This window comes from Gopherus evgoodei, chromosome 6 (genome assembly GCF_007399415.2).
Source record: "Gopherus evgoodei ecotype Sinaloan lineage chromosome 6, rGopEvg1_v1.p, whole genome shotgun sequence".
In the NCBI taxonomy this organism is placed as follows: domain Eukaryota; kingdom Metazoa; phylum Chordata; order Testudines; family Testudinidae; genus Gopherus; species Gopherus evgoodei.
Window position 1 is genome coordinate 113,797,056 of NC_044327.1, and position 497,787 is coordinate 114,294,842.

General features: G+C 43.8%; 2 protein-coding genes and 1 long non-coding RNA gene across 10 annotated transcripts; 2 read left to right on the top strand and 1 right to left on the bottom strand.

The window, feature by feature from the left end:
* The first annotated feature begins 151,239 nt into the window (after nucleotides 1-151,239).
* Nucleotides 151,240-362,185, top strand: PDZD2 (PDZ domain containing 2). Of its 7 annotated transcripts, none has more exons than XM_030567196.1 (24): nucleotides 151,240-152,094; nucleotides 257,228-257,651; nucleotides 283,793-283,935; nucleotides 284,237-284,369; nucleotides 286,267-286,434; nucleotides 308,966-309,077; nucleotides 312,801-312,949; nucleotides 313,588-313,707; nucleotides 315,167-315,281; nucleotides 318,520-318,593; nucleotides 318,776-319,001; nucleotides 320,050-320,167; nucleotides 322,548-322,680; nucleotides 326,195-326,276; nucleotides 327,274-327,377; nucleotides 328,237-328,408; nucleotides 329,559-330,379; nucleotides 331,908-332,052; nucleotides 333,893-337,550; nucleotides 339,136-339,253; nucleotides 346,108-346,209; nucleotides 349,612-349,882; nucleotides 355,014-355,148; nucleotides 356,931-362,185. In XM_030567196.1, exons 1-24 carry the CDS (start codon nucleotides 151,616-151,618, stop codon nucleotides 357,095-357,097), a joined length of 8,169 nt encoding a protein of 2,722 aa, XP_030423056.1. In that variant the 5' UTR covers nucleotides 151,240-151,615; the 3' UTR covers nucleotides 357,098-362,185. The 7 variants fall into 7 exon arrangements, with proteins under 7 accessions (XP_030423056.1, XP_030423057.1, XP_030423058.1 ...); XM_030567197.1 differs by having other exon boundaries at nucleotides 328,240-328,408; XM_030567199.1 differs by lacking the exon at nucleotides 151,240-152,094 and adding an exon at nucleotides 187,776-188,007.
* A 17,903-nt stretch (nucleotides 362,186-380,088) lies between these two features.
* Nucleotides 380,089-384,771, bottom strand: PMAIP1 (phorbol-12-myristate-13-acetate-induced protein 1). Its single transcript, XM_030567767.1, has 2 exons — nucleotides 384,542-384,771; nucleotides 380,089-383,305 (listed from the first exon to the last, which is right to left on the bottom strand). Exons 1-2 carry the CDS (start codon nucleotides 384,594-384,596, stop codon nucleotides 383,193-383,195), a joined length of 168 nt encoding a protein of 55 aa, XP_030423627.1. The 5' UTR covers nucleotides 384,597-384,771; the 3' UTR covers nucleotides 380,089-383,192.
* A 4,461-nt stretch (nucleotides 384,772-389,232) lies between these two features.
* On the top strand, nucleotides 389,233-394,699 carry LOC115653521. 2 transcript variants are annotated; one of them, XR_004000943.1, is made up of 4 exons: nucleotides 389,233-390,208; nucleotides 392,464-392,594; nucleotides 393,152-393,876; nucleotides 394,558-394,699. It is a non-coding gene; the product is annotated as an uncharacterized LOC115653521 (long non-coding RNA). The 2 variants fall into 2 exon arrangements; XR_004000942.1 differs by having other exon boundaries at nucleotides 392,464-392,549.
* The last annotated feature ends 103,088 nt before the right edge of the window (nucleotides 394,700-497,787 follow it).

Here is a 497,787-nt window from a genome sequence, read left to right on the forward strand (position 1 = left end):
GTAATGATGTGTCCATACACAAGGCAACCAGCAAGGTGGTGATGAAAAATTGGTCAGCTGCATTTTATCGTCGTGTCTCATCTAAATGCTATAGGAATATCTCTGTGATACATCTGATACAATCAAAGTCCCAGGGATTTCCCCAAATCTGAGCTTTAATGAAGACATGGTGCTGCATTACAGGGCGGGCTTTTCAAACATTCTTGCCTTCCCCACTGTTTCCAAAAGATTTCTAGTTGGGGAAATTTAAAATATTCACCATGCGAAAAGAGATCATTTAGCTATTCTAGATAGCTTCTTACACTGCTCTCATCTTAAACTAGCAAGAACTCCAGCTCACTTAATGCCAAATTGGAGACCTGTTTTGAAACAGCTTTGGCTGCTGCATGTCCCCAGACTGGCTAGGACCTACCTGATGATCAACTTACTCTGAGGGCTGTAGTATTTCACATCACTAACACTGATAACTTCAGAGATGCTAAATAGCATTGAGTGTTCATTCTCTACAACAAACTTTCTGGTTACTTATGTGAAAAATAAATCTAGGTGATAAATTCAGACCTGATGTCTTCTCATCAGCTTTTGAAATTAAAGGTCTTGATGTTTATAGTCATGCACCATGTTTAGAATTTTTCTTTTCCCTCACATCTATGTATGTAGCTCAAACTACAGAATTCCCCTCATTTGTTAGCGAAGCCAGCATGTCATGTATACTGGACTGGACTGCTTCCAGGTGAAGGCAGCACAAATTCAGTCCCCAAAAGCGAGTGGCGGCTGAGTGCTCATGTTTTCACACCTATTTCTCCTGCAAAAAGGGTTTCTGACCCAATGTGTTTTCTGTGACCAGGACTGAATTTGGGACTCTAAATAAAAAAAGCACCCCTTTGCCCTTTACAAGCTGGAAACCTTCTTAGTGCGTATTACATGGGTTGATTTTTCTACATGAACTTTCAGTAGTTCACTGAATTCCAAGTATTTCCGTTAAGATGTCCCTGTCTACGCTGAGCAGGGAACAGGATTTAAAGAGCAATGTTAGAACTCACTTCCAGCTGAATTCATTTCCAACAGTTTGGCCAGTTAGATCGGATTACAGCTCATGTGTTGTAGCCTAAGTCCCTATCTGGCATGTGCGGACCCAGCGTGGCTCCAAAAAATGAGTTCATCTATGCTGTATCACTATGGTTCAGTACAGTAGTTTAAGTCATCAGGAAATTGGACACTTTCCAATTGTGTTAGCAATTTGGAAACAAGCAAATTTGCATTCTTTCCCATAGGCCCATAATGGATGGCTGTGCTGGACAGGAGGGGGAAATCTTTGAATGTAGGGGAAAGGCTACATCAGGACTCCAGCCTGCATAAGAACCAGAGTGGTCTTTGCCCCTGTGCTTGGGTCCCGACCTGTCCCATTGCCAAGGAATCAGCCAGGCCAAGTACTCTGCTGGATGAGGCTGGAGAGAAGGGAGGATTTCCCAGCAGAGTCCAGAGCCGAAGAAATAGCTGGCTTCATGGAACAGGTGAGTGAAAGGAGAAGGCTGGTATCTGGGTTGGTGGGGTGAAGAGCAGGCTCTCTTTGGAGAGGGAAGAAAGTGGTGAAATGGCAGTGGTGGTTGGCTTTGCTCCTTCATGCCATTTCCAGCCCTTTCGCTCTCTTTTTCCCTCACGCTTCCTATACCTTCATACTGCGCACAATCTGGCTCTTCTTTCCCCTTGCCTCCCAGATCTGACTTCCACTCCTGGCCATCTCCAGGTCTGCTCATTCTCATACCTATATTCTAAGCAACTTCAACTTACATGTTGACCTGCGTTGTCCTTCGTTGTTTTATAGCTCTAGGTTTTCTCATGTTCATGCTTTTGTGACCAGGCTCTTTCAATACTGTTCCCTCTCTGGTAAGCTCTACCTCAGTCTGCCCTGTCTGATGTGCACCACTTCCCTTTCAGTGTCTCATTCTCCTCTACCCACTTCCCATCACTCACTGCTCTGATTTCTTAGCCAATCAACCTCTGAGTTCTTTGCTGCTGTCAGCCACCTTCTCTCTTTCTTTTCTCTTGACACCGACCTTTTACTTCTTCAACTCTTCTCTCGCTCATCCTTGAGTACCCATTGGTTTGTCTCCTCCACCAGTCTCCAGCCTTGGTTCTCTTCTCAATTATCTCTAATCTTGTTCTGATTCTCCAACCATCCTTCCTCCCCTTCAGATCTTGCTTTAAAACCCCTTCTTTCACCTTGCTTTCTACTATCGACTTGCAACACAGTATTCTACCCAGTCCATTCCTCTTCCTCATTCTCTACTCAGCAACAGCAAACTTGTAAGATTAACTCATTATATAAGGACAGTTGGGGGGTTTTTAAACAGGATTTATCCTGTGTGTGTGTGTCCTCTACTCTCTTCTGTTTGTTTCTATCTTTATGGTCTGTGTCTATCCTACTTGTATGTGAGGCTTTTGGGGCAGGGATTATGGTGCTGTCTAAATGTTTAATAATTATAGTATGGAATGTGTGACAGAGCTGTGGGAAGCTCTGAGATGTCCAGAATGAGCTCACTTTTAGTGAGGACAATTATGCTTGTGTTACAGCCCTGGTGTGGGGTTCCCCCTAGTGGATGGCCACCAGTTTGCTGTATTGGGCCTAACCTTTTGGATCGCACGTTCTTCCAAGCCCACTGGGTCTGAGCAGAGTTCAGATGGTGTCTCTAGTTCTGGCCTCTCTGGTACACAGCCAAGGTACAGAATCCCTGTCTGGCATCCCTCCTTGGGATGTGGGATGTTGCAGTCTAGCTGCCACCCCAAGCCTCTCCTATAGTTTATACACTCTCTTGGGCACTCTGGTTTGTAGTTTAATCTTTTGGGGACATGGCTTTGCAAAGAAACTTCTTACACACTCTCTCTCTCTCTCTCTCTTAGATAGTAGAGGAGATGTACAGATCTGTGCAAAAACAACTACCACCTGAACACAATGCTTGGCTCAAAGTTCTCCCCACTCCTGAGAGCCTTTTAGGGAGTGGTCTGGGTTCTGGGGGAGAAGAGGTGGACTGATCCTTCTAGCCCATTCTCTTCCTGCTTAGCCTTCTGATTCTGAGGCTGGTCTGCCCTCTTTGCTAGAAAGCCTGTCCACAAGATGGAGGGGGTAGGTGTAACAGTCAAACAGGTAGATTCAGCCCAATCTCCTCTTGCTGCATCCCATCACCACATGATTTGACACTCACCATGTAACAGATTCATGGTGACCTCCCCCTCCTATTTGAGAATTTATATTAATGTCTAAACAAAAGCAGATCCAGTTTTTTTTTCTCCTTGAAAGTTTTGAGATCCCTGATGTAATTTAAGTTTCATGGACATTTCCAAAAAGATCTTATATAGAGGCTTGGAAGGATACGATTTTTATCAATAAATCTTGATGTTGCCGAACACACAGAAACCAATGAAAAAAAATATTTCCATCAATGCTACTTTGCCTGTCTGTAAATTTCAGTTGAGAAAAGTTCTGCTTGAGAACTTGTCAGAGTTTGAGTTAAGGCTATTTATTTTGTATATTTTGACATGTAGACACAATTTGTGTTAACTGTTATAAAGCATTAATTTTTTGAATCTCAGCATCTACTGTCATAAAATAATTGCCTGACCTCCCCATATCTTCCCACACCTATGAAAATTTAAATAGCTAAAAATAGAAAAAATGCTTAAAAATAGACATTGATATTATGCATCAAAATTACCAAAAATAAATAAATAAATAAATAAATAAATAAAATGCCACCAAACCTACTTATCCAGTAGTTTGCATTATATTTGTCTGTCTTTTCCCCCGAAGAAAGGGGAGTTGGCAGGAGATGGGTTAAGGACTGGTTCTTTCCCAGTCTAGTGTTGGTGCTGCTCTACTTCCTCATGAGAAGGCTGGGAGCCAAGAAACAACCCTAACTAGCATCTGCCTGGTGAATCCACCTCTCATCAACCAAGGAGAGGGGGAGACTTACTTACTCAAGCACAGGAATGAATGGAAGGAAAGGGGATATTGAGCTTCCCTGCTAACTAATACTTGTGCAGATTTGTTTGCATCTATATTCATGCAGGAGGTGACTTATTTAACTGCTTGTAAAAATTTCAATCATCTAAGAAAATCCCACATGACTTGGGTAATCAAGGGCACTTAAAGTAATAGAGCATATGAATAGTGTGTGTCCTGGGCGCACGGGCTGCCATTCGGTCAAATCAAACAGCCGTGATATAACTTGCAATAACACTCATGTTTGGAATAAAGTCTGTTTGTGGATCATTTGCAAACAGGAAATGTAGCTAAATTCACTTACTGAATGAATTGCATGCTGCAAGGTTTGCCTGACTTAATTAGCTGTTCCCATCTTCTCTTCTGCAAGCTACCCTAGGGTTACGTATGTTTTTCTCTGATCATACCTGTGGCGTTCAGTGAAGTAAATCTGGAGTCGCTTCTGTGGTCTCTGCTATGAGAGAGAGAACACATTATCTATGGTACTTACATGGGTGCCTTTGTAATAGCCTCCTACCCTCATACATTTTTTTTTTCCTGGAGGAGAAAGGAAAGGGCCCCTTCTGACCATATCAATCTGTCAATGTCGGTTTTTTCCTGCAATGCTCCAACCATTCAGAGCATAGAAGCCTTACTGTTAAGAAGTCGTTTGGCTGGTGGTCAGGAAAATGACAGCATTGCAAGGGAGATCTGTGAACTGCGAACAGCAAAGATGCTTGCAGCACATTTTCATCCACCTTATTCGTCAGTGGAGGAGTGAAGAGAGGGTGAAGGAACCAGGAGAGTGTTAAGTGGATCCAATGATTTCAGTCATAATTGAAGTTAATCTTCACGTGAGGGTGGCCCAGATAGAAACAGAAGAGAAGAGCAGGTTAGTGGCCATCCTACAGTCAGCAGTTCCTTCAGATGATGTTCATCAGCAGCACGGAAGAGAGTTCAGAAATGTGCTGAACATTTGCCCTTTGGATTTATGCTAATAAATGGAGTCTGAGCCTTTCCTGTGCGGCATTCTTTGTTGTACTGTCAAATGACTGCATGCACTCAGCCATGCTCTGCACATGCTCTCTCAGAACCACTCCGAACTTGCTTGGGCTGTGACTCCTAATTCAGTTGCTTCAGTGTCTTTTCCAGTGTGTCGGTGGATGAAATGGCAGAGAGAGAGCGAAACGTTCTGCTCTTAGCTTGTGTGCAAAGACGTTCCTTGGGTAGGGCAAATTGAGGCGACCACTCCAGGTCCCGCACTTTGGGGGGTCCCGTAGGCCGGTGCGATTGGCTGGCACAGTTGGTCCCGAAAGAGACAAATCCGTCACTTCCGCTCCAGGTCCCACACCCCTCTAGGGATGTGTGTATTGGAGCAGGAAGAACACTGTCCAGCAAAATGTTCTGTCCTGTTAGTAGTGGCCAGAATCATGCAACTAGAGAAAAATGGTTCAGTTGTTTCAAGGGGACGCTCCAGAAATTGAGTTGGGAGTTCAAATATTCAATCGCCAGCTGCACCGAAGGACCAGGGTGAGGCCATCATAGTTGTAAGGATGTGGGCCACATCTTGTGCAAGATAATATTATTAGCATATCAGGCATATTACATAATGTATCATAAGGCTCTTATCTGAATGCTGAGCCCCTAAACCGCATGCCACCCTTGCATATAATGTAGCGCTGTACTGCTCAAGACAGGTGCCAGATGAATGGTCAACAAGGGTGGTTATGGTGAGGTAGACACAAGTTCACTGAGAAGAAGACTAAGCCCACAAAACTCACCTCAGTTGAAAACCTGCTGCTGAAAAACTGACCAATGATGGCAACCTTTGGCCACCACCAGTGTGGGCTAGATTTGAACTGAAGATCTTAAGGTGGAAGAAGAGCCCTGTGTCCCATGACCAGTGCCCTGATAAGTTTGCTTCTTGCTACTCCTATAAACTTTTAGAGGCAAGGAGTTCCAGTCGTAGTGTTCTGTGACTGCCCTGCAGATTTGTTGACTGCATTAAACAAGGAAAAAGGAAAAATATGCTTTCCCAGCCACACAGAAACTTGCAGTATATTTCCTGGAAATAAAAGGCCTGCCAAATTTGCATATCATCTTTGACATTTTGAGTGAATTCTGCCACTCTCTGCAAGTGGGGGTTAGGCATATTTTTACCTCAGTAATGTATTTGCCTTCAAATGGAAAAGAAACAAGAAGTATGTGTCCATATTTAAGAATGAATGCATTGAGGATACCAGTGCCCCCACAATGCATTTTATTTCTCATCATGGCCTCTCTTCACTATAAAAAGCGACAAAGAGTCCCATGGCACCTTATAGACTAACAGAAGTATTGGAGGATAATCTTTCGTGGGTGAATACCCACTTGGTCAGATGCATGCATATTCCCCCACCAAAACTTATGCTCCAATACATCTGTTAGTCTATAAGGGGCCACAGGACTCTTTGTCTATTCACTATGTCAGTATGTCCAGTCATCTGTAGTTTTTAACATGCTCATCAATGCAGTGCTTCAGCACCTATGATTTTTCTATTAAATTTGTAACTACAGATTTCTTTTCTGGAAGCTTCTTACCTAAGCCTGGTAAACAAGGTGACCTACTCCTTTGGCCTTCCTCAGGAAGAGGACAAGGTTAACATTACACCAGAAGCGAACAGGCAGTGCTTCTGAAGAATAACCAGCTTTCAGTATCCCTCCACAAGTAGAAATATTAACAGCGATCATTTATAGTGAAGAAACAGAAAGGAAGTTAAACAAATCCTACTGCAAGCTCAGTTTGGTAAGCAGTCGGTTCCTAGCAGAAATTGTGGTTACCAAAATAAATAAATAAATAAATCAGTAAGACACATTACATTTACCATTTTATATCTGCTTGAGAATTAGAAATCCCTGTTTCCTCACCCTTGCCAGGAATCCACTTTGGTTGCGAGCATCCTTTGATAAAGAGCATCAAAATGCTCTAGCAAGAAAAGGAAAGTTTCAGGGCAATTTTTGCATATGAGTGTCACTGACATACAATTGCTATTAGAAAATGGGAGCTTTTAAAAAATAGCAGTGTGCATTTATAATTGTTGAGTTTGCCACACCAAAGCTGGAAGGGACCAGTGGGGAAGAACCTAAGGGTTGGAAGAGTAAAGTTAAAGCTTCAGGGTCTGAAATTAATAGGATAACACTAGCAGTCAAGTCACAGCAACGAGGGTGGCAGCTGGGGCTAGCTCATCAGGCTCCCAAGAGGCCTGTACAGTCTATGCTGCTGCCAGTCCCACTGCAGTTTCACTGCTGTTGCTTTTTGAGGTAGCTGGGTCAAAGCTAGCCCTAGTATGTCTACTCACGCTGCAGTCACACCTCACACTGCAGCATAGACACACCCTGAGTTGTGTTTTAGCCTAGATAAGTGGTTTCTAGTCAACTTTTGTCCCTGAACCACTGAGAGTTCCCCTCATAAAATGATGCTAATGCAGGGGTCAGCAACCTCTGGCACGCGGCTTGCCAGGGTAAGTACCCTGGCCGGCCAGGCCAGTTTGTTTACCTGCCACGTTGGCAGGTTCAGCGGACCACAACTCCCACTGGCCGTGGTTCACCGTCCCAGGACAATGAGGGGCGGCAGGAAGCTGCGGCCAGCACATCCCTCACTCATGGTGCTTCCCGACACCCCCATTGGCCTGGGACAACAAACCGCGGCCAATGGGAGCTGTGATCGGCTGAACCTGCCGACACGGCAGGTAAACAAACTGGCCTGGCCCGCCAGAGTGCGTACCCTGGCAAGCTGCGCGCCAGAGGTTGCCGACCCCTGTGCTCATGCATGGGGCACAATGCACTACTAGACATTCTCCATGGCTCATGGAGGGTCATTGGGATGTTATTTCCCGTCTGTAAACAAACCAGCACAAACTGAATGTTAATGCAGTTAGCTCAGGACCTTGCTTCAGAGTTTGTAAAGCAGCAGGTGGAAACAAATTACAGTTAGATAGCTATTATAGTAATGCACCCTGCACGCTTTGTGATGCTATAAAAATGAAAAATATTAATATAGCCACATCTGAAAGGGCCTCTACTTTCACTGGTATTTTTAAAGCCTGAGTAAATCTCTCATTCTCATTTCACAGAACATGCTTGTACTAATCAGTCTGCATTGGGGTAATTTATAAACATTTTCATTTTATTACAATAAGTAATGTGTTTATAAAAAAAATCTTGCTAGTAATTCTTTACTTGCACAAATCTAAAATACAAGAAATATAATTATTCCATGGAACTGTCTAACACCTGTTTCTGGCTTCATAGATTTAAGGTCAGAAGGGACCATTAAATTAAATAGTCTGACTTTCTGTATATCACAGGGCATTGAATTTTATTCAGTTACTCTGGTGTTGAGCTCAATAATTTGTGTTGGACTAAAACACATCTTCCAGACAGATATCAGAGGGTAGCCGTGTTAGTCTGGATCTGTAAAAGCAGCAAAGAATCCTGTGACTAACAGACGTTTTGGAGCATGAGCTTTCGTGGGTGAATACCCACTTCCTCAGATGCATGTAATGGAAATATCCAGGGGCAGGTATATATATGTGTGCTAGCAAGCAAGCTAGAGATAACGAGGTCAGGGAGGATGAGGCCCTGTTCTAGCAGTTGAGGTGTGAAAACCAAGAGAGGAGAAACTGGTTCTGTAATTGGCAAGCCATTCACAGTCTTTGTTCAATCCTGAGCTGATGGTGTCAAATTTGCAGATGAACTGAAGCTCAGCAGTTTCTCTTTGAAGTCTGGTCCTGAAGTTTTTTTGCTGCAGGATGGCCACCTTAAGGTCTGCTATAGTGTGGCCAGGAAGGTTGAAGTGCTCTCCTACAGGTTTTTGTATATTGCCATTCCTAATGTCTGATTTGTGTCCATTTATCCTTTTCCGTAGAGACTGTCTCATTAATAACCAAACTTCTATACAAACGGACTTCACTAGAATAAGACAGGAGATCTACGTTACTCACTTCACCTCTCTTCAAAGGAAAAAGGACTGTAAGCTGTCTAAACTCCTACCTGCCACATGGGGCCACAACAGTGGTACCCCTAACCCACCCAGCAATATCGTCAATCTATCCAACTACACACTCAGCCCAGAAGAAAAGTCTGTCCTATCTCGGGGACTCTCTTTCTGCCCTGCCACCCCCACCAACATGATACAGTTCTGTGGCGATCTGGAAGCCTACTTTCGCCGTCTCCGACTCAAAGAATACTTCCAGGACAACACTGAACAGTGCACTGATACACGGGTGCCCTCCCACCAACAGCACAAGAAAAAGAACTCCACATGGACTCCTCCTGAGGGTCGAAATGACAGCCTGGACCTATACATTGAATGCTTCCGCCGGCGTGCACAGGCAGAAATCGTGGAACAACAACATCGCTTGCCTCACAACCTAAGTCGTGCAGAACGCAATGCCATCCACAGCCTCAGAAACCACCCTGACATTATCATCAAAGAGGCTGATAAAGGAGGTGCCGCTGTCATCATGAACAGGTCTGACTATCAAAAGGAGGCAGCCAGACAACTCTCCAATACCAAATTCTACAGGCCACTTCCCTCAGATCCCACTGAGGAATACACTAAGAAACTACAGCATCTACTCAGGACACTCCCTACACTAACACCAGAAGAAATCAACATACCCCTAGAGCCCCGACCAGGGTTATTCTATCTACTACCCAAGATCCACAAACCCGGAAATCCTGGACGCCCCATCATCTCGGGCATTGGCACTCTCACTGAAGGACTGTCTGGATATATGGACTCTCTACTCAGACCCTATGCCACCAGCACTCCCAGCTATCTCTGTGACACCACTGATTTCCTGAGGAAACTACAATGCATTGGTGACCTCCCAGAAAACACCATCCTAGCCACCATGGATGTAGAGGCTCTCTACACAAACATCCCACACACAGATGGAATACAAGCTGTCAGGAACACTATCCCTGATGATGCCACAGCACAACTGGCTGCTGAGCTCTGTGCCTTTATACTTACACACAACTATTTCAAATTTGATGACAATATATATCTCCAGATCAGTGGCACTGCTATGGGCACCCGCATGGCCCCACAATATGCCAATATCTTCATGGCCGACCTGGAACAATGCTTCCTCAGCTCTCATCCACTCACACCCCTTCTCTATCTACGCTACATTGATGACATCTTCATCATCTGGACCCATGGGAAGGAGACTCTGGAAAAATTCCACCATGATTTCAACAGCTTCCACCCCACCATCAACCTCAGCCTGGACCAATCTACACGGGAGGTCCACTTTCTTGACACCACGGTGCAAATAAGTGATGGTCACATTAATACCACCCTATATCGAAAACCCACCGACCGCTATGCTTACCTTCATGCCTCCAGCTTCCATCCCGGGCACATCACACGATCCATTGTCTACAGCCAAGCACTGAGGTACAACCGCATCTGCTCTAACCCCTCAGACAGAGACCAACACCTACAAAATCTCCACCAAGCATTCTCAAAACTACAATACCCGCAGGAGGAAATAAGGAAACAGATCAACAGAGCCAGACGTGTACCCAGAAGCCTCCTACTGCAAGACAAACCCAAGAGAGAAACCAACTGGACTCCACTGGCCATCACATACAGCCCCCAGCTAAAACCCCTCCAACGCATCATCAAGGATCTACAACCCATCCTGGACAATGATCCCACACTTTCACAGGCCTTGGGTGGCAGGCCAATCCTTGCCCACAGACAACCTGCCAACCTGAAACATATTCTCACCAGTAACTGCACACCATACCATAATAACTCTAGCTCAGGAACCAATCCATGCAACAAACCTCGATGCCAACTCTGCCCACATATCTACACCAGCGACACCATCACAGGACCTAACCAGATCAGCCACACCATCACTGGTTCATTCACCTGCACATCCACCAATGTAATATACGCCATCATATGCCAGCAATGCCCCTCTGCTATGTACATCGGCCAAACCGGACAGTCTCTACGGAAAAGGATAAATGGACACAAATCAGACATTAGGAATGGCAATATACAAAAACCTGTAGGAGAGCACTTCAACCTCCCTGGCCACACTATAGCAGACCTTAAGGTGGCCATCCTGCAGCAAAAAAACTTCAGGACCAGACTTCAAAGAGAAACTGCTGAGCTTCAGTTCATCTGCAAATTTGACACCATCAGCTCAGGATTGAACAAAGACTGTGAATGGCTTGCCAGTTACAGAACCAGTTTCTCCTCTCTTGGTTTTCACACCTCAACTGCTAGAACCGGGCCTCATCCTCCCTGATTGAACTGACCTCGTTATCTCTAGCTGGCTTGCTAGCACACATATATATACCTGCCCCTGGATATTTCCATTACATGCATCTGAGGAAGTGGGTATTCACCCACGAAAGCTCATGCTCCAAAACGTCTGTTAGTCTATAAGGTGCCACAGGATTCTTTGCTGCTTTTATCTTCCAGACAGGCATCCAGTCCTGATCTGAAGACATCAAGCAATGGAGTATCCACCACTTCAGTTGGTAGTTTGTTCCAGAGGCTAATCACCCACACTCTTAACAATTTGTGCCCTAGTTCTAATTTCAGTTTCTGGCTTCAGCGTTCACCCTGGGTTCTTGGGTGTTTTTTGATTAGGGTTACAATAATCCACCCTGCATGCTTTGTGATGCTATAAAAATGATAAATAGATTAGATTAGGTTAGATTAGATTAAGAAGGGGGGAGGGATAGCTCAGTGGTTTGAGCATAGGCCTGCTAAACCCAAGGTTGTGAGCTCAAACCTTGAGGGGGCCCTTATAGGGTTCCAGGGCAAAAATCTGTCTGGAGATTGGTCCTGCTTTGAGCAGGGGGTTGGACTAGATGACCTGCTCAGGTCCCTTCCAACCCTGATCTCCTATGATTCTATAAGGAGCCCTTCAGCATTTTCTCCCCGTGAAGGTACTTATATAATGTAATTAAGTCACCTCTCCATCTTCTTGTTGATCAGGGTTCACTGATTGAGCTGTTTAAGGGGTTGTCTACAGAGGAAGTTATACCCCTGTCAGCTCAGGTGTGAAATTAAACCAGTAGTTCCACTGGTGTAACTCCCCCATAGACACTTTCATTCTGGAATAAGAAGGGCTTTTTTTTTTTTATTTAGCTTAAATTCCTTCCAAAGCAACATAAACTAAATGGCAAAAAAACCACTCTTGTCCCAGAATAAATGTGTCCACATGGGGAGTTATAATTATCAGTTTACATTCACACCTTGGCTGATAGCGATATAACTTTCCCATGTAGACAAGCTCTCAGGCTCTCACTGTAAACCATTTCTTCAGGCCTGAATAATTTTTGTTGCTCTTTTCTGCACTCTCCAATTTTTAAATACTATTTTAAAAATGTGGACACCAGAACTGGATGCAGTAATCTGGTATCAGTCTCACCAGTGCTATATATAGAGGTAAAAGTCACCTCTCAATCCCCACTCACTCCTCCCTGCTTAGACACCCTAGGTTTGCATTAGCTCTTTTATGCCACAGCATCGCACTGGGAGTTCATGCTCAGTGGCCTGTCCGCTATGACCCCTACATTCTTTTCAGAGTCACTGCTTTCCAGGATAGAGTCCTCAATTCTGTGAGCATGGCTTGAATTCATTGTTCCTAGATGTATGACCTTGCAACTGCCTGTATTCAAATGCATTTTGTTTGCATGGGCTCAGCTTGCCAAGAAATCCAGATTGCTCACTATAACTGCCCTGGCCTCAACATTATTTGCCATTCTGCTAGTCTGTATCATCTGCAAATGTTATCAATGACCAAAAAAACCCTGTGAATAGTGTCAGATCTAGTACTGGTCCCTGTGGAACCACACTAGCAACAACCCCATTTGACAATTCAACACTGAGAACTACTTTAAAAAAGAACTAGGTAAGTTAATGGATAAGTCCATTAATGGCTATTAGCCAGGATGGACTGGGATGTGTCCCTAGCCTCTGTTTGTCAGAAGCTGGGAATGGGCGACAGGATGGATCATTTGAGGGTTACCTGTTCTGTTCACTCCCTCTGGGGCACCTGGCATTGGCCACTGTCAGAAGACAGGATACTGGGCTAGGTGGACCTTTGGTCTGACACATTATGGCCGTTCTTATGTACTTTGTGAGATCTATCCATTAGTCAGTTCTTAATCTGTTTAATGTGTGAATTACTGATATTTTACAGTTGTAATTTTTATTGTGTTATACTTGACATTCAGTTTGGCAACACATTATATTGCCCTGAGAGAACTGGTTATGTTATGACCAGTTGGGAGGTCTTTCAAAGAAAGGCTAGCTTTGTGGTTATGGCTTAGGACTGGGGTTCAATCCCCAGCTCTGCTATATATTTCCTGTGAGATCTTCAGCGTTGTCAAATGTCCTCCTTCTGGCAGCCCTGTTGGAGTCTCAGTGCATCTGGCTGGGCTACATGGAGGGCCTGCTGCTGCTTCTCCTAGCCAAAGTGGGAGGAACCCAGTCTTCAGGCTGCCTGGTCGCCTCTCTGCCTTTCCTCTTGCCGCTGGACCTGAATGGCAGAGAAGGTGGCAGGAACAGCAGGTGAGGCATCTCAATATTGGCCCTAGCTATTCCCACCAGGTTGCTCACAAAAAAGTGCACCTTAGAACTCCCAGACACCTTCCAGCAATCACCTCAGCACCCCCAACACTACCCATTTTATTCTAATGGGGAACTCCTTACTGTCACAGCTCTTCCAGCCTCAGCTGCCACAGCTATATTCTTAGTTGTTGGGGGTAATTATTCTTAAATCCTGTCCTCCTGGTATCTTCTGAGATGATCCTTATGGATAAATTGGGTTTAGTCCTGGGACCCAACCATAGCCTGTACACCACTTCATTTACCTTAATCAGCCCTGTATAGGGTTCTGCCCAAGGTTTATTCAGCTTAGGGAGTTTATAGGATTGTGGGAACAGAGTGTGGTCCCCTCTTTTAAAAGCTTCCCCATGGGACCTTACATCATAGTCTTTTCATTTTATCTGAGGCTATGCTTAAATTTCCTCTACCATAGAGGTAAGCTTTTTTCAGTTTTGGATTGTAGGATTTCAACATAGTCCAAATTGTCTAATTTCTTTTCTTCCTCTTCAGGAACTCTATGCAAGAGGTTTGCTGGGATCCTTAACTGATGCTCAGACTTGAGGAGTTCTGGGGTACATTTTGTATTCTTTGACTGTTGTTCCATAAGCCAGCAGTAGGAAAGGGATATGCTGGTCCCAGTCCCTTAGGTGATGTTCTAAAAAGATAGACAGCTGAGTCCCTAGATTCTGATTGAACCTTTCCACCATCCCGTCAGATTGCAGGTGCGCAACAGTGAATTGTGTGGCTCTCTAGACGTGCACAAACCTCCAGAAATACTATGAATTCAAGGTTTCTCCTTTGACCTGTGCGCAGCTCACCCATGACCCCAAATCTGGTGAAGAATTGATTCACTAGAACCTCTGTTACTGTCCCAGCCTTTTGGGTTCTTGTCTTGTTAAGCCTCAGGCCATTTTATAAACCAGTCCATGGCTACCAACAAATATGATGGCCAGACTCTGTCTCAGGCAAAGGGCTGAGCCCTCTATCCCACCACGCTCCATTGGTGCCCCCACAAGACGGGCTCCCTCTGTTTTAGGGGGATGCTTCTTTACAATGCAAGTATCACATTTCCTACAATTGTGTACATCCTGCCTGCAGAAATAGAAATTCTCTCTCAGCTTTGCCAAGGTTTTTGTAATCCCCAAATGTCCAGCAGTTTTAAAATCATGGCATAAGCTCAGATTTTCAGGGAATCTGGTACAATCAGCTGATACCTCTAGTCATCACTCCTGGTGTTCCCTATCTCCTGTTCCATGTTTCATCTTTAAATGGGAAGCTTTCCCAAGATGACCAGAAGGAATACCTCCGTAAAAGCTATGGGGCCACTACAGTCCAGGATGGCTGCAACAGCCAATTGATTTTCCAATCACACATTAGTCGGATATTGAAATCCTGTCTCTGGCTCTGCAGTCCATTTGTGCAACGCCATCATATCCACTGTCCCAATGGATGAATGAGGAACATTTGCACTTCTGCAAATTATGGGACAAGAGCAGACAGCTGTCTCTTCCTGAGCACACTCATTCCCTTACACAACTGATTTCTTGCTCTCCTGCTTAGGACAGTGTTTGCAATTAATCCCCCAACAAGGCTGTCTGAATAGTGCATCAACATTCCTGTACTTGTTCCCAGAACTGTGTGTGACTGTGAAATAATAGCACTGCAGTTTCTCCAAGCACCTGACATGCTGTTCCTCAGGATTCCTGAATAGAAAAAGCCATCGCAAGGATGGCATGGTCTGTCCTGATCACAAACTTCTTCCCTACAGCTAGTGATGAAAAGTTTCTATAGATTTAACCACTGCCAGGAGTTCATTTTGGGAGGTGCAATAATTTCTCTGGAGAACTTAGACTTTTGCTATAATAATCTTCCTCCTCAAGTCCTTTTTGTTCTGGTTTCAATAGTACCTCCAAACATCAGCATAAGCATCTCTGTCCAGTATAAACGGGGTTTTGAAACATGGGTAGGCTTCGAAAGTCAAAAGACAATTCTCTTTAAAAAAAAATGTCTTGAGTTTGAGGCCAATCTCTTGATTCATGAGTTTTTAACTTTTGGGGTTGGGAGGTCTTCTATTTAATAGGTTTATTTGTTCTTTCTTCTTGCCAGAGACCACAAAATTCTCAGCTCAAAGCTTTTAACTTCTCTTCTGTGGATCCACACTATAGGCCATACACGCAGGACAAAATTATTAGCAGTAATTCCTTTAAATTACTATAATAAAGTTGTCATCAAGGGGTTAACAGGGTTAGTCGGAGTCTTATGGGTTGCAGCCATACTCCTTCACTGCCTTACTTCCTAACATAAGAACATAAGAATTGCCTTACTGGGTTAGACCAAAGGTCCACTCACGATTTTATAAACCTCTATCATATCCCCTCTTAGTCTCCTCTTTTCCAAGCTGAAAAGTCTGAGCCTCTTTAATCTCTCCTCATATGGGACCTGTTCCAATCCCCCTAATCATTTTAGTTGCCCTTCTCTGAACCTTTTGTAATGCCAGTATATCTTTTTTGAGATGAGGAGACCACATCTGTACACAGTATTCAAGATGTGGGCATACCATGGATTTATATAAGGGCAATAAGATATTCTCCATCTTATTCGCTAGCCCTTTTTTAATTATTCCTAACATCCATTAGTTAGTGGGCGTTTCCCTCTGACTGTTGTGTTGCAGTTAAATGAAGTAGCAAATTCCCAGGTTGCAGTCCTATGCGTATAAGTATTTTTGTTGCACTGAGTGCAAAGATTACTATAAGTGGGGGGAGGAGGGTGTAAACCAGCACTAGTTGGCCCCTCTTCAAAAGGGACCTGCTCAGCTGCAAAGGTGGTGAGGTGTCCCTGCCCCACTATTTCTGTCCCCTACTTATTTCTCCTCTCCCGTCTCCATTATCCCACGCTGGCAGCTTAAGAGTAACGGAGGAGAGACAGTCTCCTTGCCCTCAGTGTTACACTGGATCCTGATGTAAAGGAGGAGTCAATGCAAGGGAAACTGTGCTCAGTTTCTGTTGGGTGCACAGCAGGGATGTTAGCCGGAGCTGAAATTGGCCACTGGCATTTTCAGATTTTCAAAACTGTAAGCTAGGCAATTCAGTCCCCATGCAGCCATTGTCCCTAGTTGCACCAAAGTTTGAAGGAGTCGCTTTAAAATGTCTTAGACATGTCTTCAATCACATTTATATTTGATAGTTATTTTTAATTTAGAATAAAAGCTGTATGTTAGTTGACAGGGTTTTTTTTTATTAGTTACACAGTAAAGGAATCCTTTAAATGAAGACGTGAATGTTCCCCAGTGTCTCTCTTAGACTATAAGTAGATCAGAAGATGCTGAAGTGGTAAGTGAAGTAATACCCAAGCAAATCAAAAGCGACAACTGTGAACCCATATGTTAAAATTTTTCCTTCGTTCCTTACTCTGGCATTTCAGCCATAAAAAATTCAAGTGAGGCACTTAGCAGGGGAACTGGCTGTAAAGAATGGCTACTTCAGTGCAAAATTATTACACTGACATTAATAGGTATGTCACCTCATCATGGTGCACCAGGGACACAGAATGCAGGTAATGGGAATTAAGAGTAATGGGAATTATGAGGATAAATGTCTGTGAGAAGGCAGTCTCTAGCTTTTGCTCTTCTAGGAGAAAATCTTGCCAAAAGTGTCTAAAACCCAAACTTGCTTTTAAGAGAGACTAGATAAGCATAGATGCAAAGTAAAACAAAAACCCACACAACAACCAGCTGACATTGCTGAAACATGGCATCTGTGCTGACTACAATAGAGTTAGGGAGGCATCTGTTAATTAGATGGGACTTGTAATCTAAACAGGTCACGTAAACATACATATTTACAAAGTACTTATTTTTGCTTCTAATCACTTATAGCATTGCACTGAAATAGTACTGTCTTGCCTACTATCACTACATGAGTGTATGGGCTAGTGACTATGAACACAACCACTTCCGTTACTGAATGGAATGGCGTTTCCTTGAAAAAACTGATCCACCAAGAGGGATGCTATTGCAGCTAATTAAAGGGCTCCTTTAGCTCAAGTGGTAGGATCATGGACTCCTTGGTGCAGAAGATCTCAGGTTCCATAGCTGCTTATGCCTGTGAAGTGGGCAAAGTGAAGTGAATAAATAACCACATGTGTGAATTGAATTATATGTGCAGCCACATATAATTGTCACCTAATCACTAGATTTGAACTCCTACATATTACAGATGCTGGAGGAGTGTTGTGTTGTTGTAGCCATGTTGGGCCCAGGATATAAGAGATGCAAGGTGGGTGAGGTGGTATCTTTTATTGGACCAATTTCTATTGGTGAAAAAGGCAAGCTTTTGAGCTACACAGAGCTTTTGAGGAATATGTAAAACTAGTCAATAGCAGACCTTCCTTTGGTCCTTGCTATTAGCATTGGTGGGGTGTAGCGGGGTGGACACCCACTCCTGCCTGGGAGGGCTGGAAAGCAGCCCTGGAGAGGGCTGACTGGGGAAGCAGCCACAGCTGGGCCACGCCCCAATCAGGCCACAGCTGGCCTGTATAAAAAGGCTGGGAGCTGGGAGCCCAAACAGTTTCCCTCTGCCTGTGGAGGGAGAAGGGCCTGGCTGCAGGGAGGTGGAGACGGTACCACAGGGCCGGTGCAACCATTTAGGCAACCTAGGCGGTGGCCTAGGGTACTAGGATTTGGGGGGCGCCATTTTCTTTGGCAGCGACAGCGGCGGCCGGATCTTCGTCTGCCCCGGTCACCGCCAGCATTTAGGCAGAGGGAGCTGGGGCAGGGAAGCACGAGGAAGGCCGCCTGCAGCAAGTAATGGGGCGAGGTGGCATGCAGGGGAACTCCCCGCCCCAGATCATGGCTGCCCCGCCTCCTCCCCGAATGCAGCATGGCTGCTTCACTTCTCCCGCCTCCCAGGCTTGCGGGGCTTAAGCTGATTGGTGCTGCAAGCCTAGGAGGTGGGAGAAGTGAAGCAGTGACAGCATGCTCAGGGAGGAGGCGGGGCAGGAGTGAGCTGCTTCACTTCTCCTGCCTCCCTGGCTTGTGGTGCCAATTAGCTTAGGCGCCACAAGCCTGGGAGGTGGGAGAAGTGAAGCAGAGATGGCAGGCTCGGGGTGGAGGCAGAGCAGGGGTGACCTGGGGTGGGGGGGTGGTGCCTCAGGGTGGGGGTGGGGAGCTACTGCGGGGGGGGGTGCCTCAGGGCAGCGAGGTGGAGCTGCTGCTGGGGGCGTGCACATCAGGGCGGGGACTTGGGAACAAGGGAGGGCACAAGGTGGAAGTTTTGCCTAGGGCGCGAAACATCCTTGCACCAGCCTTGGGTATCTGAATGGAGCAGGGCTGGGGAAAGGCAGAGGAGCTGGGGAGCTCCAGCCTGGAAAGCCCCAGGCTGCGGCCTAGCACAAGGCCAACAGGTACTGGGGGTTGCAGAGGGCAGCCCAGGGGTAGGCAAAGGCAGCAGATCCAAACCCACCCTTGCCAGTGATGAGTAGGCTGATACTGCAGTCTGCCCCAGGGCGTGGGGGGCTAGATGATGACTGGCAGTAGCCTTATACTGAGTCGAGGTGGGGATAGTGGGTGGGGGATTCCCAGGGAGGGAACACCCTGAGAGAAAGGGGTTACGGCCAGGGGGCAGCACCCCAGCTAACAGGGCATTGGAGTCCAGGGAGGGACACGGGGCCCAAGCGGTAGTGGATCACCAGCCTGCAGAGGGTGCTCTGGGCTGAAAATCTTGCTAATTCCCTGAGAGATCAGCAGGAGGTGCCTCAGGGGTGAGTCTGTACCCTTACAGGGCAGTAGTGCACTCACTAGCCAATAATAAGCTCTGAAATGTTGCTGTGTTAGTGTTATCATTTTAATTTAAAAGAACAGCCTGCTTTTATGTTACCCAGGGATTCCTTATTCACACAAACATAGCAGAGTTTGGCACAGGTTTAGGACCCCGATTAGGTTTTAATATTTGGTTTTGCCACTAACTTCCTCTGGGACTTTGGGGAACTGACTTAATTTTTCTCTTAATCTTAGGCATGTAGGTGCTACTGTAATACAAATAAATATTAATTCTTAACTTCTTCATAACGTCGATTGACTGTTTCATGGATGGTAGCCAGGGAGTGAATTATTAAACATCAACATTTAAAGCACCATAAAATTGGTAGACAGGTTATATTAATATCACAGGAATGTATAATTGCTTGTATTTGCATAAGAGTTGTGTGTACTATCCTGGTAGCATGAGGGATGAGGGTAATTGTCTTATATTTTCCACTTCCGTTATATGGATGTTTTCCCACTAATATTTTTCAAGCCTCAAATCAAATATGCTGTGATGCAACATACAACTGCCTCTGAGCAAATACGGTGCCCCAAACTCAACCCAACACAGGCTAGTGTTTGCCCCTGTAACCGAAGGTATGAATGGTTAAAGCAGGGGTCGGCAATCTTCCAGAAGTGCTGTGCTGAGTCTTCATTTATTGACTCTAATTTAAGGTTTCGCGTGTCAATAATGCATTGTAATGTTTTTAGAAGGTTTCTTTCTAGAAGTCTATAATATATAACTAAACTATTGTTGTATGTAAAGTAAATAAGGTTTTTAAAATGTTTAAGAAGCTTCATTTAAAATTAAATTAAAATGCAGAGCCTCCAGACCAGTGGCCAGGACCCGGGCAGTGAGAGTGCCACTGAAAATCAGCTTGCATGCCGCCTTCGGCACGTATGCCATAGGTTGCCTACCCCTGGGTTAAAGCATAGGCCAGCTGAAGAGGAAATTGCTTCTCACTGTCAGAAGCTCTGTGTGAATAGCTTGAATTTGGAAGGAATTCCTTGGTAACAACAGAGAGTTTTTTCCTTTGACAGTCATTACTTGTCAGCTATGTTTCTAGAAGAACCTTGAAACTTTTGTAATAAAACTCTGTGTCACTGGTCTCCAGAAAAATAAATTATGAATTAAAATACAAAATGACCTCAGCTTATGGTCAGTGTTGTCACCACTTCTAGTAAATATACCAAGGATATAACCATGAAGATGTTGGGGTTCGAATCCCTGAAATACTGCTCAGCTCTTTTTGTATTTGCTGACAAAAGCACTAAATATTTCTTCACTGTATATAAACATATGTCTGAAATCCTTCAATAGCACATTTTTTCAGCTGAAAATCTAGTTTAGAAAAAGAAAAACAACAAACAAATCAACCCACAGTTGATGTTGAAGTAATCTCCGAATTCTAGACAACAGCATATCTAGCAGTCTATCTGAGATATTTATAGAGTATCCTTCTCTGCCAATTAACTTAATCTACTGAATCACCTATCTGTGGAAGTTTTTTTTGGCTGAACTCTGATAGATAGAACCAGTGATGTTTGCTTCTCCAAACCAAAGACATTATACCTATCTCATTACTCATCTCATGGAACAAAAATGTTATCCGTAGGTGGCGGCTGGCTAGGGCTAGAATAGGCTCACCCCCTCCCTCAAATCTCTCTCTGCCTAGTCCTTTTCTTACCTGCCCTGCTGCAACATATATGCCTAGCTCAGCAGGGGAAGCCTCATGTCTGGCAGTGCACAGGCCACAAAGGGGGATGGGACATTATGGGAGCAGGGACCTACCTGCATGCTGGAATCCTGGTAGGTAGAACTAGAGTCCTCGGTCCCAGCAGGGCATGCTGGCTCCTGAGCGGTGCTTTCTGGGAAAGTTGAAGTTTGGAAAGTGGCAGTTTTGGGAGACTCTGCCAGATGGGGAGGCTCAGGCACCACGTCTGGAACAGATCATGAGGAAGAGGAGCTATGGTGTCCAGGGGGCCCCAGCAGCTGAGTGGGAGAGACCTATCCAAGCGGAGATCCTGGGGATTCCCGAGGAAATGGGATTGGTGCAGAGCAGAGTCATAGAACCACAGAAGTGTAGGGTTGGAAGAGACCTCAGAAGGTCATCTAATCCTATCCCCTGCTCAAAGCAGGACCAACCCCAACTAAATCATCCCAGCCAGAGCTTTGTCAAGACGGGCCTTAAAAACCTCTAAGGATGGAGATTCCACCACCTCCTTAGGTAACCCATTCCAGTGCTTCACCACCCTCATAATGATATAGTTTTTCCTAATATCCAACCTAGACCTCCCCCACTGCAACTTGAGACCATTGCTCCTTGTTCTCTCATTTGCCACCACTGCGAACAGCCAAGCTCCATTCTCATTGGAACCCTCCTTCAGGTAATTGAAGGCTGCTATCAAATCCATCTTCACTCTTTTCTTCTGCAGACTAAATAAGCCCAGTTCTCTCAGCCTCTCCTCATAAGTCATGTGCCCCAGTACCATAATCATTTTCATTGTCCTCCTCTGGACTCTCTCAATTTTTCCACATCCTTTCTGTAGCTGGTGGGGGGCCCAAAACTGGACACAACACTCCAGATGTGGCCTCACCAGTGCTGAATAGAGGGGAATACTCTCTTCCCTCGATCTGCTGGCAGTGCTCCGACTAATGCAGCACAATATGCCCTTAGCTTTCTTGGCAACAAGGGCACACTATTGACTCCTATCCAGCTCCTTGTCCACTGTAATCCCCAGGTCCTTTTCCACAGAACTGCAGCTTAGCCAGTCGATCCCCAGCCTGTAGCAGTGCATGGGATTCTTCCATCCTAAGTGCAGGACTCTGCACTTGTTCTCGTTGAACCCCATCAGATTTCTTTTGACCCAGTCCTCCAATTTGTCTAGGTCATTCTGGACCCTATCTCTACCCGCTAGCATATCTACCTCGCCCCACAGCTAAGTGTCATCCATGAACTTACTAAAGGTGCAATCCATCCCATCATCCAGATCATTAGTGAAGAAGTTGAACAAAACCAGCCCCAAGACTGGCCCTTGGGGCATTCCACTTGATACCAGCTGCCAACTAGACACAGAGCCATTGATCACTACCTATTGAGCCCGATGATCTAGCCAGCTTTCTATCCACCTTATAGTCCATTCTTCCAGTCCATATGTCTTTAACTTGCTGGCAAGAATACTGTGGGAGACTGTATCAAAAACTTTGCTAAAGTCAAGATATATCACGTCCACCGCTTTCCCCATATCCACAGAGCCAGTTGTCTCCTCATAGAAGGCAATTAGGTTAGTCAGGCATGACTTGCCCTTGGTGAATCTATGCTGACTGTTTCTGATCACTTTCCTCTCCTCCAAGTGCTTCAAAATGGATTCCTTGAGTACCTGCTTCATGATTTTTCCAGGGACTGTGGTGATGCTGACCAGTCTGTAGTTCCTCGGATTTTCCTTCTTCCCTTTTTTAAAGATGGGCACTATATTTGCCTTTTTCCAATCACCTGGGACCCCCCCCAGTCACCATGAATTTTCAAAGTAATGGCCAATGGCTCTGCAATCACATCAGCCAACTCTCTCAGCACCCTCGCATGCATTGCATCTCGCCCCATGGACTTGTGTATGTCCAGCTTTTCTAAATATTCCTTAACCTGTTCTTTCACCACTGAGGGCTGCTCATCTCCTCCTCTTACTGTGCTGCCCAGTGCAGCAGTCTGGGTGCTGACCTTGTCTGTGAAGACTGAGACAAAAAAAGCAGTCAAGTCCCAATGTTGGGGATCGGGATGAGGGATGCTTGGGTGGAGAGAATCCTGGGGAAAACGGATCCTAAGGGGATTGGGTGGGGGAGAAGAAAAGTCCCAGAGGAATGGGGGTCGGTGAGAAGAAGGGTCCTTTGGGGAGTCTGAGGGGATTGGTGGGAATGAGAGTTCTAGTGGAAGTGTGGAGATTCTGAGGTGATGAAGCAGGGAAAAACCTGAGGCAATGGGAGGAATAAGAGTCCCAGCAGAAGTGGGGAGATCCTGAGGCCCCAGCATCCAATGGCACCAGGAAAGAGGAAATCCAGTCCCCAAGTATGTGCAGATGCATATGTCAAGTGATGCTGTGGTGGGGTCCTCCAACGCTTTAAGCAGCACGAGCCAATGGGCCAGAGCAGAGAGCAAGGAGCGGGCCCAGCTTTGTGGGATGAGCGCAGGGCAGGCTCAGTACCCATAAAGAATATTTTCACCAGCCACTTAGAATGTTATCCCTGATATGCACTATGTGTACTTGGATGGTTGAAAGCTGATTAAAATGACTGCTGACACTGACGAAAGAAATTTAAAATTTGAGTTTCTTTTCTGTACTCAGTGCCCTGTAAGGTACTAGCATACCAAATTTCACAATTGCAACTCATGAGCACATGGAAATTATTAATCAATCAGACAGCTGTGTACATTAGTTATCAACTAGAATATTGTCCACTGCCCCCCATGGGTGGAATGTCAGCCCAGTTCAGGAATGGGTGATCCACCAGTCATGCTGCCCACTGGTGTCCTGACCTACAGATGACAGAACTGCTCCTTCAGTGTTACTGCAGCTAGCAGAGACTCTTCTTTAATTCAGATGATGTGGGCCTGACTGCTAGGAGCAGAAAATCCTGAATTCTTGCCCCAATTCCAATTGACAAGTCCCTTGGCCATTCTGTATGGAACAGATTCTGGCTCTGAGGTCTTGTATATGTATCCATGATTATACAGAACAAATAGTGATTGTGAAATCCTTACAAAGAGAAGAGAATTAATGGAACATTTTATTGCTGGAGTTACATGTTACATTTGGGAAGCTTGTCCAAGATATATACTGTGCAAGTGCAAATTAATAAGTAAATAGGAACAAGAATATAAACATTGTAAGTACATGCGGTTGCCAAAGGCCTGAACTATTAGGTTAAGCAGGGTAAATCCAACTGCATATAATATGTCATGGAACACATAGTGCATTTTCAGTAAAAGATATTGTTCCTTTGGCTTAAGGGACCCCCTGTGGTTGGAGGGGAGGGGACAGGATTGACCCTGAGAGAGGAAGAGCTGAAATGTCTAACAGTGAATTCCACTTCAAGTTTCCAACCCCAAAAGCACCGTAGTATCTTCTTGCCGTTCGTGTTATTGTGTCTTTAATTGTATAAGCAGCCAGTCACCCTTCATTTCCCTTGTTCCTCCATTTTCTTTGGCCAGTTAGGTCTCTGTTATGGTACGTCCAGGTTCCTTTGGATAGGCACAGCCAGCGAAGACCTTGCTATCCCACATGCTGAGACTGTTCCAGTGTAAGCCACGGCCATTCAGACTCAGCTGAACTCTCATCTGTAATAATAATAATACATTACGAATAACACATCTACTCTTTGTATTGTAGTAGTGCCTACGAACCTCAGTCATGGTTCAGGACCTCACTGTGCTCAGGAACTGTACAAAAAACAGAACAAAAAGACAGTCCCTGCTCAAAAAGCTTACACTCTAAGTATAAATCTATCTAAGGATATAGACAAGCAGGGAAGCACAAGGAATCAATGAGACAATATTGGTCAGCATGATGAGCATAAGGACACCTCAGCACCCTTAATGGATAGCCAACAGGATGGCAGCCTAGACTTGATTTGGCTGGCAGGCTAGGTACTTACTTAATACACAAAACCAATAAAATGAGCAAGTATCATAACATCTTTACTGGATCAGATAACACTCAGCCTCAAAGGCCTGCACCACTGGTTTGAGAATTTCGACTGCTGCAGAAAGTTGGCCTGGAAAGAACAGATTGTTCAGCCCCAAAACAAGGGTGCACGTTGGATCGTGGAATGTGAGAATGCTGAATGAATGCTGCAAAGCCAGAATGTTAATAGGCTAACTCAAAATTAGCGCTACTGCCTTTTCCATAGGCATTCTTGATATTTGTGAGATACAATGCACTGGAAGTGGCAAACTTCCCATAAAGCGATATAAAAATAATGTACTTCGGAAGGACAGACAATGTCCATACAAAAGAAATTGCCTTCATACTATCAAAAAAACCTTCCTGTTCTTTGAAAAGCTACAGATGTGTCTCATCCAATATAATGAGCATTAAACTACAAGGGAAATATGGCCCTGTGTTGGAAATTTTTTGCTATTATTGTTTTTGCAGGATACCACCAGATATTAATTTAACCATAATTTCTTTATTAAATTCAAAGGCTGCATGGTATTTATACAGGTGCTTCAAACATGCCTAAGCGAACACCACACTCGTAATAACATAATACCAATCCGATACTTACAACAGGACTAGGCCCAGGGTGCTCAAATCCATGTTAGATGGCTCCAGCCTGGACAGGCAGATTATAATAATGAACCCTGTAAGCGCTCACATTTTAATACTCTTTAACAAATAGGTGATGTAATTGCCAATTGCTAACTTTAGATAAGAATCACTTTTGGACAGTTTGGGGTTGACCCATTGCCCAACCTTGAGTAGACAAGGTTTTACGACTGGGCCTCATTCATAAAGATAACATTGGTATGTTAAAGTTTCAACAAGTTTATCACATCACAAAATAACTTATCTTTGTCTGTTGGAACTGTTTATAACCACCTCCTATCATTTAGAAGTGCCTTTTCCTAGAAATTTTCTTTTTATCTCGTTAGCTATATTTCAGGCTTAGCATTCTCCCCAAAACTTGTCTTGCTAGATGCCACATTCCTTCTAACTTTTGAACGTTTTATTTTCAAGGCCTTATTACATTTTTTCTTATTTTTTCAAAACCTTTTCGTGGCTGCTAAAACTGCTTTATTTTACTTATACTACACAACATATATATTTTCCTTCATTCCTATACCTTGTGACTATAATAAAAGTCTATACACCCACAAAAGATGTAGAAGAGTGTTATAAACCAATTTTCACAGTTAACTTCAAGCAGAGATTCCCCAAACTCCATCTAAAGATTTTTTGCTCATAATGGAGGACTCTAATGTCAAGACTGGGAGTGATAACACGGACTGGGAGAACATCATGGGGAAAAAGGAAGAACAGGATTAAGAAATGAGTGAGGTGATAGATTGTGTCAGTTCTGCATTATCAACAATTTGTTTATAACAAACAACATTTCAACACAGGCAAGTCAATAAAGAAACATGGATTTCTAACAATGGTATTACAGAAAACATGACTGATCTTAGTAAGATAACATTGGAAAATAAGCATACTACTTGCATGGTCTACAGAAACCTAAATGAAGGCTCAGGCCATCTGGCAGTGATGATTACAGTTAGGATCAGACTTAATATTCTAAAATTTGGGCGGGGGGGGAAGGTGAAAGTCTATAGCGTCAAAGCTTTTAAAAACACAGAAACTTGGTGGTGACCTTTCAGAACACCATCAGTGGCCACTTTGTCCCTCTCTTATACCTAGAGGACACAACAGTGAAACAACTCTAGGCAGAGGGAAAGACATTCATGACATGAGCAAGGAGGCTTTAGGGTTATATCCAAAAAGGAAAGACTGGGTAACACCAGAGATCAAAAACATATCAAGAAGGAAAAAAAGGAAGCATATCAAGAATATCTGAAAGTTGAAGATTGCCCTAAGTGGAAAAACAAATACAGACAGCTCAATATGGACCTCAAAAGAATGGTTAAAAAGGCCAGGAAAGATTGGCCTGAGTGAGAAGGTGAAGAGCTTGAAGAACACTTTCAAAAGTAACGTGAGAAGGCCTTTTCAGAAAGTCACCTTACTACATAAGAAGTTAACATCTGTAACGAGTCAGCTACACCATCCTTGGGAACTATTGTGACGCTTCCTTAGGCACTCAATGTTGTGAGGCACCTTGCCACCACCTGCCCTTAGTGTGAGGGAGACTTGTTTGTGCCTGGTGCGGATCAGCTCCATGAAACACAAGTACTACCTTCCAGGCCTCCGCAGGTCTAGACAAGGCCAATCCTCATGTCCTCTGAGCATCCCCTGTAGTGACCAGCCCCTGTTGCACTGAACACTCACAGAATTATGCAGCCTTAGCTTACTGGTTATACCTTAGAACACAACTCTGATGAACACCCAGCACTTATATATTTTTGTGGTGAAAACAAGAATAAGTTTAACAAAGAAGCAAAATTCAAGTGACAGTGAGTAAGACTTTTGGAGGCAAATGGTTACATATAAAACAAAACCATGACACACTTTCTAGAGACTAACCTTAACTAACAAGACATTTCCTGTCTTCTACAAGAAAATTTTCCTCATGTTTTGCCCGGTGTTTTCAACCAGTTTTGTTGAGACATTTTCTCAGAAGATCAAGCCCACTGACAGCTTGTCCTCACAGAGTAAAGGAATACCGAGGGGTGCTTCTGCACCCCAGATATAGTTTCTATAATTCATTGTCTTATCCCTAAACAGGATAACTCCTGCTGTTTACTTCTTCCTGTTAATTTTTTCTCTTTGGAAGATTTCACAATCCTTCATTAGCATTCAGCTCAGACTTGTGAGTGGAGGCAAATGTGAACCATACAATACTTATGTGTAAACAGACAGCTAGACAAACATTTCTTGTCTGAACTCCCCCCCACCCCCCGCTTTTTACCTTTGTTGGTGACCAGTCCCTAGACACAGACCTTAAGAACATAATTTTCAGTGTATATGCATAACTTGTTACACAACATCTGTACATGTATCTGACAATGGTATTGATGACCAATGTGACACAGACTTTCAGTAGAGACCTGACATGACACTTTTTGGTGAACTAGAGTGTAAATACCAGACCCAAGGGATTACTGTAACCCTGATGCCCCCCCTTATGTCTGCTGCCAGTTGGCATCAAGAGATCAGTGGGTCACAGCAATGGTCAGTGGAACTATATAGTTACTGAAGTTCAAAAGTTTAAAAGATAGAAAGAATATTTGTATCAGCTGTTAAATGTGAATAGTCAAGTTGATCCATTTGTCCTTGAGGCTATCAACTGTGAAGGCAACGATGAAGAACATAGATTGGAAGCAGACACTGAAGCTGCAATCAGGTCTCTGAAAGACAAGACGACATGTGGTTCAGATGGTATACATCCTGAAGTGTTGAAAATGGCAAAAATGGCATGGGCATGGTATCTTGCAAAGTTTTACATTTAATTTGGATGACGAGTAAAGTACCTGAAGACTGGCCACAGTCAGTCATTGTACCACACTCTTTAAGAAAGGTGAGCCACAGACTGACAACTACAGAGGAATAAGGCCTATAATTCTTAGCAAGGCATTCTGTAGAGTGATGCTCAGCCAAATGAAAAGAGGAGCAGAGGAAATCTTTTCTGAGTCACAGGCAGACTTTAGACCTGGACATTCCACTATGGATCAGATACTGGGTTTTTTGGTCAAATCTTGGAGAGATAGAGAGTTCAACAAAGCCTGTTTTGCCAGTCTTTGACTTTAATGAAGCATTTGACTCCACTAACGAAAAGGCTCAGTGGAAAGTATTCAGGCAGTATGGCTTTAGCAGCAAGTTGATTCAAATACTGCAGAGTTTGTATAGATGAGAATGCAGTAAGAATCAATGGGGAGCTGGCAAAGTGGTTTAAAGAGAAAATTGGAGCCAAACAGGGATGCATATTCAGTCCAATACTTTTTGCTCTGTACTTAGAAGACATCTTGTCCAACCCCCTTAGAAACATTGGTGGAGGCTGCAGGATATTTGGGCAAATTATCAGTCAACTTCACTTTTCAGATGATATTGTCATGATAATGCCTATGGAGGAATATAACCAAGAAGTAGCAACTAACCTGTACACAAGAGTAAGAGGATGGTGATTAAAAATAAATGAACAAGTGACCAAACTAATGGTAACATCAAAAATCAAGACACAGGTTAAACTAGTCATTAATAGTGTGGACACTGAAGAAGAAGACAGTTTCTGCTACATGGGTTCCATCATAAGCTGTGACAACCACTATGAAGTTGACATTGACAAGCAGATAGCTACTGCCAGCAGCTGAATAAAAATGTTTGGAACCTTAAATCAATGTCCATGTCAGTTAAAACCAGGTTATATACAGTGCTTATTGTACCCACTGGCAAAATGTCTGGAGCAAAAACTGCTAATGTTTGAAATGACGTGCCTGTGCTGTATCCTAGGTATAACAAGGCTTGGTAGACTAAGAAGTGATGACATCTGTAAAAGACTGTAGTCACACAGTGAACTTTCAGTCTTCAAAAGGTGCCATCTACAATCGTTTGGCCATATTGCTAGAATGACCCCATACCAACTGTGTAAATTGTACTCTGTGATAGAGTGGACAGAGAGGGAGGCTATGGATGTCCAAGGAGACTGTGGTATAACACAGTCCATAAAATCATCCTGGTAACCTCCCCAACAGGCTTAAAAGGTGGCTCAGAACAGGCGGGTCTTAATTTCAACCCTATCTAGCCTTGATGTTGGAAAAAGGAGATGATGAAATTGATCTAAAGTGGTCTTAGCACACCAGGTGCCTCACTGTTTTCAAGTTTCTGTCAGCACCACAGCACAGGAGGGGTTTGAAGGCAGACAATGACCGGTGGCTTTGGAGACTTTTATGGGGAGTTCCTTCCAGGGCATGTGAAAAACAGCATGGCAAAAAGCACAAAGGTGCTTGTTGAAAAATATAACAAGTAGAGTAGCAAATAATCTACCACTACCATCATAAATGACTTCTGATCTTGCAGGGATAACAGGAGTCTCAGCAACCTGGACGATGTTATAGTGCCTGGTTCTGCTCAGCAACTGGTTTCCTGGTTATCAGGTTTCCTAATGCCTCCACTGACATGCCTGTACCCTTTGTGCAGACAAGTACCTGTCTGGTTTGGAAGAAAGAGACATTGCAGAATACAAACTGCCAGCACAAAGGACCCCACCATTCAGGGCTAATGCTGAATTATTTTTTACTGGCCACTTGTCTAGAAATTAAATTGTTTGTAGGCTGTCTAATATGCTTTCACCAACACTCTCCTCTGTCCACGGCTCACAAAAGCTGATGTGTGGGAGTGGACACTAGTCCAGAGTGACTGTACTGCACTGGCATACACAGTAGTGGCTTATGCTGCCCTGGCCGCTCTCTTGGGCAATCTTCTTTTGTAGCTTCTTGCAGGAATGAAGAAAAGTCAGCTTTTTGCATCCAGACACAACACAGCCAGAACTATGCTGTAGAGAAATGTGAAGTTTGGACTTGTAAACACCTATAGCCCTTTGTCTAAGGCCATCAGCTCAGATTCCTTACTGGCCATTAAGTACTAAAAAAGCTGATTCAGAAGTCAGCTTTAGGCATAACAGAGCCTCTTATTGCAAGATCTTCACTTAGACTCCTTTAATACTGGAATAGTTACTGATTTTCTGGTTCCTTTGTGCCAAGCAAATTAAACCAAAATCTGACTCGTTCCTTTATTAGAACGGACAGATTCACAGGCTGTCTGAAGACTTATTTGCCAGTCTCTGAATAATTATTAATAGAAACAACCTAACTCACTTCCACATGTGAATTCATCAGATTGTGTCACTGCTAATTTTGTCCATCAGCTGAATTGGTGGTACTTAAACCACATTTCAGTTTCTTCCATTGCTAGTGCTTGACTTAACAGATGTTCATTTTCTGCATTCTGACTCCTTAATGTCAACGTAGTGTTCAATGTAGCTGAACCACTTTAGTATTTTACATTTTCAGTTCCCAGAAGTTTTCAGTTATGTTATTTGCAAGGAGATGTTTTTCTGTTTTAAACTCTGGAGGCTTTAAGAGCAGTGAAAATGGTTTAATTTTCTGAGTCTCTCTCTCTCTTGGTTTCTCCACCAGGACTTCTACTGATTTATTTGATTCATCAGTGCATTGAATATTTTATTCTTCATACAATACACTTGTGTCTCAGCTACATAGAAAAGATTAGGACTACTGGTGGCACCTTAGAGACTAACAAATTCATTTCTTTAAGGTGCCGCAAGTACTCCTATTCTTTTTGCGGCTACAGACTAACACGGCTGCTACTCTGAAACTTGTCATAGAAAAGATTTTCATTAACAGCTCTTACTTTCAGTGTTTTGGATTTGACAAAAAAACACACAATTCCATATATAACTTTTTAATGAGCTGATTCATTTGGAGATCTATATGCCCCAGATATTTTGTGACCAGAAAATCACATCTTTTACTTAAACATAAAAATGGATCATGGTTCATTTGAAAATGGCTTATGGTATGTCTACATTGAAGGAAAAGCCAACAGCACTGAGTCTCAGAGCCCAGGTCTGTTGACTCAGGCTTGTGTGGCTCAGACTGCACGATTAAAAATAGCAGTGTAGCCCTGGAAACATGAGTCAAGTGATCCCGGCTGTGAGACTCAGCGTCACAGGTTTTTCTTTGTAGTGTAGACATACCTACAGGAGTATTGATGAGAGAATCCTCACTACATCACAAGTTGCTGTATCACGCACTCTGATGACTGAAAATTTGAGTTGTGCAGCTTTTTCCATTCCTCAGTTTGATTTTGTTGATCCCTGGATCTTTTTACAAGTGAATAAAATATGAGTCATAGAAAAGGAAATAACAAAAGCCTGAATAGGTTGGTAAAAGACACCTAAAGCTGGCATCCAGCAAAGTGCAGTGGAAATGTGAAAACAAAGTGATCGTGCTTCAGACTGATAAAAACAATCAGGTGTTTTTAAAATGTTCTCCTGCTGAATTGTGACTATTCAGACAGATCACTTTACATTTATAGTTCAGAGATGAACATGGACAACTACAGAAGAAGTGGTGCTCTGTGGAGAACCTTCAGATTTAAGTATGAACAGTTTCTCTACAATAACAAAGATGGATAAGCAGTATTACAAGAAGACTTTAAGGACCTAATCTGCAACAGTGCTAAGAAACCACAGTTTCTGTTTTTCCCCTTAATTGCAATATTTATACTCTGCCCTTCTGAATGACTGTACATCTGAGATCTCCAAGCACTTCAGAAACATTAGCCTCCCAATGTCCATGAGAGGTAGGAAGTATTAGCATTCTGACTGCTGACAGAGGTTGGAGAGCAAAGGCCTATGCTGAAGAAGAAACAGCCGAAATGTTCAATCAAGGTTTTTGTTTCTGCTCTAAAAACTGACACTGACTTGTAACCTATTGGGCAAACTTATTTGTGGTGTTTGAAAGACTGACACCTACTGGAGCCTGAGGATGGAGATAGAGTGACCTCTGGTACTCTTTTAGCATCCATGTGGGTCCTTTTATTGGTTTTTATAGGATTTCTCTGTAATCCTTTTACCCTAAGAAGCAATGCAATTTGTGGTGCAAAGGCTGGTTTGTGACTGGTGTATACTATTATAGCCCTTGGAGAGAGGTTAATCATAGGTTCTGGATCCTGGTCAGATCTGCTGGGGAAACCAGTGAGGTGCAGAGGGACTGGATGCCTAACCCTGGTCTGGAGGGAGAGAGACACAGGTCTCGGCTCAGGAAAGGTGATGGCTGGGAGCTGAAAACCTTAAGAGAGGGAGGCACTTAAGAAAGATCAGGAGAGGGGGTCAAAAGAGCAGCTAACCCTGAAACTGTGACAAATCCCTCAGGCTCCTGAAAAATTGTCAGCGTGGTCCTGTGTTGGAAGAAGATGAAACACCCATATTATAGAGCAGACATGGAATACAGATCAGTGCAGATGACTGTCCATTTATATTATAGCATTTCTTGAGAACTTATCTAATCCTCTTAAAAATATATGTATCTTCTTACAGCCCTTGTAAATTAATGAGATATTGATAAAGCAACCTGACAGCCTGACTTAGCAGCCTATGGTTATTTGTTTATTAAAGACATGTGCATTATCCAGAGATAGATTACTTCAGAAAGGAACATCCTTCAAGGACCATTTGATATTCATTGCAAAGAATTTATTTATAAATCTGTAATGCCAGTTCTGTGCAAGAATGTTTTCCTTTAGTGCTTTTCTTATATTCCTGCGGAGATGGCACATAGTGAATTCAGGAGTGATTATCAGCAAAATATGCTGGTCTTTCAAACATCTAACTATTTAATTTCCATATGCAGATTTTTTGCCTATTGTTTCCATATGCACATTGTTTGCAGATAAGGGGTTTTGTGCGTGCAGTAATGGTAGAAGCAAATTTAGAGGCTGTTTCTGAAAATTAAGCTACATCATGTTATAGGTTTATTTAATTAAAAAGCAACATTTAGTGGGGAAATTTGACTGATCATAAAAGGGAAGAAATAACTGAGTAAACAAACGAAGGGGGATGATAATATGAGCAGATACTCAGACTAATATCTTACCTGCATATAGCACCTTTCATTTAAAATGATCTCCAAACACTTCAGAAATCACTTCATCACTGAAGTGCAGCCATCTCTGGGGTAGAGGGTAGGAGCAAGTCTGATAACCATTGCAGAGCATACTATAGGAAACCGCATATTTGCTAGAGATACCAGAACAAACCTTACTCTTCTGGAAAATACCATAGGATCTTTAGGACCATATTTTTGTAAAATGAGGCTGAAGATCAATGCAAATTTTCATGCTTACTTACTATGAGCCCATATGCAATTATATTATATTCCATTTATTACATATAGGGTCAAATTCAACCGTGGAGTGGATTTGGTCCGTGATGGCTTTAAGCACTGAAATCCAAACAACCAATGACCTTACTTCAATATATGGAAGAGACTCATCAGAGAACAAAGTCTTGTATGAATTCCAAAGAAACCCCAGAGAGGTGTTTACCCTCAGGAACCTTGACGGCAAACATTTATGTCAAGTATTCATAGCTCCCTGTCCAAATCTGAAACACTTTGACAATGTTTATAAACTTATTTTGGTCTGTTGACAGTAATGTTTAGGTAGCATAGATAATTTAGAATCAGGCAGGAAATTAATAATTTAACAATCCAACTTCCAGTAAAAATATCCAAGTATCATATCAATTGACTTCAAAGTTTAGACCCTGAAGCAGTAGCATATTTGGACCTCTCAGTGTGTTTACACCAGATGGTGAATTATGCTTCCATGATTCATGCTAATTAAGACTAAGTGATCCTTAATGGTTATCCACTTTGGTGCTCTGTGAGAAATCCACTGCACCTGGGGAACTTTATATCATGCAAAAGGCCTGAAGTAAGTCCATGAAGACTCAGGAGGAAAGCTATGAAATTACAAATGGACAATACTCTACACTGATAGAACTGCTGTATTAGCTTATTTCCCTTCACTCCCATCCCAGAGAGTGATTACAGACTTTTTCCCTACATGCCCTTCTGCTGTAAGCTTCCTGCCTTTATAATCACAACCCAGCCCCTTCCTCTGATCTGGGATTCATCTCTAATTAAGGTAGGTTCTTCCCTCAGGTACAGCCAGGTATCATGGTTGGCCTCCCAGTCCACTGAGATAGACCCAGGCCAGTTGGGAACAGCAGAGTAGTAAAAGGGTGTAGAACTGATAAATGAAATTGTTTTTAATTGTTCACTTTATTAATGTAACTTCTGTTCACCATTCACTACACTTGCCTACACTGTAACTTCTGTTCCATATTGTAATTCAAACCCCATTTTAAAACACTCACTCCATTTTGTAAAAGCTTCCTCCAGCCTTCATTTTTGCAAACCCTGCTGTAATCTTATTAGTTTAGTTTAGATGTGTGAATGAGGTATGTATGAATGACGGAATCAACCTCCATCTGCAGCCTGTCCTGATGAGATAAAGTTCAAATACCAACTGCTGAAGACCTAGGCAACAGCCCTAAACAAAGTAAGAAGCATCCATCCTAAAAAGAAAAGGACAACAGAAGGAAGATCAAAGCCAGGTTCAAGGCTGAAAGTCACACCTGCAATTAATGGGTGATCAATCTAAACCCAGAGGCAGTGTGACACAGCAAGACCTATAGACTTTGAATCCAAACTAAAAGCCTATAAAAGAGAAGGGTGAGATCAGAGACTTTGGGCAACATTCTGCTGCTAACATGGAAGGACATCAGTGCCTGCCCAACAGAGATCCAGCTTGTCCTTGTGCCTGGCTTTCCTGGCCAGTTAGCCGCCACAAGCTACGAACCCAAGCTACAAAATCAAGCTATGAACTTTAGCTATCTTCAGGACTGGTAACTATGCAGCAGCTGCAGAACATCTGATGGATGTGTGTGTGTATAGGTATTAGATATAGTGTGTGTGTATAAGAATTAAGATATTAGTTATTAGTCATAAATCAAATTATCATAATAAATGTGGCATCTTTGTCTTGTCCCCTTTAATAAGATCCTGCTGGTTTTTACTGGTCTAATATAATTGGTATAACATTTTAATTGGAATAACAAGGGAGCTATGCTGGATAAGCAGTTTTCTGTTCCCTGAGTGACCAGAGCAGGGGCTGCTCCAGGCTAATGAAAACACCTGACTCCAGCTAACCTGCAAAGAGTCAGGTGAGGCTGTTAAGCACCTGACTCTAATTAAGGCCTCTCTGGTGCTATAAAAGGGCTCACTCCAGTCATGCCAAAGGGGTGGGTGTAAAAAAACTGGGAGCAAGAGGCATGTAAGATGCTGAGAGTGAGTAGGCATAGTGCTGGAGGACTGATAAGTACAAGTGTTATCAGACATCAGGAGGAAGGTCTAGTGGTGAGAACAAAGAAGATGTTGGGAGGAGGCCATGGAGAAGTAGCCCAGGGAGTTGTAGCTGTTGTGCAACTGTACCAGGAGGCACTCTAAATAGCTGCAGTCCACAGGGCCATGGGCTGGAACCTGGAGTAGAAGGTGGGCCTGGGTTCCCCTGAAACCTCCCAATTCCTGATCAAACACAAGAGGAATTGACCTGGACTGTGGCTTCTACCAGAGGGGAAGATCTCTGGGCTGTTTCCTGTCCCACAGAGTGAATCTGTGAGGTGAGCAAATCTGCCGATAAGTGCAGGACCCACCAATATAGAGGAGGAACTTTGTCACACCACATCAATCCATTTGTCACCTGTAAGGGTATACACCCCACCACACAGGGGGTTTGCAAACCTTGGTTGTGATTTATGTAGCTGTTAGGCTGGCTGGCCCTTTGAGCTCAGTCTTGTCTATGACCTAGCAGTTATCCCTCAGTTGAGCTCAGGCCTCTAGAAACTTAGTGGTAATTAGTGATCTCAAATGGGTATGAGGGAGCTTAATTAGAATGGCTGATCCTGTAGTGTCTGAGAGCAGAGTACTTAAGCACAGCTGACCTCACTCAGGAGAAGACTCCTGTGACAGGAATAAAGAGTTCCCTGTTTAGATAAAGCCTAGTATAGCCAGGCTGGATGATACCACTGGGAGCAGGTCAGGCAAGTTCATGTCAGGGGGAGTCCTGAGACAGGACTTCAGGGAGCTCTCTATTCCTTAGAAGTCAGCTGGAATCTCTGGGGAAGAGAGGCAGTAGGGGAAATTCTCTTGGGGAAGTATGATACAGAGGCCTGCTGGTGCCAAATGACAAAGGGTTCACTATGCTTAACTAGCAACTCCTGACAAACTCACAACACCTAATATGCTGCTTTTTATGATGTTTATCCATAAAGGATACTGAAAGCTTATAACTTATTGATATTCATAATCATGGTGAGATGTGTATGGGGAATATTTAAGGAATAATATAACCATGTTAAAATTTTGTCCTTATGGCCTTGAAGTGAAAGTGAGTCACCAGGGAATGATATCTCTTGGTGATGCCTCATTCAAGCAGTAGAGTTGTCGCCCCTCTGTGGCTAACCAATTATGTAATGTGTTGCTCAATTGTCCACCCTTGCAACAACTCGGAGAAGTCGATAGAAAATCATCAAGCCATAAATACTGAAATCACTTGGTGGTGAAAAGGAGCTATATCACCATGAGGGGATTGCCCTGCCTGTGAACAAAGAGAGATTCAGTATATCACAGCATAGGGGGAAAACACTCTGCATCAGTTCATTAAGGTGGTTCCTTGTAACAGCGGGGATGCTTGGTGAAAGATTGGGGCCTGGCTCGTTGGGGACTCATAAACACTGTAAAAGACTGGGGTGACAATCTGTCATTAGATAGAAAAGACAATTATTAATAAGTATAGGCCCTAGTTCATGTTTTTTCTTTTGTATATAATGATTTGTTTCTACTACACTCACTTGTTTCTGTTTGAACCTTTATTCTTAAATGCATTTGTTTGTTTTACCAGAATACTGCGTGTGTGATCCAGAAGCAGTGGTCTAAGGTAAAACTAGTAAACTGGGGTACACTGTTCCTTTGGGAACAGAGAATATGAGATTTCAAAGGGTAACCAGTGTTCAGGAGCTGGGTAACCTAGGGGGACACTTTGAAGGGACTTGGAGGCTGGGGTACATCTAATGTCAACTAGCAGGGCTGGTATAGCCCAGAGGAGTGTGCTTGAGTGGCTGACGGGCTGGTGGTGCTAGGGAGCTAACACCCAGCTGATACAGGCAAGACTCCTTTATGCTAGAGGAAGGTGGCAACAAGGTGGCTCAAAGCCCTGGGTGCCTGGAGAAGTATCACAGGGAGACACAACATAGAAGAAACTCTCCAGGGCCCGAGGAATAGGGGAAAAGCAGAATTCCTCTGCTTAGTAAGTTAAGTAATTATTTTGGAATGAAGTGACTTTATTCAGGAATAGAATATATACAGAGGGAGCTATTGTGGAATATCTTATTCTGCAGCAGCTATTCAAGTCAATTTCCCACTGTAGACAAGGCCATAGACTTGGGGACTTCACATTTATCCTCATTGTTTTCCTTGATCTAAGGTAAAAGACTTTAGACAGAAAGCACATGCTTTGCTCTTTGCGTAAGGAAAATATAACAGCCATTCATGTTTTGGTTTTGCAAGACCAGTGGTGATTTATAATGAGGTTCCATTTTGTCTCGTGTGTGTAAAAAATAAGCTTTCTGTTTTATACCAGCTCCACTACAAACATAGAGGGACACTTAGTAGAAGCCACCAGCAAGGCCTATCTGCTAAGGGCCACATTGTGGTTTTTAAACCATGGCCTAAAATGGAAGGGAATTGAGGAGAGGTGCATTTGAAAGAGTGCAGTGTGCGTTCCTCTCCAAGTCGGGCCAACTCTGCTGACAAATGAGGCCAGCCACAACTCGGCAGTTATTCCATGCCAGATCCTAGCTAGCATTTCTGTCAGCTAGTGCTGTTAGTGGTGATGGCAGTAGTAGTCACACAAAGGGCAGGGGACAGCTCCTCGCACTCTCTCTCCAGCCATTTGCATTCTTATGTAGGTCTAGGCACAATCTATCCCTAAAACATTGTATTATTTAGTTTTATATTTACTGTATTCTATATTATATAATATAATCAAATATATATTATAATATGTTTATTGTATTAGTTGGGGTGTGTGCTGCTTTGAACAGGGGGTTGGACTAGATGACCATCTGAGGTCCCTATGATTATTCTAAGGAAACTTAAAGGAGAAGTTCAATGGGCAAACAACTTTAAAATTCTTTGAGAGAGCTGGACAAATTTATGAGTATGATTGTACGATGGGGTTGCTTGTGATATTGGGGGGGGCTAAGCAGCCCAGGGGCTCACTTCCAGTTATCTTATGTTCCTATAGCTCATTCCTGAGGGTTTTAGCTAGCCTCCTGCAGGGGTCAGGAAGGGATTCCCCTCCCCCCCCTTGGTGTATTGTATGAGTTCTTTCTCTCCTTTCTCCAAAGCATCAGGGATGGAAGATGGGACATTGAATGGAGTGGACCAGGGCTTTGAAGTGACATGAAGCCTCTTTCCAGAGTTTGGCTGGCTGGTTCTTGCTCATGTGCTCAGGGTCTAATGTATCGGCATGAGTGGAGTTGGGAAGCAATTTCTACCAGGTCAGATTGGCAGTGACCTTAAGGGGCTTTAGCCTTCTTTTGCAGCATGTGGGTAACGTGTTGTTTGCCAGCATTATTTGGGACTATCTCAATCATTCCATGCCATTGCGGGTGCCTCAAGCACTGTTGCACTTCAGTCTCTCCTACTCTCGACCTCTGCACATAATAGTCTAGTCTCATGTGGGTCTCATTTACTTTGGTCTCATTTTCATTGTTGGGTTTAGTGTGCAGGTGTTGGTGACCTGTGATATAGAGGAGGTCAGACTAGATGATCTAATAGTCCCTTAAACTCCATAAATCTATGAACTGCTACATCCTGGGATCTTAATGAGCTGAGCTGAGGGTTCTTGATACCTCACAGAATTGGAGCCTAGAGTGCTGGACATTGTTCATATGGTTCCTGAATATAATATCAAGTAGAAAGTTGTCATGTTGGCAGCCTGGTAATGTAGGACAGTATACAGCAAATTCTGCTCTCATTGGAATGTGTGAGAACAAAACTTTCAAATTTACAGTTAAAACAGAGTAATTGACTAAAACTTGCATTATAACAGACAAATTATCCTAGGTCCTAGTTGAGATGAATGAATACTCTGGAATTTGGATTAATTTTATATTCCCATTGGGTGGGTTTTTTTGGAGGGCGGGGGAGAACATTTGAATCCCAGATTCTGAATAGTAGACTGCATTCCACTCCCATGCTTAACCTCATCTCCTCCCTACCCACTGGACCCCTCCACTTCCCTTGTGCCCCAGCACCCTTTCCTTCCTGCAGATCCCAAGACTCTTCTTTTCCTTCAATGTCCTCCCTTTATCTAGAACAAACTTAAATTAAGACCTTGGAATCTCTTTGGGAGATGAAGTTTGGAAATGAATCTAGTGCACTATAGAATGTACCTAATCTTCACCCTGCCAGTGTCTAACCCAAAACACAGCGCTGAACAGCTCCCATTGGCTATCTATCAGATTACAAACTGCAAAACTCACAGAATCCATGAACTGCTGGAGATGCTGCCATTTGCACTTTATTATAGGTGGAGAAATATAAGAGAGAACTTAAACATAGATGTGAAAGTAAGAGAATGTTAAATACTGCAGCTGCTAGAAGGTTGTGTTGATAACTGATTTCAGTTGGCAAAGATGACCCTTTAACAGGAAGCTGAAGAAAAAAACCCAACATTGCTACGTAGGGAATGGACGATTTCCAACACTTTACTGGGCCTGCTCTTTTTAAAAAAACAAAAAAACCCAATAATAGTTACACTTTGATTTTTAACTCTAGGAAACTCAAGAACACTCCCCTGAACGACAAAAGTTTTAACAAGGAAAAGCGCCAGTGTGGACAGCACTTTGTTGGCAGGAACCGCGCTCCCGGTGATGAAACTACTGCCCCTCATTGGAGGTGGTTTCATTTTATCGCTGGTAGAGCTCTTTCCCAGCCACACAGAGTGACTACACTGCACGCCTAACGATGCAGCTGGATCAGCGCAGCTGGGCTGTTGTAAGTGTGCAGTGTAGCCATAGCCTGAGTGTCCACAGATGCCCATGATACAACCTAGTGGAAGAGATTATTTATGACCATCGATTTTGCCATCAGTGGGTATAATTCTGCCAGGTGCTGAGTGCTCTCAACTCTAACTTAATCCAGTGAGAGGTAAAGGTGCTTATTATGCCTCAGAGGTATTCAGTGCCTCACAAGATCACAACCCTGAAGAAGCTTCCAAATATAAAGCACATAAGTATGTTTGGCAGAATTTGTTTTTTATATTTTTATAATTTTGACAGATCAGTTATTTTAAAGCTTTTTTTAATTGATGTAAATGTTCACAAGTTGTGGGAAATCATGGAAGGGGTCAAACAATAATTATTAAATGACAGCAGACCTTGACATTCAAAAAGTTAAAGATTTATAACTGTTAAAACAGAAATTGTTGGTCACATATCAAAATATAGTATAGTAAATATCCTTAGATCAAATTAATTTGCAAGCAGAAGTTTTCTTACTTTGCCTACCCGTAAATTTCTGTTCTTATCAATGGAAATATTTTATTTGTGTAAGGTGAAATTTATGTTTAACAACATTTACAGATAAATAAGTGATGGTCACATTAACACCACCCTATATCGAAAACCCACCGACCGCTATGCCTACCTTCATGCCTCCAGCTTCCATCCCGGGCACATCATACGATCCATTGTCTACAGCCAAGCACTGAGGTACAACCGCATCTGCTCTAACCCCTCAGAGACCAACACCTACAAAATCTCCTCCAAGCATTCTCAAAACTACAATACCCGCATGAGGAAATAAGGAAACAGATCAACAGAGCCAGACGTGTACCCAGAAGCCTCCTACTGCAAAACAAACCCAAGAGAGAAACCAACAGGACTCCACTGGCCATCACATACAGCCCCCAGCTAAAACCCCTCCAACGCATCATCAAGGATCTACAACCCATCCTGGACAATGATCCCACACTTTCACAGGCCTTGGGTGGCAGGCCAATCCTTGCCCACAGACAACCTGCCAACCTGAAACATATTCTCACCAGTAACTGCACACCACACCATAATAACTCTAGCTCAGGAACCAATCCATGCAACAAACCTCGATGCCAACTCTGCCCACATATCTACACCAGCGACACCATCACAGGACCTAACCAGATCAGCCACACCATCACTGGTTCATTCACCTGCCCATCCACCAATGTAATATACGCCATCATATGCCAACAATGCCCCTCTGCTATGTACATCGGCCAAACTGGACAGTCTCTACGGAAAAGGATAAATGGACACAAATCAGACATTAGGAGTGGCAATATACAAAAACCTGTAGGAGAGCACTTCAACCTCCCTGGCCACACTATAGCAGACCTTAAGGTGGCCATCCTGCAGCAAAAAAACTTCAGGACCAGACTTCAAAGAGAAACTGCTGAGCTTCAGTTCATCTGCAAATTTGACACCATCAGCTCAGGATTGAACAAAGACTGTGAATGGCTTGCCAGTTACAGAACCAGTTTCTCCTCTCTTGGTTTTCACACCTCAACTGCTAGAACAGGGCCTCATCCTCCCTGATTGAACTGACCTCATTATCTCTAGCTTGCTTGCTAGCACACATATATATACCTGCCCCTGGATATTTCCATTACATGCATCTGAGGAAGTGGGTATTCACTCACGAAAGCTCATGCTCCAAAACGTCTGTTAGTCTATAAGGTGCCACAGGATTCTTTGCTGCTTTAACATTTACAGACAATCTAATCATTCTAAGCCTACATATGATTAACTCCGCAGAGGTTTCAGTGATTGTTATTATGCAAGTATGGGCCCAATTCTCTTCTCAAACCAGTTTTACATCAGTGTTATTCAATAGAATGACTCCTGATTTTGAATGTGAATATATAATATATGCTCCTATGAGAGAGATGTGCAGGACAGTTTATTCGGAAACTGTAGACCTTTAAAAATGAAGGTAGATGATGGTCCAAAACTAATGCACATTTTTGTAAAACTGGCCCAGACTGTTCCTACTGAAGTTAATGGCCAAACTGGCATGACTTGCCTATCATTTCATGCCAATATCTAATTGAAATTGTGTGGAATCCTGTATTATTTTCACAGAAGTAGCGCAGGAGTAATTTGTGATTAGAATCATTACCAGAAGAATAATCCCCACGGCTATGGCTTTGTTAAGTTATGATTCTGCTTTAAAAAATATAATGGGCTTGAAAAGGACTGAATGGAAACTAAGTGCTAAAGCTGGGCTCTTTGCTGATCAGGCCTGGATTAAATAGAAAATTCTACTTGATACACTGTTGTGTTGGTTAATGTGATTTTATACTTTTAGATTATAGTAGGTCAACAAAGTGTGCACTAAGCCATTTCTGTTTAACACATGCTTTTCCTTTGGGATTTTAAATTAAGTGCAAACTGGTCAGAAGCAATTTAAGGGACTGAAGACAATCTGTTGCTTAATGGAGTTAATCCTTTAAGAAAGATGATGAAGAACCATGTTGAGCACTCCTGTGTGTGCATTCCTAAGAGGTTGCCTAAAAATGGATGGTATCTTGTAGGGGAGGTTGCCCCAAAAGGGTGGTGGTCTCTTGTATAGGTGTCATTGAATTAGAACTAGAGAGTAGTTGTATACAATGCAAGTGACATAGCCTGAACAGCAGAATTTGTGCAAAATGAATGTATATACTCAACAGATTTTGCTGTCCTTTTGCTGAATCATAAATGGGTTTTTTTGGTCTTTGATTTGTATGCATTCTTAAAATACTGAATTATTTAGATTAACTTTCTACCCTAGGTGAAATTGGAAGCAGTTTTGAGCTTTTGAGTTTACATTTTGAACTGGAGAACTTAAAGGTGCCTTTTTGTTAGTTCTTGACTTCTTATATTGATAACATTTCAGTGGTCTTTTAGTAGCATTATTATATATGATGGTACTTTGAAAAAGCTGTTTAGATTTGACATTTTTTCCTGTTCGGAAAAATATTTGAGTGAGCAGTGGATTTATTTCTCAGTAGACTGATACTTTTCCCCCATTGTTTTCCAGGAATGTGTTTCACTTACCATCGGAGTAGCAAACTTTTCAGATAAGGGTAGAGGCTTAATACCAGAGACTCATGCAAGCCTTTTGGTTCTGCCAGTTGCCAGACAATTTATAGGTTAAAATGCTGGACCTTACTTGTTAATCCTCAGATGAAGGAAGCAGATATTATAGTCATAAAGCTGGTCACCCTCATAGGATAGGTCGTACAAGCTCCAAAAAGAGAGAGAGACTCAAAAGTGACTAACATTTTTTGCTCTTGGTTAGGGTGGCACAACATTTTCTTTTTAATTTGAACATTCCTCTGCAGTGCTAGAAACATAAACACATCAGCATTGTATTAGTGCATGAGAATCAGGAAGTGAAATGGAGAAGAAATAAAACAAAGCCATTTCCCCTTTCCCAGTCTGAGCTGAGTTAGGAAGTGCAAAGAGCAAAAATCACATTATTAAAACAGAAAAATGTAAATGCTAATCCAAAATTACTAGTGATGCAGGGAAGGAAGACTATTTTTTCCTGATAAATTATTCTGAATCTTCTCTGGTCCTTTATGTTAGTTTAAATGACTAATACTTTTAATCTTCTCTAAACAGCCTGATCCGTATGGTGGGAGAATAGAAGATTAAGGAGACCCAAGCAGCATATTTGAAAGGATTTATACAAATCCAAGAATAACTGTGAAAATATGAAACCATGGCTCAGCGCAATGTGTGTGCCAGAACCTTGGAGGCGCTCTTTAGTAAATCTGTCTGACTGAGATGCAATCATTCAAATATGATTAGCATAAATCCTCATCCTTTTTATCACTCGGTGACAGTCCTTCAAAGCAGTCAGCTACAAGATGGGATAAACTCATGCATGGCCATAGCTTCGGGCTTGTCTCCACGTGGAATTGTTCCTGATTAATTCCATGTGTGGGTGGACACCCTTAGTCCAGAACAGAGGTTAGTTTAATGCAAGTTACTCCAGGCTTGTTTGATATTTGCAAGCCACGTTTCACGGTTTGTTCTTGCCTGTCAGGGTGGTTACACAGCTGCCAGTAGAGCAAACAGCTGTGGAATCTGGAGCGGCTGCTCTCGGGTTCGCATTCCCTTGCTGAAGACACCCCGGCAACCCCAGCCCCCTGCTGCCGGGCAGGGCAGGAAAACCTCCCTGCAGCAGAAGAGTTGCAGGGAATAGAGCTTGGCCTGTCAATCAACCAGGGGACTCCCCCCCACTCCGGAACTCGAAGGAACAATTCCCTTCTACTCACGTCACTCAGAAGGGAATCCCCGCCCCTCACCGCTCCTAGTTCCAGGGAAGGGAATTCCCGCCCCCAGCTGCGGTCCCTCCCGCGCCCCTCATGGGAGGGGGGGTTCAACAGGCTGCTGGGGCACTGGGGGTTGCAGAGAGCATTCCCCCCCACGTGGGGCTCAGTGGGGAGCAGCAGCAGGAGGTGCCCCCCCACGTGGGTAGTCACCCAGGAAAGCTCGTGAGCCAAAACGTCTGTTAGTCTATAAGGTGCCACAGGATTCTCTGCTGCTTTTACCTCCCCACCTGCTGTCTTTGCTTGGCTGCACGGGGAGCTGGCTGGGGGCTTGTAGGGGGCCCCGCTCGCTTGCTCCTGCCCCGGGGAGCCGCAGCCTGCCTGACCTGCCCCCCTGGGGAGCCCGGTGGCGGCGGTGCAAGGGCGAAAGAGCTCCCGGCTGCTCAAGGGGACGCCGACTTTGCCCTGCCCCCTGTTCGTGCCCTCTGGGCCCGGCGGGGCTTCTGCAGCCCTTGCCTGAGCCCAGCCGCTGGGCAGGGAATCCCTGACCCTGGTCCCGGCCCCGGCCGGGGCGCCCGCTGCACGGTCAGCTCCGCCCGCCTCAGCCTCCCCTGGGGGCCCGCGGCTTTTGGCCTGGCGCGGGGGAGCCGGCTCCGTAACTAGCCGCACAGGAGAGAACTTCAGCTGCTGGAACTTGTCAGCCCGGCCGGGGGGGGCCAGCCAAGGTCTGTCTACACGCTGCGGCCGCCGCGTCGACGCTGGGCCGGGAGCCGGTGTGACAGCGGCTGCCTGGGCTGCGGGGCGTCTCCAGAGCCGGAGCGAGCGAAGCCTCTGAGCCCAGCCCAGCCCAGCCCCCCAACTCGGGGACCTGCTGCGGGAGCGTCTCGCCAGCGCGGGGGAGGGGCCCTGCAACCCCGCCCCACCGGGAGAGCAGGTGGGGAGAGACCCCGCAGCCCTCCGGGGAGAGCGCCAGCTCCGACCGCAGCCCCGTCAGCCAGCCCAGCCCAGCCCGCCTGCCAGAGAGGAGCCGCCCCCAAACTTTGGGCCGGGAGTACTTTGCTCAGCCCGGATCCCCCGCTCCCTGGGACGGGCAGGGGGAGCCCAGCGCCATCGCCTGGGACTGGCCATGGGGCCGTCGGATCTAGTGGCTGGAGGTGAGTGGATCCCGTTTTGCTTTGATCTCCTCAAGCAGAGGATCTGTGCAGGAATAACAGCAAATGCTGGTTTAACAGAGGAAGGAGGCAGGGAGGGAAATCAAATGCATTTTTTATTGTGGCTGGTCAGGAAATGTAACAGTCCTGAGATCAGTGGTGGTAGAAATCAAGGAAATTAAGTGACTCCCTTCCCCATAGCTCTGTTCCTTTTCTCTATGCATCCAGTAACTTCGTGGTTCCGTGGACATTTCCTCCCCGCAATCTCTTCTTCATGTATCTATCTGTAGTTTGCATTACTGCTTCCTAAATATATTGGGTGTTTACTGTGGTCTGCAGCTTCCAGACCTTTGTGTGATTTCACCCTTTATAACTCCTAGAAAAATCACTGGTGGCAGTACTGTCTGTACTGCGAAAGCCTGGGAAAACCTTTCCACATCTAATAGAACAAAACTGAATAGGAGAGAAGCAATATGTGTAGCAGGGGAGCATTTAACAATGTGCACTTTAATTTGTTGGAAATCTTGAGTCCTTTAGGGTAGTGGAGATGCAGAGACCAGTGTCCTTCGCCCTCCTGTCTGGATACAAGTGCCTGGACTCTGAGTCACATGCTGTTGGAGTAGATCATTGATACACTCTCAGACGGTACCAAGCAACAACCCCTGCCTTGAGGATTTGAATTAATTCCTCCAGCATTGTGGATTTTAATTCATTTTAAAATTACCTTCATGGCTATCCTTCAGTGAAAGGGAATCTGGGGGATATTAGCAAGCAGGAAATCAGTTGTATTTTTTTAAAAGCAAGTAATTCCCTTTATGCAGCAATCTAATAAAATCATACTGCATGAAACATCTGGCAGGTTTTTTTGGTTTTTTTTTAGTGCCAGAAAGTAGTTTGTGTCATTAAATACATTTGTCTACACAAACCAGGCATTGATATATACAGTGGTGTAAGCAGCCCAGGAGGAATTTAAAAAACCATAACAGAAGGGGGAGGAAAATATGAAGGGCTGACCTTAAAACCTAGAGAAACAGAAACACGCAGAGTTAAATGCACTGCCTGTCTTTCAGGTGCAGAACTCTGTGCCTGTCTTATGATGGTACATTCTGTTGTTGAAAGCTCCTGTGTACCCTTAAAGATGCAGTAGAACAATTGTTCTCTACCTTTGGCTCAGGACCCATGTGTAAATCTTGATAGACCCAGTATATAGTTCATGTTAAAAAAAAAAAAAAAAGACTCACTAAATATTTCTTAGCCACAATATGTAATATACACATTAATGCAACAAGTACTAAATAAGTATATTGGGCATATCATAGTGGTGGCTCCTGTCCTACAGGAGTGGCTGTGCTCAGCTCTCCACTCCAGGCTCTGTGACCTCAGGTTTGAACTGGCCCCAGTTTGTGTTAAGGGTGTTGGGACCTGGCATGTGTGATCACAACACCACTCACTCAAATTTGGCCTGGCCAGCCCCCTTTCATCACAGCAGAGGGGCAGCTGGGCCAAACCTGATGGGTGCTGTGAGCCTGCGTGTCGGGTCACAACTCCCGGAGCAGGGTGCTGAGCCCAGCCAGCCCTTCAGGACCAGAGCCACTGTGTGTGGGATTAGCTTTCCATTTCCTCCTCCCACCTCCACCCCCCGAGGCCTCTCACCCTCACTTCTCAGGGCCAGATCCTGACCCCTACCCCAGGCCTTCTATACAACACTTTACACGTTATGGTGACCTAGTTTTAGGTCAGTGCTCTGTAGAATAAAGTGGGATCTCACTCCATCCTTAATTTCACCTATTCTGCCTATCTGTGCTGTTTCTATGGAATATAAGATCTCTTACTACTGTAAAACCCTTCCAATACATCAGTTTTCATGTATTTCCATGCATAAGCTGTCATCTATTGCATCTTTATTACCACTTATTTGCAGAGTGAGATTGTGTGCAGTGATTCTTGGACGTGCAGCACAGAGGGTTATAGCTCATGGAGAACTGGCCAAAAGCCACCTTTGCCTCCAATTTTGTTCCCTCCTGATTCTGGTCTCACTGGGAATTGAAATGATGCCTGACATCATTTAGTTGCTGTGTCATAAGATGCTTTAAGTTAGATCAGCACTGACTGGCTCCTAGGGATGGCTCTGGAACGTGGCATTGACAAGAGTATCCACTCCCACATGCTCCTCTCAGTCATATAATCTATTCTTGGCACTCCCCATATGATGGGGTTTATGAGGGGCCTGTGTAGGGCAGCTTATGGCTGTCCTACATCATTCCTGCACTGGAGGAATTCTCTTCCATCCTGTTAAGACCTATAGCCAATGGGAGAATTCCTCCCGAACTTTCACTACAGAAATAATCTCCTGAAAACCAGAATGCACAGTGTGTTTATAAGACATCTCTTAATGTATATATTTATTGGTCCAAGTTTTGTTGGTCCAAGTTTTGTTTGGTATTTAGTAAATATCACTGACAGTTTAAAAATCTTCTGAAAAGGTCGATTAAGGTGAGTTTTTCTAGATTAAAAGACTCAAAATGGCTCCTTTATGATTTTTTGCAAAGTGTCTACTTTTTGTGTCCCTTTACTTGCCCATCAAAATTGCAGTCCACCATAAAGTAGAGAAACACTGACTCATGCAAAAAGAAGCTTTTGAGAGCATCAGTAATGAATTGTTGCAAATAATGGCAATTTCTTGAAACAGACACAGTCTTCTGACTGTGAAGCTGATGGAGGAAAAAATAAAACTTATTGATGGAGAATACGAATGTTTACTGTCTACCTGTTAAACCAGCAACAGAAATGTTCAGAAGTTACCAAGGTCTGGGAATATTACTTGTCCTGCATTCTTCACCAGGATGCTGCATTTCCCTAAGGGAATGTGTACATATCCATTTTCCAAAAAGGGCAACTGAGGGACAGAGGTCAAGTGACTTTGTAAGGGGTATAAGGACGTATGGAAAGTTTTGCTCTCTGAGGTGGTAGAACTGTTTCCTCCTCACTAGACCACAGTATCCATCATCCAAACTGCTTCAAAGCTCTTTATTTAGCTAGACCAAGCTCCTGTCTTAGCTACTCAGCATGAAAGCAAAGGTGATCACTGGGGCCCAATTAAAAGGTACTGTACAGCTCAGTTTCATCTGAATGTTTGTGGTACTGCAGCCAGCATCTCACTAGCTCTCCCCCAGCCTTGCATAGTTGAGCAAGACGGTGACAAAATGGAACTGCTTAAGCTTCAGGGCAGGTGAGCAACTGCCCAGTATCGCTCCATGATCCTCTCTGAAAGAAAGAAATGGAGCAACTCAGACATAACTTAGTTCAGCCCTGCCAAGGTCTGCAGAATGCTTTTGAAATCTTAGGGTTTTTTTTTTTTTGTTTAGCTTTAAAAAGTAAACTTTTATCTTCAAAAATCAAAGTAAAATAACATCTGTGAATGAGTAATTTGGCTGTTGTTACTGTTTAAATTATTACTGATATCAAATGAATGTCACTTCTTTAAAGGTCAGTTGAATTGCAATGAATTAAAGGCTGTGAATATTAACCGTTCAGTGTAGAGAATAAAGTCTCATACTGGAGACATACTTCTAAAGCATTACTGTTGTCCAGTATAAGAGTGTTCTTTTGTTGCGTTTTCTGGTTACAGAAAATATATATATCATTCTCATCCCTAAGGCTTCCAAAGCCTTTCACAAACCCTATTGTATATTTAAAAATGACTTGTTAATGCATCATTAATGTTACACAGTTAAAATGGCAGAAGTCAGGAAATGCAAAAGGTGAGGTTCCAACAGCAATATTAACTTGGCTGTACTACACATCCTGTATGTTTTTTATAGCATAAATTTTATGATATAAACAGGAATAGGTGGACAGCTGAATGTAACTAGCAAAACAGTATATATGGGCAGTGTGGCTGAGTCCACATGTGATAGTTGGTTTTTATGTATAATCTGAAACATGAGACCTCCAACCGTGCAGTGCCCCCTAACACCATTCTGGAAAATATGTTCAGTAATGACTCAGAGGAATGTGTTACTTACTGGATTGCTGACAGTGGTTCCTGGAGCACAATGGGGTTTCTTATAAATTTGCTATTCTGGAACTGACCAGTCTCCAACCCTGTTCAGTTTGAGAGATCAGAAGGATCCTAACAAAAGGTTGTAACCACTTCATCTCCAATTACTCTCAGCTGCCAAGTAATATTACCCACTGACAGAGGTAGCAGTTCATTAGGCCAATTCTCAGTAGATTATATGCAAAAAAGATGATGGAAATGCTGTATTATAATTAGATAATCTGAAATAGACCATACCAACCTTATTAATAGTCTGTTATAATTTTAGAAAATAAAATGTTTTTTGAGCTTAACAGACTTTGTTGAATCTATGAATTACAGCATTTAAGGCCGGAAAGTAACATTAGACCATCTTGTCTAGCTCGTGTGTGTCACTGCCATTCAATTTCAGCCAATTATCCCTGTACTGAGCCCAGTGTTTGCATACAGACTATCATAACCCATTATGGAGTGTGTAATCTTTCAGCAGTAGCTCCTTGACCATAACAAGATTGACCAGTGTGCATGATGTTCATCTGTGATTACATTCTCTGGAACGAGATACCAAAATCAAATGAATGTTCACTTTTTGTTAAAAGCGGCATTTTATTTAACAAGAGCCTTATGCACTAACAAACTGACAAATCACATCAAACAACCTAATAGTTTTCTTTGACAGAGTAATGAGCCTTTTAGACAAGGGTAAGCAGTAGATGTGATATAGCTCAACTTTAGTAAGGCTTTTGATACTGTCTCGTGAACTTTTCATAAGCAAACTTGGGAAATATAGCCTAGATGAATTCTGCTAGAAAGTGGGTACACAACTGGTTGGAAAAACTTACTCAGACTAGTTGTCAATGGTTCACAGTCAAGCTGGAAGGGCCTATTGAGTGGGGTTCTGCAAAGATCTATCCTGGGTCTGATTCTGTTCGATATCCTCATAAATGATTTAGACAATGGCTTAGAGAGTACACTTATAAAGTTTATGGACAATGCCAAGCTGGAAGGGGTTGTAAGTGTGTTGGAGGAGAGGATTAGAATTCAAAATGATTTTGACAAACTGGAGAAATGGTCTAAAATAAACTTGGACGAAATTCAATAAAGGCAAATGCAAAGTACTATATGTAGGAAAGAATAATCAATTGCACAAATGCAAAATGAGAAGTGACTGCCTAGGAAGGAGTACTACAGAAAAGGATCTGGGGTTATAGTGGATCACACACTAGATATGAGTCAATAATGTAATACTTTTGCAAAAAAGCAGCAGGAGTGTTGTAAGCAAGATGTGAGAAGTAATTCTTCCACTCTACTCAGCACTGATAAGGCCTCCGCTGGAGTATTGTGTCCTGTTCTGGGCCCCACACTTTGGGAAAAATGTGGACAAATTGAAGAAAGTCTAGAGGAGAGCACCAGAAATGAGTAAAGGCCCAGAAAACATGACCTACAAGGAAAGACTGAAAAAAAATTGGTTTGTTTTCTGGGGAAGAGAAGATTGTTCTCATGTCCCCCATCAATCTTCAAGTATGTAAAAACTTGTTACAAAGAGGAAGGTGATAATTATTTCTCCTTATCCGCCGAGGACAGGACACGAAGTAGGAGACTTAAATTGCAGCAAGGGAAATTTAGGTTAGACAATAGGGGAAAAACTTCCTAACTGTAAGGGTAGTTAAGCACTAGAATAAATGATGTAGGGAGGTCTAAGGACCTGTTAGTCACTGGACAAACACCTGTCGGGGTGGTCTAGATAATACTTAGTCTGGCCTCCAGTGCAGGGGACTGGACCAAATGACCTATCAACCCCCCACCCCCAGTCCTACATTTCTATGATTACTAATTTTTAATTTTGAGTTATGAAGCTTCAAGGGGGAGTCTGAAGTAGCATAATTAGGGAAGAAAAGAGAGCTTTAACTCCCTGTCTAATTTTTTTTAATATATAAATGTCATCTTAAAGTGGCTTGCTTTTGGCACAACATCCCCAATAAAAGGTATGCTGCTTGAGAGCTGCTGTAAACTACACCATCAGCGTTTATTTTCATTATCTCTTGGTCCGGATGGCATCTTATTTTAACATTCTATGCTGTATTCTAAAACTTGTTAGGGGATTAATATTGTGGGTTTATTTTAGTCTTGTTTTGTGTGTTTTGGATAAATCCCACTTACGGCTGAAATGTATTTTTAAACTATTCTTGACAAAATTTTGAAATGACATTAAGATTCCTTTATACACTGAAAAAACAAATCAACTATCTAAAATATGGTTACTAAAATTGCTTAAGCATAACGTTATCTTTTAATAATCTAAACACTGGAGATGGAGTCAAACTCAAATACTGGCTCCAAATTCCTTGATCTCTGGGAAGGTCTGGATCTGATTCTTAGACTTGGGCCCATCTTTGCTAAGTAGGAAAATCAAGATAAAGGGACATACAATTTTCAATCTCATTATGGTGAAATGTTTAGTGTCCTCAATTATTTCACTGGAAGTTGGAGGCACCTTGCTGGATTGTGCTGTGAGAGCTCACAGACTGAGAAGGATTAAAAATTGGGAAATGGGTTTGACAATCAGCTCCCTAACTAGACATCTCTGAGCCTTCTGCCGTCTTGGTGAAAAGTGACTACGTTTTCCACACTGAGTCTCGGCTGTGAGGTTGTCAGTCAGTTTCCCTGTGGCAGGCACTGAACGACATTTGTTAAACCAGTCTTAAAAATGTGCTTTGTCTGTGCTGTTAATATCCAGACTTCTTTAAGCTCTTTCTATTCTGCTCCTCTTGCTTTGTTTTCTTCCCAAACTGAAATCTGAGTAATTGGCTGTGGCATTTTGAGAAACCCAGAATATCTTGCTGATGTTTCAGTGTGACATGCATTATTTGAAACTGGAGTGTAAGTATCCTAACACTTGTCATCTGGGAGAACGTCATATATATTATATGGACACATTGATGCTTAGGATCAAGATGTAAACTGAAATAGGTAATGAATCAGTCAAAGGCTCTGGGTGCAGTTATAATAAATTTAAATGCATTTTGCAGAGTAAATCTGAACTGACACTATGACAACTGCAGAACTAAGGAGAATATCATCACTGAACCTTTCCCTCTCCTTAAAATCCTGATTAAATAGTTAGACTTAGCATTGTGCTCTGAAGTTCAGCAGATCTGGGCTCTGTTGAACTGAGTCACTGGGAGCATTCCAGGGCTCAGCTGCCCTCTAGTGAATACCCTGTTCCACTAGCTCCAAGATGTTACAATTTAGGGAACAGCACCGCAAGCACTCAGCTCATCTTAACAGTAATGGTATAATTATCTTCTGATTAATTTCCTGCAATCCCTCTGCTTATGAACAATGATGACACACGGAAAAGAGCATCTAGGGGCCACCATACTGATTACCGAGAACAGATTAGTAAATCCCTATAGGTCAGCCATTGTGTGTTCCGTCACAGAAACAGACTTCCAGTGTATTTGTGATCCAGATGTACATGTTCATTCCCAGGGTGCACTATTAAAATGGGTCTTCTAACCTGTTGCGGGTGGTGGTGAAACCTTGATTCCAGCAGTGTGTAGATACTGATTGGGGCTTCTGAGTACAACCATAATGCAAACCAGTAATCATAATCTGGCAGTGAAAAGGATATAATACAGCCTTACTTCTCCAATCCTAGCCCACAAAATGAGTCTAGAGTGTGTTGAAAAGGTTCATCTTTAGGCATTGAGCTAGAAATCATGGTGGTTGGGATGGTCTTGAGCCAACCTAGATATATTATCTGTACAAACATTTATATCCTCCTTGTACCGTCAGCACTGAACCAATCAAGAACTCAGAGATCAAAAATGGATTCTAGGATGCAGCAGGGTGGCCAATATTTCTCCTCAAAGTCTTTTTCTTTAAGGACTCACAAAGGAGTGGTGGGTAGACTAGCCTATCCCCTCATTATTTTCTTCACCAATTAGGCCTGGTTTCTGACACACCAATTTTGGTTCAGTGGGTTCTGCGTCCCGCACTTCCATTGTTTACTAGCATGATCTTTAACACAGTCCTTGAGGCAGGAGGCCTTTTGGTTTGGACTAATTCAATTTTTGTCTCCCTTTTGTACCTTTTCCCACCATCATTTGTTATTATAGGTTATTGTGACCGCTGATGAACTTCTACTCATTTTTTTAGAGTTGTGCTCATAATTAGGGTAAATCTGTAGGCCCAATTATCACAACAAATCTCTATATTAAGAGAATCTCCATTTTAACTCCATTCTGGGACTTTTGTGAAAAGTGGACACTTTTAATCAAATCAGTTTTTTGAAGGGTCAGATTTAAGATGAGGTGCAAACAGCATAGTTATGTCACTTCCCTGATTTTCCCCCAGTTTATGCTGAGAATACCTGTCAGGTGATAGTAACGCTGCTGTAGTTACCTAGCACTACTGTCATCCAGTCAGTAAATTTGATGGCCACCAGACTTAACTTAAACACTGCAAGTCAAAGACTAAAGTCCCTGTCACTTGACATTATGCAGGCTGAGAGTTGAATCCAGACAAGTGGGACAGGTATTAAACATTAACCATTTGCTTTGCCTTAGTGCAAGCATAGAATTAATAATTTATCTCCTTTTCCCCCACCATGTTAGGGCTTGCTAGGCCCAGGCCCCTGAAAGTAACTTCACCAGCTATCCCTTCTTTCTATTCCCAACTCATTCTTACATTGCTCAACTCTGTTGGCCACTCTACGTAGTCGTCCAAGGGACATGGTGTGGAATTTTGATAATTTTCCAATCCAGCAGCAACCCATGTGCCCCTGAGACCACAGAGCAACCTAATCCTTCCTCCCTTTACCCATCTCCTTACATCACAGCAGAAAATACAGACACTTTACATTTAATTCACCTTCTACATCCGTTCTGGAACAAACATAAAAACATTGGAGGGGTCAGCCCTCCCTGACTGATATGGTGGTGCTGCTGTCAGGTGTGGGGCTGTGTTCAAACAGTTGCATTTGACTTATTTTGAGCGGCTTTCTTTGGTCCACGGCTCTGCCTTTCATTTTGTGATAGTGTGCGAGCCAGAGGATTTAACTCTGTGCATTGAACACCACCACGTCTTAAGTGCTGCAAGTCTTAGCCCCCTAGGGAACTGGGATGGAAAAGACCTGTTGAGTCATGCGGTCCATCTCCCCTGCCCTCTGTATTAGTAAATGGTCTCTTCTAATAAAACTATACATCTCTAATCCACTTTTCAGCTTTTCTAGGAATGGTTCTAGATAGTTGTTCTATTGTCAATAACATCATAGAAAGATGTGTAAAAGTCTGGTTATACAAGTGGCACATCTTGATACCTAGAACAATTGCTGTTAAAGAATAAATTATCTCATCAATGGGGACTCTGACTCCTGTTTGATGAATTAGGTGCATCCATCCAGAGAATCTACTGCTAAATTGTTCATTATTTTATACCTCCATTTGCTTCTCAGTCTATTTTAAGTGGATAATTGATTGCAGCAATAACTGAAATAAAGCAAAGAACCTTTACCTTTAGAGTAATTAGGCTAATTTTAGCAAGCTCCGTATGAAGGCAGATGGAATGCTCCAGTTTGTAACAGGACAAAGTTACTGCTTCATCAGTTTATGAAACTCTCCAAAGCATTTCATGTTAATCAAAAGGGAGAGGGGGGGAATCATGGTAATGACATGTCAGAATGAACTGGAGTTCAGAGTTTGCTCATAAGATGCATAATTCCTGTATGTTTCTGTGATGCTTCTGGAACTACGATTCAAAATGCAGTTTTCAGAAGTGGTACCTGATGTTCAGGGAAAATAGCTGCATAAAAACACTATTGAACTGGCATTCTGTGTCTGTTTCTTATTTCCAGTATTTTCATAGTAGACTCTCTTACACTCCATATGAAAAGTTTGAGGGTGAGAGAAGAAAACCTTGTATTGAAATACTGTATTCATTATTTATGGACCTTATTGAACCCTGTATATTGTAAAAAAGTGATAATCCTTCTCTACCTAACACAGGAAAGGAAGGCTGGGTTGTTTTTCTGGTGTTTTGAGATCCTCCATAGATATTCTCTAATAGTGCAAAGAACTTCTATTATTGGAATGGTATGACACAGCCTTAATATTTTTTATGCTTTCCCTTAATGCTTGGTTGGGTATATTCCTGCTTCAGCATATAGGCAGGGGAACTTAAATCCTATAATCACGAATGGAATTTATTTATCTGCACAAGGCAAAACTAATACCCTGTGTGTAGTAGTTGCATTAACATTTGAATCATGTAAGCCAGGGACTGACAACCTTTTGGCACGCGGCCCGCCAGGGAAATCTGTTGGCAGACCGGGATGATTTGTTTACCTGAAGTGTCTGCAGGTTCGACCGATTGCAACTCTGGTTCGCTGTTCCAGGCCAATGGGGGCTGCGGGAAGCGGCGGCCAGCAAATCCCTTGGCCCGCGCTGCTTCCTGCAGCCCTCATTGGCCTGGAATGGGGGACCGCAGCCAGTGGGAGCTGTGATCAGCCGAACCTGCAGACGCTGCAGGTAAACAAATCGTCCCGGTCTGCCAGTGGATTTCCCTGACGGGCCGTGTGCGAAAGGTTGCCGATCCCTGGTGTAAGCAAATGAAAAAATATGGGAAAAGTAAAGATTTGTTGTATTCTGGATTCTGTTTTGGAAATAGATACTGGAAGGTATTAATTCATCATTGTTATTTACTTTGTAATAACACTAATATATAGTACTCTGCATGTGTCTGATAGAGAACCTGCTTATTTAATGATCTTTAATTTGATTTTTTTGGGTGTAAAACTTCCTTTAAGAATTTTTGTAAGCTGCTGAGACCAATACAGTCAGTTCTTTGAAGTTGCTGGTTAAAGTATTGAATTAAATTGACAGGACACTTCACAGACTCTTAAGGAATTTGAAGGTGAATTATGTGAAACTTACATTTTTTTTAACGACTGAAATCAGGACATTGCTTTCTGAGGACAAATGGTGTAGTGTTTCAACTGATGATTTCTCCATAAATGTTTCTCTAACACTTTCCATTCTGCCAGGGTAGTATCATTAGATTCTGACTTTGTTAAATCGAGAGAGTTATGTTGCCATTTTTGTTACAAACCTCAGGCTCTTGTGAGAGCGCTCTGATGTTTGCTTTAAAAATGAGTGGTCCTGACTGGGCCTCAAATCGTCAGTGGTGTTCCCAGCTGCACAGGCTGTGGCAAGTTGCTAGAACATCAATTTATTGTCTCTCCAAAATTATGTTAGTAAGGACTCCTCCCCGGTGGCTATTATGGGAGTGGCACCTAAGAACCCCAGTCATGGACCAGGACCCCACTGTGTTAGATGCTGTACAGCAGAGAGTAAAAAACCCATCTCTACTCCAAAGAGCTTCTAACAGCCTCTTGGGAGAAGGCTGCAGTCCCTCCCTTTTGCTGCCATTGTCATCACTGGCTCAGTTTGTTCTTCCTCCACCATGAAAAGAACCTTTTTTAGCTGCTGAGGCACATGGTTGGCATTTATTCCTTCCCAGTATAAATAGTCAAACACACATTACAGTTTCAATTAAACAACGTTGTTTCTTCTCTCTTTCTCTCGTTAATGAATTTTGCAACAAAAGCAAGAAAAACAATGTAATGAAGAGTTTCCACCCTATTCATCTCAAGGTAAGGACTGGACAAAGACTCGCAAGAAATTGATGGGGATAAACTTTCATGACAGAGTTTCTTGAGGTTTCCTTTCTCCCTATGTTGTGGAAAGCTGGATGAGAGAGAGAGGATTCATCTCTTGTCCTTAAGTCTGTTGGCCAAATTCAGAGGTGATGTGTAAACTGGTATAACTAGATTAATGTAAATGTGCTAAGATCCTGCTAGACCTGTTTTGTTTTCACTTAACAGTGTGTAAGGGAGTCTAACTGGGAGCGCTGGGAGCCAGAAGAAGGCCCATGAAGACACACACTAGCTGCTCTTCTTGCTACTTTCTGCCCAACTCTCCTCTAGCCCCCGAGTGTGTGAGATATAAGGCCGATGTGGCAATGACATGCATGCAGTATCTTCAGGGACTGTATTCTGCATCTTGGGAAATAGTTACTGCGACTCCTCCAGGAACTAAAAACCCTGGGGGTAATTAATGCACAATCTCTAGGCTGGTGGTGCAGATGTCCAGCCTTTGAAGTGGTGCTTCAGGGAAAGAGGGGCGGTGACTGATTTTGCCTGTTTCAGGAAGCCTGCCTGGAACTAAGAATTTGGGGGTATAAAAGCTGAGTTTTACACAAACTTGAGTCCTTTCCTTTTCATTCAGCAAATAAACATGACCTTTTTGTACAAGGAATGATCCAACCCTATGGATGGGTTGGAAAGACTGGAACTTGCCAGGGTCGCTATAGGACTGATGGGGAGCTGTGTTTAGATCCAGGTTTTATTTTATGTGTTTTCTCTCTGTTTTTGTCTTTAAATAAATGTACTGTGCTTTGAAAGAGCTGTATGGTCAGCGGTACATTGGTACCTTTGTCTTTGGAGAGAAAGCAAAGAGCAGGGGCTAGACCTAGACCTGCTTGGGGATAATCACCGTGAAATGCAAGAAGGCTTCAGTCTAACCTCCCAGGGATGTGGATCCCTGCCCAGAGAGAGGTGACAGCAGAGACCTGAGACCGGCGAAGGCGTTCCTTGAGCAAACTATGGAGGAAGGTTAAAAGAGCAGTTCCCCTGAAATTGTGACGCACTTTTGAGGGAGATGTAAATTACACTGGTAATAGGTATAAGCGTAAGAAAATTGATTTGGCCTCCCTATGCTGTAATTTACAACATGCAGGCAGGCTGTTGTAACAGCACATGGTAAATTTGCAGGAGCAGGGCCCAAGTCAGTTTCAAAAACAGGAGTTAAATGTAGTTGCAGGCAGGGTGCCCTGCCACTGTAAAACCCCAGGGAAACTCAAACACATTTTTCCTTTTTTCCCCGTCTCCTTTGCTGTGTGTAAAACCAATTAAAATAGGGGAAACTGGCTATATAGAAGGTGCAGTGCACTTACTGTACCCAAAGTGCTGCCAAAAACACAAGAAGGGGGCAGAGGATGCAACCCAGAAAAAATGTTTCTCTCTCCTCTTGTTTGTGTCAATAGTAGATGGTAAAATTTTTGAGACAGAAGTGTGATTTTTCTTTTTTGGATGGTGTCCCTTAGAAAAACAAACACGTTAAAAATGTTTCCACAGACGTTTTGACCAAATCCAGCTCACAAACTAGTGTGTCTCCACTGAATACACTGGGCAGAATCTGGCACAAAGTAAAAGTAATTTAAAATTATAAGAAGCTTGGATTAGTATGAATTTTTAAGATAACAAAGGCTCCCGAAAGCCAGGAGAAATGACGGCATATTCACACTCTGTTTTCAACAGGAGTATTAATTTTTAAGTGGTACAGTTCCCAATCCCCCCATTCCCTTTCAATGTCTCTGTTCTTGAAGTTCACTTCGTTTTTGTCACTCCACTGTACTGTTGAGAGTACAGCACAATACAGACCTCAGCACATACAAACTGAACATTCACAGCCATGATGTCCTAAAATGAATGATCAGATTCTGTTATATGCACATGTATAATGACACACCTGCAAGAAGCACTAGGCTCTTCATTCTATCCCTGGTGAGACCATATGCATACTTATTAAAGCAAAGCTGCATTACATTTATGGTGCTCTGAAATGAAGTTGCCATTATATATAGAGCAGTTACTCTGGTTTGGCAGGATAGAGGCATGAAAAGGCCATGGTGATAAAAGAATAGGGAGAAGAAGAGGAGAAAGGGAAGATTATTTCTATTGTGATAGCACCTAGGGGACCAAATCGAATTGCACAAACTTATACAACAAACAAAAAGATGGTTTCTGCCCTGAAGACTTTACAATCAAAATGAAAAACAGGAGAAAACAGCTGTATACAGCAGACAGATGTGGAGAACCCATGGTAGCAATGCAACTACTCTTGTCACCATGATAAGCAGCGGTCACAGTAGACAAGCTGCCTGTTAAGTTTTCTGTAGGCATAACAGCAGAGGAGAGTTTAAGGAGGGATTTAAAGGGAGGCACTATATCGAGTTGCAGATGTTTATAGGGAGCGCTTCCCAAGCATAACAGTGTCATGGAAAAGAGTTCCATGGTGCTTCTTAGAAAACTTTGAAAAATGGTCAATTATAGCTGGTGTCACTGATGGAGTGGAAGCAAGGGTCTACAACTCAATAGCAGGGTCAGGCTGCAAAGGGCCTTGGTGAACACAAGTGGTTTGTGCTTGATGTGGTGGAGAAGAGAGAGCAAAGAGGGGATTGACATGACTGAATCCTTGAGCCAGCAAAATTATCTTTGCAGCAGCGTTTTGAATAGTTGTAAATCAGGCAATATGGCATTTGTCAAGGCCAGCGAGGAGGAGGAGGAGGAGGGTGCAGTAGTCAAGATGTGAGATGATCTGACCCTGGGAGGGAGTTTTAGCTGGGTGGATTGAGAGTAAAAGTTGAGTGGTGATCTGCAAGGGAGAAGCAGCATGGATTAGCGGAGGGGTTTTCACAACACATTTTTTGGTGGTCTCAGAGTGCAGCCACCAACTCTTGCTGGTGGCCACTATGAAAATTTTTCCTGAAATGCTTAACTGATTTGAGGAAAAACATATAAATATGCACATTTATGTGTCCAAATCATTGTAATTTATTTATGTAGGGGTTTGTCTTTTTTTGCAGACTCAAAAATAATGTGCAGTTGTCTCTCTATTCTTTACTGGACTAAACAGAATGGAAGCACGAATAAGGTGCTTTGCATGTTCTTGTCTTTTGTTGTTTTGCTTTTTTAGTTTTTATTTAGACTTTCTAGAGGGTAAGTCTGCTTCTGTGAAAAGTGATATTTGTATGTTTGTTAATATCACTTTTAACAGCAGCAGACTTGTTAGCTTGCTAGGAGGCAGTGAAAAGTGGTATTAATAAACATACAAATATCGCTTTTCACAGCAGACTTACTCAGCCCTGACAAGTAGGGGGACAAATTAAACCTGTGAGTAGGGAGGCAGTGCGGGCTAGGAGTGATGGGGTGGGTGGGAGAGGAGCCGGCAGAAACAGTAGGGACCAGGGGCAAAGAGGGGAGTGGTGATCCCAGAGCCCTGCGGCCAGGGAATGGAGCCCACTGCTGCACAGCCAAAGCCCAGATCCCTGCTGTCGGAGCATGTGGCTGGAGCCTGCCACCTGCCACTCCAGCGCTGAAGCCTGAGCCCCACTGCCCCTGGAAGGTGGGGAACTCACATCGGCTGTCTGTTTTGGCATTTGTTCTCCAGAGGGGGGACAGGGCCCAACCCCCTTTCCCCGTCACTGCCCAGGAGGCTGTTGCCGCAAGAAAAGCCCACGGTGGTCACATCTGAGAAATGCTGGTTTAGAAACAATGTTGGGGTGCTGGTTTACAGAAATGATAAAAATGGAATCTGTTTCCAAAGTTAGAGTAGATATCAGTGACTGCATTTTGGGGTCCTGGTGACAGCAAAATACATGAGTTTGCTAATGTGGTTTGTGCTGTGAACGGAACCTCCAATGAAATTATATCCCTGAACCTCTGAGGAGCCTGGATATGATTTGAGCAGCTCTTCTATTTGTGTTGTCTGCCAACATGAAGGTAAAGAAATTGGTAGCCGTCCTCATTTGACAGAAGTATTCCCCAAAGAAAGCTTAAACCCTTGATTTGGATTATTTAACACCAGTTATAATTTAAAGAAAATTTTATCTGATTTTCTGGGCGTTAATGACTCTGTTCTTACATCCTATCTTGATTTATGATGCAAATGTAATAGTGCTGAATGTGCAATTTTAAAAATCTGCTCATGTACCCCTTCCTATGTACAGTGTCTGCTCTTCATCAACGAGGAGCCTAATTTCTGTGTGTGTTTTCTTCACTGGTGTCCCAGATGAATGCTAAAGCCAGTCTTTAAATTTTTGCTTACGTTTTGTGGTTGGGATCTGTTTTTAACTTAAGCACAGGAGAGAGTCTGTAGAACAAGTACATAGGAAATCTTCAGCACTACAATTTTGGTAGGTAAATCATTAAGGCCCTTATCCTCCAAACATTTAAGCCTTGGCATAGAGTAGTTTCACTGAAGGCAAAATGTTTGATTCATTTTTTTTATTCCAGGGCAACAAATCTTGTTACATAGAAAATGCTAATTTTAATGTAACGTGTCCATTTCACAAAGCCCCTAAACAACAAATCAGACTTAAAATGAATGTGTGCAGGGTTGGGGGAATATTGAGCAATGTTAGTGATAGTAGTACATTTATTTTAAGGACGAGTTGTGATTTTTTTTTTAATAACGAGACAAATAGAAATTAAGGATTTTTAAACCTCCCATTGCCCCCAACTAAAGGCATCCGACATTTTGCCTTATCTTTCTTTTTCATTATCTCTCCATATACACATTGTAAGTTAACTTTTTATGTAGTGAAAAGTGAAAGCTGTCATAAATGATCTGCAAAAACTGAGTTCATGGTTTTTAAGCAGCTGGACAAAGTTACAACTGGAAACATTGGGAGTGTTTTAATGGTTCTTCAGACAGTGACTTGCTTATGGGAGCAGGTCTTAAGTGAATGTTTCTCTCTATATTTTATAATGTGAATGAGCACATTAATAAGTGCATATAAAGGAATGCTGCCAGCAGGCCACTTAATGTGATGATATGGATGGAGGTGGGGGGACAGAGAGACAGCTAGGATGAGAGGCTGTTAAGTTCTGTAGCGTGGGAACACAGGAGAGATAGGGAGCTAGGAAAGCAGCAGCGGGGAGCGGAGTCATTTTCCACCAAAATGCCAAGCTGCAGAGACCTTCATGATGCAAGATAAATCAATTCATGGTGAAGAAACCAAATAACTGTTCTTCTAAAAAAGTACGGGGCGAGGGGCTCTTCTGTAGTAAGATGCCCGTTGTGAAATTTTAGGAGTGTGACATTTGAGATTGCAAGTGTTGCTGCTGCTTGTGATTTTATTGCAAGTCTTGTTTAAAACTAAACACTGCCTTGGCTACAGAACTGCTGAAGTACCTCTAAATCAACAAAAGTCTGTGCAAGTAAAGTGACTACCAGCTGCTGTGGGAACCATCATTTTCAAATTTTCTGACGTGTGTGTCCCAGATTTTAATAATTCTGCATGAAAAAGGTTTTTTTGCACAGTGGCCAGGATTGTGCACACAGTTGTTAGTATACATGAGCTTGCATTTAACTGCAGATATGGCATACCCAGTTGTAGCATTATTTTAATATTGTATTTACATAACTTTGCCAACTTACAGAGAATAACAAGGAAAGGTTAGCCATGTGCAGGCCTCTTATGTCTTAAAATGTTCCCTCTCGCTGTCAGATGTAGGTTTTTTAGTAAGGAAGCATTTTGCTTCCCTCAAAGGTATGAACCTCTGCTTCTTGTCACTTGTATTTTCATGGTTTTTGGTATTTCTTACTGCTGTATATCAGTGGTGCTGATGTCTGTTCTTTAGAAATCTTGAAGTCTAGAATCTGTACAGTGTCACACTGACTGTTCCTTTTTTTAATCTCCCTTTCCCAGGATTAGAATGCTTAACATTCTGACTCAGGTTTAGTAACTGCAGGTAAAACAAAGAAATGTTTTTTTTTGTTTTGTTTGTTTTTTGTTTTTTCTTCTACTAAATACTAAGGGCTTGTCTACATCACAAAGTTGCAGCGCTGGTGAGGGGGTTACAGCGCTGCAATTTAGGAGGTGTACACATCTGCAGGGCATCACCAGCGCTGCAACTCCCTGTTTGCAGCGCTGGCCGTACTCCCGTTTTGTCTCGGGTGTAGAGGATCCAGCGCTGGTGATCCAGCGCTGGTAATCAAGTGTAGACACTTACCAGCGCTTTTCTTGACCTCCGTGGAATAAGCAGGTATCCCAGCATACCTGAGGAAGCCTCTGGTAATCAAGCCGGTCTCCTTCCCCGGTTTGCTCTCGCGTTCCCCGAACCCCGAGCAAGCAGGTCTCCTTCCCTGCGGTTTGCAGGGTGGTTCGGGGAACGCGAGAGCAAACCGCGGCGAAGCTGGTCTCCTTCCCCGGTTTGCTCTCGCGTTCCCCGAACAAGCAGGTCTCCTTCCCTGCGGTTTGCAGAGTGGTTCGGGGAACGCGAGAGCAAACCGCGGCGAAGCTGGTCTCCTTCCCCGGTTTGCTCTCGCGTTCCCCGAACCTCCGTGCAAGCAGGTTTCCTTCCCTGCGGTTTGCAGAGTGGTTCGGGGAACGCGAGAGCAAACCGCGGCGAAGCTGGTCTCCTTCCCCGGTTTGCTCTCGCGTTCCCCGAACCCCCCTTGAAGCCGCCCAACAGCGCTGCAATATGGCCACATCTAACACCACTTGCAGCGCTGGTTGCTGTAAGTGTGGCCACTCTGCAGCGCTGGCCCTATACAGCTGTACTAATACAGTTGTAACAACCAGCGCTGCAAAATTTTAGATGTAGACATACCCTAAGAGTACAATGTGCAGAAACTAGTGGGAGGACACTGTCAAATACTTAAGCTCCCAACCTGCTAATTAGCATAGCTAAAAAGGATTTTTTATTGTGTGTTCCTATAGTCTAGATCAGCGTTTCTCAAACTGGGGCCCCCGAGGGTACCCCAGGGGGTCTGCAGGTCCCGCTGATCAACTCCTCCCCCTTCCTCCCAGTGCCTCCTGCACACTAAAAGTTGGGTGGCATAAAGGCAGGCTTCCTACCTTCCCCGGCTCTGCACCGCTTGGAAGTGACCGGCATGTCCCTGAGGCCTAAGTGAGGAAGGGGGTCTCCACGTGCTGCCCCTGCCCCCAGTGCGGACTGTACAGCTCGTATTGGCTGGGAACTGCAGACAATGGGGGACAATGCCTGAGGGCAGGGGCAGCGCACGGAGACTTCCTAGGCCCCCTCCCCCGCCTAGGAGTTGCTGCCAGAGGGATGGGCTGGTCACTTTTGGGAGCCACCCGAGGTAAGCGCTGCCGAGCTGGAACCCTCACCCCCTCCCACATCCCAACCTCCTGCCCTAGCCCAGAGCCTGAACCTCGCACCCCGTCCTGCACCCAAACTCCCTCTGTCTTTGTCTTTCCTTCTTTCTTTCTTTTACTTTAGGACAACATCCTCCATATTTCTCCTATTGAGGTAGCTTATTATGTTCTCATCAGCAGGTAGCACTCATTATTAGAGGGAGGAAGAAGCTACTGCTTCATGTATTATAGTGAATAATTTTAATAAAGGGGGGAGAAGAAGCCCCTCTCCCAGCAAATCTAGCTAATAGCCTAAGGGAAGAAGACAATTCTAGTCTGTGGGGAATGAGTGACACTTTTAAAGTTTTTGGTATCTCAAACCACTAGGGCAAGTTAAAAATGAATGGTGTCTAGCATGCCATTCAAAAATCAGGATTTCCAGCTTTCAGAATGTTTAAAGCATTAATCTTTAATTGCAATATTCATGAGATTCTGGCTGCTAAAATGGAATTGAAGCTTATGGAGTTTGGGGAAAGCAAACTGGTAATTGGAATAATGTGGCTGTATGGACAGATATCACCTAAGCTGCCAGGGCTAAGAATGCTGTCTGAACTCTGACAAGTGGGGAGCCTGGCTGACCCATGGAGCATAGCATTCAGCTCTAGCCTTGGTGTTTGCAAGTTACCTGTCCTTGAACTCTCACTGGTTTCCAAGTACTTGCTCCCCTCCCAGGGCTGGCGCTTCCATTTAGGCGACCTAGGCAGTTGCCTAGGGCACCAGGATTTGGGAGGGCGGCATTGTGCTGCCTGTGGCGGCAATTCGGCAGTGGGGGGTCCTTCTGCGCTCTGGGTCATCGTCGGCAATTCGGGGGCGGGTCCTTCACTCGCTCCGGGACCCGCCGCCGAAGAGCCCCGAAGACCGGGAGCGCCGAAGGACCCCCTCCACCACAGAATTGCTGCCAACGACCGGGAGCGTGAAAGGACCCCTGCCTAGGGCGCCAAAAACCCTGGCGCCGCTCCTGTCCCCTCCCCTCTCCAACATGCTACCGTCTGAAATTGCAGCCGTTTTTCTCTCTGCAGAAGCAAGTGCTGCTTCCTTCTGATGACAAAAGGTCAAAGTTTACTCCCAGGGTGATTAACACAACACTCCTGTTGTCTTCTGGGGAAGCAAGGCTGGACCTATAAAAAGCAAGCTGAGCAAAGGCGGGGTAGAATTTCTGTGTAGAACAAAGAAGAAAATTAGATTGGGCCCCAAATGCATTAAACTGAAAATAGAATATCTTTTTTCAAAGGCCTGGTCTACACTGGTGGGGAGGATCGATCTAAGTTACACAACTGCAGCTTCGTGAAGAATGTAGCTGAAGTCGACTTACTTAGATCTACTCACTGCAGTGAAAGCAGCAAAGAGTTCTGTGGCACCTTATAGACTAACAGACGTTTTGGAGCATGAGCTTTCGTGGGTGAATACCCACTTCGTCAGATGCATGTAGTGGAAGTTTCCAGGGGCAGGTATATATATGCAAGCAAGCTAGAGATAATGAGGTAGTTCAATCAGGGAGGATGAGGCCCTGTTCTAGCAGTTGAGGTGTGAAAACCAAGAGAGGAGAAACTGGTTCTGTAATTGGCAAGCCATTCACAGTCTTTGTTTAATCCTGAGCTGATGGTGTCAACTTTGCAGATGAACTGAAGCTCAGCAGTTCAGGAAATTCCTAAACGTCTGTTAGTCTATAAGGTGCCACAGAACTCTTTGCTGCTTCTACATATCCAGACTAACACGGCTACTCCTCTGATACTTGACACTCACTGCAGAGAGTCGAGGGCTGACACTCCTCCGTCTGCACCTCTTGTGCTGGTTGAGTACAGGAGTCGATGGGAGAGCGCTCGGGGGTTGATTTATTGCGTCTAGACTAGACACTATAAATCGACCCCTGCTGGGTCGATCGCTGCCCACTGAGTGGGTAGGATAGACATACTCAAAGAGACCAGAGTTGGTCGATGACAGGTCATAACCGTCACTGTTCTATAAAAATGAGCTCATAGTCACTGACCATCCTAAAACTCTCAACCTTCTTCTCTTTAATCAGTTAATTCATTTAGGCAGATATCTTGAGGAAAGCTTCATTCTTGAAATTGAATGTGAGTTTGGTCTCTTTCCCATTTTCCCTTAATTGTTCACTGCAAACTGATACACTCGAACAGTTTGTTGTCACCAAAGACAGACTGGCCCGCAGTCAGTCATGATGTCTAATTTGTGCCAATTTATATCCCATTATATTGTTAGATTGAGCTCTTCATGTAGGGACTGAAATTGTGAGCATCCCTACTGGCAGGGCGCTGGGTAAAGCTGCTTGCGCTCATTCCTCCTCCTCCACCCCTGTGCACCGATATATGGGGCAGTAGCTTCCTGTCTCATTAATTTGTGTCTAACCAGTGTCTTTCTGCTTTCTTTGAATCCTCTTTGTGTGACCCACTATTCTGGATGCCCTGGAGACCGTTCCTCTGGCAGACAGCTCTGTTAAGGGGACTCTGGTGCTCAGTATCACTGTGAGAATGATTTATGTGAATCTAGCCTTTGTGAAATATACCAGAGTGACAGTTCTGGAGACTGAACTTCCCTATATTCCCACAGAACGTGTACAACACTGCAAGCTTCCAGCGCTGGATGGCTCTGTCAGTGTGACTCAAACCTGACCTAGGTCCAAGTGAAAGATTAGATCCAAGCTGTTTTACACCAGAACTGGCTAAGGGAGCAGGAACTGCTGCAGTGTTCTAAAAGTGCATCTGAGCCTGGGTGCCAAGAGAAATAAGATTGTAGCAGCAGTCTCAGGCAAATGCTTGACGATTGGGTTATGGCCATGTTGTTAACTCTTCTGTTGTGTCTTTTATTATTTGCTAAGGGCTGACAATGTACTGGCTGCTATTACACTATATTAAAAAAATGGAGATAGTCCCTTATATTGAGTGAGTTACAGTGGAAAAGATAGACACAGAATAGATAAGGATGCATCAGAGAGCCAGAACGGGGAACAACGTGGATTAGGATTTAATTGTTGTTGGCTTGTTTCTCATGAGGATTGTAGAAGTACATCTTTATGAGGGACTTGAAAGTAAAGAAGGTGTCAGTGTGAGGAATCCTAAGGGGATGTGTATAGTAGAGAACAAGGAGTATTTTGGCTGTGCTGCCTGTACAAATGGCAAAGGCAACTCATTATGGTCCTGATTCAGCGAGATACTTAAATGTGTGCTTAACTTGAACCATATGAGTAGTGTCACAGAAGTCAATGAAATTACTCATGAGCTTAAAGTTAGGCATGTGCTCAAATAGCTCGCTGAGCTAGGGCCTAGAAATCAGTGGAAGAACTTGCATTACTCAGTAGACTTGGATCAGGCCCTAAATCTGTTTAACCCTTAGAGTTACTGTATTGATATCAGCTTATCACAATACTGCAGTCTGGGAATAGAAAAAGTATTGGAACTTGTCACAATAAGGTTAAAATCACAATAAATCCTTCCTTTATAATGTAATCAATGTAGCCACTCTCTTCGGTCCCTAATACAATGCCTCACAATTGTCTTCTGCTTCTTTGTATCACTATTAGATCACTCATCTGCATTAAACACGTCTTGGTTTTGTTAAGAAAAATCTGTGTTTTCTCTCTGCATGTCAAGAGTGCCTTCTGGAGCTGACTGCAATTTCCAGTTAGCGTAAGGAAATGTGTTGGTGAGTGCAGAATTAATTAGTTTCAGACCTGCAGTTCTCTCACTGCCAACAATTTACTTGAGACAGTAGTTTGTGCGTCAGTTATACGTACCCAGTGACAGCTATGCAGAGCTATTGCTCCTCAAGAGAAAGTGACCTTTGAATCAGTGGGCAATCCTTGCTTTGCAGGGAAGATCTGGAAATTTAGTAATCTACTAGTAAAAAAAACCCACCACAACAAAGCAAATCCCCAAAATTTAAACTCACTTAATCAGCTCTAACGTTGCATACTTCAGACTACTGAATTGCCAGTAATCCACTTTAAAGAGTTGCAAATAAAAACACAAGCACGTCTAAAGTTACAAAAGAAATATAGGATCAAATTTCTCAACAAACTGCTGTGATCATGAGTTACCTATGCTCTGCTGTAGATCAAGCACTATTATGCATTTTTGTGGTCTAGATTAAAAGGATTAAAGGTTTAACCTTTGTACACTCTCTCAAATAATGGCTTTGTGTGTGTCTTATGCATTAGGAAACAAACAAGAATTTCTGAATTTGTTATATAAATAAGATCTAGTAGGCTGATTCCCTCATGTAAAATGAAGCCTTAGAATCTAAAACCATAATAGTCTAGTGCAGTGGGTGTCAACCTGTTCTGTGCTGGGACTTCTCTCTCATCTGCCTGGGAGCCCCATCTGAGCAACATGGGAAAGGCAGGGTGGTCATGATCCCCCAAATGACTGTTTGCAGTCCCACTCTAGGGATCATGATCTGCAAGATGAGAGCCCGTGATCTAACAGGAGATATGTATTAGCACTGAAAAGGAAAAAACTTGTCTGGGCTATTACTAGTGTGAGCTGGAACCCTACTCCATGTCAATCAAGCATAGGGCAGCCACTTGTAGCATTTTTAGCACCTTATGCCTTGGAACACTTCTCCTAAGTGCATCTCCTAGTTTCACAGTTCACAAAGTAACATGCCAACAAGCGAGTGGCAGCGGCAGTGGCTTTATTAGCAGTTTGGATGCTGAGTAACGCTTGCAAAAGCACTCAAGTGGCTTAGGAGCCCGTTTCTGATTTTCAAAAGCACCTAAGGCTATGTCTGCCCTATACCACTGTAGTGCAGACACTAGCTGCAGTGGCGGAAGGGAGTTTCCATTGCGGTAGTAAATGCACCTTTTGAAAGGCAGTAGCTAGGTGAATGGAAGAATTCTTCCATTGACCTAATGGATCAATACCAGGACTTAGGTTGGCTTAATTACATCTCTTGGGAGTATGAATTTTTCACGCCCCTAAGCGATGTAGCTAGACCAATCTTAAGTTTTAGGTGTAGACCAGGCCTAAGTCCTGTTAACTTTCAATTGTCCTATTGACTTACACTCCTAAAGGACTCACTCTTGAATGTTTTACCCACTCTATCTTTGACTGCACTGAAACTCCTTTGGGCCAGCTTCTCCGGTATGAAGCTCAGCTTTCAGAAGCTCTCAGTGTAGATATGCTCACATCTTTCCTACACTGTCTCACAGTTCAGACTACGAGAGTGTGAATAGCAATGCACACCAGCACCCTGAGTGGACACTGTGAATGCAAACTAAAAGGTTCCTATTTTTCATTAATAATATCCTCTTCCAAGAGCACTATATTAATGCAAAGTAGGAACCTTTTAGTTTGTGTCTGCAGTGTCCACACAGAGGAGTTACAGCACAGCACTTTGGTACACGCTGCTGTTCACAGCCCGGTAGTCTGAGCTGCAGGGGAGTGTAGACAAGACCTGTGTGTCTTGAGATGGGAATTCCAGGATCCGAGGAGTACCAAAAGGATTCTCTCTCATTGTCAGTTTCCTGCCTTCACTAGAAGAGAAGAAGGATGGATAACTCTGGTGAAACTGAGCATGGCAAAGAATAAAGAAGAGAATTCCTTTTTATACCACAAGCTAAGCTGCCAAAGCATGTCAATCGATAAAACTGTAAAAACTAGACCGAGGAAATGACATGTAACAATTTATTTGAATTTTACCTCTTTTTGTTGAAAAATGGTCTAAACATATCAAAACTTTCTCAAATGTATTTTTTTATTCTTTAAATTTCTGTGAATAATTCTTGATCTATAAATTGTTCATGAGCAGTTCAATACAAGTCTCTGATTCTCACACTATTTTGGCTGAACACTAGGTCACATGTCATGTTTCTGATCCCTGATTGGATGAACGAAACACTGGGAATCAGGTGGAAATACTCCCAATTACAAATCTGAAATTTGCTTTTTGGAAACATTCTGTAACATTTGCTGTTTGTGTGAGTACCATTAAATGTTCTTGCTAGACGATTTGGATAAATTCAACCCCAAAAGAGTGTAAACTCAGTCAATGAACTCATTTTAAAATCTGAGTGAATATTAATAAAAACACTTTTTTAATATATTTGCTCAACTTTCATATAAATGTGCAAGTGCAATTGATATAATATAAGGAGTTCATCTATAAATATGTGTGTGTCTGGGTGTATAAAATGTTACATATGTTAAAAACACCCTAATAAAATAGCTCACTATCAGACTAAGAACCAAACAAGCATTTTGTTTACCATTCTTTTTGTTAAAATGAATTATTGATGGGGTTTTTTCCATGTCCAGCAAGAGATTCAAAATTTGTTTGGATAAACAATCTCCTATTTCTTATGTGGGCATAACTGTCTCCATTGCCCATTACAGCAGAATTTAGATGTTGTACACATAATTACTATGCTCAGTTTCTGTCTGTAAGGAGTATTCTCTCCACCCAACCCTTGTTCCACTGTTTCCTGAAGTGAATATTTTCTTTGGATGCTTGTCTTTGAGAAGGGCAGTGAGGCCAGAAATCAGGACCAGGGTGTGTGTGACTTGCTTAATGGGTGGCCCCACAGACCACCTGGTAGAATCTCATGCCTGGCAAGTTTGTCTAAGGTGTGTCACTGATGATTTCTGAGGAATTTCCTCCATTTCCAGTGACTTGACTTCATTAGGTATTTTTGCCTGAGCAAGGATCCCAGGGTCAAATGCATAAAATATAATTGAGGGACAGGGATTATTTTACAGGGACAACTTTCTATTACAATGTGCCGTCTGATAGTGGTTTCCCCTAGCTGATTGCATTCACCTGTTCAAGTGCCAGTAAAATTTTAGTCCCCCAAGAGTTCCTCCATGTAGACTGCACTGGGTTACAGGGCACCTGTTGGAAATATCCGGGGTGGAGGGAGTGGGGCGTCCTTTGGCTGTTGTCAGGAGGCTTCACAGTTTCTGAAACATCTTGACTTTCCCAATATAAACCTTAAAATACATTATTGGCATAACAATGTTTCCAAAAGAAACTCTTCATCTACATAACCTACTAACACGAACCTGTATCAAACAGCACCTACGCCTCACTGCTAGATTTAAAGGTTGCTTATTTTAAATCAAAATAACAATCCAAGAGAGGGGAATTATAGCCTCCTCCTTTGAGTCGCCCACTCCTTGTGTATGTGTGAGATTTTTCACAACAACCTAAGTGAGTTAAGTGGACAAGTCCCATTGACTTTCAGTGAGACTTGAGCTCCTAACTCACTTAGGCTGTTCTGAAAATCACCCTCCTTAAATTGGATCCAGGACTCCCTTTAATTTTTGTCTTCTACACAGTGCTGAGCATATTGAGGTTTAACACTGGAGAGAAGCAGTTACATAAAATACATAGCGCTGGAGTGTATGCAGCTCTGTGCTCTTACATGCACTAATATTAACACATCAAATATTGTTTTTTTTTTAAAGGAAAAACAAACTTAAACCATTGTTTGGTGTAACCAAAAAATCCTTAGTAAATGAGTCCTCACTTAAAAAAAAAAAAATCTTTCCACTTTACTGCTTTGTAAGCATGGGGCTGTTGTACTGATTAGTGTTTGCCAGCAATCATATTGTTCTGTTTAACTCTTGTTATCCAGCGGAAGTCTGTCATGTAGCTTTAGTACCCATGAGAGAGAGATTTGCTATACTGAGAGAGTGTCTGAGAACTGTACAGTGAGCACATGTGTTCAGTTCGGGATGTTAATGTTCAGATGCAGGTGCGGTTCTGTGCACACTGAACTACCTTTCAGAGTAGCAGCTGTGTTAGTCTGTATCCGCAAAAAGAACGGGATTACTTATGTTACCTTAGAGATGAACAAATTTATTTCAGCATAAGCTTTCATGGGCTACAGTTCACTTCTTCCATTCTATGCATCCGAAGAAGTGAGCTGTAGCCCACGAAAGCTTATGCTGAAATAAATGTTAGTCTCTAAGGTGCCACAAGTACTCCTGTTCATTTTGAACTACCTTTGTTTATAAAGGTGATTTTATTCATTTATTTTTGATTGCTGAAAACAAATTTACAAAACACAGGAAGGAACTGCAAGGGGGTAGTGAAATAGATGTTGCCGAATGGCAGATGGTGGCATCTAACTTCTTTTCCATCCACCCTAAATTGCAGTAATTAAAGGGCAAAAATCTTTTTCCCCCTCCACCTTATCATGCTGGAGGAAGAGAGTACATTACCAAGCAGCAAGGTCCCCAGAAGGGGCAGCGTACAGCTGTAGGGGGTACACTTTTCTCATGAGTGAATGCCCTTCTATATAAACATGACAGGCATCTTTGGTTTATTTTTCTGGGATATGGAAAGAGGGAGTGGCCCTTCTAGTCTCCAATTTCAACAATCAACTGGAAAATATCTGCATGGAAGTTAATAATGCTGCAAGGATCAACCAGTTGCCCACAGAAATGGCTATCAGAGGGGAAGAGGGCCCTGGGCAGCTGCAATTGGAGAGTCAGTGAGCAGCACGGCCAGATTGATCCCTACAAGGAATGAATCAATGAAGAAGTTCATGAATTAAAAAGCCGAAACCAGAAGATCTTTTGCACTCCATCCTGCTGTACACAAGTCTTAGCCTCCCATGAATGTTTTTCAGGTGGAATTTCCTCAGTTTTAAAAATAATCCCGGTTGGGGCCTGAATGGTATGGAGGTTGCAGTCTCTCTCCACCCCCCTTCCTTCTGAGTTCAGGAAGTCTTCAGGAAGGGAACCTAATGTACACCTTCCACCATTCCTCGGAGTTGTAGCGCACCTCTTCTTCAGTTAAAGGCGCCAATCCCCCTGGTGAAGCTCGTCAGCCTGGCCCCACCCGTCTATAGACTTCAGAGGTTCATGACTTCCCTATGAAACCAAAACAATTTGTGTCTCTGCACCCTCAAATCAGTCTTAAGAGCCTATGGTGGGACTCCTGAAAATGGGCTTCCTGTTGCCAACCATTTATGAGACTTGTGAGGGGAGACCACCTACACCTCACAACTTACAGATTCTTGCAGGGATGGATGATCCTGTTTAGGCTCATTGGGATCTGCTGTGTGTCATAGGGCTCCCACTGGGGTAGGGGTGATTGTGAAGGACCTGTCTAACCTATCAAGGCTTGTGGAGAACCTTGTGGGGGTTGTGGTAGGGTGTTGGTATTAGAGGAGCCCAGGAGACTCTTAAAATTTGTGGGGTATGTTGACTCTCTGAAGTATGCAGGAGGGGTCGAATGCACCCGTTCTGCTCTCTCTCACTCAGCTGCCCTTTTTCTCCTTTCTTTAATACAGTCCTAAATTTTTCTTTTTCTTCTTTTCTTTTGAAATGTTTAGATGTATTTTACAGCTTGTTGGAGCAAGTTAATTCCTCTCTGTTTTAAGATCCAAGGAGTTTGGATCAGTGTAGCCTCTCAGGGTAACCCAGGGAGGGGGAAAGGAGGGGGGATGGTTTATTTCTCCTTGTTTTAAGACCCAAGGGGTTTTGGTCTTGGGTTCCCCAGGGAAGATTTTAGGGGAACAGAAAGTGTGCCAAGCACTATATTTTGGCTGGTGGCAGTGCTATCAGATCTACGCTAGGAATTAAGGTTAGAAGTATCCATGCAGGTCCCCACTTTTGGATGCTAAAGTTCAAACTGGGGGAAAAATATCTTGACAGGAGTAGTGTGGAGGCTCCGTAGAGGCCTCAAGGTTTGGGACTTGGCAGATTTGTGCAAGCTGTGAAATTGCAAAACCCCACTCTGTGAGAAGGCTGTCTAGTTATCTGGGTGATAACTAGACAGAAGGTCTCACTGAAGGTTTTCAAGCAGTTCCTCACTCCATCCCTCTCCTTTGGGTATCTGCGTGGGGAGAGGACATTTGTCCTAGGTCCAGAAGAGCGAGAGAGTTTGCTTTTCTAGTTTTTTATTGGAATCGGATTATCAATCTGGTCAGGTTAAAATCCTGGAAATTAAGTTTCCAAGGATGGTGTCTGTGATTGGGTTTCTCAGAGGGCTCCTGAGAGTGAGCCTGTCATTGAGCTAGGGCTACTGTTTCCTCAGCACAGGAGGAAGTAACTTGTCTTCCATGACATGGGATCCCATGCTTGTGTTTTCTTTGGAGAGTCAGTAAATCTAAGCTGCAGTTCTCCCTGAGGGTGAGTCACCCAGGTGTGGACTCTCCTCCTTTCCTGCTAAACCCAACATTGCTGCTTTGTGTTGCCAGAGGAATTCTGTAGAGGGACTGCCTTGACCCCTGCTGGCTGTGAATAGAGGGACTCGGTCCTGAAACTGGTGCAGAAGATTTTGTGAGGGTGGGCCAGAGGAGAGGATGTGGTGCAGGGGGAGGCTTGTGAATTTTAGCTTGCTTAGCCCTGGTGGAGGTTCCAATACAAGGCTGTACTTCCCAGGCTTGGCACAGAGAGGGGTGCATAAACGTCACCGTAAATGTCCAAAGCACAGCCACATGGAAAGTGGTGGATGCTTCAAGGCTGCTTGTGAAGGTCAGTTAGTTTTTTAGCCAATAACACCGTCCATCCATCCTCTCGCTTCTCACTTATCTTCTGAAAAAATTCAGCAGAGCTGCACTTAGCAGCAAAGGCTTTTCCCTGCTCTCTAGGCCCTTATCTAGTTTCCATATTTCCTGAAGAATGCAGAGCACTCATGAAAATTGGTACCAGTAGCACTGCTTGAGATAGAAATTGTGTGGGTAAGCACTCTGCAAGTTTTCCCACCCTGAGTATTTTTGTCTTGGCTCTCTAGCACAGAGCTTGCTAATGGGATTTGAGCTGTGCCAGAATGTCTGGTGGTTTTGTGATGTGTATGGGCAGGAACTGCAATAGACCACCAACCTCATTTTTTTTCTTGAGATCTCTCCAGGATTTAAGCCCAGCGATGAAGGCAAGTGCAGTAACCCTTCCCAACACACATGATATTCATCCTTTACATGTATTTATAGAAAAGCTGAGCCCTTTTCCTGCTGACATCATTTAAGATTTTAGAAGGAGGACAGGGAGATAAATAAAAGGCTGTGGAAGATAACTAAATGTCCTCTTTTTTCCCCACACTCTGAGTAGGTGTCCTTCTTCTGTTTTCAAGCAACTCTGCCCAGCGCAGATGGAGCCGTCATTTGCATCTGAGCTCTTTTGTATTTCATCTGATTTAGGCATTGATCCTAGAAACACGTACATAACGTTTTGCACAGAAATAAGTATTTGCAGGATTGGGGCCTCAGATTGTAAAATTGTTGGGCCGGGGTAGTGTGTGTGTTCAAAAAGATCATTATTCCAGCAGAGGTAAAGTGCTACTTCATTTAGAACTTGGTGCTTGAATAACTCCAGCAGAGCACATTCATGTGAACAAAGGGTTATAATTGCCTTCTAGACATGGAGTATATTATAATCATCTTTCTTACTGTTCTGACTAACAATTTGTTGGTTTGTCTCTGAATTTTTACTTCACTGGCAGTAGCTGTTTTGTTGGAGGCTGGGAATAGATTTTGTATGTTTTTGTGTTAACTTTTGTATTTGTACTTACTTACTGCAGTAGACTCCCAAAGACAATTTAATAGCCGATTTAAACAAGTTCAAACTATTTTATTGTATGTACCCTAAACTATATTTACAGAACATGAAGGGCGTAGCAGTCCATATTAAGGACCACCACAAAAGAAAGCATTTGTTCTGGAAAAAATAAGACCAGGGAATTACAGTAGGTATGCAAACTGCATATCTTTATCTGCCTTCTGTAATATAAACACAGAGCAGTATGTACATTTTAAAAAACCAAACTCCCCCTACTAACCGAAAACACTGCATTGTGCGCACAATTCTTCCCCTAGATAGAGGATAAGAGAGAGAGAACCAAAGGGAACAGATGTTATTTATGCCACTTACTGCGCTACTGGAAGAAGCTTAAACACGCCAGTGATGAGGGCAGTATAAGAATCTAGATAGAACAGATTAGATAGACAAAGCCAGGAAGTTCAAAGCTGAAAGGAAATGAATGATTGAGGCCCAAAATTTGACCTACCGTACCGTTATCCTTTCCCACTTCTTGTAATCTATTGATAAAGTCCATCCTACTGTTGTTCCTTGATCTTATTCTTTTCAGAACAAATGCTTTCTTTTTATCCTCCTAAACCCCCCCCCACTTTAAGCAACACAATGCTGTCATCCCTACGCTAGCCCCCACAGCAACAAAAGTGGGCACCTCTAGGGCAGAATGTTCTTGTTGAGAGAGCCAATCTTGGTTCAGATTTATAGGGAATTATTTTAAAGTTTTATAAAGAGTTTTAAAGGCTGACACTCAGTTATTTATGTGAAAAATATTAAATACACAGAAAAGAGCATGATAGGGACAGAAATGGTGCCTTAACTTCACATTGTGGCTACTTCTTGGAAATTCTCCAACACAAAGGATATTCTTCTTCCAGTCCAGGAGCACCCTAGTATGCTATAAGGAGGAGGGTGGCGCTCCCCTGGGAGTGCAAATGAGAGTTCAGAATCCTGAGAGGGAGGAGTCCAGAACCCAGCATCCAGAGTGGGAGCTCGAAATGAGAGCAGAGCAGGGATAAGCGCTTCAGGGAGGGGATGACCCTGAAGGAGGAAGCAGCAAGAGTTCCTTAATGAGCAGCCGAAACAGTGCTGAAGTCAGTCAGTGTCACCCACAAACTTCCCCAGGCCAGAGAGGCTGAAGACTGAGAGCAGCAGAGGGAGATGCCAGTTGGCTCTGAGCTGGAGAGCTGAATCAGGAAGGCCAGAGAAAGCTGAGGAATGATGGAGGGGTGAGACTGCCAACATCTCCAGGCAAGAACTCTAACCATATGGGGGAAGGAAGCAGGGCAGAGAATTACCCATCTTGAGGGGCTGAAGTGAGGTATGTAGAGAGATGCCAGAGCCATCCCCAGCAGCTGGGGTGTGGTGAGAGACGCTGGAGCCGTGCTTTCTGAACCTGGTTGTAGTTCTGGCCTTCACAACTTCCCCTGGTAATGATTTCCACAAGTTGACTGTACGCTGTCTGAAGAAGCACTTCCTTTTGTTTGTTTTAAACCTGCTGCCTATTAATTTCATTGAGTGACTCCTGGTCCCTGTTACATGAAGGGGTAAATAACAGTTCATTATTCACTTATCCAGACCATTCATGACTTTATAGGCCTCTGTCATATGTCCCCTCAATAGTCTCTTCTCCAAATTGAACTGTCAGCCTTTTTGATCTTGCCTCATATGGAAGGTCTTCCATGCCCTTAATAATTTTTATTGCCCTTCTCTGTACCTTTTCTACTTCTAAATATAACTTTTTTTTTGAGATGGGGTGACAAGAACTGCATGCAGTATTCAGGGCATGGGTGCACCATGGATTTATATAGTGGCATTATGATATTTACTGTCTTTCTTTTTATCTATCCCTTTCCTAATGGTTCCAAACATTTTGTTTGACTGCAGCTGCACATTGAGTGGATGTTTTCAGAGAACTATCCACAATGACTCCAATTTCTCTTTCTTGAGTGGTAACAGCTAAGTTAGACCCCCGTCATTTTGTATTTATAGTTTGATTATGTTTTCCAATGTGCATTACTTAGCATTTGTCAACACTGAATTTTCATCACCCAGTTTTGTGAGATCCCTTTGTAATGCTTCACAGTCTGCCTTGGACTTAACTATCTTGAGTAATTTTGTATCATCTGCAACCTTTGCCATCTCACTGTTAACCCTTTTTCCAGGTCATTTATGAATATGTTGAACAGCGCCGGTCCCAGTACAGATCCTTGTGGAACCCTGTTATTTATCCTGTCCATTTTTCTGTCCATATTTTCCTGGAAGAGGTCCAGGACCCTCAGCACAAACTCTTGGATAGCCTAAAACCAACCAGATCCAGTCGAATAGCATTTCCAGTTAATGAAGTTACAATGGAGTCGCATCATAGGCACACTTAACTTACGCGATTTTAACTATATGCGCTTGGCAAAACAAAAAACAAAAGAAAAGAGAAAAATAACAATTTAAATACTGTACCTGTAGCGTGGGTGATTTTGCCCGCCTTTCCACTCAATGAGCGTTTGACTATATGCGATTTTTGCTTTATGCGCTGACATCAGAACCTAACCCCTGTGTAAAATGCGACTCCCCTGTATTCTGGAGCCTGCAGTCTGGCATACACCAGCCATGTGCGCCTCTCTCCAAAAGAAGGCAGAGAAAAGCTGTTTTATTCCAGCCAAAAGAACGGAATTTCTCTTATGGAATTTCTCTTATCACCCTGCACCAAACTCTCCAATTGTACAGGCTGCCAGGGAGGGATCTAGATGACAACGTCCAAAATCCACTCCTCCTGACAAGTCTAAATGTCTAGACTTGTTGGCTTCAGGTGACATTGTTTCAGGAAATACTTCTATGTGATATTTTCAGGGCAGCTCTGTGGCATTCCAGCCATGTTCATGAGACACTATGCTCTAGTAGAGGACTTCTCCACTGTTGCATCCATTGGGACAGCGGTTCTCCTAAAGGCTCTGTCATCTGTATCGTTGCACTTTCCTCCTACTTGAGTCCTGCCTATCAGTCACCCACAATGGAATACCCATAGGGACCAGCACTCGAAGAAGAACAGAAAGTTACTTACCTCATGGTTACTGGAGACTCTTCGAGGTGTGTGATCCCTATCTATATTCCACTACCTGCCCTCCTTCACCTTTGTTTCAGGTCATAATTGGATTCATGGTAGAGAAGGAAGTGGAGAAGAGGTTGGTCTGCTCTGCCCTCATGCTTTTGGTTGGAAACATGAGTTGGGCAAGGGCGTGTGAGTGGGCCAAACGGACACTGTTTGCAAGAATTCTCCAACACAGGTGAATAGAGCACTGACCCTTCTCCCCCGCAGTAGACTATAGATAAGAATCTCACATCTTGAAGAATTTCCAGTTATTATAAGGTAAGTAACTTTTTTTTTCTCTTCTTAGATGTTCTCTAATGGAATGAGGTAAATCAAATTTTACATTTCACACACTCAAAGAGCCAAATTGATCATTAGTATAATTCCATTAAGGCAAAGTTATGCAGTCGATGGAATAATTTATGGGAAGGATTTGGCCCCAAACCATTTACAAAGTAACTAGCAAATTAGGTACTACTCATACAGTGACCGCACTGGGAACTAATCTAGTGCAGCCATCTTGATATAACAGATTGTACACAGCCTTGACAGTAGAATCTCCTTCACTGATGAAAGGAATATTAGTCAGAACTTCGGGTTTATTTTCCTGCTCTTTTTAGAAGTGTCACACATTCTGTCCTGGATACTCAGCCAACGCTTTGGACCTATATTAGTACAGCAACCACACTGATAGTGTCACTTTTCAGTGTCAGCAGAGAGTGCAAGTTGTGGTATGGAACGTTCACACACAGCCATCTGCTCCAATCTTACATTGTACTTACAATGTACCTACCTTGCCTTATGGATGGATTAATGAAATATGTTTCCCTGGATTACACAACGATATTTATGCATAATGACTCATTGCAGCACGTAGAACAAATGTTTTGAACTGGAAAGTGAAATAACAAGAATACAGAGGTAATAGAATTAGATGGTTTTTTCCTTCCTCACTACAATGGTGTAATTACTGGGTCCCTCCAGTCTGACAATTGTGTTTTGCTAGAGCTATCAAAGGAACTATCAACTACGGTGTACTAAATACAACATGGCAACTTTCCACAGCAGAGTGAAAAAGCAAATCTGATAAACAAGGAAATAATCATTAAGATGAACTCCTGGTTTCATTCTGTGTGTCTGCTTGCTGCTTGATGTGACATTAGTGAAAAACACCCACTCTAATTGGCCATGGTCCATACTCCGTAAATTTGAAATGTTTATTAAGCCTGATTCTATTACTAGTTGCATATTTTAGACTTAAAGGGAGCCTACGGTAGTTTCCAGAGATGAGTTTTCATGCAGTTGTTTGGATTTTTTTCTTTTCACGTGGGAGTGGATAACTGAAAAAATCTAAAGACTTTAAGATTAAAATATAATTTTCTGAGAACCATTCCATTATAGCAGAGCATCACATTCTTGTTAGTTTGATTCAGAGGTGCTTAGCACCCATTGGCTCTCATTAGAATTCTAATGCTTGGATTGTACGAAAATTGTGATTGAGTGAACTAGCTGATTAAGTGCTGCATAGTGTAAATTATTCTTGAAGTAATTTAAAAAACCAAAAGGCTTAATCATTTATCTGCATAAAGGGCTTTGCAAAAAGCACCATGTTAGAACATACAAATACAAAACCACAAAACTGGAGATGATCCAGTTAGGGTGCCAGTGTGCGTTCACCAAAGCATGTAGACAATTGCTCCTGTGCATGGTAAGTCATGCAAAATGGTAGCTCACCATTTTTCTTCTGCAAGGACATCTTGAGGCAAACCTGTTTAGACAAGTTTTCATCACATCAATTTCCACTGTAAAAGCATTTCGAAATTCACCAGTGTAAAAGGATTAACTGGGGATAATCAATTTTTGTGACTTCTGCTGATAAAAGCAGAGCTGATCAACTGTCTGCTGCCTTGCATCTGAAGGCGGTAACTGACAGCTTGCACTAGATGTGTCTGACTTTTTAGGACCCGAGGACAGCTTCTGCAAGCAGATAAAATTAAATTAAGCCTGACAAACCATCTTCCTGTTGAAAGGAGATGTTCTCCATATGTCTATTCCAGAGTTTAAATATAGGATTTTGGAGATAGACTAATGCAATAGTCTGTTGAACTATTTTCTTCATGAATAGTGCTAATCAAACTTACAACATACTTCTTAAAAGTTCTGTGCATGTAGGTGCTCAGTTACTTGAGAGGACATGTACACTATGGAGATTACAGTGGCATAGCAATGTTGCAGCCTACACCAATAAAAGTATTTTTTCTGTCCGAGTTGGAACACCACCTCCTCGAGAGACTGTAGCTAGGTCAATAGAGACTGCCTTCTGTTGATGTTGCAGCTGTACTGGGGGTTAGGTCAGCTATGTCAGTCCAGAGTGTTCGTACTGATGTAACTATGTTGACCTAATTTTTAAGTGTAGATCTGGCCTGAGTTTTCAGTAAAGAGAAGTAGGTATTGTATTGCTTGCTACCATATGAAGAAGCATAATTATTTATGCCATGTTACATGATGTTGGAGGTAAGGTTACATAATGACAGAGGAGACAAATTTAATTGATAAATGGAATACTATATTTAATTTCAATACATAGGTTGCTGCTGGTACATTGATACCACTGCAGACTATGCTGACTGATTTTGTCTCCCTGTTCACTTGTCATTCTCCCTCACTCTCTCTCAAGCTGTTGTCTGTTGTCTGTTGTCTTATGCTTAGATTGTAAGATCTCTGAGGCAGGGGCCATCTTTTTGTTTTGTGTTTTACAGCGCTTAGCGCAACAGGGTCTTGGAGCGTAACTGGGGCTCCTTTGCACTGTGGTAGTATAAATAATATTCTGTCCAATATACATAGGTGGATAGGCAGCCATGTTCCAAGCTTGGAAGAGAAGAAATGAGAACGTATCTTCGACTCCTGCACTCTTTCAAGAAATCTACTTGTAACTTTTGCTGCTTTGCAGAAGGCCTGTTTTGGCTGGATGACTTCTTAAGTAATTGGCCAAGCTTGTGAAGGTTTTACACTCAACCTGATGGCATTTCTGCGTTAGACTGGGGGAGATTGGAGGACCCGGGGAAGGGAGAATGGAGGGGCATGAGGGGAAACAAGAATGGTGGCACACACGGAGCCCCTTCAGGGTGTGTGTATGAGAATGCATGACCCTGGAATAGGGGGAGAGGGTGCTGAGGGGACAGAACCCCTAGTTGAGAGTAGATTGGGGGAAAGAGAATAGGGGGAACACAGAGCCCCTGCCTTGGGGGTAGGAAGGAGGAATAGAAGGCATGAGGGGAAGTGCGCATTGGGTCGCACTCAGAGCTATTGAAATGAGGGGAGAATGGGAGACCCTAGCATGGGAGGAGGAGGGACCATAGGACAAACAGAACCCCTGCTGGGGAGGAGACTAGGGGAGTTGCAGGGAGGGTGGCACACAGGGAGCTGGTGGGGAGAATGGAGGGATACAGGAGCCCCTGGAGTATGCAATGAGCTCGGCCTATGCAAGCCACGGAGTGCATGTGACCTAGTGCTACATTATGTGACTTTATACACAGCATATGGATGTTTTAAAAGCTGAGGATCCAAAGGCATTAACATTTTTATTGTATATGATGCTTTCAGTTGGAGAGTAAAGTGGAACTAATCAATCATAAAGAATAAAGATTATAGAGTCTGAGTATTTGTTAGAAAACTTGTCTGTCATATTTTTCACGGGGTTTGAATTGAGAGAAGTTCTTAACCTTCCTTCTGGCCTCTGCTTGATGCAAGTGTCCAAAAGTTTGGGGGGGTGGAGTAGGGGAGAGAGCATTACTCTGGAGAACTAACTCTTTTAGTCAGAGCTGAGATTTCCCCCCCACCCACCCCCTCAATCTGCCTGGCTCTAGACTTTCAAGTTGATGAAATCTATAAAATGATGTGACCTGAAGTGGCAAGCTCATCCTAAATTTATCTTAAAAAATATACAGACCTGCAAGTGGGTGAATCATTAGATGACACTTGATAAATCCTTTCAGCTGATCATATCAAACTGAGAACCAGTCAGGAAAAGTATAGCCTTTTACAAGAGGTGCAGACTAGAGATTTTGAGATTGAAAAATGGCTATGGGCAAATTAGTGTCCCTTTTCCCTTGCCTATTGCTTTGGTGACCTGTTTTCTTGGAAATGTGGTGTTGATTATTGCATATTATATATGGCCTATATAATTCTATAACCTTGTAGCTAGTGATAGATACTCATATATCTGCAAATAGGCCTGACGTATAGCTGAAATTCATCTTGAAGGCTTCGTTCTCCCCATCCCCTACCCTTAGGCTATAAATTCTTCTTGAGTACCACAGTGTGTGTTGAGTTACATTAGCGAAAGCTGGAATTGATTTGCAGGCTGACTTTATGCAGCTTTCATCAAAAACTTCTGGATATTGGAGAAATTGTAGACAAGGTTTAGGCTTTGATTGCTGAAGGTGTAGTTTATTAACTAATGTGTATCTTTCTTCTATTCCTTTTGTTGCTTTGAGTTTTTGGAAGAAACATGACCACAGGAGTGATTCAATGGGGGGGGGTCTGTAATTTGTATTTTGTTTCAAAGTATTGATCCAGCAAAAGGCTGCTGAACCGAGTGGAGTGTAACTTTTTAAGGAGAATATTGGGTCAACAAAAAGGATAATAATATCTGTCTTTATTTCAGTTCAACATTTATAGCTCAATTTAGTGCTTATAAAAGTGGCTTCAGTCACTTTCAAGGTTTCTCACGTGATGGGATGGATTAGTGTCTTCATCTCAGGGCTGAAAAGACTTCCTGCAACTACACAATTAATCAACAAACTCCCTGCAACCACACAATTAGATCCCACCAGCGTCAACTCATCCTTCCTAGGTAAATAAAACCAAGTTCCAAGCAGATAAAATCTGAAAAACCAAGGTTCTGTCTGGTCCTCGCAAACATGTAAGATCTCATGGCAGTTTCATCAGAATAGAGGGTTTAAAGATTGTTCACCTAACTCTGTGTTGAGCACAAATATTTGATTACCTCTATGAAGATCCTTTATGTATTTAAAGCCGTTTGTTGATTAATGGGTTAACATTCAGTAGGTTTTTGTCAGCAACTGGGACTTGGCTCTAGTATCTATGTATAGGCAGCAGGCTGGAAGGGCCTTTTTTGTTTGTCCTGTCTGCAGCCATCACATAAGGGGTGACATTACAGGGAATGGGGACAATTTAAAGTTCCTTTGTGAACTATAGTTTGGCAGTTGAAAATATATGCTTCACCAAGCGCAAGTTTTTGTTCTCCTGTATGATGTCGTTAAACAGATTTCAGATCAGTGGACGGAAGGAAAGGGAACCGAGTAAGTTACCTTCCACCACAGTTTGATGTTTCACAGCTAGCACATTCAGATGTATATTGAGAAGTCCTGAACCAGGATGAAGACATATGTATTATTGTAAGGATAATAGGCCATGATCCTTCATCCTTGCTTGAGCATGGAGTTCACTGCAGGAACAGAGCCATATTAAGTCCTTAGGAGTTTAAAGTGCTTTTCATCTGCAAGGGAAAAACCAGAACTAACTAATCTTCACGATGCTGCAGGGAGGTAGGTGTTAACTCCATTGTGAAGATGGAGAAACTGAGGCAAAATGGATCAGTCACTTGCCCAAGGCCAGAAAAGGTGTTGGTGTCAAAGCAAGGATTGGAATGCAGCTAAGGACAGCAGGATCAGGCCTGATATCCTTGAACTCCAGGCACATGTAAACAGAGGAGAGTATGCTGTCAATATAAGAATAAAACAATAATTGAAAAGTTCCCATAAATGAAACATAAACTCATCTGGCTCATCCATTTCAGGAATACACGTGACACATTCCCATCTGGAAACCACATTAGGCACAGCATCCATGCACTGAAGTATTACTTAATGGGAAGAAAATCTAAAAGGCTGAAAATCAAAACAGAGAAATAAGTATATCATCATAACAAACTCTGAGTGTAAATCAAGCCAGAGAATCCAGCCTGCACCTCAGAGCCACAGGCTACACAGAGGCATTGTAAACTTGTGTCTTTTAACTTTCTGTAAATTGACTGACTTCTATGGTGACCAGATGAAAGATGTGAAATATTGGGATGGGGGAGGTAGGTGATTGCCAATGGGGCACCAAAAACAAACAAACAAACCCAAGAGCCAGCGGCGGAGGAAAAAACAAAAGCAAACAAACCCCACGAGCCGCCGGAGCATAGGAAAAAGTGATGGGGGCTGAGCACCCACCGGCAGCTCCAAGCCCTGCCCCCGCGCACCAGCTCGCCTTCGCTCTGCCTCCACCTCCCCTGAGTGGGCTGCTGTGTCCAGCTTCTCCCCTCTCCCTCCAGTGCTTGCGCCACCATACAGCTGATTAGCACAAGCCTGAGAGGGAGGGGTGAGGAGGAGGAATGCGGCATGCTTGGGGAAGAGGTGGGGCCAGGACGGGGATTTGGGGAGGGATCCAATGCAGGAGGGAGAGGCAGAGTTGGGGCGGGCCTGGGATGGAGTTAGGGTGGAGGGCACGAGCCCCCTCCGCCTGCGCGCCAGAGGGCAAAATATCAGGGCAAGTCATGTCCCAACCGAAAATCGGTCGGGACACAGGACAAACAAGTAAAAATCGGGATGTCTGGTCACCCTACTGACTTCCCACAGCAGTCAGAATAATAACTCTTTGCTTTCAAATGTAGCTGCACCTTTCACGGAGCGGAGAGCTGTGAACTACAGCCTCACATTGTGCTACTGGCTTGCACTCTAAAATTATATTCCTTCTCTTCATTAGAGCAGAGCAAATGGCAATTCCTCACCTCCTTCAGCGATAAGGATTTCTTGGGTGCTGAACACAATTAACGTCTCTCTAACTGGTTTGTGGTGATGTAAGTGATGACAGCAACACAGCTTGCCTGGAGCCCCTCCTATAGTAGATACCAAGCTTAGTGGCTTTGATGCCCTTCCTTAACCCCCACAACTTCTAACTACGACAGTGCCCCAGTGTGTGCTAGGCATCCTTCCGACAATTGCAATCCAATCCACAATCCGCTTAGCCAAGCAACTTTCTTGAGTCTCCAGGTTTTCTCCTTTCTTGTTTTTTTTTTTTTTTTTTTTTTTTTTAAAGCTGACCTCAAATTTCTAAGGCCTGGTCTATACTACTGTAACTGGGGTCCCAGTAGGGGCCAGCTGTGGTCACTCAATTAGAGTGAACTGCAAAGAATGGGGCAGACAAACCCCAAAAAGCTGGTGGATATTCCAATACTTAGATTTATCAAGCCAGCATAAAACAACTTCTTTAGTACCTTACTGGTTATTCTTCCCTTAAAGCAACCCAGCCTCCGGCCTCCATCCAGGTACTCAAGTCAAATATGATGACTTCTGAAAATCTTATTTCATCATATAAAAGAAAAGGTTCTACCAATCCCAAAGGATCGGACACATTACTTCCCAGGTTACTGAATGTTCCATATCTTGCCAAATACACGCTACAGCCAATTCTTATTAATTAAACTAAAATTTATTAAAAAACGAAAGAGAGTATGGTTACAAGATCAATATATATACAGACATGAGCTCAATCCATCGAGGTTCAGATTCATAGCAGAGATGGTGAGATTTGTAGTTGCTTTGTAGTCCAATGACCAAATATCATATTCAGGGCATACCAGCATAGCTGGGACCTCAGTCTCCTAACTCAAACTTCCCCTGATGAAACTTAAGCAGATCTGAGATAACAGAATCAGGACCCAAGGATCTTTCATATAATTTCATGTCTTCTTTGACAAGTTGGCAGTTCCTCAGGGAACAAAAGATAGTGAGGATAACTTTGAAGGAGGTCCATCCCTGGTACTTAGCTATACCAGTTAACATAAGACAATTTGCTTGGTCCTCCACCATTCACAGATGACTTGCTGTACATTTCAAAGAGAGATGAATACAGAGATATCCAGTCTTTACAATTCATTTAAATGCCAGGATGTTCTTTTGATCTCTGAATTAACAGAATACAACATAGACAAGGACTGTTGATTACCTTGTTGACCCTACTCATATATGTAAGTACATGAAAACACAAACATTATCTTCCCACATGTCTTTTGAGGGTTATTTATTTTGCAAGATGTTTAACCCTTTCTGGCCATGCATCAAAACTACACAGGTTGATGTAAGGCAGTTTGTCAACCTAATTATGTCAGCGTACACACTACCGCCTTGTCCTACCTATGTATGTCCCATACAGCCCTGAAATAACTGCACCTCCACGAGAGGTATAGGGCTTATGTCCGTGTAGTTAGGATGACACAGTGTCTGCAGAGACACTGCATTACTTACATCGGCTGTTGGCTGTCTTATCAATGGAGAAGTGAAATTGACAAGAAAGCCAGGCAGCTAGAGCCTGTCTGTCCCCAAAGGCTTCCTGCTCTCAGCCGGGCTGCATCTGCCAGGCTCCTGTCCAGAAGCTCCCCGCTTAGGGAGTCGAGAAGCCCTGGGTGGCTCCGCTCCTGCCTGGGAGCAGGGAGATAAGTATGGAGGGGCAGCTGGGGTCCCTGTGGGGAGCTTAGAGCCCTGACTCTCAGCCTCCCACACTGCCCGCCTTCAGTCAGCGGAGGCGCTCCTCATGAAGACGCACACCACTGTTAGAAGGCGGTAGTATGGACATCAGCCACTGCAATAATTCCTTCAGGGGCTATAAGTTGCTAACGTATGTCGACTTAGGTTTGTAGTGCAGACATGCTCTAATTCTAAATCATTTGAGGGCATTAACAGTGGTGCCCTACCAATATTTAAGAAAAGGGCCTCACAAATTGCATCCCCTTCAGCACGTGACAGCCCTGTGTCCTGGGGTGTGCATGTGGTGGCTGAGCTGAGGGCTGAGTGAGTGGTGTTCTAGTTATTAGTTTTCCTAGTTAAATGAAAAAAAAAGTTTTCCCATACCCACAACCAGTGAGGAGGCAGCTCCGCTTGGCAAAATCACATGTATAGAAAGCTGCACTTTGCCGGAAATGTTTTTTCCCGTAGATCCTGAAAAACATTGAGTATATTAACAGTAAAGCACAGTGTTCGGTGTATTTAATTGGAAGTGTGGGTGGTGAAGACTTTGGGGGCAGTGCTAAATGGATTCTGCTTGTCTGGGAAATGTTGCTGAAAATACCTGCCATTTGGTGCAGTCTGGTCCTTCCTTGCCAAGCTTCAGCAACTTCTGTGAGCCCCAGGCATAAGCCAATCCTAGCAGGGATAAACTGGCAGGTGTTTTGTCTCTCAGCATTCCCCTGTATAACCTTGCTGGAAGCAGAGGCCACTTTAGCCATAGGTGAGCTGGGCAACTGCTGAGGTTGGCAGATTTGGCCTGACCACCTGTCTGTCATGGAGGGGGTGGCTTGGCCAAACTTGAGTGCACTGTGACCCCTATGTGCCACAGCACAATTTCACTTGTTCAGATTTGGCCCAAACACCTCTCCATGATGACAGTGAGGTAGCTGGGCCAAATTTGAGTGGCATGGGGGGTGGGGAGGTGACATACTGAAGAGTTGCCTAGCGTGTGTGGGGTGGCCTCTGGCTGGAAGGTTGCAATGGTGCACTACTTTTTAACTCCTAGAAGTCACAGTGATAACACACATGAACCCAAACTCAGACAGAGACAAACAGGCTGCTTCCTAAGGCAGCAAACCACAACACGCCCCATCTTGCTTTAAGCTGTCTCTTTTCAGACCGACTTGGTATCGCACACTTTGCTATAGAGACCCTAAGCATGCAAGCTGGACCAGGATAACATATCTCCCCCCACCCCCCCAGCTCGTCACGATAGCTTGCTGTTCCAACACAGTCCTCCACAGCAGTATCCAGACAGTGGGAGAACTCTGCTGGAGACCAGGAAATCATGCCAATCCTATGCTTTTGATTTGGTGGAAGAATTTTCAACAGTACATCATCAGTACTAACAGCATGCGCAATAGTTCAGTCTTCAGTGGGTGCAAAAGACATATGGCAGCATCATGCCTCTGCCTCCTGTGTAACAGGCTGGCCGCCCATTTTTTCCCCTTAGGCTCCTTTCAGCCAGTAATATCTGTTGGCTAGATCTGTACTGAAAGTTGGCATATTTGATGGTGAAGCACATCGGCCCTCCCTCGCTCTCAAACCTCCTGTCACGCAGCAGGGGTGGAAAATGACTGTCCACTTGTGCAAACAGGGGCATTTGTATTCAACAGCTGTTGAAATAAAGTGCTGCTGACTCTGTTTTGCTTCCATTGACTTCAATGAAGCTATACTGTTTTACACCAGCTGAGGCTTTGGCCCTCCATGTTTTTAAAAATTGTTCTTTTTCTTTCCAATATGTTATGAAAAGATGCAAAACCCACCAGCTTTAGGATAAAATTCTGCTCCTGGACTCCTGCAGCAGGTCTCAGGTCCCACATTCTGTTCTCCCTATGGGCACATCCCATCTCACTGATATCAGTCACAAGGGAAGAGAGGAGAATTTTGGACTCATAGGTTTCAATATGTTTCAAACAAAATATTTTGATGTAATTTAAGCATGCATCTTGGTGCTTTGTGTGTGTGTGTGTGTGTGTGAGCGTGCTTTGTGTGTGTGTGAGCGTGCAAAAGCAAATGGCAACATTTTCCCAAACATTATTATGCACTACATTTAAAATTGTAGTTGCTCGAGTCATCCTATTCAACAGAAACTGATGTTTATTTGGTATATAAAAAGCTCAATCTGAACCACATGGAAGGCTGTTTCCACTGTATGATGTGGTGTGGGGTATCCTGTCTTTAAGTTATACACGGCTGTAGTTAATTACAAGTTTAATACAGGGCTACAACCAGATTGATTGCTGCCTCAAGTCGTCTTTTTCTGGTTTCCCAGGCTACACCCTCTGAACATAAGAAATGTTGGCTTCCTGGTATGTAATGGTGCAAAGTCTATAGTAGGCAGCTGCTCATTTATGCTGTATTTTTCCCCAGCTGCCTGTGACTGATCACCATTCTTGGAAAGACAAATCCCAAGATCCACTACTCTGGTCTGGATTGTTTCCCTCAGATCTTTCTTTGCCTTCATAGAAGGTGGTGGTGGAGGTCAGTTAATACCGCCTCGCATTACAGTGGATTTTGTCAGTGTTGTCCATGTCTCCATCACCTCTGGGTTAGACTATTGCAGTGCGCTCTCCATGGGGCTACACTTAAAATCCTTTGGAGACTGAAGTTGGGACGGAAAGTAGCAGATAGCTATGGAGCAGTTCATGCTTCTGGGAGAACATGGCATCAGTGTTCTGAAGTCTGCAGTGGCTGCCTATTGGTCTTCTGGGTGAGTTTAAAGTGATGGTTATGACTAGAGCTGAGTAAATAAATGATTTTTTTAATCGGTGCTCAAACAAACAAAAATTGGTTAATTTTAAACCAACACTGAATTTTTAAAAAAAAATTTCCTGCCAAAATGTTTCATTTCACCTAAAACTTTTTTTTTTCAGTTTTTCATTTTAGTTCAGTTTTTGGGTGTTTTTAACCCTTTAAAAATTTTAAAAAATAAATCGACCTACATTTTTTAAATGAAAATGTCACTTGAGAACGGAACTGTCTTGAAAATGTCCAAAAAAATTGCATTTGGCTGAAAGTATTTGCCAAATTCAACCTGAATTTGCAGATAGTTTTGGTCACCTTCAAAACTAAATTTTTCGACAAATGTATTATTCAACTGAAAAAATTTGCCCAGCTCTACTCATGACCTCTAAAGCCCTAATTGGTCTCTGAAGTGCCTACCTGACATATTGCCATAGCTGCAGTCAGCAGATCCTCTCATCATAAAAAGAGGATGGGACATTCTTGGTCCTGGCTGTGGGTGTCTGGCCATGACTTCCCCCCATTCTGGTCATGTTGCAAAAGCTCTTTGTTTGGTAAGGTGTTTGGGGTCAGGATGTGGATGTGTTCTTGGGTGTGACTTGGGGTCAAGAGCCTTTTCTGGAGTTTTTACATTTTTGTTGTTAGCTGGCTGGGATAATCACTTGTCTCCTGGGATGAAATCTGACCATACGTGTCTGTATCAATTATGTATTTTGATTTATATCTCAAATGGTGATTTATGTGCTTGACTTCTAAGTTGGTGTGTTAGACTAACAAAGGGGATCAGACAGCTTCAGCACCTTCACCCACAGTGGGAGACAGCCATCAGGCTGATGAATACAATCCATTGAGACTGACTGACTGGGACTAACTGCCCAAGCATTGGAGTAGCCATCACTGGGGTATTCTCCTGGAGAAGGCCTGTTGGATTCTCTTGCAGACTGGAAGGAGGCGGTTTGAACAGGGTAGGCTCAGGCAGAGACAGCCAGATTGAGAGAGAGAGAGACAGAGGAGGATTTGGGTTTGGCTAAAAGAATGCATGGTTCTGTTCTCTTCCTGTAACTGAAGAGGAAAGCCTACCTGACTTGTGGCAGAGCATAAGATTAGATGAGCCTAAATATACACAGGCTGCTTGTTGTTTTAAAATCCATTTTTTTCTGTTTCGTTCCAACTGTTACATAAGTCCTGTTTAAGAAAGCTGTTAGTGACTGTCACAGGGTGACTGATCCTTTTGAGATGTAAGGGGCCAGCCCACCTGTGCCTCACTCAGCTCTCCTCCCCAGGTGGTGAAGGGTACTGCGGTCACATGACAGCAAGGTCATGTGGTTACATCAGTCCCAGACCTAGAGGTAAAAGAGAAGACTCCAGGGAGCCAAAAGGGGAGAGAGTGAGCAGCCAGCTTGAAAGAATCTGGCTGGCCTTAGAGCCCCGCAACCTGGCTGGAACCTGATGGGATCCAGCTACAAGTGTTGGATCCAGATCAGGTGGGAACCAGCTAGACCCACTCAGTCTGCTGCTCTCCCTTCCTGCTACGGGTTTGGTGCATCATAGTCTGTGTGCCCTGCTCCTGCCAGCTGTTACCACCTCACTATCCTGTGCATACTGCAGGAAAGCAACCGGACCCTCCTGGGTTCAGGTTGGCTCTCATCCTCCAGGCCAGGGGTCAGCGCAGGGGCCCTCCTGCCAGCAGCTGCCACCTCACAGCACTGTGTGTGTGCTGCCGAGGTCCCAGTGCCTCTCACTCTGCAGTGTGCACACGGTGCCGCAGGAGGCGGTGGCTGGCACAAGAGGGACAGCTGCTGGTGGGTTGATCCGACAGGATCAGGAGGAGGAGAGCTGAACCCATGGGCAGGAGGCAGCAGCGTCACTAACTCTGGTTCCCGGGTAGGGATGGACCGAGTTGGGCTGGAAAATGATTCTGCCTTCTCGGCTCAGGTCAGAGCTTGGGTCTGGTTCTGGTCTGAGTTGGACCTAAAAATTAGGCCCAAGTATACCTCTAGCCTGCCTGCCCAAGGGGAAAGGACAAGATTAAAGGAGCCAGCTGAGAAAAGCTGGTTGAGGACTGCAGCTGGCCTGAGTTACTGACTCAGGCTCCAGAAGGAGGGCTGTGGGGAACCAATCTGAAATAGCACTCAGGCCCAGAAGGGATGGCTGGGGGACTCCTAAACCAAGAAGAAGAAGGGTTTTGTACTGAGGGGCCAAAGGGTCTGTGTTCTGAAAAGATTTAATGAATAAAATCTCTTCTGGCATGTGAGCAAGCTATTGCAAGAAGCCGGAAGGAGCTGAGGGTGGGATGCTTCCGAAACCACGCTATGCCACAAGGGAGTGTGATCTGGGGAGGAGCCCCCTGTGATAGTGACTGTATCGTGGATCACAGGTGCCTGTAATCCCGTTGGACCTGCAGGGTGATTGGCAATTGATACACACAGGATAGTGTGCCTGGGTCTTGGTCTTGAACTCGGGTGGGGGCGCTTAGAGAGACTGGAAAGCAGGCAGAGGTGTAGGTAGACTTGTAACGGTGATATTTCCCTTTGATTTCAGACTAACTACAGATGTCAATATTTAGCCTGCTGAGAGATTGCTGCTGACAGGGTCGGCTCTAGGTATTTTGCCGCCCCAAGCACGGCAGGCAGGCTGCCTTCGGTGGCTTGCCTGCGGGAGGCCCCCGGTCCCGCAGATTCGGCAGCACGCTTGTGGGATGTCCCCGGTCCTGCGGATTCGGCGGCACACCTGTGGGAGCTCCGCCAAAGCCACGGGACCAGCAGACCCTCCACAGGCATGCCGCCGAAGGCAACCTGCCTGCCGCCCTCACGGTGACCAGCAGAGCGCCCCCCATGGCTTGCCACCCCAGGCACACGCTTGGTGTGCTGGTGCTTGGAGCCGCCCCTGGCCGCTGTTAGTGTAACAATTGTCAGGGTGCTCAGAGCTTTTGTATGAGCATTCCTTTTCCATCGGCTCCGAGGTTAAACCTAACAACACATCCAGAGTGCTAATAAAAGGGACACTGTAAACCCAAAGATCATTTACGTAGCTGGTCTACTCATGCCCCTTTAGAAATGTCAGACTGAAATCTCATTTCAAATCAGTTGTTTTCTTCAGTAGCTTATATCAGTAATGTTTGTGAAGCGAGAATTTGGCCCAGATTATCAGTGGACTCTCACCAATGTGAAATTTCCTCACACCCCTGCCTGCTTGTGCAAAATCCTGCCTTTCCTTATGTGCACAGGATGGGAGGTGCCTAAACACTGGGTGTGCATGTGGAGGTGAGGCATTTGAAGACCTTGGGATATTTCCAAAGGTGCATGGGGCAGTCCCAACTGCCCCTGTGCCTCTGGAAATCTTCCCCCTTCCTCAAGAGCCTTGGCTTTTTTGTTGCTTGGTATTTGCCAGTTTCTGTGTGAACCAGCTCAAATTCTGCTCTGGAAGTCTCGTTCTCTCGCTCTCCAAAGGAGGAGTGGCTGATAGAGTGGAACAGCTGCTGTGTATTCAGAGATGTGAAGAGACTAAATGAATTATGTCACTCCTAATTAATTCTTCCTGTTTCCTCTTGACTTCATGCTTAAATTTACACCCAGGCTGAACTTCCTACTCCCTTTCCCCTCACCAGCAATGGTTTCCTATTTCCACACCCAAACGCCAGGACTCTGTCTAGCTTTGTTCTCCTCAAAAAGTAACCCTTGTAACCCCATTCCAAACAACATTCTCCCCTTTCCCCTATTGGTCCTGACTGGTAACTTCTGCATGTCATTGATACCCCTCACCTACTGCCTCCTTTCCAGGCCCTGGCCAATTCCCCCTGGCCGCCCTCACATCCACTCCCTCAGTTTCCATGTCCAGTATAGATGCTGCAAACTGGTTCTTTCTTGATAGAATCAGGTTTCTGAGGGAAGGGAGACACCAGGGCTCACTAATAAAGCATTGTCTAAGTATAGATGACAGTCCAGATTCAGGCGCTCACCATGTCATCTTTGCATTCTGGTAGCACAAAATATACTTAAGGCTGCCCCAAATGGGCTGCTCAGGTTCCCTTTCATTAGGCAATCCTCAGTTGGTGTTGAGCCAGCCTAGCCTGTTCTCTGTCATCCTTGCTGATCCCCCGCCATAGAGACATGCAGTTGGAGGGTGGGGTGGATATTATGGGGCTGGTGAATGCTGCTGCCATTTAAAGCAGCACTGAGGTTACTCTAAGCTGTGCTGGGGGCCATATCCCACTCTGAAAACTAAAGGGCTCAGAAATATGGCAGAAAGCATCTGCTCTCCCTGCCCCCAAGAGCATAGCGTTCCAGTCCATCTGTGGGTTCAGTCCAACAATCTTTGAAGAACGAGTTTCCTAACTCGAGGGTATATTTTCCTTCAGTGTCCAGGCAGTTACCCATACAAATCCGGTTAACACTTTGATGTGAAGAGAATTAGCTAATTAACTTTGCACACAGCCTGGGTAATTACACTTGGAAAGTGAGAGGGCATCAAAAAACAACCCTGGCATCAAAAAACAATTACTGTCTGCTGACTTCAGTGCTATAGCTACTGCAGAATAATTACAAGGCATCACTTACCTTCCCAAATCTGATTCTTGCTTCTGTATAGGGTTCATCACATGGACTCCTGCTAGATCTGAAGTGTGCTTGTATACTTCTGTAACTGCAAACTCTCTGGGGCAAGAACTGCTTCTACCTCTGTCTGTACAGCACCGTGTACAGCAGCTGTCAGTGTGATTCCCAGCACAGGGAAGTAGACAGACATGGGTTAGATCTGCTTGAGCTAGTGGGTTAAAAGTAGCATGGCTGTCACAGTATGGGCTAACTGCCTGAATGGGTATGTAGGGGGATGGCGTGGGCTTGTATTCAGGCAGTTTGCCTGAGCTGCCATGGCCAGACTGCTATTTTTAAAGCACATTCGCTCAAGCAGAGCTGTCCTGTGTTTCTTCCCCTAAGCAGGGGTACCCTAGGGTACTTATATGGCTGTCTGTGTAGACATACCCTAAGGGTACTTATGTGGCTTCCCCTGCATAGCTGAATATCTCACTGTCATAAACAGATAGCTAAGGGTTAACGTCTCTTTCACCTGGAAAGAAGTAATCTGAACCACCTGACCAGAGGACCAATCAGGAAACAAGACTTTTTCAAATCTGGGTGGAGGGAACTTTGTGTGGGAATCCTTTGTTCTTGGGTCTTCTGACTGACTCTCTCTCGGCTATGAGGGTATTTCTATTTCCTGCTTCCTAATCTTCTGTTTCCAAGTTGTGAGTACAGAGATCATAAAAACAATAGGGGTTATTGTTTTTTTTCTTTTGTATTTACATGTCTATAGTTGCTGGAGTGCTTTGAATTGTATTCTTTTTGAATAAGACTGTTTATTCATATTTCTTTTAAGCAATTGACCCTGTATTTGTCACCTTAATACAGAGAGACCATTTTTATATATTTTTCTTTCTTTTTATATAAAGCTTTCTTTTTAAGACCTGTTGGAGTTTTTCTTTGGTGGGGAACTCCAGGGAGTTGAGTCTGTGCTCACCAGGGAATTGGTGGGAGGAAGAAGTCAGGGGGAAATCTGTGTGTGTTGGATTTGCTAGCTTGACTTTGCATTCCTTCTGGATGAAGAGGGAAGTGCTTGTGTTTCCAGGACTGGAAATAGGGAGGGTGGACTCCCTCTGTTTAGATTCATGGAGTTTGCTTCTGTGTATCTCTCCAGGAACACCTGGAGGGGGGAAGGGAAAAGGTTTATTTCCCTTTGTGTAAGACTCAAGGGATTTGGGTCTTGGGGTCCCCAGAGAAGGTTTTTTGGGGGAACCAGAGTGCCCCAAAACACTCTAAATTTTTGGGTGGTGGCAGCTTTACCAGGTCCAAGCTGGTAACTAAGCTTGGAGGTTTTCATGCTAACCCCCATATTTTGGACGCTAAGGTCCAAATCTGGGACTAGGTTTATAATACTCACAGTCTTTAACGTATATCCTTGTAACACCAATGTGAGATCAGGAAATGTTTTCCCTATTTTAAAGATGGGGAATGGAGGCACCGAGAAGCTAAGTGACTTGCTTAAGGTAGAGCAGGGACTTGAACTCATGCAGTCTTCGGCTAGTTCACTGGGCTATCCTTCCTCTCTAATACACACCACAAAAATATGCTCAGGTTGTGATTTTTTTCAAAGCTAAAGCATTAGGATGTCCAAACCCTATTCAGATTAATGGCATGTAGACATCCCAATGGTATAGACAACTTTGGAACTCTGAGTCGCCTTTTGTAAATGTGGGCTTGTCAGCAAGGCATTTGAATAGCCTGCCGACCTACTTGATGAGAGTCTGAGCTGAGCTATCTGCGTTGTGGGGTTTTGCCCCATTTGGACTCTGTGCTTGCTCTCTTGGAGCCCTGAGAAATAAATAAATAATAAACATCTGAATAGAGCAATATTTCAATCAGCCTTATTCACATCACTTTTCAAAAAAGATACAATCTAACCTCACACTGACCCTTGAGTATATATCAAGGAGAGCAGTTACATAACAGAGAGGAGACCAAAAATGCACTCAAGGTTTGCTTAGCCAACAGAACGTGAACCAAACTGACATCCCTCATACAGCAGAGCGTCACTCCTTCTAACAGGAAGGGAAGACTTAGAGCACATCTGTCTAGCAGGTGTGCCCTGTCATGCTTTCTCTTCCACTAAGCATCTTTCTAACTCTCACTTTATTATTAAAAATAAAATGTGTTTGCAGTTGCACCTTCTGGTGCTGCCTTTGGTAATCTCCTCTACAGATAATTAGTCTGTGCATAAAACGATTGGTCTTGAACTTCCAGTGTTGTTCTAGCTTCCATTTGTTGATTCAAAGCAGGTCATTAGCAATCAGAAACTCCTGGGAGCTGTTCCTGACTCTGTAACAGATTTATTAACCATGGAGAAGTCACTGAATCGCTTTGGACCCCTGTTTACTCCAGCATCCAGCACAATATGTATTTCGTGATGGTTGTGGAGATTTGACTACTATTGTATAAAACACCTTTGAGATTCCAAAAAGAGAAGCACTATTGTGCGTTACTACATGTAAAGAAAGGAACTGTCAGCCTGATAAGGTTCCAAAAGCAACACTAACTTGGCCGCAGTCCACACCCTGTATATTTCAGTATATGTTTTCTGGCATAGACACTTTTAACATATTACCAAAAAAACAAGGAACAGAAAAAACAGCATATGTGCAATAAGGCCAAGCCAATTTTGCTGCCATACCCTTAACTTTTGCATTTCCTGATTTCTCCTTTCATCCACTTTTTTTCTTAATTTTAGTTAGAGATAGGAAAAATAATTGTTTAATAATGTTAGAATCTAAGTGATCGGCACTGGGGTTTGAATTTCCCACCACTGAGGAGCCCTGGGATGGGGAAGGAGTGAGTTTTCATATATGCTGCTATTATGTTTCATTTGACAAGGTTTGGTTTGTGCAAGGTTGGGATAACAGTGCACCTGTTTACACTGTGGGACCTCCATCTTTACAAAGGAATTTTTTTAAAAAGAATACTTTGAGTTTGTATGGCAGCAATCTCTTAAAATTAAGTAATCAACTTTTTCATGCGATTTTTCTCCTATTCTTGGCGCTCAGATTGTTTTTTGTTTGTGTTTTGGAGAGTTTTAGTATGTATTTCAGCGGAACACTTAATCATCGTTATGAAATTTTGTTCTAGCAACAGCTCGAGGGCAGAGATTGTAGCTTTGCCTCTGACCAAACAGATGATGAGGCCAGTCATGTCACACAAGGGCGGGACTTCATTAGGATCTGCTAAAATCTCAATTTTCTCTATTCTTTTCTTCCCTCACCGCTCCAACATACAATGGCACTGGTACTCATTGAGGCCTATATTGTGCCGAATTTCAAATTCCAGCAGTTTTTGCTGTAGTCCTGTTTAAATGAACTGTGGTTATATTTTTTTCCTCCAAAACTAGAAAATGCCATTTTTCCCCCCAACTCACCTTCACCACAATGCAACAATAGTTGAAAGGATATTGTTCAAACTCCTCTTCCTCACCAAAGAAAAATCCACAGAGACCAAATATGAAAAGTGATGAGCATACAAAACCAGAGGATTATAATGCAAATCAATTTGCAACCTTGAATATAGTGCATGATGCCAGTTGCCAGCTGAAATAAAGTATTATTGTGTCCCTTCATTTTGAGTCTGTTGCCATGTCATGTGGCTTTAACCTTATCTGTATTCCTTAAAATTATATATGCTACAGTCTCTTGTCATCTCCTCCAGTGTAATCTTAGAAGCATTTAACAGGCTCTAACTAGATGCCCCAATCCAAAAAGCTTTTGATATCTGGGTTCAAATTTTGTGACTCAGGCCAATCTCTAATATTTTTATTCCATGTTTCTGTTTTGGGATTTAAAAAAATCAATAAAGCAGGTCTGATTTCCCTCTCTTCCCATCAGTCCCTTGGCTGTGCAGGTAAACAACCAGAAAACAAAACTTTACATATTCCTGCTGAGGTTGTTGATAGTGTAGCTCATGCACGAGGAAGTGCCATAAATTAAAGGTAACCATATTGACTTCTGCTCCATTTAATACATAGCAGGGGAAATGTTCAAAAGACTCCTATAACTGGAGGATAAGATATTCCCAGATATTAAAGCTGGCATTACAAATGGAGGAGATGGCAATGTGGAGGACCATAATGGAAATGCAGAATGATAGTGAAGAGACAAACTAAGAAGCCATAAAATAAGAAGTTATTTGGGTCATTGCTCGTAAGTTGCAGGCATGTTCAGTGAGCATCACGGTGAAATGCTGATTTTAAACTGCTGTGAAAGGTTTTAGATGAAAACTTCTTAACACAATTTGCGAGAGATAGTGATGCTTCTGTCTAGCCATGAGGGGAATTCAGATTAGAATTTAAAGAAGATTCTAAAATGAGATTAAAGGAAGAAACTGTTTTCGTGCAGTGGCAAAAGATACAAGGATCATTCTGTACCTGTATGGAATTTCTCATACAGTAGCATCCTGCATTTTCACTGAGCCTCAGGGGTACTTTGCAATGCATTAAGCCGGCAAAAATGTCATTGATGGGCCTGATGACCTTTCTGTGACCAAAATTTATTCTAAAAGCAATAGGTGCACTAGTGCCCTTTCAATATATTTGACATTTCCTCCCCTTTTCTTGGTTTTCGGAGATTGCTACACAAATGAGCATCTACAGTCTTAGGCTCAGATCCGGCAATATACAATGCACAGGCAAACTGCTGACCTTCATACAGGGCTCACCATGTGTGCAGCACTCCACCTACAGGTTGTTTAGATATAGAACTGGAGCAATAAAAGACACAACCCCCACGCTAGTACAGCAGCAGAAATATATAACCCTGTTTCAGAGCCCTGATTAGCTCAGGGGTTGGGCCAGTGTGTGATGTGGTAACCGTTGGCTAGTCAGTTGGGGGCATCATGTCATACACACTAGCCCTGCTCTTGAGAAATCGTCCTTTGCTTAAAACTTGTAATGCGCTGTGGTAACATTCTGGCCAAGGTGTATGTATCATCACTGCCAGCTAATGAATAGAATGTCAAACCTACCTGTGTGTATTGAGCCCTAATGCTGCTACAGCTAAAGAAGCTTCAAACACTTTTAGCTCAAGTTATAGAGGCCTGGAAGCAGAGGGATCTGACACTTGTCTTCACTTCTGACTATAAGGTGTTGGTGCTCATGGAACTGTTGAACTGGTTCTGTAGAACAACTCCTCTCTTGGCCTCGTCCTTTCACCATCTACCCTCACACCTAGATAGACTATTTCCAAACACTTAACTGACAGAAAGAGGCACTATGCAGTGTTGTTGTAGCTGTATCGGTCTCAGGACAGTAGAGAGACCAGGTGGGTGAGGTAATTGTGACACCCTAGCACATCAGTATTCACCACTGTCATGTAATTAGGATATGTTTTCTACAAAGTATGCCCTGTGAGGTATCATTCTAAAAGTCTTGATCTGCTAGACATTAATATCTCGTTGGATTGTGTGTGCTACCATCTTACGTGAAGTTATGAAGTTTGGCTATGTATGTGTTACTGAAACATGTTGTGAGGTTGCAAACACCCACAGGCAGCCTTTCAGGGTACAACAGTAAAAAAGCCAAACAGTGTTAATGACTTATTGAGGAAATGCACACAAATGCCAGGATTATCCTAGGACTTGTGTATAATAGAAACTTCTCAGTGATAGCACTACGCAATGGGGACTCTTTGGCCTGGGTCACAGCAAAAGAGCTTTCCAGGATGTGGGAAGAAGATACAAAAAGGGGACAATGACATCATGATGGTGTCTCACTCTCCCTACAACAACATATCTGGAAGCACCTGAGGGGCAAGGACTGAACTGTGGGAAGTGATGGACCCAGGTTAGAGGGATTTTTAGCTTGTGTATGAAAACCTGGGAAAGCCAAGGCAACTTAAGAATTTGCCTGCCTGTTTATCACTCAGGATGAGAATTTGCTAATTCATATCCTACCTATCTGTTTGCGGTTTTGTTTATTCACCAAGGTAATTTGCTTTGATAGACTGCTGCTGGAGGGGGGCAGGGAGGAATCCAGAATGGGGTGACGTTTCTGCTGGGGGGGAGCAGCTCAGACCCTCCTACTGCCACCACTGGTCTGGGTGGGGGGTGGCCTGTAGCCCTGCTGAAACTCCTGCTCTGGGTGAGGGGCAGTCAGGCCCCTGCTGCTGCCACCACTGCTGGCCCAGGCAGGGGGCGGAACGGGGTGACACCACCACTGCTGCTGGTCCTGGACTGTTGCTTCAGGGCAGTGCCAGGGACCAGCTGCCTGGGGCTGCCCGAGCAGTAACCAGTGCAGTTGGCCCCTGGGCTTCCCCAGCTGCTGAGGTGGTCGTGTGGTCAGCTGCACCAGCACTGCAAAATTGACGGAGATCATGGAAAGTCATGGAAGCCGTGATCTCCGTGAATGATTCACAACCTTACTTATAATCACTTAAAATCTATCTCTTTTGTAGTTAATAAATTTTGTTTTTGTTTGTCTACAGCCAGTGTGTGGAAATTTATAACATATTGCATATCTCTCTCCTAAGTGAGGGAGGGGGTGAATTTTATGAGCTTACTCTGTACAGTTCCCTGTGCAGCACAGGACAGTATCATTTTGGGTTTACACTCCAGAGAGGAGTGTGTGCCTTAGCAACTGGGAGGTGACTTAGCTGAGCCTTCCCATGAAGAGCTGATCTCAGCATCTGTTTGTGAAGCTGCAGCTGGGTCTGTCCCTACCTGTATGTGTGCTGGAGGGGGCTTGAGGGCCTGTCAGAGCAGTGTAATGTAAAGGGAGTCTAAGCTGTGGGTCAGGTGGGCTCAGGGTACCCCAGTTCCAGGTGGCACCCTGAGGGGAACCCGTCACAGTAATATCTTCTGCTGGTGACGGAGCTGAATTTTCGAGCTTATACAAAGATCTTCTTCAGGTCACTGGCATTTAATGGCACTTTGATCTGACTTTTAAAGTTGTAGCAAAAATGTACATTGTTACCTGTCAGACCTATAGACACTTTTACCTGTGAGTCTGTCTTAATATGGAGGGTGTCCTCCATTGGCTCTGATGTGCAGTCAGTCAGTGGGGTATCTTTCAGCCTTGAACGCTCAAAGCAGTATGTTCTGATCCTGTATTTACTGCTGGGCAGGACATGTGTCTACTGCTTCCATTGACTGCTGTTATGCTATTAAGATGCTAGCTGGCCTCCATACATACTATGTAATTCCATTCCATGAATGAATGAGCACTGTTTATTAGGACATCTGATAAATAGTATTTGTTAATTCATGCAAAACACAGTAATTATAAACACACAATAATTGAATAACTATGTGTAGTTAATGGGAGGGAGAAAGGAATAACATGATATATGGCGGAAGGGTTAAAATTTATGGGTGAATATTGCCATCCAACTGTTTATTAACTGAATTAGGAGTCTATTAAATCAGGTCTGTTCCTTGGCACAAGAGACACACACATATTGTTGGTGTTTATGGTGATTTTGGAAAGCTTTCCAAAAGGCAGTGCAAAAACACTTTGTGGCTGTAATCCAGCTTGTGTAGAATACATAATAAGATCAAGTCAATGGTGGTGTAGGAGATTAGGCAGCATATTGTTTTCTTAAGGAGTTTAACATACTTGTAGTAATTAAAATAACCCTGCTTAGGAAATAGCCTCTATTAAAGTAAAATCTTTGTAGCCTTATTCCCTCCACATTTTAAAACTGCTTTTCTTTTGGAGTTTAGGCAGTTTTTTTCCCCTTAGATTGTTCATTCCTGTTCTCTCTCTCTCTCTCTCTCTCTTTTTATTTATATATATATAATATTAACCCCCCTGTCACCCCTATGGGTGGTATGTGTCTTCCTCAAACTCGGGTCCTCTACCAGAGGCCTGGAAGTTTGAGGGTTCTGCGCAGTATCTTAGCTGTTCCTAGCACTGCACTCTTCTGGACAGAGAGCTCTGATGTTGTTCCTGGGATCTGTTGGAGCCACTCACCCAGCTTAGGAGTCACAGCCCCGAGTGCTCCTACCACCACTGGGACCACTTTGGCCTTCACTTTCCACATCCTCTCTAGTTCCTCTTTCAGGCCCTGGTACTTCTGCAGCTTCTCATACTCTTCTTCCTGATGTTTCTGTCACTTGGCACTGCTATATCTATCACCATCGCTGTCTTCTGGTCCTTATCTATTACCACAATGTCTGGTTGATTGGCCAGTACCTGCTTGTCCGTCTGGATCTGGAAGTCCCACAGAATCTTAGCCCTGCTATTCTCCACAACCTTCTGTGGAATCTCCCATCTGGTCTTGGGAGGATCTAGCCCATACGCTGTGCAGATGTTCCTGTACACAATGCCAGCCACTTGGTTGTGCCGTTCAGTATATGCTGTTCCTGCCTGCATCTTACATCCTGCCACTATGTGTTGGACTGTCTCTGAGGCCTCTCTGCACAGTCTGCACCTTGGGTCCTCTCTTATATGGTAGACCCCTGCTTCAATGGATCTGGTGCTCAGTGCCCGTTCCTGTGCTGCTATGATCAGTGCCTCAGTGCTGTCTTTTAGTCCAGCCCTTTCCAGCCACTGGTAGGATTTCCCAATGTCAGCCACCTCAGCTATCTGTCGATGGTACATCCCATGCAGGATCTTGTCTTGGCACTTCTTCTGCTTGGTCTTCCTCCCATGTCTGCTGCTGCCTCAGGCATTCTCTCAGCAGCTCATCTTTGGGGGCCATCTTACTGATGTACTCCTGGATGCTTCGGGTTTCGTCCAGGACAGTGGCTTTGACGCTCACCAAGCCCCGCCCACCTTCTTTCCTGCTGGTATACAGTCTCTGGGTATTGGACTTGGGGTGGAAACCTCCGTGCATTGTGAGGAGCTTCCGGGTCTTCACATCGGCAGCCTCCATGTCCTCCTTTGGCCAGCTCACTATACCAGCAGGGTATCTGATAATGGCGTGGATCTTGTTTTTCCCACTGAGCTGGCTCTTCAGGACCTGTCTTATCCTTTGATGATACTTGGATGTTGCTGTCTTCCTTGCCTCCTCATCGTGGTTTCCATGTGATTGTGGGATGCCAAGGTACTTGTAGCTGGTCTGTATGTCTGCTATGTGGCCCGCTGGTAGTTCCACCCCATCAGTCTTGACTATCTTCCCTCTCTTCACTACCATCCGGCCACACTTCTCCAGTCCGAATGACATCCCGATATCCTCACTGTAAATCCGTGTCAGGTGGATTAGTGAGTCGATGTCTAGTTCATTCTTAGCATACAGCTTGATGTCATCCATGTAGAGGAGGTGGCTGATTGTAGTTCCACTCCTAAACCCATACCCATATCCAGTCCTTGTAATTATCTGGCTAAGGGGGTTTAGGCCTATGCAGAACAGCAGTGGAGACAGTGCATCACCTTGGTCTATGCCGCACTTGATGGCCACTTGTGCAAGCTGCCTTGAGTTGATTTCCAGAGTCGTCTTCCATAGTCCCATTGAGTTCTTGAGGAAGGTCCTTAGTATCCTATTGACTTTGTATAGCAGCAGACATTCACAGATCCACGTGTGCGGCATTGAGTCGTAGGCTTTCCTGTAGTCAATCCAGGCTGTGCTCAGATTGGTCTGTCTAGACCTTGAGTCACTGTTCTATCTATGAGCAACTGGTGTTTTGAGCCTCTGGTGGTGTTCCCAATGCCCTTCTGAGTTGTGCTCATGTACTGGCCCATATGCTCCTGTAGCTTGGCGGCTATGATACGTGATAGGATTTTCCATGTTGTGGGGAGGCAGGTTATTGGCCGGTAGTTGGATTGTTCTATTCCCTTGCAGGGGTCTTTCATGATCAGCACTGTCCTTCCTTGTGTTAGCCAGTTTGGGTGGGAGCCTGCTGCCAGCAGCTGGTTCATCTGTGCTGCTAGGCGTTCATGCACTGCTGTTAGTTTCTTTAGCCAGTAGGTGTGGATCATGTCTGGTCCAGGTGCTGTCCAGCTCTTGACCCGCTGCTGGATGTCTTCTACTGTGATGATAACTGATTTCTGTTCTGGGAGATTGCTGTGCTCTGTTCTCAGGTCCTGCAGCCACTTTGCACTGGTGTTATGAGTCTTCTCTTTCTCCCATATGTTCTTCCAGTACTGTTCAGTTTCTGCTGCTGGTGGCTCTGCTGTTATTGTGTGTTGCACTGTAATTGGGAGTACACCTTAGATGGTTCTTTAGAGAACAGGGCATTTAATTTTTTGGCCTCTGCTTCTCTAGTGTATCTCCTTAACCTGGTAGCCAGTGCTGTGAGCCTTTGTTTAGCAGTCTCTAGGGCTTCAGATGGAGTCAGGCCCTTGTATTTTTTCAGTAGCCGAGTCTTATCCTTAATCTCTACACCCTTCTGTAGTTCCACCAGCTGACTAACTTCTCTCCGAGTCGTCTTGGTCTTATCCTCCAACCTCATTTTCCAGGGTGGGTATATACTGTTGTTCTTCTTGATCGTACAGCCAAGCATCTCCAGGATTACAGAGGCTGTAGCGTATACCAGTTCATTGGTTTGAGTGGTGGTAGAAGGGATTGTCATGAGGGCCCTATTGGTATCTTCTAACATACTATCTGATGGTACTTCTCCACTGAGCCTTGGTAATTGGTCTCAAGGATTGACTGTAGCTAGTTTCTCCATGATCTTATGCGTCATATCAGCTGCTGTGCTCTGCAATGGAGGGGGTGGCAGTGAAGTTTCAGCTTCAGGAGTGGGCTGCACATCCACTTGTTCTTCCAGGCCTTCTTGAGTCTGGGATGTAATGTGGAGTTGGTCTATCTCAAGCTGTGAGAGCAGCTTCCTCTTTACTATGTTGAAGCATTAGGTAACTAGCTGTTTCTCAGTAAGTGTGGATGTAGGTCTTTTGTCTATCCCTAGCCCCCTCATACATCCCCTCTCCTTAGGTCTACTGTTATAGTAGCATTCCATCAGTTCCAGGTTCTCTTGTCTCGTCCATGAATGGTTTGTTCCAGTAGCCCACTTATCGTCAGATTGTCCTGGTTCCTCGACATCTGGCGCGGACCTTGTTAATCCAGGCGACGTCCGAGCCGGTATGGCTCTCCTAGTTTGTGTTGCTCTCATATTTGAGGTAGGCAGGTGACGCGTTAGGGGTACCAACCGGGATTTGAACCCCGGTCTCCCGTATCAAAGGGCGGCACTCTTAACCACTACACTATGTCACCTGCATATCATATATATATCCAGACATTGTAAAAGGTCAGTTTTATAACAAAGTGCGTGAGACTGTCACTTCTGATTGCTTTTACAACATAGACAGAAATTTCCCCTATCCTTGCAATAGATCAAATTATCAAAAGACACACAAATATAAAGCTAAAGCGAAAATGTCAAATACCTTATTCCAACGTATTCCAAAGCAAGTGCCCATCACATATTAAAGATATAACCCCAGTAAAACATCAGCCCTAAGATATGAGATGTAAAAAGTCTAAAAATCAAGCCAGGTTCTGCCTTGGATTTTTATGTGAAACTCCCATTTATTCTACAGAGGTTTCCTGTCTGGATCAGTGGTAGCCCCAGTGTGGGTGAGGTGTGCTGGGAAATAAGGAAAGTCTATATTCTTAACCATTTCCACAGATAGGAGAGACCTAGGAGAAGCAGGATCTGCTCATGGTCTCTCCTGGATATTTTGGGCACGTAATCTCTTTATTTGGTTTTGTAATGTTTAAAATGACTTTTGGGCTGAACACCTCTGACAAGTTTTAACAGCTATTTCTGGGGGTATTTCACTGTCTCTTGGGGTAAACTGAAGTAAAAATCCTGCAAGGAGAGCTTTCTTGTTTCTAAATTCCGCAAATGTGTATCTCCCTGTTGTGTCTCTGTTCATCTCTCCTCTGTTTGTAGTCCCTTCCGGATACTGCTCTGCATCTGTGGAAGCAGACAGCTCACCGTGAAACTGCTGAATTTTTATCTGCAAAGTAACTCAAACTTTCTTCACCTTAGGTACCCAGTGAGAGCAGCTTGGGTTAATCAAACTGCTTATTACTGCAAACGAATCTGCTGATTGAGATTTATAGGTGTGATGCTGGCGGCAAAGAACTTCCGTCTTCTGCACATTCACATTATTACAACCCAAAAAGTCTCTAGGACATGCATTCAGCTGCAGCCCAAGACTCCCATAATTAGTTCTGTAGCTATTTCCCCTCCTGTTGCATATGTCGTAAGTCATCTGTAAAGTAAGGTGACCTGTGAGGACAAAAACAGAGAAGATGGCGTTTAGGGATACTCTGAGGGTGGTGGAAGTTTATTATAACATCCTATCAAATCCTTGCTCGTGCCACTCTGATAGGCCATTCTATCTTCCCTCAAGGCCTGTTAGAAGAATTTTGGTCTCTTCAGCTCTCAAGGATGGATCATCAAAACAGGTCCCCTGCCCCAGTAGGATAGTTGTGCCCCTTACAATCCAGGAGATAATGGCCACTCCATAATTTTCAACTGCCTAACTAACCTCCAGTCCCAACCCAAACACTTGGGATGAAATCCTGACTCCTTTAGAAGACAATGGCAAAACTCCCATTGTCTTCAGTGGGGCCAGGTCTGGCCCCCTGGATCAGGAGTGTCACCTGCTGTGTATCATCTGTATGATGGGATACAATGCAAGGGTAAAGCATTTCAAAGAATGAGTTCAAATGAGTGATGTTGCCCAACTCTGTCAGGTTATTTCGGGGCAGGAGGGCCACCAGAAAACTTGTGAGGAGAAAATATTGTACAAACTTTCAATTTCTCTTTAATACTTTGTTAAAACGACTTTCAGTTTTACAGAAAGAAGGCATGCAATTTAATTACTCTTTATACATGAGTAAGTACAACTCTTTTTTTGTACCAGCTACATCTCTGAATGAAAAGAAAATCTTGAAAGGATATCTGTGTGAAGAGAGAAAGGAATAGAAAATCTTTTCATAGCAGTACTCCTTGTTAAATGTAAATAAGAAATGGGACCTTATAGGGAACACCAGATCTGACACCTCTCCCCCAAACAGACTTTTGGGAAGTTCAGATCAGAGCTAATTCTCCATGGGTTGAAATTCACATGTGCAGAGTGGGACAGCCCTAATACTAAATCCTCACATTAAGGTCACGTGGAACTTAAGTGGTGCATAGGCCTTGTTCTGGTCCTCTACACAGGAGTGAACGTTGTGACTCCAACTTATTTCTGATAATAGATTAATTTAATAATAGGAGCAGTTTTGGGCCTTGATCCTGCAGTGAACTCCGTGCAGGCAGACCATTGTGCCCTTGTGGAGTTCACTGCAGGATCAGAGAATTAGTCTGGTGCAGGGGTTCCCTACCTTTTTGGAATCACACTCCCCCCCCACACACACACGTGTGTTGACTCCATGAGTGAATGAGAAGGCTCACTGCGCTGCCCCAGAAAGTCAGATGTACTCCTTGGTTGGGAATTTCTGGTCTAGTGCATATAACAGCCATGAAAACATCAGTGTTTAAAACCATAAGCTAGATAAGGTTTGTGATCAGCCATTGTGAATTTGTTCTGATGAGGTGGCACTTTTGTCTTTTGTTTCATTGGTGAGCATGTTGCCCCTCTGTATCTTGCATCAGGGTAGCATTTTGGAATAGTCAGAACTTCTGTACTCTCATCTTGCTTGTGTAGTAAAATGAATCTTTTTCAGTGGACTTCTGTTAGACTATTACTCCCAGCACAAGTTAGCCCTGTGACTATAAGTTACTTCAGAGAAACATTTCTGAGAACAAAGCTGGCTTTCTACCTTGCTCATTGTTATCCTAGAACTATTTGTGTTTAAATGGTAGAGAAAATTAAAATGGTGGATTAACTTTGACGTCTGTTACTGTCAAGAACTCGTTGCTCTGTCCCACTTCAGAACACCCCTCACAGCTGTTCAGAGAAGTACTTAGCCCCAAAACACCAGAGTTCTATCCCCCAGGGCTGGAGTAGAAAAAGCTGTGAATAATTTGACTTGAAGTCAAGATGGTGTTCAATGGAGCAGGAAATGAGGAATGCTATTTTTAAACGCTGAAGAACTTATTAAAGAGCAATAACAGTTTTCATTAGACAAAAAGGTTTGGGGTTTGTAGGATTGTGATTTGAGGTAGCGTCATTCATCATGCATGTGTTTTTCAAGGGTCTCAAAGTGAATATGTGGGGAGGAGTGTTTGTTTTTTGGGTATTTTTTTGTTTGTTTGAAGCATCTGTGGGTCTATGAGAAGAATTATGATGTGGATGAGCATTTAAATAACACAAATCTCAGCATACTGGTTTATGACCCAATAAAACTGATAATCTAGGTGTTGCCAAATGTTAGCATTGAAAAAAAGCAGCAGCAGCTTTTGTATTTGAGAGTAAAACTGTCCTTTTAGGAGTTAGCAAATGTTTCCTGAGCTCTGTATCTCTTGTTCCTGGCTCAGGATTGTTCCACTTCTGTGATCTTATAAAAATCCTGGAGTTGACTGAGAAAGAGGCTTAAATTGGGAGAAGATTGCATTTTACTCTGACCTAACTGGGAAGCCAGCCCTAGTTTGAAGGCAACTGTCGTAGTTTAAAATGGAGAAAACAGAAGAGCTAATTTCCACTTCTTCACCCAAGACTGAAAAACATGTTAGTGCAAAGAAGAGTTGACATTAAAAAGTTATGTGTATATGAATAGAAATGAGGTCAGCTGTCTCAGAATAAGATTCAGATCCCCAAGGCTGGAAGAAGTCACTTTGATTTTTTTCCAGATCAATGGGTTTCTTAACAGTGAGTATCTTGCCTAAGGGCTTCTTGGGAGGATGCTAAACCTAACGCCAGCAGGTCCAGTTATAGGGACTCAATTTTTATTTTCCTTCTGAATATAAGTCCAGCAAAATTGCTTGGAAAAAGAGCACTAGTCATTATATTGGCCCATCAGGCAGATCAAAATCTGAGTCCCCTAACTTATTAAAACGTTTTCATGATTAAGTTTTACTAAATTAAAGAGTTAATAGTTGCACAAAACCTAAAGAGAGATTAATATTTGTACCTTGAATGGGGTTTTGATTCTCCTTGATGTCAAAGAGGCCATTTCGGTATCACACTTCTGTTGACATTAAAATAATTGCCACTTTCATGTTCAGGAGAAGCTACTACTGCCCACTGAAGTGAAGTGGAGGATGTATTTGATTTTGGTATTTTCTCTAATTAACTGAGAAATCACCTCTCCTCATTTTGTAGGCGTGCATGTGCAATATGTAAAACTGCCTAAAGATTTTAGACACCCACATCTTATTAACATTAATCAGGATTTAGCATCCAAATCCCCTCAGTGGCTTTAAAGCTGCTGCTGCTGCTCAGACTTGTAGTACTCTTTGGGCACTGCTCCAGGACTTAATAAAACAAATTCCAGACTTTGGAACAGGGTAAGTTTTGATTCCTGCCTAGCTAACTTGACCACAACATCCAAAAATGGTGGTGGTGGTCTGAGGAGCTAGTGACATGGGTGGGTGGGAAGTTAGGAATTGTCCACCAGATAAAAGTGAATTCCACCCTGGGTATTACTTTGAAGGCATGTTTCCAGTTCTTGGCTTGCAGCTTGCTGTTGAAAAGGGCTGCTTCTCGGGAGTTCTGCCTGCTCTTTTAAAGTGCAGAATTATAGAGAGCTGAGCTTCAATGCTTTCAATGTAAAGTTTTGAGTTATCAGGCACAGTACCAAGTGTTTTCAGCATTGAAGGTCTCAGTTTCCACACTTTTGCTTCTCCCCAGCCTAGAACTATTGAGGCAGAACCCTCCAGGATGTTCTCTGTGCACCTCTGTGGAATCATGTGATGCAGGTGCTGATGTGTGTGGCATAGTAAGGGTTTTTGTGAACGTGTTTCCCCAGTTCCCAGAAGGGGTTCATTGTGCCATCTTGTCTAATGCATGGTTGAACCCACCAGGGCCGGCTTTAGGACATGCGGGGCCCAATTCGAAAGAGCTGCTGCCGAAATGCTGCCGAAGACGGCGGCAATCCGGCGGCAGTTCCATCGGTTGACATTGTTTCCAGCGGCACTTCGGAGGGTGCGGGGCCCCTCTTCCGGATGCTGCAGGGCCCTCTTAGGCGGGGGGCCCAATTCCCAGGAATCGGAAGAATCACCCTAAAGCTGGCCCTGGCACCCACAGTGCCTTGGGTTATGCATTAGCTTTTCTTCATAGCTAGCCTAGCTGAGTGTCTGGCTCGCCAATGCAAATGGATTTTTTGTCTCATCCTAATTCCTACTAGACACTTATCCACATGAAAAAACCACCATAGTTCTATGAGGCTGGTAATCTGCACATGAAATGAATTAATAAGAGTGGCTGCCCATCAGGATTGGGTTTACTTGGTTGGGCTGTGTGAAGCAGCTACATATAGTGCCTGCTCATACTGTGGCAGCTGAGATTAGTCGATCCTATTACATTTTCACTTTGAAAAGGCCCAAATTCATCCACACATAGCATCTCTCTTTTTCTCTCTCTCTTTCTCTCTCCCCATATCTCCTGCCACGCACCCCCATGTTAAAAGAACATTAACATTTCAAAGTCAAGCACTCAGAAGCTGGGAAATGCCAGAATTAAGGTTGTCAGTGCAGTGTGTGTGTAGGACACAAAAATGTGAGGCCTTCACCAAATCAGGTCCTTGGTGTCTCAAATTCCACCTCCATAAATTAGTGGAAACTTCTGAACGTAATCTCTCTGTGCCTCAGTTCCCATCTGTGCAAGAGGGATAATACCACTTCCTCATCTCATAAGGGTGTTGTGAAAATACATTCATTCATGTTTGTGAAGTACTCAGATACTAGGGATGATAGTTCTGAGTGCCAAGAAAACGAACAATTCTGTCTTCAGAGCAGAGTTTGACTAGTGTGCAGGAAATAATGCCTGGAGTCCCAGATTGTTCAATGAGGATAGAACAAAATATCAAATTGTTTCTTAAGTGAGCACTGTCCATGTTGTACGCTGCATAGGGCAGCGTTCTGTGGAAAAAATAGTCCATGATCATATAATTAAAGACTGTATCATAATGCATTATTTACAAGGCGGCTGAATTAAGATTGCATCGGCAATGTTAATTCTGGCATTTCTTAACTTTCGAGTTTTTGACTTTGCAACCTAAATAACGTTAACATAGTTTTTTGTGTGTGTCACACACACAAGTGCTTAGATTTCACACACGTGCGAATTTACAACCTACAATATATATGAGCATGCACACACATCTATATTATGTGTGCATGTGCGCACACACGCTAAATGTCATATTGAACCTAAGTTTTCTGGAAAGAAGCACATATAGCTGGTGCATAAAACATATTTTAAAACATTTAACAGATAATTTTTTCACCTTTGGGAGACCTGAGGGAACATGCAGATGTTGATCTTGATGCTAATATTCTAGAAAAACGTGCCACTTCAAAATTAGGACACATTCTTAAAATAGAGCATTTTAGTAATTTTTTTGGCTAGCTGGAAAAGAAAGCACTCATAATTGCAGGGAAAATCAGGGAATACAATGATGATTGCAGGAAAATAGCCAAAAAAACTCCCCCAAAACACAGCAAGTATCTGATTTTCCTTGTCTCTTAATGCTGCATTTATACTTGGCAAGCATGCTTGGCTTTATTTTTATCTTTCTCTCGATGCTTTAAAAACCTTGCTTGTGTCCTAATTTTTTGTGAGGTCTAGAGAAGTAAAATTAATATTGTAAAATGAACAGTTTTGAAATGTAAATGGACAAAAAGATTTTCACAGTGCAGCAGGAACTGTGGATATGGCCCTGAGCAATATCTGGGTCCTCAGAAGACTCTCCAGTGCTGGAGTAGTCTGCCAGAGTGTTAGAAGCCAGAAGGAGAGTTAGTGCAGGCATAACCCAGAAGGTTTTGTTTTGTTTTTTTAAATTAACTGGGATATTAAACATTTTTAAAAGAGTGGTCTAATAGTTCTCCCCAGGTTATAACTGTAAAACTTCTGGGGGGGGGGGGTTCCATAGAAAGTTTTTGATTTTGCTGAATTTTTTATCTTTATTCTGCAAAAAAAATTCAAGTAAAATATTTTATTTTGGGTCAGTTTGATATCAGACTATGGCCATCTGAGTTGCATGGTGCCTCACAGGAATTATAGTTTGGATGCCTCATGCCCCTGTCATCCACTATGGGCAAAACTTCTTGTGTAGACTGCATCTCCTGTGATGTATCATGCTCCCCCATCCGGTTGAATTGACATAGTGCATCATGGTAATCGCATAAGCATAGTGCATCATTTAAGATGTAGTGCACTCTCTCAGGGCACCGCCTGGTGTTAGTATGGGATGTTTCTGCTATCTTCAGCTTCAGGTTGCTGGCCACCTGCTCTGGCCCAAATCTTCTGTGGCTCACCCTCCAGCCAAGTCATGTAATTTCAGGCCCCTTCTGGGATATTGTAAACAAGTCAAAACGAAATTGAATAACGTCTTACTCTCCTGAGCTATTGAAGTCTTTCCTTCTTTATTTACAAACTGTTTCTTAGGACTTCCCTTGCAAGAGCATGTGCTGTCCGTCTAGCGTGCGGCTCCTGTTGTCTCTGTGTGCCCTAACCGTAGGCTTCTCTCAGCCGGAGAGACCTGTCTCCTCTGTCATCTCCCCATGCCACTGAGCTTCTTCAGTCTAATTGTTATTGATTAGCTCCAACCCCTCTGGTTGGGAGCCAATGAAACGAGAATCTCAGAGTTACTAACACCCCAGAAATGGAGGTTGTTCGTAACTCTGAACAAAATGCTACGGCTGATCTTTCAAAAGTTTACAACTGAATATTGACTTTATACAGCTTTGAAACTTTACTATGCAGAAGCAAACTGCTGCTTTTAACCATCTTAATTTAAATGAAACAGGCACAAAACCAGTTTCCTTATCTTGTCAATTTTTTTTTTACTTTCCCTTCATTTTTTTAGTAGTTTACATTTAATACAGTATTGTATTGCAGTGTTTTTTCACACCCCTGAGCGAGACAGTTGCAGCACTGTGAAATGCCAGTGTAGACAAGCCCTCTGTGAATCTTAAGTAACATAACGGACATCTGCTTTTTCGGTAGTATCACTGTGAACTCCAGGGGTCCATTCTCTGCTTAAGGATTACTCGGATCCCTGTGGGACAGGGAATGATCTGGACCCTTGAAGGTGGTAGATAACCTAGCATTCTTCAAGTGATGGCCTCTATGTGGATTCCAGACGTGGTGTGCATGATTGCGCCAGGCGCCGGAGCCGGAACTGTTTTGTAGTAGCGTCTGTTAACCCACATGTGCGTTGCCTGCATGTCTGCGTCCAAAGCTACAAGAGGTCGTGCAGGTTGATGCTGCTTGGCCAGAGTTGTATATAGTCGTCTTTGTAAAGTTCTTAGTTCATTAGCGTCCCCTGCTGGACTTCTTCCCCCAGTGCAGACACACACTCCCTTCTGGGAATTATGCCCTGAGCAAGCCCTCTTCAAAAACCATGCTTTATGCCTGTGCTCCTTTTCTGTGAGCAGTGAGCACCAGCGGTGTCTCGACTGCCTCAGCAAAGCCCATGTTGTCGCCCGCTGTTCCATGTGCCGCTTGTTCTCGCCTCAGACTAGGGAAGCAAGAGAATTTCATCTCCACAAGTTTCTGATGGAGGAGGCTATGCGCCCATGTGCGCAGTGAGATCTAGTACTGGCAATTCTGCCTATCACCACCAGTGAACGCCCTTCCGTCTTCCTCCTGAGTACCGGAACTCTCGGCGCTGCTGCAGCTGCCAAAGCATCACCAGGGGCATAAGAAGCATAGACAGAGGCTAAAGGACGGCTCCCTGACAGGGACTGCTCCTAAATGCAGTGTTGCCTCCCTGAGTTGGGCTAGGTGAGAAGTCGCACGTTGACGTGGCTTCTCCGGCTCCCAAGAAGCCCCAGATGGAGCATAAGGCAAGACACCACAGTTATCACCTTCCCCTGTGGTTACTGGTCTGTCACCATCTTCACTGCCAGCATCGTCAACACCACTGGGCCCTTCCGGACTGCCACGCCCGGTTCCCTCTGCGCCAGGACGCCTCATACCGCTGATGCCCATGGCCAAGCTGATGCTCCTGTACACTGGTTCCCTGCTGTGCTTCACCCCCCTAACCCCCTGATCCTTAGTTGCTTCCCTTTCCAGCAGATGATCCTCTCCCGCTCCTGCCAGAGCGGTGCACCTCTTCCACCCACACACTACCGGCACTGTCCGCTCTACCTTACTGAACCCATCCTCAGAGTCTGACTGTTTTTCTGAGCGAGACCCCTCTTCTTCACCTGCACGCTCTCACGGTCAAGATCCCAGGCAACGTACAGTCCTTCCACTGAGCCATGGTTCTGTTACTCAGCGATCCCCCGATGCCAGGTGATCCATATGCTTGACTCTGCCTGGCCTTCCTGGGACCTCTACCAGAACTGTGGGGTACCACTGCCATCTTACCAACCATCCCCTGCCTGCAACCCGCTCCCTTCTGGGTATGACGAACCAGAAGGCATCATCATGCAGCCAGCACCGTCGGTCCTTCTGATCCCCACCAGAGCCTCAGTGTCCCTGGATGAGGCATTAATTCTCCCTTCCTGCTTTCCTCTGGATGACCATAGACAGTACCATGACCTACTTCAGCAGATGACGAGGGCTCTTGACCTCGTGGTGGAAGAAGTCCAGGACCTGCAAAACCAGTTCCTGGATACTCTCCAGCTGCCAGGACCCTCCTGCTCTCCCTATCCACACAGCCATCCTACAGCCATCACAGTCACTCTGGCACACACTGACCTCCTGTGCCACTACTCCAAAGTGTGCTGGGTGGTGATACTTTGTCCCATCTCAGGGTATGGACGTCCTGTTTGCCCCCACCAACTCCCTTGTGGGGTATGTGGTGACCAAACACGCTCAGCAGCAACACTGTAAGGCCACCTCACATACATGGTGTCAAAGAAGCTGGACCTTTTAGGGGGAAAGGTTCATTCATCTGTGGGACTTCAATTCTGTATTGCCAACTACCAGGCCCTTTTGGTGAGTTACAAAGGCCTGACATACTCGAAGCTCGTGGTTTCAGACCTTTATCCTAGTGAACAAACAGCAGGATTTCGAGGCACTGCTGGATTAGGGCCAACTGGTCACCATGGTTGATGCTGTTGACACTGCATCCCACCCCCTAGCGACCGGCATTGTACTCCACTGAGACTCCTGCTCCAGTCCTCTGGATTTCCTAAGGTGGTCCAGACCACTCTGGAGGACCTTCCCTTTGACAATCAAAAACTCTTTAGCGACAAGACGGATGAATCCCTCCACTCCCTCAAGGATTCCCACACCATTCTGCTATCGCTCAGCATCTACACCTCTGCCCTGACCTGCAGGCAGCAAACATCCGTGTTTTCATCTCCGCCCCCACGCCACCTACCAGCCTTATTTTCAACAACTGCAGGAACCGTCTCGCCAATGTCCACGCATTCAATGATCCTGCTACCCAACTGTTACCAATTCTGCAATGTCAATCCAAACAGCTGTTTTGACTCTTCCATCGAGACCCACAAACCTCCTCCCATGGTGCCCCTGGTCATCTTTGGGGGGCATCTTACCCTGTTCGCCCACAAATGGAGCAAGATCACCACTAATCTTTGGGTGGTGGACATCATTCGCCTGGGGTACTTGATGGAGTTCCTCTCATTTCCCCCCTCATTGCCTACTCCAGGGTGGCTGTGGAGATCCTTACCACTGCACTTTTCTCTGAGAGGAAGTAGGCACCCTCCTCCACAAGGGTGCCAAAGAGCACACTTTAAGTTTCTCCCCAAGGTGGTCTCCCTGTTCCACCTCAACCAAAGCATCCACCTTCCAATCTTCTAACCCAAACCGCACAGCTCCCCAGAGCAAAAACGCTGCATTGTCTCAACGTTCACTGGGCACTGGCCTTTTACCTCCAACACACCCATGCCTTCCGTGCTTTGCCCAGGCTCTACTATTGCTATTGCAGAACGTTGCAGGGGCCAGGCCCTTTCCTGTAAATGAATCTCCTGTTGCAATGCAGAATGTTACACTCTCTGTCATATTCCTCTGCCCCCTGGAGTCATGTCTGCCTACTTCGCGAACATATCTTGGCAGGACATTTGCAAGGTAGCCACATGGACCTCTGTCCCCACCTTTACTGCTCCCTGCGCCATTGTCCTGGCAGTGGCGGCAGATGCAGCTGTCGTCTGAGCCATTCTATAGACTGTGATTTCTCCTGAGTCCACACACCCACCTCCATGCTGAGCACTGCTCACTGCTCACCCATGTCTGGAATCCATATAGGAACCATCATTCGAAGATGAGATTTGGATTCCAATATCCACCCTCCATCCCCTCTGCTGTGGACTCCATTGCTTACGGTAAGAGGGATAATGGAGCGGCATTGACCTGCACAGCCTTTTATAGCCACAGACACACAGACGACGTACATGCAGATCAAAAGACACTACTATAAAACAGTTTTGGCTCCAGTGCATGGCACACATGCCCACCTATGTCTGGAATCCAAATAGGGACTATACACATCTTGAAGAACCTCCAGTTACAGTAAGTAACTACTCTTCTGTGGGTGGCCTCACTGGTATTGATCTGCCCTGCCATACAGAAGACCAGGCTAAAACCCTAGGGCTGTTCCCCAGGGGGCCAGATTCTCCTCCTGAGGTCTCAAGGGACAGAAAGAGAGGACAGATCTGTGGTTCCTGAGTGGCTGATATTTCACTGTGTCCTCCCCTTTTGGATGCAGGGGAGGCAGCACACCATATCTAGGAGGAGGGGTGGCCAGCCCAAGATGCTACCAGGGAACCCCATGAATCCATGGCCTTCCATATGGCAGGACCTGGCTTCCAAGCCTTTTCCAGCTGCTCCTGCTCACCAATAGCTTTGCTATATGTTGTATGTAGACTACCATCCTTGTGGCTTAGGGCTTTGTCTACACTTACAGCGCTGTTTTGCTTAGTGAAGACACTACCGATGCAGACAGGAGAGCTGTTTCCATCTGTGTAGGTACTCCTCCTCCTCGAGAGGCAGTAGCTATGTTGATGGGAGAAGCCCATTGACGTAGTGCTGTCTACTCCAAGGGTTAGGTCAGTATAACGGTGTTGTTTAGGGATGTGTGACATAGTTATCCCAACATACATGCTAGTGTAGATCTGGCCTAAGGAAAAGAATCCCAAGGATCCCACCTGCTGACTTGACAAGCAATGGTGAAGGTATCTTATAAATAGGTTCCTGTGCAAATCAGATTTTTTTTTTAAAGAAAATTCACAACAGCATAAATGAGAAAGTATTGAATTTCACAGAGTATGCACAGAAAGAATTAGTCAATTTGAAGGATGGAATGAATTTCACTGTTTTATACCCTTTGTGAAATTGTGATTTACATAGGGCCCTAGTAATAAGAAATCCTAACAATAAACAAGGATGGTGGTGGTGATGTGGGGCTAATTAGGGAGTGAAAGGTATGCTGAATCAGAGATGGGTGTGGGTGAGGGATTCTCAAAGCCTATTCCAGAGCTGATAGGACACTCATTTGATTTCAGTGCTGAACAGTGTAGTTAGGTGCAGGGCCAGCGCTTCCATTTAGGCGACCTAGGCGGGATTTTGCGGCCCTCGGCGGCAATTTGGCGATGGGGGGTCCTTCCGCGCTCCATGTCTTCGGCGGCAATTCAGCGGCGGGGGGGTCCTTCCGCGCTCCGGGTCTTCGGCGGCAATTCTGCGGCGGGTCCTTCACTCATAGACTCATAGACTCTAGGACTGGAAGGGACCTCGAGAGGTCATCGAGTCCAGTCCCCTGCCCTCATGGCAGGACCAAATACTGTCTAGACCTTCCCTGATAGACATTTATCTAACCTATTCTTAAATATCTCCAGCGATGGAGATTCCACAACTTCCCTAGGCAATCTATTCCAGTGTTTAACTACCCTGACAGTTAGGAACTTTTTCCTAATGTCCAACCTAAATCTCCCTTGCTGCAGTTTAAGCCCATTGTTTCTTGTTCTATCATTGGAGGCTAAGGTGAACAAGTTTTCTCCCTCCTCCTGATGACACCCTTTTAGATACCTGAAAACTGCTATCAGGTCCCCTCTCAGTCTTCTCTTTTCCAAACTAAACAAACCCAATTCCTTCAGCCTTCCTTCATAGGTCATGTTCTCAAGACCTTTAATCATTCTTGTTGCTCTTCTCTGGACCCTCTCCAATTTCTCCACATCTTTCTTGAAATGCGGTGCCCAGAACTGGACACAATACTCCAGTTGAGGCCTAACCAGCGCAGAGTAAAGCGGAAGAATGACTTCTCGTGTCTTGTTTACAACACACCTGTTTATGCATCCCAGAATCATGTTTGCTTTTTTTGCAACAGTATCACACTGTTGACTCATATTAAGCTTGTGGTCCACTATGACCCCTAGATCTCTTTCTGCCATACTTCTTCCTAGACAGTCTCTTCCCATTCTGTATGTGTGAAACTGATTGTTCCTTCCTAAGTGGAGCACTTTGCATTTATCTTTATTGAACTTCATCCTGTTTACCTCAGACCATTTCTCCAACTTGTCCAGATCATTTTGAATTTTGACCCTGTCCTCCAGAGCAGTTGCAATCCCTCCCAGTTTGGTATCGTCCGCAAACTTAATAAGCGTACTTTCTATGCCAACATCTAAATCGTTGATGAAGATATTGAACAGAACCGGCCCCAAAACAGACCCCTGCGGAACCCCACTTGTTATACCTTTCCAGCAGGATTGGGAGCCATTAACAACTACTCTCTGAGTACGGTTATCCAGCCAGTTATGCACCCATCTTATAGTAGCCCCATCTAAATTGTTCTTTCCTAGCTTATCTATAAGAATATCATGCGAGACCGTATCAAATGCCTTACTAAAGTCTAGGTATATCACATCCACCGCTTCTCCCTTATCCACAAGGCTCGTTATCCTATCAAAGAACGCTATCAGATTAGTTTGACACGATTTGTTCTTTACAAATCCATGCTGGCTATTCCCTATTACCTTACCACCTTCCAAGTGTTTGCAGATGATGTCTTTGATTACCTGCTCCATTATCTTCCCTGGCACAGAAGTTAAACTAACTGGTCTGTAGTTTCCTGGGTTGTTTTTATTTCCCTTTTTATAGATGGGCACTATATTTGCCCCCTTCCAGTCTTCTGGAATCTCCCCCGTCTCCCATGATTTCCCAAAGATAATAGCTAGAGGCTCAGATACCTCTTCCATTAACTCCTTGAGTATTCTAGGATGCATTTCATCAGGCCCTGGTGACTTGCAGGCATCTAACTTTTCTAAGTGATTTTTTACTTGCTCTTTCGTTATTTTCTCTTCTAAACCTACCCTCTTCCCGTAAGCATTCACTATACTAGACATTCCTTCAGACTTCTCAGTGAAGACTGAAACAAAGAAGTCATTAAGCATCTCTGCCATTTCCAAGTCTCCCGTTACTGTTCCCCCCTCCTCATTGAGCAGTGGGCCTACCTTGTCCTTAGTCTTCCTCTTGCTTCTAATGTATTGATAAAAAGTCTTCTTGTTTCCCTTTATTCCCATAGCTAGTTTGAGCTCATTTTGTGCCTTTGCTTGTCTAATCTTGCCTCTGCATTCCTGTGTTATTTGCCTATATTCATCCTTCGTGATCTGACCTAGTTTCCATTTTTTATATGACGCCTTTTTATTTTGTAGGTCACGCAAGATCTCAAGGGTAAGCCAAGGTGGTCTTTTGCCACATTTTCTATCTTTCCTAACCATCGGAATAACTTGCTTTTGGGCCCTTAATAACGTCCCTTTGAAAAACTGCCAACTTTCCTCAGCTGTTTTTCCCCTCAGTCTTAATTCCCATGGGACCTTGCCTATCAGCTCTCTGAGCTTACCAAAATCCGCCTTTCTGAAATCCATGGTCTCTATTCTGCTGTACTCCCTTCTACCTTTCCTTAGAATTGCAAATTCTATGAGTTCATGATCACTTTCACCCAAGCTTCCTTCTACTTTCAAATTCTCAACAAGTTCCTCCCTATTAGTTAAAATCAAGTCTAGAACAGCTTCCCCCCTAGTAGCTTTTTCAACTTTCTGAAATAAAAAGTTGTCTGCAATGCAGTCCAGGAACTTATTGGATAGTCTGTGCCCCGCGGTGTTATTTTCCCAACATATGTCTGGGTAGTTGAAGTCCCCCATCACCACCAAATCTTGGGCTTTGGATGATTTTGTTAGTTGTTTGAAAAAAGCCTCATCCACCTCTTCCGCCTGATTAGGTGGCCTGTAGTAGACGCCCAGCACGACATCACCTGTGTTTTTTACCCCTTTTAGCCTAACCCAGAGACTCTCCACCCTTCTGTCTCCTATGTCCATCTCCACCTCAGACCAAGTGTGTACATTTTTAATATATAAGGCAACACCTCCTCCCTTTTTCCCCTGTCTATCCTTCCTGAGCAAACTATACCCATCCACACCAATATTCCAGTCGTGTGTATTATCCCACCAAGTTTCAGTAATGCCAATAATGTCATAGTTGTATTTATTTATTAGCACTTCCAGTTCTTCCTGCTTATTACCCATACTTCTTGCATTTGTATAAAGGCATCTAAGATACTGGTTTGATCTTGCCTCCCAGCTTTGCCCTGCCCCTCCTTCCTCTCTGCCATTATAGCCCGTGCTCCCTCCTGTTTCCAACCCATCTCCCAGGTCTTGTTCCCCACTTACCTGTGGGCTTTGCTCACCTGTCCCCGTCGAACCTAGTTTAAAGCCCTCCTTACTAGGTTAGCCAGTCTGTGCGCAAATAAGGCCTTTCCCCGCTTCGAAAGGTGAACGCCATCTGTTCCTAGCAGTCCTTCCTCAAATAGCATCCCGTGGTCGAGGAAGCCAAAGCCCTCCTGGCGACACCATCTTCGCAGCCAGGCATTCACCTCCACGATGCATCTGTTTCTGCCCGGACCCCTACCTTCAACAGGAAGAATCGAAGAGAATACCACCTGCGCTCCAAACTCCTTAACCCGTACTCCCAGAGCCCTGTAGTCACTCTTGATCTGCTCAGCATCACACCTCGCAGTATCATTTGTGCCTACATGGATGAGTAGCATGGGATAGTAGTCAGAAGGCCGGATAATCCTCGACAAAGCCTCTGTAACATCTCGGATACGGGCCCCTGGCAGACAGCATACCTCCCGGGATGAACGGTCAGGGCGACAGATGGGTGTCTCCGTCCCCCTCAGCAGAGAGTCTCCAACCACCACTACCCTACGTTTCTTAGCAGTGGTGGCAGCAGACCTCCCAGCCTTAGGGGTACGAGGCTTCACCCCCTTAACTACTGGGGGTGATTTCTTCTCTCCTGTATCAAGAAGAGCATAATGGTTATCTTTTACCACAACAGGAGGGTTTGCAGCAGCGGTGGAGCACTGCCTGCTGCTAGAAGTAACCAGCTGGCTGTGTCCGCCCTGAGCCTCCTCCTCCACTGGAGTGTGAAGCATCTCCTCCTCCACTGGAGTGTCAGTAGTCCTGTCAACTGGGACAGCACCATCAGCTGTCTCCACATGGATACTGTCCAGGAATTGCTCATGGACATGGATGTTCCTCAGCCTGGCCACCTCCTCCTGTAGCTCTCCCACCTGCTGCCTGAGAGATTCCACCAGCAGGCACCTTTCACATTGGATGCCACCCCCAGCCTGGATATCAGTAAGTGGAAATTGCAAATTACAGTCTTTGCAAGCCCACACCAGAATCTGGGTAAAAGCATCCATGCTTTGGTGCTCTGTCTGGCTACAGGCGCAGGTGGAGGAGACAGAAGCAGTGCTAGCACAAGTGTTGCGGGTCTTCCTCACCATTGTAAGCCTTCCTCTGTCAAACTCTCTCAAAGTCCTGTCTATAGCTCCCTATCCACTCCCCTCTGCTGTAAACAGAAAGGTTTTCGATGTGGCTCAGGTTATGAGTTCAGGGGACCAATGGGTCACAGATGAGACTGACAAGGGACCCCCCCTCCCTTCCTACTCCCCTTCCGAACTCCCTTGCAAAACTCCCTGTTAGCAGCTCCTGCTCGCTAAGCTCCCTGGTCGCTTGTGCGCAGCTTTATCAAGCCCTGGCCTGAGTGAATGCCCCGCCCACTGGTTAAGGTTCAGCCAATTACCAGAGGCTTCTAGCTTTCAAACCTTCCTAGTAGCTCCACCTCCAACTGCCAGCTACAGCACACGGTCCCCACAGATGCTGTATGTGCTCCTCCTTCACCTGGAGAACTCCCTTGCAAAACTCCCTGTTAGCAGCTCCTGCTCGCTAAGCTCCCTGGTCGCTTGTGCGCAGCTTTATCAAGCCCTGGCCTGAGTGAATGCCCCGCCCACTGGTTAAGGTTCAGCCAATTACCAGAGGCTTCTAGCTTTCAAACCTTCCTAGTAGCTCCACCTCCAACTGCCAGCTACAGCACACGGTCCCCACAGATGCTGTATGTGCTCCTCCTTCACCTGGAGAACTCCCTTGCAAAACTCCCTGTTAGCAGCTCCTGCTCGCTCCAGGACCCGCCGCTGAAATGCCCCGAAGACCGGGAGCGCGGAAGGACCCCCGCCTAGGGCACCAAAAACCCTGGCGCCGCTCCTGGTTAGGTGTGAGCTCCCTTCTACCATATAGAACAGTTTTTTAAATTTAAGAAGCCTGTGTATAAATTTGATAATATTTTGTGTTACAATGGTTGATCCAGTAACAGTTGTAAGTAGTTTGTAAATTAAGGGAAAGAGATTTGTACAAACCACTGCAGTGGAACTGAAAATGCAGTTACCTGAAAAAATCTTCTCTGAAAAACCTGGCCCTGCCAAGTGCTGTGTCACTGTTCACTCCGGGGAGTTATTGTGTAATAATAGCCTTTCATCTGCCTCTCAGCCATTCAGCCCTAGATGACTTGCTTACTTATGAATTGCAATATTGATCATTTGGTGTGTGTTCATCATTCCAGCCAAAACAAGTGGGTTATTTATTCTGAGCCATCTGGCACAGGTTAGACTTTTCATGCCAGTACCTAGATACATTGGTGATAGATGTATAGAGGTGTGTGTGTGTGTGTGTGTGTGTGTGTGTGTGTGTGTGTGTATGTGTCCCCGAGCCCCCCCCCTCCAAATGATGGACAGAATTAGCCTGTGTTGGAGTCCTGTGTTCAGTGATGGACATTTCACCTTCAGAAAAGCTGTAGACAGATTTGGGAGAGTTCAGTGAAGAACAGCCATTCTGATGAAAAGGTTTGGAAAACAAGACACCCGAGGAAAGGTTAAGGGAGCTGGGTATGCTCATTCTAGAGAAAACGAGCCTGAGAGGGTGTGTAGAGAACACACAAGGAATATTATAAAGAGGACAGAGATCAGCTATTCTGATTCATCCCAAATTACGAGACTGAGCTGCACTAGGGAATATTTAGGCTACATATTAGGAAGAATGTTAACTCTAAGAACAGTTAGAAGAAGAATCTGTCAGAGACGGCTGTGGAAGTGCCAGGACTGGATGTTCAAGCCTAGTCTAGACACCTATCTATTAGAAGTGTTTTAGGAATAATCAACTCAAGCTGACCTGGTGGAGCGGAATGGATTTGGCCTCCAGTTCTGTAAGGGGTAGAATATTTCCTTGAAGGCATATTCCATAACCTAACCACTCCTTATTCTTTAATGCACTGTTTATTCTTCCTCCTTTATCCTTCCACATCCAGGTGCATAGAACATCCACCAGTTCCTGCCATTTGTTTTGGTCTTGTGCTGGTCTGTTCATGCTTTCGAGTGTCACGTTGATGAATTTAGGTTCTTTCTCTATTCCATGTAATATTTCTCTATGTTGCCCTCTTTTTCTCCTTCCAGATGGTATCGATGTAGTCTCTTGATGTGGATGTTGTGTTGGTGGCATCCTTAAAGCATGTCCTAAATGTGTCCATCGTCGTCATCTTGCCATATGTCATGCTTTTTATTGGTTTGCTCTACTTAGAATTTCTGATGTTGTAATAAACTCCTTCCAGTGAACTCTGAAAATCTTCTGCAGGCATTTACTTTGGAATTAGTTGCACTTCTTATAAATTGCTCTTATAGATTTCTATGACTTTGCTCCACAGAGGAGGACAGACATGATGCCGATGTTAAAAACATATTTTTTGTATCACTGCCGATCTTGATACTTTCCCAAAACTTTCAACTTCATGAAAATTGTTTGCTGCTTTTGATATTCATTGCTTGACATCTAATGTGATGTCACTATCATTGCACATCTCATTCCCCAGATAAGTAAAATGGCTTACTTCTTCTAGTGTTTCTCCATCTACTATGCTGGTCGCTTTTGGAACATTGATAGCCATATAGTTTGTATTCCCTTTGCGGATGAACAAACCAACTTGTTTTGCTGGTCTGCCAAAAACTGGGTCTTTTCTTCCATTAAAGCTATGTGCTGGACTGAGCAGGACAATATCATTAGCAAAAACAAAGGTCATCCAATTGTATTTTATCATTTGTCCATAAAATTCCTTGGTTGCCTTCTGCTGTTACTTTCCTTGTGATACAGTCAATGATTAGTGCAAACAATAATGGGGACGTAATATTCCTTTGCCTTACTTCAGTTGTCTCCGCAAACCATTGACTGATGTTACATAATCTCTGACTGCATATTCAGCATTATCATATAGCTCTTTGATTATTTTAATTCTCTTGCTGGTATTCCAGAATATGCCATAAATTTCTGGAGAAAGTTTCTGTATCCACTATCAAAAGTCCTCAGGAAATCTATAAAATTTATCGGAAGAGATGCTTCTACTCTGCACTTTGTTCTGTGATATGTCTGACAACAACAGTATGGCCTACACATGATCTCAGTCGTATAAAACCTGCTTGCTCCTCTCTAAGTTGAAAATCTATTTATTTTTTGATATGTTCCTGGATGCTGTTGGATATGATTTTCCTAGGCACTGAGAATATTATGATTCTTCTCCAGTTATTGCAGTTGCTAAGGTCACACTTCTTTGGTAATATTGCTATAAGGCATTTCTTCCACTGGACTGGGTTCTTTGCCTCTTTCCATAGTCTAATCCACAAGGAAAGTCTGGAGAGCTGGTCTGTCACTTGCTTTAAGTATCTCCCCAGTAATATCCTCTCCAGCTGCTTTCTGATTTTGAGTTTACTGATGGCTTTTCTAACTTTTTCTCTTATAGTTGCCCTAAAACAATATCAAGCTGTGCTGGCAGGTCATCATATATTTCTAGTCATTTGCTTGGGTTTCATCTATTTAAAACAGCCTGACAGCGTTCATCTTATCTTTTCCTTTGTTGTTTTTCTGTGCTAAGAATCTTTACATTTACATCTTTGGTAGGGCCTCCAGTACTGTTAGTTTCCTGTTAGCTGTTTGATTGTCTTATACAAAGTTGTAAAAATCACCTCTTTAGCTAGCATCTTCAGCTCTTGACTTTCTGTCAATATAGATCTTTTCTAGCACTCCTTTTTACCTCTCTGTCTTGAATCTGTATTCTTCTTGCCATTTACTTATCTCTTCACATTGCTTAGCATTCATGAGTTTTTTGCTTTACACTTCTCTTTTCCACTGCTGCCCAGGTAGCATCATTAATCCATTCTTACCTTTTTGATTTAGTTATTAGGACTGCCTTGGCACTTGTAAATAGCACTCTCAGTGATATTTCCCACAGAGTATTGATGATTTGATTTTCTTCAGTTCACTCCATTAGAACACTGAACATGTTCTTCAGTTCAAACTGAAAAGTACTTCTTGCATTTGGGTTTTTTAATTGTGAGCTATTGATGTATGGTCTTTCTTTGACCACCTTCATTCTTTTTAACATGATCTCCAATTTAGTAACAAAAAGATTATGGTCCCTGCCCACATCTGCTCCTCTGTCCACACATACATCTGCCAATGAGCTATGAAATTCTCTAAATGAAGAAGTGAGCTATCTGATTTTTTGTAGTACCATGTGAGGAGTTGCATGTTGCATTATGGATTTCTTTGAGGGAACATTGTTCCACCTATCACTACGTTGTTCACACTGCAAATGTCTACTAATGAGTCAGCATTCTGATTTATGTCCAAACCGCTGCTGCACTTACCCATGACTTTATCCAACATGTCATTTTATTTCAAACCTTTATGTTCAAATCACCCGTAGTTGCTACAGTGTCATGTTTTGAAACCTTGGTTAGTGTGAGCACATCCTGTAACAAATCATAAAAAGCATCTTTTTCCTCATCTGGCTTTTTGTTGGTTGGTGTGTAGCATTGTATGACTTAGTTTAAAAAATCTGGTCTGAAAGTGAGCTCTAGTAATTCTTTCACTGACTGATTTCCACTCGGTCAATGCCTGTTCTGCGTCATTTGACATGAATATTGCTATGCCAGCTTTGTCTGTCGTCCAGATTCCTGGAGTAATGATCTTCTTCTTTGTTTCTCAAAAATTGTAGTTTGTTCAAACCTATTCCTCTTGCACTCACTGGTTCCAAGGACATCACAAGATAGTATCTATCCATTTCTTCAATTATTTAAAGTTTTAATAGTTTCATACATTTTTCTCATATTTCCAAAATATGATTTTGATCACTGATCTGGCATTGAACAATGGACTTCTCAAGACATGGACATCCTTACAGGTTTGACCAACTCCTGTCATATTCCTCACATAAAGATGATCACTTATTCAAGCCTGCTACATGCTGATAAGAATCCTGATGTTCGTTTCTGTAGTAATTTTTGTTTTATGTTTTATGTGATGAGGTTACTAGCCCTGTGCACAATCTTAGGTCCACAGCTTCTGATTCATTATTCAAAGCTGTCCACTGATTATTGTAGGACTGCTAATGAAAGCAGGGTTGTTGGCATTCAGAAGTTTGTCGTATTTTACTGAGAGAAAAACACATAGCAAATTGATATAGTGCAGTAGGTCAGATTGGGATTGCCTTGACATTTAAGGCTGTCTAAAAGAAGTGAAGAAATCTGCTGTAGAAAGGCTCTCTATACGGCAGGTTGGATAAAAAAAAATTATAAGTGTTTTATATTTATATGTTGCTAGTTCTATGATCTATGATTCTTCACTTTCTTCCTTTTTTAAGCTTTAAACAGCTAAAGTGGGTGTTTTAGACTTGTCTCTAATTTCATAATTGTTAATAGAATTTCAGATTTTTACATAGTTTTTTTTTTTTTACTGAGACCTTTCACACTTAAAATGCTTGTCTCTGCTGAATAAGACAAATCTAAGGCCTCATTAACATCCTTACTGCAAAAACAAAATACATTCAAACACAAAATTGGTAAGTAAATAACCCACGCTATGTTAGCAACCAGCACCACTTTCTGAGGTATTGAACTTCCACAAGTCAAGAAAGCTGGAATGCTTTGAGCAGGCTATACCTCCCCAACAGGGTCTGCAGTTTGAAATCAGTACTCCCTAAGAAACTAAGGCCATGTCTACATCTAAAACTTTACAGCGCTGGTTGTTATAGCTGTATTAGTACAGCTGTATAGGGCCAGCGCTGCAGAGTGTCCACACTTACTGCTAGCAGCGCTGCAAGTGCTGTTAGATGTGGCCACACTGCAGCGCTGTTGGGAGTGATGCATTGTGGGCGGCTATCCCACAGGGCACCTCGTCCCAAAGCGGCGCTGGGGCTTGTGGGAAGGGGAAGGAAGTGTGATTGTCCTTCTGCTTCCTGTTCCTGTTCCAACGGCCAGCGTTGCTTTGGTACACATGCGGAGCACTGTGGCAGCATTGTGACTCTAAAGCGGTTTTTCTGCATTATCTTTCAAGAATGGATCCTCAGGTACTGAATACCTTACTAATGACTATTGCCAGCACATCTCGCCTTACTGTTGATCTAATCCTTAGGCTGCTAAATGTGCGTGTGACTGACATTGAGGAGTGGAACGATGGTACTGAATCGCATCAATATGCAGACAGTACAATGCTAGTGGCAATAACAGACGTGCTCTGCTCCGTGGACCGGCGCGTTTGGGCTCGGGAAACCAGCACTGAGTGGTGGGATCACATCGTCCTGCAGTCATGGGATGACGAGCAGTGGCTGCAGAACTTTCGTATGAGGAAAGCCACTTTCATGGGACTTTGTGATGATCTCGCCCCCAACCTGCGGCGCATGAACACGAGATTTAGAGATGCCCTTTCTGTGGAGAAGCGGGTGGCTATTGCAATCTGGAAGCTGGCAACTCCAGACTGTTTCCGATCGGTGGCGAACCAGTTCGGAGTGGGAAAGTCCACCGTTGGAATGGTGCTGATGCAAGTTTGCAGGGCCATTAATCGAACACTGACAAGAAGAACCGTGACTCTTGGGAACGTGCAGGACATTTTAGATGGCTTTGCAGAAATGGGCTTCCCTAACTGTGGAGGGGCAGTAGATGGGACGCATATTCCTATTATCTCTCCACCCCACCTGGCATCGGAGTATATTAATCGCAAGGGGTACTTCTCTGTGGTTCTGCAAGCGCTTGTGGATCACCGTGGGCATTTCACTGACATTTACTCTGGATGGCCTGGAAAGGTGCACGATGCACGCATATTTAGGAACAGTGCCCTGTTCAGGAGGCTTAGGGCCGGGACCTTTTTCCCAGATCACAAGATAACAGTAGGGGAAGTGGAAATGCCCATCGTGATTCTGGGAGACCCCGCTTACCCATTAATGCCATGGCTCATGAAACCATATACGGGGAAGCTTGACAGGAGCAAGGAACGGTTCAACTACAGGTTGAGCCGCTGTAGAATGACTGTGGAGCGTGCTTTTGGCCGTTTGAAAGCTCGCTGGTGCAGTCTGTTCGGGAAGCTAGATTTGATGGAAAGCAGCATTACCGCTGTTATATCCGCGTGCTGCACCCTCCATAATATTTGTGAAGGGAAGGGTGAAAGGTTCAGTGAGGAATGGACCTCCGAGGTTAGACGTTTGGAGAATGAGTTTGCTCAGCCAGAGAGCAGGGCTAATAGGGAGGCCCAGGAAAGGGCTTCAAGGATTAGGGATGCTATAAGGGAGCAATTTGATGCTGAGAGCCAGCAGTAATGTTTGGTGCATGTGTTGTGCTTTGCTTTACCTTGCTGTGTATAATTAACCATAAAACATAGGGAAAGAAATACAAACCAAATCCTTTTATTTGTCATACAGTAAAAAACAGGAAAGGGGGTATGGGTAGTTCACAGTACATTCAGATGTTTTACTATTTCCTATTTTACTCAATTGTAACCGTCTGATGCAACTCACCATTACTTTGCTGCAGAATGATGGGGGTGGAGTGCACTGGGTAAGAATTAAACATATCTTGGTTACTAGGTGATCTTATAGGTGTTGGGGGCAGCTGATGATAATAAGGAACTGGGTGCTGCATAAAGCTATTTTGAGGATACACATGGGGACAAGGAACAGTGCTTTGGGAAGGCTGTGGGCTATCACGGTATATATTTGTCTGCATGGCTACAAGAGACTCAAAAGACTTGGTTTGGCGAGACAGGAGTCTCATCATCTGCCTGGCTATTCTTTTGGCAGACAATTCCTGTCTCCTGCTTTCAGTCAGCCTCCATTCCTGTAAACTTTTTCTCCACTCCTCAGTCTTCCTACTTTCCCTGTTGTAGTGGTTCAGAACGGTCTTGATCAGCTCCTCTTTTGATTTCCTAGGATTGCGCCTCAAATTCTGCAATCTACGTGAGGCCGGTGACACAGCTGCATTACTCGAGTTGCCTAGAAAAAATAGAGATAGAGACATGTAAAACACAGGGGCATCATTGTTTATTATCAACTTTTGAAGGACATTGGAAACTGTAGGTAGCATCCCTCTCACATACCTCACATAACACTGTAGAGTTCAAGAAAGCTAAGACATGTCTAGCAGTGGGGTGAGTACTTTTGCTTAAAATTCTCCCATGTTACTGGGATGCCTTGGTTCCTGCTTGGAGGGGGGGCCGGGTGAGGAAAAAGCACCCCGCAGGGCAGGTTTCGCGCTTGGAAGTGGGGGTGGGGGACGGACAGAGCACACGCAGGGCAGGTTTTGCGCTTGGAAGGGGGGGTGGGGGACGGACAGAGCACATAGCAGGGCAGGTTTTGCGCTTGGAAGGGGGGGTGGGGGACGGACAGAGCACATAGCAGGGCAGGTTTCACGCTTGGAAGGGGGGATCGGCGAGGAAGAAGCACCCCGCAGGACACGGTTCCCGCTTGGAAGGGGGAGTGGGGGACGGACAGAGCACACAGCAGGGCAGGTTTCACGCTTGGAAGGGGGGATCGGCGAGGAAGAAGCACCCCGCAGGACACGGTTCCCGCTTGGAAGGGGGGCTGGGGGACGGACAGAGCACACAGCAGGGCAGGTTTCGCGCTTGGAAGTGGGGGTGGGGGACGGACAGAGCACACCGCAGGGCAGGTTTCACGCTTGGAAGGGGGGGTGGGGGATGGACAGAGCACACAGCAGGGCAGGTTTCACGCTTGGAAGGGGGGATCGGCGAGGAAGAAGCACCCCGCAGGACACGGTTCCCGCTTGGAAGGGGGGGTGGGGGACAGGCAGAGCACACAGCAGGGCAGGTTTCACGCTTGGAAGGGGGGATCGGCGAGGAAGAAGCACCCCACAGGACACGGTTCCCGCTTGGAAGGGGGGGTGGGGGACGGACAGAGCACACAGCAGGGCAGGTTTCGCGCTTGGAAGTGGGGGTGGGGGACGGACAGAGCACACCGCAGGGCAGGTTTCGCGCTTGGAAGTGGGGGTGGGGGACGGACAGAGCACACCGCAGGGCAGGTTTCGCGCTTGGAAGGGGGGATCGGTGAGGAAGAAGCACCCCGCCTGGATGCCTACGTGCTGGGAAGGGCGGGGGGGGTGGATTGGGGCAGAGGAAACAGACCGCCTTGCGCTGGGGAGCCGTGCTTCTTGCTACCTGCCCTCAATTATCCCTAAACTATCCACAGGCTTTCATAATGCCAGACATATCACTGCTGCGTGTTACCAAGGAAGAGCGGGAGGGTCTTCTACAGGAATGCGGATACCGCCCTGGCCCCTATGCAGCTCGCCTGTGTGCGGCCATGGTCCCCCCACCCCTCGCTGCACAGTGGATCGGACGAGTTAGCCTGACCGGGACAGGGACCACGGTGGCTCTACCTATAAACTTGTTAAAGCACATTGCCCAAGATCTAGCTGCAACTTTTCAAGAGATTACTCAGGCAGATTACACAGATGTCATAGATCAAATCAATGGGCTATTCCACGTTTAGGCATGCATGCAGTCAGCCATAACGAGAATCCTGCTAGCACAAAGCATTGCAACCTACTTACCACGAGCACGATCCTCAGCTTCCTCATCAACGTCCGCTTCCAGCTGCTGGGACTGGCTAGTCTCCTCAGGGCTAGAGAAGAGCTCCTGGCTGCCTGTGTCCTGAGACTCCGGGTTGTCCCCCTCAACGCCAGTAGTATCACTGTATTCATCCTCTACACCATCCCCCACTTCTCCCTGCTCTGAACTCTCCATCGTGCTTCTAGGATTCACGGTGGGGTCACACCCAAGAATGGCATCCAGCTCCTTGTAAAACCTGCAGGTTGTGGGGGCTGCTCCTGAGCGTCGGTTTCCCTCACGGGCTTTGCAGTATGCACTCCTCATCTCCTTAATTTTTACTCTGCATTGCAAGGCGTCCCGTTCGTGGCCCCTTCTCATCATGGACTGCGATATCTGACCATAGGTATCGTAGTTTCTCCTTCTGGAGCGCAGCTGTGTTTGAACAGCCTCATCTCCCCACACACTAATTAGATCCTGCAGCTCTGCATTGGTCCATGCTGGGGCTCGTTTGTTGCGTGGAGGCATGGTCGCTGAATGATTAATTGCACTCCACGCCTGACTGAGCAAACAGGAAGGTGATTTTTGAAATTTCCCGGGGCATTTAAAGGAGGGGTCAGGTGAGCACAGGGCAGAGGAGTTTTCTTGATTACCAGAGAGGTATCCTCAGGTATGCTGGGATACCTGCTTATTCCACGGAGGTCAAGAAAAGCGCTGGTAAGTGTCTACATTGCATTACCAGCGCTGGATCACCAGCGCTGGATCCTCTACACCCGAGACAAAACGGGAGTACGGCCAGCGCTGCAAACAGGGAGTTGCAGCGCTGGTGATGCCCTGCAGATGTGTACACCTTCAAAGTTGCAGCGCTGTAACTCCCTCACCAGCGCTGCAACTTTCTGATGTAGACAAGCCCTAAGTGTTTTGAAAATCCCTCTCTTACAAGCCTGAATAGAAGTTTAGAGCCTAACTTTGGCTTGTATTTTTGGCCAGGGTATATAACAGAAACTTTGATAATGTATTGAAAGTCCAGGTAACTTTTAATCATTCACACTGAAGCAATTTGGAAGTGAGAAACATTTGTGCCATTAAGAGGAGAAAGGTTTGGTTTTGTTTTGTTTTTTTAAATCAATACTTATTTAGGAAATTTTAACAGGTTTACAAATCACTGCCATGTAAACATCAGAAATAAAATGTTAATCATTACAACTCTGAACTTCTCTTCTTGTTTAGAGAACCATTATGGAATAATGTTGTTGTTAAATCTCTCTGTTGAGAAGAGTATTACCAACTACAGTGACAGCCACTTTACACCACTCACGCCAAGTTGTTTCAGGGGATTTTATTAGATTGACTAAAACTGCTGAGTACTCTTATTGATAAACATGCCTGATTGATCAAACTTTATTCAAAAAAATTGTACAAGTAGGCTGGCTTTTCTGCACATGAAAGTACTTCGTCTGAGTATTGAATAAATGGTAACCAAATGTCTAAGACAGGCCTGCACAACTCGTAAAGTGGCAAGGGCCACATTACTCCAAAGAAAACAGCTAAGGGCCGAAACCCCCGGCCCTGCGGAACCCCCCCACCCGCAGGACCTCCCGGCCCAGCGGAAACACCCAGCCCCAGCACCACCCAGTCCTGCAGAAACAAATCCTCCTTCTCCAGCGCCACCACACCAAAACAGCTGTGGGCCAAAAAGGATGGTTGGGTGTGGGGAGGTGATACTTGATTTTAAATCAACCAGGGGCTCCCAGCTGAAAAGGTGGCTAGGAGTCAAATTAAAGAGCCCAGGGCTCCGGCAGCTGGGGGGAACCCGGAGCTTTGCAGGGCTGGGGCAGGGATTTAAAGGGCCCAGAGCTCCTGCTGCTGAGGGGAGCCCGAGCCCTTTAAATCCCAGCCCAAGCCCATCTGCTGGAGCCGCTGCTGAGATTCAAAGGGCTCTGGGCCGCCCGTGGCGGCAGGGAGCCCTCAGCCCTTTAAATCTCAGCCGCAGCTGGGAATCTCTGCGGGCAGCCCAGAGCCCTTTGATTCCCGGCCGCAGCTGAGATTTAAAGGGCTCAGGGCTCCCTGCAGCTGTGGGCAGCCCAGAGCCCTTTGAATCCCGGCCACGGCTGGCAGGGCCAGCTTTAGGAAGTGTGGGGTCCAATTTGAACATTTTCGGCAGGGCCCTGGCAGGGATGACTGAAAGAAAAAAAAACAACGTAAAAAAAAAAAAGCCTTTCATTTCTTAGCAACTGGTTCCCTATAAAAAGTTCTGCCACAGTATATATTTTTTGTACCAAGAAGGTTACCATACGTCCGTATTTTCCTCCTGGATGGCGATTTAAGAACCAAAAAGCCTGACATGTTCAGGAAAATACAGATGTATGTTAACCCTACCTAAAGTTCTTTTTTAAAAAGATGGGTCTGAACTAGAAATGAGCTCCGCCACTCCCTGAGGGTGTGCTAGGGTGCACATGTGTGGGTCTCAGCTGCTCCCTGCCCACCTCATTGAAGCAGGTGTGCAGGGTTACTTCCCTGTAAACTGCAGGGCACCAGTGGACATGGGGCTGGCTGGAGGTGGGGGGGAGGGGGCTGGAGGTAGGGTCTGGCTTCAGGCAGGGCCACGGGGAGGTGCGGCATGGGTTGGCAGGACTGGAGACAAAGGAGTGCGGGACTGGCTGGCTTCAGGCAGGGTGGTGCGGCAGGGGTTGGCTGGAGACAGGGAAGGTGGTGCAGGGCTGGCTGGAGACGGGGCTTGGTGCAGGGCTGGAGGCAAGGCAGGAGGCAAGGCAGGGGGTGCGGGGCTGGCTGGAGATGGGCTGGCTGCGGGCAGCAGGTGCAGGGCTGGCTGCAGACAGGAACTGGTGCAGGCAGGGCAGGAGGTGCGGGGATGGTGCGGGCAGGGGGTGCAGCAAGGGTTGGCTGCGGGCAGCTGGTGCAGGTACAGGGGGTACAGCCCATCCTGTATGGTGAGTGCCCCCTCCTCCTGCCTCCCCCACCAGGGTAGCAGCAGCAGCCCGGGGCTCAGGGGCCATTTAAAGGGCCTGGGGCTCCCCTGCTTCTACTGCCCCAGCCCTGTAAATAGCTGCGGGAGCCCTGGGGAAGCGATGTGGCTTCAGCGGCTATTTAAAGGACCAGGGCGGCAGAGGCAGCTGGAGCCCCAATCCTTTAAATACTCCCAGAACCCCCGCTATCCCAGGGCTCTGAGGGTATTTAAAGGGCCCAGGGCTCCCCTTCTTCTACCGCCCCAGCCCTTTAAATAGCCACGGGAACCCTGGGGAAGTGGTGGGGCTTCGATGGCTATTTAAAGGGCCGGGGCGGTAGAAGCAACGGGAACCCCGGACTTTTTAAATAGCCCCCAGAGCCCCACAGCCCTACCCCAGGGCTCCAGCAGTGGTGCTCTGGTGGCAATTTAAAGGGCCTGGGGCTCCAGCCCCTGCTGGGAGCCCCAGGCCTTTTAAACTGCCCCCTGGGGAAGCTGGGCCACCCCGGTACAGCACACTGGCTTTTGCCGGTACACTGTACTGGGGCTTGGACGTGGGACCCTCTTAGTGGCAGGCTGATTCAGGGGAATTTGTTGAATTGGCCTAATGCCTGCCCTGGTGGCTGAGATTTAAAGGGCTCTGGGCTCTCCGTGGCTGCCGGCAGCTCAGAGCCCTATGAATCCCTGCCACTGTGGGCAGCCCAGAGCCTTTTGAATCCCTGCCGCGGCTGGGATTTAAAGAGCTCTGAGCTCCTCGCCGCTGCGGGCAGCTCAAAGCCTTTTGAATCCTGCTATGGGCTGCACAGTGAGCCTCCGTGGGCCGCATGTTGTGCAGGCCTGGTCTAAGAGAAAAGTTTTGGATAAAATAATTTTGTCCTCTGATTCTACAAACTCTTATGCACATGCTTAGCTTTAAGGTGCACATAAGCAGTCTATTGACTTCAATGGAGCTATTCGTGTAAGTAAAATTATGTACCTGCCTTGTCTACAAGATCAAGCTTTAATTTCAATATTTTGTTGTTTGCCTATAGCAGGGTTTGATTTTTGTTTTTAAAAAAGCAGTTATAATGTAGTTTGTGATAAATTTTAATCTGTTTCAGTAATACAAATTTTTAAACAATATATTAAAAATCAAATGATTTAAATCCCCTTGATTTAATTTCACCCTGTTACAGGGAATAATTATTCATAGATTCCAAGTCTGACCTCCTGTGCTAGGCCATGGAACTTCCCCCAAATAATTCCTAGTGCATAGCTTTTAGAAAAACATCCAATCTTAATTTTAAAATTGTCAGCGATGGAGAATCTACCAGGACCTTTTCCAAATTGTTCAGATGGTTAATTACTCTCACCATTAAAAATTTGCATCTTATTTTGAGTCTGAATTTTCTAGCCTCATCTTCCAGCTATTGGATCGTGTTATACATTTCTCTGCTAAATTGAAGAGCCCATTAATAAATATTTGTTCTCCACGTAGATACGTATCCACTGTGGGCAAGTCAGCCCTAAACCCTCTCATAGTTCAGCTCAAGGAGCTCTACGTATTTAGCTTATTACTATAAGGCATGTTTTCTAATTCTTTAATCATTTCCCTGGCTCTTCTCTGGACCCTCTCTACTTTATCAACATCCTTTTTTAATTGTGGGCACCAGAACGGGACACACTATTCCAGCACCAGTTGTACCGGTGCCAAATAAAGAGGTAAAATAACTTCTCTACTTCAACTTGAGATTCCTTTTTACACATTCAAGGATCGCATTAGCCCTTTTGGCCACAGGGTCCCCCAGAGAGGTCATGTTGAGCTGATTATCCACCGCAACCCCCAAAACTTTTTCAGAGTCACTGCCTCCCAGGGTAGAGTCCCCCATCCTGTATGTATGACCTACAGTCTTTGTTCCCAGATGTATACATTTACATTTAGATGTATTAAAACTCACATTGTTTGCTTAGGCTCTGTGTAAAAAGCATTCCAGATCGCTCTGAATCAGTGACCTGTCCTTGACACAAAAATTGGGAGAGTGGTAAATAATGACATCTGTAAACTTTATCATTGATGATTTTATGTTTTCTTCCAGGTCACTGATAAAAATGCTAAATTAACATAGAGCTTAGAACGGATTCCTGTGGGACCCACCTGGAAACATACCCACTCAACAATTCCCCATTTACAGTTACATTTTGAGACCTAACCATTAGCCAGTTTTTAATGCATTTGATTTGTACCATGTTAATTTTATACTGTCCTAGTTTTTTTAAATCAAAATATCTTGTGGTACCAAGTCATACACTGTACAGAAATCTATTATGTCAACACTATTACCTTATCAACCAAACTTGTAATCTTATCCAAAAAAGACATCATTAGTTTGACAGATCTATTTTCCATAAATCCATGTTGATTTGCATTAATTACATTAACTTCCTTTAATTCTTTCTTAATCGAGTCCTATATCAGTCACTCCATTATCTTGCCTGGACCCATGTCAGGCTTACAGACCTATAATTAACCAGGTCATGTTGTTTACTATATTAAAAAATTGGCACAGCTTTGGCTTTCTTCCAATCTTCTGGAACGTCCCCAGTGCTCCAAGACTTACTGAAAATCAACATTAATTGTCCAGTGAGCTCCCCAGCCAGTTCTTTTAAAACTCTTGTGAAAGGCTCAGAGAGGGAACGAAACTTGCTGCCTCTTTCATATTTTCTTTTCCAGTGTCCCATAGATGGGACCTACATTACACATTTGAAATATCATATACTATCCTATACACATATATAGATTCTAAAATGGGGACATTCACATAGCATGCCTGTAAGTCCAATACCGGGAACAGAGTTATATGCATATGCATTCCAATAAGACCACAAATCAGGTCTTGAATATTTAAAATACCCAAAGGCCAGACTTCACTTTCAAGACTCTTCCTTTGGCCTTGGCTGAGGGTTGCTGAGGAAGACGGAATTCCCTCCATTGTGTGTGCAGCATGAATGGCAGGAGTACTGAGTCAGGATTAATAGACCCTTTTAAAAAAAGCAACAACCCCTCCTTCAAAGATTTTGGGTTTAGTTCACAAATATTTTAAAGGAATCCTAGAAACTACTACAACAGTAGAAGGATTGACTGGCATTCTGTAGTAGAAACTATGGTCTCAGACTATAAAAAGGTTGTCAGTGAAATAACATGTAGCTGACCAACATGACTGTTGGTAAGAGGAGTTCCTGAAGGACAGGAGATTTTGCCAAAAGGTTTTGGGCAAGTTCTAGGGGCATTGTGTTGATAAAGTCTTCACTCTCACATGCAGACGCCCAATAGGTAAGAATCCCAAAGCTGCAGTAATACCAGGTACTGTAGTTGTCACCGGTGGATCCCTGCAATTCTGGAATAAAGTATTAAATGTTGCTAGAAAGAAGTGTAAGCTAGCACTCCAATAAGCTAAACTCAGCTTCTACACTGCTATTTTATTAAAGCCATGTACAGATGTTGCACCAGCCAAAAAAAGCTGTGTAGAGGCTTTGGACCGAAGGCCATGACATTATACCCCACCCAGCTATTGCTGGAATGTGAGAACCATCCTTTATTTTTTCAAACTCAGAAGAAACCATAAAGTTTCCCAACCTCAGAAAGCAGGAGCTAGGAGTGTACGTTGCCCTGGATTTGCCAGAAGGGTCAGGGAAGGAATGTTCTGTTATCACATATGCTTTCCTGATGGGCTTTAGATTGTACAGATGTTTGAACAACAACAAAAATTAATTTAGTCATAACAAACAGAAAAGAGGGGGGTGTTTTTTAATTTTTTGAGATACTTGAAGACAGTTCGGCAGTACAGTTTGGTATTTTGTTTCCAAGAGGTGTTGTGCATTCCCACAGCATGCTCGTAATGGGTTTTATGTTTTATTTAGATGCAAGCAAATACAGAAATAAAACCTTCTCTGTTTCTTGAGTCTTTTTATCATTGTGCTATGAACTGTCAACATCCCGTATTCAGAACCTTACATTAATTGTGTTAACTCTCATCCCACTGAAGTATACACCTCCTAAATGGGAAGGAACGGAGGTAAAGGTCTTGTTCAGACCACTCTAACAAGCAGAAACTGCTGCCTCAAAAAGATGTTTTTTCCATGCTGCCCTTCCAAGGTTCAATAGCACAGAAGTGTAGTGAAGCTGTGTATTGCTAAGCCTTTCATTATGTTTATAAAATTTACTGCAGCACATTTATTTTTAAGTGAGGTACCTGTCTAGTTCAACCATGAGCTGCAGGGCTTGATGCAGGCATTACGGATGAGCTTCTATGGGCAATGTTACCCAAGAGATCAGACTAGATATATTCTGAGTTTACCGCTACAATGTAAAGTAGGATATGACTAGAATTAAATAGCAAAATACATTTTTATGAGGCAGTGATGCTCAGCTGCTGTAAATCATCATAGCTCTTTTGACTTCATGTGACTGTAATGCTTTACACCAGCTGAGGATCCGATCTGTTGTCTTTATTCACATACTTACTAAGGTCCCAGTTGTGCAACTGGCTCAAAACTAGTGGATGTTTGTACCCACGTAGACGCCTGTTGCAGTCAACCAGGCTGCATGGGGGAGGTAGCTGTGTGGGGCCCTTGTGGCATCAGGCCCTGTTTCATGTAGCTGAGTCATCTTCAACACCTTCCCCAGACATCAGTAAGAATGAGTGAGGTCCTACTGGGTGGCATAAAATTTGCATATAGCCATAACGAGGGCTTGTTCTCAAGAAACTAAAGATATCATTTAAAGCATGAAAATCCTCAGATTAAGAGGGAAATGCAACTTGAACTTAAAGATAAACTGACTAATAAGTAAGAGTTGATAGAGATGAGATTATAAACTAAGGTAAAATCTATCTCACAATATTGTCTTTCAAAATTCCTGCTTGGTACAGTTGCATTTGAACACTTGCAGTAGATAGCTAAAAGTAATTTATTAGCAATGTGATGATCAGATGAGATTGGAGGTGATTAGTTTAATAGATTTTGGAAATATTTATGTGGAAGTCCATCTTGTTACATCTGGCAATAATTTTCTTAGGCTTAATGATTCCAGAGGTTAGTGATTATAGAATGCAGCTTGTTTTTCTTTGTGACCCTTCCAATAACACTATAAAATTACATCAGGCTTCCAAGTATATTCAATTTGCAGTGCTGAATCTGCAAGTTTTCCTTTTTTGGTATGTATCATAAATACATTTTACAAATGTAAATGCATTTGCTCCTTTAAGCGTAGAATGTAAGCATTACAACTTCATATGCTTTAGTCTGTAATTCTGGTTTTCTTACCTTCTGAACCAATATGGACCCAATTTCACATGTTGCATTCATTGGCTTTTCTTGTTTTATGAACAACTATTGTCTGAGGTCTTTCCACAGGAAGGTTTTATGAAAAGTGGAAGCATTTAAAAGCATTTGCAGATGTGCTTTATAATATTTATATTTTTTTAAATGTCCCTTTGTGGAAGAACTACTGTAAACAGCAAATTCCTATAGGGGATTAGGGCATGTCTACATTGCAGCTGGCTGTGTGCTTCCCAATGCAGGCAAACAGATGTGCTAGCTCTGCTTGAGCTAGTGCACTAGAAATAGCAGTGTAGTGGGGGCAGCAACATAGGCTAGCTCCTTATGTAGTTCTTTTGGAAAAGGGCACCCACGGAAGGAAAAACTCTATTTGTCAGAAAAAGAAAGAGAAGTTTGTATGGAATCAGGATATCCAAATATGCAATGCAGCTCTTGTGATAAAGTCTAAGCCGCAGGTCATCTAAAGAAATATTGTTGTATTATTCTCCTCTCATATACGCCCACTTCTGGGGCCCATTCTTCCCACCACTCAGCTAGTCTGAGAGATCCAACTAAAAAACTAGTCACCAACACATGTGCCATTAACTCTTATTAGCCTCTGGAGCAAAAAAGACTGGAGACCCACAGAAACAAATGTGTTATCTCTACTGAGTTAAATGCCTCCTTAACTGAAGCTTTTAGCTGAAGGGAAAAACATCTTCAACTTAGGGTGTGTCTATACTTGGCACTAGGGGTATGATTCGCACATCCCCTAGACATACTCACGTAGAGCTAGGGCACTATAAATACTTGTGTAGCATGGGTAGATGTGAGAGGCAGCACAGGCTAGTAGCACTGAGTATGTACTTGCAGAGTCCAGGCAGGTTTGTACTCAACCGCTTAGCCTGTGCTACCCCTTGTTGCTGCCCATGCTACTGTGGCTATGCTATTATTTTAGCATGCTGCTCTACACAAGCTGGAAATCACATCCCCAGTTCCAAGTGTAGACATACCCACACACAATGGGGAGTTCTTACTAAGGGTGTCACTGTCAACTCAGTCTTGGAGAGAAAATTAAATATGAGAGTTGTAGGTGGAACATGGTGGAGACCAGGCTCTCAGTGGCTTCAGGACCTGTGGGCTAGATTTACTCTTCGATCTATGCTTTTGCAGTAGACCTCATCATAAAAATCTCCAGGGAGTGGAAGTGGTAGTAGCACAAAGGGCCCACAGCCTCTGTTGCGTAGAGAGAGGAGGTTCTTGGAGGACCATGGTATACAAATTGTGAGCAGTGCAGGCTGAGAAGGGGCCGTGACCTTGCCTGCAAACGCACTGATATCTGTGTCTGTCATAATATAATTCCCAATTCTGAACCTTAGCGTCCAGAATATGGGTACTAGCATGAATTCCCCTAAGCTTAATTACCAGCTTAGATCTGATAAGCTGCCACCAATCAGGAATTCCAGTGCCTGATACACTCTGGTCCCCCCAAAACCTTCTCTGGGGACCCCCAAGACCCAGACCCCCTGGATCTTAACACAAGTAAAGTAAACCCCTTTCCTCACTGTTGCCTTTCCTAGGATTTCCCTCCCTGGATTACCCTGGAAGATTACCGTGATTCAAACTCCTTGAATCTTAAAACGGGGAGGAATGTCCCTTCCCCGCCCCTTCTCCCTCACCCAGAGGCAAAACAGGTTCAAGCTCCGTGAATCTAAAACAAAGGAATTTCCCCTTCTCCCCTCCCTCCCTGTTAAGTACAGACTCAATTCCCTTGAGCCTCAACAAGGGAGAAAAATTAGGTCTTAAAAGCAAAACTTTTAATAAAAAGAAAGTAAAAAAAGGTAAAAGTTTATCTCTGCAATTTAGATGGTAAAAAGTTACAGGGTCTGTCAGCTTATAGAAACTAGAAAGAAGCCTCCCCTCCAGCAAGATACAATTTAAAATACTTCCAGCAAACTACACATTTGCAAATACAGAAACAATCAAAAGACTATAACCGTCTTTCTTACTAAATTACTCACTATTCTGAATATATAAGAGACTGTAGCAGGGAGATTGGCAAGAAACCTGGTTGCACATCCAGTCCCTTCCAGGACCCAGAGAGAACAAAGCCAAACCCAAAAAACACAAACAAAGGCTTCCCTCCACCGAGATTTGAAAGTATCTTGTCTCCTGATTGGTCCCCTGGTCATGTGTTTGGTTCCCTGTTTGTTAACCCTTTACAGGTAAAAGAGACATTAACGCTTAACTATTTGTTTATGACAGTGTCTCCCTTACAACAGCCTCCATCTGTGGAACCAATTAGGATTAAATCTGCATGTAGAACCACTAGGGACGGTGGTGATGGAAATGCTTCGAGCCAAACCTCAGAGCATCTGACTCATTAACTTCATTTTTGGAGAATAGTAATGGACAGAGCCTCTTCCTTATCTGTGTGGGTTTGCTGGCTGTACAGCTTTAGGGCTCCTTCAGGGAGGGTGTTTGGGGCTGTATGCTAGAGTAAAATGCAGCCTTCAAATCCAGGTAGCAGCACCATTTAACCTGTCTGTTAAAATGAGACTAATTTATACCATGCCATGTACAGTGTATGAAGTTTGGTAGCTTTCCCCCAGTGCCCATGCACAGGGGGCAGGGGGACACTGATAGTGCAACTTGGGAATTTAACTAATTCACTTTGTGCTTTTTTTAAAAAATGCAACAAAAATCCCTACCAAACCACATATGATTAGTTAGAGCCAGGTCGTGGTTTTAAACCACAGGCCAGAACAACTGGGCATGCTGCAAATGCCCCCAGAAGCATTCTCAGAGATGCAACCAGAATCTTAGGGGTTAATGATGCACAGTGGTGGGGGAGTGCTGTCATCCTGTTACAGGGTGCAGTGTGCTCTCCCCATTTCCCAGCTGTGCCAGGGCTAGGAGAAAAAAATAAGCCACAACATTTTGTGCACAAGTCGTGTACATGAGAGAGTAAAAATAGCTATTTGGGGAACGCATTGCATACAAAAGCAAACATAGCGTGATGATGGGAAAAAAAAGTTCTCCCAAAGAGGTCCCAAAATCCAGGGTAAAACTCCATTTTGGCTCAAAGCTCAGTTTGCCATTTTTCTCGGTGAGATCTTTCTTTTTCCAAAGAGAAATCTGCCACCCAGTTGGTCACCTTTCTATTTTTGCTAGTGTGTAGATTGGGCTGATTGTAACTGCTGTTCTCACCAGGCTGGGTGTGTTCAATTGATACATCGGACACTGACTTTGTTGGGTATAGAGGTGTGTGTGTGTGGGTGTGTGTGGGTGTGTTTTTAATCACATAGCTAATTATACAGTACCCTCATTTGATTTGCTTGGTGCCATCCACAGCCCCAAACCTACAATAAGCTCCATGTGGCTGGACACCTATTCTTGTGCAGACCCTCATAGCTTCCCCATTCTGCTGAGCTGTTTGCAGGATGGTGGCCCAAAGTAACATCTGGTGCCCGCTCCCCTGAGAACACTGTCAGCTCTAACCAAATGAGAACAAACGTTAGAAATTCATAGATTCAGGCCATGAGGAACCATGTTCAGGTGTGATGATGCAGGGGTTTTTTCAGTGTAGTGCTCCCTGTAGCCGTTCTGGTGCACAGTGATCTGTTGTTTCCTGTGGTCTAGTTCTCCAGCCAGGTCACTATTCAGTCCATTCCCCTTCCAGAGTATACAGAAAAGTCCCAAAATAGTAAACTCAAAATCTAATGGCCTTCGAGCCTGTCTCCCAATGTTTATCTGTAACTTTTAGTTTGTGGCCTTTTTTATTCTTTTAATGCCTGTGCACTCCCTTTTGTTCTGGCTGGGAACTAGGTTGGAGAACGCATGCTCACACTCTCTTCCAGGTTCTATCCCGGGGACCCAGTTTTGGGTGGATAAGGCATGTTTCTTTGATACCTCCGCCACATTCCTGAGTTGCTTCTAACTTCATCCCTCTTGTCAACATCTTCATCAGGTCTCTGGACTCTGCCAGCCCTGCCTGGATCTATGGTTCCTCACCATGTCTCCTTAGCCAGCTATGAAGGTGCTTTTTCAAAGACCACTCCCTGCCCTCCTCTGCAGCAGCTAGGTTATACTGCAAGCAGCACTCTGTCTCTTACCTTTTAGAGCAGTCGATAAGTGTCTCTTTCAAGCAGGAGTCCCCTCTTTCAGCCCTCTCTCTGGGCTGAGTTTGTGTCTCAGGCCTCTTGTCTTGGAATAGTCAAGCAGCGGCAGCCAGTCAGGCAGCGGCACAGTCAGCTGCAGCAGCACAGGAGCCAGCAAACAGAGGTGTAAACAGGGGAGTTTACAGGGGGAGGTTGCCGGGGAGACTAGGACAGAGGGACTGACAGGCTAGGTAAAGGAGTGGGTGGTGGTCTGATGCCTACTGGGAGTTGTGTTGTGTTGTGTTCCGTGGACTACCAGGCTTTAGGTGGGAAGGCTATGACTGATACAGAGGTAGCAGTGAAAGACACAATGAGGATGACTGGATGTGGAAGCTGCGGCATGTACATGATTCTGGAAGGGGTACCTGAAAAGAGTTTTGTCTGCATGAAGTGCCGCCTGATAGAGCTGATGGAAGAAAAGATCTGAGGACTGGAGATGCAGGTGGAAACTCTGGTTGAGTTTAGAAGAGGGTTTGAGCAGATGATGGAGCACAGACACAAGGGGGCTGAAGGGATAAGCTCAGACGTGCAGATGGAAGCAGGATCAAAGAATTCTGAGGGGAGACTGCTGGGAGAGGAAAGTGGACGGTGGAAGCATGTGACTAAGAGAACCAGGCAGAGGAAAAGACGGGCCAGTGAAGGAGAACAGGTTTGCAGAGGAACAGGTTTGCAGAGTTAGAAAATGAAGGGGCACAGCAGGTGGCGCTGAAGGAGAGAGGGCAAGGAAAAACAGAAGAGCTGATAGTCCTACAAGAGGAGGGGAGGAGTCAATGGTGGCAACACCAAATATAAGCCCCAGGAGGATTGCAAGAGTGAATAGGAATCAAGAGGACTTGCAGCCAGTGGGCGCGGGGGATAGACCGGAGAATCACACTGTCACCAGGAAAAGGCAGGTCTACATGATTGGAGACTCCTTACTGAGAAGAATAGACAGGCCTGTAACTAGAGCTGATCGGGAGAACAGAAGGGTGTGAGGTCTGCCGGGTGCTAAGATACAGGATGTGGACCTGAGGCTGAAAAGGATCCTGGCGGGAGCGGGAAAGAATCCGTTGATTGTCCTTCATGTAGGAATGAATGATACGGCTAGATACTCTCTGGAATGTATCAAGGGAGACTATGCCAGACTGGGGAAGACGCTTAAGGAAATCAAGGCTCAGGTGATCTTCAGTGGGATTCTGCTGGTTCCTAGAGAAGGGCAACAAAGGTGTAACAAGATTATGGCGATCAACAGATGGCTCAGGCAGTGGTGCTATAAGGAGGGCTTTGGGATGTACGGCTATTGGGAAGCATTTACGGACAGAAGACTGTTCTCTCGGGATGGACTTCACCTGAGTAAGGAGGGAAATAGACTTCTAGGATGGAGGCTTGCCGAACTTATTAAGAGAGCTTTAAACTAGGAATCTGGGGGAGATGGTTGGGAGATGTCCAGGAGATCTCCACGCCGGAATTTAACTTTGAGAGGGAAGTAAATGAAGTAAGAAGAATGGACTGAAATGGAATGAAATGGACAGAAGAATTGGCATAAGGAGGAAGGGTAGTGTAGATAGCAGTCTAACGAGTGTTGCTGGTGGTAGAATGTCCATGCCTAACAGGGTAAAGAATGTGAGTGAAGCCAAACGGCAAAAATTAAGATGTCTGTACACTAATGCGAGGAGCCTAGGGAACAAAATGGAGGAACTAGAGCTACTGGTGCAGGAAGTGAAACCAGATATTATAGGGATAACAGAAACATGGTGGAACAGTAGTCATGACTGGAGTACAGGTATTGAAGGCTATGTGCTGTTTAGGAAAGACAGAAATAAAGGCAAAGGAGGTGGAGTAGCATTGTATATTAATGAGGAGGTTAACTGTAAAGAAATAAGAAGTGATGGAATGGACAAGACAGAGTCTGTCTGGGCAAAAATCACACTGGGAAAGAAAGCTAATAGAGCCTCCCCTGAGATAGTGCTTGGGGTGTGCTACTGACCACCGGGATCTGATTTGGATATGGAAAGAGACCGCTTTAATGTTTTTAATGAAGTAAAAACTAATGGGAAATGTGTGATCATGGGAGACTTTAACTTCCCAGATATAGACTGGAAGACAAGTGCTAGCAAGAATAATAGGGCTCAGATTTTTCTGGATGTGATAGCAGATGGATTTCTTCACCAAGTAGTTGAAGAACCAACAAGAGGGGATGCCATTTTAGATTTGGTTTTGGTGAGTAGTGAGGACCTCATAGAAGAAATGGTTGTAGGGGACAACCTTGGTTCGAGTGATCATGAGCTAATTCAGTTCAAACTAGATGGAAGGATAAACAAAAATAGATCTGGGACTAGGGTTTTTTTTTCCAAAGGACTAACTTTAAAGAATTAAGGAAATTAGTTAGAGAAGTGGATTGGACTGAAGAACTTGTGGATCTAAATGCGGAGGAGGCCTGGAATTACTTTAAGTCGCAGCTGTAGAAACTATCGGAAGCCTGCATCCCAAAAAAGGGGAAAAAAACCACAGGCAGGAGTTTTAGACCAAGCTGGATGAGCAAGCATCTCAGAGAGGAGATTAAGAAAAAGCAGAAAGCCTACAAGGAATGGAAGAAGGGTGGGATTAGCAAGGAAAGCTACCTTAGTGAGGTCAGAACATGTATGGATAAAGTGAGAGAGGCTAAAAGCCAAGTAGAGTTGGACCTTGCAAAGGGAATTAAAACCAATAGTAAAAGGTTCTATAGCCATATAAATAAGAAGAAAATGAAGAAAGAAGAAGTGGGACTGCTAAACACTGAGGATGGAAAGGAGGTTAAGGATAACCTAGCCATGGCCCAATATCTAAATAAGTACTTTGCCTCAGTCTTTAATAAGGCTAATGAGGAGCTTAGGGATAATGGAAGGATGACAAACGGGAATGAGGATATGGAGGCGGATATTACCACATCTGAGGTAGAAGCCAAACTTGAACAGCTTAATGGGACAAAATCGGAGGACCCAGACAATCTTCAACCAAGAATATTAAAGGAACTGGCACATGAAATTGCAAGCCCGTTAGCGAGAATTTTTAATGAATCGGTAAACTCAGGGGCTGTACCGTACGACTGGAGAATTGCTAACATAGTTCCTATCTTTAAGAAAGGGAAAAAAAGTGATCCGAATAACTATAGGCCTGTTAGTTTGACATCTGTAGTATGTAAGGTCTTGGAAAAAAATTTGAAGGAGAAAGTAGTTAAGGACATTGAGGTCAATGGTAATTGGGACAAATTATAACATGGTTTTACTAAAGGTAGATCGTGCCAAACCAACCTGATCTCCTTCTTTGAGAAGATGACAGATTATTTAGACAAAGGAAATGAAGTAGACTTAATTTACCTCAATTTCAGTAAGGCATTTGACACGGTTCCACATGGGGAATTATTAGTCAAATTGGAAAAGATGGGGATCAATATGAAAATTGAAAGGTGGATAAGGAACTGGTTAAAGGGGAGACTACAACGGGTCGTACTGAAAGGTGAACTGTCAGGCTGGAAGGAGGTTACTAGTGGAGTTCCTCAAGGATCGGTTTTGGGACCAATCTTATTTAACCTTTTTATTACTGATCTTGGCACAAAAAGCAGGAATGTGCTAATAAAGTCTGCGGATGACACAAAGCTGGGGGGTATTGCTAACACGGAGAAGGACCTGGATATCATACAGGAAGATCTGGATGACCTTGTAAACTGGAGTAATAGTAATAGGATGAAATTTAATAGTGAAAAGTGCAAGGTCATGCACTTAGGGATTAATAATAAGAATTTTAGATATACATTGGGGACACATCAGTGGGAAGCAACAGAGGAGGAGAAGGACCTTGGAGTATTAGTTGATCACAGGATGACTATGAGCCGCCATTGTGATATGGCTGTTGCGGTTTTAGGATGCATCAGGTGAGGTATTTTCAGCAAAGATAAGGAGGTGTTAGTACTGTTATATAAGGCACTGGTGAGACCTCACCTGGAATACTGTGTGCAGTTCTGGTCTCCCATGTTTAAGAAGAATGAATTAAAACTGGAACAGGTTCAGAGATGGGCTGCTAGGATGATCCGAGGAATGGAAAACTTGTCATATGAAAGGAGACTCAAAGAGCTTGGCTTGTTTAGTCTAGCCAAAAGAAGGCTGAGGGGGGATATGCTTGTTCTTTATAAATATATCAGAGGGATTAATATTAGGGAGGGAGAGGAATTATTTAAGCATAGTACCAATGTAGACACAAGAACGAATGGGTATAAACTGGACACTAGGAAGTTTAGACTTGAAATTAGACGAAGGTTTCTAACCATTAGAGGAGTGAAGTTCTGGAACAGCCTTCCAAAGGGAGTAGTGGGGGCAAAAGACATATCTGGCTTTAAGACTAAGCTTGATAAGTTTATGGAAGGGATGGTATGATGGGATAGCTTAATTTTGGCAATTGATCTTTGATTACCAGCAGATAAGTATGCCCAGTGGTCGGTGATGGGATGTGGAATGGGATGGGATCTGAGTTACTGCAGAGAATTCTTTTCTGAGTGCTGGCTGGTGAGTCTTGCCCACATGCTCAGGGTTTAGCTGATCACCATATTTGGGGTCGGGAAGGAATTTTCCTCCAGGGCAGATTGGCAGAGGCCCTGGAGGGTTTTCGCTTTCCTCTGCAGCGTGGGGCATGGGTCACTTGCTGGTGGATTCTCTGTAGCTTGAGGTCTTCAAACCACAATTTGAAGACTTCAATAACTCCGACATAGGTTAGGCGTTTGTTATAGAAGTGGATGGGTAGGGTTCTGTGGCCTGCTTTGTGCAGGAGGTCAGACTAGATGATCACATTCTGATCCTAAAGTCTATGAATCAGCTTCAAAGCTTTTGCCAGTTCCCTTCAGCTGAACACCCGCACCAAACTGGGAGGTCCAGCAGGCCAGCCTTCTCTGTGTCTGCCCTCCCTGGGAGGGAGAAGGAAGCCTTTATGCTGGCCCCTTCCTCCCAGTGTATCCCCTGACTGGGGGAAAAGGGAGTCTGGCTCCACTCACTCTGCCAGGTTCCTGTTGCCAGGCCTTTAAAGAAACAGGGCCTTTCTCCCAGCCACAGCTTATCTCTCTATCCCTATCCTTCTTTAGGTTCTTGTTTATTGGGTCTTTGAAAATCCTTAAAGGGCCATGCCAGATGGTGGGCTGACCACTAGGCACTACTGCTTATAAGGGCAGGCCATGCTGTCACACCATTGTATGTCAGCTTTATGTGTGGCAGTCACTATAATCACTCATTTTACATTGGCCTCTGAGAGGTATTGAACACTACTTGAAAAGCTTGGTGGAGGAAGTTGTATATGATTACAGTGTTTTGCATCTATAATTTGGGGATCCACAGGATTATAGGCATCATCTGTGCCCATTTATTGTGTCTTACAATAGCCCTGGGTAGTGGGTAAATAAGTATTACCTTGTACCTATTTTATAGACAGATAAACTGAGGCACAAAGAGGTTCATAAGTGACATCCCTAACATTACTTGCCATCTCAGGTTGAATCAGGGATAGAATCTAAGGGTCTGGTTCTCCAGCCCTGACTCTGAACAGCTCCTGTTGAAATTTATGGAAGCTGTTTGTTTGCAGTGGCTCTGAACCATTCTCCAGGAGTCCTCTGCATTTACCACTGCCTCTGAGCTGCTGCATTAGTCTTGTTCAGACAGGGAGTATGCTGTTGTTTATAGGGCCTGGATCTCCATTGGCAGGTCAGGTTGTAAGAATGACCTTTTATTCTCTTCCTGAGAAGGAGAGGTGGTGCCCCCAAGTGGTAGACAAGAGAATAATAAAAATGGTGATTGTGGAGAGAACTGTACACCCTGCACTCTTAGCCAGCAGAATGTCATAAGCTGGTAACTAAAAAATTAAAAGGAGAATAAAATAGACTATGAAACATACACACATTAGGAAATTTTTCCTTTGTGTCTAATGAGCATAGCAGCTGAGCAGCATTTTGGCTGGAACAATGAGCAGGATCATAATGCTTCTTTTTTTATCTTGCAGGCCAAGCAGGTGTTGAGTGGCTGTGGTGATGAACTGACAACATTCCTTGTGGAATGAATTCTCATTGGATTCCAGTGTAATTTGTAGCTGGCGAGCTGTAAGAGTAGCCCAACAAGAATTCACTGACACTTCCTTCCTCCTCTTGCTGAGCCGGCCGCAGCAATTGTTTCAGTGTTTTCATAAAAGTGTCCTGTTATCCTTTGCCAAACTGAACAGTTCAACAGAGCTGGACCTGAGTGGTGGCTTGTCATGTGTGCTCGCTCTCTGAACATGGCTGGGGGTGACGCAGACGGATGCCGTGGTTCTGAAAGGAGGATCAGTGAAGCCCCGCATAGTGAACCCAGACAGCCATCCTTCACATGATGGGATCCTTGGGTGCCCATAATGCCCATCACTCAAGAGAACGCTATGCTCTTCCTCCCCCTCCTGTATCAGTGGCTGCAAAACAGCCAGAGGGAGGAAGTAGAAAGGCCAGAGCAGAGGCTGTGTCAGTCTGCCATTCAGAAGCTGAGAGAGTACATACAGCTAAATTTTTCCGTGGATGACAGCAAATTGCAGCCTAGTGGTCCCAGCACTTCAGACATGGAAATCTGCACCCTCTACCTTACCAAGGAGATGGGCAAAAATGAGGCTCTTGGCTTAAGCTTTGGGAACATCCCTGCTTTTGGAGACTATGGAGAGAAACGGAGAGGAGGGAAAAAGAGAAAAGGGCACAAAGGCCCAGTGCTTGATGTTGGCTGTATCTGGGTAACGGACTTAAAGAAAAGTAGCCCGGCAGGGAAATGTGGGAAAGTGCGACTGAGAGATGAGATTCTTTCCCTGAATGGACAATTAATGGTCGGCGTGGATGTCAGTGGGGCAAGGTAAGGGGCAAAGCAGTTACTGCAGATCTGCAGTGCATTGGGATTGCTGCATAATACAATGGGTTGTCTTTAATATTGATCTGCTAGAGCTGTGGTCCCCAAACTTTTCAGGGTCATGTCCCGCCTTATCTCTGTCCATGCCCCACCTCCCAAGCTGGGAGCAGAACTATGGCTGGGGAGGAAGAGGGAGGGAGGCAGACAAGGGGATTGAGGCTGGGGCCACAATGGGGGGTGGGTATTGGACTGGAAATGGGGGCGGGAGCAGAGCCACAGCCAGGCTGCAGTGGGGGCTGGCAGCTGGTGGCTGGGTGCAGCTCCATTCCCACCCCCACCCTCACCCCCAGCTGGAAACAGAGCTGTGGCCAAGAGCTGAGGCTGGAGGCGGAGCCGCAACCAAGCCATGGTGGATGGGGTCCAGCAGTTGGACTTGCGGCCTGGTGCAGGGATGCACAGAGGCTGGGGATGGGAGCCAGAGCAGAACTGGGGGCGGAGCTGGGTAGCTCTCCCTCCCCAACCCACGTAGGGGCTGGCCCAGCCCCATCCCGACATTCCTCTGTTTCTCCCTAGGAGGGTGTGCCCCATAGTTTGGGGATCTCTATGCTAGAGGCTGTAGAAGATCTTCACAAGGTAGCAGAATAGCTTGTGCTTCCTGTTTCTTGTGGTGGGGGTGAGGTTCATTCACTGGTTTAAGATGGGGAAGTACAAGTGCAGTGCTGATAAACTCACTTTTGTTTTAGAGGGCACAAAATCTCTTCTCTCTGGGAAAACGGGCTTACCTCCAGCAATGGATGGTTTAGAATGTGATGCACAGTGTCAAACAAGTCACTTGTAAAAATAAAATGGCCAGATACTCAGCTTGTGTGCACCAGCTTAGCTTCATTTACTTCAGTGAAGATATGTCAATTTATACCAGCAGAGGATCTGGCCTAGTAAGTAAAATCCCAAATGGGGGGAGAATGAATAGGATTGTTATTTGTAATGTCGCTGGAGCTGCTTGGCGAGAGCAGGGCCGGCGCTTCCATTGAGGTGAACTAGGCAATTGCCTTGGGCGCCAGGATTTTTGGGGGGTGACATTTTGCCGGGGGGGGGCGGTAGGCGGCTCCGGTGGACCTGCCGCAGTCGTGCCTGCGGAGGGTCCGTTGGTCCGCGGCTCTGGTGGAGCTGCCGCAGTCGTGCCTGTGGAGGGTCCGCTGGTCCGGCGCGGCTCCGGTGGACCTCCTACAGGCACGGCTGCGGCAGCTCCACCCGAGCCGCGGGAGCGGCGCGCGGGGCGGCAAAATGCCAGTGCGTCTAGGGCGCGAAAAACTCTAGCACCGGTCCTGGGCAAGAGTAAAAACTTTCACAGAAATTTTCACATACTCCACTGGGGAGGAAAATAGCAGCTAGCACTGGTTGGAAAATGCATTGTTTACCACATGCTATCAAAAGTATTTTTTTGCATACAAGCTAAAAGACAAGGTCCCAGCCTCAGGGAGCTAACACTCTAAGGACGTGATCCTGCAAAGTGCTGAGCATCTCCTGATACCATTTGGTGATGAAAGTCCTCACTTCCTCCTGGCCTTCTCTACAGTTTTGGGAAAGTTCCCCACCATTGTAATTTCTGTCTCTGTGGCAAACTTCTAAGCTTGAGCAAGTGAGTGGATTTACAGAGGCTGGGTTATGCCCCAGCCTTTAAACAGTCCCTGGGAATTTCCCTTGGGTGTGCCAGAGCCCCCAAGGGAGCACACACTTCCACAAAAACATTCCACGCTGCTTCTGTGACTCCTGGACAGGGCCTTTGGTTTCCAGCAATGACCTGTTTTTCACCATGGGTATGTCTACACTACCCGCCGTATCAACGGGCAACAATCGATCCAGCAGGGGTCGATTTATCGCGTCTAGTCTAGACGCGATAAATCAACCCCCGAGCGTTCTCCCATTGACTCCTGTGCTTCACCACCACGGGAGGCGTAGATGGAGTTGGGGGGGAAGCGGCAGCAGTCGACTCACTGTGGTGAAGGCACCATGGTAAGTCGATCTAAGTGCGTCAACTTCAGCTACATTATTCATGTAGCTGAAGTTGCGTAACTTAGATCGACGACACCCCTATCGCCCCGCCCAGTGTAGACCAGGCCCATGGCTCTCAACAGCAAGCCTAACCCAGATCAGATTCTAGCCAGAAGCTTTTCCTTGTTAGGAGAAGACAGTGAGTATCTGGAGTAGTGCAAGGCAATCTTTTCAAAACAAGGTAGTTTTTACCAGTCACTTGGGTTACAGCACTGGAGAGTCCTTAGCATGGGAAAGACAAACTGAAGAGAGAGTCCATATTAGTAGGAGCCCTAGCCTGTGATCCATGCTCTCCTCAAATCCCAGTTCTCTCTCTTTGTCCTGCTGTCCCCACTTGGTTGGCAGCAGTAACCGTAAGATGCAATCACTTGACACCTCTTGCCTTTGTTATCCAGCCAGAGTCTTTTTGCTCTGCTTCCCTGTGGAGTTGGGAGAAGTAACTTGCTCTAGGGTTTGATGTTTGGTCTTTGAGGCATCCATTGTCTAAGTAGGGTTTTCCATTCAAATGTGGTGATCCCAGCCCTGACAATCCTACTGAATAGATGCACAGGCACCGGCTTCCTCCGGATCCCAGGGTCCTCAACCCCCTGCTCCGCCCCAGGCCCCACTCCCAGCTGACCCCTTCTCTCAAGCCCTCACCCCACCCCCTGCCCTCAGCATGCCTCATCCTCACGCCTCCTCCTCTCTCCCAGCGCCTCCTGCATGCCTCAGAACCGCTGATCACAGCAGTTGGGAGAAGTTGATTGGTGGGACCACTGGTGGATGGGAGGCACTGATGGGGGAATGGGGAGCTGGCTGCCAGAGGGGGCTAAGTACCCACTAATTTTTTTCCATGGGTGCTCCAGCCCTGGAGCACCCATGGAGTTGGTGCCTATGACTAGGTGTCTCAAGCACCTAGCCTTAATCTCCCATGTCCCAGGGAGAAAATTAATTCTTCCCCCCAGGGGTAATGATCACAGAATCATAGAAGATAAGGGTTGGAAGAGACCTCAGGAGGTCATCTAGTCCAACGCCCTGCTCAAAGCAGGACCAACCCCAACTAAATCATCCCAGCCAGGGCTTTGTCAAGCCAGGCCTTAAAAACCTCTAAGGATGGGGATTCCACCACCTCCCTGGGTAACCCATTCCAGTGCTTCACCACCTTCCCAGTGAAATACTGTTTCCTAATATCCAACCTAGACCTCCCCCACTGCAACTTGAGGCCATTGCTCCACCTGCCACCACTGAGAACAGCTGAGCTCCATCCTCTTTGGAATCTCCCTTCAGGTAGCTGAAGGCTGCTATCGAATCCCACCTCACTTTTCTCTTCTGCAGACTGACTAAGCCCATTTCCCTCAGTCTCTCCTCATAAACCATGTGCCTCAGCCCCCTCATCATTTTTGTTGCCCTCCGCTGGACTGTATCCAATTTATCCACATCCTTTCTTTATTGATGGGCCCAAAACTGGACGCAGTACTCCAGATGTGACTCACCAGTGCTGATTAGGAGGAATAATAACTTCCCTCAATCTGCTGGCAGTGCTCCTACTAATGGAGCCCAATATGCCGTTAACAGTGTGCCCTTGTTGCCAAGAAGGCTGACTCCTATCCAGCTTCTCATCCACTGTAATCCTCAGGTTCTTTTCCACAGAACTGCCACATAGCCCGTCGGTCCTCGGTGTGTAGCAGTGCATGGGATTCTTCCATCCTTAGTGCAGGACTCTGCACTTGTCTTTGTTGAACTTCATCAAATTTCTTTTGGCCCAATGATTTGTCTAGGTCACTCTGGACCCTATCCCTACCCTCCAGCGTATCTACCTCTCCCCCTAGCTTAGTGTCATCTGTGAACTTGCTGATGGTGCAATCTATCCCATCATCTAGATCACTAATGAAGATGTTGAACAAAACCAGACCCAGGACTGACCCCTGGGGCATTCTGCTTCATACTGGCTGCCAACTAGACATTGCACCATTGATCACTATCCGTTGAGCCCAACAATCTAGCCAGCTTTCTATCCACCTTCTAGTCCATTCATCCAATCCATACTTCTTTAACTTGCTGTCAAGAATACTAGCAAATGCTGTGCTGACGTCAAGATATATCACATCCACTGCTTTCCTCATATCCATAGACCCAGTTATTTCATAACAGAAGGCAATCAGGTTGGTCATGCATGACTTGCCCTTGATGAATCCATGCTGACTGTTCCTGATCACCTTCCTCTCCTCGTGCTTCAAAATGGATTCCTTGAGGACCTACTCCATGATTTTTCTGGGGACAGAGGTGAGACTGACTGGTCTGTAGTTCCCCGCATTCTCCTTCTTCCCTTTTTTAAAGATAAAAACTATATTTGCCTTTTTCCAATCATCTGGGACCTCCCCCAGTTGCCATGAGTTTTCAGAGATAATGGCCAATGGCTCTGCAATCACATCAGCCAATTCCCTCAGCACCCTCGGATGCAGCGCATCCGGCCCCATGAACTTGTGCACGTCCAGCTTTTCTATATAGTTCTTAACCTGTTCTTTCACCACTGAGGGCTGCTCTTCTTCTCCCCTTACTGTGTTGCCCAGTGCAGCATTCTGGGAGCTGACCTTGTCTGTGAAGACTGAGGCAAAAAAAGCATGGAGTGCTTCAGCTTTTTCCATATCATCTGTCAATAGGTTGCATCCCTCATTCAGTAAGGGTCCCACACTTTCCCTGACCACCTTTTTGTTGCTAATATACCTGTAGAAACGCTTGTTGTTTCCCTTCACATCCCTTGCTAGCAACTCCATTTGTGCTTTGGCCTTCCTGATTAGATCCCTGCATGCTCAAGCAATATTTTTATACTCCTTCTTAGTCATATATGGTGCCAGTTGGACAGGTACAGAGTCATACAGATAATTTGTAAACATATTACAAATTTTCCACATTCCTCACAGGTCATTTAATCTCTCTGGGCTCTTCTATAGGTTGGGGTAAAGTGCTACCTTAAAGTGCACTAGGGAATCTTTAGTGCACACCAACACGGTCTACACCAGTTAATGGGAAGCATGATAATGCACTTTAGAAATCACAACCCCCTAGGTTGAATTGCCCCCCGGTGTAGACAAACCCTCTGACTCACTTTCTCATCTAGAAAAGTGGTCCCTTTCCCCCCACCCTTTGTCTGTCTTGTCTATTATGATTGTAAACCCTTCAGAGTAGGAGCTCTCTCTTACTTTGTGTTTTGGGCAGCACCTAGCTCAATGGAGCCCTGATTTCAGTTGTAGCCACTAGGTGTTGCCATAATACAAACAATCAATAGTAGTAACAGCGCCTATTGAGCTCCACTGGTATTCGTAAAGGTGGGAGGTGATTTTCCACCATGTCGTGTAATTCTGCTGTGAGCAAGAGACTTCTCGTCTGCTAAACAAATTGAGAGCATGCGATAAGATGGTGAGAAAGATGGAGCTGTGACTCACACAGTATCAGATCTGATTTTCAAACGTGCCTGAACCCAGCCTCTATCTTGCAATAAAATGCCTCTGCAATTATTTGTGTGCGCAAGCAGTAGTATTACGCTATCTAACCACCTTACTGTGCCTGCAAAACAGGCCATTTCTGTACAGCAGTCCTTAAGCTATGGATGAGGAACCATGATGTGTTATTGCTCCTCAGACAGAATGACCTGTTCTTTAAATCAAAGGTGATCTGTTGCTAGAGGTCAGGAATAACATCACATTATTTTTCATGCCAAGGAAGGTAATGCTTTGTGGAGTCCGAGACTTTTATTTTTTTTTTTTTTTTTTTTTAAGAATATGGTTGGAAGGGACCTCAGGAGGTCATCTAGTCCAACCCCCTGCTCAGAGCAGGACCAATCCCTTTCAAGTGTCAGTTTTTATTTTTCCACCCCGAGATTCTCCAGTTATACTGTTTTTTAAAGGCTCTGTAGCAAAATCAGTAAGCTACAGAGACTACCAATAATTAGAATAATGTCCTTTTTTTTTTTTTTTTTTTTTAATTTTCCAGCTCAGATGTTATGTGAGCTCCCAGAGCTAGAAAACCCTGCAAAACCTCACTGGGAAGCTGGAATTCCTAGATTTTGGTTGCGTGTGGCAGTTTTGATTCTTGCTAGTTCATGAGATTCTACCCTATGATCTTTTGGACCAAGGTAAAATATAGGCCATTTAGCAGACAGATCTGGACATTTTCATTACGCTGGTCTGATCTGCCCCTGAATCATTGCCATTGTTTAACGAATGTGATACTAATGGAAACTTTCAGGGCCTTATGGGACTTTTTCACTTCTGATGCTGTTGTGAATGCTTGGATTCATCCTCTGAGGCTCCATCAATTTGAGTTACGTGAATAGCGTAACTCAAATCAACCTAGCTTAGATCTACTTACTGTGGGGTCCACACTACGCAATGTCCGTTGACTCCCCCTCCTCTTCTCGATCCAGTGGAGTACAGGAATCAACGGGAGAGCAATCTGCGGTCGATTTAGCAGGTCTTCACAAGACCTGCTAAATCGACCGCTGATGCATCGATCACTGTTCATAGATCTCCCGGTAAGTGTAGACAAGCCCTGAGTAGCAAACAGCACTCCTAACGCAGGACTTTGTAGGTACCACCTTCTAAATCATGTTCAGCACCCTTTAAAAGTTGGAGGTTTCTCAGGGATCTCAAAACAGTGATGACTCCTGCCCACCATTGTAAGAGGCAGTTAATAAATATGGTGGAGTGAAAGGAGGAGTCAACTTGTGGACTCTTGGCTGCCTCTAATTAGGTTTATTTCAAAATTGTACCACTCAGTGTTTCTATGTTACTGCTATAGTAGCAGAGCCTGTTCCTGCTGGTTCATCAGGTTTCACTGCATCTGTAGGGGCCTGTAGTAATGGAGATTCTCAGCAGGGATAGGGCGGGCTGCCTCTGTGCTTCTCAGTGCTAGCCACTGTGTGGGAATTCTCTTGCTTATTACGGGCAAAATCCTTGTTTGATGTGAAGGGGCATTAATTCTGTGCTTTGATGCGTGACTCAGTTTGCATAGTACATGCATGATTCATAGAGTTAAAATTCTGTTTGTGGCTCATGCCAATGTTAGCCTGGGCTTGAGTGAGTGAGAACTGGGTTTAATTTTAGTTTGTAGTTATTGCTCTGGAACATGTGTACCAGAAACGCGCCCTTGTTGCCCATACAGGGAATGATCATGTTGCAGTCTACATAAGAAACTCTTCGGTATATAGTCACTGTATGTTTCTTCTTTTTAAATTCTTTTTTAAAAATTTTCATAAGGAAACAAATGATAAAAATACAAACAAGACTGACAGCTTGTATAGATTACCAAATATCATACATTTCACCAGATAGCCAATAAAATTACACAATTATGCAACTTCACAACTTGTTGAAGCTGCAAGACCAGATGCTTCACAGACAATATTACATAGACATAACATGTTAGGGTGGGGGTAACATGCTAACCACTTGCTACCCTACAACTAAACCACTGCGAACTCACCAACCCTCCCTCCTGCTACAGTGGCGTGACCCAAAAACCTTACAATACACATAGAAGCTTGAACTTGGACAAGCCATGACTGACAGACACACAACACAGTCTTCAAGGATGCTAGTGCTCTCTTAGGCTGGGTTGTTACAGTGCTTTTGTATAACATACTTTTGTATAATGATTTTGTTTAAATTAAATATTTACTGTCACTGGAACAGAAGATAACTGTCAACAAAGATGCATCAATTTCTGTGTTAATCTGCCTAGAAAGGAATCTAGTTGTCAAAAAACATTTCCTGAATCTTTTATTGTTGTTGTCTGTATTGTTGCAGACACACTTGCTGACAGATATTTTGAAATAAATTACCAAAATAATTGAAACCGGCATGATTATATTGTGTCATTTTGATAAATAAAATATGCAGAATTTTAAAATTGTGCACAGAATTCCTTCAGGAGTAATAGGTAGATTTTGGGCTTGGCTACACTGGAGAGTTGCAGCGCTGGTGGTGGGTTTACTGCGCTGCAACTTAGTAACTGTCCACACCTGCAAGGCACATCCAGCGCTGCAACTCCCTGGCTGCAGCACTGGCTGTACACCTGATCTGCTTGGGGTGTAACGATTGCAGCGCTGGTGATGAAGCGCTGCTCATCAAGAGTGGCCACCAAAAGCGCTGTTATTGGCCTCCAGGGTATTAGGAGGTATCCCAGAATTCCTGTCCACAACAAACCGGAAGAATGGCTGAACTCCAAGCTCCCGGAGCTCCTTATCTAAAAAACAAACACAGCTGCTCTTTGCTCTAGCGAGCGACGAGCGGAGGTAGGGGAATTGCTTTGGAATTTTCACAGCTGTTTGCTTGAGGAGAGAGGGGAGTCCGTGTTGAGCAGCTGCTTATGTGGTCTGAAGGCTATTTAGGAGTGCATAATTTGCATTTAGTGAATAAGAGAGGGGTGAGGGAAAGGGTCAAAACTTTTAAAATGATTGAAGGTAGGTGCTGTGTATCTTCCAGTCCTTAGAACTTGCAAGGCAGGGAGCTGACAGAGTGTCAGCTCCAAAAATCCAATCTCTGTCTCCCCCACGCTCTCTGTCACACTCCACCCCACCCCCCTGTTTTGAAAAGCACGTTGTAGCCACTTGAACGCTGGGATAGCTGCCCATAATGCACCACTCCCAACAGCCCTGCAAATGCTGCAAATGTGGTCACACTGCAGCACTGGTAGCTGTCAGTGTGGCCACACTGCAGCGCTTTCCCTACACAGCTGTACGAACACAGCTGTAACTCCCAGCGCTGTACAACTGTAAGTGTAGCCATACCCTTGGTTTGCTAACTTGTCACAACTGTTGAGTTGTAATGGGTGTCATTAGTGTGAGTTAGTGAGATTCTGTCGTCTTGCAGTTGCTTCTGGTATTGTATGCATCACATCCAAGAGCTAAATTCACTTCTGCACTCCGTGGGGTAGTGGTCTTCCGGAGCATATATCTCTTCTGGAGCTCTGTACGCAGAGAGAGTGCAAAATAGATGCCAGTACATCTGCTGTGTGGATTGGAATGGAGAAGGTAGATCCAAAACCCATCTGAGTAGAATTGGTCAAAAAATCAGGAGGAAAATTTGCAAAATACTTTGAAAATTTTGGTCATTTTTGCTCTGCATGTTTCAAAACGAATTTTTTTGTGTATTTGTAATTTTTTGTGGACATTTTTTATTAAAGATCTTTGTTTTTGTCCCCCTCTTCTCTTCTACTTCTCCTTTTTCTCCTTTCCCTTCCTTCTTCCCCATTGCCACTAAAAAAGCGAGGGGAAGGAAGAGGGAGGAAAGACAAGTGATATCCCTCTACCTCGAAACATTTTGAAAAAACATTTTTTGAAAATTCTAGATTTCAAGTACAGCCTATTTTTCAGCTTGGGTTGGGGGGGACTTCATTACAAAAATGTGACCTGGCTTATTTCAGAGGGAAGTGCTCTGATTATTATGCATTTTAACACAAAGGCACGGCTTTCTGCCACACTGTGATGAGACGCTGGCAGTGCAATAAGTGTTAATCACTGTCTGCCACAGCCACCAATGGGGAAAACAATCTTTGGAGCAGCCACAAGGTTTAAAATGATGATTTATTTGGGGCAGTGGTTGAAATACTTCTGTTTTCAGAAATCACAGAAATAAATTTCTTGGCCCAGATGTTCATTAGTAGGCTCAGTCATTAGAATTTCCTTATATATTCTACTATACATAGATGCCTACACACAATTTATACAGTGAAAAAAATTAGGGAAAGTTGGGATGATTTTCCTGCCTGATAGGATCATCCTGTCTGATAACTGTTGTCATTCCCCTTTTTGCCTTGTGGAAGAAATTAAATTGTACCCACTGCCAATTTAAAAAAAAAAATGCTCCAGAGAAAAGTACCCCAGATGCCACCAAACACTTGAAATTCGACAAGTGGATCACTGTGCTTTACTGTAAATGGATTCAGTGTTTGTTTTTTTTCAGGAACAAAGTATAAACACTTTCAACAAAGTGCAGTTTAAGAGAAGTTCGCTTACTCAGTGTTCTTTCCTTGGTTATGTTTATGAGAAAATATTTTTGTTTGAATGTGAAAACCAATGAATACGTTTCCTGACCTCTCGCCCCAGGACAATGGGCAAAATTCTTATGGGAACTTCCTGTTAAAATACTTACAGCACATCACTGAGTTCAGAACATTGTTTTCTCCAAACTAAAACAGTGGCTTCTCCTCATAAAATTGAAGGGATTAAATCTCCCTCGACTAACCTAGAAATCCAAGCTGCTGTAGATTGTTTTTGTGTTCATTATATGTACGATTATCAAACCACAGTGGCTCCAGTTATGGGCCCTGGGCCTGCTTAGCACGAGTGTGCAGCTCGAAGTGCTTTGGTAGCCCCTGGCAGTTGTGCTCTGAAGATAATGAATCAAGAGCCCAAGAAAACCTTGGCTTGTGCTATTCTTTTCAAATTGAATTTGTATAGTTAGAGCCGCAAAGTGTGCGATGGATCTGTGCAAAATGAGAAATAATCTGCACTATGTGGTGCTAATACTCCTCAGACACAGTAGATAATCCTCCCAAGAGGATTTAAACTCCAAATGTTGGTGCGCAGAGCCCCAGGTGCACTGTGGGACTTCCCCAAAGTACTGTGATGATGGATATTAAGCCCTTTCAGAAGCTAGTAGGACTAGAACATATTTGTGCACTGTTTAAGTCTCTCTTTAAGTCTCCAGGAAAGATAGAGGCAGACTAGCTAAACATGTTGAGAAATAATTTGCAGGAAGAAATGAGCTTTCTCCAAAATCCTCCTTCAAAAGTGAAGGACTTATGCGGAAGGTCACTAATCCCCAGAGCTGGCAGAGATCATAGAGCTTGTTTGCTGCCTTTGCTTTGTGAAAAGGAGCCTGGGTTTGCTGTGCTCCCCATCTCCATTCTCTCTGGTCACATAATGTCTAGCTTCCGTCCCCCTCCTCTCCTTGCACGGTCACTCTACTCTTGAGATGAGAGCCTTCTCCCCTGTTGCTGGAACATACTGTCTATCCCTGGCTCATCAACACAACATCACTTTCCAAATCTCTATTGCCCCTGCCTCTTATTTCCCTTCTTGGTTGTTAGCTTTCTGACTGAAGAACATTGAGTCCAGTCTTCTGTCTCATGTCCGTTCTGTAAAGTGCCATGGGACAGCTGGTACAATAATTGCCTTCCCTCTCCAGGGACACGGGCATGGGAAGCCTGGAGCCATCAAAAAGCGGAGGAGAAGCTCACTGGAAGGGAGACTAGAATGAAAAAATGGGGGTTGGGAGAGGGACCTTTAAGACTAAGGGCATGGCTACACTGGAGAGTTGCAGCGCTGGTGATGGGGTTACAGCGCTGCAACTCACTCTGTGTCCACACTTGCAAAGCACGGCCAGCGCTGCAACTCCCTGGTTGCAGCGCTGGCTGTACACCTGGTTTGCTTGGGGTGTAGTGATTCCAGCGCTGGTGATGCAGCGCTGGTCATCAAGTGTAGCCACCAAAAGCGCTGTTATTGGCCTCCAGGGTATTATGAGGTATCCCAGAATTCCTGTCCACAACAAACCGGAAGAATGGCTGAACTCTGATCTCCCCGTAGTTACTTAGCTAAAAAACAAACACGGCTGCTCTTTGCTCCAGCGAGCGAGCGAGCGGAGGCAGGGGAATTGCTTTGGAATGTTCACAGCTGTTTGCTTGAAGAGAGAGGGGAGAGGTAGTGTTGAGCAGCTGCTTATATGGTCTGAAGACTATTTAGGAGTGCATAATTTGCATTTAGTGAATAAGAGACAGGTGGGGGAAAGGTCAAAACTTTTAAAATGATTGAAGGTAGGCACTGTGTATCTTCCAGTCCTTGGAACTTGCAAGGCAGGGAGCTGAGAACAGTGTCAGCTCCAAAAATCCAGTCTCTCTGTCTCCCCCACGCTCCCTGTCACACTCCACCCCACCCCCCTGTTTTGAAAAGCACGTTGCAGCCACTTGAATGCTGGGATAGCTGCCCACAATGCACCACTCCCAACAGCGCTGCAAATGTGGCCACACTGCAGCGCTGGTAGCTGTCAGTGTGGCCACACTGCAGCGCTTTCCCTACACAGCTGTACGAACACAGCTGTAACTCCCAGCGCTGCACATCTCCAAGTGTAGCCATACCCTAAGGCAGTTCAGAGATTCTGGCTCTGATCTAGTGACTATTGAAGGCAATGAACAGATTCCGCTGATTTTGAAGGGTGCTGGATCATGCCTATATGTGTTCCAAATAAATACCCCCCTCCCACCCAAAAAAATATTTTGGCTACAGATAAGAGTCACCTGTGGTGATCTTTTTTGCACCCTAGTCGCTGTACCTCCTATTCCTCTCCAAGACCCTGTGACAAAATATATGTCAGTGGTCTCTACCTGGTGAGACCTATAAGTCCTCCTTCTGCCAGGGCTGCAGGAGGGAAACAAACTTTCCTTTGGCCTCCTGCAATGCCCGTCTTCACTTTCTGGAGGATGTGTTTATTTTGAGCTGTGTGCCGAGTCAGCTCTGGTAGTTGCCTAGTTGCTGTAGTTCTCTTCCCCCTGGACATCCAGAGGGCAGATGGGACTCTCCAGGTAGGCTGGAGTAGGTCACCAAAAGGCTTGGGAGGAGGCTGGTGATGCTGCCCCTGAGTGTGTAAACGGCTTTGAGGTAAATAACAAATCTGATAAGTTCATTAGCACCAGAGTGCTAAAAAGCCTTTTATTAAGACAGAGGTGCATCAGTGCCAAATGCATGGTACATATCTCCATTTCAGGATATGGTCTGATCATCTCCTATCTCTGAAAAATGCTTGCACTACAAAATCTAGTGAGCAATTTGCCATTTTCACTGGGAGTTCCAGTCCTGCAGCGGGTACCTCTGCTTCCCAAGCAACGAGGCAGTCTCTGACGACCCACGCAGAATTCCACGTGAATCTCATTAATCTGCAAATTGCACAAAATATGGCAGCTTGTCTCTGCCCTTCAGCAAAGAGCAGGTGAGCTTTCCTATCAGTAGGGAATTGCTATTTTCATACACTTGCTGATGGTGCATTTGCTAGCACAGCACAGAGTGCTTTAGCCATGCATAATTAAAGGCGTAATTGTTCAAAACAACGCACAGAGAACATTTTGTGCCCATTCTCCTCACTCTTTCTATAATGCTTGTGTGCTCACTCACTGACTCATGATCTTCGGTCATTCTCTGTGGTATTTCTAGTCTGTTAACGTTAAGCAACTACATGTAATATGCTGGAAGTCAAAGGAAGCTTGCATAGGGCCAGGTTGTATGGTTGAGGCATGAGCCCTGCATAGAGCTGATGTAGATTAGAGCTGCCCTAATTGAGGGGGTGGGAGGGCTGACCCAAACACAGGGGGATGAGCAAGTTGCCATACTTATTACGAATATGCAGCATGATCTCCCTTTTCAGCTGTGTTGGCTGATGTGGTGGGAATATAGGAAAAAGCTTGGCCACGCTTCCCCTCCATCCTATTTGAGTAGTTGTCCCAGGGAGAAGTGCCTGCACTTAGAAGAACTCCAAGATTCAGTGCTCTTGCCTAGGAGAGAGGGCCTCAAGAGGAGCAGAGGAAGGCTATTGCAGCTTCCCACCCACCTTGTGTATCCATGCATGACAGCTCCCAGCTTGAGTGACACTCAGGTAAAAGCATGAGCTGCCACGCCTTGAGCTAGAGAGTCCAGACTCTCTCGGTGGGGCTGTAAGACTCCCATCCTATGTGGAGCAGCCATAAAGGGGGACTCACGACACACTGACTAGTGAGTTACTCATGCAAAGGTCATGCTCAGTCTCAGGCCGAGAAAGGAGGCACCGAGTATCAGCATAAAGTTTAGGAATAGAAGTGAGAAGGATAGAGATGGAAAGTGGAAGTCTGCTCAGCAGAGAATGCAGATGACTTTTTTTAAAAAGAAAAGAAACAGCTTGTTTGGTGAATGATTTTGGGGCAATGTCTCTTTCATTCTGTTGAAGAGCTTTACACTCTGCTTATCTGGCATGACACTTCCCTCCAGGCGAAGAGTGTTGCCATGCACTCCTGGATGCTCATTTCCCCCTCTTTGAACCAGTTGCAGGATATGGTTTGACGGGCTTATGTACCAGACACAGGCCAGCCGTTAATAGCTCTCTCCATTTCCATTGCTGACTTTGAGTGAAAGGCGGCACACTCACCATAGCAGAGACTATGCCTTCAGGCAGAGCTCATTATATGCCTGTAATCAGCCAAAAGATAACATGAGCAAGAACAAATGGAGCTATCTGGATATGATGCGTAGGGTGCGGGTGCGGCAGCTCAGGAAGATGTAGTTTGACACATTCTTACCCTGTCATTACAAGGGTATCATAATTAACTTGCAGCCAGTAAACACAGCAGCAAATCCTATTCTACACTACCCAGTGCTCTGTGGCCAGAAGCCCTGTCAGAGATATGCTTTGTTACAGCTTCTTCCATAAGAAACGGACATAAGTAGGAGGAAAACATTCAGGCTATGGTAAAACAGAAGAGCAAAATTAAATGGGAGAATTCTTGAAAAGTTGAACTGAAGGAGTTATTTTTCCTGCTGATGACTAAGACCTACTGGCACATTTTAGAAAGGATTCATGCATAAGTATGCATATCTCTGCTCCTTCAATTTTATAATTAATTAATTGGTTTTTGCCTGTATGAACCGTGTACGTGTGTCACCCCCACACCTCCTGGGGGAGGTGTTCTGTCTCATGTAGTGATACCAAGACCACTGAGAGACAGAGAAAATGAGTTTGCTCTATAGCCTAACCTAATATCTACTTGGCTTTTAGCTCATGTGGTAGAGGCTCATATACTAAGCTCCAGAGGTCCCCGGTTTGATCCTGAGGTCTGTGTGCGTTAAACATGCACTTAAATATTACAGGGCCATGACAGCCCTTAGGTTTCCTGTAAGTCCCATATGTGGAAATTAGGGATGGCTGTAATTCTCCTGGAAAAAATGAGCTAATTGGTGATTAGAAGGAAAAATTATTTCTGTGATTGATTTTTTCTGGTCAGTTACTAAAGAAACCTTGTCCTTGAGACAAATGAGTCCAGACTAGCTAACTAGTAGGAAGAAGGGGTTTACTGATGCCCTTCTAAATTACCTCATGGTCAAATAAAAATAGATATATTGCCCATCCTTATGTTATGCTAGGGCCCTTGTGTCTATGGAAAGCCCACAAGTTCTGCATGGGCAATATCATTATTTTTATTGCATGGTGCCTAAAGGCCAATCAAAAACTGAACCTCATTGTAATCAGTAGGCTCTGGAATACCTTCTGAATGACTAGCCAAGCTAATCACCAGTTAATTAAAGGAACTGCAATAAAGTGCTCTATCATGAAGCTGTGAAGTTCTCTGCTGGAAAATTAGTTGCAGTGATAATGACAGTAAGTCAGTTTTGGACATGAAGTTCTTGTTCAAATGGTTTTAAGATGTAGAGTTTTGTTTTAATCCACAAGATTTCCTAGTTTGTACCTTAACAAAACCCTTTACAAAAATTCAGACACAACATAGATTTTTCTGTTTCCTCCAGGGGGCAATGTCTTATAAATATTTTGAGCAAGAGGGTTATGTGATTTTTGTTTTGTAGCACTGTGAAGTCTAGCTTAACGTATTTTAGATCTCGTGCGGCATTAAAGAGAAGCGCTTCTGTGCATACCTTTTTGTATACATGATTAATATATATTTCTGTGTGGGAGTTTTTACTTACCAAATACAACTGTAGCTCTGTTCAGGGACTACAGCATGTCTAAGCTTTGGGAAGACTATAGTGTGGAAAAAGGCTTGTTGATCAACAAAACTTGAGAGCTGTGCTATTTCATAAGGGCTTGAGTGTCCTTTTATGCTGTTGTAAGTCCACTGACTTTAACATGGTTACTTCTTATTTAAACGAGTGTAAGAGAATAGTGTCAAATGCTAAGCCGTTACCATGTAGTTCACTTTAGTAATGCAGTACAGAAGTCATGTTGAAAGTAACTTGACTGGTCCAATGTCAGTGGTGAAACCCAGGAAATCTAAAGGGCTTTCTTTCATTGCTCATCACCCTACTAGTAACTGAAAGTTGAGGCTGAAATTTAACGTTTCTCTAACTTGCTTGATAGATGTGTAGGAAGGGTCCAAGTCTGAATTCGTCGTTGTGCTCCCAAACTCTCATGGGAATTAATGGAAATCAATGGATGCTGGATTGGCTCTAGGAGCTGATGTACGTTAGCGGAGCATAGGTGTTAAATATCACTCTATGTTGGAAGATCTTTGCAATACAATAAGGGGAGGCTCCATTTCATCTGAGCACTGGCACATGTGCTTAAATCCATCCCTATTCATGCAAGCACTGAAGCGTTGCTGCATCGGAGCAAGTGCCCAACTCTCAGTTGCTGTGGTATTGTAGGTTTATCATTATTTTAACTTTCTTTTTGCAGTTTAATTTCCCTTTTTATGATAGTAACTATTGACTTTCCTCTGTGAAATTAGATTTAGGGGACCAATAACATTCAGATCCTCCCCCCCCACTCAGTGGTAACTGGGTCTCTGGAATTTCACTGTAATGGCCTATTGGATTAACCTGCACATATTCACAAAGTTCTTGTGTTAAAATTCCTTATGGAATGTTCACTCCAACAAAGTAGCTAGGGAACTATAGTTGCCAAGTCTTCTAAATTAATAAGCTGTGTGTTCCTGCCCCTTCCCTCCCGCCCCCCAGGAAAAGCAACTAATTCAAGAAAAATATTTATTCTCAGAAATATTCTAGTTGAAAACAATGGGCCATGAGTCAAGTGAGCAGTCGTCCCATTAACGTCAGTGGAACTAGCCATCTGAGTAAAGCAAACAGGACTAGCCCTCTTTGCTTTGAGTAACAGAAAGACTAATAATTCTGAATGCAGAACTTCCCCCCTCTCCTCCCCCCGGCCCACCCCATAACTCCTACAGTTTAAACAGGTGGAAGCTTCTTTTTAATTTCAGCTGTTGGCCAGACCATTCCCTGTTCTGTTTTGGTAGATTTAGACATCAGATTAGTAAAAATAAAGGTTTTTACAATTTATAGTCTCTGGGGAAAAAAAGACACCAGCCCAATTTTAGATTGCTTGTAGAGAAATAAGTGTCCTGAGTTCCATTTCCTGAGCCACATGTGGGTGACTCATCTGACAGATGACCTCAGGCTTGTCTGTATGTACCTCACACTGATTTAATGCATGTGGTCATGTCTCCCCTTAGTGACTGGTCCTGGGAAGTATCACAGCCTAGTGCTTAATCACTGTTAGGGAATTATTCTTTACCTTCAGTTATAAGGGCCTGTGTTTTGGGGGTTCAATCCCCTCTGATGACCTGTGATGTCTGTAGGTATGCCTCCATAGATATGTTACATATGGAGTGCTGCAGGTTACCAAATAAAGGGCTAAAGGTCATTGCTTCTGCCTTCTGCTGTGCCTTGTTGTGGAGGGCTTTGGAGAACAGTTTTATTGCATAGAAGAATGAGGCCTAGTAGCCTTGACTCTGGTATCACTCCCACTAGGATAACTCCATGGTCTTTGGTGGAGTTACTTTTGGTTTACTTTGGTGTAAGTAAACCTGACCAAACTATAAGCAGTATTGTTTCCGAGTTGATTTGTTTTAGTTCATTACCTGCATTCAGAAAACAAGTAGTGAGCACAGTAGGACAGAAAACCGTGTTTCATAAATTATCCAATTTCATTTGAATGAGCAATGTGGTTAAAAGAAAACTGATTTCAATAATTCACCAGCGATGCTGCATGGAGAGAAATAATAAAGCTGATGTATATTGATGTGGAATGCACCAGAACTTAATGGCTGGAGCTCGATAGTCAAAGTCAGCAACAGTTTACCACAGAGCTCTGTGTATGTGGCTTGGGTTTTAAATAATATATGAAAAAGTTAGAGTCTTGGTGCTTATAAAGATTATTTTATGGCGTGGGTTATTAAAGATAGCACCTAAGGTTCATATGCCAGACCCTGGAAAACATCTTTGAGGGTTATTATACAACAAAAGAAATCTCAGGCAACTTGGTGCAGTAATAAATATCTGTCTTGAGGGATATGGACTTCAGAAGAGATTGAAAAGAAATAAAAGAAGCAAAGAGGTAGAAATATCTTTATATCTGTAGAAAGATGGGGAAATAATTGACGTCAGACCCTGGAGGAGCTTTGAGTGGGGCGGAATCATTAAGCCTTATGATACTTACAGCTGGGTAAATAAGAGACCAAAGTATGTGTTTAATATATTTTATTTATTGGTTGAATATGGTATTTGCAGAATATGGTTCAGATAATTATCATATGTTGATGATATACTTGTGTGCAAACATCATCCCTCATCTCTCATGTCCTACTGATTTCTCTAACCTTGAATGTTCTCGCATCTAATGATCATATCGGTAGCAAGATTGAAGAATATTGGAAGTTGTATTTTTCCTTATTTGGACAAGCTTCCTTTAAAATTCTCAACATATACTGGAATATTCGAAGCCGCCCATATATATATTGCTTTGGACAATCATGGATCCTACTGAAACCACTGCAAGAGCTCCCTGACAAAAGATTACATACCTAGACTACCAAAATGCATGCTGTGGTCCTAATTATCTTCCCACCTATGCCTGTGTAACTAAGATCGGAAACAGGCATGTAGTTGAGGTAAATTCCTCTAAAACTCTACCTTGTGCCTCGTGGTGTCTTGTTTGTTATTTGTGAATTTTTCATCTTTTTTTTGATTGCCACCTCCCTAAATTACCATTAGCACTGGTGAATATGTTAATTATAGCAGTGAATAACTTTTCTTATCTATACACTTGTATCTTAAATCAGTCATCAGTTAGTGGGAGCTTCCCTGTGTAATACGCACTCCACCCCACACGCAACATACACTTTTTCTGTCATGTTGGAAATTTTCCTTAGCTTATGGAACTGCTGACTACCTGTCTGTACTGGAGGTACTCCAACACAGGATTGCTTCCATAAATGGTAATAACAGGATATCTTTTAAAACATCTCTTGTTCCAGACAGACATTTGAGCTATGTGGGTAACCTTATGAGAGAGATGTATCAGAGGGGTAGCCACTACATACATCCGACGAAGTGGGTATTCACCCACGAAAGCTCATGCTCCAAAACGTCTGTTAGTCTATAAGGTGCCACAGAACTCTTTGCTGTTTGAGAGATGTACTGATAATGATGAAATTTAACAATTACTGTCCAGTACTGTCTGGTACATCTGTGAGGCAGAAATGTAGGAGAGTGAGAAGACTTATTTACCTGTAGGGTTTGTTAATTAGTTAGAGTGGAAAAACTGAACTGTATTTTTCTCAATTTTTCCTCCTGGCTGGAACTCTGTCTCTTTATGCTCCTGGTGCAGACTTTAAAAAAAAACACCTTGTTGTGTGGTGTTATTCCAGCCAACATGCAGCTGAAATTTGGTTTCCAGGTACACTATTTTAGGTTTTCTATAAATAAGGAGGTTCAAAGCCAACCATGCTGGCGCTGTCAATTTTTGTTTTGAGAAAACACTCTCTAACAAAAGACATTGATAGTGGTTTTTTGTTTTGTTTTGTTTTTTTTTACAAAACTTTGCATATTATACACTCACCTGTTTATCCTAGAGAGCTGAAGCTGTTCAAAAGTCTAGTACATAGCTCTGCATAGCAGAAGTTTGTTTACCTGGGAAAAAATTCACCAGGACTCTGGGAAACTTATTCATAGAGTATTGTATCCTGTTCAATTAAAATCCTTTTTTGTGAGTAGTCCTGTGCAAGTTGTAACAGGCTCCTTGGAAAGCAATTGAATCAAGATAAGCATGCAATATTTTTTTAAAGGATTAAATAGAACCATATAATTATTCCCATGACTGGTGTGTTTTCATAGTAGGAATAGTTTGGTCAGGACAGGTAAATTTTAAAGTTTTCCCTGTGGTATATCCTCTCTCACATGCATACTTCATGTCAGTTTTCCTTGCTTAATAGTCTTCAATTACACCAGCGTGGCCCACTGCTGTCTCTGGAGATCTTGATGTCCTCATCTGATTCATGATGGATAAGTGTCCACATCCCAACTGGCACCAGAGAGCATGCTGGCAGGAAGTCTCAACCAAAGCAATGAGACTGGTCCTTTCTCAGAGGTCAGAGTTGAAGCACATTGCTGTAGAGTGTGGAGAAGTCTGCACTGCTGTTACTCATGATGTTTTTGTTCTGGGAAGAGAGGACAACAATCTCTAGGGTTTGTCAATCCAACAACTTTTGTAAGTACTAAATTCACACACACAATTATGTGAAAAAAAGTGAATGATAGATGTTGAGATCACTGAAATCCTCATCATGTGCTTTTCTTCAGCATCCACCTGAGAAACTGAAGGTTACATCCTGGAGAATAGAAGCATGTGCCTGGGGGAACCTGAAATGTTAAAAGGTTTTGTGACTTTCGTTTTTGCTAGAGTAGTTGTTGATTAGAAGTTTTAACCTTTAGATCAGGGGTAGACAACCTATGGCACAGGTGCCAAAAGCGGCACGCCAGCTGATTTTCCGTGGCACTCGCGCTGCCTGGGTCCTGGCCACTGGACCAGAGAGCTCTGCATTTTATTTAATTTTAAATGTAGCTTCTTAAACATTTAAAAAACCTTTACTTTATAATATATAACTAAACCATTGTTGTATGGTTGTAGGGATGGTCTAGACAGTATTTGGTCCTGCCATGAGGGCAGGGGACTGGACTCGATGACCTCTCGAGGTCCCTTCCAGTCCTAGAGTCTATGAGTCTATGAGTATGTAGACTTCTAGAAAGAGACCTTCTAAGAATGTTAAAATGTATTACTGGCATGCAAACCCTTAAATTAGAGTGAATGAATGAAGACTCGGCACACCACTTCTGAAAGGTTGCCGACCCCTGCTTTAGATTGTGGTGGATGCTGTAGACACTCTTGTATAGTCATTTAGAACCCAATAGTTCTTTCACTGAACTCAACAGCAAAACCTGCTCATGATTTCAAGGAAGAAAGGATCAGGTCTCTAACTAGCAAAATGAAGTCAACCCCAATGTTAAAAATTGAAGAAGAATATGAAATTCCTTTGGATTAATCTAAACCGCTATTCATAAGTAGTATAATAGTAGAAGGGATAGTACGGTCAGACAAGAAGTATTCTTAATACCCCTGGAAAAAATAATGTTCCTATCTTTCAATGTAGTTGTTTAAACGTAGGTGTTTTGTTGGAGCAGGGAGGGATCTCAAATATCAGATAAAGGCAACATAGATTTGGAGGATCTGTTTCTGATTTCACTTATATCAGTCGTAAGCCACTGTTCTTAAGAGTTACCCTTGATTTAAGCTGGTTTAGAGCAGAAGAATGAGGCCTACAGTATCTGACATCAGACAGTAAATTTCACAAACTGAGCATATAAGAAAATACACCAGCCCCAGGGAGTTCAGGTGAAGCAAGGGACCAGTCAGAAACCTCTGATCCAAAGAGACTGAGGGATGAGGTGAGGTAAATTTAATTAACATATCAGAAGGACCCTGCCCGTGAAGTGCCTTAAACATCATACGCAAGATCTTTTTGTTGGTACCAGATGCTGCTGCGAGATAATGTGGAGACTATAATGAAGGCATGCTGCACCCATCCAACCCAAGACGGGAAGCCTAGCAGATTAAATTTGTATGAAATAAAGCCTGTGGACTAATTTAGCAGGAATAATTGAACTTGGGCATTAGAGGGACCTGAATCAGGGAATCCAATTTAGATCTCATATTTAAGGGAAAAAGGACAAATTTTGGCAATATTCTTAAAATGGTTTAAAAATGAAATATGTAAAAATAGCAACAGTATGTTCCTGTATATCAATTCAGAGTCTGATGAGAGCGATCAAGAGAGACAAAATCCTCTATAAGCCTCGGTATGTTTTAAGGAAGATTCTTGAAGCATTAATAAGTGACGGGTGTATGGCACATTTCAACATGCACTGGGTAGTACACAGAGATAAAATGCAGGATGCTTGGCAGTGTTTAAAAAGCAAACGAGATCTTGAGTTATACTTGGGTGCCTATAATATGGTATAAAGCACAATATATTGCACTGATGGAAGCTATTATAGCCTGAAATAAAAGCACATTTGGAACAATTTCTGCAGCTCTGGTTAATATACTAGAGTTAGGGCATTGGTGAGACTAATATAAATGACTTCAGGATGGAGCTAGAGATGCTGGAGGGGGCAGTCACTGCTGTAACCTGGGTTATTTTGAGTGTTTCAGAGGATGGAAAGTGTTAGTTGGTCCTTTCCTAGGGAGCAGCACTCATGGAATATATGTTTCCCAGGGTGAAGTTCACCGTGTAGAGAGGGCCAGCAGAAGCCCCATTTGCCACTTGAATCCCACATAAGTACTATGCTGAGGGCAAAAGTGCTAGATAGGCCTTGTGATGGCTCTCGGCACAGGGTTGAATTTCATCCCTGGCACTCAACTGTTCCTATGGTAACTCTGAGAATGTAGCAGGCCAGTGCTTCCGTTACTTGAATGAGCTCTTCTTGAGTTTGTCTGTGTGCTCTCTACGCTGGTTAAAGGACTGATTCCTGACAAAAAGTTTGTCCTTGGTCCCCTATCAACTTCTGTTCAAACAGTTTAGCTGCTAAGTGCCCATGACTGGAGACTTGAAAAAGGGATTGAGACTCTGTTTCCCATGCTCCTTCTGTCTCTCACAGGTCTCGATCAAGCTTTGAAAGTGGCTTAGTCCCGTCTCCATTGTCCGTTACATTACTTTCAGCACTAAAGGGGGTGGGGTGAAGACTGGGTATCAGCAATGGATCCTTTTCCTGGAGTAAGTCACTATATATCTTTCACTGTCACAGTGCTCAATGATGGCTCTGAGAATGAAGTCCTGGTGATTTGCTCTTTCTCTGCTGGATCTTCCCATCAGTCTGCTGCACTTGTTTGGTAGGTTTCTTTTCTGACAACTAATATTGGAAGAACTTTTGTATACAGAGCTATAGGATTTCTATAAAGGGGATAGAGGCTCTCTGCAAAACCCATCAGTGCCTCAGAAGCAGCATGAATCTGCCTCTAGTTAATGATTTTGTGTTTTTAAATACTGTTTCCAAATATAAACCTGAGCCCTTACTGGGTAATGAAATGTCTGGCGCATTGTGTGCTGTGTGTGGTCTCAGGATGTTTTCTTGGAAGATGCAGATTGCTGCTCTTGCAAAATCCATTTGATAACTATGATTCCCCTTCCCCACCATGGTTGCTCCTACTTCTTGTGTAACTTTTTACACTCAACAGAACTGGAGTTAAAATAGTTTTCTTTCTGAATTATCTCTCTGGAGTAAAAGTGTCCTTAGGTTATGTTCTGAAATGCTAACCTTTGTACAGACGAGGAAAGAAAAATTAAAAAAACCAAAATGTTCATGTCTTTAGTTACAGAAATAATATTGGGAAGAGGTTAAAGAGTGAGAAAGCTGTGGTTTAACCCTGAGGGGAAAAAGATAGGAATTTAAATAATAAGCATATATTTTAAGAAATATTAATGGAAATATTCTCATCTCAATACACAAAAGAGGATTATCTGAGATGAAATGTGCAGATCTGCATAATGGACACAATCATGTTTCCATGGAAGCTGATGGGAACCCTTCCACTCACACCAGTGATGCAGGATTGGGCCTAAAGTTCATGTGAAGTTAGAATCTGACCCTTCACTCTTTTTTGTTTTTAAAGGACACTGTCAACTCTAAATTTGGATGCCAAATGACATTTTTCTAAAACAAGCTTAGATAAAACCTAAGAGTAGCAGAAATATTCCCAACAGTGTTTAAAAGATTCCAGTGAAAACAGATTACTTTAAAACAAATAAACATTCCCCTGCAATGTGTGAAACTCAGAAGTGAATGTGACTATAAATTAAAGTGAAACTGACTTAATTGTTCAGAGAAATGGAAATAGTAAACAGTGAGAGGTAAACTGGAACTTTAAAATTCTTTCACTTTTAATAATCTACAGTGTTAGTGTAATAGGTAAACACATTATTTTAGTGCAAAGTAAAATGGTTATATTACCCATAATCTGGAATTACTGTTAAATAATAATCTATGGGATAATGAGTGGAGTCCTGCAGGGATCAGTTCTGGGGCCAGTTCTGTTCAATATCTTCATCAGTGATTTAGAGAATGGCATAGAGAGTACACTTATAACGTTTGTGGACGATGCTAAGCTGGAAGGCGTTGCAAGTGCTTTGGAGGATAGGATTAAAATTCAAAATGATCTGGACAAACTGGAAAAATGGTCTGAAGTAAACAGGATGAAATTCAATAAGGACAGATGCAAAGTGTACTCCATTTAGGAAGGAACAATCAGTTGCATACATACAAAATGGGAAATGACTGCCTAGGAAGGAATACTGCGGAAAAAGATCTGGGGCGTATAGTGAATCACAAGCTAAATAGGAGTCAACAGTGCAACACTGTTGCAAAAATAAATAAATAAATAAAAAAGAAGCAAACATCTCATCATCTTGGGATGTGTTAGGAGGAGTGTTGTAAGCAAGACACAAGAAGTAATTCTTCTGCTCTACTCCATGCTGATTAAGCCTCAACTGGAGTATTGTGTCCAGTTCTGGGCACAAAATTTCAGGAAAGATATGGACAAATTGGAGAAAGTCCAGAGAAGAGCAACAAAAATAATTACAGGTCTAGAAAACATGACCTATGAGGGAAGATTGAAAAAATTGGGTTTGTTTAGTCTGAAAAAGAGAAGACCAAGAGGAACATAACTGTTTTCAAGTACATAAAAGGTTGTTACAAGGAGGAGGGAGAAAAATTGTTCTTCTTAACCTCTGAGGATAAGACAAGAAGCAATGGGCTTAAACTGCAGCAAGGAAGGTTTAGGTTGAACATTAGGAAAAACTTCCTAACTGTCGGAGTGGTTAAACACTGGAATAAATTGCCTAGGGAGGATGTGAAATCTCTCCATCATTGGAGATTTTTAAGAGCTGGTTAGACAAACACCTGTCAGGGATGGTCTAGCTCACTGGTTCCCAGACTTGTTCTGCCTCTTGTGCAGGGAAAGCCCCTGGCCGGCCGGGCCAGTTTGTGTACTGGCCGCATCTGCAGGTTCGGCTAATCGTGGCTCCCAGTAGCCTCGGTTTGCTGCTCCCACTGATCTACCTAATACTTAGTCTATAAGGTGCCACAGGACTCTTTGCTGCTGTTGCAGCTAAGTTGTTTTGCTTTACTGAGCCTTTCTTTGTAAATCAAAGAATCATTGGACTAGATGGGACCTCAAGAGGTCATCTGGTCCAGTCCCCTGCACTCAAGGCAGGACTAACAGACGTATTGGAGCATGAGCTTTCGTGGGTGAATACCCACTTCGTCAGATGCATGTAGTGGAAATTTCCAGGGGCAGATGTGTATATATATATGTCTGTTAGTCTATAAGGTGCCACAGGACACTCTGCTGCTTTCACAGCTCCAGACTAACACGCCTACCCCTCTGATACTTAGCTGCGGCACATACACATTTTTATTTTACTACTCTAGTTATGTAAAGAGTGGTTGACAGAATGTTCTCTTACAGTAGGAATATTTTTTATATGTGACAATTATTTTTAAAATGATCAGTCTATAAATAAAGCTTGAATGAAAAAAAAACACCTCAGGTATAACATGGTTGTTTGCTAACTGAACAAATGCTTCCCTATAAACTTGCATAAACAACTCCATTCTTGAAGGGCCAGGTTTCTGGTATATGTAATAAATTTGGAACCAGTATTCCAGAAAGGCACTTGTGCAAAGGAGATGGGGAGGGCTATGAGTAGTGTCACCCTTAAAACAGACACAGTGCAGAGATAAGAGTTCCTGAAAATTCCACTTTGAAAGAATGAGAGGTCTCGTGTTTTGAATATCAGCTCCTGTTTAATAGTCTGGAAGAATGTGTAATTCCATGGGCAAGTTAATTATAGAAAGGCAAGGAGGGGGTGTCATTTGATTCATAAAAAATCTATATAAGAACATAAGAATGGCCATATCGGGTCAGACCAATGGTCCATTTATCCCAATATCCTGTCTTCCAACAGTGGCCAGTCCCAGATGCTTCATAGGGAATGAACAGAACAGGGCAATTATTGAGTGATCCACCTCGTCATACAGTTCCAGTTTCTGGCAGTCAGAAGCATAGGGTTGCATCTCTGACCATTTTGGCTAATACCATTGATGCACCTATCCTCCATGAATTTATCTAATTCTGAAACCAGTTATACTTTTGGCCTTCACAGCATCCAGAGGTTGACTGCATGCTGTGTGAAGAAATATTTCCTTATGTTAGTTTAAACTACAGAACTATAATTCAAGGGTGTCACCCTCTGTAGCATGGCAGGGGGGACTTGCTGCCCCCATGGCTCCCCGCTCCAGGTTCTCTGGTTGGTGGAAATTTTGATAATACAGTGTCGTCGGAAATGGGTCGAGTTAGGACTTTTGACTGATGCACTTCTCCCGCAAACACAATGGTACCAAATACGACACACCTAGAATAATGATGTACCTAGAAATGTGAGAAAACGTTTAAAAATCAGCTTTTTTAAATGATCCTTTTACAAAGATATGTTAAACATGTAGCCCTCATAAAGTTAAATTGTGGCCCTCGAATGATGGTACCGTGTTGCATGTTAATGCTGAGAACAGGATGATTGATTATTTTTGGTTTTTTTAAGGTTACAGATTACTGCAAGTGGAAGGAGAGCCTCGGGTTGATTTGCCATCATTGGCAAAAAAAGAAGCAGTTCAGTGGTACTGACTATCAGTTTTGTTTATTATGCCAAAAGAGGTGTAAAGAGGTACTGGTTAAGATGTCAGCATACAGCCAGAAATTACTCACATTCATCTGCAAATGGGATATGGATCTGGGGGATTTTGTACAGTGACACAATATTGTGAACCAAATTCTAGTGAGGAAGCACACACACGAACACTTGTTGCCCTTCAAAAATGCTACCTAGATGTCTTGTTAGAAAAGCACACTGATGTGTTTTGAAGTCATTTCCCAGGGCCACACATCCAGTGTACATTCAGCTCTCAAAGACCTATTGCACATGATGGAGAGCTGAATGGATCAAGTAATTTGATAAGATTGAATCAGCGATTAAGCCAATTTTGGGGATGGTGCAGCAATTCATGAAGATGGTTGAGTTTTTGCTACCCTTTATTTGATCTGTTGCGACTGCTATTTGAAATTTGCATCTTGCTGCACTGGAAGACTTTTTTTGAAATACTTTTTTTGCTTTCAATTTAACCGGCTATTCTACGATGATTGGCTGGTACCTTACTGAAATAAAAAGTGTAGAAAAGTCTGACCCTGACATACGGGAGGAATTTTGAAAAGGAAGTTGGGTTGTTAAAAAGTTGCCAGTTCCCTTCTGTGCACTTGGTTCAGATGAAGCTCTACAACACGAAGCAGAGCAGTGAAAGTTGTTGTGGGGTTAGTGGGCATAACACAGCCTCTAAATGCTCTTTCTTGGTTTTTCCAGACAACCCCAAAACTCCATCAAATTTCAGATAAAACCTTAAGCATGGCTGGGATGACTTCCCCAGAAGTAACCCAGCACCACCTAGACTCATTAGGTGCTGGTAAATGCGAAAAAAGGGGCAATTTTAAATTTACAGGATGAGCTTCCTCACTTTGGCAACCCATTCATATATGACAGACCAGAGCTCATTAATATCATTATGAAAGCAACTTTCAGGAGACAGCTAAAGATGTTAATTGGATGAATATTTTTTGGGACATGACTTGCATGAAGCCTTTTAAAACCCAAAGAATTGTCCAAGGCTTCATCAATCCGAAGAACAAGACTAAAACTGTGCTTGAATGTAAAGAAGAAAGTGGAGTAAAGGTAGCAGGGAACATTATAGAGCTAACTGCAGACAGGTCACCATTTGCTTGTCTCTTGGTCGTGTCTGTCTCAGAGTGATGTTGATCTACATGAGACTTTGGGGAAAGTACTGTATGAGTTCTCTGTGGTATCTTGTTGTAGTTTTTCAAGGCACCCCAGCTTCTCCTGACTGAGCCTCCTTATCTTGTCTTCAACCAGGTCAATACCTGGACCGTAACCTCTAAAAGACAAGCAGCCCTTCAATGTTAAGTTTCTCAGTCTGCTTCAGTCTCTTGGTTACTTTTTTTGAGGAAGGCTGGTACAGAGCTATCTCCCCGTTGCTGTCCCAGGCTCTTGACAAACCAGAAACTGTTAACAGCTGCTGAGATTTGGTTGAACACTTCATTAAGAGGCTACAGAGAAAATACTGGACCTATGTCAAAGTCCACCTCGTGTTTGACACACATGCAGAGTGATCAATTAAAATATTATCAGAAAGAAGAGACTCCATGGTGTTGCAGCTGTCCAGTACAAAATCATTGACTTCATGAACATCTCCAAATGTCTGAAGAAGCTACGTGTGAGTATGGGGCAGAAGGATGTTAACTGCATACCTTTCAGTAAAAATGCTCCAGCGTGCAAAGAATTGCTCAAAGAATTTCATCACTGCATAGCACAATGAAGCTGCTGCCTCGCACTGTTCAGTGGAGATTTTTTATTATTCTCAGGAGGAGATTGACACTCCAAATTATCGTGCATGCCATCAATGCCACAGAGAAAGGTGCTATTAAACTCCAGATTTTTGCACAAGACACAGATGTTCCAGTGCTCTCTATGAGACATTATTAAAGACTTCCACAAGATTCTGTTTTTGTGCCTACTGCTGGGGAACAGAATTGCTGTATATCTCTCAGAGAGGTGTTCCTATTATGTGGCCCAATAAAGTCACTGCATAGCCAGTTTTCCATGCCCTTTCAGGATGCGACACTACTGGAAGGTTGGCTGGAAAGACCAAATGATCTTACTAGAAGGCATTTGATTCAGTCTCCAATGATTCTCTCCTTGCTCTGAGGGTACTCAGAATGGCAGGGACAGTCACTGATGACATCCTAAGTGCACTGGAAGTGTTCATATGCCAAGTTTACCATTTGAAGACCAACATTACAACATTTGTAGAGCTATGCTGGTGGATGTATTCCAAGAAGCGACAAATGGAGAAAAATTGACACTGACAAGGGATGCATTTATGCATCAGGAGGGCAAATTATCAAGCAATGAAATGGCTCCAGGATGATCAAACGCATCCTATTCAGGCATGGATGGGTCTTTTGGAGGATGCACTGATCACACCAGTTATGTGTGAAATACCATGTGCTCCTGAATCAATCCATCAGCTAATTAAAGACCAGATGCTCACCACCCTACAAATGTTTGGCCAGCAGCCTGCCTGGTACAGAGATGTGCGAGTGCGGTGCAGATGAGGATCAGTTTGACATGTCTAGCAGTGGTGCCCTAGACAGAGATGACGCTAATGACGCCTTTGATGAGGATTTTCATTCTTACATGTCAAGACTAACTTCCCTAGTATTACCAAAGATCAATATCTTTTTTATTTAAGCCATGCATCCGTCTGTGAAAGTATAATTTTAAAAGTTAATTTTTAAACATTTTTTCAAGTATATACATAATTATTCTAGGTTTGTCATTTTTGGTACCATTGCATTTGTGGGAGAAAGGGCTTTTGAATAATACCCAACTTGACCCATTTCTGATGACACTGTATTATCAACATTTCCACCAACTGGAGGACCTGGGAGGACAGCAAGTCCCCCCCCCCACTATGCTACAGGGGGTGACACTATTGAAATTATGATTCTGTAGATTTTTTACGAATCAAATGACACCTGCCTTACCTTTCTATCACTAACTTGCCCACAGAATGAGAGTTGACTACATTATGCTCCCAGACCGTTTGTCAGAGTGGAATTTAAACTCTTTGGGGCTAGGACCTTATTCGTATTTGCTTTGCAAATTACCTAGCTTGCTGTTGGTGGCTGTAAAAAACAAATATTAGTAACAAAATGATAGGTGAATTTCACCACCTATTAGCAGTACTGCTAATTACACTTTGTTTTTCTGGGAGTGTTTTACCTGTGTCGGGCATTTGCTCCAGTAATGACAACAGAGAGTACCTCTGTTTGTTGCTTACAAAACTACAGTTTGCTGTGAGAATGTATTACTAGATTGAGGTTACAGGATTGAAAAAAAAAATCTTCCTTTTTGTATGGCAGGAGGAAGGGAAATGAGTGAGAGTTTACATAATAGTAGTTTAGCCCTTGCAGGGGCTGGCTGCTTGTTCCCTTTGAAAAAACCATTTTCAACCCAAAAAAAACACAATTTTTTTCTTTTCAAAAAAACTTTTTTTCCCCTCCAACCAGTTCTAAAGCTGATTGGAGTTTGTTAATGATAATCAAAAACTTTTAACAAAAAAGTAACTTGGCCCGGGTTAAATTTAGTACTGTTTTATTGGCTGCTTCCAAGGAGATGTGTATGGAACAAAAGGGGCATGGCCTCAGGCGTCCTGGAACAATTTGTATAGTGGGGGTGCCGAGAGCCATTGAACCAAATTGTAAACCCTGTATATGATGGAAACCACTTCAAGCCAGCAGCATCCCTGCACCCTTAGTTCCAGCACTTATGCATAAGGCTACAATTTAGTTATGGATATTTTTAGTAAAAGTCATGGACAGGTTATTGGGCAGTAAACAAAAATTCATGGCCCCATGACTTATGCTATAAATACTCCTTACTAAATGTTGGGGGAGGGGGCCCTTTGGAGGGCACTGCTGGGGGGTGAACCCTGGGGGTCCGCTGCAGGGGAAGGATTTAGAAGGTCACCTGGGGACTGTTAGCAGTGGCTGCTCTGGCCATCTCAGGGCCAGCTGCTCGGTGGTCCCGGGGCCAGCTGCTAGGGGCCGCCTGAGAAAAGGCCAGAGCGGTTGGCTGTGGAGCTGCTTGGGTGGCCCTGGGGTCAGCCACACTGGCTGCTGTAAAAGTCACGGTGATTTCGGAAAGTCACGGAATCCATGACTTCTGCAGCCTCCGTGACAGACACAGATGGAGCCCTACCTATGCATGGCCTGGATGGCTCTATGAAACACTGATCCTGGGCTTCATCTCTGAATCTTCAGGGCCATTTACAGCTGGCATTTATTGGCTCTTTTTGTTAACGTGTGTGGTCAAGAAAGGGTTAATTATTTGCAAGGGGAAGATTTTCTCTGCAGTGTTTTCAGGCACATAATGTGATAGTATCTGGTCTGGTGCTGGTGGAAGCCTGTTTATGGCTTTCTGGTGGCAGACTGCATGGAGGGTTAGGGAACTCAATGAAGCTGAGTATACTCCAGTCCAGACAACATATGGATGTCAGCAGAGTGACTCCAGATTCACCCTGGTGGCAGAATGTGGCCTTTACAGTCTTGGCTCTGCTCTGATGGGCTGAATTTTTGTTGGTTAATTTTAAGCTTCCTTTGCGTCATTTGTGTGGTTTCTGGCTGAATTCTGAGGTTTGTTGTTCCCCTCCATGGAAAAATGGAACATCATGATGTTCTCCTGGATATAGATACTTATTGTATTATCATAGGAATTTAATTAATTAATTTTGCTCCCCATCAGATCTATGAGAGTCTGGAGCCTTTAGAAAATGTGTATTGTGTAATATGCAATATGTCAGCACTGTCAAACATCCATTGTCAATGACACATCCAGTTTCAGAATCATCTGAGATTATTTTTACCATCTTTTTTAGAAGCATGAAGGGTTTCTACCACTTATAGCTGGTAAAGTTTCCAGTATCCTTTTAAGTGTGAAAGGAATGTAGTGCCATTTTAGACAACATATGTCTACACTGGCACTTTCGTCACTAAAACTTTTGTCGCTCAGGGGTATGAAAAAACAAAAGTTTTCACGACGAAAAGCACCAGCGTGGACAGCACTTCGTCGACGGGAGCGCGGGCAGCAACGAAAGGCACCGGCATGGACAGCACTTCGTCGACGGGAGTGCGGGCAGCGACGAAAGGCTCAGGCACGGATGGTGCTTTGTTGATGGGAGCTGCGCTCCTGTCAACGAAGCTACTGCCCTTTGTCAGAGATGGTTTTATTTTGTTGCTGAAAGAGCTCTCCCAGTGATAAAGAGCGGCCACACAGTACACCTTACAATGGCACGGCTGCAGCAGCACAGCCGCGCCATTGTAAGGTGTGCTGTGTAGACAGAGCTGAGAGCTATGAACTGTCCTTATGGCCTGGTCTTACATGGTGGGGGAAATTGATCTAAGATACGCAACTTCAGCTACGAGAATAGCATTGCTGAAGTCGACGCATCTTAGATCGAATTAAAATTACTTATTTCGCGTCCTCACGGCGCTGGTTCAACGGCCGTGGCTCCTGACTTTGCTTTTGCCTCTCGCACTGCTGGAGTTCAGCAGTCAATGGGACAGCGATCGGGGATCGATTTATCGTATCTACACTACATGCGATAAATCGACCCCGGATAGATCGATTGCTACCCACCGATCCGGCGGGTAGTATAGACGTACCCTATGTATCTCAATGAACTGTTAATTCTTAATCCTGATAATGGCATGTTATGGGTCAGATTTCTGTATCATTTAGGTGTGCAGTTGTAACTGTGCCACAAGTTACCTGAGACCTGATTTGCACCCAAAATGCTAACTGCATATGGAAACGGATAAGTAAGAAGCACAAAAAAAAAAGTACTGGCCCTAAAAATGCCACACACCATTTTTCCCCATTAAGTGATGATGAATGCAATGATAATGTCACTATCTGGCAATACTCATTGAAGGACTGGGACCTAAAAGATTAGTGACTACGCAAAGGCCATATTCTGATGTTGATCTTTGTGCCAAACATCTGTGAACTGCAGTGGGAGACAGTTAGTGGAGGGAGGTAATTATATAGCCTGAATTTGTAGCACTGGTATGTGGTCTGAAATGATAAATGTCACTACAGAATGAGTTTGACACCCATTTCATATGCAGTAGGTAAAATACTGCAGTGGGAGTGGATCTGTTATTCTGAGTAGTCCTGCTGGCTACCGCTACGTGTATACAGCCATTTTCCTTTCTAAAAACTTGATGTATGTGTTGTTACATTAATCCTTCTACTTGTAGTAAAACATATGACTAAAATATTGTTTTGACTTACATCACAATAGCTGACTGAAATGCATACCAGCCGCTCTACCTATTTTTTATGGATCATCCAGTTTTTTATGAAATGAGAACTGTGCAAGCATTTAGAGAAATGGATTCAAAGCATGTTTAATTTCACTATAGCTCCTGCATGTATGTTTCTTGCTGCAATTCTGTTGTGTAACTTGTTACATTAATACTCACCAGTATTACTACAAGCAGCCTTATGTCTCTTATAGAAATCTTAAAATAAGGGGATTAGTTTTTCTCCTTCCACCTGTAGAACACCACACTGCCCATGCGCCATGTGTGGCCCTGATCCTGTTGATAGTGATACCAGTATGTCCTGAATTAATGCACTCTAGAGAAATATAATGTAATTCTGAATCATAAAGGTAACTGATTTCTCTGTATTATACATTATCTTTCACTATGCACATGGCAAGGTGGTGGTCACCCTAGTATTACCTGGCTCTCCTGGCCATAAAGAAAAAGTACCCACTCAGAGAGACATAGCCCACCACAAGGCAAGGTGGGCATGTGACTATAATGCCAGAATTAAGGTTGTCCTGTGGAAAAAGATGTGATCATGTAATCAGAGGCTATCATAATACATATGCATTAGGTGTCTGAATTAAGATTGCACAGGCAATCTTGATTCTGGCATTTCCTACCTTCTGAGTGCTTGAGTTTGCAAGCTTAATGTTCTGTAAATGTAATTTTTTGTTGCATATAATTTTACATAAAGGCAGCATTGTTTGAAGTAAATGAAGGAACTCAGAGTGCATTACTAGCTTAGCAAACTGATACATTTACAGATCACTTCTCCCGTGTCAATCAAAGCATATGTCTCCTCAGAAATTCACACTGTAATACTGGCTACTGCATGACTATTCTTATGTTCATAATAGAAAAGGTGAGGTCCTGCTCTGAAAAATGACTGTAAAAGTCATATGGAATGGTTCCGTATGTATTGCTGCTTGGTGATTTTCAGAGAAAATGTATTCCATTTAAAAGTAGACTTTTTAAAAGCCTGCCCTCCACACTCAGTCTGAAAGTCAGGCTGAGATCTTTCTGGCTCCGGAATTGCCAACAACAACAGATTCTACAGTCAGTGTTTATTTAACGATTTTCTAGTTGAGGCAAGAAGCAGAACAGTATCCAACTCTGTCATATTTGAGCTCCATTGGCTCTGCCGGGCTACTGGAAGTAAAAAGTAATACAGCTTTTTAGCTACTACAAATAAGCAGTGATGTTTTAAATAGTATATCTGCTCTCTGTGTCTATGTCAACAGGATCATTTTTATCTAGCCACATATTGAAATAGAACTGCATTTTAAGTTTTAGCTCGCAGGCATCTTGATCAAGTTAAGTAAAATGTTTGCCAGGCTTCAGTGCAGGGCTGTAGTGGGGAAAAGATGTTACCCTTCCACTGCTGAGCTTCAAGGTGGCCTGCTAATTTAGCTGTATATATATTTTGTAAATTAGGATTGAAGATTTTCACATGCAGTACACTCAGAACAATACACAGCCGTAATCGGCACAGGAGTGTAATCAAAAGTGTCCAAACAGAAATGAAAAATACAATATCCAATTGAAGCCGAAAGGTAATTTAAGAAGCCGGAATGCAATTGTCCAAGGTGGAAAGTGGCCATAACTCTTGTGAAAAATTGCAACGAGATCTTAAATGATCACAAGTGATACGGTGTTCGGTTTTGTGTCTCATCAGACAGACCCTGCTTCCACCAGCAAACACCATGTGTCATGACGGAGTGTCACAAACTGTAGCTTCGTTGCAACCTCAGCGGGGGATTAATTTGAAACAGGGAAGATAGGATTTGCATGCAGCTCTCTTTAAATAACTCTGGTCTGGAGGGAGCGCTCTTTGCTTTCAGCAAGGGTCTGACGGGAGGCATCGTGTTGGTCTGACGGGCACGAATTGCCTGCTTACAGGTCTAACAGAAAAAAGCAGAGCGTGCGACCACCCTGCCACGCACACGGCCTGTGTGGCTGTAGTGGTTCATTTCAGGCAGGACGCACTCCCTGGATGGGATAGAAACAGTTTAGCAGCCTGGGTCGTGCTTCCTTATGCCCCTGCAGCTGGCCGCGTGGGGACAAGCCCGCTCTGAAGCCAGGGGGAGAGCTGGTTGCTGGAAGGTAGCTGGGGAAGGGGAGGAGAGTATTGCACGGGAAGGTAGAAAGGAAATGCTGAGGCTGGGCCGGCGGAGCAGCCTGTAACCTAGCAGCGTCGGGCTGCTAGCGCCAGAGGTACAATCGGATCGCACTTATCTCTGGGATGGGAAACACCCGGGGGTCTTGCCCTGTGGTCCCCAGCGGAGCCTGAAGCGGTTCTGGGATGTGCCCGCCCAGCAGAGCAGCAACAGGAAGAGCGACTCTGAAGTAGCCGCCGCCGCTCTGGAAACGGCTCCCCTCTGGCTACCCCGCAGCTGCCAAGGAACCGCCCCCGCAGGCCCGACCCCCGGCCCAGCTGAGCGCCCCCCGGGGGAGGTGCCGCTGAGCGCGCTGCCGGCCGCGGGGCGTTGCAGGAGCAGAGCGCTCCGGGCTTTGCAGCGGCTCCTGGTCCAGGCATGTGGTTCAGCCCTCTGGAAACGCGTCCAGCCGGGCGGGAGGGGGAAGAAGCCAGTCTGAGCAGGGTGACTCGGCTTGGCCGCCAGCAGGTGATTACACTAATGAGCGGCCTCAGGGGATTGCGGACCCAGCCTGGCGGGGATTAACCCGGAGACGCCAGCTGCACCGCGGAGCGATTTCAAGGAAGCGGCGGAGAAAAGGGAAACCACGAAGGTGAATTAAAAGCCAAGAGGTAGGAGCTCTGGTGTGAATGTCTGGCGGCTGCGAGCAGTGGGGGTGGGGGTCTCCAAGAGGGCTGGGCTGAATTAAGATCCCGATTACAACCCCAGCGCCGAAGCAGCCCTAGTTATAAAAGCCAAAGAGCCCCGCGCCGCATTCTGCAGAGGAATGTTTGTTTGGTTTCTGCCTGCAGGGATAGAGTCCTCTCAGCTGCTGGCTCTATAGACTGGTCGCGTTGGGTTGGTATTGGCTTTGTACACTGCGCCTTAGCCCAATTGAGGAACCACTTGTGAGGAATTAGGGTAACCTGCATTGTGGTACGGTTGGCAATTCATCTGCAGTTGAGGAGTCAGTCTTAATTCCTCTGCTGCCTTGAATCGGCTCTGGCTGAAGCTACATTTAAACTCAAAAAGTACAGTGCAAAGCTGAAAAATCAGTAGTGACCAGAGCAGTTGTAATGCCATGACACCTTCGTATCAATGTTTCCCTTTCATCTAGGCTATATTTTTGGAGATTAGGGTGGAGCTGGATTAGACGTTGGGCAGAAACTTTGTTTATGATCTCACATGAGGTTATAATTTCCTGTGGGGACAGAACTCTGCCCAAAACCACTGAACAGTTCCTTTGGAGAAAACCTTTACAACTAAAGACACAAAATATTTCCTGTTGGACACACACAGACCAGATTTTAAAATGAAAGCATTCTTAAAGATTAGTATAGAAGAGTCTCCCAAATGAAGTTTCACAGCAAAAGTTTCTAATAAAGAAATAATTTCCTCCTGCGTTTCAATTTGTGCAAAAATGTTGATTTATTATTATTTCTGAAAGCATATCATCATATGCAAGTTTCAGGACCCAAAACATGGTGGCTTTTTTGGTAACTAAAATGCCTGTTTGTATTTGTGGATTTTGTACATGCAATGGACAGGCATAGTTAATTTTTATTTATTAAGATTTATTATATATTCATACAAATTCAAGGCATCTGCTCAGCCCTATATTTTGGCAGGATCCTCTTTTGCAGTGGAACTGGAGGGACGTTATAAGTGAAACTAATAAGTAAAATATGTTTTAGAAATAAAATACAGATGGGGAGCATCTAAGTGTTGTATTGCACAACAGCGTGCTCTGTGTGTGTGCCATTCATCTCATAGGCTTTAGGCTTTGTGAATGTGTCTGCAATCTAGAGTTGCATTTTGAACTGTTCTGGAAAAGTCATGTAGTGTACAAACTATTACTATACATAGCACGCTGATGAAACAGGCTAGCTAACATCTACGCTGGTATAATTCTGGCTAATGGTGCGCCTCATCCTAAAACACTTATAAAAAGAGAAGCACACTTTTCATAACAAGTTTTCTTCAGAAAATATAAATTGTATTATAAGAATGGCCTTAGAGCTATTCAGCTAGGCTGTGTCCCACTTTTCCAGAACAGTCTCCCATCAAACACATGCCTCTTGCATCCCACATCACTATCCTCGATTCCCAGTTTGCATTTGCATCTGACTAGTGCTAACAGATCATCACAATAGAGACTGAACCTCATAACTACCTTCCCTTTTCTTCCATGGTGGGAAGTTTCTCTTTGGCTCCACTATCTGACTTAAAAGGGATTTGCCTCTGCCTTTAAGAAGTGGCTGTAGATAGACAGGAGAGTTGGGTAGCATTGGTCAAGTGCAGATGAGGAAGGAGGTAGATAGAACCCTGAACACAGAGCTTTGCAAAGATAAGAGCAATCTTGTCTTTATAGCAAATTCTGCTATTGGAATTGCATGTAGCCCCTGTTGGCTATTTCATGGGAGCTGTGCCTTCATTCGAATATTGAATAGCCTTTTGGAAGAGAGGAGAATTCGCCTCTCTGTTCTTTCACCCATGAAACACACAAGGGAGCCCTTTTGATTAGCCTAAGCACATCTGTTATGATAAGTGGCAAAGCTTGGCTTGCATCCCTGCTTCTAGACTTCAGTTGCATTCTTAGAGCCTATTACTACAAGGTGCCTTCAGATCAGTTTTATATGACAAGAGGCACTCCGCACCTTCAGGATCAGAGCATGAGTCACTTGTTCTACTCCTTATGCCAAAGAAAGGCTCTTAAAGTAGAGGATAAATTATGCTATGGTGTTGAGAATCATGAGTTTGTGTTTCATTCTTTACATGGATCTGTCAGAATGGTTAGTCTTCCAGTCTGTCTCAGTGCTTTATTCATTCATACAATGTGTTAATTATATTTCTTTTGTTTAGTGATTTCTCTGCAGTCAAAAAAGCATGTTGCCTGCGGATTATTAATCCACTAGAAATGTGGCAGCGTAGCAGGATCTTGCTGTGTTTTAGCAGACTGCATACCTATGCATGGACTTTGAATATGAGCAGAGAGAATCCCATTATTTTGACAGTGTAGGGTAGCTACATGATCATTTTATTGTGAACTTCAAATGTATACCTTATTCCTTGACAGAGGAACATCTCAATGTGGTAAGAATAGAACCGTTTTTTAAACCATTTTGTGGAATTGGATTATCAGGGAACCCTAGGATGACAGATATTTCTTTCCCCATCCAAGAAGTCCCAAAAGCACCCCAAGTGAAGCAGGTTTGGACGTGCATATGTTGTTGTTTATGATCTCCTACCAGATGTGAAGAAGTTTGTTCTGATATTTGCCAGGGGCCTATATGATCCTGGGCCAGCCCTATATGGGGAAAATAATAACTCTGTATGGTATGTGAAATAGCAAAACCATCAGATCCTCTGCTGTATGTACCAATGCACTCTCCATAGATGCTTGTACTATGTTCTAATGTCCTCACAGGCAGACATGCTTCTGTAGAAGCCATTTAACACTTTATTCCATTACCAACTACTACTATTAATATTAACAGATGACATTGGCTTTGAATACGTACTAATAGAGGCAGCATGGTCTAGTGAATTGAGCCAAGAACTCCTTTGTAATAATCCTCACTCTGCCACTGACTTACTGTTTGACCTTAGGTTAGTCTCTTAAAATATATCTATTGCAATAAAGCAACTATGCAAAAGTGAGTTTTCTTTTCCACAGATCTGCTTTATGTGTGTTCTAAGTCATATCTCTTATTTCATTGTTTTTACTACATTTTCACCACAGAACCAATTACAGCCATGGAAGACTCAGCTGAATTCTTCCCTGGCCCATGCACCATCAAGAGAAACATTATCTGCAATAAATCCCAATTATAGAACCTCGACATGCAGCATGCTGTCCCCCTGAATAGTTTCCATATTAAAATTGTTCAGCTGGCAAGTAAAAAGTATTTTCTAACTGCCAGTACTTCAGCTGGGATATGAAAGCCAAGCTGTGTATATAAATCCACCTAGAATATTGTGTCTGATTCTGGTTGTCCCACCTGAAAAAGATCTAATGAAACTGGAAAAGGTGCAAGAAAGGCAACAAGGATGATCATGGGTATGGAATGGCTTCTGTAGTAATCTTGGGGTTCATTAAATAACAAACCAAAAGAATGAGAGAGAAATAAAACTTTTAATAAAATAAACTGGAGAGCTTCTGCTGTGAGGGGCTGTATGTAGCCATGCTGTGTTCCCAGCCTCTGCCTCCAGACCACATCTCCAAATTCCTATGTTCATAATACTGTCACTTATGAGGGAGCATCTCTAAATAATAATCTTCTACAAACATATCTCTATGACTTCCCTCTTAAAGAAAAACAAATTAACTCTCATATAAAATAGCTAACAGCAATCTAATGACACATGCATTAAATTTCTTAACTCATGTAATTTCCATAAGCCCAATGTTTCACTTGCCTGGAAAAGGGGTATTTCAGGAAAGTTATGAAGTCTTTCAGGACATTTAAGCTCCCGCTCTAATCATCTCAGTATCAACCTTTTGGTTAGAGTCTGAATTGTTCTTTTGTTCCTTGACAGTTTCTCCTTTGTACCTTGATAAAGGATCAGTGAGATGGGAAATGCCAAACTCCGCATCTACTCTCAATGTGTTGGAATGTTCTGAGATTAGTCGTAAGTCCCTTCAATTATGTCAAAAGGTGTCTCCGTGGTCAGTCTGTACTACATAAGACCTTAGATGCAGCTGTTCTTTAACGGTACCCCTTTGGCCCCAAGTAGTACAGGTGTGATACCTCAGGCACACTCCATCCACCTTGGTTAAGAGATGGAAGATCGCGTTCCCTTTTCCCAAAATAATATTTCTGCTTCCACTTCTGATTTTCTTTCATCTTCCATATGGTTTCATTGTTATGAGATTTCAGCAAGCTATCAGTAATTGGTAAATTAAATCTGATCCTTCTTCCCATTACCAGCTGAGCTGGGGAGAAAAGCCATTCTCCAGGGGTGTACTTTGGTAAACCAGTAATGCTTTATACATATCACACCCACTGTCAAAAGTATTTTTCATAAGGTTCTTTATTATCAGTATAGATCTTTCCACAAGTCTATTTGATTGGGGGTAATTCAGATGATGTTTTATGATGAAAATTGCAATCTATGGCAAATTGCCTAAAATTTGCACTGGAAAATTGCGGCCTATTATCGCTAAAGACTTCATCAGGAATTCGATCTCTGGAGAAGATTCCCTTCATGTCGGCTATCACTGACTTACTATTCGTACTGTGAAGTGTGCAAATTTCCGGATACAGAGAATAATAATCTGTGATTATGAAAATAACCCTTTGCCAGGTGAATAAGTCAGTGCCTACATCAGGTCCAGCTTTAGGATGTGTGGGGCCCGATTAGAAAGAGCTGACACTTAAGACAGTGGCAGTGATTGAGCTGCCGCCAAAGATAGCTGCGGCAATTTGGCGGCAGCTCAATCAGCGGAGGGTGCGGTGCCCTTCTACTGGACGCTGCAGGGCCCTCTTAGGCGCGGTGCCTGATTCCCAGGAATCAGTGGAATTGCCCTAAAGCCGGCCCTGACCTACTTTCTTATAAGCCCTTTGTGGAACTGGATGAGGTCTCAATGGCTCTACCTCTTGGCATGGCTTATATTTCAAACAGGAAAAGCAGTTTCCTGCCACATTAGTACTGTAGTGATTGGTCTGTGGCCAATACAACCCCTCCTTGTGCTCATTGTTTGCACTTCTCAATTCCTAAGTGACCCTCATGGATCTTCCATAGCAGTTCTTTTCCAAGGTTCATTGGAATTACAACCTTACTGCCCTTGAAAATCACCCTAAGTTCATGTTTGTGGTTCTGATAGTCTCTTATACTTGGACAGCAACTGTTTATTTCTTCAGGCCACTCTTTATTATCACTTCTTTAAGGATTCCCAATGATTCATAGTTCTCTGTTTCCTCTCTTATGTGTTGCAGTTTCCTGTCAGCTATAGGAGTTGACTTGACAATTGAATCTACATAGACTTACGTCTCTGTCTCTAAAGTTTTCTCTGGTTTCATGAGAGCCACTGCTCTGGAAAGGGCATCTGCCATGAACATGATTTGCTGTCGCAACCAAATCATACTTTGCAGCTTTATCATCATTCTTTGAATCTTAAGGAACAGTCATGTAGCAGTTTGCTGAATAACATTATCAGGGGCTTGTGGTCCATTTCAACTTCCACTGTCTGTCCATAAATATACTGATTGACTCTCACAGGCAAACAGTATTCCTAAAAGCTCCTTTTCGATCTCTGCATATCTGGTTTCTGCCTCAGGGTATGTCTACATCTACAATTTTGCAGCACTGGTTGTTACAGCTGTATTAGTACAGCTGTATAGGGCCAGCGCTGCAGAGTGGCCACACTTACAGCAACCAGCGCTGCAAGTGGTGTTAGATGTGGCCACACTGCAGCGCTGTTGGGCGGCTTCAAGGGGGGTTCGGGGAATGCGAGAGCAAATCACGGGGAAGCAGGTCTCCTTCCCCGGTTTGCTCTCGCGTTCCCCGAACCCCCCTGCAAACCGCGGGGAAGGAGACCTGCTTGCACGGGGGTTCGGGGAACACGAGAGCACACCACGGGAAAGGAGACCTGCTTGCTCGGGGGTTCGGGGAACGCGAGAGCAAACCGCGGGGAAGGAGACCTGCTTGCTCGGGGGTTCGGGGAACGCGAGAGCAAACCGCAGGGAAGGAGACCTGCTTGCTCGGGGGTTCGGGGAACGCGAGAGCACACCGCGGGGAAGGAGACCTGCTTGCACGGGGGTTCAGGGAACACTGGAGCAAACCGGGGAAGGAGACCTGCTTCCCCGCGGTTTGCTCTCGCGTTTCCCGAACCCCCCTGCAAACCGCGGGGAAGGAGACCTGCTTGCACGGGGGTTCGGGGAACACGAGAGCACACCACGGGAAAGGAGACCTGCTTGCTCGGGGGTTCGGGGAACGCGAGAGCAAACCACGGGGAAGGAGACCTGCTTGCTCGGGGGTTCGTGGAACGCGAGAGCACACCGCGGGGAAGGAGACCTGCTTGCACGGGGGTTCAGGGAACACTGGAGCAAACCGGGGAAGGAGACCTGCTTCCCCGCGGTTTGCTCTCGCGTTTCCTGAACCCCCCTGCAAACCGCGGGGAAGGAGACCCGCTTGGGGGGGGATTCGGAGAACACCGGAGCAAACCGCGGGGAAGGAGACCTGCTTGATTACCAGAGAGGCTTCCTCAGGTATGCTGGGATACCTGCTTATTCCACGGAGGTCAAGAAAAACGCTGGTAAGTGTCTACACTTGATTACCAGCGCTGGATCACCAGCGCTGGATCCTCTACACCCGAGACAAAACGGGAGTATGGCCAGCGCTGCAAACAGGGAGTTGCAGCGCTGGTGATGCCCTGCAGATGTGTACACCTCCTAAGTTGCAGCGCTGTAACCCCCTCACCAGCGCTGCAACTTTGTGATGTAGACAAGCCCTCAGTCAGTGATTTGGATGCATATGTAAATGGTTGCCAACAATCCTCATTCTTCTGTAAAATCACTGCACCTAACCCAGACTGTTACACATCTTCTGAAATTTTAATAGGCTTTCCTGATACATAGAATTTCAACACTGGTTCTTGTATCAGTTGTTGTTTTAAATCTTCCCATGATTCCTCCTGTTTTGCACCCCAACTTCTTATCAGAAAATTTCATTAGCACACGCCTACTTTTTGTGCCAAGGTCATTAATAAAAATATTGAATACTCCGCTAGTAACCTCTGTCCAGTCTGAATTCACCTTTCATCACAACCCATTGCCTTCTCCCCTTTGGCCAGTTCTTTATCCACCTTACAATGCTTATGCAGATCCCTATTTTCCCTAATTATTTCCCAGGTGGTACCATGTCAAATGCTTTACTAAAGTCCAAATGTATTAGATCTACTGCACCTCCCTTATTTAAAAATTATTTTCTCACAGAAGGAAATCAGGTTAGTCTGGCACAATCTACCTGTGGTAATCCCATGTTGCATTACATTTACCTCTATGCATTTAATTATTTCCTTCATAATTTGCTCTTCCTTTTACATTTGGACCAAGCAATGTAATTTCTAACAGCAGCATGTTGGGAGATTGGTTGAGTACCATCACCTGACTTGCAAATATCACTTTAAGAATTTGGGTTTACACTGGAGTTCTAGCCAAGTGTGGAGAAGGCCTATCTCTATTTAATTGTTAGATCCCATAGGGCCATAGTCCATTGTGATGCAGCTGCAGAGCCAGCACAAGGATATTAAACATGAAAGTTGTCAGTGTTGGTATTTCAATTCTTGCTGATGGATTCTGACTGGATGGAAGATTTGAACTCCAGGGTACTTTGGTAGATGATCTTTTTAAGGTAGGTCAGCATTTTGGTCTCAGCTGCTTTACTCAGATTGACCTTTTAAGATGTTTGAAGAGCAAGGAGTACTTGTGTCACCTTAGAGACTAACACATTTATTTGATCATAAGCTTTCATGGGCTAGAACCCACTTCATCAGATGCATGGAGTGGAAAATACAGTAGGAAGATATATATAGTACATGAAAAGATGGGGGTTGCCTTACCAATTCTAACGAGACAATTAAAGTGGGCTATTATCAACAGGAGGAAGAATCACTTTTGTATTGGTAATCAGGGTGGTCCATTTCAAACAGCTGACAAGAAGGTCTGAGTAACAGTAGGGGAAAATTAGCATGGGGAAATTAGTTTTTAGTTCTTGTAATGACCCACCCTCTCCCAGTCTTTGTTCAGGCCTAATTTGATGGTATCCAGTTTGCAGATTAATTCCAGTTCTGCAGTTTCTTTTGGAATCTGTTTTTGACGTTTTTTTTAATGGAAGAATTGCCACTTTTAGCTCTGTTATTGAGTGTCCAGAGAGGTTGAAGTGTTCTCCGGCTGGTTTTTTAATGTTATAATTCTTGACATCTGATTTGTGTCCATTTGATTCTTCTGGTTTGACCTCAACTCCTACTGAAGTTAATGGGATTGAAGGTTGTTCGGTAACTGGCAGGAGCAGGCTCATCGCTTCTTTTTAAAAAATGCTGTGGAGTTATTTCTGGGTGCTACTACAGAACTAAACTTATCCCCAACCCATTGTGGGTGGATGGTCTGGAAAGGAGCTGAGCTGGATTGAATTGGCATGACTGACACTGGAAATGTATTGACATGCAGGAACCCCACCCCCATGAAACAGAAAGAAAACCTTTCAAGCTGATGTTATTTTAATATAATAGTGTCCAGAGACCCCCATTGGAATCAAAGCCTGTGTGGTGGCTACTGTGCAAACATAAAATAAAAGACTGTCTTTGTCCCAAGGGATCTCACAGTCTGAATAAGGATGAGATGTGACAACAGTGGGATGTAAGGATAAAATGAGGCACTATTAAAGGGCAAGAGAAACACCAGGCTGTAAGTACTATTGAGTACACAGTATGGTGGTTGCATAGCTTTAAAAAAAATAAATGAACCAGAGCTATTAATGACTCACTAACAGGCTACCTCCCAGTCTAGGGGATAACAGTGGGGGGCTGATTAGTTTATAGTGACACACATCTCAGGGGCTGAAGTTACTGATTCTTTCCCAGACTTTTTTCATCTCCTTAAAGTACAAATATTTGTTGAAAAAGTTGTGACTTCCTGGTTTCATCAGCACTGACCAGCAACCTAAAGATAAGTGGGATTAACTGAGTTGATCTACTGAAGTCAGCAATTTAGGGACATGGTTTGTTTATTCTTTAAGTGACAACTTAATATAAATTACTTCCAGTCCTTCCCTGATATGCTCGACTGGTGGGAAACTGGGAAACATCTACAGATGAAATAACTTGTGGTCAACTTTTTTGGTGGAGGGGAATGTGAAGAAGTGGAGCTGGTCTGTAATTTATTGATACAGTATGTTCTATATGTTTGTAATTGGTTTTATGTTAGGATACATGGGGTTAATTCAAGATGAGGCTGATTGCATATAGCTAGGAAAGAGCACCAGTGGCTCCAACACTTAAGGAACAATGCAAGAGCCATTGGCTTTGAAGTTCTGATACCCTGCTGAGCTCACCAGACTGGCTTGGGGCAGTAGAAGCAAAAGGCTGGGAAATGGAGACACAGGGCTTCTGGCTGGACAAAAGTGACCCTTTCTAGGGAGGGAGCATTTGTTTGGGGGAGACAGTAAAGTGAGGTCTCCACCCAGTAAGGTGACCAGATAGCAAGTGTGAAAAATCAGGACAGAAGGTGGTGGGTAATAGGAACTTATACAACAAAAAGCCCCAAATATCTAGACTGTCCCTATAAAATTGGAACATCTGGTCACCCTACCGCCCAGGAAGGCAAGCCTTTAGGTAAGACACATTTGTGTAGAGACTGATGGCTGGTATAACAACCTTTTTTTCTTACGTTATGCTTTGCTCCTGAGTTTTGTTGCGGATACAGACTAAGATGGCTGCTACTCTGAAACCTGTTAAGATTAAAGAATACCTGGGTTTCAGAATGCTATCTGGTCACTCTTTGCACTGCCGGTCACAAGCTTCCAGAAGGGAGAACAGCTGGTGCCGAATCCAGTTGGACCTGCGGGCATAAGCATGGTTGATGCACTGGATTTTGTAGCTGAGGATCCAGTCTAAGAGAGGTAAAGGCACAAAGCTGGATATTCATGAGGGTCGTGAGTGATACAACTAACCCTGTGACTGGGGGTGGGGAGACCTGCTTTTGCATTCCAGCGTTCAGAAGTGTGGAAATGGCTACATAATATAGGGCAGGCAGGAAATTTAGAAGACAGTATTGAAGCTCTGGCAGAAGTAAAACATCATAGTTCGCAGCTGAACACTTGTAAGAAAAGTGTATTGAATAAATAGGCTGCTCTGTTGGCTGCTGAGGATGTCGTTCGGTATCTGCAATGGCCCACCAAGTACTCTTGGGTTTTGAAGGAAAAACTCCCTCCCGTCTGGCTTGACAGACCTCTCTCACCAGCTTAACATCAGTGAATTTATTTCTGATTTGCACTGGTGAAAGGGAGAGCAACATCCGGCTGTGACTGTTTTCTTCTAGCTCAGGCCTTCATATTCCTTTTGTCCCCTCCAGGCAACAGACGTTTTGTCCTTGGAAATAGCAGTGGAATTTCAGATTGAGGGTTCTTTTAAATCCATGTTTTTCCACCATGACTTAAAAAAAAAAGGGCAAAGCAAAACCAGCAAATTTGACACTGCTCTTACCTACTGTTTTATTGGTAAAGGACTCTCCTCTTCAGTCAACAAGGCACTTGTTTTACCCCTTCCACCTGGATTCTGAGTCTGATCTTTTACCTCCACAATTTTACATACAAACAAACATGTCCCTGGATTTTGCTTTAAATCTTCCACATGGATTGTGGAGGTATTTGTTTAGTATCATCCTCATGTCTGACTGTGGATGTGCTCCTTGGAGAGGAACTTAACACTGCTTGTTGTAAAAGAGAAAAAATCTGATTTCTATAGCCTTGGATGCTGTTGATCTAAAGCTATTTTGTGCTTTGCTACCTGCATATATTTTGGACCTGCCACACTTCTGAACCAACTCTCAGTGGGGAGCTCAAAGCACACCAAAAATCTATACAATGAAAAAGATCAGCAAAAGGGAATAGGAGTGAATGGCAAAATGATAGTAAAATGTTCCCACCTCTGTTTTAAATTTTATAATTTAGGTACAAAGGAAGACAAAGCCTCTAATATCTCCTTAAGTCCGCTGTTGCTGTCCTTCTAACCTGTAACTGTTACTGTTAGTTAAAGGCCATGGTCCATCTTCCAATCCAGCTTTTAAAGCAAAAGTTTCGAGCAGTCTAGGCATTTCTGAGATTATCCTCAAGGAGAAGAAGAACTTCTAAAGAAGCCGCCTCTTAGCCATGGTGCTCGACCAGCTTTCCAGAAACAATTGTTAGAGATTCAAAAAGCTGAACTGGGATCCATTTCACAGCTGGAAATTGTTTCTCTCCGGTAATATTAAAAGTGCAAAGGAGCCCAGCTGCCTACAAAGGGTGACAGCTGGCTGAGCAGGGAGGGTGCTCATGTGGCAAAGTAGTAACAGTTTTACAGGGGCTCAAGTGAGCCTAATTGTCCTTTAAGAAGAAATCTAAAGTGAGCTGAAGATGGCTGTTTGCATTCTGCACAAACTCTGAGACAGCCCCCTGAGAATACAGGGCCATATGCTGAAAGACTTAAGAACAATTGGTGGAACTGTTTTTAATATAAATTAAATGGATTTTTTTAAAAGCCACAACTTACAAATAATTTCAATTATGTGAGGCCAGTGCTTGAAAAAAATCCATTAGTCAGTGCCTAGTTAAAAAAAATGAAAGAACAAAAAAACCTTCCCCAGGAAAAGTGTTAGGATCCTAGGCCATTAATTTCTGCAGAATTGAAGTGTTTTAATTGAAGAAAACCTCCCAAATGTTAACCAGTGAAGCACTGTATTCTTGAGTCTGCTCCATTTCCCTCTCCTCCTAGTCATAAGGTTCTCAGAGCAGCCTCAGAGTGATGATCAGACTCTGGTCAATGAGCAGCCGTGAAACTGATGAGAATCGGATCTCTGCTCATCTTTTCTATAGCCTTTAACTAATAGGTTTAATCTTTTTGCTAGCAGCCCTCTTAAATTTTTCAAACCCATTATAATGACATGGAGATTAGCTCCTATGTTTACTTAGACTTTTACTGTTTTCAGTATTGGAGGGTATGAGTTTAGCTGTTGTGGATGTGAAGTCCCTGTGTGAGGGGTTCAGCGGTGAAAATCTTTGTAAGAGATGGCCCAGAAACCTAAAGCTCGTTACTTTTATGTGCACTAAATTAAATGGCAAGGTTAGCAATTAAGCTGCAGTGTTTGTGAATGAAATATGCTCTGGGGATATAGTCTTCTTTCAACATACCCATATATTGTTAATTGGAATTATACCTATGCATCATTTAAAGCATATTTCCTATTTGGCTGCCAACACTAGTATTTTGAGCATTCGCTGTATTGGCCATATTGGCGGTATAAACATCTGTGGGTCCTCATTACATCTGGTTGGTGCTTGTAATATAAATATCAGTGGTGTGGTTACATAATGCAAAGTTCCTGGTGGTTTCTAACTGCTTTTTTGTTACAGTGTTTTCTTTTACTCTTCCTTCTGTTCACAGTTACTACTTTGGTGGATAGTGAAGTATCTCAAGTGTCTTGCAAAAGTATCAGTCACTAGTTTTGTAGTTACTGATGCTGAATTGGCCTGCATAAGCTTTTGCTTAACTTGGAGTTTTTAATGTGAAACTGGTTATAAAATAGAAATTTTGAAATACTGAGATTAAAAATCACCCCTTTCAAACCTGTCTATACCATTTATTTTAATGAGTTATATACTTGAGAAATAAGCATAAACCATGGTAATGAACTGCCTCCTGATATCATTGATCCATTCTTGAGTCCTTCAGAAATGGCCGCACCACCCCCAGTTCTCAGTATCTCTGGTTCCCCATTCACTATAAGAGCCAGTTCAAAACTGCCCATATCTCACTGAGACACCACCCTCCGTTCAGTACATTTGCCACACCCTCATCTCATCTCACCCTTTCCCACAACACAGCCCCACTTCCATTGGTGCAAGAATCTTCTCTGCAACATCTGTTGTCTGAAAAAACCTCCCTTGTAACTCTCTTATCAAATCTAGGGTGACCAGATGTCCCAATTTTATAGGGACAGTCCTGATTTTTGGGTCTTTTTCTTATATAGGCTCCTATTACCCCACCACCCCCTGTCCCAATTTTTTCACATTTGCTGTCTGGTCACCCTATATCAAATCACACCTGTAAACATCTCCTTTCCCCCTTGCCCTATACTTCTTAATGTCCTCCTGTGTCTCTGTTGTCAACTCTGTAATTGTTTGTTGTATTTATAATAGTTCTGTGAAAAGGTTGTATGAAAGACCCTATATAGTGTACTTGAGCCAACATTGTTATCAAGCTGTATATAACAAGATGGTGTGGTATCAGAATTACTGCTTGAGCGCTGCACTTTATGCAAGACGTGCTGGTATGAGCAAGGCTGTGCACCCTCTTCTTTTAGTACAGTGGTACAAAATTGTGGCTCTTAACAGGTGAAGGATGGCTTCAAATTGTGACTTTGTTGGCGTCATCATTTAAAAATTTCTGAAGGAGCTCTTCGTTCTACAAACTTTGAGTGGATTTACGTAGTAACTTTTTATGATTTCTACCTTATAAACCAAAATCTGCAACCTGTGAAGAAAATTGGGGTTGGCATTTTTCATTTATACACTTATCAGTTGTAAAAATAACTATAGGGCTGAAAAATGTCAATTTAGTCACTTCTAAGCATTGCAGGCATTACAGAAATAGCATTGTTATTGCCTGTAGTCTCTTATCAGAGTGTATCCTCCAGCGAAAATAACTTTTTGAAAAGTTTTTCCCCCCAGTGCCAAAAGTACAGAAGAGATTTTTTCTATAGGATCCATCCCATTCCAATTGAAATGGAGGAGAGGCTACCCAATGTGTGAGTTTGATTTGGCACTTCCTAAGCTCATAATGCAGCTTAATAAGATACAGCCTTTGTATCTATAATAATATACCAAGTAGGCCATAAAATGAAGTCAATTTTATAAGGGTATATTGCGAATACCAAGCCTAGCTATTAACCTAAATAATTAACAGAGGCATAAGGTGGGGTGAGGTCATAACTTTTATTGGACCAACTTCTGCTGGTGAAAGAGACAAGCTTCCAAGCTCCACAGAGCTCTTCTTCCCCTAAAGTTATTAAAAGGCATCTTGGCACTTTTAGGGGCATTTACTTTGTAAGTTTCCAATGTGTATGTTGCTTGCTTTCTAAGTTCATCATTGACTTTCAGTACACACAGGGGTAGGACCAGCCCATGCGAACTTATGTAAGCATGCCATTCAGAGTATCACTGTTACGCTGTTTCACAGAATTTAATTAATAGTTGAGTCACTCCAAGGCCATTCTGCGAAACCCAGATCTGAGGCTCATCTGGATCTTTTACTCATTCAGTTAATGAGGGACATTACTGCACCAGTTTGAAAACTACCAATATTATTTTGAGTATGAGATTTTGCTCTTTTTCTTGTACACTTAAGAAAACAGAAGATTATTCCACTGTTACCATTAGAGGGAAAGAACAGTTTTAAAGATTTTTTTCTATTAAAAATAACTTAGGCTCCTAAGTTACTCAGGTGCTTTTGAAAATCAAACCCTTTCTCATATCTAGAACTACTCCCACAATTGATATGAGGTCTTGATTGCTCATTTTAGAATCATTCCATGCACAGAATCTCCATTGAAGTCAGTGGAGGTTCACATCATAGATGGAAGAACAACACTTTTAACCATTTGTGTGTCTATCTTTTAGTGTTTTAATGGCTTTCAGAACACTGGACATGTATGATTTTAATACAGCATATACTGTACTTGGCCAAACAAACTACAAAAATTCCTTCGTTGTGTGTGTGTGTGTAACGAAAAGTCAGTATTGGTAGCAAAAAATCAACAACAAAACTTCTAGTGGCCATGCTCTTGTGTTTGTTCTATGGAAGCCTAAACTTTCAATTAATTTGAGTTGTTTCTGTATTGGATGGCCAACTTGAGACACATTGGGCCGGATTTTTTTTCCAGTGTCCTGGAAATCCAATCTTGTGGAGAGAGCTGTGAATTTCATTCTAGTAACCCAAACCATAAGCTGTGCTTAATTCATTTATGGAGCCCAGTCCTGTACCCTTCAGGAACAGCTATGCCTGAGTAAAGACTATATGATTGTGTCTTTGATTGTTTTAAGTGGTATATTCTCTCATATAGGTTAGATCAGTGACTTTCAGACTTTAATACTTAATATACCACAATAGCTTCAAAATGCTTGGCATACCACCTTGGTAATTTTAATCAGTGTGGGTATAATGGATTCTTAATCTGAAACAATATTTTAAAACAAACCATGTATCAGATTGTCTGGTTTATGTACTGTCACTTTATTGGGCCTGGGGCTCTACACTACGCATTTAAACCTATTTTAGCAGAGTTAAACCGATTTAACGCCGCACCTGTCCACACTACGAGGCCCTTTATATTGATATAAAGGGCTATTTACATTGGTTTTTGTACTCCTCCCCGATGAGAGGAGTAGCGCTAAAATCGATATTACCATATCGGATTAGGGTTAGTGTGGCCACAAATCAACGGTATTGGCCTCCGGGCGGTATCCCACAGTGCACCACTGTGACCGCTCTGGACAGCAGTCTGAACTCGGATGCACTGGCCAGGTAGACAGGAAAAGCCCCACGAACTTTTGAATTTCATTTCCTGTTTGGCCAGCGTGGAGCTGTGATCAGCACAGGTGACCACACAGAGCTCATCAGCACAGGTAGCAATGCAGTCTCCTGAGAATCGAAAAAGAGCTCCAGCATGGACCACATGGGAGGTACTGGATCTGATCGCTATATGGGGAGAGGATTCAGTGCTAACAGAACTCCGTTCCAAAAGACGAAATGAAAAAATATTTGAAAACATTTCCAAGGCTATGATGGAGAAAGGCCACACCAGGGACTCAGTGCAGGGCAGAGTGAAAGTTAAGGAGCTCAGACAAGCCTACCAGAAAACTAAAGCAGCAAACGGAAGGTCTGGGTCAGGGCCGAAAACATGCCGCTTCTACGCTGAGCTGCATGCAATTTTAGGGGGCTGCACCACCACTACCCCACCCCTGTCTGTGGATTCCGAGGTGGGGGTTGTAATCTCAACCATGGCTGAGGATTCTGCGGAGGGGGAAGATGAGGAGGAGGAGGAAGAGGAGGACGACGACCTTGCAGCGAGCACACAGCACTCCATTAGCCCCAACAGCCAGGAGCAATTACCCTCCCAAGCCACTAGCCCAGACAGTGAAGCCATGGAAGCGACCTCTGGTGAGTGCACCTTTGTAAATATAAACATGGTTTAAAAGCAAGCGTTTTTTAATGATTGATTTGCCATGGGGGCTTGGGATGCATTCGTGGCCAGTAAAGTTACTGGAAAAGTTTGTTAACATGTCTGGGGTGGAGCGGAAATCCTCCAGGGACATCTCCATGAAACACTCCTGGAGGTACTCCAAAAGCCTTTGCAGAAGGTTTCTGGGCAAGGCAGCCTTGTTCCGTCCACCATGGTAGGACACTTTACTATGCCATGCATGTAGCAAGTAATCGGGTATCATTGCGTGACAAAGCATAGCTGCGTATGGTCCCGGTGATTGCAGGCATTCAAGAAACATCCATTCTTTATCTCACTCTGTTATCCTCATCAGAGTGATATCGTTCATGGTAACCTGGCTGAAAGTCAGGAATTTAATTAAGAGGACAGAGATGGCCATTTTCCTACTGGGCTGATGCTTAAAAGAAATCCTTCCTTGCACGTAGCCAGGCGGGGGGAGGGGAGGAAGGATAGCGCTAAGCTTTTTTGCGTTTGGCTAGCAGGAATCGTCCCAGCTACCAGCCATGCGATGGGGGGAGGAAAGGGGGGTGATTAGCAGTGATCTTCCATGATACCAGCCATGCGGTAGGGGGAGGGGTAAAGCAATCATCCTAGAGAATTGGATTGGGGGGTTGGCTTCTGCTGCTGCATGTTAACAGGAAAGAAGCATCAGAGGGCACTGTGTATATGAAGGCTGGAGAAGCCGAAAGACAATGGCTTACCATGTCCGCATGCAAGCTGAATTGTGATGCCCGGACCTGCGTCTGTGAGATCTGTAACACCAGAGCTGCAGGCACTCAATATTAAGATGCAAAATGCGACCTTGTAGTGAAATCACATGTGCTATGTAAGGTGAATAGTGTTGTTCACTGTAAAAGAGTATAACCATTGTTCTATAAAATGTATCTTTTTAAATACTTCTCTCCCTTTTTTCCCTCCCTCATTCAGCTGCACATTTTTCAAGCCTCCCTACTCCATCCTGAAGGCTGTCTCAGATAAGGCGGAGGAAAAAGAAGACGCGAGACTAAATGTTCTCGGAAATCATGGAAGTAACCCACAATGAAAGAGGTCATCTGAATGAGTGGAAGGATGTGGTAGCAAAGTACAGGAAAGATGCCAGTGAATGTGAGGACAGGAGGGACCAACATGAGGATAGGAGAGACGCTCAAGATGAGAGGTGTCGGCAGGAAGATCAGAGGTGTAGGCAGGAAGATCAGCGGTGGTGGGATGCAATGCTGGGGCTGCTGCGTGATCAAACTGATATCCTCCGATGTCTGGTGGATCTTCAGGAAGAGCAGCGGGGTCACAGAGTGCCGCTGCAGCCCCTGTATAACCACACTCACCATGTTCCATAATATCCTCACCCAGACGTGTAAGAACACGTGGGGGAAGGCTTTGTGCACCCGCCCACTCCACCTCAGTGGACAGTCCAACCAAAAGGCTGTCATTACATTGAAATGTATTTAATGGCCTTTTCCTTCCCTCCTATCCTCCTCCCAAACCACACCCGGGATACCTTGTCAGTTCTCTGCCTCTTTTTATAATGACTTTTTAATAATGAATACATGATTTTTAAACGATAGTGACTTTATTTCCTTAAGCAAGCTGTAATCGAAGGGGGAGGGTGGGTTGCTTACAGGGAAGGAGTCAATAAAGGGGGGGGCGTTCATGAAGGGGAAACAAACACAGCAGTCATATCTCACCCTGCCCTGTGATGAAACTCGTTTTCAAAGCTTCTCTGATATGCACCGCTTCCTGGTGTGCTCTTCTAATCGCCCTGGTGTCTGGCTGCGTGTAATCAGCGGCCAGGTGATTTGCCTCAGCCTCCCACCCCGCCATAAAGGTCTCCCCCTTACTCTCACAGAAATTGTGGAGCACACAGCAAGCAGCAATAAGAAAGGGGACATTGGTTTGGCTGAGGTCTGAGCGAGTCAGTAATGTGCGCCAGCGCGCCTTTAAATGGCCAAATGCACATTCTACCACCATCCTGCACTTGCTCAGCCTGTAGTTGAACAGCTCCTGACCAGTGTCCAGGCTGCCTGTGTATGGCTTCATGAGCCATAGCATCAAGGGGTAGGCTGGGTCCCCCAGGATAACTATAGGCATTTCAACATCCCCAACTGTTATTTTCTGGTCTGGGAAGTAATTCCCTTGCTGCAGCAGTTTAAACAGAGCAGTGCTTCTGAAGACGCGAGCGTCATGAACCCTTCCTGGCCATCCCACGTGGATGTTGGTGAAACGTCCCTTGTGATCAACCAGTGCTTGCAGCACCATTGAAAAGTACCCCTTGCGGTTTATGTACTGGGCGCCCTGGTGCTCTGGTGCCAAGATAGGGATATGGGTTCCATCTATCGCCCCCCCCCCCCCACAGTTAGGGAATCCCATTGCAGCAAAGCCATCCACTGTGACCTGCACGTTTCCCAGAGTCACAACCTTTCGTAGCAGCAGCTTAATGATTGCTTTGGCTACTTGCATCACAGCAGCCCCCACAGTAGATTTTCCCACTCCACATTGATTCCCGACTGACCAGTAGCTGTCTGGCGTTGCAAGCTTCCAGAGGGGTATTGCCACTCGCTTCTCCACTGTGAGGGCTGCTCTCATCTTGGTATTATGGCATTTCAGGGCAGGGGAAAGCAAGTCACAAAGTTCCATGAAAGTGCCCTTATGCATGCGAAAGTGTCTCAGCCACTTGGAATCATCCCACACTCGCAAAACTATGCGGTCCCACCAGTCTATGCTTGTTTCCTGGGCCCAAAATTGGCGTTCAGTGGCTAGAACCTGCCCCATTACCAGCAGGATCTCCAAAGTGCAGGGACTCACGGTTTGAGATAATTCTGTGTCCATGTCCTCATCACTCTCGTCGCCGCACTGCTGTAGCTGCCGCCTCCTCCTCGCCTGGCTTTGCAGGTCCCGGTTCAGCATAGACTACACGAGAATGCGCGGGGTGTTTACAATGTCCACTATTCCGGTATTGATCTGAGCAGGGTCCATGCTTGCTGTGCTATGGCGTTTGCACAGTTCACCCAGGAAAAAAGGTGCGAAATGGTTGTCTGCTGCTTTCACGAAGGGAGGGGTGAGGCTGTACCCAGAACCACCCACGACAATGATTTTTGCCCCATCAGCCACTGGACTCTCAACCCAGAATTCTAAGGGGCAGGGGAGACTGTGGGAACTATGGGATAGCTACGAGACAGCTACCCGCAGTGCAACACTCCAGAAATCGATGCTAGCCTCGGACCATGGACGCACACCGTCGAATTAATGTGCTTAGTGTGGCCGTGTGCACTCGACTTTATACAATCTGTTTTATAAAACCGGTTTATGTAAAATCTGAATAATCCCTTAGTGTAGACGTACCCTTGTACACATATCACAATTTCATAATTGAATTAAAATCATAATAATTAAAAAACATGCTTACTCTGCAGTTTTTTTCACTGTAACAAATTTCATTGTCCATTGATTATTGCATGGGTGCAGATGTAATTTTTCAGAAAGCGCAGTGCCTTGATTGTCTGTGACTGAGTAGTCATGGATCAAATATTTATGTTGTCAAGAATCAGATGCTGGTGTTGATTAGACTGTGCTCAAGGACGGTTAGCAGTCTCACTGGAATGCACAAGAAAGATACTGAAATGCAAAAGATGAGCAGCGGAAATGTTGAATTTGTGTTATCAAGCTAAGATTTATTATGTTTGCTGTTTCATATCTTAGCCTCATTTAAAGTACACACTTACACGACTTGTTGATATGTAGTGTGCCAAATCTCTTTAATTGAATTTACTAAATACAAGACACAGGGCCAAAGTGCTCCCTTATGGAAAACCTTTATAGTAGCACTTAATAGGGGTGACTCCAACAGGACAATTGCTAAACAAACCTATAGGGCCAGATCCTTAGCTAGAGTAAATAGACATAAGCCAATTTACAGCATCTGAAGATCTAGCCAATAGAATTAAACTCTGAGGCTTTTCCACAGGGTTGTCACAAGTGAATACAGATTTCTGTTCAGTTACATTCTAGCAAGATTTTTGCCCATGGGTTGTAAGTCATTTTTAAAGAAAAGTGGCAGATAACAGATTTTCACTGCACAAATAATTGCTATGATAGTTTTTTAAATAGCCTAAGTGCTGAGATTAATCATTGCTATAATGACAGTATTTGTGAATGGAAGCTTGATATAGTCAAAACAATACGAGCAGGGAACTTTCCTTTCCTTATAATAACTTTTGCCAAATTCCCAGTGTTTAGAGATTAACCTCTGCTGTTTAGAACCTGAATATGATTGGCTAGAGGACATTTGCAGCCCCATAACTAAATACTGATGTATAAAATGGTAATTGATTCCTAGAGTAGCAGTACCAAGCCAAATCACGTTCTTTGTAGATTCAGGTGCAGCAAGTGGAAGCTATACGAATGCCGGCTTTCAGGGATAGTTAAATGGACTGGGGCTAGAGACATGGTACTGAGGCTCTCGGGTGGATTATTATGGTGTTCAGATGAATTACATTTATACTTTTTGGTACAATTCATTTTTGGGAAGCAATTTTAACATGCACCTATGACTCTCCCCAAGTTTGTTTCACAGCTGTAGGTGATTATTGGATTTTTTTGTTTGTTTGTTTTTGTTGTTTTTTTGCTTTTTTTAACTGCCTTGACTTACAAGTGGGATCAGACTTGATGGGTCCTGAAAAATCACTTATTTAAAAACTCATACTTGTGAGATACTGTAGTTGTAGAGTTCTGTATGATAGGGCATACTAGCATGTAGCATATTTCACCTGTTATAGTCAATTCATTTTATGAATTAACTTTTTTGCTAGTTCAGCAAACATTCTTCCAACTTCCTTCAGAAAATTACATATTCAGAAAGTTATTTTTCTTAATTAAAAAGGCTGCTGCTGTTTTAGACTTGCGCTATTTGTATCACTCCTCTCTGCACAAAGCCCTGGTAAACTGGTTTTGTGCGGGGAGCTAACCAAGTAAGAATTGAAGGGCTGGACTCCATCCTCGTGATTTGTAGCTAGGCTGTGAAGCTGCCAAGTAGCTCTTCCAGCCAATTGGCTGTAAAAGAGGGCATGGAATACAGGCCACAGCCTCTCCCAGTGGACTTTAGGTCACTGCAGTTGAGTAATTGTGGATTTGATGGTCCCTATCCATGCTAGCCTATTCAGAGAAGGTCCAGAGTCTATTCTGATGCATATAGGGTGTGCTGGAACCCATGCCTGGATGCTCTGGCTACGCCCAGGTGGTTTAAGTAATGCAGAGAGCTTTGCACGCCCCCTCCACGCTAGCGTGAATTTCTTCCTGTGTTTGTAACATGCTTTTAGAATTGCTGATCTCATGTTCCCAGCCTGTGGTATGGCATTGCAAAAGCCTAGCACAAAAACTGACACAAATCAGGAATACAGTTAAAACATAGTGTGGTCCATCTAGATCAAAATGTACATTACTTGTATTGGCTGACTACTGTGTTGTAAACATAGTAAGAATCATAAGCATAGACAGGAATCAAGTCTCATAAGAAAAACTCCAAAATATAAGAGTAAAGGTCTCTCAACACAGTGGGTGGGACCTTAAACCTCAGTGCTGACCAATTTTATGCCGGTTCACCCCCTAGGAAACCCATCTGCTTTTGCATATGTGGGGTCATGTCTAATAATGATGGTATTTCTAACATACTCCCTTTTATCCAGGCAGTGATCCTCCTAAGCAATTATTCTGGGAAGTTTTAAGGCAAATGTCAAGTTTTTAGAGGAGACCATTTTATTTCAATAAAGTAAGCGGGCTGCAAAAATAAAGCTGTGCTTCACTTTTTAAATCCCGTCTTTATTTGATGAGAAGCAATACACAAGAAGTTGCAGGTGATGCTAGTGAATTCAGTTCTCGTGAAAGGCTGTGTACTGAGGACAGGCTGGAGGCTCAGGTCCAACGTCTGCTCTCATCGATACAGGTGCGATTCAAGTCAATGGGAGCTGCACCCATAGAAATGAGAACAGTTTAGGCTTAGCATAGCACAGAGTTGACTCAATAAGTGAATGAACAAGACCAAGAATGCAGTTCCCAGTTTCTGTGCCCATTCATTGCCAGCTATGGATCTAATTATTGCCAGTTGTGATATGGACATTCCTGACTGGTGAAGCTATGAGTCAGTTTCCAGGCTGCTGGGCTTCTGAGATCTGCTTCAGAACTGTTCCCTTGATTTGGTGGTTCTCTTATACAATTGCCTGTTGTTCCTTAAAAAGAATCCTATAGTTCTTCAAGTGAATCTTGGCATGCCTGTAAATGAGGCTATTACTTTTCTTGGATAGGGCCAAATTCTAATGCAGTGACATTCAGTAGGAGCTTTGCTCTTGACTTCATTGGATCTAGGATTTGGCCGTTAGAATTAAATTAGAGGTTGCCACTGATATTTTGTATATGTGCATCCAGTTAAAACTTCACCTCGAATAACATATCTAATGAATATTGTGTCCTGGGCTCCAACTAGTTTATTTACTAGGAAATTTTATAGTGTCAGAAAAGTTTTACCTCTTACTGAATTTTGCTTACATAATTCTCCTTAACATCATAATGCGGGGTGCAGTATAAACACTTAACTATGATTGAATGTGTAACAGGTATTCTATGAAGCCTGAAAATAAAAGCTTAATAACTGATCTCGTGATTGTAAGGAAGGTTGGAATCAAATTGTTACCTTAATTCCCATGAAGATTTAATAGGAGCAGATTTTCTAAAGGCCTTTGAAAATGTATGTGTAAAACAGGTAATTGCACAAATAAAGTCCTGCTTGCAGGTACAAATATGAGGGTTGTGCAATGAAATGGGAATGCACAAGTACTGCAGGTGCATTTATGGAGACCTCTTGAATATTTGATCCTCTGCGTTTGCTCCACCGTGAATTTTAATTGATTACCAACCACTCATATGTACTTTTCACTATTGATTCAAATTGTTTACTTCTTGCATCACACGCTGTGTGCCTCAGTTTCCCAATATGTAAAATGGAAAGAATAAATGCTCTCTTTGATCATTGCTCCCATAGGAAGAAAATCTAAGGGTAAAAAGATGCTCAGGAGAGCAGACAGTTTCTGAAAGGGATATTAAAAACAGAACAGCAAATTATCCCAATGTGAGGGAACGTAGGAGACCAATATGGCTCCATGAGGAGTTTTTAATCTGCAGCAGGGGAGATTTAGGTTAGATATTAGGAAAAACTTACTAACTATAAAGTTAGCTAAGCTCTGGAATAAGTTTCCAGCAGAGGTTGTGGAATTCCCTATTGTTAACAGGTTAGACAAACACCTGTTAGGGATGGTCTAGATATACTTGCTCGTGCCTCAGCACAGAGGTCTGGACTACATGGCCTCTCAAAGCCATTCCAGCTATACATTTCTGTGATTTTTATGACAAATATATTATTAATGACATTAGGTAAGTAGTGTGCCACTGTCAAAGGACTGTAATACGAATATTAAAATCTGGGATATACTATAGTTCATTTTGTCCTCTCTTTTTGGCTACTGATTGATTGACTTTTATAGTTACAGCCAATACATTTTTAGACCGACGAGAAACAGATTCTTTCTGTGAAAAATTCTTTTTGTGTCTACTTAAGGAATGCTTTTAATACTTGGCTTCTCTTTTCTCTTCAGAAGATCATTTTATATCTCATTTTTATATTAATACAAAGTTTAAATGTCTGAGAAGTTCAATATATGCCATTTTTATACATACAGTTCATATACTGAGAAACACAATGTGCGTACGCTCTGTGTTCTTAATCTTATAATTTGTTTAATCATGGAATTGGGTAGTGTCATGCGTTGCTACTGTACAGACGTTCTTTCTAAAATGCACACTTTTCAACCTCTGGTTTCTATGTATACTTTTGTGGTTTTGAATGAGTGTTACTTTGAAAGGAATTAATACACTAAATCACTAATATTTGAAACCTAGTGTAAATTAAGCAAGTACAAAACACAGTATATAATTTAAATAGAATACAAATATAGAGTCAGAAGTAAAATACATTCTAAACTGTACATGCATCATAAAATTCAATCATATGCAAATAGGCTAAAATCCTGGGAGGATTTATATTCAGAGAAAGGAACCTCTTTAAATATGCAGCTAAGTCTGGGGAAAAAACTGCAGAGCAGAGTAGATGTAAACTGCTGCTATCAGCAGACTCTGTACCCTAGCCGCTCCCTAGGCTTCAGAGCCTGAGCCACAATGTCAAAGCACTGTCTATGGCTGTTTTTAAAGGGCTAGCTCGAATCTGTCTAGCTGGGCTGGGAGGCCAGCTCCAGAATGTTGTGCACACATAACCTTTAAGACTCACATCACTGATGGAGTAGGGAGTAATGTGTAGGAGACTAGGTCTGAGAGAGAGCTCAGAGTCATTTGGGGCTTTAAAGGCAAGGACACAAATGGGAGTTATGTATCCCAGGCTGCAGCACTGAGATAGTGTTGTTTTTGTGTTTTTGTTAATTCTAAAAGTACCCTTGTATCCTGAGCTTCACTTGGACTTTTGTGGTCATTAATTAATGAGTTGCTTCTTAACTTTCCTGTTCTTCACTCCTCCCTGTTGCCCTGACCTCAGAAATCAGTCCACTTTTCCTTTGGTGCAGTGCTTAACTTATAATGAAAGAGGTGCCAGAACTCAAGCCATTTTTTGTGCACTCATAACTGATGCAGCAAGCCCAGAGGTGCCTGGGCTATGAATGGCCAACCCTACGGCTGTTGATAGGGTTGCCAATCCTTCTGGTTTCGCTAGGAGTATCCTAGAATCAAGGCCTATCTCCTGGAGGCTGCTGCAGCTAAACCAGGAGATACTGGGCACTAACAGTGCTGCAGCGCAATGGGGCTTCCTGCCTGCCCTCGTGCTGCTTGCAGAAGCAGCCAGCACTGTCCCTGCAGCCCCTGGGTGGGGGGAAAGGTATCCACATGCTCCCCCAGCCCCGAGCACCAAGTCCACAGCTCCCATTGGCTGGGAACTGTGGCCAATGGGAGTTGCGGGGGTCGTACCTGCGGGCAGGGGCAGTGCATGGAGCTCCCTGCCCCTCCCCCACCAAAAGCCACTGCCAGAGGGATGTGCCGGTCACTTTCGGGAGCCTCCCAAAATCAGCACTGCCCCTCTCACCCCATCCCGCACCCCAAACCCCTGCCCTGCCAGCCCACACCCAAACTCCCTCACAGAGCTCGCACCTCCTTCAGCACCCAAACTCCCTGCACCAGGCTCAACCTGGAGCCCTCTCCTGCACCCAAACAACCTCTCAGAGCCTGCACTGCCTCCTGCACCCCCCTCCTCCATCCCAACCCCTCTGCCCCAGGGTCAGCCCAGAGCCACTTCCTATGCTCTGAACCCCTCAGCCGTACCCCCAACCCGCCTCTTCTCCTGCACCTCAACATCCTGCCCCAGTCCAGTGAAAGTGAGTGAGGGTGGAGGAGAGCCAGCAGTAGAGGGAAGGGGGCTGAAGTGAGTTGGGGCGGGGCCTTGAAGAAGGGGTGGGGCCCTGGGGAAGTGGGTGGGGCAAGGGTGTTTGGGTTTGTGTTATTAGACAGTTGGCAACTGTAAGTGCCGGGGCTCAGCAGTGGCAAGCCTGGGCACAAATTAAGCACTACTTAAGTACCTAAATATGTATTTAGAGTCTGAATTGTCAAAAGCGACTTTTGTTAGTGTTTCTTTAGTGCCTTGGTTCTTGGGTGTCCAGTCAGGCCTGATTTTCAGAAATCCAGAGCTGAGGCCCCAAAATCACAAGTCACGTTTGAAATTTAGGCATAAGTGTCTAATTTTAAGTACCCATGTTTAGAAAATTTAGGCCTAGATCTCCTTTGATATCATTATGATGGCCTGGCCTTCATGGAGGAACAGATGGCCCTTGGCAGTATAATAATTCTTCAGTCACTACATTTATGATAGGCTTTACAGGTAAACAGTGCCTGTAATGGTGGAATGTATGCTCTGCTTTGTGAATGCACTTCTGGAATTTGTATGTGCAGATCAGACACAGGCAATGGTTCAACAGCGCTTATTTTAGATGATAAAACCTTCTTCCAGGATAATGGGAGATAATACTTAATCTTGCTTTAAGTGCAAGGGACTGGACTGAAAGACCTCTCAAGGTTCCTTCCATGCCTATGATTCTGTGTCTTCCTGCAGGTTTGTCTATGCTCAATGTCTAGCACCTTGGGGCACTGATCCTGACTGAGGCATGATATGCTGGGGATGACAGCAATGCAAATAATGTAAATAACAGTGTGTAATAGGTTGTTTTCTTTAGAATATCTTTCAAGCTCCAGGAGGATTCTGAAGCGTGTTTCAATGTTCTATACACTGAGGAAAAAATTTTTTTTTTTCAGAAAGCTTCAAAAATTAATCCAAATGCTTTTTGAATAATCCTGAAATGTATGGATAAGCAGGGGCGGCTCCAGGCCCCAGCACGCCAAGCACGTGCTTGGGGCGGCAAGCTGCGGGGGGCGCTCTGCCGGCGCTGCAAGGGCGGCAGGCAGGCTGCCTTCGGCGGCTTGCCTGCGGAGGGTCCGCTGGTCCCGTAGCTTCAGCAGACCTCCCACAGGACCAGCGAACCCTCCACAGGCAAGCTGCCGAAGGCAGCCTGCCTGCCATGCTTGGGGCAGCAAAATGCCTAGAGCCGCCCCTGTGGATAAGCATAAAGACATTGGGATGAGAGGTGAATTTTGGGAATGATTTGTTTGATACACGCTGTGGCTCCTGAACTCTTTCTTCTCAATGCTTGGTGGTTTGTTCCTACAGTGCACTGTGTGAAATTTCTCATGGTGCTGCAAATCATTTGAATTTTTAAAGTGACTTTAACATCTGAACTCGGAGATGTACAACAACACAACCCTGCTTCCTCCCTGTCCCCCTGAATCCCCTCAACCTATGTGCAGTAGATGACTTTCTGAGACAAGCAAAAGACATTGCAGAATTTACCAAGAGTGTGAAAGGACAGATGTTAGTTCTCCAGCTGGTGACCAGAGCTTTGGTAACAGTTTCCGGATGTTGACAATGCTCAGTGTGCCAAGAAATGTTAAAATAATGCTAGGGGTCAGACACAAACAAAATATGGCACAAGCTCTGTGCTGAACTCATGTTTCAGATTTCTCCATATGTTTCTAACCTGTTATGCCTCCCTAGCTCATCACCAAGACCTTATCACATTTCAATCCCTTTTTAAAGACCCATTATGTGATTCTTGGAGCAGGGACTATTCTCCTTGAGTGTATGTGGTGCATGCAGCATAGAGTGAGTATTTTTCTGAACATAAGAGTTTTGGGTTTGGTTCGTAATGATAGTTCCTGGAAAGCTGGATAGGAAACCTATTGGCAGTAAAACTGTAGTGTGAATTAACCTGTGTTTCGATAAGTTCTGTGATGTGCTTTGGCTATATGGGAGCTGTTTGTGAGAAATAGATCCCAAATGGTCAGTGTTTTTTTGGGGTGCTCTGGGAGGAGATAGAAACTAAGAAATTTCATAATTGAAGGGAGAGCCATGTGGTCTGCCTAGAGAACCTCGTGGCAGGATTGCCCTGTGTCTCAGCAAGAATTCCCAGTGATGTTTCCCATTAAAACATTATTTCAGGAGGTCTTATTAAGTCATCTTTGGTGTTGTATTCTTCCATTATTTATCTGACAGCCTTTTTTCTGCAGCCAGTTGATGCCATGATAGAGAGATCCTTTTCTAGTATTGACGATGTGCTTTTCAGTCCTCTGCTCCATTGCAAAGCTATTAAATTAAACCCATTAGTGATAGCAGATAATATGTTCTTTCCTGCCTTGTTTTTTTTTCTTGCTGGAAGGAGCAAAATGCCCCATTTATATAGTCATGTTTCTCACTGAAATATGATTATCTGGTATCTACTGCACTTCAGAAAGGCTGGTGGTTCAGAGGAGGTCCTGCAATTTAAGAAGTTCACTTGAACTTTATCTGAAACTTTTCAGTTAGTCCCTTCCTCCCTGTTGCATTCCTGTCTTTCTCTCTCTGCCTTGTATGTGGGAGTTTTTTCCTCCCATCACAGAAGGAGTCTGAGTAGGTACTTCAACACTGCTAGCAAGAGTCTTAGAGCTAGAGGAGGTTTCTTTTCTCATTCCCTTATCACGAGAATCTTTGAATGAGGTTCCATGCTCTTTGCTTCACCTCAGCCAGCCACCTGGGGCAAACTTCTGCCATTGGCAAGGGAGCAATTGTAGCCCTTCTGCTATCCATCTTGAAGACTGGGCAGATATCCTACCTGCAAAAGTTGAGGGGAGAGACGGGATGAATTGTCCTACACTAAACTGGCCTTAAAGCATTAAGTCTAGCTACAGCTGGTCTTGCCTCAGAGCAGGGGGCTGGACTAGATGATCTGTCGATGTCACTTCCAGCCTTTCATGTTTTTGATTCTAAGATTAAAAAGAGGTTTGGTTTGATGGGCAAGGTGAGTAATTTATTTGCTCATCTAGGGACTGATTTAGGCATAAGCTATAGCGGTGGCCGCATAACAGTACTATATATCAGGAGCTACTGGACTCTAGTAGAACCTCCAGTGCCGGAAGAAGCCATGGGAAATGAAGACTTTTTATACTTGAGGGCCCCATCTGTGAAATCAGTGGGAGAAAAGAAGACAGGCAAATAAATAGGCCAGGCTTGGGAAGTGAAATGGGAGGTGATCCAGAGAGAGGAAAGATTTGGGTTAGCCAAGGAACTGGGATGGAAGGGGACGTAACTATCTCTGCCTTGTGTTGTGTGGGAGCCAAAGAATTCTGTACTTATGGCACCTGTATATAAAGGTCTGGCCTGTGCCAATCCTGTTGTCTTTGTGGAAACAGAAGAAAATAAACATGCTACAGCAAGTTTTGTCAAGTCACGGTTTAATTATTAGGAGCTACCATTTATAAATGCAGTCCACCTTATCAAGAGACATCAGTATCTGAAAATATTCAGTGTACCTCAGACATGGAATCTATTTACTGAATTTTTTGAAGACAAGTCATTTTTAGCAGTTTATAAAGTTTGCTTCCATGTGTCCTAATTGGCTAAACTCCTAAATATATTCAGGAAGGATTTTTTCCAAATACATGAGACAGTATTTTCAGTGTTTCTTACTGTCTGGGTAGCACAGTGTTTCTGTGACACTCTCCCTCTCTCCAATTTTTCCTTAGTAAGCAATGAAATTATTTGATAGAGACATTACATGTAATTAAATTAAGTATTGCATACATATGCAAAAGAAGTGGATAGCTTGGTAGCCTGGAAAACACCTTGATGAGCAACAGATTACTTATTTTTTGACCAGCCCTTTGATATCTGATATCAGAGGGAGTAGCACAACATGCTATAAAAATTCCCTGGCCCACCTGTGCCACAACAACTGTTTTTCTCTATATCCAGTAGACTAAAAGCCAGGGCTGACATTAGGGGGTAGCAAACAGGGCAGTGGCTAGGGGCCCGACGCCACAGGCGGCCCCACGATGCTAAATTGCTCAAGCTTCAGCCTTGGGCGGCGGGGCTCAGGCTTTGGCTTTCTGCCATGAGCCCTTGCAAGTGTAACACTGGCCCTGCTCTCTGATTTATTTTGGACCCCCTGAAACCTGCTTGCAGCCCCCCAGGTTGAGAACCACTGTTCTAGAGCATAGCTTTTAGAGAAACAGCCAATCTTGATTTAGGCCCCTTTTGGCATTGGGGCCCCATTGTGCTGGGTACTGTACATATGTAAGTGGAGAGAGTGTCCTTGGCCTGAAGGGTGTATTGTCTAAGTGCTCCCTATAGTGACACTTGTTCTTCACCTGCACTTTTCTAGTTAACATGGGTGAGTGGGAGGACCCGAGAAGTCATGGAACCTTATAAACAGATGATACTTGGAGCAGGAGGAGTCAAAAAGTCTTGAGGGAGATAGTTGAGTATAGTATATGGAACAGGTGGCACACAATAAAAGGTGGGGAAGAATCTGAATGGATCCTTGCATGTATACTTCACACAGGGCCCCATGAAACCTCAGGCCAGCCCTGGTCTGTGCTCTTGTTTTTACCTTTCCATCCCCTATAGAAAAGTTGTTGGTTGAAGAGTAAGTGGGTGGCTCTCCAGAAATACCCCAAAGCAGAGGTGGGCAACCTATGGCACGTGTGCCGAATGTGCCACACAAGTTGATTTTCAGTGGCACTCACACTAACGGGGTCCTGGCCACCAATACGGAGGGCTCTGCATTTTAATTTAATTTCAAATGAAGCTTCTTAAACATTTTAAAAATCTTATTTTACTTACAACAATAATTTATAGACTTACAGAAAGAGACCTTCTAAAACGTTAAAATGTGTTACTGGCACGCGAAACCTTACATTAGAGTGAATAAATGAAGACTCGGCACACCACTTCTGAAAGGTTGCTGACCCCTGCCCCAAAGTAATGCTACATGCACTAATGTGTATTATTGCTGCTATTTTTTTCTGTAGCACAATTGGTACTTCTCAGATCTATGTAGTTCTGTGTAAATGATGATGATTAATAATAGTAATGATAGGATCTCTGCTCTGAGGAGCCGCTGATCTTCTAATTTAGACAAGTAACATAAAGAAAGTAATCACTCACTGTGCAATGTATAGGGAGAGTCCCACAGAGACCAAGGGGAAATCTCTTGGGATGGCCTTAGTTATCAAATATTTGGATCATATTTGTTCCTACTTTATGGAGTTGTATCTTAGATTTATTAGGGCTCCATCTGGTAGGCTGGTAGGCTGGGTTGTAGTTTCAGGAAAAACAGGCAATTAGAAGGGAGGCATCTAGTTGGCACAGGGAATAAGCTGGGGTCCTCCCAGTAAATTACAGTTTGCAGGAGGTGGTGACTCGACTTTCTTTGCACAACAAGTTAGGATGTTTGTCCATTTAAAGTCACGTGCTGTTCAGCTTGCTCACTGCCAAAGGCTATTCTTTTCCTATTGTAACTCAGAAATACATTTTGGAAGAGATCCGCTGTCTGTTTGCATCTCAAAAGGTTGTGTGTGTGTCATTTGTGGATAAAGAGTGTGGGGAAGAGGAAGGATCCTCAGGGCTAAGAGCTGAATTATGCCCACAGGAGGGAGTCTCTCCTCAGCCAGTCTCTGCTTTTAGTTATTTCTAGCCTGACTTTTGAGAAGCCAGTGAGACGTTTGAGAAGCCTAGTTGAAAGAAAATGAGACTGGGAACTGTAGAGTCGTGAGTTCTACCCCAGCTCTGCTATTGTTTCACAGGTTGGCCTTGGGCAAATCACTTAATCCTATTTCAGTTTCCTCATCTGCAGTACCGGGATAATACTGTTGACCTCCCTACCTCACTGGGATGTTGTGAAGATTAAGTAAGTAAGGGTTGTACAGAGCTTTGAGGCCGGAAAAGTGATACTGGCATGCTAAATGGAATTATTTGTTATCATTTGTGCTAAACTCAGATCGGCTGAGAATGACTTGTTGTTTATCACCTGGCCACGGCGCCTAGACTATCCCTGCTTTCCTCCATGTATGCAATCGACAACCACACCCTTCCCCTGTGAAGGGATAAGCACAACTCAAGGCAGCCTTGAAGAGCAGGTGAGCATATGCGAAGCCCTGGGAAAAATAAGAAGCATGTCTGTTCTAATGACATGCCATTTTTGGAGAGATTTAATAGCAAATGGCTGGGAGAGAACAATTGTGGTTATTTTGAAAACATTTGTATTGAAAACATACAAATACTCATTGTTAAAACTGTTCTTAATGGCTGACAGATGGTGGACAGCTTGGATTTAGGCATGTTAATAATAAATCTAATCGTAACACGTAGTGTTTCTCATCCATAGACCTTAAAGTGCAATTAGTACACTGTGTGAAAATATCATTTCTATTTACTGAGGCACAGAGAGATTAAGTTACTTGCTGTAGGACATTCCATGAGTCAGTGGTAGAATGAGAACTAATACCCAAGTTTCCAGATTCCTGGTACATGACTACCCTATACGCAACTGCACACTGCCTTCCCTGGTAGAGAATAGGTATCCTTTGAATTACTGGTTCTACATTTGTGTGTGTAGGTCACATGTGTGAGGTGGTAAGTGTTGAAAATCTACAGTGATTTATTTGAATATTTGTAAATATGACCTGAAGTTTTGTTGAGTTGCTCATGTGTTGGAAAACTAATAGCTGCTGGTAGTAGAGACTAGTTCATGCTATTCTAAAAAATGATACAATTTAGTCCAGTTGATTTTATATAATTAGTTTCTTCTGTTTAAATTTCAATGTCCATTTCCTTTTGTTTCTTTCATAAATAGATCTCTGAACTTTTTAATGGATTATATGAAAGACAAATAGCTCTTTAAGCTCTGCAGGTGTCCTGGTTTATGCTAAAGTGGTCTGCTTTCTTTTTGAAGTATACAAGGTATACTGGAGCTGCTTTTCCTCCTTGTCCAATTAAACTAGTTAATTAAATCTCCCTTTTTATCATAGCCTGCATTTTTAACCTTTGCAACTGAGCTCAGTCTGCTACAGGAAGTTCTTGAGATCAGCACTGCAGATCCCTAGTAAACAGGGCATTAAATCCAATCCCATGCTGACTCCCTGTATTCATCTGTCTTTCCTGGAGTCTAGTATCTTCATGCTGGTCATTTCCTATGCTAATAGTTACTTGATTTAAATGCCAGATGCATTAAAAAAAATCCTTTTACTTCTAACTAAATAAATGTTGGATTTAGCAAATGCATTTGTAGCATAGTAGACAAGCATAAAGCATGCTAGGGCTGAAACCATGTAGCATAATTTGATAACAAAACAGTGAAGTTATCACAAGTAAAACAGCAAGATCTCCACAGTAATATTAACCTCTGTTATTTCTCTTTTCTGTTTTTATTTTGCATCCGTTGTTTGATCATTGGCTGGTTTGATCATTGATGGCATTTTTGCAGCACTTTGACTGCAGATGCAGTGTATGAACTGCCAAGCAGGGACTAACACCTTTGGAAACTTTTCCAAGTGTTGATGCTTAATGAATTTGATACAACAGTGCTATGGAGAACATCTAAAGGTGCTACAAATCATTCTTATTTTCTTCAGAAAAGGTATTCTAGTTCTCTTTTCTCATTTGAATGTAAGCTTTGTTGTGTTTTTTTTTCAGTAGGAATGGAAAATGGCAAAGACTTCCAAACCATTTCTATCTCCATATCTGTAACATGTCAATCTGTAACATACTGTTTTAACCAAATTTAAATAGCTTCTGTACTTGTTTAACTTTCAGCTGATGTAGCCATGTTATAATAAATGAGAGAGGGTTCTGAGAGTTACATGCAAAAAATGATATTGATGGAAACAATTGCGCACATAACATTTTGATTGCTACCTGAAACTGTAAAATGTATATATAACTGCTGAGTCAAATCCTTTAATCTTTACTCTCACGAGCCTCCCTTGGCCTGAGTCAGAACTGTAGAATTTTGCACATACTGTATATGTGGCAATCTTCAATTTCAGTATACCAGGATTTTGTTGTTCTGAGATGGGCAGTGAAGTTAAAGCAACTTGTTGGCCCTCTTGGATTGTATATACTAGAGATTATATTGTGTCAGAATCCTGGGTGAAGGTAGGTGGGACTAGTGGCAATAGCTTGATAGACAGAAACAACCGCTGAGGTTTGCAGTTAGTATCAGAGTCAATAGGTTGAGGGTCAAGCCAAAGATTAGGCCAAAGGGCAGAGCCAGAGACAGGTTGGGGATCACGTGAAGGATCAATACTGGGTATTGGGGTCTGTGTGGGTTGTCTGGGCTTTGAGCAGGAGTCAGGGTCCGAGTCAGGGTCCAAGTCAGAGTTGATTCCAATACCAGGAGTTCAGGAAGAGAGAATTCAGGGTGGTTGCGGCAGCTAGCTGCATTGTTACCTGGACACTTTCTCAAACACCCCTTGGGTTTATATAGGGTGGGGAGCCACTCAGGCACTGTGAGGCTGCTGTTTGTCGAACCCCTGAAGATGGGACCTCCTGTGGTCTGGGCCCACAGTGGATCATGAGTAAGGCAGCGTGAGTCGGTTACAGCTGCTGCTGGGTGACAATGTGGAGGTGTTCGATGTCTGACAACTCTGCAGGTCGGGGTTCGAGACCCACTAGGCCGTACGATATTATTTCAAAGTCTATTGATACATCATGATTCTTGTTTCTTATTTAAGGAACGCTATTTCTCCTCCCCTCCCCTTTTTATAACTGTGTTGAAGAAAAACAGATTAAATAGCAACTCAGGATGGTATCATTTTATGCGATAATGAACAGAAGTGACATGGGGTAAGGTCTGAAGGTCACGTATTGCCTTCCACCTGCTGTGATGTCAGGGTCTGCTCCATTTTGCAAATCTGAGGAAGTTCTAGAGATATCACTGTCCCTGATATCAAGGACCAAATAACATCTGGCCTCTGTGTATGTGTATGCAAGGGGAAAAGAGGGAGGGCGCAAGGGGTGGCTACCTAGAGGCATCACTTAGGAGTCCTTGGGCAGAGGGAGCTCAACTGGCTAAGGAAGGGAGCACACCCAGTGTGGTCTTTGTACAGCTGCTGCAGAAGCTAAAATGCAGCAGGACCTCTAGAAGGCTTGTATGGAGCAGTGTTGTCTCCCATACTTCCTGCTAAGGTGGTGCATGCTACGCTGTTGTGGGTGTATGGCTCTGTGCTACAGTGTAACCCTAAATCCTGTCTTTTGCTTTAGGAATTTGATTTCTGTTTGGTAAACAGACCCATTTGTCTCTGAGGTCACTGTGAGGTCAGTATCCTCAAGAGGCTGTGAAAGCAGCCTTGATATGGAAGTCACACAGTTTCATTGTAACAGATGGCTGTTGGAATTGAAACTGAACAAATGAAATTATTCAGGTTATAAAAGAAGTTGTGTGATGCAAACCCAGCACTTGGGAACTATACTGAACTGTGGGGAGAAAAAATAAATCTTCACAGAAGTTAACTTTTTCATTTGCTGCAAGAGAAAGATACGGGCCTTGAACCCAAGCTCCCTGATCCTGGGCTTCAGGTCAGGCAGGATTCTGAGCTGAACTTCGCAGCTGTTCCATATTTCTGTAATGGGCTGAACTAAAGCCATGCCCTTTAATTTGCCCAACTTTTGAAGAAGGGGAATTGGCTTGGCTTGGACTTTGGAAAGGGCATAAACAATTTATCTGGTTCTGTTTTTTTTTAAACCAGATGTTCATTTTATTTGGCTTTTACTCTGTTAAAAAAACAAAAAAACTTATTGGCTGCATCAGCACTGAACTTCCTTCCAATGTTTTTCCTGAGAAGAATGACAAGTTGGGATGGTCTGTTTTTCCTTTGACTCAGCTGTCGCTGTTTTATTTTCTTGCCCTAATTAGAACTCTGCCAGTCCCTTTAAAGTGTGCAGGTACTATACATATTGTGGTGTATGGAATTCTAAAATTGTGGTGACTCTGTGTGGTTACTGCACCTGTATGGTCATCAGTCAAATTTTCAAAAATGCCCAAGTTCCATTCAGAGAAATCATCTGGCTTCCAGGCTATTCTTTAAAAACCTGTCTAGAATTGGTAACTATACTGTTTTCAGCTCTCGTGATTTTATTGTGACACTTGTGGTATTTGGTGTTTTTGAAGGGTTCGCACGAATTTCTGATTTCAGCCTTCATTCTTAAGATGTGTTGCTCTTATCCAAAATAGCCATTATCTCCCTTTACTATCAGTGGGAGTGAAGCCACGGGCTAGCCTCAGCAAGATCTCTGCCATGTCCATTTGACCTTTGCAGGGGAAATTGAAAGTGGCCTGCACAAAGCTGGCCACACTCCCCCATTGTTGCCAAGGGGGCCAAAGTCAGGCTGCTCATATAGATGTTGATGGCCTCTTAGTAACGATGTGAGGGTTGGGCAGTGAACAGAATGTGGAGGTTTTCAGGATGAGATTGTGCGAGAAATAAGGAAGGGGAAATGTGCTAAGGAATGGGGTCGGAAACTGAGAAGTCAGAATGTGGGTGAGTAAGAGACGATGAGCAGGGTGCGGGGGAATGTGAGGAGCAGGAGGAAATTATACCAATTTTCAGAATAGCTTTTGAGGAGAGTTTTGATTTTCTGTCTTTTGCAAGGGATGCTGAGAATTCAAAAAGTCCAGTCTTAGCAAGAGGAGCTGTTTTTCCCCCAACTGAAAGTGCTTACCCAAAGTGTGTGTGTTGAGCAGCCAAAACTCTACATGCACAGATGCAAGGGAGTTTAAAAAACCATTCATGAGAGTTGAATCGTACTAGCCAGCTGCTACGATCAGACAACTTTTTTGGACACTAATGATATTGGTGTACTGTGAAGAGCCCAAGTAAAAAGAGACTCATAAAATGGACCAAATCCTCAGCTGATGTAGTTTGGTTAAACTTCATTGACTCTAGTGCAGTTATGCCAGTTTACACCAGCTGAGGTTCTGGCCCTATATTGCTGGATGGTGGGTTGTTTTGGCACTTGCACAGAGGATTTTATTTTTCTGCTGATACACTGGAGTGCAATAGGTATGCACACACGTATTCTATGAAGGGTTAATATTGAAAAGGTTGTATAGCATTTCAGCTGTGTAACTCTTGTTGAAGTGAATGAGTAGTTATATAGCCGACCTAGTGGATTAGGCCTCAAAAGAGAAACTTTATACAGTGGCAAAGCTTGACATGAGTTTTAGGCAACTGTTATTGTCTGTCTGTCAGTGTAAATGTTGGGACAGTGCATTTTGTTTTTGTAATGTAAGCAGCTTCCATGAATGGAAACTAGCAGCAAAATTTGGAACTGGATTGAGTTGACCAGTGATGGCCTTTTGACATGCCACAGCTAATTTAGTATTTAGATTTTTTAGATTTCTTCTTTGTAACTTCCAGTCAAGCTGATGGTTAAAGCAATGCTTCTTTTATAGTTTAAAAAGGCCATTCTTATCTGTTAATTGCATTTAAAAAAATGCTTATCTTTCCTGTTCTCTGGTCCTATGCCATAAAGGACCTCTTGAGGTCCCTTCCAGTCCTATGATTCTATAAAGTCCATTTTTCTCTCTCTATTAATTATTAATCATTTAATAAATTCACTGGCAGCCAGGCAGTTTCTTCTTTTCTCCGGGGTTGGGGAGACATTTATATGACCTTATCACATAGTAAAAGATGGTGACATATGTGATGTATAGATGAAAATAAGATATGAAGAGAACTTTTATCTCCAGTTGAGACAGGAAGATTTAGGATTTTTTCTAAACATCATCAGAGGAAACAAAAATTGCCCAAATGTTTCCCATTACATAAAAAAACAAAAAACAAAGAAACAAAACCCAGTTATATCTTTTGTATTGTTGTAATAGAATCATAGGACTGGAAAGGACTTTGAGAGGTCATCTAGTCCAGTCCTCTGCACTCAAGGCAGGACTAAATATTATCTAGAGTAGACCATCCCTGACAGGTGTTTGTCTAGCTTGCTCTTAAAAATCTCCAATGATGGAGATTCCACACTCTCAGGAGGCAATTTATTCCACTTCTTACCTACCCTGACAGTCAGGAAGTTTTTCCTAATGTCCAGCCTAAATTGCCCTTGCTGCAATTTAAGCCCATTGCTTCTTGTCCTATCCTCAGAGATTAATGAGGACAATTTACCTCGCTCCTCCTTATAACAACCTTTTATGTCCCCTCTCAGTCTTCTCTTTTCCAGACTAAACAAACCCATTTTTTTTCAATCTTTCCTCATAGGTCATGTTGTCTAGACCTTTAATTATTTTTGTTGCTCTTCTCTCCACTTTCTCCAATTTGTCCACATCTTTCCTGAAATGTGGCACCCGGAATTGGACATAGTACTTCAACTGAGACCTAATCAGTGCAGAGTAGAGAGGAAGAATTACTTCTCATGTCTTGCTTACAACATTTCTGCTAATACAGCCCAGCATGATGTTTGCTTTTTTTGCAAGTGTGTTACATTCATATTTAGTTTGTGATCCACTCTGGCCCCTAGATCCCTTTCTGCAGTGCTCCTTCCTAGGCAGTCATTTCCCGTTTTGTATGTGTGTAACTGATTGATTGTTCCTTCCTAAGTGGAGTACTTTGCATTTGTCCTTTTTTAATTTCACCCTTTTTGATTCAGACCGTTTCTCCAGTTTGTCCAGATCATTTTGAATTTTAATCCTATCCTCCAAAGTGCTTGCAGCCCCTCCCATATTGGTATCATCCACAGACATTAAAATGTACTCTCTATGCCATTAATTAAATCATTGATGAAGATATTGAACAGAACTGGCCCCAGAACTGATCCCTGAGGGACCCCACTTGATATGCCCTTCCAGCTTGTCTGTGAATCTCTGATAATTACTCTCTGGGAACAGTTTTCCAACCAATTATGTACCCATTTTATAGTAGCTCCATCTAGATTGTTTGTAATTTGACAAATGAGAGAGCTTCTGGGCTTTTATTGTCCTGGAACAAGCATACAATAAAATGGACAGAAGGATCCTTACAACAGTGCCAAGGAAATTTTCAGTGTCTGAGGATTTAATAACTATGGTGAATGTTCTGTATAGATTCCCGAAAACAGTGATCTGAATATGTTTTGGAATGACAAATCCCTTTGAAGTAGAAGTTGGACTGCATTAGGGGTTGGCTCTTAGTCCATCAATATGATAGCAGCAGACTATGTCAGCAGGAATATCCCAACGGGAGAAGGTGAGAAGCTACTGTATACTGGCAACATAGCAAGAAGGGAATCTCAAAAGAAAACCTAGAGGAAATAGTAAACCAGGGGTATGACCAGCTAAGATGGCCTGAGATGAAAATGAGCATGACTGAGGTCATGTGGATCAGGAGAGTTGACACAGGGAAATTTAACATAGAGATTAATGGTGAGAGAGTAAACCAGACTGACCAGTTTGTGTACCTTGGCAGTTGGGTCACGGAAGATGGCGAGCTTGAATGTTAGTTAGTCCAGATTGTGTAGAGCTGGAAGAGTGTGGAATAACATCTCAGGGATTGTATATGACAAGCCACATAGAATAATAGCCCAACTGTATAGAGCAATGGTGCACCCATCTATGCTCAATGGTGCAGAACCATGGGTGATAGAGGCAGCAGGTACAACGCCTACAGGTGTTTGAGAGGAGATGTCTTTGTGCCATAAGAAGAGCTATACAAAGAGACAGATTTCAAAATGAAAATATTCTAATGGAAGTCAAAATCTGTGATGTGGTTGACAAAAATCCCAGAAGTGCAACTAGCTGTTTTGGACACGTGGAGGATGAAGGAAGGGGACCTGGTGAAGATAGCGTGCCAGGAGAAAGTGGTAAGGAAGAGGCACTGAAAAAAGCCTAGGAAGTGATGGATGGATTGCAACCAAGATGATAAGCCTGTGGACCTTAGTGCCGCCTCAAAAAGGCAAGATGGTGGACCAGATGCAAAATGCCAGAACACCACGCTTTAGACTATAGAGAAGTTTGGATACATAACCAAGCTTGGCAGTTCAGGCCCATCTATAATTTTCACCAGTGGCATTGATTACTCAGACATGGAAGAACAGACCCCAGTTCAAACCAAATAGATTTTCTAACCAAGGTAGAAAGTATTGACTATAATTCATTGCTTTATGTGCATCATATTTAACATCTATGATATTAATAATGCCTGGCACTTATGTAGTGTGTTATAGATTAAATCACTTTGAATATAAACTAAATTATGATATAATTTCATAGGGAAGAACTATTTTACAAAGGGGGGAATTAAAACAAAGAGAAAAATCCCAAAATTGGCCACTGATTTTGGGCACCCTAGTTGTTGGATGTCCAACTTCGGACATCTTGGGACTGATTTTCTGAGAGATGTACACATATACATTGATTGGGGAAAATAGAATTAAAAATTTGTAGCCCTCAGTGAGATACTGGTATGTTACGTTAACTACTACTTGTGTCATATAACCTATTAAAAAGGCTTACTATTGAAAATGAAACTTGTAAGATCATATCTGGGATAGCAGACTTTTGTGTGCAGCAAAGAGAATGTTCTCTCTGTATCTTACTCTCTCAAAAATGGTGAAGCTGTTGAGGCAGGTGTGATAGACTGTTCCATTATGTTCATCCCCTTTACAAAACTATGTCCCTCAGTCCAAATTGTAGCCTTGGGAATGTTGCAGCAGGGTTACCATGGTGGTGTGAGGTTAATGCTATGGGATAATAGGAAATGTGGTGTGACACCCCTTTTCTCCCTGCAAGGGCTGATTATTTGATATCATAGGTGCTGTGTGTGCTCTGACGCTGGAGCACCCATAGGGGAAAAAATGGTGGGTGCTTAGCAGCCACCGGCAACCCACGTATCAGCACCTCTCCCAGCGCCTCCCACTCACCGGTGAACCCTGCAACTCAATGCCTCTCCCTCCCTGTGACTCCTGCCCAGCATGAATAGCTATTTTGCAGCACATAGGAGGCTGGGAGGGAGGGAGTAGGAGGGATGATGCTGCATGCTTGAGAGGAGGAGCGGGACTGGGCGGGATGGAGCAGGGGTGGGGTGGGGCCTGTTGGGGAAGGGGTGCAGTGGGGGTGGGACCTGGGGTGGAGCTGGGGGTCGAGCACCCCCCCGGCACTTTTGAAAAGTTGGTGCCTGTGTTTGATATAGAGGTAATTTGTTTGAAAAGTCAATAGCTACTAAAACAGTATCATGGAACAAAATGGCAAAAACAAAGGTTGTACTTGTAGCTACCTCGCTGATTTACCTGATGACCACATCCTCATCATAACAAACACTCCCTGTTCCACTGAAGCGAGGGTTCTCTCCAGCACTAAACATCCCCAGGAATGGGTTTATCTCACTTTTATTTCTCAAAATAGAGAATTCTTGTTTTGCTTGTGTCACATCTTCTAAAGGATTAACTCTGGGCCTCAGTTAGTTCCTGTTGGTTGTTCATTTGCCTTTTGGTATGCCCGACATCTGAGCAGAGGCCTCCTCTCTTCTTTATGGCTGCTTATGTATTTCAGAGAAATGGCACTCAGTTAAAAAGATCTCTGTCACATGCTTCCCTACACAGGGGGGAAGAAACACTGTGAAACTTCTCCAGATTGTCATGACCAGGGCTTAGGGGGTCAGGTCCGGTGCTTAGAGCAGGGGAAGTCAGGTCTGGTGGTCGGAGACGTGGCAGTTAGAGGCCAGGATCAAAGTTGGAGTCAGAATGAGGGTCAGGAACCAAGCACTGAATGGGGCAGAGCCAGAGTCATAGTCATAGCACTTAAGCCAGGTGTCGGGATTGTAGTCCAAGTTCAAGGTTAGAGGCAGAGGGTCCAAATCAGGGTTGGGAGTGTGAGAGCAAGCCAAGAAGCAGATCTGTCGCTACAGCTGACTGGGGAGTCAACCTCCTTGAATGGATGTTTCTTGGAACTCCTCCTGGGCTTCTGGACCAATCAGGGGTCACAAAGGAATCTGTCAGTGTTTCTTCCTAGGTGGTACTTCCTATGGTATTTTTCTCCTCAGGGTCTATGTGATAACACATACAACCTTATCATGGCTGCCAGGTAGTGATATGGAGGTGTCTGCCACCCTATAACCCACAAACTTGGTTTCTAGTCCCCACACAACAACCCCACACAAATGCAGTGAGTGGGAGAGTTTGCCCCTTCACCATCAATGGACCTTGGAGGTTACATTCATACAGCTAACCAGACCTCCCTCTCTCTGCGCCAGCACATCTCCATTGAGTCCTGGCCAGCAGCTTCCCCATACCACCCTGCAGGGGACTTTACAACTGCCCAAGAGTTATTAGGAGGAGTTGCCACAAGCGGTGCTCACATGGATTCTCAGCAATCTTCTGCCCATTTTCTTGTGCAACTTACTGCCCTCAGCACTGCGTACATCTCCCCTGTTGCCCTATGGTAATTAATGCACTTTGTCAACTACATTTTTAAGAATGTAAAACTGTCTTATGGAAAAGGCACAATTGTTGCTTTCATGATTGGGATTCTAATCATTTAAATAAAATGTGACATTGCAAAGCAATACTTACGAAGTAATAGAAGTTGTTGATTCAGTACTGTCAACTTCAAGTACATCTTTTTGGTAAAGTCCTATAGAAGGTAATAAGAAGGTTAACTATTCTTTGAATCTTATTGATTTCTACAGCAATTGCTTTAAAAACCTATAATATTTAATAGAATGATAAAAATTCTGTTGGATTTTTTTAACCATCCTATAAACTTTGCTATTAATATCTATAAAATAGTTCAAAATGTTATTGCCACTATTAAATGCTATGGGATTTTAGAACAATTGTTATCTATTATATTTCTCTAGCCCCATTTGATTTCATTCCCACAAAATTCTGTAGGTCTTTTCTGTAAGAGTTGGGTCTGATCCTTAAGATTGCTGGGCTCCTGCAACTCAGTGGGAGTCAACGGTAATTGAAAGTATTCATTCAACACTTGCTAGAAGTGGCCCATTTAATAGAACATATTGAGTTATTCTAAATTACAAATGTGTGAGGGCTGTATTACCTGAACTAGCTGTATGTATTATCTCATCTTAATCTAATGTGTAAAACATTTGGTACTTGTATGGCATTTACATGTAAAGTTTGTGTGTGTGAATATTTGTTCCACATGAGTAAAAATCCTGCAAAAAATTGCCCATGGAAAAATAAGTGGTACCATATCCCAAGGGAAATACTGTGGAGAAAGGAGGTCTAGTGTTAAAAATTTGCATATACGGAGGCTGTTAGCGGCTCTTTAGCATCAAAATAACACCAAATAAATGAGAGAGGATCAACAGTTGTTAAAAATTCAGCCCTAATGCATAAAGGCTCTCATGGTCATTGTGGGAACAGGATTGAGGACGAAGATGAATGTGTGTCCTTTGTTCCTGACGCATGTGTATGGTTGCTAAAGTGGTTGTTAATGTTGTGCTTGGTGACAATGTGTTCAAATTAGCTGCTGCATGTGCAACTTTCATTATCAGAGCAAAGGGAGACAATTTTTTATTTTCAGAAGCAGACTGAATGCCAGTGAAAGCAAGATGTAAACTTGGCTTTAGGTTTAACATAAAGTTCTGTAGATAGTTTAATGTTTTCAACTAAAACATGGTTTACTACTTTTATAAAATATGTATTTAAAAACAAAGTCTCCTTTTGGGTATGCTGGAAAACATTCACCATCCTTCTAACAGGGAGTAAGTAAGGGGTTCTCTATGCAACTTACGTTCGCAGCCTCACAACCAATATTTTTGATAGTGGTTAGTTAATGCTGCCTATCCTGTGAGGTGTCTGAAACAAAGGAAAATATAGACCGAATGGATAGGGCCCTATTTATGGGTGCCCTTGAGCTCTGCCTGACACAGCACCTAGTTTGGGAAGTGGCAAACATGGCTTTGAGCCATCTTTGTACTCCTGAGTGAAATCCTGGCCTTGTTGTAGTGAGTGGCAAAATTCCCATTGACTTCAGTGGGGTCAGGAATTCATCTTCAGGTTAGGTTAGAACAGCCTCTGGGCTACCCTAGCCTCTATTCTATTGCAGTGCTCCCTTTAAGCAGATGAAAATAGCTGGAGAACAGTGGTGCTTTAGCCATCTTCGCTTCCCCCAGCCATACCTTTGACATATCCTGGCTCTATGGACCGTGTCAAAGGCCTGATCTACACTATGTGTTTAAATCGAATTTGGCAGCGTTAAACCGATTTAACCCTGCACCCGTCCACACAGCGAGGCCCTTTATATCTATATAAAGGGCTCTTTAAACTGATTTTTATACTCCTCCCCGACGAGAGGAGTAGCGCTGAAATCGGTATTGCCATGTCAGATTAGGGTTAGTGTAACTGCAAATCGACGGTATTGGCCTCTAGGCGGTATCCCACAGTGCACCATTGTGACCGTTCTGGAAAGCAATCTGAACTCAGATGCACTGGCCAAGTAGACAGGAAAAGCCCTGCGAACTTTTGAATTTCATTTCCTGTTTGCCCACCATGGAGCTCTGATCAGCACAGATGGCGATGCAGTCCCAAATCCAAAAAGAGCTCCAGCGTGGACCGTACGGGAGATACTGGATCTGATCGCTGTATGGGGAGACAAATCTGTTCTATCAGAGCTCCGTTACAGAAGACGAAATGACAAAGCATTTGAAAAAATCTATAGGCTATGATAGACAGAGGCCATAGCAGGGATTCAGCACAGTGCTGCGTGACAAGCGTAACGGAAAGCCAAAGAATCAAATGGACGCTCATGGAGGGAGGGAGAGGGGACTGAGGACTCCAGCTATCCCACAATCCCCGAAGTCTCCGAAAAGCATTTGCATTCTTGGCTGAGCTTCCAATGCCTGTAGGGTCAAAAACATTGTCCGAGGTGGTTCAGAGTATATCTCGTCAATTTACTCCCCCCTCCCGCGAAAGAAAAGGGAAAAAAATCGTTTCTTGCCATTTTTCAATGTCACCGTATGTCTACTGCATGCTGCTGGCAGACACGGTGCTGCGGCACTGAACAGCAGCATCTCCTCCACTTTCTTTCCTGATGGCAGACGGTACAAAATGATGGAAAACTGTTATCATCCCGTGAGTGCTCCTGGCTAGCCTCGGTGAGGTCGGCCGGGGGCACCTGGGTAAAAATGGGAATGACTCCCTGTCATTCCTGGCAGACGGTACAAAATACCTGGTAACCGTCCTCATCATAGCAGCTGGAGCCTGAGCTCCATCATCCCCCCCCCCCTTGTGTCTAAAGAAAAGATTCTGTACTCCCTGGACTATCATAGCAGCGGGAGGCTGCTGTCCTCTCCCCCCCCATCCTTTAATGTCCTGCCTGGACTATCATAGCAGCTGGAGGCTGCCTCCCCCTCATTTTATCTCGCTAAAAGGTCAGTGTTTCTTTTTCCTGCATTCTTTATTACTTCATCACACAAATGGGGGGACATTGCAACGGTAGCCCAGGAGGGTTGGGGGAGGAGGGAAGCAACGGGTGGGATTGTTGTAGGGGCACCCCCTAGAATGGCATGCAGCTCATCATTTCTGCGGGATCTCTGGGGCTCTGACCCAGAGCGGCTGTGCTCTCTGGCTTTCAAGTAGAATTGCCCCATATTCTAGGCAGGACTGACTCTATTTTTAGACAAAATATAAAGAAGGGAATGACCCGGGGAGTCATTCCCATTTTGTCCATGCGCCCCAGCCGACCTCAGCGAGCACCCATGACAGCAGCAGACGGTACAAAACCATCATCGCCAATTTCCAATTGCAAACAGTGCAAAATGACTGATAACCATCATCTCATCGCCGATTTACAATGGCAGACGGTGCAATAGGGATGGTAACCATCTCTGCTACCTTGCAAAGGCAAATGAATGCTGCTGTGTAGCACTGCAGTACCGCCTCTGTCAGCAGCATCCAGTACACATACGGTGACAGTGACAAAAGGCAAAACAGGCTCCATGGTTGCCATGCTATGGCGTCTGCCAGGGCAATCCAGGGGAAAAAGGGCACAAAATGATTGTCTGCCGTTGCTTTCACGGAGGAAGGCTTGAGTGATGACATTTACCCAGAATCACCCGCGACACTGTTTTTGCACCATCACGCACTGTGATCTCAACGCAGAATTCGAATGGGTGGGGGAGACTGCGGGAACTATGGGATAGCTACGGGATAGCTACCCACAGTGCAACGCTCCAGAAATCGACGCTAGCCTCGGTACATGGATGCACACCGCCGAATTAATGTGCTTCGTGTGGCTGCATGCACTCAACTTTATACAATCTGTTTTACAAAATCGGTTTATGTAAAATTGGAATAATCCCGTAGTGTAGACATACCCAAAGAGTTGATATACTGGCTCTTTGTTGCCTGGGGAGCCCATTATACCAGAAATTTCTCTGGCACCAGATGCATCCAGTCTAATGCCCCTCTGCAGTGCTAGCATGGCATTAAGATGATGCAGTTGACATGTGAATCAGACCCTCAGTTAGTCCAACAAGAAATTCCTGGAAATGTACAAAAAGCTTCCTTACGAAATGTATAGGGCTGGATTCTAATCTCATTTAAAGTACTGTAAATCCAGTCATGGCACTGATTTAGTGGAGTCACTTTTTGCATTTATACTGATGCAGTTGAGGGTAGACTTTGATTTATTGTGAGAAATAAGATTTTGCTGTGACTGCAGTTCTTTTGTCCTGTATACCTGTAAGCAGTTGTTGGTTAGGGTCTGCTGATGCCATTTCCTTTGTAGGCAACAGGTGCAAAGAATAAAATGAAGCATCTTTATTTCTAAATTAACAGGATACGCGCTTACAAGCTGTTTGTTCTTTGTGAACCAAAGCTTTCATTTTGGTATCTCTTTGGTTGCATTTTCATGCCATGAATGTATTTATGCAAAACACTGTGACAAGTCCAATTAATACATTCAGTACCATTACAACCCCCCCAAAATAACAAGTGGATTAGTTATATGACGTGTAAGCTAATAATTCAATAGCTGTGATTTCTCTCTTAGAATTGGCATTTGACCCTTCTGCCAGGGCATGTGTGTATTGGACCACAGCAATTGCTGTTTAATCCTGTTTTGAAATTAAAGGAATGACTTTCAGCCAGTTGGAGCAATAGATGGTAATTCTCTTACGAGCACAGCTGAGCGGACAGCATTCTTCTTAAATGAAAAATGTTCAGCATAGAGTGGGTGGAGTGCACTAGTGTGGTAGGTGGCGAGGCAACCGAAAGGGCAGGAGAAGGAGAATTCAGTTTTGTGCTAGACACATGGATCACCAATGGGAAGTACAGGGCGGGACACTGGTATGTTTTAACTGCTTTTTTTTGGTTTTTTTTTACAAGAAGTAAATTTGTAAAATAGCAGTTGCAATAGCTGAAAGATTAATGAGAGTACAGGAGGAAAAGAGACGTTGCTTTCACTATGACGCCTGCTGCTTCTGATCTAAGGCAGAGGAGAGTCGTGGGGTTGATCTGTTCGGCAGGTAAGAAGCAGGGATGGGCAAACTTCATGGAGTCTGAGTTTTGGGAGCCTTGCAAACTATTTCTTTGGGTTTGACAGACCTTGTATGAGTTTGCAAAATGTATTTTACCGGTGAGTCTCCTATCTATGCATATACAGAAAATGTTTCTAGATAATGGAAAATGTGCCTTACACATAAAGGGGAAATGTGTCCTGTCCATTAAGCACAGACAACCCACACTCCTCCAAAAGTTAGGCTGGGACAGGTGTTTGGCCTGGTATGTGCTATCTCTACTGTATTCATTATATTTTTTTAACCTCTTGACGACTCCTTTATTCATAATTTCTTTGTATTTGTTTTTCACTTATTTATGTCTCTCTCTGCTCTTTCCCTCCCTCCCCCCCCATCTCTCCACAGTGGCATGTGAAACCTAATACCATTTTGAGTTGAATGTTCCAATTCTAGATATATTAACAGGTTGGAAATTTATTATTTCTTTGAACTTATATATAAAGTAAAATGAATTCCTGTGTGCTTGGTAGGAAGGGGAAAATATTCAGCTTGAAATATAATTGTCTTAGTGTTTGGTGCCTATAGGAAAAAATGTGTTTCAAGAATAGTTGTTCTAATGCTATTCAGTCCCAAAACACAGCTTTAATTATAATCAGTGCTACTGCACCTAGGTTAGTATTTATCCCAGATAAATACTCCAGTTTCTTCTCCGGAGAAGCTGATGTATGAATTGAGGCACAGTAAGCTCTTCATTTTTCAGAGCAATTAAAGGTGCTGTTTATTTTCAGCAAAAGTGGATAGTTGTGCAACTGCTGTAAATCCCCTTTGGTTGAGTGGAAGCCAACATGAAGCCTGATTGTGCAATCAACCTCTGCTCTAATACTCTATGCTAGGATTGGCAGGGGTGGCCCTGGCCACTTTGCCGTCCAGGGCTGAAAATGTTTACAGGGCCCATTCTTAGCAGCTGAGTGGATGGGGGGAACCACACATGCGCCGGCTGATCAGAGTAGAGCAAAACTGGCTAGCCGATAAAAGGAAAAAAAGCATAGTGAGATGGTTCCCCTTAGAAATTAGTGCCCAGGGAGACTGCCCTGCTTTCCCACCCCTAGGATCAGCCCTGAGGATTGGTGCTCCGGTGAGGTTCCTGAGATTTCTTCACAGTGACATATTGTAACTGTGTGGTGTTAGCTTGACCTGTCAAAGATGTCATATAATGCATGATCCTGTTCCAGTTAAATCAGTGGGAGTTTTGCATTCACTTCAGTGATCAGTGGCAGGATTAGGGCCATAGTAATAAAGAGAAGGATGAAGAGCAGTGTTGTGTCTCAGCAGGAGACTATTGGCAGGATGGTTGTGACATGAAGTCTCTTAGAATGAGGGAGGAGCTGGGTAGGCAGAGGAGATGAGTAGGGTTGCCAACCTTCCTGGTTTCACCAGGAGTCTCCTGGAATCAGGCCCTATCTTCCGGAGGCTACTGAAGCCAAACTGGGAGATTTTAGGTACTGAAAACGCAGCGGCACAGCAGGGCTAAGGCAGGCTTTCTGCCTGCCCTGACTCCGTGCAGCTCCCAGAAAAGGCTGGCATGTTTCTGCGGATCCGGGGGAAGGGAGCGGAGACAGAGTGCCCCAGCGCTGACTCTGCCGCTCCCATTGGCTGGGAACTGTGGTCAGTGGGAGCTGCGGGGGCGGCGTTTGCAGGCGCAGGCAGTGCATGTGGAGCTTTCCGTCCCCTCCCCCACAGGGGTCGCAGGGATGTGGTGCTGGCCACTTCTGGGATCAGCGCAGGGCCAGGGCAGGCAGGGAGCCTGCATTAGTCCAGTTGCGCTGCTGATTGCGAGCTGTCTGAGGTAAGCGCCGCTTGGCCAGAGCCTACACCCTGCATCCCTGCCCCAGCCCGGAGCCCCCTCCTGGACCCAAACTACCTTTCAGAGCCTGCGCCCCTCACCCCCTCCCACACCACAACCCCCTGCCCCAGCCCTGAGCCACCTTCTGCACCTAGACTCTCTCCGAGAGCTTGCACCCCCTCCTGCACCCCTACCCCATCCCAAAGCCCCCTTCTGCACCCAAACTCCCTTCCAGCACCCACACCCCCTCTTGCACCTCTGCCACAGGCTCAGCCCAGAGCCCCCTCCCAGACTCCGAACCCCACAGCCCCAGCCTAAAGCCCATACCCCTACCCCAGCCTGGTGAAAGCAAGTGAGAGTGGGAGAGTGAGTGATGGAGTGAGCGGGGCGGGGTCTCGGAGAAGGGGCGGGGCAAGGGTGTTTGGGTTTGTGTGATTAGACAGTTGGCAATTCTAGGACTGAGGCTTTTGTATTCCTACAACCTACGGTTTTAATTTAAATTTTTATGTTGTTTCTGTGCTGAGATCTTGAATGCCAGGTTGTAGCTGGGGGTAAACTGGTACATCAAAATGATAAATTTAAACTTCAGAACAGCATGCTTCATAATGCTTCTCCCCTCTATTGGCCTTTGAGGTGGTATTCAATATGTGGCCACTTGGGGCAGCGGAATCAGATGATGATGAGAATAAACCATTATGAACACTAGCAGTCTGCAGTAGCAGCTTGGGAAACAGGCTTGTTGTTATTGGGTCAAGCTCATGACATGAATAGGTGTGACAGCCCAAAGTCTTGTCATCTCTTGTGCTCACAAAATAATGTACTCTCTTACTGTGTTTGTCAGCTGTTGTCATTATTTATAACACCCGTGTCCTGTAACTAATGGAATTGTTGCAGCAGATTATGAAGTGCATCAGTCCAAGTGCAGAAACCAGCACTGCATGAAAAACATTCGTTTTGCAGGTTGCATGGAATAGTTTCCAAATACTACCACACTAACCTTTTGAAGATGGTGTGTGTAACAAGCCCTCCCCTCCCAAAAACTGCATCAGAAGAAAGTGATTTTAGGTTGCAAAGTCAAGCAGAGGAAGGGTAGGAAATACTAGATGTACATTTGTTCATGCTGTCTTAATTATGCCCCATTGAGTCTTCCTCCTGTGCACTGAATGAGGCTGGGAAGCTGTATCATAAGGCATATGCACAGTGCACCGAATTAATGTTGAATAGGCAACCATAAATCTGGCATTTCCTAACTTTCGAGTGCTTGACTTTGCAACCTAAATAACTTTCTTTTGACAGAAACTTTTGCACATGATTTCCTAGATTTTATGTTTAAATAGACAGACAAAAGTAAAAACAAATTCTGTTATGTGCAACTGTAAGAACCTATCCATCATATGTCATCAGCAGAACCTTCAGCACTGCAGATCAGATGGCTACCACTTTAGATAGAGGATTTAACAGCATTAATTGGCAGCGGTAGAAGGCTATTATCTGGAAGGGATATTAGCTACTGGTGACACATGCTGGGCCTAGGGCTTGGTCTGAACTGGCTCTTTCTCTTCTCCCTGCCCTGGAAGGTTTGACTTTTGTCCCATATGGTGCCTCCAGAGGAGGGGGACGGGTTGCTGAGGCCGTGTGCAGCTCCAGAAGTTTTATAGGGAGGGACAGCCCAGCCTTTCTCAATTTCTCCCACCATCCAGGTGTTGAAGTTCCTGTTCCCATGTGGTGCCAGGGGGCTAGGGTTGGTAGGATGGGACATTGGGGCCATGTGCTGGGAGGGAGCCTGACCTAGCTTGGCTTGTCCTTGGTTCTCTCCTCTCCTCCCCCATCCGTGATTGTATCCAGGTGTTTCCAGTGCAGTGGAGATGGTGGTGGCAGTGGTAAGTGCTGTTGTTGCTTTAGTGATACTATGAACACAGCTCTTTAGAATACTTGTGGTCAATTGTTATTTTGACAGGCTGCCAGAATCTTCCTGAGGCATGCAGGCCACCTTGTGGAAATGGCTATTTTTAATAGTTTATCCCTCAGCTCACCCTGAGTGGAATTTCCCAGGGCAAAGAAAAGGCATGTTCCTAGCCCAAGGGCATTGCCCCTGCTAAATTTCAAAGGTCTGCTGCAAACTGTGGCGATGTGAGAGTTTCTCAAAAAAAAGTTTGCAAGAATCTTTAATAATGGGAAGGGTTAGGCAGCCTAAATTTAGCAGTCACTATCAGCTCTCTCTCTACAATTTTATATTTACATAGACACACACAATTCTACAATAATGGTCCATCTTACAATAATTATTTAGATTTATCATCTTTAAAACATTGTGCTTGTACTAAAGTATTGAGCTCCAACAATAATTAGACTTTATAATAACAACTACCCATCAGCATAAATACTAATATACAAATAAATTAACCAGCCAGCAGCCTTAAATCATCAACACAGAGGTATCCTTTTATAAGGTGTATAACAGTATTTGTATTTCAGGGTTGGGATTGGGACTCTCAGCCCCTATCCTCTCCTATATGGCCTAATGGTGTCACTCTTACATTGAGTAGCACTTACTCACACAAGTTGTGCTTTGGAAGTCTGTGGGGCTTCTTGAACAAACCCTTTACCATGAGCTGCTATACTGAGCCCCAGAGCATGCCAGCCACATGGAACTCAATGGCAGACAGTTGCTGGCTGTTACAGCTGAGAACTGCCTTAGGTAAATTGGCTCGGTTTGCCCAAGAAGACTGAGAACTGCTGTATTAACTCTCACTGGTGCTGTTTAACTGACACTGATAGGATGATAAACCTGCCTGCAATAAATAAATAACTAAATAAAACCATTGCATCTCTAATACACAGTATTCAAATATGAAGTGTTTGTGCATATGGGAGCATCTGTAGGGGTAGTTTAGAGATGACTACACAAAAGTACAGTTTCTATGTAATAGTTTTAGGGAGAGTAAGTCTTTTATTCTTGCCAAATTTAAGGAATATCTAAGATCTGTTTTAGGAAGCAGGAGGGGAAGGGTTTGGAATCATTGACAGAAACTATTGAGCAAGAGTGATAGTGCTGCGTATTGGATTGTAGTGGAGAGAGCTTGTCACAACATGTAAAAGAAGCACAGTTCAGCAAATTAATAGAAATAAAAACAGTTTGTTCCCTGGATTTACGGTATTCTTTGGGGGTGGCCAAACTTACTGATCCTCCAAGCCGCATCATACAATCTTCAGAAGTTTGAGAGCTAGGACACACCTGCTGGGGCTTGGGCCTTCAGACCTGCGGGAGGCGCCTGCTGGGGCTCCGGGCTTCAGTGTGGACACGAGGAGGTAAGTAAGGAGTTAGATCAGAGCTGGGAAAACTACTGTCCTGCCCAGCCTCTGGACTCCCGGCTAGCCCCTGGCCCCTCCCTTGCCATTCCCCCCCCTCCCCTGCAGCCTCAGTGTGCCGCTCCACCAATGAGCAGTGTGGCTAGCTCTAGCTGGGCTGTGAGCTCCTGCTGCTCTGAGCAGCGTGGTAAGGGAGCGGGGGAGTTGGATAAGTGGCAGAGGGTCCTGGGCAGGGGCAGTCAGAGGACAGGGAGCAGGGGACAGTTGGATAGAGGTTGGGGTCCCGGGGGGCAGTTAAGGGCAGGGGTGTGGATAGGGGACCAGGCAGTCGGGACAGGGAGCTGGAGGAGGTTGGATGGGGCAGAAGTTCTGGAGGGGAGTCAGGGGACAGGGAACGGGGTGGGGGATTGGATAGGCAATAGAATCCCGAGGGTGGGGGTGTGGATAGGAGTCAGGGCAGTCAGGACAGGGAGCAAGAGGGGCTGGATAGGGGGTGGGATCCCAGGGGGGGCGGTTGGGGTGAGCGTCCTGGGAAGGGGCATTCAGGGGTCAAGGAGCAGGGTGGGGGGTTGGATGTGTTTGAGGATTCTGAGGGGGGGGGCAGTCAGGGGGTGGGAAATGGGAGGGGGCAGGGGCCAGGCTATTTTGGGAGGCACAACCTTCCCTACCTGGCCCTCCATATAGTTTCACATGTAGATAGATGCAGGGAGCAAATCCTTTAAGCTTCATTCAGTGAAAAAGCATATGGGAGAAGGGTTATCAGGTAACCGGTTACAGGTGGAAGGGCAGGCAACTTCTGCAGAAGCTTTACACAAGTGAGGAGTTTCCATCTGCCGGGAGAATTCACTCCTGACCACTTAGGGCCAAAATCCATCCCTTGTGTGATGTATTAGTGGTGCAAGTGTGCTGGGTTGTAATGAGGAATGTGGCTCAAAGCCTAAATCCTCATTACATATTGAATATTCACTATCTACTCAGCTTTTGTTGCTGCTGCACTGACAGTCCAGTCAGAGTTGGGAGTTGGAATAAGAGAAGAAACTAAAGAGGAGGACGTGGGACAAGATGTGATTTGTCAATGGGAGCATGTTCATTCCATTACATGGAGCATGTATGTATTTCATCTTCTCATTGTGTGCTGAAACCGTAAATATTTTACTATTTAGCCTTAGAGCAGGTGTGTTTGGTTATGCACGTGTAAACAGGTTCTCACACACAACAATAGGAAGGGAGTTCGAAAATAAACTATACTGCGCTGTATGATACAAGACCTTTTGTTTTAATTGAGTGTTGTTTGTGTAACAATCTACAACAAGCTAAAATAATTATTTGAACTGCCTTATTTCACTTAAGATGAAATGTCCAGATACAGGCTGCATTTGGTAAATGTAGATTCGAAACCCTTTTAATAATCCTGAATTAGATTATGAAATGTTGTCTCTGGCTAAGCAGCAAAAGCAGTCTGAGTACTGTTCTGTAATGGGATTCATTCATTACCTGCAATTATTACTGTGAGTAAATATGTACTTATTTGTCTTTCAATGCCTGTGTATATACTCTGCAAAAACAGGTGTTACTTACTAGATGACTTCTTTTGATTTTTGTGAAATGGAAATCATGAGTGTGATTAACTGCCTGAATGCCCTCCTAGTAAACATCTCTCATCTCAGATTTAGAAATTGCAACGAGTCCTTATAGAAGTTATGGATGTAGAACTAAAATGGATGACCATCACCATTCGCTGGGGGGGGGGGAAGGGGAGGAAATGTGATAGCAGGCACCTTTAAATATGGTACATTTCAACTTTTTCTGAACATTTTTTGCCTTCCCAACATTTGTCCTTTAGTCACTTTGCATTGGTGATATTGTGGAATATCCAGCTAGACTGCCCCTGCACCAGATCAGAGCCCTGCAGTTACCACAGTTGAAGGAGCCAAACTAGAGGCATTTGACAAGCACACTTAGTAAGTCAGATCATGGAGACAAGAGAATATTTTGCTTTGTCACAGAGCTTCTTAAAATTTGTTTAAATTTGAGGCGTTTCAGTCATATACAGGATGTCAAGTTCCATTCCACAGTTCTTAATATAACATGAGGCAACATGTCCACTCTTTTTTTCCTCCAGCACTTGCCCGCAACTCTTTGGATTGAGTGTTGGCAAAAAAACAAAGATTGTGATAACCACAGGTATTTCTTTGTAGCAGATACTGGGAGGTTTGGCTGCACTTCTCTGATAGAGAGAAATAAAAGCAAGGGGGGAAGATAGCACTCAGACGCTTTGGCTTTGCCCTATAAAAGCATTGTGGAAAAAGGAGGGGTAGAAATGCAGAGAGACTGTCTGGGGTTTGCCAAACCAAAGTCCTTTACATAGCCTCAATTACAGGTAAATAGTAGCTGAATTTGGGTTATTCTCTGAAGCGTGGGAAACCAATCTGAAAGGAGTGAATTAAAACAGCCACAAACAATATACTGAGAACTAATTATAGGTGATTGTACTTTATTGTAATTCGATTTGATCCTATTTCAGTCTGTTGCAGCAAAGGTGGAAAACTAGCACATGTATTAAATCAGCAATTAGTCATTTTAAAATTAGCTTTTTTTCGGATAACTGAAAATATCTGCGGACGAGTGTGCCATCAGTTACATGTTTACTGCTGAAATGTAAGCAGTACTATCAATCCAGACCATGCAGTCCTGTGATAGCCTGATTGAGGGCTTGGCTACACTGGAGAGTTGCAGCGCTGGTGATGGGGTTACTGCGCTGCAACTCACTCTGTGTCCACACTTGCATAGCACAGCCAGTGCTGCAACTCCCTGGCTGCAGTGCTGGCTGTACGCCTGATCTGCTTGGGGTGTAGCAATTCCAGCGCTGGTGATGCAGCACTGGTCATCAAGTGTGGCCACCAAAAGCGCTGTTATTGGCCTCCAGGGTATTAGGAGGTATCCCAGCATACCTTTTCAGCCACTCTGCTCATCATTTCGCACTCCACTGCCCTGGGCTCAGGTGACCTGCCCTTTAAATGCCCCGGGAATTTTAAAAATCCCTTTCCTGTTTGCTCAGCCAGGTGTGGAGTGCAATCAATCAATCACTGACCATACCTCCACTCCCCAAACGAGCCTCAGCATGGAACACTTCCGAGCTGCAGGACCTCATAAGTGTTTGGGGTGAGGAAGCTGTGCAGTCACAGCTGCGCTCCAGCTGTAGAAATTATGATACCTATGGGCAGATATCAAAGTCCTTGCTGCAAAGGGGCCATGAACAGGACACGTTGCAGTGCAGGGTTAAAGTAAAGGAGCTGCGGAGTGCCTATTGCAAAGCCCATGAGGGAGACCGCTGCTTAGGAGCTGCCCCCACGACCTTCGGTTTTTACAAGGAACTGGATGCCATACTTGGGTGTGACCCCACTGCCAATCCGAGGACCACGATGGAGAGTTCAGAGCAGGGAGAAGTGGGGTAGGGTGTAGAGGAAGCTGAGAGTGAGGCTACTGGGCTGGAGAGAGACACCCCGGAGTCCCAGGAGGCATGCAGCCAGGAGCTCTTCTCAAGCCAGGAGGAAGTTAGCCAGTCGCAGCAGCTGGAACTTGTTGGTGAAGAAGAAGCAGAGGAGCGGGTTCCTGGTAAGCAGCTTTTATTTTAAGGATGGAAATGTTTTGGGAGAGGAGGGGGGGGTTTATGGCTGGATGCATGCATGGCTAGGTGTGGAATAGCCCACTGATTTGGTCTATCATGTCTCTGTAATCGGCCTGGTAATCTTTTCAAAAGTTTCAGCCAGAGCGTAGGCAATGCGCTTGCACAAGTTTATAGGGAGAGCCACCGTGGTCCTTGTCCCAGTCAGGCTAACGCGTCCGCGCCACTGTGCCGCGAGGGGTGGGGGGACCATTGCTGCACACAGGCAAGCTGCATAGGGACCAGGGCAGAATCCACATTGCTGTAGAAGACCCTCCCTCTCTTCCCAGGAAACACTTCTTAAAATTTGTTTAAGCAGTGATATATCTGGCAGTAGAAAATCCTGTTGAAAATGTAGGGATAGTGTTCAATGCAGGTCCCCCCCAGCTGCTCTCTGCTTTCCCCAATGGACAGAAACCCCAGTGAGCCCTGACTCAAGCAGCTCCCCTTCCCAGGTGAGTCGCAGCAGAAACACTCACCCCATTACTCACCATGTCTTCGCTGCTGTGGCCTCTCTGTGCTATGTTTGCTGTGTGTAAATGTTGCTATAAGTTGTCTACAAACTCCTTCACTTTGATAATAAACAATGCAGCCTCTGTATTAAATGTTTCTATTTCTGTTTTTTTTAAGTGTCCTTGAATCCTCCGGCCCTATCACAGCCTGCTGAAAGACTACAGAACTTGAGGCATAAACCAAGGAAAAGCAAGGAAGATTTGCTGAAAGCAGTTATGAATCAGTATGCCAGAGAGAATAAGAGGCTGCAGGACTGGAGAGAGAAAATGCATCAGTGGAGGGAAACACAAAGCAGGAGAAAGGAATTGGCTACCAAGAAAAGCACAAAGCAGCTGATAAGCCTCCTGGCGCGCCAAACGGACAGTATGCAGTCTCTCATAGCCATGCAGGCAGATCAGTACCGTGCTAAACCCCCCGCCCCCTCCCCCGCCCCAAAGCTCTCTCCCTTGTGCCCCAGTGTTTGCTCAAAACCCCTTTCTCCAGCAGCCTGGTTCTTACCACCACCAGCTGCCCCCAACACCTGTACGTTCACCTACCAGCCCTGAGAACTACGACCCTTACCCTATGCACTCAGCTCCCATCACCATGCAGCATATTAATCCTGAAGTGAAGCAGGCATTGCACAGCAATCCAGGCAGGACATATTCAAACCTCTGAATGTACTGTTCAGCACCCTACCCCCCTGCCCTTTTATGTACTGTATTTTGAATAAATGATTTCTTGGCTTTTAAAACAGTTTTTATTATTGCAGAAAGTGAAAAATACTGTACCCAATGGAAAAACAGGCACTGCAAATCATTGTAACCACTGCACTTCACACCCGTGCAAGGCACCAAACATTACTGTTGGCTTTCAGCCTCAAATTGCTCCCTTAAGGCATCCCTAATCCTGGAAGCCCTGTGCTGGGCCTCTCTAGTAGCCCTGCTCTCTGGCTGTGCAAATTCAGCCTCTAGGCCTTGAACCTTGGAGGTCCATTCCTCACTGAATCTTTCACCCTTCCCTTCACAAATATTATGGAGGGTACAGCACGCGGATATAACAGCGGGGATGCTGCTTTCCCCCAAGTCTAGCTTCCCATAAAGACACCTCCAGCGTCCCTTTAAACAGCCGAAAGCACACTCCACAGTCATTCTGTACTGGCTCAGCCTGTAGTTGAACCGGTCCTTGCTCCTGTCAAGCTTCCCTGTATACGGTTTCATGAGCCATGGCATTAAGGGGTAAGCGGGGTCTCCAAGGATCACAATGGGCATTTCAGCATCCTCTACTGTGATCTTGCGGTCTGGGAAAAAAGTCCCGGCCTGCAGTTTCCTGAACAGGGCACTGTTCTGAAAGATGCGTGCATCATGCACCTTTCCAGGCCATCCTGTGTAAATGTCAGTGAAGCGCCCACGGTGATCCACAAGCGCTTGGAGAACCACAGAGAAATACCCCTTCCGATTAATGTACTCGGATGCCAAGTGGGGTGGTGCCAGAATAGAAATATGCGTCCCATCTATCGCCCCTCCACAGTTAGGGAAACCCATTTGTGCAAAGCCATCCACAATGTCCTGCACGTTCCCCAGAGTCACGGTTCTTCTTAGCAGGATGCGATTAATGGCCCTGCAAATGTGCATCAACACTATTCCAATGGTCGACTTTCCCACTCCAAACTGGTTCGCGACCGATCGGTAGCTGTCTGGAGTTGCCATCTTCCAGATTGCAATAGCCACCCGCTTCTCCACTGGCAGGGCAGCTCTCAATCTCGTGTCCTTGCATCGCAGGGTGGGGGCGAGCTCCTCACACAGTCCCATGAAAGTGGCTTTTCTCATCCGAAAGTTCTGCAGCCACTGCTCGTCATCCCAGGCTTGCAAGACGATGTGATCCCACCACTCAGTGCTTGTTTCCTGAGCCCAAAGGTGGCGTTCCACGGTGCTGAGCACGTCTGTTACTGCCACAAGCAATTTAGTGTCTTGCGCGTCAGGCGAATCAGAATCATCGTCTGACTCCCCACTGTCACTTTTTAGCTGAAGGAATAGCTCAACTGCCAAACGTGATGTGCTGGCAACATTCATCAGCAAGGTCTTCAGCAGCTCGGGCTCCATTTCTAACAGAAATCGCGCTGCTGACTCACAATGGCGCCAGGCTGCTGGGATGTGTAGCGATGCACCACGGGGCGTTGGGACAGGAAGCAAAATGACCCGCACCCTTCCGTCCCCTTCCCACAACCCACAGCTCCAAAATGGGACGAGGTGCTCTGTGGGATAGCTGCCCACAATGCACCACTCCCAACAGCGCTGCAAATGCTGCAGATGTGGCCACACTGCAGCGCTGGTAGCTGTCAGTGTGGCCACACTGCAGCGCTGTCCCTACACAGCTGTACAAACACAGCTGTACTCCCAGCTCTGCACAAATATAAGTGTAGCCATACCCTGAGTTAGTTCCCTGCTTTTCACACACTGCTGTTTGCCTCCAACCAAGTATTTAATTTAATATAATTTGCCTTTTGAATATTCATTCTTCTGTCTGTTGGGATCTTCCTTTAGGGCCTGGTCCCAAGAACTACTGAAGGCCTTTATGGATGCTAGGTGGTGGGTTTTTTTTTTTTTTTTAGGTTCAAGCCCTTTGTCAATATTAAAGCCCAAAATCTCAGCAAAATAAATATTGACGCTTGTTTAGCAAATCACTCCTCTCTATGTGTGGTTAACATAATGATTACATTGGTTACATGGATTAAATGAGATGGTGATCATAGTGCGGTTCCTATGGGCTCTGTGTTCACATGACAATCTGTTACCATCACAACTGGCACCTTCAAGCAGAGATTCCCACATCTTACTCCCGGAGGCACTCTCTGGACTTATTTATAGATTCATAGACTTTAGGTCAGAAGGGACCATTATGGTCATCTAGTCTGACCTCCTGCACAATGCGTGCCACAGAATCTCACCCTGTAACAAACCCCTAACCTATGTCTGAGTTATCAAAGTCCTCAAATCGTGGTCTAAAGACCTCAAGGTGCAGAGAATCCTCCAGCAAGTGACCCATGCCCCATGCTGCAGAGGAAGGTGAAAAACCTCCAGGGCCTCTGCCAATCTTCCCTGGAGGAAAATTCCTTCCTGACCCCAAATATGGTGATCAGTTAAACCCTGAGCATGTGGGCAAGACTCACCAGCCAGCACCCAGGAAAGAATTCTCTGTAGTAACTCACATCCCACCCCATCTAACATCCCATCACAGACCATTGGGCATATTTACCTGCTAATAATCAGAGATCAATTAATTGTCAAAATTAGGCTATCCCATCATACCATCCTCTCCATAAACTTATCAAGCTTAGTCTTGAGGCCAGATATGTCTTTTGCCCCCACTACTCCCCTTGGAAGGCTGTTCTAAAACTTCACTCCTCTGATGGTTAGAAACTTTCATTTAATTTCCTAATGTCTAGATTATATCCATTTGTTCTTGTGTCCACATTGGTACTAAGCTTTAATAATTACTCTCCCTCCCTGATATTTATCCCTCTGATATATTTATAAAGAGCAATCGTATCTCCCCTCAGCCTTCTTTTGGTTAACCTAAACAAGCTGAGATCTTTCAGTCTCTTTTCATAAGAAAAGTTTTCCATTCCTTGGATCATCCTAGTAGCCCTTCTCTGTACCCTGTTCCAGTTTTTCCTGCCATCCACTGCTCCCTGGTGCACTGCGGAGTGAGAACCACTGCAATGCTTGGCACACTCACTCTGCAGTATGCACACACTGAAGCAGGAGCAGGGCAGTCATTCACTGCTACACCCACCCGATGTGACCCAGACCCACTACTTGAGCTAGAAAGTGAGGGACATTTGCTGTTTCAGATGTTCTGCTATCCGCAACCTGTGGATGTGCTTGGTGGCAGCTGATGCAGCCCCTGGGGAGGTGACCCAGAAACCACCTTACTTAGCTTACATAGTGCTTCACATAATTGGGTATCTGGTCACATTTTGCAAGGCTTAAAGTTGATTTCCCAGTAAAAGGAGCATGCTTAACATGCTCTCTTCTGCAGCCCATACAGTGTAGCCAAGTAGCCAACTCCTCGGTATTTGACCTTCAATAGTGAACCTTTTGTCACAGATCCTAGTGAGCTCCCTTTCCTGGTCTGCTGTGAGCGGGAATCCTAGTCTCATAAATTGTAAAGACATTTTCTCAGTTCATTATACCTGTGCAAACAGATGTGTGTGGTGTCTCGTTCCAAAAGTGGCCACAATGTATTTCTGGTGAGAATTTAATTCCACAGCTGGTCCATACAAAGAGAAAAACCTGGCTCCTACAGGTTTCAGCTCCGGGACATTATTATTGCATTATTATCTTATTATCATTCTCATTTTATTGATGGGGAAACTGAGCCGGAAAGAGGCTAAGTCATTGCCCAGGGATTCAGGGCATGTCAGTTCCCTACTGAACAACACTGCTCCTCTGAAAGTTAAGTTGCAAGTATTTTCTTAAAATTCAGTAGCTTTATTCTCATTACTCACTGATTCCCTTTTTGTAAAGCTGCTGTTTAATAATTTGCCATAAAGACTTATAAAACTGCGAATTCAAGTTTTTTTTTTCTCCACGGTGCACAAGCCTTGGCTTTTCAGAAAACCAATGTTGTGTAGAGAGCCACCGCTGATGTGAGACGGTGGGGAAATGTTGCTTATTCTTGGCAACAAGTCGTAGTCTCAGAATTGCTTAACATCAAAAGGAAGTGGGAGCCCTGTTATCTGCCCCCGGCCATTTCAATTAACTTGGTTGATATTTTTAGAATAGCTCAGCTTGTTGATTGACCTTCTCATGTTATTTCTGCATTTTTTAATCATCTTATTAATGCAGGTAGAAAATATGACATCTCTTATTCCATATGTCAGCACACACACAGCATCTAAGACAGGAAAGGGCTTGTTGAGTGTGACAATATGAGTTGAAACTGCTTGCCTCATTATTGTTAGTTACTGTTATATACTAACTTCTTGGTCATCGTATTAAGTTAATGCAGGGGCCAAATTCACCCAAGGATCTTACACTGGTTTCTATCAGTATAAATCGTGGAGGAGGTTGCAAGGCAGAAATTCTGCCCACGGGAAGTTGCAAAGATGAAAGGTGACAACTGGGGTGTGTGTAAAGCTGGTGGTGCAGGCCTACGAGGGGTATAACCCAGTCAACCAGGGAAGCACTGATTCCTGTCGAGCTAAAAATCACAACTTCAATCTGTTCTTCCAGCCAGGCTCTTGGAGCTCAGGGCTGTTCTGGACTGGCTGTTTCATGTTGTAACATACCTTCATAATGACATGAATCACTGCCCTGAGATGCAAAGACTTTGTCCTAAGCAGCTGTATATTTCCATGGCTTCTTGTCTTCTGTGTTAGATGCTCACAGCTAGATCAGGCAATATTTTACCATCATCAGTCATTCCCCTACTTCTATCTGATAGCCAATTTAGATAATTTGCCCTTTGGATCTCTTGATCTCAGACATAGCTTCAAATACCCCCCAAACTTTGAATCTTGTCAGGATTTACTCAGCCCTTTATTCTTCCAAGGTAGAGGACACTGAGTTTCAAGCAGTTTACCGTGTCACAGCCTTTCAGGAGAGAACAAAAAGCCAGTGCCCTGTTTGTGCTGCACTGGACATTATAGGTCCCATGGCACTTTGCATGAAGGTTTGAAATCCAGTCTCCTTGGGCAAGGAGGGGAAATTTTGGCCACTCTTGTGAAACACATTCTGTGCCAGCTGGCTAGATATCAGTGTATATACAGCTTGTAAAGTGTTGTTTTGTAAAGCATTTTGGCATCCCATCAGGATGAAAGGCCCTGTATAAATGTAAAAGAGCACTATTATTAGACAATAAACATACTTTTAAATATTTTGTTTGTAAAAGAAACCCAGATGTTTTCTGATGGCTGCCGAGTCAGCTTTAGTTCTCCTATGGCTCAGTGTGACCACTGATGTTTATGAAAGTGTCATTGCACAGCTTTAACAAATGTGATGAGACAGAGAGTTCATTGCAACATGTGCTTGTCGAGTCTGGGAATACTTTCTGTTTACTTATCCTAAAATATCCTTTCCGAGTCAAACACTTCACACGTTATGCCATTGAACCTGGAATAAACCCGGCTTGTTTCAGTTTATGTAATATCAAAAATCAACTCAGTGGTGTAAGGGAGAATTGAGAGTTGGGAGTTTAAAACACATTAGTCATAGACGGTAATGGATGTGCAGTTCCCTTCATAATTCTGAAGGAAAGAGAGTATTATTACACACCTATTAGTAGTAGTAACCAGGGACACAGCTCCTTACAGGCAGACATGCCGCGAGGAAGGTAACTGCACACGGCTGCTCTGTACTTTGCCTTAGACACAAAGTGCATCAGCAGTGATTTGTTTTACCTTTTCTTTTTCTTTTTTTTTTTTAACTTTTAGTTTTAATTATTTGTAGTTTTTGTGGTTCTCTGGTTTGACAGAGAGATGATTTCTCTCTCAAAAAAAGGAACATATCAGCCCATACTACTCATGACTATCTGATATTGTACCCTAGCTAATATGAATTAGGAGAGTGAGATCAAATCAGAAAACAGTTTAGACTGTTATTAATTCAAAGCATGAAGACAAGGATGTTTTAATGTAGATGTCTTGGAGAATGTCCTAGCTCTTAAATTGGGAGCAAGGATACCTGGGTTCATTTATTCTATGTAGTTAATCCCTATTAGGGTTTTCTATAGTGTTCATCACCAGAGTGTGTCAGTGCTGGGTTCTGATTTTTGTGCAGCTATCCTATGATAATTTGGACTTAACCTCTCTGCCTCAGTTTACTCATCTGTTTAAAAAAACAGAAATAAAGCAGTACTAACCTACCACTTAAAAAATGTTGCTGTACCATACTTGCTGCAGTGCAGAAGACTGGAAATTTACAGTGCAATGGCACTCCAGCACTGGTAGCTTCATTTAGGGTATGTCTACACAGCAAAAGCTACGTATGGAATCAGCCTACCCCAGCTAGCTTGAATCCTGCTAGCGTGGGCAACTATAGTAGTGAAAAGACAGCACAGCGCAGGCACTGTCTTCACTATCATGGTTACCCACGCTAACTGGATTCAAGCTAGCTCAGGTAAGCTAGCCCGTGCACACCTTGTGCTGTATGTATCCTTAGTAATGTCTCATAGGGTATTATGGAGTTCGTGCATAGTCACTCATCGTTGCTTAGACTTTGTGATTCGCGGAAGGTGCTATAGAAATGCAAAATATATTTGTGCTATCTGTATTTATTTAAGACAACTAAGTGCTATTCTAGAAAAAAGCAGTATTGAAAGGTGTTTTGAATCCATTACAAATGCTGCAAACTGGTCTGTAATTAATTACCTTTGTAAGTACAGTACAAGGAAAAGTCTTTCTTTGGATTAGTGTCTTCCTGCATGTTGTCTCTGTGGCCCTCTTCCTCTGTGCAGGTGAGCTGTGGTTTTCTTCTGTATGAGGGGGCCCTATGCATCATGCTGAAATGATTTGGTGAATATCAGCATTGCTACAGAAAATTGGGCAGATATGGCTCTAGTAAAGCATTCTATTTCTGTAACATATTAACAGCTTGTGTTATGCACTAATAAAATGTCTTACATTCTTCAAGATCAGTAATATGAAGACCTTGTGGTATGTTGTCATGGCTAGTACTTCCAAATCTGTGATGAGGCGCCTCTCCCCCACCCCCACATAACGTTGCAACTCTGATCTTGGACTTTCTGAAATCCATCTGGTATTTGAATTTTAAAAACCCAGTGAATACTCTGCTGGTGCCAGATTAAGTAAAAATTTTGTCTGGTTTCTGCTCTTTAGAAACCCTGACAAGTGGAATTTTGGATCCAGCATCACTTTTGCAGAGGCTTCTGCAGTGCAGAAGCTGAACATATACTTTACTGAATCCAGCCCTTATTTGTCTTCTGGTGTAGGATGCTCCTAGGTTCATAGAGAGACAGAAATTAAAAAACAGTGTGAATCTTCACCAATCATTACATTTTGGTAGGATCAAGTTTATTTCTTTTCCATGCTTTTGTTAGTCTACTGTTATCTTTTCTGGCTTATTACATCTTAATATTAATGTAATTAGTCTTAAGTTACACAAAATGCTTTAAAAATAAAATAAACTTTCCTATTTCTCCCCCCAAAAACATGTCAAGAGAGTTTTCTGTGGTATGATTGTCACTGGACATCATCAAATCTATACCAGTCAAGACATAGGGAAGTGCACTTACTGCTTTGCTCATTCTGAGCTCTGCAGGCAGGCTTCCTTGATTCCTGCCTTGCCTTGAAGCAGATCAACTTTAAGATCAATTTTAGGGATTTTTCCGCCTTCCTCAGACTTAAAGATACAAAAGCAAGAAAAGAAGCTGGAAAGGAAAAAGAAGCCAGCTAAGTAGGCAGAATGTAGTTAGCCAAATTGAAATTTGGCTTAGGAGTTTAACGATCTTATCCTTGGTTGTTTTTTTTTTTTAAAAGTCACTCTATATTAAATGGCCACAAGTGATCTGGACATTGGTTGTCTAGCTCTACAAAAAGATAGCTGAGTGTTGCACCATCAGCTTAGTTCTTCCAATACAGGTCTGATCGGGCATTGATTGAACAGTGAACAGTGCCATCTACTGAATCATCGACACCTGTTTTTCCAGCACATAGTTTTCCCGAAGCCTGGAAGATCTGACAAGATCATCACCTGAAGTAATACGGCTGCTGGCCTGGTTATTGCTCTTCAGGAGAGACTCATTTGTTCGTCTGTGTCAGTTTGTTTTCATCTTTCATAGAAGTGTATAGTGCAGGCATGGAACTGCCCTATACCAATCAAGGGAGCGTAGAAACATGAGTTACTACAGATGCATGACTGGAGTATGTGGGCCAGATCTTCATAAAGTAAAGTATTGTAGTTTCATGGAAGTCAAGGGAACTACATCCATTTACACCAGCTGAGAATCTGGCCCTGTGTCTCCAAGCATATCCTTGAACCAACAGTGGATTGAATATTTATAAAATGAGCCTTTAGAATATTATATCCTTTCCCCAAAGTGTTTATCTTACACATTATGAATAAAACTAACATGTCACAAAAGAATATAAAATGGTAGAGAGATCATATTTTGTTTTGCTGTATAAAATTGCTTCATTTGCTGTACATTTTATAACATTATTTTTTCTGGACTTAACAGGTATTTGTCTGATGGAAGTATTGTATTACCAGTGCTTAAAAAAGCATGCAATTATTAATGCAGAGAAGTGTATGTACATGAATGACATGGCAGCCAAAACAGACCATAGGCTGCTTAGAGTAGGAGACATTTTTCTGTTTCTCTCCTTCAGGAGAAGTAATGCTATCAAGTGTATATGTGATGGATCAGAGTGCAATGGTATTGCTGCAAGCAAAAGTCATGAATTTTAATCAACGTTGCTGGCTGCCTTGAAATTTGAGCTTGAAAGATAAATGTGAAAACCAGGCAGCCCATACTGTTTCTGGAACAAAATTGCCCCGCTTCCCTTGATTTGAGGGGGGAGGAAAAAGTCTTAACTTGATCATCAAAATACCTGTTTATTTCTGGAATGTTATAATATAACCCTTTGGGTCCAGTCTCCTCTGGATGCATTAGTGACCCAACCCTCCCAAGATTTTCCACACTGCTATAGGCTCTTGTACTGTGTTGCCTACTTCCAGCCGATTGAGAAATAAAGATGATTTTTATTTTTTATTTTAAAAAATGACTACAGTGCTTGTGAAAGGTGCTGTATTTATAATTGTGGTGACTGAAGTCCTCTGCGTGTTCACTGAGAAGATACGGCATTGCCATTATCAGTACAGACTTTCCCGTCCCACTTACTCATTGTGCTTCAATCTTGTTCTGCAGGGGCCATCTCTGAGGAGATGGGGCCTGTGGTTACCATGTTCCTTCAATCATTGGTCTCCCTGATGAAATAAAGGCACACATTTTAAAAAGTATTTAAGCATTGTTTTGTTCAGCATTGCAGGGCCTAAGTGCCTTAGGGGCCTCATTAGTCTCATTTTCAACAATTTGGGCTCCTAAGTCCTATGACCTTTTAATGAGTAAATGCCCAAGTCACTTTTGAAACTGAGAGTTAGGCTCCTAAGTCACGTAGGCCTTGCAGTGCTGAGTGGAGCAATGTCTAAACACCTTTAAAAATCAGAGCCTTACTAACAAGGGGCAGTAGTGAAGGTGGGATTTTCTGACCTCACCATAAGGAAGCACTGGACAGAAACTACCAACTAACCTGTGCCATCTTCAGCTTCCGTTGCCTCTTCCATCTCAACGTGCCTCCTCCGCTCACCCAGCAATGCCCAGTACCTTCTTTTGTTCATTGAGAAATACCAAAGAACCAACCACCAAAGTTTGCCACTTGCTCGATCACTCACCCTTGCCACTCAAAAAAACCCCTTCTCACTCATGAACTGGCTTTAAGCTTCCCATGTTCCTCCCCTGCATGCTCCATCTGAGGGCTTGGCTACACTCAAAACTCCAAAGTGCTGCAGTGGGAGCGTTCCCACGGCAGCGCTTTGAAGTGTGAGTGTGGTTGCGGCACCAGTGCTGGGAGAGAGTTCTCCCAGCGCTGCAGGTACTCCACCTCCCCGAGGGGATTAGCTTACAGCGCTGGGAGCCGCGCTCCCAGTGCTGAGGCACTGTTTACACTGGCGCTTTACGGCGCTGTAACTTGCTGCGCTCAGGGGTGTGTTTTTTCACACCACTGAGTGAGAAAGTTGCAGCGCTGTAAATAACCAGTGTAGCCAAGGCCTGAATGTCCCTGGCAGTGCAACGAACCCAGCTCAGCTGGATGGCAGCTGGGATGGGGGTAGAGGGGGGCAGCACAGCTGGTCAGCATTAACAGTACAGATGTATTGTGCAAGTCTGTTGGGATGGGAAATCATTCTCTCGTGCTTGGCTGGCTGGCTGTTCACATGCTCAGAATCTAACTGATTTCCATATGTGGGGTTTGGAAGGAATTTTCCCCACGTCAGTTTGGCAGGGCCCTTAAGTTTTTCCACCTTCCTCTGGAGTGCAGGCCACATGTCAGAATTGTTTGGGTATCTCTCATTTAATTCCAAATGTAGGGGCCTCAAGCACTGGTGCACTTTGGTCCCCCCCACTTTCTGCCTGTGACACATGATAGTTTCCTATGGGCTGTAATACTTCAGTCTAATTGTGGTTGTTCAGTTTAGTGTGCAGGTGCTGGGTGGTGTTGGTGGCCTATGCCATATAGGAGGTCAAACTGGATGATCTTGGGGTCCCTTCTGGCCTTAATCTCTTTGGCTCTGTGACTCTGATGGTCAGTCCCTGACTGCTACTACTACTCACATCTGCAAATGCCATATTATTTCATCTAAAGAGCTTTACAGCGTAGTTCCTTTTACTGGCATCTACTTTCACCTCTCTAGAAGGTGATGTTACTGTACGTTTACCAACAGCTCCACATTAGTGAATGTTCATTGCTATTGGCGAATGGTTTGTTTGATATTCTTGGAAACATTTTCTGCTTTCACCAGCAAAGTAGGCAACATAACCTAAGTTAGCATGGGACCTACTGGAAGGCATTCATACAAACATGTTAAGTACAAATTCAAGCTTATTTGTACTCTGAGTTGGTTACATTCTTGGATTGAAAGCCAAATATTTAAAGAATTTAGGTTGAGGTATATGTTGTCCCTAAAGGCACAAGAGCCCAAATTCACCCGTGGAATAAATGGGTGCAGCTCCATAGAGGTGATTGTTTTTCACCTGAAGTAGAAATACAGTGATGTAAAGCGTCACTCAGATGGTGAGAGTGGGAGTGATAGTTTGTAAATGTGTGTGTTGCTACTTATGGCTGCTACTTTCACACCTCAGATCACCTAGCTCTCCACCAGAATAGACATCGTAAAAGGAAACTCACCTTATATCCTTGTCCTGTTATTGGACCTAATAGGTACATCATAGTTTATAGCGTAGTGTTTTGCTGTACTGGGGCAATTGGAACCTACTTACAGAAACAGTGGATTTGCCCCAAGGTAGGGCACATGTACCCAAGCCAAAAGTGAAGATGTATCTCAGGGAAAAAGCTGCGTTTCAGATGCAAATACTGTGTGGGCTGCTGCACAAGTGAAGCCTGGCTGGTATTTTTTGTTTCCGTTGGGGAGAGAAAAATGTTTTCTTTGTTTTTTGCTATGCTCTGTCATCCCATTGTGCTGCCTAAACACCTGTCTCGCATTCAGAGTTTGAATTGTGGAAGATGACCAGCTGAGTGGTTTTTGCCAGTTGTCATGAATTCCAAAATGTGATTAGCCTGTTTCCAGGCTTTTCTTTTTTTAAACTCCCTCTTTGAAATGCACCTTCTCTAATTCATATGCGAGAAGCATTTTGGTGATGAGGAATATTTTCTCCATCAGCATGGCATACCTTTTAGGACTGTTTGCAAAATAGCCTTATTTGAAGCAAGAGCACAGAACTCCCTTGTGAGTCTGAACATCTCACCATTTCTAATATCAACTGCAGAGATCATTTGCTGATGCTTCTAGGTGTTTTACTCTATCATTGCATCTGGTAACAATTTAGCTAGGCAAAGAATCTTGTTAGAAAGTGCATCAATACCTAGCGAAATATATACCTGTTGACGGTATTTGCAATATCAACTTTATAGGACAATCTATTTATAATCCAAACTTTTCTCTTGCTTGCAGCTACCTGGCTGAACAGTGCTGGAATGGCGGCTTTATCTACCTGATCATGTTCCGTCGCATTAAGCGCAAAGCCCCTCTTCCTCCATCAAATGGCAACAACAGCAACAGCTGTGAACCCAAAGCAAAGCCTACCTCGGAGCGAAGTGACAGAGCCGCTCAAAATGGGAAAAGAACTAGAAAGTTTGGGGTCATTGCCAGAACTCCAGCTAGTAAGGACAGCAAGGAAAGCAAAGACAGCCAGAATTCAGAGCAGGAGAATGGACACCACATGCCTATGGAGGTTGATGGCTCACAGCCAGAGGCATCTGAAGCGGCAAGCAGTAGAGAGGATCGGTTTCGAAATGCAGACTCTGAGGGACGGTACAGGTCTCGCCGTTCAGATGGTGGGGTGCTAGACCTTAACCCAAGTGACCTGCCTACACAGGTAAGTGTTTTGATTTAGGTTTTTAAAAGAAAGAGGCAGGGCCTGTTCGAGCAAATTGAAGGTTCCAATACACGTATTAGTTTCAATAAAATGGCCGCGCAGCCCAAGACTCACTGTGCATCCTTCTTTTCACAACCCCAGATTCTTGCTCAGAACTAACTGGTAGGATTTCATCCTTCAGGACAGGGAGCAGAGGTTTAAGTATTGTGTTCAGAACTGCTGCATATATTTGTGACCTGAGTGTGAGGAGGAGAGTGAATAAAGGTTTCCTCAGATAGTCCCAAACAGGGCTGTGAGAAAGGGGACGACCCCTTGATTCAACAGGGCGGATCAAATTATCACCCCAGAGCTCTTATTTGGCAGGAAGCAGCTTGTGCTTGCGATGCCCCATGACAGTGCAGCACAAGTAATAAACAGCACATGAGCATTTCAACCTTGTGATGAGCCTCTGAGGCTGCTGTGGCAGTAGCCAAACTGTAGGAGAGACTAGTTTTAATGGTTAAATTAGAACTAAAGATCTTCATTCATCGTCACGCTGAATGAGTGAACATTTAAAGAGAGCCCATGTATTAGTTTGTGTCTAAAAATCGTTTAGACATTGATCAGTGGCTGTGGGAAAGTTTTATTGTATATTTTGCACTATGCTTAGGAGATGGATGCTCTGTGTTGTTTTATCAGACTAGGGTAAGGGACTGCTTAGTGCTTCTCCTCTGATTTTTGAGTAGAAGTATATGGCAACAAAACATGAGAGAGACCTTAGAGGTTTAGCGTTTCTGGACCCAGAAAAATCACTCAAGTCTTGATCAGATTTCACATACAGCTTTCACCAGAAGAGATGTCACTGCAAGGCTCTGAGTCTTTGGCAGTCTTCCTAAAGAAACTGATAGACTAAACACGTGAATACTACTGCGCTAAGACTGGGACTTATTGTGGCAGCTGTTTTTGTTTAAAGAGTTCAAAGCTGGTAATATATTAATGCAGTTATATTTCATATTGCTAAATTCCAGTGAAGGGAAGTGTGGCACAAAGATGCTGCTCAAACTAATGATTGCTGATATTACATACTTACTAGGGGGTTTCTTGGTTCAAACGTGAAACCACCAGGAAAGCTGAATCCAATAAAAGAATAATAATATTCCTAAAGCCAGCTAAGTCAGAATATCCTCTCGTCCTGTCAGCTAATCAAATGATCCTGTCTCAGTGCAAGGGCTGGACTATCAGATGACCTCTTGAGGTCCCTGCCAACCCTTCCCTACGTTTCTATGAATCTATACATTAAATTCACTGTGGTTTAACAAGGAAAATGTTATCTGCAAAGTTTGAAAAACCTCATAATTTGAAACTCTGTATAATTTTGTTCTTTTTAAAAGGAAAAGATATGGATCAGAAAGATCCAGACCTGCACAGTTTTATGGCTCCCTGTCAATTTAGAACATAATTTAAGCATGATTTTTAATATGGCTAATTTAAAAATGCCTTCTAAATGAATATGGTTTGTGTCTGATTTTCTGAGTAATAGAGAGTGTTAGAGATTAGCTCAGAGAGGTGGAAAGCTACTATGTTACAAATAAGATTGGTGGTCTTGAGCCACTTATTAATTCTAACTTATTTTGAAGTTTTAAGACATCTTGGTATGAAAAAGTAAATTTTGAAGTTCAGCACAGATATAGAATATGAGAAATAAATGAATATTTAATGCAAAACACAAATATTCAAATGCCTCTTGTATAAGTCTAGCCCATTCACATAACAGGAATGCTGAGTTTTGAACAGAAGCTGAAGAAAATGCTGTTTGTCAAAACTATCTAGCACAAGATTGCTGTATACTTATTTTTAGTAAAGAATAAAATTGTTAGACACATAGAAGAACATAACTTGTTAGGCAAAAGTCAACATGGTTTCTGTAAAGGAAAATCATATTTTACTAATCTACTAGAGTTCTTTGAAGGGGTCAACAAACGTGGACAAGGGGAATCCAGTGGACATAGTGTACTTAGATTTCTAGAAAGCCTTTGACAAGGTCCCTCACCAAAGGCTCTTATGTAAATTAAGTTGTCCTGGGATAAGAGGGAAGGTCCTTTCATGGATTGAGAACTGGTTAAAAGACAGGGAACCAAAGGGTGGGAATTAGTGGTAAATTCTCAGAATGGAGAGGGGTAACTAGTGGTGTTCCCCAAGGGTCAGTCCTAGGACCAATCCTATTCAACTTATTCATAAATGATCTGGAGAAAGGGGTAGAAAGTGAGATGGCAAAGTTTGCAGATGATACTAAACTGCTCAAGATAGTTAAGACCAAAGCAGACTGTGAAGAACTTCAAAAAGATCTCACAAAACAAAGTGATTGGGCAACAAAATGGCAAATGAAATTTAATGTGGATAAATGTAAAGTAATGCACATTGGAAGAAATAACCCCAACTATACATACAATATAATGGGGGCTAATTTAGCTACTAATCAGGAAAGAGATCTTGGAGTCATCGTATATAGTTCTCTGAAGATGTCCATGCAGTGGGCAGCGGCAGTCAAAAAGTCAAACAGGATGTTAGAAATCATTCAAAAAGGGATAGAGAATAAGATGGAGAATATCTTATTGCCCTTATATAAATTGATGGTATGGCCACATCTTGAATACTGCGTACAGATGTGGTCTCCTCATTTCAAAAAATATATACTGGCATTATAAAAAGTTCAGAAAAGGGCAACTAACATGATTAGGGGTTTGGAATGGGTGCCTTATGAGGAGAGATTAAAGAGGCTCAGACTTTTCAGCTTGGAAAAGAGGAGACTAAGGGGGGATACGATAGAGGTTTATAAAATCATGAGTGGTGTGGAGAAAGTGAATAAGGAAAAGTTGTTTACTTGTTCCATAATATAAGAACTAGGAGCCATCAAATGAAATTAACAGGCAGCAGGTTTAAAACAAATAAAAGGAAGTTCTTCACACAGCGCACAGTCAACCTGTGGAACTCCTTACCTGAGGAGGTTGTGAAGGCTAGGACTATAATAGGGTTTAAAGGAGAACTAGAAACATTCATGGATGTTAAGTTAATGGCTAAGGAATGGTGTCCCTAGCCTCTGTTTGTCAGAGAGTGGAGATGGATGGCAGGAGAGCAATCACTTGATCATTACCTGTTAGGTTCACTCTCTCTGGGGCACCTGGCATTGGCCACTGTCGGTAGATGGGATACTGGGCTGGATGGACCTTTAGTCTGACCCAGCATGGACATTCTTGTTTTCTTATGTTTGTGCGTCCTTCATTTTAGCTTCTGGTCTCACATTTAGAGTTTGGCAGATTTAGATGTATGGGTTCAGCTCTTACATGTAGCATCTTTTCTAGATAAACAAACTAGTCTCTTAAGCAATCTAATTATAAGGCATAACTACAGAAATACTGTACCACTAAATCAGTAGTTTATTAATATTTAATAAGCTAGTAAAGTGCTGTATTTTAACATTATTGGTAAATATCTCCTTGCTTTCACTTATCTAACAATTATAATTTCTAAGAATATTTCTAAAATTTAAATTAAAAACAAATACACTAAATCTATCTGGCAGGAGCTTTTTAGCACCCTCAGGCCCCCTGGAAGGCCCTTGATCCATGAAAGGACTCAATTTGATTTCAATGGGAGTTGTGTGTATTGATTAAGAATAATCAATATATGAGCCTAAGTAACAATCTGTCACATCCTGTGAAAATTTTGAAGTTAAATATTGACATTTCTGAGCCTGCATCTTGTAGGGATTACTTTAGAAAGATTGGTTTTTGGGGGTGTCATAACATAATTCCCAGATTTGGACCTTGGCGTCCAAACTATGGATGTTAGCATGAAAACCTCCAAGCTTAGTTACCAGCTTGGACCTGGTAAAGCTGCCACCACCCAAAAAATTAGAGTGTTTTGGGGCACTCTGGTCCCCCCAAAAACCTTCCCTGGGAACCCCAAAGACCCAAATTCCTTGAGTCTCACAACAAAGGGGAATAAACCATTTCCCTTCCCCCCTCCAGATGTTCCCTCCCTGGGTTCCTGGAGAGATATACAGAAGCAAGCTCCGTGAATCTAAACAGAGGAACTCCACCCTCCCTATTTCCAGTCCTGGAAAACACAAGTACCGAGAGAGAGCTAATCTCTCCTCTTCCTCCCTCACCCAGAGGGTATGCAAAGTCAGGCTAGTAAATCTAACACACACAGATTTCCCCCTGACTTCTTCCTCCCACCAATTCCCTGGTGAGCTACAGACTCAATTCCCTGGAGTTCCCCACTAAAGAAAAACTCCAACAGGTCTTAAAAAGAAAGCTTTATATAAAAAGGAAGAAAAAATACATAAAAATGGTCTCTCTGTATTAAGGTGACAAATACAGGGTCAGTTGCTTAAAAGAAATATGAATAAACAGCCTTATTCAAAAAGAACACAATTCAAAACACTCCAGCAACTACACACATGTAAATACAAAAAAAAAAAAAACATATAAACCACTATCCTTTCTGTACTTACAACTGGGAAACAGAAGATTAGAAAGGAGAAGACAGAAAAATCCTTCCCATAGCCGAGAGGGACAGACACAAGACAAAGGACTCACACACAAACTTCCCTCCACCCAGATTTGAAAAAGTCTTGTTTCCTGATTGGTCCTCTGGTCAGGTGTTTCAGGTTACTCCTTTCCAGGTAAAAGAACATTAACCCTTAGCTATCTGTTTATGACACGCCCCCCAAATTGCAGACAGTGGGGAACCTCACTGGCAGCGATTTCCTCCTAAAACTTTAAAATAAACAGATTAATACAACACATGCACCTTTACATATACCACTAAGTATATAACTAACAGACTTTTACATTTTAGAACATTTTTTAACTATTGGATTCTGGGAAACTCTCACGGGAGAGAGCATCAGCTACTTTGTTAGAAGCTCCTGAAATGTGTTGAATTTCAAAATCAAAATCTTGGAGAGCTAAACTCCAACGAAGAAGTTTCTTGTTGTTCCCCTTGGCAGTATGAAGCCACTTTAGTGCAGCATGGTCAGTTTGTAGTTGGAACCGCCGTCCCCAAACATATGGCGTAGCTTTTTCAGGGCGTACACAATGGCATAGCATTCCTTTTCACTGACTGACCAGTGACTTTCCCTCTCAGACAGTTTCTTGCTGAGAAACACGACAGGATGGAAGTTGTGATCTGTTGCTTCCTGCATGAGCACTGCTCCTATACCACGCTCAGATGCATCCGTGGTTACTAGGAATGGCTTGTCAAAGTTCGGGGCCCTGAGTACAGGGTCAGACATGAGCGTTGCCTTAAGTTGGGTAAAGGCCTTTTGACACTCATCAGTCCACTTAAGTGCATTTGGCTGGGTCTTTTTGGTCAGGTCGGTCAGTGGGGCAGCAATTTGGCTGTAGTGTGCTACAAATCGCCTGTAGTACCCGGCCAAGCCTAAGAAGGATTGAACTTGTTTCTTTGACTTTGAGACAGGCCACTTTTGGATAGCATCCACCTTGGCCTGTAGGGGGTTTATGGTTCCTCGACCCACCTGGTGCCCCAGGTAAGTCACTCTGTTTTGGCCTATTTGACACTTTTTGGCCTTAACAGTTAGTCCGGCCTGCCTGATGCGCTCAAAGACCTTTTCCAGGTGTAGTAGGTGTTCGGGCCAGGAGTCTGAAAAATTGGCCACATCATCGAGGTAGGCAACTGCATATTCTCCCAGTCCTGCTAGTAGACCATCTACCAGCCTCTGGAAGGTGGCGGGTGCATTTTGAAGGCCGAAAGGAAGGACATTAAATTCATACACCCCTGCATGGGTGACGAATGCTGACCTTTCCTTGGCAGGTTCATCTAGCGGTACTTGCCAGTACTCCTTGGTTAAGTCTATTGTATAGATGAACTGGGCACGTCCCAACTTCTCCAATAGCTCATCGGTGCGTGGCATTGGATAGTTGTCCGGACGAGTTACCGCATTTAGCTTACGGTAGTCCACGCAAAAGCGTATTTCCCCATCTGGTTTGGGTACCAGAACCACTGGAGATGCCCATGCATTGGTAGATGAGCGGATTATACCCATCTGTAGCATGTTCTGGATCTCCCGTTCTATAGCAGCTTGGGCATGAGGAGACACCCGGTAGGGTGGGGTTCTAATCGAGTGAGCATTACCTGTGTCAATGGAGTGGTATGCCCGTTCAGTCCATCCTGGGGTGGTTGAGAACAATGGGGCGAAGCTAGTGCACAGTTCCTTGATTTGTCGCCGCTGCAGACGTTCCAGGGTGGTTGAGAGGTTCACCTCTTCCACACCGCCGTCTTTTTTCCAGTCATAGTAGACACCGTCAGGCCACTCAGCATCATCTCCCTGGACTGTAAACTGACAAACCTGTAAGTCTCTGGAATAGAAAGGCTTGAGAGAATTAACATGGTACACTCTGGGCTTTAGTGAGGAATTGGGAAATGCTATGAGGTAATTTACAGTTCCCAGGCACTCTTGGACGGTGAATGGCCCTTCCCATGATGCTTCCATCTTATGGGCCTGTTGCGCCTTCAAGACCATAACCTGGTCTCCTACCTTGAAGGAACGTTCTCTGGTATGTTTGTCATACCAGGCCTTTTGCTCTTCCTGAGCATCCTTTAGGTTTTCTTTAGCAAGGGCTAAGGAGTGTCGGAGGATGTTTTGTAGGTTGCTTACAAAGTCCAGAATGTTAGTCCCTGGAGAAGGGGTAAACCCCTCCCATTGCTGCTTCACCAATTGTAATGGCCCCTTAACCTCGTGACCATACACAAGTTCAAACGGTGAAAACCCTAAACTGGGATGTGGTACAGCCCTGTAGGCAAACAGCAACTGCTGCAACACTAGGTCCCAATTATTGGAGTATTCGTTGACGAATTTATGTATCATGGCCCCCAAAGTTCCATTAAACCTTTCCACCAGGCCATTGGTTTGATGTTGGTACGGGGTGGCAACCAAGTGGTTCACCCCATGAGTTTCCCACAGTTTTTGCATGGTCCCTGCCAGGAAATTAGATCCTGAATCTGTAAGGATGTCGGAGGGCCAACCTACTCTGGCAAAAATGTCTGTTAGGGCCAGGCACACAGTGTTAGCCCTGGTGTTGCCTAGAGCTACTGCTTCCAGCCATCGGGTAGCAAAGTCCACGAAAGTCAGTACATACTGCTTTCCTCTGGGTGTCTTTTTTGGGAAAGGACCCAGAATATCCACAGCTACTCGCTGAAATGGGACCTCAATTATGGGGAGTGGCTGGAGAGGGGCCTTGACCTGGTCTTGGGGGTTTCCCACTCTTTGGCGTACCTCACAAGACCGGACATACTTGGCAAAATCCTTGCCCATCCCCTCCCAGTGGAAGGACTTCCCCAACCGGTCCTTGGTTCTGTTCACCCCAGCATGGCCACTGGGATGATCATGGGCTAAGCTTAAGAGCTTCCCCCGGTACTTAGTTGGAACCACCAACTGTTTTTGCGGCTGCCATTCTTCCTGGTGTCCACCAGAAAGAATCTCCTTGTATAAAAGTCCTTGGTCTATAACAAACCAGGATCGATTAGAAGAGCTGAGAGGCGGTGGGGTGCTCCGTGCCGCCGCCCATGCTTTCTGAAGGCTGTCATCTGCTTCCTGCTCAGTCTGGAACTGTTCCCTTGAGGCTGGGGTCACCAGTTCTTCCTCAGACTGGGGACTTGGACTTGGTCCCTCTGCAAGCAATGTAGGTGATGGGGTTGTTTCCGTTGCTGGTGAACTGCTCCCCGCTGGTGCACCTGAGGGTATTTCAGGCTCTGGCTGAGCCTTTTGGGTATGGCTGTCTGTTGCTTCTGCTAGTTCTGGCTCGCTGGCGCCCTCTGGCGTTGAGTTTGAAGATGTGGTTGCAATTGCTGGTGCTGGTTGCTGTTCCAGTTCCGGGCCTGGGACTGGAGGTGCTGTGGCTGTTTCAGTGGTTGGCATGGAATCCGGGTCCACTACCTTTGTCTGGGTCTCTGGTAACACAGACGGGGCCCCTGTGGACGGCTCAGGAACAGGAATGGGTCTGGAAGCTTGCCTGGTTTGGCTACGTGTAACCATTCCCACTCGCTTGACCTGCTTCACCTGGTTGGCCAAGTCTTCCCCCAGTAGCATGGGGATGGGATAGTTGTCATAAACTGCAAAAGTCCACATTCCTGACCAGCCTTTGTACTGGACAGGCAGTTTAGCTGTAGGCAAGTCTACAGCTTGTGACATGAAGGGGTAAATTGTCACTTGGGCCTTTGGGTTGATGAATTTGGGGTCTACGAAGGATTGGTGGATAGCTGACACTTGTGCCCCCATGTCTCTCCACGCAGTAACCTTCTTTCCGCCCACTCTCAAATTTCCCTTCACTCCAAGGGTATTTGAGAGGCATCTGGGCCTGGGGATCTTTGGTGTGATGGTGGTGTAATGAACTGCACTCGGTTGGCGTTCTTTGGGCAGTTGGCCTTGATATGTCCCAGTTCATTACACTTAAAGCATCTTCCATCTGACTGGTCACTGGGTCGAGGTGAGTTACTGGAGACTGGTGAGGTGGAATAATAGGGCGTCTGTGGCTTTTCTTGGGTTGTAGGTGGCGTCTTTGGCTGTCCTCGGTTGTAGGGTTTATGGTCAGTGTGCCCCCTGGGGTATTCGTTCCCCTTGACAGTAGCTTTCTTGCTTTCTGCCACTTCCATCCATCTGGCTCCAATCTCCCCCGCCTCAGTGAGATTTTTGGGTTTTCCATCTTGTATGTACCGTGTTATGTCCTCAGGAACACCATCCAAGAACTGCTCCATTTGTATGAGGAGGTGCAGTTCTTCCAAGGATTTAACATTGTGTCCTGATATCCAGGCCTCATAATTTTTCCCAACGTAGTAGGCGTGTTTGGGAAATGACACATCTGGTTTCCACTTTTGGGTTCTGAAACGCCGACGGGCATGATCCGGGGTTATCCCATTCTGTATCTGGCCTTGGTTTGAAAAGTTTATAGTCGTTCATTTGCTCCTTAGGCATTTCAGCCACCACCTCTGCTAAAGGTCCACTGAGCTGTGGCCTCAATTCTACCATGTACTGGTCTTCAGGGATGCTGTACCCAAGACAGGCTCTTTCAAAATTTTCCAAGAAGGCCTCGATGTCATCACCTGCCTTGTAGGTGGGAAATTTCCTGTGATGTGGAACCATAATTGGCGAAGGGTTGTTAGGATTGGCTGGCGCATGCTGCCCAGCCTGCGCTAAGTCCTGTTCATGTTTTCTCTGTTTTTCCTTCTCTTCACTTTCTTTTTGTTGTTTTTCCATGTCTCGCTGGTGGGCTGCATTTTTGGCTTCTTCTTGTTTTTGTAGCCTTTCCATCTCTTGTTTGTGAGTTGCCTCATCTCTGGCCATCTGTGTTCTGAGCAGTTCTATCTTTTTTTCCATTGCTTCGAGCTGTACTGCGTCTGGTTTTCGTGACATCCAGTTTTCTTGTGTTGGGGTGCCCTCCAGTGTTTATCTTCTGAACTTCAGGTTCTCTGTTGCCTCCTGGGTTCTGCCTAGCAATAGTGCCTTTCCCCCTTTTTTCCTCTAGCTAATCTTTTAAATGTAAAGTAAACCAGAAAAACCACTTTATTTGCATGTGTATTGCTGGATACTTGTCTCACAATGGGAGTGCTATTGTGTGACAAAAGACCCGTAATAGTTCCTTAATGGTTCCTTGCTTAATATGCAAGCCAAAACTGCAAGAGAGACCAGAAAAAAAAATTCTCTCTGGTTCCTTTTAAAACCAAACCCTCTCTGCTTAAAAACCCCTAGCAGAGAAAAGAAAAATATAATATTCCTACTGGCTTCTGGATTCTATCTATCCCACAACGCTGCACACCATGTCATAACATAATTCCCAGATTTGGACCTTAGCGTCCAAAATATGGGTGTTAGCATGAAAACCTCCAAGCTTAGTTACCAGCTTGGACCTGGTAAAGCTGCCAGCACCCAAAAAATTAGAGTGTTTTGGGGCACTCTGGTCCCCCCCCAAAACCTTCCCTGGGGACCCCAAAGACCCAAATTCCTTGAGTCTCACAACAAAGGGGAATAAACCATTTCCCTTCCCCTCTCCAGGTGTTCCCTCCCTGAGTTCCTGGAGAGATATAGACTCATAGACTCTAGGACTGGAAGGGACCTCGAGAGGTCATTGAGTCCAGTCCCCTGCCCTCATGGCAGGACCAAATACTGTCTAGACCATCCCTAATAGACATTTATCTAACCTACTCTTAAATATCTCCAGAGATGGAGATTCCACAACTTCCCTAGGCAATTTATTCCAGTGTTTAACTACCCTGACAGTTAGGAACTTTTTCCTAATGTCCAACCTAAATCTCCCTTGCTGCAGTTTAAGCTCATTGCTTCTTGTTCTATCATTGGAGGCTAAGGTGAACAAGTTTTCTCCCTCCTCCTGATGACACCCTTTTAGATACCTGAAAACTGCTATCATGTCCCCTCTCAGTCTTCTCTTTTCCAAACTAAACAAACCCAATTCCTTCAGCCTTCCTTCATAGGACATGTTCTCAAGACCTTTAATCATTCTCGTTGCTCTTCTCTGGACCCTCTCCAATTTCTCCACATCTTTCTTGATATACAGAAGCAAGCTCCGTGAATCTAAACAGAGGAACTCCACCCTCCCTATTTCCAGTCCTGGAAAACACAAGTACCGAGAGAGAGCTAATCTCTCCTCTTCCTCCCTCACCCAGAGGGTATGCAAAGTCAGGCTAGTAAATCTAACACACACAGATTTCCCCCTGACTTCTTCCTCCCACCAATTCCCTGGTGAGCTACAGACTCAATTCCCTGGAGTTCCCCACTAAAGAAAAACTCCAACAGGTCTTAAAAAGAAAGCTTTATATAAAAAGGAAGAAAAAATACATAAAAATGGTCTCTCTGTATTAAGGTGACAAATACAGGGTCAATTGCTTAAAAGAAATATGAATAAACAGCCTTATTCAAAAAGAACACAATTCAAAACACTCCAGCAACTACACACATGTAAATACAAAAAACAAAACAAAACATATAAACCACTGTCCTTTCTGTACTTACAACTGGGAAACAGAAGATTAGAAAGGAGAAGACAGAAAAATCCTTCCCATAGCCGAGAGGGACAGACACAATACAAGGGACTCACACACAAACTTCCCTCCACCCAGATTTGAAAAAGTCTTGTTTCCTGATTGGTCCTCTGGTCAGGTGTTTCAGGTTACTCCTTTCCAGGTAAAAGAACATTAACCCTTAGCTATCTGTTTATGACAGGGGGTTAGTAATCAAAAGGCAAGGAGGTAAGATAAATCCAGAAAAGGTCTGATGGGAGAAGTTGAAAAAGTGCTTCCTAGGTCAAATAAAGGCCAGAGTGGCTGGTTGTGTTTTGGCTACTTGGTAGCACTGTTGCCGTATTTAAGACAGGTAGTACTCATCAATTTGTCACTTGACTTCTTCAATGCAGTGTTTTAAGAAGAACTACACTAATGTTTAGCCTTCTAGTGCCTGAAAAACATGGGGACACTAGTAAATATAAATGGTGCAAGAGAGGAGATCAGAATTCTGACTCTACATCTTGAGTATATTTAGTGAAGGTGACTTCAGATCCAGTCCAATTCTCACTGAAGTTCATGGAAGAATTTCAGTGGGAGCTAGATCAGGCCTTTAGAGACCATAAAGAAATCTGACTGACTATGAAGTGTACTGAAGAATAGAATGGGCAATAAGTAACTCCTTGGTTACATTCTCTCAAGACATTTAAGAGATTAAAGTCCTTTTGAAAATTCAAATTTTTTTAAAAATTCTTCATTGCTTTTAAAGATACTGAAATGTCCCTATTCTATATTGTGGGTTAAGGTGAGATTGAAATCTTCACGCACAACTAGTGTTTATAGTTGGAGGATATAAAAAAGATGTGCTTGATTAGGTGCTCTACTAAGAGGAAGGTGATTAAGGAACAGGAGTGGGACCCAGGGAACCTGGATTCTATTCAGGGCTCAGGTATCTAAGTCACTTAACCTATCTGCAAGTCAGTTTACCAGATGGTAAAAAGGGGACAGTAATGCTTTCCTATCTCCAGAGGTTTGGAAAAGCTTCTTTCATAAATGTTTGTAATATGCTTTGTGATCCTTGGATTGGGTTGCCAACTTTCTAATTGCAGAAAACCAGACACCCCTGCCCTGCCCCTTTCCCAGGGCCCTGCCCCCGCTCAGTCCCCACCTCTGCTCACTCCATCCCCCCCCCTGCCTCTGTTGCCCGCTCTTCCTCACCCTCACTCACTCGCTCATTTTCACTCAGGCAGGGGTTGGAGTGTGGGAGCAGGTGCAGGCTCTGGGGTGGGTCCAGAAATGAGGGGTTCTGTGTGTCAGAGGGGGCTCCAGGCTGGGGCAGGGGGTTGGGGTGTGGGAGGGATGAGACTGGGGATGAGGGGTTTGGGGTGCAGGAGGGGGCTCTGGACTTGGGCAGGGGTTTAGGGTGCAGAGGGAGTGAGGACTCAGGCTGGGGGTATGGGCTATGGAGTGGGGTCAGGGATGTGATGTTTGGGGTGCAGGAGGGAGCTCTGGGCTGGGGCCAGGGTTAAGGGATTCAGAGTGCAGGAAGGGGCTCAGGGTTGGGGCAGAGGTTGGAGTATGGGAGGGGATGAGGGGTGCAGGCTCTGGGTGGCACTTACCTCAGGTGGCTCCCAGGAAGCAATGGCCAATGGGAGCTGCAGAGCTGGTGCTCTGAGTGAAGGCAGCACATGGAGCCCCCGTGGCCATCCCTATGCCTCGAAGCTGGAGGGACATGCTAGCTGCTTCCGAGAGCCGTGCGAAGCTGAGTGGGGAGCCTGCCAGCCTAGCACCAACTGGACTTTTAACGACCTGGTCAGTGGTGCTGATTGGAGCCACCAGGGTTGCTTTTCGACCAAGTGTTCTCGTCGAAAACCGGACACCTGGCAACCCTGTCCTTGGACGGAAGGTGCTATGTATTGACAATGCAAAGTATTATATAGTGAGCAGTAGTTACATGAGCAGCTAATTCACCAGATTTTGATGAAATAGAGACTACATGATCATATTTTAGCCGTGGAAAGTTATTGTCTTAATATGCATGAGTATATGCATGAGACTGGTTGAAATACATCTTTAATTTTTATCATGGTACCTATAGCTTAGTTGGCTCATTTTATGACAAACTGTTTGCTACATTCTGTGATATTATTTGCTTCCTTGTTTAAATTATTTGTCTCAGTAAAAGCTGAAGGACTTTGAATTATGCTTCACTTTGTAGTTTGACAGCTGCTATGATGCTTTCTGCCATTTAGCATCTGTAAATACAGTACTGCAGTTTGCCTTGCACATTTTGGGTAATGGAAAGGCATCGTCACTTGACCAAACACAAGAATAGGCTAAACACACAGTCTAGCAGCAAGAAAGAGAGGCATGAAATGATGAATAATAATAAAAAAGAAAAATTTCTGATCAATCTATTTTACTGAACTGAAAAACTACTCTGTGCCAGATCCTTAGCTAGTATGAACCTGCATAGATCTATTGAAGCAGATGGAGCTAAATTGATTTACAATAGCTTTTTGGCAACCAAATTGGAGATTATTATTTCATCAGGATTATTATATATTTATACAATGCATATTTTAGGCAAAAGTAACTTGGCTTTTAGTTTTCATCATAGACATCTTTAGCTGTCTAAAGATCTCGTCTCAGGCTGTTTCTGTTCGGGGGCCTTTTATTCTTTTTATCATAATGTGATTTATTTTGCATTAGCTTCCAGCTGTCTTCAGTGTGAATCTTCGGGCTTCTTTAGCTGCTGTTGTGATGTCTCGAAGCTTTAACTTGGACTATGATGAAAATGTCCTTGCTTTGTCTGTCTAGACTGTAAGCTCTTCACGGCAGGGGCTGTCTTTTACTATGTGCCTGTACAGCACCTAGCACGATGGGGTCTTGATCTGGGATGGGGCCCCTAGGCACTTTTGTAATACTACTCCTGATACAGCAAATGATTAATTTGCAGCCAGTCAGTTTCCATCTTCCCTTAGAACAACAGTAATTACAGATTTACTGGAGAAGTCTCCCATACTACTAAATTTCTATTAATCTTTCCAAACTTTTCCTTCTTTGCATAGATTTAGGTAAGAGATATAGTTTTGGCAGCTGCAGCTTTGCATTTTAAAGAATTGCAGTTATTGAGGTTACTCTATGCCCCAAATACCTAGAGTGCCAGTAGAATGCCACATGTACTCTCACTTCAAGGCAAGTACTGTAGGTGCTTCAGTAGTTAGGCTTTGCAGGCACTAGTTCTGGGTGGGTCCCAATAACCACTCAGACACATGGCTAAGGGAAAGGGTATTTTATTAGGGCTCTCAGGGAAGGAAAAGGTTGCAGATACCCCAGGTATAGAGACTTAAACAGTTACAGTTCAAAGTGAGCACTATCAGTTCTTGTTTGGGTCCCTGGGGAAGCCAGGTCGAGAGTTAGGGCATTTCAGGCCTAGTGCCTGGGGAAGCCTCTCCAGTTCAGTCTCCATTCAAGCAAATAAGCATTTGTGGATTTCCAGGCCAGGCTCAGGTAGTGTCTCTCATTAGGGTCCCTTTCCCAGCCATTGGTGTTCTCCCATAAGTCCCTCATAGACCTGCACGCAGCTGTGACATCTGGCAGTCAGAGCCTGTCCCACATGCATCTCAGCCCACAGTTCCTGGAGCTTCTTTCTGCTCCTTAATGCCTTGTGGCTCCCACTCCCAAGCAGAGTGCAGCCACGTCATTGTTCAGGACCTTTCCACTTACTAGGCCAGGAGAAGGAGAGTGCAGTAGGCAGTGTGCTGATGGAAAGCATAGCCCCAGCTTAGTCAGGGAGTAGGAGATGTACAGCAAGGAGGGGGCTGGCAAGAGGTGTAGTCCCCTGCTTTGCAGATCCATCACACGTTAATCTAAATGATAAATACCTTTTGTTCTAGACTTAGCGTGCACCAAAGCCCTTTTGAGAGGAATCAGATGTAATCTGGTAGCAATTATTGACAAGCAAGTGTTAAAGCTTTTTCTTGACCCATGACTCACGTCATTAGGAATGGAGTAACTAGATAGGTGGTACAGGAGTGGGTATGGTTTGCATGCATCTTATTATATGTATTACTGTAGTGCCCAGGGGTCCCAACTGAGAATGATGCCCCATTATGGTATATCCTGTACAAAAACCTAGTAAGAGACAGTCCTGGTCCCAAAACGTATACAATCTAAAGGGAGAGATTTCTGCCCTACTGTGAGTGTTGGTGGTAAATGTGGATAAATATCCATAACTACTGTTTTCCAGAATGGAAGACATAACTTTAGCGGAACATATGTTCCTATGGTTTTATGCATGAAGGATTCTGTGAAAATATTTGAAACCAAGCTGACTTTATTGATATTGGGCAATATGTTGTTTAGTGCTATAATACTATAGTTGTAAATCACTATTATAAAGCTATGTATATTTGCTCTGATACAGTACTGAAATTATTACATAAAATGAAAAGATCCTTTCAGAATTCTAATACGAATAGATGCAAAATGAGTCCAAATATCTGTGGTAAGTATCAGAATTTACTTCAGTGCAGTTGCACCCATATTTAATTTAGCCCGCTGCGATAAGTGATATTTTTCTTCAAGAAGTTTTAAAAGAGCCAGTTGGTCATGCCAACCTAGCAACATAATGAGCACATGAAAATATTTGTGAAAACACAAACGAATCCTCATCTTTAAATGTCTGATTTTTTCAGAGAGTAGCATTGCATAAAACTGTCTGATCAGTGAGAGCTGAGAATTCCATTTGCCTCTCTTGGAATAAAATTTCAGTAGAGGGCAAAAGGAAAATGAAAAAAGGGGAATAGCTTTAAGAGGCGCAGGCCATGTGCTGACAGTTCAAGACAGCAAATGACTCCAACAGATTTTTTTAAAGGGTGATTGTGTAGTCAGGTGCTTGCAATGGCCAATAAAACGTTTAAAGCCCTAGCCAAGAAAATGATGTCAGCACCCAGTCTGCCAATAGAGGTGATTCCCTGGAGGTCATTCTGCTTTGAGTATCAGAGTTTTCATCCTGTCATCTGCAATACCTATTTTGTGGATCTATGTTCTAAATTATTTATTGTAAATATTCCCCAGGTCTTGTGTCCCAGGATCTTCCTCTTGCTGCTTTCTTCCTTTGGATGGAAAGCAAATACATCCTTCTCATCTTTCAGTGAAAAGCTTGGGCCTGTCCAAGTGAGTGATCATAGAATCTCAGGCTTGGAAGGGACCTCAGGAGGTCATCTAGTCCAACCCCCTGCTCAAAGCAGGACCGATCCCCAGACAGATTTTTCCTCCCTAAATGGTCCCCTCAAGGACTGAACTCACAACCCTGGGTTTAGCAGGCCATTGCTCAAACACTGAGCTATCCCTCCCCCTAATGAACCAAACTTGCTGAGATATCAAGCATCAAAGCAGTCATTTTAAGAACTCAGCTCTTTAAATTATACAGATAAATTCTCTTAAACCAACATTAGTGTAGAACAGTAGAGTTAAACCATTGGTGTGAATCACAGTTGGGGATATGCTGTTGGTTACTACATATTCCTGAGACACTGAGGCCATGTCTACATCTAAAATTTTGCAGCGCTGGTTGTTACAGCTGTATTAGTACAGCTGTATAGGGCCAGCGCTGCAGAGTGGCCACACTTACAGCAACCAGCGCTGCAAGTGGTGTTAGATGTGGCCACACTGCAGCGCTGTTGGGCGGCTTCAAGGGGGGTTCGGAGAACGCGAGAGCAAACCGGGAAAGGAGACCCGCTTCGCCGCGGTTTGCTCTCGCGTTCCCCGAACCACCCTGCAAACCGCAGGGAAGGAGACTTGCTTGTTCGGGGAACGCGAGAGCAAACCGCGGCGAAGCTGGTCTCCTTTCCCGGTTTGCTCTCGCGTTCCCCGAACCACCCTGCAAACCGCAGGGAAGGAGACCTGCTTGCTCGGGGGTTCGGGGAACGAGAGAGCAAACCGGGAAAGGAGACCAGCTTCGCCGCGGTTTGCTCTCGCGTTCCCCGAACCCCCCTGCAAACCGTAGGGAAGGAGACCTGCTTGTTCGGGGAACGCGATAGCAAGCCGGGGAAGGAGACCAGCTTCGCCGCGGTTTGCTCTCGCGTTCCCGGAACCACCCAGCAAACCTCAGGGAAGGAGACCTGCTTGCTCGGGGTTCGGGGAGCGCGAGAGCAAGCCGGGGAAGGAGACCAGTTTGATTACCAGAGGCTTCCTCAGGTATGCTGGGATACCTGCTTATTCCACGGAGGTCAAGAAAAGCGCTGGTAAGTGTCTATACTTGATTACTAGCGCTGAATCACCAGCGCTGGATCCTCTACACCCGAGACAAAACGGGAGTACGGCCAGCGCTGCAAACAGGGAGTTGCAGCGCTGGTGGTGCCCTGCAGATGTGTACACCTCCTAAGTTGCAGCGCTGTAACTCCCTCACCAGCGCTGCAACTTTCTGATGTAGACAAGCCCTGAAAGTTCATATTGTCAAACCTGCGTAGTTGACATTAATGGCTGGATCTTCAAAATGGCTCCAGAGAGACCAGAGGCAAGAGGTCTTGTGTTAGATAAGAGCCGTGGGTGTGGATGAAGGTTCATGAGATTGAAAATGGGCTAGAGAATGGTTCACGGGTAGGCCATTAGCTCACATCTAGCCCCTGTTTGGTAGTTGGGAAGATTGTATTGGTGCTTTCCGTCTTGTACTTCTTAAAAAGGTCTTCGACTTCCAGTGCTGAAGCAAAGAGCTCGGTGGTAGTAGATTAATTTCAGAAGCAGTCGAACTTGGGGAACTTCCTAGGCATTAGAGATGGGCAGACTATTCACATTGAGCAAGTTATTAATTAATTTAGCCTGCTTGCAGATTGCCTACAAACGGACTTTTAAAAAAATGAATTTGTCCATTATTCAAAATAATTTAACTTCACTAGTAATAAAAGCAAGGTCCCGTGTATACACACCTGCCTCTAAAAATATGAAATAAAGTAACAAGGCAGAGTCCCTTCTAAAAAGACCATTTTTAAAGTATTCCAAAGAAAATCAGAGAATGAAATCTATCTGCTATACATTATTGAAATAATTGCTCCGTTAAAAACCTGAAAAAAATCATATCCAGTTTCCATTGCTGAGAGCATGATTCAATAATGATAATATTTAGGATGTATAGAATGATGGCTAATCACTAATTCTTCGTGTCAACACACTTGGCTGGATTCACTAAACCTAGTGCATGGAGGAGTAAATTAATCTACCAGCTACTGCCTTGTTTCATGCACCAGAAGGGGGAATTCAACCCAAGAGAGGGCAAGCAGTGGTTTCTTTGCTTTCCCTCAGTGCTGTTGTGGGAAGCCACTTTAATTTCTCCCAAATGCCCTACTGGTGGAGGATGCTGTGGGCAATGCCTCCTGTCTTGTTTGGGGGCTTTATTGGCCCTCCAATGTAAGGGGCTGTGATTGCATTGTACCATCAACAATGATCGACCTTTTGCCTTGAAGGCCTTATGCTAGGGATTACATCCTGGGTTGAATCTGGTCCCAATTCTGTTTTGCCCAGTACAAGATTTATTGTCTTGTGGTTCTTCTACCCTGAGTGAAAAGCTGACAGTGTGATAACCAAGTCAATGTTGTGGGACAGGGGATGGATCACTTGATTGCCTGATTACCTGTTCTGTTCATTCCCTCTCAATCACGTGGCATTGGCAACTGTTGGAAGACTGGATGCTGGGCTAGATGGACCATTGGTCTGACCCAGTGTGATGTTCTTATGTAAGTCATTTGAGGTCCACTGCCAATGCTGCTCTGGTATTTAAAAAAGTCTCTGTGGCTTCACAAGCAAGCAAAATGGCAGATGAAATTCAGTGTTGATAAATACAAAGTAATGTACATTGGAAAACATCCCAACCAAACATACAAAATGAGGGCTCTACATTATCTGTTTTCACTCCAAAAAGAGAATTTGGAGTCATTATTTCCTGAAAATGTCAACTCGGTGTGCAGCAGTAATAAAAAAGCCAAAAACAAAATAACCCAAACAAACCTAACAATGTTAGGAAAGGATGGATAATAAGACAGTAAATATCCTAATTCCACTATATAAATCCATAGTACACCCACACCTTGAATATTGCATACGGTTCTGGCCATCCCAAAAAGATATATTAGAATTGGAAAAGATACAGATAGACAACAAAAATGATTAAGTGTATGGAACAGCTTTTATATGAAGAGAGATTAAAAAGACTGGGACATTCCAGCTTGGAAAAGAGATGACTAAGAGGGGATATGATAGAGGTCAATAAATTTGTGACTGGTGTGGAGAAAGTGAATAAGGCGGTGTTATTTACTCCTTCACGTAACACAAGAACCAAGGGTCACCCAATGAAATTAATAGGCAGCAGGTTCCAAACAAACATAAGGAAGTATTTCTTCACACAATATGCAGTCAACCTGTGGAACTCATTGACAGGGGATGTTGTGAAGCCAAAACTATAACAGGACTCAAAAGAGAACTAGATAAGTTCATGGATAAGTCCATTGATGACTATTAGCCAAGATGATAAGGGATGCAACATCATGCTCCAAGTGTCCCTAGCTTCCCTACTAGAAGCTGGGAGTGGGCTACAGGGAGGGAATCACTCGATGATTGCCTCTGAAGTGATTCCTCATTCCCTCTGAAGCACTTGGCATTGGCCACTTTCAGAAGACAGGATACTGGCTTAGATGGACCATTGGTCTGACCCAGCATCGCCATTCTTATGTTCCTGTGTAAGTCCTTCGAGATCCACTGCAAATGCTGCCTTATTGTTTAAGAAAAACTGTGGCGTCGAAAGGCAGTTTTGTGGCAGAAGAGGGAGCACTGTTTGTTTCCTATTTTTTGCATCATGCATCAACTGTGAGATTCTTTAGCAGCCATCAGGACTGTAAATTTTGAAAAGCCAATATAATTTAAGATATGTGATTACTGCAACTTTCATAAACTTCTCAGTTTTTGTTTAAAGTTTTCTGCTTATTTATGAAAGGGTCTGCTGAAACAATTACTATGGCCTGAGCTGCTGTTTTTAGATTTCTTTCCTTTATATTTTCCATGTTGCTGTCTGGCTTTTGGACTACATATTGCATTTCTGTTTCCATTTATTTACACCTTTTGATTGCCAAATTTTTCTTTCAGATTTCAAAGCAGGGTTTCTTTGTGTATAGATTTGTAGGTTCTTGAATACCACGTACTCAAATTCAGTCAAGCCCCTTTAAACTCTTAAAATTAGCTGGAATGTGGAAAAGAGTCTATCATATTTTATTTATTTTAGTTGGAGGAAAATGTTCCCTTTTGTTTTATTAATGATGGAATCCAGCACTTACAAAATCATGTGCTTGGAGCAGGCATAATGCAAGCTTCCACAGATAGTGCTGGTGATGCACTTCCTTCCTGTTCTATAACACACTAGCAATTCCAGATGAAGACTTGTTCTGAATAAAGACTGCCTAATGTGCGGTGGTTTCGCGATATAGAAAAATGGCCTCTAGAGACTGCATTGAAACCAGCAAACTCTATTCTCTCTTGTGTTCTGTTACATAAGATGACCCATTTCATTTGTAATTAATTGTAGAATGATATTAATATTGTTTTAAAATAGTTTGATTATTTTAAAGTATGCACTTGGAAGTTTATGATCTGTGAGTGAAAATCTGATCCAAAAATACTTTGCATGTTGAGAAGAGCCAAGTTCGAAAAACAGTACAGCCACATAAGAATGACACAGCTATAAAAACAGGCACAGAAAAGTATTAGCCATTTAAATGGTCAGGAAGTAATTTGGACTACTTTCTATTTTTCCTAGAATTTATTAGCACACTCACACGAATTCTGAACTGAAGGAGGTGAGCAAGATACAGAGTGCATCCTGGGGATTAACCATTGAAACCAATTACCATGGGAAATGTTGGATTTTTCCATCTCTTGATGCAGAAAATCAGATTGGATCACTTTCTAGAAGCTGGAGGAGTACTTGTGGCACCTTAGAGACTAACACATTTATTTGAGCATAAGCTCAAACCCATTTCATCGGATGCGTGCCACAAGTACTCCTCATTCTTTTTGCTGATACTGACTTAACACGGCTACCACTCTGAAACCTTTCTAGAAACTGTACTTTAGCCAACATCCAAGTTCCCGGTCTTAGTACAAGGGTAACTGGTCCCTTCTTACCTTAAATTCAGTGAATCTGTGAAATACTGAACACCCCCAATGTCAGTGACTAGACTTCACCTCATGGGATCAGGCTGGATAAACTTGTTTTTCTAGCTTGGCTCTTTGATATGCTTGAAGTGCTTTGGCTCCGTTAGCATTTTGGTTGGGTAGGGGACTGTTGCAGGAATTTCTTACCTTTACAAATGTGATGACAACTAACTACTCTGAATTTGATGGAGAACGTGACTAGAAATGTTGATGAAAACATTAAACTGACCAGCATCAAGTAGTAAATGTAGTTGAACCATTAAGTAATAGTGATTACTATGATTAAATTCAACATCGTCTGGGGCAGGGATTATACCAGGGTTTCTCAAACTGGGGTTACTGCTTGTGTAGGGAAAGCCCCTGGCGGGCCAGGTCAGTTTGTTTACCTGCCCCTTCCTCAGGTCCAGCCGATTGTGGCTCCCACTGGCCACGGATCACTGCTCCGGGCCAATGGGAGCAGCTGGAAGCAGCACAGGTTGAGGGACATACTGGCCACCGCTTCCAGCAACTGCCATTGGCCCGGAGCAGCGATCCGCAGCCAGTGGGAGCCGCGATTCGCCAGACCTGCAGACGGGGCAGGTAAACAAACTGGCCTGGCCCGGCCCGCCAGGGGCTTTTCCTACACAAGGGGCGTCCCCAGTTTGGGAAACCCTGGATTATACTAAACACAGCACGATGCCATTAAACTACGGTATTGCCTACTCTTGTGATGCTTGGAGTTTTCCCTAAAGCCTTGGACCCAGGAGTCGTATGATTATACCAGAAACTCTGCTTTCATTTAAAAACAGAGCACGTTTCCTGTCCCCATGTTTGCAGAGAAAAGCTTGAAAATATGAACCCTACAAGTTCAAAAGCCAGAATGCAAATAAAAAGAACTCCAAATGTAGAATTTTAAAAAACTCATGATTTTTTTTTCTAGCGCAAATCTTGATTTTTTGAGGCTCACTCATGGTTCTTGAGCACTTAGTATTAGTAATACTGAAACTGTAGACAGAGAATTTAAATTAAATGAGGAAGCTAGTCATAAAGACCTTGAAGTCAAAATCAGGGGCATTAAAATCCTTACAGGCAGTATGGAGGTACTTAAGTTTGTCATTATGGAGTCACAGAAGGTATAGATACCCACCTCTACACAAAAAAGGGAGTAGTCTACAGTAAACAAATAGCGTGGACATTCCCCAGACATCTTTTACAAAGATGTTAGCTGCGTCAGGTTCATTGCCAGTCTGTTAGCTCCAGGTAAACAGCTAGTGAAGACAAACCCCGAAACACAGTTACCAAAGGGTAGGAGCAAATGTTTGATGTTCGGCATGCAAAAATGTAACCGCAAGTTGCCCCAAGGTGTGTATGTGTGGGAAGTGTTTTAACTGTGACTGGTGGTGGTTAATATATTTATTAATGATTTGGAAAGAAGGTTGACAATGAAGTGGCCAAATTTCCAGATGACACAAAAAAGTTTTGGTTTTTAAAAACTGGAGAATAAGTTGCCTAACTTCAGCCATTTTTTGAAAGTGTTGGCTTGAGAACATTTAGTTTAGAGAAGACAAGTACAAGATCATGTCATAATATGAGACCAGAGGGGACAGTTAATAGAATTGAAAGTTAACACATTTTAAACTGTTTTTTAAAAAAGGAAATATTTTTTGCACACTTCAGTCTGTTTTGTTGTTTTAGCTGGGATCAGTTTTGGCCACCCTTTCTCAGGCTGAGTAGCCTCTTAGGGTACGTCTATGGTGAGTAGTGATCGATCTATCGGGGATCAATTTATTGTGTCTAGTGTAGACGCAATAAAATCGATCCCCGATCACTGTGCTGTTGACTTTGGAACTCCACCGTGGAGTCAACGGGGGAGTGACAGCGGTCGACTCACCGCCATCCTCACAGCCAGGTGAATCGACCTAAGATACGCTGACTTCGGCTTCGCTATTTGCATAGCTGAAGTTGCGTATCTTAGGTCAAGCACCCCCCATCCCCCGCCCAGTGTAGACCTAGCCTCACTTCACAAGCAGTCCTATCGATTTCAGTGGAACTACTTATGTAGTAAAGTAGCACTCGGCCTGACTGAGCATAGCAGAATCTTGCCATTTGCCCTCATGAAGCATGTTGCTATATAAACTTAGGTGCCTGAGAACAGGTCAGCTAATCTTAATTTCTGACTTTTTTTATGCTTAAATTTGCAAGATGATTAGGAATGCAAGCTATGGCACTACATATCGTAGCTCTTTGTATAACTGGTGTTCCAAAAAGCTTAAGCAAATCCTTAAACAAAATTTTATGATAGCATTGTTAAACTTTATTAGCAACTAGGGGCTTGTCTACATGGGGACATTCAAAGAAAATTAATCCAAATTAACTAAAGGTGTGAATTTAAAGAGGCTTAGGATATGTCTATACTAGCACTTTTGTCAGTGAAACTTCTGTTGGTCACTGGTGTGGTTTTACCAACAGAAGTGCCGGTGTGGATAGCGCTGTGTTGGTGGGAGATACTCTCCTGCTCACATAGCTACTGCTGCTCGTTGGAGGCGGTTTAATTATGCCAACAGGAGAGCTGTCCCTCGCCAGCATAGAGCAGCTACCCCGGAGACTTTACAGAGGCGCAGCTGCAGCGGGACAGCTGTGCTGCTGCCAGGTCTCTAGTGGAGACATAGTCTTAGTTAAACTGCATTAAACCCTGTGTGGACACTCTCATTCAGAATTAAAGTGACCTCAAATAAGTTTATCTTAATTAACTACCCACACGGGGATTTAACGCAGTTTAGCTAATCCATTTTTAATTCACACAGTTAATTTGCATTTTATTCTCCTGAGTGTTGCTGTATAGACAGACCCTCAATTCTAAAATGTAATTCCATGATTGGTCACTTAAAAGTGCAGCCTGTGTTGAAGTTAATTGTCATCTCTGTAGCTTAATGTTGGTTGAGGGGAGAATTTGTTTCTGTGCTAAATTATTTTTATTATGAGAGAAGCCAATTTATTATAGCAATAACAATTCTCCAGAGTGTGCTAGAACTGTATAGCTCCACTTTTAGGGTGGATAAATATACTTGTCTTTAACAAGTTATTCCATACTTCACTCTAATTTTCTTCAAAGTATTCCTCATTTTGTCATGGCCCAGTCTTTAATTAGGCGATCATGCTTTGTTGATGCTTTTGATCCAATCTAAAAACACTTAAGCGTATATATATAAAAAAAAATTTTACTCAGGTGAGCAGTCTCTTTGAAGTGAAGTTTCACACAGACTCAAATGTTTTCAGGGTCAAGCTCTTAAATTATATTTTAAGCACCGTTTTTAACTCTCCAGACCCAGTTTCCTTACCACTGATGGCTGTATTCTACAGATTCTATACCATTTAGCTATCATTTTCCTTTTTGTTCCCAGCCATTTACACACATGCCGGGCCTGACCTTGCTGTTTATGTAAAACTCCTGTTGGGGTTACATTGCGCTTAAGAGTGTCAGAAAAAATGGGCCCAAAATACTTATACTACAAAGCCTCACTGTAAAACTTTCCCACCCTGAACAAGGACTCTGATATACGCTGCTTCCTAATAACATGCGTGCTGCTGCCAAGAATTTTGGGTTCACCAGGGCACTTGACAATGCTGCGTCTCAGAAACAAGTAGCAATTTTTAAATGCTCCCCATAGTGTTTAACTTTATCCAGCGTGAAATGGCAATTTGATTATGGACCCTTTTTTGGTACTGCACTTTTGTGTACTGTAAAAACATTGGTTGTGTATAGAGTAGGGTAAGTCAGAAATAGATAAGTGAGAGAGATGATATTTAAGAAATAAACCAAAGCTGAGTGACTTCAACAAGCTGAGAAAAGTTGTCTCACAGTTATATGCGTTTCTGCATTGCTCCCAAGTTTGTAAAACTCACAGATTCGATCATAATTATAATCTCATCAACTCCTGTGTAAGAGATTTCAGGTTGTTTTATATATATATTTTTTCTCATTTGGCTTAGTAGTAATCTCAGAATTCTTTCTTTGGGCTTGGTAGAGCCTGAGAGCTATCCCAGTCAGTTCAATGGACATCGTGACTCATCAGGGCCAGGTCATTCATTTGTGTTCTGTTTCACTCTAAGCATGTTAAGCCATTTGGATAGATGTCTGTTTGTTATCAATTGAAAGAAACAAAAATAAATGTATGTTTCACTGTCAGTTATTATTTACAATCGAGTGTATATACCATTGGCAGCACTAATCATGGGCACTTACGAACTGCAGTTGTTAAACTGAAGGTGATATTTCTAAGTATAGGGAATACTGCAAGTGCCTCTAGAAGGGTAAATACAGCAGTACGGAGGACATCCATGTTGTAATGACATCCATGCTATCCTTGTACCCTTCCAAATATAAGATACCTTACAGCCCTGGAATAACATCTCACGGTTCTGTTCAGTTATTGCAAATGTTTCTGACTTTCAATTAAAACGGTTTTGGACTAGGGCCTCGGCTCTGCAGGCTGCTGAGTATTGCTGAATGGAAAACAGTGCAGCGGTAAAGTGCTAGCACCTGGCATCAGCCCTGTGCCTGGGCAGAAACACTTCAGTACTGTGCAGAGAAATATACTCAGTGCTCACCAATGAGAACAGACTTCTGCGCCGAACGTCTGGTCTGTGGTACCTCATCCCCTCAGCTTCCTTCACCTTGGATAGTAGATAACAAAGAACTACGCTCAGCACTTCTAGATACTCATGCACCATAAACAGACAGGAGACTTGGGGACTGATTCCAGGCTGAAGTCAGTGGGAGTCTTTTCATTGCTTGCAATGGGCTTTCAGTCAGTCCCATAGATAGCCCTACCTGTGTTCATCACTTTCTCCCCACCCTGATTAACTGAATCCTGGTTGTCTAGGTATTTTCAGGACACTATTATCTAAATACAAAATTCAAGGACTCTTTAAACCTTTTCTCTCAGCAAGAAGGATGCCACATCTGGAAGATGCACATGATGAAGGGGACAGACGGGCTGGGGATCCAGATTACAGGAGGAAGAGGATCAAAGCGGTCCCCTCATGGCATCATTGTTGCGCATGTTGAGGAAGGAGGCTCTGCTCACAGGTAATGTAACATTTGTTCCTTCGCAGGGCTACGTAGGTTTGATTGATCTGTTTATGCCACTTTCAGCAGAACTCAAAAAAGGGATAAGGGGAGTTTGCTCACACTTCCGTAAAAACATTTATTTACATTGGGACAGAGAGTAGGCTAATAAAATGGCAAATATTAGAAAGTATTTTGGACCCAACCTAGTCGTGCTTTATTCATTTTTCTGCATGCTTGCATTTAAATATAAATTTTCTGCACAGCTTCGCTGTAAGAACCTTTACTTAGGCTGAGAATGCTTCCCCCTTTTTTTCTATAGGGATGGTAGATTGACAGCTGGTGACGAGCTCCTAATGATCAACAGTCAGTCTTTGGTTGGACTGTCTCATCAGGAAGCTGTGGCTATTCTGCGATCTGCTACAGGTCTAGTGGAGCTGGTGGTAGCTAGCAGGGTAGGTAACTTTACATCTCACTCTCTTCTGTAATACCTGAGTGCCTGATGTCTCTAGATGTTGTTCTGTGTATTTTCCTTCTTTATTTTTTTATGTTAGTAGCTTGAAGTAATTTTTTGCAGTTAAAGTGATGTGATGTTTCATGCATGGAAATAAGATGAAACCAATTTATTAACAGGCTTAGTCTTTCTTCATCATAGGAGTGATTAGAGATGTGGATCATCATGTAGGCTGAGCATTAAATACACATCAAAAACGGGGTGGTCACTGTTCTTCTCGCCTAGTTGATCCTTTAATTTGGTGGGATATAGATTTTAATTGTACATACAATAGAGAGGCTTAATCTTTTCTGGGTGTTCTTTGATAACTCCTTCCAGTGCCCAATGTTCACATTTATCAAAAAGAGAAAATGTCCCAGCGTGTTCAAGGACAAAAACCAAGATGCATGAACTTAAAATTTATATAGTATTTTAATTAGTCACTGAAGTGCATCGAAGTCCTTTGTCGGGATTACAATTTAGTATTAACTCTGCCAGTTTTCACCTTGATGACAACGTACTTTGAATAAATGCACACATGTTCAGTCAGACACTTGGGCTATCTTCCAAAGGGGACATATCAGCCTACATGAATTCCTTCTTCAAATTCCTTCTCCACTTGTGCTGCAATTACATCTATAGAGTCTACAAGAATGTTTGCAACATAAAGCTCTTCGGGTTCTGACCAGACTTTGTGTCAGCACAATTTCTATAGATTCAGTTTTCACATTCCTGGGAAGTGTATTTGCTAGCCTGACAAATGAAGTGTATAAATCTTTGCTTTGTTCCATATAGTAGTCATTCATATTTGAGGATCAGATTTCTAATCAGCTCAAGATAAGAAATAAAATAGGTGTAGTGAGTTCCATGAGATCCCTTCGGACGATAGTTTGTATGAGGAAACTGCCACATAAGCCGTGGATTTGTCTTGACAGAGAGAGAACGCTCTTGCCCTGTGCTTTGTGTTGTTGTTTACACTGGAAAGTAAGCAAGATAATGCAGAATCAGGGCCTGAATGTTTTAGATTCTGGACTGAGTTGAACTGACTGCATTGTGAAGGGAATTTTCATATCACCCCTATATGTATATATTGTAAGTGTGTGAAGTGTATATATGTATATTTTTTCCTGTGAACATGTTATAATCTGCTTTCTGACGTTGCTGAATTCTACAAAACGCATGGATTTTGTCTACGTGCAAAAGTTATTTCATTTTAACAAGACCAATGTAATTAAAATGGTACAACTTCCCCTGCACCTCTTGCCTAGTTTTCCCTAGTGTGGCTGTATTGATACCAGCAGAGTTTATTCCTCTATGGGAAGGAGAATGAATTAGACTGGTATAAGGCACATTTGTACTGGTATAACTGTGTTTTTACATCAGAGGTGTAGCAGTATAACTATTTGGTTAAAAAAAAACCAAACAGCCCAAAATACCGTTATGCAAAGCAGTTACATGGGCACAGAAATTGTGTGTAGACAACGTCATGCATAGAGTATGTCATACTTATTTTCCTAGAATACCCCCTGGTCCTTGTTACACATTTGTTGAATGAAATGGACTAGTCCATTGTGTAATGACTAGGTCTATGTAAACTGAAAATTATGTGGAACTCTTCTGGCTTTTTGTTTCATACAAACTCCCTCCTTGTTCACTGGAAGGTTCACTGATCTTCATGAACTTTCTGAATGAATCTGGCCAGGAACAGGGAACTTGAAGTTTTAGCACAAAAAAATGAGTAATTTGCTTGGGTTTTAATCTGGAGAGCAAATGCCTCCTATCAAATAGCAAAGCTTCATTATGCATTTGAATGGTACACTGTGAGAGACATAATGTGTATTTTGTTGTGTTCCTGGTAGGAAGGGACTGAAGAGGAGTCTCTCAAGTATCCCTCTACAAGTTTGCCTGACTTACTTAGTACCTGTTCAGTCCAAGATACTGCCTCTTGCACTGATAACAAAGAGAATGAAGAGCCAGAGGACGAAGATGCCAAAGGAGTGAGCGTGTCTCCTGAAGCCCAGGTTGCTGTAAGTGTGGCTTTGGTAATCTTTTTACGTTGTTACTCGATTTCGATCTGTAGTCATGCTATGTGCTCCTACAGCCTAAAATGTAACCGTTCATCTGTGTAAAAAAATCTTAATTAAAATAGCGCTTCCTTTATATTAAAGGTGGTCTACAGAAAACTAAACAGTGTGCTCAACTTGAGATCATATCTTTGTATTACCGTCTTGCAGGATTGTGTAAAGTAGCACTGCAAACTTTTATGTCTATTAGTTGTATGCGAGCCCGAAAGTGTTTTTCTCTAGTTAAATTACATTCCATTAACTTTTAAATGGAAGCTAAGAGAGGTCAACTGAAGTGCCGTGGCTGTGGTATGTTTGTTTCCTCTCTTTGTGTAACCAAACTCTTGAAGATCTTTATCCACAAAGGGGCCTCAGGCATTGTGTCACTGAGTGTCACTAACTTTTAGGTGCCTAGAAAATCACAGGAACAGCACTGATCCGCGAAACCTGAGTTAGGCATGCCTCGGCTCTCTATACCAAGGATGAGGAGAGAGAGAGAGGCACCTTAGAATGTGAGCCTAAAAAGCCAACATGCTAGGCAGGAAGCTACATAAGTTAGTCAGTGGGATATACTGACGAGACAGGGATGTGTCCTAAGCCCTGCCCCTCTTTCAGAGATAGGTGCCTAAATCCAAGCTGCTCGGAGGTACCTGTCTCAGCTACTGATCCACAAATGGGGGGAAGATAGGCACTCCTCTGCCTAACTCACATATGGGGCCTGATCCATGCTCAGAGGCCACCTAACACCTCAAAACCACCAGGGGGAGGACCTTCCTCATTAACCTTTAGCCTACTAGTGAGGGTACTCACCCAGCATGTGAGAGACCGCCGGTTCAAGCACAGGTACCGACTTTTCAAACTGCCAGGGGTGCTCGACCTCCAGCTCTGCCCCAGGCCCTGTCTCCTCTCCACCCCTTCCTCTATGGCCCCACCCCAGCCCTGCCTCTTCCCGCCCAGTTCCACCCCTCCCCCAAACGTACCATGTCCCCACTCCTCCCCCTCCCTCCCAGCCTCCCTGAACACCATGAAACAACCGTTCGCGGCAGACTGGAGGTGCGAGGGGAGAGGGAGGAGGCACTCATCCACGGGGCCCTGGCGGGCGGGAGGTGCTGGGAGGGGATGATGGGGAGCTGATAGGGGATTGCCAGTGGGTGCTCAGCACCTGCCATTTTTTTACCCAGGACTTTGCAGGGCTTGTGTGCTAATTTGAGTGGGTGTCTAGGACAAAAGAATGATTAAAAATTCATTTTGCAATTCTTACAAGATATTACACATTCAAACCACAGTAATGGGTTTTGTAAAGTTGTGGTTCAGTAAAGCACTGAACATTAAAATTAATTGTTTCAAATCTTTATTATGTTTGGGTTAAGGGACACAGTCTCCTAGAATTCTAGTCAATTTCCAAACATGAGCTAAAAGTAATTTCAGTCACTTTACCTGTTCCTGAGTCCCCGATGCCCAGGTTTGTGTTTTGCAATTACATTTTTCAGTGCTTTTGGAAGTTCTGCTCCCCTTCCCTTGTTAGTGTGAGAGATTCACAAAAATACTAGCAGAAACGAACTGTAGGGGAACAGTGATACATAAAGATCTTGCAAATGGGAAAAGTAAACAAATGGGAAAAGTAGTGAAATAAATAAAATATTTTTTTCTCTAATCTTCTTCAGGTCTAGTGGCCTTATGTGTAAAACTGGTCCAAGGGAGGTGTGATTGTTAAGTTGATGCTGTCTTTTAGGGCCAAATCCTGTTTCGTTCCTCAGGCCAAGTAAGAATCCTCCCTCCTCTTATCCGGGAAGGGGTGCAGAATATTTTTGCACCTAATCTGTGACTGCTACTCCAGCCGCAGGATTGCAGTAGCTGGCCCCTGCGTATAGACAGTGTAGTTGTAGACTGACAAATTGCATCCAGGGCCTGCACTGCCTCCTCGATGGGTTTTCTGCAGCCTATCCAGGAGTGCTGCGCAAACTCTAGCTGTAGTCTTGCTCTGCTCCGCCTCTCTCTGCACAGTAAAACCACAGTTGTTATACAGCGTGCAGGGCCTCCCATATCCTTTCAAGAGTTTTCTCTTTTAATTTACAAGGCATGGAGTCCTATCAGGATGTCAGTATAATTGATTCCCAAGCATGTGGCATAGTATAACTGTCATGGTATCTTTCCCCAATCTGAACCTTAGAGTTCAAAAGTTGGGGTACCAGCATGAATTCCTCTAAGCTTAATTACCTGCTTAGATCTGATAAGCTGCCACCAATCAGGAATTCCAGTGCCTGATACACTCTGGTCCCCCCAAACCTTCCCTGGGGACCCCCAAGACCCAGGCCCCCTGGATCTTAACACAAGGAAAGTAAACCCCTTTCCTCTCCGTTGCCTCTCCCTTCTCTTTCCCTCCAGGTGTTCCCTCCCTGGGCTCCTGGAGAGAGAGACAGATTCACGCTCTGCTCTGTGAATCTAAAACAAAGGGATTCCACCCTTCTCCCCCTCTTCCCCTTCCCTGCTAAGTACAGAGCCTCAACAAGGGGAAAAATCAGACAGGTCTTAAAAGCAAAACTTTTAATAAAAAGAAAGAAAAAGAGTAAAAGTTATCTCTGCAATTTAGATGGTAAAAGTTACAAGGTCTGTCAGCTTATAGAAACTGGAGAAAAAGCCTCCTCCAGCAGAAATACAACTTTAAAATGCTTCCAGCCAAATACACATTTGCAAATACAGAAAAACAATCAAAAGACCGCCTTTCTTACTAAAATACTCACTATTTTGAATATATAAGAGACTGTAGCAGGGAGATTGGCAAGAAACCTGCTTGCACGTCTAGTCCCTTCCAGGACCCAGAGAGAACAAAACCAAACCCAAAAAACACAAACAAAGGCTTCCCCCCACCGAGATTTGAAAGTATCTTGTTTCCTGATTGGTCCCCTGGTCAGGTTTTGGTTCCCTATTTGTTAACCCTTTACAGGTAAAAGAGACATTAACCCTTAACCATCTGTTTATGACAATAACTATATACCTTGTTGTAGAATTTCTACAGATACAGCAATGATTTTTTTCCACGTTTGGTAATTACCATGTGATTTGGTCCCTACTGTGGTATAGGCCCAATAAAAATAGTCTGATATCAGAAACATATGAAAAATATGTAGCAAGCCTGGTTTTAGGTTCAGGGTTTTAGGTATATTTTTCTGTACTTATGTGCTGTAAAAGAACCGTGATTTACAGATGTTGAAATAAAAAATATGTGAATGGAATTGAACAACCTGTTTATAACAGCCATCTTTTGTGAAATAAAAAAGTTTCTTCAAATTTACAGGGTTGGAAGTAGAATGACTGTGGTTGTGAAGAATGAGGGAGTTATGGACATTATTTTTATGAATATCAGATGGACCTCAATTAACCTGTTTGGAGTTAAATCAAAAGAAACTGTTGGAGGGAAACAAACAGGAAATAAAACAATGGCAACAATAAGGGACAATCCAGAGAATATCAAGAGTCCTTGTGGAAACAGTTGCGGAGCTGTTAACTGGAGAATGCCTCTGCCTAGTTCCAGCCAGGCTGGCAAGGTTTACTATTCTCAGGCCTGAGCCTTGGATCACAGGGGATATTAAAACTTTCAAGATACTTGTGCCCTTGGGAAGAATGGGGGGCTGAATGGGTTGTCAGCAGCTGCCTGGGGGAGACACATGGAAGGAAGGAGAGAAGGAATGCAGCAGGACAGTCTGTTTCTGCCAGCCCAGAGATGGAGGTAACTAGGCTGAATGGTACTCACTTTAGCTTGCAAGGAAAGAGTGCAGTTTAGATAAGGAAAAGGACTTACGGGTGTCAAACAGAGTTGGGTCTGTTGGGTTAACTTGGTTTGGTAAACAGAGGCACTGCTGCCCAGAGACCCATTCAAAGAGAGATTGGACTGTGTGGTTCCATCCAGAAGAGGGTGAAGATGGCAAAATTTGCCCCAGATGGGTGCACTCATCAAGAGGGATTAGAAGGAGTCTAAAGTGCAGCTGTCCTCATCAGCATGACAGTGGCTCTTTTTGGTTTACCCTGTGCAAGGACTTTTAAAATATATTTACTTGATAATTCTTGTGTTCTTCACTTTTTAATAGTTTGTTGCTTCTTTTGTCTGGTATTTCTCAGAAACAAACTTAGTGAGTATTATTTGCATATAAGGGAGGAGGGTTGGCCTAATAATTACAGCATAAACTAGATCCTCTTGTGTCAAACTAAGGTAAAATCAGTGTGACTCCTTTGACTTCTATGGGGAGATGCTACTCCAGATTTGGAGATCATAAAATCGTGACCTGATTCCTGGGTTTGAATCTCAATTCTGTCACTGACTTGAGTCAAATCTCATCTCTCTGAGTTCCCCACCTGTAAAATAGGGATGATAACACTTGCCTACTTGCGGGGGCTTGAGGTGGAATACTACCAATGTGACATTATCTATTTTTTAAAAATTGACCAAGAAGCATTTTTAGGGGTAACACCTGCCCTGAGGTCTCCCTGCCAATTTTTTGTAGCTTTACAACTGCAGATTCCTATATTTAAAATATTTTTCTCTCCCCTGTTGCTATATGTGAAAGACCTACCCAGGAAAAGGGGAAACTGACCATGAACACTAACAATGCGTAAAGCATCTAGTAACTAATAAACTGTTTCCTCTAGTCTCTTTCAGATCTAGTTACCTTAGGAATTATTGTAACAAACATGGGTACTAACTGTCTAGATCAACATGATTTTAAGTTAACAAGTTTGAGTTTAGATTTGAAAGATGCTACAAAATTATAGGACAAGATTTTTTGTAAGCACTCAGCATTGTCCTGTCTCTGCTTCCATTGACTTCAATGAGAGAAGTTAGTTCAGCACTGACCACTTCTGAAAATCACACCCTTAATTATAACCCTGATGTATAACTATCAGTGTGTAGCAGGCGAGAAGCAGATACGCTGAACAAGACATAGTAAAGGACAGATCTCCTTCCTTAGAGGTTTTTAAGGTCAGGCTTGACAAAGCCCTGGCTGGGATGATTTAGTTGAGGATTAGTCCTGCTCTGAGCAGGGAGTTGGACTAGATACCTCCTGAGGTCCCTTCCAATCCTGATATTCAATGATATCTCTTTCAGAGCAAGTATTGCAGTTTTATAGGATATTTTTGAGAACTGGAAAACCTGATGCAGCTTGCCTGTACACAATGATTTTTATGATGAAGATATGTTTGAATTCAAAAGGGCATTGCCAAGTGTCAAAACGTAGCCATTGGAATTGAACTGAATATGGTTGCCACATATTTCTTTTTTTAATTCAATTCTATTCAAGTGCTGGATTGTCAGGTTTTTCCCTAAGATTTGAAGGAACTTGCTCTCTTAGCTTTGCTACCAGTCTTTTCGGCCAAGCAGTAGTCAATCTGGAAGGAGCTCAGTAGCACTTGGAGGCTGCAGCTTAAAAATATCACCCTTATGGCTTATTTAAAATCCAAGCATTATATTGCACTAAAGCAAAACTTTTATAAATACAGTTTAATTGGAACTCTTTTGTACCCATTCTGGCTGTGCAAAGGCCCATTTAACATAAAACATCCCTTGAAGTTCTAACTTTAATAAAACTTGTGCTACCAGGCAGAAAAGGGATTATATTAAAATCCTGAGAGTGCGTTTGTTTCCATGATGGTCTAGCCAAAACATCCTTAACTTCACACATGCAATTCTGAGGTGAGACCATGTTGTTGTGTTAAATTTTCTCTCATCACTCTTGGGATTTTAATATTAAAAAGGTATGAGTCTGGTGCTTGTGGTGCTGTTTATGTTAATTGTACCTATTTGTATGTGTGTAAGCAGGGAGGGGCGGGTAAAATATTATTTCCGTTTTGGGGTGGAGGGTGTTCATTTTTGTTCTGGAAAGTCTACCATATTCCTTGAACTTTAACCTTCTGCTGGGTCACTGTGTTGGTGGAAACAAAACAGACACATGAAATAGCACTAAGAGGAAAATAACTTTGGCAAGAGTTTCAGATTTTGGTGAAGATTTTGGCTCCCTCAGTGTTTAGGGGCCCACCTTCAGACTCCTTAACAGGGTTTAATTTTTTCAGAAGGTGGTTGCTTAGAACTTTCTGAAAATCTGAGCACCCACAGTCATAGTCACTGTTGAAATTCTTGGCCTTTGTTTTTCTGTCTGGTGCTGTTATCTTGTTAAATACAAAATGATAAAGCTAATCAGATTATTATTAATATTAATAATAATAATTGTTTGTTATTGTTACCTAATCTTATATAGTACTTTTCATCAGTAGATCTCAAAGCCATGGGGAATCGGAGACGTGGCTCAGGGAAGTGACTTGATCAAGGTCACAGAACATGCCAGTGGCCGAGCCCTGGGAAAATAGTATTCCCTTGTGCAGGCACAATGGGGGCTAAATCCAGGCCTCCGGCGCTGCAAATAGTATTCCCTTGTGCAGGCACAATGGGGGCTAAATCCAGGCCTCCGGCGCTGCAATCTCCATTGTCAGGGGAACCCGTGCGTAACAGGATTCCATCTGGGAGCCAGGCCAGGCCAGAAGATGGTTGTGAGGGATCCACGTAAAGGCCTACAAAGATCACTTCAGTCATTCTGGTTGTGTGAACCTCTGCTGCTTGACTCAACATCTGTGGCAGTGCAGGTTTCCTACCAAAGTCTCCTGGCTGTACAACTGCCCAGTATACAGCCTCATTACTGGACCAGGGAAATGCTCCCAGCTGTGTGACTGTTCGGTTCTTGTTGCATGAGTTTTGGTAAGGTTTGCTTTGGCCTTAAATTCTTGCCGTGACTCAAGGTTGCTAACGTACTGGATACAGAGATTGCTGCGACCCACTGAGATTGAACAATCCTGCTGTAACAGAAACAGGATGTCATAGGTTAAAGGTTAAATACCTCTGATGTGTGAATTGTGTTTCTTTCTTCGTGCCAAAACCCACCTTATGTTTTTGGCAAGGTACACGTCCGAAAGAGAATAAATCAACCTGCTTTGTAAATGTGCAGAGATGAGTTCATCCCAGTTCTTTATCTGAGCCTTAGGAATGTTCAGTTATTTCCCATTGTAAGTCTCTGTGTCTTACTGGAGAATCCGTATGTGGTTACCTCTCACCATGCAAGTGCAGTAAGGAAGAGGATAACAATGCCATAAGTTTAAAAAAACACACTGGAGTCAAAAGTTCTTTTGGAAACACTGAAACAGATATTTCGGAGAAAGCATTAGCACTGCAAGGAAACAGGAAGCATAACTCAACAATTAATTGTGTGGGGGAGAAGGACCTTAATTACTCAGAGGACTCCAGTGTTGAGTCCCACTAGGGCATTGCAATTCCAGAAATGAACTCTGAAATACAACTGTAAATGGAATTGCTATGTCCAAAACCCCTTTTTGTAAATAATATACTTTAGGCTGAAAGGGATTTTGTTAGGAGAAATAGAGGAGAGAGAGATTTGGGGGTCAGATTATGGGGAGCCCCTGCAGAGGTGTACTGTGGAAGGGGTACAAGGAGCCTTCCCTCGCTGCAGCCCTGTGCCAGACACAGCTGCAACTCCTGCACTCTTCTGGTATAGGAGCTTCTCCCTGATAGTGCCTCCTCAGGCACCAGTCACCACAGAGAACCCTGGCCCTGCCCCTTCTTAGCATTACCTAGAGAGTTGCCAGCTGTGAATGCTATGCTCCTTTTGAAGCACTCCAACGCTGTGTGCCAAGTTACTCCAGGAGGCAATGTGCTTTCCTGAGGTGCAGTACCTCCTAATGTGCCAGATCAACCCCCAAGTCCTGCTTACCTAGGGCTGTGACTAACGATAGATCTCATAGTGAATATAGCAAAGTGGGAAAATATATGTTTTTAGGATAAACGTAGTGAAAAGTCTGGACAAGATAGCTGCAAAAAAGTCTAGGAGCCAAATCCAGTTTGCCTTGTTCATTTGGTGCATCCAAGTAATCCCAACTGCTGTATCGCATTACAAGAAGCTAAAAGGACTCTTTCCTGCTATGACTCTTCCATGTAAGCAATTATTTCAGTTGCCACAGGGATGTTGTATAATCACAAAAGGGAGGTGACATCTGCCATCATGAATGGAAGCAGGTGATGGTTAGGTGACAGGTGGTCTGATAAGATGTGGTCCACACTATGGATGACCACCTGGAAGACATTAAGGTGCCCTTCATGCTCGCTAGGTTTGTAATTCTTATTCTGCCATGTAAAATGTTTGAAAGTCAGCACAGTAATGGAAACATACTTAATCTGCAATGCAGGGTCTCCAGGCCCCTTTGCTTTTGTGAATGAGATTTCTTTCCGCAAAGCAGCAGATATAGTAGTCAGCTATTTCTCTCTTGGCCACTTGGATAGCTGCCCAGTTGGTGGAAATGAACTGCCTTTAGCAACCTAAAAATAACCTCCCTGTGACATTAGAATGAAAGGGATACTATCATGACCGTGCAGTCTAGCGGACGTTAACATAAAGATAATAAAAGCACCAGGACTTTGAGAGTTGTCATAAATGTTGTTTTATCACATCTGCAGATTGTTTATCCCCAAATTCTTGTAACTGTATATAATCCAACCCTAGCTGGGATCATCAGTTAAATTATATTTTAGACATGCTGTGCTTGAAAAAATACAATCCACATAATATGTACATAAGGTATGAAAGACACTAGATACCCAAGTATTGCATATCATGCTATGTACTCAGTATGACACAATGTTTTTAAAACTAATTCCAAAGTGCTATACCAAAAATATCGTGGAAATGTACCCTCCAATTGTTAAAGCAGCAAAGAATCCTGTGGCACTGTCACAAACAGATAAATAAGAGTTAATAGAACAGAAGTACTTCATATCTCTTTTGCCTGTAAAGGGTTAACAAAATCAGTGAGCCTGGCTGTCACCTGACCAGAGGACCAATCAGGGGACAGGATACTTTCAAATCTTGGAGGGAGGGAAGTTTTTGTGTGTGCTGTTTGTTTTTGGTGATTGTTCTCTCTGGGTTCTGAGACTGACCAGACGTGCAACCAGGTTTCTCTACAGTCTCTTATATGTCCAGAATAGTGAGTACTAGATAGATAAGGCGAGTTAGGTTTATGTTTGTTTTCTTTATTTGCAAATGTGTATTTGGCTGGAAGGAGTTCAAATTTGTATTTTGCTGAAAGGATTTTAATTTGTACTTGTATACTTAGGCTGGGAGGGTATTCCCAGTGTCTGTAGCTAAAAGAACCTGTAACATATTCCATCTTAAATTTACAAAGATAATTTTTACTGTTTTTCTTGCTTTAATTAAAAGCTTTTCTTGTTTAAGAACGTGATTGGTTTTTTTTCTGGTGAGACCCCAGGGGACTGAGTCTGGATTCACCAGGGAATTGATGGGGAGAAAGGAGGGATGAGGAGAGAGAGAGGTTAATTTTCTCTCTGTGTTAGGATTACTTTCTCTCTCAGGGAGAGTCTGGGAGGGGGAGAGAGAAGGAGGGGGGAAGGTGGATTTTCCTCTCTGTTTTAAAATTCAAGGAGTTTGAATCACAGTGATCTTCCAGGGTAACCCAGGGAGGGGAAGTCTGGGAGAGGCAACGGTGAGGGAAAGGGTTTACTTTCCTTGTGTTAAGATCCAGAGGGTCTGGATCTTGGGAGTCCACGGGCAAGGTTTTGGGGGGACCATAGTGTACCAGGCACTGGAATTCCTGGTTGGTGTCAGCGCTACACGTTCTAAGCTGGTAATTAAGCTTAGAGGAATTCATGCTGGTACCCCATGTTTTGGACACTAAGGTTCAGAGTGGGGAATTATACCATGACAGGCACCTTATAGACTAACAGATGTTTTGGAGCATGAGCTTTTGTGGGTGAATATCCACTTCGTCAGATGCATGTATTCACCCACGAAATCTCATGCTCCAAAACATCTGTTAGTCTGTAAGGTGCCACAGGATTCTTTGCTGCTTTTACAGATCCAGACTAACACGGCTACCTCTCTGATACTTGACCTCCAATTGTTGGCTTTGATAGTGTAAGTGAGATCTGATGTTCTCAGCAGAGCTATTTTTACATTGTGACTAGGCATGAAGACTGCTTCTTGTGGTCTTCCACCCTCGCTATGTGAACAAAAAGTCCCCCTGAAAATAAAATAAAGCAGATATATTCTCTGTTGTCATATATGGAATCACAATCTATCTTAAACAGGGGACAGTTATTAGAGAAAACAATTACAAACTACAGACACAAATAAACAGGCTTCCACACAATTTGAGTTCCTAGTTTGTCTCCTTTGTTTACCTTCCAAGGCTTGTTGGAATTCTATGCAGAACACAGAGACATCTAGAGTCTGAATAACATGCTGCAAATAAACGTATCATTACCCTTTCTAACATTGTCTTCAAATCCTGAATATTGAAACAAAAATAGAATAAGAGTGTTGTGGATTTCTCAGAAATGTTTATAATGAATTTAATTTAATTCAGTCCAAAAGCTGTTTAAGGTGAAAAAGCATGTTATATAGCAGATGAAAGCAAAGCTAATCCAAAGAGTGATGAGAGGTTGATTTAGCTGGATGGATCTCATTATCTCTAGGGCCAAGAGGGAACCTGTCAGTGGCTGCCTCTCCTTGAAGATCTCTGCCACAGCAGAGACTAATGGCACAAGCAATTTCCGGTGTTTCTTTCTATTTAAAAGTACATTGTTCTTAATTTTAAAAATCACATTTATTCACTTTAACTTTTAATAGCTAGTTGGAAGAATGGAAATGAACCCTTTACCTAACCCTGCAAGCTACCATCCCTGGGTGGGTCTGTGGTTCAGCACAAAGTGACATTGGCTTCAGAGGTCCACCTGCATTGAATAATGTGTAGGATCTGGGCTTATGTTCTTTCCCTTCTGTCCCATGGAGCCGGCAAATTGTTGTTGTAGGTTTGAATGAGAGTGCTAGGGTGCTGACACTGATTTCTAAAGAAATTATTGAAGCATTTGTTAGAGGGGAAAGGAAAACTTAGCCCTCAGTATACTATGTGGGTAACCAAACTACACCCCAAATCCTCTTCACTTGGTGTGCTGTGCAGTCACCCACAGGTTCCTAGATATGCAGTAACTGATCTTGTGCTCATGAATGCTGGGGTACATTTCAAATGCCGGGTTTGCATACACCTAGCTAGTACAACCTGAAATTTTTTCCACTAAAGAAATACAGGGATTTAGTAAACTGACCTAAAAATCAAGATCGATCAGAGTTTGCACCTATCACATTGGGCAGCAGTGTCTCTTTTAAAAAGTTAAGCACCACATCTCTGTTGTATTACTTTGTCTAGGCATGCTGTGGAATTCAGACATCTGACAGAGTGATAGGCCAAGCACTCTTAAGGAGACCACTTTGAGTTGTTTTATGTAGCATTTCCATCTCTTCAGAAAACTACAGGGTGGGTCCAGCTCTTGAACATTTATCTTGCTTCCTGATTTCCTTGCCAGGCATGAAAGCAGAGGTTTCTAGCATGTTCATTTAGTGAATGGTGGGTTCAAAGGAGGTACAAGTTGCACGTTGTGGGACAGGCAAGTGCAATTTCCAGAGCCGCCCTTCAGGAAAGCCTGCCAGTGTTTGCTTCAGCAAGGGAAGCAAACTTGAACATGCAGCTTGTCTCCTCTGGAAACCCCATAGGTAGAGACTGCCTTGGTAAATGTGCTGAATCAAAGGATCCCCTGGATGTCTGGGTGATGACAGGCACCTTCATCCCTTCTCTACTTTGGGTTATAACAGGGGTTCTCAAATTGGGGGTCAGAACCCCTCAAGGGGTCGTAAGGATATTACCTGGGAGCTCCACCCCCAAAACCTGCTTTGCCTCCAGCATTTATAATGGTGTTAAACGTTTGAAAAGGTGTTTTTAATTTATAAGGGGGGGGTCGCACTCAGAGGCTTGCTATGTGAAAGGGGTCACCAGTACAGAAGTTTGAGCACCACTGAGTTATAACATTAAGACTCCAACTCAGTCCTTACTTGTTGGGGCTTACTTCTCTGGGTTTTCCAGGGTGCCAGTTGTCGTACTATCTAAACACTTACCTAGTTAATTAGATATCCAGAGTGAGGCCCCTAGTAGACTTTGTGGTGTTTCCTGCTCAGCTGCTGGCCCTGGTTCTGCTTGGACTTCTATTTACTGGGAATGTTTCTATCATTCAGATCATGAAGGGAATGCTTTGTCAAAAAGGAGGGTCTTGTAGCATGCCCTAAAGCTGATTAACTCTGGATCAGCCTAAACCGTTCTGTGAGCTTGTTCCACAGTCAGAGCCCCCCAGCCAAGGATGCTTTATCTGTAGTTCCCAGGCATATCAACCTGAGCTTTGTAAGCTGCATTGTCCAAGAGCAGGGAGCAGCTGTTTTGCTGGGCCATAGAGGCAGCTGCTGATAGAGCCGAGTTCTGACTTGTTAACGGCTTTGGAAATATGGACTGAGATCTTGAACAGCAGTGGAAGCAGACCAGTTGGTGGTGGAGTTCTTGGTGGCCTGTCCAACTGATGAGTCTGGCAGCCACGTTTTGTACGATGTGTAGCCTCTGCATTGCTTTCAGTGTCACTCACATTTGCAGAAAGTTGCAGCGGTCCAGTCTGCAGCTCACAGTTTAGGGACATTCAATGAAAGTGGTATAAAATGGCCATGAATAAATTTAGACGGGAAGTTAGATGGACCATATGGCTGTTCTTATCTTCTAACCCAGACAGTAGCCAATGCTAAGTGTGTCAGACGGAATGAATAGAACAGGGCAATTATCGAGTGATCCGTCCCCTGTTGTCCTGTCCCAGCTTCTGGCAGTAAGAAGCTAGGGACACCCAGAGCATGAGGTTGCATCCTTAGCCATTTTGGCTACTAGCTATGGATGGACCTATCCTCCATGAACTTACCTAATTCTTTTTTGAACCCAGATATAGTTTTGGGCTTTCATAACATCCCCTGGCTGTTCCACAGGTTGATTGTGTGTTGTGTGAAGAAGTATTTCCTTTTGTTTGTTTTAACCTGCAGCCTATTAATTTCATTGGGTGACCCCGGTTCAAGAAGGGGTAAATAACACTTCCTTATGCACTTTCTGCACCCCATTCATGATTTTATAGACCTCTATCTCATTCCCCTAAGTCATCTCTTTTCCAAGATGAAAGGTCCCAGTCTTTATAATCTCTCCTCATGGGGAAGCTGTTTCATATCCTTAATCACTTTTGTTGCCCTTCTCTGTACTTTTTCCAATTCCAATATATCTTTTCAGGGAGGAGGGGCAACCAGATCTGCATGCAGTATTCAAGGTATAGCGTACCATGGATTTCTGTAGTGCCATTATGATATTTACTGTGTTATTATCTATCCCTTTCCTAACATTTTGTTAGCTTTTTTGACTGCTGCTGCACATCGAGTGGATGTTTTCAGAGAACTATCCGCAATGACTCCGCGATCTCTTTCTTGAGTGGTAATAGTTAATTTAGACCCCATCATTTTAGCTGTATAGTTGGAATTATGGTTTCCAATATGTATTACGCTGTATTTATCAACATTGAATTTCATTTGGCATTTTGTTACAAAGGGATCTCACAAAACTGGGTGACTGGACAACTCTTCACAGTCTGCTTTGGACTTAATCATCTTGAGTAATTATGTATTGTCTGTAAATTTTGCCACCTCACTTTTTACCTGTTTTTCCAGATCATTTATGAATACATTGAACAGCACTGGTGCCAGTATAGATCCCTGGGGGACACCACTATTTACCTCTCTCCATTCTGAAAACTAGCTATTTATTCCTACTTTTTGTTTCCTGTCTTTTGACTGGTTACTAACCCGTGAGAGGACCTTTCCTCTTATTCCGTGACCACTTACTTTGCTTAAGAGGCTTTGATGAGAGACTATGTCAAAGGCTCTCTACAAGTCCAAGTACGCTATATCCACTGGATCACTCCTGTCCACAAGTTTGTTGACCCCCTCAAAGAATCCTAATAGATTATTGAGGCACGATTTTCCTTTACAAAAACTGTGTTGACTGTTCCCCAACAAACCGACTTCATCTATGTGTCTAATAATTCTGTTCTTTACTACAGTTTCAACCAATTTGCCTGGAACTGAAGTCAGACTTGCCAGCCTGTAATTGCCAGGATCACCTCTGGAGCCTTTTTAAATAAAGTTAGGCAGGGACAGGGAGTTATATGGGTCTGTGGTGCCCATGCTCCAGGAATATTCTAGGCCCAGGGGTACAGCTCCACCAATGGTCAGGGTGGGGTCTCTTCCCCAGCCCTACCTGCCGCCCCCACACGCCTCCCCCAAAGCATCTCCCGGCTTCACCTGCTGCTCCTGGGTAATTTAAAAAGCTCGGGGGCCTGTGGCTACCGCTACCACTGCCACCACCACCACCGCAGCTCCCAGAAGTGGCCGCAATGGCCTTATGGCCCCGGGGGGTGGGGAAGGAGGTGTCTCTGTATGCTGTCCCCGCTCTGACCACTGACTGCAGATTCCATTGGCCAGGAACTATGGCCAATGGGAGCTGCGGGAGCATTGCCTGTGGGCAGCGGCATGTGGAGATCCCCCACCTAGGAACTGCTGCCATAGAGGTGTGTGGGTTGCTTTTGGGAGCCATATGAGGTAAGCGCCGCATCCCTCACCCTCTCCTGCACCCCAACCCACGCCTCAGCCCAGAGCCTGCACTCCCTCTTGCACCTCAATTCCTGCCTCAGCCTAGAGCCCACACCCAAACTCCCTTCCAGAGCCCACCACCTGCTGCTTCTCCTGCACCCTAACCCCTGCCTCAGCCCAGAGCTTGCCCCCCTGCACCCCAACCCCCACCTCAACCCAGAGCCCACACCCAAATGCCCTCCAAGAGCCTGCCCTCGCCCCTCCCTCATGCACCCTAACTCCCATGTCAGCCCAGAGCCCACACCCAAATTCCCTCCCAGAGACCGCACCCCTCCTGCACCCAAACTCCCTACCAGAGCCTGCACCCTCTCCTGCACTCCTACCCCAGCCCGGAGCCCATACTGCAACATCCTCCCAGAGCCTGCATCCCTCTCGCACCCAAACTCCCTCCCAGAGCCTTAGGCAGGTGTAGGGGTGGGGGCGGGATTTGGACCCATTCTGGGCACCACCAAAAATTATAGAAACCTGCCGCCCCTGAAGTTGGGAGATTTCTAACCAGCAGAGGAGTGAGGTTCTGGAATAGTCTCCCAGTAAGAATAGTGTGGAAAAGCATCCTAACTAGTTTTGAGATGGAGCTTCATATGTTTATCAATGGGATTGTTTGATGGGGTTGCCTATGATAGCCGGGGGCTGGACTCGACCTAGGGTGTCTCTGTCAGTCCTATGTTTCTAAACTGAAAGGGAGCAAATTTAAGACTGAAAAAAGGAATGTTTTCCACATAATGTACAACTTCCCTTCAGGTCAGGTTATCCCATATTTTCTACTCTGGGTTGTTGGTGGGGGGGGGGGTGTTTGTTTTTCTTCACCTTTCTCTGAAGCAACAGGCACTGATTGCTGTTGAAGACAAGATACAAGGCTAGATGGACCACAGGCTTGATCCAGTGTGGCAATTCCTGTGTTCCTATGAATCATGCCCTATATGTATAGGAATGTTATTTTATGATAAATATAAAGGCCGTCACAGAATCATAGGACTGGAAGTTGATGTTGTTTAACATCATGTTTAATAAGAAAATGTTGTTTTCTTTCATCGGTTATTTACCAGCACAGAAAAAGAGCAAAAGCCATTCTAAAAAGCATATGAAATTTTGTTGTGAACAGGGGCTTAGATGGTTTTTTAAATTTTTTTGGAGTGGCCAATTGATGTGCCCAGCTGCAACTGACCCTGTGGTGATAGGCTGGGAGCTGGTTCTGCAGGCTGGAGAGAGAGACCTTTCCAATTTTTTGTGTGCTATCTGTATATCAGTTCACTTCACATTTAGGAAACAAACTGTCTATCTTCTGCTCACTCTTCTCAATGAAGAAACACAGTGGGATCTTGCATGAGGTGTTAAATATATTCAGTGATGGGAAAGACAACAGCTTATCATCTCAACAGCAGTAGTAAAGTAGTTTGCTTATTCTGTTGTATACTCCCTAGTGTGCTGCTTTGCTTTATCAATCTGTGATGATTGCGTTCTACTGAACCACAAACATCTTGGCATTCTCTTTTGTAATGCTGTTCTTCATCATGCCTAATTAAAGACCTGGTCCAGCTGGGGTTTTGCCTGAGATAGGACTCTGGAGTAGCCCCTCATGCTGTGTTAATGCCAGAGCTCTGTGTTCATGATAGCACTGTTTCCCTTTGGAAGCAGGATGTCACAATCACTGAATTGTGAAGTTACTAGATGAATGGGGCAGAATTTTCTAGTTTCAGACCTCCCTCCAAACTCTTCAAACTACAGCATGTGTTACAGCTCCTGCTGTCCTAACAATGAAACAGCCTTGAACAGGATTTCCTGGATTCGTTTAATGAAATCCTTACAGAACTGAAATAATCTCCTCACTTCCTGGAAAGCAAGGAAAATTAAGATGGCAGGGCTACAGATTCTACACGTTCAAAAGAGACATTCCCATGTGGCCAGAAGAATAGGGCAGGGTCACATTTTTCCTTTGAGTTATGACAAAACAGCCACTTTTAGGGCCAAAGATTACAGACAAAGGACTGTTCTTAGAAGCACCATGGTTTGGATTTCTAATTGTTTTCACAGCATAATAAAACCCCAGGTAGTTTATTATACAACAGCATCAATTTAAATAATAATGTCTCTATCGTGGGCGTATATTGCAAATTCTACAATGCCTTCCCCAAGCCTATGTCAGATCAGCGTTTGTTTTGTTACAAGAAGAATATCTAAATTACCTTGTTCTTTGTTACTTTTTATAGTAGTCAGAAACCAAGTTGGATATAATCTTATCCAGGAAACCAGTGAGAATATCTTGGGGCTTTATTTTGATCATGTGTATTTGCATGTAATTGACCTTCTGGGCATCACACACACAGTTTAGGTGTTTCCTCTTTATAGGACCATGGCTTATATGGAACCGTAGAAGTGTAGGACTGGAAGGGATCTCAAGAGATCACCTAGTTCAGTGTTTTTCAATGAGGGGTATGCGTGCCCCTGGGGGTATGCAGAGGTCTTCCAGGAGATACATCAGCTCATCTAACTGTTCGCTTAGTTTTACAACAAGCTTCATAAAAAGCACTAGCAAAGTCAGTACAAACTAAAATTGTATACAGACAATGACTTATTTATACTGCTCTATATACTATACACTAAAATGTAAGTACAATATTTATATTCCAATTGATTTATTTTATAATTATATGATAAAAATGAGAAATTAAGCAATTTTTCAGTAACAGTGTGCTGTGACACTTTTGTATTTTTATGTCTGATTTTGTAAGCAAGTACTTTTTAAGTGAGGCGAAACGTGGGGTATGCAAGACCATTCAGGCTCCTAAAAGGGGTACAGTAGTGTGGAAAGGTTGAGAACCACTGGTCTAGTCCAGGCCCCTGCACTCAAGTAGGACTACATAGTAACTAGACCATGGGTAGGCAACCTATGGCATGGGTGCCAAAGGCAGCACGTGAGCTGATTTTCAGTGGCACTCACACTGCCCGGGTCCTGGCCACCAGTCCAGGGAGCTCTGCATTTTAATTTAATTTTAAATGAAGCTTATTAAACATTTTAAAAACCTTATTTACTTTACAATAGTTTAGTTATATATTATAGACTTATAGAAAGAGACCTTCTAAAAATGGTAAAATGTATTACGGACATGTGAAACCTTAAATCAGAGTGAATAAGTGAAGACTCAGCACATCACATCTGAAAGGTTGCCGATCCCTGAACTAGACCATTTCTGACACGTGTTTGTCTAGCCTGTTCTTGAAAGCCTCCAATGATGGAGATTCCACAACCTCCCTAAGCAGTTTGTTCAAGTGCTTAACTGCCCTGACAGGAAGTTTTTCCTAAGTCTCCCTTGCTGCAGTTAAAGCCTACTGCTTCTTGTACTGTCTTCAGAGGTTAAAGAAAACAATTTTTCCCTCCTCCTTATAACAACCTCTTAAATGCTCAAACACTGGTATCATGTCCCCTCTCAGTCTTCTCTTCTCCAGACTAAACAAACTCAGTTTTTTCAATCTTTCCTCATAGATCATATTTTCTAGACCTTTAATCATTTTTGTTACTCTTCTCTGGACTTTCTCCAATTTATCCACATCTTTTCTGAAATGCGGCACCCGCAACTGGACACAGTACTTTAATTTTGAGGCCATATCTGCATGGAGTAGAACAGAAGAATTACTACTTGTCTTGCTTACAGCACTCCTGCTAATACATTTCAGGTGAAATTCGCATTTTTTTTGCAACAGTGTTACACTGTTGACTCATATATAGGTTTCAATCTACTATAACCTCCAGATCCCTTTCTGCAGTGCTCCTTCCTAGGCAGTCATTTCTCATTTTGTATAAGTGCAATTGATTGTTCCTTCCTAAGTGGAGTACTTTGCATTTGTCCTTATTGAATTTCATCCTCTTTACTTCAGACCATTTCTCCAGTTTTTCCAGATCATTTTGAATTTTAATCCTGTCCTTCAAAGCCCTAGCAACCCCTCCCAGCTTGGTATTGTCCACAAACTTTAGAAGTGTACTCTCTATACCATTATCTAAATCATTGATGACAATATTGAATAGAACTGGATCCAGAACTGATCCCTGCGGGACTCCACTCGATATGCCCTTCCAGTTTGACTGTGACCCCTGATAACTACTCCCTGGGAGCGGTTTTCCAATCAGTTGTAGTGTATCCATCAAGGCTGTATTTGCCTTGTTAGTTTGTGAGATGATCGTGTGAGACAGTATCAAAAGCCTTACTAAAGTCAAGATATCCCACATAGCAAGGGATAGTGTAGATCAGAGGTGGTCAAACAATGGCCCACGGGCCACATCCGGCTCGCGGGACTGTCCTGCCCTGCCCCTGAGCTCCTGGCCGGGTAAGCTAGTCCCTGGCCCTTTCCCTGCTGTCCTGCCTTCGCCGCAGCCTCATCTCACCTCACCACGCCGCCCGCGCTCTGGCCTGTCGCTCCTTCCTGGCAGCGCGGACGGGTGGCTGGCTGTGGCGGGGCTGCAAGCTTCTGCTGCTCTGAGCAGCATGGTAAAGGGGTGAGGGATTGGATAAGGGGCAGGAGGTCCCCAGGGGCAGTCAGGGGATAGGGAACAGGAGGCGGTTGGATGGGGTGGAGGTTCTGGGAGCGGACAGTCAGGGAATGGAGGGGTTGAATAGAGGGTGGGGTTCTGGGGGACGGTTGGGGTGGGGGTCCCAGGAGGGGGTGATCAGGGGATAAGGAGCAGGGGGGGTTGGATGGGGCAGGGGATCTGAGGGGGGCAGTCTCGGGGTGAGAAGTGGGAGCGGGAGGATGGGGGCAGGGGCAAAGCTATTTGGAGATGCACAGCTTTGGGGATGCACCCATACAGTTTCACAATGCCGATGCGGCCCTCAGGCCAAAAAGTTTGCCCACTCTTGGTCTAGATAATACTTAGACCTGCCATGACTGAAGGGGACTGAACTAGATGACCTATCGAGGTCCCTTCCAGTCGTACGATTCTATGGTTCTGTTATCTTCAGGTGTTTGCAAAGTGATTGCTTGATTATTATTGCGTGTGAGTGTATGTTGACAGATGCAGTGGAGAGATTTAGGTGATTTTGCAAAATACTGGGGTTGATTTCAGTGACAGAGGTGGGGATTCTTCCTTCCTCCCTCTCACCCCCAACCCCCCAGCTCCAAGCTTAACGTAATTGCTGAATGTTGGGTCTTACCTTATTCTACAACATTTGTTTTGTCCTGAGCCTTTGCTCAAACTGCAAATTGTGTGTAGCCTGAAACCTGCATTGCTAACATCCAGGATGTTTAAGTCTCTTGTCTTGGCTGCTCCAGACCAGTAGTTTCAGTCTCCTGCTTAGCTATGGTGTTATAGGGGAGTTGTTCTAGCCTGTATCTCTGTGGCCACATTCTCCTGTAGGCAGGGTCTCATCAGTCATAGAAATCTCACCATGGGAGGACTCTAACTATAAAGACCATGCCTAGAAATTAGCCTTCAGCCTGCCTGGAAATGGACAGATGGCTAGAGCATAGCTGGGCAGTGTGATGTAGAGCATTGTTCTCATTTATCCCAACACCTGTGGGCAGTAGGGGACCAGGCTGTAGGTGTGATGGAAGCTCAGTGGCAGAGAAAGCCAGAGAAGAAATTTGAAGGGAGAGTATGGGGAGGGACATGAGGAAGTAGAGGAAGAGGTAGGGGAGCCAGGCAAGCAGGTTAGAAGGAAACTCAAGAGGGCAGATGATAGTCTTTACAGGGGTGGATAGAATAGAAAGTAGGGTGTTTATGCAAATGAGAATGCACAGTAAATGAATATGTAAATTATGGCATGGCCTCATTTGTGTACTCTTTCCAGCTTTCGGAAGCTGCAGAGGCAGCAGGCATGCTAAATTAACATGACAGCTCATCACATCATGGTGAGTGAACGACAGCAATATAGATGCAGAGCAGAGAGAAACACAGCTGCCTACATTCAAGTGTCCCTGGTCCTGTGTTCCCTGGCTCCCTGAGCTACAAATCAGGAACAGCCCTGTCATCCCTGAAAAAGTGAGTGGCATCCAGGCGTCCCTGTGTTGTTCTTTAGGGCTTTAAAATAATGAGATATGACTCTGTATGTCAATGTAAGTGTCTTTTGTCATGAGAGTCAAGATTGTTTACTATATATGAGCAGGCGAGGAAATATTGCCTATAAATTAGGATGGTGTGAATTATAGCCGTCCTGGTTCAGTTCTAACTAGCACTGCTGTATTTTTAGGCATATTTTCTGAGAGCAGAGAGCTTTCAGGAAGAGCTGAAGTGATATTTTGGACCTGTCCCAGTGACTTTTTTTGGCTTAATCCTTGCATCTCTTCTGGAATGAGTTATCCCCCCTTGGGTATATAAGCCAACCTATAATGGATGCAGTAATTTTGTTATGAGAATGGAGTTCTCTTGCTCTTTAGGTGAATCATTTAGATTATACAGAAGTGTGAGTTACAAATCATTTAGCATTAGAATGGAGCCCTGAGATTGCTGCTATGGTACCTTGCAATATCACCAAGAAATAGCTGGAATGTAAGTGTTAAATAAGTGTAAAAATTATGTATAGCATTATAGTGGTAGGAGCTATGACCAGTAGACTTAAGGTTGCGTAACAGTTTCCATTTCAAGCCTGTTATCGATCACTTACTATTTTCTGAAACTTTCAACTGTTGAGCAGAATTTTTACAGGCTTTGACACTGCATAAATGGTGAAGTCTTTGGGGGAAATTTTGAGCAGAAGCAGTTCAGCAATTTTTGAGTATGAAATTGTCTTGAGTGTTGAAAGGTGAAATTTGTCCAAGAAATAGCCTATACTGAGAAAAAGTTCTTTTGTTTTTCTAGTGGAAATTTGGGGTTTGATTTTGTCCCCATATCAGAAGCCTTCCAAAACTGTACTGAGCCTGCATTTTAGCTACTTCACCTACGTTTATAAAGTGTACAACTATGCATGTGAACACTTCAAAGATGATTGTGAAGTGACATATCTAGGAAAATATATTACTACTGCACCTGTGTAACAACTCGGAGTGGGGGAAGCATTGTGGTGGATCTTGTAGGGTGAACAGATATTGAGGAGGGCTAAATGTACATTTTGTAAGGAGTGTACTAAATTTGCAGTGCACCTCTCAGCATGTGCAGGAGAGGGGTTCTCAAATAATATGATACATCTGATCATGCCGTTGAAGACTATAAGCTTGATTGCACCTTGTGTTGCCACCTATACCTATGCAGATGCCAACCGTGTGATCTTTTTCACCCACTTTGCACATGTGTAGATGACATCACAAGGTGTTAGGCAGTGAATAATGAAACCCTCTGCATCCTGATGCATCTGCACAAGGTATCAGAGTTAAGATTGTGCATATACCCTTGCCAGACTTTTGAGTACTTAGCTGTGTAATCATAACAGTCTATTAACCTAGCTTTTTGTATGGCACACTCATCAATATTCACTATATTTATATTAATAAAATAACATAGTTTCTATGTGGCTTTCCTTACAAAGCTGTCATTGACAATCAGTGGAAGTTTGGTGAGCTGACTAAATGGAGGATAAGCACTGGAGATCACCCTACAACTTTACTGAGGGTGATTAAGTGATCAGGGCCAAATCCTATATTCCTGACTAAACGTCCTTCTCTCTGAGAATTTTGCATGAGTAAAGACTGGGGGATGTTGTTCTTAAAAATATATAGACAAATGGATGAAGTTATTCAGTAATGTCAAAAGGGATCCATTGAAATATCTGTATAGACTCTGCTGAGTTTTCTGGCTCACATAAAACTAGTTTCATAGAATTCCAAGCTTTTGGGGAAAAAAAGAAGTTATAAGTGGAATTTTCTTCTCATTTTTACCAGTGTTTTCTACTGGGAGTAGTTCCATCACCTTGGCTAGTTTCTTCAATATATTCCGTTTTCTTATTTTTCAGATGACAGAAACAGATAAATCTCCAGATCCTGCTAATGTGGAAGTGGCGAAAGGGAACTGCCAAAGTCCGACGCTGGGAGGTGGTATATTGAAATATAGAAGTCGATCCCAAGGTAAAGCAGGCTTGGTAAAAGACATGAGTAAAAGAGCTTATGCCGCTGCAAAATTCTTGTATATCGCACAAAGTGGGCTAGGTGTGAAACCTAATTAAGTAGATCTAGGTTTTATTTCCATGAACCTCAGAATAGTTTGGTCTGGATGGGGAATTTAAACTGCACAATGTTCGCATTCAGCAGAGCTTGCTGAGTTGAACCTTGTTGTTGGCAGAATAATGAAGTAAAATTCTGCATTACTGAACTTTATTTACTATTCCTTAAATTTAAATTTCCTGTGTATTTGGTTTGATTTATTTCATTAGACTTAGGTGGGGGCCTTTTCAAAACACCATCACTTTATCTCATTCATTAGGGCAAAAATTCATTAGGGCTTGTTTATTGTTACCTAAATCTCAAATAAAAAAAGGTCATGGCTTCTAGCAGACTGACAATAAATACTATGAAAATAGTACAACTGCCTTTTACGTGAATGCAGGGACTTGACTCACAGTAATGACACATCCTCATTACCACGGCTGTTTGGGATCACTCACTCCTCTGGTGAACAGGCTCTCCATTTATCCAAAGGGCTTGCGTGTCCCCCCACGAGTTTAGACAATCCATGATCATGTCAATCGAAATGAATACTTATTTGTATTTAAAACTGTATGTGTGTACAACCAGATCCTGCCACCATCACTCAGGTTGAGCACCTTACCCTGTGAATTAGCTCACTGAAATTGGTAGGGTGGTAGCATAAGATACTATTCAAGCTCAGTAGGGTGGCAGATTGACCCTGGCACCTTGTTTGCGAGGGGCATAGGGTGGAGTCGGCAGGAGAGGAAGAAAGGTTCAGTAGTTGGTGCTATAGCCTGGGACTCTGGAGACCTAGCTTCAATTCCCTGCTCTGCCACAGACTTCTGGGAAAGTCAGTCTCTGTGCCTTGGTTCCTCATCCGTAAAATGGGTATAACAGGACTGCTTTATCTCAAAGAGGTGTTATAAGGATAAAAGATTGAGGTGCACGGATACTACTGTTAATGGGGTCACAAGTACCTAAGGGCTTGTTAATGTAGTTCTGTTTGAAGAGGAGTATGTTAATGTGAATTAGGAACCTTTTAGTTCACGCCTGCACGGCGAGTTACAGCACTTTGGTGAGCATTGTTATTTGGATCCCCATAGCCCAAACTCTAGGGGAATGTAGACATTGCCTGAAGCATCCATTTTTAACTTGGGGTCCGGGGCCCCCTGGGGAGGCACGAGCAGGTTTCAAGCGGTCCGCAAAGCAGAGCCTGCATTAGACTCACTGGGGCCTGTGGCAGAAAGCCAAAGCCAGAGTCCCGCCACGGTGGGGCTGAAGCCCACGCCCAAGCAACTTAGCTTCGCAGGGTCTCCTGTGGTGTGGGGCCACAGGCAGTTGCCCTGCTTGATACCCCACTAGCACTGGCCCCAGCTTTTATATACAGAAAAACAGTTGTATTGGCACAAGTGGGTCATGGAATTTCTATAACATGTTGCAGGGAGAGGGAGACTCAAAAAGAAAAACCTTTAGGCCAGAGGTTCTAAACCTATGTCTACACTTAGGACAGCATATAGAGTACAGAGGCTGCATGCCCAGCTAGCAGAGTAGATGGTGACAAATGGCTCAGGCAGGTAGAGTAGAGCAGGGTGCCCCTCACGCCTGAATTCAAGGGTTATATAACAACAGTGTGAATATGGGAGACATTACTTGTAAGTGTAGACAGTCGTGTAGGTTGTATAACTGGCATAACTGCATAACTGGCTGGATAACCGTACTCAGAGAGTAGTTGTTAATGGCTCCCAATCCTGCTGGAAAGGTATAACAAGTGGGGTTCCGCAGGGGTCTGTTTTGGGACCGGTTCTGTTCAATATCTTCATCAACAATTTAGATGTTGGCATAGAAAGTACGCTTATTAAGTTTGCGGACGATACCAAACTGGGAGGGATTGCAACTGCTCTGGAGGACAGGGTCAAAATTCAAAATGATCTGGACAAATTGGAGAAATGGTCTGAGGTAAACAGGATGAAGTTCAATAAAGATAAATGCAAAGTGCTCCACTTAGGAAGGAACAATCAGTTTCACACATACAGAATGGGAAGAGACTGTCTAGGAAGGAGTATGGCAGAAAGAGATCTAGGGGTCATAGTGGACCACAAGCTTAATATGAGTCAACAGTGTGATACTGTTGCAAAAAAAGCAAACATGATTCTGGGATGCATTAACAGGTGTGTTGTAAACAAGACACGAGAAGTCATTCTTCCGCTTTACTCTGCGCTGGTTAGGCCTCAACTGGAGTACTATGTCCAGTTCTGGGCACCACATTTCAAGAAAGATGTGGAGAAATTGGAGAGGGTCCAGAGAAGAGCAACAAGAATGATTAAAGGTCTTGAGAACATGACCTATGAAGGAAGGCTGAAGGAATTGGGTTTATTTAGTTTGGAAAAGAGAAGACTGAGAGGGGACCTGATATCAGTTTTCAGGTATCTAAAAGGGTGTCATCAGGAGGAGGGAGAAAAGTTGTTCACCTTAGCCTCCAATGATAGAACAAGAAGCAATGGGCTTAAACTGCAGCAAGGGAGATTTAGGTTGGACATTAGGAAAAAGTTCCTAACTGTCAGGGTAGTTAAACACTGGAATAGATTGCCTAGGGAAGTTGTGGAATCTCCATCGCTGGAGATATTTAAGAGTAGGTTAGATAAATGTCTATTAGGGATGGTCTAGACAGTATTTGGTCCTGCCATGAGGGCAGGGGACTGGACTCGATGACCTCTCGAGGTCCCTTCCGGTCCTAGAGTCTATGAGTCTATGAGTCTATACCCTGCACGGCTGTCTACACTTGCAAGTAATGTTTCCTGCATTCACACTGTTGTTAGCGGTGTAGGATCCTGCTGTCCCTGCTGGAGCTGTCCACTGCCATGTGTAGCTATCTGCTGTAATAACAAGTGTGGATGCAACCTGCCTTTCATCGTGGCATGTAGCTACACATACCGTACACACTGCCATAAGTGTGAACGAGGCCTTATGTGGATCGAATGAGTGATTTCTTCAGGTGGTGATGGAGGCACATTGATGATGAGTGTGGAAAAACTCGGATACCCTTTGCTAATTACAGGATGTCCTTCAAGGCAAATGATTCAGTACCTTACACCAACTCTACATTCACTTTTACTTCTCTCTCTTTTTTTTTTTTTAAGATAACTGGGACTGTTGCCGGAAGGGAAGGCAAATCACATTTTTTGGCACCATGTTCCTTCTTCCATTCCTGAAAAATTACTTTCAGGATGATGAGACATTTCCAGACATGAATGCAGCTACAGTGTCAGCTCTGTAAGCTATAAAGAAAGCTTGTGAGCGCTGCACACCAATATGTGCAATCAGCAGAATTCTGGCTCACTCTCTGTTTTTATCTCATTTGTTTGCTATCGCTAATCACAAAACTAAGATTTTTTGCATTGACCATAGATTTTCAAAGAAATTTTTGTCAGCATGAGATTGAGATGGGAATGCTCCTGCATCTTTAGAGTTGTATGCAATGCACTTCACTAATTGATAACAATCAAAATTAACTTTTCCATAGGAAATTATTGAGCTACCCAACTGGATCCTGCGCCGTAGTATTGTTTGATTTATGATTTGCATAAGTCAACCATCACATGACTTGTCAGAATTGAAAGGTGCTGCTGTTTGGCTAATAAATGGCATTCCTGGGTTGTCCCTCAGGGGCTGGATCCCGTTTAGAATCTGTGGGAGAAAATGATGAACTGACCGTGGAGAATGGTGAATCAAATTATGAAATAGCAGTGAAATATTCCCGAGGAGGAAGAAAACATTCTCTTCCCCAGCAGCTTGAATCCTCAGGAACTAGGCAGGTGAGTGGTTATACTATTTACTCTGCCTAATAATTATTTACAACCAAATTCCCAGATCCTTACTCAGTCCAAGGTTTTTCCTCAAGCTGCTAGAAATAATTATAACAAACTGGGTCTGCGTAAGTGCATCATGGGGAATTGACTCCAGGCTTCAGCACCTACCGGTTGAGCTAAAGGAGGAGTCCTTTAGTTGTGAGGAAGTAGAAGGCTGTTACAGTTGCTGAGGGAGAGATAAGTACTATTCCAATGTAATGCATGAATATGCTGTAGTTAAAGAGGTATAACTATTTAAACAAATAGTGTGTTTGTTTCTTTCATTTGATGATGGTATAGTTGTTACTTCAGAAGATCACAATTTCTATAGATCATGAATCTACACAATATCTCAGTTTACAAAAAAAAAAATTTGAACTGTTACAGTGTAAAAGCTGTTAAATAGATATAACGTGAAATTCTGGCCATAGTGAAGTCGATGGCATTAAGGCCAGGATTTCATCACCAGGTGTATATTCTAATATACAATAGCCATTTTAATTTTTATTTAGTCCATGTCTATGTCAGAACTTTTCCCATGAAGCACATTGGTGCCTGTGTCATTCACTCAGAATGAATTAAAATTAATTTCTGATGTTCGTTAGGAATACCATATTGTGAAGAAATCTACCCGCTCACTGAGTGCAGCTCAGGTGGAATCTCCATGGAGACTGGCCCAGCCATCCATTATTTCCAACATTGTCCTGATGAAAGGACAAGGCAAGGTGAGCATTTTCACACAGCATCACAAAGGCCTGATCTTCTGGGATGCTAAGTGCTCCCAACTCCCAGTGAACCTCAGCGCCTGTGAAAATCAAGCCCTGAATGTTTGTTAAAGTAAATCTGTCATGTGCTTATTTTATTGTACATGATGATCAATAATAATAAACACTTAAGAGCCAAGTTTTCAAACCTAAATGTCTAAGTCATGCCTGCAAAATATGAATGAGGCAGAAACTATATCTTCCTATGTTTATGTGCAGTATCTATCGTGTTGTGGCCCAGATCCTGATTGAGACCTCTGGTCACTACGGAAACATAAATATTAAATAAGAATGAGTGCATAGTTACAGCTATGCATGCGAGTATGCAAAACAGGTATTTATTCAGCTAAGTACCTGTTTGCATTCATAATAGCCCACTTTGCACAAGAAAATCTGTCTGTTTTTATACTGTATCTTCCTAGACCATTGTGACAGCAGAGATGAGTTAGCCAATCACCACCCTTACTCTGAATGCCTAAAAATTATAGAAAGTTAAGAGTCAGAACCAAGACTAGAGTCCAGGTTGATTATTTCTCCAGGCATTTCACTAGACCACAATGCCTCCCATGATCTCTGTGTGCAATATCGTGTACACTACGTGCTAATGTATTTTACAGGGATGCCCAACGTGCTATAACTCTCTAAAACAACTTCTTCTCATATTTATGATACTAGTGTAACAAGCGGAGTGGTATTTTTCATGGCTATATTTTTCATGAAGTAATAATTCTGAAGGGGTTTGTTTCTCTCAGCAGCTGTAATTCCCATTGATAGTAATAGGACCAAACCATCTACATCACAGACTGCAGTTCCCACTGTCTCTCATAGATAAAAGGATGCCAACAAAGTAATAGGAGTTACGTGCATTTACAGAGAGGGGAATAGACTCTGGGGGAATGTTTATGTACATGTCTTTTAAATATGGAATTCTTCATTTACTTAAGTAAACAAACGTTCACACACACACTCACATTCTGCTAACATTACAGCACTGACCTTATGTCATCTTTTTACATATCTGTCTTTCCTGAGGAAATGCAATATCTGTGATAGCAGAATAAATTGCAGTTAATCCTGTATATGGGTCTCTTGGGTGGAAATTCCGCGATCCATCAATTTAAGAGACTGCTGTTATAGCTGGAGAAGTAGAAATTAATAACATAAAACCATCGAACTATGATAACATAAAATGAACTTTTTCTGTATTTTAGAATGACTACGACTACTTTCAGGCTGAGCAATACTGTTGGGGTGAGAGTAGATCAGGAGAGGAAAGCAGAGAATAAAATCACAGCATAATTCACCATCAGCTAATTAGATTTTCTTGTTTCTTTCCTCTTGGACTATCAAACAGCCTTTTTGAGATAAGTGATAACACAATTAGGTGCCATCAAGATATCATTTCTTCCTGTCTCTGTAGGGTCTTGGATTCAGCATTGTGGGAGGCCAGGATTCTGCTCGGGGACGCATGGGAATTTTTGTGAAGACTATATTCCCAAATGGAGCAGCTGCTGCTGATGGAAGACTTAAAGAAGGTACTAGAAGCTAAAATCCTGTGCTGTTGCACAGGTAATTCATAAACTTGTGTGTTTTTAAATTTTTTTTTTTAAAGCCCCAAATTGCTGAGAATGTAAAAATTGGAGAGAAGCAGACTGCGAATCTGTTTGTGGTCTTCTGTGGGTGATTGTGTTGATTTTATATCCAAGGGGTTGTCCTAGTAGAGTTGTGTGGATTTGCACAGGTGGCGAACAAAGGTAGTGTGCTGCAGTAAAAGGCTATGTATTTTGGGGATTAGTGAATATGGTGTTGTGTGAGTGGTTGTGCTGGAAGAGTTGTGTGGATTTGTGTGAGTGGCAGTTGGGTGCTTGGGTGTAGCAGTTGGGCCAACTAATCCATCATCTGTGAAATCTCCCTCAGACAGCCAATTAAATTGTTGCATGAAAATCAGCTGTAGAGTAAGGATGATGATTGATTGAATTCTCTCTGATATCACAATGGTCTAGGACTCTTGGCATGACATAGAGACATGCCTTACTGTAGCTGTACACCTCATGGTGTAATTTGTAAAACCAAAATGGCTGAGAACTTGAAAATTGGACAATAAAATACAGCAAAACCCGGTGACGACTCAGCTTGGTGATATTCTAACAAAAGTAGCTCTCAGCCATGCTTGTAGCTGCTTCCACTGCCTCACACTGCCTCAACAGACATTTTAGGCCTCAGAGTGACACACACAGTCACATTCCTGGAATCTTATTATATAGCTAGTGGGGAGAATCCAATTCTGCATAAAAGGCCTGTCATAAACAGATAGTTAAGGGTTAATGTCTCTTTTACCTGTAAAGGGTTAACAAGCTCAGTGAACCTGGCTGACACCTGACCAGAGGACCAATCGGGGGACAAGATACTTTGAAATCTTGGTGGAGGGAAGTCTTTGTTTGTGCTTTTTGGGTTGTTCTTTGTTCTCTCTTGGGATTAAGAGGAGCCAGACATGCAACCAGGTTCCTCCAATCTTTCTGAAACAGTCTCTCATGTTCTAACTAGTAAGTACTAGATAGAAGGCGAATTAGTCTTTATATTTGTTTTCTTGATTTGCAAATGTGTATTTTGCTGGAAGGATATTTTACCTCTGTTTGCTCTAACTTATACTTAGGCTAGGAGGGAGGGAGTCCCTTTGGTTTATGTAAAGCTGAGACCCTGTAAACATTTCGCCATCTTGATTTTACAGAGATAATTTTTACTTTTTCTTTCTTTAATTAAAAGCTTTTCTTTTTAAGAACCTGATTGATTTTGTCCTTGTATAAGACCCAAGGGGACTGGGTCTGAACTCACCAGGGAGTGGGAGGGGGAGATAAGGGGGAGGAAAAAGTTAATTCCTCTCTGTTTTAGGATCCAAGGAGTTTGGATCAGTGTACCTCTCAGGGAAAGTCTGGGAGGGGGAAAGAGGAGGGAAAGGTTAATTCCTCTCTGTTTTAGGATCCAAGGAGTTTGGATCAGTGTATATCTTGGATTCCCCAGGGAAGGTTTTTGGGGGACAGAAAGTGTACCAAATACTATATTTTGGTTGGTGGCAGCGTTATCAGATCTAAGCTAGGAATTAAGTTTTGGGGTACATGCAGGTCTCAACTTTCTGGACGCTAAAGTTCAAAGTGGGAATCAGACCTTGACAAGGCCACAGAGACAAATTAGTTCAACACAGCTGAAAACTATAGCTGCTCGCCTTACTTGTGCGCCTGGAAATCAATGGAAGGGTATAAGAATGTGAATTCATCTTATCTTCTGTTCAACAGAAAGTTGGTCAGACCACTCAGCCTATTTGAGTTTTTGCTGTGCTTTAAGAGAACAAAATAACAGAAAGACTAATACACCAGGAAGACTTTCCATGCCTGATTTCTTTTCTTTTCTCTGTGAACCCTGTTCAACAGGGCCAGAAGCTCTGCTTGCTTAGCTGGGGAAGTGTATTGCAAAGGAGTGTCCATATGAGGTGTATCAGAAAGGCAGGGTACAGAGAAATGTACTTCAGAGAGTCTATTTTGGGATCTTGTTGTTTAGTATTTTTGAGCACCCGCAATGTACTGGGGACAGTCCCTGCCCTGCTGAGCTTACTGTGTAGAGTTGACATGATGAGAATGGTCTAATTAGACACAGGGTTGGAAAGAGGAGAGAAAGGACAAGAAAGACAATAAGATCGTGCCACTAGTTACTAAAGCATGGACATGGCCTGATTTATTACCGCCTTTCCTGCCATTCAGGTTGGCTGTATAGATTCACGTCCATTAGCCATGGCATTGTGTGTGCTCACATACTAGACTGATTGGTAAAGGTACCAACTGACCATGTGTTTAGAATGTCGGTTTACATAGCACCGCAAGTACCGTCTCTTCTGCAGGCACTCCTGTGTGATCGTTGTGCACTGGCTCTGAGAAGCCAGTAGTTAGTAGATAGCCCATAAACCTAACAGTCCTCCACTAGTCAATCACAGGCTGTTCAGAGCTTGGTTATTCAGTTCTGCACTGGATTAGAAAAAGGTGGAGGGAAGATTCGGCAGATGATAGTGCACTGTCTAATTGTGCACAGATGTAGGCGTGTGCAAGACTGGAGAAGAGAGATCTGGATCCTGGTCTCTCTTCCTCCCTAGAAAGAAACAGCTCAACACAGCTGGTTGTAAGTATTGTGACCCAAAGCCTTGTATCACTGAGCAAGCAGACATAGCTCTGGGACTTTTTTGGGACGAAGGTGTCATTGACTCTCAGCCACCTCTTTGTGTTCAGCTCGCTTTTCTCTCTGAATACACTTAGTGTACTAAATAGAATGTCATTCGTGTTCTGTGTATGGGCCTAAGGACAGCTTTCTCTGTATGGCCATGTGGGAATCCACTCTGATTCCCAAACTCCTGGGACGTCCTAGTATGGGAACAACGTGAAGAGACCGTGGGCCCCTGTTAAACTCCACAGTGGGAGCTTCCACTCCAAACATTCTGACTCCGGTTAAAATCCAGAATGTTTTCAATTGGTCTATTATAATAAAAATTGAAGGTGAAGAATCACAGTTGAAGAATATTCTGTGCTCCACTACTTCAGCACTATATTAACTATAAAGGCATTACAGCAAATGGAAATAAATAGAAAACAATTAAATGCTTTTTGTAGCATAATAAATCGGGAACCGTGTGGTAGCCCATTGCTTTGCTAATGTCAAGGAGCAGTCCTGTATCTGTATACTATACTCTATCCAAGTGTAAATGCTGACTTCATTTTTGCATCTGATTGCCAGGGGATGAAATTCTAGAAGTAAATGGAGAATCTTTACAAGGGCTGACCCATCAGGAGGCCATTCAGACGTTTAAGGTAACAGAATTATAGACACAGTAAGAGAGAGAGACAGACTGTATCTCTCATTGCTTAGTACAGTTTAATGCCACGGTTTTATTTTCCACTGCCACATTTGATTGTACGCATGATTCACTGGATGATGCGTTATTGTGCATCAGGTGACTGTATAGTCTAATAAGTTCTCTTCCTCTTTTTAGCAACTCAAGAAAGGTGTAGTGACCCTCACAGTGCGCACGAGACTGCGCAGCCCGAGCCTCACCCCATGTCCAACCCCCATTTTAATGAGCAGATCAAGCTCCCCAAGCTCCAGTGCGAGTGGAGGAACACCTGCACCTGGCTCTGAAGACGGAGACACTTTCTCCTCATGTCGCAAAGGCCCAGGACCAAAGGACAGGATCATCATGGACGTGATGCTCAACAAAGGTTAAAGAAAGTTTATTACAGCTCAGCTGGTTAAACTAACTTGGAAAATGGGTGTTATCCATCTGCATGTGTTTTCCAGTGAATTCCTAGCACACAGGCTAATACTCTTATCCTAACACATGTTCCCACACCAATCTCATCCAGAGGTTCTTATCTTGTTCAGTCTGCAAACTGCAAAATGACTGAAAAATCATCCTGTGACCCATCATATCCAAGAGTCTTTTGAAAAGTTTGCACCTTTTTGATCTGCAATCAACAAAATAAGGTTGAGGGTCTTACGAGGAGGAGGTCCTTGTGCTACTGGGGTAGGAAGGTTGTGGGATGGGTCAGGTGCTGCTGGGGTGAGGGGCTAATCTGTCTGTCGGAAGTTTCTCTGTAGTTACTGTTCACATAGACTCTAAATATTCATGTTCCTCTCATAAACCTCCACAAGCTATCACTTAAGCCGTGCAGCACACTCAGAATTGTCAATTAACTGAACTCCAGAAAACATTCTCCTTCCTCAACCGACTTCCTTCAGGCCCTTCTTGTGCCAGACCTTGGTGGCAAGTACTTAAACCAAATAGCAGAATTTAACCAAATGGTAGTGGAAGTGAGAAACATGGTTTAAATAACTTTCTTGCTTAAATTTCCTAAAGTTCCTCTAGACACACCAATTATATTTTATTATGCACACTACGGTGTTATATCTGTAGACAGAGTAGATGCCACATTATGTTCCTGATGGCTAGAGGTATTTTACAAAGAGATACTGTAAAGCAATGTGTGGCTGAAATGTGGCCAGGGAGGTGAGTAGGATTGGTTGTGGGTGAGGTTGAAGTTGGTCCTCTCACTCGTGGACCTCCTTAAAGAGGTTAAAGATAAATATTTTCACTTCTAATTGCAGTGTGGTTTAGGCTTCCTGAATGACACCCCAAAGACCAGCTCTGAAACAATGCACTATTCCTGGTTATCAGTGTGATTGGAACATAAACACTCCTGTGTCCTGTGTGATTACAATCAAAAGGGACTAAACAGTTTTTCCTCTTTCTTTGTTTGTTTTTTGCAGAGCCAGGGGTTGGGTTAGGCATTGGTGCCTGTTGTCTCACGCTGGAAAATAGCTCTCCAGGGATATACATTCACAGCTTGGCCCCAGGATCGGTGGCTAAAATGGATGGTAGATTAAGGTGAGCTATGAACTGAAAGCAAAAAAAATGCCGATGCACTTTTACAGCATAATGTTAAAATCTGCCAGAAGACTCATTATCAGCAATGAGGCCAGTACTTTAAAAAAAGTCCATTGCAGTTGGGGTTTTTTGATGAGTGACTTAGATGATTGCAGCAAAATTAATAAGAATATATAAGTTAAAAAATTACAAAGGGGTATTTAAAAATACCTGAAAACATTTCAAAGCCTTCATTGATATGATATGGACAGTTGCATAGTCCTGGGGACAGCTGTTTTAGAGATTCCAAGAGGCAACACAACCTAATGATATATGTCCAGCCTGGAATCAACAGGAAATGAAACTTAATGTCAAGTGTCAGAGCCAAAATGAATCAGCCTGAGATTTCCGCAGCTCTGTTAGAGTTTAGTTGCCTGAAACTTTCTTGAAAAGAGCTGTGGGAATTTTCTGCAGCAGATTGCGTCTCTGGTTGCAGCACCGGATTAAGTGACCGGAAATTATTTTATATTCCACTCTAGGTTTTCTTATTTGGCATAAGAGCTGTTGGGTGAAACTACAGAAATGTCCTTCCGGCTCCTATGTTCCTGCCTAACTGATTCAGCTTGGGTGGAGTGCCCGTGCATGGGTACCTGTGTGCACTTGTATGCTGTGGAGAATGGCTCTGTGCCAGCCACATGTAGGTCAATGCAGAAGGCTGCAATGGAGATGAGCCAAGGCTGAGGCCACAAGACTCTCATTGACATTAATCGTGCAGCCCAATATAGAGGTGTGCAGCAGTCCTGCTCAGCCACCCTAGTCAGGGAGAGGAGGGAAATTTCACCACCTCAGTCTGTCTGCACTCTATTTGCATAGAACCTAAATACTCTTTTTATGTGGGTGTAGTGGATTTCACTTATTATGAGGACCTGGAACTAGCAACTTGATTCTGGGATAAGAGGGAAAATAATGTATTGGTTGTAACCCTGCCAAAAATGCTCAAAATTATTACCAGAAAAGTAATGTATTTTTTCCAGGAGACAATATTTTAATATTTGCTTGTTTACCTTTAAACCTATTTTGAAAATTTCTCCAGTCTTAGCTGTGTCTGTGTATAACAGCTGCATCATTTATTAGGATAAGCGGTTGACTATATCTGTTCACGCTTCCCAGTTTTCTAGTTCACTCTTTGAGATATTTTTTTGTGAGACATCTTGTCTCATCAGCATTTTTTTGATTCCATATGGTAAAGCTATGAAGGTGGTTTTGATTTTGGTTTCACAAAACCTCATTAGTCAGATTCTGGCTTTGCAAAACAAGAGGGGGTTTGGATTCAGATCCTACTTATCTGAGCCCCTTCAAATGTACGTCTCTGTGTGTAAATGGTTCCAGATTTAGCCCATTTTTAATTGTTATATGGTTGCCTCTCTGTAAATAAAGACTTATGTCTTCAGTTTACTAGGTAAACCAAACCTGGTTATGTCTCTCCTAAACATACAAAATGTCAAAGCAGTGATAAAATTGCACAACGCACACACCTTTCACTTTTTCAGCCTAAAAGAGTATGTGGACTATTGAAATACTATTACGTGACATCAACCGCCATTTGAATTTGCTTCTGGCAGTTAGACTGTTGGTTAAAACTACATTTCAGTTAATCATCACAATTGATTCAAATTAAAAGGGAAGTTAATTAAAGTCAGTAGATTGTATGAAAATCCCTGCTAAAGATGATGTTTTTAATCAGGGAAAACGCAGTGGTAATATCTCTAGATGATTCTCTTTGCTTTGAATGGTTCCAGATGTCGATACTCCACGAGCTGTCAAGAGTGAAGGAACTGAAATGAACAATTTACAGTCCTGTCACAGAAGAGGCGTTGTTTGATCAAACTGGGTTCTGTTACCCCAATTTCAAGTGAAAATGAGGTGCCTCTCATCTCATTTCTCTTTAGTTCAAATCTGAAACAGTTTCATAAACTCATAGTACATCATGAGCGCCAAACAAACCATGTTAAAAAGATGCTGTGTGTTTAAGTAATTCAGGATGGTGGTAAGGAAAAACCTGTCTGCATGGAACGTTTGGCTTCTGTGCTCAGAAAACAATACCTACAACTGGAGCCAAATGTTCACTTTCACTCTTGTCTGGTGCAGTCAATTTTATACACTGATGAAATACGCTGTACTGCACTGACAGTAAGTGCAGAAAGGAGCACTGGATCCTGCTGGTGGTTGCAGTGAAGTCAAAGTGGTATCATCATGCACATCAATGGGAGCAAGAGCTGGACTGGTTTTTGCAAATCAAATCTCTTCCAGATATGTGTCTTTGAAAAGCTTGGCCACTAGTCAACAGCCCAAATGTTTGATATGAGACAGATGTGCGAATTGGCTCTATTTGTCTTTCTAGCCGGGGTGACCAGATTCTGGAGGCAGATTTAGTGAGTCTGCGCCATGCAGCACTAAGTGAAGCTTATGCCATTCTGAGTGAGTGTGGTCCGGGTCCAGTCAGCCTTATCATTAGTCGTCATCCCAACCCCAAGGTGAGGAGAAGACAGCTTCATATAGCTGCACGTTGCTTTCCTTTGTTCTTGCAATCTGGGGATGAATGTTTGAGATTTGGTGAATAGAGAACACTTCTGTTTTCTCTCCAGGTAATTTCATGGACTGTGTTACACAGGAAGTCAGACCAGATGATTGTATTGGTCCCTTCTTATCTATGAATGCATAGTTGTGTTGGACCTTTCTTGTTGCAGTGGCACTATCGACCAGTTGTAGCTTTAACTGGGAAGACTTATTTTTCTGTGAGATAGTCCAGTTGTTATCCTCACTGATTTGTTTGCAGTTGGACTAAGGGACAAACCTATGAATTTGAAGCTGACAAAATAAATACTGTACATATCACCTTTATTGTTACAATCACTTTGGGTGGAATTGAATTGCAACAGTAGCTGCCAGGGATAAATATTAGCCGATTGAGTCAATAAACTATAATAAAATAATGGATACAGCATCTTTTAAAAATGTTAACCTGTCCAAACATCAAAGTTTTCCTGTAGAAGAAATGAATCTGTGATGTCTTTCCCCTGGCACAGATTCTGCAGAAGCATTTTTAAATGTCTGCATTTATAAAGTGTATAATTATTTTCAAGCAAATTACTTCTTATATCGGTGATGAAAGATAAGAGACTCCTTCATCCAAGCAGTATGGAATAATAGCTTGTTTCATTTTACCAGCCAAAGAATTTCATTGGCACATAAAACCTGTAGGCTGTACAGGAATGTAGTTGGGAAAATATTTGTTTTAGAGAGATCAGAAAAACTTTGACTTTTGAATTCCTAAATACAAATGGAAACCTGCTTATAAGGCACAAGTGCTCTGAATTCTAATTTCCCCTATTGACCATAATGATTTGGCATTCTTGTCCTGGAGGTAACAATATGTAGCTTGAGAAAAACTTGTAATGTAGGTTCCACAGGTGGGATTTATTTTCTGGCAATTCAGATGTACAGATGATAGGCACTAGTGGGCCTCCATACAAGGCTATTGAGTGATCACTGCCAGGGCTTCTGATAACTGAAGGAGAGGCAGTTCATCTATCAGGTAGAGCAGCAGTTCTCAAACTGAGGTCCTGGGACTCCAGGGGGTCCTTACAGGTTGCATGGGGGAGGGTCCTCAAAATGCCAGCAGTGACACCAATGATAGGTAGACTTTGCAGTAAGAAGCAGGCACATCCATCTCATTGACATCTGTAAGCACTTGGATGCTCTTTTCCTTAAAGCATTACTAACAATACATGTTTATGTGAAATACACATATACCTTTGTCCATCAGTTTTTCAGCTGGGGGTCTGTGATTAACACTGCATTTGAAAAGGGGTCCGTTGACAAAAAAAAAAAGTTTGAGAACCTTTGGGGTAGAGCAAGGGACAGGGAGCCAGAATTGGGCCCAGAATCTAATACCAGCAGAACTTCAGAACAAATCTATGTATTGTGTTGGACAGTGTTATAGTTCATTGATTGCAGTGTCATAAGGCACTTTGTAGCCATGAGACTGTGGGCACCTTGAAACAATTATCCAAGGAGTGCAAATCTCCTCCCTGCCCTATCCTCATTCATCTCAATTGAGTGTTAACTCAAGAGCATAATGCTGGCCCTTCAACTGTTCATTGATTGCTGATCACTTCAGAAGCTGGGGTTGGAATGATTCCTACATAGTGGTGGGGATTGGGAAATACAGTGCGAAGAGGGGATATATGTAGCTGTGAATTTATTCCCCAGACCACAAATGCTAATTAATAATTACATTTGTCCCTCTTCACAGAATAAGTTTGACACTCCTGATATAGACAGAGCTGAAAAAAGAGATCTTGCTGGAGTTGGTATTTTGTTTTTTCTTCTCTTTGCACAAAAAAGGCATCCTGCATAATATAAGGATGGCGATACTGGGGTCAGACCAATGGTCCATCCAGCCCAGTGTCCTGTCTTCTGACAGTGGGCAATGCCAGGTGCTTCAGAGGGAATGAAGAGAACAGGCAATAATTGAGTGATCTATTTCATTGTCCATTCCCAGCTTCTGGAAAAATATTGGACCTTCCTGGACCTTACATATACCATAAACACTATGATGAGACAGTAGCGCAGAACTCTCAGGTTGGTGGGGGGAGGGGTTATGGCATCTTCACACCACTTTTGTACCCTCTAAATCCTGGTGGTTCCACATTCTGCAGTATAATTTAGACCACTATTTAAATTACAGCATCCGGTCCCTGGCTGCCTGTGGGCACAGCGCTGCCCAGAATCTCCCCCATCCTGCGGCCTCACCTAGTCCCCCTCACACGCCTCATGCTGGGCTTGCCTTTGGATGTCTTCCTCAGCTCCCGCCCCATGGAATTCTCCTCTCGTGGATCTGGGGCTTTTAAGGTCTCTTTATGCCACTTGAGACCTTTTACAGAAAATGGCAGGAATGTGGGTGAGGCACTTGGTTAATATTCCTCAGCTGCAATGCCATCCCACGGTCTGAAAACAAAGATATTTTTGTTAAGGTTCATGTTGTTTCATACATTTTTATATTTAATCCCCCACTTCATCACGCAAAAGCGCCACAGAAAGTTTTGTTACTGAATATACAAGCTTCAGTATTTTTATGTATTTCCAAGAGAAATACCACAAAGGTTTTCTTTCTTCTGTTATTCTTAGTGGATGTGGCATTTAAATTATGTTTAAACTGCTGAGTTTGCTTAGGGATAATTCAGATCCTCCTAGTTCAAAGAGGTTCAGCTTTCTGACCTGTCTTTGTGCTGAGTTATAATTCATGTAAAGTTGAGTGAATTGAAATCACATTGAGCATATCTGAAAACAGAAACCTGGGATGTTATGTATTCCTGCTCCCCAGCAGCTCCAGTTCTAATGCTACATATAATGTTTTCTAGAAATTTCTGAGGGTGAGTGTGTTAGAATAATCCAGATATTTCAAATGCAACATGTCACTGCAATGTATTTTTATGTGTGGAAAATATTATAGTTACCAATTATTGAATGTAGTTATTTATTTATTTACTTGGTAAAAGGGGGAATTAAAACTAAAGTCAGCTAGTATTTCAAAAAGTTAGCTTTTTCGTATTTTTTAATTTAACATGTCTTTTACTGGTGGAATATTTTAGACAAAATATTATCTTTTCATACACATTTCTCTAGAACATCAAGGTAGTGAGCTACTTAGATAAAATGCATGGCATGATAATGCGTTTGCTTTATTTATGCAAGCCTGATGCAACTTTTATATTTAACATTTGTGCATTAATGTGACACTTTGACATCTTTCACTTTGTAATAGGCTAGCTATGTTTTCCGCGTACCCCTTCTAAAGAGATGAGCTCAGGGTCACAGGGGAAGTCTGATTCAGAGCTAGGACCAGAACTTGGGAGCTCTTGGTTCACATTCCTTTGCTCAGACCTCTAAAACAACAGTAATATTTGTGATGATCAGTGCTCAGACTCATCTTAGCTTCTTATGTTTTACAGCAAACTCACATCATCTCTTTTCTACTAAAATTAGGTTTCTGAACAGGAGATGGATGAAGCAATAGCATGCACCACTCATCGAGAGAGCAAGGATGCCTATTCCCCTCATGTCATAGGTAGCAACACATTCTTTTTCTATGTCGTGCAGATCTATCCATTTTTTTCCATACACGGCAACATTTATTGGAGTGCTGTTGGGATGTTTGCAGTCATAAATATTTGAAACTCCTATTGAGAAATGTTCCACTCTTTCCACAGTACTATGTTAATTAAAAATGTTATGTATTTCAGCTCACATCCTTAGCACTGTGTGTCAGTTTTAGATATCTCTGAGGCACCAATCACCATAACGTCAGAGTGTGAGGAGTTACTACTCCATCCTGATCTAATGATCAGGACAGAGCATTGCATTCTGAGACTGGGAGGCTGCACAGGACACACCTCTCTGTTCAAGAAAAGAGTAGCTACAGTCTAGTTCATTTTTAACAAATTAGATATGGCTATTAGGCTGCTGGCAAATTTTCAACGTGTTCCTCAGTTGGGATATCCCATCTGTGTTTGAACATGACATTAGCCATTTCTAAAATCCTACAGATGAAAGTGAACTTGTAGGAAAACATATGAGCTCTAATCACATTATTCCTTAATAGGAGACAAAGAGAATATTCCCATTTTTGCTTCAAATTGGAGGAATGACCAACTAGCTGGTTTTCAGACAAAAATGTTAGTGTTTTTTTTTTTAAATCAAGCTTATTTATACCAAAATGATTTTCTGTGAACAGAGATGCAGCCATTTTGGAGCAGACCTTTGCCAGTGACCTCCACCCTCCCTTTCCTAGAGTATGACTGGAAGCAGGAGGATTGCTATCTTTTGTGATAAATTTCGATTCACGTTCCTAACTTTTGTAAGCTAACTAACGAAGTAGCAGCTTATCTGGGGGATGGAGAGATACATTAGAGACTTGTTAAATAAAATAAAACTTGTTTTTAAAGGGACTCAGATAATATGGTGATGAGTACTGTATAAATAACAAGAACAACCAATGCTCTGCTTGCTTGTATATATATTCTATAGCTTTAATTTTTGGTCTCTAATTGAATCATGTTTAACAGGGATTCTGCAGAAAAGTCCATCTCCTAGTGTGAAGGCCAAACAAGGAGAGGCCTCATCACCCCTGAGCTGGACAATGAAACGATTCCTGGAGCCAGCAAGTCGGGTAAACAAATTAAAATACAACACAAAGAGATGACTTTTTAGGATAAGCTTTTACTAAAGAATCGGATTGCTCAGAACAAAAGATCTATGCTTCTTCCATGTCACATCTGTGTCATACTAAGGGGTTCCATTAGTTACGCTATATTGCTGGGACACAGGCACTGTCAGCAATAGAAAACTCTCCTTTAGGTCTGCTCTGCAGGAAGCTTCTAGAAGCAACCTGTAGTGGGGCTGGCCTGGAAGGCTGTCCCCCGAATAGGACCACAATCACTTGTTTGTCATGTGCTGTGGTTTAATTTCAGTCTTGTGAAAAGTGAGCTCTGCTCAATGGTGTATTCATATGGGCACCGAGATGGTGAGTAGGGTGTGGTCCTTGGAACATGGAATCTGCTCATACCTAATCAAGTAATTGGTTTCTGTATGTTGTAATAGTGGTGGACATTTTTGTTTTCTGGAGAGGCCAAATAGGAAATGCAGTCAGTCCCAGGGAGGGAGTACAAGTACCTGTAGTCTCTCAAGAAGGGAGGAACTTAAAGGGAATCGTAGAAGTGAATGGTTTAACCCCTGATTGTTGTGCTGTATGCCCCCTCGACAAACCAGAGGTAGCTGAAAATCACGTCCCTATTGGTGCTGAAATATGGTTTCAGGTGCCAAATGTCAGCCACCTACATTTGAAAATGTTGGCCTTAATCTCACTGTGGCTCAGTGCCCCTGTTTGTAGAATTGGAATATTAAGATTTACTGTAATTACCAATATGTTATGAGGCTGAAGTTCGTGATGTTTAGATAATAGCACCCTATGTGTGTACTAACGTAAATGACCACCAATCACCAGTTTTATTTACTTATTTTCCTTTCAGCAGGGATCTGTCAGTTCTGAAACAGAGCTTTCCCAGTTCTTCCCACAAGATGAGCCAAGTCAGATGTCATTTTCTGACACACAAGTGATAGGCTCCAGTGATGAAGAGCAGCTCCGTCAGAAAAGTGGAAACAGCTCTTTGGACGACAGCTCTCTTCCTCCCAGCAATCTAAGTAATCCACGGAAATCGAAAGAAATGGCAAGATATATGTGGGGTGGTCATTGCATGCGTTGTGTCAGGAATCCCACGTTTTGGGTAGAAATGCCAGCTAGTATAGTGCTAGCCAACAGCCTGTAATGTGATGCTTCAGAAAATGAAAGAAGGAGTCTAAATACAATGTGCACAGTGTGTGACTGTATTGCAACTTTGATTAGTTGACTAGAGAATGAACTTATATTATTGGCTTGGCTGACCAAATCTAAGTTATCATTGCAAATTAATCAAGTCAGTAATGACTATCTGATTGATTACATTTAAATCAGACCAGTCTTAAATATCTCAGGTACGTGAAACTTTGTCTTTACACCAGAATATGTGGTGCTACCATAAAATATTTTGCACATTTGTGAGATCTTTCTCCTCTCTATGGTCTACCTGGAACACTCTTGTTTCTCTTCCATACTGAGTCTCCATCTCAATTCAAGAATCGCATATGCATGGGAGAGCAGATATATTTCTGTGCTTCTCAGATAGTCTCTGCCCTTGTCAGTATTTATCTCTGAAATTTCATTATTTAGCTCAACAAATCAATGTTGGATATGGTTTGTGTGAAAGACATTACACAAAATAAGCTTGTATTATATTCTATCCGTATGAATATATATTATATATATATAGTTTTTTAATAAGAAGGGTATGACTAGGAAGTCTTAAATCACTCAGTCTTTAGAATGAAACAGATTGTGTGCTTGTGTTTTGGCTGAGTGTCTTTCTCTCTCTGTGTGAATCGATTAGGTCAGTTTTTTGCATTGATTGAAGCAGAATTACAAGGATTTTCCACTATTTGAATTTAAAAAATAAGTGTGTGCGCTCCCTTTTCTTCTTGTGGGCACAGTCCTGGTTCAGAAGCAGGCTGAGAATAAATCCAGATGTGTAATGAATAGGAAGCACCCATAAATCACAAGACCATTTTTCATTTCTGGTGCTCTTTTACGGTAGATATAGAGTGGAGGACATGGAAAAACAGCTCACCTTTCTACACAGACACAGCGAAAATCCTCTGTTGCAAACAAGCGTGTCTCTTTTAAAGTGGCTGCAGTAGAACACTCAGCATAAAACTAGTCCAATAAGCACAATTAAAAATGTAATCAATTCTTTTCTAGCTGCTAAAGAAGCAGGAACAACCAAAGCGGACAGTCTTGCTTCATCAACCAGTGGAAAGTCACCTGGTCTTTTCAACAAGCATGTGGAATTTACCCAACAGGGGAGCCTTGATGGTAGTCCCAAGTCTGCCCGCAGCCCACTGCTGAGGCAGAGAAGAGTTGTTTTCTATGATGGCGATGTTAGTGACGAGGATGATTTTGTCAAGCAAGAAGAGGTCCACTTCCAAAGGAGGCAGCGGGACAAGAGCCAGAAAAATGCCAAGGAAGACTCTGGCATTGTCATCACAACCTCTTCCGCTGAAGTTGATGATGAAGGCCAGGATGGTGAATTATCTCGACACTCTGGCAGTAAGGCAGCTACCCCTGTGTTCAGCAAGTCCTTGGTGTCTGAGGAGAGTGCCCTAAAGCAAACGGAGGACTTGGCCGTCTTTCAGATCAAAGCGCTTGATTGCTCAGGTATGCCTGAGAGTCATCCTACTAATCTGGGAGTGAAGGGACTCCGAGAGGCACAGCTTGACTCTATGAGATCCCCTAAACTGGAGCACAAAGCAGTCACAAGAGTAAAAAGCATGATGAGCACAGAGTGCTGCAATCTCCCAAGGCAGAAGATGGAGGAGCACGGTTCCTGTCATAAGCCCATTGCCAGGACACTTCCACACAGCAAAAAGACTGAAGCACCCGACATCCCCAGGCAGAGCAATGCTGAAACAGTTAATCTGCTGCGGAATGAAGATGAATCATTTGGCCTGGATTTGGAGATCCAGGCCACTCCCATAAGAGTTGTGATAACAGGTTTACGATCAGGCGGAGCAGCTGAAAGGGTAACATTTTAAAAATATGAGTCACTTTGCGGATGTTTACTCCTGGGTTTCTCTTTGTGGAGATTAATATTTGATAAGTGAGTTTTTACACATGCATGCAAACGAGAGATTTACCTCCACTGGAAAAAAAAAAGTCTCATTCCTTATCTTTCTAATATGCCATTAAATTACATGTTTTAGAGACGTAGTCATGCCCCATCTGATTTAAGCTTGAAAAAGTCAACAGGCAAAAATATACCAAAATGAAATAATCCGTGTTAGTCATTATTATTTCAGGGCTCACTATGATTTTTCTACTTTGCCAGAAACAAAAGAAGCTTTATGTAAGAAAGAGAAATGATTTAGTAACATTAAGTATTAATGATAAAATGTACATTGCTTATTAATAGGCAAGAATTATATTGCAATTTAGGATCTAACCATTCTCTCCTATTATTATTCATTTATCTACTCTGCACTTTATCTATGCTTGTTACAGTGGGGATAATTGCCTGACATGTGTATAGAATTCTGACCTTAGGCAAATTATTCAACTCTATGGAGAATTTTTATGTGAGCAACGTGTGACATAATGTTCTTCGCTGATTGAGAGACTCTTTACTGTTGTGAGATGGTATGGCATAGTGGTTTGAACAGGGGTCTGAGAGTCATGATTCCTGGATCCCTATTCCTGTCTTAACCACTGATTCATTGTGTAACCTTGGGGAATATATTTAGCCTGTGCCTTAAAGGCCTGATACCAGCTCCTTTTTAAGGCAATGAAAAGATTCAAATTGATTTAATGGGAGTTGAGTAGGGTCCCAAGTTCCCGGTCAAATGCGGGGCGGTGATAATTAAGGCCACGTCCAGACTAGGGTATTAAAATCGATTTTAGATACGCAACTTCAGCTACGTGAATAACGTAGCTGAAGTCGAATTTCTGAAATCGAGGTACTCACCCGTCCAGACAGCTCGGCATCGATGTCCGCGGCTCTCCATGTCGATTCCGGAACTCCGTTCGGGTTGATGGAGTTCCGGAATCGATGTAAGCGCGCTCGATATATCGATGTAAGCGCTAGACGCGATATATCGATCCCCGAGCAATCGATTTTAACCCGCCGATGCCGCGGGTTAGTCTGGACGTGGGCTAAGAGGCAGCACTGCTTTGGGAGATCCTCGAGAAACTATGGTTCATTCAGCCAGAATACCATGACCTCTTTCTCATACCACCCTCTTTGGGAGCCAAGCAACACCTCCAACATCTTCACTAAGAGGTGCCTGGTCTCTGTGCAGGGTCACAAAGACTGGGAGGATACTTCTGTCATCAGATCTCCCATTTGCTAACCACAAAGTGTGAGCGACATTCTGTTCCTCACTTTACTTGTCTGTAAACTGAGTATATTAATGCCAGTGTTCTGCCTTCCGTAACCACTGGAAACTGGAAGCATTGCATGTAAAACATTTATGCTTGTACTGCAAGCTCTGCCCTCTGCTTCTGTGGTAAAGACTCTCAGGTATTTACATTCATTTATCTCTGTAACCATATTAGGGATCTATGGGAAAGCTGACAATAGGAGATGAAATTTTGTCCATCAACAGTACCCCAATAAGTGGAATGACATCCCAGGAAATCTGTCTGTTCATACAGAATCTCCCCATGTCTGTAACACTAGAGGTGCAAAAGGCAGTATCAGGTGAGAGCATTTTTTCACTCTTTACTGTTGGTTTTGAATACATGAGTAGGAGAAGCTTGATCAGGTGTTTTGTTGACCTAACATCTAAGATAATTCAGAAAAAGTGGGGGGGGGGATGCGTGTGTAGGTATTGATGTTGATGATAAAGCATTTCATTACGGAGCCAGATTTTCAGTCATTTATAACATGTCGTCATGAAGTGCTGTTTCATCATCCTGACCTGAAGGTTTAAAGCTCACATTTAAAATAATAGCTCCAGAATATTTGGTGGAAAGAATCAGAGTATTTAGAGCTTTTAACCATCTAATACGGAGTCAAGTTAACCCATCAGGGAATTCAATTATGGAAGTATTAGGGTCAAACATGACAATCAGATTTGCAGTCAATATCTTGTTGATAAATGACAAGTTAATTTGACTATGCATAAGATAGTCTAAAGCTTTTATATTCTCTGATTCTTTTAGTCAAATCTGTCTCTTAAATGTGAAGTTTAAGCTGTATTTTGTGATCAGATAGTAAAATAATGAAATCCAGGCTCTTTCTTGGTAAATCAGAAAGTTCTGCTGCTCTGAAAGAAAGTGTAAAAACGGAAGTGTAGTGCTTGAGTCTTGTTGAAATGGCGATTTGCATTTTTGTTGTAAGGAGTTGTTTCTAGTTTAGGTGGAAATGTTAATACCTAGTTCTACCCGCTAAGAAGATTTATGCTTATCCTGCAGTATGCTTGTATCTACAATTTAAATGACTTATACAGTGTGGCAAACAGTGTTTGAAAAGAACATTACATGCTGCACATTCAGGAGCAGCACTACATTTTGTTTTATCTTTGCTCAAATACACTCTTATTTGTTCAACTGTTAATGCTTAGACATCTAACTAGCTTCCAAATGAGTGATGCTTAGATACCAGTAGTTTTTAAGGGTTTTCTGGCAGGCCAGGAAGTCCCATTCCTAAGTCCCTGGGCTAGCCCAAGCATTGCGGAGGCTTGTGGCAGCAGGGATATGGGTAAGTTGGCGCTTTTCCCAAGAGCATGCATCCCTTTTTCCGCCTCCTCCTTCCTCTGGTATTTCCTCCATTTTGCCAGAAACTCTTCCCAATCCCTGTATACTTACTCCTTACACAACCCACCTCCTTGCTGTCATCTGTGATGTAATTGAGCAAACTGGGAGAGGTGGGCAAGTTGGAATGTGTGGATGGATCAGTGGACGGAGTTGTGGGCAGTCAATAAATTGCCTGCGAGTGGGCTGAATGTTCATGAGATGAAAGAGAAGATCTAAGACCACAATCCCGTAAACACTTATGCCCCTATAACCTTACTCACGTGTAAAATTAAGCATATGCACGAGTGCTCATAGGGCCAAAGCATTTCCACAATGTCCTATCACTGCAGTACTGAAGCACCTCTGATTAGTGCGCTAGTCTTCAAGTATTCAGTGCAATTTATTTCAGCCTGGTACTGTGTATTCCTCCTCTTTGTTCTAGGGTTAATGGGAATGAACACAGCCAGGCCCAACTGGCTATGTACTTACACTTGGAAATTTAAACAAGATACTAATCATCAAAGTTAAGAATGAAACACATCATAATTACTCACTAAAAATAAGTCTCCCCTCCCTCACGTATATTATTCTGATCCAGCTGGAATATGTTTATTTCTGGAAATTTGAGAGTCATTACTGGAGAAAGGGAATGGCAGACCTATAGGGAAACATTTAGCTGGTATATATGTGTATCTATTTTTGCAGTAAAAACATGATACTTTGTGTGTAACACTCCATTAATGTAACTAATCAGAGTTAAGTGTTTTATTTGCCTTTCCCCCCACCTTTTTATCTTGATACAGCTGTGGACAGACTTACAAACCTCCTTATGTCTTCAGGGACGGATGGTTCAGATCAGGCTGACCCCTGCACCTTCCTTAATGCTGAAGAAGAAACCAGTTCTGGGAAATGTGGAGAAAAGACTTCGCAAAACGAAAATCCAGACAGTGTCATAAAGAGAACAATGCTGCCACCTGATGCCAAGACCGAAGAGTTGCAAGGAGGTGCCTCAGAGGTCAGCTGTGTCAAAGACTGTGCTGTGAGCCCAATCACTGATATTGATGACTTCATCAGCAAATTGAATTCTTCAGAGGCTAGAACTTCTCAGTCTCTATTGACACTAGCAAGCCCCAGAGATGAGTACACTGCCGAGTGCAGTTGTGAGACAGAGGAAGGTTGTTCTACTAATTCTGAACCAGATATAGCAATGAAGGAGCTATCTGAAAAAACTGTGAATTATGCAGCTAACGCCCAGGGGATTTGGGGGTTATCATTACTGGATTCCATTAATACAGGCAAGCTTTTTACTGTGAATAAAAGCTGCTTAAATAACTATTCTAGGAATTTTAGCAGTTTAAGCATAGATGATTTGCCTGCAGCAGACTCTGTGGAACATACAAGAAATGAATTGTTTCCAAAATCAATGTATGGTGCTGCAGAGGATTCCCATTCAGACACAGAGTCTCTCACCGAAGCCCCGGATTCTACTGGTGACTGTTTGCTCTTGCCATCTGCTGATGGTAAATCCTCTGAAACCTGCAATGTTACAGAGTCAGATGAGGAGCAAATTGAAATTTGCTGCATGAATAATGAGCCACAACAGCCCGTTCAGGAGCATCTGCAGCTCACGTCTGCTAGAAGTGTATTTCATCATTCCCCACCATCCCCTCACACGGCAAAAGTTTTACAAACAGAGAGCTGTGCGGTATATAGTTCACTGGATACAAACAATGACAAAGCTCCATTTATACTAGAAGATCAATGTAATTCAATTCTACACACCCCACAGCATTTAAATATTGTTCCGGCTACTCCCTTACATTCTTTTCCCTCAGTTTCTCTATCAGATAAAGATACCCTCAAACCTCCATTGGGTGTTCATCCAGTTTGCTCCTTCCATAACAATGGTGCCTTAAGTACTGAAGACAGAATGGGCTTGGAGAACAATGAAAAATCTGCAAAACCATGTGAGTCTTCCAAAGATGATATGGCTTTGCAAAGCAAAAATATGAGTTTCTGCGCTACTGGGAAGGTGAATGGCTTGGAAAGCAATTTACTGGACAAAGAACATCATGATAAAGAACAAGGATCCAAATTTGAAAGTGAACTGGTGACTAATGAGTGCAATCACAAGGTTAGTTATCATTCTGCTTGGACAAAGAAGGAAACAAACAGTTTGGCTAATTTGAATAAAACAGATAGTAATCGGATAGACTCTTTATCACAAAGCTCAACGCTCACATCCAGGTCACCCACTCCTACTAAATCAAAAGATCTAAGTAAGGCTGGTACAACCCAGGACTTGTCAGGGAAAAATGAAAAAGTTAATGGTGGGGGAAGAAGTTCTTATGCAAAAATCCAAAGCTCCGCCACAAGCTCCAGCAGAGGAGTTACAGTACTGCACAGCCCGACCTCTCAGAAAAAATCACATCAAGAAATTAAGGCAATGGCCCAAAGGACTATTGTGGAAACCCTTTTAAATAGTCAGAGAGCCAAAACAGGACCAAAGCTAAAGGGCCACGCTATCAAAAGTAAAACAAAGGCAAATTCAGAAGTGCCGAGCTTTAATCCTGCAAAAGCTAGTGGGACGGATCAGAGAAGAACTTCCGTTTCTCCACAGTTATCACCCAAGCTTCTAGGAAAGAAAGTTTCCGGGTCCCGTAACCTACCTACAAACGTGGAACCTGGCAAGAGCATCCCACCAGTCTCAAAGACTCTTAAATCCGAGCAAGAAAATAAACCATCTCTAGCTGTGCCTGAAGAAACATCGCTACCTGTGTTGAGTGGCAGCAGCAGCAGCGGCAGCCCAGTGGAAAAGGATGAAAAGCAATCCAGGGGCAATGGTGAGCTAAGCGTTGCTGCGGAGACGGAGCATCAGAGAGGCGGTGAAAAACAAAAAGAAAGGCAGGCTTCAGTGCAGCAGGATGTGTGTAATGAGAAGGGAGTTAAGATTGATGTTGGTGATTTCAAAGCTAGGGAAGATCTGCCCAAAGTAACTACCCCTCCTAAGCAGATGCTGAAAGGTGAGTATGTGAAAGAGAGAGCTGAAAACAATGGCGCAGGCATAAACCTGATAAACAGCAGTTACCATGAAGGTGATATTCAGCAAGTAGGTCCTCAAAACCTAGGAGTCTGTAACAATGACTCCTCCTCATTGAGTTCGCCCTCAATTCAGCAGGAGCAGCCAGAAGGCCAGGAAATCCAACGCACATTCATTGAGGTGAGGTTATCCTCCTCCTGTTCCTCCCTAGCACCATCATCAGAGCAGCTGTTGTTGGAAAAGGCAGACGCTACCAATACAAAGATCAGCCAGTTAACTGAGGAGACAGGGGATGGCCAGTATTTCACTCAAGTAGACACCACTGGGGATGGAAATCGACACAGTGCATCCAAAACTGTGATGAGGACTTACTCAATGCCAGCCCAGTTGTCAAGTCGTTTGAGAGAAGACAGTAATGTTATAGATGTTTCAGCACACCCCGTGCAAGGTGTTCAGAGCAATGTTTCAGGGATGCTAAAAATTGTCCATCTCAGGGTGCTGAATGGCCAGGGCACCCGGGATGGAAAAGAGCAAATGCACACTCCCCAGAGTGTCCAGAAACCAAGCCTGGAGCAGCTCTCTTTAGCTAATGAAAATAGCTGCCTTGCCACAGATAAACTAAAAACTTTCAAGAGAAATTATTATTATTATGAACTGAACTGGCCACAAGAATCTACCTCATCTTTTTCTGTGAAACAGAGGATCAAATCTTTTGAGAATCTGGCAAATTTTGATAGACCAGTTGTTAAAGCTATAGACATACATTCAACCTCCATGAGTTCTAAACCACACGTTGGCAGACGAGCTTCTAGTGGGATATCCTCCATAAGCAGTACCAGCACAAACGATGCAATACAGACATTGAGGCGAAGTTTGAGTTCATGCAGCGACAGTCGAGGTCCAACATATCCTCAGAAATCGCAGACAAGTGTAATCTTAACACATGTACAGCAGAATTCATCAGATAGCAGCAAAGATGACACTCATTTAAAGAAAAGCAAGGGAGAAGACACTTCAGGAGATCTGCATGTCTCATCACCCAAGACACCCCACATCCGAAGAAACAGGGGTTATGGCAGGCAGTCACTGTCCCGCATGAAGCTCCGAGAGCTCAGAGCATTGAGCATGCCAGATCTTGACAAGCTGTGCAATGAGGACTTCTCAGTGGAACCCGAGGCCACCCATTTCAAAACGGAACTGGAAATTACACCCAGGAAATCACTTGGCCTGCCTGTTGAAAGCATTTCAAACCTGAATGCATCTTCTGCCCTCTCCAACCTTGCAAAAATGAACCAGCTATGTTCTAAAGGGAGTAGTCCTTGGACTAGTGGCTCAGGGACTCCTGGGTCAGCATCTGACGATGATGTACAACATGACAGCTCCCCAGATAGGAAGCGATCAGAAAAAAGCTGGTCAATCAGGTTAGTTTAATGTTCTGTGGTTTTTGATTGAAAAAGCATTTCCTGAAATATTGTTCTCATCATTCCTGCAGTTTTTTCTCAGGCAAAACTTCCAGTTATGTAGGGCCTAATCGCAAGCCCATTGAAGTTAATTATATTTCAATGGAATGGCTTTAGATCAAGTCCTCACTCCGCTATCAGTTGGACACAGTGTTTCTCAAGCTTTATTTTTGAAAAGTATTATATATTATGGCTGTTTGATGAGGAACACTGCAGAGGTGGCTGCATTTCAGTAGTGTCTGAAATGCCCTGTGTAAAACGGGCTGGATCCCATGAGGTGCTGAGCACCTTTTGAAAATTCCTGAGTACCCTCAACATTCACTGGGTCAAGGCACTGAAATGAAGCCACTGGAATTTTAGGGTGTTGAGCAGGTTAGAAGAGATTCCACATTTCCCTTCTCTCTAGCCCTCCTTCACTTTCTTTCCTTTAACTCTCTCCTTTTTTTTTCTTTTTTGTAATCTAAAATGATAGAACTGTGGTCCCTTGCCCACCTTAGATGGGAACCTGTCACCGTAATTCACTTTTCCTAATATGGCAATTACTGAGCTCACCAAAACTCTAATACAGGGGTAGGCAACCTGTGGCACGCAAGCTGATTTTCAGTGGCACTCTCACTGACCACGTTCTGGCCATCAGTCCGGGGGGCTCTGCATTTTAATTTAATTTTAAATGAAGCTTCTTAAACATTTAAAAAAACGTATTTTCTTTACACACAACAATAGTTTAGTTATATATTATAGACCAGGGGTCAACAACCTTTCAGAAGTGGTGTGCCGAGTCTTCATTTATTCACTCAGATTTAAGGTTTTGCGTGCCAGTAATACATTTTAATGTTTTTCGAAGGTCTCTATCTATGTCTATGATATATACCGAAACTATTGTTGTATGTAAAGTAAATAAGGTTTTAAAAATGTTTAAGAAGCTTCACTGAAAATTAAATTAAAATGCAGAGGCCCCCGGACCTGAGTGCCATTGAAAATCAGCTCGCATGCCACCTTCAGGACACATGCCATAGGTTGCCTACCCCTGTTATAGACTTATAGAAAGAGACCTTCTAAAAACATTAAAATGTACTACTGGCACTCAAAACTTTAAATTAAAGTGAATAAATGAAGACTCGGCACACCATTTCTGAAAGGTTGCCGACCCCTGCTCTAATAGCAATATTTTTTAAAATAAACTCCCTTTGTTTTATCCTGTTGGTGGTTAAAATCTTAAAGAAAGATATAGGGCTTAATTTCCAGGCCCATTTAAAATTGGCCTCCCTTTTTGCACTCGCAGTATACAGCATTTCGACAGTTAACTGCTTAATTTGTCTGTGCAGTCAGATGTGTAAATTGCCTAAAGTGAAGCTGCTGTAATGGAAGGCACATCTGAAAAAATGTTTTTCACCATTTGAAGAAATAAAAGTAACAAAAGTGGTGAAATAAAGCTCAGGTAATTGATGCTAATGTGAAATGTACTATACTTAGAATTAAGGCATATGTTTCAATACTGACAGAAATACAATGCTGCATTTTACATTTATGTGTATCTTATTTTTAGCTTGGCGCAGCTATTAGTCTCAACCCTGGACCAGCAGAAATTGCAATCTCTTTTGACATCAGTAAAGGCAAAATGTGATATCATCACTGTGCTCCAAGAAGTCAAAGAACAAGCAAAGGTAAGAAATGGAAGATAAAAACTTAAAATCACTAACCACATTTTAGTTATCTATGTAAGTAAGTTCTTTTTGAATACAGGTTAAGATCCATTCCAGACAGTTTTAGAATACATCCAGTAGTCCCATTCTCTGTGATAACCTATCACCATTGATGGCACCACTGCTTGCCCCTAATTTTGTAGCTTAGAATGTCTGCCATAAACTCATGTGGTTGCTTTGAAAGGCTTTTTAAAAGTTATTTTGATGAAGGGTATTACTAGCATACTCCTTTAATGTGAAAGCAATTGTGATCCACAGTGAAATGGTCTATTCTGCAAATCTGTTAGTGGAGCATGTCTCCATGTCAGGCACTACCAGAGCTTAGAAAGTCTTTGAACTAACAAGTAGCTGCAGGCCATCTTTAACACCGTTAACCAACCATCTGGCTCAAACCAAGTTCTCAGCCAAATATGAAATGCCAATCCTCACTATTCCTATAAGCTTCCTATTTATTATTACTATTAAAGGCAATGAAAACAGAATAATCTTGGTTTAAATGTGCACTGTCTGGCAGCAACATGAATCATGGCTGCTTGGGACACCCAAAATTGCAGGTGGCTCCTGGCTTCTCTCTCTTACCCCTCTGGTCCACGGAGGCCAGGCACTGTACTAAGGCAACCTTCTTGTGGCCAGGTACCAAAAGGCCTCCCAAGTGAAATTGTTGCCAATTTAGCCTGTGTGTGTGTGTGTGTGTGTTCATGTTCAACAACTGTTTGAAATGGGACACCTTGATTACATTGTCCTCATTAGCACTACAAAAGTGATTTTTTTTCTCCCTTGGTATTCACCCCTTCTTGTCAACATTTGAGAATAGGCCACTTCCATCTTACTTGAATTGGCTCGTTAGCACTGACCCTCCCTCTCGCTTGGTAAGGCAACTCTCGTCTTTTCATATACTGCGTATTTATACCTGTCTCTGTATTTTCCATTCCATGCATCTGATGAAGTGCGTTTTAGCCTGCAAAAGCTTATGCCCCGATAAACTTGTTAGTCTCGAAGATGCCACAAGGACTCCTTGTTGTTTTTACTGGAGGAATTGTGAGCGTAAGTGACATCTGGGGCATATCACTGGCTGGTGAGGTAGATTTGGAAAGTTTCTGAATTTTATTTGCGATGGTCACTGTTTCAAATATGAGATGGGATGGGGAGAACCAGGACTTCCCAGAGTGACTTGGTTTTATCTCTTTCCCAGGGCAGCCTAGTTAAAACTTGTGAGACCCCAGAGCTGTGTGAGCCCAGGTGGGTTTGGCAGCTTTTCCAGAAATACTAGAACTGGATTTTATTCGTGACCAAAAATAATTTAAATGCACTTTCCAGTATTTTACATGGAATCTTAGAGAGATTATTTATTCATGCCTGTTTTTAAAATCAGAGAACTCAAATATTTATAAAACTGAATGCTTTTTGGAAGGCACTCTATGTCTGCATAGTTTCTCATAGCCGCACTTAAGGCCGCTATGGCACGTAGGCTGGAAAACTTTAGTCACATACTGGATTGAAGTCTACAATGGGGTAGTTCTTCAAAATTATACAAGCGCTGAAATATGATGTGGGTGTCTTTGTCTGATTCAGACTGTAAGCTCCTCTGGGCAGAGATTGTCTCTTCCTTTGTGTCTGTGCAGTGCTGAATTTCCTGCTAGCATTCAAAAACAAAGAGGGTAATTAACTATTCAAACAATTTACCAAGAGTTATGGTGGATTCTCCATCACTGGCAATTTTGAAATTGTTTGGATTTTTTTTAAAGAGAAGTACTGTAGTTCAAAAGGAATTATTACAGGGAAGTTCTCTGGCCCATGGTATGCAGGACGTCAGACTTGAATGATCACAGGGCTCCCTTGGGGACTTTGAATCTCTGAACAAATATTAGGAAAATCAAGAAAAAAGGAAACATTGAAACATTATTGTTGTGCAGGTCAGAGTTTATTATTATTTATTAAACCAGTGCTAGGTTTTAAAAGGATAGAACTGAGATCAGAGACCTCAGCTCCTTCCTGCTGTGCCACTGATTTCCTCTGTGACTTTGGGCAAATCAATTAGTGCCCAGTCTGTTGAGAGAGAGACTTTGGGAAGATGAGGATGTGCAGCACCTCACAGGATCAGGAATCCGCACGCTTTGTGCCTCAGTTTCCTCATTTGTAATATAGGGCTAGTAATAGTTACTGGCCACACTGGGAGGTTGTGAGCTTAAATTAATGGATGCCTGTAAAGCACAATTGGATGATCAGAGGGAAGGTATTACAGTATGCCATATCCTTATGGAGGGTAGCTGTGCAAAGCAAGGATGTCAGCAGGCAGCCTCCCATAGCCCGCAGAGCAGGGGTAGGCAAACTACGGCCCACGGGTTGGATCCGGCCCATCAGTGATTTGGATCTGGCCTGCAGGATTGCCCCCTGCGGCACCATGGGCCCCATGCTGTTCTCAGAAGCGGCCAGCACCATGTCCCTGCAGTCCCCGGGTGGGAGGACAGAGGGCTCCATGTGTTGCCCTTGCCTCCAGGCACCATCCTCTGCAGCTCCCATTGGCTGGGAATGGGGAACCACGGCCAATGGGAGCCTTGGGGGAGGTCCCTGGAAGCATGGCAAGGGCAGTGCACGTGGAGCCCCCCACCCTGCTCCCCCACCCCCAGGGACTGCAGCGCTTCCTGAAGTGGCGTGGAGCCGGGGACAGGGCAGGCAGGCAGGCAGGGAGCCTGCCCTGGCCCCAGTGCACCACACTGCCACCCTGGAGCCCAAACCCCTCGTGCACCTCCCCCAACTCCCTGCCTGTACCTCACACCCTTCCTGCACCCCAACACCCTGCCTTGAGCTCCCTGCTGCACCCTGAACCCCAGTGCACCCCACCCCCTGCCTTGAGCCCCCTGCTGCACCCTGAACCCCATTGCACCCCACCTCCTGCCTTGAGCCCCCTGCTGCACCCTGAACCCCAGTGCATCACACCTCCTGCCTTAAGCCCCCTGCTGCACCCTGAACCCCAGTGCACCCCACCCCCTGCCTTGAGCCCCCTGCTGCACCCTGAACCCCAGTGCACCCCACCCCCTGCCTTCAGCCCCCTGCTGCACCCTGAACCCCAGTGCACCCCACCCCCTGCCTTCAGCCCCCTGCTGTACCCCGCCTACACTCCAACTCCCTCCCCTGAGCCCCCTCATACACCCTGCACCCTCCTGCACCCCTGCCCTGAACCCCCTCCTGCATGCTGCACCCCAACCCCCTTCCCTGAGCCCCCTCATACACCCCGCACCCCTTATCTGCCCCAATCCCTTGCCCTGAGCCCCTTCCTGCACACTGCATACCCTCTGCACCCCAACCCCCTGCCCCGGCGCTGCATACAATTTCCCCACCCAGATGTGGCCCTCGGCCCAAAAGGTTTGCCCTCCCCCACCCCACCCCGCCACAGAGCTGCTTTTGGTGAGGAGAGCGTTTGGCAGATGGGTAGAAAGAAAATGTCTGTCATTTAGAACATGAGATAATGTTCAGATTGTGTATATGCCTGGACTGGGACGTTTAGTCCTAGGAAACGAGGAAGAGCTGAGATTTGAGTGTGCAGGTGACATCAGAATAGCAGGTGGGGGAAACGGTAGGTGCATCCCAGGCAGAGCTGCACGACAGAATATGAAGTAGAAGTAGGGGTTAACGTGCAGCCATGTACTTACTGTGTACACAGGATAGCTGGATAATATTACCATGCAGTCCCCTCCATTTAGCACACTGTGCTGATGGCCCTCATGGATTTTAGTGTTGAACTCATTTATAATTATTGTAGTCTTCTCTTTTCTCATCCAGTGTAACAGAAGGCTGCTCTGACTTAAACCAGCTGGTCACAGCCCCATAGGGCTTTTCTGGCAGCCAGGAGTTACCGGGCCGTGGGATGTTTGGTCACATCCATTTTCTTCTGGGGAACACCCCTACACTGGGTGGTCAGTGAGGGGTGAGGATAACAGCTTTGTGCACGGATCTTTCCAGCTCAGAGGCATCATAGAACTGGAAGGAACCTCAAGAGGTCATCTAGGCCAGTCCCCTGCACTAAAGGCAGGACTAAGTATTATCTAGACCATCACGGGAGATGTTTTCCTTCCTCTCTCACCCCCAGTGAATTCCTCCCGCAATGACCTGATGCATCACTGCAGATGAAATCTCTAACTTGCTGCAACCCTGCCTCCCCCAGGAATTTGCTGCTTCCCCTTTCCTAGCCCTGCAACACCTTAGCAATCTGCCTCGGCCTCTCCACAACCCACCTTGCCCAGCTCTCAGACTGGCCCAGCACTCCCCAGGGATGCCCTTCACGCAAGGGTAATCCTCCAAATCCCACTGAATTGCCGCAGAACATCCATAGTGTCGCCAAGAATCAGGCCCATTATATTTATAGTGCAACCCTTAATAGTGTTTGCTTCCCCTATGCCTTTAAGATTGAGGCTTTAATTTAAGAGACAACCCTCTGAGTTAAACACATTTTCAGTCCAGTGAACTAAATATGTCATTTAATGGTAAATAGATTAAACTGTGTCAGGGCCTCGATTCTAATGAGATGCCATTAATTTAAGCATTGGCAGTTCCTGGAAATGCTAAGAGCTGGAAGTGATCCAAGGCCAGATGCTGCTTTACAGTGTCAGCGCCTGATGATTTGCAGCAGGCCCAGTTGATATCTTGTTACTGCCACCAGACTATTGTCTTATTTATACTGGAATGTCTAAACAGACTGTTCATAACCGTATTCCTTTCACCCTAATAACTGATGAATGCAAGACACCCAACTTGATAGACAAATGGTCTCATCCAGCGTTGCAAACTCTGTGCTCTGGCAGTGGCCCACCATTTCATATAAATCAGTTTTACAAGCCACATTTAGCCCTGACGTAAGCAGGTGCCACTCCATGGTCTTCACTGGAGTGCTGCTTGTTTATACTGAGACTGAATTCAGCCCAAAGTGTTCAGATCGCTGAAGAGTTCTCTCCGCTCTTTGCTGGGATATGTAGCGGAATGGTCCTTTTGGTAGGTGGAATTCCAGTCTTGCTTTTGCACATCCCATGTCATAATGTAGAAAATGGAATTTTTCGCTTGCAAGTTTGATCAAAGATGATCAAGGGCCGATTGAATCTGATCAAGGGAAAGGCTCAAACAGTCCCTAAACACACAATCCCAATTGACACTTTAACTTTCAGTAACCTGAAAGAGAAAAACAAACAGCCAAAAAGCCAAGCAAGCCCATTCACACCTTGTTCAGCAAGGAGATCTCCCTTTCAAACTCCCCTGTTCACTAGCTCCCTTGGTGGTTGGTACTGAAAGGTAAATATAGTACATCCTTAGCGTATTGCATGAAACTGTGATAGACTGGACGGCTCATGAGTTTGGCAATAGGGGTACCTTTTATCTATTGGTCACTGGCTTGAATTCAGCCCAGGTCAGGAATGGCTGACAATTGTCACCAGCTGATGACTGGTAACTAGATTTATGTGAAACCAGTTGGTCTCATGAACAATTCCTGTTGACAGTCCTAGTGTATACTTAGACTTTAATCACGGGATATGATTGCATGTCAAAGCAACGTACCTGAGCTAGCTTTAATCTAGCTCACTTGGATCCCAGAGCAGTGACGACACAGCAGTGTGAATGTCAGTGTAGGCTGGACAAACCCGCTTAGCACCCTGGGTAATAACACCTGGGGATAAGCCAGGCTTAAATTCATGCTTCCATGGCTTCGCTATTCCAGGACCTGAGCTAGCGAGATTAAAGCTAGCTCAGGTATGTCAGATCAAGCTGCAATCACATGCAGGGGTTACAGTGTAGACGTCCAAGTAGACGTACAGGTAGAAGTCCAAGAGATGAACAGGTACAGAAACAGAACTATTGCTATAGAGAATCCATTCAGGGTAGAACTAGGGTGCCATGGTGGTGTTTTAGATTCATAAATTATAAAGCCAGAAGGAGCCCCCTGAGATCATCTAGTCTGACCTTCAAGATTTCAGTCAGCCAGCTGCAGGGGTCAGGAAGGGATTCCTCGCTCCATGTTTTCTGGGGTATTTTTTAGTCTGCTTCCTTTGACGCATCAGGGATGGCCACAGCTGGAGAGGGGACATTGGAAGGGGTGGGTCAGGGCTCTGAGGCAGCAACAAGGCTGCTTAATCATTTCCTTGCCATTGCGTGGGCCTTGGGCACTGTGCAGTGCGTGGCCCTCCTATTCTTTGCCTGTGGTATAAAACAGTCTAGTCTCCTATGGGCTGTAAAACTCTGGTCTAATTTTGGTTGTTGGGTTTAGTGTGTGGGTGTGGGGTGGTGTTGGTGGCCTAGGCTATACAAGGGGTCAGACTGAATGACCTAGTGGTCCCCTTGGGCCTTAAACTCTATGACTATGACTCCCTATATAACACAGATCACAGGACTTCCCTGAATTAATTCCTGTTTGAACTAGAGCATGTCTTTTAGGAAAAACATCCAATCTTGATTTAAATATTCCCAGTGATGAACAACCCACCACAACCCTGCTTAAGTTGTTCCAGTGGTTAATTGCCCTTACTGTTAAAGATGTGTGCCTTTTTTCTAGTCTGAATGTATCTGGCTTCAACTTCCAGCGATCAGCGCTCTGTCTGGTTGATGGAAGAGCCCCCGTTACTGAGGGAGAGCGTGCACTGCTGCTCATGCAGTACCCACTGTGTGAGTAACCACAGGACTTCAATCTGACTCCTTTCACAAGAATGACATTAGCTTTTTGAAACTGTAAACTCAAGTTGCAGTAGTGCGAGTGTGCTGGGACTCTTTACCTTGTGTGGGTGTTTTGTCTTGATCTTTGGCTCCCCCCCCCACCCCTTCTGTTCTATTGTTAGAGCAAAGAAGATGCTTACTTTGTGGTCTTGAATAAAGAAGAAGGTGCTGGCCTGGGATTTAGTGTCGCTGGAGGGATAGATCTGGAGCAGAAATCTATCATAGTAAGTGATGACTGCAAGTCTTTTTCAGCAAAGTTGACTGCAAAGCAAGCTTGAAATTAGATCAAATGTTCATCTAGCAAGTGTCACTGCAAGGCAGTCTTGAGTCATAGACCAGGGACTTAGAGAGGCTGCTGCATGCCATCATGAAATCAGAGAGGGAAGTGCCTGGGTGAAAAATAAGTTGATGCAATATTTTTATTACTGAAGATGGATGACAATTACATTTTCAAATTAGATTTAAAAATGCTTCTTAGATTAATATGTGCCTGGATTATTTATCTTTGGGATCAACTGAATCAAAGTCCCAAGGGATATAAAAAAAATCCCACATGCTCAAGGTAAATGTAACCTTTTGTAAGGAGATTTCAGTTTCCAGCCTTTGAACTTTTGTCATTAAATGTCCAGTTATGGAATGTTTTTGTAAACCTAAGGACAGCTATTTCAGACTGAGACAAACATTCTGGATTTTGCTTCACAAAGTTCTTTTGGTGACAAGTGAAAACTAATTATAATTATTATTTATAAGGTACTTTTAAACCCAGGACATTGTAAGTGCCATTAAGTGATACCAAGGAATAAAAAAGTGATACCAAACAACTGAAACACTATCAAAAAGTAGAACCAGTAATATGGAGAAAAGCAGGAGAACCCATGTGCCGTGCAGCAAGCCCTCTGAGGTGGGAAAGTTTTAGATTCCACACTTATGAGGATGAACCTGTTAGATGCTGAGAGGAGGAGGGGGGCACAGTGACACCCACTGGAATGGTACTTCTTTTGAGGCCTGTTCCATTCTTATTGAAGTCAGTAGTAAAACTCCGAGTGATTTGAGTGGGAGCAGGGGTAGGCTCTGCCAGGATGATGAGACTGTTTGTAGGGCACATATTAGGATTGGGGGGAAATAACAAGAGAAAAATTCACCCAAGAATCCACTTTTAAGCACGCAAACACCTCTGCCAGGTAGGGCATTATTAGGGGGGTTCCGTTTTAATCCAAATTGACACTAATACAGCAATGTCTCCAGCTGCACCCCTGCCTTGCAGCCTTACGTACGCAAGGTAGCTCCTGCATTTTCCCAGAGCTTCCTGCCTTGGCTTCTGGTCAGCAGTGCCTCCTTATGTCTCTCCCCTCTGAGAGTTAAACCCTTCTTTCAAGATGTTGAGCCTAAACAGAGCTGCAGTTAGTTAGCTCCTCACTGGGACTGCCTCCTTACTAGCCGCTGAAACCAAGGGCTTTTTAGCAGGGCCTCCCCCTAGGGACTGTGTTGGGTTGAGGTGCAGCAGGGCATTGGGTCCTCTCTGGGGGATGCCCAGAAGACTTGCACTCCCCCGATAAGTGCCAGAGAGTCTGTGAAGTACCTTGAGATAAGCATATAGAATTGTACTCACAAATTCGCAGCATGAACCTTCGTGAAAGGAAGCATATAACAGTGCTCTAGCAGCAACGCAGTATCTTGTAAACAAGTCTTTAAAAATCCAGAGTTTCTGCTTTCGGGCCATTTTCTTCTGTCAGTTACACCGGCACAAATCCTGAGCCAGTCTACTGGAGCCCAAGGAGTTACTCTGGATTTTCCCCACTCGAACTGCCCTCCTAGAATTTTCCATATTTACAAGAAAAAAATGGTTTACACAACCAAAAAGACTGTTACATCTGTGATGGTGAATACATAATTGGAACAGCCAAATCATCAAAAATAGGCACTTGAAGCTGAGCAGGTGACCATGTAACAGCCACTGTAAAATACACAGTTACCTCTGCGGCTACTTCTTAGTGCCCATCGACTAAGTGCTTAACTAGTTCTTTGTGCCCAATCCTGCAGACACTTTAACCTGGCATAGTGCGTGGGACACCTCATAGGATTGAACGAGACTCCCTGGGTCATCAAGTCCAGTCCTCTCCTATAGTAAGGAGCCCTGTCTTACAGTCCCGTTCATAAATTTATCCAACTCTATCTTAAAATTAGGTGGGTTGCTTGGCCCCACCATTCCAGTTGGAAGGCTCCTTTGATGGTTAGAAACCTTCTTCTAGTTTCCATCCTAAATTTATTCATGGCCAGTTTATATGATTTATTCTTGTACCATCATTGTCCTTGAGCTTTAATAGCTCTTTTCATCTCAGTGTTTATCCCCTGATGTACTTAGAGAGAGTAGTCAGATCCTCTGTCAGCCTTCGTTTTGCTAGTATCCTCTTATAAAATAGGCCTACTGTTCCCCAGATCATCCTAGTAGTTCTGCTCTGAACCTATTCCCGTTTCAATTCCTCTTTCTTGAACACGGGTAGGGCCCTACCAAATTCGCGGCCATGAAAAAACGCATCACAGACTGTGAAATCTGGTCTCCTTCTGTGAAATCGAGTCTTTTGTGTGCTTTTACCCTATACCAAACAGATTTCACGGGGGAGACCAGCATTTCTCAAATTGGGGGTCCTGACCCAAAAGGGAGTTGCAGGGGGCCACAAGGTTATTTTACAGGGCTCATCGTATTGCCACCCTTACTTCTGTACTGCCTTAAGACTGGGCAGCTGGAGAGCTGCAGCTGTTGGCCGGCACCCAGCACTGAAGGCAGCATGCCGCCAGCACAGAAGTAAGGGTGGCAGTATCATACCATGCCAGCCTTTCTTCTGCACTGCTGCCTTCAGAGCTGGGTGGCCAGAGAGTGGAGGCTGCTGACTGAGGGCCCAACTCTGCAGGTGGCAGTGCAGAAGTAAGGGTGGCCATATACCATACCATGTCTGCCTTCAGAGCTGGGCTCCCAGCCAGCAGCCACCGCTCTCCAGATGCCCAGCTCTGAAGTGTGCTGCCGCCAGCAGCAGCGCAGAAGTAAGGGTTGCAGTAACCCCCCCCCCCCGATAATCTTGTGACCATCCCACAACTGACGAGAATTGTACACAGTATTCCAGATGAGGTCTCACCAGTCCCTTTAACAATGGCATTAATATTTCTCTATCTTTACTGATATATCCTCACTGAGGCCTTGTCTACACTGCAGAGTAAGTAGATGTAAGTTACACAACTCAAGTAATGTAACTTACATCAACATAGTCTACATCAACTTACCGCAGGGTCTACACCGCGCTATGTCAGCGGGAGATGCTTTCCTGTCGACGTAGCTTCAGCCTCTCTCTGAGGTGGAGTACTAAAGTCAATTGGAGAGTGTTCTTCTATCAACTTATCATGTCTTCACCGGACCCACTAAATTGACGCCACTGCATCGATTGCAGCAGCACCGATTTAGCCCACAGTGAAGATAAGACCTAAGAGTAAACATTATGCCTAATGGTGTTTAGAATATCAAACCCTTAGATTATAAGCTTTTGGGGGGCAGAGCCTTCACCTGTATCTGATGTGTGCAGCGCTATGCATATTCATGATACTATCAGAGTATTAAGTAATAATCTTTCTTTTAGGTCCACAGGGTGTTTTCAAAGGGTGTGGCATCTCAAGAAGGGACTATCCATTGTGGAGATCTCATTCTGTCAATTAATGGCATGTCTCTGGCGGGTTCCGTCCATGGAGACGTTCTGAATGCTCTGCATCAGGCAAGACTGCACAAATATGCAGTCATTGTCATCGAGAAAAAGAAAGACAGAGAGAAGATTTCGTCCAGACTTGAAATATCAGCTACCAGCAGAAAACACTTTGTGCCTGGAAAGGATGTTACAATGGAAATAGGAACAGGTATGATCTTAGTCCAAGAATAGTTGGAAGGGAGTCACTGCAGAGCAGACCAAGGGGAAAATGTCCATATACTTTAGATTATAAGTGTCTGTTTCTTATGTGATCAGAGAAAGCAAACGAAATTAATTTTAACTTTTATTTGTACTCTTTGGAACCCAAATGCAATTTTTAGAAGCCATCATAAATAAGTAGACACTTAGATGAACATTTAGGGCCCGATTCAACTCCCGTTGATGTTTATCGCCGATTTTCCATTGATTTCAGTATGGCTTGCATCAGGTCTAACAGGACTCCTGTTTATAATTAAAATGATTATTTCATAACCTTCTGGCAAAAGAAAAACTATTCTTGGTTTACACATACTCATCCAATCCAGGATGAAGTTGGGGATTGTGTGTTTGAAGGCGTTTTAAAATAACAATAGCAAGTGCAAAAACAAAGAAACCGAACCTAGAACTACAGTTTATTATTCACAAGGACTGTGGAACTGATCTATAAAATGGCAGAATTTAATTGTTATGATGTTTTTATGAAAATATACAAGAAAGGTATTTTGATATTACAGAAAACAGAGAGGTCTAACCAAATCCCAATCTGTTCCAAAGATGAGACTGCGGAATAGTGACAGTTTAATAGCTCCTGGTCCCAGTGGATATCAGTGGCCTCAGGAATAGGTTCCAAATGACCACTTGGCCTTGCTTTGGAGCTGAGATTATCTTGAGATGTGCTGAATGGATCTCCTGGTTTTAGAGCTAAGACACTTTACCATTCTGGTCAGCTGATATTTTCTGACCATGTTCTGTGGCTTCAGGAATATTGCTTGTGTTTCTGGGGCTGCACTTCAGTGGTTCCATTGATACCCACCCTGGAGAAGAGGAATCAATTAGTGGTGATGAATAACTGTCATCACCAAGAGATCTAATAATGCAGAATCCCTCCAGAGTGATCTGCCACTAGCACTCCAGGTGTTCAGTTCAAGCTGGGCACAAAGAAATGGAGGCACAGAAAAGTTAGTGACTCACTTTTGAAATTATCAGCACTAGGCTTTAGCTGATTTTTCTATATTGGTATTTTTCTTGCCTTTCTAGTGTTTTTTATCCTGAATCACGGTAGAGCATCCAAACAGCTGTAAAACAGAGAGGAATCACTTTATAAATAAATGGATGTGATCCTCAGTTCTGTGAATTGGTGTAACTCCATTGTTTTCAATGGAACCATGCAAATTTATCCCAAATATAATTTATTACCAAAATATTTATTACCAAATTGGGGTGGTCAAAGTGTATGCTGCAGATTAAATGCAGCCCATTAAAGTTTAATATGCAGCCTATTGGTATCCTCATTTTCATGTAGAGGTGTCTCTGGAGACCACATATATCAGGATACATATGTCATCTTGATTAGAATGGCCTTTCTGTAACTATTTAATGGCCACATAGACTTAATGGACATCACTGTAGATGGACCCCCCTGACTTTCTGCTCCAAAAGTGTTCCTGCCACTTGAGCTGAAGGGTGCATAGCCTCTATGGGCTGCAGCTACTAGAGAGCAACATGATCTCACTTAGGGTCCACCCTGTGGAGTGCAGCTGTTACTCCTGGGAGAATTCTGTGCCAAAAAATTCTGCGCACAGAAAAAATTCTCCCAGGCCCTCTCCTGTCTCTGGGAGGATTAGGATCAGGCTGGCAGCCAGACTGTGCAGCCTCTATCCCTACTGGGCTGGGCCCTCAAATCACTGCGAGCTGGGCTCTGCAGAGTCCAATGGCCCCTACTGGTGGCCAGCAACTCTGCAGCCCCAATCCTGTGGGGGAAATCCAGAGTTCTGCATAAGTTCTGCATTGCACAGTAGGGCAGAATTCCCCCAGGACAAACGCACGCTAGCCCATACATTTACATAAGCACCTTCCCATTTGGCAGAGCTCAATTTCAGATGCCTAAGGTACAGTTTTGAAATTCAACAGTTTGCACTAAATTATGATAATTCCATGGCTGTATAAATTTGACAGTCACTGGGGCAGGGAATAGAACATAAATCATAGAACTGTAGGGCGGGAAGGGTGTGCTTGAGAAATCATCAAGTCCAGCCCCCTGAGCTGAGGCAAGACCAAGTAAACCCAGACTACCCTGACAGGTGTTTGTGCAACCTGTTCTAAAAACCTCCAGTGATGGCGATTCCACAACCACCCTTGGAAGCGTATTCCAGAGATGAACTAACCTTGTAGTTCAAAGGCTTTTCCCAATATCTGATCTAAATCTCCATTCCTGCAGATTAAGCCCATTACTCTTTTCTCAAGACTAAACATGACCAGTTTTTTAACATTTCCTCATAGGTCAGATTTTCTAAACCTTTTATTATTTTTGTTGCTCTCTGAACTCTTGCCAGGGTAATCACATCTTACCTAAAATGCGGTATCCAGAATTGGACAGAATACTCCAGCTGAGGCCTCCCAGTGCCACGCAGAGCTAGACAGTTACCTCCAGTGTATCGCATACGAGACTCTTGTGTTAATATTCCCCAGAACAATATTAGCCTTTTTAATAACTACATCACATTTTTGACCTACATTAAGTTTGTGATCTGCTACAAACCCCTGATCCTTTTCAGCAATACCATTGCCTCGCCTGTTGTTCCCCCATTTTGTAGTAGTACATTGATTTTTATCTTCCTAAGTGTAGTACTTTGCATTTGTCTTTTATTGAATTTCATCTTGTTGAAATCAGACCAATTCTCCAATTTGTCAAGGTCATTTTGAGTTCTTAATCTTGTCCTCTAAAGTGCTAGCAACCCCTCCCAGTTTGCTGCATCTGCAAATTTTAAAAGCATGCTCTTCATTCTGTTATCTAAGTTATTAATGAAAATATGGTGAGTCCCCACTAGATACACCCTACCAGTTTGACACTGGACCACTGATAACTACTATTTGAGTATCCTTTTTGACCAGTTATGAACTCGTCTTATAGTAATTTCATCTAGAATGAACACACTTCCCTAGTTTGCTTTTAAGAATGTCATGTCACTATGACAGAAGCCTTACTAAAATCAAGATATATCACATCTACTTCTTTGTTCCAAATTCATGGAGCCATTTCTACATGAGCTATGGCATAATTTCTATTAGGTGTAACAATATTATGGTTTATAACTTCTGTGGTCCAGCTGCTAGAGGACAGCATACACACACTGGTAGAGATCTGCAATATCCATTGATTAGAGAGCAGGAGCATAAATTCACACAAGTCAGTATATTAAAAAACCCTCCTTTAAAAAAAAAAAAAAAAAAGAAAGTGAATGGGTTTTGATCAAATTAATGTTTGGACAGACTTGCTTTTTAGAAACCCATCATCCAAGACCTAAATAAGTAGTATCAAATTGAAGACTATAAAGTTTTGCAGCTCATTGTTCTTGTGATTTTTTTTTTTAAACACTTCAATTTTTTAAAATTAATTTTTACTAAATCCCGTTGGGCAAATGTTCATCAGGCCTCCTTAATGTCACCCACAAAAATGTCTAGGCACATCTTTGTTGAACATGAGAAATCTGAATTACTCCACCCCTAATGGGTAATTGCATGTTGCAAAAACTGACCTGCACAGGCCACTGTGCAGGGCCGGCTTTAGGCCAATTCGCCCGATTCCTGGGAATCGGGCCCTGCGCCTAAGAGGGCCCCGTGCTTTAGGCGCCTTTTAAATTTTTTTTTACTTACCCCGGCTGCAGTCTGCTCTGGGGTCTTCCATGGCCCCGCTCCCCTAACCAAAGCGCCAGCAGGAGCGCGGCTGCCCCACAGCCCCGCTCTCTCAGCTGGAGCTCTGGCCGGAGCGCGACAAGCCCCGCGGCCCCGGCTGGAGCTCCGGCCGGAGCGCAACAAGCCCCGCAGCCCCGCCTGGAGCTCCGGCCGGAGCGCGACAAGCCCTGCGGCCCCGGCTGGAGCTCCGGCGGAGCGCGACAAGCCCCGCGGCCCCGGTTGGAGCTCCGGGCCCTTTAAATAGCCCCCAGACCCTAGGGTAGCAGGGGGCTCTGGGGGCTATTTAAAGGGCCAGGGCTCCAGCTGCCTCTGCCACCCCGGTCCTTTAAATAGCCGCCAGAGCCCCTCTGCCCCCATGCATTCCCCAGGGCTCCCGCGACTATTTAAAAGGTCTGGGGCGGGGTAGAAGCAGGGGAGCCCCTGGCTCTTTAAATAGCCCCCAGAGCCCTGGGGTAGCGGGGGGCTTGGGGGCTATTTAAAGGGCTGGGGCTCCAGCTGCTTCTGCTGCACCCCCTGCCTCCTACTGCCTGCAGCCAGCTCTGCACCCCCTGCCTCCTGCTGCTTGCAGCCAGCTCTGTACCCCCTGCCCGCAGCCAGCCCCTAGTAACCCCCCTGCCCTGTCTCCAGCCCACCCCTGCCACACACCCCTGCTCGCACCAGCCCTGCACTGCCCGCCCTGCCCTGTCTCCAGCCAACCCCTGCTGCACCCCCCTACCTGAAGCCAGCCAGTCCCATACTCCTATCTCCAGCCCTGCCAACCCCTGCTGCACCCCCCTGTGGCCCTGCCTGAAGCCACACTCCCCTGTCTCCAGCCAGCCCCACACCCTTTGCCCTGCCTGCAGCCAGACCCTACTTCCAGTCAGCCCCTGCCCTGCCTCGAACCAGCCCCATGTCCACTGCTGCCCTGCAGTTCCCAGGCCAGTAACCTGCACACCTGCTTCAATGAGGGGGGCAGGAAGCAGTGGGGACCCACACATGTGCAAACCCCCAGGGAGTGGCGTGGACCTACACATGTGAAACGAGTGTCATTAATAACCAATCAACAGCATATATGATGCAATGTACATAATATATAATTTTATTATTTATATAGTTATGGAAAGTAAATAATACATGGAAGAAATAGAAGGCTTTTTTTTACACTTTTCTTTTTAAGTCATCCCTGCCAGGGCCCCGCTGAAAGTGTTCGAATTGGGCCCCGCACTTCCTAAAGCCGGCCCTGCCACTGTGGGTTGTGCAACGGCATAATATGCATGGCCCTTAAAAAAAAAACTGACTGAAAACATGTAGCAGTTTTAGTAGAAATTAAATTGTGGATCATTTTCACACCACAGCAAAGAAGTAAGAATTGTAGGTCAGTAAAAAATGCTGCGTGTATTCTGTTGCAGGTCCAAATGTAGATATGAGTGATGTCATTTCTGTTGAACTCTGGAAAACCTCTGCTGGCTTGGGGTTCAGCCTTGATGGTGGAAAAGCTTCCATTTCTGGAGACAGACCTTTGCTTGTAAAAAGAATATTTAAAGGTATTTGGAAAATATATTTAAATGGCTGTAATCCCATTTTCTTCTACTATACATTGTTCCGACTTGGTTGAATTGGATAATTATGGAGCTGAGTTATTTTCTGATGCATTCTATACCTCCTAATAACTAACGGCCTACTCTTAAAAACACAGATCATGGTAGTAAGTACCACACATGCTAACAAGTGTTTGTAGGATTAGTGTGGAAAGACTGAGTTAGTGTGCTGTGATGATGTGCTAGGCTTACCCTTTACTGTAAATATTGAACTGCAGCCAGCAATGTCATTTCATCTAGCAATACAGCAGTATTCTATAAGAAGCTAGCATTTCATCTGTTGTCTCCCATTCCTGTGAAAAGCACTTACGGTGAAGGACAGCACAGTGAAACCATGGTTCTGTGTTCTTCCCAAATACTACTACTCCTGCTCTGACTTTTTACCTCCTTTTCTTTTTTTGTTTTAGTTGAGCTTTCCTCTGAAGTTCTTTATCTACAATATGGTGTTAATTTTCTGCTTCAGGTGCTCTTAGCACAGTGATAAGCCTTCTCCCAAGAGTACAATACACGGTGCATGTGCATTGGAAAACTGCCATTCTTGGATGCTCTGCCAACCAGACAGATGGTTAAACTTTGCATGTGTTGCATGCAGAACAGAAACAATTGCCCAGTACTTCCCTGTACTTTTCATATAGGTTAGTCCTGGCTCTTATGGATATGATCATGTGAAAAGCTGAGTGCCTCCTACAAGGAGCTAAGCCTCTTTAGCTCCCGTTGACTTGGTGGGATCCAAGGGTGCTCAGCATCTTGCAGGATCAGGCCCCATGTTCCTATTCTCTTATAAGGGAAAAGAGTCAAAATGAAATCTATATGGCCTAGCCACAAATCAGTTTCATTTTTTAGCATTTAATATGTAAACATTTATTTTGTGGGGGAGGGTCACTTTTCATTTTGTATAATGCCATCATTGTGTGTTTATTTGGAACATTCCTATTTATGTCATTAATTACAACTCCTGCTGGTGTTTCTTGATACATGATGCAGGGCTGCCCAGAGGATTCAGGGGGCCTGGGGCAAAGCAGTTTCGAGGTCCCTTCCATTAAAAAAAGTTGCAATACTATAGAATGCTATATTCTCATGGGGGCCCCTGCAGAGCCTGGGGCAAATTGCCCCACTTGCTCCCCACTCTGGGCAGCCCTAACATGATGATACAGCTACATTATCATAGAAGAGAAAATACACTTTGATCACTAATGTATGGTTTCTAACTGGACAGGAAGTTTGCCTCTATCTGTATCCTAAAGCTTGTTGTCCTTGGTTTGCCCTCTCACTGTCACTAAGGATTTTAGAGTCTGTTGTTTTATCCTCTGGAGAATAAAATGCTAAAATTCCATTGAGGTTCACACTGGGCAAAAAATGGCCTGTTACATTTTCTGTGGAAATAACTATTTTTGTCCACGTGAACATGCACATTTATTTAATTCAACAGATTTTCTTACAAAATATTAGAGCCAATATACAGCAGTTTTGATGCCCCCATATTGCTTAGTTAATCTCAGCAGAAGCTTTGTTTTACACGACATCTCAAACAACCAGAATTTAACATTATCTCAGCTACGTTGATACTTCACTATTACTGTGTGCAGTATGTTGGAATAAATTGTTAGTGCTGAGTCTCAGGGATTAATGATACAATTGGCATTGTTAGAAGAATCATTTATTTCCCAATTGCCACAGTGAAAAGCGATCCCTTTGTTTTTATATTGACTGTAACTTATTTGCTCATAGGTGGCGCTGCAGAGCAAGCTGGAAAAATAGAAGCTGGAGATGAAATTGTTGCCATTAGTGGAAAATCACTGATTGGTCTCATGCACTGTGATGCCTGGAACATCATTAAATCTGTCCCAGAGGGGCCAGTTCAGTTGCTGATCAGAAAGCCTAGAACTTCAGTATGACAGAAGCACTATTTCTAGCTACGTTTGTTTAAGGCAACATGTTCATTAGAAGTAGTCCTTTCAGAACAGACTACCAGCTGTCCTTACGTTTTTGAAGCTGTGTAGAAGTGACTTAATGCTCTCTAGCGGCTTGCTAAAAGCATCAGAGAAGCACTGGGATATGCAAACAAGGAACATATTTGTGTCATGCAGAGTTTTTATAAACTTTACTTTCCCAGGATGTAAGAAGCCAAACAATAAGAGGACTTTTGTGTCAGGTGGTATTTTAATGGAACTTCAAAACCTGTTAGCAGATTCTATTTGAAATGTTTTGCCTGTTCCCAATATTTTTAGTGTTTGGAAATTGGGAGCATAACTCATTCGTTGCTATCCTGTTAATGAGGATGGGTATTTTGACTGTATTACTTAGCTATAACTTGACTTCAACATACTGACTTGGGGTCCAGTCTGTATTTGTTATAAAAGGAGAATGTCTGGAACAATCTCACTTTATTCTTCTAAGTGCAGTTTTGCTAAAGAGGCATGACAAAAAGAAGTATAATTTTGCACAGCTTTGTAAATCTAAACCACAAACATTTTATCATGAAGCTCAGAATCATCTAGAAAACTATGAACTGAACACACAACACTGTTAAATCAGCTCTCAGTGACATATCATTAAGTCTGAATATGACACCATATTCATACATTAGAAATCTGCGTGCAGACCTTCGTTTAGGAAAAGAAAATCTGTTGCAAATGTTGGATGACTGTCTGCAGAGGATTGGAAGGACGGTAGCAGTTTTGGTATAACTTATGGGTATAATTAAGACTGGAGTGTAAAAATTGCAGTCTGGACTTTCAAACTTCGGTTCCTAAAGTTAGACACCTGAATAAAAGTGGGCTGATTTCAAAGATGCTGAGCACTCACAGTTCCCATTATCTTCAGTGGGGGTGAGGCACCTCTGAAAATCCACCCACTTTCATTTGAGTGCCTAAAAGAGGATTACAGTTGCCTAAGTTTAAAAACTCAAGTTTGAACATTTGGGTCTAAATATCTAGATTTTGTCCAGTTAAATTTGAACTGGCCACTCTTGTTACTTTTCTTCTTAAATATTTATTTTCACATGCAGTGTGCGATTGTAAATATGTCTTGGGTTGAGGGGGTAATGGACTGCTTGATGAGGATTCTGAATTATGGAGTTGGCTTTATCTGCATAGATCATAACTCATTAGCTGAAAAACCATATTGTAGAAACAATTGAATGTCACCTGTACGTATACTGGATTTTTCACCAATATTCAAAGCATGTATCTATAACAGTTGTTTTCCTGTGTATTATTTATCGTACGCTGTTTGAGGTGAAGAAAGAATATGGTATGAGAGGTTAGAACAATTTATTTGCTTAAGTTTGAGATGACTGAATAACACACAAGTGACAAAGCAAAAAGGAACCATCATCCCTAACAGTGAGAACAAGTTGTTTGGTCCAGTGTCCTCAAATTGTCATGGGCCCAAAACCATAGAAACAGCCCTGACCAATAGAGGCATTCCAAATCCAAACCTGGAGCCAGCTCAGCAGCCCTGCAAATAGCCCCAATATTTATAATGAGCATTTGCTGGAAATGTGGTGTTGAAAAGGTCTGGACGGGACCCAAATGTTGTAACTGGAACCAATCTCTAGTTTATACCATGTTCAGATGTATTTATTCAAATTGTTTTTATAGTCAATAGTCCTTACTGAATGAAACATTTTCTTTTGGTTGTGTTTCCAGCTAGAATACAACTTGTGATGTGTGGAAATGCATAGAGTTCCTTGTGGCATCCAGAGATCAGGTGTACAGAAATGTTACACAACTTCTCTGTCTAGATATAAAAATATATATATGGGTATTTTTTTCAAGTTACGTGAACATTAATGTGTCTGTCTAGGGAGAGATGCCAACAACATCTGGGTACTGAAAAGATGAATGGGGGGCTGCAGCCTTCAGGTGCTCCACTCACAGAATTTCCAATGAAGCTAGTGGAAGATCTGCATATGGAGTGGCTGCAGAATTGGATTCGCTTTGTCACTGATCCTACAATGAGCTTTGAATGCAACTCTGTTAGCTTTAGTGAGGCTCAATGTGGGTGCAGGATTCCAGCCACATGGACCTCACTGTGGTATCAGGCCCCATGTTGGGAGGAAAAGCTTAGCTTAAATTTATGCTGAAAACAGGGAGAAAATATGACAAACTGTGATGCCTTTTTCAGGAATGATCAAAATCTGAAAAAGTTAGACAAACAGCACATGTAGTAGATACATAAATATGCATGTAGAGTTTAATGCAGTATAGTGAACACACACACACACACACACACACACACACACACACACACACACACACACACACACACAGAGTACAGGATTGACACTTTGCTATTTTAAAATGGTAAACCACAATTGTGTTTTGAAAAATGGCATTTTTTTCCAGTGCAGCATTAGAACTTTACTAAATTTTGAACCAAGAAGCATACAGATCCCTTATTTAAGTGTGAACTCAAAGAAGAAGCTTTTCATTTTGTATATTAAGCTTACTGAATTTGAGGGGTATCTTGAAAACGATATATAGTAAATAATATAATTTTCAGACACTTATTTGCAGGTACTATTCACTGTCTGAGAGTGATTTATAAAGCTTTCATTTTTCCATTATCAAATACTCCATTTTATTTTACACATACTTGGAAATGTATGTTGGGCAAATGTCAACATCAAAACTAGGTGGGTTTTTGTGTGTGTGATAAAATATGAAATGTAATTTAAAGGAATGATGGATTTAACATTTAAATGCTATGGTTTATTAACATGTTCTGAATATTATGATACAGTTCTATTAATGATATTCTTTTGTTTGATGTATAATTACTTTTTAACCCTGACACATTAAGCCGTGTGATCATTCTTCTTGCTAAAGCTATGTTTTGTGATAGGAAACAGAAGATCTCTATTGATTCTACTAGGGTTCAAATTATTACAATAGAATTTTTCAGCAATTGTGTTGAGGTAACATTCCTCATCAATTTAAAAGTCCATGTTCTAGGAATCTGCTTTCAAAAAGGAAAGAGTGGAGAATATGGTCATTTGTATTCAATCTTCACCTTGTAGAGGTAAAGTAAGAGTTCTACAACACATGGTGCAAATGAAATCCTGCTGTGCACTTAATGTAGAGTGAGAGTATATGGATTGGAAATGTGAAATTAGTAGGTATGAAAAGATATCTAACTAATAGATCAGGCTAAGCAGATCTTACAACAGGTCCTATTACTGTTCTCTAGGAACAGATGACTCTACAGTACTCTTTTGAAATTTACTAGGAATGATTCTTTATTACACTGTAAACTGTTACTTTTCTAGGATCCTGAAAAAGCCAAAATGAGGTATGGAGGTTCCTTGAGCACCTTAGCTGGCACAGCCACAAAGCCTCCTTCCTATCCTATGCATCAGTGAGCTAGGAAAGAATCTTAAGGTGCCAACAACCTTACATTTTCTATGATGGATTCTGGTCTCACTTCTACCAGTGTTAATGCAGAGTAACTTATTGGAAGTCAAGAGTTTTACACCAGTGTGAAAGCTGGTGTGAGGACAGAATCAGTTGTGACGAGTCTCTCTCTCTTTAGCTGTAAGATAAAATAATGGGGTCATAGGACTCAAAGATATAATCCTTTTCTGTCCTGAACAATGATCAAGGAAGCAATGCAGCATCTTTCAGCTGACCACTGATTTGTGAGGAATTATGCAGAAAGTTCCCCAGACCCCAGCAGATAACTTCTGATTTTCATTCTTAGCTTCACTGATTGGAGGCCAGTGCCCAAGATGGTCCTTTTTCATATTAGGGATCATCACTCAGTTCCCTAAGCATTCCAAGGCTTTTGTATCTCTTTAGGGCCACACAGTTGCAGGTAGAAAGATAAGTATGTTACCAGTCAAGATGTATATGGATATTAATTTGTCCCTGGCCCCAAATAGGTCTGCAGTTCTTCAACGTGGACCTGGAGTGGAGGGAATGGCTTTCAGAGCAGGGCAAACTTCCTTCTGGATAAGCTGTCCTGTCACAGATCTGCCTTCCACAGCTGCAGCAGCTCAGAAGGATGTGCATACTGAATATTGGGGGGATTGGGCTCTAGTATGATACTGGGCATACAATATTTTGCGGTCCTTATATATGAAAACCTCTCATTGGTTTCTCTGGGAATTGTATGTGTGTTAAGGACTAAAGGGTTAAGCCTAAAGTTGAGAAGAGACAGTTTGGCTGGTTACTTTCATCCCAATCCTAATAAAACCCTTTTGAGGGCAATAAAGTATTAAGAATTTTTGTGTGACTGACATTTCCAATCAGCCCTCATTCATAATTAGTCCTAATAACATTCTACAGTTGCTTTTTTTTTCCCCCAAAAGCTGGGTCAATCATCCACAGCCAGGTGTTGGAATGTTAGCTGCTTGTGCATTTAGGGTATATAACTGTATACATGAAAATATTGATGAGGATTAGAGTAGATCACGTGAGACATTGGAATTCCAATCTAGTTAGGTTTTGTGTGTTCTGTTAAGATGATACACTTCTTGTATGATATTGTATATTGACACTTTTATTTATATAAATATTACTTCTTTTATTGAAACCCCTTTAAAATGCCTTGTATATTATAAAAAAGTGAGTGCAATAATATGAAATGGACTGTACATTTTCAAAAGTTGCTTTCTCTGTTATGTAAATCTGCATCTCCATAAATATGGGGGTTTTTAGTGATTTTGAAAAATAAATATTACACTTAGTACTTTGCTAGCTATTCATTTCCACAGCAAAATAAGTGAGCAATGGTCTTTTCAGTTCACTTATTTGAACCTCTGACCTGCCATTCATAGAGGTAATGTTCTGGATGGCGCAGCCATACATTTTGAGGCCTAAGAAGTATTAAACTATGTATCTGATTGAGCTAAAAAAAATCCTTGAAACTGTCATTCAGTGGTAATTGGATTGGCTTTAGCTGCTGTTTAAATGTTGCATTCTGTAGGGCTCTTTTGAGACTTAATCGGGAATATAAAGAGCATTTTTTGAGGCATGTTTACAGGGAAGATTCAAATAGGTGAAACCCACATTTTTCTATGAATAACTGAGGTCTCTGTAGTCTAACACCAATAAAACATTAAACAATAAACACTTTTCCGATGCACAATTCCTACTTTAAAAAAATAAAATCAGTGGACTCCATGGTGGATGGTATGTATAATGCATCATGCTTCCTATGCAGAAAGACTTTAAAATAATCAATTACAATTCTATATTACAGATCATTCCACAAATAAAGTCTTGTTCCACATCGGTGAACTGAAGTCAATAGGAGTCTTTCCATTGACTTCAATGCACTTTAGATAAGAACTTATGACAAGCTCTAATATTTATATTTTAATGATACAAATCTTGGCTCATCTGTCTCTGGTCTCTTCTCTTTCCCTTGAGATGAGTCTGACTGTTACTGCTGTGACAGCCTGCTCCTGGGAACATCATCTCATACATCTCCACCTCACTGACTCACCTGTTAGTAAATCTCTTGAAACGTGATTGTCCCTCAGTCATGCTTATTCAGTTCTCTTCCTCTTTTTGGCCTCGGGACTGGCTGCTTTAATGCATATACCACACGATTGATCATTGTCTTTGCAGCACTGCTCCCTGTACCAGTGCTGCTTTCAGTTCAGTAACTAGGCAAGGCTGCGTTGAGGTTTTTCACTGAACACAGGGATTCTGCCTCTTTGTTAAAGGTGATGTGTGCTGCTGCTTCTCCCCCCAAATTACAGCACTTCTTTATGGGGCACAGGATGACTTTTCTGAGAACTTGCAAGTAAATCAGTTAATGATAAGGGATGTCATTGCAGAAAGATTCTGGAGGAGGCAAAGTGTGTCAGCATCCCTGCTTCTGGGACCGGGGGAGGGAGGTAGCATAGAATATCAGGGTTGGAAGGGACCTCAGGAGGTTATCTAGTCCAACCCCCTGCTCAAAGCAGGACCAATCCCTAGATGGCCCCCTCAAGGAGGGAACTCACAACCCTGGGTTTAGCAGGCCAATGCTCAAACCACTGAGTTCTCTCTCCCTCCAACCAGATTTACTAACAGGTGAGTCAGTGAGATGGAGACATATGAAATGATGTTCCCAGGAGCAGACTCACAGCAGTAGCAGCCAGACCCATCCCAGAGGAGGGCAAGGAGGTGCATGCCGGTCCTACCCTGGGGAGCAGGGGCAGAAAAAAGGCATATCTCACTATTGGCCGCCTGGGGCAGGGATCAAAGCACTGCTACTGCTCCCTGTCCAGCAGGCAGAGAGAGAAGGGCAGTGCTGACAATGCAGCAATTAGGAGGTCTGGCCTGGCCTGCCCCACAGCAGCAACTGACAGGTGCTATGAAAAGTCTGGAGAAGGAGGCAAACCATGGTTGAGGGGAGAGTAGGCGACTGCCCCCGCTACCCCATAGCAAACAACACTCCTACTTTAATAAGTTTAGGGGTCAAAATTCATTTAAGAATGGTGCCTTTGAGAAATTTCACACCCTGTGTCAGACCATGGTTTTGTGTTTTGTTGTTTGTCCTGAATGATCTTAAAGGAATAACACAGTCTTCACAATACTGCCACTTTTAGACTTCCCTCACAGTCAACACACACTGCTGCACGTGCTGCATTGGAAGGAGTTTTACTGATACATACTGTACTCTCAACCTTAGTTCCATTTTAATATAGTTATAGTTGGGAATTGTGACAGAGTTCTGAGAGAGAGACCCTGAGCCATGATTAACACTAATTAGGCCCCTCCATTCTCCCCCTTTCTCTCAGGCCTAATTGCTCTGGGGTGACTAAAAGGGGAGTTCTCCAAGCAGAGCCACCTCAGTTTCCCCACCTCACCCTCCCTTGCGAGAAAGGGCTAGAAAGTGGGAAAACAGTGGAAAGGTGGGGATGCATTGATATGTATCTGTAGCAGGACTGAGACACTGTAAATAAAGCACTGTTGTCTATATGTGAGAGGCTCTCCAAGTGGTCTGTGTTTGTGAAAGAGACAGATACTGCAGTCCCACCCTGTCATATGAAGGGGCTTGTCTGGGATCATGCCTGTGTCCGAGCGTGAGGAGAATCTGAGGGAGGAGCCTTTGTAGTGGTTTGGCAGTCTGGGCGATGGAGGAAATATAGCAATTGCTGAGGGAGCAGCAAGGACAGATGCAGAAGATATGCCGACTTTCCAACAGTGCCCCCCATGCAGAGGAACAGTCCTTGCGTTTGCCTGGCAGGCTGAGCAGCTAAAGATCCCGCAGGAATTTAGAAGAGAGCAAGCCCAGGTTCAGTGCCACTCTTGCAAAGTTTGGTGAGTCCCGTGGCAAGAGACAGAAACCGGGCACAGGACTCTGTAATATGGGATCTGCATATAACCCTGATGAATTTCTGGTCACCTTTGAGAGTGTGGCAGCAGGAGCCAGTTGAAACAGACCCATGAGGGCACTTCGGCTGGCACCCTGTTTTACCGGGGAAGCACTTGCGGTATATTTGGCTCTCAGTGATGAGCAGGTGAGACACTCTGACAGATTTCAGGCAGCCATCCTGGACCAGGTGGGCCTGTCCATGGAAAAGTACTGCCAGAGATTTAGTGCCACAAGGTTGATTGGGGGGATTATGGCTTTTTGCATTTGCCCAGAAATTAACAAACTGGGCTATGCGTTGGTTACAGCCAGGAACAGAAACTGTGGGACAGATTATGGAGCCTGTGATTATGGAACAGCTTCTACAGAGTCTCCCTGAGTATGGCTCAGGTGACATCAGCCGGAGGCCACAGTTAAACTGACTGAGGAGCTTGCTGAGGTAGACATTTCCAGAAAGGGTCACTGGCTTAAGGGGCTACACCTGGAAAAGAGGTGGGGAAGGGCACTGAAACTAAGAGGGAGGAGCCTGAGGAACTCCATCAGAGGCTCAGACCATAGTGTGTTTCCAGTGTGGATGTGAAGGGCAAACAAAGAGAGACTTCTACCTACACATGGAATGTCACTTTGCAGAATTTTTCTGGGATGAGACTTCCAGGCCAAAAAAAGAGGAAGCTCCGACTGTCTGGGTAATGGTAGGGAAGAAGTACCAGAGGCTTCTTGTGCATATGGCTTCAGCCTGTTCATAAATCAGATGGGAGTTAGCAAAGGCCCTTCGGATACTACCCAGAGCTAGGGTCAAAACAGAATGTCAATGTGGGGATGAGAAATTCTGCCCCGTGGTAGAGGTGCCCCTGGGAGAAAGAGGAAGCATAGGTGGAAAGATGTAGGGTTGCTGGATGGATTACTCCACCCCCTTGTACTGGGCACAGATTGAGAGTCCTTCCCATTAAGGAAGCAAATGGATGGACTGTTGGATGGAAAGAACCCTGCGGGACAAGGTGAGGAGGAAATAAGCAGAGAGGGGCTGGAGAAACTAGACACAAGATTACAAGCCAGAAAGAAAGGGAGGATGGAGAAGTCTCCCCAGATACTAACAGGAAGGAGAAAAAAAAAATAAAAGTGCAGGATCAACAGATAGAGGTAATGAGCTAATCCATTGCGGCTGGATGATTATTAGAGTCATTACATATATTTATCCTGTTTCTTCCTCTCCCCTTCCCAAGAAGGCCTAACTGGTCAAGGGTGTGCCTGGTTACCTGGCCAGCTCCATGGGCAGGAGTGTCAGAGAGAGGAGCCATGACCCCATCTCCGCCCCACACCTGCAACTCTCAGCAGTTGCTCACCTGGAGTGGGCACTGCACTCAGAGCAGTTGTGCCAGGATATTGTGGGGGGCTATGGAACCTGGGAAGCTCGTTACGAGTGCCACTCAGTCGGATGAGCCAGGCTTTTGGCAAGTGAGGGCAGAGGACTCGTCTTTACAGAGTACATGGAGGCAGTTGGTTTGAGTTTGGGATTTTTTTTTCCTAAAGTGAATTTACTTTTTTTGGTTGGTTGGTTGGTTTTGAAATACTCTGTTGTAGGATAGTGACGTTTGCTTCAGCTTGCATCAGGGCTCATTGCTTCCCGCAACTTAGTGATTATTAAAAGTTCTATCCCCATTTTACTGCATAGGCTCAAAATTCCCATAGGTCTGAATTTTAAAATTTCATGAAGAGAAGAAACTGCAATCCAGGTGGTACATGCAGAACGTGCCATTTCGAGTCAGATCTGAGAGAAATCTTGTGAGCTATGACTGTGAGGGGTAGGAGGAGAAGGCTGATTCTGAAGCAACACATTGATCGATTTCCTCCCCTCCGTTATCTCAGTTCCTATTCTTAATATTAATATTTTGCCAGCATTTAAAAAGTGATGCCATTCTACTATCAATAGAGATGTGCAAGTCTTGTCAGCTGAAAAGGAAGGGGCAACTGTTCTAGGAGTCAGCTGCCACTTACTCTAATTTGCAGACAGTAGGACTATTTCCTTACATGGTGGAAGCAAATCTATTCTGACTACTATTCCCTTTGCCAACACTCATGAAGTTGTGAAAGAGGAAGCAGCGGGAACTGTACAAGGAATGAGAAGCTGCAAAGACTGTGAGCAAAGACAAGCCTGTCCTTTTCAGGCCTGGTCCACACTACAGCGTTAAATTGATTTAAACAGCGTTAAATCGATTTAACGCTGTACCCGTCCACACTACAAGGCACTTTAAATCGATTTTAAGGGCTCTTAAAATCGATTTCTGTACTCCTCCCCAATGAGAGGAGTAACCCTAAAATCGATATTACTATATCGATTTAGGGTTAGTGTGGACGGAAATCGAAGTTATTGGTCTCATTCTTTTACTGAGCTACCCAGAGTGCACCGCTGCAGAAATCGATGGTAGCCTAGGACCATGGATGCACACCACCGAATTAATGTGCCCTAGGGTGGACGCGTAAAATCGATTTTATAAAACCAGTTTTATAAACCGGTTTTAATAATTTCGATTTTATGCTGTAGTGTAGACGTGGCCTCAGACTCTGAATCTCCCGCCCTGTCTGGAGAGGGCTCCACTGGGTTTGTTCCCCCTCTTCTGGAAGATGATGTTGTGGCCTGAGATTTGTTTTTCTTTGTAAATCTGAAGACCACACCCGATTTTGCTCTGTGTAAAAGAGTGAAATGGTGGCAGACTGCAGCACGTGTATGGGGAAGTGACAGTACAGCAACAACCATTGCATTTCAGCTGGTTGCTAGTTCCCAAACAGCACGTGACCAGGAAAGTCCCTACCGTTTTGCTGAGTCCTTCTGCAGTTCAGAGCCAGTTCACAAGACGCCAGGGCCATTGTGAGGGCTACAGTCATTGGGTGGTTCCCTGTTCTCCAGCACTCCCATCACCCTTCCCTCCTAGTGGGGAAGAGAGGAGTGAGGAGCCTCATGTCATGGTCTTATCTCCTACTCAGCGCCACACTCTCCTCCCGCTTTGGCCTCTGAATCTCCCCTGCCACTACCAGCAACTGTGTTACCAGATTTGCCCATTACTTTGGGATATGGTCATTTATTCGGGTTACTTTTCTGGGGAAGGGGATTCTGTAATTCTATTAATGTACTGCTTGTGTCACTTGTGTGTTCATATGGAGCTCTGCTTCTTCCTTTCTGCAAGTCCCCTCCCAGTGGAGCAATCCTGCAGGACCTAGGTTCCCTAGGGCTGGGTTTCTCCAGCTCCAAAACCAGATGAGCACACACCCACCCACACATACAACAGAGCAAGTCTGAGCAGACCGGGTCAATCAGCACTGTCAAGCTGACCCCTTATATGTCCCTGGATTCACAGGGCTGGATGAAGCAGCACTTTCAAGCTGTTACCCTCATGTGTCCCAGATTCAGCACATCCCTATCTCCACCTTCACAACAGTTATGCTGGCAGTAACCTACTTGATGAGCAAACCCCACAGTATTTTGGGCACTGCAGGGACCTTTAGCTTAGGTAAAAGAAGCGTTGCTGCAGAGTGAATAGGGGAAGCTAAAACCACAAAAGAGTAAGGTTCAGTCAAAGACAGAGAAGCAACCAGCTTAACCATACAAGTTATTTATTGAATACTGGTGATAACTACACAAGGAGGCTAAACCGACATAACATACATTATTAAAGGTTAATACCTAAGATAGAAAGGAAAAATGAAAAGAGAGAGAGAAGGGGATCTCACCACTCCCTGAAGCTTGGACTGGTCGGGGTTCCCAGATGATGCTGGTAGCTGAGGGTCCTGAGGGCAGGAGGCAGGCAGAGTCCCCAGCATGATCAATCAGGAAAGTATGGACTCCTAGTGGAACTGATGCAGAGTTTCGATCTGAGCATCAGAACACTGACTGGAGGGTGAGTAGGGATTTTTGTAGAGAAAATACAATTGTTCAAGGGAGAACAATAGATTTGTTTATAGGTAAAGCTGATAACTCAAGGGTTTTCTTTAGCCTAGACAAAAATTGCTGATCACTCTTGGCTATGGGTGGTGTTTTCTTCCAGGAAGCTCACAATGCAACTAGGCGGCTTTACTATTTGGATATCAATTAAGGATTCATTACTACAATTGGTCTGATAATTGCTGAGCTGGGTGTGTGCAGACCTAGGTTCATTAGCATCTGGAGCAGAGATTCCCATGATGCAGTACTTCCCTGCTTTTTCTAGTCCCAGAATTCAGTGTGGTTCTTGGTTCTCCATTCTGTATGCAAATTGAGATGTCTTCCTGTCCCATCTTTCATGCAGATGAGGCTAGGGGAGTCGTCTCTGCTCTCCATTCTGTATGCTAATGGAGATGTCTTAATCTTGTGACCCTTGTCAGGAGGGGTCTAGGTGTGTCTCCCAACGCCTTTCACTGCTCTCTGCAAGTTCTTTTTTCTGATGGGTTTTGGTTTAAGCAGAGGCTGGGGAGTGGGAGGGGGAGTCTTTCATAAGTCAGGCTGGATACTGCACCCTGGTTCCCCAAGAACACAGAGGTGTCTGGTATCAACTGCCATGAACTTTACCTCCCCCACCCCCACTCTCTTGGTTTGGAAGGAAGGAAGGAAGGGACACTTCCTAGCTACTAAGGCTTTATCTGCTCACTTGGCGCTGCGGGGTGAGTCCCAGCTCTTGTAGGTGTGCTTGTGCTAGCTCTCAATGAACAAGTGTGCTAAAAAGAGTCATGTTGCCGTGGTAGCACTGGCAGCAGCAGCATGAGCTGGCTGCCCTGAGTACACACCCACCCAGACCCCTGAGCCCTTCCATTCTCTCCCATGACTTCTCCCCATATGTTCATCCATCAACCTATCTTCTCACAGTTTGTTTGCAGTGTTAGAGTAGCTGTGTTGATCCTGGGGTATTAGTGAGACACCATGGTGAAATGACCTTACCCTCCTTTTCTCCTTTCATTTCTTCTCCTATCTCTCTCCACAGGGAGACCTGCCCTCCTCGAAGTGCAGGACCCCCCAGCCCAACCTTTGGCCCAGACACCTGGGTGTTTGAGAAGGAAGAAAGGGAAAAGGGGAAGAGGTATGAGGGGAAAGAGATGTGAGAGAGAGCAGGTCCTCTGCAGCGCCTGGTGTATTCCAGTGATGAAAGAATGTCAACATGGAATGTAAATTGGGAAGTGAGCTCTGCTGGTGACCCCTGGCTCAAAGGGTGCATGACACACAGGAAACCAGGCTGCCTGGAACCACCAGCCACTAGTGGCACTTTGTTGCCCTTTAAAAGGTCCCAGCCCAGAAGAACAACAACTTCTCCCTGCACCTTGAAATCCCTGGCCCACAAGATTGGTGCCTTTTCTTCTCCCCATCCACAAAACACGAGCCCAATACCACATGATCTCCTTGAGTCTGACTCATTCATATAATGGATAGTTCTAGAACCACTGCTTGCAATTTCTGTTGCTGTCTGGGACTCCCAGACCCTGCCATTCCTGTGTGGGGAAAGTCATGGTCCTGAGATCCCTGTTTACTGAGACTGTCAATACCTCTTCTCAGGAGGGATATCTACCAGGCAAGCCAAAGCATGGAATAGCTGTGACATTACTGAGGAACCCATTTTGGCCAACTTCTCAAACTACCCTTAGTGTTTAACCTCCCAAGCCTGAGCAAGCCAGTCAAGAAGCTTGGTAGCCTCTTGTTAGCCTTGTGCTTCTCCAAACACTTACATTGGTCAAATAAGTTCCTAAAGGGTTACTACAGTTATTTTAATGGATTTTAAAAAACGTTCATAAAATGGCTCTTTTCTTCAATGTTAAAAAAGAGCTCTTCAATTCAACTACATGTTCCATTCTGAAATAAAGCTGTTTGTCTGTCTATCCATCTGTCTGAGAGATGAGGCGGGTGAGGTCATATCTTTATTGGACTAACTTCTGATAGTGAGAGAGATCAGTTTCAAGATGCACAGAGCTTTTCTTCTGTGGTTCAGAAACTTGTCTCTCTCACCAACAGACAATAAAAGAGCTTCTCACCCACCTGGTCTCTTTAGTATTCTGAGACTGAGATGGCTACAACTACACTGCATATCTATCTAGCTATCTAATCACTCATCCCTGTACTAGCTAACGCTCTAATAGATGGATGCTTCTCTGAGTATTTCGAAAGTGGCGTAGTAATAAAAGCAAAACCCTTACACTTCCCTGTTTACTGTTTTTCCCTGCATGGCCTGGACTCACCCTGGAGTCTGAGGGTGAATCATTCTGATATCAGGTTTGCTCAGTACAAATGTATCTGAAACCATTGCTCCCTCAGGGTATTTTCCATCTGGTGGCCAGTGACAACATCTTGATACACTGTCTAAGCAGCTGATCAAGGGAAAACATAATTATTTAGTGAAAAGCTTTTTTCCTTAGCTGCTGATATGGGTGGGGTGGGGTGGGGTGGGGTGGAGTGGAGTGGAGGACTGTGATTCAGACCTCTGAGTTTTGCTCATAGAGTTGTTACTGAGGAGTTGCTCTGTCTCTTAAGAGAATAGGTCCCATTTAGGGCTAGAGGGGCATGGGGTTACTCTGGCTTCACACAGGTGTCACTAAAGGCAGAAGTAGGGAGAGATAGCTCAGTGGTTTGAGCATTGGGCTGCTAAACCCAGGGTTGTGAGTTCAATCCTTGGGGAGCCACTTAGGGATCTGGGGCAAAATCAGTATTTGGCCCTGCTAGTGAAGGGGGCTGGACTCAATGATTTTTCAGGGTCCCTTCCAGTTCTATGAGATAGGTATATCTCCATATACTTTTAAGTGTTAGCCTGGATGGGAGGTCTTGTGTCAGTGTGAAAGGGTCAGAAGCCCTTCCTCCCCTTGCCTTCTCTTACACACCAGAGCAAAAGCCAGCTACAAACTCAGAGCTAGCACACATGCAGCACAAAAGGGGTGGTGGTGGGGGAATGTCAGTATCACTAAAATCCCCAAAGTAGGTGGAGTATGTGACAATGACAATGGAGAGGAAGGCGGATCCAGTGGCTACGGTACAACATGGGACCTAGGAGACCCAGGTTCATGGCCTGGCTCCACCACAGACTTCCTGGGTCACCTTGGGTAAGTCACTTAATCTCTCTCTGCCTCAATTCCCCATCTGTAAGAAGGGGATAATAGCATTGCCCTGCCACGCAGGGGAGCTGTGCAGATACACTGCAGGATTGTGAGTGCTCAGATACTATGGTGACAGGCCATATACATTTCTTGGCTAGATTCTTGTGCACTGGCTTCTAGTCCAGAGCTAAAGCAGGGAGACTGAATCCTGACAAAGGGTGTTTTGACATACATTCTCCCAGTGCTCTTGGGAGTGTTCAGGCTACTAGAGTGTCTCCAGGCGTTCCCTGGCATTGGGCTATGACATTCAGAACTACACTGCAGACCTTTAGGTTCTAATCCACCAAAGCACTTGGGCTGAAAGTTAATGCACGCTTATGTGTAGGCCCTTTGAGTCCAATGGCATTACACAAATGCTAAATTTCTTTGGTACATCAGCACCCATGACAGGAAGTTAACAGGGAAAGGGACAGGCACTTTATTTCTCTGCCAATCACCACACATACAAGTGGCACTATATTAATAAACTTATTTTTAAATGCTACAGATTGCCACAGTCACACTAGTGTGAGCTGCACTGTTTTCATTAAGGACTAATACTGTACAACAGGCTAAGTTACAAAGGCCAAAGCAGCTCTGCTAAATGTTACATTTCTCTCATGTACATTTATCAAGGAACTGGTATGGCAGATGCACTGTGGATATAGTCTTAAACAATACAGTAGGTATATGACTATTTAAGAATGCAGTGAGACTGGAAAAGCATCAGGAATCAGAGATAATGAAAAGGAAGGGGGGACAGTGATTCCAAGAGTACTTGTGTTAGCATTTTGGTGGCTTATCCTGTAAAAGGGCTAATTCCTGCATGCAGTCTATATTGAATGGACACATCAATGGACATTCGATTCCATGCTTGTCCACCTGAGGCATGAGCACTTGAGTTAGGATTCACTTAAGGCAGCTGATCACTATATCATTGTAACTGCCTGTCTCTTTGAGTTTGCCTCGTGGATGTCTAGCTTTAAGCTCAAGTGAAACATGACCAAAATGGATCTCTTTGTGAAGGCCAAGACTAAAACAAGGTAAAAAAAGAACTAGATAAATTCATGGAAGATAGGGTCCATCAATGGCTATTAGCCAGGATGGACAGGGATGGTGTCCCTAGCCTCTGTTTGCCAGAAGCTGGGATTGGGTGACCGGGGATGGATCACTTGATGATTACCTGTTCTGTTCATTCCCTCTGGGGCACCTGGCATTGGCCACTGTCAGAAGACAGGATACTGGGCTAGATAGATCTTTGGTGTGACCTAGTATGGCTGTTCTTATGTTCTTAACCCTCCCCCCTCACCACAAGGTCTCCCATGACCTCCTTTCTCAATCATTATGGACACCCCACCACCACCACCTTGTCCATCACCAGGCCTACAACTTGAGTAGCATCTTTTACTTGGACCTGCCTCTAAGTTGTCTCATCCAGGCTATGTCTAAATCTTGCCAATTCTTTCTTGCCAACTTTTCCATCCATCTACACAGCCAAAACTCTCATCCAGGCTCTAGTCATCTTGATTTCTGTAACATACATCTCTCTGGCCTTGCCAAATGCACCATTGCCCTGCTCATAGCCCTCCAGAATGCTGCTGCGGGGTCTGTGGCTTTGTTCTTCATCCTCTCTGAGCATCCTTCTGCTGGCTCCGCCTTCCCTATTACATCAAACGTAAGCTGCTTGTCTTCACTTTAAGGGCCATGCACTGACAATAGTCATCCTACCTATCAGCTTTCTTTTGCTAGTGAGCTGGTGATGCTCGCTTCTGATCAGCCCAACCACCCAATTGTTACATGTTCCAATAAGCACCTTTGTACTTTCTTTCATGCTGCCCCTCACATTTGGGAGGAGTGCCCCATAAACATCCACAAAGCTACCTCATGACCCACCTTCAAAGCCCCCTCAAAACTCTCCTTTGCCATTATGCCTACAAAAAACCTGACAGTCCCTAGGCTGCTGGTGCGCTGAGACCATTGCTGATCAAGATAACCAATATTTTCTCATTCTTTTTGTTTTTCCCCCATCAGTCGGTCTGTATCCCTCTGTTGCCTCTTGTATTATGCTTAGATTGTTTAAGTCCTTGGGGCAAGGCTGTCTGTCTGGTCTGTGTTTGCACAGCACCTAGCACCGTGGGGTCCCTGTCTGTAAGCGGGACTCTTAGGCACTAAGGTAATACAATTAATAATAATGTTGCAGTAATTTCATAAGGCATAAATATGGCAAAAAGGTTATTGCAAAAGCAACTTGTTTTCTAGTACGACTTCTCCTACTTGGTTCATGGAGTTAGTAAGGTTTTTCCATGACCTCTTGAAAGAGTTCATGGCACTATTATAATAATAATATATAAAAATCTAACAAATTGTCTGGCAGATGAACTATTTTCAGACTGATGCATTGTGAGAACAGGAGAGGGTGGCAGAATTGACCTCTACTCTCTTCTTCTTAGAGCTGACTTCCTGTTGTATCATCCAAGGGGCATAACAGAACAGTGGTTTTCAACCTTTTCTCATTTGTGGACCCTTAAAAATGTTGAATGGAGATGCAGACCCTTTTGGAAATCTTAGTCTGCAGATCCCCAGGGGTCTGCTGTCCACAGGTTGCAAACCACTGTTCTATGGCCATGACAACCATTTGTGGACCCTTTTGTTACCTGCACAGTTTAGAGCTCCACCCCCAACCCTCCCTGTACCCAGGGTTCAGTGTTCCTCTGAGGGTTGGTGGATGCCTGTCCCAGTGAAAAGCCTTTACACAGTAATATCCTTAACTTATATTTATTAACAATTAATCAACAGAATACACTTGCTAAGCATACAATGCTCACAACTCCCAATAAGGCAGACAAGCTTCTCCTGATGGCCAGTCAAGATTGGATCATCCAGGGCTTTGGCTGCTGTGTGGTATGGTCGTGCAAGGCATTGAGTTCTGGTGGCTTTAATCTTGTGTCCCAGAGTTAGGTTCCAAAGAACTTCCTTTTGGACTCCAGTTTTATAGTTGTTAATAATTGGAGACATACCAATCTCCTAGAACTGAAAGGGACCTTGAAAAGTCATTGAGTCAGTCCCCTGCCTTCACTAGCAGGACCAAATTTTGCCCCAGATCCTTAAGTGGCCCCCTCAAGGATTGAACGCTCAACCCCAGGTTTAGCAGGCCAATGCTCAAACCACTGAGCTATCCCTCCCGCTGGTTAGCTGTCCCAACCATTTTTACCAAAGTATTACAAAACAATATTTTAACCAATTCTACCACATTATACATACAAGAGTCAATTCAAATGTTGGGAAACCAGTTACCCAACAGACAGAAACAGTTAAAGACCAGACAGAAACAGCTGAAACTGCTGATACGTGGTTCTGCCGGACAGAGTGTTTTCTTGCAAAGTTTTTATTTAAACATCTTAAGGTCTGTGTGTTGATCTGGTCACTGTGGGTGCTTTCTTAACAACCAGATATTCTGTTGTTTTGTACAGTTTTGATGGGACATGACTCCCCACTTTTAGCTAATGGCCACCACTGCTGCTCCTTACTGCAAAAAGGCCTTAGAGTGACTGCACCTTAGACGTAGTCTGTGGCGGGCTGGCTCCAGGCACCAGCGTAGCAAGCAGGTGCCTGGGGCGGCCAATGAAAAGGGGGGCGGCACATCCTGCCGTTCGGTGGCAATTCGGTGGTGGGGCAGTCACTCCCTCTCAGAGCGAAGGACCTGCCGCCGATCGTGATCGCAGCTTTTTTGTTGTTTGTTGTTGTGCTTGGGGCGGCAAAAATGCTAGAGACGGTCCTGGTCTGTGGCCCCCCAGGTCTGCGGACCACAGGTTGAAAACCACTGTTTTAGAACAAAGACACTTCTTTGTTTCTGACTGTGGGTTAAGTCTCTAAGCTTACCCAATCACCATGAAAAAATAGTCAGACTGTTGAATAGCACATCCAGTTTACGAACAACATTGCACGTGATAATATACCTCACCATGTGTGCCAGCCAGTCCTGCTTCATGTTGCTTGTACCACTATCTCCTCCTCTTTGCTCTTGCCACACCTCCAGGGCTCCTAGTGCTAATGAAAGGAAAAGGAGTCCCTTAAATTAACGCATACTAAGAATAGTTACCACAATATGAGGTCTTTCCAGTTGGCTAAAATCATTTGGAGAGCAGGTGTCTAGCAGAGCATTTAGGAGATAGTACATATGACTCCAGGTGCCGGAGCGGGCCAGTCTGGTTTTCACGTGAGCAGCCTAAAGTTGAATGTGAAAGCCCTGCACGTGATGGTCTGGCAGGTGTCTATTGTTCTGTGTCTAATGAAAAGAGACCTGGGGCTGTGCAGGTAGCACTGCTCGTATTTCTCTGTTTCTGTGTGTTTCACCTTTTCATGTTAGATTGTTGTGGATGAGTCAGAGTCCCGTGCTCCTTTGATGTAAATACCTGTAGTATGTGGTGAGGTTTTTCTATCCCTTAGAGGGGGGGAATTCGTGACTGTTGTATAACCCTTGACATGCTGCTATAAAACTCTGATTGTGCATTACTCAAGATACTTAAGGCACTGGCAAAAATTAGTTGCCCCTCTTCTAATAGTCAAAACAGAACTGTGCTAGGTCTATTGAATGTGTGTGTGGAGGCCGGGCCACCCTGGGGGGAGGGGGAGCAAGTGGGGCAATTTGCCTCAGGCCCCGGGCTCCACAGGGGCCCCCATGAGAATGTCTGAGGCTCCCCCCCTGGCCCCACTCCCACCTTATCCCATCCCCTGGCGCCTCAGCGCGCCGCATCCAGGAGCGGCCCTGGACAGAGGTAAAGCGGCATGGCTCCAGCAGGGCCTGAGCTCCTCCCGCTCGAAGCCGTGTGGTAAGGGGGCGAGGCTGCGAGTTTTAGCGGGAGCTCAGGACCCGCTGGAGCCACGCCGTTGCAGTGCTGTGTCCAGGGCCGCTCCTGGACATGGTGTGCTGAGGCTCCAGGACAGAGGGTAAGTGTCATGGTAAGGGGGCCAGGGCTGGGGCTGCGGGGGGTTCAATAAGGGGCAGGGAGTCCTGGGGACAGGGAGGGGGCAGACATTCTGGGGGGTGGTCAGGGGATGGGGATGGGGGATTGGATCGTGGGTGTTCTGGGGGTCTGTCAGGACTCAGCCAGGGGGGTGGATAGGGGTCAGGTCAGTCAGGGGACAGGGAGCAGGGGTGGTGGTGGGGGATGGGGTCCAGGGTGGTGGTTGGGGGGTGTCTTGGGTGGTGGTGGTGAAGGGGCAAGGAGCAGGATGGGTCGGGGATTCTGAGGGGGGCAGTCAGGGGCAGGAAGTGGGTGGGGTTGGATAGGGGGCAGGGCAAGACTGCTTGGGGAGGCACAGCCTTCCCTACCCTAAAGCTCATTCAGCAGTTTGAGGCTTGCAGACAGCTATTTAACACAAAGAGCCAAGCTGTTATCTTTTCCCTTAGCGCTTTTCACTTCTCAAATGTCAAATTATAGTCTACATTTAATTTCAGTTCCATAGGGAGATTTATGTCAGGGGAGGGTAGCTTCATTAAAATTAGCCACTTTAGGTTAACAGTGATAGAACCAAGAGAGCCATAGGAGATGGATCACATGAGAAAAACAATATCCTACACCACCTACCTCCTTCACAACCCTACCAAGGGAGACCCCTCTCCTCTGCATTCCCTGAGGCTCCAGAGGGGTTAATTCAGTGGTTCTCAAACTTTGGTACTGGTGACTCCTTTCACATAGCAAATCTCTGAGTGCAATCCCCTCCCCCCTTATAAATTAAAAACACTTTTATTATATATTTAACACTATTATAAATGCTGGAGGCAAAGCAGGGTTTGAGGTGGAGGCTGACAGCTCGCAACCCTCAGTAATAACCTTGTGAACCCATGAGGGGTCCTGACCCCCAGTTTGAGAACCCCTGAGTTAATTTAATTTTAGCACTGTGTGTCCATTCACATGAATGTGCTATTTTGAGCATTTCAGTTTTCACAACGTAGGCTCATCCCAAATTCTGGAACAAGCTCAAATGCTCAGTTCGTGGAGTATGTACATAAGTTATACTAAAGACAAACCCACAGTTTGACTCTAGTTTGTGAGGGGCTCCATGGAGCCAGTCTCTAGGAAACAGATAAATTCATGGAGGTTAAGTCCATTAATGGCTATTAGCCAGGATGGGTAAGGAATGGTGTCCCTAGCCTCTGTTTGTCAGAGGGTGGAGATGGACAGCAGGAGAGAGATCGCTTGATCATTACCTGTTAGGTTCACTCCCTCTGGGGCACTTGGCATTGGCCACTGTCGGTAGACAGGATACTGGGCTGGATGGACCTTTAGTCTGACCCAGTATGGCCATTCTTATAGTCTAACCTAAATGCAGGGGCGGCGCTAGGCATTTTGCCGCCCCAAGCACGGCAGTCAGGCTGCCTTCGGCAGCTTGCCTGCGGAGGGTCCGCTGGTCCCGCGGCAACCAGCAGAGCGCCCCCAGTGGCTTGCCACCCCAAGCACGTGCCTGGCGTGCTGGGGCCTGGAGCCACCCCTGCCTAAATGAACCCAAAGTTATGGAGACAGATATGAGTCAAGGAAGCCAGCAGAGTATCAGAAACCTGGAAAAATCTCTGACTGGATGGGCTCAGGCTGAGGTGGTTCAAAAGTTTTGGATTTTTTTAAGCAGAATTTTTTATTGTTTCTTTAAACAAATGCAGCAAGCAGCAAATATTTGGCCACACGCTTCTGAAACCCCAAACCATGTTCAGGTTTTGGCAGACTAATTTCAGCTTTTCAATTTAAAAAACCGCAACAAATTTTGAAGGAAACCAGACACTGTTCATGATTTTTTCTGCTTTTTAAAAACCGCTAGTTTTCAGTCCAAAAAAAGTTTTGACGGAAAATATTTGTCCAACCCTTTTAATGAGCTTTAGTGCCTTTTAGCACTAGCTGATGCTGAGAACCAGTGACACCGTGTAAAGGTGACTTGAAAAGAAGTTTTCTCAAAATTTTGGGTTTGTGCCCGAGATGTGAAAGGTTTTTAAATGTTTATTTTTCCAGGGCAGCCCGGAGGGGGGGCAAGTGGGGCAATTTGCCCTGGGCCTCGCAGGGACCCCCATGAGAATATAGTATTCTATAGTATTGCAACTTTTTTTTATGGAAGGGGCCCTCGAAATTGCTTTGCTCCAGGCCCCCTAAATCCTCTGGGTGGCCCTGTGGTGGGGTGTTCTGTGAATGACCACAAAAGAGAGGATTTGGCCTAGTATTGTAAATTGTCTCCTGTAAGAATGTGTAAAATAGTCACAGTGCTACCTGACCCTAGCTCTTGGGGCTAAGCTGGAGGTAGGGAGCATCCTACCTGCCTCACCTGAATGGGCACGTTGCTGCTTTCTCAGGCGGAGCTAACCAAAGCCACTGGTGGTTTCTCATTGGGGGTGGGATGGTGTCCCACTCCCACCTCAAGACCCCAGCCTCCCAAAACCGGCAGCAGCGGGGAGCAAGGGGCAGGATCTCTTTTAGTCCTGCCTTGCATTGAACACATGCACGCGTGCGCACAATGGTCCACTTGCCACTGCAGCTTCCAAACCTGGAGAGAAGAAATTTGCCAAGGCCTTGGTAATGAGAAGCCTTTACATTTAAATAGAGAATAAACTGATTACCCAACCCCTACCCTGGTAGAGAGAGACACATGGACTCAGGGCTTATGGGGTAGGGTGCCCAGATGTCCCGATTTTGTAGGGACAATCCTGATATTTGAGACTTTTCTTGTATTGGCTCCTATTACCCCCCACCCTCTGTCCCGATTTTTCACACTTGGTCTCTGGTCACCCTATATGGGAGAATAGCAGGAGTAGCTTTGTAGTATCCTTTCGCTAGGCTATAGCTGCACCACCCCTCCCCCCCCATGACAAGTACCATTAATCTGACATCCTTACCCAGCATTTAAACCCTTTCATGACTTGTGGAAAAGCCCAAACCTGAACCTATTCCCACTTGTCAAACCCCTCCCATGTTCATTCCCTAAGCACCCAAGACAAATGATGACAGAACTATGTCCTCCTTAGACTTCACTGTCATCACAAGGCTGCCCATCATGGCCACCAGGAACTTCATGGGATTATTTGTGGGATGATTATGCTTTGTATCATTCACTAGTACTTTGATACGCAGATTACTAGATGCTAGATAAATAGAGCCTCTTGCTCATAATGAACAAACACCTATTGCTTGAGCTAAAGGAGAAGCTAAGTATAGGGCTTCTGATACAGTTGAGCAATTCTGCTTCCACCCAGCAAAGGGTAGTAGTGCAAATGTTCACTAACCAATATGAAAATAGATGTCCTGCTTTCTCATTTTGAATTCTGTTGACCATAGTTATAACTCATATCCAAGGGATCATAAATAAAATCCAATATATCATTGCAAGTCTCCCGGTAAGTATCTAATGACTGAGTGTGTGACCTTAAACTCCTAATAATTCAGAAGGAACTGGCATATGACCGTTCATTCAGAATCCTCAGAAAACAGATTTTACAACAAAGAATAGTTTGTTTGCAAACACAGCATGTTTATTATCTTAATGAAATAACAACAGACACACTTTATTGGGACATATAACAAAACATCTGTCCCTAACCCAAAAAAATGCCTTGAGAAAAACAATCTCATGTTGATACAATCATCTGGCACATCATTTTGAAAAGTAATGCAAGGAATCTGTATCCACAGAACACATAATCAAACTGATACAGATATTAGTCACTTTGAATTAATTCTTCTTTTGAATTCACTGTAAACAGTTCGATTTGACATAACATTAAACAATCACCAAATAAACACACTATGGAATTTAGCAACATAAAAACATTCCATGAAAAATAAACATTGCCTTTAGAAATCTATACAATAAAGTGCTGCACTTCCTAGCTGAAATATCCCTCTGACATTTACATAGTTCATTCCCACAGCTTTATGCTATTATTTTTGCTGCTTACAGCCTGGAATTACTGACGGGCCAGTTGAAACCCTGGCTAGCATCCTAATTAACTGTAGGCTGCATGCATTGAGCTGAACACCTTAATTTGGATGTATTTTAGCAACAACACAGTTCCTTAATACTAAATTTTCTTGAGATTCTTAGTCTGACATAACTATTATTGACCTCACTGGAGTTTCATCTAAGACTGTGATCCAACTCCATGGAAACCACTGGAAGTCTTTCTATTGAATTCAGTGGCTGTTAGATGAAACCATGAATGAACAGCTTTGCTTAGTCTCATGGAGTTATTCAGGGAGCTAAAATTTGGCATAACAGAAATGAAAACGACAGTCACCCTTTAATACCTGAAAAGGTGCTTCTGAATGAGACATGATCTTTAGGGGGACAAGTTCATGTTTATTACATTCACTTGTGGCGCTGTGGATAAAACAATACCATCCTGAAATGCTACGTTCTCACTGAGAACACAATATGGGATAGGTCACAGGAAGAGGAAACCTTGCTATGGTTGGGCCTTCTCCTGCTCTCATTCAAGCCAATGCAAAAGTTCCTTTGCTGGTAGCTGGACTGGGCCCTTTATACATTAACAAACAAACAAAAACCCACAAAATCTGAGACTATACCTAATGAAATCAGTGTCAGCAAATCAGATAACTGGATACTTGGTCCTGGGGTACTGAAAAGAGCTTTACAATGAAAACCTCATGAAAGAAATCAGATTTGTACAAGATCATAGGCTCAAATCAGGGGTTCCCAGACTTCGTTTTCGGCTTGTTCAGGGTAAGCGGTGGCCTGCAGCTCCCATTGGCCAGGAATGGCGACGCGCGGCCACTGGGAGCTGCGAGCAGCAGTACTTGCGGACGCTCAGGTAAATAACGTGTCTCACGGCCCACCAGGGGCTTACACTGAACAAGACGCGAACGAAGTTGGGGAACCCCTGGCTCAAAGTCATTGTTGACTTAGTGTGGACTTAGTTGCTCATGAAGGGCAAGGGAGCCCAAAACGGATGCAAGCAGTGAAATGGTATAACGTGCACTGATCTGGCATTCAGAAAGTATGTAAGACAGATGTAATTTACATGCAAGAGGAAAGTGTAGTAGAAGCAAGAGTGTGAATTCAAATTATTTTTCTTGCTATATCATCCTTCAGCCTGAAACTGACACTTACTTTGCACACGCTCTGAATACCAAACCCAGACAAGTTACATTATTTTGTCACTTACATCCATTTTCTTACTAGTTGACATTCCACTGTATAATTTAGCCCATTTTAAGACACTGATTAATTTGGCTTAGACATGGTAGTTGCATTGTCTCTTGTGTTTGACTCAAGGGGCTTGTATAATATACTTAAGTGCAGAACAAGTCTCTCCTCCAAGCCAGGCCCAGTGTAGCTTTTCAGTAAGAACAGGACAAACATCTCACTATCATATTACATCCATTAGACAAACTAACAGCATCTTCATCATTACAAACAAAAAAGAGGTTGACACCAAATAAGAGCTGTTTTTTTCTTATCCTTTATTTCCAGGCAACTGCTCAGCTTTCATTTAGAAGCAATACATTACTTTTTTGTAACAACTGTAACATTCCGTTTTACTGACATATCTCTTAATCTAAGCAGTTACTGTCTTTGAAAAATAATTAATGTTTTTTCTCCAGAAAACCACTTATTCCATTTTACTTTAACTTTCTATTTGTTTTGAGAGTAACTTTATTACTTCTTAATAAAATTAAAACACCCCAGTAGTTTATTCTGTTTGAATATTCCTTTTGCTGCTCTGAAGGAATATCCCCCAAACTCATACACCTATCAATAATCTTGTTTTGCTATGTAATTTGCTATGTAAATTGCTATGTAATGCTATGCATTTTTCGTACTCATATTTCTTATACCTTCTTAATCACTCAACGTTACTGTGCTTCCTTTAATCTGTTTTAATGCATTCTTTATGGCACCATTTGAATAGTCATCTGCACTATTTCTAGTGCATAAGCCATAAGTCATCTCTTTAAGTTCCATGAAATACTTTTCATACACATATATACATCCTAGATCCTTACTGCAGCCTCATAATTAATAGAATTACGTTATTCCTTAGAGAAACATCTGCATAACAAGTAACATCACTGACAGTAAATGTGCTACAACCAAAAAATGAAAAAACAAAAAAAAAACAATGTTCCGCACCAGACTTTATACTATAGAGTCTACATTGTAGAAAACAAAATCAATCAAGAACTTAGAAACTGGTTTTCATTGTACATTTCAATCTAATGTTTGGAGGTAACTGGCATCTTCTGTCTGTTGCTCACAGTGACATAGAACTAGCTGCAACTCGTGAACCATTGAAACACTTGTCAGATGAGAACCCCAGGTTCCCTGCTCTTCCAAGTCACTCCACAGGTCAATCTTTGGAATGGTTCATTGTAATTTTTCCCCCATACCGACATCCACCAGCCAATACATATGTCCAGCTCTCCGGAGAAATCATATTTCAACAGTTTCCCTTCAGTGGGACTAGACAGCAGTGAGTAATGCATAGAGCTCATTCCATCTCCTCATCTCATTCAAGACATTTATTACAAGCTTGTAAAGACCATCTTTTCCAAAACCATTGTTTTCTTCCTTTTCTGTTTGACATCTCTCAAAGTGTTTTCACGTTCCTGGGCAGAACAGTTTTGTAATAACGTTAAGAATCTTCTGCTGCAGGTTGCATATATCTCCTATTTTGCGTAGTTGCAAAGAGCACTGCGTCACAGCTTCCTGTGCTGTAAAACACAAAGGAAAACCAGTCATCAGCTTTGTGAATTCTATACACTTTCTTGTCTATAGTGGATAGCTCTTATATAATCATACATGTCAATAATCATATATGTCTTATATAATCATACATGTCTTTTACCCCAAGAGGTAAGAGATTTGTAAAGGTGTTCAGTTGCTTACAGAGCTGGTAACAGAAATTAAAAAGTTTTAAAATAAAAACCTAGAAACCTTTAAAAAACAGTTTTTACTAGCCACAGGTGCTTGTTTGGACTGGGGAAAGCAATCCCATTTTACCCTGACAGTCATATTTTTTGAACATTTTTTTTAAAGTTAGCACCGATCAAAGGACAAGCCACAAAGAATGACTACTTTGATCTCGCTAGATTGTATTGTTAAACAGCCTTCTCGGGTATTTCAGAAAACGCGGGATTCTGTTCTCTGAGTGACAGGTTTCAGAGCGGTAGCAGTGTTAGTCTGTATCGGCAAAAACAACGAGGAGTGCTCGTGGCACCTTAGAGACTAACAAATTTGCCACAAGGACTCCTCGTTGTTTTTGTTCTCTGAGTGAATCCAGTTCCGTCAGTGAAGGCGATGAAGTTAAACAACTGCGAGACCAGAATCGAGCTGGCAGTCAGTATTTATGGAGCGGTCATTAGAAATGATCCTAAGCTGAATCCCCGCCGATCCAAAGGCCCCAGTTTTTTGAGTGAGTCGGAACTTAGAAACCACCACCTTGGATCAAACCTTCCCTGAACTGGGTGGTGGTTCAAAGCGAGATCCGAATTTGGTGCCTCGGACCTAGCTCTAGTGATCACCGCTAAAACATGTTTCAGGCGGGTTTAAAGCTCAGACAGCAAAGCTCTGACCCACCAGTATTACTGTAGGCTGCATGGAGTAATAACACGTCTTAATCAGGCTAAGCCATTATTCTCCTTCCTTCTTGCTAACACCGTCATTTAGAAGTTAAAAACAAATCCTGTTTCTGAATCTTCCCCCAGGCAAGAGAGAAACCTTGACCCATTCAAAACAGAAACTTATCTTGCTCACACAAGAACTGAAAGCAAAACCGCCCCCCCTCCAATGCAGCCTGATAACACAAGAAGGTGAAACTGACTAACACCCCCCCAGCCCCCGGACTACTCCATCCCAGCGATCATCTAACTCCCGCGCGTTTCTAAGGGCGCTCGGGGCCAGCTCAGCCCCCGGACACCCACCTGGCTCTGGCGGGGACGGGATGGTACCTGGGAGAGCGGGGTTCTGCTGCGCACCCTTGCGCAGGGTCTTTCCCGGCATCATTTCGTGTCGTTTGCCGCCGCCGGGCTTCAGCCGCGGGGAGATCAGCCCAGGCTGCCTGGGGACAGTGTCAGGAGCAGGACGGGGCCGAGCGACGCTCCCCTCTCGCCCGCCTAAACGGCTCTGGCTGCCCGCGGCTCGGCGCTGCGCGATAAAGGGAGGCGCGGGCTGGCGGGGATTTCCTAGCCGGCGATGAGGTAGGGAAAGGAAAAGGGAATCCCTCCCGGGCCTTCAGCCAATCAGCGGCGAGGATGCCTGGCGGGCTTCCACAAGTCAGTTCAGCGCCCGGGCACGGCGCCGGGGCACTGGAGCCGGCAGGTCTGGACTTGCCCGAGGCAGAGCGCCGCCCCTAGCCGGCCAGGCCCGCGCTGCAAGCACGGAGCTGGAGCTCAGCTGCTGGCTGCTGATGCTTTGATTCCTAGCAGGCTAGGGTGCCTGTGCCATATCCAGCTGCAGGGCTTGAGCTGGCCAGAGCGGAGCGCCCCTCGGTGTTTTCAAAGCTGCAGCCCCGGGCCCTGCGCCGCCAAGCCCTGTTCCAGCCCATATTAGGCATTGCTAGTGCCAGGGTATCTAAGTGTGGGCCCTTGGCACCGTTTTGGATCAGGTTGCAGAAAGCATTTCCCAGATACAGGCCCATAGCTTGAACGGTCCTCAGTGCATCGCAATACGACTTGGCCCAGAGGAGCCCCATCTTAGCTTAGGCTGTGTCTACACTAGCACTTTTGTCAATATCACTTAGGATGCTCAGGGGGTGTGAGTCCCTCCCAGCAGCATAAGCTCTACACCAACAGAAGTGCCAGTATGGACAGTGCCATGTCAATGGGAGATGCGCTACTGCCGCTCATAGGGGCATGGTTTAATGATGTCGATGGGAGAGCTAGGTGTGCTCTGAGTTTTAATAAGGGGGTGAATGCATCTGAAGAAGTGGGTATTCACCCATGAAAGCTCATGCTCCAAAACGTCTGTTAGTCTATAAGGTGCCACAGGATTCTTTGCTGCTTTTACAGATCCAGACTAACACGGCTACCCCTCTGATAATAAATTAAAACATGTTGAGCCCCGAGTGCAGGTTTATGCTGAGTGGCCATGTATTATGTGCCTAACTAGGATGACCAGACATGGTCTAGCTTGCCTAGTTTCCCTACTTCCAATGCTGGGTTAGAGCAGACGGAGGAATGAGGGATGCTTAAAGGACCATGGTTGCACATGTATCCTATTCCAGCAGGACCTAAAGTCAGCTGATCAATGATCCAGGAGCACTACATTATTATTTACTTGTTATTAAAGCGACAATGTGCTACTCACAGAGATATAAGGCAGGCCCTGCCACAAATACCTTACAACATAAGGCCCCCCGATCCTGCTGCTAGACGGACCCACCTGGTTGGAACACTGCACTTGATTTAATCAGGGCTGCATATAGGCACAAGGGTCCACTAGCTGGATCTAGCTGGGCCAAAAAGACATCGAGGAGAGAGGGTACTGCACATATTTGACTAGATTAGACAGGAGTTACCACTTCTGGGCCCTCCAGAATGTTTGTAGGAAGCTGTAGTACCACAGACTGTGTCCAAAAAAATGTGCAGCTCACACCCTTGAAATGTGCAGCTCGTACCCCTTGAAATGTGCTAGATTTTGTATTCCTTAGCCATTCTCACAATCTATGTGACCATTTTGGGATATCTGTGTACTTGATGAGATGATACAGTAGTTTTTCTTTCTTAATCACCCTGATGTTTTGAAATTTGTAAAATTAGTGAATGTTCCATGAGGAATTGGCTCTGAGGCCATAAAGTCACAGTATGACCCTTTCAATCTCATATGATTTTAGGACAGCACTGTGCATGAGTCCCTGCTTTGCTTTCTCTATAATCATTGCACCTGGAGTTGGGGTGTATATGCCAAACAGTTGTTTTTAGGGTAAATACATAGCAGAAAGTGACCCAGACTGACACAGGAGCAGGGTGAACAATTTGACATACCAAAAAACCAACAAAAAAGCAGGTTTGTCACCGAAGGACATTAACAGAGAAAATGACAGCAACCCCCCTCAAAGCAATTGCTAATAGGAGAGAAATGCCAGACAGTAACGTGTCTATGGTGGTTGATGAGAAATAATAATTCTGTCCATGTAATCACAGCCTCTGGTACCAAATGCCTGGAGATGCTGACTATATTAGTGGTGACTGAAAATGCTCGACTATCAGGCCATTTGTATTGGCTCAATTCAGAGGCATGTTAACCTATTATATATACTGTATGCATTGGGTGAGGTCCTGGCCCTAATGAAATAAATGGCAAAGCTCCCATTGATGTCAATGGGGTTAGGCTTTCACCCATTAAAGCTTTATCTCAGCAACACTTTCGATTTTCTAACAGCATCAGATGGCTTTTGAAACACACTGGGAAAAATCTTGTCCTTACTGCACTGAGTGGGGGAAGGAAGGAGTGGAGTTGAGGCCTCCCCCTCACCCCCAGAGGATCCCTAACTCATCTTGCTGGCCTACAGCAGCACAGCTCATATGAACGTGTTGTGTAATGCACCTTTCTGCCTCTGTACAATGTTAGGAGGCCCACAGCAGGAAGTGGAAGAGTAACCATGCTTCAAGGGGGCAGACCATGTCCACTTGGAACGATGGTATGCTGGCAGGTGTGTTAGCCATTACTCCAGCCTATGGCTCAGCGGAGACCTTGTCTAAAATCCTGCCCAGTAACAACCCTGGGAGTGAGGGATAGTCATCCTGCACCCACTCTCACCTCCCCCTCCCCACAGAATTTGTTGGTTGCTGATAAGACTGTGTTCACCAATAAGCATGGACAGGTTTATTTCCCTAACATAAGGAAGGGTGCAAACACTGCATAGGCAGAAGGATGGTTTAGGGTGGCCCAAGGCTTATAATTAGAAGGGTCTTTTGTAATCCTATTAAAACTTGAAATTCAACTGGGGTGGGCCACCTGTTTTGAATTTAAAGGGTTGCTTTTGTTTTGATCCTTATTGACCTCTGTGGCGATCTGTCTGGTTTATTATGCCATCCATCACCACAGTATGTGAACACCTTCAACATGAAGTAGATCAGGGGTTGGCAACCTTTCAGAATTGGGGTGCCGAGTCTTCATTTATTCACTCTAATTTAAGGTTTCGCATGCAAGTAATACATTTTAATGTTTTTAGAAGGTCTCTTTCTATAAGTCTATAATATATAACTAAATTATTGTTGTATGTAAAGTAAATAAAGTTTTTTAAATGATTCAGAAGCTTCATTTAAAATTAAATGAAAATGCAGAGCCCCCCAGACTAGTGGCCCGGCCCCGGGCAGTGTGAGTGCCACTGAAAATCCGCTCGCGTGCCGCCTTCGGTTGCCTACTTCTGAAGTAGATTGTCAAGAGCAAAGTCCCCAGTGGACAGGATATAAAAGTTCCATTCAGGGTAAGCTGATTTTTGTTTGACAGATTTGTGTTTGTTTCAGGTCTTTTTGTTTGTTTTTAGATCTAATTTTTATTTTATTTTGTGACCAATTAGGAGCTACTAACTAAGAAGCATTTGAGCAGATGAAGGAATATTCTTTTTTTCTCTTAGTAGGTTTCACAGCTGTTTGCCATTCCTATTGCCAAACTTCGCTGTCACTTTGCAATACTTTATGTAGCAATAAGTACCTCCCACATGTCAATCATTAACACCGGGAACACACTAGCATCAACTAATAGAGTGCTCTGGTTGCGCCATGCTTTCGTTTCTAGAGAATCTCATTGAAAGGGGGACGCCCTTTGAAATTTCTGACTCCTCTTATCACAAGAGACTAGTTCTTCACAGCAGACAGGGAAATCAAGTTTTAGGAGCTGGCAAACCTGATCATCAACTTAGTGGCACCTCAGAATAGATGACGTGTCCATTTGCTAATTGTGTAAGTGTTGTCATTGTCTGAAGCTTAAAAAAACCAAACCTGTACACCAATGCCTTGGTCTGTATTTCAAAGTGATAGTGCAGTTTGGGTGAAGAACAATGGTGCCTCTGTAAATAATTATGTTCCTCCTGGCATTTTGGTGATATAGCACAGTGTACCAACCCCCTACACTCTCCCTAGCTGTGCATGGGAGGCCAAACTTCAGAGAAAGTTGTTATGGAATTAGACAGCAGGGAAAAGAAGGAATTTTTGATCCATCCCACTCCCACCATGATGTATCTGCATTTTTGCCATCCACCACAAAGTCCAGACAGCTAACAGATCATGCAAGAAGAGTGGGCAGGAGAAAAGGTGTCAGGGTGCAAGTGTATTAAGTGGCATGGCGTGACTCTCACAGTGCAGGGCAACGGCACCTGTATTCCCCCTCCGTGGTCCAGCAATGGCAGCCACTGGTTTCTGGCTCCTCAGCCCTCACCTCTCTTCGCTGACACCTCCATCTCTCTCCCTCCTGACCACTGTATTTCCAGACTGCACAGTCCCCTGCCTATACCATGAATTGCCCAGCAAAATCAGAGTGCCAAAGCAGGTCTGTTTTGCTTTTCTGCACAGAGGCTATGAACGGTGTAATTGCTCGCAGTTAAATTTAGCACACAGTTATTTCAAAGCAAGCACATTTATTCTTCAGATAAAAACGTTACAGAGAAGACACATTTAAACCAACAAAAGAACCTACATGCATGCTAAAAAAATTACCAGAGATCATGCTGCTACTCCAACAAGGGCACTGGCTGCTGAGCAGTCCTTCAAAGCCACACAGGAATTTTACTGTGGGGATAAATTCTTAAAAGCTGTTAGCTGAAAACAAGCACCCTTCCCCTGCCCTCCAAATCTGTGAGTCACTTATCCAGTTTGGGCCTCTGATCCTCATGTAACAGGTGATCAGCAGAGAGTTTCTTCTCAGGATCAAGGTGGGTAATTTGCATTCCACTCCTCGCAAATATTTCCTAGGAAACCCATTCCACTAAAAGTTCTATCCTGGCTAGTGCATTGTTTAAAATAGTCCTTTGAAGCTCATAGCACTTCCCCTTAAAGAAGTGATACACAATCCCACAGTAATGCATTAACATTTGCCCTTTTAATACAATGAACTCCTAAAACACTTAAATGTAAATTATTGTAAATGTAAATGTAATTGGCCAGGAAATTGCCAGACCTGTCACAGTGACCATTTGGGAAAGTGTCTGTATAAACCCATGAATTCTGGATGATAATTGTTACTATTAAAACTGCTGTATCTTGAGTACCTATACGTATGTTTAGCCACTGTTGCTGACAGGACCTGTAGCAGGTGCACACACCAGACAAGGACAACGGGAAATACTTACGGTTAATGATGACATTTTAGTCACAATAGTTATGCTAAAAATAGCTGCATCCTTAGAAGACCTGTGTTATCTTATCCCTCTGGAAGCAGAGGAGAAGGCAGGAGCAGTGGAAATTTACCGGGAGCAGAACAAAAGCAGCCAGGAAGGAAACACACAAGAACAGAGGGAGAGCTAGACAGGAAGAGGAAACTGTGGCCTGAGACAGCATGTGACAGTTTCATGAGACATGAGGGCCCAGCTTACTTTCCTGAGCCTGGATGACTGCGAGACTGACCCCAGCTCCTCCCAAGGATGCCATGAAGTTGTGAGGCAGCCAAGGCAAGGAAATGTGTGTAACTGTTTATTGGTCTGTATGATCTATACTCTCTTGTGCTTTATTGGATTAAGTATAAAGAGTGATAATGATTAGATTTATGCAAAGCATCTGATGTGTTTACTGTTTCCCTGTGTACCTCTGCAGAGTTAAGCTGTAAACCAAAAACTTCCCACCTTTGGGGTGGAGCTCTAGGAGAGAATGTGTTCAAGCAACTGAGTGTCTTGGGGTTTGGTGCTGGCCCTGGGGGCCTACGGCAGGTGGGCTCCATTTCTGTGAAGTGGTAGTAGCTTCTGAGTCCGTGCTCAGATAAAGTGCCAGAGTGGCCCTGGGAGGAAATAGTGCTGCAGCCTGGTGAGATTCAGGAACCTTAAAACCCAGGGCCCAGGGGCACAGTGGCTTGGACTCTCCTTACAGCAGTCCTAGTGAGTGGCCCTGATGGGTACTTGCTAGGATCTGAGACAGCATAGTCCACCCACCCTAAGGACTGCAGTCAGATGTGCAGGTTAATACCCCCACTGCATGCTCTGTGTGTTTCACTCTCTCAGAGAGGTGTGTCAAATAACACAAATGGTGGTCATCAGCCAATGGCAGCACAGCTACTGGCACAGTTATGCTTCTATGACTGATACAGAGGCCAGAGAGCAGTTTAGAGGGACAGTCCTTCTGCATTTCCGGCCACAGTCTGTAGGGCTAGGGAGTTGGGTACTCTGCAGTTGCTCTTGGCTGTGTCCTGACTGCTCTGACTCACCCTTCTGGCTGTGTAGCTTGGGGGTGAGTGAGATTGAGGGTGCCATCTGCACAACTGAGGCACACCTGTGGAATGTTTGGAATTAGTTGTTCCCCTCTGTGATTTCAGACCCAGAACGGGGATGTATGCACACAATGTATAAATCGCCTTTCTTCCAGTCAGAGGGAAACTGAGGCTAACATTGACTGTTTCTTATTTACCAATGCTTCCTGTATTGAAAAAGAGACTGAGCTTAAAACCTAAAGTACAGATCCCAGAAACCTCCCCAAAAGCTAGTGCAGCGGCATCATGGGTTTCTTGGCATGGCCTAGACAGTATGAGAGAAATCTGGCAGCATGCTGCACAAGTTGGGCAGAGTGTTATTGCAGTGAGGAAGAGATTCTACAGAATGGGTCCATGGAGCTATCTGGGCCACTGCAGAGAGAGGGCTGATTCTATTGCTACCATCACCTAGGGCAGAGCTGTGTGCAGTGGCGGATTTAGAGTTAGTGGGGCCCTGTGCGCAGCTTGATTTCCTCCCCCCCTCCCTTGGGACCCAGCCAAGAAAAAAAAAATTCTCTCTCATCTCTCCCTGTTTTTCATTCTTTTTTTTCTTTATCTTCCTATATTATAAGTAATGGGAAGTAAATGAAAGTAAAGTGAGGAACCTTGATTGGGGAAGGGGTTAGGGTGCAGGAGGGAGTGCAAGTGGCAGGCTCTGAGAGGAAGTTTGGGTGCGGGATGCAGGCTCGGCTGGGGTGTGGGAGGGGGTGCGAGGTGCAGGCTCTGCTCTGCTCTGGGGCAGGGAGTTGGGATGTGGGCAGGGGGCATAGGGGGCGGTGCTTACTTTGGATGGCACAGCTCCCAAAGCAACCAGCACCCTCGTGGCAGTGGCCCATTACTCTTCTTTGAGGGAAGATGGAGGTGAATGATCTGGCTTATACTGTTATATGTGGTCAATGCCAAACCTGAGGCTGTCACCTAGGCAGCAGCATGCTGAGAGGTGCTAGGATGCTATTGCCAGATCTGGGAATCAGGCCAGGCCAAGTCCAGGACAGAATGCCTAACTTGCTTTCTGCTGCCATCATGGGCCCCTGTGGGTGAGCAGTGGCAGAGGCAGGTCGTTGTAAGTTGGAGGGTGCCACCGAATAGTGCTCTGCTTGTAACTGTGGCTTCTAAGGCTCCCCACAATGAGAACGGACACCTGGGAAAATATTCTGGTATGAACACGTTTAAGGATATGTCTGAGTTAAAGTAAAATGAATGGCCCACTTCTCTCCCGTACACTGGAACAGCACTGACTCAGGGCAGTTACTTTTGTGTTGCATCAGCGTAAGTGGTGGGAGAACAGGGCCTGGTGAGTGCACCCACACCTCTCACACCTAAAAATGGAAGAGTAAGAAGCTGTTAAGCCTGAATCCCTTCTCTTTTATTTACCATTTACCGTAATATAACTCCATTCAATGGAATGAAGCGAACAATGAAGTGTAAGCAGGGGAGGATCACGTACAACACATTCACAGAGCTTTTTCTGTGACAGGAACTCTAAGAAATCAACGTGCAACATGTGACTTCCAGCAACTGTCAGCGCAGCCCTGTGGAAAGGAAACCAAGCAGCACAGCACCGTAAGGAAACTGACACATGAAAGGAAACTGGACACATTCTGTGGTGTGGGTTAAACCAGGAGCTTTTCCTCTTTGTTCGTTCTCCCCCTCCTACACTGTTTACAAACTCTGCTTGTACACACTGATTCTCTTGAACCTAAAAGTGTTCGGAGAAAAGTGAGTATTGTCATAATCTGCCCTGATCAAAGGTCATCTGACTAAAACAAACAAGGGTGGGACGGCAGCAATTGCGATCTCTGCTAGAGCTGTTATGTGGTTGTTCTATCGACTGAACATTTATAATAAGTTCTGTGATCAGGGAGAGCCGTGTCAGTCTGTATCCACAAAAACAATGAGGAGTTCAGTGGCACCTTAAAGACTAACACATTTATTCAGGCATAAGCTTTCCTGGGTATGTGGATCTGAAGAAGTGCGTTTTTACCCATGAAAGCTCATGCCCGAATAAATCTGTTAGTCTTTAAGATGCCACCAGACTCCTCATTGTTTCAATAAGTTCTATGGCACTTTTCACCCAAAGATCTCAAAGCGCTCTCCTTCCATTCAGAAATAAAGGCTCATGTTATCCCTATGAGTTCAGTATTAATGCCTCTCCTGTTTTACAGATGGGGAAACAAGTACTGGGAGCTGAATGATTGAAGCCTGGGTCAGTGCCCAAACCAGGAAAAGAAACCAGAGCTCCTGACTCCCTGATCTGTGCTGGAATAAAACTTATCACTTATTTGCATAACAATTGGAAGCTAACATTAATTAATGATTCTACCACCAGGCCACAGCCCTTTCTAACCACGCTATTTTCTCTGGACTTTTTCTATTAAAACTTAATCCAGATTTCCAATCAACAGAGATTTCCTACGGCTTGCCAACATGCATTGTAATGTGGCCACTGATGTTAGATACAAGCTCACTGAACCTTCTGTGGAATAAACCTCCAGATCTCCCTGCCACCCACTTGAGGTTTATTCCAGAGAAGGTTCAGTGGTGAACAGAGTGGAACAGTATTTTTCCTGCTTAAATTGTTGTATAGTGTTGTTGTGGTGCACTGTCCAATAGTTACCATGTTTCACCCAGGAGGCAGCCATTTGTGATGGGTGAAGTGACCCTTTGCATATCAATGTGTATAGCACTTTGGGATCCTTTAGGTTGAAAGCTAGTTGACAGAGTCACCAGGTGGTCGGCTGAGGTGGGTTGGAGTAGGGGCTGGCTAGTGTAGAAACAGGCACAGCTAGAGCAGAAGCAGGAGGTTGAAACTACTGGCAATAGGAATAGTAGTGACCCTGATCACACTGCTTCCCTTAAGAGCCTATGTACTTGCCTTGGCATTACCTAGGTGTGATGAACTAGGAATGTTCTTAATGTTTTCTCTGAATACTGTTTTGGTGCCTCAGTGTCCCCATAGCAGTTCTTAAGTATCTGGCAGAGCAAAGGGCCAGTGCACCTAAATGCCTGGCACTCTGTCTCCTAGCAACTGATGGACTGGGCCCCTCCTCTGCAAAGGTGCCAACTGAAGGTGTTGGAGACAAAGAGATCAGGTGATCTCCTGGCCCAGGAAAGGGGCTGAGCAGAGAGGAGGGGCTGGGGGGGGTGTTTAGTCTGGAGCTGGCTGGGGTCGAGGAGTGAAGGGCAGATGTGAGGGGTCTGGCTCACTGCCCCCCAGAATGGACCCGGCCGAGGAGTCCAGTTCGCTGTATCTACAAGCTCTGTTTTAGACCCTGTTCCTGTCATCGAATAAACCTCTGTTTTACTGGCTGGCTGAGAGTCACATCTGACTGCAAAGTGGGGGTGCAGGACCCTGTGGCTTCCCCAGGACCCCACTGAGGTGGGCTCGCTGTGGGAAGCGCACGGAGGGGCAGAGGATGCTGAATGCTCCAAGGAGAGACCCAGGAGGTGAAGACGTGTGAACTTCTTGCCCTGAACAAGTCTGCTCCAAGGGAGAGGAGGCTCCCCAAAGTCCTGACTGGCTTGGTGGGGAGCAGTTCCAGAGCATTGCCCGGTGACTCCGTGACACTAGGTCAGTGGTTTTCAATCTTTTTTCATTTGCAGACTCCTAAAATATTTTGAATGGAGGGTGGAAATCTTAGACCCAGTCTGCAGACCTCAGGGGTCCATGGATCACAGGTTGAAAACCACTGTTCTATGGTAACTAGAGCTGTCAAGCGATTTAAAAAAAAATCACAATTAATTGTACAATTAAAAATAATAGAAAACCATTTATTTTAATATTTGTGGATGTTTTCTACATTTTCAAATATTGATTTCAATTGCAACAGAATACAAAGTGTACTGTGTTCACTTTATTTTTATTACAAATATTTGCACTGTAAGAAACAAAGTAGGTGAATTGAAAAACACTACAAGTATTGTAGTGCAATCTGTTTATCATGAAAGTTGAACTTACAAATGTAGAATTATATATAATAAAAACCTGCCTTCAAAAGTAAAACAATGTAAAACTTTAGAGCCTACAAATCCTTGTTCAGCCAATCGCTCAGACAATCAAATTTGTTTATATTTGCAGAAGATAATGCTGCCTGCTGCTTGTTTACAGTCTCACTTGAAAGTGAGAACAGCTGGTGCATGGCACCGTTGTAGCCAGCATTGCAAGATATTTACATGCCAGATGCACTAAAGAGTCATGTCCCTTGATGCTTCAACCACTATTCCAGAGGACATGTGTTCATGCTGATGATGGGTTCTGCTCGATAATGATGCAAAGCAGTACGGACCCACACATGTTTATTTTCATCATCTGAGTCAGATACCACCAGCAGAAGGTTGATTTTCCTTTTTGGTGGTTTGAGTTCTGTAGTTTACACATCGGAGTGTTGCTCTTTTAAGACTTCTGAAAGCATGCTCCACGCGTCATCCTCTCAGATTTTGGAAGACACTTCAGATTCTTAAATGTTGGGTTGAGTGTTGTAGCTATCTTTAGAAATTTTACATTAGTACCTTCTTTGCATTGTCAAATCTGCAGTGAAAGTGTTCTTAAAACGAACAACATGTGCTGGGTCATCATTCGAGACTGCTATAACATGAAATTTATGGTAGAATGTGGGTAAAACACAGCAGGAGACATACAATTCTCTCTCAAGGAGTTCAATCACTAATCAGCATGGAAGCATGTCCTCTGGAACGATGGCCAAAGCATGAAGAGGCGTATGAATCTTTAGTGCTTCTGGCACATAACTATCTTGAGACACTAGCTACAACAGTGCCATGCAAATACCTGTTCTCACTTTCAGGTGACATTGTAATTAAGAAGTGAGCAGCATTATTGCCCGTAAATGTAAAAAAATAAAGTTTCTTCTTAGTGATTAGCTGAACAAGAAGTAGGACTGAGTGGACTTGCAGGCTCTAAAGTTATACATTGTTTTGTTTGAGTGCAGTTATATAACAAAACAATCCTTACATTTGTAAGTTGCACTTTCATGATAGAGAGATTGCAATACAGTACTTGTATGAGGTGAATTGAAAAATGCTATTTCTTTATCAATTTTACAAGGCAAATATCTGTAATAAAAATAATATAAGTGAGCACTGTACATTTTGTATTCTGTGTTGTAATTGAAATTGATATATTTGAAAATGAAGAAAAATATCCACAAATATTTAATAAATTTCAACTGGTATTCTGTTTAACAATGCCATTAATCACAATTAATTTTTTTTTGAGTTAATCGCATGAGTTAACTGCAATTAATCAACAGCCCTAATGGTAACAACAACCTTTTGTGGACCCCACAAACAGTTTGTGGATTCCCAGTGGTCTGCGGACTACAGGTTGAAAACCACTAACCTAGGTGCAACCTCACCTGTGGATTGGCTGAATCCTAGTTGAATGGCATGGCATCTATAATAAAACCTGTGAGTCATTGGTTCTCATGACTTATACTCACTATTCCAGAATGACTCAGCGGGCTTAAGCAGGCTCAGGTATCGTACTACAGTAAGATCATTACTGTCATCAGCAAAAGATGATCAATTAATTCTTTGTATGTCTTTACCACCTCTCAGTTCAGCATTTCAAAATGCAAGACAAAAATTAATTAGTTAAGCCTCACTATAGCTCAGAGGCCACTAAATATTAATCCCATTGTACAGAGAGGGAAATTAAGGCACAACAAAATTGTGATTTGCCCAAGGGCACAGAAGTGAGTTAGTGGCAGAGCCAGGTGTATAATCAATCACTTACTGTTCTCTAACCACCAGACTATACTTCCTCTCTCCTTTTGCCTCCAAAATCATCCTTATTCTTTGCCACCTTTTATGACCAACCATCAATGAAATAATTGCTTTGTATTCTTCCTCCTGGAAATACAGGGAGTCCTCGGACTTATGACACAATTTATTCCTCAGAATTGCTTTTCCCATAGGCATCAATGGTATGAAGGGGGGGGATTGGATCCTGAACCAAGGCTTGATACACTATTTTCACCACAATAACCCAGATTTTTGTACTAAATGAATTACAGATGACTAATGTTGCAACATCAATGTATTTACTGTACACTGTATTTTGTAAACAGCATTCAAATAAACATAAACTCAAATATGCTCCTCAGACTCAGAGAGCCAGGCAGAATGGCACACATGTTGAGCCTCAGCCAATCACTGTTCAAATTTTCTGATTGGCTGAGCCCTGGGTAGGGAGCCAATCAAAAACAAGCAACAACCCTACCCAGCAATAAGCTACCCTACTGCCTCGAAGCCAATCAGAAGCAACCTCCTCTAGCTCCATACCAGTATAACGCAACCAGAACGTGATTTCAAGGAAACTTTATGCAAATCGAGCATCGTAAGGGGAAAGAGGCATCATAGGGGCGAAACGGGCAATCAGTTGGAAAACATCGTATATCCAAGGGCTGCCTGTACATACGAAACACTGTCAGAGGTGGGAGAACAGTTCTTCCTATGAACAATTCCTGCGTTGGATAAGACCTGATTAATTGAAACCGGGTGCTTGTGATGGTTTTACATTGTATATCCACATGATAAAGAAAGAAAAGTCCTTGGGCCAAGGAGGAATGTAGGAATTACCTGCCTGGACTAGACCCGTGGTCCATCCTGTCTTTACCATTCTGTTTGCACAGTGGCTGTTGCCTGCTACTTCAAAAACAAGTGCAATAAAATCCAGAGTGGCCAGTTATGGAATTACTTACTGATAGGCTAAGTTTTTCTCTAGGCCCTGTTAGGTTTTTTAACAATATGAAATGTGCTGACTTTCATTGTCAATGGATGTCCCTTTGTTTTTGTATAATGCAACATGGTAAATCAAACAGCACAGAGAAAGAAAATTAGGCTATTCATCATACTGTTTGTTTGTGTCCTATCTAGACTAAACTGTCCTACTCATTTCAGTTTAACCTTGTATGCAAGCCTTTCCAGGGCCCCAGTCACTTTCACTAACCAACTCTGAACTGCCTCTATTTCCCTTATCCTTTTGGAGAAAGGGACCAGTCCTTCAGCTGTGGGGAAATTAGCACGGTTCCACTGAAGTCAGTGGGGTGATGCCATTTACCACCAGCTGAGGCCCTGACCTCCAGGATGAGCAGAACTGAACCTAATTTTTGCTTGCCTGATTCACACAAGTAGGGGGAATGGAGGTTGTTCATAATGCTCAACAAAATGCTATGGTTGTTCTTTCAAAAGTTTACAGCTGAAGACTGACTTAATACAGCTGTGATGTTACCTGATTAAAATATGACCATATAGATCATTGTTGCAACCACTGTTATATATTTGCAACAAATCTTGTACAAAATGTGGCATGTAAGATGTCTATGGAAAGGTTATCATTTGCTGAATATGATTATGCTATTTCTATGCATGTATCATTTTTGTATTTGAAGTTACAAGTATTGGCTCTGTACCTGTATTTCAAATGTTTGCTCTTGGGGTAATGCCTACAAGATATTTAGCCTGCACATCTTGAAGGAACTATTTAAGTAGAATGGCCCATTAAAGAACACTTAACTTACAATGGAAGACCCCTAGCTACTCTTCATGAACTTTCCTGCCATGACTAAGCAAAGTCATGAGTGGACATATGACTTGCTCATGTGACTCCAACCACCATCTTGTTGCTGTAATTTTCCACAGAGGGCTTTGTTTGAAACAGTGGGTTTCCCTCCACCTGGCAAAAGCTATAAAAGGCCCTGGAAACATCTCCATTTTGCCTCTATCCTGCTCAAGCGTTTTGACTATGAACTTATGGTAATGGGAGCATTCTAACCAATGGCCTGTGGACCTTCCAATGATTTGGAAGCAACCAGAGACTTGACTTAAGCCAGCAGCTTATTCCATCACTGCTACAAGACTGAACCAAGAACTTTGCAATTATTGCATACAGGGGCAGTGAGTTATATGGGCCTGTGGTGCCCAGGCTCCAACAATTTTCAGGGCCTGGGAGCCCTGCTCCACCAATGTTTGGGGCTGGGTCTTTCCCACGGCCCCAGGTGCTGCCCTCATGCGCCTCCCCTGGCCCTGGAACATCCCTGTCTCAAGCTGGTGGCTGGCCCTGCAAGTGTGCTCTGCTTTGCTAGCTCCTGGCATCAACTGCTATTGCAAGGTCCTAGTGCCCGCCCCCATCCACTACTGAAAGGGCAAGCTGACTCTGCCCTTCTGCCTTGGACCCTGCCCTTTTCCAGTAAGACCCTCCACCAGCACAGGGCCCCCCCTCCACCTGCAGTCACCACTCTTGCCGCATGCTAGGCAAGGGGCAGCCCCACCCCACACCCCAGTGAGGCTACAGTGAGGGGCAGCAGCAGGGGAGGAGGCGCACATGTGATGGCAGCCCCCCCGGCACCCACCATGGGAGGCGAGGGGGATTCCTGGACCTGAGAGGAGCCCTAGGAGCACATGCAGTGACAGTGGTGCGAGGTGAGTGTGCTGCTGGGATGGGAGAGGGAGGCCCCTCTCCCAGAACTCGCTGTTGCTGGCAGGGAGAGGGCTGGGGGGAGTCCTCGTCTCTCTGGCCCCAGCTCCAGGACAGCCTGCCTGCACCCTAAACTCCGCATTCCACAGCCCCACCCCAAAACCCTCAACCCTCTGCACTCCAACCCTCTGCCCTAGCCGTGAGCCCTCTCCTGCATCATGAACTCCTCATCCTCCACCTCACATCCTTCACCCTTGCACCCCAACCCTCTGCCTGAGCCCCTCCTACAACCCAAACCCCTCATCACCAGCCCCACCCCAGAGCCCTCCCATTTTTACATTATTTAAAAAAATATAGATTGGCTTACAAGGCGGGGGGGGAGGGGACTTGGATCTTTCTGGGCACCATCAACAATTATACAAACCTGCCACCCCTGCGGTTGCATGTTTTTGATTCCTTTAACCAGTGTTAACTCTCACCTTTTCTTTTTCTTTCTTTTTATGAATAAAGATTTGAGATACTAAAGGATTGGCAACAGTGTGATTTTTTGGGTAAGATCTGAGTTGTATATTGACCTGGGTGTGTGGCTGGTCCTTTGGGATCAGAGGAACCTTTTATTTGAGATTTGGTTTTAAAGAACCACTCCTCTCTAAGCTGAGTGTATTTGGTGGTGATACAAAGACTGGAATATCTACGGAAACTGCTTACCTGACTTCTTGTTAGCCAGTGTGGTGAGACAGAAGTCTATTTTTGTTGCTAGTTTGGTATATCTTATGGAAAAATAATCACCAGTTTGGGGTGTGTCTGCCCTATTTCTCAGCAGTTTGTTCTGAATTTGGTATTCTTGGTTGTGACCCACAAAGGCACAGTTGAAACTTTACTATGTAGAAGAAAAAATGCTGCTTTCCCTTTATTTGTTTTAGTAGTTTATATTTAACACAGTACTCTACTGCATTTGCTTTTTGTGTGTGTCTCTGCCGCTGCCTGATTGTGTACTTCTGGTTCCAATTGTGGTGTGTGGTTGACTGGTCAGGTCATAACTCTGTTGTTCATAACTCTGAGGTTGTGCCATACTTGGAAACCAATGAGATTATTTGAGTCCTGTCATGCTATACCACTGCACACAACTGGAGGGTGGAGTATGGGAAGCTCTCATGGAGCAGAGCCTTCTGGCTCCCAGGAGTGTGGACCCCTTGCATGGGCTCTATATTAAGAGCTATATTCACCGTTATAGCAAGGCACTAGACTACCAGTGAGCTATCTGAGCCATTAGCATTAGTCCTAATTAGATTGAGGTTTTCACTGTGTATTTGCCTGGGAGTGATTAGCTGTAAAGGAAATAGCCTCAGATACCGAACAGAGATCTATTTAATAAGTTATAAAGGAAATCAAAGAGTTTAAAAAAAATCCACCTAAACTGGCAACTCAGTTGGTTAATGAGTTTGCACTAGTGACTTCAGTATTCCAGAAGGCACACATGTCTTTGTAAGAGCAGCCTCCCTCATCAACATCCAGCAGTAAGAGTAAATAGTAACCTAATATTGACGTTGGTTGCTGTGTGTCAGACTGCTTAAATAGCTGTGGAACAAAAGGCTGGAATTCTTCTGTGTGAACATCAGCAAAATAATCCCTGCAGCGCTGGCCTCCACCACCTCTTACTCACACAGCTCCCTCCAGAACCCCACTGCTTCAGGGTCACCTACAATATGGGAGTTAGTTAATGCCTCCCACCCCTCCCAAACATTAAAAAGAGCCTGGGAGTGGGTAGGACTGACAGAGTGTGGGGACAGGGTCCCTGGCATTGGGGTGGGGGGGAAAGAAGGAGATGTGGAGATCTGGACTTGAGAAAGGGAGCATAGGGAACTGGAGCTAGGGTGGAGTGTGTATGTGTGTGCCATGGGATGGTACAGAGCTTGCTTCTGAGAAAGATACATACCAGGTGTGTTCATAAGATCATTTAATGCTCTGCCGGACATAGCTTAGGTAAGCTTAAATGAATATTTTATGTACAGTGTTACCTAGTGGCAGAACTGTATAATACAGTTTAGCATTCCATTACATCCCCCCTTAAGTCCTACATTCCTACCTTTTACAATATTTACGCTATAAGTTCTGTATGTATCAGTCTATTAAATGTCTCTGAACCATACTGGTTTTCTAATTATATGCCCCAAATGCATAATAACTTGGTCATCAGGCTGTCCCGCTGCTGAAACCCAGTGCCCCAAGCCCCAGCACTCCCCATGGGACTGAAGCAGGGAGCCATGTGGGGTTGAAACCCCAAGCCCTGGCACTCCTGTGGGGCTGAAGCTGGTAGTAGGGTGGGGCTAAAACCCTGAGCTCCCCATGTCCCCATGAAGCCAGGAGTGGTGGGTGTGAAGCCCCACTGCCATGGGCAGTAACCTTCCTTGAGCCCATGGGCAGAGTTGAGAGGGCACAAGTGTGTCGCCCCCCAAACTGCAGTGCCTTATCCAGAGTGGGGTAGTCTTGAGGGAGCTCCTCGGCCCTACCCTCTGACCAGATACTAGGCAGGAAGACAAAGCCAGGCAGCTGCTTCTCTTGCTGGTGGTGCCCTGGAGTGGGCAGCCATGTAATTCCCCCATCTGCTGCTGGTGCCTGGGGTTGCATCTGCTCCTCAGCTGCCAGCATCCTTTGGCTGTTCACCCAGCCAGTCAGAGCTGCCCAGGCATCTCCAGACGCAGCAGAGCTCTTGGGGAGGAACCACTGGCACACAGCCCCAGACAGGTGGGTGGCCTGATGAAGTGACTCAGGGGCTGGAGGTGGCACTCCCTTCCTGGACCCCACTGTGAAGAGCTGGTCTGAGCCCTGCTGGTCCTTGTCGTCCCCGCCCCCCCGCCCCCCCCCGCAATTGAAGTCAAACTATGCCTGTGCCCCAGGGTTCTACCCTGGCCTGGAGGGCTCCCCATTCCCCTCTCACCTCCCACCGGGCCTTGGAGTTTTTCTAGCATGTTGAGGGGGATCTCAAAAAGAAAAAGGTTGAGAACCCCTGTTATACAGTGCACACTTTGCAGCCCTGGTCTATAGACTCTAATTAAAAATGTCATTTGGCCCTAATTGCAGAATGAGTTTGCCACTCCTGATGTAGAGTTTAATCCTACCTTACAGAAATCAGTGGGAGTGTGATGGGCTATATAAACTCCACATCTTGTTAACCATGGGTTAACGGGAACCTGAGCCCAATTAAGCCAGAGTGAGAGTCGTGGTGGGGGGCATAACTGGTGATCAAAACTAGCTGGGAAGGGTTGATCACAGGGCAGTAGGAAGGATGGAGATCCCTAAAGGCTTGATCACAGGGCAGTAGGAAGGATGGAGAACATAGTGAGAGGTATCTGGGTGTTTCCTCACTTGGGCTAAAGGCTGATTGAAACCTGCAGCTAGAACAAGAGGGTCCTGAGCAGGGGGAAGCTTGGAAGGCTGGGGGCAGTGAAGCCTTCAGCCAGCAGCAGGTTGTCCTGAGCCAGGAGGAAGCCAGAGGCAGTGAAACCCCAGAGGCAGTGATGATAAAGCCTAAGGGCTGTCTGGACTAAAGTTTGAAGGATGCAGGGAGAGCGAGAAGGACACTGTGGTCACTGAGTACCAGAAAGTGGAGACATGTCGGTGACAGGACATTGTTCCAATCCTGTGGCTTCCAAAAGGATTGGAAACACATCTTAAGAGCAGGAAGACCTATGGAGAAGGCCTAGGAGGAGATGGTACCATTACAAAAAGCCCAGGAAGGCTGAGGAAAGGCTAAAGGTAAGGAGCCCAGAGAGGCAGTAGCAAGGTGTCTGACAGAGCAGACCCTGGCTGCTCATTCTAGGGTTGCTGGACTGGGACCCAATGTAGGGAGTGGGCCTGGGTTTCCCTGCCAGTCAGTGGGAAGATGGCATGAAGACTCTGACAGAAGGGGATAAGAACTTTGGAGAGCCCTGGGATAGAGTGTGTGAGGATCAAAGGGCCCAGATGGGGGAGAGGGGCCTGTAGACCTTTAGTAGGGGCCAAGGACTCTTATTTGTTAGACTGTCAGTTACCCTTGAAGTGAGGAGGATGGACTAAAACACGGCCTGGTTGGGGAGTAGAGTTATGAGTTATCCTGTGATGCATACTAGAGGGAGCTGCAACTCTATGTCCCTACCAGGAGGGGTGTGCCAGTCCACTCTTCTGCAGGGAGTTCTGCCACTGACTCCAGAGAGAGCAAGAGTAAGAGTTTACATTTCAGAGTCTCATTGTTTGCTTCCAGATTGGTTCTCAAAAATAGGTGGAGTTTTTTTGCGAGGTGAAAACCTTGCTGTTGGTAAGAAGAGAGACAGAGACACTTCAAACTCTTATCCTTGAAATACAGAACCCTTAATTTAGTGCCCAGGTCCTTCCAGGACCATCTTTCACCCTCTCTCATCAATGCAATTAAAATTAACTGGGCTTTCCTAACTTCTGAAAAATTTACCTATTCTCCAGGGCCTTCAGGATTTTTATCTTCCAGTATGTATATTATTAGATAAGTGTTTTATCTTGAAAGACAGGGTCCCAAAAGATACCGAGCACAACTCTGTTCTACCTTTGGTACAAAGCCATTATCATGAAGCAACCCATTTTTTTTTCTAGTCCTGTAAAACAGGGTAAGCTGTATTCAGAACCTGGTAGCACTTACCAAGGTTAGTGTAAATGAGTTAGCTGGCTAACCTTGCTGTGAGGTATAGGAGTGCTATGGTGAGGAAAATGGGGCACTGAAAGGTTATGCTTCGTGCCTGAGGCCACACTGGAAGTCAGTGGCAGAGCTTGAACTAGGTATAGAACCGAGCTCTCCCAATTGTCTGTCTGGTTTTTGAATCACAGGACCATCATCTTCCCCTTGTTCATGTAACTGCTGTCCTTGTCTGCTGGTGGTTGGTACTTACAGGCATGGCTAGCAAGCATTTAGATTTCTTGTATTTCGGCTGCATTAGTTTCTCTCTCTAGCTGTCTTGTATCAGTGCAATGGGGTTGCTTGGGCTCATACTGCAGAGAAATGTTTAGAACCCCCACATGTAGTTTTGTTTAAAACATAGAACAAAACTCCTCAAAATAATTCCAGTTTGTGCTCTTGCGGTCTTGTATTCCTTCCTTCCACCCAACACAGTTGACAACTTACTACTTAAGCCGTATACAACTGCTTTTGGCAGATAACGGGCCAACATTGCAGTCCATAGCACTCCGTAGTGCCAGATCTTCCCTTTTCCAAAAATAACACTGTCTTTCACATCTGCTCCGAGGCTCTTAACACACTTTAAGCCACAACTAGACATCACAACACTTCTGTGAAGCAGGCAAGTCTCATTACAGTCTCTCTACATTTCACAAGAGAGGCTATGTGGATTTGCCGAGGATCGCACTCAGCAGAAGAGTTGGAAGTGGAGCCCAGGAGACTGTTTTCGCAGTTGCTTGCTTTAACCATATGCTTCTGCTCCTCCACTGTCTCCTGTGTCCTAAAGCTTTCATCACTTCTTACAATGGAGTATTAAAAACCCCCAAGCGAAGCTTTCTATAACTCACTAAGGAAGAAGAACCAAAGACTTGGTGAAGTGCACTAGGGACTCTGCTATTAACAATCTGTCTTACATAGCAGGCACTTGGCTCCTACACACTTTGGACAGCAGTACAAAACTCTGAGGTTTTTGTTTTCACACAGCTGTTCGGAGACTATCCGTATTAGGTCTCCCATTACAAAATTCAGAATTCCCCCCCCCCCACCTGCCTTAACTAATCAAAATGGTTAGTTCTCAGGAACATCCTATTTGTATTCTCATTCATCAGTATGGTTGGGAGGTCTTGGCTCCTTCTGTTAATAACCTGCATTCTATGTTCTCTCAAAGTCTGACCAACCATGATTCACAGAGTTGACAAAATATCTGCCCTTGGATTTATTGCTTAAATGCCCATTAGCATCTTTATTTAGACTACCTGGTTTTGCAGAAGCCATAAATTGAATGTCTCCTGATGATGAATAGGTCTAGTATGACGTTAGCCAGACAGGAACATAGACACTGATTTACTAAACTTCAACTCTGACACTCCTCTCTTTCAGTAAAAGTATTTTAAGAGGATTAGAATTGTCGTATATTGGAGCTTCTGGTACGTAACCAAAACAAAGCATGATTCACTTTTCTGCTGTTAGCGTTCCTCCGCTTCGAGACAGGGCTGCCCAGAGGATTCAGGGGCCTGGGGCAAAACAGGGGAGCTGCGGCACTTGTACTCGCCCGGCGGCGGTCTGGGTCTTTGGCGGCATTTCGGCAGCAGGGGGCCCTTCAGTTGCTCCACGTCTTTGGCAGCACTGAAGGGCCCCCTGCTGCCGAAATGCTACCGAAGACCCAGAATGACTCATAGACTCATAGACTCTAGGACTGGAAGGGACCTCGAGAGGTCATCGAGTCCAGTCCCCTGCCCTCATGGCAGGACCAAATACTGTCTAGACCATCCCTGATAGACATTTATCTAACCTACTCTTAAATATCTCCAGCGATGGAGATTCCACAACTTCCCTAGGCAATCTATTCCAGTGTTTAACTACCCTGACAGTTAGGAACTTTTTCCTAATGTCCAACCTAAATCTCCTTTGCTGCAGTTTAAGCCCATTGCTTCTTGTTCTACCATTGGAGGCCAAGGTTAACAAGTTTTCTCCCTCCTCCTCATGACTCCCTTTTAGATACCTGAAAACTGCTATCAGGTCCCCTCTCAGTCTTCTCTTTTCCAAACTAAACAAACCCAATTCCTTCAGCCTTCCTTCATAGGTCATGTTCTCAAGACCTTTAATCATTCTTGTTGCTCTTCTCTGGACCCTCTCCAATTTCTCCACATCTTTCTTGAAATGCGGTGCCCAGAACTGGACACAATACTCCAGTTGAGGCCTAACCAGCGCAGAGTAAAGCGGAAGAATGACTTCTCGTGTCTTGTTTACAACACACCTGTTAATGCATCCCAGAATCATGTTTGCTTTTTTTGCAACAGTATCACACTGTTGACTCATATTAAGCTTGTGGTCCACTATGACCCCTAGATCTCTTTCTGCCATACTCCTTCCTAGACAGTCTCTTCCCATTCTGTATGTGTGAAACTGATTGTTCCTTCCTAAGTGGAGCACTTTGCATTTATCTTTATTGAACTTCATCCTGTTTACCTCAGACCATTTCTCCAATTTGTCCAGATCATTTTGAATTTTGACCCTGTCCTCCAGAGCAGTTTCAATCCCTCCCAGTTTGGTATCGTCCGCAAACTTAATAAGCGTACTTTCTATGCCAACATCTAAATCGTTGATGAAGATATTGAACAGAACCGGTCCCAAAACAGACCCCTGCGGAACCCCACTTGTTATACCTTTCCAGCAGGATTGGGAGCCATTAATAACTACTCTCTGAGTACGGTTATCCAGCCAGTTATGCACCCACCTTATAGTAGCCCCATCTAAATTGTACTTTCCTAGCTTATCTATAAGAATATCATGCGAAACTGTATCAAATGCCTTACTAAAGTCTAGGTATATCACATCCACCGCTTCTCCCTTATCCACAAGGCTCGTTATCCTATCAAAGAACGCTATCAGATTAGTTTGACACGATTTGTTCTTTACAAATCCATGCTGGCTATTCCCTATCACCTTACCACCTTCCAAGTGTTTGCAGATGATTTCTTTGATTACCTGCTCCATTATCTGAAGGGTCCCGCACCAAAATGCTGCCGAAGACCTGGACCGTCACCAGGCCGGGGCTCGCAGGGCCCCTGCGGGGCCTGGGGCAAATTGCCCCACTTGTCCCTCCCCCTCTGGGAGGCCCTGCTTAGAGATGGTCCAACAGGTATGAAAATCTTTGGGCTCACAGGCCTGTGAGTTCCTAGCAGAAAAGTTCCTCAGCTTGATTCTCCACTCTGGCCAGACTGTAGGAGCAGAGATTGATCCTTGTGCCACTCCTGGCATCTGGAACCAGAATGCATAATGGTCATTTCCATCCCTGCATGAGGTGGGTGTCACATTCCTAGCAAGGACCAGACTCCTCTCTGGTATTACTCCTCTAATTTAAACTGTTGCTATTTAGGGATGATATTTCCCCTGCCTGTCCCGGGAGGGCATGAGAATCCTGGGATCAGTTCCCCATAGCCACCAATGCTGCTCATCCTTTATATTTTATTGTCTGTGTGTGTTCGTTTTCCAACAGAGAGAGCAGCCACACACTGTCAGCCAGACTGCACTCTATTTGAGATGTAGATAATAAGAAAAAAAAATCTCTTACTGGCATACATGTTCTTCACTGAACGTTTTCACTCAAAATGGCTGACTTCTGATTGTTGGCAGCAAACTCCTCGAACTGTAAAGAAGGGAGAGCAAGTAGTAAAAGATGTAAGCTACAAACCCCACAACTCTGAATCTGGGCATGACGGTCTGTGTTGCCAAGTCTGACCTTGTCTGTGCCGCACGGGCACCATTTGCCAAAGACACTTGTACTGTGTCTATGCAAAACTTGTAAAGCATAGAAGCCGCCGTTTTTAAATGCATTGTCCCACAGCCCTTCATCTCCTGCCTGCTGACTGCTTGGTTTTTCAGCCTTAATTTTTGTATTAACACTTTGTGCACAGCATGAATCTATTGTTTAAGGAATTTGTCAAGAGCTTTGGGACTCTATCCAGGTGAAAGGTACTGTTACAACAGAATGATGGTATTAAAATTAACTTTAATAAGATCCATATTAAATAGATACAGTAAACTCCCGTTATGGATGCTTTACGTCCTAACAATCTCCCTCAAAACTTGGCCAAGGAATTTGGCAAATATTATAATGAAAGAGAACTACCTTTATTAGTTTATACTTTGGTGGTAAGCACTGTCGCTGAGAAGCTAGAGTTCGCAATTTATATGGCTATTGAGTCCATATTCTTGCAAAACAATGTTACTCCCGTTTCTTTTAATCCCACATGTATATGAAGCTAGGCATAAATATTGTTTTTGTGCATGCTCCAACTCCCCCCCCCACAACTTTGTATTTCAGACTGATTTTTTATTATGGGTGGTTTATAAAAATAATTTGATCAAACCCCAGTCAGAGTAATAAAAATACTAATTTAGTGTCAAGCACCAACAATCCCTCCCCCAAAAATATTACAATAAAGAACCAGACCATAGCAGAGAGAGACCAAAAGGAGAAATTAGTTTAGTAGGCTTGTTTTTAAACCAAACTTTTCTATTTGTAACCCTTTCTCCTTAACGTTGAGAAGGCGTTTATGGGATAAATGAGTATTTAAAAGAGTGAGTGCCTATGTATTTGGATTGAAAGATTGTTTCATGCAGAGGGGCGGTATAGCAAAAATGCATGAAGGTGGAATGTGGTAAGGATTCAGAGGAAAATATGAATAAGATATTGCTCAGAAAAGGAGCATCTTGTGCAGATGCCAATCAGTATGAGGCACTGATATATTACCAAGGATACAATCTGGACTGATGAACAGCTGTGTTCCCTCAGTTCTCCAACCTGGGGTGCCTTTTATGCTGCTTTGTTGTGAGAGCTACCAGTCCTGGTCTGCTCACACACAGCCTCTACCATGTAAATTACTCCCACTTGTATTGCAAGAGTGCTATGTCCAGCCACTCTTGAACTGCATTGCAGAGCAACACCAGCAAATTCTTAGTCCCAAACTTTCCCCCAAAATGTATATCTTGTACTGCCCAGCTTTCTCATGGACCATACAAGCTCATCTAAATCCTGTTATCCCAAATGGAGCTTCCCAAACACTTCAATTTAAACACACTTGCCTAGATAAAACAAGCTTATTAACTACAGAAAGAGAGATTTTTAAGTGACTATAAGCAATGAGGCATAAAAGTCATAATTGGTCACAAGTAAATAAAAAGTAAAAAGCAACTAATACCTAACTTAACAGGCTAAGTGAATTCAAAGCAAAGGTTTCTCTTGGCACATATTCCAGTCTTAGGGCTAATCTACACTGTGCTTTCACATGCCTTGTGTGGTTGCGGCGCTGGTGTATTCAACAAGGGGCATAGCTCCCAGCGCTGGTGCACTGCCTACACTGGTGCTTTACAGCGCTGAAACTTGCTGCACTTAAGGGGGTGTTTTTTCACACCCCTGAGCGACAAAGTTGCAGCACTGTTAATTGCCAGTGTAGACAAGCCCTCACTGGGTGAATTTTTTTCAGTCAGGATCCTTCCCTCAGTCCAAAGCTATTTCCTTTGTTCTTCAGGTGTTGTGGATGCCATGGTTAGAGAGAGATGAGGAGTATTTTGAGGTGCTTCCCATTTCTTCTTATAGTCCTCTCTGTCTCTTTGAGAATCACCTCCAGCTGATGTTCAGGAGGCATAACATCTACGTGAATGGAAACCTCCAGCTGTTTCTTTTGTCAAGATACAGATTTTTCACCCACATCCCCTGTCCTGTCAAAAAATGGCCACTTAACCTGGTGATAGTCCATTTGATTTTGTTGACACCAGGCTGAGGCATTGGCTAACTTTTTGTTTCTGGGGAACTGGTTTGTGACTCTTTCCCCAGACTCAGAACATGTCTTTAGTAATATCATACAGCAGAATCCTATAACTTTACATAAAATGTTGCCACACGTATTTTACCAGGCCAACAGTGATCAGTAGATTATGAGGCATACTTTGTGTGAAATTTATCATAGTCCTATAAAAGTGGTCAACCTAGGGGTACAGACTGTTGATGTGTCCGTGAAAGATTCAGCACAGTGTTTACAGAGCGTGGTGGGCTTCTCCATAGTTTCTGAGGGAGATATTCAAAGGCACATATAGCAGTCTGAATATCTTCTCCCCCTTTGAGAATTCATTACTGTCCTCCCAGGATGGTATTAGGAGAGCGGGGCAGTTTTAAAAAAAAAAAAAGTACCAACATGAACATTTGATTTCCCATTAATGGAACCCAAACCAAACTGTTGTTAAAGATGTCAAAAGCTTGGTTAAGTATTTTGCCCATTATTTTTATGGCTCTCTGCACTTCCTGGTTCTGGATGAATGCCAAAATACCATCCGAAAGTTTGTTTTATATTGATTCTGTCCTGAATAGAACCTGAAATTATGAATTACTGCTCATAATTAATTTGAGTAAGCATCCAAACTTCTGCGGGCTTCTCTGATTCGAACATCCAAGTCTCTATATGGTGGATAATCACTGTCGAATGTGTTGTGTAAACTCATGGTTGCTCTCTGGCGGAACAACTGGAGATATTGAGCTCTGATCACACCTCTATTTGTGCGCTAGAGAGCTCCAGATTTCAAAAGTGTTTTGATTTGGGTGTGGAGATTGTGGTGACTTAAAGAGCCCTCAACTTGCTGTTCATTGGAAGTGTAGGGGCCCACTGGTGGTGACATCTGGGTAAGTGTCAGGAACTGACTCTGCTTCTGCTTGCTAAGCTCCTACAGAGAGCCCAGAGAGGCTGACAACTGCTCTCTCCGGTGAGAACATCAAAGGTAGTGACAAAATCTCACATACTCCCTCTCAAAGTGATGGGCCTCACAGGCTCAGGGAGGTATATTTTAACCTCTCTCAGTGGATCTGGCCTATTGTCTCACCAGGGGCCTGGGAAAGGACAACAGTGGGGATGACTGTGATAAGAGGCTCAATTCCTACCTGAGGGGTGTGGGTGGTTTTCTGTTTGTCTTTTTGTTTGGTTTGGGTTTTTTTTGTCTACAAGCAGCACTCTGGTATTCTTCAGTATAGTTATGGGGTCAGCCTGTGAAGTTCATATCCAGCAGAAAGACTAGGGCACAAAATGAGTTACACCTAGCAAGAGAATTAAAGAACCTCTTCTTATTGCCTTTTAATACATTAGGAACAAGTGAAAGACAAAGAAAAGTGTAGGTCCTCCACTTAGCAGGAAAGGAGAGCTAGTAACTGATGACCTCAAGAAAGCTGAGGTGCTTAATGCCTAGTTTGATTCAGCCTTCATTTAAAAAGGCTAACGATGACCAGCTACTCAGTACAATTAATACCAATGACAAGGAGGAAGGAATGCAAGCCAAAATAGGGAAAGATCAAGTAAAAAAAATATTTAGATGTGTGTTGTCAGCAGGGCCTGATTAAATTCATCCTAGTATACTTAAGGACCAGGCTGAAACAGTCTCAAAACCATTAGCAATTATCTTTGAGAACTCCTGGAGGATGGGTGAAGTCCTAGAAGACTGGAAAAGGGCAACCATAGCACTTCTCTTTACAAAGGGAAACAAAAAGGACCCCGGGAATTATAGACCAGTCTGCCTAACTTTGATACCTCGAAAGATATTGGAATGAATCATTAAACAATGAATTTGTAAGCAGTTAATGGATAATAGGGTTATAAGAAATAGCCAGCATGGATTTGCCAAGAACAAATCATGCCAAACCAACCAAATTTTCTTCTTTGACAGGGCTGGTGTATGCGGAGCAGAAGCTGTAGACGTAATATATCTTGTTTTTTTTAGTTAGGCTTTTGACACAGTCTCACAGGATGTTTTCATAAACTTGGATAATGTGGTCTAGATGAAATTACTGTAAGGTGGATTCACAACTGAATGAAAGACCGTACTCAAAGGGTAGTTATGAATGGTTTGTGGTCCAACTGGAAGGATGTATCTAGTATGATCTTGCAGGGGTCAGTCTTGGGTCATTTGCTAGTCAATAATTTCATTAATGACCTGGATAATGGAGTGGCACTTTGGAGACTGGATTAAAATTCAACAGGACCTTGACAAATTGGAGAATTGATCTGAATTCAGCAAGATGAAATTCAATAAAGACAAGTACAAAGTACTACACTTAGGGAGAAAAAAATCAAATGCACAACTGCAAAATGGGGCATAACTGGCTGAGAGGTAGTACTGTTGAAAAGAATCCATGGGTTATAGTGGATCACTAATTGAATGAGTCAACAATCTGATGCAGGAAAACTGCAAAACAAGCTAATATCATTCTGGGGTATATTAACAGGAATGTTGTATATGTAAGTCAAGGGAGGTAGTTATCCTGTTCTTGGCACTGGTGAGGCTTCAGATGGAGTATTATGTTCAGTTCTGGGTGTCACACTTTAGGAAAGATTTGGGCAAATGGGAGAGAATCTAGAGAACAACAACATAAATGGTCAAAAGTTTAGTAAACCTGATCTATGACAAAAGATTAAAAAAACTGGATATGTTTCGCCTTGAGAAAAGGAGCCTGAGAGGAGTATTTGATAAGTTTGCAAATATGTTAGGGACTGTTACAAAGAGGATGGTGATCAACTGATCTCCATTTCCCCTGAAGACAGGACAAGAAATAATGTGGCTTAATCTTCAGTAAGGGAGATTTTGTTTAGATATTAGGAAAAGCTTTCTAACTATAAGCGTAGGTAAGCCCTGGACTAGGCTTCCAAGAGAGGTTGTGGAATCCCCACGACTGGAGGTTTTTAAGAACAGGTTGGACAAATACCTGTTGGGGGATGGTCTAGGTTTATGTGGTCCTGCCAGAGGGCTGGACTTGATGACTCTTGAGGTCCCTTCCACTTCTATGATTCTATATCCAAACTTCCTCAAAGTCTGGGTGTGTTCTGATCCAAGGCTTGGTTGCACTTGTTATCAAGTATCAGAGGGGTAGCTGTGTTAGTCTGTATCCACAAAAACAACGAGGAGTCTGGTGGTAGCTTAAAGACTAACAGATGTATTTAGGCATAAGCTTTCATGGGTAAAAACCCACTTCAGATGCATGCAGTGAAAATGACAGATACAGGCATAAATATCTATTGGCACATGGAGAAAGGAGTTACCTTACAAGTGGAGAATCAATGTTGAAGGCCAATTCAGTCAGGGTGGATGTGGTCCACTCCCAATAATTGATGAGGAGGTGTCAATACCAAGAGAGGGAAAATTGCTTTTGTAGTGAGCCAGCCACGCCCAGTCCCTATTCAAGCCCAAAGTTTTCTGTTTGGTAAGAATTCACTTATCAATAGACATAGTTGGGAAACCCTTATGTCTTTATAGATGTAGTTGTGAAATCCTCACTTCTATATTGTTTTGTCATTATAGCTGCCACTTCGCTATTGTTTATTTACATGGTCTCTGTCTGGTTCTGTAATTGTTTCTGTCTGCTGTATAATTAATTTTGTTGGGCGTAAACTAAGGTGGTGGGGTATAACTGGTTAGCTAATCATGTTAGAATATGTTAGGATTCGGTTAGGTAAATTTCTGTAAAATGATTGGTTAAGGTATAGCTGAGAATATTACTACACCTCTACCCTGATATAACGCGAGTCGATATAACACGAATTTGGATATAACGTGGTAAAGCAGTGCTCTGGGGGGTGGGGCTGCATGTTCCAGTCGATCTGCATGTCAGCTTGTCTGGCTCCGACACGCTGCTCTGAGAGGCTTGTTAAGGGTGCCGGGCTGGGGCTGAGGGGTTGGATAAGGGGCCGAGGGTCTCAGGAGGTGGTCAGAGACCCTGATATAACACAGTTTCACCTATAATGCAGTAAAAAAATTTTGGGTCCTGAGGACCATGTTATATCGGTGTAGAGGTGTATATAAATTAGGGGCAAACAGGAAGTAAGTTGGGATTTGAAAATAAGGAAAAAGGAACTTAGATTTAAGCTTGCTGGAAGTTCACCCCAATAAACATCGAATTGTTTGCACCTTCGGACTTTGGTTGGCGTTGCTCTCTGTTTACACAAGAAGGACCAGGGAAGTGGGAGGGTGAAGGAATAAGCCCTCTAACAGATACCATTATAGGACCCAGCCACACTGTCAGAGGCTCATTCACCTGCACATTTACTAATGTGATGTATGCCATCATGTGCCAGCAATGTCCCTCTGCCATGTACATTGGCCAAACCAGACAGTCTCTACATAAAAGGATAAATGGACACAAATCAGACATCATACAAAAGCCAGTAGAAGAACACTTCAATTCCCCTGGACACTCAATAATAGATTTAAAAGTAGCCATTCTTCAACAAAAAAACCTTCAAAACAGACTTCAAAGAGAAACTGCAGAGCTGCAATTCATTTGCAAACTTAACACCATCAATTTGGGCTTGACTAGGGACTGGGCGTGACTGGCTCACTACAAAAGCAATTCTCCCTCTCTTGGTATAGACCCCTCCTCATCAATTATTGGGAGTGTACCACATCCACCCTGACTAAATTGGCCTTCAAAATTGGTTCTCCACTTGTAAGATAACTTCCTTCTCCTCATGTGCCAATAGATATTTATGCCTATATCTGTAATTTTCACTCCATGCATCTGAAGAAGTGGATTTTTTACCCACAAAAGCTTATGCCCAAATACATCTGTTAGTCTTTAACCTGCCACAGGACTCCTCATTGTTTTTGTACTTGTTGTGGATTGTGACATAGGATACTCCTAGCTTTGTCCTTTGCATGACCTACCAACCCATCTCATTTTCAGGAAATAAGTTCTCCTCTACCTTGGGCCTAATGTTTGCTTCTCTTAAATTATATTTTGAGTAAATTTTGACTAGGATAGGGGGTGTTTCACTTTTAATTAAGGAATGCGCACACCAACTGACTAGAGATTCTCTTTCAGAACAAGGGGAAAACCTCCACGCTTAGGAGGAAGTGTTCAGACAAGAAAAATGAAGTTCTGGGCTGCTTGTGATTTACAGCTGGGGGGAAGCAACAGTAGAAACAAAGAGAGTAAACATTGCACAAGTAAAACATGTCTTTTTAGTCAACATGCACCAGGTGTAAGTCACTCCCTGCTCCCTCCTTTAGCTGCGTTTTCCTGTTACTGTGACCTACTTACTATTTGCTGCCCTAGCCTGATTCAATCCTTATCACAGAGAACAGAATAAGGAGCATCCCTCTGTTCCACTGTTATAATGCTCCATTAAGTGGCCCACTAGGTGCACTCACATATCAGGGAGTTGACACATTCGGGGCAGATTGGCCCAGGATGCTCAACACACCTTGGCTTTTCTTTTAAAAGGCCTCTAATTTTGGGCTAGGGCCAATTTTCAGTTGTGCTCAAACAGGTAAAAATACAAGCCATTGACTGAACTGCTGAAGAGACCAACAGGGAAATCTGCATTGGGTGCAGATCTGGACTGGGGCTTCTGGTGAGATATGCACTGGTGAAGAAGCATGTCCACTGTGACCTGTGCTTGTAGCATTCTGGGCTGACCCAGTCACTCTGTTCCTGACACCTTTATCTATGAGATCAGGACCATCACCTGGGTGATATGTCCATCTAGCCACTATAAACGTGGTATTGGCATTGTCTCACACTGAAGCACAGCATAATCTCTAATTTCACAATCACCACAGCCATATATTTTCTTCTACTACTGTCTTCACACTTAGATGTTAGGGGCCTTGCCTGGGAGGAAGTCAACGGTCATAGAAACATAGGGTTAGAAGGAATGGAAAGGGTCACCTAATCTAATCCCCTGCCAAGATGCACATGTGTCACGCCTTTTATCAGCTGTCACAACATAACTTTCCCCAACTGAATGATACTTCCCAGACTGGCCTTATACAAACAAGCCATGCTGCTATAATCCTTCTCCTTTAAAGGGGCATAATTACAATTTGCGTGTCAGGATTCAGCAGGAGAAATGATGAGGTATAAGCCAACTGTCGTATTGTACCAAGAAGCAACCAATAATCAATACTACTCTTCTTAGAAAAATAAAATCACAGTGTGAAAGGAATCTTACAACCTTCACATAAAGGGCAGCTTCTGCTTATGCAGAGTCAGATGCTTTGTTGGTAATTCAATTGCTAGATAACCCACCTCCATGGTAAATTAATTTGTTTACTCTGGAGTCCCTTTTATTTTCTGATGTGCCAGTGAGGGAGGTGGTTGTTTGTTCTAGCCACAGTGTCACCCTAGGGCAATGTAAAACTTTTTTTGCAATCTAGACCAGTAAGACGTTGTGTCACTGCTTGCCCTGTAATCCTGAGTGCCTTAAATGCTCTGGTGCTGTGGGTCACAGTCCAGACACACGAACATGTAAGGCATCCAGAGATGGTGGCTGTGATGGACTTCCCCAGGGTGCAACCTGGAACTGGGGTACCGACAAGCCCTCTGGCATACCAGCCCGGGCCCCCTCTCAGGGTATGACATGCTGCAGTCCTCTCCAGGCCTTAGACTTACACAGTCATACACAAAGAGGGACACCCTCAGCTGCAGTTACAGAAGCGCTTCTATCCACTCAGGAACCAACAATAGAGAAGCTCCAGCCAGCTCCCCCGCCCTAGATCCACAGCCTAGGACCCCAGAGCTGTACCATCTTGCCCTGGTCAAAAGCCTTACCAGTATATGTATGTTACCCAATCCATCCCTCCCTCAATGTGGAGAGGACAATGCACCAGTTTTTGTTCCTGAGCAGATTCCCCAAGCACTTCTAGCAAAACACACCATTTTAGGTAAAAAAATAATAAAAAAAAGTATTAACTGCAAAAAGATAGATTTTATGTGATTATAAGTAATCACATACAGATCAAAGTAGATTACCATGGGAAATTAAAACAAAAATGCAATCAAAGTTCTCTAAACTGGACAAGATTTGAATCTAACAGTGTCTCACCCTAATGGTGTATACAGTCCGCCAATCTTACATACACAGATTCTTCTTTCCTGCCTGGGACCCCCTTCCCCAGTTCAGTCTTTATTTCTAAGGTGTTTCCAGGTGTTGAGTTGTAAGGGGAGTGAGGTGAAGTGATGATGTCACTTCCCATCTTCTATAGCTTCTTCCAGCTTGCTGGAAAGATCTTTGCTCATGAGATGGGGGTCTGCCCTCCTCCTCCCCCACCAGTCAAGCATCCTCCATTCCCTTTGGGAAGCCTCCATAGTATACAATTCCTGGGATAGTCCCTAGGTGTGTGGTTTCCCTAAAATGGGGCCATTAGCACAGTCTAGCTTCTTCATTGTTGTGTCTGAAACACTAGTTGAAGGTGTTTCCAAGTTCACAACATATTTACACGCACTGTTAGCAAAACGTCATAACTTCACCTACAATGACAGCACATATAATCTAACAGAATATTAGTGTTCAACAGATCAAGACTTTTAGAATGATACCTCACAAGGCATGCTTTATAGAAAACATATCATACTTATATGACAGTGGGGGTGCCAGAGTGTTGCTTTGGGGCACAGTGTCACAGCAGCATTTTATAGATTCATAGATTCATAGACTCTAGGACTGGAAGGGACCTCGAGAGGTCATCGAGTCCAGTCTCCTGCCCTCATGGCAGGACCAAATACTGTCTAGACCATCCCTGATAGACATTTATCTAACCTACTCTTAAATATCTCCAGAGATGGAGATTCCACAACCTCCCTAGGCAATTTATTCCAGTGTTTAACTACCCTGACAGTTAGGAACTTTTTCCTAATGTCCAACCTAAATCTCCCTTGCTGCAGTTTAAGCCCATTGCTTCTTGTTCTATCATTAGAGGCTAAGGTGAACAAGTTTTCTCCCTCCTGATGACACCCTTTTAGATTCCTGAAAACTGTTATCATGTCCCTTCTCAGTCTTCTCTTTTCCAAACTAAATAAACCTAGTTCTTTCAGCCTTCCTTCATAGGTCATGTTCTCAAGACCTTTAATCATTCTTGTTGCTCTTCTCTGGACCCTCTCCAATTTCTCCACATCTTTCTTGAAATGCGGTGCCCAGAACTGGACACAATACTCCAGTTGAGGCCTAACCAGCGCAGAGTAGAGCGGAAGAGTGACTTCTCGTGTCTTGTTTACAACACACCTGTTAATGCATCTCAGAATCACGTTTGCTTTTTTTGCAACAATATCACACTGTTGACTCATATTTAGCTTGTGGTCCACTATGATTCCTAGATCTCTTTCTGCCATACTCCTTCCTAGACAGTCTCTTCCCATTCTGTATGTGTGAAACTGATTGTTCCTTCCTAAGTGGAGCACTTTGCATTTGTCTTTATTGAACTTCATCAGGTTTACCTCAGACCATTTCTCCAATTTGTCCAGATCATTTTGAATTTTGTCCCTGTCCTCCAAAGCAGTTGCAATCCCTCCCAGTTTGGTATCGTCTGCAAACTTAATAAGCGTACTTTCTATGCCAACGTATAAGTCGTTGATGAAGATATTGAACAGAGCCGGTCCCAAAACAGACCCCTGTGGAACCCCACTTGTTATACCTTTCCAGCAGGATTGGGAGCCATTAACAACTACTCTCTGAGTACGGTTATCCAGCCAGTTATGCACCCACCTTATAGTAGCCCCATCTAAATTGTATTTGCCTAGCTGTCAATTTAGCTGTCAATATGCCATTGGAATGTTGCAGGTGGTGTACTGGGTCTGCTACAAAGAGGCAACGCTAGAGGTAATAGCATGCAGATCCTTTCCTCCTCACACTCAATACAATGGGCAGGACCAAAGCGGTTAGTCCCTTAGAAAGTAGTTAGTAGTCAGGCCAAGGTAATCCAAAGGTTGGCATATTGTGGGAGCCGCTGTGGGCCTCTGTGCCTGGGAAGGATTCTGGCTGCTAGGAAGCAGAATTGGGTTAGGACCCTTGTCTGGTGAGTAATTTCATTGTCCGTACTTTCTGCTACTGACAACCCTCATTCCCATTCTCTTGTGCACTGCTTCCCCTTGTTCCTGGTTCCTGGCTGGTAGCCAGATGGTAGGAGACCACGTGTGTCAGCAGAGATCAGGGTGGAAAGAACCAGCACAGAGGCCCAAGTGATCCCCTGTAAGAAGGCAGGGCCGGAAGCGCCTGGAAGGGGTAGGGGAAGAGGGGGCTGGGTGCCTGTGCTGGTGTGGGGAAGGAGATAATGGGAGAACAAGCTATTGGTGCTCCCAAAGGGGGCTTGGATTTGGTGGAGAGCTATAGGAAAAGAGGAGGAGTGGGGAGGGCATTTAAAGCTCTGGCTGGGCTGGAGAGGGGAAGAGTTAGATGGTGTCTGAGCTGGCAAAATGCTACAAACTCCTCGGCCTTCTCTCAGTGCAGAGCTGAGGGCAAGCGGCCAGGGAGAGCTTGGTCCTAAAAGTCAACAAACTCCTTAGAATCAGACAAACTAATGTGCATTTGTTGACTAATAAAAGAGAAGCTAGTTGTGCGACAATGAATTTGGTGCAGGAAACTGCCACCACTTTAGTAGTACTAATTACTTCCTGGAAAATATTACACTATGGGCATGGAGAATAAGAGTCTGTTTTGTGGAGCGGAAGATCTAGTGAGAACAGAGTCCTGAACATATGTAAGATCCAGAGGAAACAAAGGTGTTGTGGAAGACTGGGATCAGGGCAGAGCTTCTCCTGCAAAAAGGCTATTGCATCATTCTCACCTTGCAGAGGTTTTGCTGGACCACACTGAAGGACTCATTATTTAAGTTCCCAGAACCAACCAACAGAGTACTGAGTTATCTGCCACAATTCACCATGCCTTGTAAAATTTCCTTCTATTACCCAGCTTTGTTCAGGTGGGACACTTCTAGATCCAGTTAGTGTTGTAAAATGAAACAGGCTGAATGCCGAAGTAACTGACTTCCCCAGACATTCTTTCTAGCTAGAGAGAGTTTGTACATGTAGCTCTTTGAATTCTTATAAAGGCACATCCTGCTAGACATGTGGATGCTCTGGGCAGCTGAACCCCCAAAAAGTTGAGGTTTGAGTCAAAGGCCCCCAAAGGGCGGATGCTGATTTTAAGGCCTGATCCAAAGCCCACTGAAGTCAGTAGAATCTTTCCACTGATTTCGGTGGGCTTTGGATCAGATCCTTAAATCTAATCTGAAACTTTGGCACCTATGTATATCATTGGGGTCCAAAAAACTCTGAAAGCTAATATTTTAAACATTTTGTCTTAAGGAATATTCAGACCTCACCTATCAGGCATCTTCGATGTACAGGAGGGCCTGGTTGCTGCAATCGGGGTTTTCTTTCATCTGATCTTGGTCCAACATCAGATGAGTAGGATAGCTTGACATGATGATTTCTTTAGCAACCAAAATGAGTTTCTGAATATTTAATTTTTGTGTGATGCTGGCAGACCAAGTACCAGCTCTGGGCAAGGCCTAGGCGTCAGCTGAGAACTGATAAACTCGCAGCTGGAAGCCAGGCCAATTTTCCTGTGTATCAGTACAGATCAAAGTGATTGTTAAGTATATATTTGGTGTTTAAACTTCATGAAAACAATGGGATGCTGCATGCATTTTCAATTATCTGTATCCTATTAGAATGTAATAGCAAACCTATACATTGTGTATATTCCCCTGTAACTAAATAACCCATCAAACAAGAAAGAAGCCTTCTGTAATGCAAATGAAAAACTTTAATAGCAAAGTGCTAATTCTTGTGCGTTTGAAGACAAGTGGTCATTGTGTGGGATGATCAGAGATCAGACTTGAAAGGCACTCCTCTCTCTCCACCATCAAAGAAAGAGTCCAGGTGGGTAGTGATAAGAAGTTCTAAGTATGGACACAAGGAAAAGTTCATCATCTCTGGACAGTTTGGATTCTAAAGGGCAGAATAACTGAATGAAAAGGTGGCCACCTCCACAGTTATTCTGGGTAGCCCTGAGAGACTTTTGAGAAACTGTCAGATTACTACATATCTGTTACCATTTGGAAGTATAGATTGTGACTCACCTGTACCTATATTTTACCTGCTTTAACCTCTCAATAACTCTCGTTTCTTTTTTCTAGCTAATAAACCTATAGTTAGTTTACTATAGAATTGGCTACCAGCGTTGCATTTGGTGTGGGATATGGGATGTCAATCAACCTGGGTGAGTGACTGGTTTTTTGGTGTAAGTGACCATCTGTTGCATAGTCCAGTTTGCATGGGTTCCAAGATAGACTGGAGTGTCTAAGGCAGTGGTTCTCAAACTTTTGTACTGGTGACCCCTTTCACATGGCAAGCCTCAGAGTGTGACCTCTCCTTATAAATTAAAAACACTTTAAAATATATTTAACACCATTAGAAATGCTGGAGGCAAAGCGGGGTTTGGGGTGGAGGCTGACAGCTTGTGACCCTCCCATGTACTAATCTCACGACCCCCAGTTTGAGAACCCCTGGTCTAAAGGGACAATCTGTGACTCCATTATAAGACTATTGTAGTACTTTAGGAGGTCACAGTTGTTACTGGGTTGATGAAATATAATTATAGAACATACCACCAGTTTGGGGTGTCTGCCCTGAGGTAGGCCTCATGGGTCGTGAGCCACTCCAGACAGCATGACAATACATATCCTAGCAGCATATGATAGCGTTCTTCGATAGGATAACGAGCCTTGTGGATAAGGGAGAAGCGGTGGATGTGATATACCTAGACTTTAGTAAGGCATTCGATACGGTCTCGCACGATATTCTTATAGATAAGCTAGGAAAGTACAATTTAGATGGGGCTACTATAAGGTGGGTGCATAACTGGCTGGATAACCGTACTCAGAGAGTAGTTGTTAATGGCTCCCAATCCTGCTGGAAAGGTATAACAAGTGGGGTTCCGCAGGGGTCTGTTTTGGGACCGGTTCTGTTCAATATCTTCATCAACGATTTAGATGTAGGCATAGAAAGTACGCTTATTAAGTTTGCGGACGATACCAAACTGGGAGGGATTGCAACTGCTCTGGAGGACAGGGTCAAAATTCAAAATGATCTGGACAAGTTGGAGAAATGGTCTGAGGTAAACAGGATGAAGTTCAATAAAGATAAATGCAAAGTGCTCCACTTAGGAAGGAACAATCAGTTTCACACATACAGAATGGGAAGAGACTGTCTAGGAAGGAGTATGGCAGAAAGAGATCTAGGGGTCATAGTGGACCACAAGCTTAATATGAGTCAACAGTGTGATACTGTTGCAAAAAAAGCAAACATGATTCTGGGATGCATTAACAGGTGTGTTGTAAACAAGACACGAGAAGTCATTCTTCCGCTTTACTCTGCGCTGGTTAGGCCTCAACTGGAGTATTGTGTCCAGTTTTGGGCACCGCATTTCAAGAAAGATGTGGAGAAATTGGAGAGGGTCCAGAGAAGAGCAACAAGAATGATTAAAGGTCTTGAGAACATGACCTATGAAGGAAGGCTGAAGGAATTGGGTTTGTTTAGTTTGGAAAAGAGAAGACTGAGAGGGGACATGATAGCAGTTTTCAGGTATCTAAAAGGGTGTCATCAGGAGGAGGGAGAAAACTTGTTCACCTTAGCCTCCAATGATAGAACAAGAAGCAATGGGCTTAAACTGCAGCAAGGGAGATTTAGGTTGGACATTAGGAAAAAGTTCCTAACTGTCAGGGTAGTTAAACACTGGAACAGATTGCCTAGGGAAGTTGTGGAATCTCCATCGCTGGAGATATTTAAGAGTAGGTTAGATAAATGTCTATTAGGGATGGTCTAGACAGTATTTGGTCCTGCCATGAGGGCAGGGGACTGGACTTGATGATCTCTCGAGGTCCCTTCCAGTCCGAGAGTCTATGAGTCTATGAGTCTATGAGCATAGCTCTTTGGGGAAAGTGGGGAGAACACTGCCATCTCTATTATTACAAAAGCTTGTAATGTTCGTAACCTGAGGTATGTAAACAGACTGGTTATGAATTTCTGTATTTCTGTAGATATAAAACTGTGCTAATAATTTGTGCTACATTAATTCAGCTCCACCTCCTAACAGGGAGGGGCTGTCTACATTGTACAACCCAGAAAGACAATTCTTGTGCTGTTAAAGCTAATGGAAACATCGAAACCAAAAAGAAAATTGCAGTTAGAGGCCTGGTCTACACTACGCGTTTAAACCGATTTTAGCAGCGATAAAGCGATTTAACGCTGCGCCCTTCCACACAACGAGGCCCTTTATATCGATATAAAGGGCTCTTTTCTCCTCCACGACGAGAGGAGTAGCACTGAAATCGGTATTACCGTATTGGATTAGGGTTAGTGTGGCCGCAAATCGACGATATTGGCCTCCGGGCGGTATCCCACAGTGCACCATTGTGACCGCTCTGGACAGCAATCTGAACTTGGATGCACTGGCCAGGTAGACAGGAAAAGACCTGCGAACTTTTGAATTTCATTTCCTGTTTGCCCAGCATGGAGCTCTGATCAGCATGGGTGGCCATGCAGTCCCAAATCCAAAAAGAGCTCCAGCATGGACCGTGCGGGAGATACTGCATCTGACCGCTGTATGGTGAGACAAATCTGTTCTATCAGAGCTCCGTTACAGAAGATGAAATGCCAAAGCATTTGAAAAAAATCTCCAGGCTATGATAGAGGCTACTGCACAGTGCTGTGTGACAAGTGTAATGGAAAACCAAAGAATCAAATGGATGGCTCATGGAGGGAGGGAGGGGGTACCGAGGACTCCAGCTATCCCACAGTCCCCACAGTCTCTGAAAATCATTTGCATTCTTGGCTGAGCTCCCAGTGCCTGTAGGGTCAAACACATTGTCCGGGGTGGTTCAGGGTATATCTCGTCAATTTACTCCCCCTCCCCCCCGTGAAAGAAAAGGGAAAAACATTGTTTCTTGACTTTTTTATATGTCACCCTATGTCTACTGCATGCTGCTGGTAGACACGGTGCTGCGGCACTGAACAGCAGCATCCTCTCCCCTCCCTTTTTTGGTGACAGATGGTACAGTGCAGAAGGACTGGTAGCTGTCCTTGTCATCATCCCGTGAGTGCTCCTGGCTGGCCTCAGGTGAGGTCAGCCGGGGGTGCCTGGGTAAAAATAGGAATGACTCCTGGTCATTCCCGGTAGATGTTACAGAACGGCTGGTAACCATCTTCATCATAGCAACTGGGGGCTGAGCTCCATCAGCCCCTCCCTTTTCATGTCTAAAGAAAAGATTCTGTACTGCCTGGACTATCGTAACAGCGGGATGCTGGGCTCTTCTCCCCCCATCATTTAATGTCCTGCCTGGGCTATCATAGCAGCTGGAGGCTGCCTCTGCCTCATTTTATCTCACTAACAAGTCAGTGTTTCTTATTCCTGCATTCTTTATTACTTCATCACACAAATCGGGGGGACACTGCAACGGTAGCCCAGGATGGTTGGGGGAGCAGGGAAGCAACAGGTGGGGTTGTTGCAGGGGCACGCCCTATAATGGCATGTAGCTCATCATTTCTGTGGGATCTGACATGGAGCAGCTGTGCTCTCTGGTACACTGGTTCTCTAGTACACTTGTCCCATATTCTAGGCAGGACTGACTCTATTTTTAGATACAACATAAAGGAGGGAATGACCCAGGGAGTCATTCCCATTTTTGTCTTTGAGCCCCTGGACAACCTCAGCAAAGACCACCCAGGAACACCATGACAGCAGCAGACGGTACAGAATGACTGATAACCATCATCTCATTGCCAATTCACAATAGCACAGCAGATGGTACAGAACAACAGGTAACTGTCTCTGCTACCTTGCAATGGCAAATGAATGCTGCTGTGTAGCGCTGCAGTACCACCTTTGTCAGCGGCATCCAGTACACATACAGTGACAATGACAAAAGGCAAAACAGGCTCCATAGCTGCCATGCTATGGCCTCTGCCAGGGCAATCCAGGGAAAAAGGGCGCAAAATGATTGTCTGCCGTTGCTTTCATGGAGGAAGGAATGAGTGACAACATTTACCCAGAATCACCCGCGACACTGTTTTTGCACCATCATGCTTTGGGGTCTCAACCTAGAATTCCAATGGGCGGGGGAGACTGCGGGAACTATGGGATAGCTACCCACAGTGCAACGCTCCAGAAATCGACGTTAGCCTCGGACCATGGACGCACACCACCAAATTAATGTGCTTCGTGTGGCTGCGTGCACTCGACTTTATACAATCTGTTTTACAAAACCGGTTTATGTAAAATCAGAATAATCCCGTAGTGTAGACATATCCCTAGAAACTAAGAAAGGAGGGAGTTCCCCACACTTTGAATAACCCCGAGTCATCGTGCTGGGAGAGAAAGGGGAAAAATCCTCTTAAAAGCAAGCTTGTGTCCAAGATTTCTGGTTTAAAAAACCGAGGGATGGCCTTTAAGCAGGAAGTTGTCCGTGAAACACTGGATCCTCTGTATGTGGGGGAACATTGGCAGCACATAATATATTAGAAAAGGGAATTTAGTTAATATAGAAGTGTAAAGCTTGAAACTGTCTTTGTTTTCTGTGTAACATATATGTGTTTGCATAGCCTTACTATTTCATCTTTGAATCTGTGATTTTCCTATTAAATACACACTTTTTAAAATCCCAAGCAGATGTCTGGTGTGCAAACTATGTGAAGTGAGCTGGTGCAAAAGTGAACTGATAACTGCAGGCAGGTGTCATTCCTTCATGCTGTCAGCCAGGGGGAATAGGTCCAAGTGTCTGGTAGTTAAGAACTTGAGGTAGACAGATTTGGGGAGACTCAGGACTGGAAGGGCTGTTGGTGACATGCTGCAAGGAGTAACTAGGCTGTTGGAAATCAGGGTTTATGCTTGTGGGCTGGGTGTGAGTGTCAGGGCTCTCACAGCATCATAGTATTAAGGAATCCAAAGTTACAAGGCAGGCAGTGTTAGAACCCCTTACTGTCTGAGTGATCCCCAAAATGTCACAGCTAGTTATAAGATTCATCCAGTCCGGAGACAGGAACGATATGATGTGATTTGCCTAGCTTGCCAGTATGGAAATTGGAATGTCAGATGTTCACAACAGACTGTGAGATTCCCATACAGAGATAAAAGGCATGAAGAAATTTGCTTGTTATTTTGAAATAGCAAATATATTTGAGAATGTAATGATCTGTTTGTGGACAATCCCTGAACAGAGAAAGTAGCATGACTTGTTCACACAGCTCTCGTCTGTAATGTCAGGCATGCTAGGTCTGTCTTGGAAGCAGCCTAGTAAATAAGTAGTAAGTAGTCTGGAATTTTTTTAAGGCTGAGGATGCTGATTACATTTGTGTCACTGTCTACGTAGGTACAGAAGAGAAGGGCAGAGCTCACGTCTGAAGGGTTCATTTTACTGCCCCCCCCTTTAATGGTGACAATGTCAGTTATTGGGAAAGATCAGAATTAACGTTTTGGCTGTTAAGATGGTAAATGCCAGCCGCTGATGCTGGGATCTAAGAATGACCTGAGTAAGTAAATAATTTTAAAGATTGTCTTACATTGTGCAGGGACACCCACGCAGTGTTTTCCAAGCAGAGCAGGATCTAAATTATTAGGCATCTGGAATATAGCATTGCAAGTCTTTAGGTTAACACAGAGAAATAAAGGCAGGTTAAAGCATAGTAAGTTCTGGTCAAGCCAGAACCATTCATCAGCCAAGCTGCAGTCAACTCTATTCTCAGGCTCTGTTCCTCTGACTTCCTTAGTCTGGCCTAGTAGACAACTCCATGCTTCTTCCACTAAGCAACTCTTTATTCCCTGTCAGTCACCTCCCAGTCCTTTGTTTTCCAAGCAGGGCCATGCTGAGTTCACAACGCCAGCTAAGGCTTTCCCCTTCACTGGGTAGCAACGGGATCCATAAAAATATTATGGAAAATTCCCACTTTGGCATACAGGCCTATCATTAAAGCCCATGTCACTGCTTGTACTAGTAAATACTGTCCATTATTCTGTAAATCTCAAAATTCTTTCAGCTGGTGACCTCTATCCAAGGAAAAAGTTAATTTATTTACTTGTATTTAAAGCATATTCACTGACAGTAAACTAACTCGGATTGGCCAACACTGACACCTAGTGGTCAGATATAATGTATCATTATTAGGGCTAAATTTTTTTTCATGGATATTTTTAGTGAAAGTCAGGGACAGGTCATGGGCAATAAAGAAAAATCCATGGAAGCCTGTGTCCTGTCCCTGACGTCTACTAAAAATATCCATGATAAAATGGGAAGGGGCTGGGCACCTGTTGGGTGGCTGGGAGCTCTGGGCAGCCCCCACCACCCATGGGGGCTTGGAGCTGCACAGTCCCCCTGAACCTGTAGCTTGGAGCTGCTGGGGTCCCCTTGTCCCACATGGTGGCAGCTGAGATGAGGGGATACCCCTGCTGCTGCAGTGGCGGGGAGCTGCAGGGTACCCTTGCTGCCCATGGCTGCTCAGAGCTTGGGAGCCCCACTGCCTCAGGCGGCAGGGGTATCGCACAGCTCTCTGCTGCTGCAGAAAGAGGTGGGACCCCCAAATCTTAACTGTAGAACAAACTCAAATTACCTTTAAGGTATCTATTGTCTAAATTGATCCGACTTTTCTTGACTTTTGGATGTCTATGGTTTCTTAACTTCTGATATATTTGTACTATGCAGATTCTTTGGTATATACACAGCAAATTGCGCTCACACTCGATAAGACCAAAACTTGCAGATGCTTCAAAATAGACATTGTTTGCCTCTATTGTAGATCTTTGTGGCTCTGTCCATTTTCTGGATCAAAGGGAAGAGTGGTCTGAGCACAGACCTGAAAGCCAGGAACTTCTGAGTTCAGTTCAAACTCTGCCACAAACGCTCTCTATTGTCTTGAGCCTCTCTGCCTCAGTTTATCCATCTATACCTTGGGGGCAATACTAGTTATCTAACTGCCTCAGAGGGAGAGTGGTGTTCAATGTTAGTGCAACTCCTGTGCCTAATAGAGAGAGATCTCTTTAAGAGATCTATTGGTGGGTGTGTAGGAAATCTGAGTGTAGCCGGACTCCGTTTCCATAAGGATAAATCAGCACAGCTATTTGCAGAAGGTCATGTGTGGGTTAGGAGAAGCTTAACCCAGGGGCAGAAAGTAGGCTGTTTCCTCCTAATTGGATGCACTTTGTGACAGGTTAGTGATATTGTTCATCCTCCAATGGGCAAACCCCAGCAGTGTTAATTATAGAAAGGAGAAATTGGGCAGAAATTATTTTTTATTTTAATTGTATACTTTGAATGTTGTTTGTTTTAGCCAAACTGTTTTAATTCAATTTGGTGCAACTAGAATAACCCACCAACTTTTATTGAAATGTGACAATGAGGAAAGAGTCATTTATTTTGCTATTCTCAGGTTTTATGTTTTTCTTGTAATGGGGCTTTTAAAAAATGTATATATTTAGCTGAGTGGCTGGTTAATTGGTTAGCTAACTGAGTGATTTCAGCAGAGGAGGAGGAAGGGTCTCCATGGATTCCAGCTGAAAACTTCTATAAGCAAGTGGAGAGAAGATGCTGCTTTTGACTCAGCAAATTTTGTAGATTTGGTGATCAAAGATTCTGACTGAGACCCAGGTGAACTCAATGAGTTTCTTCTTACTCTTTCTGTGGGGACTAAATTGTAGGGGGGAAGGGATAGCTCAGTGGTTTGAGCATTGGCCTGCTAAACCCAGGGTTGTAAGTTCAATCTTTGAGGTGGGCCATCTGGGGCAAAAATCAGTTCTTGATCCTGCTAGTGAAGGTAGGGGGCTGGACTTGATGACCTTTCAAGGTCTCTTCCAGTTTTAAGAGATTGGTATATCTCCTATTATCATTTGTTTGTTTTTTCTTCATATATATCTGAAGATAACATATGTTGCTTATAAAATAGCTGTTATCTTGTAAAAAATATTTTTATCATATTATATGAAGTTGGTACTTAATTCTTAAATTCATGCTTTTAGTTCTTTTGGGACTTGAATATGGGGAGATTGACTCTGACTCTGAAATCCTTGCTGAAAATGCTTAAAGACTGAATTCTGGGACTCCAGGTGCTTTTCTATGGGAGTTGGGTTTTTAGGCACTGGAGAAGGATAATGAAGTAAACTCTAGCCTGCCCACAGGCTACATTAGCAGAACACTTTGAAGATGACAGGGGCTTAAGAAATCTTACATACTCTTGTCCTTGATAAACATTTCCCCCTAGCTGGATTAAAATTCTCATGTGGATGTAGAACACTTATTCTCCCACCCCCTATGGAAAGCAGATAGGCACAAGCTTACTGTCCCATCGACTCACTTCTAACCCTATCTGAAATTGAAGGTGTTTGAGAGGCCAGAACTGTTTTAGCCCTGACAAACGTTGATACTAGAGCCAGATATAAAGTATACCAGGTAGTGAGATACCTAATATGCTATGCTGATGGAAGGACCCACAACCCTGTATCAAATACAGGTATGACTAGAACTCCCTGGTGTGTCATGTGAACGGTCAGATCCGTGTCATCCTTTTCCTGGGGCTCAACACATGGGTTGATCAGTCAATCAGAGAAGCATAAATTACCCAACTGTGACAGAAAAACATGCTTCAGTGGGAGTGATTGCTGAAGGTGTACATCTGTGAGGCTTTAAAATGTCATCACCCTTCTGTGACGTTACGGCCCATATTCTTTATGAAAATTTACTTGATATGGATATGGCATAACTGAGATATATTTTATGCAAGATGTGTCTTGTACAGTATCCTCAGAAAGGTTATAATTTACCAAATGTGATTATCCAATTTGTATGCATGTATCATTTCTGTATCTAAAGTTAGGAATATTGACTATGTAACCATTACAACTGTGTGTGTATTTGGGAGACGCCCATCAGACAAGAGGCCATCAGCCTTAATGGGACATTAGGAAGACACTATAAGATTTTGAAGATCCTAATCTCTCATTTCTGAGAGGCATCCTGGGACATAGCTGTGTCGCTACTAGGTCAGGTGGTCCTGTCACCTAGTACTGAACACCACCTTGGACTTCTAATAATTTTCCACTAAAAGGAGGAGGAGGTTGTCAAGACTGGGAAACAAAAGATTCCCATCTTATTTAAGGCTGGGGAGTAAGGCAAACAGGACTCTTCTCCATTGCCTTCCTGCCCAAAAAGAAAGACTGTTGAAAGTACCTGAAGAGACAAAGGAACTCAGCGATGGGAAAGGGAAGGGCCGAGTCCAGACTAAGACAGGAGTCTAGTCTGTAAAGAGGAATAACTAGAACTCTAAGCAACAGAAACTCTGCAACTTGCCTAAAACAACATTTAGGGTGAGAAATTACTTCTTGAAACCAGTCTCTTTAAGATCTTAAGCTTAGTATGTGTGTGTTGTTTTATTTGCTAGGTAATCTGCTTTGTTCTGTTTGCTATCCCTTATAATCACTTAAAATCAACCTTTTATAGTTAATAAACTTGTTTTTGTTTGTTGTTAAACCCAGTTAGTGCAATTTATAATGCGGGGTGGGGGGGAAGTTGTGCATATTTCCTCCACCTTGTGGGAGGGGGGTGAATTTATGAGCTTGTGTTATATAGATTTCTCTACAGTGCAAAACAGTTATTTTGGGTGTACTTTCCAGAGGGGAACTGCACTTCAGTGCTGGGCAATTTCCTAGCTGAGTCTTATCCTAGAGAGCTCTTTGTAGACTCTGTGTGATTCTACAGCTGGTGCATTCCTACCTGTGTGTGTGCACTGCCAGAGAGCCTGATTCAGCAAAACAAGGAGAGGGACCCCAGGCTAGTGGAGCAGGCAGGCTCAGTGAAATCCCAGTACATCAGGTGGCATCCCAGAAGAGGGGTCCAACTCGTCACACCTTCATGCTGGTTTTGTGTTCTACTTTTGGACTTCACAACCTCTCATCTTAAAGAGGCTGAACTGAATGTAAGCGTGAATGATTCTCTGGATAACTCTGACCTAGATTCTACAGAAGTTGTGAGCAAACTATGGCCCGTGGGACGTCCTGTCTGGCCTCTGAGCTCCTGGCCCGGGAGGCTAGCCCTGGCCCCTCTCCTGCCTGGCCTGACCCAGTCTCTGTGCTGTGTGGTGGTGGCGGCAGTGTGGCCTGGCTCCAGCCAGGCAGTGCGGCTGTAGTGCCACCAGCCATTGGTGCTCCAAGCAGCGCAGTAAGGGGACAGGGAGTGCATATGTTTGGGGTTGGATAGAGAGCAGGGGAGTTTAGGATGGTGATCAGGGGGAGGGAGTGTGCATAGGGGTTGGGGGGACAGGGGGTTGAATGGGGGCAGGGGTCCTAGGGGAGGCAGTCAGGAAGGATGGGGGGTTTGATGGCGTGGCAGGGGTTCTAGGGGCAGTCAGGGGACAGGGAGAAGTGGTGTGTAGATGGGGCAGGGGTCCTGGGGGGGCCATCAGGGAACATGAACTGCCCCTGTCATCCACGGGCAATTTGGCATGCTGCTTGGGTCGGCAAAAACAGTAGAGCCGGCCCTGAAGGAAAGACATGTAGCTTGGGGAAGCAGCCAATTCAGGAAGCAACATGACTGTGTGTATGTATGTCTACCCTGCATTTAAACACCTGTGGCTGGCATGCACCAGCTGGCTTGGGCTATGGAGCTGTTTAGTTGTAGTGTAGATGCTTGGGCTGGAGCCTGAGTTCTGGGATCCTCCCACCTTGCAGGGTCCTAGAGCCCGGGCTCTCTGCTAAGTCTGAACATCTACACCACAATTAAACAGCTCCATAGCCTGAGCCCTGTGAGCCCAAGTCAGCTGGCATGGACCAGCTATGAGTTTTTAATTGAAGAGGGGACATACTCTGGGTAAGGAAGGCAACTGTAACTGGTGATGGGCAGCAGGGCCATCCTTAGGATTTATGGGGCCCTACGCAGTATTATTAAACTGGTGCCCCTATGCCGGATGGCAGCCCAAGCTCACAGCCTGGTGGGGGAGGGGGAGGAGGGACTTGACAGCAAAGGATAATGAGATGCCCAGGCTGCCTCATGGTGGCGGAGAGTCACAGTTCCCTGCAGAGACTTCCATGCACTCTCCCTCATGCAGAATGGACATGAAGAAAGTACCTAATTAAAAGCACTAAAATTTGGGAATAAAAAATGTCAGTCACAGGTTTTTTTGATATGCCCTGAAGTTTGTCAGAGATTTATTTGCAAAAACTTAATAGTAAGGGTGAGTCAGCTATCCTGCTGAATACAACATTACATATAATGGAATACATGATGCAGCTCTTCTCTGTTTTACATTTTCTTCATCAGTATTTCTAAGTTGAATTTATATTTTAAATGTACTCAAATCTTAAGCCAGCATTCCAGATTACTACATATTTAACTCACTGAAACAAAGACATTCTTTTAAATTAATCAGAGAGGTTTAGTGTGTTCATAACAATGTTCATTGCTTTTAGAAAAGGGAACAGTAATTTACTTTGTGTGATCTCCATAACAAGAGACATGGTTATGAAATTTCACCAACTTTTAAAAAATATGTTTCCAAAGATTTTAGGTATAACGAGGATTTTGTCTTAAGGTACTGATTTTGCTGGAGGGTTCTTTTAAAACTAGTTTGTCGGATAGTCAGAAGTTAAGGCCACGTCCAGACTAGGAATTAAAATCGATTTTAGATACGCAACTTCAGCTACGAGAATAACATAGCTGAAGTCGAATTTCTAAAATCGAGGTACTCACCAGTCTGGACGGCGCTGCATCGATGTCCGCGGCTCTCCGTGTCGATTCCGGAACTCCGTTCGGATTGATGGAGTTCCGGAATCGATGTAAGCGCGCTCGGGGATCGATACACCGCGTCCAGACTAGACGCGATATATCGATCCCCGAGCAATCGATTTTAAGCCGCCGATGCCGCGGGTTAGTCTGGACGAGGGCAAAGAAAGGGAACTCTTTCTCCAGCTATCTGGAAGGGAAGGACTGTTGTACCTTTAAGGGCTCTCTTCAGTGGGGAGTGGGGGGAGAGGTGGTGAAGGGATGGACAGAAAGGACAGGAAGACTTGGAAGCACTTTTTTTTTTAACTATAGTAATTAAAATGTGTATTTTAGGTAAAGGAGGTCTTTTGAAGGATTTATTTAAAAAACTATGTGTGAAGATCCACACATTTAAGGCTAAAGATGATTGTGCGTCTAAAACTCTATGCAAGCATTTTTTAGAAATGTGATTTTATAATCTTCACCAGCTCACTAATGAAATATTTTTAAAGCAAATTTTAAACTAAGGTCCTGTAGACTGACATGTTCTGTGTAAATATTACATTAATGCACAACTGTTTTTGTCAGTAAAGTCAGAAACTGACAGTATAAAAATTTATTTGGGCATAAGCTTTCATGGACATCTGATGAAATGGGTTCTAGTCCACAAAAGCTTATGCCCAAATAATTTGTTAGTCTTTGAGGTGACACAAGGACTAGTCCTTGTTTTTGCTGATACAGACTAACAGGACTACCACTCTGAAACCTGTCAGTATACCTTGGGGTTGGCAAATGCCTGTTAAATGGCTTTATTACCCCTTGAATGTCTCTTTAACAGTTTCAATGTTGTGCTAATAGGTCTGGCAGGCTGGAGGTTTTTTCACTTTTAACTACTAGATTCCTTCCCAAGGAAGACTCACCAGGCTAGAGCAGCCATCTGTGGGAGCCTGCAGGAAGGGTCAGAACAGGGATAGGAAAACAAGAGGGTGGACACTAAGACCCAGTGGTGCCCCAAATTTTCAGGTGCCCTACGCAGCTGCCTATGTTGCCTATGCCCAAGGACGGCCCTGATGGGCAGCTGCAAAACAGAGTAGGGGTAGGGTATCTGGAGGGAAGGAAAGGAAAAACTATGGAAGAAAAGTTTGGTGGAGAAGAAAGCTAGAAAACAGAGGAGATGGAGATGTCCTGAAGAAAGCAGGTAACAAACTTCCCTGCCTTACCAATGTTGTCTGCTCTGGCCTACATAAACCATGTCCACAGGCAAAAGTTAAGTCTCCATCTGCTCCCAGGTCTGCTGAGACTGCAAACAGGGTGTCTCTTACTACCATGAACGGTGGTGGCTTTACAGCTATGTGTGAAATTCACTCCTGTGCAGAAGGGCACGGGAAGCATAAGGACTATGGATTGGGTTGAATCTAACACCAAGTTAATACACTACCACAGGCAAGGATGTTGATTTATGGGCAAATGGAAATCATCTGTAGTCATTTACCATCGTTAAGCCTTTCTTACTTGGCTTGAGATGGAAAAACGGAAACTGTCACACCCTAAACCATCCCTGCCCCCTCACACTTTTATCAAGAACCTTTGGTAAAAGGCTAAATAATAGGGGAAAAACATGGCTCTTCCACTTATTAAACAAATGAAATTATCCCACAGACTTTTATTTATAATCAAACTTTCTTTTTTATTTGAAGTATGGGAAGGATCATGCTGCTAACCTTGCTGTGTGCGAGTCTGGACTCACTGGAATAGAGTACTTCCCTTTAGTTGGATGTCTATATACCAAAACAGCTATGCAACTATAATATCACTACTTTGTTTACCAGTAATGTGTCAAATCTTTTTCGTTTAGCTGAGGAAGCTGTTTTCTGGGGTTTTATCGCCCTCTAGTGGCATTTAGTATGTGTGGGTGAAATGCACAAGGTCTTGTATCAACCTGAGTAGGGAAAACAAGTGGAGTTTTTGTAACCCTATCATATGGTTAAAAATTGGTTAGGTTGTTCCAGTCCATCATTGCTTTAGTGAAGGTATAGCTTCACTGATGTCTGCAACAGTGGGAAAGCTCGTGTGTAACGACAACCAGTGTTTTTAGTGCTGGTTTGCTCAGCCCTGCTCAGAGCACAAGGAGCAGCAAACGAATCTGCAGAATTGAAATGCCAACTCCCAGCCAATAGAAGCAAAGGGGGACAGAAATAAAGAAATAAAATGGAAAATGAGTGGAACATACTTACTATTCTCATCCTCTATTGAATTTCCTCTGCCCCCTTAGTAATATCACCCTAGCCTTTAGGAGACGCTAGTGAAAACAAACACACAGCATCTAAAAGTGGATTATTACAAAATTCATTCTGCATTTTATCCAGTGTGTGACCCTTAAATTATAGTGTTTCACTAGTTGTGCTCGTGTTACAGTTGAGGAGAAACTTCCATTATTTAGGAATATTTTTAGTCCCTATTTGCCTGTTCTGCTGCACAAAAATGAATAAATCCCCTAATGAAAATAGCAGTCAATTGTATTAGAATTCTCCAGCTTTCAGTGGTCTCTGTTGGCTTCAACTGGAGGAACCAGTGAACCCAGGAATCAGTTGCCTAATAGACCCACTGAATTGTTTGAAAAGCTAGATGCCAACTAGACTAATCAGGAACCAGTGGAAAATATTCAGGTGTGCTTGTTTTTCCCTTCCCCAGGTTTGCCAAAGACCCTCCTCCACCATTATTCCCTGGCAGGAAAACATCTGATGCCAAGTATGTGCCCTGGATATTGCATCTTACTCCCATCCCACCGTGAGATGCTTACAACTTCTTGAAAAATGCCTCTGACTTGAAAGTCCTCATGGCCCTTTGAAGCTCCAAAATGTATCTCTGTGTGTGGGGGAGAAGTGGGGTGCGGAGTGAACTTGGCAAAACCCCCTGTTACCATGTTAAAATTCAAATGAAGGAAAGGGAGAATTTGAGGCTACCCTTTTTCATTAGCATGCTGAAGTTTAGGACCTAAATCCATGTTTAATATCAGAGGAGTAGCCGTGTTAGTCTGGATCTGTAAAAGCAACAAGGCATCCGACGAAGTGGGTATTCACCCACGAAAGCTCATGCTCCAATATGTCTGTTAGTCTATAAGGTGCCACAGGACTCTTTGTTGCTAATCCATGTTTAGGCACTTTAAAAAGGGGAATGATATATATTTTTTTCAGAACCTGAGCTTGAAAATTTTGGCTAGCAAGTATTGAGTGCAAAGAGCCTGATCCAAAGCTGCTCAAAATCAGTGGGAGTCTTGTCATTAACTTCAGTGAGGTTTGGATGGGGCTGCTTATACATGAAGTTTCCGAAAGTATACTGCACTGGCCTGTGCACTTCTACTCCGACTGAAGTCAGTGGTAAAACTCTCTCTGACTTCAATGGGAGCAGAGTTAGGCCAATGCTGAAGGCCTTGGAAAATGCCACTCTAAGTATAGAGGGAGTGACTGTAGAACAGCCACCCTCCGTATATGAATAACACACAAACTCAACTTTATTGTGCAAATAACTGAGCTCCTTGTTATTTCCTTCCTGCACTCTGTTTAGTTTAGACTGTTGTAACAGGCTAGCATTATTTTGGTTTTTGGATATTTGTTTTTAAATTTAAACTAGGATTAGATGCAGTAACAGGAAGGCTAATGCACTCAATTCAGCCAAGTTTTCATTCCGGAGAGCGAAAACATGACCCTGGAAAAGTACTGGTAGTTGCTCACAGCAGTGAAGCAGGAGCTCAGAAGGCTCAGCTCAGGAAAGATCCCCTTAAATGTAGGAGTGTTACAGATGCTCCAGGGTGATGAGGTATTTTACTTACTTCTGCACTAGCTTTCTAGGGACTGCCGCTGCTTGAGCACATGTGAATGTGTCATCAACTTCACAGCAAGTTGATGGGCAGATTTTTATAATGGGGAAATAACTGGACTAAACTAAAAAGGAAAGGATGGGGAAGGGGAGGAGGGTTGTCTGGAATTTCCTGAACTTTGATTTGCAACGTCTTATTTTTTTGTTTGTGTTTTTTAAAGTTCCAATATTGGTGATGTGTGTGAGAGCATGGGACCACTGCCCTCTACTGGGTGAAATGTCTAGCCTATTCCAATTCATATTATTATCTAGTGAATGTAAATTATACACAATACTGCTGTATTTTTTTTTGGTTCACTGGCTAAACTGGAAAAAAAATTAATTGTTTTGGGTCAACCTGAAACAAACTTTGTGAATTTTTTGGCAAACTGAAATTTTTTTTAAAAACATCCAAATTGAACAAAAGGTTTCATCTGTTTAATTTTTTAAAATAAAATTCAGGTAAAATTTGAAATGAAAACTCGCTTTCAGCTGAAAATGTCCAACATACAAAGTTTGTTTGACTGAAACAATTCAGTCAATTCAACTGAACTCATGAACTGTTTGTCAATGAGAATCTGCATTTTTTTTTCACATAGTGGTGGGGGAAAATCCAAAAGCTTTCACTTAACAATAACCCATGGTTTACAAACCTTCTACTATGAAGCAGGCATTCCTAGATAATGTTACAATATCTGTTTACATATGCACTTTGGTTGGTCAATGCTATGCCGATAGCTCGCCATGGGTTTGTTACATGGTCCCCATCAATTTGGAACAATTAACAGGGTTGTGAACACTGGTAAAGTTTAGAGTCCCATATAAGGTGGCTTCATACAGGCAGGAAGCTTCAGTAGACTGCATTGATATTTATGCTGCTTATTGTTCATTTCCTGGGTGCTACTTCACCAGCTGATAGTTTCATGTGGTGCCTGTGTCCGCTTGGAGCATCCTGGGTAAGGTTGTATAGGTGACAGCAACCAGGCAGAAGTATTGAGTTTTACATGAACTTTTTTGTGTGGAGAAGCTATAAGGTGGTAGTTAAGTGGACATAGAGCTTAGCATTACCATGATCACTTGGGGACTGAAAAGACCCAGATCTCTTGGGAAGAGAGAGTAACTTAAAGGTCTTAGCATCAGGTTTGAAATACCCAGAGGCCTTACACCTGCAGAGTTGTGTCCTGATAGATGCTGAATTCCATGCAATTTACTGTGTATTGCTGATTCAGAGGAGGCCTTAAAAATCATAGAATTATAGAAATATAGGGCTGGAAGGGACCTCAAAGTCATCAAGTTCAGCCTCCTACACTAAAGCAGGGTCTAGTAATCCTAGACCATCCCTGATAGGTGTTTGTCCAACCTATTCTTAAAAACCTTCAGTCATGAGGATTCTACATTTCTTGAAAGCCTTTCGAGAATTTAACAACCCTTATAGTCAGCTTTTCCTAGTATCTAACCTAAATCTTCCTTGACACAGATTAAGCCAATTACTTGTCCTTCCTTCAATGGATATAGAGAATAATTAATCACAGCCTTCTTTGTAACAGCCTTTAGCATATTTAAGAACTGTTATCTGGTCCCCACTCAGTCTTCTTTTCTCAAGGCTAAATATGCCCAGGTTTTTTAATCTTTCCTTGTAGGTGAGGTTTTCTAAACCTTTGATCATTTTTGTTGCTCTCCTCTGCACCGTCTCCAGCTTGTTCACATCTTCCTTAAAGTGTGGCACCCATAATTGGACACAATACTCCAGATGAAGCCTCCAGTACCAAGCAGCTTGGGACAATTACCTTCCTTGTCTTATATACAACACTCCTCTTAATACACCCCAGAATAATATCCTTTTTTGCAACTGTCTCACATTGTTTACTCATATTCAATTTGTGATCCACTGTAACCCCAGATCCTTTTTAGCAGTACTTCCTCCTAGCCACTTATACCCATTTTGTAGTTGTGCATTTGATTTTTCCCCTACTTCCTCAGTGAAATACTTTGCACTTGTCTTTATTGAATTTCCTGTAGCTGAATTCAGACCAATTCTCCAATTTGTCAAGGTCTTGTTGAATTTTAATCCTGTCCTCCAAAGTGCTTGGTGTCAACTACAAATTTTATAAGCATCCTGTCTACTCCATTACCCAAGTCATCAATGAAAATATTGAATAGTTCCAGACCCAGGACTGACCCCCATCAGACCCCCACTAGATATGCCCTCCCAGCTTAACTGTGAACCATTGATAACTACTTTTTGAGTACAGTCTTTCAACCGGTTGTGTTCAACCCACCTCACAGTAATTTAGTCTAGACTGCATTTTCCTAGTTTGTTTCTGAGACTGCCAAGTGGGACTTTACTAAAATCAAGATATCATGTCTACAGCTTCCTCTCCCTCCATCCCATCCACTAGGCCAGCAACCCTTTTAAAATCAGAAATTAGATTGGTTTGGCAAGATTTGTTCTGGAGAAATCTATGCTGGTTATTCCTTATAATTTTATTATGCTCTAGGTGCTTATAAATTGATAATTTGTTCCGATATCTTTCCAGGTATAGAAGTTAGGCTGACTAGTCTATAATTCCTCACGTCCTCTTTGTTTCCCTTTTTAAAGATACGTGCTGTGTTTACCCTTCTCTGCTCCTCTGGGACCTTGTCTGTCCTCCATGAGTTCTCTAAAATAACTGCTAGCAGTTCTCAGGATGCTTCAGCTAGTTCCTTAAGTACCCTAGGATGAATTTCATCAGGCCCTGCTGAACTGAATACATCTAAATTATCAAATAATCTTTAACATAGTCTTTCCCTATTTTGGCTTGCATTCCTTCCTCCTTGTCAATATTAATTGTGCTGGGTATCTGGTCACCATTAGCCTTTTTAAGTGAAGACTGAAGCAAAATAGGCATTAAACAACTCCACTTTCTTGATGTCCTCAATTATTAGCTCTCCTTCCCTGCTAAGTAGAGGACCTATGCGTCTTTCCTTTGTCTTTCTCTTGCTGCTAATGTGTTTAAAGAATGTCTTCTTGTTGCTTTTTGTGTCCCTTGCGAGGTGTGGCTCATTTTGTGCCTTATACTTTCTGATTTTTTTTCTCTCTACATGCCTGTGCTATTCCTTTGTGTATGTCTCCTTAGCAATTCATTCATGGCCTGGTCTACATTGGGGGGAGGGGATCGACCTAAGATATGCAACTTCAGTTACGAGAATAGCATAGCTGAAGTCGACGTATCTTAGTTTGACTTACCTCGCGTCCTCATGGCATAGGGTTGATTGCCGTGGCTTCCCCGTCGACTTTGCTTCCGCTTCTCACCGAGCTAGAGTTCAGCAGTCGATGGGAGAACGATCAGGGATCTATTTATCATGTCTACACTACACGTGATAAATCGATCCCCGATAGATCAATCACTACCCGCCGATCCAGCGGGTAGTGTAGACATACCCTGTGTTTCCACTTTTTGTAGTCAGTCCTCGAGGGTAGTTAAAGTCTGCTTTTTAGAGGTGCGTTGTCCTTGAATCACTGCTGCTCTTGCTCCTTGCTTTCCTTATAATAATAAAATCCATCATTTCATTATCACTTTAACCCATATTGCCTCCCACCTTCAGATTCACTCCCAATTCCTCCTTGTTGGTCAGAATCCAGTCTAAAATAGTTGTCTGTCTGGTTGCTTCCTCCACTTTCTGAAACACAAAGTTGTTTTGTCTGCTCTGTGTGGCCATTGGATACGAAGCTCATTCCACAAGATTAGGAGTTTGCCATGGTGCCCTTAGCCAAACAATTTAACCACAGCCAGCTGTTATGCTGTGCACTGTGTCCCTGCTAGACACCTGGTTCTTGCCTCCATCCCGTGAATGGCTGCTTTTGTGGTTCTCTATGTGCTTTATATTGCTTATTATGCACATCGGGGATTAGACCACTGTGCTTTATAAAAATAAAATATCATTATTAGTCACAGGGTCATTTAGAGGCCAAGTGGAAACCATGAAGATTGGTAAACTGCTGCCCAGCCGTGCTTGCCTTCCAACAGCTGATTTCAATAGTGTTCATTTTAATTAAAGTGACCTCCATTCTAATGTTCAGAATCCCAGGGCATGATTGAGGAGGTACATGTGAATGCATCCCTTGATATAGGTGGCTGCTAAGCTGTCTAGCACTAAGAAGGTCAAGGCCCACTGTTGTAATCCAGGGAGACCTGAGTCAGTTTACAATCTCATTTCTTAACTTTTCACCTCTAGAATAGCAACCGTGTGCTCTTGAATCACTGCCCTCTATTTACGCCTCTCACCTCATTGCATATTATCTTTTATTTACTACAGATTCTCTTTTATCCTCTAAAGGGATCTAGTCCTAGTATCACAGACATACACAAATGTGCTTTGCTAGGACAGGTGACTGAAAGGTTAACGTGCTTAATAGGGGGTGATTTCTATTAAATACATACCTTCTTCACTGAAACTTAATTGGATTAGAACTGATAAACGAGCATATTTTTCCTTTATCCCTGCCTATGAAAGCATCAACTTTGCTTGTGTCCCTGATCCATCAAGTAGGCAGGTGGTGTAAATCAAGTCAATAGGTTACACCTGTTTGCACCAACTGAGGACTGGGCTCAGTGTATCACCACAGTCTGTTATGCTAAGCAAATACTTGAAATACTATTTTGTGGTTTGTGTGTGGGGGTATATGTGTGTAAGGCAAGGGTGTAAAACAAACATAGCTGTGCTAAGGGCCCCTTTCCAATAAAAGCATAACTGAAATCTTAAGAGGAGATTTTATTTTAAGCATATGCAAATTCTATTTTTCCCCTGTCTGCTGTTGTTGTTTCTTACTTCCTCGCCTCAGACCTTACTTATCAGACCTTGGTTCCTTACTAGTCGCACAACACGTTCCAGCCGACCGGGCTATCTCCTCATCATTTCTAAAAAGCCTGGATTTATGTCTGCCTTTCAGCATGCAATTTCTTTGGCTTTGATTAGCTCCCTGTCTGTAGACTGGTTAGAAAGGGTTCAAAGGAATGTTATGTTATGTACATTGGAGGGTTAAAACATGAGTTATGTTACTAAACACTTCACTGGACCTGGAATGCATGGAAGGGGAGGGAGGGGGAATTTGTGATTGCAAACTGGCTATCTTATCTTTAATTTTATTCATTTTGAAAAGGCATTGCATAGGTGAGGGAGTTGCTGAGTGAGTGGCTCCACACCTCAGGGACTTGTGCATCCCAGTTTATTCAGGCTGAAAGATTGCAAATCAAATGAGGAGAGTTAAGCTAGTCAAAGCTTTGCTCTCAGAGTGTTGGGTTACAGGTAAGGGTAGCTCCTGGCAGCCACAGCACTCTGTAATGTGGGCCCCTGACAGTCTGAGAGCTGAAAGCTTTGTGTTATGTATGAAACCAAAAGATGGTGCTCTTAGAATGCTGGAAGGGAATGGGGGGTGGTAAACAGCGATTCCAACCTCCACTATATTCTACACTGTAGGATGTCAGCAAATATTTTAATTCTCTCCTTGTTCCATGGCTGGCTGTTTTCTTTTTTCAGATATGTTTTTCATGCTTGTGGAAAATGGTCGCTAATGTGATAACTGGGATTGGAGGCAGGGTCCAGCAAAGCAATGGAAGTCATGCCAGCATAGATGCTGGGAATGCTGCCCCACTCCCGGGCTTCAAGTAGTATAATTTAAAGATACTCCTGGAAATATAAAAAGTTATACTAGAGCCTTTATTATTGAATTGGGGTGTGAGAGAGGGGTGTGAGAGAGGGTCTGCTGCATGGGAACAGATAAAGTTCTTGGCACAAAAATTGGGGGAGTAATACATAATAAATACAGGTCACTGGTTCAGAGCGATCTCGATCGCTTGGTAAACTAGGCAAGCAAACAGTGTTTTTTTTTTTATATATACAGCTAAATGTAAATGTGTGCCTCTAGGAACAATGGCTGTAAACCATACTTACAGGATGGGGGACTCTGCCCTGGGAAGCAGTGACTCTGAAAAAGATTTGGGTGTCATGGTGGGTCATCAGTTGAATATGAGCTCCTAGTGCGATGCTGTGACCAAAAGGGTTAATGTGATCCTGGGATGCATAAACAGGGGAATCCCAAGTAGGATTAGAGAGGTTATTTTACCTCCATATTTGGCGCTGCCGGAATACTGTGTCCAGTTCTGGGGCCACAATTCAAGAAGGGTGTTGATAAATTGGAGAGGGTTCACAAAGAGAAGGTTAAGAGGTGACTTGATGACAGTCTATAAGTGTCTACATGGGGAACAGATATTTGATAGTCGCCTCTTCAGTCTGGCAGAGAAAGATGTAATGTGATCCAATGGCTGGAAGTGAAAGCTACAGAAGTTCAAACTGGAACTAAGGCATACATTTTTGATCTTGAGGGTGTGAGAAAGCCGAGGGAGTGAGGGTGCTGCCTGCAGGAGACCTGCAGCAGGTTTGCTAAATGAGCTAACCAGAGACACCTGGCATGCGGAGGAAACCATAAGCAGCTGGTTCCCTGTAAGAGAGCTGAAGCAGTTGGTTGAGGCAGTATCAGAGGGGTAGCCGTGTTAGTCTGGATCTGTAAAAAGCAACGAGTCCTGTGGCACCTTAAAGATTAACAGATGTATTGGAGCATAAGCTTTTGTGGGTGAATATCCACTTCGTCAGACGCATGGAGTGAAAATTACAGATACAATGCAAAGAGATGTTACATGGCATATCTAGGATATAACATATTCCAGCTGTGTCATATTTACCCTCATAAGCATATTTCTATAAAGCATTATGGGGTGCAACATCACAGGACGCACTGTGTGTATGCACGCACCCCTCCCCTTCTCTGCTGAGAGGGGGATAAGCTTGCAAACTCATGTTGGGGCTGAGTAGAGAGCTCAGCTTCTTCTCCAGAGTGTCGTCTGCTGGATCTGGAGCCCAAACTGTGCTTTGTTCAAGTGACAAACACTTCAGAGTTATGGACAACCTCCTGAGGTGTTCATAATGCTGAGGTTCTACTGTCAAGCTGTTTTGGGGTTTGCTTTAACTTCTTCCCCTGATTTCTCCAAAGGTCAGTCCATTTTGGACATGAAGATACCTGTAGCTTTCTCAGTTAAGAGAGTTCCTCTTCTTTTTCCTGTTCCCCCATTTTAGATGTTTGTATCCCCATCATATTCCTTGTGACTTTCCAAGGTGCAAATGCAGTTCTGTGGGCCAGACTCTGCTCTGAGCATGGGAGCCACCAGGACCAGGAGAAGGACATGCTTACATCACTCAGTGATGTTACATGACTATTCACAAATAATGTAACTAATGTCAAAAGAGGGCTGTTGTTGCAAACTGTAGGGTTACATTTTCAGTTAATGTGGGAAATAATGGTGCAGTGCTGTTGTTGGTGCAGAAGTGGCTACATTTCATTGGGTTTAACACTTGCCAGAGATCCCCAGGCTTCTGAGGAACCTTGCTCCCACCTGCTGTAGCCTGAGGAAGCATTGTCTGTGCCTGCTGAACATCAGCTCCTTGACTCCCCCAGCCATGAGCAACACAAGCACTCTCCTGTGAGCCTACGCAGGCTCTGCTGTCCCTTTGCCCTCCAAGAATCCGCGTCCAGCCCGTTTGACAGTCACTGATTCGCTGCTCTCAAAGGAACAGTATACTTCTGCTTAAGTTACATCTTGGATCACCACTCTGCTTAACACACAGCACTTAGCTATGTTGATTAGTGAAAATAAGCAAAAGTTCAGTTAACAAAGAGATCAGATTCAAGAAGTAGCAGGTAAAAGTATTGGAAATAAATGGTTATATGTAAAATAAGATAACACACATTCTACAGCCTAGACTTAACTAAGGAGATAATTTCCTGTCTAATGAAGTTTAGGTTATCAAAGTCTTTGCAGCATTTTCCAGCCAGGCTTTCATAAGACCATGGGCATCTTCTTTCATCTCTAAGACCATCCTTTCATGCTGGCAGTTGGTCTCCTTGGAGAAGGATGAAGGGTGTCTCCCTGTACCCCAAGTTACACTCCAACAATCCATTGGCTTTACTTGTAAATAGGATCTCCCCCTCCTCCACTAATTTTTTCCCCTGTATGCTCCTTTCTTGTTGTTTTCACAATCTCTTGATTAGCATTCAGCTCAGACTGTAGACAGGCTTCCATTGTGAAGCAGACAATATGCACGGGAGCACCCAGAGAGAGAAAGAGAATCATCTCTTCCCTCCTGCCTGACGGGAGCATGTTGATCACCTTCTGGTGACTTGCCTTAACATGCAGACCTTAAGAACATAACTTTCAGTATAGAAACATAACTTCTTAAATATTATCTACACTTATATTTTGCAAAGATTTAAGATAATCAGTGGGCTATTGGCTCTCAGTAGAGACCACACGCCACCCTTTGGTGAATTGTTGTGCATATTCTTGATTTCAGGGGATCCTTGTAAGCCCCTTTGCACCTCTTATGCTCTCTGCCAGTTGTCACATTTATGGGTGAAGTAAACCCTGTACTCAAAGACACTGATTCACCACTGTAGGACTTCAGTTTTATGCTAACATGATTCCAATGAAATCATACGGTTGTACTGATGTAAACCTGGACTATCACAGCATGATTCAGTCTTAGAGTGTTCTGGGATGAATAGTACAACATAAATGTCAGATACTAAGATGAGGTGGGCAAACTTTTGGGGCCGAGGGCCACATCTGGGTGGGGAAATTGTATGCAGGGCCGGGGCATGGGGTTGGGGTGTGAGAGGGAGTGTAGGGTATGAGAGGGGGTGTGGTGTGCAGGAAGGGGCTCACGGGAAGTGATTGGGGTAAAGAAGGGATGTGGGGTGTATGAGGAGGCTCAGGGAAGGGGGGTTGGAGTACAGGAGGGGTGCAGAGTGCAAGAGGGGGCTCAGGGCAGGGGTGTGGACTGTGGGAGGGGGCTTGGGGCAGGGGTTGGGTTGCAGGAGGGTGCGGCAGCGGGTTGGAGTGAAAGAGGGGTGCAGAGTGTATGGGGGGCTCAGGGCAGAGAGCTGAGGTGCAGGAGGGGTGCAAGGTGCAGGCAGGGGGTTTAGGGCAGGGTGCAGGAGGGGTTTGAGCTCCGGTCCAGCACCACTTACCTAAAGCAGCTCCAGGGTGGCAGTGGCATGCACCGGGGCCAGGGCAGGCTCCCTGCTTTCCTGCCTGCCCTGTCCACGGCCCCAGGAAGCTGCCTCAGGAAGCACTGTGGCCCCACGGTGGGGGGCGGAGGGCTCTGCGTGTGCTGCCCTTGCTGCCTCCAGGTACCTCTGCCGAAGATCCTATTGGCTGTGGTTCCCCATTCCCGGCCTATGGAAGCTGCGAGGGGTGGTGCCTGGAAGCAATCCCACCAGAGAGTGGCGCCGGCCCTGCAGTGCCACAGGGGGCATCCAGCCCGCGGGCTGTAGTTTGCCCACCCCTGTACTAAGATATTTCTGTATATTTTCCATAGGCTCCAGGGCAACTGGACTGAGAGTGGGAATGAGCTGAGTTCTGGTCCTAGCTCTGCCACTTATCTGCTCTGTGGCTTTAGGCAAGCCTGTTGTCTCTAGTTAGATTGCAAGCATGGTCTGTCTCTGTGTTTTGTGCCCTGCCTAACACAATAATGGGTCATTCTTCTTGATTGGGTGCTACTGTATGCAAATAATAAAAAACTTTTAGAAAGCAGCTGCCTTATGGACACGTGGTGTTTTGTGAGGTGCAAGCGTAAGTTAGATATTTTCAGTGTATATTCTCTCCCTGCAGAATGCACATAACTTTGTTTAATACTAACAGGAGTTAATCACAGGTCTGGGTGTGAGAATAGCACCTTAAATCTGTGATCATAATCTTTGTAATCGGTAACAGAGTAAATGTGCTTGTCCCTGTATTTCCATGAAGTAGGAATACAGTATCTATAAGTGTTTAAGTGGAAACAGCATGGCAAATACTTAGAAGTGAAATTGCTTTGTTTCTTTGCGCATTAAGTAACTTCCTTCTGGCTCAGAGTATGCACTGTGCTGTGATGTTCTTGTTTGTTCTGGATGTTTCAACTCCTTATCTCTATCTCTTACAGCTTGTTTATTGAACTCTGGGGCAGTTTATTCAGGTTTAATGACTCTTCCACAGCATGTTTTTATTCCAGGCAGAAGGAGTATTCAATATGCCATTGTAGATTTCTTTTAAAGGGTTGATCTTAGGTCACTGGTTGAAGTGGGAGCGGAATGTTATGGGTGTTTGTAGCAGTCTCCTTTCATTACTCAGGATTCTTGTTTGTCCCCTATTTTCTCAATTCTGCCTGCACGAGGAGATTTCAGTGAAAATGAAAAAAGAACAGATGCCTCTGCAGATGTAGAGTGAGAGTATCCTCATTAGTGAGAAGAGGCTTAAAAAGGAGAAGAAAGATGGTAAACGACAGGGCTGGAGGAATAAGTGACCTAGGTTCTTTTCCTACTGCTGCCACAAATACCTTGTGTGACCTTGAGCAAATCACTTGTGACTTTTATACTGTTCTGTGGTTTCTTCATCTGTAAATTTTGAATATTTGCCTACCTTTCTGGACTGTGAACTTTCATTAACGTTTGCTCAGTGCTTTGAGATCCTCAGATGGAAGGTCTGACAGAACTGCAAGTTGCTATTTTATTAACAGCTCGGGTCAAAATGAACAATGACTGTTCGCCCCTCCTTTGCTGTAAAATGTTCTCATTCCTGGACTGGAAGACAAGAAATACAGCGTTGTTTAAATGCAAGCTTGTATAGTTACCAAGCATTATATATAGCAAATATTATGCAAAATTATCGTAATGCTGACCTAGTCACTAGACAGATCTTTCTATCCAGGAGTAGCATCTCATTCCAGCTGGGGGTTGTGAAATTGTAACAAATCTGAGCTTTAAGAGCAATTCTCACACTATCATCTCATGCTTTCACAAATACAAAGACTTTTAAAAAAGTATCTCTAATAAAACTTTAGCTTTTCAAAAGCCGAGTTTGTAAGGGGGTGTGGAGATTTTTTTGACGTGCCACTGGAACACTGTGGCCCTGGCATCTTGGCTTCCTTATTTTCCTCTCTGCCATACTCAGTTCCACTGTCTTTTCAGTTGCAGGAATTTCAAAGCTGACCAGCAGCCTTTCTGTGTGTCTAATTATCTTACTCCTGGTCTAAACTTGGGGGTGGGGTGGGGGAGGAAATTGATCTAAGTACACTGACTTCAGCGTATCTTAGGTCTACTCACCGCGGTGTCTTCACTGCGGTGAGTCGACTGCTGCTGCTCCCCCGTCGACTCCACCTGCGCCTCTTGCGCTGGTGGAGTACAGGAGTTGACAAAAGAGTGCTCGGGGGTTGATTTATCACATCTAGACTAGAGCCAATAAATCAACCCCCCACTGGATCGATCTCTGCCTGCCAATCCAGCGGGTAGTATAGATATAAGAAAGAGATGAGGGCAAATTGCTTCTCCTATTTCATTCCCTTGACAACAATGACTTCCCTTCCTTCCTTCATCTCACTTAGCATTCAGTCAGTGCCATGCTACTATTGAGATGCAGAGATCCCAGTGTGTCTCAGGGAATAGAAAGGTCTGGGACTAAGCATCACTGAACAAGAGACAATGTACCAAGCAAACCAGAAGAACGTACTGGTGCTGACTGTGGCAAGAAGTGGAACTCTTGTATAAGAATGGCCATACTGGGTCAGACCAATAGTCCATTTAGCCCAGTATCGTGTCTTCTGACAGTGGCCTATGCATATTCCTCAGAGGAAATGAAGAGAAAAGACCATCACTGAGTGATCAAACCCCTGTCATCCACTCCCAGCTTCTTGCAAACTTAGGCTAGGGACACTCGTAGCATGGGGTTGAATCCCTGACCATCTTGGCTAATAGCCATTGATGGACCTATCCTCAACTCTTCATGATAAACTTACATCCCACTTCAACTGAGAGAGACTATTTTTGCCTATAGGTGGTGGGAACGTTGATTGTCAGTTCTTATTTAATGCCAACTCAGTCTGCCTTCCCCAAAGGGGAGAGGGATAGTTCAGTGGTTTGAGCATTAGCCTGTTAAACCCAGGATTGTGAGTTCAATCCTTGAAGGGGCAGAATCTGGGACAAAATCAGTACTGGGTCCTGCTAGTGAAGACACGGGGCTGGACTTGATGATGTTTCAATTCTATGAGATGGGTATATCTCCATTATATTAAGTATCGGAGTTCATTGAACTCCAAGCTGCTGTTTGGACAGGCTGTGGCTGGACAGTCACAGCCTCTTCCCCATCCATCCAAATTGAATCCCATAGACTATCTTTATGTGCCATAATCAACTGAAGATATTGACAGGTCCAAGCCACCCATTCTTGTAAGTCATTTAACTTAGCATGTGGCTTTTTCCTATACACAGACTGTGTGGAACAAGATGAACTATTGTCTAGGAAAATGTACATTGGGGATGTACAATGGATACCTGCTGAATGCATTGCTGAGCTTGAAGGCCACTGTCATCCTGAACTCTTGCCCAAAGCAGGAAAGGTGCAGGTTCTTCCACCTGACTTAGGTTATGATACAGTTAGGGAAAAAGGAATTAGAGTGGTCATAGACCATGTGTCCTAGATTTTTCATTCTGCATGGTCTTGTCATAAAATCCTTGCTATAATTGGCAGGTGGGGAGGAAGGGAAACTAAAAAGAAATATGGGGTTATTCAAAAGGTCTGACTTAAAATGTAAATAAATAAAAATTGAAGAAGAACATCAATAATGAGGAAAGTTGAGGTTGCTGTTGAGTCCTAATGCTCTATAATGAACATAATGTGACGTTTCACTCCCGCTTAAGTCAGTTTCCATGTTAGTGGTATCTCTACCTCTCTCCTCAGCCCAAGTCACATGTTTTGTTAGGCTCCAGTTTTAGAAAACAGGAAGGTACAACATGTGCCCATGAAATATGTACATGTAGCAATCACACATTTGGGTGGAGTGAATAATTGCTACAGTTAGATGACATTTTCCAAACTTTCTAATGACATTTTTGGACACAATTTCAAAAAGGTGTGTGGGAGGAGTACTTGAACTATTTGGGGATTTTTTCCCTCATGGTGGTTTTTTTTTTTTTTGGTTTGGTTGGTTGGTTTTTTTTACTGGACAGTCATAATAGTCTTGTGGCTAAGGCAGGGGATGCAGCCTTGAGAGACAACAGTTCAATTCCTGATTGTGTCACTCACTTGAAGTCACTTCATCTATCTTTGTGTCAGTTCCCCGCCTCTAAAATAGCAATAACAGGAGTGTTGTGGAGATAGATACACACTAGTACTTGGGAGGTGCTCTGATTCTGCATCAATGTATGTGGAGGTCAAATAAATATTTAGATTTGTGGGGGGGAGAGAAACAATAGCCTCTCTTACCACCCGTAATTGCAGTCACTTGCTGGGATCAGTGCCTGACTTGCAGTTGCTATAGGGTACTTACATGTTTGACAGTAAATACAAGTGCAAACAACCGCAGGTGCAGAATTGTGCCTGAAATTATTTATACCCATAATCTCACAAAATTAAAAAAGGAGAGCTAGCAAAGGCTAGTTGAATATGTGTCCCATAACACCTGGATTTCACACAACAAGCCTTATGAAATTCTTAGGTTCATGTAAAGCGATAGAGGTCTGGTCTCTGGGGCCACTCAGGTTGTCATGATTAGTAATGACCCCTTAGTGGGACATGGGTTTGTCTGGCTCCCTTAGTTGTGAGCTATCTGATCCCACAGAGCTATTTCTGTGTCTTAGGTTATTATGATCCCCATTACCATTGTATCTGAGTAGTTGTGTACTTACCTCATATTTATCCTCACAACACCCCTGTACAATTATTATCCCTCTTTCACAGAAGGGGAATTGAGGCACAGAGAGACTAAGTGACTTGCACAAGGTCACACGTGGAGTCTAGGGTAGAGCAGGGACTTTAACCTGGTCTAAGTCCTGGGCTGGGGCCCAAACTACTGGATGATCCTTCCTCTCTAGTTAGTTGCTGTGGAGTCCCAACCCTTTAATCCCTATCACAAGCAGGATAAGGCCTCATAGTGAAATTAATTTTAAAAAACACAACGGAGAGATGTAACTTTCACGTGAAAGCCAGCCTGTTTTAAAAAATGAGTATTGCCCCAAGTGCAAATAACAATACAGCATGCCACAGCACATACACCACAGTATCCTGGTGTAAACATCCTTCCTCACAAAGATCTCGGTCATTGCCATATGATAGACATGAAAACAAAGCATATCCAGCATCTCTCTGGCCTGGTCTACATGGAGAAGTTGACCAGCATAGCTATTCTGGAATAATATATATTCCCCAATAGTCAGAGAGCACAGTGGATTGGAAGCTACAGGACACATTTGTCTGTGTTCTCAGGGACTGTGATGCTGAATGGCCTTTGTAGCAGGTGGATTCAGTTTTTTTGTTCCTCAGAGTTCAGCTTACAAATAAACTTGAGACAGGGAGAATATCAAATACCCAGGGAAGAAAAAGAGAGACGCTTCCCCATGAAGATCAGCCCTGCCATGGCCCATATTAGCTATATTCCACAATAGCTCCTTGTATAGGGGTGGCAGCTTACTTAGCTTCTCCTTGTGGTTAGGGTCACTTTGCAGGCACCCATTCCCTGTTAGCCCTCACCTGCAGGCTCCCCAAGTACTCCACACAGCCTCACTTGTGGATAACAGCTGTCCCCCCGCCCCCACCAGGGCTCATTTAATAACAGAAAAGGTTCAAACAATCTTCAGAGAGTCCCCAAAATAATGTCCATTTCGATAACACAAAAATTCACATTCAGGGCTAGTTCTTCTGCCACACGCAGAGCTCTCTGTGTGTGTCAGTCTGTCTGCTCCACTGAAAGCCATAGTTCCAGCCCTTTCTGGCTTCCTTCTTCTGTCAGTGTGTCCCCTGTTCTGCGTGAGGAGGCAATCTATATACTGGCCTTTTCCAGACAGCTCATCCCAATTGGCTGGAAGAGATGGGAGCCCTGCCGTACCCTACACTACAAGGCTTCTGATCCTGGGCCCTTGAAAGAACGGTATCCTGCATTTCTCTCCCTTCCCCTCAATCCAACTCCTAATTCCCCAGGAGCACTTCCTCTCTTCTGCTACTGGGCCATTTCTTGGGCTTTTGTTCATTCCAGCTCCTTGGAATGGGGTCTTTTGGCCTCCTCTACTCTTATAGAGCTAATGTACCTCATTACACTCCCCAGATAAACACTCCATTCCAGAATAAAAGTGATTTAATTCTGCAATAATTACTTTGGAAGTGCACTAATTATTCTGTGACTTTTTTTTTTCCAGAATAGATTGACTATTGGGGAATTTTTTTTTAATTATTATTCCAGAATAGCTATGCTGGTCAGCTTCTCCATGTAGACCAGGCCAGAGAGATGCTTGATATGCTTTGTTTTCATGTCTATCATATGCACATAACTGAGATCTTTGTGAGAAAGGATGATGATACTGCCTTCTACTTCGATGACTTCCAGGGTGACACATGGTATAGTTTCATTTCAATCAGTGTTAAATGCTTATCATGAACCCTCTCAAAAAACAGAAATGTTTTTGTATACATACATAATTGGAAGCAAACTCAGTTAAAACAGGAAATCAATATGAAATCCCACAGGAACTGGGCATTTATGCAGATGTAAGCAGAGTCTGAATGAATTCTCCCTTGACTGCTAGCTGGGAGGGGGAAAGACTTCAGGAGCAAACTGTATTTACATGAACACACCTACTCCACTTAGATATCCAGCAGAAAGAGCTGTGTTGCTCAAAGTGATCAACTCTGGCTGGTCTTTGGGTTACAAACCGCTTTAGTACTGAATGCAGGGGTAGTGAAATGCTGTTATCGATATTGTTGTCTTTATCGTATGAATAAAGGTGAGCAGAACTGGGGAATCACCCTCAGATGAAAGGAACTTGTTAAGCCAGGGGCTCAAATGCCAGAACCCTGTGAAAGTAAGTGGTGGGGACAGGTGTCTCAGCCAGGTGGTGTGGACTCCCAAAGGGTCCCAGGTTTGGTTTAACCTGTTCTTCCCCACTGTTTAAAGATAGAACTAAATAGGCTTTATTAAGAGCCTTTTGTTATCTTAAGTGTTCAATGAGAGCTGAAATCACTTGTGGTGAGGCAGCATTTCTTCTCAGCCTGCTGAGAGCTAAAAATCACTAAGAGACTGACCTAGAGAGATCACAGCAGAGAGGCAGGTGGCAGCATGAGATGACTGATGGGCAGCTGGTGAAAATGGTGAGCAGTCAGCAGGGTGGCCAGGCGGTGAGGAGCAGTGGCTGGCAGAGTGGCCAGGAGAAGCAAGCCAGGTATCATCTTCCCTGGGTGGGAGATGAACTCACACAGATGGACCTCTGAATCCTGGGTCCTCAATGACCAAGGACAACCACCAGTGGGGCAGAGAGGGGCACAGTAAAGGAACTTTTGGTTGTAGAACTCAAGAAGATGAGGCAGAAGGCACTACCCCACAGTGGGGTGGTGTCCTGCTCACAGTTTTAGGTTTATGAATCCTGCTTGTGGCATTTTCCCTAATTTATGTTGGGTGACTTCCCACCTTTCATTAAAAGTTTCTTTGCTACACTCAGACTCTGTACATGCGAGTGGGGAAGCATTGCCTTTCAGAGGCACCCAGAGGGGTGTGTAATTTTCCCAGGTTACTTAGTGGGGCTTGAGCGGGTTCTGTGTTGTATTGTTGAAAAGGAACCAACCCCTAGATATTGAACCTGGCCCTGGTTGTGGCCGGCTCTACCTGGCAGAAGGTTTACACACAAAATGACTTTTCATGAAAAAGCAAATGCACAGAAGTGAAATCAAAAAAACTTCCAGACTATGAAACTTTAAGGGTGTTTCTAATCCATATTTCTTTTTGGAAAAAGCAAGTTCTGCAGTGAGTAGGGTGTAGATTTTGTGCTTGATAGCAAATCTTCTGCTTGTGTGGAATGCAGCAACACATCTGGGTACGGGCGTATGCTTTTGTGATTGAACTTTATTATACTCAATGTGTGAATCCTACTCTGCCTGTTTATAAATAATGGATTGGTTTGGTATTTATAGTTGGTCCTGTTGGTGGGTTTTGGTTTGATTTTTTTTTAAGACCCCTGGATGGATAGTCATTGATATATAAACATGGAGATATGTTCAAGGTCTCCTCTATGAGCATTGTCCCAATGGGTCTACGCTCTACTGCCTGCCTTGTGGAGCCTTTGCATCTTAAGTAGTGGGAGACTGAACCTTTTCTGTGGTGACCCCATAGGACTGGTGATTCATAACTTGCTGCTTATCCATTTCAGCATCTTCCTTCCTGTTTTCAAAAGACAGTTGAAGTCCCTTCTTTATCAGAGTTATTTCCTGTTTTGGTAAGTCTGCTCCTTTGCAAGATTACTCACCTTCTTGCATAACATTTCTCTTCTGGCTTTTTAGCACTGGGTGCTTCTTCATTGCTTAGTTCAATTCTCCAAACTGAAAAGCCCTATCAAATAGAGCTGTTGATCTCACGAGAACCAACTTTCTGTTGAGCTTTTCTGTACAGAAAGGGTAGTTCTTCCTCACTTTCTCTAAATGAATTTGTTCGCCTGCTCTAATTAATACTCTTGTAACAGTTTCTTTGTACATATGATCAGCCGATTGCGTTATGTGTTACGGGTGGGATTTTCAGGAGCATTCAAAACAGGCCTAACTTCACTCCCATTGAAGTCAATGGTAAAAGCTCCATTGACTTTAGAGAGTAGCATAGGGCAATGACGAGCATTTCTGAACATTCCTCCCCATGTTTTTCCATAAGCCTTGATGAGTATTTCACTATTATTTTTAGTACCACTAACTTTGGACAGTATCCCATACCAGGAAACAAGAATCGATTGATCTGGAAGATAATTTTGTAACGAGTTCAATTTTTCTTAGCTTTGATATGATGATGATTTAACATTTACATCATGGCAGTGGCTAAATTATCATTTTACTTCTTATATGGGCAGAGGCAATTTCTAAAGATCATTGCGTTCTTGCAGTGCTTCCTCCTATGAGTAATCCTACTCATGAGCATGCATTACAGAGTCGAATCATGTTGGTGTTATTATGCCAATGAAACAATCATAGAAGAGATCTAAAAATCATAACACATGAAAGGAGAGAACATATTCCTCTCCTATTTCCTGTCCTTTATCCTATTTTTTTAATTTTAGGTCACGTCTTAGCTTTAAATGTAGTGTTCTTATAAATGATCCACTTTCTGTTATTTATCAAACTCTTCCCCCTTTTTTTTTTCCTTTCCATCTGACCTCTCTTCTGTTAATCAAAAGCAGGATGTGCAATTTCAAAAGGAGACAGAGTCAGATGAATTAAAAGGTCAAGGTCAAATGGAAAGTATGTATATTGAAAAAAAAAATCCAATATGGACGCTAATTTATGTGTCAGCAAGATTACCCGCAAAAAGCTCTGCTATTTATTAATAATGGGAAGCTCTGAACATAACACATGCACCAAGACTTTAGTTTAAAAATAATAGCACTTATTTTGTCACAAGACCAATTATCTAGAGATGTGCACAACTACTTGGTGATATCTTTATTGATTGCTTATTACATTACAGTAGAGCTCATAGTGTGCTAGGCACTATCCAAATATGTAATGAGCAGTAGGGCCAGCCCCAAGCGTGTCAAAATAGACCCCAAGAATTCATGAGATCATGAGACTTTAAAAATGTTAAGTTCTTTTTATTTGGTTTTTAAGCTTTTAGGGTGCAGTTGGGTCACATTTCCAGGCTTTGCTCTGCAACCATGGCAGTTAGAAACATTTTTTTAAAACATGTAAGATGAGATTCTTTTATAATCACTTGCCTCCAGGAGCTGGGGCATTAAGGAAACACTAAAATATTGCAAGCCTTGCAGCATGGAGAGACAGACAATGATAAAGACCTATTTGTATTTTTATCTTCCTGATTTTGCAGCCTTCAGTTTGAGTTCAGTGATTCTTGAGCTGCGGTGACATCACTTGGTATCCATGCCTCTATGCTCTGTAAACATAGCTGTTGTCTGTCTTTTCCTTTCCCCAAGCATACAGACTGCTCCTATCTCCTCCCCCACTCCTTGGCAGCAGGATACGAGACAGAGCTGAGTGGGATCATGATATCCATTCTACACTTACCTGCTATTACATTATGTCCCTTTTTGTATCACCAGGCCGTGGTGGTGAATAATCTTCCAAGAGTATTTTTTCCTCTTATGCCCCCATCCTTGTCCAGATCAGAAAGTTCTGTTAAGTGATAATAGAAATAAGGGTGAGGTGGGTCCTTCTGCAATCAAAAATTGAGTCTGCAATGAAGTTTTCCTGGCAGTCATTCTACAGAACTATGTCATATTGAAGATACCTTAAACTTATCAGGTTTGGACCTGTTAAGTACTTGGAGGGGAGACCTCCAAAGAAATTTCAAGTGCGACAAGAGGTGATGTTGATGACTGGGTAGGAGGCATATTTCCCTTTGAATCAGCATTGAACTAATATGGCTGCTGGAAGCCTCTTTGGAGTGAGTCGTAAAACCAAAGTCCTGATCACATTTGATCAGAAAAGTATCTTATAGCCCTTTTCACTAGAATTTGGGGTTTCAGCTGTGGTCTTCTAGCTAAATACCATTGTAGGTGTTAAATCCTGAAGTCCTGCATAACTTCACCTGATATCTGCAAATTGAAGTCCAACCCCTTGCTACTTAAAAAAGACTGCAGTCTGCAGTACTGTAGATAGAAGTTATGTTTAATACTGGTGAACGTAAAATAGTATGAAACTAAATAATAAATACAAATTCCCAAGGGTCTGTGCTCCTGTCAGTCTCGTGTATTCCAATCCACTCTCTTCTCAACTCTCATTTGAAATCATGGTCCTGATTCTCCACTCACCCCTTTTGTACAACAGCAAAAGTCCACTGGCTTAAAAGGAGTCACTCTTGATTTGGACCAGTATGTGGGTGAGAAGAGAATGGGGCCAACGTATAGTCAGTCCCTGGTGTGTGCATGCCTTGGCTTCTGTTTCCCTTTGATAGTGTTTAGCTCTGTAAAGCATTTTGGGGTCAATTTTCTATAAAAGGTGCTACATAAACTAAAGTTCTGTTTCTGGGAATCTGCGCTTCCATGGAAATCTGCTCTGTAAAGACTCTTCCTTTTCTAAAGGACTTCACTTTAGTGAGGTTTCCCATATCAAACACATGAAGGGCTAAGTAGTGCAATGGGTTAATGCATCAGCTTTTCCTCTCTGGAGAGATGATTGATATAGCTTAGGTCACAAGTGAAACAAATTTCGGGATCTTACCCTAGTTCCCTATGGACACTTATCCACATTACTTACAAATCTACGGCATGTGATGCAGCAGTTTCAGGACACTTGATGGTCTTGGCACGGGCAGAGGAAGGATTTTGCGGCTGAGGATTTGTAGTTGGCAGAGCTGTGTCAAAAGCAATACTTTGTATTTATATGCAATGTCCATCAAAGGATCTGAAAGTTAAACAAGATCCTGCAACATAAGGGAGCATTAGTCTCATTCTGTAAATGAGAAACTGAGGCATTGAAAGGTTGTGATTTTTCACAGGAAACTATAGTGCGGAGAACAAAAACAGATTTACTCCATCCTGTGGGTTGTTTAGCTAAAAATAATCTTTTAAAAAAATATAGAAATACCATGGAACAGATCCTCAGCTGGTGTGAGTTTGCGTCACTCTATTGACTTGAAGTCAATAGAGCTACATGGATTTACAGATCTAGCGTTGATAAATAAGATGCTGCAAATCTCAAACTAAGATATCAGTAACATCATCATGTCTTGCTGGTCTCCTGACAGAAAAGGAAGAAAGCACTATTTCTTGTTTATTTGTGTGTTTTGGCTATCTGAATTATTGATATGTCCCCTGAAACGGTCTGTAATTTCCCATTGAGCACAGAGGCATTTCAGTGGTAAGGACAGACCTGGTCAAGCTGCTCGTGTTTCTGCTGCTGAACTTAGCATACAAGCTGTTCAGAGCGGCAACAGATGTTTCTGCTTTTTAAGGTCTCTGGGAACCTTATTGAATATATATATATATATATATATTTTTTAATTTTCTTGTAGGAACAAATGCCAACAAAACTGAGATCCAAAAAGCTTGACCTCAACCTTATGTTGTTGTTGGAAGGTATTGTGCCTGGATATCCTATTGTCCTTCTCATGTAATAAACTGGCGGTTATGAATCCCAGATTTGTTTTTTCACACATACAGAATTTATGGATAGTTGCTGTTATTCAGTTATTCTAATAATTCTCATGGTAGAAAATAACTGGAAAATAATTGAACATGGAAGGCATGATCTCTCTTGATGCCATGAAGTACTTGAGACGCACTTTGCTTATGCAATGTTGACCAAGCTGAAAATGTCACTTAAAACAGATCTTCCACCCATGATTTTGCTTGTGCCTTGAGCAGTCACTAGCCAAATGACAATAAAGCCAAACATTTCAAGAGCATTTACTGACTTTGACTCTGTTTTGGGTGCCCAGCAGGAAACATCTACGGGACCTGAGCTGGGAAGCCAATAACCAGAACACACACAATGAGTGGACATTCATGATTATTTTTTGGGGGGGGGGGGGCTTGATTCATCCCCTAAATGCAAATGGCATCTCCCCAGGCTAGAGAGGCCTTGCACATCAGGTAGCTTTCCCTTCGGGGCAGGCTGTGTTCCACAGACACCTTCTCTTGTGGTTTCTGATAGAGAAAGGACAACTTTAGTTTCCAATGGAGGCTTTGCATGAGCCCTGTAGGCAGTGCCTGCTCAGAAGATACACTGAATCAGCGCATCCCCCGGCCTCCCTACCTTCACCTCTTCTCTGGCCAACACTGCCTATGTTTGGGACAGCACTGGCCCTGCAACCTGGCTTATACTAGCACAAGTTGCTAAATACCCAAAGGTAAATTTAGTCTTTCCAGTCAATTTTTGCAATAAAACCATGTTTGCAAGACAGGTGCCCCATTCATACTTAAGTGTCATTTGGAACAGAAGTTAGTAGTTTGGGGTTGTATGTTTTTAGCCAACAAACTGACAAATTACTCAGCGAGCCTGTGCTTTCAAGTCTAAAAATTGAATGCTTTTCTCTAGACACATGGTGGCTCATACTTTTTATGAACTGGGCTCAGGATTTTCTAAAGAGTTTTATGGTTCAGCATCTATGTTCCAAAAGGCTTTTAAGAAAATCCATGTGTGCTCCTCTCTTGAAGCTGGCTAAGTGAGGTGGGAATGTTTAATGGTCTGCCAGGAGCGCCTATAAAATACAGCACTGAAAGAAAACAAGGCTTTCAGTACTCCCTGTCTCCTGATTCACAAGTGTTTAAAGCCTTCAGGTTATCATTTAAACTTTAAAGTCTTCCAGTTTACAGCCTCCCAGCCTTTATTTGGAGATGAGTTGAGACTGTGAAATGAGACCGGCATGGCAATGTGTGTATTACCAAACTATCTACAGTGAGCTGAGTAGCTGGCCTGGAACACTGTGATGTCATAACATGCCTCTGTTTATAACATTCAGTAGTGCAGTGGATAAAACTAAATCTTGCCTATGGCTCTATTCAGTTTAGAGTGTTGCTTGCATATAGCCTCCTTTGACAGAGAATCAGAGGTGGATACAAGTCTGGGTGCTATGAAAATAATACTCTGTGCTCCTGCCTTGATGGTAGGCAGTATGTAGCCCATGTACGGTGTTTGGAAACCAGTGGGTGTGTTAACAGTTTAAGCTGGTGGGCCAGTTCATGCTCCAAACACTGGCCCAACTCTTCTCAGTGCTTTTCTTTAGTCACAAAGATTCAAAACCAGTCTCATTGCCCCATGGGGTCTTGCTCAGCCCTTGTCTCCAGGGCTTCAGTCATTACAGCCTTTGGTGCAGGACTTCATGATGCTTCCTAGCTGAGGCGTTCTCCAGGTAGCTCCTGCTCTCTGCAGGCATCTCCTGCTCCAGCCCTTGTGCTCAACAGGCATAGAGAGCCACCTGCTTCCTGGTCCCTCCCTGACCCTGGGTTTCCCCACTTTGCTCCTCTGAGGCAAGAAGCTTTACGTGTGATTTCCCATAGATCGTGTGGCTAAGAGAAGATATGTGCCCTACAACTATAGCTCCCAATTTTAAAGGGCCCAGGGCTGTACCAGGAGCACTGGAATGTGATCACATGCTCCTAAGACCCAGTGTCCTATTGCACTACAGTTCAATATGACTGTTTGCCCGGAAACCAACAAAACTTCCTGATTTACTTTTTTCATATTTGGCTAGAATGTCATATGTCCATAACTGAATACAGGCCCAAACCTGAACCTCCCATCTGAGCCCTTTCAGATTAGGGCTGTCAACCCTCCAGGATTGTCCTGGAGTCTCCGGAAATTAAAGATTAATCTTTAATTAAAGATTATGTCATGTGATGAAATGTTCAGGAATTCATCCAACCAAAGTTGGCAACCCTATTTCAGATCTGGATCCCCAGGTGAGAACGGGCTCTTGATCTGGATTCTGGGCCAGACTGAAAGTGTGACCAGATCCGTTTTTACATGTAGGCAAAACCAACTTAAATCTACTTAAGTTTTATCTCTATTAAATCCTTGCCTTGATAGGTTACAGTTCAAGCTGCAGACCCAAATGCTAACCCTCTTATGGATATGGGCACAGTCTCCTTCCACATCCTCTTTAGATCTAACATTGCTTTTCATGTAGCCTTCTAAGTGACACATGGCCATGGTTTTGCTATTATAAAAGTGAGAAAGAGGTGTTTAGTATTTGCCACTGAAATGATTAAAGCTATTGCTTTAAATAGGAGTTTAGTAGAAATGGAGAGGAGACAGACATTCTAAACAAACACTTCTGAAAAGAACCGTGGCTGACGGGGCATTCAGGGGATTTACTCCCTCAGAGAGAGGGAGAGTTGTTAAATCTCTCTCTCCCCACACAATAATGTAAATGTAGTAAATTCTACATCTCGCTGTCTGCAAGTGCCGTGTTAACTTTCCCTCTTAGGTCTTAAATAATCATAAGATACTGAAGCTCATTTCCGTAGCAGTTAATAATAAAGCAATCGCAAAAGAGATCCAAAGGGGCCCTTGTGACTAGTATAGTATGGATGCAGAATTATCCCAGAAGTTTATATTAGTTGCATTATGGCAGTGCCTAGTGGGCCCTTTGTGCTGGGCACTGGACAAACACATACACCTCTATCCTGCATTATATCAAACTTGCTTTGGCCTTTGATTGACAGACACCAATCCCCAGCTCTCTGGTCCCAGGCTAGTTTTCAGAGGTCTTACAAACCTTACTCTAGGCTGAGGGGCCAGCATGGCGGCAGCTGTGACCCCAGCGGGTCTGATTTACTCAGCAGCAACCCCTGGGCTGTTTGCTGCAATCTTGCTTTAGCAGGGAACAAGGAAGTCCAGCTGGCTGTGGCCTTTGCTATGTGGGCAACAGGGATCATGCGGCCTGACTCCTTGATGGGGAACTGGGCCCTGAGGGGTGGGGCGAGGCTTGGGTGGGGCACTGCGCCGGTGGCTCCCACGTCCCTTCTGCTGCACCCCATCGCTGCCGCCCCAGATTGCCAGTAGATGCAGGAGCTGGTCCTGTGGGTGGCCGCTCCGGAAGCGTGTCCAACGTGGTGGCAAAATAACAAGCTCTGTGCAGGTAGAGATGGATCCGCTCGCGTGTGCTGGTGCCTTGTCGCAGGGGGCTGATGGGCTGTTACCTAGAGGACTCCACTCCAGGCTGTCTCGGGCTGGCCGGTGCGTCCTGTACCTGCCCACGCCTCTGATCACTCACTGGGGGGCTAGGGTTGTTGGCTTGCACACTGGGAGTTGTTAGCTGAATTGTGCTGCCTAGCAGCGACGTTATCTTTCTCTTAGCCAACAGGGGTCCAGCCCCACCCCCCCAGAGTGCTGCTTTACCGCGTTCTAGCAGAATTTGTGTTATATCAGGTCGCATTATATCGGGGTAGAGGTGTAGTAAGAAACAGTCCCTGCAGCCCCAAACAGATTACAATGTAACTAGATAAGACAGACAAAGAGAGGGAGGGAGAAGAGAGCCACAGACTTGCCCAAGGTGAGAAAAGAAGGTCAGTGAAGATATTAGAACCATGATCTCCTGTCATAACATTTTTTCCCAGATCTGGACCTTAGCGTCCAAAATATGGGTGTTAGCATGAAAACCTCCAAGCTTAGTTACCAGCTTGGACCTGATAATGCTGCCACCAGCCAGGGATTTACTGTGGTCTCCCCAAAACCTTCCCTGTGGGACCCCCCAGACTCAGATGCCTTGAGTCTTACAACAAAGGGAAATAACCCCCTCCCCTTGTTTGCTGGTTACTTCCTCCCAGGCTCCCCTCCCTGGACGACCCTTGGAGATTCCCTGCTTCCAGTCCTGGAAACACAAGTACCGAGAGAGCTAATCTCTCTTCCCCCTTACCCAGAGGGTATGCAAAGTCAGGCTTAGTAAATCTAACACAAAGAGATTTTCCCCCGACTTCTTCCTCCCATCAATTCCCTGGTGAGCTGCAGACTCAATTCCCTGGAGTCCCCACTAAAGAAAAACTCCAACGGGTCTTAAAAAGAAAGCTTTATAAAAAGAAAGAAAAATACATTAAAAATAGTCTCTGCATAAGGTGAAAATATACAGGGTCAATTGCTTAAGAAAAAAAAGTGAATAAACAGTCTTATCCAAAAAGAATACAATTCAAAACACTCCAGCAACTACACACATGTAAATACAAAAAAAAACAATATAAACCTATTGTCTTACTATCTTTGTACTTACAACTTGGAAACAGAAGATTAGAAAGCCAGGAGACAGAAAAATCACTCTCAGAGCCGAGAGGGCACAGACACAAGACAAAGAACAAAGAATTCACACCTCAAAACTTCCCTCCACCCAGATTTGAAAAAGTCTTGTTTCCTGATTGGTCCTCTGGTCAGGTGTTTCAGGTTACTCCTTTCCAGGTGAAAGAGACATTAACCCATAGCTATCTGTTTATGACACGCCCCCCAAATTGCAGACAGTGGGGAACCTCACTGGCAGCAATTTTCTCCTAGAACTTTAAAATAAACAGATTAATACAACACATGCACCTTTACATATACCACTAAGTATATAACTAACAGACTTTTACATTTTAAGAACACTTTTTAACTGCTGGATTTTAGGAAACTTTTATGGGAGAGTGCATTAGCTACTTTGTTAGAAGCTCCTGGAATGTGCTGAATTTCTAAATTAAAATTTTGGAGAGCTAAACTTTAACGAAGAAGTTTTTTGTTGTTCCCCTTGGCAGTATGAAGCCACTTTAGCGCAGCATGGTTAGTTTGCAGCTGGAACCACCATCCCCAAACATATGGGCATAGCTTTTCCAGGGTGTACACAATGGCATAGCATTTCTTTTTACTTACTGACCAGTGACTTTCCCTCTCAGACAGTTTCTTGCTGAGAAACACGACAGGATGGAAGTTGTGATCCGTTGCTTCCTGCATGAGAACTGCTTCTTTACCACACTCAGATGCATCCGTGGTTACTAGGAATGGCTTGTCAAAGTCTGGGGCCATTAGCACAGGGTCAGACATGAGCGTTGCCTTTAGTTGGGTAAAGGTCTTTTGACACTGATTAGTTCACTTAACTGCATTTGGGGGCAGCGATTTGTCTGTAGTGTGGTACAAATTGCCTGTAGTACCCGGCCAAGCCTAAGAAGGATTGGACCTGTTTCTTTAGCTTTGGGACAGGCCACTTTTGGATAGCATCCACCTTGGCCTGTAAGGGGTTTATGGTTCCTCAACCCACCTGGTGTCCCAGGTAAGTTACTCTGTTTTGGCCTATTTGACACTTTGATTGACAGACACCAATCCCCAGCTCTCTGGTCCCAGGCTAGTTTTCAGAGGTCTTACAAACCTTACTCTAGGCTGAGGGGCCAGCATGGCGGCAACTGTGACCCCAGCGACCCTAAGCCTGATGCGCTTAAAGACCTTTTTCAAGTGTAGTAGGTGTTCGGGCCAGGAGTTAGAAAAAATGGCCACATTATCAAGGTAAGCAACTGCATATTCGCCCAGTCCTGCTAGTAGACCATCTACCAGCCTTTGGAAGGTGGCGGGTGCATTTCGCAGCCCGAAAGGAAGGACATTAAATTCATACACCCCCGCATGGGTGACGAATGCTGACCTCTCCTTGGCAGGTTCATTTAGCGGTACTTGTCAGTACCCCTTGGTTAAGTCTATTGTAGAGATGAACTGGGCACGTCCCAACTTCTCCAATAGCTCATCGGTGCGTGGCATTGGATAGTTGTCCGGACGAGTTACCGCATTTAGCTTACGGTAGTCCACGCAAAAGCGTATTTTCCCATCTGGTTTGGGTACCAGAACCACTGGAGATGCCCATGCACTGGTAGATGAGCAGATTATACCCATTTGTAGCATATTTTGGATCTTCCATTTTATAGCAGCTTGGGCATGAGGAGACACCCGGTAGGGTGGGGTTCTAATGGGGTGAGCATTACCTGTGTCAATGGAGTGGTATGCCCGTTCAGTCCGTCCTCGGGTGGCTGAGAACAATGAGGTGAAGCTAGTGCACAGTTCCTTGATTTGTTGCTGCTGCAAACATTCCAGGGTTGTGGAGAGGTTCACCTCTTCCATGCCACCATTGCTTTTTTCCTGTCGTAGTAGACACCTTCAGGCCACTCAGCATCATCTCCCTGGACTGTAAACTGACAAACCTGTAAGTCTCTGTAATAGAAAGGCTTGAGAGAATTAACATGGTACACTCTGGGCTTTAGTGAGGAATTGGGAAATACTATGAGGTAGTTCACAGTTCCCAGGTGCTCTTGGACCGTGAATGGCCCTTCCCATGATGCTTCCATCTTATGGGCCTGTTGCGCCTTTAAGACCATAACCTGGTCTCCTACCCTGAAGGAACGTTCTCTGGTATGTTTGTCATACCAGGCCTTTTGCTCTTCCTGAGCATCCTTTAGGTTTCCTTTAGCAAGGGCTAAAGAGTGTTGGAGGGTGCTTTGTAGGTTGCTTACAAAGTCCAGAATGTTAGTTCCTGGAGAAGGCATAAACCCCTCCAATTGCTGCTTCACCAACTGTAATGGCCCCTTAACCTCGTGGCCATACACAAGTTCAAATGGTGAAAACCCTAAACTGGGATGTGGTACAGCCCTGTAGGCAAACAGCAACTGCTGCAACACTAGGTCCCAATTATTGGAGTATTCGTTGACGAATTTATGTATCATGGCCCCCAAAGTTCCATTAAACCTTTCCACCAGGCCATTGGTTTGATGGTGGTACGGGGTGGCAACCAAGTGGTTCACCCCATGAGTTTCCCACAGTTTTTGCATGGTCCCTGCCAGGAAATTAGATCCTGAATTTGTAAGGATGTTGGAGGGCCAACCTACCCTGGCAAAAATGTCTGTTAGGGCCTGAAACACAGCGTTAGCCCTGGTGTTGCCTAGAGCTACTGCTTCCAGCCATTGGGTAGCAAAGTCCACGAAAGTCAGTACGTACTGCTTTTCTCTGGGCGTCTTTTTTGGGAAAGGACCCAGAATATCCACAGCTACTTGCTGAAATGGGACCTCAATTATGGGGAGTGGCTGGAGAGGGGCCTTGACCTGGTCTTGGGGCTTTCCCACTCTTTGGCATACCTCACAAGACCGGACATACTTGGCAACGTCCTTGCCCATCCCCTCCCAGTGGAAGGACTTCCCCAATCTGTCTTTGGTTCTGTTCACTCCAGCATGGCCACTGGGATGATCATGGGCTAAGCTTAAGAGCTTTTCCCGGTACTTAGTTGGAACCACCAACTGTTTTTGTGGCTGCCATTCTTCCTGGTGTCCACCAGAAAGAATCTCCTTGTATAAAAGTCCTTGGTCTATAACAAACTGGGATTGATTAGAAGAGCTGAGAGGCGGTGGGGTGCTCCGTGCAGCCGCCCAAGCTTTCTGAAGGCTGTCATTTGCTTTCTGCTCAGTCTGGAACTGTTCCCTTGAGGCTGGGGTCACCAGTTCTTCCTCAGACTGGGGACTTGGGATTGGTCCCTCTGGAAGCGATGTAGGTGATGGGGTTGTTTCCGTTGCTGGTGAACCGCTCTCCGCTGGTGCACCTGAGGGTATTTCAGGTTCTGGCTGAGCCTTTTGGGTATGGCTGTCTGTTGTTTTTGCCAGTTCTGGCTCGCTGGCACCCTCTGGCGTTGAGTTTGAAGATGTGGTTGCAATTGCTGGTGCTGGTTGCTGTTCCGGGCCTGGGACTGGAAGCACTGTGGCTGTTTCAGTTATTGGCATGGGGTCCGGGTCCACTACCTCTGTCTGGGTCTCTGGTAACACAGACGGGGCCCCTGTGGATGGCTCAGGAACAGGAATGGGTCTGGAAGCTTGCCTGGTTTGGCTGCGTGTAACCATTCCGACTCTCTTGGCCTGCTTCACCTGGTTGGCCAAATCTTCCCCCAGTAGCAGTGGGATGGAATAATTGTCATAGACTGCAAAAGTCCACATTCCTGACCAGCCTTTGTACTGGACAGGCAGTTCAGCTGTAGGCAAGTCTACAGCTTGTGACATGAAGGGGTAAATTGTCACTTGGGCCTTTGGGTTGATGAATTTGGGGTCTACGAAGGATTGGTGGATAGCTGACACTTGTGCCCCCATGTCTCTTCATGCAGTAACCTTCTTTTCGCCCACTCTCAAATTTTCCCTTCGCTCCAAGGGTATTTGAGAGGCATCTGGGACTGGGGATCTTTGGTGTGATGGTGATGTAATGAACTGCACTCGGTTGGCGTTCTTTGGGCAGTTGGCCTTTATATGTCCCAGTTCATTACACTTAAAGCATCTTCCATCTGATGGGTCACTGGGCCGAGCTGAGTTACTGGAGACTGGTGAGGTGGAAGAATAGGGTGTCTGTGGCTTTCCTTGGGTTGTAGGTGGGGTCTTTGGCTGCCCTTGGTTGTAGGGTTTATGGTCGGTGTACCCTCTGGGGTATTTGTTCCCCTTGACTGTAGCTTTCTTGCTTTCTGCCACTTCCATCCATCTGGCTCCAATCTCCCCCACCTCGGTGAGATTTTTGGGTTTTTCATCTTGTATGTACCGTGTTATGTCCTCAGGAACGCCATCCAAGAACTGCTCCATATGTATGAGGAGGTGCAGTTCGTCTATGGATTTAACATTGTTTCCTGATATCCAGGCCTCATAATTTTTCCCAACGTAGTAGGCGTGTTTGGGAAATGACACATCTGGTTTCCACTTTTGGGTTCTGAAACGCCGATGGGCATGATCAGGGGTTATCCCCATTCTGTATCTGGCCTTGGTTTGAAAAAGTTTATAGTCATTCATTTTCTCCTTAGGCATTTCAGCTGCCACCTCTGCTAAAGGTCCACTGAGCTGTGGCCTCAATTCTACCATGTACTGGTCTTCAGGGATGCTGTACTCAAGACAGGCCCTTTCAAAATTTTCTAAGAAGGCCTCAGTGTCATCACCTGCCTTGTAGGTGGGAAATTTCTTGGGATGTGGAACCATAATTGACGAAGGGTTGTTAGGATTGGCTGGAGCATGCTTAGCCTTTTCTAATTCCAGGGCCTGCCGGTGGGCTTCCCTCTGGAGTTCCAGCTGTTTTTGGTGGTCTGCATCTTTGGCTGCTTGCTCTGTTTTGTAGGCTGCCTCTCTTTCTCTTTCTCTTTCTCTTTCTCTCAACTCCATCTCTTGTAGTTTTTTTTCCATATCTCGCCTGTACCTCCATTTTTGCCTTAGAAGTCATGGTTCCTGTTTTCTTGTGTTGGGGTGCCCTCTGGTGTTTATTGTCTGAACTGCAGGTTCTGTTGCCTCCTGGGGTCTGCCTAGCAACAGTGCCTTTTCCCCTTTCTTCCTCTAGCTAATCTTTTAAATGTAAAGTAAACCAGAAAAACCACTTTATTTGCATGTGTATTGTGCTGGGTACTTGACTGTCAATCGGAGTGCTATTGTCTCACAAGAGACCCTTAATAGTTCCTTAATGGTTCCTTGCTTAATATGCAAGCCAAAAACTGCAAGAGAGAGCAAAAAAAAATTCTCTCTGGTTCCTTTTAAAACCAAACTGTTTCTCTCTGCTTAAAAGCCCTAGCAGAGAAAAAGAAAATAATATTTCTACTGGTTTCTGGATTCTTCTATCTATCCACACCGCTGTGCCACCATGTCATAACATTTTTTCCCAGATCTGGACCTTAGCGTCCAAAATATGGGTGTTAGCGTGAAAACCTCCAAGCTTAGTTACCAGCTTGGACCTGATAATGCTGCCACCAGCCAGGGATTTATACAGTGCCTAGCTCACTGTGGTCTCCCCAAAACCTTCCCTGGGGGACCCCCAGACTCAGATGCCTTGAGTCTTACAACAAAGGGAAATAACCCCCTCCCCTTGTTTGCTGGTTACTTCCTCCCAGGCTCCCCTCCCTGGACGACCCTAGGAGATTCCAGTCCTGGAAACACAAGTACCGAGAGAGCTACTCTCTCTTCCCTCTTACCCAGAGGGTATGCAAAGTCAGGCTTAGTAAATCTAACACAAAGAGATTTTCCCCCTGACTTCTTCCTCCCACCAATTCCCTGGTGAGCTTCAGACTCAATTCCCTGGAGTCCCCACTAAAGAAAAACTCCACAGGACATTAACCCTTAGCTATCTGTTTATGACATCTCCTGGTTCAGTCGTATCCTGACTGCTAGGTCACACCACCTATCACCACGTAAGTCATGATCTTTTTGCCCCTGTAGTTTGCTGACAATGTGCTTTGTTTGTAATGTTGGCTTCCCCCCTACTAATGACTTGAAAGGGCAATTAACCTATCCGTGAATAAGTGAAGAACTTGAAGTAACGGAAACTGTTTCTATGGTAGCTCTGTGTAGACTGTCCATACTATGCCATGTTTTATGTTCACAAAGACCCTTAGTTCAAAGGATTATTTGTTAATTTAAGATGTTCACTCTAAAATGGGAAATACTGTATTAAAAGAAGAGAAAGGGCCAAATTTTCAGCATTGCCTTAACTGGTCCTCTGTTTTTCCAAATGCATTTCAGTGCCTGCAGTTATTTGGGGCCACAATTTAGATCCATCGCTCATCTGAATCAAGAGTGAAAAAAATGTTGCCCTCTGCATACCCATTGAGAGAGATTAGATAGATGTATATGTAGAAGGGGAAAACTTGTTTTTCCATCTTGATTCAGATGAGTGATGTAACTGAAGCAAAGGCAATAAGACTGCTAGAGAACTGGAAAGGGCTCTTCACTGAAGAATCAGTCCTGCTCCCACTGAAGTCAGTTACAAACTACTGTTGATTTCAATAGGAGCAGAATCAGGCCTATGGAGCTACACCCTAAAAGGTGCTGAACTTGCTCAACTCCTTCTAAAGCACTGGTCCCCAAACTGTGCGGAGGAACATTTGAGGAGGCATGGCGGGGCCTGGGCCTGCGGGGAGGGAGAGCCACCCAACCCAACTCTGCCCCGGCCACAGCTCCTGGCCATAGCTTCACTTCTGGCTGCAGCCCTGGCTCCTGACCACAGCTCCACTGCTGGCCCTGCACCCCCGTTCCCCCCGCCTCAGCCACCTGCTGTGGCTCCGCCCCTGGCTCCACCCCCAGCTGCGACCCAGGCCTTGGTCGCTGGGTCTCGGTCCAGCCATGGTTCTGGACCCAACCTTGGCCCCCTGACCTCTGTCCATGTTCCTCCTCCTCCTCCCCGTCACAGGAGCCATGGTGCTGCTCGTGGCTCTGGTTCCTGACTCTGGCTCCCAGGGGCAGATGGGTTTGGATAAGGATAAGGGGGGGACATGACATGAAAAGTTTGGGGACCACTGCTCTAAAGCCCTAGGAGCTAGAAGTACTCTCTGCCTGGCAGGACTGGGCAGCCTACTGCTGTAATGCTCCATGGTGTTTTGAGTTTGTACACATTTTAAACCCTTACTGTCCTATTAAGAGGGATTTATGTTCTTGAGTCTTATCAATATTTACAAAATGTATCTGATCTCTGGCAATCGGAACAGCATTCTTTCACAGCTGGCTGCCCATGGAAGTCACATGAAATCTGATGGGAAGTTTCACAAGGCCGTGTTAGGTTGGGGCAGTAGTTAACTCATGCCAACCCATATTTAAGAAATAACTTCTAGAAAGGGAGTTAGAGTAGCACACTCTTCCTTCATTCTATAAATATTCTGTTCAAATGCTTCCTTTTTTTGCCATACAGTAAATTTCCATGTAATTTGCATTACAATGGACAGGGATCAAATGTGTCCAGAACATAGAGAAATTATGCACCCTACTGCCTAAATCTTAATGGAACCATGCAGGTCCCTCCCATCACATTGGGGCTAACTCCTTACCTAGATTGTAAGCTCTTTGGGACAGGGGAGCACCTAGGGCAATGGAGTCCTGCTCTACGAGTGGAGCTCCTAGGTGCTACAGTACAACTAATAATGACTCTCTCTAACAGCTGGTTTTTAGCTTTAAATAGCTGAAATATTCCTTTTCTAATTCTTTCTAGCCTGTGGACATGTCAAAGGCTGTGTGAAGTCAGAGGGAGTGAAGGGTATGCAGCACCTTACAGGATCCAGACCCATGTTGCTGACACCTAGAACACTGAATATCCTGTGTTTCTCTATGGGTATGTTTTTTGCATTTTTGTTTTGTGTTTTCTCATATTCTATTACTCGGCTTATCCAAACACTTTTGTTTCAATGGTTTTACTGTATCAGCTGTGGTGATATTGAACGGTTGCATTGCCATGCCTAATGAGATCAGTTTTCTCACCTCACCAGTTAGGGTGGCCACTGCTGCAGTACAGAAAACTGGGACATCCTGGATGATCCTGAATGCTTAAACTGGCCAGCTGGCAGTGTGCACTGAGGGTCCTAAAATATTTTTCCAGGGCAGCTCCCTCAAAAAAAGGAATGATCCCTGGCAGGTAGCAACTCTGGTATTGGGGTGATTGGTGCACAAGAAAAATATTGGCTGTGAGTAACTTAGGATATACTGACATCTAGTGGCTTTGTTAACAAGAGGGAAAACATAAAACAAGAAGAGGCTAGTGTTTTCTCTAATTTTCTTCCTAAAGGTGTATGTTGTAAGTACAACAGTAAAAAAGTTAGCATTTTAGAAAATCCCTGCATTGCTGGAGAGAAGAAAAAGCAGCAGTCCTTGCCCCAGATTTTTTCAAGTTTGTCAACTTTTTCAAACACTAATATAGAGAAATATGTATGCATGCATATTGTTTTACTCTGTTATTCAGTGTAATCACTTCTGGTGAATGTACCTGAGTTTGAGAGAGTTCTAATCTTGACTCGGAGCAATGGTAAAAAATAAAAAAGTGGATAAACCTAAATCCCATATTCCTCATATGAGAAATGGGTAAGCTAACGTTACCCTCGAGTACGCTCAGTGACTGGTTTGCGTGAACCGGTTGTTAAATTTAGAAGCTGGTTTAGAACCGGTTGTTAAAGGGGTGTGCAATTGGGAGAGGAAGGTTTTTCTGTCGTTACACCCGCCTGCGGGCCACATCCGGCCCGCCTGAGCTCCCGGCTGGGAAGGCTCCCCCTGGCTCCACCCCTGCCTTCCCCTCTCTCACAAAGCCTCAGCATGCCGCGCCGTCGGTGCCAGCACTCTGGACCACTTCTGGGCAGCTCTGCAGCTCCTGCCACTTTGAGCGGCATGGTAAGGGATTGGGGCTGTGTGAGCTCCAGCGAGCCGCGTGGCATCCATACATGCTGCCCTGAGCAGCAGGGTAAGGGGGCTGGGCCAGGCCCCGCGGGGCTGGATAAGGAGCAGGGAGCAGTTGGAGGGGGCAGAGCTTCTGGAAAGTGGTCAGGGGATGGGGAATGGGGGGAGATTGAGTAGAGGTTGAGGTCCTGGGGGGCAGTTAGAATGGGGGGTCTTGGGAGGAGGTGGTCAGGGGACAAGGAGTGGGGGGGGGTTGGGAGCAGGACGTAGGTGGGACGGACAGGGGGCTTGTACTCACCAGGCAGTTCCCTACTGGATCTTTGGCAGCAGGTCCTTCACCCGAGACCCAGAGCGAGTCAAGGACCCGCTGCCAAAGTGCCACCGGGAAGGGAACCGATTCTTAAGCCTTTGGCAGCTCATCACTGAGTACGCTACTGGCTTAGTGTGGTCACTGAATATGACACGCTCTACCAATGAAGCGGCAGTGGTAAGTGGCAGCGTTCCTTTGATTGTCGTCCTTGGTATTCAGACAGAGGAATGTTGGGATGTACTGAAGGCAGATAATCATTAGCTGGACTATTCTCTATGTACAGTAGAAACTGGAGACACTAAATGGAAAGGAAGTTGTTAAAATGTCTAAATATGTCCATTGTGCCGGTTTTATGAATGCTTTATGTTTGTTTTGTTTGCAGCATTGTTGTAGCCATCTTGGGCCCAGGATATGAGAGACACAAGATGGGTGAAGTAATTCTTCTATTGGACAAACTTCTGTTGATGAAGGAGGCTAGTATTCCAGATCCACAGAGCCCAACATCAATATCAAATGGTACAGACATACTGTTAGGAAATCCACTTCTGCCCTTGGACACTGAAACTCCATAAAGAGCAAAGTTCTGTTAAATCTCATGTAACTTTGATTGTTTTAAATTAAATATTAATTGCCATCCCAAGGTCAAAGGAAGCAATTAAAACTTGTTTGCAAAGGAAGCCATCAGTTAAGATTTAATGTGTTTGGCCCAAGTTGAACTTCAAAACAGAATATTTAAAAGACTATTTAAAATGGATAACACATTTGAATGACAGCATTGCACATACTGACCCGAGCTCACATGAAGCCTCATCAAACTTATCCATAGATTAATAGATTCCAAGAGGAACCATAGTGATCATCGAATCTGACCTCCTGTATACTACAGGCCCTAGAACTTCCCCACAATAATTCCTAGAGTAGAGCTTTCAGAACTCATCTGATTTTTAACTTTCATTAAAATCAATGGAAACAAGCCTCCTGGACACAATGAGAGCTGGACTAACTGCAGAATTGTTGCGTAAAGCCTAAAACTCTGGACATGTAAACTTTATACTGCAAAAATACCTTTTTTATTTTTTTTTAAATTGTCTTTGATAGCTGTGAGAAATTATGCTGATCTGAGTCTGAAACTCTGAATTAGACTCTGAACTACAAGATATTTGGTAGTATGTAACGGATCCAGTGCACATCGGTCCCTTTAGGCCAGGCCACAGGTACATTGGCATAGCAGAGCAGAGGAAATATACATCCCCACTGCTGTACTATTCCTTTTGTGAGGATAAATATATTCCTATGGCATGAGTCACCAGATGGTGGAATTATATAATCTTACACATTTTCTTTCTCAGTGTTTGAGCAAGTTTTTAGTCTTGGAAGAAATGCTGTGTTGTTTTTCTGATGTAGATTCTTCGGAAGAGCTGTGACAACTTGCAGTAAGGGAATTTGCTCTTTGCCTTAATCACTCATCTAGATTCAGTTCTTGAGGCACAGCTCCCTGGAAACCAAGCACCAGTGCTTGGGCTGAGATCCCTGAAAGAGGGAATTGTCTGGGTGCTGTTGATGACCCCTCTGCTCAGGGACTGATATTTGTGTACATCAAACAAGTTAAACTAAGAAAATGCACAGCCCATGTCACAGATTTGTAGGAAGTTGATCTACAAGGGCTCAACATCAGTTACTGCTTGGCAGAGGGATGAGGCTCTGATTTTAGTCTCCTGAATGGTCAGTCTGGCATCTTCATTCACAAACATTACATTTAAAAAAACCCTCTTTCACTGTTGATCTCACAGCTCAGGCTACTGAGAGTAGGAAAGAAACAAAATCAATACAGTCTGGGGCTGATGAGTATTATCTAAGGTGTTTCTGGGGGCCTAGAATGGAGACAATGTGCATTCTCTCACTTGTCAGCCTTCTCACTCCCCTTCTCCTCTGAGAGGTTTAGGAACAGGTCTCCATTCTATATGGGTGGAGAAGTGATCACATGCGGAGGGCAGGGCATCCTGCTTCCTTGCAGCTATTTATTTTTCACTGAGTGCCAAGAACTAGCTGATTTCTAAGGATGTTGTTGTTGCTAACTTATTTCACCCTATTCTTCCCTCCCAAAGGTGCATTGCAATGGGAGAACTCTGAAGCACTTATGCTAAAATATTGTATAATTCACCAAATCCACTTTGTGCCTATGGGACAATCAAGAAATCTTCTATGATAGCTACTCCATAAAACTCCTTACCGTGAGCCAGTTGTTACTGGTGGAGAAAGAAATCCCTGGATATTTGTACAGGAAAATACCCTCTTTGCACAAATACTCCAGACTGCTTCTAGTCACCACCCAAAAACTATAGAACCCTTTCTCCACTCAAATATTAACTGCTAGCAGCTGCATAGCAATTTAGTATACATATGTACTTTGAATTGAAGGCCATAAAGAAATGTCAGAAGTTTATATAGATGATTAGTAATACTTAGTACTCAACATCATCAATGGGCTTTATGAGCATAAATTAATGTTTACAACATCAAGTGTTTTCCCCCATGTTACAGAAAGGGAAATGGAAATATTAGACTGTCACCCTCTGACACTATGTCACAGCGAGATTAAAACTCAACAGTTCCTGGCTGAAAGCCTATCTTCAGATCATGCCTCTCTACAGGCATTCTTGCCACATGTAACTTAATATGCCATTTTTAGTCGCAGTATTCTAGAATGGAATGTGTGCATCCAAATTGTTTTTAAGGTTTGATCTGTACTCCTAGTTTTGGTCTCACTCTTTTCCAGTTTTTCTGACCCAGCTGTGCAATACTGCATGTGTCTAGATTCACATTTAAAAATTAGTCTTGATGGCATTCTGCACCAAAAAATAAAAATTCTGCACACAACATTTTAAAGTTCTGCGAATTGTATTTGTCAAATAAATATGGAGACTCCAGCATGGGCTGCACAAAGGGAGATCACTCTGCAGTTCCCCTGCCCTCCCCAGCACATGGACTCAGTGGTGAGGGTGCACCCAGCTCTGATACAGTGTAAGAACCAGGGGCAAAGGGTAAAAGCTGTCTTTCTGGCTTCTGCCTGCTGAGAGAAGTCATAGAGTCTGTGCTCTGCAGGTACCTCCATGACTTACTGTCAAGAGAAGCAAATTGAGCATGATCAGGATCTCAGGGGCACTGTCCCTATGTTTATGGCCCACGCACATGTGACTGCCTTCACCAAACAATGGCCCCTATGCAAAGCCTCACCACCACGTATATAATTTCTGCTTCCAACAGGTTAGGCTTTCCTCACCTGGGATATGCATATGCACCTGGGGGCATTACAGCCACTTCCAAGAATGATGTAGAAATTTGGCTTCACCTTCTCTCTCTTTGGCATATGCATTGCAGAGATTAACAAAACACTATGGCATGGCATGTATCCCAGGTGTGGGCAGGCAGACTCAGCAAGGCAGGATCCAAGTGTGAAGGGACTTAGTGGGGGGGTCCAGGTGTGGGTTGAGAGGTTTCTATGTGGGGCAATCTGGGTGCGGGTGGCTCAGTGGGGGATCTGGGTCGGGAGGGAGATATGGATGTACAGGAGCTTGTTGTGGGGGATTCTGGGTGCAATGGTAATGGGACTCTGTAGGGGTCCAGGTGATGGTGGTTGGGGATTGGTTGGGGTCTGGGTATGAGCATAGGGCTCGGCAGGGGGGGTCTAGGTGTGGGGGCCTCAGTGCAGAGTGTGGCTTGGTACAGTGGGGATCCAGGTGTGGATGGTTCAGGGGGAGTGGGGCTCATTGGGGAGGTTCTAGAGAGTGAGAGGGAGTGAGGCTCAGTGGAAGGGTCTGGGTATGAGGGGGTCTGGACACATGGGAGTTGGGTGGATGAGGGAGAAGCTCCCTGTACAGTGACCCCTCTCCCTGCAGCAGAGGAGCGATAGCTGCAGGAAGTGTGGTGAGGGGGAAGGAGAAAGAGTTTGCAGAGCTTCCTACAACTGGGGGAGAAATCTGGGGGTTGGTCTGACATGGCCCCGGATGTTGTGCAGGAGAAGAGGAAGTCCTGTCCTCCCCAGCCCAGCCAGGACTAGCAGCTGAGCCTGGTGCAGGGTAGGCACCACCAGCTGGGTCTTCCCCAGTCCTGCCCCTTGTCCCACAGTAATTTACCTCTCTGCCAGCTGCCCTGGGCACCCGAAACATACGGCTGGGGTGGGTTGAATGACTACTCTTGTGACTTCCCTTTGCTTCCCTGTCAGAAAGTCATTTTTCTGCTGGGAAGTAAAAAAAAAAATCTGGCAGGGACATAAATTCTGTGCATGTGCAGTGGCACAGAATTCCTCCAGGAGTAAAAAATGCATGCCACACCAAATTCCTTGCACCTCACCTCTCATATGCACTTTGGTGTGAAAATGCTGGCTTGGAGTTGCACAAATGGTGTGCACCATTTTATATGTTTAGTCCACTGATTCTGATATATGCCATGCCATGCCATAGTGTTTTGTTAATCTCTGCAATGCATATGCCAAAGAGAGAAAAGGTGAAGCCAAATTTCTACATCGTTCTTGGAAGTGGCTGTAATGCCCCCAGGTGCATACACATATCCCAGGTGAGGGAAGCCTAACCTGTTAGAAGCAGAAATTATATACGTGGTGGTGAGGCTTTGCATAGGGGCCATTGTTTGGTGAGAGCAGCCACATGTGCATGGCCATAAACATAGGGACAGTGCCCCTGAGATCTTGATCATACTCAATTTGCTTCTCTTGACAGTAAATCCTGGAGGTACCTGCAGAGCACAGACTCTATGACTTCTCTCAGCGGGCAGAAGCCAGAAAGACAGCTTTTACCCTTTGCTCCTGGTTCTTGTTTCAGTTTCTTTAGTGTGCACATAGCACCAGAATTTGGCTGCCATTTTGAATGCGCATGTTAAACAGGAAACTGACAAATGATGGTGACAAAGTTTTCTAGCCACAATTTTTCACAATGCTCCAGAAATCAAACTGCAGTGTTTGGAGAGAAAAGGGGACCTGCTCCTGATCCCATTAAAAGCCATGAGAGTTTTGCTATTGATTTTAATGGGACTGAGCCCAAAGGGTGAAAGTCCCAAATACACTACTCTATTTTGCAATTACCCATGTAGTTTAGAATACTTATGCCTTTTGTCCTGTGTGGTTAGCTAAATTCAGGATGTTGCAAGTTGTTCCAATTAGGAGGAGAAATTGATGAAAGTTGGGTATTTCTTTGATGCAATCTTCTTTATTTACAGAGTCCTGTTTCCCTGAACACAGTAGGAATTAAACAGCAGGAGCCAGTTTCTTTGCTCACTGTCCCAAACCTGCCTTTCCAGCCAGCACTCTGTGCCCCAAACTCTTTCTCTCTCAGCTTTCTCTAGGGCCACATTCCCAGCCCTGCTGGCTGGCTGCCTCTCTTTCAGCCACATGCACCTTACCCAAGCAATACTCAGCTGAGTCCCTGCCTTTTTCATTAGGAAAGAGTAGAGCTGAATGCAGGTTAAGTTGAACTTGTTAAACTCTGTAGACTATTCTGTCCATGGAGCTGAGTTGCTCAGTCTAACTCCACCCGTACCTATTCCCCTTCTGCCTCCTCGGTAACAGCCCGGCCAGGGAATGGCCTTGGGTATGCCTTTGTTTTGGCTGGAGACGTGGGCCTGTGTTTGGAATGGAGGCTGTTTTACTGTTGCAGCTTCCTGCTTACAATGGCTTCTTTACATTTATCCTGAATATATGGCGGTAGTTATACCTGACCTGTAATAACGAGGTTTGACCCAGCCCTAATAATAGCTTGATTTCTGTGGGGTGTGTGTTACTGATATAACTTTTTATTTTTTATGGAGGACTGCCATTTTGAAACTAAGTTGATACATCACGTCTTCTCTGTGCCCTGTCCTCTCCCAGGGGATTTTAGTTTTATTCATTCTTGTTTTGTTGTTTCCCTTAATCTAAAACAAATAATTCAAGCTGGAAATATGGGGTCTCTCTGTGTGTATGAAAAATCATGAATGTTTTCATGTAACTGACACAAGAGACCTGCCTGACATAGCTGCTGTTTAAATTATACAGTCCTGTGTTTTCTCTTCCAAATTACTGCACACAGATTGGGCAGCCTGCAGAGAGAGGGGGCAGAGGCAGCATGCCAGCTCAAAGGGGGTGAGAATATAACAAAAAACAGTGGGACTGGCCCATCTGAGTGACTGGTCCATTTTTCACCTTCCCTTCTCCTGAGAATTATGAGCAAATGGCAAAAATGTCTCTTAGATTGAGGGCTTTAGTTACAGAGTAACACAGAGCTTCAGTCACTCAAAACATATTCTCTCTTTACATTTTGAAAAAGTTGTATTGCTGTCTTGACAACCTGTCTTGCTGAAAATAATAAGATTGTAAACCCAATCCTGCTTTGGTTGAAGTCAGAGAGGGAGTTTTGCCATTGACTTCAACAGGAGCAAGATGTAACTCTATATGTTGTCACATCATTAGTAATATGACTTTCGGTGTTGCTGCTTTCTGGGAATTTTAGGAAATCTCGCTGTTGCAGTATAAATGTAACATGAATGGGTCCATGAGATACTGAAGCTAGTGCTATGAATACTACAGCTTGCCAGCTACTCAAATAATTGACTGCAGATTTGCCCATCACTGTTGCAAATACTCCAAGGCAGAAAGAAACAGATTTCGCAATAAAATCCGGGGTGAGAACAGTCTGTCGGAAATGCAACAATAATACCTAGCTCTTATACAGCATGTGTCATCAGCAGAACTCAAAGGAGGGCTGAAACCTATGCACAGCTTGCTTACATCCAGGACAGGTTCTAAATCAGTGGTTCTCAACTTGCAGCCCACGAGCCACTTGGGGCCCAATCAGCACAGAGCTCTGGGCCACACAGGTAGTATTGGATGCAGCCCACCATGATAAATAGGTTCAGAACCATTGTTCTACATAACTAACACAGACAAAGCATTTTGAGCTGCTTCCTGGTTGCTCCTATGTGTTGGCCTATGCTCTGACAGAGGTGTCATAACATTTTTTCCCAGATCTGGACCTTAGCGTCCAAAATATGGGTGTTAGCATGAAAACCTCCAAGCTTAGTTACCAGCTTGGACCTAACAACGTTGCCACCAGCCAGGGATTTATACAGTGCCTAGCTCACTGTGGTCTCCCCAAAACCTTCCCTGGGGGACCCCCAGACTCAGATGCCTTGAGTCTTACAACAAAGGGAAATAACCCCCTCCCCTTGTTTGTTGGTTACTTCCTCCCAGGCTCCCCTCCCTGGACGACTCTCGGAGATTCCCTGCTTCCAGTCCTGGAAACACAAGTACCGAGAGATCTAATCTCTCTCCCCCTCACCCAGAGGGTATGCAAAGTCAGGCTTAGTAAATCTAACACAAAGAGATTTTTCCCTCTGACTTCTTCCTCCCACCAATTCCCTGGTGAGCTGCAGACTCAATTCCCTGGAGTCCCCACTAAAGAAAAACTCCAACAGGTCTTAAAAAGAAAGCTTTATATAAAAAGAAAGAAAAAGGACATTAAAAATAGGCTCTGTATCAAGTTGACAATATACAGGGTCAATTACTTAAACGAAAAAAATGAATAAACAGCCTTATACAAAAAGAATACAATTTAAAACATTCCAGCAACTACACACATGTAAATACAAAAGAAAACAATATAAACCTATTGTCTTACTATCCTTGTACTTTCAACTTGGAAACAGCAGATTAGAAAGCCTGGAGATAGAAAAATCACTCTCAGAGCCAAGAGAAGAGAGCAGACACAAGACAAAGAACTCACACCCAAAACTTCCCTCCACCCAGATTTGAAAAAGTCTTGTTTCCTGATTGGTCCTCTGGTCAGGTGTTTCAGGTTACTGGTATTACCCCCTTTACAGGTAAAAGAACATTAACCCTTAGCTATCTGTTTATGACAAGAGGTTCTTCTGAGGAGATCCCTACCAAAAAGGGCAGGGCACTTAAGAGACCAGAACCCACATCAACACATCAGAGAGCATTCACTGGCATCAGCAGAGCTGTGCTTGCTCACACCAGGTCTGATCATTCTGTGCACATGGCCAGGCCACTGTATTTGGAAGTGCTTCAGCCCAAGTGCAATACTTCATGCATGTTTTTGGAATTCATTTAAACCCCTTTTCTCTAGTGGCAAGGAGCCACCTAGATGAGTGTAATCCAAAAATAAGTGTTGTAGATTATAAATAGCTCCTGCAGACACAAGGAACATATTCCAGAGAAACATTTTGGAAGCATTGCCTGAAAGGCGGGTGAGTAAGCAGAGGCAGTTTAGGCCAACTTTAACTAATTGCCAAGACATGCACGGCTAGCTTTATTCGAGTTTCTTCCGTTGCTCAGTAAAAATGAGTTGCAATCATGATTGTTCCATTGCTCACTCCTTTATTATATGTAGGTAGTTTTACAAAGGGAAATGCTGACTGAACTTTTGTGGGGTTTGTTTATACAGTGGTTCATGGGGAAAAAACCCCTCTCTTCTTGACATTTAAATCATTGCCACCCATTTGGGAGGAAAAAGTAGATTTGGGTTTCTGGTTTTTGTTTGTGCTTTTCACCTTTCTTTCTTAAATCTCAGCCTTGGAAAAGATGAAAGATCAGACACGTAGTGTTTGCTGGCTGCAAGGGACAGGTAACATGTGCAGGGCCATTTAGTTTAAATTCTGTGCCTCCATTTTGGTGGTTCTTTTAGGACTCTAACAGAGGTAATGAATAAAAGACCTTTTAATAGCAGGTTGAAATGTTCATTGCTCTCTATCTATCTAAGATAGTTATAGCTCCTGCAGCAGGCTGAGGCCTGCCCCTTTAAGGACAAGGGAGCCTCAGGCCAACTTGCCCTTTTCAATGTATCAGGCCCATCTGAGAAGTGGGAGAGGGACAAGTGTTCTCTATCAATGGCTGAAAAGCCCTAGTTGAAAGAGGTTGTGGTATCGAGGTTGGTCTCTGTGACTAGCCTAGCGGAGGAGAAAAGGGTGTAAGGTCTCTGGCAACCTGTACTGATTGTAAGTGTTATGTTTGTTTCAGTTATTAAAACAGTGCCCTGGAACAAGGGCCTGAAAGACTCGGGATGTGGCAGTCAGCCCTTCCTGGGAAAGAAGGGGAAAATGTGGGCAGGTGATTGGCCTTGGGATTGAAGGGGAAAATGAGGCAGTGGCTAGCCTGAAGCCAGAGTGGGTAAAGGATTGCTGTTATAGTCCCTATTACCATTGTATCTGACCACCTTAAAGTCTTTAATGTATCTATGTATGTAGGGAAGTGCTATTATTCCCACTCTATAATTGGGGGATTGTGGCACAGAGATGAAGTGACTTGCCAGTGACCCACAGTTTGTGAAGGAGCAGAACATTGAATCTAGATTTCTCAAATCCCAGGCTAGTGGCCTAGTTCTAGACCAGTGGTTCCCAAACTGGGGTTTGTGAAATGATACAGGGGTTCTGGGGGGGAAACCCTAATGGTAGACACAGCTGTCCCTAGGGACCCCAGGCAGCATGGGGCCAGCAGCCTGGAGTCCCTGAACTTCCAAGAGTAAGCAGATCAAAGCAAGCATATCTATCACACTGAGGAGATTTAAACTGCAAGACTCCTTATAAGAAATAGAAAGAGGTGGATATTTTTTGCTGTTTTTTAAATTAAATAGGCAGCTAGTATTGTTTTTAAAACTATTATGAAGAACAAGTTTAAGCTGCGTTGTAACATGTTGTTTGCCTGGACTGCTCAAGACCTGAACGCTTGTGTAGGAGGAACTCTTTGAGTTGGCTTCTTAAATATCTTCATGCTTTTCACATCTGGTACTCCTTGATGAAACATAGGAGCCTTGTCTTATAAGAGGCTTATTCAAAGTGATACAAGCTATGAAAGTGAGATCTTGGAAGAGTGTTGCTGTTTTCCTAATGTAATAAAAATACTGTAATGATAGATAATAGTGTGTAATAAGCCTGTTATAAAAACAAATTTTATATTTCTAACATCATTGCTTGTATAATTTATACTCGGATAAAGGAGAAAATCTCTAGAAATATTCATTTTTAGGAGGGGGTTTGTAAGACTTTTCATTTTAGTGAAAAGAGTTCACAAGTTGTTACATTTTGGGAACCCTCCTTCCTGCAACATTGGGCTTGATTCTCCATTGCCCTGCATCTCACGCTGGCATTTGACTAGTGCAAAGTAGCTATAAAAAGCTACTAAATCACAGGAGTAGTACTATGTGTACAGTACCACTTCTGTCACTTGGGGGGGTGTGGGAAAAACACATCCCTGAGTGACGTACATTTTGCCAGCATACAGAACAGTGTGCAGAGCGCTATGTCAACAGGAGAGATTCTCCCACTGACAGCTATTGCTGCTCATTGAGGTGGTTTTATTATGTCAATGGGAGGCTCTCTCCCATCCACAGAGAGCAGCTACATGAGCCATCTTACAGCGGCACAGCTGCATCAGTACAACTGAGCCGCTGCTGTGAGCTTGTTAGTGTAGACATGGCCTTGTGCTTGCCTGTTGTGGTGTAAGCGAGGGTTAGAGGTAAGGGGTAGCAGAGAATTGGACTCAGTTCTCGAAGTGAGAGGATTGCTTTATTTCTGCTACTGTGTTGTCTATAAACAGATCTTTACTTGTAGAGGTGGCTAGCTTGATAAATCAATAAGCTTTAACCAGGCCTAGGAGCACTATCACAATAACTTCAAATTCATACCCATTAAAATAACAATGGCTACAGTACTAATACACTGCCAGGTGCTACCATCCAATTCCAATCAGCAAGGAATTCCCCTCCCCCCCACTCCACACAAACCTTTTTTTTTTTTTTCTCTTTACCTGCAACTAGCCCCATCTGAAATGCCTGAGAAAATGTGGGCAGGCAGGGAAGAGTCACAGGGTCTGTAACTGGGTGGGATCTCAGTGTTGCCCATTGTTATGCATGGTAGGCCAGAATCAGTAACGCTGACATAGGCTACAAGGAGCTTTAAATTACATCTCTGCAGTGGGCATGAAATGGCCCAAGTCAGGCCAGCTGGCGAGACTGTTTGTTTGAATTTCTAAGCATGGCAGGGCTTTAATTCCCATTGAATCTCCACAGATTCTTTCTTTGGCAGGAGCCACTGAGAGAAGATGTTCAATCAGCAGCTGCTCCATCTGCCCTGGCCACCCTGACAAGACCGGTTGACTGATGCCCCTTTTTTGCTCTCCTTGCCCAGCAAAGGGGCGGTGGGGGATGCTTGGTACTGCTGTAGTCTCATTCCTTGGCAGATAAGCACCTAGGCTTAGCTTGGCATAATAGTGTGTAAGCTTTGTAATGAAAACCTTCTGCTGCATCATGTAAGACCCAAGTATGCATATAAATTCTATCACCGAGCCAGCACTCTAAGGGATGATAGTGATTGGTCCCTTTATTATCCTCTGTGTGAGCTTGATGCTAGAGGGTAACATCCCATACTCTACAATGGAGGTGGTATGTTACATTACCCCACAATGGACAAACAGGAGGTCAGACTAGATAATCTAATGGTCCCTTCTGACCTACAAAAGTTTGTCCCAAACCTATGAAAGTCACAGGAGCTCAGGTGCCATTCTTGAACAAATCACTTCAGCTGGCAAGAGGAACAATTGTAACATGAATTGCACACATAGTGGGAATGAGGAACAGAAATACAGTCCTTCAGTTCCAGATCCACAGCTCTCAACCACTTGAACTCAAGGAGAAATCCTTTAGCTGATTATTAATGATAGGATGTATATGGCACCTGTGGGGCAGCCGCTAAAAGGTAACATCAGACTAGTACATACAAAGACAGTACACTCAATGGTGACTATTTTAGGAAGGGTTGGAGGTGATGGGAATCAAGCCCAGCTTCAATATGCATAGTGTGTGACTAATTTTCATGCAAATAAGTAAATCTTAAAAAACACCCCATCTTTGCTTTATTCACACACAGCACCTATAATCTCTTACAGTAAGACTGGCTGATTGTGAGGCCACAGGGACAGAAAGGGATATCACAAACTGGGACAGAAAGGGATATCACAAACTGGGGATTATGGCACTTTATCATGAACTCATGGCTGATGGAAATTTGACATCTATGAGGGGAAAGGTCCTTCTCAAAGGTAAGATTTCTTTTTTGTATTTATCTTAACTTGTACTTTGATAAATTTTCAAATGTTTTGTTCTTCACATATTGATACGACACAAATCTTTTCCCAAAGTGCACTGTTGGCTTCCTGCCTATTCTCAAACTTTGAAATTGTCTTATGCGCCATTGTTTGTTTCAGATCAACATTTTCCAGATTAACCCTTGCCCCCCCCTTTTTTTTTAAATCTCACACCAGTTTTCCATTTCTCCAAATCCCCAAAACCACTGTTTTAAGTTTTATGATTCTTAGTTCTGCATTTCAGGGAATTCTGGCTAGAAAGAAAACAATGTTCTTCCTAAAGTAGAGATCATTGGCTACAGTAAATAACTTGTGTTTAAGTACACAAACTTTTGCTACTGAATCTACAGTGTGACAGAAGATTCAGCTTTCTAGAATGAACATGATCATAACTTGATAGTAACTAATTTTCAGATGATTTGTAACTGATTTTTATTTGCAGTGGTCACTCCTTACAGGAAAAACAGCCTTTTATCTTTTGACAAGAACAGCCTGGCTTTAATGGGAAGGGACTGTTTAAATGAGGTAGTTTGTCACTTGCCTTCTGACCCCTTTCTTTGACATTTGATTGAGTGCTGGGGGTGTTTTTGCAAAGAGTGAACAGTAAATAAATAAGGAATAATTGAACTGTCACATGTTGTAGAGTTAGGGCCATAGTCTGCTGTTGTCATGGTATCATACTCCATTAAATTAGAGTCATTGGAGAGAATTTGGCCCATCTCTCTGACAAGTCACAGGTGTTTCACTGAAGATCAGAATGGATAAACTCCAGGAACAGCTGTCTCATTCAGACTACAAATGGGGGTGGGGATAGTTTATGTATTGAGCTGGAAAGGCAGCATTCAGTCTGGAGTAATTAAACTGTTTGGAGATGAAGAGGGATAAACATTTACTATTATTCCCTTACTAGAGAATATATTGCATAATTAGGATTTAGGTCAGATGGCCACTATAACCTCGTGTTTTTAGATGCTTAGAACTTTTTGAACAAATCTAATTTTCAGTTTAAATGCCCTGTTTATTTTCAGTCTCCAGGGTTAGTCTTGCTACATTTGAGTTAAATCTTTGTCCATTTTTATGTGCAGACGGAAAATAACTTTCTGTCAATAGATGTAGCGACTTCTTATGGCACCTGTCTTGCCAAAGAAGGCAGGTGCAGCCAGGTCTGATGATTGGGATGACTCTGGCCCAGCTCCACAGAGAATTAGGCGCCTAAATTCCAAACCCTGCCTAGCATGCTGGCTCTTGTGTCAATCCCATTTTTAGGCACCTGTCTCTCCCCATGCATTATACAGGTAGCCTAAGTCTGACTCCAGGTTTGTGGATTCCATTGTTCCAGTGATTTTCTAGGTGCCTAGAAGTTAGGCATTGTGATGCTCAGTGTTGCAACGCACAAGTCCCTCTGTAGATCTAGGCCTTTCTCCATTCACATGCAGTATAGAGTGTGGTCCTCCCAAACTGCAGTGCGCAGCTAGAATTCCTCCTTGGGTTCTCAACCCTTCTCGGCATCCCCCACCCAAAAGAGATAGTGGTTCGAAGCGACAATCTGGCTATAATGCTGCTGGTTACCTAGGTGTGGCTTAGTGCTGCCTTTCACAGTGGAGTTATGTAGTGATTATGGTTACCAACTTTCTAACTGCACAAAACCGAACACCCCTTCCCCAAGGCTCTGCCCCCACTCGCTCCATTCCCCCCACCCTCTGTTGCTCGCTCTCCCCCACCCTCCCCTACTTTCACTAGGCTGGGGCAGGGGGTTGGGGTGTGTGTGGTGGGGGTGAAGGCTCCGGAAGGAGTTTAGGTTGCAGGAGGGGACTGGGGCAGGGTGTTTGGATGGGGTGGGGTGTGGGCCCTGGGAGATAATTTGGGTGTAGGAGGGGACTCTGGGCTGGGGCAGGGGTTTGGGGTGTGGAGGCCCGGTGGTGCTTACTGTGGCTCCCAGGTAGCAGCCATCAGGTCCCTGCAGCCCCTAGACATGTGGGCAGCCAGGTATGCTCTACACACTGCCCTTGCACCTGCAGGCACAGCCCCCACAGTTCCCACTGGTGGCAGTTCCTGACCAATGGGAGTTGCAGAGCTGGCCCTGGGGGTGGGGACAGTGCGCAGAGCCTCCTTGACTGTCCATGTGTCTAGGGGCTGCAGGGATCTGGTGGCTGCTTCTGGGAGCTGTGCAGAGCTAGGGCAGGCAGGGAGCTTGCCTTAGCCCTGGGCCCCTGCTGCGCTGCTGATTGGACTTTTAATGGCCTGGTCAGCAGTGCCACTCCGAGCCACTGGGGTTCCTTTTCAACCAGGTGTTCCAGTCAAAAACTCGATGCCTGGCAACCCTAGTGATGCAAGTTTTTGACTGTGCAACTCTGGAAGAACATGGTGAAATCAGCACAATAGTGTGTGAATCTCCTTTTTCCTGGTAAAACAGGGACAAGTAAGAAATTAAAATTTGTACATTGAACATGACTATGTCGTCATCTTACATTCCAACACTGAAATACTTGTGAGCTGCTGAGGGTCCTCAACCCCCACTGAGCTTCAGGATCTTGTTCATTTATTAGGCTTACATTTTCCAAAGTAACTAAGGGCCAGATTTTTAAAAGTATTTAGGTCCTGGGTGCCTAATTTCTAGGTGTGTAACTTGACACCTTCAAGGGGCCCAGATTTTCTGAAGACCTATCCTCTGAAAACCAGGTCCTTTTAAGGTGTCTCAAATTGGGGGCCCAGAATCATTAGTCACTTCTGAAAATTTTTAAGCCTAATGACTGTGATGTGCCGAGAGATGCACAAATGAAAATCAATGGATGTGTGTCAAATATTTTGCCTGGGATGGCAGGTTTTTATCAAAAGCATTCTTTATGGATGAATATGTTGGAAATATATTTAGCCTCCCAACAGACACCACTGCAGTCATGAAAAATTCTCTGGGTCTGTCCTGAGGTATGCCCTCCTTTAGAGTGTTCACAATAAAAACTTGGATTAGGTTATATATTTACCTCCCATCATGTAATGTAAAAACAAGTGGATAGCATGTTTTTTAAAGTTAAAATGCGATTGAAGGGAAACCTACAAAGTGGAGTGATACTGAGGGTTAGCAGACACTGATATAGCGTGCACAGAAGATAGGTGATTCATGAAACCATTCAAGCCAAACTTTTGAAAAGTGGACACAGATGTTGTATGCTTGCTTCAGTGTTCAAGTGCCTGTCTTGTACTGAGTGTACATTTGAGCCTAATTCTCATATCACTTATCTCTAAGATTTTTTCCATATTCCCAATAGTCCATTTAACTTGCCATTGCTATTTCTAGCTCAGAAATTGTTCAGTAGAATAAACTATGCATGAGCTTGATTTACAACTGACATAACACATATTTGTATCCATTCCCCTTAATGGATGTGTTGCTCTCCTGTTACAAGGGTTGTCATCCAATCAAGGAGCAGAAAATACACCACAGGACCACACACTGCAAATAAAGAATAATTGAAGGGACTGTTAATAGTATTACCATAAGCACCTAAAGGCCACAACTGAGAGCAGGGCTCTATTATGCGATGCAAATAGAAATAGCTTTGGCCCTGGAAAGCATAGTTTTAAATAGACAAGGTGGACAAAAGGTACAGATGTTACAGAGATTAAGTGAGCTGCCCAAGGTCAGAATGGGGAACTGAATCCAGGCCTCCTATGCCTTAGTCACAAGTACATCTTTCTTGCAGTTTTCAAACACATTGATTAATGACGTTTAATCTGTATTGCTCAGTGAACGCTTAGTCCATGCCCAGAAATCAAAATTGGTTTGTGAATTCTTTGCAAACCAAAAAAAGGCCAAGCTGCCAAATTCCTGGTTTGATGCTGACTATTCAGTAAGCTCTCTTCTAGATTCCAAGTTTTATGCTATATTCATGGAACCATGCAGAGTAAGGCTCCTGAGATCCATGCCAGTATATGAGTGGCAGAAAAACTCCCTCCTGATTAAAAATGAATCAGTCATTTCTGTCCCATGCATGTGAGCAAGAATCTCCAGGGTTGCATTTTCTTTTGGATATAAAACTACACACCCAAGTGATGGTTACTCTAGCAATGATACAACTGGATGGAATGGTTTGAAAACTTCACAGCTCCTCACAGAGACTTTGTTCTAATAATTGCAAGGATTAAATCAAAGGAGACTGTTTTATTTTACTGTTTCTAAATTTAGAATGATGACCAAAGGCTTGTCAAAGAGGCCAGGACTGACAAGAAGCATATGCACACCTCAGAGGCCATTGGTGACTGATAGCCAGTATACCGTAAAGGATTTCACATTCTTCAGCTCTAATCTCTTATAACAAAATGAAACCTAAAACTAACCTGAGAGAAAATGTCAGTTCTGTTTAGTGTTCTCTCATGTGCCATATATGTCGTTGTGTATGTTTTGGGTGGATTAGAGCAAACAGGAGCTGCTAACAGGGAGTTTTGCAAGGGAATTCTCCAGGTGAAGGAGGAGCACATACAGCATCTGTGGGGTAAGTGACTGTCTGCAGTGTTTGTGTTTGTGTTTGGGGGTTACTTGCTGTGTGCTGAGCTTGTGTTTGTCAGTCCGTTTGGTTTGTTTGTTTGAAGGACCGTGTGCTGTAGCTGGCAGTTGGAGGTGGAGCTACTAGGAAGGTTTGAAAGCTAGAAGCCTTTGGTAATTGGCTGAGCCTTAACCAGTGGGCGGGGCATTCACTCAGGCCAGGGCTTTATAAAGCTGCGCACAAGCGACCAGGGAGCTTAGTGAACAGGAGCTGCTATCAGGGAGTTTCGCAAGGGAGTTCGGAAGGGGAGTAGGAAGGGAGGGGGGGTCCCTTGTCGGTCTCATCCGTGACCCATTGGTCCTCTGAACTTATAAACTGAGCCACATTCGAAACCTTTCTGTTTACAGCAGAGCAGAGCGGACAGGGAGCTGCAGACGGGAATTTGAGAGAGTTTGACAGAGGGAGGCATACAATGGTGAGGAGGACGCGCAACACCTGTGCCAGCACTGCTTCTGTCTCCTCCACCTGTGCCTGTAGCCAGACAGAACACCAAAGCATGGATGCTTTTACCCAGATTCTGGTGTGGGCTTGCAAAGATTGTAATTTGCAATTTCCACTTACTGATATCCAGGCTGGGGATGGTATCGAATGTGAAAGGTGCCTGCTGGTGGAATCTCTCAGGCAGCAGGTGGGAGAGCTGCAGGAGGAGGTGGCTAGGCTGAGGAACATCCGTATCCATGAGCAATTCCTGGACAGTATCCATGTGGAGACAGCTGACGGTGCTGTCCCAGTTGACAGGACTACCGACACACCAGTGGAGGAGGAGGCTCAGGGTGGACACAGCCAGCTGGTTACTTCTAGCAGCAGGCAATGCTCCACTGCTGCTGTGAACCCTCCTGCTGTGGTAAAAGATAACCGTTATGCTCTTCTTGATACAGGAGAGAAGGAATCACCCCCAACAGTTAAGGAGGTGAAGCCTCGTACCCCTAAGGCTGGGAGGTCTGCTGCCACCACTGATAAGAAACGTAGGGTAGTGGTGGTTGGAGACTCTCTGCTGAGGGGGACGGAGACATCCATCTGTCGCCCTGACCGTTCATCCCGGGAGGTATGTTGCCTGCCAGGGTCATCCCGTATCCGAGATGTTACAGAGGCATTGTCGAGGATTATCCAGCCTTCTGACTACTACCCCATGCTACTCATCCATGTGGGCACAAATGATACTGCGAGGTGTGACGCTGAGCAGATCAAGAATGACTACAGGGCTCTGGGAGTACGGGTTAAGGAGTTTGGAGTGCAGGGTGGTATTCTCTTCGATTCTTCCTGTCGAAGGTAGGGGTCCGGGCAGAGACAGATGCATCGTGGAGGTGAATGCCTGGCTGCGAAGATGGTGTCGCCAGGAGGGCTTTGGCTTCCTCGACCATGGGATGCTATTCAAGGAAGGACTGCTAGGAACAGATGGCGTTCACCTTTTGAAGAGGGGAAAGACCTTATTTGCGCGCAGACTGGCTAACCTAGTAAGGAGGGCTTTAAACTAGGTTCGACGGAGACAGGTGAGCAAAGCCCACAGGTAAGTGGGGAACAAGACCTGGGAGATGGGTTGGAAACAGGAGGGAGCACGGGCTATAATGGCAGAGAGAAAGGAGGGTCAGGGCAAAGCTGGGAGGCAAGATCAAACCAGTATCTTAGATGCCTATATACAAATGCAAGAAGTATGGGTAATAAGCAGGAAGAACTGGAAGTGCTAATAAATAAATACAACTATGATATTATTGGCATTACTGAAACTTGGTGGGATAATACACACGACTGGAATGTTGGTGTGGATGGGTATAGTTTGCTCAGGAAGGATAGACAGGGGAAAAAGGGAGGAGGTGTTGCCTTATATATTAAAAATGTACACACTTGGACTGAGGTGGAGATGGACATAGGAGACGGAAGGATGGAGAGTCTCTGGGTTAGGCTAAAAGGGGCAAAAAACACGGGTGATGTCGTGCTAGGAGTCTACTACAGGCCACCTAATCAGGCGGAAGAGGTGGATGAGGCTTTTTTCAAACAACTAACAAAATCATCCAAAGCCCAAGATTTGGTGGTGATGGGGGACTTCAGCTATCCAGATATATGTTGGGAAAATAACACTGCGGGGCACAGACTATCTAATAAGTTCCTGGACAGCATTGCAGACAACTTTTTATTTCAGAAAGTTGAAAAAGCTACTAGGGGGGAAGCTGTTCTAGACTTGATTTTAACCAATAGGGAGGAACTTGTTGAGAATTTGAAAGTAGAAGGAAGCTTGTGTGAAAGTGATCATGAAATCATAGAATTTGCAATTCTAAGGAAGGGTAGAAGGGAGTACAGCAGAATAGAGACAATGGATTTCAGGAAGGCGGATTTTGGTAAGCTCAGAGAGCTGATAGGCAAGGTCCCATGGGAATTAAGACTGAGGGAAAAAACAACTCAAGAAAGTTGGCAGTTTTTCAAAGGGACACTATTAAGGGCCCAAAAGCAAGTTATTCCGATGGTTAGGAAAGATAGAAAATGTGGCAAAAGACCACCTTGGCTTAACCACGAGATCTTGCGTGACCTACAAAATAAAAAGGCGTCATATAAAAAATGGAAACTAGGTCAGATTACAAAGGATGAATATAGGCAAACAACACAGGAATGCAGAGGCAAGATTAGAAAAGCAAAGACACAAAATGAACTCAAATTAGCTATGGGAATAAAGGGAAATAAGAAGACTTTTTATCAATACATTAGAAGCAAGAGGAAGACCAAGGACAGGGTAGGCCCACTGCTCAATGAGGAGGGGGAAACAGTAATGGGAGACTTGGAAATGGCAGAGATGCTTAATGACTTCTTTGTTTCAGTCTTCACTGAGAAGTCTGAAGGAATGTCTAGTATAGTGAATGCTTACGGGAAAAAGGTAGGTTTAGAAGAGAAAATAAAAAAAGAGCAAGTAAAAAATCACTTAGAAAAGTTAGATGCCTGCAAGTCACCAGGGCCTGATGAAATGCATCCTAGAATACGCAAGGAGTTAATAGAAGAGGTATCTGAGCCTCTAGCTATTATCTTTGCGAAATCATGGGAGACGGGGGAGATTCCAGAAGACTGGAAGGCGGCAAATATAGTGCCCATCTATAAAAAGGGAAATAAAAACAACCCAGGAAACTACAGACCAGTTAGTTTAACTTCTGTGCCAGGGAAGATAATGGAGCAGGTAATTAAAGAAATCATCTGCAAACACTTGGAAGGTGGTAAGGTGATAGGGAATAGCCAGCATGGATTTGTAAAGAACAAATCATGTCAAACTAATCTGATAGCTTTCTTTGATAGGATAACGAGCCTTGTGGATAAGGGAGAAGCGGTGGATGTGATATACCTAGACTTTAGTAAGGCATTTGATACAGTCTCGCATGATATTCTTATAGATAAACTAGGAAAGTACAATTTAGATGGGGCTACTATAAGGTGGGTGCATAACTGGCTGGATAACCGTACTCAGAGAGTAGCTGTTAATGGCTCCCAATCCTACTGGAAAGGTATAACAAGTGGGGTTCCGCAGGGGTCTGTTTTGGGACCGGTTCTGTTCAATATCTTCATCAACGATTTAGATGTTGGCATAGAAAGTACGCTTATTAAGTTTGCGGACAATACCAAACTGGGAGGGATTGCAACTGCTTTGGAGGACAGGGTCAAAATTCAAAACGATCTGGACAAATTGGAGAAATGGTCTGAGGTAAACAGGATGAAGTTCAATAAAGATAAATGCAAAGTGCTCCACCTAGGAAGGAACAATCAGTTTCACACATACAGAATGGGAAGAGACTGTCTAGGAAGGAGTATGGCAGAAAGAGATCTAGGGGTCATAGTAGACCACAAGCTTAATATGAGTCAACAGTGTGATACTGTTGCAAAAAAAGCAAACGTGATTCTGGGATGCATTAACAGGTGTGTTTGTAAACAAGACACGAGTAGTCATTCTTCCGCTTTACTCTGCGCTGGTTAGGCCTCAACTGGAGTATTGTGTCCAGTTCTGGGCACCGCATTTCAAGAAAGATGTGGAGAAATTGGAGAGGGTCCAGAGAAGAGCAACAAGAATGATTAAAGGTCTTGAGAACATGACCTATGAAGGAAGGCTGAAGGAACTGGGTTTGTTTAGTTTGGAAAAGAGAAGACTGAGAGGGGACATGATAGCAGTTTTCAGGTATCTAAAAGGGTGTCATCAGGAAGAGGGAGAAAACTTGTTCACCTTAGCCTCCAATGACAGAACAAGAAGCAATGGGCTTAAACTGCAGCAAGGGAGATTTAGGTTGGACATTAGGAAAAAGTTCCTAACTGTCAGGGTAGTTAAACACTGGAATAAATTGCCTAGGGAGATTGTGGAATCTTCATCTCTGGAGATATTTAAGAGTAGGTTAGATAAATGTCTATTAGGGATGGTCTAGACAGTATTTGGTCCTGCCATGAGGGCAGGGGACTGGACTCGATGACCTCTCGAGGTCCCTTCCAGTCCTAGAGTCTGAGTCTATGAGCTACAGTTTACTTATTTTCTGCTTGGTCAGCAGTGCTACTGTTTTAGTGGACATTTTCAAAAGCTATTTGTTTTTGTTAGTAATCTAAGATGAGCTCTCTAAGTATTTGTGAAAGGGGGAAAGCAGTCTTGTTTATTTCCTTTCAATAGCTGTGACAGACTTTAGAGGCAAAGCATGATGTTGTCCATTGTATAGATGTATCTTTTCCCAAAGTTACCTCTCCATCAGATGGGGAAAAGCTACACAAATCTAATCAAATATACCTTCAATCCGTATTAAAGGATTTCTAATGAAAATGTCTGTATGATGAAAGTTTAATGTTCCTTGTCCCCTAGTTGGATTAAGCTTCATAATACACCTCTACCCCGATATAACGCTGTCCTCAGGAGCCAAAAAATCTTACTGTGTTATAGGTGAAACCGTATTATATTGAACTTGCTTTGATCAGCCGGAGTGTGCAGCCCCGCCCCCCCGGAGTGCTGCTTCACCACGTTATATTCGAATTTGTGTTATATCAGGTCGTGTTATATCAGGGGAGAGGTGTAATGATAATGATAAGGGCGCCTTCCCCACTCTGCTTCTCTGCCTACTTGTTTTTATTAAATATCAATTTGTACAATAGCAGCTAGAGGCCCCCTAGTCAGGGATTGCATCCCATTGTACAAGGCAAAGTAAAAGAAAAAGTTCTTTCCCCAAAGAGCTTATTGTCTCGATGTTTGAGAAAAATGAAGTAAATAGATGGGCTGGGTAACTACTATTCCCTGCCAGAAGTACTCCCCTCTCTGCTTTCTGTTCCCTTTTTGTAGCTCTGATCCCTTACCACCACCCCACTATATCACTCTCTTTAAACTACTAACTTTTTAGCTTCTTTCCCCACCTCACTTCTGCTCTGTCATCCCCTCCCAAATGTTCCCCACTTCCTTTTCCTGCCCTCTCTGAATGCAACAAATTCACATCTGCTTCCACCAGGGCTGAATGTGGCCACCCATGTCAGTCTCACTCACCGCTCTTCTTTTCTTTCCTCAGTTTCTCTTCTCGTATTTTCTGCATTGCTTCTGTCTCTCTCTCTCTCCCCCCCCACTCCTCCCTTCTGTTTTTCATCTCTCTGTTCTTCCTTTCGCTGCTCTTCTGCTTATCCTCCCAACCATTCTCCTTTTTTTTAATCCCATGTCATTATCCCTGCCAGTTCTTCTTCTCCAGTCTTCTTTGCTCTGCCTTTCTCTTCCTCATTCCACTAGTCCTCTGCTTATCACTCCCCTCTCTGGCAGCCACTAACTGATTAGGAAGAACTGCTTGCCCCCACTCCGTAGATTAGTTATTGCATAATTATTGAGAAGAAGGATTTCTTGCACCTTCTTCTTGAGCATCTGGTCCTGGCTGCTCTCAGAGATGGGCTGCTATACTAGATGAGCTATTAGTCTGAAATAGCAGGGTCATTCCCAAGTTACCCAACAGAGGGATAACTTGGATGTATAAACTTCAGGCCTTGGAATACTCCTTGGAACCACATGTTCAAATCTGAAAAGTTCAGTTTATGCCTTTATCTTCTGAGATAGGTTAGTTCAACACCATGAAGTTTAGAGGCCTTTCTTATAAGAAAAGTAATATGCAAAAGGGAAAAAATGGCTTGTGCACCTCTAATGGATTCTTTGATATAGAAGGAAGACCTCAGAAATGTCTACAAAAAAACTTTTTCCTGTTTTGTTTAAACATCAGGTTGTTCTGCCCTGATTTCACTAGAAGGATTTAATGATAACTGGATTACAGAGGATTACGACCACAAAGATACATGACGCAAATGAAATGCAGATGAGAGTGATTGTGGTTTTTATTCAGACTGTTTAAAATTTTGTTCTTTATTTAACATCTTTTTAATTCACACACATGGGAGACATTTGACAAGATGTCTCTGTTAAATATCAGCGCACTCTTTCAATAAAGGGCCAAGAAAATGCACAATGCACATTTCTGAAACTTCCAACAAGACTCCTAGCAAAACCAAGGAAGACCAGACTTGCTAGAAGTCTTGTTGGAAGTTTTGCTATTTCTAAAGTATGTGTGGGGGCAGGAGGCATCCTTTTTGTGCAGAGGAAGGAATACTTTAAAGTCATCTTTATAAATCATAATTCCCTTTTATTATTGCAAATTTTTAGGGACAGTACCCAGCACAATGGAGCTCTTACTGAAGCTTTTAGGCACTAGCATAATAGTATATTAACTCAAGGCCTTGTGATCTCTTCAGAAATGTATTTCGGATGAGTCAGGGCTTGCCATGGTGTCTTTGCACACTTCACTGCACCCCGCTGTGGTGCAATGTTCTAGACAGCTGTGCCCTTCTGCTCCAGATGTGGGCATACGGAAGATTCTTTATTAATGTGCTGTTTATGAAATACTCAAACTACTTGTGAAATCCAAGAAAAAACATGAATTTGTATATTATTTAATCAATATTATTTGTAAAAACACATAGGGCAACAAGATGTTGTTTATGCAGGAATGCAAAACATTAAAGAAAATTGTTAATATGCACCATGATTTATGCTGAATTCCTCATCTCCTTTTGAGACTGCTCCAAAATTTCATACACAGCTTTATCAACTTTATACATACTTGAGTTGTGCAAGTCAAAACAAAACAAAGTTTGCCTCGATGCAAGGACAAGCATCCCTCACACCAAAAAGCACTTTGTCTATTTATTGAATTAAAAAAACAAACAACCTCTAGATTATTCCTGCCTGGGGCAATCGGAGCACTTCAGTGTTTTCTTAACCAATGGCACACTTCAACACTTTTTTAAAAATGAAACCCTTGTGCTCCTAATGGGCTTGGCTGCACGTCCATTTAAAAATGAGACACAGCAAAGAGATCAAACAACATCTTGTATGTGTTAACTGGTAATAAAATTATTAATTGGAAAAACAAAAAGGCCTGTGTTTGGATATTATCTAAACTTACTTAAACTTGTTTAGTTTTGTATATCATGGCAATAACTAAAATCTTGTAGCTTTTAGGCCCTGATCTTGCAAAGATGTAATATACGTGCTTAGCTTCATATGTATGTAGTTTCCTTAAAGTCAGTGGGACTGCTCACATGTCAAATGGAAGCAAGTGTAAGCCTTTGCCAGAACAGCCTTTGTTGCTAGTTTTTACTAAAGATAAACAAGATTGTTGCTAGGACAAACTTTCTTACAGAAATGGGTGATAACATAAAACACCCACAATAGCACAGGTACTGAATTACAGTGCCTACATATTACAAAAGTTACAGTAATGACTTACAAAAATCTATACATCCCACTTAGCCTAGCTTTATAGAAAAAAATAAAATCAGAGATGTTCCCAAGATGTGAAATTTGGAACTTATCAGAAGTGTGGTGTTATGCGTTGAGGGGATGTGGCAAAGTCCTTCCATTTGTGTCCATTGCTTTAAATTAAAAAAAAATAATCAAAATTTAGGGGGGAGAATTTTACTACTTGTGGAAAAATGCTGGATTAGCATCACTAGCAAATTAGCTCTTTTGTTACTCCACACGTAGGCAGAGTATGGGTTGCAGCAGTGCAAGCTTCTCTTCCTTTCAAATTCTGTTATTGGATACTATCCACCTTGGGAAGAGGAAGGAACATTATACAGAGACAGGTGCTTACAAATCCCCGAGAGCCAAACATCAGGTTCCTGTCTTTTGTTTCCTGTTATCTCAGAATTTAAGTGAGGCTGAATGAGAAGTTTAGGGCTTACCCCTGCCAGGAACACCCCTAATACTCATTGACTTCAGTGCAGTAGGACTGGACTCTGTCTCTGCCTACTCCTTATTTTGTACATAAATAACTAGAATGGAAGAAACACTTACAACTCCCAGTAAGGACCATGTATGCTTCAGTGAGATACAGAAGCAGGTTATTATAATTGTGAGATGGGACCATCAAATATCCCCAAAACAGAAAAGCAGTTTTGCTAGTGTAAGTAATAGAACAAAACTCTTTATTCCTGAGGTTATTACAGCAAAGCAGAGTCTGGTTGGCAGTTCAGTGGAAACTTCTGAAAGGCCCTGAAATTAAATTGTTCCAGTTTGCCTCTGTGGTATTGGACAATTTATTCACAGTATGGCCTTATTCATCGCAGTGAGGTCAGCAGCATTAGTGGTGGAAGTAAAGGGGTCACACTGTGGTCTTTAAACTCTGTTCCTCAGTTTCTCCAGCTGTAAACTGGGGTTATAATGCTACTTCTGTAAATTGTTTCCAGCACTGCAGGGTGAAAGGACTGTAGTTGTAAGCACTAAATTTTGTCCAAAAGCTTTTCTTGTTGTAGACAGGACCCCTACTATCAAAGCCCATTTAATGATTTAATGTTTCTCAGCTCTCCTCCCAATTTACAAAGGTAGGTTCATTTGGGGGTTTGTTCCTCTATTGTATTTGCTCCCAAAGGGTTTTTAACTATAAAAACAGGATGACATGGGGCAGGGGGCCCCAGCTGATGCATTATTTTATCAGTTGATCTCCCCTATGTGAATGGTGTGGAAGGCAGAACTGTGCACAAAGGTAAACAACACTTGAAGCGGAGATCCTGTGGCTATGTTGTACTTGTGAGAGAGACAAGTAAGATAAGGCTGGATCTGGAAGGCAGCCATGTGCCGACACTCAGCCTCTCATCGTTCCTACCTCCTAGGGCGGCTTTAGACTGTTGGGTTTTCCTGTCCGAGTCTTTGGGTTTCTCTGACCTCTCTCGCCCCCGCCCTCCCCTCTTCCCCACGTGTTTCGTTCTTTCCCTTCGGCTGTAGGATCGCAGGGCAGATAACAGAACAGGGCTAAATCCGGATCGCGAGTCAGTAAAAACGGACAACGGCAAGGGCGATTTCCCCGCGCGTTAACACAGGAGCGTAAGAACGGCAGACGGGGAGATTCCTGCGCTAGGAAAGTGACCCCCACACTCCATAAATACACCCCCCCCCCGACAGCCACTCAGCTACGGCGCGGCTTGCCTCCGCACTTGCCTGCGGACAGGGACACGGGCTCCAGGGAACTTCTGTCCCGCGTCCAGTCCCGCCTCTTGCTGAAGCCTCTAGCTACCCCTACCTGCCCATCCCCCTCGTGCAACATCTGACCACCCCAGCGTCTGCCTGGTTCCCTAGCTACCTCTGCCTGCCCCCCCAACATCTGGCTACCCCAGTGTCTGCCTGGTTCCCGAGCTCCC

Coding starts and splice junctions, on each gene's coding strand:
- PDZD2 (XM_030567196.1), top strand. CDS start 151,616: ATGCCCATCACTCAAGAGAACGCTATGCTCTTCCTCCCCCTCCTGTAT. Junction 284,370..286,266: donor AGCTGGTGGTAGCTAGCAGG/GTAGGTAACTTT, acceptor TGTTCCTGGTAG/GAAGGGACTGAAGAGGAGTC. Junction 309,078..312,800: donor ATATAGAAGTCGATCCCAAG/GTAAAGCAGGCT, acceptor GTTGTCCCTCAG/GGGCTGGATCCCGTTTAGAA.
- PMAIP1 (XM_030567767.1), bottom strand. CDS start 384,596: ATGATGCCGGGAAAGACCCTGCGCAAGGGTGCGCAGCAGAACCCCGCT. Junction 383,306..384,541: donor GCAGAACCCCGCTCTCCCAG/GTACCATCCCGT, acceptor TGTGTTTTACAG/CACAGGAAGCTGTGACGCAG.